This window comes from Mobula birostris, chromosome 5 (genome assembly GCF_030028105.1).
Source record: "Mobula birostris isolate sMobBir1 chromosome 5, sMobBir1.hap1, whole genome shotgun sequence".
NCBI lineage: Eukaryota > Metazoa > Chordata > Chondrichthyes > Myliobatiformes > Myliobatidae > Mobula > Mobula birostris.
The window spans coordinates 147455702-148032417 of NC_092374.1; positions in this window are offsets into that span (position 1 = coordinate 147455702).

Genomic DNA, 576716 nt, shown 5'->3' on the forward strand with positions numbered 1-576716 from the left:
CCTGACTTGAGGTGCCAGCACGTCAAGCGTTGTTAATCCCATGTGTGTGTGCGTCGCACCCGGTATGGGAGTGTCGTGCGGTGTCTGTGTAGGGTTTGGAGTGCGCGGTGTCTCGTGGGTACATACATCGGTGGGTACGGGGTCAATAGTCACCAAGGAGTGTTCAAGGTAGGGACCCGGTTCTCCTGCGGGCGCCAAGTCGCGGATGGAGACCGTGTCATCCCGCCCATCAGGTAAAACCACGTAGGCATACTGGGGGTTCGCATGAAGTAAGTGAACCCTCTCGACCATCAGGGAGTATTTATTGCTCCTCGGATGTTTCCGGAGCAGCACTGGCCCCGGGGATGTCAGCCAAGTTGGTAGGGTGGTCCCAGTGGTCGACTTTCTGGGAAATGAAAAGAGCCGCTCATGAGGGGTGGCATTGGTGGCTGTGCATAACAGGGAGCGGATGGAGTGGAGTGCCTCGGGAAGGACCTCCTGCCAGCGGGAGACCGGCAGTCCCTTTGACCTGAGGGCTAAGAGTGTGGCTTTCCACACTGTGCCATTCTCCTTCTCTACCTGTCCATTCCCCCGGGGATTATAGCTCGTGGTCCTACTGGTTGCAATTCCCCTAGCCAGTAGTTATTGGCGTAGCTCGTCACTCATAAACGAGGACCCTCTGTCACTGTGGATATAGCATGGGTATCCGAACTGAGTGAAGAGCTTGCGCAGAGCTTTTATAACTGACGTGGTAGTGGTGTCGGGGCAGGGGATGGCGAAAGGGAACCGCGAGTACTCGTCAATTACGTTAAAAAAGTACACATTGTGGTTGGTGGAGGGAAGGGGGCCCTTAAAGTCAACACTCAGTCGCTCAAAGGGGCGGGTGGCCTTGATGACTGGTGCCTTTTCGGGTCGGTAGAAGCGCAGTTTGCACTCTGCGCAGACTTGGCAGTCCCTGGTCATCATCTTGATCTCCTCAAGGGAGTAAGGCAGGTTCCGGGCTTTCACGAAGTGGAAAATCCGGGTGACTCCTGGGTGGCAAAGGTGTACATGTAGGACGTATAGCCGGTCGATCTGCGTGCTGGCGCATGTTCCCCGGGATAGGGCATCGGAGGGCTCGTTGAGCTTCCCAGGCCTGTACATGATGTTATAGTTGTAGGTGGAGAGTTCGATTCTCCACCTCAGAATTTTATCATTTTTGATTTTGCTCTACTGTTGATTATTAAACATGAATGCGACTGAGCGCTGGTCAGTTAGCAGGGTGAACCTTTTGCCGGCAAGATAGTGCCTCCAGTGCCTTATAGCTTCCACTATGGCCTGGGCCTCTTTCTCTACCGCAGAGTGCAAATTTCAGGGCCTTGAAGGGTACGGGAGAAGAACGCCACTGGTCTTCCTGCCTGGTTGAGGGTAGCAGCCAGCGCAAAGTCGGAGGCGTCACTCTCTACTTGGAAGGGAATGGCCTCATCCACCGCATGCATTGCTGCTTTCGCAATGTCCCCTTTTATGTGGCTGAAGGCCGCGCGGGCCTCGACAGAGAGGGGGAATGTGGTGGACTTGAACAGGGGGCTGGCCTTGTTTGCATAGTTAGAGACCCATTGGGCGTAATATGAAAAGAAGCCCAGGCACCTTTTGAGGGCTCTGAGGGTATTGGGAAGAGGGAGTTCCAACAAGGGGCGCATATGGTCGGAGTCAGGGCCAATGACTCCATTCTCCACGACACACCCAAGGATAGCAAGTCGGTGGTCCCAAATACACACTTGTCCTTGTTATAGGTGAGGTTGAAAGCTTTGGCTGCTTGGAGAAATTTTTGGAGGTTGTTGTTGTGATTCTGCTGGTCGTGACTGCAGATGGTGATGTTATCCAGATATGGGAATGTGGCCTTCAGTTGACACTGGTCCACCATCCGGTCCATTGCCTTCTGGAAGACAGATACGCCATTCGTGACACCTAAGGGGACGCGCAGGAGTTGATAAAGCCTGCCGTCCGCCTCGAAGGCAGTGTAAGGGTGGTCCTCCCGGAGGATGGGGAGCTGATGGTAGGCAGATTTTCGGTCTATGGTTGAGTACACCTTGTACTGTGCTATCTGATTGACCATATCCGCGATGCGGGGTAGAGGGTACGCATCGAGCTGCGTGAAACTATTGATGGTCTGGCTATAGTCCACGACCATCCTATTCTTCTCCCCGTTCCGAACAACCACCACCTGCGCCCTCCAAGGACTTGTGCTTGCCTCAATGACCCCCTCCCTGAGCAGCCGCTGCACCTCTGACTTAATGAAAGCTCTGTCCCCCGCGCTGTACCTCCTGCTTTTAGTTGCCACAGGTTTACAGTCAGGGGTCAGGTTGGCGAACAGCGGTGGGGGAGGGATCCTGAGGGTGGAGAGGCCGCAAGTGGTGTCGGTAGTGTGGCAGTTGGCATGATGTTGGGTGGGATGTGCGGGTCGGTGTGTGTGTGTAGTCAGTAGCGGGGTACGTGACGTATCCCTACAAAACCGGGGATTTACGACAGTAATTGGTGGGAGGGGCCCATCATACTTCGTTGTCATGCTTTTCAGGTGGCTCTGGAAGTCGAGCCCCGATAGCACAGGGGCACACAGTTGAGGCATGACCAGTAACGTAAAGTCTCGATATTCTGTGTCCTGCACCACTAGTGTCGCTACACAACCCCACCGGATGTCTGTTGTATGCGACCCGGAAGCCATGGTGACCCTCCGACTTACCGGCCGTATCATGAGTCCACAATGCTGCACCGTGGCCGGGTGGATAAAACTCTCCGTGCTGCCTGTGTGAAGCAGGCAGCTTGTCCTACGACCCTCCACCAGGATGTCCATCATTGACCTTGCGAGCTGGTAGGGAGCGCTTTGGTCGAGGGTCACGGAAGCCAGGGTTGGGTCGCTGTCTTGGTCCGGTGCGGTGGGGTGTCCCGTGAGCACCCGTTGGTCATAGGTGGTGGGAGGTGGTGTCAACCAAGATGACTGCCCACATGTCTTGCATGTGGTGGTGGCGTGCAGAGAACATGGAGGCCCCCATGTCTCGCACGTGGCGCTGCTCGATCACGCTCGCAGTTAGGACTTACAGACCTTGGCGAAGTGGCCCTTCTTTCCGCAGCTGGAGCAGGTAGCTTGTCGGGCCAGGCAGCATTTCCGGGGGTGCCTCTCCAGTCCGCAGGAGTAGCGCTTTCTGGACTCGCGACTGGCGGCAGCCACGGTCGATTCGCTGGCGGGTTGCGGGATCTGCGGTGCCCACGAGGCCATCGGGGGAGAGCCTGGAGAGCCTGGAGAGCCTCAGAGTTGTGCAGAGCGGCCTCCAGTGTATCAGCCAGCTCGATCGCCGAACTTAAGGTAAGATCGGCTTTTTCCCGCAGCCGCTGGCGCACATATACTGACCTGGTCCCCGTGCCGAAGGCGTCTCTTACTAGGAGCTCTGCATGCTTTGCCACCATCAGCTCCTGGCAATTGCAGGCCCGCACGAGCATTCATAGGGCCTGGACGAACTCAGCACTCGATTCCCCGGGGCTTTGTTGCCGAGTCGCTAAGCGGTGCCGAGCATAGACGCTGTTTATCGGCCACAAGTATTGTCTTTTGAGGGCACTCATCGCGCCGTCATAGCTGGGCTGGTCTCTGATCAGTGAATAGACCCGTGGACTGACCCTAGAGAGTAGAACTCTGTGCTTCGCTATGGGATCGGTCGCTTTTATCTCATCTAGGTACACTTCGAAGCAGGCCAGCCAGATTTCAAAAGCGTTCCCAGCTTCAGGTGTTTGCGGATCGAGGTCTGATTTGTCTGGTCTCAGTGCACGTTCCATGCTTTAAAATGTACAGCGAATAAAATTGGAGCACCTTCAATAGCTCCAAAAGACTGAGGTTTGGTAAAATACTGAAAGGCTTTTATTCGCTGTACAATACGACCTCCACAGTGAGTGTCTGCCCTCGGACTGAGGAGGAGGGGCAAGGCGAAACACCTTTATACAGGATTCTGTGGGAGGAGCCACAGGGACAGTCAGCAGAGGGGCGTGTCCAGACAGTTAACCCAGTTACAACATATATATATGGTTTACCATAGAATGCCAGCATACCATTCGCCTTTTTAATGGCCTGCTGTACCTGCATGCCCACTTTCAATGACTGGTGTACAGTGACACCCAGGTCTCATTTCACCTCCCCTTTTCCTAATCGGCCACCATTCAGATGTAGCCCCCCCGGCCACCCTCAGGCTTGCTCGGCTCGCTGTCGTCTAGGGAAACAGCCTCGGCCCCGCCAAACTGGGTAATTCGTTTGTGTGGATGCTGTGTGAGGTACCCCACCCCCGCCCAAATAACAGACAATACACCAGATGCAATTAAATGATATACAGTTTATAGATATTACTGGAACTATATATTTAAAAGAGAATAAAATATAAAAGGAAAATAAAAGGTGCCACACTTATCAAAGTTCAATCTCTTCGTGCACAAAAACCGTTGGAGCTCAAGGACCTTCTTCTTCACCCTGCGACACCCTCGGACCACCTCGACCGGCCACCTGGGACCAACAACGGTAGTCGACCAGACACTCCACACGAGTCCGTCTCCGTCTCCTCGCCGAACGTCCCACTCGGGGTCCGACTCCGTTAGCGGACTCACAGCACCTCGTCCATCCTCTGTCTCGCTCTCCCGCCTTCTCTCCCAAAACCCCGTGCATACAGTATCTTCAAACACACCAAAACCATAACAACTATCCCGATTGGTTAATAACGTATTTCTTATCACCCTCTAAACCACAATAAGCTGCTAGTGCAAACTTTCTCAGCGTTTAACACAACAAAGCCGCATTCCCCAGATTAACATAACAAAGACACCATTTTAATTAGCCTCCGCAGTAACATAAAAATCGAAACCCCCTTACACAGATAATAATCTGTTTTCCTGTTCTTGCCACCAAAGTGGATAACCTCACATTTATCCACATTAAATTGCATCTGACATGAATTTGCCCACTCACTTAACCTATCCAAGTCATGCTGCATCCTCTTAGCATTCTCCTCACAGCTAACATTGCCGCCCAGCTTCGTGTCATCCGCAAACTTGGAGATGCTGAATTTAATTCCCTTGTTTAAGTCATTAATATATATTGTAAACAACTGGGGTCCCAGCACTGAGCCTTGCGGTACCCCAATAGTCACTGCCTGCCATTCTGAAAAAGTCCTGTTTATTCCCTCTCTTTGCTTACTGTCTGCTAACCAATTCTCTATCCATATCAATACCATACCCCCAATGCAACACTCACAACATGCTGGAGGATCTCAGCAGGTCGGGCAGCATCCATGGAAAAGATCGGTCGACGTTTCGGGCCGGAACCCTTCATCAGGACTGTAAGGGGAAGGGGCAGAGGCCCTATAAAGAAGGTGAGGGGAGGGTGGGAAGGAGAAGGCTGGTAGGTTCCAGGTGAAAAACCAGTAAGGGGAAAGATAAAGGGGTGGGGGAGGGGAGGCGTGGAGCTGATAGGCAGGAAAGGTGAAGAAAGAATAGGGGAAAATACAATAGGTAGTAGAAGGAGGCGGAACCATGAGGGAGGTGATAGGCAGCTGGGGGAGGGGGCAGAGTGACATAGGGGTAGAGGAAGGGAGTGGGAGGGAATTACCAGAAGTTGGAGAATTCTATGTTCATACCAAGGGGCTGGAGACTACCTAGACGGTATATGAGGTGTTGCTCCTCCAACCTGAGTTTAGCCTCATCATGGCAGTAGAGGAGGCCATGTATGGACATATCTGAATGGGAGTGGGAAGCAGAGTTGGTGGGTGGCTACTGGGAGATCCTGTCTACTTTGGTGGATGGAGCGGAGGTGCTCGATGAAGCGGTCACCCAATCTGCGTTGGGTTTCATCGATGTAGGAGAGGCTGCACCGGGAGCACCGGATGCAATAGATGACCCCGACAGACTCACACGTGGTTTTGCCTCACTTGGAAGTACCGTTTGGGGCCCTGAATGGTGGCAAGAGAGAAGGTGTAGGGACAGGTGTAGCACTTGCGCTTACAGGGATAAGTGCCAGGTGGGAGATCCGTGGGGAGGGACGTGTGGATCAGGGAGTCGCAGAGGGACCGATCCCTACAGAAAGTGGAGAGGGAAAGATGTGCTTAGAGGTAGGGTCATGTTGAAGGTGGTGGAAGTTGTGGAGGATAATGTGTTGGATCCGGAGGCTAGTGGGGTGGTAGGTGAGGACAAGGGGAACTCTGTCCCTGTTGTGGTGGCAGGAGGATGGGGTGATAGCCGAAGTACGGGAAATGGAGGAGATGCGGGTGAGGGCATCATTGATGACAGCAGAAGAGAAACCGCGATCCTTGAAGAAAGAATGTGCTGGATCCGGATGCTGGTGGCTTTCTTCAAGTATCGTGGTTTCCCTTCTGCTGTCTTTCTTCAAGACTCAATACTTCTTTTCAACTGGATCCTTGAATTCCTGATCAACAGATCACAATCAGTAAGGCCAAACAGCAATACCTCTTCCATGATTATTCTCAACATGGGAGTTCCACAAGGCTGCATCCTCAGTCACCCTCTCTACTCCCTATCCACTCCTGATTGTGTGGAGAGATTCTGCTCGAACTCCATCTGCAGTGGGCTGAATCTCAAATAACATTAAGTTGAGGTACAGGAAGAAGACTGAGCCAAATGACATGGTTCATAACAACAACCAAACCCTCCATATCAGCAAAACTAAAGACCTATTCATTGTTTTCTGGAAGGAGAGCAATGCACATGCTCCTGTTTACTCGAATGATGATGAGGTCAAGGAAGTTGGAAGCTCCAAGTTCCTAAGAGTGAACATCGCTAATAATCTGTGCTGGTTCAATTATCTAGTTGCCATGACCAAAACAAATATCACCAATATCTTTGTTTCCTAAGGAGGCCAAATCAATTTGATATGGCTCTTTTGACCCATGCCAATTTTTATCAATGCACCATAGAAATCATCCCATCCAGATACATCATGGCTAGGTATGGCAACTGCTCTGCACATGAGTTTCACAAATATATGTCTACATAAATACCTTTATTCTCCCACTCTCTTAAAACCATATGCCTCCTCGTAATATACTTACCTATAAGACCTTCGTTGCATAAGAAAGAAATGGAAACATGTTCAATCCTCTTTTTACTATAATTATTGAATCAGACATTTTAAAGTGGAAACCACAATATTGTTGTTCTATAAGTAAGAGGATTTCTTATTGTTGAACTTGGTGGTGCATCTGCACTGATATTTGGAATTCAAAAATAATTTGGGAGGAATATTAAAACACGAGAAAATCTGAAGTTGCTGGAAATCCAAGCATCACACTCAAAATTCTGGAGGAATTCAACAGGCCAGGCAGCATCTATGGAAAAAAGTTAAGTTGACGTTTTGGGCTGAGATCAAAATGAAAACTATACATTTTTCCATAGATGCTATCCAGCCTGCTGAGTTCCTCCTGCATTTTGACTGTGATGCTTGGATTTATATTAAAATCTGGCAATATATTCATTGAAGCTGATCAAAAACGTTCAAAATGTTATTGAGTAGAGAGGCTGTTGAGTAAAAGGTATAGGTGAATTCAAAAAAAAACTAATTAGACAGGGTGTGCAACTAGCTGGAATGATAGATGTCAATGGAAAAGCTATCCAGACAGAACGTTTCACAACTGTTGATCAGCAATCTTCCATTTTGACACTTCTCTGGCTGAATTTCCCCAAATGAAAATTAAAGAATGATGCCGGTGAATGAAGATGGACTTTGGATATGAAATAACTACTAATGCACATTTGATAATAACTTTACCTAAATATCTTAGCAGTCCTATTTTTCAGAGGCAGAACATCCCATTGTGTTCTTTGATTTATAATGTGTAGAATTCTTTCTCGAGCAGAGGCAAGTAATAATAGATTAAAAATTATTCTTGAATAATTTATTATACACATTCTTAGCATAAAACGGATACATCTATGACATGATAATGTAATAGAGGAAGCAGTCTGTTTGAAATAAATGATCCAATGTTTCTTTTAAGTGACAGAATTTGAAATAAGGGCTATAATCTATTCACAATCCAATTGCTGACGGTCAAATAAACCTTTATATACTTTCTTATGAAAATTAAGGAAGGGCACATTCTTCAGCACTGTATGAACATTCAAGTTTACCTTTTAGTTTCTCAATTAGTCATATTTCTGAATTAGAATTTCCGTAAATCCGAACCATTTTTCTCCACATGCTGAAATTCCTGAGGAGATTTATGAGAAGGAAATACATCGGAGATCTTCAACCCATATAATTCAATGTATTTTATTTCAATCCAAACAATTTTCGATATTTTGTGAAATGCAGTAAGAAAGAAGATCAGTTGAAAACTGTTCTTCAATAGAAGAAATGAATAATATTGTGTTACATAATATCTACAATAAACTGAACCATAGAAATTTCATACATTAAAGTTTTATCTATCTCGAAATGTCCAGGTAATCAGATTGATCAACCAATTTTCCTGAAATCAGACTTCATCTCACTTTCCCTATTCAACATTTTTACACTTGCCTTTGCAACTTCAGAAGATATGATCATTATAATAGCAGAGATCTATACCTTTCTAAAGTTAATAACAGTTCAAACTCCTTATTTATTTACCGTAACAATGACTTATCCTTTTTCAAAGGGTCCATTTTATATGCCTGTCACTTCATATTGCAAAATTATTTCTCTTGACTGCAGGGTCAATAACTATAAGATGTATATTTAACATAATTGGTCACTCAGAAAGTGGTTATGGTTTAGAATTCACTATTTAAATGGATGACTGAGGCAGAAATTCTTATCCAGTTAAAAGGTACCTAGCTTTTTGATTCAAGATTAAAACTGCAGGCTTATGTGCTGAAAAGTAAGATTAGACTGGGATGGTTTAATGTCGTAGAGTTGGCTGGTGAAATCCTGTGGCATAAATTTTCTATGAATCTGTAATTTTCTCTATGAAGTTGCCTGGTGATGTATATGATAGAGTTCAGACATAAAGGCTGCAGTGTAAATATGTGTAGGTATGACAGAGATGCTTCACAATCTATTTCTGTTTATATGATATCCGATTAATATCTACATGAATAAAAATAATTTATCTTTCTTCATACAAGGACAGTTAAAAGCATATCTATTTGGAAAGCAGAATAACTTTATTTTGTTTTGAGGGGTGGAACATTCTTCAAAAAGTACTTTCATAAAAATGAATTGAAATGTGTGGGAATGACAGTTGCTTGACGAACTTTTTGATCTATTCAATAACACACTAAGCTGACAAATTGTAAATTGTTCCTTTAAATGATATAAGAATTATTTAAATTTCAAATACCTATTTACGCAGATTAGCTTTAGTTGTCACAGAAGCAGTATCTTGAAACATTGAAACAATCTGTGAGATACTGCCTCAGCATCAATGACCAACACAGTCTGAGGATGAGCTGGGAGCAGCCTAAGGGATTTGTCATGCTTCTGGTGTCAACCTAGCATGCCCAGAACTTACTAACCCTTTAATAAGTTTTTGAACTCCAAGCAAAAATGTTGCTTATACTGTTTCTATTCTGAAGAAATCAGGCAGCTCATTTTGTTTTTAATTGGGATATTGTTTTCATTTCATACAATATTCCGTAGGACAAAAAGAAATTAACTGGAATACAGAAGTTAGCATTGATGTTCTTGGCTCTTCCATGAATAATAACCTTTTTTTCAGCATTATTTCATCTCTATTTCCTAAATCAAAGTGCCTCTGACACTGCTGAAGACACTTTTTTTTGTATTCTTCGAAGAGCAAGAGCACTTAAGTACAGAGGTGTTTATTTTATTGCCAGCAGATCGAAGAGTTGTCAGTGGAATATGACCAGCAACTGTATGGTTGGATCCCAGATCTAAGTTCTTTGCAGATTTGTTAAGCCCACAGCAGGCTAATAGAAGGAACAACATATCTAATCTTAGAGGATAATTCCTTGGAGAAAGGCACAAAAAGCATGAATAAAGCTTTTGAGAAATAATGTTTGGGAAAAATTTATGGAGTGATCCTAGTACTTATGGATGAACCAATCCAGTGTCTAGAGAAATCAAAGTACCAGTGCAAATTGGAGATTTTGTCCTGATAAATGTACAAACTGTTAATTTGTCACTGAGAGATACTGAAGAATATTGGTTCCAAACTTGAATGCAGATGGAATACTGGTCAAAAAGCCTGCTTTCTGCTGGGTCTTTGGTGACAAAATTGAACTCGCTGCCTATTGGTGTAAATCTGTCCCGGAATGCCTTTTTTTCAGTTGTCAAGAAAAAAAAAACAGAGGTGAAATTAATATGGTGCAGACCAAGATAGAATGTTCACTGGAAAGTGCCCCATACAATCAAGACAAATGCATTAACAGGGCTAAGATATTGAAATGATGACACTGGGGAAAGGAATTAAGTTATTTGCAACTCTTGTAGTGAGTTCATTTTCATTGCTTTATTGCCCAGTTGTTCACAATATTTATAAATCAGGAAAGAATTATAGTTTGATGATAGATAATCTACTAATATCCTACCTGAACTGCTGTGTATGTTCTGCATTTTCTATAGTCTTTTGCTTTGCAGCATTGGTTCTTTGTCCCAACCAGTACGTTCTGGCCAAGATGCCTATCCAAGCTGGTCACAATTTCCTGCACTTAAACCTTTCTGATTCATGCATATGTCCAACAATCTTTTAAGAGTTGCATTGTACCTGTCTCAAACACCTTTTTCTGACAGCTCATTCCATATATACTCATCAGCCACTTTATTATGTACACGTGCATAACAATCAGCCAATCAAGTGACAACAACTCAATGCTTAAAGTATGCAGACATGGTCAAGAGGTTCAGCTGTTGTTCAGACCAAATATCAGAATGGCAAAGAAATGTGATCCAAATGACTGTGTCTGTTGAATGATTGATGGTGCCAAACAGGGTAGCTTGGGTATCTCAGAAACTGCTCATCTCCTAGATTTCTCAGGCACAACAGTCTCTAGAGTCTAAAGAAAATGTTGCAAAAAACAAAGAAAAAATATCCAGTGAGTGGCAGTTCTGTGGGTGAAAATGACTTGTTAATGAGAGAGGTCAGAGGAGCAAAGTCAACTAGGTCAGGCTGACAGGTACGTGACAATAACTCAGATAACCACGCTATACCACAGTGGTGTGCAGAAGAGCATCTCAGAATGCCAATCACATTGCACCTTGAAGTGAATGGGCTACAGCAGCAGATCATGACCATACACTCAGTAGCCAATTTATTAGATATAGGAGGTACCTAATAAAGTGGCCCTTGATTGTATGTATGAACCTCTATGCAAAAAAAAAGCTGTTGCCCTTCAAGTTCCTATTAATTATACCCTCTTCACCTTAAATCTATCCCCTTTGATTCCCCAACTCTGGAAAAAGACTGAGTGCATTCACTGTATTTATGTCCTTCTTTGATTTTATGTACCTCTATAAGATCACCCCTCAGTCTCATATGCTCCCGGAATCCTTGGCTGTCCAACCTCTCTCTTGAATCCTGGTAACATTTATGTAAATTTTTTCTGCTTTTTCTGGATTAGTAACATCTTTTCTTAAGCATGCTGATCAAACCTGAACATGTATAATATTCCAAATGTAGCGTCACCTTGTACAACTGCAACATAATTTCCCAACTGAAATGTCTTGTGCTTGGAGGGACAATAATCACAAGTGGATAATTAATGCAGAATTATTAGCCATTTCTCAGTAAAGAGATAACATTTCATAGATCAAATAAACTATGTTGTGTACCACAAATGTTCCACTATTTAGATATGAGAATCTCCATATTTTGTTTGGAGTTCTATGTGATCTAACATCAAAGGCCTTAGTGAATTGAGTTAGTCATCATATCTTGATGAAGTTGCCCAAATCTCAGAAATGAACATAATATTTTTGGATGGGATCCACACTGATACATTAAACATTTCCCAGACATATGTCAAATGGTGTCAATCACTATATGCTTTATTTTTAAAGCCTTCCAATGTTAATCAGATCTTGCAGGTTCAAAGGAATTGACTGGTAGTCACACAAAAAAAAAACAAGGAGCATACATATTCCAAAATGTTCAGACTCTACTCAGACAACAAGTTGTCCTCTCTTAGAGGCCTTATCTTACAACAATAAGACATACTGCTGGAAGTACTCAGCTGGATGAGCCAGATCTGAGTAATGATAAACGTTCAAAATTTCAGGCAGAAAACAATTCATCGAAACACTCTGAGGAAAGGTCATCAGGTTGAATTACTAATTCTGTTTCTCTTCCTGCTTATGTGGCCTAACCTACTGAATGTTTTCAGAATTTCTGTTATTATCTCAAATTTACAGCAACTGCATTTTTTTTTATTTTAATTGGCTATTGGTGAACTCATTTGATGGCTGCTTCTGAGGTCTTTCTGCTCCTAAGAATGTGAAGGCAAAAGTTGTTTTCAAAATTTCAGTGGAAAGGATAGGACAGGCTGATATGAAAAAAGTGGAACCAAATAAGGAAGGGTCCTGGGAAGATGTAACAAGTGGAGGGGGAGGGGAGATGGAAAAGAAGAACAAAACATGAGAAAACTTAGGTGGACAGGTGAGTGTCAGTGGAAGGAGAACATTGTAGGTGTTGGTTATCTGTAATTCTAAACCTGGTGGCTGGACTGAGGGACTCTGAGGACAAAACACCAAACACCCAAAATATATAACTTTTGTTACAGCATTGGGGGATGGCTCCCTGAATGTAAAAATAGCCAGAACATTGAATAACAAAACAAACGTTGTGTGAACCATGCATTTAATGGTATAGGTATGCTTGTAATAATGTGTTAAGACAGATGGCCAATTAATATCTTTCCTGAACTCATCAAGACGGTTTCAATGTGTGTCAATTAACATGAACATTCATCTATTATTTTCCCCTGTGTAGTTTCAATGACATGGAATCAGAATGCCTCATAACCCGGTAACTGGATTTGAAAGCCTTAAAGTGGAAGTTGAATTACGAACAGGTTTTATTATTTGAAAATTGATTCTCATTTTAAATAATATCTGATACCCATATAATTTCAGAACCCCAAAACAATCCTTAACAGTAATAGCTCTTTAAATAAATTAAGACTGAGGATTCTTCCTCAAGTTCATACCAGGTTGCTTCTACTTGACTTGCACAAAGAATGTGACCCAATAGCTTTACTTCATTAGGAATCTGAAGTGATTTGGTATGTCACCAAACCTACAGATTTCTACAGATGTATTGTGGAGAGCATTTTGACTGGTCACATCACTGCCAATTATACAGGCTTCAATGCACAGTACTACAAGAAATTCAGCTAGCTCCATTATGGGTCAACCATCTCTGCCATCGAGGACATCTTTGAAAGGTGGCACCTCAGGAAGGTGGCATCCATCATTAACAACCTTCACATCTGGGGCATACTCTCTATAGGCAGGGGGTACAGGATCATGAAAACTTATTCTCAACATAATAAAAACAGCTTCTTCTTCTGTGTCATTCAATTTCTGAATAGTTCATGAATGTTACCTTACTATTCCGCTTTTACACTAGTTATTTATTTCTATGTAACTTTTAGTAGTTTTTGTCTCTTGCGCTGTAAAACTACCACCAAGCAAAGAAAATCATGACAGTGTTTAGCTTAACAGTGCTAAAGTCATTGTGGATATTTTGTTAGTATTTTTACTGTGTCATTAGTGTATGATTTTGTGCCCTAAGTTCTGATGTGAAAGGCAATTTTAAATATTCCAACCCCAGTTTAATAATGATTTTTCATTTTGTTATGCCAAGGTTTTGCTTAGAAATACTACTTGCCAACTATTTCATTCTGCTTATTTTTTTAATCTACTTTGGAGAGTTATAAATTATTGGTTTCATTGTAAATTGAAAGGAAACTTTGTTCTAAAAGGTAAGTTTGGAATTTCACTTATTTTTAGTCCTTGGCTATTTCTAGTTCAAGGATAGTACATAAAATTATTTCCAACCAGTTAAAGATTGAATGATGATAGAAGGCAGACATGCAAGTACATCTAAAGCTTTATGTACTCATCCGTAACAAACCAAGATAATACTAATGCTATTCATATGAAATTCTGAGATCTTGTCAATCAATGGTGCATTAAATTATCCACAAGTATAAAAAAAAATTGTTTGTGACTGTGTTAGGATAACAAAAAATATTTTAAAAACAGTGAAAATAAAAATACCAAATATTAGCATCCCAGTGTTATGATTGTACCATTTGGTTTCAACGTTACCCAGTCCCTAGATCAGCATCACAGATATATGATAAATATTATTAGTTCTTATCTTATTTGATGGTAAAGATTACTCGCAGAGAATTTTGTTATTGAAAAATTTGGTGGCTGAGAAGGTGATAGTAAGCCATCTCCCTTAACTGATGCAATATTTCTTGTGAAGATACTTTTGGGGTGATATTGCTAGGATATAATCCCAGCAATAAGGAAGGTACAGGGAAACAAAGAAAATAGGTGCAGGAGTAGGCCATTTGGCCCTTCGAGCCTGCACCGCCATTCAGTATTATCATGACTGATCATCCAACTCTGAACCCTGTACCTGCCTTCTCTCCATATCCCCTGATCCCTTTAGCCACAAGGGCCATATCTAACTCCCTCTTAAATATAGCCAATGAACTGGCCTCAACTGTTTCCTGTGGCAGAGAATTCCACAGATTCACCACTCTCTGTGTGAAGAAGTTTTTCCTAATCTCGGTCCTAAAAGGCTTCCCCTCTATCCTCAAACTGTGGCCCCTCGTTCTGGACTTCCCCAACATCAGAAACAATCTTCCTGCATCTAGCCTGTCCAATCCCTTTAGGATTTTATACGTTTCAATAAGATCTCCCCCAAATCTTCTAAATTCCGGAGAGTATAAGCCTAGTCGATCCAATCTTTCATCATATGAAAGTCCTGCTATCCCAGGAATCAATCTGATGAACCTTCTTTGTACTCCCTCTATGCAAGAATGTCTTTCCTCAGATTAGGGGACCAAAACTGCACACAATACTCCAGGTGTGGTCTCACCAAGGCCTTGTACAACTGCAATAGTACCCCTCTGCTCCTGTACTCGAATCCTCTTGCTATTAATGCCAGCATGCCATTCACCTTTTTCCACCGCCTGCTGTACCTGCATGCCCACTTTCAATGACTGGTGTATAATGACACCCAGGTCTCGTTGCACCTCCCCTTTTCCTACTCAGCCACCATTCAGATAATAATCTGTTTTCCTGTTTTTGCCACAAAAGTGGATAACCTCACATTTATCCACATTAAATTGCATCTGCCATGAATTTGCCCACTCACCTAACCTATCCAAGTCACCCTGCATCCTCTTAGCATCCTCCTCACGGCTAACACTGCCGCCCAGCTTCGTGTCATCCGCAAACTTGGAGATGCTCCATTTAATTCCCTTGTCTAAGTCATTAATATATATTGTAAACAACTGGGGTCCCAGCACTGAGCCTTGTGGTACCCCACTAGTCACTGCCAGTCATTCTGAAAAGGTCCCGTTTATTCCCACTGTTTGCTTCCTGTCTGCCAACCAATTCTCTATCCACATCAATACCTTACCTCCAATACCGTGTGCTTTAAGTTTGCACACTAATCTCCTGTGTGGGACCTTGTCAAAAGCCTTTTGAAAATCCAAATATACCACATCCACTGGTTCTCTCCTATCCACTCTACTAGTTACATCCTCAAAAAATTCTATGAGATTCGTCAGACATGATTTTCCTTTCACAAATCCATGCTGACTTTGTCCGATGATTTCACTGCTTTCCAGATGTGCTGTTATCACATCTTTGATAACTGACTCTAGCATTTTCCCCACCACCGACACTAGGCTAACCGGTCTATAATTCCCCGGTTTCTCTCTCCCTCCTTTTTTAAAAAGTGGGTTTACATTAGCCACCCTCCAATCCTCAGGAACTAGTCCAGAATCTAACGAGTTTTGAAAAATTATCACTAATACATCCACTTTTTCTTGGGCTACTTCCTTAAGCACTCTAGGATGCAGACCATCTGGCCCTGGGGATTTATCTGCCTTCAATCCCTTCTATTTACCTAACACCACTTCCCTACTAACATGTATTTCCCTCAGTTCCTTCATCTCACTAGACCCTCTGTCCCCTACTATTTCCGGAAGATTATTTATGTCCTCCTTAGTGAAGACAGAACCAAAGTAGTTATTCAATTGGTCTGCCATGTCCTTGCTCCCCATAATCAATTCACCTGTTTCTGTCTGTCGAGGACCTACATTTGTCTTAACCAATCTTTTTCTTTTCACATATCTATAAAAGCTTTTACAATCAATTTTTATGTTCAGAGATAAAGTTTGGAGGCAGGGTATTATGCAAATTGGAGGTGTATGCACAACTGTATGTGTTGCACACTGACTACACTAATGATAGTCATGGCCTGAGCAGATGACTTATTTGGATTTTTGTCCTGTTTGGGAGGTGCTTTCAGAACATATTACAGCAACTATGTTCTTATAGTTCAGAGTGGTAGATGAGGTACCAAATAAATCTGGTTGATGACATTCGAGTTGTACCCATCCAGACAATTAGAGCACATAGATCACACTTCTAATCTCTGGCTTTTATATTGAGATGATAAAAAGTAAGCCAGTGGTCACAGAGATTCAAACTCTGGCCTGCTCTTGTAGCCATGGCACTTAATTGATTGGTCCAGTTACATTTCTGATCAGTGGTGACACCCTGGAAGATAGTGGGAGACTCAGCAATACCAAAGCCAATGAAAGTCAGGGGTAGGTATCTGAACTCTCTCTCTCGCAATAGAAATGATCATTCTAAAACCTCTTTGTGGCTCGAATGCTACATTCGACATTAAGTCATGCTTGACTGTTTTCATGTTCTTGCTGCATTCACGCATGATCTACTTCATTTTATGGGGTTTGAGAATGGAATTGAACGGAGGACTTCCGGTAGAGCTCATGGAGTGAAGTCGTGTTCTTGACTCGCTCCATTACCTCTGAGTTTTTCTTCTTATGATCAGCTATATTTTAATTAACCATTAAGGCATCGACTTTTACAATATTTTGAAATAAGTTGGGCTCTTTGATAATCGGATGCGTTTAAGGTCTGCTATGTCTAAGAATGGGAAAAACGGGAAGGACGGCAAACCTCTGGTTAGACCGAAAGGTACCGATTTTCCTCCGACTGAACCACCGTTGACTTTGAAAGCTATATTGGAGCTAATTCAAAGGGAAATTTCAACCTCTGTTACGGAGCTGATTCGTGCGTAAATTTCAATTAATTTCCAGAAAATTACTGATTCAATCGATGATACAAACATCTATTACGGAACATCAGTCGGCTATATCTGATCTTCAAAAATCCACGCAACAAAATGAACTTAAGATGGAGAAAATCGAAGAAACAATTAATGTAATGAAGAAGAAACTTGACTTTCTGACCTTTAAAAACTCTGACTTAGAATCCAGAATGCGACGGCAGAATCTTCGAATGATTGGGGTGCGTGAAACTGTTGAATCTGATAACCCTATGAAGTATTTTTCTCAACTTTTAAAAGATGCATTTCCTACTATATTTCCTGACCAACCATCGTTATTGGATCGCGTTCACAGAGTTCCATCATACTCGTCTAAGTCAGATAAACCTCGACATGTCATTTTACGCTTTCATTACTTTCAAGACAAGGAGGAACTGTTTCGTTTCGTTCGATCTAAAGGTTACATTGATTTTTTGGATCTTAAGTTCCAATTCGTGGAGGATTTCAGTAAACCAATTCGGGATCAACGGGTTCGTTACAGATCTGTGATGTCGGAACTCTACAAGATGGATTTAAAACCAGTGCTGCTTTAGCCTGCACGTCTAAGGATTCGTATGTTGGATGGAGCCCTCCGTTTTTTTGAATCTCCATCGGATGCCCAGAGTTTCCAGATTAATTTTCACCTTCAACATCTTAATTGTAATTTTTAACTATCTCCGTTTGATCGGAGGTTGTGAATTTGTCAGTCTTAATTTTTTTGCCCTATATGGGCAGAAAAGTTTATTTTTGATTAATTAATATGGTTGCTAAACTTTCTTTTTATCTGCGTCATTCCTTTCTTTTTCCCAGGGGATCCTGGGTGGTTATTCCCTCACCGTCATTCTACGTATTTCCTTTGAGGCCTTAAATTTTGTAGTTTTTAAATCTACTTCTTTTTGTAGGTTTTCATAACTAATTTATGTTAATAATTTCATTTCTTTTTTTGTTTACTCATAGGGTCTGGGGTCTGTTGCGTTTTTTTTTATATTTTCTGGCTTTTTCTCTGTTATATTAAGTGTTTGTTTTAATTGATTTACCTTTTTTTATTTTTTTACTGGTTTATAATTAGCTGATCTTTTTTATATTTACACTTTTTTTAGGGAGTGTATACCGGAAGTCATGGGGGTAGTTTTAGTGCTTGCTTCTTTCTGGCTGGTCTGTGTTAGATTTAGCCTTGGGGTCATGGGGTGGGGGGTGGTGGGAGGGGCTTCACGTTTTAGTTTCTTTCTTCTTGGGCTATGTACACTATTAAAGTATTGGTTGCGTTCTCCTTCCTGGTATCTCTTATTTGTTCTGTTCCCTTTCCGGGTTCATGGCTCGAGCCTATCGTCAATCCTTCTTGTTGCGGGTTGACTTTAGGGTTTATGGAGTCTATTATTAATTTTGTCTCCTGGAATACTAATGGTCTTAATCATCCTATTAAAAGGAAAAAGTTTTTAAAGTGTTCCGGAGACTTAAAGCACAAATTTTATTTTTACAAGAGACCCATGTGCGGAGGGGGGACAGACTATGTTTTTTTAAATTCTGGAAGGATCAACAGTTTCATTCGAACTCCAACGCTAAGATTCAAGGCGTCTCTATTTTTATAGACTCCTCAGTTACTTTTATACAACATGATATTATTTCTGATCCGAATGGTAGATCTCTACTGGTTAGTGGTCTACTATTTAATAAAAAGGTAGTTTTGGTTAATGTTTATGCTCCTAATATGGACTGTCCGGAATTTTATAAATCATTATTCAATCAGTTCCCGAATTTGAATGAGTTTTCATTGATCTGGGGCGGAGATCTTAATACCTGTTTATCTCCAGCTTTGGACCGTTCGGCTCCTCTACGGAGCTTACCTAATAAATCTGCAACTTTGATTAATTCATTCCTCTCTGATTCTGGGTCGACGGACATTTGGCGTTTTTTGCATCCTCAGGAAAAAGATTTTTCTTTTTTTTCACATGTTCACCATTCCTATTCAAGAATTGATTATTTCTTTATTGACTCTCGTCTTATTTCTTCAGTGATTAAATGTGATTATGACTCTATAACCATTTCGGATCATGCTCCACTTATGCTTTCTATTAAAATTCAGGCCAATACACAAAATAATAGACAATGGTGTTTTAATTCGCTGTTGCTTCAGGCTAACCAATTGAAGTCTAATTATGCTAAATCTCAAATTAACTTTGTTAACTTTATGAATGAACAGATTGATCTTTTTTTTACAATCAACTATACAGAGGATATTTCTGTGAACATTCTTTGGGATACTTTTAAAGCTTATATTCGTGGTCAGATTATCTCGTATTCTGCTGCTTTGAGGAAGAAGCTGAGGCAGGAGGAGTTGGTAATTGTGGACAAGATTAAGGAAATTGATAAGAAATATGTTACAGCTCCCTCTGAGGAGTTATATAAGCAAAGAACTGAACTTCAAATGGAACACAGTTTATTACTTCCGTCCTCGATTGTAAACCAATTAAAGAAAACAAAAAGTGAATTTTATGTACATAGTGACAAAATTGGCAAACTGCTGGCTAACCAATTGAAGTCTAATTATGCTAAATCTCAAATTAATCAGATTTATAATCAAAATGACCGACTGATACTTGATCATGCGGGGATTAATCAAACCTTCCGTGATTTTTATTCTTCCTTATATCAATCAGAGTCTCCTCGAGACTCTAAATATATGAATGATTTTTTAGATAATCTAGACTTCCCTGAAATTTCACAGGATATGTCTTCTATGTTAGATACTCCCATTACCACTGATGAGATTAAGAATGTTATTTCCTCTATGAATTTGGGGAAAGCTCCTGGCCCTGATGGGTTTACCGTAGAATTTTATAAATGTTTTGCACCTTCATTAATCTCTTGGTTCTGTAGGGTTTTCGAGGCTTCATTAAAACTTGGTAAACTTCCCGAATCTTTCAATAGAGCGTCAATCTCTCTAATATTAAAGAAGGATAACGATCCTGCTCAATGTGCATCTTATAGACCAATATCTTTATTAAATGTTGATTCTAAAGTTTTTTCTAAGTTATTAGCAAACAGATTAGAAAAAGTACTTCCTTTTATTATTTCGGAAGACCAAACGGGTTTTATTAAAGGTCGTTACTCTTTTTATAACATTCGCACACTGTTAAATATTGTTTATACCCCCTCACAAAATGTTCCTGAGTGTGTTATCTCTTTAGATGCTGAGAAAGCTTTTGATAGAGTAGAATGGCCTTACTTATTTAAGGTGCTTGAAATGTTTAATTTTAGCTCGAAATTTATATCCTGGATCAAACTGTTATATCATTCTCCTGTGGCCTTGGTCCGTACTAACTCTCTAAGCTCACCTTTTTTCCCTCTTTTTCGAGGTACTCGACAAGGTTGTCCTCTTAGTCCTTTATTATTTGATATTGTATTAGAACCTCTTGCAATTGCCATTCGAGAATCTCCAAATATTACTGGGATAACTCGGGGCTTAAAGTCCCATAAAATATCACTCTGTGCTGATGACTTACTTTTATATATCTCTAATCCCCAAAAATCCATCCCTGCTGTTTTAGAGTTATTAGCACAATTTAGTCTCTTTTCAGGTTATAAATTAAATCTTAGTAAGAGTGAACTTTTCCCGATTAATAAACAACTTCCCTTATATCATAACTTTCCATTTAAATTGATTAATAATTATTTTTCATATCTTGGGATTAAAATTACTTGTAAATACAAAGATTTATTTAAGATTAACTTTTTACCCTTAATTGACCATATTACTCAACTTTCATCTAAATGGTTTCCTTTATATTTAACTTTGATTGGTCATATTAATGCAGTTAAGATGTTTTTTTTTTGCCAAAATTTCTATATATATTTCAGGCATTACCAATCTTCGTTCCAAAATCTTTTTTTGATAAAGTTGACTCAAAAATTTCTTCATTTATTTGGCAAAATAAAAACCCGAGACTGGGTAAAATACATTTACAGAAAGCTAAGAGAGATGGAGGTTTAGCATTACCCAACTTTAGATTTTATTATTGGGCAATTAATATTCGACATATGAAATTTTGGTTACTTGACCAGGATAAAATATCCATTCCTAAATGGGTAGCATTGGAATTACAATCTGTTCAGGGCTATACACTTGGCTCTATTTTAGGTTCCTCTCTTCCTTTTGCTTTGAAACACCTCAAACAGGTATCTAACCCGATAGTTAAATATACCTTACGTATTTGGTTTCAATTCAGAAAATTTTTTGATCTTAACCTATTTGGGCTAGCGATTCCTATTTTAGGTAACATTTTTTCCCCCCTCTTTTACGGATTGTGCTTTTCAAATTTGGAAGACTAAGGGTATTTCACGGTTTTTGGATTTATTTTTAGATGGTTCCCTTATGTCCTTTGAACAATTATCTAATAAATATAATTGATCAAGAATACATTTTTTTAGATATCTACAAGTTAGAAATTTCCTAAGTACTATACTTTCTTCTTTTCCAATGCTTCCTCCTACATACATTTTAGGTACTATAATTAACCTTTATCCATGTCAGAAAGGTGCATCGGCTATGATTTATAATATTATTATGAAACTTAGGAAAGCTCCATTTGATAAGATTAGAGTAGATTGGGAACAGGAATTGGGGTCTATCATTTTCGTGGATGACTGGGGGCAGATTTTACAATTAGTCAATACTTCCTCTATTTGTGCTAAACATTCCCTAATTCAATTTAAAGTTGTTCATAGAGCACATATGTCCAAAGATAAATTAGCTCGCTTTTATTCTCATATTAATCCTTTTTGTGATAGATGTCCGGGGCAGATAGCCTCTTTAACTCATATGTTTTGGTCTTGTCCTACTCTGGAAACTTTTTGGAGAGACATTTTTAATATTATCTCCAAGGTATTGAATATAGATATCTCTCTTCACCCTATTACTGCTATCTTTGGACTACCTAAAATTTCCAGTAATCTTTCCCCTTCAGCCCGTAGAATGATTGCATTTCTTACTTTAATGGCGAAAAGATGTATCTTACAACATTGGAAAGAGCTTAATGCTCCAACTACCTTTTTTTGGTTTTCTCAGACGATATTATGCTTGAATTTGGAGAAAATTAGAAACAATCTTTATGATTCTTCACTTAAATTTGAACAGACCTGGAGATCTTTTATTCAATATTTTCATTTAATGTAATTTTTTTTCTCCTCTTTTTTTGCTCCATATTTATATACGCTTCTTGTTTTTTTTTTACTATTTTTAATGGAGGTCGGGATTGAGGACGTGATTTTAAGTTTTTTAACTCTGCTTGGTTCCAAGTTAGCCCATTGCTTTGCTTTGCTTTTAGTTAGTTGCACGGTGGGGTTTTTTTTGGGTTTTTTTTTCCTTTTCTCTATTGAGATATATATATATATATATATAAATTAGTATACTATTATGTTACCTTAGTATGTTATGTTTAAATTACATTGTTTGTATCTTTTATTTTGTATTAATATCTTCTGTAATTTTATTATATTCTAACAGTGTATTAGTGCCTTTATGGCTTACCTTTTTGTATACTTATTCAATAAAAAGATTTAAAAAAAAGAGGATGGAATTGAACATCATTTGCTGATGACTGTTCATTCTGTTTCTGACCTTCTAAAGGAAGGAAGGTCATTGATGAAGCAGCCGAAGGCATCTGCGGCCTAAGATGATGCCTGAAGCAACACCTCCAGTAAACCTTGCAACTTGGATGTTCAACCTCCAATAATAACAGCCATCTTCTTCCATTCATTATTGTGATTTCCTCTTTGTGCCCATTGGCAGCAGTTTTATCAAGGCTCATTGATGCCTTCCTCAACCAAATCTTCTCTTCTTCTTGGGTAGTTCCTTAGGACTGAAGATGATTTGCTTTCAGTCTAGAAGCTCAAAAATGGCTGGAAAAATGGAAATATTATCAATTTTGAACTCCTTTTACGTTGCAACTCATCCTGTTGATTGCAGTTTTGCCCTATCACAACCTCTCCTCACTATCATTGCTTGCTTGCAAACCAGCTACTTCATCTTCAGCACTATTATCTGCCTTTCCTACCAAACTTCTTGCATTGAAATATAGGCAGCTCAGGGCACTAGTCACGTTATGCTCAACCTTTTGATTCCTAACTTTGTCTGAGATCTTGCCAACATCTGCCTCCACAAACTCTCCACTAACTGTTCTGGCACTCTGGATCCCATCCCTCTGCAATTGTAGTTTAAGCCCTACCGTGCAGTATCAACAAACTTTCCCGCTAGGATGTTAGTCCACCTCCAGTTCAGGTGCAAACCCACATTCCCTGGAAGAAAACTCAATGATCCAAAAACCTTAAGCCCTCCCTCCTATGTCAGTTATTTAGCCATGTATTGAACTGTATAATCTTCCTAGTTCTGGCCTCACAAGTATGTGGCAAGCATAACAATCCTGAGATCACAACCCTGGAGTTCATGCCCTGTAACTTAGTGCCTAACTGCCTGAACTCTCTATACAGAACCTTGTCACTCGTCCAACCCATGTCATTGGGACCTAAATGAACCACAACTTCCAGCTGTCTACCCTCCCATTTAAGAATTCTGATGACTCGATCCAAGATATCCTGGATCTTGGCACCTGGGAGGCAACACACCATCCGGGAATCTCGTTCTTGCCCACAGAACCCCCTAACTAATGTTCCTCTAATTATCGAATCCCTTACACACCACAGTGTGGGCACGTGGCCAAGTGGTTAAGGCATTGGACTAGCGACATGAAGGTCGTGAGTTCGAGCCCCAGCCGAAGTAGTGTGTTGTGTCCTTCAGCAAGGCACTTAATCACACATTGCTCTGCGACGACACTGGTGCCAAGCTGTATGGGTCCTAGTGCCCTTCCCTTGGACAACATTGGTGTCGTGGAGAGGGGAGACTTGCAGCATGGGCAACTGCTGATCTTCCATACAACCTTGCCCAGGCCTGCGCCCTGGAGAGTGAAGACTTTCCAGGCACAGATCCATGGTCTCGCAAGACTAACGGATGCCTCATCACAACAGTGTGCCTTTTCTTCTCCCTTCCCTCCTGAGTCACACAGACAGACTCAGTACCAGAGACCCAACAACAGTGAATTTCCTCTGTTATGTCACACCCCCACCCCTGAACAGTCTCCACATACCTCCAACTTGTGGTCAATTCTGTCCTCGATCCCCTGCAGTTTCCCTTACAGAAGCACATTGGAATTGACGATGCTGTCATCTAGCTGCTGAACAGAGCCTACTCCCATTTGGATGAGCAGGGTACCACTGTGAGAATCATGTCTTTTGATTTCTCGAGTGCTTTTAATACCATACAGCCCTCATTGCTGGGGGAGAAGCTCCATTCATTGCAGGTTGGCACTTCCATTGTATCCTGGATAATGGACTACCTGACTGGCAGACCACAATTTGTGTGGCTTCAGAGCTGTGTGTCAGACATGGCTATAAGCAGGCCTGAGGTTCCACAGAGGACCGTATTGGTTCTCTACCTATTTACTCTGTACACCTCAGACTTCTCTGATGACTCAACAAAGGTTGGGTGCTTACGGGGAGGACAAGAGGATGAATACAGTGCTCTGGTGGAAGACTTTGTTGAATGATGCAAGCTGAATCATTTGCAGCACAACATCAGTAAGAGGAAGGAGATGGTGATGGACTTTAGGAAGACTAAGCCTGCACTGCTCCCTGTTACTTTTGAAGCTGAGACATAACATGGAGAAGACCTACAAGAGGACCTTGACGACATACTTGAGTGAAGCAGCGACACAGAGGTAATGTACAAGGGCCAGAGTCGCCTCTACTTCCTGAGGAGACCGAGGTCCTTTGAGTATGCAGTCCTCTCCTTCACACGTTCTACCAGTCTGTTGTCACTAGTACAATCTTCTATGTGGTGGTTTGCTGGGGCAATAGCATCAACACGGGTGATACCAGCAGGCTCAATAAATTATTTAGAAAAGTTGGCGCTGTTAAAGGAGTCAAGCTGGACACACTGGAGACTGTGGTCGAACAAAGGGCCCTCCGGAAAATCCTGGCAATTCTGGAAAATGTTTCTCACCATCTGCATGCCACCTTTGCTGAGCATTTTCAGTAACGGACTAAGACAACTGTGCTGTTCCAAAGACCGCTATATGAGGTCATTCTTACCCTCAGCCATTAGGCTCTATAATGAGTCAACCAATATGTGGGAAAGTGATGACCCCTCCTGTTTACACTGTTGCTTACATCTGTTCACCAGAGCTCTGTTTACCACACTCTGCTACTGCAGATACCCTGTGCAGTATTGTGCAATACTACCAAAATTTCTTATCTGGATAGTGTGAATGTGGACCCATTACTATATAATATTATGGTAATTCTTGCAGTACCATCTTATTCATGTGAACTTGTAAATCTTGGAAACCTTGTAATCTTTGACTTGTAAATTTCGTACACTTTATTTTTTAAAGTAACTTACTTTTTTATTCTCTCTTCTATTCTAATTTTTGTATATCTGTGTACTTGTAATGCTACTGTGGTGCTGTAAGTTCCCTTGGGATCAATAAAATATCTATCTATCTATTTCACTATCCTGCCTGTCATCTCTTCTGCCCTGGCTGTATGTTTAACTAATGCACACAAAATGCTGGAGGGACTCAGCAGATCAGGCAACATCTCTGGTAATAAATTAACAGTCAGCATTTCGAGCCAAGAAACCTTCTTCAGGACTTCATCATGTTTAAGTTGCTCACTGACCCCACTAGCTATAGTTATGGCCTGAGAGGATGACTCTCTCATTCTCCACACTCAGATGTTTGCAAACTTTCCAATAGAATTAAGAGAATTAACACATAAATATATACAGAATGAAGCTCGGAGAGAGTCATTAACTTTGTCCATGTGACATAATCCCAGTTATGCCACCCAATCAAAAACTGAATGTATTGAATTTGACTGCAATTTCTCAAACCCATTTTTGATGCAAGTCTATTAGATTCCTTCCAATCAGATCTTTACCCCTGCCACAGTATTGAAATAGTTCTCAACAAAGATTCAAATGACTGTCAAAAGCAATATCTCCTTATTGTTTCTGAACTCTCGACAGACTTTGATTAACTGTTGTTTCATGTAGTATCTCTCATCCAGTTCCATCTTGGGTACCAGCCTCCATAGTACCCAGGACATCTTCAAGGAGCAGTGCTTCAGAAAGGCAACGCCCATTATCAAGGACCTTCATCACCCAGGACATGCCCTCTTCTCATTGTTGCCATCATCAGGAAGGAGGTACAGAAGCTTGAAGGTACACACTCAGTGACTCAAGAACAGCATCTTCCCCTCTGTCATACGATTCCTAAATGTACATTGAATCGATGAGCACTACCTCACTTTTTAAATAAATATCATTTCTGTTTTTGCATTATATTTAATCCATTAGTCTATTCTTCAGATCCATTTTTCACTCATTCTCAGCTACAATTATCAGCAAAACTTTCTTTTCCTTCATAATTATTTGTGTTCTTCAATTGACTATTGCAATGATTAAAAATATTGCCTTAGGATGCCCACGAACTCAATTTCCAGCAACACTTATTCTCTTACTGTACTGATGTTTATTATTTGATGTGGTCATGGACTACTGATGCCACTCTTTTAAAATCCCAAATTCAGTTTCTGTCATGGTCCAGTCCGTTAAGTCCGCATTCCACTTCACGGTCAGTCCATCGATCCTTGCTCCACCTTTTCCTGTCTACCCTGTTTCTGTTCCTGTTGAGTACTAATTGAGGCAGCTGGTTCTCGTTGGGGCTGGCTGCATAAATCCCTCCAGAGACCAGGGCGTGGCTGCTGGATTGTTCTTGTCCTTACTCCTTGGATGCCTTCCCCTGCCTTCTGTTTCCTCGCCTGAAGCCTTGCCTTGTCTTGCCGGTAACTCTCGCTGCGCCTGAAGTTCTTGTCTCGCCTTGCATTGCCTTGTCTTGTTGGTAGCTCACGCCTCGTCTTGCCTGAAGTCTTGTCTTGGAGCCACCCTGTACCTAGCTCCCTTCCTGTCCCTTGCCTCCGTCGGGTAAGCCAGACCGTCTTGCCGTTACCTGCGGTTGGTTCTGTCCCTTCCTGTCCCTTGCATCCGTCGGGTGGAGATCCGCGCCGTGCCCAGGTGATCCGTGCCCTACCCAGGTGATCCGCACCCTGCCCAGGAGGAGCTTCAAGACACAAGCCTCAAGCCTCTAGCCAAGCCTTGCCTCAAGTCTCTAGCCGAGCTGAGCCCCAAGCCAAGCTTCAAGACCCCAAGCCTCAAGCCTCTGGTCTCCAGCCTCGCCTCAAGTCTCTGGTCTCCAGCCTCGCCTCAAGTCTCTGATCCCCAGCCTTGCCTCAAGTCTCTGGTCTCCTGCCTCATCCTGCCAGCCAAGTCACATCCTTGCCTAGTCCTGGGGTCCGAGCCAGAGGCAAGACCCAGGTTCTGGGTCCTTGTCCAGTCTCCGGCTTGGAGTCCAAGCCGGGGCTCCTAGCTCTCTTGTTCAGTCCTGTTCCGGGTTCCCGATTTTCGTGTCCATGTCCTTGCCCTTGCCCTGTGACTTAGTCCTGTCTCTAGTACTTCAGTGTCTGTGACTTGCAGTTGGGTCTGTTCCTAGCCACCCCATTATGACAGTTTCAAAGTTCTCCACAGTCTCATTTCAGTTTCTCTGTGTAATTTTCCCTTATTTTACAGCTCTTCTAGTTCCCTGTGTTCATCTGAATCTGAATACATGTACATCTTCAATTATCCTTCTTCGAGTACTATGCCCTGAATATGTGGGTAATGATTGATAATTACAATCTCATCTTGCACAACTGTATATATCAGAATCAGAAACAGGTTTATTACCACTGGCATGTGTCTTGAAAATTTTTTTAAACTTAGCAGCAGCAGTATAATGCAATACATGATAATAGAGAAGGAAAAATTAAATAAGTCTATCAATTACTGTAAGTATATATATGTTTATTGAATAGAATAAAAACAGTGCAAAAATAGAAATATCATATTAAAAAAAAGTGAGTTAGTGTTGATTGGTTCAATGTCCATTTAGGAATCAGATGGCAGAAGGAAAGAAGCTGTTCCTGAATCGCTGAGTGGAGGCCTTCAGCCTTCTGTACCTTCTTCCTGATGGTGCAATGAGAAGTGGGTATGCACTGGGTGATGGGGGGGTCCTTAATAATGAACGTCAACTGTCTGAGGAACCACTCCTTGAAGATGTCTTGGATACAATGGAGGCTAGTATACAAAATAGAGTGGACTAACTTTACAACTTTCTGTAGCTTCTCTTGGATCTTTGCAATAGCCATCCACCCCTCCCTCTCACCGTACCAGAGAGTAACTCAGCTTGTCAGAGTGCTCTCCATGGTACAGCTGTAGAAGTTTTCAAGAGCTTAATTGACCAACCAAATCTCTTCAAAATCCTAATGAAATATAGCCACTGTTTTACCTTCTTTATAGCTTTATTGGTATGTTGCGACCAGGTTAAATACTTAGAGATTTTGACTCACAGGAACTTGAAATTGCTCACTGTATACAGCTAATTTAACAACTACTCTTCTGTGATTTACCAATTTAAAATAATCTATACTTAAAAAAATATTCTATCTTTCATGATCTTCTCTGATCCTGTGGCAGGGTGCTCAATTTTCTTAACTACAAATACAACAGAAAAACTTACTTCTTTGTTTATACAGTACATGTAAAATATATTTACCACCCCCACCTTGGATGTTTTCATGTCTTATTGTTTTACGACATTGAATCACAGTGAATTTAATTTGGCTTTTTTTAAACACTGATCAACAGAAAACAGATCTCTGCAATGTGTTCTAAATTACAAATATAAAACTCAAAATAATTTATTGCATAAGTATTGACCCCTTTAATATGACACACCAAATCATCACTGGTGCAGCCAATTGATTTTGGAAGTCAAATAATTAGTTAAGGAGTAAAGGCATCCGTAGTCTTGCGAGACCATGGATCTGCGCCTGGAGAGTCTTCACTCTCCAGGGCGCAGGTCTGGGTGAAGTTGTATGGAAGACCAGCAGTTGCCCATGCTGCAAGTCTCCCCTCTCCATGACACCAATGTTGTCCAAGGGAAGGGCATTAGGACCCATACAGCTTGGCACCAGTGTCATCGCAGAGCAATGAGTGATTAAGTGCCTTGTTCAAGGACACAACACGTTCCTTCGGCTGGGGCTCAAACTCACGACCTTCAGGTCGCTAGTCCAACGCCTTAGCCACTTGACCATGTGCCCACAATTTGTTAAAGACTTCTAGCTATATATAAACCTGTGTGCAGTCAAGGTCTTTCAACTGATTGTTGTAAAAATACACCTGTATCTGGAAGGTCCAACTGTTGGTGAGTCAGTATCCTGGAAAAAATTACACGATGAAGACAAGAGAACACTCCAAGCAACTCTGCGAAAAGGTTATTGAAAACCACAAGTCAGGAGATGGATACAAGAAATTTTCCAAGTCACTGAATATCGTTTGTAGTATAGTTAAGTAAATTGAAAAGAATATGGCATAGCTGTAAGTCTGCCTAGAGCAGGCCATTCTCAAAAACTGATTTACTGTGCAAGAAGGGGACCAGTGAGGGAGACCATTAAGAGACCTGTAACAACTCTAGTGCAGTTGCAATCTTCAGTAGCTGAGGTGGGAGAGACTGCACATACAACAACTATTGCCCGAGTGCTTAACAATTCCCAGATTTATTATTATTATTATGACTATTATGATCATGAGGACACGCAATCCTCTTTTATTGTCATTTAGTAATGCATGCATTAAGAAATGATACAATGTTTTTCCAGAATGATATCATGGAAACACATGACAAACCGACTTAAAAACTAACAAAAAACACATAATTATAACATATAGTTACAACAGTGCAAAGCAATACCGTAATTTGATAAAGAACAGACCATGACACGGTTAAAAAGTCTCAAAACCTGTCGAAAGTTCCATCATCTTACGCAGATGGTAAACCTCCAGCGCCGCCAACTTGCCGATGCGCTGGAAGCATCCGACCACAGTCCGACTCCGAGTCCATCCGAAAACTCCGAGCCTCTGACCAGCTCTCTGACACCGAGCACCGAGCACCATCTCTGCCGAGCGCTTCGACCCCTGGCAACAGGCAATAGGCAAAGCCGAGGATTTAGGGCCTTCGTCTCCAGAGATTCTCGATTGCACAGCAGCAGCAGCGAAGCAGGCATTTCAGAAGTTACTCCAGGTGTTCCTCTGTGCTTCTCATGGCTGTCTCCATCAAATGTGGATTGTGCACTGCCCCCTAGTTACACATACGATATCTATTTGGAACGGCCGGGTGTGCTGCGTCGCGTTGCCATCTTCTACTCCCTCCCTAATTAGAGAATGGTTAAGAGAAAGTCACTTCTGAAAAAAAAGTCACATGAAATCTTGACAAGAGTTTGCCAGCAGGCATGTGGGAGACTTTGAAGTCAGCTGGAAGAAGGTTCTATGATCTGATTAAACCAAAACTGAGCTTTTTGGCCATCAGACTAAATGCTATGTTTGGCATAAACCAAGCACCACACGTCATCAAAAACACCATAGGGAATGGTGATGGCTATGTCATGCTGTGGGGATGCTTCACTGCAGCAGGCCCTGGAAGGCTTGTGAAGGTAGAGGGTAAAATGAATGCAGCAAAATACAGGAAAATCCTGATCAATTTGTACTTGAATAGAAACAAAATGGTCTTATGATTATAAATATGAGAAAATCTGTAGATACTGGAAATGCTAAGCAACATAGACAAAATGCTGGAGGTCAGGCAGCATCTATGGAAATGAATAAGCAGTTGATGTTTCAGGCTGAGACCCTTCTTCAGGACTGAGAAGGAAGGGAGTAGATGCCAGGATAAAAAAAGTGGCCTTATAATTTTCTACACTTACAGATTTTTTTTCTTCTCCCTCCCGCCCCCCCCCCCCAGCAAATATACCTGTTCATATTTTTCATCATCAGTTTATATCCTAGATCCATCAGGATGGTCTAGTATAGTCTACGTTACATCTATCAGTCATTTATGATTTGTTGTAGTAATCAGACAACAGTATAATTCATCTTTCAACCATGCTTAATTTATTGCTATGAATGGAAAAAAAAGAGGTCTCAACACCCGAGGTGCCCTGTCCTAGATTTGTCATTCTGTTCCTCTCTTTAAAATTCCTTAAATTCCAGATACCTTCATCATTAAATAGATGAAGACCATTTTATCCTCTTTTAAAAATAACCATATGAGGAATATATTCTGTATTCCATTATCTGTGATTCTGTCATCTGAAAGTTATTTATTTTTATTGATATTTTTTCATTCTCTATTATCTATAAATTCTAAATGATCAAAGTATCATGGCATGAATGCACTTGTTATCAAGCTATCATTTTATATTTGTCCACATTCTTTACTTAACTCAATTGACTCCTTTCTTTTCAACATACCAGATCCCTCTTTGTGTCTTTCAGCTTCATCTACTGCCCTAATCTGTTAGATCTGTCCTATATCCAACATAGTACCACTACATATGCTGACTACCATTCTTTGCGTCATTTCCCTTCCATGCCAGTGGGAAAGTTTACAGCTCCTTTGATCATCGCTCTCTTGAACTTGCCTCAAAAGCCATCTGGGAATTTGTTCTTTTCAAATCTTTTTATTGTTATTATATTATTCAAAAATAAGACGAGTACATCGAAGTAAGCAACACCTACAATGTCTCAAGGAAAAAAAACATTATTTTAAAGATTGAAAAATTTTGGTGATAATAAAAAAACCTACTAAGCAGAAAAAGCGGGAAAAAAAAACCCATTAGGTGTACAAACCCGGAACCTTGCGTCATAAAAAAGGCTTCTCAAGATAAACATCAAACCGCCAGCAAGAAAAAAAAAACAAAAATTTACAATAATAAAACCAATAATATGCAATAATGAACAAATCTCCATATCCTCTTTTGTTAGTTTCTCAATGGAATATCCAAGTAACCTTCATAAATCTTCTTTCCGAAATGTGAATAATATACAGATAAACAAATAACCTTTCAGATAGTTCATTCAGTAGCGACATCGGTAGCGGCGGCAGGTATAGTTTGAACTAAGTCTAGTGCGGCTTTTGGATCAAAAAATGTACAAGAAGGAGAGTTAGGAGGAAAAACCTTAATTCTTGTTGGTTAATGGAAAGTAGGAAACAGTTTCTCATCATGTTCTTGTTTCATTAACAGAGCAAATCTTGATCTTTTTTCCATTACCTCCTTTGAATAACCGTCATAAAAATGGAGCTCAGATTCCTTAAATCTAAAAACTCTCTGTTTTCTTGCCTGTCGCATTATTTGATCTTTAATTTTAAGGTGATGAAAACAAACCAAAACAGATCTTGGTTCATATGGATCTTTAAATTTCGAAGTAAAAGCTCTGTGTGCTCTTTCTATAGCAGACGGCTGTGATAATATGGTAGGAAATAAAGTATGAAATAGCTTACCAAAGTAAGCAGCTAAATCTCCATCTTCAGCTCCTTCTTGCAGCCCAACAATTCATATATTCCTTCAGTGAGACCTATTTTCCAGGTCTATAATCTTATTTTGATATCTTTCCAAACAGGTTGTAGCTTCAAACAATATTTGCTTAGTTATCTTCAATTCCTCTTTATGTGTAATAACTTGAGTTTCCAAGTGTTTAAGTTTTCCCAGAAATTACTTCATTTCATTACTATTCTTTTCCAGTTGGTCTTTAATTGACCCATTCTGATCTTTAATTGAATTCAGTGTCCGAACGATATCTTTAGCTCATGGTGGCATTTCATCAGATCTTTCAATTTGCATCTTTCCTTTCCCATTACCTTTGTCACTAGGTTCAGACAAGTTCTTTGCACTCCTCGTAGACATAGACATATTGTTCCCCCTCAAGAATTAGCAAATAAAAATTATAAATTCAAAGTTTAAACTGGGGGAGAGAAACAAAACTAAGACTCACAACAAGCTGGAGGAACTCAGCAGGTCGGGCAGTATCTGTGGAAACGATCAGTCGACGTTTCGGGCCGGAACCCTTCGTCAGGACTGAAGAGGGAAGGAGCAGAGGCCCTATAAGTAAGGTGAGGGGAGGGTGGGAAGGAGAAGGCTGGTAGGTTCCAGGTGAAAAACCAGTAAGGGGAGAGATAAAGGGGTAGGGGAGGGGAAGCAGGGAGGTGATAGGCAGGAAAGGGGAAGAAGGAATAGGGGAAAACACAATGGGTAGTAGAAGGAGGCAGAACCATGAGGGAGGTGATAGGCAGCTGGGGGAGGGGGCAGAGTGAAATAGGGATAGAGGAAGGGAGGGGGAGGGAATTACCGGAAGTTGGAGAATTCTATGTTCATACCAAGGGGCTGGAGACGATCTAAACGGTATATGAGATGTTGCTCCTCCAACCTGAGTTTAGCCTCAAAATGGCAGTAGAGGAGGCCATGTATGGACATATCTGAATGGGAGTGGGAAGCAGCGTTGAAGTGGGTGGCTACTGGGAGATCCTGTCTATTGTGGCGGATGGAGCAGAGGTGCTTGACGAAGCCGTCCCCCAATCTGCGTCGGGTTTCACCGATGTAGAGGAGACCACACCGGGAGCACCGGATGCAATAGATGACCCCAACAGACTCACAAGTGAAGTGTTGCCTCACCTGGAAGGACTGTTTGGGGCCCTGAATGGTGGCAAGAGAGGAGGTGTAGCACTTACGCTTACAGGGATAAGTGCCGGGTGGGGAGATCTGTGGGGAGGGACATGTGGATCAGGGAGTCGCAGAGGGACCAATCCCTGCGGAGAACGGAGAGGAGTGGAGAGGGAAAGATGTGCTTAGTGGTGGGGTCCTGTTGAAGGTGGCAGAAGTTGCGGAGGATAATGTGCTGGATCCGGAGGCTGGTGGGGTGGTAGGTGAGGACAAGGGGAATTCTGTCCCTGTTGTGGTGGTGGGAGGATAGGGTGAGGGCCAAAGTGGGAGAAAAGGGGGAAATGCAGGTGAGGGCATCATTGATGACAGCAGAAGGGAACCCACGATCCTTAAAGAAAGAGGACATTTGAGATGTCCTGGAAAGGAAAACCTCATCCTCGGAGTAGATGCAGCGGAGACGGAGGAACTCGGAATAGGGAATGGTATTTTTGCATGTGGCGGGGTGGGAGGAGGTGCAGTCAAGGTGGTTATGAGAGTCAGTGGCTTGTAGAAGATGTCAGTGGACAGTCTGTCTCCAGAGATGGAGACCGAGACATCGAGAAAGGGGAGAGAAGTGTCAGAGATAGACCAAGTGAATCTGAGGGCTGGGTAGAAGTTTGAAGTAAAGTCAATGAAATAGTCGAGCTCAGCATGGGTGCTGGAAGCAGCACCAATGTAGTCGTCAATGTACCGAAGGAAAAGTTGGGGAGCAGTAACATAATAGGTTTGGAGTACAAACTGTTCAACATAACCAACAAAGAGGCAGGCATAGCTAGGGCCCATGCGAGTTCCCATAGCTACACCCTTAATCTGAAGAAAGTGGGAAGAGCCAAAGGAGAAGTTATTGAGTATGAGATCCAGTTCCGCCAACAGAAGGAGGGTAGTGGTGGTGGGGAACTGGTGAGGTCTATTATCCAGAAAGTAGCAGAGGGCTTTGAGGCCTTCTTCATGGGGAATGGAGGTGTATAAGAATTGGACATCCATAGTGAAAATGAAGCAGTTGGGACGGGGGAACTGAAAGTTAGTGAAGAGGTGGAGGGCATGGGATGTATCCCGGATGTAGGTGGGGAGGGACTGAACTATGGGTGACAAAATGGAGTCCAGGTAGGCAGATACAAGTTCAGTGGGACAGGAGCAGGCAGAAACTATGGGTCTACCAGGACAGTCAGGCTTGTGGATCTTGGGAAGGAGGTAAAACCGAGTGGTACGGGGTGTGAGAATTATGAGTTTAGTGGCTGAGGATGGAAGGTCTCCAGTATTGATAAGGGTGGTGATGGTACGGCAGACAGTGGTTTGAAGATTTTTGGTGGGGTCCTGTTCCAGGGGTAAGTACAAGGAGATGTCAGAGAGCTGCCGTTTGGCCTCAGTGAGGTAGAGGTCCATACGCCAGACTACTACGGCACCACCTTTGTCAGCGGGTTTGATGGTGAGGTTGGGATTAGTGTGGAGAGAGTAGAGGGCAGTGCGTTCAGAGGGAGTGAGGTTGGAACAGGAGAGAGGAGTGGTGAAGTTGAGACAGTTGATGTCTCGGCGACAGTTGGAGATAAAAAGATCGAGTGCAGGTAGAAGGCCCGGGTGGGCTGTCCAGGAGGAGGAGGAGGGTTGAAGACAGGAGAAGGGGTCATCAGTAGGGGGAGCGGAATCCTTGCCAAAGAAGTAGGCTTGGAGACGTAGGCGACGGAAGAAGAGCTCAGCATAATGGCGGGCACGGAACTCACTGAGGTGTGGACGGAAGGGGACAAAAGTGAGGCCCTTGCTAAGAACAGAATGTTCTGCCTCAGAGAGGGGAAGGTCAACCAGATAGTTGATGAAAATCATGTTCAATGACAGTGTGAAAAAGAACAACTTTGAAAAATTTTGGATTCCCTATTTTGATAAGGGTGTCACTGACAAAGCTGTTGACCTCAGGGGCAAGTGGACTGGAGGACAAATGAGAAGGCACCTGAATGCTAGAAGCTGCTATGCAAAAGCAAGATAACATAAGGGCAGCATTTTTTTCAACCCAATAGTACAGGGCTCCCCAGCCTTTTTTGCACCGAGGACCGGTTTAATATTGATGATACTCTTGCGGACCGGCCGACCGGGCGGTGGGGCGGGGTGAGGTGTTCAAGTAGGGTTAAACTCAGCTCAACATCTCTTTTACAGTTAGGGTTGCCAACTTTCTCACTCCCAAATAAGGGATAAAATTAGCAGTCAAATCCCGGGACACTTGTGTTTACCCCAGGAAAGACTACCACAACCATGAAGCCTTGCGTGGGCACCTGTGTGCGCATGCGCGTACATGCCAATTTTTTTCCACAAATCGGTTTTGGCTTAATCTTCCCGACTATACTGTACATACATTATTTCTACTTTATATAGGCTGTGTGTTTATCACATCATTCCTGCTTTTACTATAGTTAGTGTTATTTTCAGTTTTATGTGTTATTTGGTATGATTTGGTAGGTTATTTTTTGGGTCTGGGAACACTCAAAAGTCTTTCCTATATAAATTAATGGTAATTACTTATTCGCTTTACGGGCCATTTTGGCACGAAAGGTTTCATAGGAACGCTCTACCTTAGCAGGGGAAATACGGGACAAGGGCGGTCCCGTATGGGACAAACCAATTTCGCCCAATATACGAGATGTCCCGGCAAATATGGGACAATTTGCAACATTATGTACAAGTTCAACAGTGCGTGACAGGGAATGAGGAAAGGTGCAGCTGACTCATATCGTTTCCTCGTGGCCCGGTAGCACATGCTTTGCGGCCCGGTGGTTGGGGACCGCTGCTATAGTACATTAATGAACCAGAGAGGCTTCTGAAGCAAACTAACTGTTTCATGGTCACAAATAATGATATTAGCTATTTACTTGAAAACATTAAGGAATATATATGAATAAACAGCCAAGTATTCAAAATACTTTTTTAACTGGCACTTGCTCATGTAAACATTAACTAAGTATTCCAAAAAGAATAATTTCTCATGTCAAAGGGAAATAGCGGGAATTAATGCACAGAAACGTACATTTTATAAGAAATACAACACAACTTTTTACCAGTTAATCACATCTTAACCATGTCAATCATGTTTTATTTCAGTAATGATTATTTATAATTTATTGTGCTCCAGCAAAATTTGATTTCAAGGCTACTGATTACAGCAACTCAGGCAGTACAAGTGTTCACAAGAAATGCCATTGATAAAAAAGAAAATAGGCTATCAACAAAGTGCCAGCTAGTTGAAAATCTGCCACAGTTTGTAATTATTGTTCATACCTGCACTATCAGATAAGACCATAAGACATAGGAACAGAATTAGGGTGGTAAATTGGATTAGTAAGTATGCAGATGATACTAAGATAGGTGGAGCTGTGGATGATGAGGTAGGTTTTCAAAACTTGCAGAGAGATTTAGGACAGTTAGAAGAGTGGGTTGAAAGATGGCAGATGGAGTTTAATGCTGAAAAATGTGAGGTGCTACATTTTGGTAGAACTAATCAAACTAGGACATACATGGTAAATGGTAGGGCATTAAAGAATGCTGTAGAACAGAGGGATCTAGGAATAATGGTGCATAGTTCTCTGAAGATGGAATCTCATGTGGATAGGGTAGTGAAGAAAGCTTTTGGTTTGCTGGCCTTTATTAATCAGAGCATTGAGTATAGGAGTTGGGATGTAATGTTGAATTTGTATAAGGCACTGGTAAGGCCAAATCTGGAGTATTGTGTACAGTTCTGGCCACCGAATTATGGGAAAGATGTCAACAAAATTGAGAGAGTACAGAGGAGGTTTACTAAGATGTTGCCTGGGTTTCATCTCCTAAGTTACAGAGAAAGGTTGAACAAGTTAGGTCTTTATTCCTTGGAGCGTAGAAGGTTGAGGGGGGACTTGATAGAGGTGTTTAAAATTATGAGGGGGATTGATAGAGTTGACGTGGTTAGACTTTTTCCATTGAGAGTGGGGAAGATTCAAACAAGAGGACATGGGTTCGGAGTTAGGGGACAAAAGTTTAGGGATAACATGAGGGGGAACTTCCTTACTCAGAGAGTGGTAGCTGTGTGGAATGAGCTTCCAGCAGAAGTGGTTGAGGCAGGTTCTATGTTGTCGATTAAGGTTAAATTGGATAGATATATGGACAGGAAAGGAATGGAGGGTTATGGGCTGAGTGCAGGTCGGTGGGACTAGGATAGGGTAAGAATTTGGCTCAAACTAGAAGAATACCAAGATGGCCTGTTTCTGTGCTATAATTGTTATATGGTTCTATGGTTAGGCTATTTGGCCCATCGAGTCTTCTTCACCAATCATGGCTGATTTTGACATGTATTTTCTTTTTCCTGTTAACATCAGGACCTGATTAATATTATGAACAGGGAAGTGTATAGTTGATCCACAGAGTGGAAAGAATGTTCTTTCCATTTGGTTGCAGTCTCTATCTGTAAACTCCCATCTCCCTCTCTCTATGGTGGCTCCACATGCCCAACATCTCTCCCTTGTCTGGCTCCATTTATCTTGCAGCTCCTGTCTCATATTTCCCTCTTACCCCTTTATCCTGGCTATCTTCCCTCTACATTTACGGACCTGGTGTAGGGTCTTAAATGAAACATTGACCATACCTTTGACTGCATAGCTGCTCCTTGAACTACTGAAATACTCCAGTAGTTTACTTTCACCCACCAATTCCAGCATCTGTAATTTCCAGTGTCAACACTTGACCTGATTAAAATTATGAATGGGGAAGTGGACCCAGGGAAGATGAGCTAATCTATAGAGTGAAAAGAATGTTCATTTCATTTGTTCGCAACCACTGTCTGTAAACTCCCACCACCCTCTTTCCAAGGTGGCTCCTTGTGCCCATCATCTCTCTCTTACCTAGTACAGTTATGGAATGAGCGTGCTGTTTTAAGGTCTGGGGAACAACATTTCAGAGAATATATACTGGGCCCAACGTATGGATGCAATCAAGATGAAGACACACCACCGACCCCATATCATTAGCAATTAGAGGAGATATGGTATGTCACTAAAGACGCTAACATGTTACTGCAAGTGTACCATGAAGAGTATCTTTTTTTAATTTTGTTTTTAATTGAGAAACAATGTGGAACAAGCCCTTCTAGCCCTTTGAGCTGCACCCCCCTATTTAACCCTAGCTTAATCACAAGGCATTTTACAATGTCCATTTAATCTCCCAATCGGTACATCTTTGAAATGTGGAAGGAAACCGGAGCACCTGAAGGAAATCCATACAGTCATGGAGAGAATGAATTTCTTATGGGCATTGGTGGGAATTGAATCTGGGTCAGTTGTACTGTAAAGTATTGTGTTAGCCACTACGCCACTGTGCCACCTCAAATGGACTGGTTGCATCACCAACGTGAGAAAATGTGCAGATGCTGGAAGTCCGAGGACAACAGACACAAAATGCTGGAGGAACTCAGCAGGCCAGGCAGCATCTGTGGAAATGATTAAACAGTTATGTTTCAAGTCAAGATCCTTCAACAGGGCTCCTGAAGAAGGGCCTTGGCCTGAAATGTCGACTGTTTACTCAATACCATAGATGCAGCCTGGCCTTCTGAGTTCCTCCAGCATTTTGTGTGAGTTGCTTTGGTTGCGTCACCATCTGGTATGGAGGCACCATTTCACAGGATTTTAAGAGGCTTCAGATGTTATAGATTCAGCCAGCTTCAACAAAGGCACAAGCCTCCCCACCATTGAGGACATCTTCAAAAGCTGGTGCCTCAGTAAGGCAATATCTATCCTCACCAGTGTAATTTGTTATGCCTGCATTGTAGTGCTGCCGCAAAACAACAAATTGCATGATTTATGTCACTGTCAATAAACCTCATCTGGACTCTGATGTATCTCGTACAGAGGAAAATGGTTGTAGTTGCTGGCGGTCTATCATTCCCACACCAGGACATCCCTGTTGGGGTAGTGAAATAGGCCCAACTGCATTCAGACTTTCTCCCTTCCATCATAATCCCAGAAGTAGGCGTATCTGCTGAAGATTGCAGGAAGTTTAGTTCTGTTCGTGATTCATCAGTAAATGATATGGTCCATGGATGCATACAGCAAGATCAGGACCATGTTCTAACATGGCTAATAGGTAGAATGGAAAATTCATGCCACGATAGTACTTGGCAATGACTATCTCTAACAAGAACAAGCCTAAAAATTTACTATTATTATTCAGTTGTATTACCATCACTGAATCACCAGAAATCCACATCCCTGGAGTCAGCATTTACCAGATTTCATCTAAACCAGTCACATAATTTCTGTCCTTACAAAGACAGGTGAGAGGCTGGGTATCCAGCAGAGACTGAGTGAACACTTATCACCCTGAAGTCTTTCCATCATCTTTGAGGTACAATTTCAGAGTGAGATGTAAAATTCTCCAATTACCTGAATGAATGCATCTCCGATGATACTCAAGGAATTTACATCCCAAACCACACTCTAACATTCATTCCCTTTACCACCGCTGCACAATACTTGTATAGTGAACCATTCACTAAGTGTAATGAAAATACTCACCTGAATTGTTCTTATAACACCTTCCAAAGCTACAGCCTCAGGTACCAAAGAGGATCCTAGCAGTAGGTGAATGGAAACACTGTGAATGTCTTTCTGAGATGCATATCATCTTGACTTTGACATACGCAGTATCTCAATTTCTTCATGGTCACCGCATCTAAATTCTGGAACTCTCTTCCGTAGCTCGGTGGGTACACTTTCACTCAGAGGCCTGCAGTGTTTTAGAGTCATAGAGACATTAAACACTATGCAAAAAAACAGGCCTTTTGGCCATTTAGTCCATGTCGTAATATTAATTTGCTTAATTCCATTGACCTGCACCCAGACCATAGCCTTCATACCCCTCTAATCCATGTACTGACCTGAATTGTTCTTAAATGTTGAAAAGTGTTTCAAGAAGCTGATTCATCACCACCTTCCCAAGGGAAATTAAAAATGGGAAATAATTGCTTTTGGAAATAATTTGCAAGATGTGTAGCTTGAGTGGTTGATGGTTGATTTGAGTTGTTCTACAATCTTGGTAATTTATTTAAAAATGTTTTGTTACCATATGAGGAGATATCATCAGTGTGCTGTTAATTATGGTCTGTCCACTGAGTGCTTGGCCTTTATACAGTTGAAGTCAAAAGTTTACATACACCGTAGCCAAATACATTTAAACTCAGTTTTTCACAATTCCTTACATTTAATCCTAGAAAACATCCTCTGTCTTAGATCAGTTAGGATCACTACTTTATTTTAAGAATGTGAAATGTCAGAATAATAGTAGAGAGAATGATTTTTTTCAGCTTTTATTTCTTTCATCACTTTCCCAGTGGGTCAGAAGTTTGCATACACTTTGTTAGTATTTGGTAGCATTGCCTTTAAGTTGTTTAACTTGGGTCAAACATTTTGGATAGCCTTCCACAAGCTTCTCAAAATAAGTTGTTGGAATTTTGTTCCATTCCTCCAGACAGAACTAGTGCAACTGAGTCAGGTTTGTCGGCCTCCTTGCTTTTTCAGTTCTGCCCACAAATTTTCTGTCGGATTGAGGTCAGAGCTTTGTGATGGCCACTCCAATACCTTGACTTTGTTGTTCTTAAGCAATTTTGACACAACTTTGGAGCTATGCTTGGGGTTATTGTCCATTTGGAAGAACCATTTGTGACCAAGCTTTAACTTCCTGTCTGATGTCTTGAGATGTTGCTTCAATATATCCACATAATTTTCCTTCCTCATGACGCCATCTATTTTCTGAAGTGGACCCGTCCCTCCTGCAGCAAAGCACCCCCACAATATGATGCTGCCACCCCCATGCTTCACGGTTGGGATGGTATATCGACATAACCTGAAAGGCAGCTCAGCAAGGAAGAAGCTACTGCTCCAAAACCCCCATAAAAAAGCCAGACCACAGTTTGCAAGTGCACATGGGGACAAAGATCTTACTTTTTGGAGAAATGTCCTCTGGTCTGACGAAACAAAAATTGAACTGTTTGGCCATAATGACCATCATTATGTTTGGAGGAAAAAGGGTGAGGCTTGAAAGCCAAAGAGAGCCATCCCAACAGTGTAGTGATGTGATGCAGGTACTGGAAAGAACTTGAACGCATGGCCTTCTGGTTCGGAGGTGAAAATGCTACCAATTTGGTTAATTAAATGTGGTACTTCTTGAATATACCTGTGAACTGTTATTAACATACTGTGTGTTGAAAGCAAGTGTGATTGATAAAACAGTGAAGTATCAGTTATAGTGTTTATGCTCATTGTTGAAAGGTTGAGTTTATGGGGAAGTGTTTTCTGGGTCCTGAAACATCATTGCTATCTGCTGCCACTGATGTGCCACTTCCTCTTAAATAACAGCAACTTAGCTGGCCACTCAATAACATTACAATTACAGCTCTTAACTAAAGTTCACCAAAACATAAGAGATAGTAAGAATAGGAAGAATCCAATCAGGACCATAGCTAATGATGTATTGGCCTCAATGCCATTTTAATACCTATTCCTTGACTACATTACAGATGGAGTCCTCTGAGAGGAAGAAGAAATCCTCCTTTTGCCATCTGAAACTGAAAATACTGGACAACAAAGATTTTGCTTCCTGTATACTTTTTGGGGTATGTTATGGATTTTAGGCTGCTGATCATGAAAATCATCATGAAATTTTCCAATCACAGATTTTTTTGAAATCACCTATATTTGTTATTTCAATTAATAATTCAAGTCAGAATAACTAATGGCAAGATTAAGGAAGGCATTTTTGCTGGGCCACGAATCAAACAGGTCAATGACAGGCAATTCGAAGAACTTCTAATGGGACCAGAGAAAATCACATGGAAGGCATTCAAGGATATCAACGTAAATTTCTTGGCAACCAGAGAGCATCAAACTACGTGAAGCTGGTTAACAACATGCTTCACACAGAAAAAACCATGAAGTGCAACATGTCACTAACGGTTCATTTTCTGCATTCCCATTTAGACTACTTCTGTGCCAATTCTGATGTTGTAGTGACAAGCATAGTGAAAGGTTTTACCGGAACATTGCGGTCATGGAGAAACAGTATTGGGGCAACTGAAATATAAAAATGTTGGCTGATTATTGTTGGACGCTTAAGCAAGAAGCCTCATACAATGAGTACAAATGAAAATCATCAATAAAATATCTTTAGCCTAGTTGATCTAATGCAGGGTGTCAGCACCATCATGCAATTAAAGGCATTATACTTAATAAAAGTTTTTTTTTATTTCTCCAAATTCCCACGATACAAGTAGTCTGAAATTATATTTGTTTTCAGCTTCATGCTGTCTATCATAAACAAAGAACAAATTTCTGAGGAAGCAACACTTTTGAAAGGAATTGTTCTCCAGTGTAACTCCTTATCGTGACACTATTCTCTCTTAGTCCTCCATATCCCCACAAGGAAAATATTCAAACTCAAAAGCACGTTCAGGTTTACTGCCAGAGGCATATACAGTATACCCAGGGTATAAATGCAACAAAGTTAACACCTTGTAACAGCAGCACAGTATATTACAAGTATAAGTTAATGTGGAATTGAATTAACAGACTCATAGATTGCTGTGCATTGGAGTGTTCAGTGGTGCAACCAGCCTGAATAATTTCCATCAGGCATCTAAAGAAGTTTGTCAGAGTTTTCACTGACATGCCAAGTCTCCTGAAAGTCTCTTATCATTGACCCCTCCCCCCTCAGAATTGTATGTGCCTCAGTTAGATCACATCTGATTCTTTTAAACTCGAACCAGTATTGTTCCAACCAGCTCAGCATTTCTTCGTGCCAGCCGCCTTCATGCTCAGTGCACTGGGGCAACATGTAAGTGTAGCAGTTAGTGCAATGCCTCACAGCACCGGTGATCACCAGTTGGCATTCAGTCCCTACGGCTGCCTGTAAGAAGTTTGCACGTTCTCCCTACCACGTGGCTTCCCTCCAGGTGCTCTGGGTTCCTCACACATTCCAAAAGGACACGCAGTTAGGGTGAGTTAGTCATGGGTGTGCTATGCTGGCAATGAAAATATGGCAACACTTGCAGACTGCCCCCAGCACAACCCTTGGACTGCATTGATCGTTGGCACAAATGAAGCATTTCACTGAATGTTTTGATGTTTTAATGTGCATGTGGCAAATAAATGTATTCTTTAAATCTTCAGTCCATTGAGATAATGACTTGATCTTTCAGTTCTTCTTTCAGGGTGAAGCTATCATTAAAGAAGAAACAGCGAGGCATCTGGAAAGGAATGGATACATCAGGCAGATGCAGGATGGATTTAGCAAAGGCAGGTCCTGTTTGACAAACTTACTGAAGTTATTTCAGGAATCGGAATCAGGTTTATTATCACTGGCATGTGACATGAAATATGTTAACTTAGCAGCAGCAGTTCAATGCAACACATAATCTAGAAGAGAAAAAATAATAAATAAAATAATAATAATAATAATAATAAATAAACAAGTAAATCAATTATAATATACGTATACAGGTGTCCCCTGCTTTTCGAACGTTTGTTTTATGAAACCTTACTGTTTTGAAAGACCTACATTAGTACCCTGTTTTCGCTAACAGAAGGTGTTTTCACTGTTACGAAAAAAATCAGCGCGCGATAAAAGGCAGCGCACACCTTGAGCAGCCGCACTCCCCCGGATTCGGAACTGCATTCTCGCCAGCATTGCTTAAACACGTGCCTGTGAGCAGCCGTTTGCAAGATGAGTTTTATGGTATTGGAAAAGCCTGAAAGAGCTCGTAAGAGTGTTACACTTAGCGTAAAACTAGACATAATTAAGCGTTTTGATCGTGGTGAACAAAGTAAGGACTAAGTGAGTTTGGCTTGTGGAAACTGATGAAGATGATGTTGAAAAGGTTTTGGCATCCCATGACCAAGAACTGATAGATGAAGAGCTGATGCAATTGGAAGAGGAAAGGATAACAATCAAAAGCGAATGAGTAATGATAAAGTACTTTAATTTTGAAAGGGTACGTCGGTTATGGGGATATTTGCAGGATAGTTGAATGCGTACAAAGAACTGTATGATAGAAAAATGCACGAGGCTCAGCAGTCAAGCAAGCCTTCCACATCAGCCACAGCAGACGACGAACCTCGACCTCGAGGCAGGCAGTCATAGGAGAAGATGAGTTGCCTGCTCTAATGGAAACAGATGAAGAGATGACATCCCAGTGTCCAACCACCCCAACACCCAGGCCACGGACAGATACCGATTCGCTGAGAATGCAGGGGTAGCCGGGAGACACACAGCAAATCTTTAAGAAAAAAGCTGAAATAAACGTGCTAATTAATTAGGTGCTGCCCAACACGTAAGTGTCGGCCCAGATCAGAGGTGATGATGCAATCGGCACTGATCTGGGTCGACATTTACGTGCCGGGCGGCACCTAATTAATTAGCATGTTTATTTCAGCTTTTTTCTTAAACATGTGCTGGGTGCATCCCAGCTACCGCCGTACCCCTGCATGCTTCGCGGATCAGTATTGGTTTGCTGCCTGGGGGGTGGGGGCCACTGCACCATCCCAGCCTCCGATGACTCAGCCTAACACACCATCATCAGTGTGCTCCGTGCTTTCCCAATTCCGGTAAGTGATATTACACTGTACATACATTACTTCTACTTTATATCGGCTGTGTATTTTTACGTGTTATTTGGTATGATTTGGCAGCTTCATAGCTTAAAGGTTACTGGAGAGCGCTTGCGCTGTGTTTCTGTGGAGAGCGCTTGCGTGAGATTTTTGCTATGGAGAACAGTTCAAGCAATGATTGTGGAAAAGTATTTCTACTTTATATAAGCTGTGTATTTACCATATCATTCCTGCTTTTACTATATGTTACTGTTATTTTAGGTTTTATGTGTTATTTGGCATGATTTGGTAGGTTATTTTTGGGTCTGCGAACACTCACAAAATTTTCCCATATAAATAAATGGTAATTGCTTCTTCGCATTACGACATCCCGGCTTACGAACCATTTCATAGGAATGTTCTACCTTCGGATGGCAGGGGAAACCTGTATTGAATAGATCTTTTTAAAAAGTGCATAAAACAGAAATACTGTATATTAAAAAAGTGAGCTACTGTCCAAGGTTTCAATGTCCATTTAGGAATCGGATGACAGAGGGGAAGAAGCTGTTCCTGAATCACTGACTGCGTTCCTTCAGGCTTCCGTACCTCCTACCTGATGGTAACAGTGAAAAAAGGGCATGCCCTGGGTGCTGGAGGTCCTTAATAATGGATGCTGACTTTCTGAGACATCGCTCTCTGAAGATGTCCTGGGTACTTTATAGGCTAGTACCCAAGTACTTTATAGACTAGATTTACAGCCCTCTGCAACTTCTTTCGGTCCTGTGCAGTAACCCCCCCTCCACCCCATACCAGACAGTGATAGAACATAGAACATAGAATAGTACAGCACAGTACAGGCCCTTCGGCCCACAATGTTGTGCCGACCCTCAGACCCTCCCTCCCATATAACTCCCCACCTTAAATTCCTCCATATACCTGTCTAGTAATCTCTTAAACTTCACTAGTGTATCTGCCTCCACCACTGACTCAGGCAGTGCATTCAACGCACCAACCATTCTCTGAGTAAAAAAACCTTCCTCTAATATCCCCCTTGAACTTCCCACCCCTTACCTTAAAGCCCTGTCCTCTTGTACTGAGCAGTGGTGCCCTGGGGAAGAGGCGCTGGCTATCCACTCTATCTATTCCACTTAATATCTTGTATAACTCTATCATGTCTCCTCTCATCCTCCTTCTCTCCAAAGAGTAAAGCCCTAGCTCCCTTAATCTCTGATCATAATGCATACTCTCTAAACCAGGCAGCATCCTGGTAAATCTCCTCTGTACCCTTTCCAATGCTTCCACATCCTTCCTATAGTGAGGTGACTAGAACTGGACACAGTACTCCAAGTGTGGCCTAACCAGAGTTTTATAGAGCTGCATCATTACATCACGACTCTTAAACTCTATCCCTTGACTTATGAAAGCTAACAACCCATAAGCTTTCTTAAATACCCTATCCACCTGTGAGGCAACTTTCAGGGATCTGTGGACATGTACCCCTAGATCCCTCTGCTCCTCCACACTACCAAGTATCCTGCCATTTACTCTGTACTCTGCCTTGGAGTTTGTCCTTCCAAAGTGTACCACCTCATACTTCTCCGGGTTGAACTCCATCTGCCACTTCTCAGCCCACTTCTGCATCCTATCAATGTCTGTCTGCATTCTTCGACAATCCTCTACACTAGGCACAACACCACCAACCTTTGTGTCGTCTGCAAACTTGCCAACCCACCCTTCTACCCCAACATCCAGGTCGTTAATAAAAATCAGGAAAAGTAGAGGTCCCAGAACAGATCCTTGTGGGACACCACTAGTCACAATCCTCCAATCTGAATGTATTCCCTCCACCAAGACCCTCTGCCTTCTGCAGGCAAGCCAATTCTGAATCCACCTGGCCAAACTTCCCTGGATCCCATGGCTTCTGACTTTCTGAATAAGCCTACCGTGTGGAACCTTGTCAAATGCCTTACTAAAATCCATATATATCACATCCACTGCACTACCCTCATCTATATGCCTGGTCACCTCCTCAAAGAAGTCTATCAGGCTTGTTAGACACGATCTGCCCTTCACAAAGCTATACTGACTGTCCCTGATCAGACCATGATTCCCTAAATGCCCATAGATTCTATCTCTAAGAATCTTATCCAATAGCTTTCCCACCACAGATGTAAGGCTCACTGATCTATAATTACCCGGACTATCACTACTACCTTTTTTGACCAAAGGGACAACATTCGCCTCCCTCCCATCATCTGGTACCGTTCCCGTGGACAACAAGGACATAAAGATCCTAGCCAGAGGCTCAGCAATCTCTACCCTTGCCTCGTGGAGCAGCCTTAGGAATATTCCATCAGGCCTCTTGGACTTATCCATTCTAATGCATTTTAAAAACTCCAACACCTCCTCTCCCTTAATATCAACATGCTCCAGAACATCAACCTCACTCATAATGTCCTCACCATCATCAAGTTCCCTCTCACTGGTGAATACCGAAGAGAAGTATTCATTGCGGACCTTGCTCACTTCCATAGCCTCTAGGCACATCTTCCCACCTTTATCTCTAATCGGTCCTACCTTCACTCCTGTCATCCTTTTTTCTTCACATAATTGAAGAATGCCTTGGGTTTTCCTTTACCCTACTCGCCAAAGCCTTCTCATGGCCCCTTCTTGCTCTTCCCAGCCCCTTCTTAAGCTCCTTTCTTGCTTCTCTATATTCCTCAATAGACCCATCTGATCCTTGCTTCCTAACCCTCATGTATGCTGCCTTCTTCCACCTGACTAGATTTTCCACCTCACTTGTCACCCATCGTTCCTTCACCCTACCATTCCTTATCTTCCTCACCGGGACAAATTTATCCCTAACATCCTGCAAGAGATCTCTAAACATCGACCACATGTGCATAGTATATTTCCCTGCAAAAACATCATCCCAAATCACACCTAAGAGTTCTAGCCTTATAGCCTCATAATTTGCCCTTCTCCAATTAAAAATTTTCCTGTCCTCTCTGATTCTATCCTTTCCCATGATAATGTTAAAGGCCAGGGAGCGGTGGTCACTGTCCCCCAGATGCTCACCCACTGAGAGATCTGTGACCTGACCCGGTTCATTACCTAGTACTAGATCTAGTATGGCATTCCCCCTAGTCGGCCTGTCCACATACTGTGACAGGAATCCGTCCTGGACACACTTAACAAACTCTGCCCCATCAAAACCCTTGGAACTAATCAGGTGCCAATCAATATTAGGGAAGTTAAAGTGATGCAGCCTGTCAGAATGCCAAGTCTCTTCAAACTCCTTATGAAGTATATCCACTATCTTGCCTTCTTTCTAACTACATCAATATGTTGGGACCAGGTTAGATCCTCAGTGATCTTGACACTGAAAAACTTAAAACTGTTCACTCTCTCCACTTCTAATCCCTCTATGAGGATTGGTATGTGTTCCTTCGTCTTACCCTTCCTGAAGGATATAATAAGCTCAGTGGATAGAGAGGAACAGCTGGATGCTATATACTTGGATTACCAGAAGGCATTTGATAAGGTGCCACATAAAAGACTTATCAATAAGATAAGCATACATAGAGCTGGGAGAGATGTATTAGCATGGATAGAGGATTGGTTAACCAATAGAAAGCAGAGAATTGGGATACATGGGTGTTACTCTGGTTAGCGATCAGTGGTGAGCAGTGTACCGCAGTAGTCGGTGCTGGGCCCACAACTGTTCATGATATACATTAACGATCTGGAAGAGGGGACCAAGTGTAGTGTATCTAAATTTGCTGATGATACTAAATTGAGCAGAAAATCAAGTAATGCAGAAGACACAGATAGTCTTCAGGGAGATATAGATAGGTTAATTGAGTGGGCAAGGGTCTGACAGATGGAGTACAATGTTGGTAAATACGAGGTCATCCACTTCGGAAGGAAAAATTTAAGCAGATTGTTACTTAAATGGTAAAAAATTGCATGCTGCTGTGCAGAGGGACTTGGATAGATGGTGCATGAATCACAAAGGATTGGTTTACAGGTGCAGCATGCTATCAAGAAGGCAAATGGAATGTTGGCCTTCATTGCTAAAGGGATTGAATTCAAGAGCAGGGAGATTATACTGCAATTGTACAGGGTACTGGTGAGGCCGTATCTGGAGTACTGTGTGCAGTTCTGGTCTCCTTACTTGAAGAAGGATATACTGGTTTTGGAGGTGGTGCAGAGGAGGTTCATCAGGTTGATTCCAGAGATGAGGCAGTTAGACTATGAAGAGAGATTGAGTCGCCTGGACAGTACTCGCAGGAATTCAGAAGAATGAGAGGAGATCTTGGAGAAACATATAAAATTATGAAAGGGATAAATAAGATAGAGGCAGAAAAGTTGTTTCCACTAGTAGATGAGACTAGAATTAGGGGACATAGCTTCATGATTCGGGGAATAGATTTAGGACAGAGATGAGGAAGAACTGCTTTTCCCAGAGAGTGGTGACTTTGTGGAATTCTCTTCCCAATGAAGCAGTGGAGGCTACCTCAGTAAATATATTTAAGACAAGTTTGGATAGATTGTTGCATAGTTGGAGAATTAAGGGTTCTGGGGGAAAGACAGGTGGGTGGAGATGAGTCCATGGTCAGATCAGCCAGGATCTTATTGAATGGTGGAGCAGGCTCGATGAGTCAGATAGCCTACTCCTGCTCCTATTTCTTATGTCCTTATCAGCTTGCATTTTTCAATCTACCAAATTCTCACTCACTTGCTTAACTTTACTCTTTTACAGATACTTCATGTCTTCTGAACAATTTGCACAGTCACCTATCTTTGTATCATAAGCAAATTTGGTTGCATTACACTCATTGATTTAGAAAAAATACATTAATATTGGTTATAAAAGAATAATGTCATAATTATTAACTGCTAATCTAAAGATAATCGGTCTGTCACAACTCTCCGCTGGTAAAACATATCCTTGTCAATGCATTACATCCAATGCACATACACTATGTCTTAAACAGAAAGAATCTTTAAAGTGGCACCTTAGGGAAGTCCCTTAGAAATCCATGTTCATTTCTTCTGGCCCCTTTCTAACAACCCTGTTTATCACAGCCTCATGGAACTCCAGAAAATTTATCAAGCTCAGTTTCCCTTTCATAAACCATGTTGACTCTACTTGATTGCATTATGATTTTCTAAATTCTCTGCTATTTCCTCTTTGATAATAGATTCCAGCATTTTCCTAGTGACAGATTTTTAGGCTAAATGGCTAATCATTTCCAGCTTACTGTCTCCATCTTTTCCTGAGTCAGAATGTTCAATTTGCAGTTTTCTAGTCCTTTGTGATCTCTCTACAATCCAGTGCATTTTAATAAATTGCAAACAAAGCATCCAAAATATGCCCTTTCATTTTCTTTAAGACTGTAATATGCTGACTAATAGGTCCTGGTGACTAGATGGCCTTTATTCCCATTAGCTGGCCTTATATTTGCATCTTATGATAGATATAATTTGTGTCTTCTACCATGACTGCTGATTCAGTGTAATTATTTACTGTTGTTGCGTGAATGAAATAGCTGGAGAAAGTTACTGGTAGATACAAAGCAGCTTTTTTATTCGACAAAACAAGGTACAGCAGGCATCATACAGAGACGCTTTCAGTGGAAACATCTGTTGGCCCAACGTGAGGCTGGATATCTTATGTGCCAAACATCAAAAGACAACTCTATACTTACAATGTATGGACAATGTTTTCTTTGAAACCACATACAACCTTCACACCTCCTGATTCGCATCCATACCACCGACGAAAGCATCGTCCGGACTGGGGTTCACAGCTTTTAGGAATCCATTGTTCCAAATTAAATCCACAATACATATTCAAAGGCAAAAGACTAGTCACCAAAGCCATTTGCTAAACGTAAATGACCTAAACACAAAAATCACTCTAACCTCTACAAACTTTATTTTTGCCTTCAATTCTGCAATGCTATTAAGAATGTCATTAAAACATGACCAAACTGCTTGAAACACTTAAGAGTTCAAGCTGATCAAATGCTCACTTGCTCTCAGATATCATTCACCACTGGGCTTTGTTAATGGTAATTGTCCATTCTGACTGGCTGATTGTTAAATAGGGCACAAGGATTGATGGGGACCACATTTGCTCTTTGTGTCATGAAGGACCTTAAGCAATTTTGATACCTAGGACTCATTACATGCCACCAGCATTCCACATGAAGTCCGCTGGCGTTAACAAAACATAGTCTAATAGTGACTCACTGGAGAGGTCATGTCAGAATTTTGAAAAATCAGATCATTTAGTTATTTCAGATAATTGATTGCAGCCCCCTAATAATTGGTCAATTAAATACTTTCAATGCATGGTCACCGATTGTGTTAAACTTTTATTTTCAAAAGTGCGGGGTAACATAAACACCACTCAGGATGCAGCTAAATGCCAAGTGAATAACATGGTATTTGATCTGATAATAATATAGCAGAACTACTAATATTCTCTCTACCCACAGGCATCAGCTAAATGGATCACAGCACTTTGTTTCATCCAAACTCAAACTTGTTATGGTACCATCAGATCTAACTGCAGAGAATGAATTGCAGCATTCTGAAAATCACATGCACGTTAATATTCACAATTAAATAGCATTTTTTTAAAATGCCCAAAAGGAAATCAATAGTTTGAATTCATATTTCTTTGATTGATTAAAAATATAAGGTTAAGATCCTCAAGCTGAAGATCTGAGGCACTTTGGTACACTCCTGTTATAAGTCATGTTACCAACAAAACAAAAAGTTATGATGATGATGCAGATTAAAACCAACATCGAAAAGGTATTTAACATATGATGAAGTAATTGAGCATCATGCATCCATGTAGAAGCCACATATGCTCCCCAGATTGTTTATATTTTTAACCCTGTCATGCACTAAGTACTACTGTACATAACCTCTGCCCTTGGTAATAAAAAAATCTCATGATGATTGTATACAAAATTGAGTTAACAGTACAGTGTTCAGAATATTTTCCCATGAAGTACCAACCTCTTTTCAGATCTCTTATAGCATATCAATCTTATACTGTATTTTCTGTCAAATTAAATATACTCCTTCAAAAAAAATCATTTTAGCATATCCCATCCACTAAAATCAATTAGCTTTAAACTTTAAAAAAATTCTGAAATACAAATCAAAATCTAGCCTCAACTCCAATCTCGGTGCAGTACGCATCTAAACCTTATCCCTAATCAACATTGTAAATACTTGGCTTGGTTCCTTCCTTTGCATCTGGAAAGATGTGCTGTTCTCAAAATGAGTTGATGGAGCAATAATGGGAGAAGCTGAGAAACAGTTCATAATGTCAAGGATTACTATCCATCTCTTCAGCCTTTAATAAATGCAGTGAGCTATTATTGAAACTCCTGATTTGGTTATTCTGAAGGCGACTCAGCCATAGTTTTAAGAAAGTAATTCCAGCATTTTGTTAGCAGGGTTGTCCAGATGAAAGAGTGTATGACTTGGAAGGGAGCTTCTGTTGCTCTCTGATCTTGTGCTTTCACTCTTCCTTATTAGTGGAAGACATTGTGCCAAGTCCTTTTGCTTTGAAATTGCTACAACTGGAATATGCAGTAGCCATTGTATGTTGTGGAGGAAGTGATTATCCATTCCAGTTGCAAAGATGCCAATGAAAATAATCTGCATATGAAAATAATCACTGTATATCTTTTCTCTTTTATGCTTTAAATAAATACCAGAAATACTCTAGCACTTGTGAAATTTTTCTCTCTTTTGATTCAAATCCTTGAAAGGGCTTGGAAATAATACATGAGGTAGAAGATTCCTTGTGAATGGAGGATAGAATCCTTGGCTCAAAAACTCTACTGCCTCTTTTTTCTTAAGATTTAATGATTCCATCTAACTCTACTAACAAGGTTGACGTAGAACCTACTTTCTTATGTAACAACAATTGCTTTTGAGAGACTGTACAGCTACAGTATCAACAGAAAGAAAAGCAAATGCAAATAATTATCTTTTGTATCATCCTAAACTAGCAAGCAAGCCATTAAATTTCATACCGAATAGTCACTTTTTAAAACTTGCAGTGTTCTGTGGCTGCAAGCAAGTCCTGAATATCACTGAAAAGTGTCTATTGGAAGATTTGGGAGTATTAGTTACAAAAGACCAACACCTCCTCTGACTCTGGCGAGCAAAGGAAATTACAGATTATGTAATAGAGTGGAAGAAGTTGGGAACATTTTGGAAAAGCATGTCAAGCTGTCACTTTGGAACGAGCCGTCACAGTACTTGAGCTTCCATTACAAACACTTCCAGGCATTAGTTATTTCCTTTTGAGCACAGGAAATACGTAACTTTGAAGGCATGACAAGAGAAGTGACTAAAACATTGATGACAGTTATCAGATATAAAAAGGAAAGTATGGTTATGCAGTAATTTATGTAAAGTGCTTTTTTGTTCTTGAACCCATTTTTTTTTCATATCAAAGGCAGCTTTCAGCTCATTATTCGTTCTATATGCCAAAGCATATTTTCTGAACTCTTTCTAGCCAAGCAATGCTATCCAATGTTAATGAATTTCTGCAACAATACAGAAACAAGCTCATTTGCTAGGCTTTTTGGTAATGTTTTTTTTCGGAGACAAAAGGTAAGCTGCAAAACTCATACATTATACTAAAAAAGCTATTAAATTTGAAACGCTGCAGTTTAGCCCATATTCACACTGCAGTGTAAGAATGGGAAAATAAAATTCTAATTTCTCCTGTAATTGTGACTCAGAGATTCGATGGCAGGCAATCGGCACAGAACATCTTTTTGATCTGAACAATCAACAGACTTTTCTGCCCACCATTTAAACTCAAAGTTCAAATTTCAAAGTAAATTTATTATTGAAGAACATGTATGTTACAATATACTGCCTTGACATTCACTTTCTGGCAGACATCTACCGGGGAAAAAAAGAAATGCAATAAAATCTACAAAATACTGTGCATAAACAAAGACTTACAAACAATGTAGAAAAGAAGACAAACTGTGGACATTTAAAAAAAAAGTATGAGTTGCGAAAGAGTTCTTGAAAGTGATTCCGTAAGTCATAGATTTATTTTGGAGTTGTGATCAGCAAATTTATTTGAGGTTGGAGTAGTAGCACCTCATATCCTAACTGGGTAACATACAACCGGAAGGCATGAACATTGATTTCTTGAACTTCCAATAATTTCTCACCCACTCCCCTTCTCTCTTTTCCCATTCCCTATTCTGGGTCCCTGCTTACTGCTGCTCTTTTCACTCCTCTATCACTCCTCCTTCCATTTCTCCCATGGTCCACTCTCTTTTCATAACAGATTGCTTCTGTTGTGAAAAGAGCTGACAAAGAGAGTCTGGGAGAACAGAAAGCTTTCTTTTTCAATCTTTTTATTAATTTCGAAGTATAGAAACAAAACATAGCAATAATACAAATAGGAGAAATATTGTTACACTTAAGAAAAGTAATTGTACAATCAAACAGTGTAAGTTAACAAAGCTCCCAATCATGTAAAACTGACAATGGATAATACAAATAAAAGAAAACTGAAAAAAAAATGAAAAAGAAAAAAAAAACAAAACCAAAAAAAAAACCCATCCCCAAAGAAAACCAGAATTTATCAACTAAACTAAAAGACTTGGGCAAAACTAACAACTTAAAAATGGAAAAGAAGAAAACCTTAGTGCCGATGACTCCATTCCCCTCCAACAACAGTACAGAGAGATAAAACAAGTTTGGAAATGATGGGAGAACAGAAAGCTGACGATGCACACCAAAGTTGCAGTCTACAGGGCCTGCGTCCTCATCACACTGCTTTACGGCAGCGAGACCTGGAGCCTCTATTACAGGCAAGAGCGGCGTCTCAATGCCTTCCACCTTCGCAGCCTGAGACACATCCTGGACATCACGTGGACTGACCGAGTCACCAACAATGAGGTCCTGGCCTGTGCCCAGATACCCAGCCTCTTCACCCTGCTCCAACAACGCCATCTCTGCTGGCTGGGCCACGTAAACCGCATGTCAGACTGGAGGATGAGAAAGACCTGCTGTACGGGGAACTGGCCTCCGGCAAGAGAGCACAGGGGCGGCCCCATCTTCGTTTCAAAGATGTTTGCAAGAGAGACATGAAGTCACTGAAAATGAACGTCGAGAGGTGGGAGGACATCGCAAGCGATCGCTCTCGCTGGAGGCTGGAACTACGCAGAGGTCTAAAAAGAGGATAAGAGAAGCTGAGGCTTGCTGCTGAAGAAAAGCGCACTCATCGGAAAAACAGCACCAAGACAACACTGGAGGACAGTGCCTTCAAGTGCAGTTGTTGCAGCCGAGTCTGTCACTCCCGTGTGGGCACAACAGACGCTGCCCTAACACAGACTGAAGCGAGACTTTCCAGGTGCAGATCCATGGTCTCGTGAGACTAACGGATGCCACCACCACTGCTTCTTCATCATCCCTTTATCTTTTCCACCTATCACCTCCGAGCTTCTCACTTCATCCTCTTTCCAATCACCTTCCTTCCCCCTCACCTACTTTCAAATATCACTTGACAGCACGTACTCCTTCCCCTCTCCCTTACCTTCTAATTCTAGCTTCTTCCTCCTTACTTTCTAACCCTGATGAAGAATCTTGGCCCAAAATATCAGCTGCTTATTCCCCTTCATTGATGCTTCCTGACCTGCAGAGTTCCTTTGGCATTTGTTTGTTGTGCTGAAAAGTCAGTTCAGTTTCCATCTGTGACCATCATCATGAAGTCGAATGTGTTTTTTACACAAGTTGCTTCTCCAGTATTGTCATTCTTTATGATCTCTGATGAGTAAGTGTCTAATATATATATATTTATTACAGATTTCAAACTTCTTTAAATCTACCTATCTGTAGATCTACCTATCCGTAAACCTACTTATCTGGTGTATTTGGTATCTGACATGAACTTAAAGCAATATGATAGGAGGCACTCCAGAGATGTGAAAAATTCTCACATATAAATTTGACTTATACCTAGCATTGTTTTCTAGCTTTTCTGTTTAACTCCTAAATTTATCCTAACTTTAGATCAATGTAAGATGGGTTAAAAAAAAGTCCTGCTGAAGACAAATTTAAAGTGATGGTTCAGCATATCTGTGTAAAGAGTACAGATCCAAAAGAATTATGGGTGACAGCTTGAAGTGTCACTAGAGCTGGCACAAAAATTGGAACTCTGATAATGAGTGGTATGGCTTTTGCTCGGAGCTCATCCCGTCATGAAGTAGTTGCAGCCTTGCTTGTAGCTGTTCACAATTGGTTATCCGTTGAGGTAACCTCTGTTGAGGTACACCCACTCTCAATTTTAGCACCCTTAATGAATCATGTGCCTCCTACTCACTGCATGCTGCCAAACCACCATCTACTCCTCCTCATCACCCTCCTCCTCTTGTTCTAGAATAGTCAGTACTACCAGCTCCTCTTACCAATGGTGTTCAATTTATTTCTTACTCTGCTTCAGTAATATGTCACGTTATTCAGCAGTGACTTCAGGTCTAGCATGAAGTAAAATATTTATTCACAATTTAACTGCATAGAGAATTTTTGTTACAAATTTGGCATACAGATTCATATTTGTGCACTCGAGCTAAATAGGTACCCTCACATCAATCTCCCATGATACTTCCCTCTTGATATCCTGTTTCACATAAGCTAACAGTACTAATTACAGGCAAACATTTTGGATGAGTAACCAGAGACAAATTCTTATCCCAAAACCTAGAGATTCTCAACACATTTTCACGTGCAGCTGCACAGAAATGCCTTCACTTGAAGAAGGAGTGTGAGTGTGGAACAAGCTCCAAGTGGAAGTAGTAGATGTGGGTTCAATTGTAACAATTAAGAATAGTTTGGATAGGTACATAGATGATAGAGGTTTGTTGGGATATGGTCCAGGTTCAAGCAGAAGTGACTAGCCAAAAGATCAGTTGGACATGGACTCGATGGGCCAAAGGGCCTGTTTCTGTGCTCTAGTACTCTTTGACTAATGACCTCCTGCTGTAGTGGAGATTAAATATGGAGATTATAAAGCAAAGGGTGAAATAGGTTAAGAGAATACCAGATAGAGTGAGGGACATTTAATGGGATCTTTTGGGCTAAATATTCTGGAACGAAAAAGAAAAATCTCAAGGGAAAATTCCACTATCCCTAATTAACTGACATTCAAAGTAATACTAAATGTAAATATATAAATATAAACCATACACTTATACAAAGACAGCAATTCAGGAGATTGGACATAATATATAAAAATAATGAATATCAGTAATGATATTAAGGAAGTAAGAAGTAGAATACAATGGAATTAGTTGGAAATATTGAAAACAATAATGAAACTTTAATGGATTTTTAGAAAGAATAGGCCTAATTAAATGAGGATTGGTGCCACAGAAATGAAACTGGGTATTTTTAACGGAACACAAAGACTTTACAGATGAATCAAATGGATACATTGCTTTAGTTTCACTACTGAGGATATAAGTAACATCTCAGCAACACCTGTAAATTAGGAATTGGAAAGGAGAAAGGTGATCAAGAAAATTACATTCACCAGGGACAAGTTACTAATTAATTGTTGGAGTTGCTAGTTGACAAGCATTTGGGTCCTGGTTAAATAGCTGATGGGAGTTTAGTTTCCCTGCATTGAGAATGTGATGGAAAAAAATATTAAATATAGCTCTGTAATTCTAAAACAGACTGAGACAGAAAGCAGAAAATCACGGGTCCATTAGCTTAACATCTGTCATAAGGAAAATGTTAGAAACTAGTATTAAAAGCAATATAGCAAAGCACTTAGAAAAATATTTAAAGTAATCGGAGAAAGCTAACATGGCTTGGAGAAAGGAAAATCATGTTTGAGCAATTTAATGTACTTTCAGAAAGCAAACTGTCCTGTGGATGAAGGGAAATTGGTGAAAAACTAATCTGGTTCTCTCGAAGCCATTTAATAAGATGTTGCATCAAATGTTTATACAGAAAGTAAGTGCTTATGATGTTGAAGGTAACATATTGGCAAAGAGGGGAGACTGTCTAGCTAGCAGAAAGCTCTGGTACATGATTGGCAAAAGACAAGTTGGCAAGCACTGCAAGTAATTTAAAAAGTTCTTGAATATTTATCCTTGTTCATAACAGAATGAATTTCAAGGCCAGGGAGTTGTGCTTCAAGTAGATGGAGCATTGATGGTATCACATCTGGACATCTGTTTTGATGAAGTATCTGCTTTGACCCAAAGTACTAACTCTTTATAGTTAACTTTATATCTTGCATTGAACTGCTGTCAGAAATCAACAGATTTCATGACATATGTCAGAATTAATAAACCTAATTTTAAAAAAATTCAATAACTCTAAGATCCTAAGGATTTTTGATGAATAAGATGTTTTCTCATGCAGAGGGATCGCGAACCAGCGGGGACTGTACAAGACAGATTTAAAGTACTTTTTTTCCCCTCCCTCTCAGAGGGGAAGTTTTTCAAGATCTAGTTTTCAATAACGATGGAAGTGTATTTGAATATTTTTAAGGTATGAGTATATATTTAACAAGTAAGGGGATGAAAGATTAGAATAGCTTGACATGAATGAGGAATTTAATTTAAAATCAAATAAGCTATGATTTTATTAAAAGGTGGAGGAATCTTGAGAGGTCAAGCAGATTACCTCTGCTCCTGATTTGTATATTCACATGCTCAAATGGATCTGGAGGGAGTTTAAGAGTGAGTAGAGAAATGTTTGAAAAACATGGGAAAAAAATGATTTTGGATCTATGCTTAGAGGAGATGGAAGCAATGTGGAAAAGATGTTCGTATGTAAGTAGGAGGAAGATGGCACCAGAAAACAATGCAACCAAAGGCAACATCCTCCAGACAGTTCATGAAATTACTTCTTTTACTTCCTTTATTTCCATTTCTTTCAAATACACTTCAGCTACTGTTGGAGCCTGTGATCTACAGTTTAGTGGTGCATTTTTGTGCCAATTGAGCAATCTAGTTCTCTGCTGTCTCCGCAGGAGTTTGGTGAGGTTTCGAGCAAAGTGTGTGGCCTGGGGTGAGATTGAAATCATGGACAAAAGCAGAAGACAAATGGGTGTTCAGAGCCATCCGCCTGTGAGTGACCTCCTCCTCCCCCTCTCTCCCCTTGCTGCTGGAAGATGGTGCCAGAGTCTTGGGTCTTGGGCAAAGTTTAATCAATGTGCTTTGTGGATTTGACTCTAATTCACATTATGATGTGTTTCTGGTTTCTGTTTGCTCCATTTTTTTGTTGCAATTTTGTGTGATTTTGATTGAATGGACAAACAGCCTAAGATTGAACTGAACAGAGCTGAAACTGAACATTCCTGGACTGTTTTGTTGATTTTCTGGTCTGATGTTATATATTCTATGTTTTTTGTTCATTTGCTTTTTTTTGCCATTTGCGCAATTTGTTTTTTTTGTACATTTGGGGTTTCATGCTTTTCTTTGAACAGGTTCCATGGTTTTCTTTGTTTTGTGGCTGTCTATGGGAAGACGTTTCTCAGGGTTATATACTGCCTACAGATTTTGATAATAAATGTACATTGAATCTTGAACCTTGAAACTAGTATAACGTCCTGAGAAAGGTATCACTGCCAATATAATGGATTCTCTGTAGCAGCAGTGTGTTATGACTAGAGGTAACAGGGGCTTTGGAATGTGCGGCATCCAATGAGGAGAGTGTTTTTCTTTCTTGTATACCCGAGAGTGTGGGATTTATGGGCTTTTGTTTGGCAGAAGATGGCGAGAGAAGATGCTAGAACGGGGAAGTCATAAACTGCAGGACGGAGTGAACTTGGAATGGGGTCGGGGGTCGACGGCTCCTGGGACAAATCGATGGAGAATGAACAGACAGGAAAACAGTGAGCTCCAACATGCGCATTAGACTGTTTCATTAAAATGGGCTCATTATTTTTTTTTGTTTTCTTTATTAACCCTATAATCAAATTAAGAATTATAAAGCTCAATCGTTTAATTGCATATTGTGTACTGTTTTTTTATGTCATGGGACTGATTTGTAACAGGGGAACACATCACACAGTTTGGCTGGGCTGGAGGCTGTCTCCCCCAGACTAACACTACTGGCCAAACCTGAGGGTTACACTAGGGAGGAGATATTCAAGTACGAATAGGAGAATGAAGAGCAGAATGGATGGGGACAGCATAGATTCATTTGAGGGCTATCAAGATATGAATAAGCTGTTGGCATGACCGGAGTGGAATAAGTAACGGTGGAGTAAAAGGAAAGTAGGATAGCATTGTTACAAGTACTACAGTTGAGATGATTTTTAAAAACACCTATATAATGGAAGATCATTACCTCAGATTTTCTTCTGTATGTGCCAAGTGCTAGTGAGGTCAGAAGATTATGCAGTTTAACATATGGCTAAGGAGTTGGTATAGGAAGCAGGGCATAAGATTTTTGAATCACTGGGCTCTCTTCCAGGGAAGGTAGGATCTGGACAGAAGGGACAGTTTGCACCTGAACAAGAAGGGAACTAATATCCTAACGGGAAAGTTTGCTAATGCTGCACAGTGGAGTTTAAAACAAAATTGCAGGAGGATGGGAACCAGAATTCCAGAACAGTTACTGGAAAAGGTTGTGGAGGCAGATATTGGAAAGACCTCAGACGAAGTAGGGATCAAAAGGTTGGGCATGGTGCAACTGATGTCCTGAGCTGTGTACATTTCAATGTAAGAAGTATCATAGGGAAGGCGGATGAGCTCAGGGCATGGATCAACACATGGAATTATGTCATTGCAGCCATTATTGATACTTGTTTGCAGGAAGGGCAGGACTGGCAGCTCCATATTCCAGGGTCCGTTGTTTCAGGTGTGGCAGAGTGGGAGGGACTAAAGGAGAAGTGATGGCATTACTAGTCTAGGAAGATGTCACAGCAGCGTTCCATCAGGACAGACTGGAGAACTCGACTAGTAAGGCATAATAGGTGGAACTGAGAAATAAGAAAGATGTGACCACATTAATGGTGCTATATTACAGATCACCCAACAGATTTGTAAAGAGATTGCAGACTGTTGCAAGAAACATAAGTTTCTAAAAGAGGTGATTTTAACTTTACATGCATTGACTGGGAATCCCATACTGTAACAGGACTAATGGGATGGAGTTTGCCAGATATATTCAGGAAAGGTTCCTCATCAGTACAATGAAGTACCAACACGAGGTACTGGATCTGCTATTAGGGAATGAGACAGGGTAGGTGACAAAAATTTACGAAGGGCACACTTTGCATTCAGTGGCCACAATGACATGATTTTCAAAGTAAACATGTAAAAAGATAGGTCTGGTCCACGGGTTGAGATTCTAAATTGAGGAAAGGCCAATTTTGATGGTATCATGGGCCCTGTACAGATTACAGAAGAGGAGGTGTTTGCTACCCTGAGGAAAATCAGGGTGGATAACTCACCAGGGCATGACAATGTGTTCCCCCTGATCCTATAGGATGTAATTGCAGAAATTACCCAGGGCCCTTGCAGAGATATTTAAAGCATACTTAGTGACAGGAGAGGTAATCGTTTGTCCATCGTTGTCGTCAATGAAGACCTCGACACTATTAGTCACTTTGAGACTGGACGTGGTGTGTCTGAAGATGACTGGTCAGGCCAATTTGGGCATGGAATGTCCTGGCACATGTTGGACAGACATGTGTAGGCACTGCGGTTGTTGCGCTGGTGGCTCTGGACTTGCACAGCTCGCGTTTATGTTGTGCTTCAGCAACATGCCTTGCTTCATAAGCTTGACAGCCCTTGTGGATGAGGCTGCGCCAGGGAGGGTGGTTTTGTGCCGGCGTTTCCCAGGTGGTCGTGTCTATGTCCAGCAACTTCAGAGAGGCCTTTAGTGGGTCTTTGTAATGTTTCTTCTGCCCTCCATGTGAGCGCCTTCCACAGAGAGTTCCCCAAAAAGGAGCTGCTTGGGTATGCGCTCGTCCGGCATGTGGATGACATGACCTGCCCACCGGGTCTGTGCTCTCATCAGCAGTGTGTGGACTGATGGTAGGCTTGCCCTAGAGAGAATTTCAGTGTCTGGTACTTTGTCTTACCACCTGATGTCTAATATTCTGCGAAGACAGGTCACGTGGAAACGGTTGAGCTGTCTTACATGCCTTCGATACACAGTCCACGTTTCACAGGCATACCGGAGGGTATTGAGTACCACGGCTCTGTAGACCTTCAGTTTTGATGCTGGGCTGATTCCTTGGCGTTCCCGTACGGTGGAGCGCAGTGTACTGAAAGCAGAACTTGCCTTTGCTATTCTGCAGTTAACTTCTGTATCAATAGTCACTGCTCAGGAGAGGGTGCTGCCAAGGTAAGTAAACTGGTTCACTGCCTGTAGTTTCTGTCCTTTGATTGTGATTTTGGGTTCTGCGTACAGTGCATGAGGGGCTGGCTGGCGCATGACTTCGGTCTTTTTGATGTTGATGGTGAGTCCAAAGTTGTCACAAGCAGTGGAGAATTTGTCCATATTGACTTGCATCTCTGGCTCTGAGCCAGCATACAGGGCGCATTCATCGGCAAAGAGGAAGTCTCTCAGAACAGTCTCCTTCACTTTGGTAATAGCTTGACGTCTCTTCAGGTTGAAGAGCTTCCCATCCGCTCTGTGCTTGAGTCTGATTCCAGCATCACTGTCCTGGAAGGCATCATTCAGCATGGCAGTAAACATCATGCTGAACAGTGTGGGTGCGAGCACACAGCACTGTTTGACGCCATTGGTGACTGGGAATGCCTCAGAGGATTCTCCGCCGCCCAGCACTCTGGCCATCATGTCATCATGGAACTGGCGTACCATCTGAATGAATCTGGCAGGGCAGCCGAACTATGGCATGATCCTCTATAGGCCTTGTCGGCAGACAGTGTCGAAGGCTTTTGTGAGGTCAACAAAAGTTGTGTATTGATCGTGATTCTGCTCCTGACACTTTTCCTGAAGTTGCCGCGCTGCAAAAATCATGTCAATAGTCCCACAACCTTTGCAAAAGCCACACTGTGACTCTGGCAGCAGACCCAGCTCCAGATGAGTGACCAGACGATTTAGCAGGGCTCTTGCAAGGGTTTTTCCTGCAATGGAGAACAGCGAGATTCTTCGGTGGTTGTCGCATACCTGTTCATTGCCCTTCCTCTTGTAGAGGTGTACGATGGATGCATTTTTAAGTTCCTGAGGAATGGATCCTTGCTTCCAGAAAGACTGGAACAACTTGGTGAGCTTCTCTATAAGTACGGGACCACCGGCTTTGTAGATCTCTGCAGGTATGGTGCCTGCCCCTGGGGTTTTGCCACTGGATAGCTGGCTGACAGCTTTCCGCTACTACAGGTGGGTCATCCGTGACGCTGTTGATGTTGACCCAGGGAATCCTGTCTATTGCCTTATCGTTAATAGATAACAGTCGGCTGAGGACAGCTTCAAAGTGTTCAGCCCATCTCTGCAGGATCTGAACCTTCTCTGTGATGAGAGTTGAACCATCTATACTCAGGAGGGAGGAACTTCCGATAGACTGGGGTCCGTAGAGAGTGTTAAGGACTTCATAGAATCGTTTCAAGTCGTTTCTGTCAGCCTATCCCTGTATTTTCTCTGCCTTGGCACTCAGCCAGGCATCTTGCATTTTACGCAGGTTATTCTGGACTGTCCTGCGAGCACTGGTAAAGGCGTTTTTCTTGGCAGCTGTTGATGCGTCGTTCTGATGGGCATGAGGAAGGTGGTGCTTTTCAACAAGTAGAGGCAATGAGCCTGTGATCTGTCCAGCAGTCAGCGCCACACATGGCTTTGTCTTTTCTCCTGACAATGACATAGTCGATAAGATGCCAATGCTTAGAGCGGGGGTGCATCCAGGAGGTCTTGTTACGGGCAGGCAGGTGGAAAATTGTGTTGGTGATGAGGAGGTTGTGTGCTGCACGGGTCTTCAGTAACAGTAGACAGTTACTGTTATAATTGCCCACTCCATGACTCCCAACGACTACAGGAGAGGTACTTGCGGATTGGAGGATAGCCAATGTTGTTCCGCTGTTTAAAAATGCTTGTTATATGCATAGAAGATGCTGATCAAATTTATGGCAGAGTGCTGCATAATGCGCTCAGACATAAAGTCATAAAACTAATTGTCCAAATAGATTTTTAACAGTAATTGTACACACAAAAAAGTCTGCAGATACTGGAAATCCAAAACAACACACATAAAATGCTGGAGGAACTGAGCAGGTCAGGCAGCATCTATGGAAATGAATAAACAGTTGATATTTCGTGCCGAGACCGTTCTTTAGGACTCAGAAGGAAGGGAAAAGATGCCAGAAACTTGGATTAATTGTATACTCCTCTACCACTTCTTTAGGTCCTCTGTAAAATAAAACTTCAGATGAAAATGTAGATGGCTGATTAGCAAGTTTGCAGATGACCCTCTTAGGGTGTATTCTGGAGTTAAGGTATATAACAAATATTATCTTCAGCAACCTTCAGATCTTAATATGGATTGTGGATTGAATTCAAAGTGCAGCTCGGAACAGTAAATTGCTGACCAGGAAACATACAAATGGCTGCATATGCATGAAAGCAATCAACACCCCGTTAAATAAATAGGATTCAGAGACCACAGTAATCAACACTTATTTTGGGTTTGCTGGCGAGAAGATCCAGGCATTTGAAAACTGCATGTAATTCAAATGAAGCATTATAAGGGCATTGTAACTATAGAAATTGTCCAATAACATATAAAAATGTGCTGTAATGTTGGGTCAGGGAGTTTCTCCACCTCTCTCTCTCGAGTGACTCCAAGACAGTCAGCTGTGTGTTTCTTTAATAAAAGGCTACTTTATATCTGCCAGCTGTGTCTCCCCAGTGACTTTGTGTTACAACAACCCAAAAATTGGTTGAAATGAATAGGTAGGAGGTTGTCTTTGGTCTTAAAATTCTCTTATTTTGTGCAGTATAATGCTTATTCATAGAAACATGGAAAACCCACAGCACAATGCAAGCCCTTCGGCCCACAAAGCTGTGCCGAACATGTCCTTACCTGAGAAATTACCTAGGGTTACCCATAGCCCTCTATTTTTCTGAGCTCCACCTACCTGTCCAGGAGTCTCTTCAAAGACCCTATTATATCCACCTCCACCTCCACCTCCGTCACGGGCAGCCCATTCCGCACACTCACCATTTTCTGCTTAAAAAAACTTACCCCTGTTATCTCCTCTGTACCTACATCCAAGCACCTTAAAACTGCGCCCTCTTGAGTTAGCCATTTCAGCCTGGGAAAAGAGCCTCTGACTATCCACACGATCAATGCCTCTCATTACCTTATACACCTCTATCAGGTTACCTCTCATCCTCCGTCGCTCCAAGGAAAAAAGGTCGAGTTCACTCAACCTATTTTCATAAGGCATGCTCCCCAATCCAGGGAACATCCTTGAAAATCTCCTCTGCGCCCTTTCTATGATTTCGACATCCTTCCTATAGTGAGGCGACCAGAACTGAGCACAGTACTCCAAGTGGGGTCTGACCAGGGTTCAAAATAGCTGAAACATTATCTCTCGGCTCCTAAATTCAGTCCCATGATTGATGAAGGCCAATGCACCGTATGCTTTCTTAACCACAAAGTCAACCTGTGCAGCATCCTTGAATGTCCTATGGACTCGGACCTCAAGATCCCTCTGATCCTCCACACTGCCAAGAGTCTTGTCATTAATATGATATTCTGTCATCATATTTGACCTACCAAAATGAACCACCTCATGCTTATCTGGGTTGAGCTCCATCTGCCACTTCTCAGCCCAGTTTTGCATCCTATCAATGTCCCGCTGTAACCTCTGACAGCCCTCCACACTATCCACAACACCCCTAACGTTTGTGTCATCAGAAAATTTACTAACCTACCCCTCCACTTCTTCATCCAGCTCATTTATAAAAATCATGAAGAGTAGGAGTCCCAGAACAGATCCCTGAGGCACACCACTGGTCACCGGCCTCCCTGCGGAAAACAACCCATCTACAACCACTCTTTGCCTTCTGTGGGCAAGCCAGTTCTGGATCCACAAAGCAATTTCCCCTTGGATCCCATGCCTCCTTACTTTCTCAATAAACATTGCATGGGGTACCTTGTCAAATGCCTTGCTAAAATCCATATACACTATATCTACTGCTCTACCATCATCAATGTGTTTAGTCACATCCGCAAAAAAATCAATCAGGCTTGTTGGGCATGACCTGCCTTTCACAAAGCCATGCTGATTATTCCTAATCGTGTTATGTCTCTCCAAATGTTCATAAATCCTCCTTCTCAGAATCTTCACCATCAACTTACCAACCACTGAAGTAAGACTCACTGGTCTATAATTTCCTGGGCTATCTCTACTCCCTTTGTTGAATAATGTAACAACATCTGCAAACCTCCAATCCTCCAGAATCTGTCCCCTCCCCATTGATGATGCAAAGAAGCTCAGCAATCTCCTCATTCGCCTCCCACAGTAGCCTGGGGTACATCTCGTCTGGTCCCGGTGACCTATCCAACTTGATGCTTTCCATACGCTTCTGCACATCCTCTTTCTTAATATCTACATGCTTAAGCTTTTCAGTTCGCTGTAAGTCATCCCTACAATCGCCAAGATCCTTTTCCATAGTGAATACTGAAGCAAAGTACTCATTACCTCTGCAATCTCCTCCGGTTCCATATACAATTTTCCACTGTCACACTTGATAGGCCCTATTCTCTCATGTCTTATTCTCTTGCTCTGAACATACTTGTAGAATGCCTTGGGGTTTTCCTTAATCCTGTCTGCCAATGCCTTCTCATGGCCCCCTCTGGCTCTCCTAATTTCTTTCTTGAGCTCCTTCCTGCTAGCCTTATAATCTTCTAGTTCTCTCTCATTGCCTAGCTTTTTGAACCTTTCGTATGCTCCTCTTTTCTTCTTGACTAGATTTACAACAGCCTTTGTACACCATGGTTCCTGTACCCTACCATCCTTTCCTTGTCTTATTGGAACGTACCTATGCAGAACTCCACACAAATATTTCCTGAACACTTGCCACATTTCTTCCGTACATTTCCCTGAGAACATCTGTTCCCAATTTATGCTTCCAAGTTCCTGCCTGATAGCCTAATATTTCACCTTACTCCAATTACACACTTTCCCAACTTGTCTGTTCCTATCCCTCTCCAAAGCTAGAATTGTGATCACTATCTCCAAAATTCTCTCCCATTGAGAGACCGGACATCTGACCAGGTTCATTTCTCAATACCAGATCAAGTACGGCCTTTCCTCTTGTAGGCTTATCTACATATTGTGTCAAGAAACCTTTTTGAACACACCTAACAAACTCCACCCCACCTAAACCCTTTGCCCTAAGGACATGCCAATCAATATTTGGGAAATTATAATCTCCCACCACAACAACCCTGTTATTATTACACCTTTGCAGAATCTGTCTCCCTATCTGCTTCTCGATGTCCCTGTTATGACTGGATGGTCTATAAAAAGCACCCAATAGTGTTATTGGCCCCTTCCTGTTCCTAACTTCCACCCACAGAGACTCTGTAGACAATCCCTCCATGTCTTCCTCCTTTTCTATGGCCGTGACACTATCTCTGATCAACAGTGCCATTCCCCCACCTCTTCTGCCTCCCCCCTTGTCCTTTCTGAAACATCTAAAGCCTGGCACTCGAAGTAACCATTCCTGCCCCTGAGCCATCCAAGTCTCTGTAATGGCCACAACATCATAGCTCCAAGTACTGATCCATGCTCTAGTCTCATCCTCTTTGTTCATAATACTCCTTGCATTAAAATAGACACATCTCAAACCATCAGTCTGAACACATGCCTTCTCTATCACCTGCCTATCCTCCCTCTCGCACTGTCTCCAAGCTTTCTCTATTTGTGAGCCAACTGCCTCATCCTCCTTCTCTTCAGTTTGGATCCCAGCCCCCAGCAATCCTAGTTTAAACTCTCCCCAATAGCCTTGACAAACCTCCCCGCCAGGATTTTGGTCCCCCTTGGATTCAAGTGCAACCCATCCTTTTTGTACAGGTCACTACTGCCCCAAAAGAGGTCCCAGTGATCCAGACATCTGAATCTCTGCCCCCTGCTCCAATCCCTCAACCACGCATTTATCCTCCACCTCACTCTATTCCTATACTCACTGTCACATGGCACAGGCAGTAATCCTGAGACGTCCACCTTTGTGGTCCTGTTTCTCAAATTCCTTCCTAATTCCCTGCAGTCTGCTTTCAGGACCTCCTCCCTTTTCCTGCTTATGTCATTGGTACCAATATGTACCACGATCTCTGGCTGTTCTCCTTCCCAATTCAGGATATCTTGGATGCCATCAGAAACATCCTGGACCCTGGCACCTGCGAGGCAAACTACCATTCGTGCTTCTTTCTTGCGTCCACAGAATAGCCTGTCTGACCCCCTAACCATAGAGTCCCCTATCATTGCTGCCATCCTCTTCCTTTCCCTACCCTTCTGAGCCACAGCCCAGACTCTGTGCCAGAGGCGCAGCCACTGTTGCTTCACCCAGATAGGCAATCCTACCCCCACCCCCCCAAACAGTACTCATGCAGGAGTACTTATTGTCAAGGAGTACAGCCACCTGGGTGCTCACTAGCCTCTGACTCCTGCCCTTCCCTCTCCTGACTGTTACCCACTTATCTGTCTCCCCAGGCTCTGGTGTGTCTACCTGCCTATAGCTCCTCTTTATCACCTCCTCACTCTCTCCGACCAGACAAAAGTCATCGAGCTGCATCTCCAGTTCCCTGACACAGTCCCCAAGGAGCTGCAGCTCGACGCACCTGGCACAGATGTGGCCATCTGGGAGGCTGGGACTCTCCTGGACCTCCCACATCTGACACCAAGCAAGAAAACTGGCCTCACACATATACTTCCTGCGTGTATTCTACTCAGGCAACCTATTTCACCTCGACCTGTTAATACCTAAGCCCTGTTGAGCCAAAGCCTTCCTACTCTGGCTCCCGCTCCTCTGATGCCTGCTCTATAAGACTGTCTCCTTTTAAATGTTTCTCGCTGTTCTCAATGGCTGATGTCCACGCGTTTGCGCAGTCGTGCCCCATTTAAACCACTGAAGAAATAACCGTCTCCCTTAAAACTCTTCTCACTGTTTTCACTGGCTGACGTACAGCAACAGAAATTTCAGTTGTAAGCTATTGATACTTCCCTTAGAAAAACCATTAGCTTTTACATTGAATTAGCAGAATTAAGGATGTTTTATACTAATTACTTGGATGCAAGTTTCATGTGTGTGCTCAAGGTTAATGTCACAAAAAATATTTTATTGGCTGGGAATATTGCTGATATGAAGTATTTGTAAATCAGTGGTTTACAATAAATATATTTTTAAATATTTTAATGCAACAACATAATTGTTGAAGGAACGTAATTGTTTAAGGAACACTTGTGGAAGCAATGGGATTAGCATCATTTTATGTTGTGATCCTGCATTTCCAGCTCCATTTCATCTCCTCCGGTTCATTTTATTTTTAGACCATCAGTACAGGCCTTTGTTATCCTGTAAAGATGATGAAATAGTGAGCTGCATTGAATACATATAATCATGACAAACTTGCTTAAACCAAAGAATGTTAAGCCAAAACCACAAACAAACCCAAGATTGAGGAGGTTCAATCAGCATTAAGAGAAATAAACTCTGGCATTTCTGGCAGTGAATGATTTTGCAATTAGTTGCTAATTGCTGATTGTTGTGTATTCCTGTGAAACAAGTTGTCAAAACTTTTGAAACAGATGACAGATATTTAAATAAAAGATTTCCTGAAGTCACTATGATATTATCTTGTGTAAGAATGATGCTGGTGATGGAGGCAGGGTTGGTGAACACGTTCATTCAGTCAGATTGGTAATAAATTTTGTGGTCAGTCTTCAATTTTATATTAAAGAATTCTTCCAAGATCCAAGATAGTGATACAGTTGATGCTTTCATTTTAATACTCTAAAGTTTTGTAGATTTGAGGAAATTACATTTGATTGGAAAACATTTGAATAATGAAGTGAGACAGAACATCAGGCAAAGTTAACATGGTTGGGAGAAGGGGAAATCATGTTCAATATATCAGAGCTTTTTTCTTGAAATAACTAATGTGCACTGTGGATAAGGAAAAAATGCAAAATGTGCTATACTTGGATTTCCAGAAGCTATTTAATTAGGCACTGCACAAAATGTTATTGGGGAAAGTAAATATTCATGGTGTGCAAAATCACATGTTGCCATGAATAGATTAGCTGATCATAAAGATACTTAGGAAGGTGCATATAATTTCTGTTTTGGGGAAAAGTGTGGGTGAATGACGAGCAAATAGGGATGTGGATTGTGTTAATGTGGAAGCAGGAAAAGCCAGACAACACCTAGGAGAAGAGACATGAAATGGAGCAGTAATGACATCCAAGTTTCACAGTTCAGTAAGTTCCAGTAGTTATGTTATAATGTACACTCATTTTTGGAAAAGGAATTTGAATTTTCTGTTAGACTTACAGATAATCATTTTTTTCTGTAATCAGGGCCTAGTCTGTTACTTAATTAAGTCTTCCTGTAGCCACCATTCTATTACCAAAATATAGTTTTACTGGTAATGTTGTCAACTGAGAATGTAAAAGCACGATCAATTTCATGCTCAGGTAGATTAGCATCAGCTGGTCTGATATGAACCAGTTTTTCTTTTGATACATCACCTATTATTGTGAACACCAGCAATATGTGGACTTACAGTTTCTTCTTCATTTTTTCCCACCACTCTTTGTTCTTCAGTTTGGTATAGAGAATCAGCTAAGGCTCACAATGCAGCAGAACTCTGTGTTGTTTTGAACATTTATTAAAACACAACTAAACACCACAAATAAAACTACTGACTACCTACAAGGTGTCCCTTACAATAGTTGAAATCTTAACTACAGCTCTCTCTGTCTCTGTCTCTTTCTCTTTCTCTTTCTCTCTCTTTCTCACACACTCACATAGCACTCCTCACTTATAATTGGAATTCCTGTGGTAATAATTTAAACCTGTCCTTTTGATCGTGCCTATTTATTAATGTGTTTACTCGCAATAGCCAAAATTGATATCCAGCTATTCTGATGAAAAAAATTAAAAGTGTAAAACATGCTACCAAATGTTTCTACTAATATTCACACCTGCAAAACTTATCAAATTCTCCCCTATCAGATTCCTTCCCCTCCAGTCCTTTTCTTTTCCCACCCACCTGGCTTCACCTATCAACTTCTAGCTAACCTCCTTTTTCTCCCCCACCTTTTTATTCTGGCATCTTCCTCTATTTCAGTTGTAAAGAATAGTCTCAGCCCGAAATGTCGACTGAGAAATTCAATTCCATGCTGCCTGGCCAGCTGAGTTCCTCCAGCATTTTATACATGTTGCTTTGGATTTCAAGCATCTGCAGACTTCCTTGTGTTTATCAGAGTCACCTGGTTATTTATACAACAGCTTGTTACTTTGGTGGAATTGTTATGTAGCACGGGTTAAGAGGTTTGTCCTGTAAATGGGGTTGCTAAGTTCATCTCCTGACATTCACAATGCAAATTGGGAAGCAAATTTCCTTCAACATTTTGCAATCCTTCGTGATGTTCCTGCCCTTTTCCAGCACCTTTCTGTATACATGTCCTTGATGGCGTGTAGGTTGGTGGCAGTGATGTGTTGGGCAGCTTTGACTACCCATTGTAGAGCCTCTCTCTCCTGTGCATCTGTAGAATGACATGAGCATGGATGAGCAAAGTCCGGCTCTCTTCAGCTTCCTCAGAAACGACACATGTTGGTGAGCTTTCTTGACAATGTTGAATGTGTTCTGGGACCATGAGAGATTGTGTGTTTTGTGCACTTCACAGTAAAAGCAAATGTGAAATGGTCAATTTTATCAGGGGAAAAATACAATAAAAAGAAGGCAGATTATGTGAGTAGTGAGAGATTGCAGATCTTCAAGGTACAGGATGATCTGGGTATCTCAATGCATGATTAGCAAAAAGGCTAATGTCCAGATTCAATCACTAATTAGGAAACTTAATAAAAAGTTGTTGTTCATGATCAGGAGAATTGAATAACAAAGAAAGTAAGTTATGGTTTAATTATATAGAGTAATGTCAGGACCACACCTGGGGTGATGCATACAATAAGGATTTTTGAAGGAGTAAAAAATATTAATATTTTGGAAGCAGTTCAGAGAAACATTATTAAAATAATACCTGGAGTTAGTTATTTGTGCTATGAGAAATGGTTGCATGGTTATGTTTACATCTGGAATTTATTAGAATGTGATGTAGTTTTACAGAAACATTTAAAATTCTGAGGGATTCTGTTAGTGTTGAAATAGAGAGGACATTTTCAATTACTGCTGTTGCAATTAAGATTTTTTTATTGCATTTGTGATTTTTTTAAATGTTCAAGAAGGCTTGAGAGGTTAAGTGGCCTACTCTTAATTCTAATTCAGTCCTTAAAATATGTATTGATATTAAGCTACCACTGGTTTTGAGCCTGCATACTTTTTTGCCTATATCAAGATCACCTTCTCCTTCCAAAATATTTTGTTAAGGCATAATTTCACCATGAATCTTTAAAGTTCTCAACTCTTTCTAAATTTATTTAAGAATAAGAACCCTGATAAAATAGACTGCAACATCTTAACAGGTTGAGATAATTTCCTTTGTCCTTTTCAGACAACACCAAAATATAAAATAATTGTTTTAAAATTTCATTTGCATATAATTAAAAGAAATTGTGTAAAAATTTTACTGTTTCATGAGGAAATAAATCTGTTTACCATGCATGAATTTTACAATACTTGGGTTAGTACTACTGTAAGGAAGCTTCTTATTAACCTTACAAAGAAGCGCGCGGCCTCTCCAGTGAATGATATCTGTAATCTGTCAAGTAGGGTACCGTGCACAATTCTGATTTGATGAAGACAGATGTGAGAGTACGGAGGAACACCTGGAGAAACTTCTGAAATGCCCACTTCGCTGCCACTGCTACTGTGTGGTAACTGGGATCTCCGAAGCAGAAGGCCCCGAATCCTCGGCTTTGCTTGTTTCAGCGGCTGGGGTTAGGTCGAAGGCGCTCAGCAGAGGATGGCGCTCAGGAGGCTGTATCGGAGGGGCTGTTCGGAGGCTCAAAGTTTTCAGATGGACGGACTCAGTGTCGGCTGTGGTTGGCTGCTTCCAAGGCATCGGCAAGTTGACGGTGCCTGGAGGTTTATGGCAGGGAGTTTCTCCCTTTTGCCACCTGCTATCAGGGACTCAGGAGTCGATCGAATCGGGGACTTTCAGACTTTTTTTTTACCGTGACCTTCATCAAATTATGGTATTGCTTCGCACTGCTGTAATTATATGTTATAATGATGTGGTTCTGTCAGTGTTAGTCTTTGGTTTGTCCTGTTTTTCTGTGATATCACTCCGGAGAAACATTGTATCATTTCTTAATGCATGTATGCATTTCTAAATGACAATAAAAGAAGACTGAGTGTTCTCATAATCTAATTGAAAGGGGAAATCTAAGATTTAGGGAAAGAGAGCAAAAAAAAGCTGATAATAAGATGAAAAATATTTTGTAGATCACTTTTTTGTATATATGATTATAGCTGTCATATCATCATAACACTCTAAGAGTTGAATGAATTCTAGATGTCATTAAGCATAATAATTACATCTGGTAACCCTGTGATCTCTGTTTCAGAGGCCAGCATCAGAACATCATTCAAGAGGGTGAACCCTCTCAAGGTGTCAGGACTTAATGGTGTACCTGGAAGAATACTAAAATCCTGTACCAACTAGTTGGGAGGAGTGTTCTAGGAATCTTTAAACTCTCACTGCAGCAGTCGTATGTTCCCACCTGCTTCAAAAGTTTGTCAATCATATCAGTGCCCAAGAATTAGGCTGCCTTAATAACTATTGTCCCATTGAAATGAAAGTTAACATTACATTTACCTTCCTTACCACCAACTCTGTAACGATTTTCAAACAAGTGAACCTAGGTGCAGAGTAAACTTAGGACTCGATGGTAGAAATCAACAAAAAGATCTATTCAGAGAATAATGCAAGGAATAGTGAAACTAAGAGCTCACTTATTCAGAACTTGAGTAGACAGAATGAGAATGGTAGTTCACACAGAACCCGAATCTAGCACTCAGCAATGAGCACTGGTCCAGAAATACCTTGAGTAGAACATAAAACACAGGAAACCCATGCGGGTTGAAATCAAAATATTAATCACTTCAGAATAAGAATCACAGGGAAATTGTATTCTCATAATGAGCATCACGAAAAATGCAGTGACAACTTAATGATAGAAGTATTCATTAGACAACTCTAATTAACTGAAATAAATGAAGCTCAGGAGTATTGAGACCTGCCAGTACCCAGCGCTTTTTACTGGTCTGATGTGTTCATGACAGATTCAACCTGCAATTTAACCTTTAGGGAATGTTGTATGGGGACTCTCAAGTTACTTTACACCTCCGATTTCTGAATTTGCTCCCCATTTAGAAAATTGTCTATGTCTTTATTCCTTCTACTAAAGTGCATGTCCATACAAATCCCTAGAGTGTATTCCATCTGCCACTTCTTTGCTCTTCCCTGACTCTGCCCACAGACCCCTTGCTTCCTCAACAATGCCTGTCCCGACACCTAACTTTGTATTACTCACAAACTTGCTTGCAAAGCCATCAATTCTGTCGGCCTGATCATTGACCTAATGTGAGAAGAAGTACCCAATACCAATCCCAACCCCAACAAATCGCTACTAGTCACAGGCAGGCTATCAGTAAAAGCCTCTTTTATTCCCACACTTTGCCTTGTGCCAGTCAACCAATCTTCTATTCATGCTAATATCTTTCCTGCAATACAATGGACTTCTGTTTTGTTTATCACTTGTCAATGACCTTCTGAAAATTCAAGTAAACAACATCCACTGAGTCTCCTTTGTCCACCCTGCTTGTTAGTTCCTCAAGGAACTCCAACAGATTTGTCAGGCAAAATATCCCTTTAAGCAAACCATGCTGACTTTGGCCTATTTTATTATGTGTCTCCAAGCACCCCGAAACCTCATCCGTAATGATGGACTCCAACATCTTCTCAACCACTGAAGTCAGGCTAACTGGCCTATAACAAACAAGAGAAAATCTGCAGATGCTGGAAATCCAAGTAAAATAAACAAAGGGCTGGAGGAACTCAGCAAGCCAGCCTGTATCTATGGGAAAGTTTACAGACGATATTTTGGGCTGAGACCCTTCATCAGAAAGTCCTGGTGAAGGGGCTTGGCCCGAAACATTGACTGTACTCTTTTCCATAGATGCTGCCTGGCCTGCTGGGTTCCTCCAGCATTTTGTGTATGTTAGCTAGCCTATAATTTCCTTTCTTCTGTCTCCCTCTCTTCTTAAAGAGTTAAGTGACATTTGCAATTTTTCAGTCCTCCAGACACATTCCAGAACATGCTGTTTCTTGAAAGTTCATTACTGATGCCTCCACAATCTCATCAGCAAACTCCTTCACAACCCTGAAGTGTAGTCCATATTACTGTTACTTGCAGTGTTTGCTGTTTGAATACATATCCATGCAACAACAAAAGGATAGAAGGTTAAAACACAAAGCCTGAATGATGTTAAACCTGTGGTCAACTTCACACACGTCTCATCAGCAAAGCTGCAAAAAAACAATTCTATTCTGCCTCCAGTTAGTGTTACTAATTTGACCTTCAGGCAAATGTAAAACAAATAACCAATTTCCATCCTTGTCTTTCAGGTGCGCTCAGGCATACAAACAGAGTATTTTAAAAAATGTGGTCTAACAAAACCTCACTGTTGGACCAGCAACCCCTTTCTCCATACAGCAGGGACACAAATTCTTTCACCTTTGAGTCTGAACCATCAACCAACTATTTAAGCCTGTTTTCAGTAACACCAGTGCATTGTACATGAAATATGTTTGAGTTCAGTTATGTCCTTAAGACTTAGATAGGAAAGGAACTTCACATTTAAAATACTGCTTCCTAGAAGTTATTTTGCATGTTGCTAGCACTCTAAATTGGAGTGCAATAGATATTAAGTTTTTATTGTTTGAATTATGCCAACCAGGAAATTAGACCAAACACTTCCAATCATAAACGCAAGAGATTCTGCAGATGCTGGAAATCCAGGGCAACACACACAAAATACTGGAGGAACGCAGCAGGTCAGGCAGCATCTATGCAAATGAATAAACGGCTGATGTTTCGGGCTGAGACTGGTCACCAGGATCTTTCTTCCAATCATAATTTAAATGTGCACAAGTGATGCACGTGTGCTCTTAATGACACCAGTCCTTGACACTTCATGTTTTGGAGCTCTGTCAAAAGAAACTAGGTTATAGTGATCTAATTTGTACCAGATGTTGGTGAGTATCGGAAACAGGCTTGCATAGTTTATTTTACTGTGCACGATTCAAAGGGCCACTCCTGCTTTGTCAAAAGTTCAGTTTGCTGAACAAAACCCTGGAAGCAGATTACCAATACTGAGAACTGCTCTGATTGACGACAAAGATATTGGTTTGGGTCTACTGCTATTTCCAGAGTTAGTACTTCCTTATTTTTATAGTGGTTCTTCTTGGAACCTTGCATAGGCTGGAGTTCCAGGCAAAAATGCTGGTGGCAGTATCTCATTTTGGGCTTTGTTTAGAGGTGTGCTAAGGGGACTCAATCCACAAAGCTACCTCCATAGGGTATATAAAAATCTATGTTTCCATCTCAACATCTTGAAGGAGCAAGGTTCTTTGAGGTAAGGCTAAGGATTTACAATCCATTCATGACAAAGATCTGAAAAGTTACTTCTGCACCCTCCAGCCAAGCTACTTTGCCCATTGGAACCACAGTCACGATCACTGAATTTCTGAACTCCAGATCTGCACAAGCAGTGGAAACTGATCTTTCACAGTTTGCTTTTCACCACTACATTAGGGAGGCCACCGTTGCCCACACTCAAAGAAAATGCATTTCCTTTGCTTTTTGTTTTGCAGCAACCATGAAACTGAATGGATCGGTGGATTTGCCAGCACTGTGAATTTTGTTAATGTTCAGCTGGTGATCATCAGTGCTTATTTTATGCTCCTGATTCCTCTTCAGAATCCCAAGCTAATTCATTGACCATTAATCTTCTCATCGATGGTTATAGTTTATAGCTTGCAATTTGACCTTAATAAATCCTAAACTATGTGTGGCTCATCCTTATACAGACAGCATATCAAAAGGTGTGGCAAAGTCAGCTGTTCACCACAGTTACAGTTCACAGCCCCATTTCCTCATGTCACCCTCAGATGGGAAGAGCTGATTATGGAGAGGTATTAGGGCTTTCCACATGGTCCATTTCTCCTCTGTGTCTGTAAAAATTTGTTTGAGTGCAAGTAGAGTGATTAAGTTTTGAATTAAGTTATTCCAGAGGTCTGAATTAATAATACATAAATTCAAGTTCAAATGCCACCGTGGTAGCAATAGAATTTAAATTCATTTAATAACCTAAATCTGTTAAATTAAGTCTTGGCAATATGAGCATGAAATCACCAGGTTATCATAAAAAATATTACATTTGATAATGTCTTTCAGAGGATGAGATGTATAAAGATAAAGATTGACTTTATTTGTGACAAGTACCTTGAAATGCTTCATTTGTGACAACAACAAACACAGTCCAAGCATGTCCTGGGGGCAGCCGGCAAGTGTCACCACACTTCCAGCACCAACTTGCATGCCCATAACTTAATAAACCATACACCTTTGGAATGTTGGCAGATATCAGAGTACCTGTACGAAACCCATGCAGCCACAGGAAGAAAGTTCAACTCCTTATAGACAGTGGCAGGATTTGTACCCCAATCACTGGCATAGTAAAATGTTACATTCATTACTATATGACCATGTCAGTCTGAGATAAAAGTACCACTTTTATCTTTTCTGTCTTCTATATACAGTAACTTCAAACCCACAGCAATATGTCTGACCCAATAATATTCTCTGACGTGACACAACAATTAGGGATGAACAACAATTTCAGGTCCACTCCCCCAAAATTGAATAAATATTACTTCAGTTGAAAGAATTGCCATCATCTACAGGTCTTGGTTGAACAGGAGAAGAAAGTTCTTATGGTTAATGGCAAATATTCAGGGAACAGTCTTGACTCATTGTATTAGATCATGCTGGACCCAAGCCAGCTGCCTGGACACACTACCCATTGCTTCTGCCTTCCACACAGATCACATTTCCTGGGTGCAACAAAGGAAACAGGAGAATCCTCAGTGCATGTGAGTTATCGCATGAGGCAGTCAGCTCTGAGTACTGTGTGGTGGTCAGAAACCATAAGACAAAGGAGCAGAAGTAAGCCATTTGGCCCATCGAGTCTGCTCCGCCCCTTATCAATCTGAAGGGTAAAGTTTAATGGAGAGTAATGAGATTTTTTTTTTACACAAGGATAAATACATGCCAGCTGTCATCCCTAAAAGATGCTAACAGTACTGGTGGCAATGCCTTTGAATATCAAGGATCGAGAGTTTGGCATTTGGGAAGGCCATTTCCCAGGATTAATGTGCTGTCAATGTTATTGGCCACCTATCAACCCGAACATGAATATTGTCTAACTCCTATTGTCCTACTGTACGTAGGCATTGACTGCTTCATTTGCTGAGGAATTTTGAATGGAAGTGAACATTAGCATTGACACACACAAAATGCTGGAAGAAACCTTTGGCAGGGTCTCAGCCTGAAACATTGGCTGTACTTTTTTCCATAGGTTCTGCCTGGCCTGGTGAGTTCCTCAAGCATTTTGTGTCTGTTGCTTTGATTGATAGCTTCTGCAAGATTTTCTCTTGTTTGTGATTAGCATTGACACTTTCCACCTTACAACGGAACTCATAGCTGACTTTTTCACAGTTCTGATGAAAAACTGTTGTCTTGAAATGTGAATTGCTTGTCCTTCTGTAGAATCCCCTCAGTATTCTCTGATTTTACTTTTACTTTTCATCAGATTGCCGTGAACATCCTATTCCACAGTTTCCACAAAGTGGGTCATGTACAAGCAAGACTAATTTATTATTATTATTTAGCTCCATTCGTTCCTACACGCAGAAGCTAAAGCTGTATTCCTGTCAGCAGACATGTATGCGTGAACAACACACAGGTTGTGAAGATCAGTGGGGAGTTCATGATATTATCGTGCCTGTAATGTAAACAGAATTGATCAATGAGTGAATTAAAAAACCACTTCAAGCACCTGCATCGTTAAAATTTGCAGTTGAATTGCCAGTGAAGCAGATTATGAGAATTTTCTTAAAACTGTGCACTAAATTACAGTCAGCTGTAACCAGACTAGTCTGTTGTACACTCATTCATTTCAATATTTGTACTGGTGGGCACTCCGTGGCCACTTTATTAGGTACACCTGCTCGTTAATGGAAATATCTAATCAGCCAGTCATATGACAGCAACTCAATGCATACAGACATGATCACGAGGTTCAGTTGTTGCTCAGGCCAAATATCAGAATGGGGTAGAAATGTGATCTAAATGACTTTGACAATGGAATGATTGTTGGCGGCAGACAAGGTGGTCAATGACTGAACTGGGATTTTCATGCACAAGCCTCTAGAATTTACAGAAAATGGTGCAAGACAAAGCAAAAAAAAAAAAATCATCCAGTTAACTGTAGTTTTGTTGGGGGAAATACTTTGTTAATTAGAGGGATCAGAGGAAACTGACCAGACAGACAAGCGGGTGACAGTAACTCAAATAACCAAGCATTACAACAGAGTTGTGTAGAAGAGCATCTCTGAATGCACAACATGTCGAGCCTTGAAGTGGATGGGCTACAGCAGCAGAAAGCCACAAAAATACCCTCAGTTGCCACTTTATTAAGTACAGGTGGTATATAATAAAGTGTCCACTGAGAAATTAACTCCTTCACTAATCAGGAAAACTTGATAGGTAAATGCTTTTTTTTTTAATTTGAAAGGGCATTTATACTACCTGCATCAATACTGAGTTTTGTAGAAAAAATAACAAATGGTTTGACTGCGTAATGAAACACACAAAGTCCTGAAATATTTATCCTTGAAAAACTCAAACACTTGTAGGGATGACTGCACTAATGTGCTTCTTTTGGAGCTTCTCTGCATCTTTTAATAAGAAAGGCTGGAGGAATGGAAACTATTAGAAGGGGAGTAATTACTTTGTGATGTTGGGCTTGAGACACCATGAGTGTTTTATTAGCTAGACTTTCAAAGCAAATGCAGTCTGTCAGTGCATTTGTTTCATATAAACAAGTGATAGTTCATTTCCAGGACAGAGGTGCATTCAGACGCCACAACCACTTTGTCTCCTGGTGTAATAATTGGTTCATGTCTTGTACATCTTTGTTATGTTTGGATAATGCTTCTGGCTATTGAATATACTGCGCAAAGCAATTCCACCATGCTAATGAACTGCTGGGTTGCAGAGGAGCTCCCAGTTTGGGCTTATTGTGTATGCTACTGCCTGCATTAGACCGCTGTGAGTGATGCCATAGGAAGAGGTGCTCAAGGAAATAAAAAAAAGAGGAAAACAAGCAAGAATCTGGGAACGAAGGTTGAAGCCCTTCAAGCAGGGTCTTGCCTCACTCTCACTGGCAAATGTCGACTCACTTGAAAGTAAACTGGACTACCTGTCCCTGAGACTGAACCAGCAAGAGAAAAACACTTGCGCACTCCTTCACACAGAATCATGACTTCATGAGTGCTTCCCAGAGACAGCCATTCAGCCGGAGGGTTCAGCTCATTTCAGGCTGACAAGAATCCAACGATCTCAGGCAAGACCTGCCGTGGTGATGCATGTATTTACATAAATAAGAGCTGGTGTATGGGCGCTTTAGCAGTGGTGTCCCATTGTTCACTGATGATTGAGTTTATTTTAGTGAAGTGCAGACTGTTTTATATACCGAGGGAGTCACTGCAATTACGTTGGTAGCTGTATACAGTGCCTATAAACAGTACTCACCACCACCACCCCGGGAAGTCTTCATGTTTTGTTGTTTTAATTGATTTTTTAGTGGATTTAATTTGGCTTTTTTGACACTGATCAATAGAAGAAGACTCTTCCACATCAAAGTGGTAAATCTGTTCCGTACCTTACAACATTTAATATTAATGTACTTATGCTTGTTATTTCTGTGTGATTCATCTGTGGATTTTATCATTACCTTCATAAGTTATCATGTGTTATGTGTAAGGATTTGGTTTATCATGGAAAAGGATAGAATCGGAGAGGACAGGAAAATTTTTAATAGGGGAAGGGCAAATTATGAGGCTATAAGGCTAGAACTCGCGGGTGTGAATTGGGATGATGTTTTTGCAGGGAAATGTACTATGGACATGTGGTCGATGTTCAGGGATCTCTTGCAAGATGTTACGGATAAATTTGTCCCTGTGAGGAAGATAAGGAATGGTAGGGTGAAGGAACGATGGGTGACAAATGAGGTGGAAAATCTAGTCAGGTGGAAGAAGGCAGCATACATGAGGTATAGGAAGCAAGGATCAGATGGGTCTATTGAGGAATATAGGGTAGCAAGCTTAAGAAGGGGCTGAGGAGAGTAAGAAGGGGGCATGAGAAGGCCTTGGCGAGTAGGGTAAAGGAATCCCCAAGGCATTCTTCAATTATGTGAAGAACAAAAGGACGACAGGAGTGAAGGTAGGATCGATTAGGGATAAAAGTGGGAAGATGTGCCTGGAGGCTGTGGAAGTGAGCGAGGTCCTCATTGAATACTTCTGTTCGGTATTCACCAATGAGAGGAAACTTGATGATGGTGAGGACAATATGAATGAGGTTGATGGTCTGGAACATGTTGATATTAAGGGAGAGGAGGTGTTGGAGTTGTTAAAATACATTAGGACGGATAAGTCCCTGAGGCCTGACGGAATATTCCCCAGGCTGCTCCACGAGGTGAGGGAAGAGATTGCTGAGCCTCTGGCTAGGATCTTCATGTCCTCGTTATCCACTGGAATGGTACTGGAGGATTGGAGGGAGGCGAATGTTGTCTCCTTGTTCAAAGACAGTAGTAGGGATAGTCCGGGTAATTATAGACCAGTGAGCCTTACATCTGTGGTGGGAAAGCTGTTGGAAAAGATTCTTAGAGATAGGATCTATGGACATTTAGTGAATCATGGTCTGATCAGAGACAGTCAGCATGGCTTTGTGAAGGGCAGATCGTATTTAACAAGTCTGATAGAGTTCTTCGAGGAGGTGAACAGGCATATAGATGAGGGTAGTGTAGTGGATGTCATCTATATGGATTTTAGTAAGGCATTTGACAAGGTTCCACATAGTTGGCTTATTCAGAAAGTCAGAAGGCATGGGATCCAGGGAGGTTTGGCCAGGTGGATTCAGAATTGGCTTGCCTGCAGAAGACACAGGGTCGTGGTGGAGGGAGTACATTCAGATTGGAGAGTTGTGACTAGTGGTGTCCCACAAGGACCGGTTCTGGGACCTCTAATTTTCGTGATTTTTTTTAACGGCCTGGATGTTGGGGTAGAAGGGTGGGTTGGCAAGTTTGCAGATGACACAAAGTTTGGTAGAGTTGTGGATAGTGTAGAGGATTGTCGAAGGTTGCAGACAGACATTGATAGGATGCAGAAGTGGGCTGAGAAGTGGCAGATGGAGTTCAACCCGGAGAAGTGTGAGGTGGTACACTTTGGAAGGACAAACTCCAAGGCAAAAGTAAATGGCAGGATACTTGGTAGTGTGGAGGAGCAGAGGGATCTAGGGGTACATGTTCACAGATCCCTGAAAGTTGCCTCACAGGTGGATAGAGTAGTTAAGAAAGCTTATGGGGTGTTAGCTTTCATAAGTCAAAGGGTAGAGTTTAAGAGTTGCGAGGTAATGATGCAGCTCTATAAAACTCTGGTTAGGCCACACTTGGAGTACTGTGTCCATTTCTGGTCACCTCACTATAGGAAGGATGTGGAAGCATTGGAAAGGGTACAGAGGAGATTTACCAGGATACTGCCTGGTTTAGAGAGTATGCATTATGATCAGAGATTAAGGGAGCTAATGCTTTACTCTTTGGAGAGAAGGAGGATGAGAGGAGAAATGATAGAGGTATACAAGATGTTAAGAGGAATAGATAGAGCGGACAGCCAGCGCCTCTTCCCCAGGGCACCACTGCTCAATACAAGAGGACGTGGCTTTAAGTTAAGGGGTGGGAAGTTCAAGGGGGATATTAGAGGAAGGTTTTTTACTCAGAGAGTGGTTGTTGCGTGGAATGCACTGCCTGAGTCAATGGTGGAGGCAGATATACTAGTGAAATTTAAGAGACTATTAAACAGGTATATGGAGGAATTTAAGGTGGGGGGGTTATATGGGAGGCAGGGTTTAAGGGTCGGCACAACATTGTGGGCCAAAGGGTCTGTACTGTGCTGTACTATTCTGTGTGCTATAGATGATGTCTCGTCTCGATAAACATTATATACATTATAAACATTATATACATGTATGTAGTTAAATGACAGTAAACTTCACTTGATTGTTCAGTATTCTTGCTGAGGGGATGACTGGAGAACTTGCTTTGACTCTCCATATATCTATCACAGTTCATGCATTAATTATTTATGCCTGGCATAAACTCGATTAATCAGCAATACATGGAGATCTGGGTGAGGGACAACCATCAGGGCCTGGAAAAGTTAATGCTGCCTGGCTGGCTGAGTATCTCCAACATGTCCTGCTTTACTTCTGGTTTGTTTCCTTAACTAAGATGCGGCTACTGAAGATGGGCGGGCAGCTTGCTGGCAGTTCAAAAAAGAAGAAATACCATTAAAGACTTTATTAATAGTGCTCTTTCTGTGGAAAGTTGTGGCCAATGATCACTGCAAACTATGAAGGCAAGGCCGACACAAGGTCGAAGCATGCGGGTGTGATGCAAGGACAGAGCACGGTCGAGGGATGTTCGGGGAGAAGTAATTGGCGTGAGGTTGAGGTGCGTACAAGACGGTAATGAAGTCAGAGTAGGAGACAGAGCTGGAGTGAGCAGAGCAGATGAGTTTCTGATCCTGTCCACCTAATGCGTGAGCGAAGTCTGATCAATCTAAACAGTGGAACAATTTATAAAGGTCAGGCACAGGTCAGAACAGGGCGGTGTGCTCCAGCCCCGGAGCATGGCAATGCAGTGGGTCCCGGGTCCTAATGTGGGGAATTACCCAATCTTTCAAATGCTGGGCCAGCTGGATTGAAAAGGCAGGGTATCAGGACTGGAGGCGAGGATCAGGCTAGCTCAGCTCGCCACTCCCTGAAGTTTACTCTGCTTTCCGTAGCGCTGAGGCTGTGAGACTGCTCTGGTACTCCGCGCTTCACCTCTGTGAGCTTGACAATGACTTGTCCTGCTGTGTGATGAACTAAGGCTGAGTCTGTGGGTCTGCTCTGGCTGCTCCGTGCTTCATTTTATTGCTTGCACGATTTATGTTTTATTTTCCCTGTCTCTGCACTTTGGCTGTCTGTTGGTCTTTTTTAATGTGTTTGTTCAGGTTTCTTGTTCTGTGGCTGCCTGTATGGAGAGGAATCTCCAGGTTGTATACTTTATACATACTTTGATAATAAATGTACTGTAAACTTTGAACTTTGTTTCAGTTTTCTAACACCTGCTTAAGAGTCAGCTTCCTGGCGTTTCCAAAGTGTTGTTTGAGAACATTTTAGTAATCTTAGAAATAATTTTGCATTTCTTATCACTGGATTGGTTTGGAAATGCACACTGTGTTACTCCTTTCAAAAGTGGATCACTAGCTTTCACTTTTCTTTGAAGTGGGAGTGGCAAAGAGCTTCATCATCTCCCTTGAATTTACTTCCAGATTTTTGTTTCCATATTTTCTATGTTTTTATTATTAACAAGTAACTGACTGAAGTATGAAATTTCCAAGGAGATGCAGCATCAATTAATCCATCCTTGTTTCCTCATTTGATTCTAATTCCATCATTAGATTACTAATGCACATTAAAATATGATAATTTAATGATAAAAATAACTGCATCAAAACAAATCATTACCTTATTATAAATTATGATGAAATACTATAATGCTTGTTGATATGATTGCTTTCAAGTTAGTCTTTATGGATAAACTTCTGTACTCCAAGCCCCTGGAGAAATGATGCTTGCTTCCACTTGTAAAGTCAGAAAATGTCCATGGTAGGGGTCCATAATGAACTCTTAATGGTCTTGCATTGAATGAGCTGCCCTGAGTGGCTTGAGTCAAGAATGATTGGCCACATAGCAAAAGAAGAGATCATTGGTACTAGTGATGGGTCTAGAGGTACTGATGGCTTCCATGCACCATAATCTCCATCTAACTGTCCTGTGATCAGGCAGACAACATAGTACATAACTTCTGTGATTCATTTTTTAATTGCCATTAAAACCTGCAACTTTGGCAACCACAAAGTCTAATAGCCACAAGCCAGTTTTCTGCTCCTTTGCTGTTACAGTGCTCTCTCAGAAGCTAGATTGTGGTCCGCACACAACATTGAAATTGGAAATTAATTTTAGCCGTGAGGCATTTCTCTTTTCACTTCAGTTTTCAGTCTTCTCCCAGGTAATACTTAACAGAGCTCCAGAGAAAGTCAGCCATGGACTCCAGAGACATAATTGTTCTCTTTTCCATCCTTGTAAAAGAAGACTGGGGCATCAGCCTTAAGAACACTAAAGTACAACTGCCAGCAGACACAGAATTTCAGACCACTTCCAAATTAGAAATAATGCAATCCTAACTCTTGCATAAGGTGCAAGATAGTACAGTAGAATACAAGCCTTCTGAGCCGTGATGTTGTGCTGATCCTTTAATCTGCACCAAGATCTATCTAAGCCTTCTCTCTAACATAGCCTTCCATTTTTCTTTCATCCATGTGCTGAAGATTTTATTAAATGTCCTTAACACATTTGCCTCAACCACCACTGCTGAGAGCATGTTTCACACATCTACCACACTGTATTCAAAAAAACCACCTCTGATATTGTGCTCTATTTTCCTCCAATCATTTTGAAGACTTGCCCTCTTGTATGAGCCATTTCTGCCCTGAGAAAAAAATGGTGGTCTGTCCACTCTATCTATGCCTCCTATCATTCTAAACACCTCTATAAAGTCATGTCAAATCCACCTTTACTCCAAAAGCAAATGTCATAGTTCACAAAACTTTTTTCATAATACATGCTTGCTAATCCGGGCAGCATTCTAGTATATTTCCTCTGCACCCTCTCTAAAGCTTCCACATTCTTTCCATCATGAGGCCACTGCTACACTACAATAAGGAATGGCTATCGTTCCTTCCTGAGATGGCACTTTGGCAAGTCGGATCATTTGGCTGTATTACTGCTACCTGCATACAGACAGAGTCTAAAGAGCAGGCTCCAGAAATCAAGACAACCAAGAGGTGGTTGTGGGAGGCTGAGGAATCATTACAGGATTGGCTTGAGTCAATGGACTGGGCAATGTTCAAGAACTCATCTAAGTATCTGAATGACGACACCAGGGTCCTTACAGACATTATTAACACAGATGTGGATGAGTGTGTTCCCACAAAATCATTCAGGGTTTTCTCCAATCAAAAGCCTTGGATGAACAATGAAATCCAGAACCTGCAGGGAGACAAATCAGCAGCAGGGTAGCAGACACCAACAGAATCAACAAACTCATTCGTAAGGCCAGTGATGTTGTGGGGATGGAACTGGACTCTCTGACGGTGGTGTCTGAAAAGAGGATGCTGTCCAAGTTGTATGCCATCTTGGTTAATGTTTCCCATCCACGACATAATGTACTGGTTGGGCACAGGAGTACATTCAGCCAGAGACTCATTCCACCAAGATGCAACACAGAGCGTCATAGGAAGTCATTCCTGCCTGTGGCCATCAAACTTTACAACTCCTCCCTTGGAGGTTCAGACACCCTGAGCCAATAGGCTGGTCCTGGACTTATTTCCTGGCATAATTTACATATTACTATTTAATTATTATGGTTTTACTACTACTTAATTATTTATGGTGCAACTGTAACAAAAAACAATTTCCCCCGGGATCAATAAAGTATGACTATGACTATGACTATGACTATTTATCATAAGGGCGGTGGCTGGGAACAGACCCAGGTGCAAGACACAGACACTGAAGTACTAGGGACAGGACTAGGATACAGGGCGATGGCAAGGACATGGACACGAAAACCAAGAACCCGGAACAGGACTGAACAAGAGAGCTAGGAGCCTGGGCTTGGACTCCGAGCCAGAGACTGGACAAGGACCCAGTACCTGGGTCTTACCTCTGGCTCGGAACCCAGAAATAGGCAAGGACGAGGCTTGGCAGGCAGGCCGGATGAGGCAGAAATCTACAGGCTTGAAGCTTGAGGCTAGAGGCAAGACACTTGGCTTGGCTTGGCAAGAGGCTAGAGGCTAGAGGCTGGAGTCTTAGGCTCGGTGCTAGGCAGGAGACGAGGTGAGGCTGTAGGCTGGAGGCAGGAGACTTGAGGCGAGGCGAGGCTGGAGGCCAGGAGACGAGGCGAGGCGAGGCTGGAGGCCAGGAGACGAGGCGAGGCGAGGCTGGAGGCCAGGAGACGAGGCGAGGCGAGGCTGGAGGACAGGAGACGAGACTAGAGGCGAGGCTGGAGGCAGGAGACGAGGCGAGGCGAGGCTGGAGGGCAGGAGACGAGACTAGAGGCGAGGCTAGGCTGGAGGCAGGAGACGAGGCGAGGCTGAGGTTGGAGGCAGGAGGCTGGAGACGAGGCTGAGGTTGGAGGCAGGAGGCAGGAGGCTGGAGACGAGGCTGAGGTTGGAGGCAGGAGGCTGGAGACGAGGCGAGGCTGAGGTTCGAGGCAGGAGGCTGGAGACGAGGCGAGGCTGAGGTTCGAGGCAGGAGGCTGGAGACGAGGCGAGGCTGAGGTTCGAGGCAGGAGGCTGGAGACGAGGCGAGGCTGAGGTTCGAGGCAGGAGGCTGGAGACGAGGCGAGGCTGAGGTTCGAGGCAGGAGGCTGGAGACGAGACGAGGCTGAGGTTCGAGGCAGGAGGCTGGAGACGAGGCGAGGCTGAGGTTCGAGGCAGGAGGCTGGAGACGAGGCGAGGCTGAGGTTCGAGGCATGAGACTGGAGACGAGGCGAGGCTGAGGCTGGATGCAGGAGACTTGAGATGAGGCGAGGCTGAGGCTGGAGGCAGGAGACTTGAGGTGAGGCTGGAGGCTGGATGCAGGAGACTTGAGGCGAGGCTGGAGGCTGGAGGCAGGAGACTTGTGGCGAGGCAAAGCAGGAGGCTGGAGGCAGGAGTCTTGAGACAAGGCTGGAGGCTGGAGGCAGGAGACTTGAGACGAGGCGAGGCTGGACGCAGGAGTCTCGAAGTGAGGCGAGGCTGGAGGCTGGAGGCAGGAGACTTGAGACGAGGCGAGGCTGGACGCAGGAGTCTTGAGGCGAGGCGAGGCTGGAGGCTGGAGGCAGGAGACTTGAGGCGAGGTGAGGCTGGAGGCAGGAGACGAGGCGAGGCTGGAGGCTGGAGGCAGGAGATGAGGCGAGGCTGGAGGCTGGAGGCAGGAGACGAGGCAAGGTGAGGCTGGAGGCTGGAGGCAGGAGATGAGGCGAGGCTGGAGGCTGGAGGCAGGAGACGAGGCAAGGCGAGGCTGGAGGCTGGAGGCAGGAGACGAGGCAAGGCGAGGCTGGAGGCTGGAGGCAGGAGACGAGGCAAGGCGAGGCTGGAGGCTGCAGGCAGGAGACTTGAGACGAGGCTGGAGGCTGGAGGCAGGAGACTTGAGACGAGGCGAGGCTGGAGGCAGGAGACGAGGCTAGAGGCGAGGCTGGAGGCTGGGGACAAGGCGATACTGAGGCTGGAGGCTTGAGGCAGGAGACTTGAGGCGAGACGAGGCGAGGCTGGACACAGGAGTCTTGAGGCGAGGCGAGGCTGGAGGCTGGAGGCAGGAGACGAGGCGAGGCTGGAGGCTGGAGGCAGGAGACGAGGCAAGGCGAGGCTGGAGGCTGGAGGCAGGAGACTTGAGGCGAGGCTGGAGGCTGGAGAATGGAGGCAGGAGACTTGAGGCAAGGTGAGGCTGGAGGCTGGATGCAGGAGATTTGAGGCGAGGCGAGGCTGGAGGCAGGAGATGAGGTGAGGCTGGAGGCAGGAGACGAGACGAGGTGAGGCTGAGGCTGGAGGCAGGAGACTTGAGACGAGGCGAGGCTGGAGACAGGAGACTTGAGGCTAGAGGCGAGGCGAGGCTGGAGGCTGGAGACAAGGCGATGCTGAGGCTGGAGGCAGGAGACTTGAGGCGAGGCGAGGCTGGAGGCAGGAGACTTGAGGCGAGGCTGGAGGATGGAGGCTGGAGGCAGGAGACTTGATGCGAGGCTTGGCTCCTCCTGGGCAGGGCGTGGTTCACCTGGGCAGGGTGCAGATCACCACCCAACAGAGGCAAGGGACAGGAAGGGGCAGAACCAACCCCAGGTAACAGCAAGATGGCCTGACTTATCTGGGTGGAGGCAAGGTTCAGGAAGGGAGCTAGGTACAGGCTGGCTCCAGGACCAGACAGCAAGACAAGGCAAGGCTACATGCAAGGCAAGACAAGAACTTCAGGTGAGGCGAGAGTTACCAGCAAGACAAGGCAGGGCTTCTGGCAAAGCAAGGTGAGACAGAACTTCAGGCAAGGCGAGAGTTACCGGCAAGACAAGGCAGGGCTTCAGGCGAGGAAACAGAAGCAGAGGAAGTGATACAAAGAGTAAGGACAAGAACAATCCAGCAGCCACGCCTGCGTCTCTGGAGGTATTTATGCAGCCAGTCCCAAAGAGCATCAGCTGCCTCAATTAGCTCAACAAGGAGAGAAACAGGCTAGATCGGAAAACCTGGCGCAAGGGTCAATGGACCGGACCGTGAACCGGAATATGGACTTCACAGACCGGACTATGACAGTACCCCCCCCGCCGTTCGGGAGCCTCCGGGCGACCAAACAGGGTATCCAGACTATGGATGACCCAGACGGGTGGGAGGGTATGTAACAGAAAGGATTCCCGGGTGGCAAGAGCAAAACAACAGTGTCTGTGTCGCTGGGTCCATGGTTGGCTGGATAGTTCTGTCATAAGGGCGGTGGCTGGGAAAGGACCCAAGTGCAAGACACAGACACTGAAGTACTAGGGACAGGACTAGGATACAGGGTGATGGCAAGGACATGGACACGAAAACCGGGAAACCAGAACAGGACTGAACAAGAGAGCTAGGAGCCCGGGCTTGGACTCCGAGCCAGAGACTGGACAAGGACCCAGTACCTGAGTCTTGCTTCTGGCTCGGACCCCAGAACTAGGCAAGGACGAGGCTTGGCAGGCTGCAGGCAGGACGAGGCAGAAATCTACAGGCTTGAAGCTAGAGGCTAGAGACTTGGCTTGGCAGGAGGCTCGAGGCTAGAGACTTGGCTTGGCTTGGCAAGAGGCTAGAGGCTACAGACTTGACTTGGCATGGCAAGAGGCTAGAGGCTAGAGTCTTCAGGCTCGGGGCTAGGCAGGAGACAAGGCGAGGCTGGAGGCTTGAGACTAGAGACTTGAGGTGAGGCAGGAGACGAGGCAGGAGGCAGGAGTCTTGAGGTGAGGTGAGGCCGGAGGCTGGAGGCAGGAGACGAGGCGAGGCGAGGCTGGAGGCAGGAGACTTGAGGCAAGGTGAGGCTGGAGGCTGGAGACTTGAGGTGAGGCGAGGCTGGAGGCAGGACAATTGAGGTGAGGCTGCAGGCTGCAGGCAGGAGACGAGGCGAGGTGAGGCTGGAGGCAGGAGACGAGGTGAGGCTGAAGGCTGGAGGCAGGAGACGAGGCGAGGCTGGAGGCTGGAGACTTGAGTCACGGTGAGGCTGGAGGCTGGAGACTTGAGGCGAGGGGAGGCTAGAGGCTGGAGGCAGGAGACTTGAGACGAGGCGAGGCTAGAGGCTGGAGGCAGGAGGCAGGAGAATTGAGGTGAGGCGAGGCTGGAGGCTGGAAGCAGGAGACTTGAGGCGAGGCTGGAGGCTGGAGGCACGAGACGAGGTGAGGCGAGGCTGGAGGCAGGAGACTTGAAGCGAGGCGAGGCTGGAGGCTGGAGGCTGGAGTCTTGAGGCGAGGCTGGAGGCTGGAGGCAGGAGTCTTGAGGCGAGGCTGGAGGCTGGAGGCAGGAGACATGAGGCGAGGTGAGGCTGGAGACTGGAGGCAGGAGACTTGAGGTGAGGCTGGAGGCTGGAGGCAAGATACTTGAGGCAAACTGAGGCTGGAGGCTGGAGACACGAGACGAGGTGAGGCGAGGCTGGAGTCAGAAGGCGAGGCGAGGCGAGGCTGGAGGCTGGAGGCAGGAGACTTGAAGCGAGGCGGGGCTGGAGGCTGGAGGCAGGAGATTTGAGGCGAGGTGAGCCTGGAGGCTGGAGTCAGGAGATTTGAGGGGAGGTGAGGTTGGAGGAAGGAGACGAGGCAAGGCTCGAGGCAGGAGACTTGAGGCGAGGCTGGAGGCTGGAGGCAGGAGACTAGAGGCGAGGCGAGGCTGGAGGCTGGTGACAGGAGACTTGAGGTGAGGCGAGGCTGGATGCTGGAGGCTGGAGGCTGGAGGCAGGAGTCTTGAGGTGAGGCTGGAGGCTGGAGGAAGGAGACATGAGGCGAGGTGAGGCTGGAATCTGGAGGCAGGAGACTTGAGGTGAGGCTGGAGGCTGGAGGCAAGATACTTGAGGCAAACTGAGGCTGGAGGCTGGAGGCACGAGACGAGGTGAGGCGAGGCTGGAGGCTGGAGTCAGAAGACGAGGCGAGGTGAGGCTGGAGGCTGGAGGCAGGAGACTTGAAGCAAGGCGAGGCTGGAGGCTGGAGTCAGAAGACGAGGCGAGGTGAGCCTGGAGGCTGGAGTCAGGAGACTTGAAGGGAGGTGAGATTGGAGGAAGGAGACGAGGCAAGGCTCGAGGCAGGAGATTGAGGCAAGGCTGGAGGCAGGAGACTAGAGGCAAGGCGAGGCTGGAGTCTGGAGACAGGAGACTTGAGGCAAGGCGAGGCTGGAGGCCGGAAGCAGGAGACTCGAGGCGAGGCAAGCCTGGAGGCTGGAGGCAGGAGACTTGAGGCGAGGCAGGGCTGTAGGCTGGAGGCAGGAGACTTGAGGCGAGACTGGAGGCTGGAGACTTGAGGTGAGGCTGGAGGCTGGAGGAAGGAGACTTGAGGTGAAGCGAGGATGGAGGAAGGAGACTTGAGGTGAAGCGAGGATGGAGGAAGGAGACTTGAGGCGAGGCGAGGATGGAGGCAGGAGACTTGAGGCGAGGCTGGAGGCTGGACGCAGGAGACTAGGAGAGGCGAGGCTGGAGGCTGGAAGCAGGAGGCAGGAGACTTGAGGCCAGGCAAGGCTGGAGGCTGGAGGCAGGAGACTCGAGGCGAGGTGAGGCTGGAGGCTGGAGGCAGGAGACTTGAGGCCAGGCAAGGCTGGAGGCTGTAGGCAGGAGACTTGAGGCGAGGCTGGAGGCTGGAGGCAGGAGACTTGATGCGAGGCGAGGCTGGAGTCTAGAGGCAGGAGACTTGAGGCCAGGCGAGGCTGGAGGCTGGAGAATTGAGGCGAGGCTGGAGGCTGGAGGCAGGAGACATGAGGCGAGGCGAGGCTGGAGACCGGAGGCAGGAGACTTGAGGCGAGGCTGGAGGCTGGAGGCAGGAGACTTGAGGCGAGGTGAGGCTGGAGACCGGAGGCAGGAGACTTGAGGCGAGGCAAGCCTGGAGACTGGAGGCAGGAGACTTGAGGCGAGGTGAGGCTGGTGGCAGGAGACTTGAGGCGAGTCTGGAGGCTGGAGGTTGGAGGCTGGAGGCAGGAGACAAGGCGAGGCTGGAGGCAGGAGACTTGAGGCGAGGTGAGGCTGGAGGCTGGAGACTTGAGGCGAGGCTGGAGGCTGGAGGCTGGAGGCAGGAGACTTGAGATGAGGCGACGCTGGTGGCTGGAGGCAGGAGACTTGAGGCGAGGCGAGTCTGGAGGCTGGAAGCTGGAGGGAGGAGATGAGGTGAGGCGAGTCTGGAGGCTGGAGGCTGGAGGGAGGAGACAAGGTGAGGCGAGGCTGGAGGCTGGAGGCAGGAGAGGAGAGGCGATGCGAGGCTGGAGGCTGGAGGCAGGAGACTAGAGGCGAGGCGAGGCTGGACGCAGGTGTATCGAGGCGAGGCGAGGCTGGAGGCTGGAGAACTGAGGCGAGGCAAGGCTGGAGGCTGGAAGCAGGAGACTTGAGGTGAGGCTGGAGGCTGGAGGCTGGAGACTTGAGACCGAGCGAGGATGGAGGCTGGAGGCTGGAGGCAGGAGACTTGAGGTGAGGCAAGGCTGGAGGCTGGAAGCAGGTGACTTGAGGCGAGGCTGGAGGCTGGAGGCATGGGACGAGGTGAGGCGAGGCTGGAGGCTGGAGTCAGAAAACGAGGTGAGGCGAGGCTGGAGGCTGGAGGCAGGAGACTTGAAGCGAGGCGAGGCTGGAGTCTGGAGGCAGGAGATTTGAGGCGAGGTGAGCCTGGAGGCTGGAGTCAGGAGATTTGAGGTGAAACTGGAGGCTGGAAGCTGGAGGCAGGAGACTTGAGACGAGGCGAGGCTGGACGCAGGAGTCTTGAGGCGAGGCGAGGCTGGAGGCTGGAGGCTGGAGGCAGGAGACTTGAGGCGAGGCGAGGCTAGAGGCTGGAGGTATGAGACTTGAGGTGAGGCTGGAGGCTGGAGGCAGGAGACTTGAGGCGAGATTGGAGGCTGGAGGCAGGAGACTAGAGGCGAGGCAAGGCTGGACGCTGGAGGCAGGAGACTTGAGGCGAGGCTGGAGGCTGGAGGCAGGAGACTTGAGGCGAGGCGACGCTGGACGCAGGAGAATTGAGGCGAGGCGCGGCTGGAGGCTGGATGCAGGAGACTTGAGGCGAGGCGAGGCTAGACGCTGGAGGCAGGAGGCAGGAGACGAGGCGAGGCTGTAGGCTGGAGGCAGGGGTCTTGAGGCGAGGCTGGAGACTAGAGGCAGGAGACTTGATGCAAGGGGAGTCTGGAGTCTGGAGGGAGGAGAATAGAGGCAAGGCGAGGCTGGAGGCTGCAGGCAGCAGACTAGAGGCGAGGCGAGGCCGGAGGCTGGTGACAGGAGACTTGAGGTGAGGCTGGAGGCAGGAGACTTGAGACGAGGATCGAGGCTGGAAGCAGAAGACTTGAGGCGAGGCGAGGCTGGACGCAAGAGTCTCGAGGTGAGGCGAGGCTGGAGGCTGCAGGCAGGAGACTTAAGGCGAGGCAAGGTTGGAGACTGGAGACCTAAGGCGAGGCAAGGCTGGAGGCTGGAGGCAGGAAACTTGTGATCGAGCGAGGATGGAGGCTAGAGGCTGGAGGCAGGAGACTTGAGGTGAGGCGAGGCTGGAGGCTGGAAGCAGGAGACTTGAGGCGAGGCTGGAGGCTGGATGCACGAGACGAGGTGAGGCGAGGCTGGAGGCTGGAGTCAGAAGACGAGGTGAGGCGAGGCTGGAGGCTGGAGGTAGGAGACTTGAAGTGAGGTGAGCTTGGAGGCTGGAGGCAGGAGATTTGAGGGGAGGTGAGGTTGGAGGCAGGAGAATTGAGGCGAGGCTGGAGGCTGGAGACAGGAGACGAGGCGGGGCGAGAATGGAGTCTGGAGGCAGGAGACTTGAGGCGAGGTTAGGCTGGAGGCTGGAGGCAGGAGAATAGAGGCGAGGTGAGGCTGGAGGCTGGAGGCAGGAGACTTGAGGCGAGACTGGAGGCTGGAGGCTGGAGGCAGGAGGCGAGGCAAGGCTGGAGGCTGGTGACAGGAGACTTGAGGTGAGGCTGGAGGCAGGAGACTCGAGACGAGGCTCGAGGCTGGAAGCAGAAGACTTGAGGCGAGGCGAGGCTGGACGCAGGAGTCTCGAGGCGAGGCGAGGCTGGAGGCTGGAGAACTGAGGCGAGGCAAGGCTGGAGGCTGGAAGCAGGAGACTTGAGGTGAGGCTGGAGGCTGGAGACTTGAGACCGAGCGAGGATGGAGGCTGGAGGCAGGAGACTTGAGGTGAGGCAAGGCTGGAGGCTGGAAGCAGGTGACTTGAGGCGAGGCTGGAGGCTGGAGGCATGGGACGAGGTGAGGCGAGGCTGGAGGCTGGAGTCAGAAAACGAGGTGAGGCGAGGCTGGAGGCTGGAGGCAGGAGACTTGAAGCAAGGCGAGGCTGGAGTCTGGAGGCAGGAGATTTGAGGCGAGGTGAGCCTGGAGGCTGGAGTCAGGAGATTTGAGGTGAAACTGGAGGCTGGAAGCTGGAGGCAGGAGACTTGAGACGAGGCGAGGCTGGACGCAGGAGTCTTGAGGCGAGGCGAGGCTGGAGGCTGGAGGCTGGAGGCAGGAGACTTGAGAGAGGTGAGGCAGGAGGCTGGAGGCAAGAAACTTGAGGCGAGGTGAGGTTGGAGGCTGGAGGCAGTAGAATTGAAGCGAGGTGAGGCTGGAGGCAGGAGACTTGAGGAGAGGCGAGGCTAGAGGCTGGAGGTATGAGACTTGAGGTGAGGCTGGAGGCTGGAGGCAGGAGACTTGAGGCGAGGCTGGAGGCTGGAGACAGGAGACGAGGCGGGGCGAGAATGGAGTCTGGAGGCAGGAGACTTGAGGCGAGGTGAGGCTGGAGGCTGGAGGCAGGAGAATAGAGGCGAGGTGAGGCTGGAGGCTGGAGGCAGGAGACTTGAGGCGAGACTGGAGGCTGGAGGCTGGAGGCAGGAGACAAGGCGAGGCTGAAGGCTGGAGGCAGGAGACTTGAAGCCAGGCGAGGCTGGAGACGAGGCGAGGCTGGAGGCTGGAGGCAGGAGACTTGAGGCCATGCGAGGCTGGAGGCTGGAGACTTGAGGCGACGCTGGAGGCTGGAGGCAGGAGACATGAGGCTCGGCAAGGCTGGAGGCTGGAGGCAGGAGACTTGAGGCGAGGCTGGAGGCTGGATGCTGGAGGCAGGAGACTTGAGGCGAGGTGAGGCTGGAGTCCGGAGGCAGGAGACTTGAGGCGAGGCAAGCCTGGAGACTGGAGGCAGGAGACTTGAGGCAATTCGAGGCTGGAGGCTGGAGGCTGAAGGGAGGAGACTTCAGCGAGGCTAGAGGCTGGAGGCAGAAGACATGAGACGAGGAGAGTCTGGAGGCTGGAGGCTGGAGGCAGAAGAATTGAGGCGAGGCTGGAGGCTGGGACTGGAGGTAGCAGACTAGTGGTGAGGTGAGGCTGGAGGCTGGAGGCAGGAGACTTGAGACGAGACTGGAGGCTGGAGGCTGGAGGCAGGAGGCGAGGCAAGGCTGGAGGCTGGTGACAGGAGACTTGAGGTGAGGCTGGAGGCAGGAGACTCGAGACGAGGCTCGAGGCTGGAAGCAGAAGACTTGAGGCGAGGCGAGGCTGGACGCAGGAGTCTCGAGGCGAGGCGAGGCTGGAGGTTGGAGACCTGAGGCGAGGCAAGGCTGGAGGCTGGAAGCAGGAGACTTGAGGTGAGGCTGGAGGCTGGAGGCTGGAGACTTGAGACCGAGCGAGGATGGAGGCTGGAGGCTGGAGGCAGGAGACTTGAGGTGAGGCAAGGCTGGAGGCTGGAAGCTGGTGACTTGAGGCGAGGCTGGAGGCTGGAGGCATGGGACGAGGTGAGGCGAGGCTGGAGGCTGGAGTCAGAAAACGAGGTGAGGCGAGGCTGGAGGCTGGAGGCAGGAGACTTGAAGCGAGGCGAGGCTGGAGTCTGGAGGCAGGAGATTTGAGGCGAGGTGAGCCTGGAGGCTGGAGTCAGGAGATTTGAGGTGAAACTGGAGGCTGGAAGCTGGAGGCAGGAGACTTGAGACGAGGCGAGGCTGGACGCAGGAGTCTTGAGGCGAGGCGAGGCTGGAGGCTGGAGGCAGGAGACTTGAGCGAGGTGAGGCAGGAGGCTGGAGGCAGGAGACTTGAGCGAGGTGAGGCAGGAGGCTGGAGGCAAGAGACTTGAGGCGAGGTGAGGTTGGAGGCTGGAGGCAGTAGAATTGAAGCGAGGTGAGGCTGGAGGCAGGAGACTTGAGGAGAGGCGAGGCTAGAGGCTGGAGGTATGAGACTTGAGGTGAGGCTGGAGGCTGGAGGCAGGAGACATGTGGCGAGGTGAGGCTGGAGTCTGGAGTCTGGAGAATTCAGGCGAGGCTGGAGGCTGGAGGCAGGAGACTAGAGGCGAGGCAAGGCTGGACGCTGGAGGCAGGAGACTTGAGGCGAGGCTGGAGGCTGGAGGCAGGAGACTTGAGGCGAGGCGACGCTGGACGCAGGAGAATTGAGGCGAGGCGCGGCTGGAGGCTGGATGCAGGAGACTTGAGGCGAGGCGAGGCTAGACGCTGGAGGCAGGAGGCAGGAGACGAGGCGAGGCTGTAGGCTGGAGGCAGGAGACTTGATGCAAGGGGAGTCTGGAGTCTGGAGGGAGGAGAATAGAGGCAAGGCGAGGCTGGAGGCTGCAGGCAGCAGACTAGAGGCGAGGCGAGGCCGGAGGCTGGTGACAGGAGACTTGAGGTGAGGCTGGAGGCAGGAGACTTGAGACGAGGCTCGAGGCTGGAAGCAGAAGACTTGAGGCGAGGCGAGGCTAGACGCAAGAGTCTCGAGGTGAGGCGAGGCTGGAGGCTGGAGGCAGGAGACTTAAGGCGAGACAAGGTTGGAGACTGGAGACCTGAGGCGAGGCAAGGCTGGAGGCTGGAGGCAGGAAACTTGTGATCGAGCGAGGATGGAGGCTGGAGTCTGGAGGCAGGAGACTTGAGGTGAGGCGAGGCTGGAGGCTGGAAGCAGGAGACTTGAGGCGAGGCTGGAGGCTGGATGCACGAGACGAGGTGAGGCGTGGCTGGAGGCTGGAGTCAGAAGACGAGGTGAGGCGAGGCTGGAGGCTGGAGGTAGGAGACTTGAAGCGAGGTGAGCTTGGAGGCTGGAGGCAGGAGATTTGAGGGGAGGTGAGGTTGGAGGCAGGAGACTTGAGGCGAGGCTGGAGGCTGGAGACAGGAGACGAGGCGGGGCGAGAATGGAGTCTGGAGGCAGGAGACTTGAGGCGAGGTGAGGCTGGAGGCTGGAGGCAGGAGAATAGAGGCGAGGCGAGGCTGGAGGCTGCAGGCAGGAGACTTGAGGCGAGGCTGGAGGCTGGAAGCAGAAGACTTGAGGCGAGGCGAGGCTGGACGCAAGAGTCTCGAGGTGAGGCGAGGCTGGAGGCTGGAGGCAGGAGACTTAAGGCGAGACAAGGTTGGAGACTGGAGACCTGAGGCGAGGCGAGGCTGGAGGCAGGAAACTTGTGATCGAGCGAGGATGGAGGCTGGAGGCTGGAGGCAGGAGACTTGAGGTGAGGCGAGGCTGGAGGCTGGAAGCAGGAGACTTGAGGCGAGGCTGGAGGCTGGATACACGAGACGAGGTGAGGCGTGGCTGGAGGCTGGAGTCAGAAGACGAGGTGAGGCGAGGCTGGAGGCTGGAGGTAGGAGACTTGAAGCGAGGTGAGCTTGGAGGCTGGAGGCAGGAGATTTGAGGGGAGGTGAGGTTGGAGGCAGGAGACTTGAGGCGAGGCTGGAGGCTGGAGACAGGAGACGAGGCGGGGCGAGAATGGAGTCTGGAGGCAGGAGACTTGAGGCGAGGTGAGGCTGGAGGCTGGAGGCAGGAGAATAGAGGTGAGGTGAGGCTGGAGGCAGGAGACTTGAGGCGAGACTGGAGGCTGGAGGCAGGAGACAAGGCGAGGCTGGAGGCTGGAGGCAGGAGACTTGAAGCCAGGCGAGGCTGGAGGCTGGAGACTTGAGGCGAGGCTGGAGGCTGGAGGCAGGAGACTTGAGGCCAGGCGAGGCTGGAGGCTGGAGACTTGAGGCGAGGCTGGAGGCTGGATGCTGGAGGCAGGAGACTTGAGGCGAGGTGAGGCTGGAGTCTGGAGGCAGGAGACTTGAGGCCAGGCAAGCCTGGAGACTGGAGGCAGGAGACTTGAGGCAATTCGAGGCTGGAGGCTGGAGGCTGAAGGGAGGAGACTTCAGCGAGGCTAGAGGCTGGAGGCAGAAGACATGAGACGAGGAGAGTCTGGAGGCTGGAGGCTGGAGGCAGAAGAATTGAGGCGAGGCTGGAGGCTGGGGCTGGAGGTAGCAGACTAGTGGTGAGGTGAGGCTGGAGGCTGGAGGCAGGAGACTTGAGACGAGGCGAGGCTGGAGGCTGGAGGCAGGAGACTTGAGACGAAGCGAGGCTGGACGCAGGAGTCTCGAGGTGAATCGAGGCTGGAGGCTGGAGGTTGGAGGCAGGAGACTTGAGGCGAGTCTGGAGGCTGGAGGCTGGAGGCAGGAGACAAGGCGAGGCTGGAGGCTGGAGGCTCGAAGCAGGAGTCTTGAGGCGAGGCTAGAGGCGGGAGTCAGGAGTCTTGAGGTGATGCTGGAGGCTGGAGGCAAGATACTTGAGGCAAGCCGACGCTGGAGGCTGGAGTCATAAGACTTCAGGCGCGGCTGGAAGCTGGAGTCTGGAGTGAGGAGACGTAGGCGAGGTGAGGCTGGAGGCTGGAGGCAGGAGACATGAGGCTCGGCAAGGCTGGAGGCTGGAGGCAGGAGACTTGAGGCGAGGCTGGAGGCTGGAGTCCGGAGGCAGGAGACTTGAGGCGAGGCAAGCCTGGAGACTGGAGGCAGGAGACTTGAGGCGAGGTGAGGCTGGAGGCTGGAGGCAGGAGACTTGAGATGAGGCGAGGTTGGAGGCTGGAGGCAGGAGACTTGAGACGAGGCGAGGCTGGACGCAGGAGTCTCGAGGCGAGGTGAGGCTGGAGGCTGGAGGCAGGAGACTTGAGGCGAGGCTGGAGGCTGGAGGCTGGAGGCAGGAGACAAGGCGAATCTGGAGGCTGGAGGCAGGAGACGAGGCGAGGCTGGAGGCTGGAGGCAGGAGACTTGAGGCGAAGTGAGGTTGGAGGCTGGAGGCAGGAGACTTGAGACGAGGCGAGGCTGGATGCAGGAGTCTTGAGGCGAGGCTGGTGGCTGGAGGCAGGAGACTTGAAGCCAGGCGAGGCTGGAGGCTGGAGACTTGAGGCGAGGCTGGAGGCTGGAGGCAGGAGACTTGAGGCCATGCGAGGCTGGAGGCTGGAGACTTGAGGCGACGATGGAGGCTGGAGGCAGGAGACATGAGGCTCGGCAAGGCTGGAGGCTGGAGGCAGGAGACTTGAGGCGAGGTGAGGCTGGAGTCCGGAGGCAGGAGACTTGAGGCGAGGCAAGCCTGGAGACTGGAGGCAGGAGACTTGAGGCAATTCGAGGCTGGAGGCTGGAGGCTGAAGGGAGGAGACTTCAGTGAGGCTAGAGGCTGGAGGCAGAAGACATGAAACGAGGAGAGTCTGGAGGCTGGAGGCTGGAGGCAGAAGAATTGAGGCGAGGCTGGAGGCTGGGGCTGGAGGTAGCAGACTAGTGGTGAGGTGAGGCTGGAGGCTGGAGGCAGGAGACTTGAGACGAGGCGAGGCTGGAGGCTGGAGGCAGGAGACTTGAGACGAAGCGAGGCTGGACGCAGGAGTCTCGAGGTGAATCGAGGCTGGAGGCTGGAGGTTGGAGGCAGGAGACTTGAGGCGAGTCTGGAGGCTGGAGGCAGGAGACTTGAGGTGAGGCGAGGCTGGAGGCTGGAAGCAGGAGACTTGAGGCGAGGCTGGAGGCTGGATGCACGAGACGAGGTGAGGCGAGGCTGGAGGCTGGAGTCAGAAGACGAGGTGAGGCGAGGCTGGAGGCTGGAGGTAGGAGACTTGAAGTGAGGTGAGCTTGGAGGCTGGAGGCAGGAGATTTGAGGGGAGGTGAGGTTGGAGGCAGGAGACTTGAGGCGAGGCTGGAGGCTGGAGACAGGAGACGAGGCGGGGCGAGAATGGAGTCTGGAGGCAGGAGACTTGAGGCGAGGTGAGGCTGGAGGCTGGAGGCAGGAGAATAGAGGCGAGGTGAGGCTGGAGGCTGGAGGCAGGAGACTTGAGGCGAGACTGGAGGCTGGAGGCTGGAGGCAGGAGGCGAGGCAAGGCTGGAGGCTGGTGACAGGCGACTTGAGGTGAGGCTGGAGGCAGGAGACTCGAGACGAGGCTCGAGGCTGGAAGCAGAAGACTTGAGGTGAGGCGAGGCTGGACGCAGGAGTCTCGAGGCGAGGCGAGGCTGGAGGCTGGAGACCTGAGGCGAGGCAATGCTGGAGGCTGGAAGCAGGAGACTTGAGGTGAGGCTGGAGGCTGGAGGCTGGAGACTTGAGACCGAGCGAGGATGGAGGCTGGAGGCTGGAGGCAGGAGACTTGAGGTGAGGCAAGGCTGGAGGCTGGAAGCTGGTGACTTGAGGCGAGGCTGGAGGCTGGAGGCATGGGACGAGGTGAGGCGAGGCTGGAGGCTGGAGTCAGAAAACGAGGTGAGGCGAGGCTGGAGGCTGGAGGCAGGAGACTTGAAGCGAGGCGAGGCTGGAGTCTGGAGGCAGGAGATTTGAGGTGAGGTGAGCCTGGAGGCTGGAGTCAGGAGATTTGAGGTGAAACTGGAGGCTGGAAGCTGGAGGCAGGAGACTTGAGACGAGGCGAGGCTGGACGCAGGAGTCTTGAGGCGAGGCGAGGCTGGAGGCTGGAGGCTGGAGGCAGGAGACTTGAGCGAGGTGAGGCAGGAGGCTGGAGGCAAGAGACTTGAGGCGAGGTGAGGCTGGAGGCAGTAGAATTGAAGCGAGGTGAGGCTGGAGGCAGGAGACTTGAGGCGAGGCGAGGCTAGAGGCTGGAGGTATGAGACTTGAGGTGAGGCTGGAGGCTGGAGGCAGGAGACTTGAGGCGAGGCTGGAGGCTGGAGGCAGGAGACTTGTGGCGAGGTGAGGCTGGAGTCTGGAGTCTGGAGAATTCAGGCGAGGCTGGAGGTTGGAGGCAGGAGACTAGAGGCGAGGCAAGGCTGGACGCTGGAGGCAGGAGACTTGAGGCGAGGCTGGAGGCTGGAGGCAGGAGACTTGACGCGAGGCGACGCTGGACGCAGGAGAATTGAGGCGAGGCGCGGCTGGAGGCTGGATGCAGGAGACTTGAGGCGAGGCGAGGCTAGACGCTGGAGGCAGGAGGCAGGAGACGAGGCGAGGCTGTAGGCTGGAGGCAGGAGACTTGATGCAAGGGGAGTCTGGAGTCTGGAGGGAGGAGAATAGAGGCAAGGCGAGGCTGGAGGCTGCAGGCAGCAGACTAGAGGCGAGGCGAGGCCGGAGGCTGGTGACAGGAGACTTGAGGTGAGGCTGGAGGCAGGAGACTTGAGACGAGGCTCGAGGCTGGAAGCAGAAGACTTGAGGCGAGACAAGGTTGGAGACTGGAGACCTGAGGCGAGGCAAGGCTGGAGGCTGGAGGCAGGAAACTTGTGATCGAGCGAGGATGGAGGCTGGAGTCTGGAGGCAGGAGACTTGAGGTGAGGCGAGGCTGGAGGCTGGAGGCTGAAGGAAGGAACTTCAGCGAGGCTAGAGGCTGGTGGCAGAAGACATGAGACGAGGCGAGGCTGGAGGCTGGAGGCAGAAGAATTGAGGCGAGGCTGGAGGCTGGGGCTGGAGGTAGCAGACTAGTGGTGAGGTGAGGCTGGAGGCTGGACGCAGGGGACTTGAGGCCAGGCAAGGCTGGAGGCTGGAGACTTGAGGCGAGGCTGGAGGCTGGATGCTGGAGGCAGGAGACTTGAGGCCAGGCAAGGCTGGAGGCTGGAGACTTGAGGCGAGGCTGGAGGCTGGATGCTGGAGGCAGGAGACTTGAGGCGAGGTGAGGCTGGAGTCCGGAGGCAGGAGACTTGAGGCGAGGCTAGCCTGGAGACTGGAGGCAGGAGACTTGAGGCGATTCGAGGCTGGAGGCTGGAGGCTGAAGGAAGGAGACTTCAGTGAGGCTAGAGGCTGGAGGCAGAAGAGATGAGACAAGGCAAGTCTGGAGGCTGGAGGCTGGAGGCAGAAGAATTGAGGCGAGGCTGGAGGCTGGGGCTGGAGGTAGCAGACTAGTGGCGAGGTGAGGCTGGATGCTGGAGGCAGGAGCCTTGAGACGAGGTGAGGCTGGAGGCAGGAGACTTGAGACGAGGCGAGGCTGGAGACTGGAGACCTGAGGCGAAGCAAGGCTGGAGGCAGGAGACCTGAGGTGAGGCTGGAGGCTGGAGGCAGGAGACTTGTGATCGAGCGAGGATGGAGGCTGGAGGCTGGAGGCAGGAGACTTGAAGTGAGGCGAGGCTGGAGGCTGGAAGCAGGAGACTTGAGGCGAGGCTGGAGGCTGGATGCACAAGACGAGGTGAGGCAAGGCTGGAGGCTGGAGTCAGAAGACGAGGCGAGGCGAGGCTGGAGGCAGGAGACGAAGCAAGGTGAGGCTGGAGGCTGGAGGCAGGAGATTTGAGGCGAGGTGAGCTTGGAGGCTGGAGTCAGGAGATTTGAGGGGAGGTGAGGTTGGAGGAAGGAGACTTGAGGCAAGGCTTGAGGCAGGAGACTTGAGGCGAGGCTGGAGGCTGGAGGCAGGAGACTTGAGGCGGGGCGAGGATGGAGTCTGGAGGCAGGAGACTTGAGGCGAGGTGAGGCTGGAGGCTGGAGGCAGGAGAATAGAGGCGAGGTGAGGCTGGAGGCTGGAGGCAGGAGAATAGAGGCGAGGTGAGGCTGGAGGCTGGAGGCAGGAGACAAGGCTATGCTGGAGGCTGGAGCAGGAAACGAGGCAAGGCGAGGCTGGAAGCTGGAGGCAGGAGACTTGAGGCGAGGTGAGGTTGGAGGCTGGAGGCAGGAGACTTGAGACGAGGTGAGGCTGGACGCAGGAGTCTTGAGGCGAGGCGAGGCTGGAGGCAGGAGACTTGAGGCGAGGTGAGGCAGGAGGCTGGAGGCAGGAGTCTTGAGGCGAGGTGATGTTGGAGGCTGGAGGCAGTAGACGAAGCGAGGTGAGGCTGGAGGCTGGAGGCTGGAGGCTGGAGGCAGGAGACTTGAGGCGAGGTGAGTCTGGAGGCTAGAGGCTGGAGGCTGGAGGCAGGAGACTTGAGGCGAGGCAAGGATGGAGGCAGGAGACTTGAGGCGAGGCTGGAGACAGGAGACTTGAGTTGAGGCTGGATGCTGGAGGCAGGAGACTTGAGGCGAGGCTGGAGGCAGGAGACTTGAGGCGAGGCTGGAGGCTGGAGGCAGGAGACTTGAGGCGAGGTGAGGCTGGAGGCTGGAAGCAGGAGACTTGAGTCGAGGCGAGGCTGGAGGCTGGAGACTGAAGGTAGGAAACTTCAGCGAGGCTAGAGGCTGGAGGCAGAAGACATGAGACGAGGCTAGTCTGGAGGCTGGAAGCTGGAGGCAGAAGAATTGAGGCGAGGCTGGAGGCTGGGGCTGGAGGTAGCAGACTAGTGGTGAGGTGAGGCTGGAGGCTGGAGGCAGGAGACTTGAGGAGAGGTGAGGCTGGAGGCTAGAGGCAGGAGACTTGAGGCGAGGCTGGAGGCTGGAGGCTGGAGACTTGAGGAGAGGTGAGGCTGGAGGCTAGAGGCAGGAGACTTGAGGCGAGGCTGGAGTCTGGAGGCAGGAGACTTGAGGAGAGGTGAGGTTGGAGGCTAGAGGCAGGAGACTTGAGGCGAGGCTGAAGGCTGGAGGCTGGAGGCAGGAGACAAGACGAGGCTGGAGGCTCGAGGCAGGAGTCTTGAGGCGAGGCTAGAGGCGGGAGTCAGGAGTCTTGAGGTGACGCTGGAGGCTGGAGGCAAGAGACTTGAGGCAAGCCAAGGCTGGAGGCTGGAGTCAGGAGACTTCAGGCGCGGCTGGAGGCTGGAGTCTGGAGGGAGGAGATTTAGGCGAGGTGAGGCTGGAGGCTGGAGGCAGAAGGCTTGAGGCGAGGCTGGAGGCTGGAGGCAGGAGACGAGGCGAGGCGAGGTTGGAGGCTGCAGGCAGGAGACTTGAGGCGAGGTGAGGCTGGAGGCTGGAGGCAGGAGGCTTGAGGTGAGGCGAGGCTGGAGGCTGGAGGCTGGAGGCAGGAGTCTTGAGGCGAGGCTGGAGGCTGGAGGCAGGAGACTTCAGGAGCGGGTGGAGGCTGGAGTCTGGAGGGAGGAGACTTAGGCGGGGTGAGGCTGGAGGCTGGAGGCAGAAGGCTTGAGGCGAGGCTGGAGGCTGGAGGCAGGAGACGAGGCAAGGCGAGGCTAGAGGCTGGAGGCAGGAGACTTGAGGTGAGGAGAGGCTAGAAGCTGGAGGCAGGTGACTTGAGGCAAGGCTGGAGGCTGGAGGCTGGAGGCAGAAGAATTGAGGCGAGGCTGGAGGCTGGGGCTGGAGGTAGCAGACTAGTGGTGAGGTGAGGCTGGAGGCTGGAGGCAGGAGACTTGAGACGAGGCGAGGCTGGACGCAGGAGTCTCGAGTTGAGGCGAGGCTGGAGGCTGGAGGCAGGAGACTTGAGGAGAGGTGAGGCTGGAGGCTAGAGGCAGGAGACTTGAGGCGAGGCTGGAGGCTGGAGGCTGGAGGCAGGAGACAAGACGAGGCTGGAGGCTCGAGGCAGGAGTCTTGAGGCGAGGCTAGAGGCGGGAGTCAGGAGTCTTGAGGTGACGCTGGAGGCTGGAGGCAAGAGACTTGAGGCAAGCCAAGGCTGGAGGCTGGAGTCAGGAGACTTCAGGCGCGGCTGGAGGCTGGAGTCTGGAGGGAGGAGATTTAGGCGAGGTGAGGCTGGAGGCTGGAGGCAGAAGGCTTGAGGCGAGGCTGGAGGCTGGAGGCAGGAGACGAGGCGAGGCGAGGTTGGAGGCTGGAGGCAGGAGACTTGAGGCGAGGTGAGGCTGGAGGCTGGAGGCAGGAGGCTTGAGGTGAGGCGAGGCTGGAGGCTGGAGGCTGGAGGCAGGAGTCTTGAGGCGAGGCTGGAGGCTGGAGGCAGGAGACTTCAGGAGCGGGTGGAGGCTGGAGTCTGGAGGGAGGAGACTTAGGTGGGGTGAGGCTGGAGGCTGGAGGCAGAAGGCTTGAGGCGAGGCTGGAGGCAGGAGACGAGGCAAGGCGAGGCTAGAGGCTGGAGGCAGGAGACTTGAGGTGAGGAGAGGCTAGAAGCTGGAGGCAGGTGACTTGAGGCAAGGCTGGAGGCTGGAGGCTGGAGGCAGGAGTCTTGAGGCGAGGCTGTAGGCTGGAGTCTTGAGGCGAGGCTGGAGGCTGGAGGCAGGAGACATGTGGCGCAAAGAAGCTGGAGGCTGGAGGAAGGAGACTTGAGGCGAGGCTGGAGGCTGGAGTCTGGAGGAAGGAGAAATAGGCGAGGTGAGGCTGGAGGCCGGAAGCAGGATACGAGGCGAGGCAAGCCTGGAGGCTGGAGGCAGGAGACTTGAGGCGAGGCAGGGCTATAGGCTGGAGGCAGGAGACTTGTGGCGAGGCGAGGCTGGAGGCTGGAGACTTGAGGTGAGGCTTGAGGCTGGAGGAAGGAGACTTGAGGCGAGGCGAGGATGGAGGCTGGAGACTTGAGGTGAGGCCGGAAGCTGGAGGCAGGAGACTTGAGGCAAGGCTGGAGGCTGGAGGAAGGAGACATGAGGTGAGGGGAGTCTGGAGGCTGGAGGAGGCGAGGCTGGAGGCTGGAGGCAGAAGAATTGAGGTGAGGCTGGAGGCTGGAGGCTGGGGGCTGGAGGCAGTAGACTAGTGGCGAGGTGAGACTGGAGGCTGGAGGCAGGAGACTAGTGGCCAGGTGAGGCTGGAGGCTGGAGGCAGGAGACTAGTAGCGAGATGAGGCTGGAGGCTGGAGGCAGGAGACTTGAGGCGAGGCGAGGCAGGAGGCTGGAGGCAGGAAACTTCAGGCGATTCGAGGCTGGAGGCTGGAGGCAGGAGACGAGGTGAGGTGAGGTGAGGCTGGAGGCTGGAGGCAGGCGACTTGAGGCGATGCTGGAGGAAGGAGACTTCGGCGAGGCTGGAGGCTGGAGGCAGGAGACTTGAGACGAAGCGAGGCTGGACGCAGGAGTCTCGAGGTGAATCGAGGCTGGAGGCTGGAGGTTGGAGGCAGGAGACTTGAGGCGAGTCTGGAGGCTGGAGGCTGGAGGCAGGAGACAAGGCGAGGCTGGAGGCTGGAGGCTCGAAGCAGGAGTCTTGAGGCGAGGCTAGAGGCGGGAGTCAGGAGTCTTGAGGTGATGCTGGAGGCTGGAGGCAAGATACTTGAGGCAAGCCGACGCTGGAGGCTGGAGTCATAAGACTTCAGGCGCGGCTGGAAGCTGGAGTCTGGAGTGAGGAGACGTAGGCGAGGTGAGGCTGGAGGCTGGAGGCAGGAGACGAGGCGAGGCGAGGTTGGAGACTGGAGGCAGGAGACTTGAGGCGAGGTGAGGCTGGAGGCTGGAGGCAGGAGACATGAGGCTTGGCAAGGCTGGAGGCTGGAGGCAGGAGACTTGAGGCGAGGCTGGAGGCTGGAGTCCGGAGGCAGGAGACTTGAGGCGAGGCAAGCCTGGAGACTGGAGGCAGGAGACTTGAGGCGAGGTGAGGCTGGAGGCTGGAGGCAGGAGACTTGAGATGAGGCGAGGTTGGAGGCTGGAGGCAGGAGACTTGAGACGAGGCGAGGCTGGACGCAGGAGTCTCGAGGCGAGGTGAGGCTGGAGGCTGGAGGCAGGAGACTTGAGGCGAGGCTGGAGGCTGGAGGCAGGAGACAAGGCGAATCTGGAGGCTGGAGGCAGGAGACGAGGCGAGGCTGGAGGCTGGAGGCAGGAGACTTGAGGCGAAGTGAGGTTGGAGGCTGGAGGCAGGAGACTTGAGACGAGGCGAGGCTGGATGCAGGAGTCTTGAGGCGAGGCTGGTGGCTGGAGGCAGGAGACTTGAAGCCAGGCGAGGCTGGAGGCTGGAGACTTGAGGCGAGGCTGGAGGCTGGAGGCAGGAGACTTGAGGCCATGCGAGGCTGGAGGCTGGAGACTTGAGGCGACGATGGAGGCTGGAGGCAGGAGACATGAGGCTCGGCAAGGCTGGAGGCTGGAGGCAGGAGACTTGAGGCGAGGTGAGGCTGGAGTCCGGAGGCAGGAGACTTGAGGCGAGGCAAGCCTGGAGACTGGAGGCAGGAGACTTGAGGCAATTCGAGGCTGGAGGCTGGAGGCTGAAGGGAGGAGACTTCAGTGAGGCTAGAGGCTGGAGGCAGAAGACATGAAACGAGGAGAGTCTGGAGGCTGGAGGCTGGAGGCAGAAGAATTGAGGCGAGGCTGGAGGCTGGGGCTGGAGGTAGCAGACTAGTGGTGAGGTGAGGCTGGAGGCTGGAGGCAGGAGACTTGAGACGAGGCGAGGCTGGAGGCTGGAGGCAGGAGACTTGAGACGAAGCGAGGCTGGACGCAGGAGTCTCGAGGTGAATCGAGGCTGGAGGCTGGAGGTTGGAGGCAGGAGACTTGAGGCGAGTCTGGAGGCTGGAGGCAGGAGACTTGAGGTGAGGCGAGGCTGGAGGCTGGAAGCAGGAGACTTGAGGCGAGGCTGGAGGCTGGATGCACGAGACGAGGTGAGGCGAGGCTGGAGGCTGGAGTCAGAAGACGAGGTGAGGCGAGGCTGGAGGCTGGAGGTAGGAGACTTGAAGTGAGGTGAGCTTGGAGGCTGGAGGCAGGAGATTTGAGGGGAGGTGAGGTTGGAGGCAGAAGACTTGAGGCGAGGCTGGAGGCTGGAGACAGGAGACGAGGCGGGGCGAGAATGGAGTCTGGAGGCAGGAGACTTGAGGCGAGGTGAGGCTGGAGGCTGGAGGCAGGAGACGAGGCAAGGCGAGGCTAGAGGCTGGAGGCAGGAGACTTGAGGTGAGGAGAGGCTAGAAGCTGGAGGCTTGTGAATTGAGGCAAGGCTGGAGGCTGGAGGCTGGAGGCAGAAGAATTGAGGCGAGGCTGGAGGCTGGGGCTGGAGGTAGCAGACTAGTGGTGAGGTGAGGCTGGAGGCTGGAGGCAGGAGACTTGAGACGAGGCGAGGCTGGACGCAGGAGTCTCGAGTTGAGGCGAGGCTGGAGGCTGGAGGCAGGAGACTTGAGGAGAGGTGAGGCTGGAGGCTAGAGGCAGGAGACTTGAGGCGAGGCTGGAGGCTGGAGGCTGGAGGCAGGAGACAAGACGAGGCTGGAGGCTCGAGGCAGGAGTCTTGAGGCGAGGCTAGAGGCGGGAGTCAGGAGTCTTGAGGTGACGCTGGAGGCTGGAGGCAAGAGACTTGAGGCAAGCCAAGGCTGGAGGCTGGAGTCAGGAGACTTCAGGCGCGGCTGGAGGCTGGAGTCTGGAGGGAGGAGATTTAGGCGAGGTGAGGCTGGAGGCTGGAGGCAGAAGGCTTGAGGCGAGGCTGGAGGCTGGAGGCAGGAGACGAGGCGAGGCGAGGTTGGAGGCTGGAGGCAGGAGACTTGAGGCGAGGTGAGGCTGGAGGCTGGAGGCAGGAGGCTTGAGGTGAGGCGAGGCTGGAGGCTGGAGGCTGGAGGCAGGAGTCTTGAGGCGAGGCTGGAGGCTGGAGGCAGGAGACTTCAGGAGCGGGTGGAGGCTGGAGTCTGGAGGGAGGAGACTTAGGCGGGGTGAGGCTGGAGGCTGGAGGCAGAAGGCTTGAGGCGAGGCTGGAGGCTGGAGGCAGGAGACGAGGCAAGGCGAGGCTAGAGGCTGGAGGCAGGAGACTTGAGGTGAGGAGAGGCTAGAAGCTGGAGGCAGGTGACTTGAGGCAAGGCTGGAGGCTGGAGGCTGGAGGCAGGAGTCTTGAGGCGAGGCTGTAGGCTGGAGTCTTGAGGCGAGGCTGGAGGCTGGAGGCAGGAGACATGTGGCGCAAAGAAGCTGGAGGCTGGAGGAAGGAGACTTGAGGCGAGGCTGGAGGCTGGAGTCTGGAGGAAGGAGAAATAGGCGAGGTGAGGCTGGAGGCCGGAAGCAGGATACGAGGCGAGGCAAGCCTGGAGGCTGGAGGCAGGAGACTTGAGGCGAGGCAGGGCTATAGGCTGGAGGCAGGAGACTTGTGGCGAGGCGAGGCTGGAGGCTGGAGACTTGAGGTGAGGCTTGAGGCTGGAGGAAGGAGACTTGAGGCGAGGCGAGGATGGAGGCTGGAGACTTGAGGTGAGGCCGGAAGCTGGAGGCAGGAGACTTGAGGCAAGGCTGGAGGCTGGAGGAAGGAGACATGAGGTGAGGGGAGTCTGGAGGCTGGAGGAGGCGAGGCTGGAGGCTGGAGGCAGAAGAATTGAGGTGAGGCTGGAGGCTGGAGGCTGGGGGCTGGAGGCAGTAGACTAGTGGCGAGGTGAGACTGGAGGCTGGAGGCAGGAGACTAGTGGCCAGGTGAGGCTGGAGGCTGGAGGCAGGAGACTAGTAGCGAGATGAGGCTGGAGGCTGGAGGCAGGAGACTTGAGGCGAGGCGAGGCAGGAGGCTGGAGGCAGGAAACTTCAGGCGATTCGAGGCTGGAGGCTGGAGGCAGGAGACGAGGTGAGGTGAGGTGAGGCTGGAGGCTGGAGGCAGGCGACTTGAGGCGATGCTGGAGGAAGGAGACTTCGGCGAGGCTGGAGGCTGGAGACAGGAGACTTGAGGCGAGGTAAGGCTGGAGGCTGGAGGCAGGAGACTTGAGGCGAGGCTGGAGGCTGGAGACAGGAGACTTGAGGCGATGCGAGGCTGGAGGCTGGAGGCAGGAGACTTGAGGTGAGGCGAGGCTGGAGGCAGGAGACTAGAGTCGAGGTGAGGCTGGAGGCTGGAGGCAGGAGACTTGAGACGAGACGAGGCTGGAGGCTGGAGGCAGGAGACTGGAGACTAGAGTCGAGGCGAGGCTGGAGGCTGGAGGCAGGAGAGTTGAGGTGAGGCGTGGCGGAGGCTGGAGGCTGGAGGCTGGAGACTTGAGGCAAGGCGAGGCTGGAGTCTGGAGGCAGGAGACTTGAGGCGAGGCGAGGCTGGAGGCTGGAGGCAGGAGAGTTGAGACAAGGCTGGAGGCTGGAGGCAGGAGACTTGAGGTGAGGCGAGGCTGGAGGCTGGATGCTGGAGGCAGGAGGCTTGAGGTGAGGCTGGAGGCAGGAGACTTGAGGTGAGGCGAGGCTGGAGGCTGGAGGCAGGAGACTTGAGGCGAGGTGAGGCTAGAAGCTGGAGGCAGGAGACTCGAGTCGAGGCTGGAGGCTGGAGGCAGGAGACTTGAGGCGAGGAAAGGCTGGAGGCAGGAGACAAGATGAGGCGAGGCTGGAGGCTGGAGGCAGGAGACTTGATGCGAGGCAAGGCGGGAGGTTGGAGGCAGGAGACTTGAGGCTAGGTGAGGCTGGAGGATGGATGCTGGTGGCAGGAGACTTGAGGCGAGGCTGGAGGCTGGAGGCAGGAGACTTGAGGCGAGGCTGGAGGCTGGAGGCAGGAGACTTGAGGTGAGGCAAGTCTGGAGGCAGGAGACGAAGCGAGGCTGGAGGCTGGAGGCAGGAGACTTGATGTGAGGCAAGGCTGGAGGTTGGAGGCAGGAGACTTGAGGCTAGGTGAGGCTGGAGGATGGATGCTGGTGGCAGGAGACTTGAGGCGAGGCTGGAGGCTGGAGGCAGGAGACTTGAGGTGAGGCGAGGCTGGAGGCTGGAGGCAGGAGATGAGGCGAGGCTGGAGGCTGGAGGCAGGAGACTTAAGGCGAGGCTGGAGGCTGGAGGGAGGAGACTAGAGGTGAGGTGAGGCTGGAGGCTGGAGGCAGGAGACTTGAGTCGATGCAAGGCTGGAGGCTGGAGGCAGGAGGCAGGAGACTAGAGACTAGAGGCTTGAGGCAAGATGAGGCTGGAGGCTGGAGGCAGGAGACTTGAGGCGAGGGGAGGTTGGAAGCTGGAGGCTGGAGACTTGAGTCGAGGCTGGAGGCTAGAGGTAGGAGACTTGAGGTAAGACTGGAGGCTGGAGGCTGGAGACTTGAGGGGAGGCTGGAGGCTGGATGCTTGAGGCAGGAGTCTTGAGGTGAGGCTGGAGGCCGGAGGCATGAGACTTGAGGTGAGGCTGGAGGCCGGAGGCAGGAGACTTGAGGTGAGGCTGGAGGCTGAAGGCATGAGACTTGAGGCAAGGCGAGCCTGGAGGTTGGAGGCAGGAGACTTGAGGCGAGGCGAGGCTAGAAGCTGGAGGCAGGAGACTCGAGGTGAGGCTGGAGGCTGGAGGCAGGAGACTCAAGGCGAGGCTGGAGGCTGGAGGCAGGAGACTTGAGACGAGACGAGGCTGGAGGCTGGTGGCAGGAGACTTGAGGCGAGGCGAGGCTGGAGGCTGGAGGCAGGAGACTTGAGGTGAGGCGAGGCTGGAGGCTGGAGGCAGGAGACTTGAGGCGAGGTGAGGCTGGAGGATGGATGCTGGTGGCAGGAGACTTGAGGCGAGGCTGGAGGCTGGAGGCAGGAGACTTGAGGCGAGGCGAGGCTGGAGGCTGGAGGCAGGAGACTTGAGGTGAGGCAAGTCTGGAGGCAGGAGACGAAGCGAGGCTGGAGGCTGGAGGCAGGAGACTTGATGCGAGGCAAGGCTGGAGGTTGGAGGCAGGAGACTTGAGGCTAGGTGAGGCTGGAGGATGGATGCTGGTGGCAGGAGACTTGAGGCGAGGCTGGAGGCTGGAGGCAGGAGACTTGAGGTGAGGCGAGGCTGGAGGCTGGAGGCAGGAGATGAGGCGAGGCTGGAGGTTGGAGGCAGGAGACTTGAGGCTAGGTGAGGCTGGAGGATGGATGCTGGTGGCAGGAGACTTGAGGCGAGGCTGGAGGCTGGAGGCAGGAGACTTGAGGTGAGGCGAGGCTGGAGGCTGGAGGCAGGAGATGAGGCGAGGCTGGAGGCTGGAGGCTGGAGGGAGGAGACTAGAGGTGATGTGAGGCTGGAGGCTGGAGGCAGGAGACTTGAGTCGATGCAAGGCTGGAGGCTGGAGGCAGGAGGCAGGAGACTAGAGACTAGAGGCTTGAGGCAAGATGAGGCTGGAGGCTGGAGGCAGGAGACTTGAGGCGAGGGGAGGTTGGAGGCTGGAGGCTGGAGACTTGAGTCGAAGCTGGAGGCTAGAGGTAGGAGACTTGATGTAAGACTGGAGGCTGGAGGCTGGAGACTTGAGGGGAGGCTGGAGGCTGGATGCTTGAGGCAGGAGTCTTGAGGTGAGGCTGGAGGCCGGAGGCATGAGACTTGAGGTGAGGCTGGAGGCCGGAGGCAGGAGACTTGAGGTGAGGCTGGAGGCTGAAGGCATGAGACTTGAGGCAAGGCGAGCCTGGAGGTTGGAGGCAGGAGACTTGAGGCGAGGCGAGGCTAGAAGCTGGAGGCAGGAGACTCGAGGCGAGGCTGGAGGCTGGAGGCAGGAGACTCGAGGCGAGGCTGGAGGCTGGTGGCAGGAGACTTGAGGCGAGGCGAGGCTGGAGGCTGGAGGCAGGAGACTTGAGACGAGACGAGGCTGGAGGCTGGAGGCAGGAGACTTGAGGCGAGGCTGGATGCTGGAGGCTGGAGACTGGAGGCAGGAGACTTGAGGCGAGGCTGGATGCTGGAGGCAGGAGACTTGAGATGAGGCAAGGCTGGAGGCTGGAGGCAGGAGACTTGAGGCTAGGTGAGGCTGGAGGATGGATGCTGGTGGCAGGAGACTTGAGGTGAGGCTGGAGGCTGGAGGCAGGAGACTTGAGGCGAGGCGAGGCTGGAGGCTGGAGGCAGGAGACTTGAGGTGAGGCAAGTCTGGAGGCAGGAGACGAAGCGAGGCTGGAGGCTGGAGGCAGGAGACTTGATGCGAGGCAAGGCTGGAAGTTGGAGGCAGAAGACTTGAGGCTAGGTGAGGCTGGAGGATGGATGCTGGTGGCAGGAGACTTGAGGCGAGGCTGGAGGCTGGAGGCAGGAGACTTGAGGTGAGGCGAGGCTGGAGGCTGGAGGCAGGAGATGAGGCGAGGCTGGAGGCTGGAGGCAGGAGACTTAAGGCGAGGCTGGAGGCTGGAGGGAGGAGACTAGAGGTGAGGTGAGGCTGGAGGCTGGAGGCAGGAGACTTGAGTCGATGCAAGGCTGGAGGCTGGAGGCAGGAGGCAGGAGACTAGAGACTAGAGGCTTGAGGCAAGATGAGGCTGGAGGCTGGAGGCAGGAGACTTGAGGCGAGGGGAGGTTGGAAGCTGGAGGCTGGAGACTTGAGTCGAGGCTGGAGGCTAGAGGTAGGAGACTTGATGTAAGACTGGAGGCTGGAGGCTGGAGACTTGAGGGGAGGCTGGAGGCTGGATGCTTGAGGCAGGAGTCTTGAGGTGAGGCTGGAGGCCGGAGGCATGAGACTTGAGGTGAGGCTGGAGGCCGGAGGCAGGAGACTTGAGGTGAGGCTGGAGGCTGAAGGCATGAGACTTGAGGCAAGGCGAGCCTGGAGGTTGGAGGCAGGAGACTTGAGGCGAGGCGAGGCTAGAAGCTGGAGGCAGGAGACTCGAGGTGAGGCTGGAGGCTGGAGGCAGGAGACTCAAGGCGAGGCTGGAGGCTGGAGGCAGGAGACTTGAGACGAGACGAGGCTGGAGGCTGGTGGCAGGAGACTTGAGGCGAGGCTGGAGGCTGGAGGCAGGAGACGAGGCGAGGCAAGGCTGGAGGCTGAAGGCAGGAGACTTGAGGCGAGGCGAGGCTGGAGGCTGGAGGCAGGAGAGTTGAGACAAGGCTGGAGGCTGGAGGCAGGAGACTTGAGGTGAGGCGAGGCTGGAGGCTGGATGCTGGAGGCAGGAGGCTTGAGGTGAGGCTGGAGGCAGGAGACTTGAGGTGAGGCGAGGCTGGAGGCTGGAGGCAGGAGACTTGAGGCGAGGTGAGGCTAGAAGCTGGAGGCAGGAGACTCGAGTCGAGGCTGGAGGCTGGAGGCAGGAGACTTGAGGCGAGGAAAGGCTGGAGGCTGGAGGCAGGAGACAAGATGAGGTGAGGCTGGAGGCTGGAGGCAGGAGACTTGATGCGAGGCAAGGCGGGAGGTTGGAGGCAGGAGACTTGAGGCTAGGTGAGGCTGGAGGATGGATGCTGGTGGCAGGAGACTTGAGGCGAGGCTGGAGGCTGGAGGCAGGAGACTTGAGGCGAGGCGAGGCTGGAGGCTGGAGGCAGGAGACTTGAGGTGAGGCAAGTCTGGAGGCAGGAGACGAAGCGAGGCTGGAGGCTGGAGGCAGGAGACTTGATGCGAGGCAAGGCTGGAGGTTGGAGGCAGGAGACTTGAGGCTAGGTGAGGCTGGAGGATGGATGCTGGTGGCAGGAGACTTGAGGCGAGGCTGGAGGCTGGAGGCAGGAGACTTGAGGTGAGGCGAGGCTGGAGGCTGGAGGCAGGAGATGAGGCGAGGCTGGAGGCTGGAGGCAGGAGACTTAAGGCGAGGCTGGAGGCTGGAGGCTGGAGGGAGGAGACTAGAGGTGATGTGAGGCTGGAGGCAGGAGACTTGAGTCGATGCAAGGCTGGAGGCTGGAGGCAGGAGGCAGGAGACTAGAGACTAGAGGCTTGAGGCAAGATGAGGCTGGAGGCTGGAGGCAGGAGACTTGAGGCGAGGGGAGGTTGGAGGCTGGAGGCTGGAGGCTGGAGACTTGAGTCGAGGCTGGAGGCTAGAGGTAGGAGACTTGATGTAAGACTGGAGGCTGGAGGCTGGAGACTTGAGGGGAGGCTGGAGGCTGGATGCTTGAGGCAGGAGTCTTGAGGTGAGGCTGGAGGCCGGAGGCATGAGACTTGAGGTGAGGCTGGAGGCCAGAGGCAGGAGACTTGAGGTGAGGCTGGAGGCTGAAGGCATGAGACTTGAGGCAAGGCGAGCCTGGAGGTTGGAGGCAGGAGACTTGAGGCGAGGCGAGGCTAGAAGCTGGAGGCAGGAGACTCGAGGCGAGGCTGGAGGCTGGAGGCAGGAGACTCGAGGCGAGGCTGGAGGCTGGAGGCAGGAGACTTGAGACGAGACGAGGCTGGAGGCTGGTGGCAGGAGACTTGAGGCGAGGCGAGGCTGGAGGCTGGAGGCAGGAGACTTGAGACGAGACGAGGCTGGAGGCTGGAGGCAGGAGACTTGAGGCGAGGCTGGATGCTGGAGGCTGGAGACTGGAGGCAGGAGACTTGAGGCGAGGCTGGATGCTGGAGGCAGGAGACTTGAGATGAGGCAAGGCTGGAGGCTGGAGGCAGGAGACTTGAGGCCAGGCAAGGCTGGAGGCAGGAGACCTGAGAGGAGGCTGGAGGCTGGGGGCAGGAGACTTGAGGCGAGGCGAGGCTGGAGGCTCGAGGCAGGAGGCTTGAGGCTAGGCTAGGCTGGAGGCTTGAGGCAGGAGATGAGGCGAGGCTGGAGGCTGGAGGCAGGAGACTTGAGGCGAGGTAATGCTGGAGGCTCGAGGCAGGAGGCTTGAGGCTAGGCTAGGTTGGAGGCTGGAGGCAGGAGACTTGAGACGAGGCTGGAGGCTGGAGGCAGAAGACTTGAGGTGAGGCGAGGCTGGAGGCAGGAGTCTTGAGGTGAGGCGAGTCTGGAGGCTGGAGGCAGGAGACGAGGTGAGGCGATGCTGGAGGCAGGAGACTTTAGGTGAGGTGAGTCTGGAGGCTGGAGGCTGGAGGCAGGAGACTTGAGGCAAGGCAAGGCTGGAGGCTGGAGACTTGAGATTTGAAGCGAGGCTTTGCTCCTCCTGGGCAGGGCGCGGTTCACCTGTGCAGGGCGCGGATCACCACCCAACAGAGGCAAGGGACAGGAAGGGACAGAACCAACCCCTGTTAACGGCAAGATGGCCTGGCTTATCTGGGCGGAGGCAAGGGACAGGAAGGGAGCTAGGTACAGGGTGGCTCCAGGACCAGACAGCAAGACAAGGCAAGACAAGAACTTCAGGCGAGGCAAGAGTTACCGGTCAGACATGGTAGGGCTTCAGGCGAGGAAACAGAAGGGAGGGGAAGGGATCCAAGGAGTAAGGACAAGAACAATATAGCAAACACACCCTGGTCTCTGGAGGTATTTAAGCAGCCAGCCCCAACTAGCATCAGCTGCCTCAATTAGCTCAACAAGGACAGAAACAGGGTAGATAGGAAAACCTGGAGCAAGGGTCGATGTACCGGACCGTGAACTGGAATATGGACTTCACGGACCAGACTATGACACTATTCAGGTCTAGAGATCAAGAATTCTACAAGAGGTGCAAGTATAATCTCTGGAACGTCATCTCTTGGGTGAAGTAGAGATTCTGGACTAGAGTGGAATCAATGAGGGGTGCTCGACAGCTGTGGCAGGCTTTGAATGCCATAACTTCCAGCAAAGCTGAATCTTGTGATATAGGGGACAGCAGAGTTTCACTTCCAGATAAGCTCGATGTCTTTGATTCTCACTTTGATCACCAGAACAAGGAGGAAGCATTGCACACCCATCCCCATGTCTCCTGTTGATCCTTTGGTCTCAATATCTGAAGATGACATGTGGCTGCCTTCAAGAAGACTGAGTCCAAGGAAGGCATCTGGTCTGATTTGGAGTACCTGGATGATTACTGGAGACCTCTGCTGAACAGCTGGCTAGTGTATTCATAGATATCTTCAGCCAGTGTGAGGTATCCACCTGCTTCAAGTGGTGTCCAAAAAGAGCATGATAACCTGTCTAAATAACAATCGCCCAGTGGCACTTGCATCCACAGTGATGAGGAGGTCAGAGAGGCTGGTGTTGAAGCATATCAGCTCCTGTCTGGGTGGTGACTTGGGTCCATTCTAGTTTGCCTACCAAAACACCAAGTCTAGAGCAAATGCTATCTCGTTGGCTCTTCATACAACTTTGGAACATCTGGATAGCAAAGGTGCATACATCAGGATGCTCTTTATTGATTAGAACTTGGCATTTAACACCATCACCTCTTAAAGACTAATCAGTAAACTCCGAGACCTGGGCCTGAATACCGTTTTGAGCATTTGGATCCTGGATTTCCTCACTTGGAGACTCCAGTCATTTTGGATTGGCAAAAACACCTCCTCCGTAATCTCCATCGGCACAGGGGCACTGCACGGATGTGTACTTAGACTCCTGCTCATACTGTCTTTACACCTGTGACTGTGAGGCTATGTACAGCTCCAACACCACACACAAGTATGTTGATGACACCACTGTTGTTGGTCGTATCAAAGGTGGTGATGATTCAGCATACAGGAGGCAGCTGAAAACTTGGCTGAGTGGTGTAATAACAACAATGGGAAGTTCACATCTATAGATGCACTGGGCTGTCCCTACCACTCTCCGCAGAGTCCTGTGATTGAGGGAAGTACTGTTCCCATACTAGGCAGTGATGCAGCTAGGCAGGATGCTGTCAATTGTGCCCCTGTAGAAATTGCTCAGGAATTGGGGCCATACCAAGCTTCTTGAACTATCTGAGGTGAAAGAGGCACTGCTGTGCCTTTTTCACCACACAGCCAGTATGTACAGACCACGTGAGCTCCTTTGTGATGTTTATGCCAAGGAACTTACAGCTGTTCACCCTCTCAACCCCAGATCCATTGATGTCAATAGGGATGAGCCAGTCTCCATTCCTCCTGTGGTCCACAACCAGCCCCTTTGTTTTTACGACACTGAGGGAGAGGTTGTTTTCTTGACACCATTGTGTCAGGGTGATGACTTCTTCTCTGTAGGCTTGCCTCATTACTATTTGAGATTAGGCCAATCAATGCAGTGTCATAGCAAACTTAATTAGCAGATTGGAGCTGTGGGTGGCAACACAGTCATGGGTATACAGAGAGTAAATGAAGGGGCTTAGGACAGAGCCCTGAGGGGCACCTGTGTTGAGGACCTGAGGGGCACCTGTGTTAAGGATCAGAGGGGCAGAGGTGAGGTAGCCTACTCTTACCACCTTCCGGCAATCTGACAGGAAGTCCAGGATCCAGCTACACAAGGCAGGGTGAAGGCTGAGGTCTCTGAGCTTCTTGTCGAGCCTAGAGGGAATTATGGTGTTGAATGCTGAACAGCATTCTCATATAAGCATCTATCTTCTCCAGGTGTGTCAGGATGGTGTGAAGATGTGGCTATTGCATCATCTGTCGATTGATTGTGTCAGTAGGTGAATTGTAGGAGGTTTAGTGTTCGTGGTAGCGAGCTGCTGATGTAGTCCTTGACCTGCCTCTCAAAGCATTGGCTTATTATTTGGGTGAGTGCGACAGGATGCCAGTTATTCAGACATTTTAGCTTAGTCTTTTTATGTACAGGACCAATGGTGGATGTTTTGAAGCAGGAGGGCACTCCACACTGGGAAAGGGAGAGATTAAAAATGTCTCTGAACATACCTGCCAGTTGTGCCGTGCACACTCTGAGTACTCGCCTTGGGATGCTGTCTGGTCCCGCAGCCTTGCAACTGTCCACTCGTTAGAAACACCTGAGTACTTCAGCCTCAGAGATGACCAAGCTGCAGGTCGCATCAGCAGCTCTCTTCAGGGGCTCTTCAGTATTAGCAACGTCGAATCGATTGTAAAAAAAGATTTAGCTCCTCTGAGAGAGGGGTAGTGATGTTGAAAATCACTTTATTTAGCTTTGAAGTCTGCGATGGTGTGCAGACCTTGCCATAAGCTGCATGTGCTGTTGGTGGAGAGTTGAGTCTGAAACTTGTCCCTGTATTGTTGTTTTGCTGCCTTGCTGATGTTGTGCAGATCGTTGCTGCATTTCTTGAGTTCCTGTTGGTCACCGGCAATGTAAGCTCTGTGTTGCACGGTAAGTGCTGCTCGCACGGAACTATTGATCTGGTTTGGGTAGGCCCTGACCGATTTCTGCGGGACAACATCCTCAAAGCACTACTGGATGAAATTCGTGACCCCATTTGTGAACTCGGAGACATCCTCTTCACGGAAGACATTCCAGAGGTCGTCATCAAAGCATGACAGCATGGAGGCCGCTTGGTCGGACCAACAGTGGACAGTTTTAATTATGTTCGCCTCTTGTTTCAGCTTCTACCTGTATCTTGGCAGCAACAAGATGGAGAAGTGATCCGATTTTCAAAATGACGGGCGAAAGAGCGCTTTATAAGCATAGTGGTAGGAAGAGTAGCTGTGGTTGAGTATGCGCTCTCCCCATGTGCTCACCTGGTTGTGTTGGCAAAACTTCAGAGATACTTTAGTTAGCGACTGACAGTCTATTAAAGTCACCGGCAACAATGAAGGCAGCATCTGGATGTGCTGTCTCCAGGGTGTTTATGGTCTTGTACAGTTTCTTGAGAGCCAGGTCAGTATCAGCCTGTGGTGGAATATACAGCTGTGTTAATAACAGCTGTGAACTCCCTCGACAGCCAGAAAGGTCTGCACAGCAACTCCAGCTACTCCAGATCCAGGGAACAAAAGAATTTGAAGGCTTGCACATTCCAGGGGTCTCACCAAGCATTATTGACCATGAAGCATACCCCTCCTTCTTTACTCTTCCCAGAGAGGTTTTCAGACCTGTCCACACAGAACAAGAAGAACCCAGAGGATTCGATGACGTGATCCAGAATCTCATCCGTCACCCAGATCTCCACAAAGCACAAAACATTACATTCCTTCGTTTCCTGTTGGTAGGAGATTTTGGCTCTCAGTTTGCACAGCTTATTATCCAGAGACTGAACGTTAGCCAGGAGTATGCTAGGGAGTGGCGGCCGATTAGCACGCCATCTCAACCTTACTAGGACGCCGCCCCTTCTCCCACGCCTCTGGTGCTGCCTCCGAGGTAGTAGTAGATGGGCATCCCTTTGATCACGCAAGCAGGGATTCCCAGTGTAGAAAAAACGGCATGTAGTGGATAAATGCCATCTTGTTGATGTTCAGAAGAGTCAGTCTGTCATATTTGATGTGACTATCAGCTACTTCAATGAGAAATGCATCGGAAATCACAGAAATTAGCAGTATACTGTAAAGTTGGGATGGAGCTCGCAAAATGGTCGCAGTACGCAGCGCCATCTTGAAGAAAGAATGAGGAGTTACCTTAAGGTACTTGCACACCTGGTAAATTTCAAGGCTCCCTTAACTCTGTCTGCATCACTGCACCACTGGCTATGAGGGATAGAAGCCTCTCTTCTACACAGGTCAGATTCTGACTCAGAATCATACCTACTTTTGTCTGGTGGGCCTACAACTTTAGCTTAGCAAGCAAAGGAGAAACCTGATTTCAGAGTGCTCCATTGACATGTGCATTTCAGCCATTTTTTGAGTTCCTTTCTGCCTGTCTGAGCCTGAGAGTAATGTGTGTATGTTAGTCTGAACATCAATTGAGGGTATCCGGTTGTGTGCTCTGTTGTCCAAGTTCAGAGATCTGCTTGCCTTTCTTTTATTATGACATTCCACTCTCCTATTCTTCCACCATAGATCAAGTCACACCACCTCTGGAGGTTGTGTGGTTCTTAGGGCTATTTAAGGCCCAAAACCATAATACTGCATCCCTTCTGATCAGCTAAGTACCGCTAGCTGTGATATATTCATTTACTTTATTAAGATGGAGGTGTGCTGTGAAGTGAAAAAAAGAAGTGAAAATGCACCTGTGCACAACATGATGTCAATCTATATCCATAATTCTAATGGCCTGATATGAACCAGTGTAGTGAACATTGCCATGTGTTGAGCTATGTGCTACTATTACAGACAAACTAAATTCTGAGACAAGTAAGCCTGTGTGACTTCATGCTAAATGTCATTGTACAACATCCCTTAAATATAAATGGATAATTGTTTTATAACAGATTTAAGGTAGAAATTTGTCGAGATATACCCTTCAGTACCCTTAACTTTGCGTTCTAATTGCTTCACATTTCGAATCATATCTACCAAAAGGTAAAGTAATTAATCTATGAATTAACTCCTTGCAGATGTTTTAAATGTGTCTCCCATGCACCTGGGCATGTATTGGGAATTCCAAGGCACATACCCAGTAGCTTTTGGAAAAAATTTAATGAAATTCTTGTCTACATCTTTCTGTTTACATCGAGTAGGAACAACACAAAGGGGGACTGCAACTTTTCCAATAGTCATCCCATGGTTTCAAATATCTTGCTTGATGTTGCATACTTCCAGATCTTCCTTTTTGTGAAAAATAGAAGCCATCATGAATAAATAATTTTCAAACCTAAAAGCTCTGTCAGAAACCTCCTTACTTAAGTTTATGGGTTTCTAAGACGAGAGTACAGAAATCTTTAACCTAAAATACACTGAAACAGAACTGCTTAAACAGAACAGATAAGCTTACTCAAATGATATACAAAGTACAGAAATTCCCAAAGGAATATTATCTTAGATTAATCAAGTTGCTTTCATCTTTATTTTCTTTTTGCTTCTGTGAAGCCTCCTGGGATCTTTGTCGACATTAAAGGAATTATATAAATGCAAGTTGTTGTAGTAATTGTTATTTGTTCAATCAAATAAACTTCAAAGCAGAAATCATTTCAAATAGTGTCAGCTCAGTCTACAACTTTCTTTTTTAAATTATATTTCCTTTAACATTGTAGAAATAGGAATACAATGAAGGACTCAGGACAGGATTGGAAATGAAGTCAATACTGTACTTAAGTGGGATTTTTGAGCGATAACCTTTTGCATTGGATTTCAGGAGGAGAGCGTAAAATTGGCTTGTACTTTGGCAATGACAGAATACTAAAGAAGGATCCATTTTAACCCTTTGAGTGACAGTCATATTTATGATGTCAATCTTTTGTATGTTTTTTCCACACAGCAAAACAATAGTCGTATTCCATCCATCCAACACAAATTTAGAAAGAAACCAGTCTTGATGTCTTCTGTTTCCGAGTTCTTCTGCAGAGACGTTCCTTAAGGTTGTTATAGCCAGGGGTGGTAATGGGGACAAGCTCCCACTACCTAAGAAATGCCCCCAGTCGTGTGCGCTTCAAATAGCCTCTGACAACCAAGTCCAGATCCTGGCCTTCATGTGTGGCTTAGCTACTAACCCCTGGGAAACCACTTCTACTGACAGGAAAAGGGGCAAAGGTGCATTACCGGCTCCTTAAAACCAGTCGTTTCGGGCTAGGAGAAGAAAAACTCTGAGTTCAAACCTATGGCTATACCCACTCATGAGGAAGGCTTCTGGAGTAAACACTGAGGGAACAATGTGGAGCTGGAAACCCTAAGGCAGTCCTATGTTGAGTTCAATGCTGACTGTCAGCTTCTGCAACACTGCTGCTGCCAAACTGTATCGGTCTCTGCCGTTCCTTTGGATTCATCAACTACATGGAGAGGGGAGCTTGCTACACAGGTAATAGTTTTCTCTCCATATTGTACTGTCGAGGCTTGCATATTTAGACATCTAGGATATAACATCGATGGTTGACCATGACTGATGGAGACCCATGCTGTACCATGCAAAGATGTGAATAATGATATAGACTTGCATTTTGTTTGGACTTGCCACAGACAGTCCAAAACCAAAGTCAAAACCTTCTGGTTTTGGCTGTTCCTGGGAGATATAATCACAGAAAAAAAATTGAGTTCTGAGCATTCTCTTTCACTACATGTTGAATTTGGTCATGATCTCCAGATGATTAATGAATTTATCATCATTGTAAATGCAGAACAGTCTCAATTAGCAAATTTATTTTCTTTGCTGCTGTGTACTAATATTCTCCTATTCGTGGAGATCTATTTAATTTCCAACGTCTGTAGTACTAATTTAGATTTATTCACATAAAGCCAGAACTTTATTTCATTTACTTAAGGGACAAAGATTTCCTCCAATCATTTTATTCCCATCCTTCTTAGTGGAGAATTACAGCTGACATTACTTTGCATGTTCTTTCTATTTTTGTCCTTTGATAAATATCTTTAATGGTAACTCTTGCAGTGAACGGTGATGATTACATCATTGAGACATTATTGTCTTGAAAGAGTTACTTAGCTTGACAATGTGTGGGAGCTGAGTTGACAAGCACAGGTGAAGCTGACTCATTTTTCAGCTATTGTTAATTCTGCTTCCTTAAAATCAGACTTAGTGTAACCAGTTTGACTGTCCTTGAAACCAGCAGGAGCTGGAAATAACACCTGTCTGAGACCAGACCTACTGAATCCCATTGTATTCTTGCTATATCTCAATTACAACATTGTAAATGAGCTATAGGATTCACCTCAAGAGAACAGGAAGTTGCAACTAGATTCTTGGAACATTACAATTTTGAGGGGTTTTGTTAACATAGCATCCAGCTATCAAGATGTTGGCACTGAATGCATAAGACCCAGATGATTACTTTGTACTACTTACTGACTGATTTACTTGTGTCTCTTTTAGGCTGAGTTGAATGAGCCAAAAATAAAAGAGCTCAGGTTTGTGGTGATCTTTGCTGCAACAGCCAGTGTGGTATTTTGCCTGTAGGTTAACTCCAGGTGATCTGAAACATATAATGCAAACAGGTCAGTGCCTTCCTGGTGAAATATAAGCCTCAATTTAATAAGTAGTGTGGGGGGGGGGGGGGGCAGCCTAAAGGGTATATCATACAATAAACTGGCTCAGCTTGGACACATTAAAATAAAAATCTCCAGACTGTTGGCTGTCTGAACTTCAGACAAATTCAACTATTTACTTGCCAGGGGAGAACAGAAATCTGGTCTTGAATATCTGCAGTCAACAGCCCAAGAGAACAATCCTTGGAGTCAGTTAGTGAAGGGGGTTCATTCTCATCACAGTAGAAGGGGAGACTAGGGCTTCTTTGTTCTCAAAGAACTTCAAGGATGCATACATAGCCCACTGCTCTATGCTCTCTACACTCATGATTGTATGTCTAGGCACAGCTCAAATACCATCCATAAACTTGTCCATGACACAACTGTTACTGGCAGAGTTTCAGATGGTGACAAGGAGGTGTATAGGAGCAAGAATGATCAGTTGGTTCAGTGGTTGCAGCAACCATCTGGCATTCTACGTTAGTAAGAGCAAAAAGTTGATCGTGGACTTCGGGAAGGGGAAGTCAAAGGAGCACACACCAGTCCTCATTGACAGATCAGAAGTGGAAAGGGTGAACATTCTTAGGTTCCTGGGTATCAACATCTCTGTGTATGTATCCAGGACTAAACATATTGATGCAATTACAAAGAAGGCAGGACAGCGGCTATATTTCATTAGGAGCTTAAGGAGAATTGATATGCCAAGGACACTTGCAAATTTCTACAAAGGACCATGGAGATCTAGCTGTTTGCACCACTGTTTGCAATGGAAGGTCTACTGTACAGGATTGGAAAACGTTATTTGTAAGCTCAACCACTGCCATTGTGGGCATTAGTCTCCCAAGCATCCAGGACACTTCCAGAAGCGATGCCTTGAGAGGGCAACCTCCATCACTAAGGACCCCTATAACACAAGACATACCCTCTTCTCATTGCTACCATCAAGGAAGGGGCAGAGGAGCCTAAGGACACACACTCAACATTTGCAGGGACAGCTCCTTATCTTCCACCATCAAATTTCTGAATGGACATTGAACCCATGAACACAACCTCAATAACTTTTGTCCTTTCTTTGTGCACTACTTATTTAATTTATTAATGGTGTGTATATATATACACACACTGTATATATTTATTATAATTTATAGTTTTATCATTATGTATTGCTATGTACTATCACAAAAGAACAAATTTCACAACATATCAGAATCGGAATCTATACGTGTGTGTGTATATATATATATATATATATGTGTGTGTGTGTGTGTGTGTGTGTGTGTGTGTGTGTGTGTGTGTGTGTGCGCGTGCGTGTGTGTTCCTGAATTGCTGAGTGTGTGTCTTCAGACTTCTGTACCTCCTTTCTGATGGTAACAATGAGAAGAGGGCATGTCCTGGGTCATGGGGTTCCTTAATGATGTATGCTGTCTTCCTAAGGCACCGTTACTTTACGACGTCTTTTACTATGGAGACGATTACCCATGATGGAGCTGACTAATCTTACAAGACTCTGCAACTTACTTCAATCTTGTGCAGTAACCACCCCTCCCCATACCAGATGGTAACGCAGCCAGTGATATTAAACTTGATTTTGATATATGCTCATCTGTTTCTCATTGTATACAAGGATTTTGAAGGAAGGGAAATACACAAAGTTCAGATGGTGCTATGATTTATGGGCTTCATGGTAGAACTTATCCATGGAGTCAGACAGCATGGAAAAAGACCCTTTTGCCCAACTGGTCGATGTCAAGCAAAATTCCCATCTATCCTAGTATCATTTGCTGCATTTGGTCTCTATCACTCTAAACCTATCCATGTTCCTGTCCAAGTACCATAGAAATTTTGTTAATGTCCCCGCCTCAACCACATCCTCTGTCAGATCATTCCATAAACTGACCACCCTTTGGATGAAGGAGTTGCCCCTCGGATTCCTAATAAATGTCTCTACTTTAATCTTAAACCTATGCACTCTAGTTTTTGATTTTCCAATCCTGGGAAAAAAGGCTATGCACATTAACCCTGATTTTATACCAGTTGGGGGAGAGCTTTGTCAAGCATATTTGCTCCATCCACAATTCCAATTCCCATTCCCATTCCAACATATCAATCCATGGCATGCTCCTCCAACCTGAAAGTGGCCTCTATTGTAACAATGAAGCAACTCTCAGATTTGAGGAGCAACATCTCATATTCTGTCTGGGTAACCTCCAATGTTATTTCTCTCACATCTGGTAATTAGTCCCCTCCCCTTCTCTCTTCCTCTATTCTCCATTCTTGGCTCCCTTCTTCCACTTCTCTTTGCCTATCACTTCCCTCTGGTGCCTCTCCTCCTTCCCTTTCTCCCATGGCCCACATTCTTTTCCTATCAGATTCCATCTTCTGCGTTGATTAACCTTTTCCACCTATCACCTCCAACTACTCTCATCTCCTGGCTTCACCTATCACCTTCCTTCTGTTCTCCTTCCCCTCCCCCATCTTCTTATTCTGCATTCTTCACTGTTCCTTTACAGTCCTGCTTGAACGATATTGGCCCAAGACGTTGACTCTTTATTCCTTGCCATAGATGCTGCCTGACCTGCTGAGTTCTTCCAGCATTTTGAGTGTGTTACAATATTCTAGAAGCAGCCTCATGAAAGTCTTGTACAACTGCCACATAACATCCCAGTTTCTGTATTCAGTTCTCTGACAAGTGAAGCTCAATGTTCCAAAGGCTTCTCCATCACCATGGCTACACCAGTAAGTATGATTAGCATCCTATGAATGTCAAATATGTGTCAGGAAATTGGGACACCCGTTATTTGAGAAGGGATGTGTTGTACCAGTGACATCAGCAAAGTTAATGTTACTGGAGTGATCTTTTCACCATAACCACATAGTTCATAAACATTATAGTCTTTGAAGGAACAGGACAGAGGGCGAAAACATGGTTCTGCATTAGTTAAGTGATTTGTCACTAAATACATCATTTGAAGGGACCCAGAAGTGAGGACAATACTTCACTCCTTTCCATGGCTCTCCACAATCCTTCCAAAATTTATATTTTGTTCTCTTGAGGAAATGGGACTGAGATGGGGAAAAAATCTTTTGGTTTAAGATGGCGCTACGGAATTTGTGTGGCAGCTCACTAGTAGTTCAAAAGCAAAGGACTGTAAAGCTTTGTGCTAATGACTATGCTACCGTGCCACCCCTGTCTTTGGGATGTGACAAGTTGGATTTCTTGGGGAGCCGACACCATCACAGGGAAAACAGAAAAACTCCACACTGATTGCTTTATTGAATCTGGGTTGTTTGACCTGTGAGGAAACAACTCTACTTCTTGCGCATCACCTGAATTTGAGAGTAATTGCCTTCAGCAAAGGATTTTCTTCCATATCTCTGCCTTTACTTATTTTCTTATACTTGCAGCAACAGAACCAAACTTACAGGAATTACATAGTGGCTAAGATTATGATTGTTATTGATTGAGGAAGTAATACAGCAGTGACCTATGGTCAGGAAAATGTAGCACACTTAGCCGTGTCGCGCTCACAGTATTTTATTAATGGACCAGACATGTCAATAAACATGATCTTGTCAGTGAAATCAGTAATTCTTTCAGCACACAATTTTTAATATTTCAAGTATCTGCTGAACGTAGAACAGAGCAGTAAAAGTCCAAATTGAGTTCATTGTCATTTGTATGAGCATATGTGTGTACTATATAGGTATGATGAAAGACACTTGCAGCAGCATCACAAGGGCATTGCAATGGATAAGCAGCAAGAAAAACACAAATTAAATTTAAATTACACACAATTTTTACAACTAGAACAAAAAAAAGCACCAAGTTCACTTCAATGCAGTGATCAAAGTGGTCTTAATGTTGCTAAACCTTAGTGTTCAGGAATGTTTGCTCAAGAATGGCAAGGTTGAAGGGAAGTAAGTGTCCTTGAACCTGGTGATGTCGGACTTTAGGCTTCTTTACCTACCCAGTGATAGCTGTCAGTGAGAAACTGAAGGTGATATAGCCTCCAATTGCAGAGTTAGAAGCATGTGGGCTTTGGTGAGTTTACAATGCTATGAGTTACCATTATGAAGAACTTAAGAAGACATATTATTTTGACAATACATCCAGGAATCAAAGAAAACAATAGGTAAATATGTGGTCAGGCAAAAATTAATGGCAAATCTATGCAATTCCAATCTTTATAAAGCTGAAATTGTGGGATCACTTTGTGTGTCGGCTGGATGTTGAAGCAATCCAGGTGAAGCTATTTAACACAATGCTCAAGGGATCAATTAGGTGGACCATCAGAATAGAGAATACACTTTAAATAATGAGGTGCTTTTACTCAGGCTATGCTTCTGAGTGGGGTGGCTAGGAGGAAATACATCTCTACCACAGGATATCTAAGGTGCTCCTTTCCTCCACTAGCCTGCAAGTCAGTTCTGGGCAAGGTGTAGCACCTGCTTAGCTCCCCCACACCTCCCGCCCACCCCCGATCAGGGTCAGGTGAAGCCATGGGAGCAGGTGAATGGCCATATGAGTAGCTGGAGCATATCACAAATCCTGGTTATGCGACCACTGATGCCAGGCAGACAATCTTTGCAGAGTATTGATAATGGCTGTGCTCACCCATATTGTAAAGACACTGCCCAGGAGAAGGTAATAGCAAACCACTTTCGGCAGAAAATTTGCCGAGAACAATCATGGTCATGGAAAGACCAGACTGCTCACGTCATACGACACAACACATAATGAAAAAATGAATGCTTCCAAGGTAGAAGGTGGGTGGGAGGGGGGGCAAGCCCACAGGGATGATGTTGTTTTCTGCCTTCTTTTGTAGTTTAGTCTTGTTGATGTTCCTGGCGGGTTCAACAAGAAATTGGTTGGCCATTGATGCACAAAAGATGGGAAGACCACAGTCACGTGTGCCAAAAATGGGAAGTCAAACCAAAAGCATTGTGGAAGCAATCCAATCCCGAAATAACCTTCAGCTCCATCTGCTGCTATAGTCGTCACAGAGTAAGAAGCATTGCACACAGGGTTCAACCCCCTTTAAAAAATGTAAATGCTAACACGGAAGGGATCTTCTTCTGTAGCTCAAGTTGAAGGGATAAGTTAAGGAAGTCGCCCAAGGGTAGAATTTACATGAGGAAACAAAAAATGAAAAAATGGAAATGAGAAGGCTTGCCACTATCTTTTGCATATGGAAACAGTGAAGTCCACCTTATTAACTAAGTAGGTAACAATAAATATGCAAATCGATGCCATGGCAATCTAATCGGTTTTAAGCCAGGACGTGTAAGTGGAATACCTCAACAGAGGCTACTGAGTTAGAAGAAAGTAAGGTTGGGCATGCTTGCAGGAGGAGTTCTCTAAGTTATGTGGGAGTTGAACTGTTAGGACTCTGGAAGAAACAAATAGATCCGATTGCCTCTTAAATGGGTCTTGTCTGTGTACTCTTTATCAAGAGATGAAACTTGGCTGATACAGTTAGAGAGAGTGACTGCACCTTTGAAAGGAGCAAAGCATACTGAACATGAGGAGATTCAGGACCCATTCATACCTGAGGATGCACTGATCCCCACTCTCAAGCAGGACACCAGTTAGGTAGATTGAAGAGGTTCCAAGGGAACTCCAAGTGACATCCATAAACAGAGGTGGGTTATACCTACAGTATGAATGAGATAACTACAAACAAAATTACTTCTATGGCTACTACTCAACTTCGTGGAATGGTGGGGGAAATGATGAAAGTAGGTTTTTCCACAGGGACAGATATGGTTACTGAGGTAAGTCATCCGTTAGTCTTGCAAGACCATGCATCTATGCCTGGAAAGTCCTCACACTCCAGGGTGCAGGCCTGGGCAAGTTTGTATGGATGACTGGCAGTTGCCCATACTGCAAGTCTCCCCTCTCCACGCCACTGATGTTGTCCAAGGGAAGGGCATTAGGACCCATACAGCTTGGCACCAGTGTTGTTGCAGAGCAACGTGTGATTAAGTGCCTTGCTCAAAGACACAACACGTTGCCTCGGCTGGGGCTCGAACTCACGACCTTCAGATCGCTAGTCGAATGCCTTAACCACTTGGCCACGTGCCCACTACTGAGGTAAACATGGTGATAAAATGGTGTCAATCAACACAGATGGAAATTGGTGACACCCTTTCCAAAGAGAAATGTGAAGCTTGGATTAACAAAAAACACAATTAAATGTGAAGCCTTCATGGGAGGAGGTATGTCAACAGTTTGATCAAATCACACATTTCAGTATATGTTAATAAAACCAAAGGCAAGTCACAAGACATAAAGTCAACAGATTTCTGAGGCAGCATGATAGTGATTGGTGCAACATGATTTTGTCAGGGATGGGTTTGCAATAAGTCGATAATAACAGCCATATGGCTCTGAAGACATGAAGACCTGTGATTTTCATTCAAGGCTGTGCCATGCTAGTTTTCATTGTGGTTGTGGTTCAGGCTTAGTTGTTGGTTATGTCGTTGGGGCGGTTTTGTGATCGAAGAGGGGAGTTCAGGCTCATGCTGGATTTTAGGGACGGGGAGTTAGAAAAGGCCAGTGTCTAGGCCACTGCTCTGTGTTTGAAGACCACTGATGTGGACAGTTAAGGAAAGATATCTGGAGTCCAGACCACTGTTCCGTGCTCGAAGACTAGTGATATGAAACATGTGATGAAGGACATCCATGGATGTTGGGCTATCTCAGGTTAGTGCATCCTGGGATTGGACATCCATGAGAGCAGGAACCACGTGGGCCAGTGAGTTGGCAAGCCTGAAGTTCAAGGCCTGGCATTTGGGGTCCCATAATTATCCAGTCATTCGGGGGATCAATACCGAAGGTGGAAGCCCAAAGATTGATTGGAAGTCTGGAAATGGAAACACAATGGCTGAAATCTGGAGAATGGAATCCCAAAGGCCTGTTCTGGGATTGGAGGATTGTCTGTGTGTGTACCTGGGTAGGGGGGAGGAAAAGGGCTTGCTTTCCTTTTGCAACACACATCAAAGTTGCTGGTGAACGCAGCAGGCCAGGCAGCATCTGTAGGAAGAGGTGCAGTCGACGTTTCAGGCCGAGACCCTTCGTCAAGACAGCATCTGTAGGAAGAGGTGCAGTCGACGTTTCAGGCCGAGACCCTTCGTCAAGACTAGTCCTGACGAAGGGTCTCGGCCTGAAATGTCGACTGCACCTCTTCCTACAGATGCTGCCTGGCCTGCTGTGTTCACCAGCAACTTTGATGTGTGTTGCTTGAATTTCCAGCATCTGCAGAATTCCTGTTGTTTGCTTTGCTTTTGTTGTTTTGTTGCTTATTGTTTTCTGTGTTGTTCAGCCAAGCATTGAGGGAATACTATTGTTGTGGCGTGGATGAAATCACCAGAGAGACAGAGTTACTGGTAGAAACAAAGCAACTTCTTTATTCAACAAAACAAGGTACAGCACACATCATACGGACAGAGACGCTTTCGGTGGAAAGGTCTGTTAGCCCAATGTGGGCTCAATATTTATTTGCTAAACACAAAGAGCAATCCCTTTTTAGAAAGTTATAGACAATGCATAGACAATGCTTTCTTTTGAAGCTACACACAAAACATCACACCTTCTGACTTCATCCTTTCCTCTTGACGCCCACATGTCTGGGTTGGTATTCACAGCCTTGAGGAATGCAAGTTAAATGCACAATACATTTATTTGGTATTTTATGTGCTAACATAGAGGACAATTAATATTTATAAAGTATAGATAAGGCTGTCTTCGAAAATACCTGTAAATTTCACACTTCCATCAGCAGTGTCTGGCTAGTATCCCGATATTTACAGCTTTTAGGAAATACGTTGTTGTGAACTCAATCCACAGTACTTTGTCAAACAGAAGACTGGTGGCCAGAGTCATTTAAGTGTAAATGAATCATCTACCCAAAACCTCATTCTAACACTATGTTGGTGCCAGGATTTTCCAAAACTTGCATTTTGCACAGTACACCATTAGGTTGTGATGTTAATACAGGTGATGTATTTCACTGTATGTTTCAATGCACATGGGATAAATAAATGAATCTGAAGCTGAACGTTCAGAGGGAATGGCTGAGTTGTAGTGCCAAAAATTATTCAGTCAAGATTAACTCTATGATATTTCAACATTTATTAATAATTGAAGTGGATATTGCATCACTATGTTTAAAAGAAATATACTAGACAGAAATTGTCTGTTGCAGAGGTACCCTGCAGAGACCAGCATGTAATGGAGAAATATAACTGAACAGTCAGGCATTATGCTGTTCAGATGATTGGCCAAACATCAAGTAGTGCAGGGGAAGTGGGAGGGGTTCCTTCAGAAATCAGTATCTCAATTATTATCATTGACATATTGTATGTTGTGAAATTTCTTATCTTGTGCAAGCAGTACAGTGCAATACATAAAATATAATAGATTACAATAGGAAACATTAAAATTAAATAAATTGTGCAAAAATAAACATGGCAATAAATAAATAACCAAATCATGAATGTTCCTCCAGCAGCAACTGAAAATTTTATAGAAGTGACGTTATGACTGAAAGTATTTTGGTTAGCTGGCAAAAATAAAACTCTTCCTACAAATTATTTCCCTTATATCCTGGTTAGTTATTCTCTTTAAGTAAATCACTAACTAGCCTATCACTTGGCTTAGGAATTAACTAATTGTTTCAGAGCTGTCTGTCTCAGTAATGCAAGGAATCTGAATGCTGTTTGTGTCCCAGACACTAAGTTTTTCTCTTCCATGTCTGTGGTTCGTCTCTGCAGTTGTTGCTGTCAAGATTCTTGATACTTTTCCTTTTTATATGTCTTTTACACCATTTTTTTCAAAATGTTGGAGTTGCTCATCCCCCAGCTGAGACGCAGGGGAGCATACAATTGATTTTACTGTAAGTCTGAACATATTAATGTCATCTCAATAAAAGGCCACCAGGAGAGAGATAGACTGAAATTGTCCTGACATCCTGACAGTGTTGAAAGCCGTGGAGACCATCTGGAAAGTGAAAGTCAGGGCAGATGACTGAGTGACATCAAAAGTTAGGGAGGTGTGAAAGCTGAAGCACAACAAGCGAGAGTTTTAAGACAAGATTGTTGCAAATTGAGTTCATCATATCCAGAAATATACCAAATACAACGTATAACTACTGAAATCATTGGATACATACATGTCTTTAAGTTTTATGTGTCATTTTAAGTCGAAACAATTGACCCATAAAATACTTTGATCTAGAATGTTTAATGATATGCATTGAAAATTATGAAGATAATTATATTCTGCCAACTGTTGCAGAACAGGAAATGAGACCCCATATGCATAAGATCTATCTGGACACAGGTATGGAAACAAAAGAGATATCAAGCATAGTGAAGACTACAGTGAATGGACAAGGAGATTGTGTAGATTCCCAATTAGTTGAAATTAACCATATATACGTGTGTGTGTGTGTGTGTGTGTGTGTATGTGTATGCATATATATAAAATGTAAATAGTTAATTGGTTGTATAACAGCATGTATATAAATTAGTTAATTAACTGTATGTGTTTATTTCAATTTTAAATGAGAGGCAATGCAGACTACTTATACCCATAGGTATAGAATTTAAGAAGTTTGTATCACATGCTATAACACTTGACACAGTGATGCAACCAGTCACTGCAGATTACCAGAGAATTCAAGTCTTCAATAACTGCTGCTTGCTTGTTTTCTCTTTCTCTGCCATATGCAAAGAACAACACCAAGCAATCCATAGGTGCCAGATCATGGTGGGTGCTGTTTATGTACAAAAGGGCCCAGGATTCACAACTGTAACACACAGAATAGAATTAATAACCTGTATTTTAGAATGTTCTTACCCTGAGACCACACCTAAAACTCTTGGAGTTACCTGTCAGTTGGAATTGTGCTTTGACCTGTTGTTGAAATTTCTCACCCAGGAAGTTTTAAAATGTAACTTTATCTCCTGGGATTGATTGGATATTATGGACATGTTTTTGGTGTTGGACTGCAGACAATAAAAGTCAGCAGTGCTCATATTACATCTTCAGCTTCCAGGTATTAGTGCTTCTTGCCTTTATAACATTAAGTTACTTCAAGCATCAAGTAGGACTGAAGTTGATTGCCTCACATTTAGATTACGAAGACACGCAGTCCTCTTTTTATTGTCATTTAGTGATGCATGCATTAAGAAATGATACAATATTTTCTCTGGTGTGATATCACAAAACACAGGACAGACCAAGACTGAAAAAACTAACAAAACCACATAATTATAACATATAGTTACAACAGTGAAACAATACCATAACTTGATGAAGAACAGTCTATGAGCACAGTAAGAAGTTCAAAGTCTCTCAAATCTCCAACATCTCACGCAGACGGGAGAAGGAAGAAAAACTCTCCCTGCCATGTCCGACCACAGTCCGAACCTGAGTCGTCTGAAAACTTCGAACCTCCGATCAGCTCTCCGACACCGAGTGCCGAGCACCATCTCTATCCAAACGATTCAACCTCAATCTCAGTCGCCAACAGCAGGCAAAGCTGGGGATTTTGAGGCCTTCCCTTTGGAAGATTCTCGATTGTGCAGTAACAACAGCAGCGAACCTGCATTTCAGAAATTTCTCCAGATGTTCCTCTGTGCTTTCACGTCTGTCTCCATCAAATCAGAATTGTCCACGGCCCCTATTTAACAGATACAGTATCATTTTTCACCGGAGGGCTGCACAGCTGGGACAGCTGGGAGCAAAATGTTTTAGAGTTCTGGCCTTTAGGATTATAACCCCTTTTATGGAGTTAATCTGTGAGAAAAATCTGAGGTTAAAATTGAGTCCAAGCATTCAGCTGTGCTACACCTTGGTTAATTCTGGAAAATTTTGACATGGAAATAAAACTTAACTCCCAAAATTCTTCAGGCATTTAACATTACTCTTGTTCAATAGTCACACTCTCATACAATCTCTTCCATTGCTCAGCAAACAGTAAAAATCAAATGAAAGATTTGATTTATATCCATATTAGCTTCTACCAAAGCACTTGAGTACTTTGTTACGAGATCAACACATGCAAAATGCTGGATCCCAGTTAAGCAGTGTCCTGATTAAGGATCTTGGCCTGAAACATTGACTGTTTATTCATTTCCATAGACACTGCCTGGCCTACTGTGTTTATGTTATTCTGAAACTGTGGGTAACACTACTGTAATGCTTTGTAACTTCAAAACATTAAACTAATTCAAAGGAAGACGCAGGAGTCTGGGAATGTTGTTTTAACTTCAAACTTACTTTAAATGAGGCACGCACTTATCAAGTGCGATAATATAACTACTATAAGCAGACATCCACAGCAGAGTAAATTTTAAATTGCCCCATTCAAGCATATAGATTTAATCATTGTGGGGGATTTCTTATTCTTGTGGGATAATATTTTTCCTGAGAAGGGGAATCACTCTTCTTGGCTGCTGAGACTTGTGGCTGTGAAACAATCTTAGGTTCTGGGGCCTCCCCTGTGATAGTTGTAGGAGTTGACTCTGGGACTGCAGGAAATGGTTTTGTCAGCTCTGGACACCTTTCTTGCTTTCTTCTTCTTCTAGTGCATCTTGATCTTGGGAAGATGCATTTAGTTCACTGGAGTATTATTTTATGAATTCCTCTATTGCTCCTTTTACAATCTGATCTCACCTCTTGCTTTCCTCATCCACCACATCATCTGACAAATTCTCTGTTTTTGTATTTCTATTGATTCCTTTCTTTTTGCCCTTCTATTCATCCAGTTGGGCTTTGATCTTTACATCTAACAAATAGCTTTCTATCTCCCATTTGAAGTTCATGCATATTGTTAATGCATAGAGAGTAGATTCTGGTTCTGTACACTTACAAAAAATGAATGCTTGCAATTTTCCTGAAGCTCCTTGAACTCGTTTTCTGCTTAAAACCAAGCCACATTTTGCAAGTAACTGCCTGATTAACATATCAGAAACTTTCTCAGGTACATTGGCTACAAAAACTGTTGTAGTCAGACCACTGCTTCTGACACTTTCATGATTCCTTTGAGCAGCATGGTCCTTCCATGTTCCAATATGCTTTGCTATCAGAGGCACAGAGGTTGGCACAAACAGCTGTTTGTCCTCTGATAGGCCACGGTTTATAGCCTTTGGCATGGAGACAGTTGAGACATCATCCAGTATCTTTCTTAATTCATTTTTATTTGATTTTATTGTAGGGAATGTGGCATGTAAATTGTGGGTGGACCTCTAATCGTGCTGTAGTTATCTCAGCCACCATGCCTCCATAATCCTCGCCTTCCTGTTTTTACCACATACAAGCTTAATGTGTCTTGGTTTATTGTTGTGCTTCACTGTCACAAGCATCATTCCCACAGGAATTATCTTTACTCCAGTATAACTTCTCAGTTAGATATCTGTGGGCTTCAGATTACTATCTTTGAAATGTCGTTGGAACTCATTTTGAGGAATGACTGAATCGGTTGAGCTAGTGTTCAAATCCTTTTTAATTAATTTGCCGTTCACTTCTGATGTAAGCCATATTGCTTGTCTATTGTTAATTTTCACACTTTAAATCTTAAGGCTACACCATCTTGTGTCATTTATATCATTATCAGATTTTTCATCAAAAGCATCCATATTAGTGCTCGTTTTGAAACTGGAACCTGACTTTTTATCTTTTTCTCTTCAATGAGCAGTCCATTGTTTTTTGTCTGCCTGCAATTCTCTTCGTATGTGCCCTACATTTTGTATTTTCTGCAAGTTTTGCCTTTGGATTTGTCTGGTGTATGTGAGCCCCTGCCATAATGGTAACAGCCAGACTGGTTTCTGTTCCAATTGTGTTCATTATCATTTTCTGCCACTCAATTGTGTCTCTGGTTGCAGGTTCCACTGAAAAAACGGTTCCAACTGCTCTTTTAATTAAAATTGTGCTTCAGTTAGGAGCCGTTTTTGAATATTTTTTGAATGATTCCACAAACTAAACAATCCCTTAGTGGTGTGGAAAAAGCCTCACAGCATCATAGCACATTGCACCTTGCAGTGGATGGGCTGCCTTAGCAGAAGACCACAAATATACACTCAGTGGCCACTTAATTAGGTACAGGAAGTATCTACCAAGTTTGACGCACCATTCATAAACTATTTCAAATCCATCAAAAACAATTTATTTTTCATTTGAAACACTGACACTATTTGATTATCATTTTTTTTAAGAAAAACTCATTTCCAGCATTTTCCAAACAGCAGATGGTCTGAAGTTTGTTGTTGTCTTCCTTTCTTTGTTGGCAACCTTCCATTTGAAGTTTTCCAATCCTTTGTGACAATTTGTAGAATCCAGGGAGTTGTGGTAGATTGTAACCAACACACCTATTATCAATATCTTCACTTCCTTTCAGACCTTTCGAGACAGGGCATCAGATTCATGGGTTTTATTAAATTTCAGCCTTTTAATTTGATGAGAAGAAGTTCTTCAATGAAAAAAGAATATTGCTTTTGGTTCCACTCTTCCTCTGGCTGCTATATTGTTTTTATCATTGGTATGGTGTTGGTGTCTACTGCTGTGAAATCTGATATACAGTAGTTATTTGGAATCTTTGCCATTTTTCTATTTCCCATTATTATTATTACTTCTCCAGTCTTATCCTCTGAGGGATCAGCACTTACTTTAGCAATGCAATTCATTATAGTACCCATATTATTTTTTTTAGCATGGTTGTACTTTACTGATATCTTATATGTGCTTGCTATCTTATATCGGGTAGGTGGAGCTCATCAGCCTGGGAAGGCAGTCCATTTAAGAGAGGGAAAACTCTGATTTCAAACCTCCGCTACCTTGCAGCCATACCCGCTCATGGGAAAGGCTTCGGGAGTAAACCCTGAGGGCAAATCCGGAGCTGGAGTCCCTAAGGCAGTCCGACATTGCCTTCAACCTCATTCTGGCAACTCCTGTGACAACACTGGTGCCAAGCTGTATCGGCCCTTGCTCTTCCCTTGGACAACATCGGTGTCGTGGAGAAGGGAGGTTTGCAACTGCCAGTCTTCCATAAAACCCTGCCCAGGCCTGCGCCCTGGAGAGGACACTCCAGCGTCGCCTCACCGCGACGGCACAACACGGTAGACTTCCCAGGCGCAGATCCATGGTCTTGCGAGACCAACGGATGCCACCATATCTTGTATGTGCGAGGACTAGTCCTCCAGCCACAGAGCTGCCTGGAGAGAGACATCAGAGTCGGTGTGCTTCACTGGGGCAGTGTGACATGGCATCCAAGCTGGAGTTGGTGCTGCGCCACAGTGTTCACTTGACAGAAGACAAGCTGTATTGAGGTTGACTACAGATTTCTCTGGCATTCATGGCTCAGCTCTGGCCTACTTTCCTTTTATGCGTGGCTGTATCTTACTGATATCTTTATGCATTTGCTATCTTGTAACTACTATGTGTGCTTTGTGCTGCGTGACTGTTGGTACTCTATTTTGCAGCTTGGCCCTGGAGTAATATTGTCTCATTTGGCTGTATTCATGGATATTCATGTATGGTTCAATGACAATTGAATTAAATTGAATTGAATAAAAAGGCCCTTGTCCATTTTTTTAATATTACCTGCGAATTTGATCTATTTTCCTGTATACAATTTTGGCATCGTTAGCAGTAGCCAACCCACTAGTCTTCATGGCATTGCATCTCTTTTTGTTGTTTCAATACTATTCTTATTTCCTTTGTTAAGCACAGATGGTGCATAATCCTTCCAGAATCTTTCACTCACAAACATACTTTTGTTAAAGTTTATGAAATACCTCATTAAAAGTTTCCAAATGCAGAACATACTTTTCACATTTTCACTCGGTTTTTTTCATCCAACTATCCCTCAAACTATTATATATTTATTGCTTAAATTTAGAAAGCTAGTTCCAGTCTTTAGTTTTGCGTTGCAAAACTGAATTGAAATTCTGTTACGCTATGATCATCTTCCTTAATATAGCATATTTAAGCCTTCTTATTAATGCCCAGCACTCCTGCTTTAACCTTCCTGCATGTCTGAGGCATTTACTAATTCCAAGAATGAATTGCAACCCATCAATCATAAAATCACCCAAACTGTAATCCAATCACCTCAGTCAACACACACAAAATGCTGGAGGAACTCTGCAGACCAGGCAGCATCCATGGAAAAGAGTAAACAGCCAACATTTTGGGCTGAGACCCTTCATCGGGACTGGAAAGGAAGGGGAGAAATCAGAATAAGAAGCTGGGGGAGAGGAGGAAGAAGTACAAATTGGAAGGTGATAGGTGAAACCAGAAGTGGGGTGCTGTAAAGAGCAGAGAAATTTATTGGTAAAAGAGATAAAATGGTGGAGAAGGGGAAATCTGATAGACAAGGACAGAAGACGTAGAACATAGAATAGTACAGCACAATACAGGCCCTTTGGCCCACAATGTTGTGCTGACCCTTAAACCCTGCCTCCCATATAACCCCCCACCTTAAATTCCTCCATGTACCTGTCTAGTAGTCTCTTAAATTTCACTAGTGTATCTGCCTCCACCACTGACTCAGGCAGTTCATTCCACGCACCAACCACTCTCTGAGTAAAAAACCTTCCTCTAATATCCCCCTTGAACTTCCCACCCCTTAACTTAAAGCCATGTCCTCTTGTATTGAGCTGTGATGCCCTGAGGAGGAGGCACTGGCTGTCCACACTATCTATTCCTCTTAATATTCCTCTTAATATCTTGTACACCTCTATCATGTCTCCTCTCATTCTCCTTCTCTCCAAAGAGTAAAGCAGTAGCTCCCTTAATCTCTGATCATAATCCATACTCTCTAAACCAGGCAGCGTCCTGGTAAATCTCCTTTGTACCCTTTCCAATGCTTCCACATCCTTCCTTTAGTGAGGCGACCAGAACTGGACACATGGATGAAAGGGAATGGGGAGGAGTCCGAGAGGGAGGTGAGAGGCAAGTAAGAAGAGAAGATGTGAGTGGGAAACAGAAATGGGGAATGGTGAAGGGAGAGGAGCAATTACCGAAGTTGGAGAAATTGAGGTTCATGCCATCAGGTTGGAGGCTACCCAGATGGAATATAAGGTGTTGATCCTCCATCCTAAGTGTGGCCTCATCCTGGCAATGGAGACAATAGAGGAGGTCATGGACTGACATGTCAGAATGGAAATGGGAAGTAGAATTGAAATGGCTGGCCATCAGGAAAACCTGTGTTTTGAGATAGATGGAGCAAAGGTGCTCAGTAAAACGGTCCCACAGTCTATATCAGTCCCACTGATGGAGATGAGGCCTCACCTGGAGCACTGAATACAGTAGAGGACCCACAGACACACAGGAAAGGTATTGGTTCACCTGGAAGGACTGCTTGGGGTCCTGAGTGGTGGTAAGGGAGGAGGTGAAGGGGCAGGTGTACCACTTGTCCTGCTTGTAAGGATAAGTGCCAGGAGGGAGATCAGTGGAGAGGGACGAGTGTCTAAGGGAGTCATGCAGGAAGCAAATTCTTTAGAAAGCAGAGTATCAGTGGGTGGAGGAGGGAGAAAGACGTGTTTTGTGGTAGGATCCCATATCCTCTCATCCTAAACCTTAAAATGTCATTGGCTGCAAGAAACTGCCCATTAATATACCTATACAGACACAATTCAATCCCTTGACCCCCCACCTCAGACAGATCCACTCTCTCAATATTGCACTGCTGTGAGATCCAACATTTTGTGGTTAGAACTCTGGAATGCTACCTGAATTACAGTGTTTATTAAGAACACATGTAACCAGAAACTGTGAGCTTGAGCTCTCTGGAGCACCTCTCTCACCCAGCCATTCTCCTTATTAATGGCAGGTTTCCAAGACACACTCAGCTGTGATTTGCCTTTGCCATAACATCTTAGGCGGTGGCAGAGACTGAACATTAGGAGATGAAATGCGTGTTCCACCTCTCACCAAATATCAGTAGAAAGGTAAATCAGGCAAATATATAGCCAAAAGTTCTTGCTGTACACGGCTTCTCAAAGAGATGATCAGACCAGCTATCTTGAGAAGATGGCTCAGTAACAGAAAGGCATTCCAGTAGGACCGTTTGAAATCTCATATCTGATCATTTAGGCATGAACAGCATTCAGTGACTTTATAATTTATTTATTGGGTTGGTGGTGGGTTTTCACAAATTTGGCTGCAGCATATATACAGTACTGAATGATTATACAGCCATCATGTAAAGCTCTTCTTGTTAAATTAACATGGAAAAATGGTGCAGGATAAATAAGCTGTTAACAAAAGTTACTTTTTAGAAGTCTAATGAGTGTACTTGGCCTTGATGAGATCAAACAAAGTGACTGACATCTGCCAAAGATGCTGAGATACATCCTAGGATGCACTGGGACACATCATTAGTGATGTAACCCAGAGTATTCAGGTGTTTTGCCTCTTTTAACATCAGACATTCTCACCCATGTGACCTAAACAAGGTTGATCAGGCCCTGGCTTGTGTCCCAGCAGCACTGGTCTATGGGTCACACCTCTTGATCCATAGTCATCTGGAGGCTTGCTCGGCAGCTTCTGTGATAGTCCTGATGGTTCATTTCAATATGTTGATACAAGATAAACCCTCAAGCACATCATGAATCCTGTTGGTAGGAGGAAATGGAAAACATCTATTGGACTTTGTACATTCAATTATACATATTGCGAAAAAAGTTATGCTGTGATTTCCTTGTCAGCCCTTTATTGCCCCATCTGTTCACAGTTCTGATATTGTGTTCATCATTCCCTGAGGAAGGAGCATCTGAAAATAAAGTAAATATTATTAAACTTAAGTAAAATACCTTTGAAAATGTGTTACATATGTTAGAGTGAGTACTTTTTGGGGTAGATGATTCATTTACACTTAAATGACTTTGGCCACCAGACTTCTATATGACAAAGTACTATGGATTGAGTCCACACCAATGCGCTTACTGAAAAGGTGTGAATTCCAGATGCTTCTGGCACCGTAGTTTGACCAGATGCTGTGGTTTCAAAGACAGTATTATCTATACTTTATAAATATTAATTGTCTTCTATTTTAGCACGTAAAATGCCAAATAAATGTATTGTGGATTTAACTTGCATTCCTAAAGGCTGTGGATACCAACCCAGACATGTTGGCATTGGAAGGAAAGGATGAAGCCAGAAAGTGTAATTTTTGTAGGCAGCTTCAAAAGGAAGCATTGTCTATGCATTCTCTATAACTTTTTAAGTAGCGATTGCCTTTCTGTTTAGCATATAAATATCAAGCCCACACTGGGCTAGCAGACCCTTCTATCGAAAGCATCTCAGTCTGTATGATACCTGCTGTACCTTGTTGTGTCGAATAAAGAAGCTGCTTTGCATCTACCAGTGACTCTGTCTCTCCGGTGATTTCATCCACACTACAACAACATATAATTAAAATTATGCCCTTTTTCCTCTGACTCTGTCATTGCAATTTATTGCCTTCTCTTTTTACCTATCCCTGTGCTGGGCTTGAATGAATTCACTCTCTTCTTCTGTAATACCTCCAGTTTTTTTTTCTAGTGAGTCAGGAAGAAAGGTTACTGGTCTTAATATTCATTAAGTTGCTCTTTTATATTCACAGTGCTATAAAAGTTCACAGTTAATGCCAATACTGTAAATGCAACAATATCTGGTTACTGGAATCTCTGCCCTTTTCCCAGAGGATAACTGAAAAATCCTCAACTTCAAATGTATCCGATCTATTTATGTATATGGACACCTCGGGCAGGCATTAGATTAATTACAGGATTAACAATAATAATTAATCCATGAACTGTGAGACAGGAGCGTAGAACCTATTGCCAATGTTGGCGAACACTTTTAAACAGACTTGTGAAGTGAAAAAATGCTGAATTGGTACCAGGGTGGTTGTAGAATGTGACCAAGGCATCTCTTCTCTTCCCACCAGCTACAAATTGAGGATTTCCTCAAACAAGTCAGTCCATTGAAAATGTGAATCTGCAAAAGTTATATCGTCTATGGAGAATGGGTGTGCACCATCAACTTACCCAAATTATGAAGATGGTGTCCAGTAGCCAATTTCAGGCCAGCTTATGCCACCAACAGTCTTTGCAAATTAACTTTTCCTCTTTGACTGTCAACATATATAAATGCGTCTATTGATCAGGACAAGGAGTTGAACTGCCACTACACTTTATGCAATTCATTGCAACATACAGTATTACTCTTGTTCATGCAGTAACTTAAAACTGAAATTACCATACCTTACCATACCCCCCCCCCCGAGGTTATTAGTGATCCTGTCAAGTCTATCTTCATTCTGACAACATGCTAGACAAGTGTGACTATGAACAAAATTACTGGAGATACACTAAAGATAGTGGATATAGAACTCAGCAAAACGAGTAACAGACCTCATTTCTGAGACATTCTTGGAAGAGGCCTGCCCGAACCAAAATTACATGACATTTTATATGCTAAAAATCAAAGGTAACAGCAGGAAAATGTGATAGTTACAATGTACTTACAAAGCTTCCTTTGAATTACATATAATCCTCAAACACCACCATCTTCATACCCACTCTCCAGGCACACAAAATGAATATTAGTTCCCACTGACACAGGGCCACTGGACTATATCAAACTCCAACTTATGTATACATAAAAACGGCCTTCACAGCTGTTTGTGGCAAAGAATTCCACAGATTCAACAAACTCTGGCTAAAGAAATTTGTCCTTATCTCCGTTCTAAAAAGATGCCCTTCTCTTCTGAGGCTGCGTCCTTTGGTTTTAGACTGTCCTACCATAGGAAACATCCTCTCCACATCCTCTCTATCAAAGCCTTTCACCATTCAATAAGATTCAATAAGGTCACACCTCATTCTTCTGAATTCTGGTCAATACAGGCCCAGAGGCATCAGATCTTCTTCATATGACAAGCCGTTCATTCCTGGAATCATTTTCATGAACTTTCTTTGAATTTTCTCCTGTCTCAGCACATATTTTCTAAGATAACGCGCCCAAACCTCCTCCAAGTCAGGCCTCACCAGTACTTTATAATGTTTCAACATTACATCCTTGCTTTTATATTCTAGTCCTCTTGAAATGAATGCTAACATTGCACTTGCCTTCCTCACCACAGACTCAACCTGCAATTTAACCTTTAGGGAATCCTAACTCCCAAGTCCACTTGCTTCTCAGCTTTTTGTGTTCTCTCTCCGTTTAGAAAAAAGTCAACCTTTCACTTCTTCTACCAAAGTGCATGACCGCACACTTCCCAACACTCTATTCCATCTGCCATTTCTTTGTTCATTCTCCTAATCTGTCAATGTCCTTCTGTAGCCTCTCTATTTCCTCAAAACTACATGCCCCTCTAGCTATATTCATATTGTCTGCAAACTTTGCAAAGAAACCATCAATTCTAATTTACAAATCGTTGACGTATAGCGTAAAAAGAATCAGTCCCAACACAGACTCCTGTGGAACACCCCGAGTCACCGGCAACCAGTCAGAATATGATCCCTTGATTCCCAATCTTTGCCTCCTGCCAATCAGCCATTGCTTTATCCATGCTAGAATCTTTCCCATATTACCATGGGCTTGTAGCTTGTTAAGTAGACTCATGTGTCGTCCCTTTTCAAAGGCCTTCTGAAAATCCAAGTTCACAGCATCAACCAATTCATCCTGTGTCTATCCCGCTTGTTAGTTTTTCAAAGAATTCCATCAGATTGGTCAGGCAATATTTTCCCTTGAGGAAACCATGCTAACTATGGCCTATGTTATTATGTACCTCCAAGTACTGTGAGAGCTCAACCTTGATAATCGACTCCACATCTTCCCATCCACTGAAGTCAGACTAACTGGCCTATAGTTTCATATTTTCTGCCCTCTCACTTCTTGAAGACAGGAATGACATTTACAAGCTGCTTATCTGACATAATCCCATGACAGCATTTGGCCCATATCTCATTCAACATTTTCTTTACCTATACCTGCTCAAATGTATTTTAAATATTATAATTATTGTTGGTGGCGGGGTGGAGATACATCTCTACCAAAGAAGGTGTAAGGCGTTCCTTCCCTCTGTTAGATTACAGGTCATCCCTGGGCAAGGTGTAGCACCTGCTTAACCCCCCAATCATAGTCACGTAAAGTCATGGGAGCAGATAGTGGATGGTCATATGAGCAACTGGTGCATATCTCAAGTCCTGGTTATGTGACCATTAGCAGCAGGCAGACATTCTCTGAAGACCATTGATGATGGCTGGGATCACCATCTTGTTAAGACACTGGCTAGCAGAAGGCAATGACAAACCACTTCTTCAGAAAAAATTGCCGAGAACAATCATGGTCATTGATAAGAACATAATCTCCTATATCCATAGGACACGGCACATAATGATGATGATGATGATGATGATGTATATCTGCCTCTTCCATCTTTTCTGGCAGCATATTTCACAAACCCATTGCTCTTTGTATGAAAATCTTTCCCATCAGATTCCCTTTAAACCTTTCTCTCTCATCTTAAACCTATGACTTCCCATTTTATAGATCCCTGTGCTTCAAAAGAAAGACTGTGTCAATCAACACCATCCGCACCTCTCATCATTTTATGATCCTCTATAAGGTCATTCCTCAGACTCTTTCAATCAGGAAACATAGTCGTGGTCTAGGCTATCTCCTCTTCTAACTCAAGTGTTCCAATCAAGGCAACATTCCTGTTCTTTTGTTGCACTCTCTCTAGTCTATTCACATTCTTCCTACAGCTTGGTGATCAGAATTGCACTCAATACTCCAAATGCAATCTAACCATGATTTACACATCTCTAAGGTAATGTCCTTACTCTTGCGCTCAGTACCTCAGCTGATGAAGGGAAGTATAGCTTTATCTTCTCCATTTTCTTGCCACTTTTAGGGAACTTGGTACCATAAGATTTCCCCGTTTAACAACACTTTCAGTAGCCCAACCATTCGCTGTGCATGTCCTGGTTTGGTTTATCTTTCCAAAATGAATCAGTTCACACTTGTTTGAGTTAAACTTCATCAGTTATTTCTTTGCCCACTCATTGCATTGGTAAATTGGTTTATTATTGTTACATGTTCTGAGGTACAGGTGTTGCATGCCGTCTATATAAATCATTATATTACAGTAGTGCCTTGAGGTAGAACAAAGGAAAACAACAGTAGAATGCAGGATAAAGTATTAGAATTACAGAAAAAGTGCAGTGCAGGCAGACAATAAGGTGCAATTGAATTCTTGATTTCCTCATTGCAGACCTCAATTAGTTTGGCTTGGCAGCAACTCCTCTACAACTCCCATCATCACAGGTGCACCACAATTCTGTATGTTTGGACCCCACTCTGCTCACTTTACACTTATCCACCATGGGTAAAGCCCTCTCCACCACTGAGTACATCTGCATGGAGCCCTATCACAGGAAAGCAGTATCCATCATCAAGGACACCACACCAGTTCATGCTCTCTTTTCGTTGTTGCCATTAGGAAGAAGGCACAAGAACCTCAGGACTCTCACCACCAATTTCAGGAACAGTTATTACCCCTCCCATTAGGCTCTTGAACCACTCTGAATACTTTCATTAAACTTCACTTGCCGCATCACTGTTTCCACAACAAATGGACTCACTTGCAAGGACTCTGATCTATCCTCACCATCCTATCCTGTGTTAAGATCTAAGCTGATGCTAGATGATGTTTTCTCCATCTTTTTGATCAAATATGCCCGTGCCAGATGCATTAGTTCTGCTGTGATCATGCAATGATGAATATACAAGGATGGGTATTAATGACAAATGTACTGTGTCTGTTACACAAGAGATTCAGCAGATGCTAGAAATCCAGATCACCACCCACAAAATATTGGGAAAATGCAGCAGATTGGGCAGCATCTATAGCTTGACCATTTATTCTTCTCCATAGGTACTGCCTGACTTGCTAAGTTTCTCCAGAATTTTCTATGTGTTGCTTTTCTTCATCTGCTTATGTTCATATATGGCAACAAATTCTTTTTGTCTGTACACTTTTCTGGTGCCCTGGTGTGTCCAGGCAAAGGAAACAACAACAGAAAATATATCAGATTGAGGAAAAAGTCTTCTTAGAAATGTGCTTAGGTCTGCATTCTTATGCAATGAAGAGCTATTGAGAAAATCAGTTTGTCAAAAGTTGTCCAGCTTAACTGTAATGCTTAATTAAAATGCCGTACCTGAATGCTGCATTGATGTGTGGATTTGCCTAAGGGAACCTAACAATAAAACAGTCTATAGAAAAGCAACATGAGGCACTTGTTTATGATTAGTTTTTACTCTATCATTCTTATGTTTATTGATCCAATCCTCTTCCCTATTTTTATTATAAGTTCCCAACATGGGTTGTACTGGTAGAAGGAGCTGGCTAATTAAAACTATTAGGATAATGATCTATTTTGCCTGCATATTCCAGGAGCATAACTGAATTTTCAATCAGCAACACACACAAAATGCTGGAGGAACTCAGCAGGTCTGGCAACATCCGTGGAAATGAACAGATAGTCGATTCTATCATTCTAGATAGTTTAGTCTAGTCTACTCTATGGATAGGCAATCTTTTCAATTTCACAGTCACTGCCAGACCTGCTGAGTTCCTCCATCATTTTATATGTGTTGCTTTGGTTTTCCAGCATCTGCAGAATTCCTGGTCTTTAGAACTTTTTATCGTATGGTTTCATGTTTAGACAGTTAAAATGAACACATTACCTTAAGGTCTTTATGCCGACTTTTCCATAGAACTGTTCTGTCTCAAGACTTATCTCTCCGGAGGGGAGAAACACGTTGAAGTTGCTCCATTTAAAAAAAATATCAATCTTTCAGTGCAAACAATCAAAAACATATCAATTGATTTCTTAGCAATCTTGAAATCTTTAGTTCATTTTGGAATGGAGTAAGACTTTAACATGAATTGGATCCACATGTATTTCATTAACCTCTTAAACCTGAAATTGTTTACCATTCTAGTGATGTGGTGTTAATTCAATTGCTTCAATTTAGGAGCTCACTTGCATGAGTGTGTGTTGTGAAGTTTTTTATCACATTAGCCAATATTTGATTGGATTGTATATATTTTTTCTAAGTGTTAAAGTACAAGAGGCCTTAAAAAGCACATTAACTATGAACTGAAAGTAATTAATAATGAACCATGAACCAACATTTTTCTGCGTTCAGCCACTTGAATACCTACTTGTTTATTTAGAGAGATGGCACAGGAACAGACCCTTCCAGCCCAGTTACATCCATGTGACTGATTAATTCACCAATCCGTGTATCGTTAGGATGTGGGAGGAAACCGTCAACCATCAGCCTTCTGAACCAGCGTAGGTAACTTCATTCACCTCAACGTTGAACTGATCATTGAACACAACCTATGGACTGACTTTCAAAAACTCTACAACCCATGTTCTTGATATTATTTATTTACTTATTTATTCATTATTATTAATTTTATCATCTGAGAACAGTTTGTCTTTTGCTCATTGGTTGCTTGTCAGTCCTTGTGTGTAGGTTTTCATTGATTCTAATGTATTTCTTTGTTTTACTGTGAATGCCTGCTAGAAAATGAATCTCAGGGTAGTACGTGATGACACACAGGTACTTTGATAATAAATTTACTTTGAATGTTGAACTTTGAAACTGGAACACGCGGAGGAAGCCCACTGAGTTACAGGGAGAATATATTAACATCCTACAAACACTGGTAGGAATTGAGGAATTGAGCCTGGGTCACTGGTGCTGTAATAGTTTTGCGCTGCCATATTCTTGTATTCTTTCTTTCTTTACAAAGAAGTAACACGAGTACATTGAAGTAACAACACTTACAATGTCTCAAAAAAGACATTATTTTAAAGATTGAAAAAAAATTATTCTTGTATTCTTTTACTGCACTTCTTTAAAAATATATATCCTCCAGCAATTAAGTTTACAGGCAAACTAACAGTGCCTCTGTTTACTGTTTGTGATTCTAAAACAATTTCTACATTAACAGAGGAAATCTTTCCTGATAGTGACAGGAAACAAAACCTTCAGTAATAACTTTTGCTTTTGAATCATCTGGTATCTGGTTACCTGGTATCTTCCGTAAGACAATTTGAATAGGCAGAGAGATTTTGCTTGGAACATTAATATCATTAGGAGCAAGCGCAAGAAATGTGAAATACTTCAAGGAGACTAAATAAAACAAAAATACCTCATTTGAGCATAATCATTGCAAATGTATGCATTGCACTTTAAACAATAATTTGTAAGCTACCTTGATGTAACTTTAATGACAATGTTTATCAGCTTCTAATGATCACTTGTACCGAAGCTCTATTTATAAACATATGTTTTCTATCGGTTTCTATTAGTTGCAGCGGTAGCGTAGAAGTTGACACGGCGCTATTACAGCTTGGGCATTGGAGTTCAGAATTCAATCCTGGATCTTCTCTAAGGATTCCCTGTGTGTCATTCCTGTGGAATGTGTGGGTTTTCCTCAGATGCTCTGCTTTCCTTCCACTGCCCAAAGATGTACTGGGTAGGTTGAATGGTCATTCTAAATTATCCTGTGATTAAGAAAGGGTTAAATTGGGATTGTCAGGTTTGATGGGTAGTGTGGCTGGAAGGGCTGGATGGGCCAATTCCATGCTGTATCTCAAAATCAAAAAAATAACAACATGGGTGGAGAATTATTGCTTTATCCAATCTGCTATTAAATCAATTTGAAACCGTTATAAAACATTTCCCAATTCCCTAGAGTCTCTTTTTGTTGTCTGTTAAATAGTGATTTGAACCAAAACAAGCATGTCTTTGATGAAATAATAATGTGCATGACTATTATCATGATTAATACACTCTTTGTGTATTGATTTAATCTTAAGCAATTTAATTAGGCTTCAGGTAGAACACAAGTTCACTGCTATTTCATTTACAATCATACACACCATTAAACATTAAAAATGACAATAATTTTGCACTGTTTATACTACTCCTTATTAATTTGCTGTACTTGGTTCTTTTGTACAGAGATTTTTTTTTCCCAATAGCAGGTAACTTGTTAATGTTTATTTTAGGTTGTGATCTTCTTGCTTTCCCCCTAAAACAGATTTGGTTTTCATTAAATTCAATGGGTTTGAAAGTTGGAATTACAAATTCCAACTTGGGCATCCAGTCAAGGATTTCTAAATTGGTACCATTAGATGATAGATAATTAAATGTACCTACTGTAAGTTAGCCACAACACTAATCTCAAGAGCTCATGGACTGAATTCCTCTGAGTTCCTGTCAAGATGAAATACTGATGGAAGTCTGAAGTATACAGTAGGCACAGTGAGTAAACGCATACACATTGTTTCTTTGTTATACAGTATGCTGTGTCGTATTTCATAGGCAACCTTGGTCTTTCCATGAACATGACTACTCATGGTAATTTTTTTTGCAGCAGTGGTTTGGCCTTTGCCACCTTCTGGGCAGTGTCTTTACAAGACAAGTGACCCCAGCCATCATCAATACTTTTCAGAGATTATGCCGGGTGTCGGAAGTTACATAACCAGGACTTGTAATATGCGCCAGCTGTTCATAGGACCATCCACCACCTGCTCCCATGACTTCATTTGACCCTGATCGGGAGGCGGGGGGTGCTAAGCAGTTGCAACACCTCACCCAAGGGTGACGTGCTGGCTAGCAGAGGGAAGCAGCACGTTGCACCTCCTTTGGCAGAGACATATCTCCACCCCACTGCCCAGTTTCTAAAAGTTCTACTATTCTTTAACTAGTGGTAAGAAATGCCATTCTTCGTTACTTGTGCCTGTACATTGTTTAGTCAACACTGTCAATGGAAACATCATCAAGTATAGTGTTAAATGTTGGGTAGTTATGAAGCTGTAGCCCTAGATTACTGGATTGGAATGTTTTTTTTTTAATACAGAATTAACACAATGAACAGATGAGGAGATTCCAACCCAATAGTCTAACCTGGATCTGAAGTCTAATTCTAACTGGAAACGTCAACTGTACTTTTTTTTCCATAGATGCTGCCTGGCTTGCTGAGTTCCTCCAGAATTTTGTGTATGTTGCTCAGATTTCCAGCATCTGCAGATGTTCTCTTGTTAAAGATATTTCAGTTTCTGTACCCTTGAAATTTCCTTTGCTGTGAAAGATTTTTGTTCTAATGCTAATCAACTAACTAGCAATAAACTAGCAATTGGGTGCATTTTAAACAGGACCAAAGGCACCAAGATGTTGAATGTTGTGTGCATCCCTCTTCTTTTATTTTTTGATGGAGTACTCACCGGGTATATCTTAGTAACAGTTTGCTAATTTGGTGAAGTCAATAGGATAAAATTGTACTCAATATTATCCAGATTTACATGGTCCTCCTACCTCACAAGCTTCATTAGTTCATTAGAGTCATGTGATCCAATTTTCTGAGTACAAATATCCAGTGCCTTTCAACAATTTCTTCTTTAATTCTCCCTGGTTTCTTCTTCAGTAAGGTAATTATATGTTACTTTTTCTTTCTGGTACATTTAAAAAAAATCCAAATGAATTCACTGAAAGCAGGAAGTTTCTTAATGTTGTTAATGGCTCCTGTTCTGTTGCTGCAATTAGCCATTCAATGAAGCAGTCAGTTCCCAGTTTAGAATCAGCTGATCTTTTTGTTACACATTCCATCCTAACCCCCACAGCTGTGGTTATTGTAGTTTGGACTGTACTACAATAGTTGCTATAACTAAGCCTAAATTCGATTTCAATATGATGCTACAATAAGCCAAAAATGTTTAATTTGAAGTTATTAATTTTTATCTAATTTATGTTACTAGATATCTATATAAAGTCCTATTTAAAAGATAGTTTTGCATTGCAGCTAAATGGCTAAACAGTGTCACTGTCCTTTATGAGTGCATCCTTGAATCCATATCTGTAATATACACACTAAGTGCTGGAGGAACACTGCAGGCCAGGCAGCTTACCTGAAAAGGAATGAAAAGTGAACATTTTGGTCTGAGACCCTTCATTAGGATTGACAACGAAGGAGGAAGAAGCCAGAATAAGAAGGTGGGGAGAGGAGAAGGAGTACAAGTTGGAAGATTTGGACATACCAGGGGACATCAGAAATGTTTCAATTATGACCTCAAGAGAGGAGACAGATCCAATTGCAGCAATTGCTGAAGGGTTTCCTTACTAAGTGCCATAGGAAACATCATCAGAAGGGTCTTCTTGAAGCCACCATTCAGTGGCTGAAGAGCTCCTCTTCAAATCAATTCTAGAATACCCATTAAATTTGTCGCTTTTGAAAATTCTTTTGCTTCGTGATGGTGTGCAAGCTTTGGTGTTAATCAATGTACCAGTGGTAGATTCAATTTCAATGCACATTGGTGTAATCATTCACAGCCTTAGTGAGAAAGATCAAGTAATTCTTCTCACCAGCAATTCTGAACCTTAATTCACCTTACTTTACTGATCTGTTATCAGTCACTTGAATGCACCACTTGTTCAACAAGATGGATTCTTGACCTCACAATCTACTTTATTGTTTACTGCCCTGCATTTTCTCTGTAGCTTTTTCACTTTTATTGTTCAATGCAATGTGTAATAATCTGATCTGTATAAACAGTCTGTAAGACAAGCTTTCACTGTATCTTGTTACACATAGAATAAAAAATAAATATCAAAACCAACTAGAGGAGCGACTCTAATAAACTGCTCTGTTTAAGGACCCTACCTACCACCTGGGACATGCCCTTTTCTCATTGCTGCCACTATTCATGAGGTACAGGAGTCTGAAGACTCGAACTTGAACGTTCAGAAATACCTTCTTCCCCATGACCATCACGTTTTTGCAGTGGCACAAAAAAGTCTGACACTATCTCATACTATATTTCCTTCAACTGTCATAAAATTGTTATGTTTATTTTGTGGCATTCATTATGTGTTATTTATGCTGTTCATGTTTTTTTTTTAAAGTACTGCGCTTCTGCAAGAAGATACTTCTTTATGGTATTTACCCGCTGGATATGTGTGCCCATAGGAATACACCTGAAAATGAATCTGAACATCAGAACTAAGGTCAGTACAACCTTGTGCCCAGGGAGCCATTGACACTTGTGTATACATTTAGAGGCTAGGCTTCATTTTATGATTATTCATTATTTTCTCATAGTTCCCTTACCCTGCACCTCTCGTTTCTACCTCCCTCCCGAAATCCATAAACCTGCATATCCAGATAGACCCATTGTTTATGCTTGTTCCTGCCCCACTAAACTTATGTTTGCATACTTTGACTCTGTCTTACCCCCCCCAGTTCAATCCTTTCTTACCTGCTTCCTGCTCCCATCCCGAGCTTGTTGACTTCATCAACTTTGCCTCCATCACCCACCCTGTCCTTAAACTTACCTGATCCATATCTGACACGTTCCTCCACTTTCTTGATCTCTTTGTCTCTATCTTGAGACAGTTTATCTACTGATATCTTCTGTAAGCCCACTGTCTCTCACAGCTACCTGGGCTATACCTCTTCCCAAAATGTCACTTGCAAAAATTCTGTATCCTTCTCTCAATTTCTCCATCTCCTCTGTATCTGCTCTTAGTCTGAGGTTTTTTAAATCCCAGAATGAATGACATGAACTCTTTCTACAAAGAAAGGTGCTTTCACACCTCCACCATTAACGCTGCCCTCATCCGCATCTCTTCTATTGCGTGCATGGTTACCCTCACTGCATCCACCTGCCACCCCAATAGGGGTAGGGCTCTTTTTGTTATCACCTATTACCCCACCAGCCTCCGTGTCCAGCACATAATTCTCCATAGCTTCAGCCATCTCCACTGGGGTCCCACCACCAAGCATATCTTTCCTCCTCCCCCACTTTCCGCTTTCCGCAGGAATCGCTACCTACATGACTCCCTTGTCCATTCGTCCCTCCCCACTGATGTACCTCCTGGCACTTAGCCTTGCAAATAGAACAAGTGCCTCACCTGCCCCCACACTTCCTCCCTCACTACCATTTAGGGCCCCAAACAGTCCTTCCAAGTGATGCGACAATTCACCTGTGAGGCTGTTGGGTTCATTTACTGCATCCAGTGCTCGCGGTGTGGCTTCCTGACATAGATTAGGTGACTGCACCTACACTCGATCTGACAAAAAAAGCAGGATCTCCTGGTGGCCAACCATTTAAATTATATTTCCCATTCCCATTGTGACATATCAGCCATGGCCTCCTCTACTGCCACGATGAGGCCACACTCAGGTTGGAGGAGCAACACCTTGTATTCCATCTGGGTAGCCTTGAACCTGATAGCATAGAAGTCAATTTCTTGAACTTCTGGTAATTGCCCTCCCCCCACCCTTCACCATTCCCCATTCCCATTTCCCTCTCTCAAATGACCTCTTTACCTGCCCACCACCTCCTTCTGATGCACCTTCCCTTCCCTTTCTTCCATGGCCTTCTGTCCTCTCCTGTCAGATTCCCCCTTCTTCTGACCTCTATCTCTTTCATCAATCGACTTCCCAGCTCTTAATCTCACATCCCCCCCGCCCCCGTCCCAGTTTCACCTACCACCTACTACCTTGTACTTCTTCCTCTCCTCCCCCCACCTTCTTACTCTGACTTCCAATCTCTTTTTTTTTTCTAGTACCTCAGTCTGAAATGTCCATAGGTTCTGCCTGGCCCACTGAGTTCCTCCAGCATTGTGCATGTATTATTTCATTTAATTGCTGACTTGTTTCCTGAAGCGTACAAGATTGGCTTCACCCCTAACATCCATAAAGCAAAGATCCTCAACCAACAACAATGACATTCAATAATAAGTGTCAATGAGAAATATTGGAAATCATGGGCTATTTATATATTGGGAGCCACCTGTCAGTGTAGGCAGATATCATCAATGAAATTTATCAATATCTCCAATTCATCAGCCATAGCTTTTGAGCATTTGAAGAAAATAATTTGTGAAAATCAAGACTTTAAATGCAACATGAAGGTCATGGTCTCCTGGTCATTCTCCCATATCTCATGCGTAGCAGGAAGCATAAAGCACGATGACATGCCTAACAATCTAGTCTTCAGAAAATACTCCAAATACACCCTCATGAAAACTCTTCTTCACAATTTTAGGCAGTCCCTAAAAATTGTAGATTACTTACAATTCTGGTTTTCTGGATTTTGAGGTTGTGAATGAGGCTAATGTGGGAACCAGAAACTCTTCCACAGATGGAGCTGGAGGAGGATGAAATGGAATTGAATGTTTAGTTAGTAAGATCACATATTGATCTTGATGTTGTCCATACCAAACAGTTTGCTTCTTCCTCACTTGAAATGATCATTGAATCAAGAGTCAAAGTAGGTGTTGCACTTCCTCTAGGAATATTTGAGTATGTCCTTGAAATGATCTCTTTGATCACTTGGTGATCTCCATCCACCATTCAACTTGGAATGTGTGTTACTATGTGTGTGCATAACAAGGAACTTCAGTGCACAACGCAAGTGGAACCCGAAATGATGTTGGTGAGTTGGTTGCATATGTTCAACGTGTGGAGTTGGAGCCTGTAAATAAAAATGTTCTAGTGTTTTACCCATGCTATTTGTCTTCATTAAGAACATGGTGTCAGAAGAGAGCATGCAGTGTAAACATGAACATCAAACTAATACCGTGTGCAACTAAGGAAAAGACACTATTAATGGAGAGAAGCAGGCCAGGACAGTGAGCTGGCAGAACACGTTGTGTCCTGAAGCACACTGGATTCACCAAGAAATTCATGTGAGAGTTCCCATCATGGATAACCTAAGTCCTCCCGCACCTATGCAGTTTATTGGCAATTTAATGGACAACTGAAAAAGCATTAATCAGAGATTCAATATACATGTAGCAGCAGATGAAAATTGAAAGTGTCTATTTTTCTGCAAGTAATTGGTGAAGAAGCTTTGGACATCTACAACAACTTTCAAATTGATGAGACAGCTTTAATATTGGACACTATGGTGAGAAAATATGAGTTTTTTGTCCCAGCTAAAAGCATCATGTTTGAGAGATTCAAATGCTTCTTCTATGAACAGAAACAAAGCATCAGTTTTAACCAATACTTAGCTGAGCTTCACACAATGAGAAAGTCCTGTGAGTTGGGAGATTTGGGACACTCACTAGTCAGAGACAGAATAGTCTGAGGAATTTCAGATGACGGACTTAGAGAAAGACTGCTCGGTGAAAAAGACCTGATGCTGGAAACGGCTGTGAATATGGGTAGGGCAGCAGAAACCACACAAGCACAAGCTAAGGAGCTGCATAGAGCAGAAACAACAGTGCATGCTGTGAAAACAAAGGCAAAGGACAAGGCTTTCCCCAAAGCAACAGCAAAGCAAAGAGGTAGGCTCAAATTGGAAATGCAGCAAATGTGGAAGTAAGCACATCTCAACCATGTGTCCTGCTTATGGAAGGTCCTGCAATAATTGTGGGAGGAAGAATCATTTTGCAAAGTGCTGCAAAACTGGGGCCACCAAATGGAAGGTGCATACATTTGCTGAAGAAATGGAGGAAGCCTTTACAGATCCTGTGTAGACCGCTGGTGCTGGTAAAACAGATTGGATGATTACTGTGACAGTGAATGAGATGGTACTTCCATCTAGCAAAGTGGCCATCAACTTCCTGGAAGCTGTGTTTATGTGGCATGCAGTTCCATGTGAAGTGGTATCAGACAATGGTCCACAATTTTTAAGCTGTGAAATTGAGTGGGTTGCCAATGATTGTCAGTTTCAACATATAACATCAAGCCCACATCACTCAAAATCTAATGACCTAGTACAGAGTTTGGTCATGGTAGTGAAAAGGCTCATATTGAGAAAGTAAGGAAGCATGGGATCGAAAGGGGACATTGCTTTGTGGATCCAGAACTGGCTTGCGCACAGAAGACAAAGAGTGGTTGTAGACGGGTCATGTTCTGCATGTAGGCCGGTGACCAATGGTGTGCCTCAGAGATCTGTTCTGGGACCCCTACTCTTTGTGATTTTTATAAATGACCTGGATGAGGAAATGGAGGGGTGGGTTAGTAAATTTGCTGATGACACAAAGGTTGGAGGTGTTGTGGATAGTGTGGAGGACTGTCAGAGGTTACAACGGGACATTGATAGGATGCAAAACTGGGCTGAGAAGTGGCAGATGGAGTTTAACCCAGGTAAGTGTGAGGTGGTTCATTTTGGTAGGTCAAATATGTTGGCAGAATGTAGCATTAATGGTAAGACTCTTGGCATTGTGGAGGATCGGAGGGATCTTGGGGTCCGAGTCCATAGGACATTCAAAGCTGCTATGCAGGTTCATTCTGTGGTTAAGATGGCATATGGTGCATTGGCCTTCATCAATCGTGGGATTGAGTTTAAGAGCTGAGAGGTAATATTGCAGCTATATAGGACCCTGGTCAGACCCCACTTGGATACAGTGCTTAATTCTGATCGCCTCACTACAGGAAGGGTGTGGAAGCCATAGAAAGGGTGCAGAGGAGATTTGCAAGGATGCTGCCTAGATTGGGGAGCATGCCTTATGAGAATAGGTTGAGTGAACTCGGCCTTTTCTCCTTGGAGCGACAGAGGATGAGAGGTGACCTGATAGAGGTGCTCAAGATAATGAGAGGCATTGATCGCATGGATAGTCAGAGGCTTTTCCCCAGGATTGAAATGGCTAGCATGAGAAGGTCTAGTTTTAAGGTGCTTGGAAGTAGGTACAGAGGAGATATTAGGGGTAAGTTTTTTATGCAGAGAGTGGAATGGGCTGCTGGCAGCGGTGGTGGAGGCAGAAAAGATAGCGTCGTTTAAGAGACTCCTGGATAGCTACATGGAGCTTAGAGAAACAGAGGGCTGGGCCGGCTGGTGCGGAGGTTCCCGGGTTCGAAACTAGTCGGGTCCGCTCCCAAGTACGCTTTCCATCCATGTCGGTTTGAGCATCAAGATCGCAACTCGACCTCGTAAAATAAAGGGAAAAATACTGTGAAAATGTCTGTGTGAGGAGTGTTGCGCCACACAGACTCCCTCTCACTCCACACCTTTTAAAAGCCATGAAAAAGACATCATCACAGATGCACACGCAGAAGCACACGCACAGACTCACAGGCACGCAGGCACACGCCAAAAAAAAAATAGGGGGCTATGGGAAAAGCCGAGGTAGTTCTAAGGTAGGGACACGTTCGGTACAGGTTTGTGGGCCGAAGGGCCTGTACTGTGCTGTAGGTTTTCTATGTTTCTAGAAAGCACGAGATGAATGAGAGGACTTCCACAGAAGTCTGATTTACATAAGTGTGCAACTGCAGAATTTCCTTTTATTTGCCCGTATACTGATCGGTCGACGCATACGCACCAACCTTCCAGTGCACAAAACCTGTTGACACCTGAAGGAGCAGACAAGCTCAGATTGGCTGAAGTGAAAGGGAAGGAGAATCAGAAATAGCATCATGACAAGACTGTAAAATGCCGACCAGTCCTGAAGCCTGGATCTGAGATCAAGTGCGGATCTGAGATCACGGTTCTGGCACCTGGTCCATGCAAGGATATGTGCAAGAGGAAGTTGCTCCATATTCCTACCAGATCTAGACAGAGCAAAGAACACAAGAATGTCAGAAATAGGAGCAGGAGTAGGCCATCTGGCCCATCGAGCCTGCTCCAGCATTCAATAAGATCATGGCTGATCTGACCATGGGCTCATCTCCAACTACCTGCCTTTTCCCAGTAACTGTTAGTTCCCCAACTGTGCAAGAACCTATCCATCCTTGTGTTAAATATACTTACTGAGGTAGCCTCCACTGCTTCATTGGGCAGAGAATTCCACAGATTCACTACCCTTTGGGAAAAGCAGTTGCTCCTAAGTTTACTCCCCTGAATCTTGAGGCTACGTCCCCTCATCCTAGTCTCATCTACCAGTGGAAATAACTTTCCTGCTTCTATCTTATTTATCCCTTTCATTGTTTTTTTATGTTTCTATAAGATCTGTCATTCTTCTGATATCATGTATCACACTGTGGTAAGTTTCATGATGTGGACACTCATCCCAGGAACAAGGGGGTTGGTTCTGTCACAAACGCCTTGAATCTGATATTATTAAGTTTTTTTTTACTTTTTCCCCAAAAAAATGTGTTCAGTTCGTTCAGTATTCTGAGCAGAATTATACCCTGCCAATTTTGAAAAAAAAACACTAGTCAGAATTAGAATTGTACAGTTTAAACATGTTTAACATGCCGAGGAACAAGCTTTCAGACAATTCTAACTGCTTACCTTTCTGAAGAGGAAGTAGAGAAGAGCACATTATATTGACAAACGATTTTGCGCTGTTGGGCGAGTGAGATTCTGAGTGAAAGAAGCTGATCATGAAAGACTTATGGGAAGATACACTTACTGGCCACTTTATTCGGTACACCTCTACCCCTTCTTGTTAATGCAAATATCTAATCAGCCAATAGTGTATGCAGACATGGTGAAGAGGTTCAGTTGTTATTCAGACCAAAGCAGATTGAGAAAGAAATGTAAACTAAGTGACTTTGACTGTAGAATGATTGTTGATGCCAGACTGAGTATCTTAGAAACTGGTGACCTCCTGGGATTTTCACACACAACAGTCTCTAGAGTTTACAGAGAATGGTGCAGGATACAGAAAAAAAATCCAGTAAGTGACAGTTCTGTTGGTGAAAATGCCTTGTTAATAAAAGAAGTTAAAAGAGAATGGCCAGGCTGGTTCAAGCTGACAGGAAAGCAACAGTGACTCAAATAACTATGTGTGTGGTGTGCAGAAGAACATTCCTGAATTCACACCACTTTGAACCTTGAAGTGATTGGGCTTCAGCAGCGGATGTAAGCTCAGGGACCTAATAAAGGATTGTCCCTAATAAAGTGGTTACAGAGCGTATATCTATAAGTGCAGTATAAACAGGGGGCAAGGGGAATCTTTTTTTTATTCACAGGCTAAGTCTATCAAGTGCCTAAAATAAAATTGATAAAGGTAAAGGAAGGCTGATTGTAGTCAAGAACCAATTGAAAGGACAGATAAGTCAAAAAATCATGCACTAACTTGAAGGGAGGGACTACCAGAACAAAGAGAGAATCTATCATATCAAATTAAATCAGCCTTCGTAACCAAATCCCTGCTTGTTGCCTCATGAAACATGAATTTTTGAGTAATTTGGAAATGAATAAGCACTGTGCATCAATTGAAAGGAAAATATCATCCATACTTTGGCAATATTTTCTGTCTTCACAGACAGCTGGGTTAGAATGAACCATCTTGGATATAATTTTGATTCGTGATGCAACTCCTTGTTGAAAATAGTAGATCTGTTTTTGTTTCTTTCATTTTAATAGAAATAAATTTAAGGACTATTTTGATGGATCCAAATTTTGGAATATTGTTAATTATACCATTACTTCTTTCTGTATTTATATATCATCAAATGTATAGGCTACAACAATAATATAAAACATTTTTAAGATTTTTTATTTTATAAATAGGCCATATAGGAGACATCTGTGCAACTTTAATTTTTAACACTTGTGCTCTTGCAGACCAACAAAGCTGAAAATGTTTCCTTCTGAAATTAATTAGCTAGCTGTTAGTTATTTCATGAAAGGCAGTTGATGAAATCACCAGACATTTAATTTAATTAAGTTTCCTTGGGCAGGCCGAAGAATTCCCTTGCCTGCCATTGTTGTGCGTTTTCTCCTCTCCTGACAAAGACTCATTGGTTGCATGCAGATGTTCCACTCGTCTGAAAGTGCAACAAATTCAGATGCACAGAAACACCTGCACCTGAAATCCCTTCTCCCACGGAATAATAACAGCAGAGAATTCAGATAGAAGAAAAGTTGTAGCCAAGCCATTCATTCTATTTCACTTCAGAAATCATACTGAGCTGAGAGAGAAAGGGGAGAGCCCTCTGGGGCTGTTAGCCAAGATTTGTTGCCTGCTGAGAGATGTTCACACTCAATGCTGATCATAACTACAATTATGGACCCTCCTGCGTATACTTGCTCTGTGAAGCTATCTCAGTTTAAAGTGGCAAGGCTCTTCATGGTGACAGAGCCTCTGTGATGTAATACCACCATGGGTGAGTGGGGAGGGTTTTGATGGAAAGGTAGGGGTGATTAGCGAAACAAGAAGAAACACTTTAGTTGGGTATGTCTTGTCCCCATTGATCCAGCTGTCAACTACAGTACGTCAAAACCTTTGAAAGTTTCTAACCCTGAATCAAACATTCAAAACCTATTAAAATCAATGAAACAAGTTCATTATTTTAATATTTAAAGAACAAAAACACAAAAGCACTTACTTCTAAACATTTAAAAATATTCAGCTAAGCATTAAAGTAAGAGTTGTAAGGGTGCTAAAACATATACTTTTATCTCTCACAGCCATTCCTTCCCATTGAAATAAATCCATTCTCTGATTCAATAGCAAATCCAATGTTGTACAGACTTAATTCTAGATTCCCCAGAGGCCAGTTTTCAAAAAAATATCCGGAGGAGATACTTCCAGCTAACAAAGTAGTTTAAACATTTAAATGCAAACAACACATTTAAAACTCACAGAGGATTTCTACCTTATACAGATTTCCAAATGACAAAATAATTCTAAAACACAAAAGATTTCCAAAACACAGGTACAAGTGGTGATTGATATGCTCGTGGCTTAAGGCAGGAGATGTTATTAACTTCAAACTTTCTGCATTACCACTCAAAGAGTTGAGCTGCATGTTCATGTAACAAGAGCGTCTTGGACCCCCAGGTGGTCCATAGCAGGGGCGATTAATAAGTTTGTGGCCTAGGTAGAAGGAGATGAGTTTTACCACTCTCGTTACATGCATGTGCAGTTCAACTCTGAGCGAAAATGCAGAAAGTTTGAAGTTAATAACTCACCTCCTTCTACCTTAGGCCACGAACTTATCGATCACCCCTGCTGTGGACCACTTTCTGGAGATCCAAGATGCCGACTTCTACAAAGAAAGGATCCGTATGCTCCACGAGCGCGGAACTAAATGTGCAAATGTAGGGAAAATAAATGTGCTAGGTTTTCTAAAATCGACTCCTCCTACCTTAGGCCACAAACTTATCAATCACCCCTCGTACAATCCCTATAAGCTAAAGAGACGTACCCATGAGCAGCTGACAAGCCAGTCATCCATCTCAGTGGAGAAAGCAGAGTAATGTATTCTAGTTCAAGAGAAGAGAAGATAAAACTTCATTTATCCCGAAGGAAATAATTGTTGCAAGGTTACTCAGTCAGAAATACATACTTAAAAATACAAAGTGTAAACACTGGGATATGAAAAAAATACAAAATGTCCATTAAAAAGTAATAGTGCAAAATACAGATGTGCAATGAAACCATATACTTAAGGAGGAGGAGTTTTAGAGTCTCATAGCCACAGGGAGAAAGGATCTACTGTGGTGTTTAGTGGTGCATCTCAGTGGACTCAGTCTGTTACTAAAGGTGCTTCTCTGTTTTTCCAGTATGTCATGGATGGAGTGAGAGGAATTGCCCACAATGCTCCAAAGTTTCTGCAAAATCCTTCTCTCAGACACAACCACCAGGAAATCCAGTTCCACCCCCAGAAAAGAACCAGCCTTCCTGATGAACCTATCGATCTTCTTTGCGTCAGTTCCTTTCACTGCCCCAACAGACTACAGCGTAGAATAGAATGCTGACTACCACGAGTCATAGAACATCTGCAGCATAGTACTGCAGACATTGAATGACCAGATCCTCCTCAGGAAGTACAGTCGGCTCTGTCCCTTATTGTATAGAGCCCTGTATTTTCAGTCCAGTCCAGTTTATTGTCCAGGTAAGTTCTCAGTATAGTAGGTATTGTAGTCCCAGATGATTTCCACATTCGTTCCCTTGATGGAGATGGGAATGCAGGGTGCTTTCACCTTCCTGAAGTCCACCACCAACTCCTTTATTTTAATGATGTTGAGCTACAGGTGATTCAGCTCACCTCACTCAACGAAGATGTCCACCACTCTTCTGTACTCAGTCTCTTGACCCCAGCTGATCCAGCCCACAAATGCCGAATCATCTGAAAATTTCTGCAAGTGGCAGTACTCCAAGTTGTATCTGAAGTCCGACATGTCAGGACAGTCCCCTGAGCTGCTAAGCATGGTATCTGATACACAGCTCTGCAACCTCACATACTGTGGCCGTCTGGACAGGTAGTCTGTAATCCAGGACATGAGTGGAGCGTCCACCTGCATCTCTGTGAACTTATTCCCTAATAAAGCAGATCGTATGATGTTAAAAGCACTGGAGAAATCAAAGAACATGATTCTCACAGTGCTGCCTGGCTCATCCAGATGTGTGTAAGCTCTTTGAAGCAGGAAGATAATGGTGTCCTCAAATCCAGTATGTGGTTGGTAAGCAAACTGCAGGGTGTCCAGTGATGGAGTTACGATGGTCCAGAGGTGCGCGTCAGGAGCAGTCTTTCCAATGATTTCATAACATGAACCCATGTTTCTGTCCTTCTTGACATTCCTGGACCCTTCCAAAGAAGTCTGGATTGCTCTCAACATTTATATTGTTTCTCTTCCACTTTTTTCAGATACCTTTTTACACAAATAGTAACAGAGATCCCAGGTACTCACAATTAATGGTTTGAGTGCTGACAACATGAGTACACAAATCTTCCAAACTTCCATCTGTTAATAGATCTGCTATTTGATGTGCTCAGTGATAATACTAATCTGGTCTGCAAGCTTCCTTGAACTAAATAACTTAGCTAGCATTGTCCAGTCTGAAACAAGTCAAATTAAATACAGTAACCTATTATCTTATACTGCAACTCTTCAGCAATTAGCCCAGGTGCAGTGAGCTAGCAAGTCTGCTCTTTAGAGAGTGCTTGTTTACAAAGATGTCCTTTTAACTTCAAATTGACTACTGCTTGTTATTTACAATAAGGACTGAAGACTGGCTCCCATTTTGGACCAGGAGCTAAATAAAAAATATTAGTTGGAAGCATCATGTTTCTTTTCAGATCTGTTTTTCTGATGTTTTCATATTTTTACGCTAGTACCTTAGAAAACATGTGGTATCTTCAGGATAAAAGAGAAGACTATCTTCGGTAAAAAAACTCTGATTCAGACCCAGCTTGATAAGTACTTCAAGTAAGAGTCTTCTTGTGTTCACAGGGTGAAATTGGATTCTAACAATGGATGCAGCACTGGTTAAAAAAAAAACCTTGAAAATATAATTGATTAATTGACTTCTCAATCAAGAACCTAAAGGTACCTCAAAATATTATGGTCAAACTGACCTAGAGCAAATCTTGATAGACAAAGACCATAGGTACAGGTATTCTATTTTAGTAGTTTGCAAAAGAAACTGAACAAATCCTTTAGCCCAACATCCACTCACTATGATTACTTACAGTAGCATCTGCAGTGGTCAGGCACAGCAATAAATGTGATGCACTCCCACTGACTTAAGGAATTTCCCATGCAACAGTTGCAAATTAGAGGTGGCACAGTAGTGCAATGGTTAGCACAACGCTTTACAGAACAGGTGACCAGGGTTCAATTACTGCTGCTGCCTGTAAGGAACTTGTATGTTCTCCTTGTGATTGCATGCATTTTCTCCGGACTCTACAGTTTCCTCCTACAATCCAAAGACATACTGGTTAGGAGGTTAATTGATCATCGTAAATTGTCCTGTGATTAGGGGCTAGGGTTAAATCAGGGGTTTGCTGGGTGGTGCAAGGTGGACAGAAGGGCCTATTCTGCACTATATTTTAATAAAGAGATCTTTTACCTTGAGGTCTCTAATAGTTTCTGGTTCATTGCACACACCCAATCCTGCTAGAAAATTCATGGTAAGGAGTTCTTTAGAGAACTACCTTTTAAGCAGGTTAAGAAGGGGCCTCTGCCCTTTCCCTCTTTAGTCCTGACGAAGGGTTCCAGCCTGAAACGTTGACTGATCATTTCCATGGATGCTGCCCGACCTGCTGAGTTCCTCCAACATGTTGTGAGTGTTGCTTTGACCCCAGCACCTGCAGATTATTTTGTGTTTACCTTTTAAGCAGGACAGCAGTTGAAATTTTAAAGGCAGAGTTCTGCGGCAGTTTCTTTGAGTTGAAGAGCGACCAATCTGCAAGAGCTGGTGCGTAAAAAGTGTTACCTTTCAGTCAGGTCCATGTTCAAGATCTAAAAACAGAGTTTTATGTCCGTTTTCTCTGAGTTGGGCAATCCACAGCAGAGAGTGCGTTGGCAAGCTACCTTTTAAACAGGATGCCGATCAAGATTCTAAAGGCCGAGTTTTGTGGCAATTTACAAGAAAGAACTTTGACCAGTGACCAATCAGCATTTGGGATTGATTAGCAGGAACAAGTTAAAGGAAGGCAGTGGTAAGCACAGCAGGCATCGTTGCAGCGGCTTTCATTAGAGTGGACAGAGTCAGAGTGGTCATCTTGAGGCTTAAGTTAAAGAAGAGCTCAAGGTTAACTTTTTGCCCCCTTTCCTTCTTTATATTTGCTCAGCTAAGACAGTAGAGATGCCAGGTAGGATAGCTGAATGCTCCTCTTGCGGGATGTAGGAAGACAGGGAGAAATCCAGTGCCCCTGACGACTACAACTGCAAGAAGTGCATCCAGCTGCAGCTTCTAACAATCTGCATTCAGGAGTCCAAGCTAGAACTGGGTGAAATGGTGATTATTCGGAAGGCTGAGGGGCTGATAGATAGGACATTAGGAGAGGTAGTAATACCCGAGGTGCAAGATACAGGAAACTGAGTGATAGCCAGGAAGGGGAAAGGGATTAAGGAGCCCTAAGAGTACCCCTGTGGTCATTCCCCCTCAACAACAGATATATCACTTTGGATACTGTCGGTGGGGGGAGTGGGGTGGCCCAACAGAGGAAAATCACAGTGGTCAGGTCTCTGGCATTGAGTCAGGAGGAGAACAGGCACCCTGTGGTGATAGGAGATTTGTTAGATAGGGTAATAGGATAATGGTGTAAGGGTGAGAAACTGTCACCAGATCTGAAGAAATTCGTCTTCAAATCTGTTAGGAAAACCATTCATGTAATGAAGTAAAATTGTGGAAAGAAACTAAAAGAAATTGTCCTGTCACTGAGATAAACACTTTAATCTTCAGGAAAGGGTGCTCTTTTTTTCTAATGTACTGTAATATTTCATATAGAAACAATATCCTTCTAAAAGAACATATGTAATTCTGAGCTCAATTGGGTCAGCAGATGCTGTGGCAGATGTTCAAGAAATGTGGTTCACTTCTTGAATCATAAAATAAAATGCTTGGACCCATGGTGTTCGATTGTCAAGATTTGTTTGAGTATAGTTTAACCAATATTTAGGTTAAATGATTTTGAATAAAAAAGTAAGTTTTTTTCGTGGAATCTTTTGTGTGATAGATAGGCATGAACTTTCTAATGTATTGAAGTGATTTGCAAGAAAGATGGTTTTGAAGAAGGGTCTCAGACTGAAACATTGACTGTTTACTCTTTTCCATAGATGCTGCCTGACCTGCTCAGTTCCTCCAGCATTTTGTGTGTTTTGTTTTGCAAGAAAAGCGTTTAGAATGGTTACTTAGCCATCCACAGAGGGTAAATGGGTAAATAAATTAGGCAATATAAGGGCTGCAAGATGCATGTATAGTGAAGTAATTTGTCTAGATTTTCTACTATGCTCACTTAGTAGTGCAACAATGGTGGAATATATATTTTTCTCTTAACATTGTAAAGTTCTTAGAATTTTAATGAAACCTGCCTAGTTTATGTGTTTACTTATGTCAAGATCATTGAAGAATTCCCTCAGTGCAATAAGATATTTGATTAGAGAAACAAGTTTGGAAGATAGTTGTTAAAATGAATCATGTCATCATTCCAGTTGAGTATTTTTTGTAAGTATCTGTGGCATTGAGAAACGTTGCTGATTGTGCAAACTGTAGATGGATATTCATGATTTACTACTTCCCAAGCACATACTATACATCCAGAAGAAGTAATCTGTCTGAATCAAGAGTCAGGATATTTACACAATCCACTTCACTGGTTGCCATGGCAGTATCAGATAATTATATAGTGCTTTTTTTGTGCACACAGCTTGGAGCACCAGCATAAAACTATTCATTTGTGCTACACGAGTAAGGGCAGTTGCACATGCACTACTGATGCCTGATGGAATTTGGCAGAGGAGCCAGATCATCACAGCTCCTATTTTATTGTATTATTAATCACGCAGGATATGAGTACAAATAGCAAAACTAACTTTTAGTCTCCACTGCATCTGTCAAAAGTGGAACTACTAGTAGCCAAACATTTTGATTCCCATTCCCATTCCCGTTCCAACATGTCATGTGCCAAGATGAGACCACCCTCAGGGTGGAGGAGCAACACCTTATATTCCATAAGTAGCTGTAATGTATGGACCTATTTCTTTTATAGCAATGATTCACCTTAGCACTACTTATGGACTGATGACTTAACTATGCACATTGATCTGTTGTCTATGCATGCATGTTGATCTGTTCTCTTTCTCTGCAATCTGAATATACCAGTTAACCTCACCTCCTATGTGCGTGCTTTATTTAATTGATACGTAGTTGTACAGACACAACAAATTGGTGATGAGGACGAACCTGAATGTTAGTGAATATCACCAACTGCACCAACAGTTACGGGACAAAAGTCTTTGGAGGAAAGGAAAGAATCAGTGAGAACAAAGAGTTAAACAGTATGGAGAAGGCAATCATAGAGTCATGAATGTGAGCAAAGGGACGTGTGAGTAAGAGTGTGCGGTACACAGTGAAAGACACACAACTAGCAAAGTTAAAGTGAAAATAACGTGTTAATGGCCTTATTTGGGAAAATTGGCAAATTTCATAGTGTTAATGAGGATTAGGATTCATATATAGAGAGGGTTTGATCTGTACTGTAATGGAAATGATGTGGATGAGGCAAAGAAAGTCTCCATGCTTCTTAGCTTACTTGGTGCTATAATGTACAGGCTTTTATGCAACTTAGTAACTCTGAAAAAAGAAAACAAAGAACAAGATGTTCAATGAAATTGTTACAATTTTACAAATTCACTTGACTCCTAGAATGCTAGTAATAGCTGAGAGATTTAGACTTAACAAAAGAAACTGAAGGATGAAAGCATTTCTGAATACATTGCAGAACTGTGCAAACTTCCACAATTATTTGACTTTAGAGATGGACTTTCTGATGCATTAAGGTACAGGCTTGTATGTGACGTGCATAGTGAAAGCACTCAAAAGAGGCTACTAGCAGAAAGAGACCTAACCTTACAATGGTGTCACAAGTAGAAGACATATTTGCATCTTTGGCAGGTGAGAGAGGTTTTCAAAGATTGAATTTTCACAAGCCTATCGGCAAATGGAGACTAAGGAGTTGAGCAAGAAGTTCCTCATAATCAGCACTCACAAGGGACTATTCCAGTACAATCGTCTTTTGCATCGCATCAACTTCAGCAATTCAGCAAAGAGCAATGGACCAAGTGCTTCAAGATATACCAGGAACACAATGTTACTTTAATGACATTATTGTAACTGGCAAGACAGATGAAGAGCACCTCCAGAACCTTGGTAAAGTGCTTATCAGGCTAGGAGACTATGGTCTGTGTACAAAGAGAGAAAAATGTGAGTTTTTCAAGAATGAAATCTCGCATTGTGGACATATCATTGACAAGCAGGTAAGTCACAAGAGAAGACTGAATCACTGCTGCAGGCACCTAATCTGGAAAATGTGTCACAACCAGATCATACTTGTGCCTTGTAAACAACTACCACTGGTTTCTTCCCAAGCATTGAGATAGTGCTGCACCCACTAAACAGACTGTTGCAGAGAGGAGAAAAGTGGGAATGGCCAGTCAGATGTGAAAGAGCATACAAGGAAACTAACAGACTAATAACATCAGATAAACTGCTCACCCATTATGACCCACCTCTGCCCATCAGACTGGTGTGCGATGCATTCCTTTATGACATTGGTGCCATTTTGTCATTCACTATGAAAGATGGATTTGAACCCCGATTGTATTTGCTTCAAGATCACTGATGGGTGCAAAATATAAGTACACAGAGATCGACCGAGGGGCCTTTAGTCTTGTATGGGGAATAAAGAAGTTCCACCATTACCTCTAAGGACAAAAGTTTACAATAGTAACAGATCACCAGCCCCTTGTGTCCATTTTTAATCCCAGGAAGGGAACTCCAGTGATGCCTTCAACCAGGTTGCAATATTGGTCACTTTTCCTAGGAACTCACTCTAATGACATAGAGTTCAAGTGTAGTAAAAAACACAGCAATGCTGATGGCTTGACACATCTTCTACTGTTAGCAACTGACAAAAAAAGTCTTTATTCTGTGACCCAGCAGAAATGTTCCACACAGAATTGGTGGACCAATAGCTGCTAACAAATTCTGAAATACTAAGAGATACAAGGAATGACCTAACATTGTCAACAGTCTATGACATCATCATGCACAGATAGTTAGCTAATGGTAATCCTATGTTTCCAGAGTTCTCACTGAGATGAGACCAACTGTCAATATGTCAAAGAGCACTGATGTATGGATCTCATGTTGTGCTTCCCTCTAACGTGCATACCAGGGTGTTAGAAAATCTGCACGATGGACACCTGGGTACAATCAAGATGAATAATCTCACCCAATGCTACTTCTTGAGGGCAGTAATAGATAGAAGATTGAAGACTTTTATTGTGGTTCGCAGCAATCTGAGATCTCACATGGACCTCCTGAAAGCAGATCTATGGAGGGAAGTATAGAATAACCCTTTCAGCCTGTTGTCAAGTGAATCAGCATAGAGTTTTGTGGTGGTGCAGGAAGTCCTAGCACTTGATTACCGAGATGGTAAGTGACCACTTGGTAGGATATCTACAAGAGTTATGGACTGTTTTTGTAAAAGCATGTTTATTTAAATATGTTTTATTAAAGGGAAATAGACAGTACATATACAGTTTTATGATACATTAATCTAAAGGGTGAGGAAGTGTAAGGTATGGATCTATTTCTTTTAGAGTAATGACTCACGATAGCACTACATATGGACTGGAAACTTACCTATGCACATTGATCTGATGTCTATGCATGCGCATTGATCTCTTCTCTCTCCTTCTCCCCACAATGTGAATATACCAGTTAACCTTACCTCCCATGTGCTTGCTTTATTTAATTGATATGTAGTTATACAGACATATCAGTAGCTTCCAACCGGATGGCATGAATATCGATTGAAATTCCCAATCCCTCCCCTCTTCTGCTATTTCCCAATCTGGCCTCTTATGTCTTCTCACCAGCCTATCACCTCCCCCTGGGTCCCGTCCTCCTTCCCTTTCTCACATGGTCCACTCTCCTTTCCTGTCAGAATCCTTCTTCTCCAGCCCTTTATCTTTCACACCCACCTGGCTTCAGCAATCAGGTTCCAGCTATTCTCATTTCCCTCCCCCCAGCTTTTTATTCTGATATTTTCCCCCTTCCTTTTTACTCTTGGAGAAGGCTCTTTGCCCAAAACATGGACTGTTTATTGATTTACATTAATACTGCCTGTCCTACTGTGTTCCTCCAGGATTTTGTGTACGTTGTTTTGGATTTCCAGCATCTGCAGACTGTCTCATGCTTAACATTTAGTCCCCATCCTTAATGACGTTTAGGAAGGCTAATGCACAAGATCAGAAAGAAAGCTGCAGAAGGTTCTAAACATAGCCAGCTCCATCATGGGCACTAGTTTCCCAATGATTGAGGACATAGAACTATAGAACCATAGAATGCTACAGCACAGAAAACAGGCCATTCAGCCCTTCTAGTCTGTGCTGAAACTTTATTCCACTAGTACCATTGACCTGCACCCAGTCCATAACTCTCCAGGTCTCTCCCATCCATGTATCTATCTAATTTTTTCTTAAAACTTAAGAGTGAGTCCACATTTATCACATCAGATGGCAGCCCATTCCACACTCCCACCATTCTCTGACTGAAGAAGTTCGCAGTAATGCACCCCCTAAACCCTTCCCCTTTCATCCTAAAGCCATGTCCTCACATATTTATCTCTCCTAATCTAAGTGGAAAGAGCCTACTCATATTTATTCTGTCTTTACGCCTCATAATTTTGTAAACCTCTATCAAATCCCCCCTCATTCTTCTACGCTCCAAGGAATAAAGTCCTAACCTGTTCAATCTTTCCCTGTAACTCAACTACTGAAGACCCAGCAACATCCTAGTAAATCTTCTCTGCACTCTTTCAATCTTACTGATATCCTTCCTATAGTTAGGTGACAAGAGCTGCACACAATACTCCAAATTTGGCCCTACCAATGTCTTATACAACCTCACCATAACATCCCAACTCCTATACTCAGTACTTTGATTTATAAATGCCAGGATGCCAAAAGTCTTCTTTACAACCCTGTCTACTTGTGACACCACTTTCAGGGAATTAATGTATCTGAACTCCCAGATCCCTTTGTTACTCTGCACTCCTTAGTGCCCTACCATTTACTGTGTATGTCCTCTCTTGATTTGTTCTTCCAAAATGCAACACCTCACACTTGTCTGCATTAAATTCCAGTTGGTCCAGATCCCTCTGCAAGCTTTGAAAGCCTTCCTTGTTGTCCACAATGCCTCCAATCTTAGTGTCATCTGCAAACTTGCTGATCCAATTTACCACATTATCATCTAGATCATTGATATAGACAACAAACAACAATGGTCCCAGCACAGATCCCTGAGGCACACCACTAATCACAGGCCTCCAGCAATCATCCTCTACCACTCTCTGTTTTCTCCCACACAGCCAATTTTGAATCCAGTTTACAACCTCTCCATGGATACCCAGTGTCTAAACCTTCTGAACTAACCTCCCATTTGGGACCTTGTCAAAGGCCTTACTAAATTCCATGTAGACAACATCCACAGCTTTTCCTTCATCTACTTTCTTGGTAACCTCCTTGAAAAACTACAAGATTCGTTAAACATGATCTACCATGCACAAAGCCATGCTGACTATCCTTAATCAGCCTTTGGCTGTCCAAATAATTGTATATCCGATCTCTCAGAACACCTTCCAATAATTTACCTACTACTGGTGTCAGGGTCGCTGGCCTGTAATTACCTAGTTTACTTTTGGAGTTGTTCTTAAACAATGGAACAACATGAGCTACCATCCAATCCTCCGGCACCACACCCATGGCTAAGGACATTTTAAATATTTCTACCAGGGCGCCTGCAATTTCTACATTAGTATCTCTCAAGGTCCGAGGAAATATCATGTCAGGCCCAGGGGATTTATCTACCTTTATTCGTTGTAAGGCAGCAAGCACCTCCTCCTCTTTAATCTCTATATGTTCCATGACACTACTGCTTGTTTCCCTTCCTTCCATATACGCTATGCCAGTTTTCTGAGTAAATACTGATGCAAAAAAGCTGTTTACAATCTCCCCCATCTCGTGAGGCTCCACACATAGACGACCACTCTGATCTTCTAGGGGACCAATTTTGTTCCTTACTATCCTTTTACTCTTATTATCTGCCAAAGCAACCCCATGTCCTCTTTTTGCCTTCCTAATTTCCTTCTTTAGTATTTTCTTACATTTTCTGTACTATTCAAGTACCTCATTTGTTCCTTGTTGCCTATACCTGCTATACACCTCTCTCTTTTTCTTAACCAGATCGCCAATGTCCCTTGAAAACCAAGGTTCCCTATGCCTGTTAACTTTGCCTTTAATCCTGCCAGGAAAGTGCAAACTCTGCACTCTCAAAATTTTGCCTTTGAAGGCCTTGCACTTACTGAACACATCCTTGCCAGAAAACAACTTATCCCAATCCACTCTTCCTAGATCCTTTCTCGTTTCCACAAAATTGGCCCTTCTCCAATTTAGAACCTCAACTCGAGGACCAGACCTATCCTTATCAATAATTAACTTGAAACTAATGACATTATGGTCACTGGACGAAAATGTTCACCTACACATACTTCTGTCACCTGACCTGTCTTGTTCCCTAATAGGAGATCAAGTATTGCATCCTCTCTCGTAGGTACCTCTATATATTGATTTAGAAAACTTTCCTGAACACATTTGACAAACTCCAAGCCATTTAGCCCTTTCACAGTGTGGGAGTTCCAGCCAATATGTGGAAAGTTAAAATCCCCTACTATTACAACCTTCTGTTTCTTACATTGGTCTGCTATCTCTCTACAGATTTGCTTCTCCAATTCCCTCTGACTATTGGGAGGTCTATAATACAACCCTATTAGTGTGGTCACACCTTTCCTGTTCCTCAGCTCCACCCATATGACCTCTGTAGACAAGTCCTCCGGGTTGTCCTGTCTACGCACAGCTGTGATATTTTCTCTGACTAGTAATGCCACTCCTCCCCCTTTCATCCCTCCCCCTCTGTCACGTCTGAAACAACGGAACCCCTGAACATTAAGCTGCCTGTCCTGTCCCTCCTGCAACCAAGTCTCACTAATAGCAATAATGTTGTAATCCCACGTGCCAATCCATGCCCTAAACTCATCTGCCTTACCTACAATACTCCTTGCATTGAAATAGATGCACTTGAGAACATTTCTATCACATACAATCCTTTGATTACTGTTTATACATGCAGTCCTCACATGACCTTTATCCTCCTCCACCTCACTATCTGCTCTAACACTCTGGTTCCCCTCCACCTGCAAATCTAGTTTAAACCACCACCCCCACCAAGCAGAACTAGCAAATCTACCCGCAAGGATGTTAGTCTCCCTCCAGTTCAGGTGCAAACCGTCCCGTCGGAACAGGTCCCACCTTCCCTGGAACAAAGCCCAATTGTCCAGAAACATGAAGCCCTCCCTCCTGCACCATCTTCTTAGCCATGTATTTAACTGCATTATCTTCCTATTTCTAGCCTCACTAGCACGTGGCTCAGTAGCAATCCTGAGAACGCAGCCCTGAAGGTCCTGTCCTTCAAATTTGTACCTAACTCTCTAAACTCTCTTTGTAGGACCTCCTCCTCCTTCCTATCCACGTCATTGGTCCCTACATGAACCACGACATCTGGCTGCTCACCCTCCCTCCTGAGAATACCAAGAACTCGATCCAGGATATCACGGTCCCTGGCACCAGGGAGGCACCAGACCATCTGGGACTCTTGATCTCTCTCACAGAACCTCTTATCTGTCCCCCTAACTATCGAATCCCCTATCACTACTGCTCTCCTCTTTTCCCTCCTTCCTTTCTGAGCTGAAGGTCCAGTCTCGATGCCAGAGACGCGACCACTACAACTTGTCCCTGGTAGGTCATCTCCACCAACAGTATCCAAAACGGTATACTTATTGTTGATGGGAACAGCCACAGGGGTGCTCTGCTCATTCTGTCTACTCCCCGTCCCTCTCCTGACAGTCACCCAGCTACCTGCATCCAGACATTTAGGGGTGACTGTCTCCCTGAAACTCCTGTCTATTTCTGCCTCTGCCTCACGAATGATCCAAAGTTCATCCAGCTCCTGCTCCAGTTCCCTAACTCGGTTTGTCAGAAGCTGCAGCTGGATGCAATAGAAAATACCTCATCTTCAAAAGAAAATGCCTCATGAAGATGACATCCATAATTACAGACTCTCACCATTCAGAATATGCTCTCTTCTCATTGCTAACATCAGAGGCCTGAAGACCACACTCAAAGGAACAGCTTCTTTCCTTCCGCTGTGAGATCTCTGAACAGATCATGAACCCACGAACACTGATTCATCTTTTGCTCTGTTTTTGCACTACTTAGTTCAGAGTATTTTTTAAAAAAATTATTGCACTGTACTGTTGCCATAGAACAAGAAATGTTATGACATGTCAGTGAATATAAACCTGATACTGATTCTGGCCCATTTCCTTGGATTTCGATATTCCTTCTGATTGAAGAAGTCCTGCAAATAAGAAGGCCTGGGATTTTGATGCAGAGACCATGGAGGAAATGCTGACCTGACTCTATATCCAAATCAGCATATCACGCGGCTTGCAGGGGAACTTACAACTGCTGGCTTTTCCACACACTACCACCTCCTTCTCTTTCTGGGCAACGAAGCTAGCAAACTGTGAGGGACTGTCAAAGAAACCTTGCTGAGCTACTGCAGTGCATTTTGTAGATAGCAACAGGGTGTTACCATTTATAGAGGGAGTGAGGGACGGAGCTGGTCAGAGCACATGATAGGAAATAAGTGACCGACATCATATTAAATAGCGCTGTGCTTCTTGGAGCTCCACTCATTCAGACAGGTGGACAATATTCTTACACACTCTTGATTTTCACCTTGTAACTACTTTTTGCAGAGCCAGGAGTTATAAGATACCAAGTCGCTGGCTTGATGCAGGGTTTTTGTCCTAAGAGATTTGATACGGGCTTAGGCGGAAACAGGCAAGGCGAGGAAGGTTTGGCAGTCATTTTCTGTTGTTATTTGAGGAGAGGGGCAGAATGAGTGTGAGGGCAGTTTGCTGTTCTCGGTGTCGGATGTGGGAGGCCCTGGAGTCTCCAAGCATCCCGGACGTCTACATCTGCGCCAAGTGCATCGAGATGCAGCTCCTAAGGGACCGCGTTACAGAACTGGAGCTGCAGCTCGATGACCTTCGTCTGGTCAGGGAGAGTGAGGAGGTGATAGAGAGGAGTTGCAGGCAGGTGGTCATGCCGGGGCCACGGGAGGCAGACAAGTGGGTCACGGTTAGGAGGGGGAAGGGGAAAGGTCAGGTAATAGGGAGTACCCCGGTGGCTGTGCCCCTTAACAACAGGTACTCCTGTTTGAGTACTGTTGGGAGGGACAGCTTGCCCGGGGGAAGCGACAGTGGCCGTGCCTCCGGCACAGAGTCCGGCCCTGTAGCTCAGAAGGGTAGGGCAAGGAAGAGGAGGGCAGTTGTGATAGGGGACTCGATAGTAAGGGGGTCAGATAGGCGATTCTGTGCACGCAGTCCAGAGACCCGGATGGTAGTTTGCCTCCCTGGTGCCAGGGTCCGGGATATTTCTGATCGTGTCCAAGATATCCTGAAGTGGGAGGGTGAGGAGCCAGAGGTCGTGGTACATATAGGTACCAATGACATAGGTAGGAAAAGGGATGAGGTCCTGAAAGGAGAATATAGGGAGCTAGGAAGGGAGTTGAGAAAAAGGACCGCAAAGGTAGTAATCTCGGGATTACTGCCTGTGCCACGCGACAGTGAGAGTAGGAATGTGATGAGGTGGAGGATAAATGCGTGGCTGAGGGATTGGAGCAGGGGGCAGGGATTCAAGTTTTTGGATCATTGGGACCTCTTTTGGCGCAGGCATGACCTGTACAAAAAGGACGGGTTGCACCTGAATCCTAGGGGGACCAATATCCTGGCAGGGAGATTAGCGGGGGCTACTGAGGTGACTTTAAACTAGAATGGTTGGGGGGTGGGAATCAAATTAAAGAGGCTAGGCGTGAGGAGGTTAGTTCACTACAGGGGGATGGGAACCAGTGCAGAGAGACAGAGGGGTGTAAAGTGAGGGTAGAAACTAAAAGTACTATGGAGAAAAGTAAAATTGGCAGGCCGACAAATCCAGGGCAAGCATTAAAGAGGGCCACTTTTCAGCATAATTGTAAAAGGACTAAGAGAGTTGTAAAAGAGCGCCTGAAGGCTTTGTGTGTCAATGCAAGGAGCATTCGTAATAAGGTGGATGAATTGAAAGTGCAGATTGTTATTAATGATTATGATATAGTTGGGATCACAGAGACATGGCTCCAGGGTGACTAGGGATGGGAGCTCAACGTTCAGGGATATTCAATATTCAGGAGGGATAGACATGAAGGAAGGGGAGGTGGGGTGGCGTTGCTGGTTAAAGAAGAGATTAACGCAATAGAAAGGAAGGACATAAGCTGGGAAGATGTGGAATCGATATGGGTAGAGCTGCGTAACACTAAGGGGCAGAAGACGCTGGTGGGAGTTGTGTACAGGCCACCTAACAGTAGTAGTGAGGTCGGAGATGGTATTAAACAGGAAATTAGAAATGTGTGCAATAAAGGAACAGCAGTTATAATGGGTGACTTCAATCTACATGTAGATTGGGTGAACCAAATTGTTAAAGGTGCTGAGGAAGAGGATTTCTTGGAATGTATGCGGGATGGTTTTTTGAACCAACATGTCGAGGAACCAACTAGAGAGCAGGCTATTCTGGACTGGGTTTTGAGCAATGAGGAAGGGTTAATTAGCGATCTTGTCGTGAGAGGCCCCTTGGGTAAGAGTGACTATAATATGGTGGAATTCTTCATTAAGATGGAGAGTGACATAGTTAATTCAGAAACAAAGGTTCTGAACTTAAAGAGGGGTAACTTTGAAGGTATGAGACGTAAATTAGCTAAGATAGACTGGCAAATGACACTTAAAGGATTGACGGTGGATATGCAATGGCAAGCATTTAAAGGTTGCATGGATGAGCTACAACAATTGTTCATCCCAGTTTGGCAAAAGAATAAATCAAGGAAGGTAGTGCACCCGTGGCTGACAAGAGAAATTAGGGATAGTATCAATTCCAAAGAAGAAGCATACAAATTAGCCAGAGAAAGTGGATCACCTGAGGACTGGGAGAAATTCAGAGTTCAGCAGAGGAGGACAAAGGGCTTAATTAGGAAGGGGAAAAAAGATTATGAGAGAAAACTAGCAGGAAACATAAAAATGGACTGTAAAAGCTTTTATAGATATGTGAAAAGGAAAAGACTGGTAAAGACAAATGTAGGTCCCCTGCAGACAGAAACAGGTGAATTGATTATGGGGAGCAAGGACATGGCAGACCAATTGAATAATTACTTTGGTTCTGTCTTCACTAAGGAGGACATAAATAATCTTCCAGAAATATTAGGGGACAGAGGGTCCAGTGAGATGGAGGAACTGAGTGAAATACATGTTAGTAGGGAAGTGGTGTTAGGTAAATTGAAGGGATTGAAGGCAGATAAATCCCCAGGGCCAGATGGTCTGCATCCCAGGGTGCTTAAGGAAGTAGCCCAAGAAATAGTGGATGCATTAGTGATAATTTTTCAAAACTCGTTAGATTCTGGACTAGTTCCTGAGGATTGGAGGGTGGCTAATGTAACTCCACTTTTTAAAAAAGGAGGGAGAGAGAAACCGGGGAATTATAGACCGGTTAGCCTAACGTCAGTGGTGGGGAAACTGCTGGAGTCAGTTATCAAGGATGTGATAACAGCACATTTGGAAAGCGGTGAAATGATCGGACAAAGTCAGCATGGATTCGTGAAAGGAAAATCATGTCTGACGAATGTCATAGAATTTTTTGAGGATGTAACTAGTAAAGTGGATAGGGGAGAACCAGTGGATGTGGTATATTTGGATTTTCAGAAGGCTTTTGACAAGGTCCCACACAGGAGATTAGTGTGCAAACTTAAAGCACACGGTATTGCGGTTAAGGTATTGGTGTGGGTGGAGAGTTGGTTAGCAGACAGGAAGCAAAGAGTGGGAATAAACGGGACCTTTTCAGAATGGCAGGCGGTGACTAGTGGGGTACCGCAAGGCTCAGTGCTGGGACCTCAGTTGTTTACAATATATATTAATGACTTGGATGAGGGAATTAAATGCAGCATCTCCAAGTTTGCGGATGACACGAAGCTGGGTGGCAGTGTTAGCTGTGAGGAGGTTGCTAAGAGGATGCAGGGTGACTTGGATAGGTTGGGTGAGTGGGCAAGTTCATGGCAGATGCAATTTAATGTGGATAAATGTGAAGTTATCCACTTTGCTGGCAAAAATAGGAAAACAGATTATTATCTGAATGGTGGCCGATTAGGAAAAGGGGAGGTGCAACGAGACCTGGGTGTCATTATACACCAGTCATTGAAAGTGAGCATGCAGGTACAGCAGGCGGTGAAAAAGGCGAATGGTATGCTGGCATTTATAGCGAGAGGATTCGAGTACAGGAGCAGGGAGGTACTACTGCAGTTGTACAAGGCCTTGGTGAGACCACACCTGGAGTATTGTGTGCAGTTTTGGTCCCCTAATCTGAGGAAAGACATCCTTGCCATAGAGGGAGTACAAAGAAGGTTCACCAGATTGATTCCTGGGATGGCAGGACTTTCATATGAAGAAAGACTGGATGAACTGGGCTTGTACTCGTTGGAATTTAGAAGATTGAGGGGGGACCTGATTGAAACGTATAAGATCCTAAAGGGATTGGACAGGCTAGATGCAGGAAGATTGTTCCCGATGTTGGGGAAGTCCAGAACGAGGGGCCACAGTTTGAGTATAGAGGGGAAGCCTTTTAGGACCGAGATTAGGAAAAACTTCTTCACACAGAGAGTGGTGAATCTGTGGAATTCTCTGCCACAGGAAACAGTTGAGGCCAGTTCATTGGCTATATTTAAGAGGGAGTTAGATATGGCCCTTGTGGCTACGGGGGTCAGGGGGTATGGAGGGAAGGCTGGGGCGGGGTTCTGAGTTGGATGATCAGCCATGATCATAATAAATGGCAGTGCAGGCTCGAAGGGCCGAATGGCCTCCTCCTGCACCTATTTTCTATGTATGTTTCTATGTATATGTAGGTTTAGTTTGTCAGTCAAAAGCTGCTTCCATCATGCCGGTCACTGAATAGCCTATTTGAAGTATGCAGCAGCTCTTTCCCATCAGTTACAGCACCTCAAATGTATAAAAATAGCGTGTGCAGGAGGCTCACTCTCTCTCCATTTTTTTCCAAGGGTGCACTTAACACCGAGGTCGCGATCAGTGCTGAAGAACCTTTGGGAAAATATGCTCCAGACTTAGAAGACTGAGCGCACACACTTAGCTAAGTATCTGCTTGTTGAATATTTGATTTTTTAGTTTGTGTAACTTGAGGGAACTTAGATCTTTGGTTGAATCACTTACTGTGTGTAAATAAATTATTAATATGTTCATTCATAATCAGTGTATTCTGTTGCTCTCACCAACCCAGGAAGCTGCTTCCACATTACAAAATTATTGCTCGGTTGTCATAACTCTATTTAATCCATTATTGTGCGTGTTTCCATCATAATAATGGAATTGTTATCTTGGAAGCAATTAGAAATGGATTCTTGTTAATCTATTTCAGTCTAGTGTATAATGATATGTATACATGTATATGTTGTGACGAGAATACACATAAATTAAGATGTTTGCTGGCCTGGGCTAGCATCAGTGGCATCAGCAAGTGGTCTGCCACCTGTCCTCAGGGGAAGGAGAGATAAGGAACAATGAAGCAGCGTCTGGAGATGTGTAATGAAGGGACGGGGGAGAGAGAGCTGTCTGGAGCGGCTCCCCCTTTGAACCCTGAACTGTTTGAAGTGATGGACAGGCGATACCCCAGCAGCGGGATAAAAAGGGACAGGTTCGCTAAGGCAGGACACACACACGACACCCGAGGTAACGAGACCCTGGAAGCGGTGCGCCTCTCACGAGTCGGTGGGAAGTACCGGACCATAAACGCACAGGGTGGAAAAGTACGATCAGCGGGAACCCGGTGTGTGTCCACCCTCGCTTGGGTGCCGGGTTCACTGCAGAGGATCGACCGCATCTGGAGGAGGGGTCACAGTCGGTGACCTCAGGTGACATCACAAAGGACCTGCCCGAAAGCTGCTTGTGAGCAATATCGCCGGTCTGTGAGTGGAAGCCGTTTCTGAATGATCAGTCGTTCTCGTTCTCTCTCTCCATCCCCCCCCCACGGGCAACGATTACTGCGAACTGAACTATTAAATCGAACTGGACCTTTGTGTCACTTTGAAACTGGTCATTTACCCCTAGACAACGATAGAGCTTGATTGATGCTGTTATCTTAATTCTGTGCACGTGTGTTTATCATTGCTGAACTGTTGCATTTATTATCCTTTCGATTACTATATTGCTTGTTTCTTTAATAAAACTTTCTTAGTTCTAGTAATCCAGACTCCAACTGAGTGATCCATTTCTGCTGGTTTGGCAACCCAGTTACGGGGTATGTAACATAAGTGGGATTCTCGTCCGCGATCTTGAACGCTAAATTTGGGACAGAGTAAATTGATTGGGTTAAAATTCCCAAAAGAAAGAAAAGACAAACAGCAGAAATGGAAGCTGAGGAATTTATAAAGGCGCCGACCTTGGAGGCACTAGAGGATGCCAGGAAATCGGAATTGATAGCTGTGGCCAAACGGTTGAATCTTGCTAAGGGGAAGTCGACAATGAGGAGAGAGGAGATACACAGAGCTATTGTAGAGCACTATGTATCTAAAGGTGTGTTTCCCCAAGGCGAGCTGGGGGTGGTGTCTGTTGAAAAACCTGCTGGAGACGCGGTACAGGTGCAGCTTGAAAAACTGAGACTCGAGCACGAGTTCTGGGTACGACAGTTGGAGAGAGAAGAGAAAGAGAGAGAGAGAGACAGTTGGAGGGAGAAGAGAAAGAGAGGGACAGACAGTTGGAGAGAGAGGAGAAACAGAGGGAAAGGGAATTCGAATTGGAGAAGTTAAGGTTAAGGGCAGAGCAGGGGCTCATGCCGAACCAAGGTGGAGGGTTCCGGGCGACCCAGGAGGTTAGGCTGGTTCCCCCATTTGACGATACCGACGTGGATCGGTACTTTCTCCACTTCGAAAAAGTGGCTATAAGTCAGGACTGGCTGAGGGATAAGTGGGTTGTTTTTCTTCAGAGTGTACTGAAAGGGAAAGCCCAAGAAGCTTACTCTGCTTTGTCCGCGGAAGATGCCCAGAGGTATGAGGTGGTGAAAGAGGCCATCCTCAGGATTTATGAGTTGGTCCCGGAGGCATACCAGCAGAGGTTCCGGAATGCGAGGAAGCAGTGGGACCGCAAGTATTTAGAGTTTGCCCGTGAGATGCAGACATATTGTGAGCATTGGTGCGCCTCGAAGGGGGTAGAGGGGAATTATGACAGACTGCTACAGCTGATCCTGATTGAGCAGTTTAAAGGTTGTGTCCCTGAGGATATGAGACCCTACCTCGATGACAAAGAGGCAGCCACGTTAGCCGCAACTGCTAAGTTAGCGGATGAGTATGCGTTGACGCATAAAATGAAGTTTGCCCCGAGTGAAGGCTACCAGAAGGGTAGTCAGGGCGGCGGGGAGAGTCCGCTGGAAAAGTCAGAAAGTAAGCCGGGGACTAGTGAGAAGGATAAGGTAGACCGGGAGCAGTCTGGTAGGAAGTCTCCTGGGGTCGTCTGTTATAATTGCGGGAAAGTCGGACACTTTGCGTCCAGGTGCTTTGCCCCAAGGAAGGAGATGGGGAAAGGAAAAATGGGGGTTCTGAATGGCTGTATCGAGCTGTTAAGCGAACCGCTAGGGAAGGACAGGTCTGCCAAAGTTCAGGAAGGGTGCGAGAGGTTTATCTCGGCCGGATTGGTGTCAGTGAAGGAGGGGTTAAAACCAGTTCCAGTGCGGATCTGGAGAGACACGGGAGCGTGTCAGTCACTAATACTGAAGAGTGTATTAGAGTTTAGCTCAGAGACCCAGACTGGGGAGGTAGAGGTCAAAGGTGTTGGGGAAGGGACAGAGTCAGTCCCTTTGCACCAGATACACTTACAAAGCAACCTGGTCTCTGGACTAGTCACGATCGGGGTGAGGTCCGAATTACCGATGAAAGGCGTGGAAGTCTTGCTCGGTAACTATGTCGCCGGGGGAATCGTGTTCCCAGTCGTGAGAGTAACAGGTCAGCCTGCCAGCATTGAGGCCCCGCCCATGGACTCACAGGTTCATCACGGGACCGCGGTAGTGAATTTAGCTGAAACGTTTCTGCCAGTCTTGTACGAGACGGGGGTAGAAAATGAAAAGAAGGAGTGTAGTGGGACAAGAGGTAGTGAGGGAGCTGGGACAGACGTAGCAGTAGCCAGGAAAGAATTTGTGCAGATGCGGGAGCGAGACGAGGGGCTGATGGTTTTGGCAAAGACAGCTCTCTCTGACACAGGCTTGACAAAGGAACTAGTAGGCTATTGTGTGGAGGAGGAAGTGCTAAGGAAAAAAGGGAAATCAAGTACAGTACCCACAGATGAGGAGTGGGGGGTGGTGCAAAAGAGTTATGGGGATGAGGTTTTTAACATGGCCCACAAGGTACCTCCCGGTGGACATTTTGCGGTGCTGGAGGAAACAATTGGTGGAACCATGAAAGAGGTTTACCGGCTGCCCAGGGGGAAGGATGTTATTGATCATGACCGACGCGAACTGAGACGGTCACAGGCTTTTGATATGCTAACAAACCTAGTCGATGTTAGCGTGGAAATCAATGAAGCTAGGGGCCCCCTGATAAGAGAAAATAAAACATTTTGAAAAGATTAGTATGGGATCGATCAGATGGGAGAAGGCTATTGTTTTGGCCAGGTCTACTGATAAGGTCTCTCCCTTAATCCCCGAACAAAGCGGCTCTTTAGAAGAAGTAATTAAACGACTCGTACCCGTGTGTTTGATTGTCCCGAGGCAATGCAAAGAACTGGGACGTTGTGTGATGTCTGTTAAATAGGCCGGCCTAGTAAACAACATCCATATATAATGAGTAATTCAGTGACTAAAGGGCTGACGAACACAGAGGTGCGTATTGGCAATTTAATACGGCTGTCTGAAGCCAGTTTGATAGTGAACCTTGAAAAAAATGAATTCGGCCACACGAGGGTCACTTACCTGGGAATTCTGGTGACACAGGGGCAGCTGGCAGCGATGCAAGCTACAATGCAGGCTATCGCTGACCTCCCAACCCCGACAGACAAGAGGGCCCTCAGAAGGCTCTTGGAGATGGTGGGGTACTGTAGGAAGTTTTGCAATAACTCTGCGGTCACTACCCCTCCCCCTCCTACTAAGCCCTTGCGAGAGAAAACTGAGTCGGAATGGGACGACCCTTGTTATTGTGCTCCGGGACAAAACCAAATGAGAGGTTACATTGATCGCAATTCATCAGTGTTTTTGGCCACTATGAAGTTTGCTGAGTTGGAGCCTGGTCTAAGGGATTATTAATAACACATATAAAAGGAACAGGAAATGTGATGGCTGACTGTTTGTCAAGGTGTTGACAACTTCAAACTCGCTGTGTTAGCCAAATAGCTGATAAAGATGTATATTTGTGTGTGTATCAAATAATGTATTCATGTTTGTAATTTTTACCTCCCGGTAAAAATCCTTAAAGGGGGGAAGTGTGACGAGAATACACATAAATTAAGATGTTTGCTGGCCTGGGTTAGCATCAGTGGCATCAGCAGTTGGTCTGCCACCTGTCCTCAGGGGAAGGAGAGATGAGGAACAATGAAGCAGCATCTGGAGATGTGTAATGAAGGGACAGGAGAGAGAGCTATCTACAGCGGCTCCCCCTTTGAACCCTGAACTGTTTGAAGTGATGGACAGGCGATACCCCAGCAGGGGGATAAAAAGGGACAGGTTCGCTAAGGCAGGACACACACACGACACCTGAGGTAACGAGACCCTGGAAGCGGTGCGCTTCTCACGAGTCGGTGGGAAGTACCGGACCATAAACGCACAGGGTGGAAAGGTACGATCAGCGGGAACCCGGTGTGTGTCCACCCTCGCTTTGGTGCCGGGTTCACTGCAGAGGATCGACCGCATCTGGAGGAGGGGTCACAGTCGGTGACCTCAGGTGACATCACAAAGGACCCGCCCGGAAAGCTGCTTGTGAGCAATATCGCCGGTCTGTGAGTGGAAGCCGTTCTGAATGATCAGTCGTTCTCGTTCTCTCTCTCCCTCCCCCCACATTGTCCATCGTCATGGCAACGATTACTGCAAACTGAACTAAATCGAACTGGACTTTTGTGTCACTTTGAAATTGGTCATTTACCCCTAGACAACGATAGAGCTTGATTGATGCTGTTATCTTAATTCTGTGCACATGTGTGTTTATCATTGCTGAACTGTTGCATTTTTTATCCTTTCGATTACTATGTTGCTTGTTTCTTTAATAAAACTTTCTTAGTTCTAGTAATCCAGACTCCAACTGGGTGATCCATTTCTGCTGGTTTGGCAACCCAGTTACGGGGTACATAACAATGTATATGCTTTATGCAGCTCATGCTCACTATCTGGACAGCTGTTCTCATTCTGCATCATTATGCTTGAGTCACCATGGCAATTCAGTACTAGGCAACAAGGTCCACCTGATGGGTCCACAACGCACATCCATGAGGTATACCTGCAAACAAGTTATTACATCAGGGCAAATCGGTAATTTGCTCCGAGGATGATTCAGCCACTTGGAGAAAATGATGGACAAGAAAGAAGTAATCATGGAGAAAAAGCAGGGAGAGAAAGCAATGAGGCATCCCTAAAAATGTTTTTTTTCAGCCAGCTGCCCATGACCAATTCATCCACTCTGTTAAATTCCATTTTGCCATGATTTTCATACACACATCCCAGTTAAAATGAAAATTAAAGTATTGCTCAGTCACAATATTAAAATAAAAATCAAAGTAAACCTACCCAGCCAATATATCAATTGAAGTGTGACAAAATTCCTGCCAATGTCATCTAATCACAGATGTGTTTGCTTTGGAGCTCATCCCAGTCTTTTTACCTGTACAAGTATTCTGATGCAGAGCTATACAAAATACTGGTAGAAAATTGCTGCATTGAACTGGAAGAGACTAAACTTGTCCTTGAATGATGAGCTTGGTCTCAGAAGGTCAGGGAGCCTTGGTGGTTATTCCATATGGCTGACTGCCATTGACAGAGAATCAGTGAACACACATCAAATTTTCCGGTGAACGCAGCAGGCCAGGCAGCATCTCTGGGAAGAGGTACAGTCGACGTTTCGGGCCGTGACCATTCATCAGTACTAACTGAAGGAAGATCTAGTAAGAGAATCAGTGGCAGGTTCAGGACAGCGGATTTGTCCTATGTGGCACAGCCCCTTAGCAGCTATAGAAATGTATTGTGGGGACAGATTTCTGGGTTGCGGAGAAACACTGCAAGTCTCCATTAACACAGGTTGAATCTGTTGACTCTTGAGATGTGAGTAGCCTGCAGCCAAAGTGGAGAATTGTAAGCTCTTAGGGTGAAGTCACCCAACACCTTTTTCAGTAGTGAAATCAGTAGCAGACTTTGAAAACACAACCTAGAAAACAAGTTTGATTCGTTTGCACTGTGAAATGCTTTATGCACTGGTGGGCCTGATCATTGCCATCTGAGCTTCCACTGTTAGGGTTTGGATATTTGAGAACAAATGAAATACAAGCTCAGGCATAAATGACAGATGCTACTTAATAGTATGTCTGCAAAAATAATAAAGAGGGTTCACATCAATTTGGTTTGAAAGATATGGGCTTCAAGCTCTGTTCAGGACCCTGTGCAAGACTGATGCCACACTGCTCCACAAACTGGGTAATGGAGCACATACTTTTGCTTCCTCACATCTCTGTAACACAGACTCAAATCTGACATTGAGCTAATAGTGAGGAGTTTTTGTGTCCTCAAGTGACTGGACAGGATTCCCATGACTACACTAGTCTCTCTCTATGTCCCATTCTCAAAGATATTGTTGATGGATAGTATTAGAAGAATTAGGGAGAAGCTGTTGAGCAAATAATAGAGAATAAGTTTCAGAGAATTAAGTGAGAAATGCAATTGATGGAACTTCTATATTAGCTGGCATTCAACTGATGGACCAAATGGTCGCCTAAGTTAGAGAAACATATGCTACACCTTAATATATTTTATTTTTGCCAGTCCTGTTGTTGCACCGTTTCCTTTTGCATATCCATCAGCCTTCTGTCACCTGTGCTATTGATATCCTAAGCTTAATCTTCTTCAGAAAGACTGTATGATGCTTCATTTATCCAGCATGTATCTGAGTTCTACTTTTGCGTTACTGTGGTTACAAACCACTTGTGATTGAACATTCAGCATACACAAATCCTACCTCTCAGCTAACCTCTGAAATGCAATATGATGGCACCTGAGCTTGTGGCTGTGGGTATTAAATGGTGTGCTTTTGTTATCATCTCTTCCCTTTCCATTACCAAGCTAAGTTGCTGTTCTTCACTGTCTGCGAGGATAAGTGACAAATGGCAAGCTGGTGGCAATGGAAGCATCAGAAAGTCAAGTGCTCATGTGCAGTTTCTAAATCAAAAGTAAAGTGATTAATACAAGGGTGAGTTTCAATGTGAGAAAGAAGATTAGCTATAAATATACCATTATCTTTTATGGTTTCTTCATCACATATCCAATAATAACCACACTAATATTGGCAACCATTGCCTCTGCCTAAGACTATGAGACATAGGAGCAGAATTAGGCCATTTGGTCTATCGAGTGTGCTCCACCATCCCATCATGGCTAATTTATCATCCCTCTCAATCCCATTCTCCTACTTTCTTCCCGTAACCTTTGACCCTCTTACTAATCAAAAACCAATTAACCTCCACTTTATATATACCCAGTGACTTGGCTTCTATTGATGTCTATGGCAATGCAATCAATTCCACAGATTCACTACCCCTGGCTAAATAAATTCCTCCTCACCTCTGTTGTAAATGGACATCCCTCTATTCTGAGGCTGTGCCCTCTGGTCCTAGAAAACGCCACAAAAGGAAGCATCCTCTCCACATCCACTCTAACTAGGTCTGGCAACATTTGATAGGCTTCAATGAAATCTTCCCCTCAATCTTCTAGACTCCAGCAAGTACAATTCCAGAGTCTTCAAACGCTCCAAAATGTAGCATGCTACAAAATACAACAAATGCAGCTTTATCTTTCTCCTGTGGGTTTATTGCTGCTGCCTGAATTATGAGTTGTTTTATCCTATTCGGTAAACAATGAGAGATGATTTCCAGTTTGCCAATGATTAAACAGATGGCAGTGTACGTGCATGATATGCAAAGTGAAAGTGAGGCTCCTGGACAAATCAGAGTTTGACGATGCAGTGAAGTACATGAAGGCTGATGCTGGTGTAAGTCTTTATCAACAAATAACATTAAAGAATTAAGGAGGGGCATGTGAAGATTTGAGTAAAGAAACTGATGTGTAGTTAGTGACTGATCTCCTTTGGAGGTGCATTCATTAATCTTGACCGTACAGTAAGTAATTTGAACTTCTTGTAGAAATGCAACTAGTCCTTTGGGATTGACCTCCCTGTTTTGTAACTCCAGAAACCAATCAAAATAAAAACATGGGAGCTCGGATGCATGGGCTGAGTTTTGCTTTTCTTTAGTAAGGTTCTCACATATGGCATGGTGACAGAGTGACATGTGCTACTTACGTAATTCTTACCTATAACCCATAGTGAATTATGTAAACAAACAAATGATGCTTAATCAAACAATAAATTTACAATTTTACTCAAATATTACTGAAATATTAAATAAACTACTGCTGGCTGGTGGCGTAGTGGCATCAGCGCCGGACTTCAGAGTGAAGCCTCCCGAGTTCGAATCCAGCCAGCTCCCTTGCACGCTTTCCATCCGTGCTGAGTTGAGCGTTGAGCTAGCAACTCAGCCTCGTAAAATTAAGAAAGCCTGCTAAAAAAACGCTGTCATGACGGCGTCCCAATGACTCCACTCAGAGTTAAGGGCTTTCTTCTTCTTAAATAAACTACACTTGACCTATTTAGCTATAAATTCTGGGACTACAGGAAGTGGTTCTGACAGCTCTGGACACCTTTCTTCTCAAACAATTAACTCTGCTCTCTTCAACTGATCAATGTGTCATCTCCAGATGACGTCAAACACATCTCCACTGTGTTGGATAGTGGTCCAGGTCTTCCTTTTTTTTGAGGAGCCGCTTTTGAATGCTTTTTTGTAAGATTCCACAAACTAAATGATCTTTCAGTGCACCATAAGCCCATTATTGAACTGACAATGCTTGGGCAATTTCTTCAATTTTGCTATTTTAGCTGAAATGGACCCCCCCGCACTTCCTTTTGATTCTGCTTATGAAAACTAAAGCATTCTGCAATCAAAGAATGGCCTCGGTTCTAAATGTTCCTGCTTTACGTTCACTATATTAGCAAAGCTCATTTCAGCTGGATTGGTTTGGAGCAGTCAAACTTCTAAGCTAACTTACGCTTTTCCACCTATTACACTCAGTAACACTGGCACTTGTTTTTCATTAGCTATTTCATTTGCTTCAAAATACTGATCAATTCATTCAGTATACATTATCCAGTCATATGTTGTGCAATTGAATGTATCAAATGTATCTTTCCGATGCAGCCAGCCATTTCTGCTTCTTTTTACATTTTATTATTATTAACACCAGTTCTCACTATTTATGCACCTGTGGTCATACTCACTGCTTGTTAGTTTAATCCATTTTCTGCCTTATTTTTAAACGTAAATGTATGTCTCCCCTTCCAAAGAAACAACATGCTTCAATGGTTAGGTAGTCCTTTTGGATTCATTTTAAAATCTCCTCCTTGCTACCGTTATGTTTTGAGACTTCTGAAACTAATTGAAAGAAAGACACATGACTTATGCCATCCACGTGCATTTTACATACAACCAGCAATGATGTAAACAACAAAGAATGCTTAATCAAACAACATATTTACCATATTGCTCAAATATTACTGAAATATTAAATACACTAGCATTCTCCTTCCATCATGTGCATTCCAGAGCACTTCCTGGTCTCTTGCTGGAAGTGGAAATTTTTCTTCTTCACTTCTTCTCCAGGAGATTCTGGAGGTTTTAGTTCCTCACTGCAAACCACGATGATCATTCCCCCCCCCCCACCCCCCACCATTTTACCATTCCTTAATGTCTCCCAGGTGTACTTTCAGTTGTGGAATGCTTCCTTCGGCTGCCACAGTCACAATGCACCTCCACTATAAGCTGCCAAAGTTAGCAGATCTACTTTGCCCAGTACAAATCCTTGCTAAAGCTATCAGCCAATGATCAGTATGATGTGCTTTGGCTGCATATTGCATTTATGTATATTCACATTGGTGAACATCTGATATCAGAATTATACTCTTCATTCAAACACCTCTTTTCAGCTCTTAATTTATTCACTACCCATTTTGAACTTGTATTCTAATTTCTAGAAAAGGGATTTTTCAGAGTAGAGGACAATTTGAATTTAATTAACTGTTATCACCTTCAATGTAAAAAATGAAGAATACTTAACACCAATCTTTTTTTTCATAAATACACCTCATCAGCAACAAAAAGCTGCATAAAGAACAAAGTAGTATGCTTTGTGAGCACTTTACAGGAATTCTCAGATATATTTAATTCATTGGAAGATTTGTCAGCTTGCACTTCATTAACACACTAGCAATTGCATTTACCCCTCTTCTGGTGTGTTAAACATGTGCTATGCAAAACATTAGCACCCACTTGATTCCCCACAGGAAATAACTGGAAGCTAAGCTGTGAATGTGAGGCTGGCAGAACTAGTGCACTGCTGGCATGCACAGTTCATTATACAGCAAATGTGATCTGTGTTTTTTGCAGCTACCACATAATTACCAAAATGATCATTGGGAAGATGTGCAGACCATGATTGTGTCCTCCCTATGGCAGTGTTAGATGAACTGCATAGCAAGCTGAAATGGAGGTGAGAGAAGCTGCCTGTGTCTGTTTTTATGTGGGTTGTCTCAGAATTATCTGCACCCGAAGTGGTCCTCCATCACAGTGAGGTGATCATGTATCAAGGATCACCACAACAATTCTTGAATGATCTCAATAAAAATACAGTGAATGGTGGATCACCATACAGTCCCAATTATCCTGGACGCCAGAAACTGAAACTGGCAGATGTGTGCTAATATTCAATGCCACAGATCTTTTTGACAGTCCCAGAACAATCTCAGATTTTCAAGTGAGTATTTAGCAAATGTCATAGGTTGTACTGAAATGCTCCAATTAATGCTGAAAGTGGAGGAAATTATGTGATGTCATTAGGTATGAGATTTACAGTAAGAAAATGACAGAGGTACTGAAATAAATTTTGTTTTCTCTGTTGCCAGTTAACTTCTTGATGGATGTAATATCAGCTGAAAATATTGAGACTTAGGCTGTTAGATGATGGGTAACACTCGCAGCACACAGGTTTCCAGCCACAATGTTACCAAACAAGAGAAATATCCAGTTATTATTCCCTGACCTTATCAATGAATCCTGCACTAGCATTATCCTAGACAAGAACCTGTACTAGAGTGGCCATACAGTTGCCACTCTATGTAGGTCAGAAGCTGGGAATCCCATGCTGAGTTATTCATTTCCCAACTTTCCAAATCCTGTCCACCATCAACAAGGCTCAAATCAGGAATGGATAGAATAATCCTCATTTGCTTGGATGAGTGCAGCTTCAACAACAATTAAGGTTGTCAACGTACAGGTACATTGTATAGTAGTCAATTTGATCAACGACACTCGGCACAGTTGTCAGCGTGCAGGTATACTAGTCAGCTTGATCAGCACTCCATCCACAACAATTCACTCCCTACACCATCAACATACACTAGAAGCATCTTGTATTATCTACAGGATGCTTTACAGAAACTCACCACTGCCCTTTCAAAGTCAATACGTATACCAGCTAGAAGGACAAGGAACATCACCAACTAAAAGATTCCCTACAAGCGATATACTATCCTCATTTGGAAACATATTGCTGCTCCTTCATTGTTGCTAGACAAAATTTTGCAACTCCCTCTCTAGCAGCATAGACGGTAAACTCTCACCTCAAGATCAGTAGTAGTTCAAGATGGCAGCTCATCACCATATTCTCAAGGGAAACCAGGGGTGGGCAATTAAATTTTGGCTCAGCCTGTGAACCTTGTACGAATAAAACAATGCACATTCCATTCTGGATTACGTGAGTCCTGACGAAGGGTCTCGGCCTGAAACGCCGACTATACCTCTTCCTAGAGCTGCTGCCTGGCCTGCTGCATTCACCAGCAACTTTGATGTGTGTTGCCATCTTGGATTAAATTACTTTAATGTTCGATCAGCATCTGGAAAAGAAAGGGCTTTTTGGTGTATCAAATACCGATTCTATATAAACTGAAAGGAATGCTTCTTTGTACTGATGAGATTTACAACAAAAGTTCATCTTACTTTGACTCCGTAGTGGAAATAGCAGAACGACCATCTAGTGACCTCAAAGTCACAATTCCAAGGCATATATTGCTGCCTTGCTTGTAATCAATGAGAGCACACCATTCGTATCATAGGGTAACTGCTCCTTTTCACAGAAAATGAAGCAGCAGATTTTATCTTGCCTCCAGTGTAAAATTGGAATCATGGTTTAGCTCTCTATTAAACAAAATGACAGACTGAAACAGCAGAGATGAAAATCAAATGATTTCCAAGATTCTCTGCCAATGCGCAAATGCCAATTGCATTGCGGTATAGTAAGTTGATAACCTACTCCACTAAGGATTTATTCAGTACTTTCCATCAGTCATAGAATCACCACGGTAATGTTTTCTGAGAAATCTGAATGGAAAATAAGAATAATTTTGTATAGTTCTCAGAATTCTCGCATCTGTGGCACAAGCTCATGACCTCTTGTCTTGCTTCAAAATTTGACTTCCAGTGTGTTATAATAACTGGGATTCCACCTTTGAATAAAATGTTAAATGGAAATACTCTTTCAGTTAATTCAAGCTCCCTAAGATTTTTTTTACAGGAAATGGATAAAGATGTTATCACACATCTCGCAGTTCAAATTTCATTGCACAATAACAAACAAAAATTTGCACATTTTCTCTGTCACTATTTTTCGAAGGATCATGCTATATACAAATTAACTTCTACATTTGGATACCAGACATTATTTACTGCATGGAGCCATAAAGTCCAAGAGCAGTATAGCATAGACACAGGCCCTTCAACCCATCTAGTCCATGACAAACTATTATTCTGCCTAGTCCCATAGTCCTCCATACCCCACGCCCAACCATGAGTTATTCAAACTTCTCTTAAATGTTGAAATCAAACCCATATGCATCACTTCTGCTGGCAACTCATTCTGCACTCTCACCAACATCTGAGTGAAGAAGTTCCTCTTAAATACTTCACTTTTCACCCATAACCCATCACCTCTTATTCTAGTTTCACCCAACCTCAGAGGAAAAAAGCCTGCTTGCATTTATCCTATCTATATCCATCATAATTTTGTGTACCTCTATCAAATCTCCCCTCATTCTCCTACGCTTCAGGGAATAATTCCGAACTTGTTCAACCTTTACCTGCAGATCAGGTCCTCAACTCCCAGCAACACCCTTGTAAAATTTCAATCATTTAAACATAAAATTATAATAGATAATGTTGTTGTACAGAATTGGTTAATTTTTGTCCTCGTGTTGCTGAAAGGTTATTTAATTAAATTGATCACTTGCTTTTTATAGATCCACATATTGTTTTCTTCTATAAAATACAATAATACAAGAAAATGGGTGATAAAATACGTAATTCAGCCCCTCCAGCCTTCCCTGCCTTTCAATATGGTCAGGGCTGATGTATGTTAGCCTCAACTCTTCTACTACACCAGCTCCCCATTAACATTATTTCCGTGATTTAATGGTATGGACTCCACTATCTTCAGCTCACCCTATTTGAAGGATTCATTTCAGGTTTGAATGACTGGCCCCTTATTTTGTAGCGATGTCCTCCTGTTTGCAGCTCTGCAACTAATCGAAGCATCTCAACATATATACTGTCAAAAGCCCCTTTTACATCTTATATGTTCAAAAGCTCAATTTCAATCATTCAATTTAATATCAAAAAATGTATACAGTATACAATCTCAAATCCTTATTCTTCACAGAGATCAACAAAACAGAGAGGATGAATGACACAAAACGTTAGAAGCTCAAAGCCCCACCCTCCCATCCCCCACTTGCTCCAGCAAAAGCATCAAACTCCCATTACCTACCATACCGGCAATAGTAAAGCCCCCAGAGACTATGATCTAGAAAAGGAAAGGTACGTCACATCCAGAGTTTCTCTGGTTAGCGGACGATTTCCCTCCACGCCTCTCTGACGTAGAGGGGAACCGCGTACAAGGCAAGTTACAGCAGTGGTTTTCTGTTGCCTTCTGCCAGGTGGGTTTCCAAACAGATCACCAGCTTGTAACCCAGCATGGATGGAAAGTATACAGGGGAGCCGGCTGGAGCGAACTCAGGACCTTTCGTCCCGAAGTCCAGCACTGATGCCACTATGCCACCAGCCGGGTCCCCATGATCTAGAGTCCATCAAGGGTCCATCAAAAACTGCTGACCATCCCAACATTTTGACATCTCAAACAGGCTCTCTCCGTCACTAGCGAGGGAGAGACAGAGCTATCACTCCTGTCACAGTGAGAGGGGAGGCCAACAGCTTGCTGTTTTGATGTTACAGTCTGCAGTGTTGCTATTTGAATAGGTTTAGTCCTTGTTCTTCTACCTTGAAGGAATACAGACTCAATCTGCTTTGTCTATTTTGATATGACCATCCTCTCATCCCAAGAATAGTCTGGTGAATCTGCTTTGGACTAATCCTACCATATGCTTTTTATGTAAGAATGTAAAGATTCCACCTACATTTGCAAATGGAAAATAATTTTATGTACTGTAAAATTATTGATTTATTTATCTTGAAGCATAAACTAGCAATTGACAAAAAATGAGTACAACTCCCACGAATGTAAATTGAGAGATTAAACTTGGTGGGAAAGATTCTTGAAATAAAATGTTATTAGTAAAAATGACCTGCCAGTTTGTTGTAAAAGGTCCAGTAATTCATTGCACAAGACACACCATCCCAACAAGTTCACTTGACAATGAAGTCGCCCATTACAATCAACCTTTCCTGTCTAGTGCTGGGGAATAAGTCCTGGGTTTGCCAATGCTAACCACAGCCCAGGAACAAATAAAACCCCTCATATAATGCCATGTACAATATGTACACTTCCCACTTAAGCCAAAAATTCCTTGTGAAATGAGCTTAATTATATTAATGCATGCACACTATTTTCCAATAACAGTTGAGTTAGTGTTAATGTGTATAGATTTAGATCAAATTCACATTGCTCTAAAGGTGAAATAGAGTTTGATGCTCAGTGATGGAGAGGTAATGAAGATTCTTTAAATCACATAAAAGCAGAACTTTTCATGTAAATATGCAATATTGGTGTAATTTTAATGAATAATGATGACCATTGCTCCATTTTATTTGTGAAGTGGATTTATACTCTATAACGGGGCTTCCAACATAAGGCCCATAGTTAATGGTATGGGTCCATGGTATAAAAAAGGTTGGGAACCCCTGCTCTACACCAACATTTCTGCTTCAAACATAGTTCATAGTTTTACAACACTTTGTCTTGTTATGATTTGTGAAAGACCAAGTTTCAAATATGAGTTATTTCTCTCCTACTTTCGTTTTATCTCTTGGGAGTACCCTGTCAACGAATCTAACCTCAATTGTTTAATAAACTACAGCACACATGAGAATGGTTAAGGTCTCACATGTAAATTTTGATGACTTTACCTGTATGAACGCAGCCCAGTATTATGTTATTTATATTTGTTTATCTTTAGTTGCACCAATATCTTGGGATTTTCACTGACTATAAATTCAGATGAGTTAACCTTTTGAATACTGTAACTATCTTATGCTAAATGACCCAGATCTTTGCGCAGTCTTTCTACAATCTTTGGAGAATCTTTGCATCCTCTTGAGCCTCAGATGAGGTCCTGGAGCACTGCGGAGTAGATAATGTTATTCCATTGTTCAAGAAGGGGAAATATGGGTAATCTCAGAAACTATAGACCACGGAATTTCATGTTAGTGGTAAGGAAGGTAGATTCTTAGCGATAAGATTTCTGAGCATATGACCTATTTATGTGGAGCCAGCAAGGTTTTGTGCAGGCAAACTATGTCATATTTTAGTTTTTCAAGGTGTAGAAGGTGATTGATGGAAGTAAAGTTGTGGATGTATCGACATTGAATTTAGTAACCCATTAGACAAGGTCGCTCATGGTAGGCTCATTCCGAAGATTAAGATGCATGGGATCTTAGCCATTTAGATTCAGAATTGGCTTGCTTATGGAAGACAGAAAGACATGTCAATAGACCTATTCTGCTGTTTGCCATACTTATATAAATGTCTTGGATGAAAACGTGAATGTGTGCATTACAGAATTAGCTGATATCAAAGGTTGCCAAAAGGGTACAGTGAGACATGCATAAATCAATGTAGATATTGGTGGCGATATGGCTGATGGAGTATAATTCTGCCATTTTGTAAAATGTTGCACTTTGGAAGATCAGATCTAAAGGGACAGTACACAGTTAATGGTAGGACCCTTAAAAGTTTGATGTGCAACGTGATCCTGGGGTCGAAGTTTATAGCTCCCTGAAATTAAGTGCACATGTTGACAGAATAGTACAGAATGCATATAGTATCTTGCCTTTATTGGTTGAGATATTAGGTTCAAGAGTCAGAAGGTTATGTTGCAGTTTTATAGAGCTGTGATTGGGCCCCACCCAGAGTATCGTGTGCAATTCTGCTCACCACATTATAGGAAGGGTGTAGAGGTTTTGGAGAGGGTGTAGAAGATGCTTATCTGGATGCTGAATGGATTAGAGTTTGTGTACTGCAAGGAAAGGTTGGAAAAACTGGGGTTGAATTCTCTGAAGTGAAAGAGGCGGAAGGAAGTCTAATAGAAGTTTCCAAGATTATGAGAGGTAAAGATAGAGGAAACGGCTAATATCATTTTCTCAGGGATGAAATGTCTAGCAATAGAGAGCATGCATTAAATGTGAGAGGAGGTAAGTTCAAGAGAATGTGTGGGGCAAAGTTTTACACAGAAAGCAGTGGGTGCTTAAAATGTATAGGTATGGAGGCTGCCGAATAAAGCTCACAAGAGTCCTCAATCCTGGGCCAGTCTTTCAAATTGTCCTAGGGTGTAACCTATCTTCAAAGATTATTCCCCTCCCAGGGATGAGGTCTTTGGAGTTTTTGTTTCTGTTTCTGTAGCTTAAGTTTTACAGGATGGAGTTGCTAGCCTCGTGCCCAACCGTCCCCTTTCACAGCCAGGCTTATTTATTTATTTTAATTTGTATAGCGATATTATGCAGAGTATGCCCCTCCCATCCCTTTAAGCCCTTGAAACCCCACAACCCCAATTAATCCTAACCAATTCACAGGGCAATTTTCAATGAACAATGAACCTACCTGGTATGACTTTGCACCGTGGGTGGTTACCGGAGCACCTGGGGAAGTCCCAAGCATTCCATGGGGAGGATGTACAGAGACTCCTTACAGGATGGTGTCAGAATTGAACTCCAAACTCTGGAATGTCCCAAGCTGTAATAGTGTAGCACTAACCACTTTGCCACTGTGGTACCCATGGCTTGGGGACGTCCATAGAATGCGCCTCCTGGAATTTTATTAGAAGTCAATGCAATAGGGGCATTTAAGAGCCTCTTGGATAACACATTAAAGTGCAGAGGATGGAGAGCTATGGATATCGTGCTAGCAGAAAGGATTAATTTAGTTAGGGAAGTAATTACTAGTTCAATTAGTTTGGCACAACATTATGGGCGAAAGAACCTGCACTGTTTCATGTCCTACAATCTACAATCCACAATTCAGGATTGTGAGGGAATACTCATCATTTGCCTGAATGAATACATATTCAACAGCACTCAAAGACCAGCAACAACCTGGTGAAGCTAAGTTGGCTTGATCGGCACTCTATCAGCAATCTCCACTATTGGGGCACCGTGAACGTAGAGTGCGCATAGTGGGTAGCAATTACTCGATTACTTTGACATTAGTTCAAAACTGATAACACTTCAGAAGGACAAGATAGGAACACCAATATCCACAAGCTCCACTTTTAACTCCTTGACTTTAATTGGCTTTGTCACATGTGCATCAAAACATTGAAGCATACAGTGAAACACGTCATTTGTATCAAATCATATCAGTGTGGATTGTACAGGGTGGCCGGCTAGTATCTCCAAGCTTCAGTGTCAACATAGTATACTCATAACTCACGAACCCTGAGTGTGCATCTGAGGAATATGGGAGGAATATGGAGCACCTGGAGGAAACCCACAGGGAGAATGTACAAACCCCTAACAGGCAGAGGCAGGAACTGAACACTGATTGATGATTGTTGCTGCTGTAAAGTGATGCATTAACTGCTGTGCCACTTTGTAATACTTTGCCAATCCTTCGTCATTTTTGAGTCCAGATTCTAGAACTTCTTAGTCATAAGCACTGGGTTTATTTCACCACATTATAGTAAATTATAAGACAGTATGAGAATTAGAACCAATTCTAAGAAGATAAGAAATTGGAGAAGAATAGGCCATCAGGTCCATTGTCCTTGCTCTGCCATTCAGTAAGATCATGGTTAATCTGACCATGCTCAGATCCACCTACCTGCCTTTTGCCCTTAACCTTTAATTCCCTTGCTATTCAAAAATATATCTAACTCTGACTTAAATATATATGGTATAATGAAGTGGAGTCTACTGCTTCGCTGGGCAGAGAATTCCACAAATTCAATACCCTTTGGGAAAAGCTGTTTCTCCTCATAACTGTCCAAAATCTATTCCCCAAATCTTATGCTATGTGTCCTAGCTCTAGGCTCACTAAACAGTGCAAACATCTTCCTTGCCTTTATCTTGTCTATCCCTTTCATAATTTTATATGTTTCCATAAAAATCCCAGTCATTCTTCTGAATTCTTCATGAAGGTAGCTCACCACCACTTTCAGGGAATAAGGGATGAACCAACTAAGGCTGGAGTTATGACTGACATTCTCTAGTATAAAGAAATGAAAACCTTGTACTGAATCCTTTAGGTAAAAGCTGAAGTTCTAAGCAAACTTGTTACTATTGATCCTTGTACAATAAATACAAAGAAATTCTGGAATTAATGATCTTGCTAGAAGACTTCAGGCATCACATCTGTATGTACTCTCTGTCACTGGGATCTGTGTGAAATATTGCAGACTTTCACCAGATGAAATATTAACACAGAATTCATAATCCAATCATTTCGACGACATGCTACAGCTGAGGGAGGAAGAGTTAGAATAAGGTAAGTTTCTTTAATATTATTCATGCATGTAACAATCATTTAAGTCCATTATAAGTGATTATTTTAAATGTTATCAACTTTTTAAATTCACAGCATGGAGAGGGCCTTTCCGGCCCTTTAAGACACACCACCCCAACAACCCTACAACCCCAATTAACCTTAACCTAATCATCGGACAATTCACAATGGCCAATTAACTACCCTGTACATCTTTGGACTGTGGGAGAAAATCAGAGCATCCAGAGAAATCTCACATATTTCCATGGGTAGGTTGTACAGAGACTCCATAGAGAACGGTGGTTGGTTTGAATTCTGAACTCCAGAATGCATGTTGATGTAATATAGTTGTGCTAACCACTATGCAACAATGACAATTTATTGTTTAATCTTTGAACTATTCCATGTCTTGATAAATTGGAGATAGAAAATTGCAGATGTGGTTTTGCTGTTGATCCAAGGTTTCCTCATTAGTTTTAAAGGAAAGGCTTGTTCTGTTGCATTACATGACCCCATTATGCTGAGTGTGTCCATGGAACCTTGCATTTTCCCTGAATAGAGCCAAGATCATCTCAGCTAGCACATTAGGCTTTCTGATTCTGAACCAGATAACTGTAAGCCAATGGAGAATACAAACACAGAGTGGAAGTAGCAACCACACTCAACAAGTTCTCGGCCATTGTGGTAGTATAATTAATAATCCTTTATGTTCATTAATTAAATGAAGACAAGTAAAATTATAATGATAATTATTTTAAAAAGATTTGGTTGTTATAGAGTTAAATATTAATTTAATTATTTTTGGGGTCTTGGCCCAAAACGTCGACTGTACTTTTTTCCATAGATGCTGGCTAGACTGCTGAGTTCCTCCATCATTTTGTGTGTGTTACTTGGATTTTCATCATCTGCAGATTTTCTCCTGTTTGTTATTTTTTTTTGACATGTGCGTGCGTGCGTGCGTGCCTCTGTGTGTGTGCGATATTGGCGGGACGATGCCTTTTTCATGCCTAAGAGACTGTGTGGTGCGCCACTCCTCATCCAGACATTTCGCAGTATTTTTCCCTTTATGTTACAAGGTCAAGTTGTGATCTTGACACTCAACCCGGCACGGATAGAAAGCGTACTTGGGAGCAGCTCCGGCTGGATTCGAAGCTGAGAAACTTCGTTCTGGGGTCCGGCGCTGATGTCATTACGCCACCAGCTGTCCCTGTTGTTAATTTATTGACATAGTTGTTAGCACGACACTTGACAGTGCCAGCGACCTGCTACCTGTGAGGGGTTTGTGCATTATCCCTGTGACAATGTGGGTTTCCTCTGGGTGTTCCGGTTTCCTCCCACAATCCAAAGACGCACCAGTTGGCGGATTAGTTTGCCATTGTAAATTGTCCTCTAATTAGGCTAGGTTTAAAATCGGGGGATTGCTGGGCATTGTAACTCAAAGGGCTGGAAGGGCCTATTCTGCACTTTATCCCAATAAATTAATTAATTAACTAATTAAACCCATCAACATAGCAAGACCTATCACAACTTAAAACATGCTCAATTCAAATGCTGTAATTCTATCAAACTCTAGCCACCACTTTTAACTTTCAGTGAGTAATAGACTAATTTCCCTGATTTTGACTGAACCATCATTATAATTTAATTGGCTAAGTTTTAATTTTAACTTGTTTAGTTTGAGGAGTTCTCGCAATTTAATATAGTTGAAGAGTACAGTAAGAGTTTACAGAGAAAAAAAGAAAATAGTTCAATCCATTAACCATTATTTGATTTTCATCTGCTTTCCAAAATGATTTGACAGTTTATACATCTTATTTTAGAAATCTCCAAGACTCACCTAAACATCAATGTCAAGAAATTTGGAATAAATTTAAAAATTGCCTCTGGGCACCGTTAAAAACTGGAAACATTTATTTTAATTTCTTGTACTTGTGGTTCTGGAACATTTTTGTATGAGATGTATGGATGGTATGTGTTTATGTTTTAGTTTACCTCAAAAGTCAACTGGTTTTAATATTTGTAACCACCAACTTACTTACAGGATAAATATTGTCAAAGTTCATATTTATCCACAGATTCGCAGTGCACCGGGGGAACTATTTCCAACTCTTTTGCCAGACTGGGAAAAAAAAGTGCTTCCATTTTGAAAATCAGCATTAACTTTGCCTCTTAATTTCTTTTTTTTTTGTAATTTATTTTTTATTGAATTTCATCATCAAACAAACATTTCCATAAGATGTATTTCAGATACTGTACATATATATCACATAATCATATTTGTCACAAATCTCCACATAATATTTATCTGGGGTATACACATAGAAAGGAGAGGAAAGAAAGAACAATCAAAGGAAGAAAACTATGTACAGAGTAGGGAGTGATCTTTTTTTTTACAACATATTCATTGACTTGTGAAATTAAATCAGGCCTTTGAGGTGTTAAGTAGTTAAACCATTTTTTCCAGTATGAATCAAATTGTTCCAACTTATGATTAACAGATGCTGTTATCTTCTCCATTTTGTAAATGTCCATTGTAATTTCCATCCATACATTTAAAGTTGGGCTCTCCTGTGATAACCATTTCCTGGTAAGGGTCTTTTTACCAACCACCAGCAGTACATTCATTAAATATTTATCCCTTTTCAACCATTCTTGAGGTATATACCTAAATTATATGGTCTTACTCTCTAAGGGTATTTCACATTTAAAAATATCTTGTAGGGCATTATGTATCCCACTCCAATCGTCTTCGATAACAGGGCATTCCCAGAAAATATGATAATGGTTTGCATTTTGACTTCCACAATTTCTCCAGCAAACAGTGGGGGTTACTATCATAATAGGATTTCTGAGAGGGTGTAATAAAATATCTTATCAGGTTTTTCCACCTGAACTCTCTCCATTTCTGTAAACTGGTACACTTCCATTGATACTTCCATATTATTGTCCAGTCTTCCTCAGATATTATTATCCCTCCTCCCTTCTCCCATTTTATTTTAATGTATGAAGTCGAATGTGTTTTAAGATTTGACAAACCCTTATACACGCTTGATATGATTTTACTACCATTGTCTGAATTATATGCTTTTCTTAATAGCTCTATCAGACATATACTTGCCTTGGTTACATTTTTAACCATCCTATTAACAAACTGTCGCATCTGTAAATACCGGTAAACGTCTTGTTTTTCTAATAAGTGTTTCTCTTTGACCATTTCAATACTGAACAGTGTTCCTTCTTTCATTATACAGTATTGCAAATACCTGTTATTCCTTTAGCTGTCCAGTCCTTAAATCTAGCATCCAGTTCACTTGGCGTAAAATCCGAGTCAGATGCACACCATTTAAGAATTGCAATGTCTCTCTCTAGTTTATATTCTTTTATAATAGTTTTCCATATTTTATGAGTCCATTTCATCCACGGAGTGTCATTATTATTTTTTATAACTCTGTAGGTGGTTATCAGCCAAAATTGCCTGTATGGGGATGGAAAGTATCCTCTCCTCAATGTTTTTCCATTGAGCGTCATATGATGGGTTGCACCAGCATATCACATCTCTCAACTGTGCTGCAAAATAATAATCTCTAAGAGAAGGTAGGCCCCATCCCCCCTTTTCACTGGCTAATTGGAAAGTTTTGAGATGAACCCCAGGCCTTTTACCTTGCCATATATATCTTGATAGCATCTTGTTCCATTCATTGAATTGATTTTGGTTAATCTCTATTGGTAGGGTCTGAAAGAGATATAGCAGTCTGGGCATTATATTCATTTTAATAGATTCAGTCCTTGAACTGAGACCAAGAAAAGGAATTAGGTTCCATCTTGTTATATCTTCCTTAATTTTTTTTTATATATAACCTGATAATTGTATTCTGATAATTTTGCCAAATCTTTTGGCATAATGATGCCCAAATATTTGACGGACTCTATCTGCCATGTCCAAGGATATCTACTTTCAATTTCTCTTGGTGGGCTATAGTTATATGAAAGTAGTTGGGTTTTATCTATGTTGATCTTGCATCCTGATAATTAGCCATATTGTTCAAAGGATTGCATCAATTTAGGTAAAGAGTATGTTGGTTGCCCTAGATAGATCTAAATGTCATCCGCGTAACAGGCCAATTTATGCTCTGTCCCTTTAATAGTAATTCCCCTCATATCTTCATTTTGTCTGATGTATTGAGCTAACGGTTCAAGATATAATGCGAAGAGTAGTGGTGACCATGCACAACCCTGTCTCGTGCCCCTTTCTAGGGTAAAGCTATTAGATAAATATCCATTGATTTTAATCCTAGCAGTAGGATTGTTGTATAGTGCCTGTATAGTTTTAATAATTGTGTCATGTAGACCAAATCTATGTAAAACTCTATAAAGAAAATTCCAATTAACTGAATCAAATGCCTTTTCCGTGTCCACGCTTATAATTATTGCTTCAATTTCATTTTTTTAAATATGATCCATAATGTGAAGTGTCCTTTGTATATTGTCTTGTTTTTGGCATTGTTGTATGAAACCTGTCTGATCATTATGTATCAGTATGGGTAGAAACTCTTCTAATCTTTGGCCATGATGGAGGTAAATATTCCGTAATCCACATTAAGAACAGATATTGGTCCAAATGACACATTCCATTTTATCCTTGCAATCTTTCGGTATAGCTGAGATTATTGTCTCCTTCCAGCTGGGTGCATTTGCGCCTTTCTCAGGGCCCAGTTCAGTGTGGGGAGTAAAACAGGGATTAATTCACTTCTAAATTCTTTATACCACTCTGACGTATATCCATCTGATCCTGCTGACTTGCTTAATTTAAACATAATAATTGCAGATTTTAGTTCAGCTTCAGTTATGTCAGCAGTCACCTTTCTATTTTGTTCTCCGAGGACAGCCCTCACCTCCTCCAGAAGAGCCATAAAGTTTGGCTAACTTTAAAAGTACTGAGAAACTAAACAGAAGCAAAAATAGACGGTGATATACCCATATTGAGAAATACGTATTATAATGTGGATTTTATATTACTCAATATAATATGAGAGAAAACTGGCAGAGAACATAAAAACTGACTGTAAAAGCTTTTATAGATATGTAAAAATGAAAAGACTGGTTAAGACAAATGTAAGTCCCCTACAGACAGAAACAGGTGAATTGATTATGGGGAGCAAGGACATGGCAGACCAATTGAATAATTACTTTGGTTCTGTCTTCACTAAGGAGGACATAAATAATCTTCCGGAAATAATAGGGGACAGAGGGTCCAGTGAGATGGAGGAACTGAGGGAAATACATGTTAGTAGGGAAGTGGTGTTAGGTAAATTGAAGGGATTAAAGGCAGATAAATCCCCAGGGCCAGATGGTCTGCATCCTGGAGTGCTTAAGGAAGTAGCCCAAGAAATACTGGATGCATTAATGATAATTTTTCAAAACTCTGTAGATTCTGGACTAGTTCCTGAGGATTAGAGGGTGGTTAATGTAACCCCACTTTTTAAAAAAGGAGGGAGAGAGAAACCAGGGAATTATTGACCGGTTAGCCTAACATCGGTGGTGGGGAAACTGCTAGAGTCAGTTATCAAAAATGTGATAACAGCACATTTGGAATGCGGTGAAATGATCGGACAAAGTCAGCATGGATTTGTGAAAGGAAAATCATGTCTGACGAATGTCATAGAATTTTTTGAGGATGTAACTAGTAGAGTGGATAGGGGAGAACCAGTGAATGTGGTATATGTGGATTTTCAAAAGGCTTTTGACAAGGTCCCACACAGGAGATTAGTGTGCAAACTTAAAGCACACGGTATTGGGGGTAAGGTATTGATGCGGATAGAGAATTGGTTGGCAGACAGGAAGCAAAGAGAGGGAATAAACGGGACCTTTTCAGAATGGCAGGCAGTGACTAATGGGGTACCGCAAGGCTCAGTACTGCGACCCCAGTTGTTTACAATATTTATATATATTAATGACTTGGATGAGGGAATTAAATGCAGCATCTCCAAGTTTGCGGATGACATGAAGCTGGGCGGCAGTGTTAGCTGTGAGGAGGATGGTAAGAGGATGCAGGGTGACTTGGATAGGTTAGATGAGTGGGCAAATTCATGGCAGATGCAATTTAATGTGGATAAATGTGAAGTTATCCACTTTGGTGGCAAAAACAGGAAAACAGATTATTATCTGAATGGGGGCCAATTAGGAAAAGGGGAGGTGCAACGAGACCTGGGTGTCATTATACATCAGTCATTGAAAGTGGGCATGCAGGTACAGCAGGCGGTGAAAAAGGTGAATAGTATGCTGGCATTTATAGTGAGAGGATTCGAGTACAGGAGCAGGGAGGTACTACTGCAGTTGTACAAGGCCTTGGTGAGACCACACCTGGAGTATTGTGTGCAGTTTTGGTCCCCTAATCTGAGGAAAGACATCCTTGCCATAGAGGGAGTACAAAGAAGGTTCACCAGATTGATTCCTGGGATGGCAGGACTTTCATATGATGAAAGATCGGGTGAACTAGGCTTATACTCATTTGAATTTAGAAGATTGAGGGGGGATCTTATTGAAACGTATAAAATCCTACAGGGATTGCACAGGCTAGATGCAGGAAGATTGTTCCCGATATTGGGGAAGTCCAGAACGAGGGGTCACAGTTTGAGGATAAAGGGGAAGCCTTTTAGGACCGAGATTAGGAAAAACTTCCTCACACAGAGAGTGGTGAACAGGAAACAGTTGAGGCCAGTTCGTTGGCTATATTTAAGAGGGAGTTGGATATGGCCCTTGTGGCTAAAGGGATCAGGGGGTATGGAGGGAAGGCTGGTACAGGGTTCGGAGTTGGATGATCAGCCATGATCATACTGAATGGCAGTGCAGGCTCGAAGGGCAGAATGGCCTACTCCTGCACCTATTTTCATGTTTTCTATGTTTCTATGTTTCTATGTTTCAATTTTTTAAAAATTCATTCATTCATTCCTTTCTCTCCACCTAAGAGAGAATATATACATGGGAGGAATACACAGGGAAATCATTTCTGTGTAATGGACATAGATTTTTTAACTTACTTTTATAGGTACTGCAGCGGGGGCCCTCAATTCACAGGTAAGAGGGGCTATCCCCCATGGCTAGATGTTTCTTCTAGCTCAATCCAGAGTCATCTAGAGACCCAGTGGGTAACTCTAATGAATTCAGGAAGGTGTCAGTTTGGGTTATGCTTCCCCCTGGAACTTTGGAATATAGAGTTTTGTAAAATATTTCAAAAGCTTCATGAATTTCACTTAGCTTATTTTTTTTTAATCAGTTTTGTTCTTGGATCTGTAATCCTCTGCATTGTATTTTCTGCTATCTTTTTTTTTTCAGTTTCCACGCCAGTACTTTCATAGATTTAGATCCACTTTCATAGTGTCTCTGTTTCAGAAACATTAAATGGTTTCTAATTTCTTGTGTAGCCAAACTATTAATTTCATCCCTAATTTTTTTAGTTTCCTCTAGTATGTCCTGTACAGGCTGCTGCAGCCTCCTTATCTCAGGGCTCCACAATGTTTACTCAGCTCTGTGCTGAACTGAGGCTGAGGATGTGGCCTGCTCTGCCTGCTCTGGGCCTCATGTCTATTGACCTACTTTTATTCTGGTGCTATTTACTTATTTTTGTTGTTTGCAGGAGGTTTGCTTTTCTTCTCTCTGCACATTGCATGTTTGACGGTCTTCTTTTGTTTTATCGGTTCTTTATTTCGTGGCTGCCTGAAAGGAGATGAATCTCGAGGTTGTATAATGTATACGTATTTAGATAATAAATGTACTTTGAACTTCGAACTTTGGTTACCTCTTTGGATGCCTCAGAAAGGAAAAGGGCAGCGTGGTAGCATAGTGGTTAGCACAATGCTTCACAGTACCAGCGACCGGGGTTAATTTCCCACTGCTGCCTGTAAGGAGTCTGTACGTTCTCTCTGTGATCACGTGGGTTTCCTCTGGGTGCTCTGGTTTCCTCACACATTCAAAACATGTCCCGGTTAGTAGGTTAATTGGTCATTGTAAATTTTTCCGTGATTAATCTGGGAGTAAATTAGGGAATTGCTGGGCAGCATGGCTGAAAGGGCTGGAAGGCCCTCCTCCGAGCTGTATCTCAATAAATATAAATAAAACAGAACATAAGGGAGTCTTTACCTGCATTTTTATTCACAATTTTTGTCTCTTCACACAATAATAAAACTTACTTGTCTCAAAAGCTTATAAACGAAGGTCCACCAGACCGATTTTTTTGGAAAAGGATTGAGCAAGCTACATCTATATCCCCAAGGGTTTAGAAGAATGATAAGAGACCTTGTTGAAACATAACTTGCTTAAAAAGGAGATACTCATATAATATATCTACTGAGTAATATCTGGAATCATGATTCATAATCTCAGACTAATTAACTGAGGCCTTAGGAGACAGAGTTGATTTTCTTTTAATCAAAAAAAACTGAAACACGACAATAGCAGGCAGTGGATGTGGTGACTATCCAGGTGAACTTGAGAAGTACAAGAGGTTTTGACCATTTGCCCTGAACTAGAAATAAGAAGAGTTAGTTGGGGATTTTTCTGAAAGCAAATGACAATAGCGATAGCCCAGTTAAGTACACGAAACAATTCAGCTCTATGCACACAGGGAGAAGCAACACTGTAACCCATTGATCCACAAGAGACTACAGATGCTGGAAATCGCAGCAGCACAGTAAGGAGCTAGAGGAGCTCGTACGTGATGTTTGGGATGTGTCAGACATGGGACAGCTTTCATTAGTTACAAAGTATGGACAACAGCCGGTTAATTCAAATGAGAAACAGCTTTAAAAAATTTGCTCAAATTGAACAAGCAGTAATCAGCATTGAAATTAAAAACGCAAACACGAGGAAATCTGCAGATGCTGGAAATTGAAGCAACATGCACGAAAAATGCTGATGAATGCAACATCTATAGGAAGAGGTACAGTCGATGTTTCGGGCCGAGACCCTTCGTCAGGACTAACTGAAAGAAGTCCTGATGAAGGGTCTCGACCCGAAACGTCGACTGTACCTCTTCCTATAGATGCTGCCTGGTCTGTTGCGTTCACCAGCATTTTTTCTGTGTGCTGCTTGAAATTAAAAAGACAATTTTGTCAGCAGTATTGTCTACAGGGCACTGGCCACTGGCATACAGCAGGAGGCTAACTACTTAAGAGATGTAATTTTTAAATTGCTATGGCCATGAAACATCCTTGTGTGCATCAGCTAAATGTAAGATAATGGTGCAATGTTAATTGCCCTACATTATACCAGACATCAAACACCTTCAGCTATTTTGCCCCATTGTGACTGAAATCAAGGAAGATTTCAGACCAGACTTAGTTTTTCACCTAGAACACAAAATACCCCACTCTGGATGTCAATAAATAAATAAAAAAAATATAATGAACAATGACATTGATTTTGACCTACCTGATTCCAATCTTATGTTTTCTTCTAAATGTTACTCTCCTTAAACTCTACCTCTGGTCCAACTATCCCCCAATTGGTGAATTACTTCTGAAAGTCATTGAGTGAACATTCTGTAGTCACACGTCATTCACCTGAAGTACATGAGTGCCATTTACTGAAATTGCTGAAGATTCTCACAAAAGACAGACAGATACTGTAAAATACATGGCAGGCTACAATTTTTTTAAAAAGAGAACTGTTAAAATTAATCTCAACCTTTTGGGTTAAATTTCTCTTTGTATATTTGACATTCAGTCCAGTAAATTAATGTGAAGCACTATTTAAGGTATGAGGGTCTCTGTCAGTCAGAGTTAACCGTGGATATTGTGTCCTAGCTGACTAGATACACAAGCTTGGGCAGTGCGATATGGAAAGCAAGCTGCTGCCCATGTGGCAAACTCCCCCTTTCCAAGTAAGAGGAACTGCAGAGCCTGATACAGTTTGATACCAGTAGCATCACAGGAGTTGCCAGTCAGCATTGAGCTCAACGTAGGACTGTCTTAGGGACTCCAGCTCCGGATTTTTCCCTCAGAGTTTGCTCCCGAACCCTTTCCCATGAGTGGGTATAGCCGCAAGGTAACGGATGTTTCAGGTCAGAGTGCTCCTCCTCCTAGATGAGCTGCCAACCATAACTGACAAGCCCCATCTGCCCGAAGTAATTGGTTTTAAGGTGCAGTATTCCGCCTTTGCCCCTTCTCCTGTCAGTTGAAAAGGTTCCTCTGGGCTTAGTAGCTAAGCCACACGTAAAGGCCAGGAGCTGGACTTGGTTGTCAGAGGCTAGTTGAGGTGCATGCCACTGGGAGCATTTAATAGGTAGTGGGAGTTTGTCCCCATTGTCACTCCTGGCTATAACAACCTTAAGAAATCAATACTAACAATACCTCTGCATGATTATGTTCTGGATGATGGGGTGGTAAATTGGATGAGTAAGTATGCAGATGATACTAGGTGGAGTTGTGGATAATGAAGCAGGTTTTCAAAGCTTGCAGAGAGATTTAGCCCAGTTAGAAGAGTGGGCTGAAAGATGGCAGATGGAGTTTAATGTTAATAAATGTGAGGTGCTTCATTTTGGTAGGACTAATCTAAATAGGACATACATGGTAAATGGTAGGGCATGGAAAAATGCAGTAGAACAGAGGCATCTAGGAATAATGGGATGTAATGTTGAAATTGTACAAAGCATTGGTGACGCCAAATTTGGAGTATTGTGTACGGTTTTGGTCACCAACTTATAGGAAAGATGTCAACAAAATAGAGAGTACAGAGAAGATTTACTAGAATGTTACCTGGGTTTTATCACCTAAGTTACAGAGAAAGGTTGAAAAAGTTGGTTCTTTATTCTATGGAACGTAGAAGGTTGAGGGGGGACTTGATAGAAGTATTTAAAATTATGAGGAGGATGGATAGAGTCGATGTGGATAGGCTTTTTCCATTGAGAGTGGGAGAGATTCAAACAAGAGGACATGAGTTGAGAGCTAAAGAGAAAAAGTTTAGGGGTAACATGAGGGGGAACTTCTTTACTCAGAGAGTGGTAGCTCTGTGGAACGAGCTTCCAGCAGCAGTGGTTGAGGCAGGTTCGATGTTGTCATTTATAGTTAAATTGGACAGCTATATGGACAGGAAAGGAATGGAGGGTTATGGGCTGAGTGCAGGTCGGTGGGACTAGGTGAGAGTACGAGTTTGGCATGGACTAGAAGGGCCTAGATGGCCTGTTTCTGAGCTGTAATTGTTATATGGTTATATGGTTATATTCCTTGCTATATTTTGTATTTTGAAGGATTACTTGTGCATGGATCAGAATTTCAGATATTGCTCCAGAACATAAAATAACCTGAGATTTCAACACTCAACTGAAAATTATCACAGGGTTACTGAATCTTTGAAATATTCTTGAAACAAACTGTCTCTGGTGTTGAGATGTATGTTAAAAATCCTTGGCATTGTTGCAAACAGAAAGTGTTGAATTTTCCCAATGTCCTGGCCAAATCTACCATCAAAGAAAGGGAGATTAAATGTTCATTCATCACATTGTTCTTTATTGGATGTTATTGTGAGTGAAATTGTCTTAATGGCAGTAGTCACTAGACTTCAAAGCAAGTCATACTAATGGAGTGTATAGAAATGCCCTTTACATCATTTTTTTAAAAATTAATGGCCTTTGCATGGCAATTCTTTTTATTAGAGGTTTGAACCCAGGCCAGAGAAAACTTGAAATAAATTGTTTTGCCTTGCATTCATTATATATCTTTCCCATCTTTAATACCAAGTATAGTTAGAATAAAAGGCAAGCTGTCTGAAATTTAAAAAAAACAGACCTTATGTTTCATAACAGTCAAATATAGGGAATATTTATTTGATAAATTTCAAAATAACCAATATTTAACACACTGCAATAAAAAAAAGTGTGATCTATTCTGTCTTTGGATTACTGACAGATGCAATGTCTTTAACACATGACGACATATCAGTTTGCCTGCGGCTGAAAACAAACTGTTGGAGGAACGCAGCAAGTTGCACAGCATCTGTAGATTTGGTTGCTGGTGTATTGGTTTGATAACCTCAAGTAAGAGGGAACTAATGACCCACTTCTTTTGCTATAAGTTACCTATTGTAGCTAGAATCACAGCAAGAACACAATTCAACGCAATTCAATCTTGGCAGTGTTCGCTGAGATTGGCAATTAGCTTGCAGATGTTTCATCACCAGTCAAGGTGACATCTTCAGTGCCTAGTTGTTGGTGTTTCTCTCTGGGAGTACTCGCATTTATATCGGCCCCTGTTTGCTTGCCTCAGTAGACCTTCGAATTCTATTGGCTCGCTTTTCTGTGGCTCTTCGGGGTTCATAGATGGTGTCTTTTTTTATGTTTGTTTATGGAGTTATCAGAAGAGAGCCATCCTTCTAAATATATCAAAATAGATGCCACCTATGAACCCTAAGATCCAAAAAAGCACAAGCCAATAGAATTTCATAAGACCATAAGACATAGGAGCAGAATTAGCCCACCTGGCTTATCGAGTCTGCTCCACCATTTCATCATGGCTGATTCACTTCTCCTCTCAGCCTAATATCCTGCCTTCTCCCTGGTAAGACCATAAGAAATACGAAGGTCAGCCGAAGTGGTAGCCAATCAGGACTGTGGCAAGTGAATGGGGCCACATATAAATGCAAACATTCCCAGAGAGGGACACTAACAACTGCACACTGAGAAGCTGGTGGAAGCGGGTCTGGGTGAGGATCTGGTCGCATCCAGCACATTATCCTCCGCAATTTCCGCCACCTTCAAAAGGAACCCACCACTAAGCACATCTTTCCCTCTCCACCCCCTCTGCTTTCTGCAGGGATCAGTCCCCCTGCACGGATCTCCCACCCGGCACTTATCCCTGTAAGCGTAAGTGCTACACCTGTCCCTACACCTCCTCTCTTGCCATCATTCAGGGCCCCAAACAGTCCTTCCAGGTGAGGCAACACTTCACTTGTGAGTCTGTTGGGGTCATCTATTGCATCCGGTGCTCCCGGTGCGGTCTCCTCTACATCAGTGAAACCTGACGCAGATTGGAGGACCGCTTCGTCGAGCACCTCCGCTCCATCTGCCACAACAGACAGATTTTCCCAGTTGCCACCCACTTCAACTCTACTTCCCACTCCCATTCAGATATGTCCATACATGGCCTCCTCTACTGCCATGATGAGGCTAAACTCAGGTTGGAGGAGCAACACCTCATATACCATCTACGTAGTGTCCAGTCCCTTGGTATGAACACAGAGTTCTCCAACTTCCGGTAATTCCCTCCCTCTCCCTTCCCCTATCCCTATTTCACTCTGCCCCCTCCCCCAGCTGCCTATCACCTCCCTCATGGTTCCGCCTCCTTCTACTACCCATTGTGTTTCCCCTTATTCCTTCTTCACCTTTCCTGCCTATCACCTCCCTGCTTCCCCTCCCCCACCCCTTGATCTTTCCCCTTACTGGTTTTTCACCTGGAACCTACCAGCCTTCTCCTTCCCACCCTCCCCCACCTTCTTTATAGGGCCTCTGCCCCGTTCCCCTACAGTCCTGATGAAGGGTTCCGGCCCGAAACGTCAACTGATCATTTCCACAGGTGCTGCCCAACCTGCTGAGTTCCTCCAGCGTGTTGTGAGTGCACACTGAGAATGTCACCTCAAATGGTGATGAAACATCTCCAAGCTAATTGTCAAGCCTGGGGAAAACTGCAACATCATACGCCTTTGCTCGAGCTCCCAATAATCACCACCATCTTAAATAATTCAATACTTAGAAAATGAGAACATTAGAAAGTTTTGGCAAGAATAGGTCATTTGGCCCAAAGCTTGCCAAATTCCTATTCACATATTGTGTTGAAATAACTATTGAGTTTAGATTTGAAAGTCCCTAAGGTACTGCTCTCAACTACAGAATGAGGTAGTTTATTCCATGTGTCCAAACTCGCTGTGTAAAGAAAAGTATCCTGATGTTAATCTGAAATCTCCCTTTAACCAGTCTCCACCTATGTCTTCATGTCCTTGTTGATGGATTAATTCTGAAGTAGCAGCTGGTATCTACCTTACTTACCCTTAATGATTTTGAACACTTCTATCATGTCTCGTTTCATTCTACATCTACTTAGGCTAAAAAAAAAGGTTAATTCTTTAATCTTTCTTCACAGCTCATTCCTTGCAGACGTGGAATGAGTCTTGTCGCCCTTCTCTGAACACTCTACAGTGCCTTCACATGCCTCACACAATATGGAACCAAAACTGTACACAGTACTTAAGATGTGGCCTCACAAGCGCATTATATGGCTTAAGGAGAACATTTCTGAACTTGAACTCCACTGAGCACATTATATAGCCCAACATTCTAATAGCCTTCCTATCATTTATAATGCTTTTTACAATGCAACTTAATTTTGTGATCCTATTCTATCATTCCCTTTAGGATAAAATATACAACATACCCCCCAACCATCAGGCTCGTAAACAAAAGGGGATAGTTACTCTCATTTAAGGACTCTGTTATATTGTTATTTCATGCTCATTATTTATTGCTATTTACTTATATCTGCATTTGCACAGTTTGTTTAAAGTTAAGAGTTCTGATGCTTGCAGATTACAGCTACTGTTCTATAGATTTGGTAAGTATGTCAGCAGAAAAGGAATCACAGGGTTGTATATGGTGGTATGTATGTACTGTACTCCAATAATAAATAACTTTGATGGCAGTCACGGGCCAGAGAAGCAGAGGTGGGTTCCTTTGCATCAGCCACTGTGGAATATCTATAAATAGATATATATTTGCTGCTTTAATGCTGATTTGTGCCACTTTTTCTGGCAGTAAATTGTTGAAACATGCTTCAGATTGCTTCCAAAGTGAGGAGCCATTACTTTCCGAAGCATGTAGCCTAAATCAGTTTAGATAATACTCCACAGTGCAGCGTAAGAACTACAAAATAGTGCAGAGGCACAGTAGGATGCCAGGAGAGTTCACATTGTTGGAAGTGAGTGTGAGTGAGCATGTAATCAGAAGGAGGTGATGGGTGGCAATTTATAAAGACAGGGGAACAAGAGAGTGAATTGCTCATCACAGTAAAAGAAGTGACACATATAAACAGTACTCGAGACAAGATGTCAGAATGACAAATGGCACAAATTGGGTACTCAGAAAATATGACAGGATACAGGAGGTGTTGAGAATTATCTCAAACAACTAGATATGTAACAGGTCAATAATATTATTGAAGTCATAGATGACAAGGCAGAGGTACGAAATGCAGAGATCAATGTGTGAGAGGAAGCTGTACAAATGGTAAGTGGCCTTGGACATTTGAGTGACTCTAGGAAAATGTGTTTGCACCGTACAGTGTAGCTGATGCTCTAATTGATGAGGTGGTGAAAAACTTAAAGGTATGTTTCATTTCAGTACCATGTGTAATATTTCAAGGCTGCAAATTTAGCACAGGAGACTGGGTAACAGGAGGGAATCAATAACATTGTGAATATGAGAAGGCTAGTGAGAGACAGTCATTATCATCATCATTATGTGCCATGTCTGGATGATGTAGGCGATCATGGTCTATATGCCATGATTATTCTTGTCAAATTTCTCTACAGATGTGGTTTCCCATTGCCCTCATCTAGGTAGTCCCTTCACAAGATGGGTGACGCCAGCCATTATCAATATGAAGACCATATAACCATAAGACAGAGGAGCAGAAGTCGGCCATTCGGCCCATTGAGTCTGCTCCGCCATTTTATCATGAGCTGATCCATTCTCCCATTTAGTCCCACTCCCCCGCCTTCTCACCATAACCTTTGATGCCCTGGCTACTCAGACACCTATCAATCTCTGCCTTAAATACATCCAATGACTTGACCTCCACTGCCGCCCGTGGCAACAAATTCTACAGATTCACCACCCCCTGGCTAAAAAAAATTTTTCTCATCTCTGTTCTGAATGGGCGCTCTTCAATCCTTAAGTCACGTCCTCTCGTACTAGGCTCCCCCACCATGAGAAACAACTTTGCCACATCCACTCTGTCCATGCCTTTCAATATTCGAAATGTTTCTATCAGGTCCCTCCTCATTCTTCTAAACTCCAAGGAATACAGTCCAAGAGCACTCAAACGTTCCTCATATGTTAACCCTCTCATTCCTGGAATCATTCTAGTGAATCTTCTCTGACCCCTCTCCAACGTCTGCCTGGCGTCAATGGTCGGATAAACAGGACTTGTGATAGGCACCAGCTGTTCATAAGACCATCCACCACCTGCTCCCATGTGACCCTGACTGGTAGAGCTAAGCAGTTGTTACACCTTGCCCAAAGGTGACCTGTAGGCTAGCGGAGGGAAGGACCACCTTACACCTCCTAGAGTAGAGACCTATCTCTGCCCCACCACCCAGACAGACAGTAACTTTACTATATTCTTATAGCACTGATTGAAATACAGGGCAGTTAATGAGAAGATACAGGGCATCAGTAAAACTACTGAAGACCCAATTTTGAAGAACAGGTATTGTTACAGACTAAAACTGAGCCATAGAGAAGCTGTAGCTGGGGAATATGTTTCTATTCTCACAGCAAACTTCAAAGAGGGAGAAAGCTCAGGAGGATCCAGGAGAATCTCACTCTCCTGACATTTTATTTTTTTATTTCTTCATCGCAAAGATAGCAATAAATAATTAACTTTATTTTAATTGCTACAATTGCTGACTTGACTTTAACATTTGAAATGTAGTTTACAGAGGCACATATTTACAATGGTCCCAACTAACAGAACCTCTTTGAAAATTCAAATACTGGTGTCTGTTGCAAAAACCAGACACCCAAAGTATACCCCTTTTGTTACAGTGTTGAAGGATGGCTCCATAAATATAATAACTAACCAGAAGGTTAAGTGACAAAACAGCTCTGTCCTGAACTGCACCTTAAGTAGCAGGGATACAAGTTTAAAAATGTGCAAATAGCAGGAGTATTCATGAGACTGTAAGAGCATAAAACACAGGAGCAAAATAAGGCCATTTGGCCCATTGAGTCTTTTCTGCCATTTGATCATGGCTGATTTATTATCTCTCTCAGCCCCATTCTCCTGCGTCTACCCATAACATTTGGGCCCCTATTCATCAAGAACCTATCAACCTTTCTTTTGAATAATGATATTGCCTCCACAGGTTCACCAACAGCTAGCTAAATAAATTCCTCATCTCTGTTCTAAAGGGACGTCCCTCTATTTCTGCCTTGTCTATACCTTGCAGTGCTTGTACTTCTGGCTTCCTAATCCTACGTCTCAAATAAGTTGATTAGTCAATGATTTCCCAAATTAATTGCATCCTATAACCACCCAGACCCCATCTGCCAGTTATTCACGCACCCAGAACTGATCAGTCAATCAATTTCCAAAATGAATTGCAACCTCCTTCCACCCGGACCCCATCTGTCAGGTAGCCAGATGCCCAGAATAAGTTAGTCAATTGGTTTTCCAAATATATTGCAACCTGTGACCACCCGGTTACCAAGGTGCTCAGAATTGGTTAGACAATCGATTTCCAAAATCAATTGCAACCTGATACAACCTGGTTCCCGTCCACCAGTTTCCAACCTTACAGTATCTGCATACCTTACAGCGTCTGTTCTTCCAGCTCCTCAAGCCTATGACTCAAATGAAGTTGGCTAGTCAATCGATTCTGTAAACCAATTGTATCCTGTATCCACCCAGACCCTATCTGCCGGTTAACCAGACACTTCAATCCCTTTCTCGGACACCAAACTCCGCATGATCTGAGGACACTTTTTACCACAATCTACTGTTACAGTCAACTTCGAGGTTGTCCCTAAACTAACAGGGTACTATCTCAAACGCACTCATCCAGCCAGGAGCTTCATTGATGGTTGTGATCCAATGAATTAACTTGGAAATGGCTACAAACTTACTCAGGGTTAAAGTGATTTCTGCAAGCAGGCTTTAATGAAGAACAGTGGTGGGCAATTGAACTTCAGGCAAACAACTCCCCTACTCCCATATTGTAAAGTAATTTCTAGGGTAAGAGATTCTGTTATTTCAGTTAATTTTGTCATTGCTCATCAGGCAATTGGTTGTCTCTGCATGAACACAACAATTTTCACCCTGTCATTTTTTAACTGTGCTATTCTGAGATATCACTTCTGTCTTAAAAGATGTAGTTACACCCAAGATAACCAGCTTTCTCGCTCATATTTAAAGCTAATTAACCATTGAGTTCATTACAACATCATTTTACCAGACTATTTTTAACAACACATGGAAATCACATTTTCAAAAGTCTTACTGGATGCTACCACCACAAATCATGTTGGCATTAATTTCTCCTTGTTTCCCTTTCTCCCATGGTCCACCCTCATCTCCAATCAGATTCCTTTTTCTCCAGCCCTTTACCTTTCCCACCCACCTGGCTTATTACTCACCTTCTAGCTTGTCCTCTTTCCCTCCATCCCACCCTACCTTTTTATTCTGGCATCTTCCCCCTTCCTTTCCAGTCCCGATAAAGGGTTTTGGCTCAAAACATCGAATGTTTATTCATTTCCATAGATGTTGCCTGACCTGGTGAGTTCCTCTGGCATTGTGTATCTGTTGTTCTGGATTTCCAGCATCATTGTGTTTATGATGCTTGCATTAATTTTGGGTGATCAAAGCCATTGACATCCCACCAGCTGACTTAACTGCTGTGTGCTCTGATTAATCTATTAAATGCCATATATTTTTGAAGCAATGTGCTATATAGTTATAGAATGCAACTTGATGAAAAAGTGTTAAATGTGTTTTAATGAGTTAGCAACCAACTTACAACTCGGTGTATCACATATTTCCATTCATATGGCCAGATATTAAAGCAGGAAATTAGATTGCTGTCAGTTTTTCTAACTCACTAAACAAAGCTAAGTTCCACCTCTGTCTTCTATCATATGGTATTGTCCTCCAAAGCATATCTATCCTGAATACATTCTGTATATTTAACCGATAATCCTTTACATTCTGTTACCCAGGAGAGTAGCTGTCACACTTCGCTCTCAATGTGGTACTTCTGGCATTGCACATTGGTGCAAAGCAGATAATAGTGAATCAGACATGATACGAAAGGACATGTGGATTTGCTGTCATCCATTTTATGCTATCACATTAAGTCAGAAACTAGTCCATTATAGTCTTCAGCACCGAACAGCAAAAACACTAGCTTTGCAGTCACTCAACTACAGCTGACTACATTGAGTTTTAAATGTGATTTAAAAGCAAAACAGCCTAAGAGTAGCTCTTTTTGAGTGAATTCTTATTCTTTATGCCCTTAGAAGAAGTAATCTCCATATTCGTGATTCAGCCTTGCCATGCTCACTTAAGTGACATTATGTGAAATTCCTGCTCAAAACAGATACAAGAGTAAAACGTTTTACAATTTTTCTTATCATCATAGCTTGTTGCTAGGTACTGGCACTCAAGAAGATCAGTCATTCATTAAATAAGCTTCTATTGGATGATCTTATTTAAAGTGATGTGATTTAACTTAAACACAATGCATCAAAAGGAATTAAAACCAGTCAGAGGAACCAGGACTGTGAAATGTTCTATTTCATAGTTGGCGAATATTGGTGAATTTTTATAATTTTGTTATGTAAATCATTGAGTCTTCCCAAACCAGAAGCACTCGATGAACCATGAATTCCGCAGCCTTCTGAGAGCCATGTCAGTGGCATTCAGTTCTGTTGATGAAGTTAAATACAGGAAGTATAGTTACAATCTCTGGAAAGCCAACTCACATGCGAAATATAAATCAGTGAAGGATGCTCAACAGCAGTGCCAGGGGTTGAATGCTATTACAAAGTAAAATCAAACGACATACTGTTGTTGGCAAAAAGGTTCTCTCTCCCAGATCAGCTCAATGACTTTTATGCTGACTTTGACCATCAAAACATGGAGGAACCTTCATGAACTCCTACAGCCACTAATAACCATGTGATTTCAGTCTCTGAGGCTGTTGTGAGAGCATCCTTCAGCAGGGTGAATTCATGGGAGCATCCAGCCCAAATGGGATACGTGGCTGAGTACTAAAAACCTGTGTTAATCAATTGGCCAGAGAGGTCACTGATAACTTTAACCTCTCACTTTGGCAACCTGAGGTATCCACCTGCTTCAGCAGGCTTCAAATATACCTGTGTTTTAGAGCAACACGGCAGCCTGCCTCATTGACTATCATCCAGTAGCACTTACGTTCAAGAGCTTTGAGACGGTGGTGATGGAACATATGAACTCCTGCCTGAGAACATCTTGGATTCACTCCAGTTTGTCTACTGTCACAACAGATCAATAGCAGATGTCATTTCTTTTTCTGTTCACTCAATCCTGGAATACCTAGACACAGAAGATGTATACATCTGGTTGCTCTTTATTGACTACAACTCAGCATTCAATAATATCGTCATCTCAAAACTAATCAATAAACTTCAATTCCCAGGCATTAATACCGCCTTATGCAACTTTATCCTCTATTCCTTCACTCACTGACCCAGTCAGTTTGGAATGCAACAACATCTCCTCTTAAAATTCCTTCCATACAGGTGCACAGTCAAGTCTGTGTGCTTATCCTCTTGATCTACTCACTTTAACCTCATAACTCAGAGGCTAACTACAGCTCCAATGCCACATTTAAGTTTGCCGATGACTTCTCTGTCATTGGCCAAATCAAGAATGGTGACAAATCAGCATATACGAGGGAAATTGAAAATCTGTCTCAATGGTGCTGCAACAACAACATGTCACTCAATGTCTGCAAGACCAAGGAGATAATTATTGACTTCAGGAGGAGAAAACTAAAGGTCAATGAACTAGTCCTCATCCGTGTTCAGAGCTCGAGAGGGTCAGCAACTTTAAATTCCTTGATGTTATCATTTCAGAGGATCTGTCCTGGGTCCAGCACAAGAATGCATGGCAGTGACTCTAATTTCTTAGATGTTTGTGAAGATATGGCATGTCATTTAAAACACTGACAATATTCAGAAGGTGAGTGGTGGAGAGTATATTGACTGGTTGCATATGACTTGGTATGGAAACACCAATGCCCTTGAACGGAAAAGCCCACAAAAAGTAGTTGATATGGCCCAGTCCATCATGGGTAAAGCCGACTCCAACCCTGAGCATATTACATGGAGTGCTGTCGCAGGAAAACAACATCCACCTCCAAAGACCCCCACCATCTAAGCATACTCTCTTCTTGCTGCAGCCATCAGAAAGAAGACCATAAGACCATAAGACATAGGAGCAGAATCATACCATTTGCCCCATTGAGTCTACTCCACCACTCAATCATGGCTGATCCTTTCTTTCCCTCCTCAGCCCTACTCCCTAGCCTTCTCCCCTAACTTTTGATGCCGTGTCTAATCAAGAACCTATCAAGCTCTGCATTAAACATACAGCCATAGCTGCCTGTGGTAACAAATTCCACAAATTCACCACCCTCTAGCTAAATAAATTTCTCTGCAACTCTGTTTTAAATAGTCACCCCTGCATCCTGAGGCTGTGCCCTCTTGTCCTAGACTCCCCTGCCATGAGAAACATAATTTCCACATCTGCTCTGTCTACGCCTTTCAATATTTGAAAGGTTTCAATGAGATTCCACCTCATCCTTCTGAATGCCAGTGTAAACAGACCATGAACTATCAAACATTCCTTGTATGATTGTCATGGTCTGGTCCATGAAGTCCGCATTCTGGATTACAGTCCGGTCCGTTGATCCGTATTCCAGCTTTTCCAGTTTTCTATTGTTCTGTTGAGTGCTCTAATTGAGGCACGTAATTCTCGTTTGATCAGACACATAAATACCTCTGGAGACCAGGGCTTGGCGGCTGAACTGTTCCCTCCCCTTCCTTCTGAAGCCTTACCTGCTACCTTTGTCTGCAACGTCATCAGTTTCAACCGCCAGGGCAAGATTGGGGTCTTACTGCGTCTAGATAAGGAACTGTCTTACATTGTTTGGAACTGTCTCCATGTGTCCACGCCTTTGCTAGGTAGATCTGGCTGTTTTCCACTACCTTGAGTTGGGAACTATCTCTGTGTCCATGCCTTTGCAGGGTACGTCCAGCCGTTTGCCACTACCTTTTGTTGGGAACTGTCTCTGTGTTCACGCCTTTGCTAGGTAGGTCCGACCGTTTGCCGCAACCTTGTGTTGCGAATCATCTCTGTGTCCATGCCTTCGCTAGGTAGGTCCGGCCATTTGCCACTACCTTGTGTTGGGAACTGTCTCTGTGTCAATGCCTTCACTATGGAGGTCTGGCTGTTTGCCACTACCTTGTGTTGGGAACCATCTCATCGTGTTCAGCATTCTCTGTATGAGTCCCGGCCCTACGTCCTGTTCCCAAGGAGAGGATCCGGCTCTGTGTTCTGTGTATGAATCCTGGCCACATGTCCTGTTCCCAAGGAGGGGTCCCAGCTCTGTGTTCCATGTTCCTGTTTCTCTCGACCAAGGCTCTGCGTTCCTGTCTCCCTCAACCAAGTCAAGGCTTTGTGTTCTTGTCCTGTCCATGTGACTCGCCCAGCCCAGGAGTACCTCGTCCAGTCCGGTGCTGGGGTTCCCTCATCCTGTTCAGGAGTCTCACGTCCAGGAGTCTCACGTCCTGTCCTGTTGCCACTCCTCGTTCTGTAGCCACGTCTTGTCCTTGCCTAGATCCGGGGTCCGAGCCTGAGTCAAGACCCAGATTCTGGGTCCCTGGCCAGTCTTTGGTTCGGAGTCCTTGTCCAGGTTCCAAGTTCTAGTCCTAGCCCAGACCCTGTATCCTAGTCTTGTCCAGGGCCTGTGTCAATGTCCAGCATCCTTTCTTCCCCACTTCCCTTGCTTTCTTGACACACCTAGTCCTGTTCCTAGTACTTCAGTGTCTGTGTCTTGCATTTGGTTCTGCTCCAAGTGCCCCCATATGACAATGATAGCCCTTTCATTCCTGGAATCATCCTTATGAACTTCCTCTGAAATCTCTCTAATGACAGCACATCTTTCCTTAGATGAGGAGCCCAAAACTGTTCACAATACTCAAGGTGAGGCCTCACCAATGCCTTAAAAAGCCTTAGCATCACATCGCTGCTCTTGTATTCTAGATCTCTAGAAATGAATGCTAACACTGCATTTGTCTACTACACCACCGACACTACCTGCAAGTTAACCTTTAGGCTGTTCTGCACAAGGACTCCCAAATGCCTTTGCATCATATATTTTTGGATTTTCTTCCCGTATGGAAAATAGTCTGTACATTTAATTTCTACTACCGAAGTACATGACCATGCATTTTCCAACATTGTATTTCATTTGTCACTTTCTTGCACATTCTCCTAATCTGTCTAAGTCCCTCTGTATCCTACCTGTTTCTTCAATACCACCTGCCCCTCCACCAATCTTTAAATCATCTGCAAATTTGGTAATAAAGCTATCTATTCCATCATCTATATCATTGATATACAGCTTAAAGAGAAGACATCCCAACATCGAACCCTGCGGAACACCACTATTTATTGGCAGCTAACCAGAAAAGGATCCTTTTATTCCCATTCGCTGTCTCCTACCAATCAGCCGATGCTCTAACCATGCCAATAACTTTCCTGTAATATCATGGGCCCTTAACTTGGTAAGCAGCCTCATGTTTCAGATTGCCGGCAGGTGGTAAGAGTGGGCTCTCTACCTCAGCCCCTCTGACCCTCTTCACAGGTGCCCCTCAGGGCTCTGTCCTAAGCCTGCTCCTTTACTTTCTGTATATCCATGACTGCGTCATCAACCACAGCTCCAATCTGCTAACTAAATTGATGAAGATACTACATTGTTTGGCCTCATCTCAAATAATAACGAGGCAGCCTACAGAGAAGATGTCATCTCCCTGACACAATGGCGTCAAGAAACCAACCTCTCCCTCAATGTTGCAAACACAAAGGAGCTGGTTGTGGACTACAGGAGGAATGGAGACAGGCTAACTCCTATTGACGTTAATGGATCTGGGATTGAGAGGGTGAACAGCTTTAAGTTCCTCAGCATACACATCACCGAGGATCTCATATGGTCTGTACGTACTGGCTGTGTGGTAAAAAAGGCACAACAGCTCCTCTTTCGCCTCAGACGGTTGAAGAAGTTTGGCAAGAGTCCCCAAATCTGAAGGACTTACTATAGGGGTACAATTGAGAACATCCTGACGAGCTGAATCACTGTCTGGTATGGAAACAGTACTTCCCTCGATCGCAGGACTCTGCAGAGAGTGGTGTGGACATCCCAGCGCATCTGTAGATGTGAATTTCCCGCTATTCAGGACATTTACAAAGATAGGTGTGTAAAAAGGACCCAAAGAATCATTGTGAACCTGAGCCACCCCAACCACAAACTGTTCCAGCTGCTACAATCCAGGAAACAGTACCGCAGCATAAAAGCCAGGGCAGTCCATCAGACTGATTAATTCATGCTGATACGTTTGTATTTCTATGTTATATTGATTGTCCGGTTGTACATACTGTTTGTTATTAATTACTATAAATTGCACATTGCACACTTGGAAGGAGATGTTGCATAAAAGTTTTTACTTCTGATGTATATGAAAGATATAAGTAATAAAGTCAATTCAATTCAATTCAACCTTGTCAGAGGCCATCTGAAAGTCCAAAGATGAAACATCCACTGCAACCCCTTCATTTATCCCACTTGTAATTTCCTCAAGGAATTCCAACAGGTTTGTCAGGCAAGATATTCCCTTATGCTGACTTTGTCCTGTCTTGTCCTGTGATACCAAGTACTCCATCACCTCATCCTTAGCAATTGACTCCAATGTCTTCCCAACCAATGAGGTCCAGCTAACTAGTCTATCATTTCCTTTCTGCTGCCTTTCTCCTTTCTTAAAGATTGGAGTGATATTTGCAATTTTCTGTCCTCTGGCACCATGCCAGAGTCCAATGATGTTTGAAAGATCATTTCTAATGCCTCCTCAATCTCTACTGCTACCTCTTTCAGATCCCTAGGGTGCAGTTCATCTGATTTGTGTGACTTATATACCTTTAGGACTTTCAGCTTTTTGACCACCTTCTCTCCTGTAATAGTAACTGGACTCACTTCTCTTCCCTCACACCTTTCAACACCTGACACACTGCTAATGTCTTCCACAGTGAAGACTGATGCAATATACTCACTTAGTACATCTGCCATATCCTTGCCCCCCCCCGCCGTTATTATTTCTCCAGCCTCATTTTCTAGTGGTCCTATATCCACTTTCATCTTTCTTTTATTTTTTAATAACATGAAAAAGCTTTTACCATTCATTTTGATATTGTTTGCTAGCTTGCTTTCATATTTCATCATTTCCCTCCTATTGATTCTTTTAATTGTTCTCGGTAGGGTTTTAAAAGCTTCAAAATCCTCTGTCTTCCTACTAATTTTTCCTTTGTTGTCTGCCCTCTCTTTTGCTTTTACATTACCTTTGACTTGCCTTTTCTATTTCCTGTTGTAATCTGTGATCCACATCCCAGCTACTGTTGGGATTCCTGTATATAGCTGTCATGGTCCAGATCGGGGTCCCTTTAAATTTACTTTGTTTATGTTACGATCCGGACTGTTGACTCCCTGCTTCCCTTTGGTTCCCTGTTTTCCCGTGTCCATTGGGCTTGGTGATTGGAGGCAATTTACTCTCGGCTGAACCGGCAGTTTATAGTCTCTGGCTTTCGGCCGTTCGGCGTGAGAGCGTTTGCAAAGTCACTGAAGGTACTGCGAGCCAATGTCATCTGGCCGGAGCAAGCCTAGTCTCCCCCCGAAGCGAGGGCCAGTAAGTCGCCTTTCCTCACCAGAGCAACCCTGTCAAGTTATCTCGCCATAGCAAGCCTGCAAAGTTTCCTTGCCGAGGCGGGTCCGTCACTTAACCCGCCGGAGGGAATCAAGAGCCGCTGTATACCGTTCCCGGGCCGAGTCCAGATCTCGCCACTACCTGGCGGCTCCAAGTACCACGTCCTGGCCCTGGCGGCATCTAAGTCTCAAGTCAAGTCCTGGCCCTGGCAGTCCGTGATTCCGAGTCCTAGCCCATACCCTTATTCCCAATCTAGTCCAAGGCCTGAGTCCTTGTCCAGTATGGTATTCCTGCTTCTGCTTGCTCTCCTTGTATCGAGCAATAAACTCAATTGAGTTAACCTCAGAAGATGTGTCTTGCATTTGGGTCCACCCTTGCTGCCCCCAACGCCCCATTGTGACAATAACTGCCATCGGGGCACCTTTACCCTTTCAGTTTCTTAACTCAACCCACAAGGATCCACCATCTTCTGATCCTATGTCACATCTTTCTACTGATTTGATGCCATTCTTTATCAGCAGAGCCATGCCTCCCGCTCTGACGACCTTCCTATCCCTTCAATACAATGTGTTACCTTGGACATTCAGTACAATTGCAACCAACCTTCAACCACAATTCAGTGACCTACACAACATCATACCTGACAGTCTGTAATAGTGCAACAAAATCATTTACGTTATTTCTTATACTCCGTGCATTGAGATATAACACTTTGAGTACTGTAGTTGCTACCCTTTTTGATTCTGCATCCCAAATGCACTGATACTCACACTGCAGACTACAATTTTGTTCTATCATCTGCCTGCCCTTCCTGACAGTCTGACTGCATGCTATCTTTGCCTTTTTATCATCTGTCCTATCCTGAGTCCCTTGTCTCTGGTTCCCCCCTACCCCACCAAATTAGTTCAAACCTTCCCAACACCTCTAACAAACCGGCCACAAGGATATAGATCCCTTTCAGGTTCAGATGCAATCCCTTTAAAACAGGTCATACCTCCCCCAGAAGGGATCCCAATGATTCAAGAACCTGAACACCTGCTCCCTGCACCGTCTTCTCAGCCAGACACTTATCTGCCAAATCATCTTGTTTCTTCTCTCACTGGTGTGTGGCACAGGTAACTATCCAGAAATTACTACCCTGAAGGTTTTGCTTCTCAGTTTTCTTCCTTGCTCTCTAAATTTTCTCTTCAGCACCTCTTTGCTTTTCCTTCCTTTGTCAATGGTACCAATATGTATCAAGAAATCTGGCTGCTGTCCCTCCCTCTCCAAGATGTTGTGGATACAATCCGAGACCTCCTTAACCCTGGCACCTGCGAGGCAACATATCATCCGGGTGTCACATTCACATCCATTGAATCTCCTGTCAGTTCCCTTGACTGTTGAGTTCCCTATCACTATCACCCTCCTCTTCTCCCTCTTTACCTCTGCACCACGGACCTATCCTCAGTACAAGTAACTCTGTCTCCGTGACATTCCCTTGGGAGACCATCCCCCACCTCAGTATCCAAAACAGTACTCTTATTCAGGGGAATGGCCGCAGGAATGCTCTTACACTAATTACCTATTCACATTCCCATTTCTTCTCCTGACAGTCACCCAGCTACTTACCTCATACAACTTTGGGGTGACTACTTCCCTGTAACTCCAATCAATGATCTACTCAGTCTATCGTACAAGCCGAAGGTCATCCAGCTGCTGCTCGAAATCCCTAACATGGTCTTCAGGGAGCTGCTGCTGGATGCATTTCATGCAGATGTAGTTCCCTGGGAGACTCTGCATCTCCCAGGGCTCTAACATCTGGCACGAAGAATACACAACAGTCATTTACTACACTAGGTGCAGTAAGAGAAAAAAAACTTAGCAGAAGCTTACATAGAACATAGAATAGTACAGCACAGTACAGGCCCTTTGGCCTACATTGTTATACTGACCCTCAAACCCTGCCTCCCATATTACCCCCCCACCTTAAATTCCTCCATATAGCTGTCTAGTAGTCTCTTACCCAGAGCCAGTGCCTCTTTCAAGCAGAAGCCTCCTTTGAGCCAAAGCCTAACACTCTTACTCTCACCACTGGCCTACTCTCAGCAACAGCTGCCTTGACAATGGCCATCCCATTCATCCCTTCTGTACTTTTAAACAACATGTAAGAAACTTCATCCCTGTGGCCTGCTCTTGCCACCAATTGCGCTGTCAGAATGAGCCTGACCGCCCATGAATCTCTCCCTTTAAACAAGTGTCACCAACCTATAAGAATGCTCATCGTTGTGGCCTGCTCCTGCCATTGTTTGGGCCATCAGAACAAAGTTGCAGGATACACACCACCAGGTAGAGGAACAGCTATTATTCCTCAATCATCAGGCTCTTGAAGTAGATGGGATAACATCACTCACCATTCTTTGCCCTATCATTTATCCCACATCCCACAACCTATGGAGTCGCTTTCAAGGATTTCATCTCATGTTCTTGACATTTATTTATTTATTTGTTTGTTTGTTTGTTTGTTTGTTTATTCTCTTTCTTTTTGTATTTGCACAGTTTGTTATTTTTTTTCGCACATTGGTCATTGTTTGTCCTGGTAGGTGTGGTCTATTGTTGATTCTATTGTATTTCTTGTATTTACTGTGATTGTCTTCAAGGAAATGAATCTTACTGCTGCAAATGGTGACATATATGTACCTTGACAATAAATTTACATTGTACTTTGAACTTTGGTGTAAATCCTGATATGACCATTAAGGAATTCCAATACCAGACTTCAGTGATGTGAATTATTTTAAACTCAAATCATCAGATCATTTTATTTTAGAATTCTAACAAGTAATTCAATCAATACCGGCAAGTGGTTATAAAGTCTACAAAAAGCAGACGGGTAAAGGCCATAGCAGAGTTGTGCAACCCCTTCAAGTCCAGCAAGGACACTCCCAGACAATGCCTGGATCCCAAAAACGTAAAGAAGTATTGCACAGAGTCCCAACATCCAGCTCTGGAATTGCTTTGAGCCGTCATTAAATGGTTAGCAGTCTGGCAGAGTACAGTGGGAGATCTGAGACACAGTCAGGCTATGGCTGAAAGCAGTGGTGATTTTGTAGCAGCCAAGGAACTTAACATCCATGAAGTAATAGTTTGAGCTTAACACCAAACACTTCTTATGCCTCGGCTTAACTCGTTCAAGCATGTCTCAACTTGGTTTTAGATAGGTTATATTCTGCATGGAGGCTGGTGTCCAGTGGTGTGCCTCAGGGATCTCTTCTGGGACCCCTTCTCTTCATGAGTTTTATAAATGACCTCGGTGAGGAAGTGGAGGGATGGGTTAGTAAATTTTCCTATGACACAAAGGTTGGGTGTGTTGTGGATAGTGTGGAGGGCTGCCAAAGATTACAACGGGGCATCGACAGGATGCAAAACTGGGCTGAGAAGTGGCAGCTGGAGTTCAAACCTGATACGTGTGAGGTGGTTCATTTTGGTAGGTCAAATATGATAGCAGAGTATAGTATTAATGGTAAGACTCTTGGAGTGTGGAGGATCAGAGGGATCTTGGGGTCCCAGTTCATGGGACACTCAAAGCTGCTATGCAGGGTAACTCTACGTATAAGAAGGCATACGGTGTATTGACCTTCATCAACCATGGGATTGAGTTCAAGAGCCGAGAGGTGATGTTACAGCTATATAGGACCCTGGTCAGACCCCACTTGGAGTATTGTGCTCAGTTCTGGTCACCTCACTACAGGAAGGATGTGGAAACTATAGAAAGGGTTTAGAGGAGATTTACAAGGATGTTGTCTGGATGGGGAGCATGTCTTCTGAGAATAAGTTGAGTGAATGAGTGAACTTGGCATTTTCTCCTTGGAGCGACGTAGGATGAGAGGTGAGCTGATAGAGGTGTATAAGATAATGAGAGACATTGACTGTCAGAGGCTTTTTCCCAGGGCTGAAATGGCTAACAAAAAAGGACACAGCTTTAAGGTGCTTGGAAACAGATACAGAGGAGATGTCAGGGGTAATTTTTTTTACGCAGAGAGTGGTGAGTGCATGGAATGGGCTGCCCGCGATGGTGGTGGAGGTGGATACAATGGGGTCTTTTAAGAGGCTCCTAGATAGGTACATGGAGCTTAGAAAAATAGAGGGCTATGGGTAACCCGAGGTAATTTCTAAAGAACATTTTCGGCACAGTATTGTGGGCCGAAGGGTCTGTATTGTGCTGTAGGTTTTCTATGTTTCTTTGTTTCTATGTTTCTAGTTTAAATTCATTTAACCATCTGATTACTTTATATTGAAAGCCTACCAACGAGTACTTAATAATTAAGCTTTATGTTAAACTACAGGAGGATATTCATTGCAACAGGAAAGTAAATGCAATATGTTTTTATAGGAAAGAAGAGGAAGAATGAAGTTCTCAGATTTACCTTACTCTGTACGAGTGAATGCTTTTTAATAAATGGAGATTAATAGCCTCATAACAGCAGCAATAAAATAGTAAAGTTCACTAAATACATTGGTCAGGCCTCTTCAAAAGCAATGTTGTCTTAGCGAATGATTCTAAGCTGCAGATTGATGCCTGAAATTGAGATGGCTGGAATTGAATCGGCGTTTAAGAATTAATACTAAACTTGACCTCAATGCATTACTAACTCAACCAATTGTGTGTTAAACAAGTAGGGTGATGTCAAGCAATCAAATTAATCTTTGAAAATGGTATGGACATTTTAATGAGGCTGGTGGCATCACTTCTAATCAGTTTTACTAGTTTACACTTTTCAAGTCAAATTTCTCAGGCACAACAATCTCAGCAACCATAGTGAAGTGAGGGAAGTTTCAGAGATAAACTAAGCAGAACATTGAAAATCACCAGATCTTCCTCAATGACTCCTTTGTCTCCAAAGGTTCTCATGATCAAGAGCTTCCCCTACCCCAGGCATTCGATCTCTACTCACTTGCCTGACAGCTTCTCTCTCCATTGTAATTTACAGCCTTTTTTCCATCCCTGCTGCCGTGTATGTTATAGTGAGAATAACTGCGATGAAGTGACTAGTTCTGAAAGGATTGTGTCATCTGGCTAACTGCTCAGAATGTTAACAAAGTTGACAAAGAGGTTTCCAAGATCTACTTGCAAAGAAACATTAAATATAGAGGACACAGCTTCTTTTGTATTCCTTCTTGTTGTGTTTGCTCGCCTATGACAACTGATGAGACCTGAAGCCAAGAGATAGAACAAGGCCGGAACATGAAATAAACCTTTATTCAGTAAAAAAACACAGCCATAAAACCAAAACCGTGTATTCGGAGCACAACTATTTAAACAATTACCCAAGAGCATTTGAGATGTTGTTGGAACAACCGCCAATCAGTTAAAGTCAGCCTGGGATTGGTTGAGAGTTGACCAATAGGCTTTGGTTGTTTTGGCTCACCATAACATCTCCCCTCTTGAAGATAATTACCAGTAGGATTTAAGGCGATGGTTGATATGCATTGGAACAACATACTTGTGTTGACTATCAGTCCTTCTTAGTGGTCATAGTCTGTCACATTCTCATTGTGATGTTTGCAGGTATGTTGGCGCTGGTGGTTAGTTTGGTTGGGGTAAATTGAACCCATCCCAAATGAGAGGAAGGTCCAGGTCTGTGCTTGATAATATGCCCAACAAACTTTGCGTGCCTTCAGGAGCACATGGCTGCAACTCATTGATGTCTGTCTGTGAATACTTTGTACAGCACTTCCCCATGTGATTGACAATCCAACTTTGTACCGGTTTTGCCCATTGCGATACTGTCTAACTGACACAGCAGCTCCAGGCTTGAATGCCTTAACCTGTTGACCAAAGTCTGTGTGGCTGCCTTTATGCATCTGACCATCTGCTGTCTCAGGTGTTAGATGATGTGGCTGCATTGCATCCAACACAATTTCCTTCCCAAAAGTGCTTCTGCTGGAATCTTCTCCTCAAGGCCTGGATGTAATTTGATATATCAGCAGAAATGTGTGTAGAGCCTTGACTGATGCTCCTCCACCTTTTGATTTCAGAAGAGACTGTTTGAAGGTATCCACAAACCTCCTTGCTTGGACGTTGGACAGTGAATTTTATGGCAGGGAGCAGATGTGGATAACTACGCTGTTCTGGAAGAATGCCACAACGGCTCTGTTCTGAATTGGGTGCCATCGTCAGAAACAATTATTTCTGGAATTCCAAAGCAGCTGAAGATCTTCAGCAGCAGCTAAATGGTAACCACTGTCATTGTTGACTCTATTGATAATGCTTCCGGCCATTTGGAGTAGGCATCAACCAGGACAAGGTAGGGACACCCATTGATTGGGTCAGCAAAGGCAATATGGTGGAGCCATTTTGGAGCAAGCATCACTGACATTTTTCACTCAACAACGGGCCAGTCCAGCAGGGGTGGGGGTGTAACCTAGGCCCGGAGGGTAAAGGTAAGTCTTCCCTGCTGGGCAAGGGCAGTAGGAACAGAACTGAAGAGGGTTCAGTGTGCACCTACTGGAGTCTTGAAGGAAGAAAGGCAATGTAATGGTGTGTTCAGTAGCAGTGGCCTCTGAGTCCAAACAAATGTGTAATTGTTTGCCCTTTACCTCTTTTTACAATTGCAAGACACTGCTGGACATTAAAAACATCAAGTCCTACAGCTCTACCTCATCAGTGAGTTGCTTGATAGTGGGAGGGCTGGTTGTATTGTATAACCATGCTGCTGCCTGCTACAGCCATCCAAGAATGAAGGCATCAGAGGCAGTGCTCATTCCAACAAATAGTGCAAAACGTTTGACTTAGAAATTTTTCTTGAGATCACCAGATCTTGTAGGACATTATAATATAGAATACTGCAAGTCTGCTTCACTAGTTCCCTGGCAAGATGGAAAGCGGGACAGCTGCTGTCTTTGGTTGTTGCACAGACCAGGCCTTCATGCTGCAGGGTCAGCTGCTGCAGCTGCCTAGGGGCGAAATGCCAGAGATGGTGTGGCAGGGTGTGCATCGGTGCTGGAGTTGGAGCCTGGCCTTTCCTGTCGGTACTGCCATCCAGTGTTCACTCGATGGAAGACAGGCAGGATTGCATTTGTCTGTGGCTGCACTGGAGAGTGATAAGGAAATGCTGCATACTTGTTCTTGCAGAAACATGGCTCCAGAACAATCATTCCATCAATCTACAGGAGATGACGCTCAGTGACTTCGGTTATATTATGTTTTTTGTTGAGAGTTTAGTTTACAGATATTGTAATTATACAGTATGTGATATATGTGCCTTGTCCTGTGTGTGACTGTTGGTACTGTGTTTTGCACCTTGGCCCCAGAGAAATGCTGTTTTATTTGGCTGCATACATGTGTATGGTTGAACTTAAAATTGAAAAGTACTTGACTTCAAGTTCTGATAGCCTGAAGTTATAGTTGTGGATCAGTTTTACTTGGATTCTTTGCTGCCATAGAGCACTGAAAACATCACCTGCATACTGACATAATATCTTAGTTTATGCCAGCCATTACACAAAACTTCTTGTTGGGTTTTCATTGGATTGATACCCAGGAATGCACGATGGAATCACTTCAGTACATTTGGACAAAGTGTTCATGGGGTCACCATTCTATCTCCAAACATTAGGCAGGAATCCGCATTTGAGATTGATGATTGATGTCAGTAGAAGGGTACAACATCTTCCTCAACTTTCGCTGGTCATCTGTCAAGGAGGTATTTGGAGATATGCTGAAAAAGAGGATTTGCAGCCGCTTCTGCTTTGATCTTGTCAACCATGATTGGAAGATGTTCAGCAACATCTGAAACAACTCGATGGTCTTCACAATCAACTGAAATTGCAGTTTTGACTGTGTCTTCGATTTCAGTAACCTGCTGATTCAAACTTCTGGAGACAGCATCTGCCTGACCAAGTTCGTGAGGTTGATGCGTACTTTATTTCAAAATCCTTGGCTAATAACATCATTGCCCACCTTTGCAGACAGTTTACTGTATTCACAAAGATGTCTTTCTTAGTTCCAAAGATGGACAACAGTGGTTTATTATCAGTAAAGAGACTGAAGCATCTGCAGTAAAGCATCTTGTGGAATTTCTTCACAGCAAAGATGATTCCCAAGGCTTCTATCTCAATTTGTCCATCGGTCCTTTCTATTGCAGTCAGTGATCTGGCTGCATGCCTAACAGCTTTTTCAGAACCATCAGGGAAGGTATGGGATATGACAGCACTCACCCCATAGTTGGACAAACCTGTCACTACAAAGATTGACCACTCTGTGTTGAAATATGTCAAAAGAAGTTTGGATGACAGTGTATTCTTCACCTGATTACAGCCTCTTGGCATTGTTTAAAACATTTCCCCGTGGCACCATGGTTGAGTGGGGCATTGAGTGGCTCTCTCACTCGATACATGGCTGGGACAAATACTGAATAATGACTGATTGTGTCCAATAATTACTGTAAAGTGCTGACCTCTGATGGTGGAGGAATCTTTAAGACAGCGGCGATGACTCTGGGATTTGAGTGATGACCGAGATCACCTATGATGAACCCCAGATAGTTTTTGGAAGACATCAGGAGGTTGCATTTTCCTGCCCAAAGTTGCAGTCCAAAATCTTATAGTTTGTTCAAATTGTAGTCCAGGTGTTGGCATAGTTCTGTCTGATCCATGCCCTTCAAAATGATGTCATCGAGTTAAGTGGCAACACTATCAATACCACTCAGCATGGTGTCTATAAGTTGTTGGAAAATTGAAGGAACTGCTTTTACCCCAAAAGGTAGATGGAGGAAGAAAAACAACCACTTATATGTTGTACTGGTGAGAAGCTCCTATGAATTTTCTCCCACTTCTACCTCCAGGCAGGCTTTAGTCAAGTCCAACTATGCAAAGTAACGACCATTATTCAATTTTGCAAAAAGATTTGTAGATACCTGTAACGGGTACTGGTGCGCATCTGAGCTGCATTGAGACTGGCTGAGAAGATTAAGCACACATGGGGCAGAGTACACACATTCAGCCCATTCACAGGACTCAGATGCACCATAAGAAGCTCCACTGTCATCCAGTGCCCTGCTGCTGAATGCCAATACATTCCTGGGCTAGAAAGAACAGTTCTTCAGATCCAGGGAAGGTAAGTTCAGGCAAAAGTGGGTCACGTGCCTCAGGTTCTGCTAAGGAAAATCTCAGTCATAAAGAATGGAGGAAGAAAGTAGAAACAGCTCCAAATTCATTTTTGAAAAGAAAATTGTGAAAGTATCAAGATTATTCATAATTCTTTGTTGCTAATACATCACAACAAAAAGGTTCATCTGAGTTTATGTGAGCCCTTTAAAAATGGTGAGGTAAACTATGGAAATGCCAATGGCCAAATATTTTGTATTTCTAGGACAACATTTACAGGGTAAAAGATGATACATACTCTTCTTGGGAATTAATAAGGAATCAAGCACTGGAATTTGGACAAACTATCAAAAGGAAGATAAGGCACTATTGGTCGATAAAGATCCAAGAGCTGATAATTTGCATCTTGCCTTTTAAAGGAAATTATAATGCTGTGGGCATAATCTTCCAAAGCACCAAGGATTCTGGAATTGTCCCCTTAGATGGAAAGGCTGCAAAATTAATTTTTCTGCATAAGAAAAATGATAAAGACCACAAACAGAGCAATTACTCTAACATCTGCTGCATGGAAGTTTTTGGCATGCATAATAAGCGACAGAGCCTCTGAGCTCTTGAAGAGAAATTTAAGGTATTTATGGACTGCTGTCCATATGACGGAAGGTTGATTTGTCATGTCATGTCGAATGAATTCAACCAATTATTATGATGAAATAACTAAATTAATTACCAGAGTCTTCATTATGAATAGACCCAGTGAAACAGAAGAGGCATTTTGCTGAAATTAAAACTTCCAGAACTGAAGGCAAAATTATCAGCCTGATCATTATATTAGTTTGGTAGTGATTAGGGCCCATTTGTATGCACTCAGTTTGAAGGTAGGTATCCTTGGTGTTCATAAAAATTCCATATATCACCATCAAATATTTATCAGAGTCAGAAAGCACAGAAAAGAAACATAGTTCACAGTTTCATTGTCACAGTAGCATAAATGAGAGGAATTCAAAATTTTCTTTGAGTTTTATTTAGCAGTGAAAACGTGGAATCTCTTTATACTATGAAGTGCCTGAGATGAATATTGTAGAAATATTTATATGGATGCTAGTGAAATACACGAGGAAGAAAGGAATAAAAAAAAAGATAATTCTGTAATGTAACAAAGCCTGTGGAGAGTGCAGAGACTGGGGTATTATACAGATTGGCTTGCATCAACGCTGGCAAAACATTATCTACTAATGTTCACATTTACTTTCGTTCTTTCTGTTTTGATATGTTTACAAATATACTTTTGAAATGCTGCTACATTAGTTTGTAATTTCAAATTTTATTTTATTTTTCAGGCAAATATGAGCATCACTGTCTAGCCCAGCACTTATTGCCCACCTTTAATCATACTAGACAAATATGGCACTTTTCCAACTTCCAATGAATGGTCTCTGACGTGCAACATTATCTCTGGTTCACTTTCCACATGTGCTGCTTGATGTGTTATGAGTTTTATCATTCTCTGTGTGTTTTTTTTTATTTTATTATAGAGGCAATCTCAGTCACCTGTCATCTTAACCAAAGAGAATACAAGCCAATGTATTTTAATTATTTGGGAACTCCTTCCACCTGATTTCCTCTGATCTTATACATGGAATAACACCATGAAACCTGAAGACATAAGAACAAAATTATGCCATTGGGTCATTGGAGTTTCCTCAACCATGGCTGATCCTTCTTTTCCCCCCTCCTCAGCCTCACTTCCTGGCCTTCTCCCTGTAACCTTTGATACCATGGCCAGTCAAGACCCTATCAAGCTCTGCCTTAAATACACCCAACAACCTAGCCTCCTCAGCTGCCTGTGGTAATAAGTTCCACAAATTCACCTCCTTCTGGCTAAAGAAATTTCTCTGCATCAAGGAAACCCTGCTGACTTTGTCCTATTTTGTTCTGTGTCACCAAGTACTCTATAACCACATCCTTAACAGTTGACTACAACATTTTCCTAACCAATGCGGTCAGACTAACTTGTCTATAATTTCCTTTCTGTTACCTACCTCCTTTCTTAAAGAGTGCGGTGACATTTACAATTTTCCAGTTCTATGGCAGCATGCCAGAGCCCAATGATTTTTGAAAGATCATTACTAATGCCTCCACAATCTCTACCACTACCTCTTTCAGAACCTTAGGATGCAGTTCATTTGAAGTGGGTAACTTATGTACCATTAGGTCTTTCAGCTTTTTGAGCACCTTCTCCCTTGTAACAGTAACTGCACTCACTTCTGTTCTCCTTGTCACCTGTTATTATTTCTCTGGTCTCATTTTCCAGCAGTCTAATATACACTCTCACATCTCTTTTATTTTTTACATGCTTGAAAAAGCTTTTCCCATCCACGTCAATATTGTTTGTCAGCCTGCTTTCATATGTCATCTTTTCCCTCCTATTGAATCTTCTAGTTCCTCTCTGTATGTTTATAAAAGCTTCCCAATCCTCTGTCTTCCCACTAATTTTTGCTTTGTTGTATGCCCTCTCTTTTGCTTTTACATTAGCTTTAATTTCCCTTGTCAGCTATGGTTTTACTATTTTGCCATTTTGAGTATTTCTTAGTTTTTGGAATATACCTATCCTGCGCCTTCCTCTATTTTTCCCAGAAACTCACAGCATTGCTGCTCTGTTGTCATGTCTGTCAGCATTTTCTTCCAATTTACTTCGGCTAACTCCTCTCTCATACCACTGTAATTTCCTTTACTCCACTGAAATGCTGTTATTTCAGACTTTACTTTTTTCCCTATCAAATTTCATTTTGAACTCAACCATATTGTAATCACTGCCTCTTAAGGGTTTCTTTACCTTAAGCTCCCTAATCTCCTCTGGTTCATTACATAACACCCAATCCATGTGTCAAAAGGTGACAATGATACTAGTGCCCACAAAGAGCAGGGTGAGGTGTCACAACAGCTATCGCCCAGTTACACTTACGTCTATGAAAATGAAGTTCTTTAGGAGGTTGGTAATGGCTAGAATCATGACCTGCCTAAATAAGGACCTGGTCCCACTGCAATTTGCCTGTCACCACAATAGGTCTACAGCAGATGTAATCACACTGGCTCCCCACTCAGCCTTGAAATACCTGCACAATAGCAATACCTACATGAAAAAAAATGGACAAAAAATACCTACTTGGTTACAGATGAAGGGTCTCAGCCCGAGACACCGACTGTTTACTCTTTTCCACAGATACTGCCTGACTTGCTGAGTTCCTCCAGCATTTTGTGTGTCTTACTTGGATTTCCAGCATCTGCAGATCTTCTCGTCTTTAGACAATAATAGCGCTGTTTATTGATTACAGCTCAGTGATCAACACCATCATACCCTCAGTACTATTCAAAAAGATCCAAAATCTGGACCTCTGTACTTCCCTCTGCAACTTGATCCTTGGCTTCCTCACTGGGAGACCACAGTCAGCGCAGGTTGGAAATAACATCACCTCCTGAGTGACAATCTGCCCTTGCGTATCTCAAGGACTTGTGCTTCGCCCACTGCTCTACACTCTCTAGATACATGACTGTTTGGTTAGGCAATGCTCAAACACCATCTTTAAATTTGCCGATGACATAACTTTTGTTGGCAGAATTTCAGATGATGATTGGGGCTTCTGCCCCAATGGTGTACCTAGTAGGGTAGTGAAAACCTTGTGCCAACCAACTGGTGGGAGCAATGAATGACATCTTCCATCTCTCATTGTTGCTGTCAAAGTTTCACCCCTGCTTCAAAAGAGCATCAATCATACCAGTGCCCAAAAAGAGCAGGGTGATCTGCCTCAACAACTATCGCACAATTGCATTCACATCTACTGTGATGAAGTGCTTTGAGAGATTGTGTGTGGCCAGAATAAACTCCTGCCTAAGCAAAGACCTAGACCCACTGAAATTTGCCTACAGTGGATGCAGTTTCACTGGATTTCCATTTAGCCTTGATTCACCCTCACAATAGCGATACCTATATGAACAAAAGTATTGTGCGTCAGGCTGCTGTTTACTGATTACAGCTCAGTGTTCCACACCATCATTTCTTCAATACTAATCAACAACATTTAAAACCTGGGCCTCTGTACCTCTCTCTGCAAATATATTCTTGGCTTCCTCATTGGGATTCCCCAAATTGTCAGGATGGTGCTCCCAGGACTGGACACCATCTATTCCAGCAGACTCAGGAGGAAAGCAATCAGCATAACCAGAGACACCACACACCCCGGCCACTCCCTGTTTGACCCACTGCCGTCCAGCAAAAGGTTCAGGACACTAAAAGCCAGAATAAGTAGACTGAGGAACAGCTTCTATCCCAGAGCTGTGGCCTCCATCACACCACTCCCACAGAACGATGACTGAAACTGTGAGCACACCCAAGGACTCAAATACTTGCACTAACGGCACTTTGTGAATTACTGTGATATTCTGGTGCTGCTGCAACTTATTTTCTGTTACTTATCTATTTAATACTGTTTTTCTATTACTGTCTTGTTTTTATCTACCACTTTATTTAATTGCCTGAGAGGAAGCCAAACAGAGTTTCATTGTACCTATGTATAATGACAATAAAGATCTTTCAATTCAATTCAATTCCACAGTAGGTGCAGATCAGAAATAACATCTTCTCCTCACTAACAATAACTACCAGCACATCTCAAGGATGCATGCTTAGCCATTGCTCTACTCTCTCTACACCCATGATTTTGTGGCTAGCCATAACTCAAATGTCATCTATAAATTTGGTGCTGACACAACTGTTGGTTGCAGAATCTCAGAAGCTGTTGAGGAGGCATACGGGAGTGAGGTCGATCAGTGGTTGAGTGATGTCACAAAAACAACCATGCACTCAATGCCAGTAAGCCAAGGAATTGATTGTGGACTTCAGGAAAGAGAAGTTGAGGGTTCCCACATCAGTCCTCATTAAGGGGTGCATGGTGGGAAGGGTGGGAAATTTCAATTTCCTGTGTGTCCAGATCCCTGAAGATTTATCCTGGGCTCAATGTATTGATGCAATTAAGATGAAGGCACTCCAGTGGCTATATTTCCTTGGGAGTTTCAGGAGATTTCCTATGACACCAAAAACTTTGGCAAATTTCTACAGATGTACCATGGAGGGCCACCGCACAGGATTGCAGGGCCACTGAGCTGCAGAAGGTTGCAAACTCAGCCAGCTCTATCGTGGGCACTAGCCTCCTCTGCATTGAGGATATCTTCAAAGGGTGGCATCCATTATTAAGAGCCTCCATCACACAGGATGTACTCTCTTCTTACTACTACCATAAGTGAGGAGGTACAGGAGCCTGAGGACACACATTCAATGTTTTAGGAATAGCTTCTTCCCCTCCACCGTCACATTTCTAAACAGACAATGAATCCATGAACATTACCTCCTTCTATAAAACATGTTTAATTTAATTTAATTCAATGACCCTTGATCAGAACTAGAGAAATGAGAGAATGAGAGTTGTAAGACCTCAGAAACAATAGCATTGCCTTGACAATTCATGCCCCACTCACCCAGAGATATTCCCTTTGTCTCTCCACTCCTTTCCCACCCCCACTACAAATTAAAACTAATATGTTTTCTTCCTTTTGAGCGAAGGTTGCACAAGCTATGGTTTTTCTCTATGAAGCAACAGAGGATAAGAGGTCTATAAGACTATGAGAGTCACAGATAGAGTGGACAGGCAGCACCGTTTTCCCGTGGTGCTTGTGCCTAATACCAGAGGACATCCTTTTAAGGTGAGCAGTGGAAAGTTTAGGGGCAATGTCAGAAGGCGATTTTTTTTTTACACAGAGATTGGTGGGTGCCTGAAATATGCTGCCCAGGGTGCTGGTAAAGGTTGATATAATGGGGACATTTAAAAGGCTCTTAAATAGACATATGGATGTTAAGAAAAATTGAGGGTTATATGCCTTTTAGGAAGCAATGATTAGATCGACCATGAAATAGGTTTATGTAGGTTGACACAATATTGTGAGCAAAAGGGCCTGTACTGTGCTGAGTTGTTCTATGGTCTGTGTTCTCTTTCCAAGTTTTGATGAGAAGTCTTCATCCTGAGACATTAACATTGTTTCTCTTTCCACATGTGTTGTGTGATCTGCCGGCTGTTCCCAGAATAATCTATTTGCTTTTCAAATTTCCAGCATTGGTGTTTGCTTTTCAGAAAAAAAAAGTTCAACCATCATAGTTTGACTCTTGATACTTAAACATTGTCATTGACCATAGAGAGATAAGATCTCTGACTAAATGCCCACAGAGTACTCAGATTCCTAGAACCATTAATCCACCAGATTAATTTAATACCAGACATCCTGTAGTGTATTGATTTAGCTATGGTGGGAATGTAAACTCAAATGAAATCTTCACACACATCATTTATAAAAACACTAGCAATGAATGGCCAGTCATAAGCATTTAGCCATTAGTATTATTTTCCATCATCAGTAGACAGTGTGTGTGGTAAAAATCTGTCATTTAACTCACATATTTCCTTGGATCCCACCGTGATAAACTGGTGACCAACCGCAGTGAATACTAGGGGTGCTTTCTGCACATGACTCCCGCTGCTCTCCAACACTGGCCTAATTATCTTTCTGTTGAGGAATTATAACTGAGTGTTAAAATTATACACTTAAAGGCAGTATCTGAAGGACAGAAGAGTGTGATATCCTGAAGTGCTGAGCACACTGTCCGAGTTTCCTTGTCAGAAGACCATAGGGCACAGGAGTAGAATTAGGTCACTTGGCCAATTGAAAGAATAGCAGAGCACACTCAATGGGCTGAATGACCTAATGCTGCTCCTGTGTCTGACAGTCTTTTCAGAAGGAAACTTGGGCATTGTGCTCAGCACCTCATAATATCACACTCTCAGGTCCTTCAGATACTTCATTCAAATGCATAATTTCAACGCAGGTATAATTCTGGATCATATTCTATTTTATCGTGGCAGGTTTATTTTTGCTCTCAAACCCTTTCTCTTGCCTCCTCCCGGTAACCTTTGACACCCTCACTAATCAAAAACGTATCAACCTTGGATTTAAATATACCCAAAGAGTTAACCTCCACAGCCAACTATGGCAATAAATTCCAGAGATTCACCACCCTCTGGCTAAAGAAATTCTTCCTCATCTCTGTTCTAAAGGGATGAACTTCTCCTTCTGAGACCTTAGACTCTCCCACTATTGAAAATTTCCCGTCCATGTTCACTCTATCCAGACATTTCAGTATTTGGTAGGTTTCAATGAGATTCTAGGCTCATTCCTCTAAACCCTGGTGAGTACAGGCTCAGAGCCATCATACATTCCACATACATTAACCATATCATTCCTGAGATCATTCTTGTAAACTTCTTCTGAGCAACATGTTCTTTACATCACCACAGTGGAATGAAAAGGAATGCAGTTTTAAGATATCTTAACTTAAATGAACTGAAAGTAAGGATTATATGATTGAAAGGAAGTTCAACGTCGTACATAATTTAATTGTTAATATATTAATGTGTGTCATCTTTACATGTCTTGGAGGGCCCATTATTAGCTCCCTCAGTGGCTGCAAGTCAGTTGTTCCCTTTTCTCAATATTACCAACAAGGATATCTACTGTAAACTCCTGTCCTTGATATGGACTTTAGCCTCTGCCATGACCTGCTGAGTGAGGATGCACTGCTGATCAATGGACATTGGGCAAGATGAGGAAGTGTTTTTACTCGAAAGCCAGTGACAATAATGAATTCTTGAGGATGGACAGTAATACACATAGAATACCAATGAACCTCTCAGAGGACCTGGTGAGTAATGACATTCTTGTTCTCTGTGAACTGCACTTTACTCCCATAGATTTAGCAGAAGATCTGTTCTAAGTCTGCCTGAAACAACCCAATATTCAGTTGTCTGCTGGATGATATGTTCTATGTGAATCCAGAAGTCAGCTCAATGACTAAATAAACAGCAAATATTTTTCCAATTGAGACAAATCTGACACTGGGGAGGCATCACTACTTTTGATTAAAATGATAAGAGGCATTTTTGTGTTCTGTAGAAACGGTTCCAAGGTTGTCAAGCCGAGGAGTGGTAGTGGGGACGAGCTCCCACTACCTAAAAGTGCTCCTCATGGCATGCACCTCAAGTAGCCTCTGACAACCAAGACCAACTCCTGGCCTTTTCGTGTGGCTTAGCCTCTAAGCCCAGCGGATCTGTTTCTACTGACAGGAGAAGGGGCGAAAGCGGGTCCTGGCGCCTTAAAACCAGTGCTTCAGGTAGATGGAGCTCGTCAGCCTGGGAAGGCAGTCCATCTAAGAGAAGGAAACTCTGATTTCAAACCACAGCTGCCTTGCGACAGTACCCACTCTTGGGAAAGACTTCGGGAGTAATCCCTGAGGACAAATCTGGAGCTGGAGTCCCTAAGGCAGTCCAATGTTGCCTTCAACCTCGTTCTGGCAACTCCTGCGACAACACTGGTGCCAAGCTGTATTGGCCCTTGCCTGTTCCTTGGACGACATCGGTGTCATGGAGAGGGGAGACTTGCTGCTTGGGCAACTGCCGGTCTTCCATACAACCTTGCCCAGGCCTGTGCCCTGGAGAGGACGCAAGACTTTCCAGCTGCAGATCCATGGTCTCGCGAGACTAACGGATGCCACCACCACCAGAATAACAATGTGCTCTATATAGGAGAGACACTCCTCTGCTCTTGACAAAAAATATACTCCCAGATAACAAAGATCAAAGATCTAATTGGATCATCTTGAGTCTGTCTAGAGGCACTAAGCCTTAATAAGCTTCTCCCTGTGACTCCACACCATATGACAGCTGAACCGAGTCAGTGTTATTGGAATTGTTGCCGGGCCCTCCACAGAGATGTCACTCTACAGCAGAAGTGCTGCATTCATGCTCCGCACAGCCTTATGAAAAAGATGGGAAATCAACTCTTTCATGCACTTTACCATGACATACATTTACTCAGGCAGGTCGGACATCCAAGTCAATTTGCATCAGCACCAGCTTTCTCATAAATGCATACTGATCGTAGTTTTCATCTAAGTCCGCCAGATCAACGAACCATCTCATTACTTATGGCCCTTGTCTGACTGTAGACTTCATGTAACAGCTGCAAATCTCTGCTCAAGCTAATCAAACTCTAATCTATTTTCTTTATCCCTCAGAGAACAAGTACCTGAGCTGAAATTTAAATATGTCAAGCACAAGGAAAATATGCACTATGGCTGTCCTTTGTCTCTTGCTTCTCTTTCACCTTCACTTGGTGTTGTCATTGGATGTGGGGATATTGCCTCTACTTCCTTAGAAGTTTGTAAAGATTTGGCATGACATCTGAAACTTCAACATACTTCTATACATGTGTAATGGAGAGTATATTGACTAGTTGCATCACACCAATGCCCTTGCATAGAAAATCCTACAAAAAGTATGGATACAGTCCAGTCCATCACAGGTAAAACCATCCCACTACTGAGCACACCTATATGGAGTGCTGTCATAGGAAAGCAGCATCCACCATCAGGGACCCCCCACCATCCAGGCCATACTTTCTTCTTGTTGCTGCGATCAGGAAGAAGGTACTGGAGCCTCATGACCCACATCACTAGGTTCAGGGACAGTTATATCCTTAACCATCAGGCTCTTCAACCAGAGGGGGTAACATCACTCAACTTCACTCGTTATATTGTTGAACTTTATCCCCAAATTTTGGACTTACTTTTAATGACTATTCATCTCATGTTCTTGATATTAATTGTTTATTTACTATTATTATTGTTATATATATATATACATATTTTAAATTTTATATTTGCAGTTTGTTGCCTTTTGCACATTGGTTGCTTGTCCATCCTATGGGTACAGTCTTTCATTGATTCTATTGTGATTTTGGATTTGCTAGGTATGCCTGCAAGAAAATGAATCTCAAGTTTTATTATGATGACATATATGTACTTTGATGATAAAATTACTTTGAACTTTTAAATTTGACAGGGATCCACCAAGATCTATTAGAATATTCTGCAATGAAACAGTATGTAACAATAGAGGGACACGTGTTAGCTCTATGAGAATGGTTTAGCATTAGTGCTGAATCGTGTAGATTGACCAGAAAATTTGGAATGAAATTGAATAATGAACAGTAAAATTAAGAGCTATGTTTAGCCAATGGATTAGTATTCTACTCTAGTTTATTATGGGCAGGCAGAGGGTTCATGCGGGGCCTATCAAGAGATAGATGCTCTCCTGTAAGCTCTGGAAGTATGAGGCATAAGCAGGCTCCTCTTCCAGCCCTCCTAATTATAAAGTGATATCTTGGCTGGAAAGATAATGATGAAACATTTTATAGTATTTAAGTAATTATTGCTAAATCCTAAATTAATGGATTTGTGAATATTGGTGATTCCAGATGATTAAATTCTGTAGATGGATGATGCATGAGTGCCACAGCTAGTGGCAATATTCATGTATTTCATGAAATGTAAAGGAGACTTGACCAAAGAGCAGAGCAGCAGAGACAATTCAGTGGTGAACAATAATTTTAATAATAGACACAAAATAACAAGCCACAAGGGTCCACAAAACATAAGAGACCAGAAACTAAACACAAGGTTAACTTTTGGCAGGGAGAGTGGAAGCTAGAAGCAAGTGGTTGAGGCTGACTGTTTCAATGAGTGAGCAAGAACTGTGGATAACAATTGGGATTAAATAGGCTGCAGGTGATGAGTCTGGAATGAGCGGCAGATGAATCCTATTAGTTGGGTGGAGACGAGGAGGTGCATCTGGGTGATTTCAGTGGAATCAGGCCTGACAATAGTGGGGAATTTTATACACTGGAACTCTTGTCTTGATAAATCTTACCAGGTCCTGTTTTTTTTCTCTTCATTGCTTCATTCTTTTTGCCACGCTTCTCGTCTCTTCTCTCCAACCAGCCTCTCCTGACTTTAACCCTTGAGGATCTCCTAGTTCATAGCACTTCCTCCTGGAAATTCAGTGTTTTCTGGATTAAACACACAAAAAAGCAAGGATTAACCAATTCTATTCAGCTGCTTCCCTCTGCATAATATGGTACTGATTGTTGCTGTGTATCATCAGTGTCTAATATGACGTGAAATCTCTTGCTTTGTTGCTGTAGTAAAGTACAGAGAGATAAAATTAAAATGAGAAAGAAAATGCATTCATGGTGGGGGAAAAAAAAAGGAATAATGAGGCAGAGCACCACATACAAAATACTGGAGATATTCAGCAAACCAAGAAGCATCTGAGGAGGGGAATAACTATTCGAGGTTTTGGCTTGAGAGCCAACTTAAGGACTGGAATGGAAGGAGGCAGTGGCCAAAATAAGAAGGTGTGGGGAGAGAGGAAGGAGTTCAAGCTGGCAGGTGACAGGTGAGGAGGAAGGTGGTTGGGTGAGTGCAGATGTAGTAAGCAGTTGGTAGGTGATAGGTGGAAAAGGTAAAAGGCTAAAGAACAAGGAATATGATAAGAGAGGACAGTGGACCATGGAAATGGAAGAAAGGGAAAAAGCCGGGGCACTGAATGGAAGTGACGGACAGGTGAGCAGAAACAAAGGAATAAGAATAGAGCCAGAATGGGGAATGGAAAAAGAGAGAAGGAGAGGAGGGAGAAATTATTGGAAGTTAGAAAAAGAAATGCTCATGCCATCAGGATGGAGGCTACCCAGACGGAATAGGAATTGTTCCTCCTCATTGTGGCAGTAGAGGAGGCCATGGAACAACATGACAGAATGTGAACGCAAAATCGTATTGAAATTGGTGACAGACTGTCCGAAGGTGCTCAGTGAAGCATTCCTGATATCTGTCTCGAGTTTCACCAATGTACAGGAGGCCACACCTGGAGCATTGGATAAAATATATCACATTGATAGACTTGCAGGTGAAAAGTTGCCTCACCTGGAGGGACTATTTGGGATCTTGAATAGTGTTGTTGGGAGAGCTGAATGAACAGATGTAGTAGTTGTTCTCCCACTTGCAGTGTTAAATGCTAGGAAGGATATCAATGGGAAGGGACAAATTAATATAGAGAGTTTTCCCCTGTGGAAAGAAGAGAGTTGGGAGGATACGTGCTTAGATGTAGGATCCCATTGAAGATGGAGGGAGTTACAGAGAATGATGTACTGGATATGGAAGTTGTTGGGGGGTAGATAAGGACTATAGAATCCCTATCTCTGTTATATCAACACAAAGATTTAGTGAGGGGAAATGTGCAGGAAATGGAGGAGATGTGGGTGAGATCATCATTGAAGAAAGAAGACACCTCAGATGTTGATGAATAGAAAGCTTCATTATGAGAACAGATATGGTGGAGATGGAGGAACTAAGAAAAGGGAACAGCATTTTTACTAGTGACAAGGGGAAAAGAAGCATAATCAAGATAGTTTTGAGAGATAATATGTTTGTAAAAAAAAATCAGTAAGTAGTCTGTCTCCAGAAATGGAGACACAGAGATTGAACAAGGGGTGTGAGTCTTAGAAATAGACTAAGTAAATTGGAGGACAGGTTAGAAATTGAAAGCAACTGTGATGAAATTAATGGTTAAATTTAATAGGTTTATGAATCATTCAGAAATCTGATTATGAAGAGAAAGAGACTATTACTGAATTTATGATTGTGGGTCTTCAAGTTCCTTTATCTTATTGCTGATGGTAGCAATAAGAAGAAGGATGGTTCCAAACCGGGAGGGTCATTAGTGATTGATGACACCTTCTTGAGGTACTGCCTGTGGCGGATGTACTCAATGGTGGGGCAGTTCTGCAAACTTCTGCAGCTTCTTGCAATCCTGTGTATTTGAGTCTCCATATCAGTTTGTGATGCAAATTGTCCAAGTGTTTTTCACCATAGATCTATGGAGACTGGCAGGAGCCTTTGTTGACAGTCCAAAGCTCTTCAAATTCCTAACAAAGTAGAGCCACTGGTTTACCTTCTTTGTGATTGTATCAATGTGTTGGATCAATGTGTTGGATCAATGAGAGATCCTTGGAGATTTTGACATATAGGAACTTGAATCTGTTCACCTTTTTCACTTCTGATCCCTCATGTTCACCTGCCTTACCGTTTCTAAAGTCCACAATCAATTCCTCTGTTTTGCCCTCAGTGAGTGTGAGAGCTAGTGAGACTATCCACTGTAGCCCTATTGTGGTGGTAAGCGAATTGCTGTGGATCCAATTCCTGGCTCAGGTAGAAATTAATTCTAACCATAATGAGTTTTTCAAAGCACTTCATTATTGTAGATGTAAATGCTATTAGTTAATAGTCATTGAGGGAGTTCACCCTACTCTTCTTGGGCACCGGTAAGAATGCTGCCCTTTTGAAGCAGGTGGGAACCTCAGAACACAGCATTGAGAGTTTGAAGATGTCCTTGAACATTCCAGCCAATTGGTCTGCACAGGTTTTCAGTACTTGGCCAGTTATCTGTTGGGAGCTAATGCCTTGTGAGGATCCATCCTCTTAAAATAAACTCTGGCAATGACTTCCGACAGAGATCACAGGATTGCTGGATGTCGTGGGAGTTTGCATACGCATAGTATTATTCCCCCTTTCAAAGCATGCATAAAAGGTTTTGAGCTAATTGAAAAGTGAATAATCACCATCATTTACAGCGTTAGGTTTAGTATTGTATAGGAAGTAATGTTATGTAAACCTTGCCATAGCTGTCATGCATCCAACCTTCTTGTATGCTTTCTCTACTAATTAAATACTTGCGACCATTATATCAAATGATTTTTCATCAAATAAAATTTATGTTTAATCTTATTTAATATTTATAGCACAACTATGAGATACAACATTTATGTCACTGGTGGACATCCCATTGTGTTATTTGCAGGTAATCTGAATCCTGGAATGTTTATTGCCTGCTAAATTGGCTTGTCGTTTTGAGACATTGTCTTGAAACAGGAATACCAGTGTAAATAAAACTGATTGCAAATGTAACTGATTGATTCTAAACACTTGATTTAATTTCCAAGGTTTAGTGAATTCTTTCTTCCTTTATTAATGCTTGTTTTTCATCTCTGGCAAAGTATGGCAATTTAATGAGTGATGCATGACGTTTGACATCTGGCTTTGTGGCAACATGTTCCAGGTGTCTCTCACATGATGTTTCACTTCAAAGTGTGACACATAAGTAAACTTTGTCAAAGATTACTTTGGATGCAATCTGGTTGAGGTGGTGTTATTTTTTTCCCAAGAGCATACTAAATATTAAACTCGAGAGAATTTAAACTAGTTTTGCAGGGGGCTGGAAAACAGGGCCCCAGGTCAGTAAAGGATGGATCAACCTGGAAGGTAGATGTCAGGGAAAGTATTGAAAGGCAAAATCAAAATAATAGGTATGATGGGTCAGATGGTTCAAAATGTGTATATTGTAATGCTACGAATACTATGAGTAAAGGCGATGAACTTAGAGCATGGATCAGTACACGGATATATGATGTTGTAGCCATTATTGAAACGTGGTTAAGGAAGGGGCAGGAATTGGTGATTAATGTATCAGGTATTCAAACTTTAAGAAAAAGGTAGAGGAAAAAGTAAAAGAGGGGTGGAGTTGCACTACAAATCAAGGACAATATCACCGATAGACTCAAGGAAGACATAATGGAGGGGTCAGACATTGAGTCCAATTACATGAAGCTCAGGTCAGGAAGGATGCAATCACACTGATGGAATTGTTCCACAGACCCCCTAACAGCCACTGGGATATTGAAGAACCAATATGTTTTCTGATTAAGAAAAAGTGTAAAAATATTAGGGTTGTTGTCATGGGGGATTTCAAATTCCTTAATATTAACTGGGACCTTCTTAGAGCAAAGGGTTTAGGTGGGGCTCAACTTGTTAAGTGTATCGAGAAAGCTTTCTTTCAAAAAGTATCCAGACTTTTTTCTTAGGAGCTTAGAAGGATAATGGCCCTTAATGGTGACTCCTTTGTTTGCATCTTTGGAAACAGCTCTATTTTTATCTTTAATATCTCTTTTTCTTCCCTTTCTAGGTTCTCTTGAAGATCCTGACCTGGAGTTACATGCTGACTTTGGTTCTTTGTGGAAGTGGGACCCACTCTAGGGGTATCATGGCCAGCCATTTTTCGATATGTCAAGGATGTGGACTGGAAGGCTAGCGCGCTTTCAGGGTGTCGGATTTTCATGGCTCTGGAGGCGGGCAGATTCGAGGTCAGTGCCGCCGCCTGATGCGTCGTGGGAGATGGAAGATCAAAAGCAGCTGACTGTGTGCGCCGAGACCTGAGTTCTTTGGGCACAGAGCTCAGAAAAAACGACACAACAGACTTTTAACACAATAAGTCGGTGAGTTGTTCTGTTATGTTTCCCCTCTCACTGTGAAATGGGACTACCTCTTTTTCCCTTATTAGGGAGAAGAAAGCCTGTGGTATGTCAAACTACTGGGTGAACAAGTAGCCTTTGGGGTAGTCTGTGTCTTTATTGATGCTTTGCTGCATGCTTGAGTGCTCAGTGGCAGGTGCAGTGTGTTTTTGCTGGTGGGGGGGATCATTGCTTGCTGCAGCTTATGCATGTGGGGGGAAGTTGGGTGGCTTTGGGATTCTAACATTTAACTGTCATCATTCTATGGGGCACTCCTTTGTTTTCATGGATGCTAGTGAAGAAAAAGAATTTCAAGATGTATATTGTATACATTCCTCTGGCATTAATGCAACTATTGAACCTATTGAAACCCATTAAATCAATATATGGATAGTCCAACGAGAAGAGAGGCCATGCAGGACCTGATGTTGAGTAATGTGCCTGGCCAGGTGACTGACCTTTCAGTGGATGAACAGTTAGGGAACAGTAATCACAACAGCTTAAATTTCAGAATAGCTATACATAAGGATAGGTGTGGTCCTTGTGGGAGAGTTTTAAATTGGAGTAGGGCAAATTATGAGGGCATCAGACAAGAACTAAAACATGATAATCGGGAACACCTTTTTCTCTGGCGAGTCCGCATCAGACATATGGAGGGTGTTTAAAATTCATATGCACAGAGTACTGGAAAGGTGTATTCCTGTTCGAAGGAAGGATGAGGATGGAAAGATAAGAGAACCTTGGATGTTCAGAGAGATGATGAATTTAGACAAGAAGAAAAAGGTGAAATATGTAAAGCTTCGGAAGTTTGGATCAAAAGAAGCACATGAGGAGTTTAAAGAAGTGAGAAAAGAACTAAAGAATGGAATTAGGAAAGCCAGAAAGTACAATGAAAAGTCCTTGGAAAAAAGGATTAAAGTGAATCCCAAGGCATTCTATACGTACATCAAAAGCAAGAGGATAACTCAAGAGGATAACACCAACGCCTACATGAGGATGTTGTTCATCGACTACAGCTCAGCACTTAATACTATCATACCCACAATCCTGATTGAGAAGTTGCAGAACCTGGGTCTCTGTACCTCCCTCTGCAATTGGATCCCCACATCCTATCTGGAAAACCACATCTGTGCAGATTGGTGATAACATACCCTCCTCGCTGACAATCAACACTGGAGCACCTCAGGGGTGTGTGCTTAGCCCACTGCCCTACTCTCTATATACACATGACTCTGTGGCTATGCATAGCTGAAATACCATTTATAAATTTACTGATGTTGGTAGAATCTCAGGTGGTGACTAGAGGGCATACAGGAATGAGATATGCCAATTAGTGGAGTGGTGCCACAGCAACAATGTCAGTAAGACAAAAGAGATGATTGTGGACTTCAGGATGGGTAAGATGAAGGAACACATACCAATCCTCAAAGAGGGATCAGAAGTGGAGAGCGTGAGCAGTTTCAAGTTCCTGGGAGTCAAGATCTCTGAGGATCTAACCTGGTCCCAACATATTGATGTAGTTATATAGAAGGCAAGACAGTAGCTATACTTAATTAGGAGTTTGAAGAGATTTGGCATGTCAGCAAACACACTTCAAAAACTTCTATAGATGTACCATGGACAGCATTCTGACAGGCTGCATCACTGTCTGGTATGGAGGGGCTACTGCACAGGACCGAAAGAAGCTGGAGAGGGTTGTTAATCTAGTCAGCTCCATCTTGGGTACTAGCCTACAAAGTACACAGGACATCTTTAAGGAGTGGTGTCTCAGAAAGACAGCATCCATTATCCAGCACCCAGGACATGCCCTTTTCTCACTGTTACCATCAGGTAGGAGGTACAGAAGTCTGAAGGCACACACTCAGCGATTCAGGAACAGCTTCTTCCCCTCTGCCATCCGATTCCTAAATGGATATTGAACCTTTAGGTACTACCTCACTTTTTTTTTAACATACAGTATTTCTGTTTTTGCATGTTTTTTATCTATTCAATATACGCATACGGTAGTTGATTTACTTATAATTATTATTATCTTTTTTTTTCTCTTCTATATTATGTGTTGCATTGAACTGCTGCTGCTAAGTTAACAAATTTCATGTCACATGCCAGTAATAATAAACATGATTCTGATTCTGATAAGTAGGATAGAACCTCTCAAGGATAAAGCAGGGTACATTTGCTTGGATGCAGAGCGTGTGAGTGAGGTATTTAATGAGTAGTTTCTTCAGTATTTACCGAGGAAAAGGATGTGGAGGACCAAGAGATCAGTGCTGAGTGTGTTAGGGTGTATAGAGGTCAAGGAGGAGGAAGTGTTGGGTCTCCTAATGAGTATCAAGGTGGATAATTCCCCAGGGCCCGAGGGAATTTACTCCGGGTTATTGATGGAGGCAAGAGATGAGATTGCTGGGCCCTTGACCAGTACCTTTTTGTCCTCTCTAGACAGAAGCGCGGGTCCCAGAGGATTGGCTAGTGGCTAATGTTGTACCTCTAATTAAGAAGGGAACAAAGGAAAATCCTGGGAACTATAGACTGGTGTGCCTCACACCAGTTGTAGGGAAATCACTGGAGAAAATTCTTAGGGATTGGATATATGAGCATTTGGAAACCCATGGCCTAATTATGGAGAGCCAAAATGACTTTGTGTGCTTTGCCAACTTGATTAAGTTTTTTGACAAGGTGACAAGAGAGATTGATGAGGGTAGGGCAGTGAATGTTGTTTACATGGATTTTAGTTAGGTGCTTGACAAAATCCTTCATAGGAGGCTAATCCTGAAGATTCAGATGTATGGGATCCGCTGCAAATTAGCTGCTTGGATTCAAAACTAGCTTACGCATGGAAGACAGAAGGGAGTGGTTGAAGGAACTATTTGGGCTGGAGGTCTGTAATTAGATGGGATCCACAGGGATCTATGCTGGGAACTCTACTGTTTGTGATGTACATAAATGACCCAGATGAAAATGTAGATGAGTTGTTTAGTAAATTTGCAAATGATACCAAGACCTGTGGAGCTATAGTTAGTGTAGAAAGCTGACAAAGAATACAGTACAATGTAGATCAGCTGCAGATATGGGCTGAGAAATGGCAGATAGAGTTTAACCCAGATAAATGTGAGATGAATTGCTCAGTAGGACAAATGCAAGGAGAAGGTACACTGCTAAGGGCAAGGTCCTTAAAAGTGTTGCTGAGCAGAAAGATCTTGGGATCCAAGTTCATAGCTCCTTGAAAGTGGCTACCCATGTTGATAAGATGGTAAAGGAGGCTAACGGAATGCTTGCTTTTATTAGTCGAGGCATTGAGTTCTAAAGTCAGGAGGTTATGTTGCAAATTTATAAAACGCTGGTTAGGTCACATCTGGAGTATTGCGCAAAGTTCTGGTTGCCCCAAAATAGGAAGGATGTTGAGTCTTTTGGGTGGATGCAGAAGAGGTTTACCAAATGCTACCTGGTTTAAATGGCATGTGCTATCATGAGAGGATGGATAAACTTGGGTTGTTTTCTCTGGAGCATTGGAGGCTGAAGGGGAGATCTGATAGAGGGTTAAAAAATTATGAGAGGTGCAGCTAGAGTGGACAGAGGGTATCTATTTCTATGGATTCAAATGTCTAATACCAAGGAGCATGCATTAAAGATGACAGGGGCTGGGTTTAAGGGCGAATGTGTGGGGTAGGTTTATTACTCAGAGAGTCATAGATCCCGGGAATGTGCTGCCTGGTATGGTGATAGAGGTAAATACATTAGAGGCTTTTAAGAGATGCTTGGATAGGCACATCAATATAAGAAAAATTGAGGGATATGGGCATCGTCTACATAGGAGGGATTAGTGTTTGGGTGATTCTGATTTGCTTTATAGCTGGTTCGACACAACATTGTGGCCTATTCCTGTGCTGTACTGTTCTATGTTTTATTTTCTATTAACTTCAACAAAAAGTAAAAGTAATCAAAAGCACTCATGTGTACAAAATCCACAACCTTTAGTTTCTTTAATCATGCTTACCTTTACTGCAATACCTAATTTATACTAGTTTTTGGGAATTTAACTTGAATTGGGCACGTGACCAAGTAGTTAAGGCGTTCGTCTAGTGATCTGAAGGTCGCTAGTTCGAGCCTCAGCTCTGACAGCGTGTTTGTGTCCTTGAGCAAGGCACATAACCACAGATTGCTCTAGTGTCTGTGCAAGGAGTAGCGCACCACACAGACTTCCAATCTGTGCCGTGTAAGGCATGAAAATTCCCGACGCAGGCCTCTCATGGTCTGAGTCAACGTTCCCTTCCCCCTCCCTAACTTAAGTTCTCCTCAACTGACCAAGGTATAAAATTATTGTTTTATTAATTAAGTGGAAATATAAATCAAGTGTGGAGTGTGATAAATGACCAAGCCAATAATGTATACTTTATGCTTCTCCCATACTTACACCAGCTATATTTTGTCATGTGACTATGCACATGAAAGAGGCAGAACTATTCACTTACTATAAATTCAATGTGTACCATACTAATTTTCCTGGAATCAAGAAACCCAATAGTGAAAGGGCAGTGGGATCTGATGGATGGAAAAAGAACAGATGCAGCAACATGCAATGACCTGCTGTTTAAATTACAATAATATTGGCCAAAAGCCTGAATTATAGAGTAAAACTCACAAGTTTGAATCCCATCACAGCAGCAGGTTCTAATAAAGGCATTGACAAAACAACTGGATCCTTGCATCATCTCAGCTGGTTCACTACTGTACTATATGTGGCTACTACATTGTTGATGACCTCAAACTGCTTCCATCTGCTTGGTTTGGGGTCATCTGGGGATAGATGATTAATGAAGCCTTGACTGTGCAATCCGTGAACTATAACTGACTTGCTCTGATCATCTTTTACAAACGTTCCTCCTTCCTGTTAACTGGTGATCACTCTGCCTTTGTCCTCCTTTCATCATGGGAGTAAAATGTTAAATAGAAGCTTTTCCTAATTTTACAATCTGGCCTTAAAGCACTTCCTTGACTGTTGAACATTCCATTATACTCATAAATATTTGAGTTAAAGCTTTTGAAGCAGGAATAAGCATTGTATTAAAATATAATCTTTAGTTTAGCAAGCTCAATGGTTTTTGTTAACATATTAGAATTCACACAGCTCTTCTGCACTTAATGCTTTCTTCTATATAAACTGTTTCTCAATCATGTGAAACATATAACATTAAGTTAGTGAATAACTATTTTATTATACATTGACATCTAAACTGAAGTTGTATGTTTTTGAATACCTGTGAAATTATTTTTTTATAATTTAATAACAAAATTTTAAGAATGCTGGTTATTAAGTAACTTAATTACTCCAAGGAAAATTTTGTTGCAATTTGTGTTGAAAATAATGTCTTTCAGACTTTAGAAAAGCAAACTTTTACATTTATGATTCTTTTCTCTTTAATGAGATGAATTTGAAAATTAATAAGTAAGTTACTTCATTTAAACAAGAGTTGAACTTGACTGGAGAAATTTTCTTGTCTTCTGCTTTGAGTTATAATGGATGGATCAGAATGTTATAACTCCGCGTTCTTACTTCCCGTGACTAAGGACCATGCCTCATTTAGGGCTGGGTAATGCACTTTCAGTCCATAAATAACACCACTGTCTTACAAAAAACTAGTTGAGGACCAAGAGGAAACAACTACCTTCCAGCTTATCTATATCTAATTGACTTCTGTCTATAAAAAATACACCTGCATTCCCCCTGCATTGACTTTAGTGGATGGTAGAAATGGACTGCTTTTGGTGAAGAGCTTTTGACTTGCAATACTGTATTTACATTCATGTGTTAAGATGAAATATTCTAAATTCTTACTACAGCAGTCACACCAGATGGGCAATCAGAGGCAATTTTGTGTTCTGTTATGTAAATGCTGGTGTAATTCACACATCACAATCCCACCCATTTTATCAAATGATAATGTAATGATTTAGTTATTAGCCAATTGTTAAATATTAACTTATTTAACATGAACAGATATTTAATTTAGGTTTTTTGGGAGATGCTTCTCCACAATGAATTTCACATCCACGGATACTTCGTCCCCACATAAGTTATTCTCGTCTTTCAAGTCTCAGCAACATATCAAATTTCTATCCTGATAACAAGTTCCACTCATATCCACAGAGTACTTGATGAAGTTCTTTCATCACCTCTTTTTTGCAATATATTCATAAACTATGATATTCTGGCACAAATTCTCAATTTCAGTTCCTGTTTCATCTCCTCTTTGTGGCTGAATTTGATTAATGGGCTTCTCCTAATTACAGGCTTTTTCTATTTTAGAAATTTATTCACATTGTACTGCTCAATAATACTTTGTCCATGCTCATGTAGTTAATCAAACTTTCTTGTACTAAATAATCACTTCGATATAACCAGATGCTCTTTTTATTTTCTCTTGATTTTAATCTTGTTCTCAATTCCTTCTTTACCCCAGTTCAATCGGACAGCTGTGGGGGTTGGAGGTCTGGTGTGAACAGTTTAAGCTCAACATTTTGTTGCTGGACAGGTTTCAGAATTTAATTTGATGCTTAGTGAAATGTTATATGTCTATTTATACTGGACTGTCCAGGTGCATGAGGTATCATGCAGAAGATGGCGAGAATTTTGTAATATTTTACACTAGTGATTAGTTAAACATTTTGTGGTATGTGTAGTAAATAATGGTATGAGAATTGTTAATGTGTTGGCAAGCTTAAATAAGATTTGTGGGTTAAAGTCATTTGTTGTGCATCAGGAAGGATGCCATATGACAGGAAGTTGTTTAATTATGTATGTACAAGAAGGAAACTGCCCATTGATGGAGAGTGCTTCTTTAGACTGGAGTTGAAAGTGGGTCTAACAATCAAAAGATATACTTTATACCTTTGTACTTTATATGCTGATGTTTAGGTTTTGGCACAGCAGAAGGAACATGTGAGCGTTGCTTTGTTTTCTCCTGAGAACAGTTCGTTCCCTAGATTGATAGAGCAAACTTCTCTTCAATCTATTAGCCTTGGCTGAATGGTGTCAAGGACTAATGAAGATAAATACACTTGCTGCTGTCAGAAGTAATAGAATGTGACTGGGGTCTGTGTATCTATGAATAGTGTAAACTGCTTGTTCTTGTTATTGTGGAATAAAACATTTTCCTTCAGCATATTGGATCAGATCTAGACTGCAATAAACTGTGTGCTGCAGTATTATCCATGGGATCATGTTAATAACTGGTAAAATGGCATTTTTCCCCATGACTAGGGGATCATTTTTATTGCAAATGATTAAGCTACAAATCTTAGAATGATTTAGTGGCAAGTGAACCTTATAGTGAACAATATTAATGACATTTGGCGAACAAATTAGCATTGTTCCAATATTTATTGGAACCTGGTTAATGACAATTCAACTAGGGTTTTTATCAAGAATGCGATCATGAATGATCATTTCAATTGTCCAATGGTTCAATTTAATATCAGAGAGTGTATACAGTATACCACCTGAAATGCTTCACAGAACCAAGAAAAAACCCAAAGAACGATTGACAGAAAACATTTAAACCCCAAAGCCCCCTGCCCCGTGCACAAGCGTAGCAACATAATCAACCCTCTCCCCCCATTGCTCCATCAACTCCACCACCCACCATGTGAGCAATAGCAAAGCCCCCAGAGATCATGACCTAGAGTCCATTCAAAACTTCTGTCTGTCCCAACGCTTCAACTTCTCAGGCAGGCTCTCTCTCTCACTAACAAGGGAGAAAGATATATCACTCCTGCAACAGATGAAGGAGAGACCAAAAACTTGCTGCTTCGATGTTACTATCTGCAATGTCGCTTATTCACATTCCCCTGAATTGAGTGCCTTCTTTCTCTATCGCGATGCTTCATTCGGCACCACTGGTGAGGAATTGGGTCAACCACAGGACCACATCCTGAAGGAGCACATCTTCCAGGCCACACCTGGAGATCCCGAAATGCAGGCTGCTCAGCAAGTTCCGAGAGCGAGAACACTCCGCCATGAAGAACAGCAGTTCGAGTGCAGCTGTAGATCACAGACTCTGACAGACTCCAGCCACCTTGAGAAGGGGAAAGAGAGACATTAAAAAAAAAGGAATTAAACTGTTTTGTGGACAAACTGGAAGAAACCGCTAAGGTTCACGAGAAAAGCTTTGGCGCCGTCTTTAGCTTCTCCCATTCCATAGTTCAGTCTACACATTTTTACACAATGACATAAGACAGGGGAATGGGATGGGGCAAAAAGGTGCAGTTATTTCTCTGCTACACAGAAGGTACTTGGTTGGTCTTTCCCTTCTTATATTCATATCACTTCATTATTTATTTATTTTTAATTTATTGAGACACAGCACGGAATAGGTCCTTCTGGCCTCTCGAGCCGTGCCACCCAGCAGCTCCCGATTTAACCCTAGCTTAATCACAGAACAATTTACAATGATCAATTAACCTACCAACCAGTACACCTTTGGATTTTGGGAGGAAATTGGAGGACCTGGAGGAAAGTCACAAACTCCTACAAGGCAATGGAAGAAATTAAACTTGGGTCACCAGTATGTAAAGCATTGTGCTAACCATTATGCTACTGTGTCATCCCAGAACTCCTTTATGGACCCAATGGCTGATTGCTTGCAGCCCTTAATGGCGGAAAATTCCAAACAGCAGTTTCTTACCTAATTTTTAATTGATTATCCATTATTCTAAGAACAAAGCTCTTTCTCTAGTTCAGAAATTGTTTTTTAAAGTTGACAAGGCTTCTAACAATATCTGCACATTTCAATAAGTTTATGTCACCTTCTAAACTCCGAAGACTTCATGTCAATCAACTCAATCTCTTCTCTCATCCTGATTAAAACAAAAAACTGAATCTGACATACTTTTATATTTTGGGTACTGCTGTTCCTTAGCAAAATTGTCAGCTGGAATTATAAATAAGGTACAAAGTCAGTGGTTATAGAAAACCAATAATTAGCAGCTGAAAGTAGTGACTTGCTTTTAAAGAACATTGATGACACAAAATTTTGTTAATTTTCCAAAGGTTTAGTTTCCGAAGATCTCGGTCCAACAGCTGTAGAATGCCTTCTGTCCCTGATGAGTTCACCCCTGTTCTTGCCTCTCATGAGGTGAGATTGTTGGTGTTTGGGCCATAGTTGACCTACATTATTTAAGAGAATGTGTTTCATCTGCCTAACCACCTTAATGTTTGAAAGTCATTTAAACAGTTACACGGTTAGGAAAAGTTGAGAAGGGTATGGGACACATGCTGGGAAATGGGACCATTAAGCAGACAGCTTGGTCAGCGTAAACAAGTTGAGTTGAAGGACTTGACACTATAACTCCAAATGTCATGCGTCAGTGCGTTGTGTTTACATGCAGACACTTGTCCAAAGCAAGCTTATATTTGAATATCCTTTGCATATAATCCCAGCAAATTGTGATTCCCACCTGCAATAGAATCAACCAGGATAACTTTCAGTTAACCTTTGCTTTGGCGCTGACTGTGGCAGAGGTTTCTGAGTTACTCTAAAGCACTATACAGTATAGTTTCTCTGTCTGATAATATATACACTTATAGTATATACTCCAACACACTGAGCAAGTTAAACAAAGGATAACATTCCAGCAGTTTATTCTTTTTCAGCAGTATTTCAAAGTCCAAAGTTCAAAGTAAATTTTATTATCAGTGTCCATATACAGTATGTCACCATATAGAACCCTGAGATTCATTCTCCTGTGGGAATACACATCAAATCTATAGATGACTAATTATAACAGGATCAATGAAAGATCAACTACAGCACAGACGACGATAAACTGCAAATGCAAATATAAATGAATAGCAATAAATAACAAGATAAAGAGTCCTTAAAGTGAGATCATTGGTTGTGGAAACATCTCAATGGATGGGCAAGTGAATGCTATCCCCTTTTGTTCAAGAGCCAGTTGACTGAGGGGTAATAGCTGTTCTTGAACCTGTGTATCCTGAGGCTCTTGTACTTTCAAGCTGATGGTAGCAGTGAGAAAAGAGCATGGCCTGGGTGGTGAGGATCTTTGATGATGGAAGCTGCTTGTGCTCAATGGTTGAGAGTGATATACTGAGTCAAATCCATTACATTTTGTAGGATTTTATGTTCAAAAGCATACGAAGCTGTGACGTAGCCAGTCAAAACACTCCCCACTGCATTCCTTACCACTGACTCAACCTGCATGTTATCCTTTAAGGAATCCTGCACAAGGACTCCCAAGTCTCTCAGAACCTTCGGTTTTTGAATTTTCTCCCCATTTAGAAAATAGTCCATGCACTTGTACACATCATATTCCATCTGACATTTCTTACTCCAGTCTCGTAATCTAAGTCCTTCTGCAGACATCCTGCTTCCTCAACACGACTGGCTCTCCCACCTACCGTATCTTGTATCGTCCGTAAACGCTGCCACAAAGCTATCTATTCCTTTATCCAAATCACTGACATACAATATGAAAAAAGTGGCCCCAACACTGGCCCCTACGGCACACCACAGGTCACCGGCAGCCAACCAGAAAAGGCTTCCTTTATTCCCACTCTTTGCCTCCTGCCAGTTACCCAATTTCTATTCATTCTAGTACCTTTCCCACAATACCATACATGGGCTCTTATTTTGTTAAGCAGGTTCATGTGCAGCACCTTGTCAAAGTCCTTCTAAAAATCCAAATAAACAACATCCATGACTCTCATTTGTCTATCCTGCCTGTTATTTCCTCAAAGAATTCAAGCAATAGTTCACCTTTAGAAAACCATGTTGAATTTGGCCTATTTTGTTATGTGCCTCCAATCACCCTGAAACTACATCCATAACAGTTGCCTCTAACATCTTCCCAACCACTGTGGTCAGGCTGATTGGTCTATCATTTCCTTTCTTCTGCTTCCCTCCCTTTTTAAAGTGTGGAGTGACATTTGCAATTTTCCAGTCCTCAGGAGCCATTCAAGAGTCTAGTGATTTTTGAAAGATTATTACCAAAGCCTCCAAAATGTCTTCAGCTACTTCTTTCAGAAACCTGTGGTGTAGTCCATTTGGTCCAGGTGACTTATCTAGCTTCAGACTTTTCAGCTTCCCAACCATCTTCTCCTTAGTAATGGCAATGACATTCACTTCTGCTGCTGACATGCTCACATTTCTGGCATTCTGCTAGTTTCTTCCACAGTGAAGTCTAGTGCAAAATACTAATTCATTTTCTCCATCGTGTCTTTGTTTCCCCCATTATTACCACTCCAGTGTAATTTTTTTGGTGTTCCAATATGCAGCTTCATCTCTCTTTTACTCCTTATACATCTCAAAAACTTTTTGTATCCTCTTTTGTATTACTGACTGGCTTACCTTCATACTTTATCTCTTCCCTCTTTGTAGATTTTTGTTGCCTTCTGTTAGTTTTCAACAGCTTTCAAATCCTCTACCTCCCCATTATTTTTTGCTATATTATATGCCCTGTCTTGTTTTTATGTTGTCATTGACTTCCCTTGTCAGCCATGATAGCCTCATCTTCCCTTTAGAATACTTCTTCATCTTCAGGATATATCCTTTCTGCACCTCAGAAATTCCAGGTATGGCTGCTCTGCCATCATCCCTGCTAGTATTCCCTTCCAATTAACTTTAACCACCTATCTCTCATGCCAGTGTATTCCCTTTACTCCACAGTAATACTGATACATCAGATTTTCGCTTCTGTAAATTCCCATTCTTGGGATGCAGTACTGGTTTTCACTACCTGATTTTCCTAATCTACCTGCATATTCAAATCCCCAGTGCTTATTGCAAGGTTACACTTTTTAATTGCCTTTTCCATCTCCCATTGTAATTTGTAGCCCACATCCTGGCTACTTGTCAGAGCCTGTATATAACTCCCATCGGTCTTTTTACCCTTGCTGTTTCTTAACCTTACTCACAAGGATTCTATATGTATGGCACCTCTTCCTAAGGATCTTATTTTTTACCAGTACAGCCACACTACTTCCTCTGCCTACTTGACTGTCCTTTCGATACAATGATTATCCTTGAATATCAAGCTTCCACAAGAGCCCCACCCCAGCTTCAGCCACCATCCTCCCAATCAATCAGCTGAAGCACTTGAAGTCCATGGCCTCATCCTGAACCTCTCCTGGAGCTCTTCAAATACTCAGGTGCCTGCCCAGTGATCACTGATGTTGGCTGATAGCAGTATTCCAGTGTTCAGTGGTTGGTGGATTCCCAGCACAATTTTCTATCTTCTAGACTGAGATTCATCCTCCATCAGTGGGACCATCTCACTGGAACAGCAAGCCAGTCAGATAGCAGCCACAGGATGCAGCTGGGACATCAGTCTAGCATTAGGAATTCTAACTTCCCCAGATGCTGAGTGGAAAGAAAAAGTAAATGGATGGGGAGTCAATGGATGGTTTTCTGGGACTCCAGTGGATGACAGCCTGAAATTTTCTACAGTGTGTTTATCAGAAGCACTTATTGCAGTCACACCTTTTGCTTGACATCCATGTAATCTCCCCTGCCCTGCCTTCTCACATAATTAATAGCACAGAAGCATTAACATTTCCTCCAATTCATTTGAACTGTCACATTTCATTAAAACTTGACATTGGTACCATTAAAATCTCCATTAGCAGTTTAAATAGTGCAAAAAGAGTACTGCTTACTTTGAATTTACAATTTATGCAAAAAAATTACAACTTATCCATAAAGAGTAATCAAGTGCAATACTTAGGTGATCAAACATTTGTTTTCAGCAGGGTTCAAAAGGGGAATTTATTTTAAGTGTATATGAAGTGAGTCGGTGCTTAGAAAGTATGAATTCACCAGGATGTAAATCAGACTAACTCTACAATAGGCAAGCATTCTGAACAGTCTAATTTATCCATAGGGAGTGAAGGAAAAATTGTTGCTACATGACATTTTACATTCCACTGCATCTGTGATTCTCGACTACTGAAAGTAGAAGAATATTAATTCCTCTTCTATTTCCTTCATACATTAGCTGAAACAAAATTTCCATTCTCATAAAAACACAGAATTATAAATTTATTTGTTAAGCTGTCACAACCATCAAAATAGCTCAGTTGGAAATCTTACAATGTATATGAGTACATTGTCAATTCTATACCATTCGTGCTCAACATCTCTGAACTAACCAATTGTTTTTTTACTTAATTGGTTCAGTTTCACACAGATTTTAGACAAGTTGGCAAGGAAATAAATTAATACATCCCAGAGTACTTTATTTCATGCCTCCTAATAGATAGATGGGAATGGAAAATTGAATATGAGCCCATCAAGATTAAGGCCAATCCAGGTTTCAAGAATAGGGGGAGAGTGAATGTTATATGAGATTTTGATCAAGGACCAGGCCCAAGAACTGATAGCAAGAAGATTTTTAGAAATCAATTATGTAGTCATCTGGAAGTCCGGGTTCAGTGGTATGAACAGCATCAGAAACTGGTGTCTTCCTTGGTTGCCCGTCCTAACATGTAAAGTCAGCTCTGGTGGGCTGGGCGGAAGAGATCTACTGTGAGATCTAACGGCCAGGAAGATAGTTGTGCAGCTCTCCGTGGAGAGTGAAGGGCATGACAAGGCACAGAAGATGTCATGGTTACCCACTGCAACCAGCTTGTGACACTTGTTCGTACCACTGGACCCAGACTTCTGAGGCTTAGAGCATCGAACTGCCCCACTGCAATGGATTTTCCATTTTAGAAACTCTCCCACTCAGGTTTCTTGTCATCATTGGACGCAAAGGGCAATCACTACAGTCATCTATAAGTAGTAGAGTTTGGGACCTCCATCCATGGTTTCGGGCCCTGGCATTAGATATATGGGACATAGTCAAGATTTGGACCATTAGAGCATTGTGGGATCAGAATCATCAAGGGACTAGAGAATCAGGACCATCAGTAGATATGGTGGTTGGACATTCAGGAAATGGACTTTGTTGGATCAGATGCAAGATCAGTGACTGGGGCAGCCAGTAAATTGTGGGAGTGGGAGGTGTTATGGGGAGGTCAGTAGTACTTAAAGAATTATCTTTAAAGATATTCTAATGCAAAACAATTTTACTAAAACATGGTTATCTTCAGAATGTCTGATCTGTTAACAGAAAAAGATTTGTCAACAGAGATAGGTGGAGGGGTAGGTAGTCCTGAGGAAGCAATGCAATTGTAGCAGGACTTAGACAAATTGGAAGAAAGAGCAAAAAAAGTGGCAGATAGAATATAGAGTTGGGAGAAGTATGATAATGCATTTTAGGAAGGATAGTCAGACTATTATCTAAATGGGGAGAAGGTATAAACATTTGAGGTGCAGAGGGATTTAGGAGTCTTTGTGCAAGCCTCCCAGAAGGTTAATTTATAGTTGAGCCTGTGGTAAAGAAAGCAAATGCAATTTTGGCATTTATTTCATGGGGAATAAAATATAAAAGCAAGGAAAAAATGCTGAGCCTTTATAAGAGACCAGTCAGGCTGCACTTGAAGCATTGACAACAGTTTTGGGCCCCTTATCTCAGAAATTATGTATTGTCATTGAAAAGAGTCTAAAGGAGGTTAGCAAAGATGATTCCGGGAATGAAGGGATTAACATATGAGGAGTGTTTGGCAGCTTTGATCCTGTTTCTTCTGGTAGATGGAGCGTAGGTGCATGGTGAAACAGTCTCCCAATCTACGTCGGGTCTCACTGATATACAAGAGGCCACACCAGGTGTACTGGATACAGTAAGTGATCCCAACAGACTTACAGGTGAAGTGTCGACTCACCTGGAAGGACTGTACAGGGCTCTGAATGGTAGCCCCTTCTTTATGTACATCTCATTTTGTGTATTGTTAATATCTCTTGTGGAAGTAAACCAGTGCTCCTGAATGTTATATTCAACCCATTTTTTTTTTGTAAATTCAACTAAGGTCTTTTACAAGCAGTAATCAGTGGAGCCATTTTACTTGCTCTAATAACTTTGAGACTACATGGTGGGGAGGTGATATTCTCAAGAATGGGAGGATCCTCATTCTCCATTTCCCACAGCTCAGTTCATCATTTGACATTCATAATGCTGTACAATATGTAATTATCATAGTGCTCTTCTCTAACCCACACCAAATGTATAATTACTGAAACAAATTCAAGTAATTGAAAATTGAATAAAGATTTTATTTTTCAAATGGAGATACTATCTTAGGATATGACTTAATGTAAAATTGTGCCGTACAAAACTGAAGGGGGTTGTGACTTCATGAAAAATGCTTACAAAACCATATGTTTAATCATTGTTTTTCTTTCACAATTAAAGTATATACAGTCATTTATAGACCCCTGCAGAATCATTTACCTCAGCAGAAGACTCAGGGAAAGAGTCCCTTAATTTTTCATTGGCGTCTAAAACAAACTAGATTTAAAATGCTTGAAATACTTGGAGATAATGTCAATTTAATAAACATAAATACATTTGAGAATGTACGTGTGTTTTGTTACTTCAGAAAGCCATATAATATTATGTGGTGTTATCCTTCACTGTGAAAAACTGTTGCAATAACAGAGTCTTAAAATTGAAGGGATTAGTAATAGAGCATGTTGATGGTTTCCCTTTCATTAATCAAGACTCCTGAAAAAAAAACGTAAAATGGAAGTATTAATTATCACTGTATCCAGTGCATCAGCGAAACAGAAGGAAGCATGAATGTGGAAAGGTCACTTCAGGTCCACTGGTTGGTTTCATTGCATCCAGAAAGCATGAGTATACAAAATAAATCAGAATAAATGGAGAATAAAATTCAATGAAATTGAAACATTTACATTTCAGTTTATTACATTTGATGTGCTAACTGTGACCTGTAGCATTGAGTTTCATTCATGAAGTTATGAGTACCAAATTTATCAGCAATTATAGTCCAGTAGATTTCACTTACCATCTAAAAAAGTATCAAAATCATAGTATGCTGCCATAAGGCAGATGTATGGATTAATACTATGTTTCATTTACATCTGGCCTGTAAACCGAGGTTGCCTGTTCTTCTCCTAGACAAATCACCGAAGAAGCTTAATTAAATTTCTGCTCAATCAACACACACAAAGTGCTGGTGGAATTCAAAAGGCCAAGCAGCATTTATGGAAAAAGTACAGTTGACGTTTCGGGCCAAGACCCTTTAGCAGGACTGCTGGAGGGTCTTGGCCCGAAACGTCGACTGTACTTTTTTCCATAGATGCTGCTTGGCCTGCTGAGTTCCTCCAGCATTTTGTGTGTGTTGCTTGGATTTCCAGCATCTGCAGATTTTTTCGTTTTAAGTTTCTGCCCACTGTGTTGCTGCCAGAGACAATTGTTTTTTACTTGAAGAAATGAATGAAATGAAGGAAAGGAAAAGATCGGCTAAGCATTAAACAATCAGGTGCTCATAATCAAATCTGGATGCAGTCCGAACCTGTAGATTCCTTAATGTTTTCTGAGTCTTTATTGTCAAACTGAGGATAATAATTTCCATTTTTGGAGAAAATTTTGAAGGCAATTTATCTGCAAATGTAACCAGAATGCAAAGATTCTTGAACTACTAATTGGTCCATCAATGATGTGTCTAATAGCAAAATTACATGTGCTAGGTTTTCATTGTAGAGGGTTCGCAGTTTGCACGGAGGTGACATGAACCGTTGATACAGAGAGCAATTTGCGCACAGTTTTTGACAACCTCTGCATTGCTAAACCAGGTGAAAGAGTTTGGAATAAAGGCTGGAAGCATGCTCGGAAATTATCAAGCTATCACTCACCAGCTGATATCCCTGGAGTATGCAGGATGAGTGGGAAGTACCCTGAGGGCTTTCTGCATGTGGCTAATGTCAATACGTACTTCAAATCAGTGACATCTCCAATTGTCTCTGCTGGCTGATTACTACACATGGTAAATGTAGTGGAATTGATAGACACACATAAGGTAATACAGGAGTGGTACTTGGTGCAGCTCTGAACAAAAAAGCTGTGTTATACAGCTGATGCACCTGCACTATACTGAATTATAAACAAAAACAATCACGTGGTCAGGTTAATGATTATTTTCACACCTGAACCCAATGATTTTCCTTTTTTAACATAGAACAAGATTTGTACGCCCATTAAGTCTATGTTGGGTTTAGAGCAAGCCCATCATCCCTATTCCACACTTTCCTCCCACCGTAATTTATTCTCCCTCCTATGCTCATCAACTCTGCACCCATCCCAAACAAATTCATCTGCCAACCACCTATACAAATGGGAACGTACATGATTTAATATTGTAACAGCTTGTCTTTAGACTGTGGGATGAAACCAGAGCATGGTGGGCAAAGCCACACAGTCACAAAGGCAACATGCACTCTCAACAGAGAGAAATCCCTGTAACTGAAACTGTGAGAGAGCAGATATAACCATATGTTACCCAGTTGATAAATGGAATGCAGATTTTTGATGAATGAGTCCCTGTGGATCTATGGTACTCCTTCTGGGGAAGCTCAGTCCCCTGATGAGCTATTCTCTATAACATGGAGGCAAATTGTGGTGCTCCTTTGGGCCAATGAGCTTGGTGAAAAAGGCACAAAGAGTACACTTTGTATGTGAATTCCAAACTACTGCAGCTGGACTTTCTTGAAATCCTTGCCCTTTGTTCCTTTTGCTCCTGCACGTTGGAGTTCCCAGAGTAACTCCCACCTTGAGCCCTTGTCTTCTTTTTTGATTAAGAGTACCAAACAGCAAATACAAGTGTAAAGGTATTTAAATAAATTCCACCATTGTCTTTTCACACCTGTATTACCTGCTTAGACATTAGTAGTTGCATTCATAAGAAGTCTGTATAAACCCAAACAAGAGAAAATCTGCAGATGCTGGAAATCCAAGCTACACACACAAAATGCTGGAGAAAGTCATCAGACCAGGCAACATCTATGGAAAAGAGAACAATTGACATTTCGGGCTGAAACCCTTCATCAGGTCCTGAAACATTGACTGTACTGTTTTCCATAGATGCTGCCTGTCTGCTGAGCTCCTCCAGCACTTCGTGTGTGTTGTCCATTTAAACCCATTTCGCCTGTTTATTCATGCAGATCTCACATTATTAAACAGTAAATTAAAGATAATTTGAGTTTCAATACACATTTAGGAATGGGGAGGTGGAATTCAGATTTATGGCACTGAGATGTTGATTGGCATAAGGCCTGTTAAGAGCTGATAACAACATAAATGACATATGTTCTTCGCACTGGTGGCAATTTGAAAATGGTATCTTTATATAGTGACTAGAATATTGAAATCTGACATTGATCAAACCAGGGGTTCCTAAGGTTTTTTAAAAATATCATGGACCCCTACCATTAACCAAAGGGTCCAAGTTGGGAATCCCTGAATTACTTTATACTTTATACTTTATTGTCGCCAGACAATTGATAATAGATGTACAATCATCACAGCAATATTTGATTCTGCGCTTCCTGCTCCCTGGATTACAAATATTAAATATTAAAAAGAGTAAACATTAGTAAATATTAAAAATTTAAATTATAAATCATAAATAGAAAATAGAAAAATGGAAAGTAAGGTAGTGCAAAAAAACTGAGAGGCAGGACTAGATATTTGGAGTGTATGGCCCAGAACCGGGTCAGGATCCGTTCAGCAGTCTTATCACAGTTGGAAAGAAGCTGTTCCCAAATCTGGCTGTATGAGTCTTCAAGCTCCTGAGCCTTCTCCCGGAGGGAAGAGGGACGAAAAGTGTTTTGGCTGGGTGGGTCTTGTCCTTGATTATCCTGGCAGCACTGCTCCAACAGCATGCGGTGTAGAGTGAGTCCATTGACGGAAGATTGGTTTGTTGTGATGTGCTGCGCCGTGTTCACGATCTTGTGCAGCTTCTTTCAAATGGAGTGAAGGTGGGACCAATTAGAGATAAAGGTGGGAAGATGTGCCTGGAGGCTGTGGAAGTGAACGAGGTCCTCAATGAACACTTCTCTTCGGTATTCACCAATGAGAGGGAACTTGATGATGGTGAGGACAATATGAGTGAGGTTGATGTTCTGGAGCATGCTGATATTAAGGGAGAGGAGGTGTTGGAGTTGTTAAAATACGTTAGGACAGATAAGTCCCCAGGGCCTGACGGAATAGTCCCCCGGCTGCTACATGAGGCGAGAGAAGAGATTGCTGAGCCTCTGGCTAGGATCTTTATGTCCTCATTGTCCACGGGAATGGTACCGGAGGATTGGAGGGAGGCGAATGTTGTTCCCTTGTTCAAAAAAGGTAGTATGGATAGTCCGGGTAATTATAGACCAGTGAGCCTTACGTCTGTGGTGGGAAAGCTGTTGGAAAAGATTCTTAGAGATAGGATCTATAGGCATTTAGAGAATCATGGTCTGATCAGGGACAGTCAGCATGGCTTTGTGAAGGGCAGATCATGTCTAACAAGCCTGATAGAGTTCTTTGAGGAGGTGACCAGGCATATAGATGAGGGTAGTGCAGTGGATGTGATCTATATGGATTTTAGTAAGGCATTTGACAAGGTTCCACACGGTAGGCTTATTCAGTAAGTTAGAAGGCATGGGATCCAGGGAAGTTTGGCCAGGTGGATTCAGAATTGGCTTGCCTGCAGAAGGCAGAGGGTGGTGGTGGAGGGAGTACATTCAGATTGGAGGATTGTGACTAGTGGTGTCCCACAAGGATCTGTTCTGGGACCTCTACTTTTCGTGATTTTTATTAACGACCTGGATATGGGGGGTAGAAGGGTGGGTTGGCAAGTTTGCAGACGACACAAAGGTTGGTGGTGTTGTAGATAGTGTAGAGGATTGTCAAAGATTGCAGAGGGACATTGATAGGATGCAGAAGTGGGCTGAGAAGTGGCAGATGGAGTTCAACCCGGAGAAGTGTGAGGTGGTACACTTTGGAAGGACAAACTCCAAGGCAGAGTACAAAGTAAATGGCAGGATACTTGGTAGTGTGGAGGAGCAGAGGGATCTCGGGGTACATGTCCACAGATCCCTGAAAGTTGCCTCACAGGTGGATAGGGTAGTTAAGAAAGCTTATGGGGTGTTAGCTTTCATAAGTCGAGGGATAGAGTTTAAGAGTCGCGATGTAATGATGCAGCTCTATAAGACTCTGGTTAGGCCACACTTGGAGTATTGTGTCCAGTTCTGGTCACCTCACTATAGGAAGGATGTGGAAGCATTGGAAAGGGTACAGAGGAGATTTACCAGGATGCTGTCTGGTTTAGAAAGTATGCATTATGATCAGAGATTAAGAGAGCTAGGGCTTTACTCTTTGGAGAGAAGGAGGATGAGAGGAGACATGATAGAGGTGTACAAGATAATTAGAGGAATAGATAGAGTGGATAGCCAGTGCCTCTTCCCCAGGGCACTACTGCTCAATACAAGAGGACATGGCTTTAAGGTAAGGGGTGGGAAGTTTAAGGGGGATATTAGAGGAAGGTTTTTTACTCAGAGAGTGGTTGGTACGTGGAATGCACTGCCTGAGTCAGTGGTGGAGGCAGATACACTAGTGAAGTTTAAGAGACTACTAGACAGGTATATGGAGGAATCTAAGTTGGGGGCTTATATGGGAGGCAGGGTTTGAGGGTCGGCACAACATTGTGGGCCGAAGGGCCTGTACTGTGCTGTACTATTCTATGTTCTATGTTCTTTCGGCCTTCGACAGGACAACTTCCATACCAGGTTGTGATGCACCCTAGAAGAATGCTTTCTACGGTGCATCTATAAAAATTAGTGAGGGTTTTAGGGGACAGGCCAAATTTCTTTAGTTTTCTCAGGAAGTAAAGGCACCAGTGGGCCTTCTTGGCAGTGAACTCTGCTTGGTTGGACCATGTCAGGTCATTTGTGATATTGACCCCGAGGAACTTAAATTGTTGTGTCATCAGCAAACTTATACATTGAGTTCGATGGAAACTTGGCTACACAATCATGGGTGTACAGTGAGTACAGCAGGGGGCTGAGTACACAGCCTTGTGGGGCACCGGTGCTCAGAGTGATTGTAGAGGAGAGCTTGTCCCCTATTTTCACAGCCTGGGTCCTGTCTGTGAGAAGTTGAAGATCCAGCTGCAGATCTGAGTGCTAAGGCCTAGGTTCCGGAGCTTAGGAATTAGTTTATTTGGAATGATGGTATTAAAGGCAGAGTTGTAGTCAATGAAAAGGAACCTTGTGTATGCGTCTTTATTCTCCACAGGTTCTAAGGAAGATTGTAGGGCCAGAGAGATGGCATCTGCCGTTGACCTGTTGATCCAGTAGGCGAATTGCAAAGTGTCGAGGTTGACCGGTAGGCTGTGGTTTACGTGTGCCGTAACCAATCTCTCGAAGCACTTCATAGCAATTGATGTCAGAGCCACAGGTCGATAGTCATTCAGGCATGCCACCTTGCTCTTCTTCGGCACTGGGATTATCGTTGCCTTCTTAAAACACGAGAGGATCTTAGACTGAAGCAAGGAGTAGTTGAAGATGTCAGCAAACACTCCAGCTAACTCACTTGCACAGGCCTGGAGAACCAGTCCCAGGATGCCATCTGGGCCCATCGCTTTCCTTGGATTTATCTTCAGGAAGGCCCTTCTAACATCATCCTCGGTGACGATGAATCTCGATGCCACCAGGTCCGGTTCATCCAGAGGGAGCGGGACGCTCCTCTTCTGTTCGAATCTTGCTTGCGTAGAATAAGTTAAGTTCATCAGGAAGAGAAGCTCCACAGTTATTGATATTCCCAGCCTTTTCTTTGCACACAGTGATCTCATTTAGACCCTGCAATAGTCTACTGGCATCCCTCTGATTAGCCTGGGCTTCCAACTTGGCTGGATATTGCCTCTTGGCGTCCTTAATGGCTTTCCGGAAGTCATGCCTGGATTCCGTGTAGCGACTGGTATCCCCGGACCTCAAAGCCGCAGCTCTAGCCTTCAAAAGGGACTTGACCTCATAATTCATCCAAAGTTTCCGGTTAGGGAATACCCGGATCGTCTTGTGAGACACACAGTCCTCCGTGCATTTCCAAATAAAGTCCGTGACAGCTGAGGCGTACTCATCGAGGTTAGCTGCCAAGTCCTTGAATACTAACCAGTCCACCAATTCAAAGCAGTCACGGAGGACCTCATCCATTTCCTCTGTCCAACACGCACTACTTTTGACACCATGACCTCCCGCTTCAGTTTCTGTTTGTAATCCGGGAGGAGGAGTACGGCCTGATGGTCCGAGTTTCCAAAGTGAGGTCGTGGCATCCTTGACTGCTGTGTAGCAGTGGTCAAGTATATTTGGGCCTCTAGTGGGGCAGGAGACATGTTGGTATAACTTTGGCAGCACCTTTCTGAGTTTGGCCTGGTTAAAGTCCCTAGCTGTAATGAGCACAGCCTCCGGATACCTGGTCTCAAGTTCACTGATGTTGGCATACAGTATGTTCAGAGCACACTCCACGTCCGCCTGGGGGGGTGGGGGGGGGAATATAGACTGCTGTCAGTATGACCGAGGTGAATTAAACACAGGAAGAGAATATAGTTAATCAGTCCAACCTGTCCTCAGTGCTGATTTGTCACCAAACTACTACTTACGAGGTCTATTCTAATTATCTTAAGCTTTGGCTTAATGTTGTGTAGGACATTAAACCACATGAAGAACTGCCCTTCAGATTCAAAAGGATGTGAGCTATTTATAGTTTGTTTATTTATTTCAACTGTTGCTATCATTGTACATAGTTCGGTGTTTATAAATAAATTGACAGTGTTTGTAAACCATGCAAGACATATGCTGAAGTAAGCTTTTACTGATATAAGAACATCTTTACAGAGCAGATGTTCCCAGATGTGAATGCATTCGGTAGCCTTTTTCAATATAGGACATTATGTTATGTTTCCTCATAAAATTAGAAATGAGCTTCTAACCATCTGTTTCCACACTGGTTATTAGAGCAATCCCAACAATTCTATTACTCCACACTTCCTATTTATCCCATTTTCTCTCATCTGTCCATTACCAGCACCATCTTCCACCCCACTCCAAACTTGCCCCAAGCAGCCCACTCACATTACTGGAATTTCAAATTACAAATCAACATTGTAATTGTATATTCTCCCTGTGCACTCACCGATGTCCTAAGAGCACTGCAGTTTATGTCCACATTCCAATTTATACACAGACAGTGCCAGAGATTGGAATTGATGTCAAGGCAGCTGCAGTACTTATTGCATCACTATGAAATTGTATCGGTCAAAAATAAGCGCAGAGAGCACAAAGCAGGGGAATCTGCTTGAGGAAGTTGGAAAGTAGCTGTCAAAGAAAAGTAAGAGTGTGTGAAAGAGTGAGAAAAGTAGATTTAGTTAGGCATTCTTTTTCTGCTCAGGCTCTCCATCAGGCAATTAGTAATGAACAATACCAATAACTTCAACCCATAACTAATTTAAGTCTCACTCTCTCCTCTGCCACAAATGACCAGATAAGGATTGTTTGCTCCTTCAACCAAAACTTAAGTGCATGAAAAATCTTAGTCCTGCATTCTTCTTTAGACAACCTTGCTGCCTACTGTACAGAACAATTTTCTCTATCGTTGTAGCACCACCAATTTCCACAGTCCTCCTTTCAGCTCTAGCATACTTAAAATGGCGCACTCAGCTATTAGTTACTTTTCTGATGAGTATATTCATTTAACAGCACACGGAGTGTGGGCTACATTGTATTTCATTTTCCGCAAGGAATGTATGTGTTTTCTCTGGGTAAGTTAATTGGACATTGTAAATTGTTCCATAATTAGGTTAGGGTTAATGGGTTTGCCGGGGGGGTGGGGGGCGGGGGTGCTCGGGCAGTGTTTGCCTTAAAGGGCCGGAATGGCCACAGAATAAATAAAATAAATACCACACTGTTCTGTCTACATTTTAATCAGCAGGCATAGGCTTATCAGTCATAATGTGTCTGTTTTGATGGGTTCTTCAATTGACCTTTCCAGTAAGACGGTCATTTTTTTTGTTACGCTTAAAGTGCGGGTAGAATAAATGAAACATTCAGAATTAGGATCTTTATATTATCTGACAATGAACATAAATAAGGCATTTTGAATTTGTTCTCAAAATGTGTCTTATTTCACTCATGGGTTCAGTGTCATCAGCTGTAAGCTGAAGAGACCTTTCAATTTAAAAGCAGGGAACAAGAGTTCAACTAGCTTGAAGCATTTGTCATTCATGCTACCTCAGAGGCCATTTTTTTTAAACTTTCTCATTACAAGGTCAATATCTTCCAGTAGTTACCTATTGTATCATATCTATGTAGATTAACTTTTTTAAAAAGTCTTTGGTGTGTGAGCCACTAGCAAAATTTGCATTCATTGTTAACAAATTCCTTGCAGATGCTGACAAAAGAAAGCAGCACCCATCAACCGCCCTGGCCATGCTCTCTTCTCAAGACTACCATCAGGCAGGAGGTCCAGAAACCTCAGGAGACACACCACCAGGTTTACAAGTAGTTATTACCCTACAACGGTCAGCTTTTTGAACTGGTGTAGATATCTTCAATCGCCACTACTCTGAACTGATTCTGTAACCTAAAACTCACATTGTAACATTCTTTGCACTCATGTTCTCAGTTTTTAAAAATTTTCTTTTGTATATTGGTTGTTTGACTGTCTATGTATAGTTTTTTTTCCCCTAAACTCATTTTTTTTTCAAATATGCCTGCAAGAAAATGAATGTCAAGGCAGAATATGATAACATATACATACTTCGACAATAAATTTACTTTGAAATTTGAAATTGAAGCAGTTCTATTTTCAGTGTGAGTTCCTAGGAATCAGTTACAGGTTGTTCAACACATACTCCATAGGAAATATTGCATCCATTCAACTGTGACTGTCCTGCATACTGGCAATTATTATTTTGGAAACACAAAGAAAAGGAAAAACAGGGAACTACGAATCAGTAATGGAGTCCAAGTCAATAGTCACAATTAGGGATAGGATACCTAATTGTTTAGAAACCAGAAAATAGCCACCACAGTAGTGCAGTGGTTAGCACGATGCTATCACAGCTCGGGACGACCAGAGTTCGGATTTCAATTCTGATGCCATCTGTTAGAAGGTTGTATGTTCACTTCATGAGCTGCATGGGTTTCCTCTGAGTGCTCTGTTTTCCTCCCACAATCCAAAGACAGACCAGTTAGTAGGTTAATAGAACATTCTAAATTTTCTTGTGAAATAGTGGATTGCTGGGTAGTACTGCTCATGGGGCTGGAAGAGCCTGTTCCACACTCTGTCTCTAAATAAATAAATGAACACATACATACATTTCAAAATGAATTGTTTTGTCAAATCTGATTTCTTCCAGTCAGACCAGCCACGACCTTAATTAATTGCAGAATAGGCTCGAAGAGTCTATTCTGCTTTTAATGCTTATGATTATATGGATGTTTGAATGGAGATCGACAATGTCACAGGTAAGGTTAGTGCTCATGATTTCACATAGTGGTTAGCACAACGCTTTACAGTACCAGCAACCAAGATTCAATTCCCACTGCTGCCTGAAAGGAGTTTGTACGCTCTCCCCGTGATCGCATGGGGTTCCTCTGGGTTCTCCAGTTTCCTCCCACACTCCAAAGGCACGCCAGCTGGTAGGCAAATTGGTCATTGTAAATTGTCCCTTCATCGAAGGGCTGGAAGGGCCTACCTTGCGTAGTATCTCAATAAATAAGTACATGAATGAATAAATGAATAAATAAATAGATTCAGATATGCAATATTTCTTATTAAAGTATCAGTATGAAATAAAGATAGGAAATTAGTGCAGTGACTGCATTATTATAACAAGAGGCACTGCAAGGATTGGGGTTTCATTTTCAACTATTTATGTTCCATTTCAGTGACTTGGTTAAAGCAATTGAATGCAATGAAGTGTTCTTATTGATGTGTACAAAACTCTTGGACGACTGACTCTAGCTGAGCCCAACAATACCTTGCAGCTTGTACTGAGCCTGGAAAGAAGAAAGAGAACATTTAACAAATAAATCAGGATGGATCAAAAAAGGCATGAGATTGCCCTAGTAGACAAGGTGAAGGGGAAGCCTAAGGGATTCTACAGAAATGTTCAGAGCAAAAGGATTGCAAGGGACAGAAATGGTCCTCTGCAAGATCAGAATGATAGTCCATGTATGGAGACAAAAGAGATAGGGAAAATCTTGAATGAATTTTTTGCTTTTGTACTTATTCTGGAGATGGACAAAGTTTATAGAAGGGAAGTGAAGCGGCAACAAATTCATGGACCCTATATAGATTTAAAAAAAGTACATGTTTGCTGTCCTGAGGCAAGTTAGTATGGATAAATCCACAGGACCTGACAAGGTGTTCCCTCAAACCCTGCAGGAGGCAAGTGCAGAAATTGCTGGGCCCTAGCCTTAGTGACATCATCCTTAGTGACAGGTGAAGTACCAGAGGATCAGAGGAGAACCAATGTTGCCCTGCTGTTTAAGAAAGGCACTGTTTAAGTGGGAAAGTTATTAAATGGTATTCCAAGGGACTGGTTATATAAGTATTTGGATAGATATAGACTGATTAAAAATAGTCAGCAAGGCTTTGTACATGTTAGGTCATGCCTAATCAACCTTATAGAATTTTTCAAGGAATTTACCAGAAAAATGGATGAAGGCAAGGCAGTGAATGCTATCTGCATAGATTTCAGTAAGGCATTTGACAAAGCCCTGCATGAGAGGCTGGTAAAGAAGATTCAGTCACTTGGCATTCAAGTTGAGGTAGTAAATTGGATTAGACATTGGTTTTCTGGGAGAATCCAGAGAGTGGTAGTAGATGGTTGCCTCTCTGACTGGAGGCCTGTGACTAGTAGAGTGCCACAGGGATTGGTGCTAGGTCTGTTGTTGTTTCTCAGCTGTATCAGTAACCTGGGTGATAATGTGATTAAATGGATCAACCAATTTGTGGATGACACCAAGATTGTGGGTTTAATGGACGGCGAGGAGATCTATCAGGGCTTGCAGCAGGATCCGGACCAAATAAAAAAATGGGCTGAAAAATGGCAGAAGGAATTTAATGCAGACAAATGTGAGCTACCGCAGTTAGGTAGAATCACCCAGGGCAGATCTTACCTAAGTGCACAGTAGGACACTGAAGAATGCAGTGGAACAAAGGATCTAAGAATTCAGGTCCATAATTAATTGAAGGTGGCGGCACAGGTGGATAGGGCCATAAAAAAGCTTTTTGAACATTGGCCTTCATAAATCAAAGCATTGCGGACAGGAGACGGAATATTATGTTGAAGTTGTGTAAGACCTTGGTAAGACCTAATTTGGAACATTGCGAGCAATTTTGGTAACCTACCTACAGGAAAGGTGTAAATAAAGTAGAAAAAGTAGAGAGAAAATTTACAAGGATGGTGCAGGATATGGAGGATCTGAGTTATGAGGAAAGATTGATTAGATGAGGATTTTTTATTCCTTGGAACATAGTCAATTGAGAGGAGATTTAATAGAGGTACACAAAATTATGAGTGGTATAAATAGGGTAAATGCAAGCAGATTTTTTCCACTGAGGTTAGCTGCGGCTACAGCTAGAAGTCATGGGTTAGGGGAGAAAGGTGAACATGAGGGAAAATTCTTCACTCAGAGCATTGTTAGAGTGAAATGTGCTCTCAGCATAAGTGGTGCTGCAAGCTTGATTTTGATGTTTTAGAGAAGTTTGATAGGTACATAGGTGGTAGTAGAATGGAGGGTTATGGTCCTGGTGCAGGTTGATGGGGCTAGGAGGTTTAAATGGTTCAGCATGGAGTAAATGGGCCAAAGGGCCTGTTTCTGTGCTGAACTTTTCAATAACCCTATGACTATATGACACTCTATGGTTATAAAAATGCTGGATTCTTAGTGCTCGCGAACTATGATGATTAATCAAGTACATTCATGAAAGTTATTAACAGAATTGTGTTCTCTAAGGATAGAAAAGATTCTAGTGATGGGTCAGGAAAGTGAATTGTAGACATGATATTACTGAATAAGACTGAATATTATATGGCCTGCTCTTGTTCCCGATTCACACTTCTTGTTCACATTTCAAGAAAGTCCAATGACTTAATGAGATGTGTGCCTTGTAGGTATATACTATATCCCCATAAGAGAAACACAGGTAGATCAGATGGATCCTTGTGCCTGTCTGATGATTCAATAGAAGCTTGGCTGATTTTTTTTTACTCCAACACCATATTTCCATATTCTCCTTGAATGCTCCTCTAAAATTTATTGCATTGAAGCTTATGGAATGAAAAAAAGAAGCAAAGCAAATTTTACTGATGCAAATATTTCACTTATTTTGAATTACTAACTAGCAGTGAATTTCAGTGCACTGGCGAAAGCAGAAATAAGGCCAATGACTTGAATGTTTGTGCTTTTTCAAATCCATAGGTTTAGAGCTTCACTTGTCATATTTTTTGTACTCTACAAGTCTTAGACACTTGTAAAATAATCTGTAAAGTGAAGATGCTTTCAAAAATAACGAAATGAAAGTATCAGTAAAATTACTATAAAGAACAGTAAATGTTTAAAAAAAACAACTAGATCAAATCAATACTTGGTATTATCACCTTCTGTGTTTAAAATTGCATCAATTCTCTTGTGTACACTGTTGTGCAGTTTTAAAAGAAAATCGGCTGGTAGGTTTTTCTGAAAAGAAATTGGAGAACTTGCCACAGTTCTTCTGCAGACTTTGGATGTCTCGTATGTTTCTATATCTGAAGGTAATCTCAGACAGCCTCAATGATATTGAGATCAGGGCTTTGTGGAGGCCATACCATCTGAAACCATATAAAAAATCAATGGTGCCTAATACTTTTGAACAGGACTGTATCTTTCCTATTACATAATTAAGCTGCTTATACAGTATTGCTAAGATGCTCTGATATTTATTGGCAATGTAAGAGATGTGAAACTGTGCAGACTTTCTGATGATTGTAGTTACTGCACTACAAAGAATATCACCAGGGCACATATTCACTAATCTTTTAAGATAAATATCCTACTGTGATTTCTCTGTGTAAATGCAGACTCACTGGAACAGCTCTAAAATGACAGCTAAGAATACAAAATGTTTGGTGGGAAATTCGGACAGTTACATTGTGTCATTTGATTTTAATTTGCTGAAAGTCTTTCTTCCCGATAATTCCATTTTAAAAGGCAATAAGTAATGGAAGCGATTTAAAATTTTAAAAAGACCCAATGGCGCTCTGGATGAAATGACTAACAGAAATCACCAATAAACTTTTCAATGTTTTTAATTGTGAAAGAAATATAATCTGAAAGGAATTAAAAAAAATGTCGGACGAACAGAAGTTCAAACTACAGGAAATATCTGCAGCATATATTAATAAAATCTGTTTGATGGGAATATTAAGATAGGTCTAATGAAGAGTTATGCTTAGAGTCCACGTAGATATAACTTTCAGAATTATATTCATAGTCATAGTCATAGTCATACTTTATTGATCCCTTGGGAAATTGGTTAAATTGGTTACACATTCGTTTTTAAATTTCCTTATAGTAAAGTTATAATCATATCAGCAGCATTATAGAAATTGTTACTGTTATGATGGAGTGTTTGCAATTTAATAATTGGATTCTTATTAAATCTATACATCAAAGCACGTATTTCTGAGAAACTCTGCAGTGCAGGTCATTCTTTATTTTTTGTGAGGATCCAATCATCAGTTCATCTTCTAAATTATGAGCTACAATAGCTAAGAAGATAATTTATCTTGACTCAGTTTTGTTACTTTTATGCATGAGAAAGTCGTCTATGGCAATGTTATTAATAGCTTGATATCTTACATCAGCTTCTAACTACAATCCAGAACCAGAATGACGAGTTACAAAATTGTTGTTTCCATTCTGGACCAGTTCTTCCAAAATTTTGTAAATATTTCTGAAGCTCAAAAGAGAAAGTGGAAAAGCAACACAATCAATTCAAAATAAATTAAAAATGTATTCTAGGTGGTCTGGGCATAAAAATAACAGAATAAAATGATTCTGTAGGTGATCTGAGTCATTTCCTTCAGAACTGTTCTGGAACCTGATGGTATGGGACCTAAAGCTCCTATACCTCCTACTTAATGATAGTAACAAGAAGAAGGCATAGATGAGGGGCGTATTTGTATTTGGATGCAGTTTTCTTTAGTCAGCACTGTTTTTCCTGTGTTGGAATGGGCTGCATTCACCACTATTTGTTGACTTTTCCATTCTTGGGCCTTGGTTTACTGGTGAACATGGCACATCTCCTTGCTTCATTAGTGCAGAAGACATTTCTCCTGACATATGAAAGGACGTGCATACCCTTTATATTGAATGTCTCTTTTTCCCTTCGAACCTGCCTACAGTCTGGCAGTCAGTGTGCCTGTTACTTCTAGATGAGTGCCATAGTGACTGTGCCTTTAATGCCTGTGGCCGTTCCAAGAATATTACACAATTAAGTATCTGTATTTATACAAAGTTAGGTGAGGCTCTAAAAGTGAATTTATATGTCCACCACAATGTCTGTTTCCAAATGTAAACTGCCTGATGGCATTTCAAACTAGACTACATTCAGTGGGAAACCTGATGGTATTAACTCTAAACATAGCCATGCTTTAGTGAAGCAAAAATTGGTGCAGTCATAGTTCCAGGAATGACTGTCAAAACTATATCTCCTAACCCAAGGGAAGGTTTCCAGTACTTCTTTGAATAATCCGTTCTTTAGATGTGGATTTATGCTTTCATAAAAATGGCCACAAACAATTCCCTTTCCTCACACTGTATAATAGCAAATATTGTAAAATCCTAAACAATCCTTTCTTACATTTTTATGGATTTACATAGATGAAGAATTATGGACATAAAGGCAGTAATTTACTGGCTCCTACCAGCATATAATGTGAATTTCCCAATCAGTCTTAATTACAGTTTGTGTTAGAATCAGTGCCAGCTTTAAAGAGAGCCAGTTGGGAAATCCAGACTAGATCTCTTAATCTTACCAGCAGCAATGTTCATAACATACAGATCTCCAGGGTTTGCAAAAATGCACATGTACTTTCTCTAAATTAGGATCTTGATCCATCTGATGAGAATAGCTGGCATAAAGTTGGACTAGCATCTGTACTGTTACTTATTGTAAGTCTGTGTTCAAATGGGATTATTACACAAATCTCTCTTAAATCTTTTACTCTTATTTTGGAATCTAAAGCAGAGCCACATTCTGCTGTGAGCTCTCTGGCTAACTAACAAGGGAAGTGTTACATTTTACATGCTTATAATAAAATGGATAAGTAATGGAAACATTCAAACTTACTGTTGCCTTTCCCTTCCCTTACAGTCTTCCTCATCTGCAGAATTATTCAAACATTTTTTGCTAAGCCTACGCCTAAAATTTTACTTGCACCTAGAGGAGAAGTTATGTGTTTATTCATAACCTCTATCCCAATAGGAGATGAGGATGATGTTAAAGTTGTAGAAATGACTCCAATTATCAAATCTGAAAACTTATATTTCAGAACATTTCATTTAAAAACTTTATGCCTGAAAAGTTCTGCTCTGAGTGATAAATTGAACTAAAAAAAAATTTGTGCTAAGTATTAATCTTCCTTGCTGTCAGTTTTGGTGCACAAGTCATGCAGGTATTTCACCTACGCAAAGTGACTTTTATTTCCATTTGAGAGGTTCTTTCTGGAACTGTCTAAATGACATGACATTTTATTACAGCAAACTGTTGAATAATGCATGGAAATTTGTAAAATTGTGTGATTATAAGTTTGGATTATTTTAAAGATGCATAGATTTTTCAAGATCTGGACATCATTGAAAAACTCAGCATTTATTGCCCATCCCTAATTACTCTAGAAGTGAATGGCACTAGACAGCAAAGATTTTGCTTCCTGAATACTTTTGGGTATATCTTATATTGTAGAGTTTGAGCTGTGGTTAATGAAAAATACCATTAAATTTCCCTATCATGCACCAGAAAAAACAGTTTGTTTTTTGACCGGGGGTGGCATTGATGTTCTTGCTGCCATTTGTTGTTGTTTGCATGTAGCAGTGGGACTTGATGTTTTACTTTGAATGGATTCCATAGTTTTCTTTGTTTCATTGCTGAAGGAGATGTATACTGCATACATACGTACCTTGACAACAAATGTACTTTGAATCCTTTGAAATACTGCTGCTTTGGGTACTGTCAGGTAGTATTTCAGTGCTTTGTATCAGATGTTATGTGGGCCTAATAGCTAGGGCAACTGAAATGATAATACTATAGAGTTCTACTACAGAGTACTCAGAGAAGATCATCAGGGCAGCCGCTGACAGTCAAACTTGACCGGTATTTATGACAAAATGACTAATGATTTAACATTGGAGATCGGTGTGTGTGGAATGAGCCTGGAATTTAATGTGAGGTAGTTTATGTTCATCCACTTTTGTAAGAAGAATCAAAAATAAGAATTATCATGTAAATGGAGGAAGCTTGCAATTGAATGAAGATCAGAGGAATCTAGGTGCTCCAGAACATGAATCACTGTAAATTAACAGGCAGGTCGAATAGGTCGTAAATAGGGAGAACAGCATTATGACTTTTATAGCAAAGAGTTTGGTGTTTAGCCATATAGAGGTTGTGCTACAGTTGTACAGGATGTTGGTGAGAAAGCTCAGTTTTCATCCCCTTAACCTTAAAGGAAGACAGAATAACATTGCAGTAGTCCAAAAGAGATTCATCAGGTTAATTCGTAAGATGTAATTGTTGTCTTATCAAAAGTATTTGAGCCTGTATTTTATGGAGTTCATAGAATGATAACACACAATAATCAAAGCTATTAGGGACTTTTGCAGGTAGATGTTGAGATGTTTTCACAAGTTATACAGTTACAATTAAAGTCACATAAATACAAAAAAAAGGTGCTGGCCATTGAAAATTGTAATTCATGGATTTTTTTCTCTCTGTCAGAGGAGAGTGTATCAGTGAAGTTCTCTGCTCCCCGAGTAGCCATATCATTCCATCTAGAGGTGCAGATAGACAAATATTTGAAATACTGAGGAACTGATTTAATGGTTCAATTCAATATCAGAGAATGTATACAGTACACAACCCGAAATCCTTACTCTTCATGGATATCCACGAAGCAGAGAAAAAAAAATGAAGAACAATGACAGAAAAATGTTAGAGCCCCGAAGTCCCCTCTTCCTTCCCACACACAAGCAACACAAAAGCATGAACCCTCCCTCCTCCCCCTTGCTTTAACAATGGTATCAGCCACCCTTCTACAACCCACTATAAAATAGGAAGCCCCCCCAGAGATCATGATCTAGAGTTCATCAAAAACTGCTGTCCCTTGTGGGGTTCTGAACATGGATGTTGTATATTTGCACTTTCAGAAAGCCTTAGATAAGGTGCCACACATGAGGCTGTGTACCAAGTTAAGTGCTCATTGCAATACAGGAAAATTACTGGCATAGTTAGAGCACTGGCTGATTGGAAGAGGCCAGAGAGTGGGAATAAAAGGATCCTTTTGTTACTAGAGTGGTGTTCTGCAGGGATTGATGCTGGGACCACTTCTTTTTATATTGTATATCAATGATTTGGATGATGGAATAGATGGCTTTGTTGCCAAATTTGCAGATGATATGAAGATTGATGAAGTGGCAGTTAGTGTTGAGGAAACAGGTAGGCTGTCGAAAGACTTAGATAGATTAAGAGAATGAGCAAGAAAATGGCAAGTGAAATACAATGACGGAAAATTCATGCTCAAGTAGTTTGGTAGAAGAAGTAAATGTGCAAACTATGTTTAAATGGGAAGAAAATCCAAAAATTTGAGATGCAAAGGGATGTGGGAGAATACCCTAAAGTTAACTTGCAGGTAGAGTCAGTGGTGAGGAAAGGAAATGTAATGTTGACATTCATTTCAAGAGGTCTAGAAACCAAGAGAAAGGATGTGATGCTGAGGTTTTATAAGGCACAGGTGAGGTGTCACCTTGAGTATTGTGAACACTTTTGGGCTCTTTATCTAAGAAAAGATGTGCTGGCATTGGAGAGTGTTTGGAGGAGGATCACAACGGTGACTCTGGGAATGAAAAAATTATCATATGAGTAACGTTTGATAGCTCTGGATCTGTATTCGCTGGAATTCAGAAGGATGAGAGGGGATGCCATTGAAATCTACCGAATGCTGAAAGGCCTGGACATGGTAGATGTGGAAAGGTTGCTTCCCATGGTGGGGGAGTCTAGGACAAGGGGCACATCCACAGGATAGAGGGGTGTCCATTTAAAATAGAGATGCGGAGACTTTTTTTAGCCAGAGGGTGGTGAATTTGTGGAATTTATTACCACAGGCAGCTCTGGAAGCCAGATTGTTGGGTGTATTTAAGTCAGAGCTTGATAGGTTCTTGATTGGACATGGCATCAAAGGTTATAGGGAGAAGACTGGGGAGTGGGGCTGAGTAGGAGAAAAAAATGGATCAGCCATGATTGAATGGCAGAGCAGACTTGATGGGCCAAATGACTTAATTGTACTCCTATATCTATGGGCTTATGTTCTTATGGGGAACTGGCAGAGCAAAGGAGCTGAGGCTAGCATAGATCCGCTAGGAATAATGTGGCAGGCTTGCAAGTTTCTCAGCAACATAAAACAGTGAATGATGATCAAGCAATAACTTGATTTTAGAATGCTCATACATTTTCTTAGAGGCCTTCATCCTGGCCTAAGAAATCCCAAGTGTTTTTCTTTCTTTCTCTCTCTCTCTCTCTCTCTCTCTCCCCAACTCTCTTTACCCTTTTCTCTCCCCATTCTCCCCTCTCCCCCTCTCTCTATCCTCTCTTCTCTGCCTTCTCTCTCTCCCATCTTTATGCTCTCTCTCCTTTCTTATTAAATACTCCTGAACATCCAAAATGTTTGTTCTGCTGAGGATCTCTGCATTTAGTTTTGTTTAGTTATGTAACCCAAAAAGTTGTGGGAGCACAGCTAAACAAATTTCAAAGCATCACGTTAATGAAAGTTTATGTGTTCCAACTGTGACATGGACCATTACTAATTCAGTTATCAATGTCCATCATACGGAAGTTTGAGTTTTAAGATGAGGAATATGATATCCAAGATCTAACAGTGGTTTTTCATTTCCAAACAAATCCAGTTTTCCATAAAATGCAATGGAAGTGTTCTCCTGGAGTAGAGTGTTATCCTGATCACAGTAAATGTTTCATTTATAATATTCTTAAGAAAAATTTCAAGATCAATTCCCTTAATAAACCATTACAGAATGCAAAGGACTTCATGCTTTCAGATAAGCGATGACAAAAAAAATCTCCTTGCTCTAATTTTATGTGAGCTAGTAACGGCATCTAAAGTTTAATTTTTATTCAATTCAAAATTTAATTTTCTCCTCCATGAAGCAGAGCAGGTCTCTGGAGAAATTAAGCAGAACAAGCTGCCTGTAAGTGGCAAATGAGGGGGAGAAAACCACGTCTAATGTGACTGCATGCTTAGAGAAAAGCAGCTCAAATGGAAGACCTTCCTCATATTCCCTAATTTATTTTGACCACTATCTGGCTAACAATGCCATACAATACACAAACAGAGGAGATTTATATATACTGCTGCAGGTTGATTGTGAGTGATAGTAGTTTGGCTTTACAGTCGCCTTGAAGATGACTGGAATATTCATTTCCTCTGCTACTGACTCTTTTCAAAACCACGCTGATATGACAATCTACAGCCAGATTAAAATCCTTATTTGTGTTGGATAACCACTACTTTTATCAATCAAGACAGATACAGCATCTTTTTCTCTGAGACCTGTGAGTTGTAAGAACCATTTGCATTGGCATACTCCTAAAATGAAATAAAACTTTCCATTACATAAATCAATGTATCAAAAATTGAGTTATTTCATTTCATAACAATACGTGATAAATTGGGGGACTGCTTCGTTGAGCACCACTGCTCCATCTGCCACAAGCGGAAATTCCCTGTGGCCAAACGTTTTAATTCCCCTTTCCCATTCCAACATGTCAGCCCATGGCTGCCTCTTGTGCCTAGGTAAGGCTACAACAAGGGCAGAGAAGCAACACCTTATATTGCATTTGGGTAGCCTCCAATATGATGGCATGAATATTGATTTCTCTTTCTGTTAAAACTAAATTTTCCCTCCCTCTCCTCTCTTCCTCTATCCCCCACTCTGGCCTTTTCCCCTCTTCTCACCTGTCTTTCACTCTCCTCAGGTCCCCTCACCCTTCCGGTCCTCCAATGGTCCACTCTCCTCTCTTTCTTCTCCAGATCTTTACCTTTCCCAGTCACCTGTTCCACCTACCACCTTCCAGCTAGCCTCTTTCCCCTTCCCCTTCTTTTTAAATCTGGCATCTTCCCCCGTCCTTCTCAGTCCTGAAGAAGGGTCTCGGCCCAAAACATCAACTATTTATTATTTTCCATAGATACTGCCTGATGCAATGAGTTCCTCCAGCACATTTTGTGTGCTGCTTTGGATTTCCTGCATCTGCTGACTTTTTCATGGTTATTAGTACATGACAATAGATTATCTTACATATTGGCATTCATTTTTGGTTCTCCATTTTACTGGAGATTAAAGACCGAATCATGCTTAGGATGATAGTGCTGAATGCAAAGACTTCTGCTGAGGACAGAACTTGTCCAGTATTCATTCTATTCAAAAGGTAATTGAGCAAACCTTTGCTATGTTGAAGATTTACCTCAGATATCATGATTGATTCTAAAACTCTGGGATATGATAATTAGGTATCAATAAGAAAGAGAAGAAATAGTTCATTCAATACCAAAATAAATTTGTAGGTTAATTTATTCACTGAATAGGGTACATGGTGTTATGGTTTTGTCAATAAAAATCTGGACATTTCAGAATCAAAATCAGATTTAATATCATTGGCATACACTATGAAATTTGTTGTTATGCGGCAGCAGTACATTGCAACTCACGATAATAAAAACTGAGAATTACAGTAAGGAAGTATATATATCTGATTTCCGAATGGATATTGAACCCATATATAAATTTGCGAGTGTCTTTCATAACATACCAAATCTCCTCAAACTCTTGATGAAATATAGCCGCTGTCATGCCTTCTTTGTAACTGTATTGATATGTTGGGCCCAGGACAGATCACCAAAGATGTTGACACCTAGGAACCTGAAATTGCTCACTCTTTCCACTTCCAATCCGTCTATGAGGACTGGTGTGCATTCCTTCATCTTACACTTTTTGAAGTCCACAATCACTTCTTCGGTCTTAGTAACGTTGAGTGCAAGGTTGTTGCTGCAGCACCACTCAGCCGGCTGATGTATCTCACTCCTGTACACCCTGTCATCACCATCTGATATTCTGCCAACAATAGTTTGTTAACTGTAAGTTAAATATACTAAATTCATGTAAAAATAGAGAAACATGAGCTTATGTGATATTGTGACTTAAAAAAGCATTAGAAAGAAAGCTGAAGGCTAGATTATTTAATGATATACACTTGACATTAAACTGCACCCAGTAGGAACATGCTGCTTCCCAATATATCTCTGGGTTAAGGCAAAATTGCTGGCAAAACACCCCTGATGTCATTCATCACAAGTTGGAAGGTATAGTCTTTCCTATTATTAAGTATCTTGCACTGTACAACACACAAAGGACCCAATTGTACTGGAACAACAGTTGTGCTACTGATGCTTAATATTATTTATGTGTAAGACATGAGTTGCCTCAGCTTGCTTGATTTACATTGTTTTATCAATAGTTTTGCCTAAATTTTATTTTCTTGCTAGTTTTTCTTAAAAACTGACTACTCATTAATTTCCTGTAAAATCATTGCAGAGAATTATGACTGGTGATTAATATTGAAAATGTATTTTATATGGTGTGATTATTATTAATCGATGTCAATCAACATTTCTATAAGGAAGTAATTTACACTGTTAATCAAAGTCATGCATACAGTAAATTGTTTTCCGTCTTCATCAATTTTCACTTGCTTTTTTGTCTTCTTTTCTCTTTTTCTTTGTTTCTCTTACTTCAATATCATATTCCCTCTTGATTTATTTTTCTGCACTGAATTAAATTCTAACTTACCTGACTAGAATTAACTGCTGTATCTCTCCTAATTCTTAAATCTCATTGGTTAAGGCACTACTCTGCTGATGTTATTCTTCTAAGGGCCAAACAAACCAGGTAATGACTATGCACTCTAAAATTACTGAACATGTGCAGTAGTGTCAATGGCTGATGTCACTGGAAGGACTTTTTACTGTTCATTCCTGGCTAACAAATGATGTGCAACTCAAGCATAGCACCAATTATAATCAATTTAGCACATATTAGCTAGAAGAGTGTGATCGGAATGCAGTTGTGGTATCCAAAACATTAACTTAACTCAACATTTGTTCCTGATTTATTATTAGACCTTGAATGGGGATACCCAATTCCCACAATGCCCCTGCTTCCCATATCTTCTTACTAGATCCCAGAATCTTCAATTCGAGCAGCTATCCTGGTTGACCTTTCCTTGGCTCTTCAACACCTTTTTCTCAGCAGGCTCCCAAATCATCTTGGGTCATGTCAACAAACTCCCATTCAACATCACACCAGCACCAACACCAAGCCTTCCACCTCTTCCACAATACCGACCAAGTATTCTGATTATTTGTCCCTGAATTAGTCCCTCAACTTGTCTGTAATCTTCCTTTCTGCATCCTGGTGGATCCATAGAGAACAAAGTGTTGAACCCCATATGTGCTTTCAAGATTAGTGCAAATCTGATCCTCTGCATTCGTTCTCTGAGGCTGACATGAGAGCATGCTTCAGGAGGATAAAACAACAGAAAGCATAAGGCTCATATGGTGTACATAACTAAGTGCTGAAGACATGTGCTAATCAGAGTATCTACTGATACCCTCAGCCTCTCATTTCAGCTGTCTAATGTACTTATCTGCTTCATACGGGCTTCAATCGCACTGGTCTCCAAGAAGAATGTGATAACTTGCTTCAGTGACTATCAGCCAGTAGCACTCATATCCACTGTGATGAAGTGCTTTCAGAGTTTGGTCATGGAACATGTCAACTCCTGTCTGAGGAGTGACTTTTTGCCTACTGTCATATCAGGTCAACGGTTCATACCATTTCATTGGCTCTTCACTCAGCTCTAGAATATCCGGGCAATGGGGATGCATACATCAGGATGCTCTTCATTGACTACAGCTTAGCATTCAACACTATCATCCTCTCAAAACTAATCACTAAGTTTTAAGGCCTAGGCCTCGACACTTCCCTGAGCAACTGGATCCTCGATTTCCTCACTTGTAGATCCCAGTCAATCTGGATTGGCAACATTTCCCCTATAATCACCATTAGCACAGATGCACTACAAAACTGTGTATTTAGACGCTGTTCTACTTGCCCTATCTCTATGGTTGTGTGGCTAAATACAATACAATAAGATTACTGATTACTCCACTGTGGATGGCTGAGTCAAATGTGGTGATAAATTGGCATATAGGAAGGTGATTAAAAAGTTGGTTGAATGGTACCACAACAACAACCTCTCACTCAATATTGTTAAAGAGTTCATTATTGACTACAGGAGGAAGAAACTGGAGGCCCATGAGCCTTTCTTCATGGGGAGGGTCAGTAACTTTAAATTCCTTGGCGATATCTTATTCGGTGGATCTGTTAGATCACAAAGAAGTTCTGTTACAAAGAAGCACAACATCTCTTCTCCTTTCTCAGATGCTTACATAGATTTGCCACATCTAAAACTTTGACAAACTTCTATATTTACGCAATGGAAAGTATCCTGTTCAGTTACCTCATAGCAACACACATCAAAGTTGCTGGTGAACGCAGCAGGCCAGGCAGCATCTCTAGGAAGAGGTACAGCCGACGTTTCAGGCTGAGACCCTTCATCAGGACGAAGGGTCTCGGCCTGAAACGTCGACTGTACCTCTTCCTAGAGATGCTGCCTGGCCTGCTGCATTCACCAGCAACCTTGATGTGTGTTGCTTGAATTTCCAGCATCTGCAGAATTCCTGTTATTTGTAGTTACCTCATAGCCTGGTATGGAAAAACAATGCCCACAATGGAAAAGACTATAAAATGTGGTGGGTACAGCCTAGTCCATAAAAGGTACAGGTAAAGTAACCACCCCACCCCCCGCTGCATCATTAAGCACTTTTACAAGGAGCGCTGCCACAAGAAAGCACCATGCATCATCAATGACCCCATTCAACCAGATCACACTCTCTTCCTATTCCTACCATTGGGCAAAAGGTACAGGAGCCTTAGGTTCCATACCGCCAGGTTCAGGAGCAGTTATTACTCTACAACCATCAGGCTCCTGAACTGACATGGATAAAACTTCACTCTCCTCAATGCTAAACTGACTCCGCAACTTATAGAGTCATTCTCAAGGACTTTATAACTCATGTTCTCAGTATTTTTTTATTATTTGCATGATTGGTCTTCTTTTGCACATTGGTTGTTCGTCAGTCTTTGTTTATGTATAGTTTTTCATAAATTCTGTTGAAGTAAACATTGCTGAAGGTATTATATGGTGACATATAGGTACTTTAATAATAAATTTAATTTGCCTTGAATCATGATGTGAGAACTTATATTGTTGTCTGCCTATTTCAATCAGATCTTCTCCTTCCTTGTGTCAATAAATTGAATTTGTAGAAAATGTAACATTAGTGTTACATGGCTAGTGTTATAATGTTAATAAATGACTATTGATATTATTGCAGAAATAAGCTAAAAAAAACAATTTAAGCCAAAGATGTTTCTGAGCTATAGACTAATATAAAAGCACCCAGGTATGCTCAGTTTCTCATTCTCACATGCATGAACCAATAAATCCCTCTGTCTTAATTAAAGATCATTTTACAATAATGAAGCACTTAGATAATGTGTGCTATTAATTAAGTTTTAATTTATGGATCATAAGCCAAAATTGTGTCATAAAATATAAATATATTGAAAAGGAACCTTTAATGTAAACAGTAATCTCTCAAGTTGGCATCACTATGAGTTGCAACCAATATAGTCATGGTAAATCTGCTGGGACCTCATAATAATAGTGATAATTGTGTTTGTATTGAAGACTAGGCAGAAGTCAAACTGAGTGGAACAGTAAAATGATTTTGCTGTACATTCAGATTACCTTTAATTCAGCTAACTTTGAATAAATAACTCCCCAAAAAAATCTCAACATCGTGTAGTGGTTGGCACAACACTATTCCAGTGCCAGTGATCCGGGTTTAATTTCTGACACTATCTGTAAGCAGTTTGTACATTCTCCCTATGACCCTGTGGGTTTCTTCCAAGTACTTTGGTTTCTTCCCTCATTCCAAAGACGTACAGATGGTTTAGTCAGTTAATCAGTCACATGGGTGTAACCAGGTGGAACGGGCTTTTGGATTGGAAGGGCTCATCTCTAAATAATTTTTTTTAAAAATGGAGTGACTCTTAATCATAAAGCTCTACATTTAATTTATGATAAGCTGTCCTGACCTTATGTCTCACTTTGGCTATGCTGATTGGCCCTGTCTGCGCTTCTCTCAGTCACAGATGTTCTGAACCAGTTTTGGCCTTGAAGCATCCATTCCCTATTCATCAAAGCTCAAGCCAAAGGGTCTCATGCACAGCTGAATGTTGCAGCAACGATGAGTGACTGAAACACTAGCTTCATGCCATTGCTAAAATCACACCTGATCTTCAGTCAACTCAAAGGAGTTTCAATATTGTCTGCTGATCAAATAAAATGCCAGTCCTTCATAACACTTCCATTCATTCTGACAGAAATTCAGCAGTTAGTGTGCACAAGAAGATGATTTATCTTTCTAAGGCATGCCGATGGTTCTGTGCCACCTGATTTATACAGGTTAAAAATGAGTTCTGCATTTTTTTTACACACAACTAAAACAATGCATCAACAATGATACATGACTTACTTGCGTAGCCAATCTGTCCAACCTATCTGAGGTGCTGAAAATGTTGAATGCGTCATTATGATACATTCACTTTGAACTAGATGACAAATTTGCTGCAAATTCTGTGTATGGCAACCACATTTCAAATTGCAAAATGGTCACGTCTAAGGTGTATATTCAGCAATAAAGATGGAAAGATTTGTTGACAATTGGAAAGAAAATTCTTACCAGGAAATTTACACAGAAAAATCTCAGAATCAAAAACCTTAGAATCAAAGATGATGAACACATGCACGATCTGATTAGAGTTTAATTGGAAAGCCTAATTCTACCTTGGGAGAAAGTATGTTACAAAATGATCATGGTCTGTGGAGTTGAACCTTTCTTTGGCATGAATGCCATGATATTTCAGGGGATAGTAGATGAATTATTAAAGTATCAGGGAATTGAAAGCTAGGGAACTGGCAAAGAAGAAAAATTAAGCACTTTAGCCAGGATTGTATTGAATGGTGGAGCAGCTTTGATGCAGCAGTAGGCATACTTGCTCCTATTTTCTTTTGTGTTCTTTTAAAAATATCTTGCTCTTGTCAGACACTCAACAGAATTGTCTTGTCTTTCTGTACAACTATAAATTCCCTTGACTCAGCTGAAGGAGAAAGAATATAGCGTTGATCACTATTTCAGATTTTGGTATCAACAGTTACATAAGGCTTATATAAATTCACTATAGAGAAGCAAGTTGAGGTTTTTCATTAAATGGGGCCAAGAATTTATAGTAAATTAGTATTTAATCCTTTAGAGCCAGTTCATGGTATTACTTTCAAACCACAGTGATGAATATCACTTGACAGCAATGGAGGGCCACATGCGGATATTCCTATCAATCTTTACCTATTGAAGTTGATTTTGCCCTTCAATTTTAGAAATTAAACTACTTTAATTTGGCATACAATAAATATGTTGGTCTCAAAATGCAATTGCTCTCCACAGAAGCTATTTATTGCATTCAATATTCACCTTTAAAAATGGAATTCAAACAGTGTTGTGGAATCACTGCTTTTGATCTTAAGATAATTTTACAAAATATAGAATGATTTCATTACAGTCAGGATGCAGAAACTTTCCATAACTGAGTCAGCTATGATATTTTTGCACAGGTACATAGAGTGAAGCACCTATTCCAATTGCAGGATATGTCTTCAGTTTATAGCTACGCATTTCAAGTGGGAACATTCCTCCATGAGTGTTTGGAGAGAAGCTGATATCTTCAAAGAGCAAACACGTATAAAAAGATCAAAAACCTGAAATTCAAAGAATATGAGCAAGTCTATATCTGAAATATATTTTTAAACCTTTGTTTAAGCCAATTGTGAATTGCTTTTTTTTTCAAGGAAGGTCTACACAGCACCAAAGACCACTCACCACAGGCAATTTATTCAGAATCAGAATCAGGGTTATTGTCATTGACTTATTGTATGTGATGATGTTTTGAGGAAGCAGTACAGAGAAAGACATATTAAAAGTACTATAATATACTATAAAATATTTTTAAAAAGTGCAAAAGAGGAATAGTGAAGTAGTGTTCATGGGTTCATTGATCATTCGGATATCTGATGTCAGATAAGAAGACATGAGGAGATGGATAAGGAGAAAGACATGAAGATTTCTCATTAATAAACCATGCTTCCCAATATTATCACATTAACCAGGAATCATGGGCTCATACAGCATGGAAACAGACTCTTAGGTCCATCAAGTTCATACCAACCGCACCAATCTACACTAATCCGACTCATTCCGTCAATTCTCTCTAGATTCTACTAACTGCATACATTAGGGGAAATTTACAATGGGCCTACCAACTTACACATGGGTGGAAAGTGGGGAACCAGGAGGAAAAACATCAGGATCAGAATCAGAACATAAACACGAGGAATTCTGCAGATGCTGGAAATTCAAGCAACACACATCAAAGTTACTGGTGAATGCAGCAGGCCAGGCAGCATCTCTAGGTCCTGAAGAAGGGTCTCGGCCCGAAACGTCGACTGTACCTCTTCCTAGAGATGCTGCCTGGCCTGCTGCGTTCACTAGCAACTTTGATGAGGATCAGAATGAGAATTAGGTTTTATTTTCACTGGTATGTGTCGTGAAATTTGTTAACTTACCAGCAGTTCAATGCAATACATGATAATATAGAAATATGGTAAATAAATAAATATATAAATTACTTAAAGTATACGAGGGGTGATTGATAAGTTCGTAGCCTAAGGTGGAAGGAGATGAGTTATTAACTTCAAATGTTCTGCATGTTCACTCAAGAGTTGAACTGCATGTGTGTGTAACAAGAGCTGTATAGCTCATCTCCTTCTACCTTAAGCCACAAACTTGTGTGTGTGTGTGTGTGTGTGTGTGTGTGTGTGTGTGTGTGTGTGTGTGTTGAATAGATTAAAAACAGTGCAAAAGCAGAAATAATATATATTTTTTTTAAAGTATGTGGTATTCATATGTTCAATGCCCACTTAGGAATTGAATGGCAGGAGAGATGAAGCTGTTCCTGAATCACTGAGTGTGTGCATTCAGACTTGTGCGCCTCCCTCCTGATGGTAGCAATGAGAAGAGTGCATGACCTGGGTGATGGGTGTCCTTAATAATGGATGCTGCCTTTCTGAAGCACCGCTCCTTGAAGATGTTTTTGGTACTATGGAGGATAGTACCCAAGATGGAGCTGACCAATTTTACAACTTTCTGTAGCTTCTTACGGTGCTGTGTAGTAGCCCCACCCCTCATACCAGACGGTGATGCAACCTGTCAGAATGCTTTCCATGGTACATCTACAGAAGTTTGAGTGTCTTAGTTGACAAACCAAATCTCTTCAAATTCCTAATTAAATATAGCTGCTGTCTTACCTTCTTTATAGCTGCATTGATATGTTGGAGGAATATGAAATTGTTCACTCTCCACTTCCAATCCCTCTATGAGGATTGGTTCATGTTCCCTTGTCTTACCCTTCCTGAAGTCCATAATCAGCTCTTTTGTCTTACTGACATTGAGTGCAAGGTTGGTGCTGGGGTATCACTCAACTAGCAGGCATATCTCACTCTTGTATGCACTCTCTTCTCCATCTGAGATTCTACCAGCAATGGTGGTATTATCAGCAAATTTATAGATGGCATTTGAGCTATACCTAGTCACACAGTCATGGGTATAAAAAGAGTAGAGAAGTGGGCTAAGCACACACCCCTGAGGTACACCAGTGTTGACCGTCAGCGAGGCAGAGATATTATCACTAATCCACACAGATCGTCATCTAATATGTTGTGGGTCCAATTGCAGAGAGAGGTACAGAGGCCCAGGTATGGTAGCTTATTTTTCAGGACTGTGGGAATGAATAATAGTCAACAAACAGCATCCTGACATAGGTGTTTGTATTGTCCAGGTGGTCTAGGTCCATGTGAAGAGTCTTGGGGACTGCAACTGCTGTAAACCTATTGTGATAATAAGCAAATTGCAGTGGGTCCAGGGGTCCTTGCTGAGTTAGGCGTTCATTCTAGCCATGACTACCCTCTCTAAATCTAATTAGTCACAGAAAGAGAAAAATTACACTTCAAAGAGACAAGACTGCTTCAAATACTAGGATTGAACTTCGGTTGCTGGAATTGTGAGGGATCTGCTTGCTCTGCCATCTGCACCACTGCGCTACCTCTCTTTGCTGAGCAGCATTCTTGCCTTAGTTTTAGAGATCTCTGATGCTTAAAGGTCTTTGCTTCCCCCAGGTGATAGTGACTGGTAACTGCCATTGCTTCTAGCACTTCTCATACATTCCAATCCACATTTATAATGCTAAGCTTAGAATACCGCACGAAAAATAATAACCACTGTGTGTTCTTGTAGTAAACCTACTGCCACGTGCTTTATTTTTTTCCCCGCTGCTCTCAGGAGTAGTTTCTGTAGCACCCACAACACAACAGAGGAAGGTTGCTGACTTTCAATTCAAGAGGCAAGAGATTGCCTGAGTAAAGAAATCTGTGCATATTTGAACCTCTGTGGCTCGACTTTAGATTTCACCATTGCACCTTAGACTGCAAATAGGCTCACAAGAAAATACAAAGCTGCTGGTGGAATGGCAGGACTTTATGAATATTGCCAATCTCCCAAGCTGGCAAGGTATGAAATCTTATAATGTGTTAGAGAAATATTGAGAGTCCACACATGTAGAGGCTGATATGGAGTGATGGTGATGACAGTCTACAATTGATCTGGTGGCATCGATACCAATGTAAGCTAAGGCTGAGATTTCACATCAACAGGTGAGACAAGGAAGACCATGGAACATGTGCAGACAAATGGGATTTGTTAAAATTGGCATTATAGACAAATACGCAGCATAGATGTAGTGGACTGAAGCTTGTGTATTGTACTGTTTTATGTTCCATTGTCTAATGGCCATTGGATTTTGGGTTATGCTTGGTATCATCAGTATGATAATGAAAATATGGGCATTGTTCCAGTATGCAAGGGACCTCTACATAGGCCTGCGATGGTCAGCATTAGATTTCTTCATGGAGGTAAAAGAGACTGCAGATGTGCCATCTGGAGCAATGTACCAAATGCTAGAGGAACTCAATGGGTCAGGGAGTATCTATGGCGGAAAACGACTGTTGATGTTTTGGCAACACACATCAAAGTTGCTGGTGAACGCAGCAGGCCAGGCAGCATCTCTAGGAAGAGGTACAGTCAACGTTTCAGACCGAGACCCTTCGTCAGGACTAACTGAAGGAAGAGTTAGTAAGAGATTTGAAAGTGAGAGGAGGAGGGGGAGATCCAAAATGATAGGAGAAGACAGGAGGGGGAAGCCAAGAGCTGGACAGTTGATTGGCAAAGGGGATATGACAGGATCATGGGACAGGAGGCCCAGGGAGAAAGACGGGGTGGGGGGGAAACCAGAGGATGGGCAAGGGGTACAGTCAGAGGGACAGAGGGAGAAAAAGGAGAGTGAGAGAAAGAATGTGTGTATAAAAATAAATAACAGATGGGGTATGAGGGGGAGGTGGGTCATTAGCGGAAGTTAGAGAAGTCAATGTTCGTGCCATCAGGTTGGAGGCTACCCAGACAGAATATAAGGTGTTGTTCCTCCAACCTGAGTGTGGCTTCATCTTTACAGTAGAGGAAGCCGTGGATAGACATGTCAGAATGGGAATGGGATGTGGAATTAAAATGTGTGGCCACTGGGAAGTCCTGCTTTCTCTGGCGGACAGAGCGTAGGTGTTCAGCAAAGCGGTGGGAGACCTCCTACTAACTCTTCCTTCAGTTAGTTCTGACGAAGGGTCTCGGCCTGAAACGTCGACTGTACCTCTTCCTACAGATGCTGCCTGGCCTGCTGCGTTCACCAGCAACTTTGATGTGTGTTGCTTGAATTTCCAGCATCTGCAGTATTCCTGTTGTTTTTGTTGATGTTTTGGGTCATTGATCTCATGATTATTGATATTGGAAGCAGGTTTTCTTTACTAGTCTGGACCATCAAGTTCCTTAGCTCTGCAAAGAACCTTGTGTGCAACTTGATATCACCTCCCAACCCTTCCTTCCACCTGAGTGAGCTGGCAATTGCACACCATCACCTACAGGTTCAAAAAGCATTGGGATCTACTACGTCTGTTCTTTCTCCTATTCCTTCAGGGACTGATCAGCTTCCGGTCTGAGAGAATCTGGATGTGAAGAATAGGTGTTGAGATATGCTGAAAAGAGTTCACTAGTGTCCCTAACATATTTTAGTTGCAGCTGGAGATAAGTAAAGTAACAACATTCAAACCACAGCAGCTGAGTCAATTGGTATGATATTTTGCCATTGTGAACACATTCAAAGTTTGAAGTTCAAACTAAATTACATTATTAAAGTACACATATGTCACCATAGATAACCCTGAGATTCATTTTCCTGAAGGCATTCTCAGCAAACCTATAAATAGTAACTATAACAGGATCAATGAGAGATCAGTCAAAATGCAGAAGACAACACTGTGCAAATGCAAATATACATAAATATCAATAAATAATGAGGGCATTAGATAATGAGATGAAGAATCTTTAAGGTGAGTTTATTTGTTGTAGGAATATTCCAATGATGGGGTGAGTGTATGCAGTTAAACCTTTTATTTAAGGGCCTGATGATTAAGATGTAATAACTGTTCTTGAACCTGGTGGTGTGAGTCTTGAGGCTCTTGTAACTTCTACTTGATGGCTGCGTAATGAAACTGCAGACTTCCATCTATAGAATGCACCACAGTAACATACAATGGCTACTGAAGCACCATTTCTTAAAACAGCAACTTTTACCATTGAACAGACTGTGCTTTGGGACTCCTCCATATTCTGTATTGCTTCTAAGTCAAATGGCTCAAATGGTTCCAAGTATTATCAGAGAATGTATACAGTATACAACTTGAAATTCTTACTCTTCGCAAACATCCACAAAAAAAACAGAAGAACCGCAAAAGAATAAACAACAGGAAAATGTTAGCACCCCAAAGCCCCCATTTTCCCCCTCACCCATGCAAGCAGCAGCAAAGCATCAGCCTTCCCCTCCCCCTTTCCATTTCAACGGAAAGCATCAGTGCTCTCAATCCAACAACAATAGTAAAGCCCGCAAAGGGAGATTGTGATCTGCAGTCAACAAAATCTACTGTTTACCTGACAGTTTCACATATCACAGATCTCTCTCTCTCTCACTAACAAGAGATAGAGAGATGTTATCCATTTCACAACAAAAGGGGAAACTAACAAACAGTTGCTGTTATGCCACATCACTTTTTATTCCAAGATTCTCCAACTTGACGATTGGCAGCAAAATCCCCTACCATTGAGAGAAAGAGAGAGAGAGGTCACTCACTCGACTACAAGGGCTGCTGTCTGCGGCATCTGCCACCGGAAAATCCTGATGCCTCCTGTGATGCCTCAGTCAGCAATACCGGTCTGGATCTGGTCATCCACAGGGCTACACAGCGCCACACTCTTGCAATGCCATCTTCCAGGCTGCTCCTGGAAAGTGTCGGAAAATGGCCATTCAGTGTAGGCGGGAGGAGAAGATGGCGGCGCGACACAGCGCACATAGCCTCTCTGGTGAAATGATATTGTATTTGTTAAATAGGGGCTGTGCACGATTCTGATTTGATGGAGACAGCTGTGAGAGCACGGAGGAACATCTGGAGTAACTTCTGAAATGCCCGGTTCGCTGCCGCTGCTACTGTGCAATCAAGAATCTCCAGAGGGAAGGCCCCAAAATCCTTGGCTTTGCCTGCTGTTGGCAGCCAGGGCTGGGGTCGAAGCGTTCGGCAGAGATGGTGCTCGGTGCTCTGTGTCAGAGGGCTGGTCGGAGCTCGAAGTTTTCGGATGACTCAGTCAGACTGTGGTCGGGTATGGCAGGGAGAGTTTTCTTCTTTCTCCCGTCTGTGTGAGATGTGGGACTTTCGAGAGACTTTGAACTTTTTTACTGTGCCTATGGCCTGTTCTTCGTCAAGTTACGGTATTGCTTGCACTGTTGTAACTATATGTTATAATTATGTGTTTTTTGTCAGTTTTTCTGTTTTGGTCTGTCCTGTGCTTCTGTGATATCACACCGGAGGAATATACTATCATTTCTTAATGGATACATTACTAAATGACAATAAAAGAGGACTGTATGTCCTCATAATCTAAATCTAAGAAGATCGGGATCTCATTCACTGTGAAAAAAAACGCAGTTGAGTGCTGTTGCAGATCAGGGACTTTGATAGAACCTCAGCCACCTCAAAAAGAAAAGAAGACAGACATTAAAGAGAGGAATTTAAGCTGTTTTCGCCAATGAGCTTGAGGAAGTCGTCCTCTGCAGCCATCTTAGCTTCCCCCCCACCACCCCCAATTCGCAGTCCATTTCGAATGGGAAATAGTCATATGTTCCTTCATTGTTGCTGGATTAAGTCCTGAAGCTCCATGCACAGCAGCACTGTGAGAGTACCACTACCAGCTGACTGCAGCAAACTCAGCAATCTGCTCTTCTGATGCTTACGTCCTGTAAATAAAATCTTAAATAATCTCACAAGATCATATAACATCCACCCATTCAACAAGCCACAATCCTAGCCCTCAATGTCCATTGCTATTTCTTTTTACTGTTTCTGAATCATGTGCCTCAGCAGTTCCTGCCCACCAGTCCCCTAAGGATAAAGATTTCTATCCACCATTTTCTCTCTCAATCCTTCAGTCCTGCTTTCAATCGTTATCAGCCAAAATCACTCCTACACTAGACAAATCCTCTTCTATTATTATTCTCTGCAGCTATTTCATCCATGCACTCTTAAAGAGTTACAGGCTGTATGAGAGGAGTGTTACTAACAGTTCCAGACTTCCTACTGATGCCTGCAGCAAATAACCAGCTTGTTTAGTGCTGTCTGCATGCCGCCATCATTTGAACAGCAGCCCGTGCTGATTTGTGTTTGCATCCTGGTGAATGGGCACAGGTTAAATGTGCATTGTGATCCATGTGTTACATTGTGATTCGGTGGCTAACAAGCTTAACCCCACTGTGTGCCTTCACCACCCTAGTGGCTGCAATTTAAGAAGGGATCTATATTTTCAGCTCTCCAGTTTCCCATGCTTCCTGACAATAAGATGAAAAAAGATCAGCTTGTACAACAATGAAGTTTCAGTGCTCACTGCAGCTTTCTAACCACCCACTGTGAAATGATGTGTTGAAAGTATTTCTATTGAAGGATTAACTCCTGCACTTTGAAGGAGCTTGCACTTCAAATCATGATGTGATGTTGTACAGACCATCGCTGGGTAATGAATGGGTTCCATTTTTACAGATGTCTTTAAGTCAATTTTGTCCATATGTTGAAAAATACACAAAAAATCACATGATATTGCAAACATATCTCCATGGTTTTACGATGAATGGCGTCAAAAGCTACTAGGACTGATAAGAAAGAACAATTACTAAAACTGGGGAACGAGACAAAACTGGTCCTGCAGCTCATAGGAAAGAGGAAATACACTCTACATACATTGGACTTCAAAATTTAATACTCCGGGAGCATTTTCTTATTAGGAATATTCATAAATTAGGTGACCCTAACCTGACCATGGCTTGTAATTGCCCTGGGAGTACGTTGTGCATAAAACAGCAACAGCTTAAGGTGGCAATAGACACAGGTAAGTAGAAGAGGGGGAGCCAATGAAATACATTACATTAAAAACAGTTGGTACTGACTGAGGATGACCTTCATTGAACCTTTGGAATGAACTCGATAATTTGAATGGTAGAAGATATTTGCAGACCTCCAGCTGATTTGATCGCTGCTAGCCTTACTGATAATTTATCTTCAGTCGCTGCAAATTAGTTCTTGAATTTGTCCATTTTTACCCCCTCAAGATGCTTCCCTGGAAGTCAGTTGACTCTGTATAAATTGGTATGACAGGGTACTAATCCTTCCTTAATCACTCTGGCAATTATGTGAAATTTGTCAGGCTTAAACAGTAAAATTCAAGTGCTTGAGTTTATTCAAGCACCAAGCTTTATTGTGAGTATACAGGACAAGCTGCACAACTACTGATTAATCATGGAGTTTATCTCCATCACTGCTTAGTTGGTTCAAATCCACTGGATCAAGTTAATGAGTGGTTTGTGCAAGGTTCTCTGTGAGGTGCATTATTGTTTCTAGTCAACAGAAGCTCTCAAACTTACTGGAGCCACCGAATGTGTTAAGCAACGCACACACAATGCTGGAGGAACTCAGCAGGTGAGGCAGCACCTACAGAAATGCATAAATAGTCAACATTTTGGGCCGAGACCTTTCTCAGGACTGAGAAGGAAAGGGGAAGACAGCTGCAGGAAGATAGAATGTATTTTAGTTTAAGAGACTACTAGACAGGTATATGGAGGAATTTAAGGTGGGGGCTTATATGGGAGGCAGGATTTGAGGGTTGGCACAACATTGTGGGTTGAAGGGCCTGTACTGTGCTGTACTGTTCTATGTTCTCTGTTCTATTCCTTCAAACCTGATTAATTGTGCCCACATGGAAAATCACTTTATGAATCTAATAGCAGTTTAGTAAAAGCTATGGTAACACCAGAGAACAGAAATACTTACCAAGAATTGAAGATTTGCTTCAATTGTTTGGACATTTATGGAGACCCCTTTCAACATCTGCAAGCTTCTTGAGTTCTACTAGGCTCTGCACAGGTTTGCATAATAATGAAGATTAGTCAATCCCCTCAGATTCTAACATACTTCAGTAACATCATCTCTTATCACCCCGAACTCCAGTGATTAAAGGCTCAATTTATTGAGCTTTTTCTTCATTAAACAAACCCCTGCTGCCACAAAGAAAGGAACACTGTTGATAGAACATTTAACGTTCTTTCAAAACTTGCAAACAAACCAAAAAAGAAGAGGGGGAAAATGGTAATCTTACATGGCTCCAGCAATTTATATTGCTGACTTGGTTGCTAAGGATACTGCAGCATGTGTAACAATCTATTAGTTAATATCATGCAATTGGCAAAATTACCACATGCAGAAATCATTCTGAATCTCTGTTGATTGGTGATAATTAATTCAGTTCAAAGTGGATGGGAGGTTTCCTCTGCCAAGTGATCAGAGGTACCAAGTTATCGATGATGTTTTCTCTTTCTGGGGTGAGAGCTGCAAGATCTGTCATAGTCAGCTTCAGCCTTTCCTCAGTTTCTACACTCTCTTTTGGCTACAAAAGAATGAACAGACATAAACAACAATGACAGAGTTTGCTTAGTTAATGGATAAAATTGGCAATCGGAAAAAAAACGCATAACAGTAAGGTTAAATATGGATAGGGCTGCAAAGACATGCAAAGAAAAGAAAATAAGGAAAATGGATGAATTTAATAAGTTAAGCACTTGAATGTTATCTGATAGACCAGTTGCTATATTAGAATATGAGGCAAGTTAAGTGTAGAATTGACTCATCTGATCCCAATCAGGGTATTAAAACAAAATGCATTCAGGACAATGGAACACGCACCCTGCTTCTGATCATCCAATCCACCTATAGCTTTTCTTCTTTTGTGCAACAACAGGGAATTTTTTAATAATGAAAGGTTCTTTAGATTGGTCCTTTACTCACTGGAATTCAGGTGATGTTATTGAAACATGTTGGAGTCTGAGGGAGCTTGACAATTTCAAAGCAAAGGTGACCTATTTAGATTTTTAAAAAATGAGGAGAAGATTTGTTTCTCAGAAGATCTCAAATCTTTGAAATTCTCTATTCCTATGAGTTCAGAAGACTGAAATTTTGAATCACTCCAAGGCCGAGATGGATTTTTGGTCTGCAGGGGAGTTAAGTGTTACAAAGAAGATCTGAGACCGAGATCAGATTAGCTATGATCATATTTAATACTGGAAATGACTCAAAGAACATATGGCCTACTCTGAGTTCCTTTTTCTTATGTAATTACGAGCATTTCCAGAGTCTTATCCATTAACCTTGACCGCACTCCTGGTTTCTGAGACTTTTAATGTAATGAGGGAGTCAAGTGGCTTAATTAACTAGATTCAAAATGTTTAAAATACATCATCACAGATGGTTTGTGATTAGTTTGTACTCTGTGTTGCCAACATAATCACACTGCTCATGGATAAATAGTTGAAAATGTATTTTTCACTCATTTATTTGTTCCTCTCCCCCCTGGGTCACAGTGAGGCCTTTATGTAGTTATACCCCCCTCGTTCCATGGCAACTGAGGAGAAAAGATATTTATGTGAAACTGTTGCCTGTAGCTGAATGGGTCACTCCATCTCAGTTATCTGACAGTTAAAGGCTGAAGAGATGTGTTTGTTTTCCATTATTATTTTATGGAACTATTTGTGTCTACACCACAAATCGCCTCATAAATTCCACACTAAACATTTGGATTTCACATTTATCCTAATTATCAGCCCTAACTTGTAGCTAAGACATTCAGAATTAATAATTCCATCGAAAGCATGTACTTATGCAGTAGATTAGTACGTAACGCCATGAAGAGCTGAATTAAAATAAATTTACATCATTGTGGAAAACTGCTTTATTTTCAGACTTATGTTTTATTTATAATGAAAACATTAGATTCCAGAAAATAAGCCTTAAAGTATGAATGCTTTGAAAAGAAAAGTAACGCACAGGGAAGATGATGTTCATTTTTAGGATCTCAAAAGAGAATAAATGATGCACACCTAACTTCATTATCTATATTCTAAAGGTAGACAAAGCTGTTGGTGATATGATGAGAAAATGCCTGATTTAATTATGCGAGGGACTGCCTATTATATCAAAACCATCATTAACTCATTCAGGATAAAGTAAATGGATGTGAAACTTCATTTAGATAATGAAGTGTGGCATGGTAGTGTAGCGGAGAGCACAATATTACATCTCGGGGTGTTTGAGTTCAGAGTTCAATTCCAGTGTCCTCTGTAAACAAATTTGTATGTTCCTTGCCATACGTGCATGGTTTTCTTCCTGATGCTCCAGTTTCTTCCCACAGTCCAAAAAATTTACCGGGTTTGTAGATTAATTAGTCATTGTAAATTGTCCCGTGATTAGGCTAGGGTAAAGTCAGTGGGCTGCTGGGCAGTGCGGCTCAAGGGTTCCGATGGGCCTGTTCTGAGCTGTAAATATCAATAAAGGACAAGATAGTGACAGTCAAGACACAAGGTGCAAGGGCAGAGCTTTATATTAACAATGGAAACAACTATTATTGTGTAAACATTGCTTGATTAATTTAATTGTCTATACTTTCTTAAATCAGGAATACTGAAATCAGTGCAGCCAGGCAACTAAAAAGTGTGTACTTGTTAAATGTATGCATCAGTTGTGTCTCTTTACATGAGTGTCAACTGAAAAATATAAAGACTGAAAGAAATGCGAGACTGGATATTGGACCACTGGAAAATGAGGCTGAAGGGTATGTAAAACTCATTGCATCTAGCGGCATGATCTTGGGGGTGGCGCCCCCTCCCTGACCAAACTTTAGCACTCTTGTTTGGGTGGATGCTGCGTGTTGTGTCCCCTGTGTAACATCAATACCCCAAAATAACATTCAGTCCACAATGTGGGGTTAAATGATTAAGATTTTATATTTAAGTATGGGATTAGTAGAGAAAAAAAAGGAAAGCAAAGCAAATAAAAGGCGCCAATAATCTCATAAACATGTCCAGTGCACAAACGTTGGAGCTCACGGATTTCCTTTCGCCGATCCTCCTTCGCTCGTCATCGACCCCTGGGATCCTGCCCCGAGCCAAGGCCCAGCCGATTTAGCAACCGTCTCGTCAAAACAAGCCCGTGCAAACGAACAGCTTTCACACAGACAGAAAGAATAACATCTATCCCAATTGGTTAGCAAATGAATATAAGTCCCATTATCACTAATTATAACCCAAACATGCTGCTATAGAGAACCACTGTCTCAGCAGTTAGTAGTACAGAGAAGCCATTTTATTCACCTGAGCAGTAACATAAAAGAAGAAACCCTTACACTCTCCCCCCACCAAATTTAGTCATGTCCTCATGACTTCTAAGTAACTTGTCAACCCTTCCTACAGACACAAAAACCCAATCCGGGTACAAACAGTGACATTGCTCCCCAAACAGTAGACCTTACGCCCTGTTCCCCAGGCGCTACATAGGCCAACCTATCTGGGAGTTTCCTAATCTTCCGAGACCTCTGTATCCCTTCACCTAAACCCTTCAGGCTCGGACTCTATTGGGGATACCTCGGGTCTGCTTGCCAAGTCCTCTCTGAATCTCTCACTCATGCCCTCACTGCAACTCGGTGTTCCTCACTGTAACTCACTGCAATCTCCTGTCCTGTGTCCAAGCACCTCTATCTCTCCTTCTTGATCTTGCAGTAACCCAGGCTGCCCACAGCTAACCGCACCTCCCCCCTCACCTGACTCAGTGGGAGAAAGGACAGGAGTCTCTTCATCCAACAAGGGGAAGTTAGCGAAAGGCAGCATGTACCACACCTTCATTTCATCATCCGTCGAATCTGTATTCTTCCCCTTTTCCTCGATTTGTAGCTGCTGGTTGGTTCTCTCCACGCTGGAGCACTTGGCCCGGACTGCTTCTGCAGCCTCTTCAGCCTCCTGTAATTGAGACAACAGCTTCTTCTTGGACTCCTCCAACTCTCGCCACAGTCTCAGCAGTTCTGACTCCCAATTCCTAGCCATCTCAATCTGCGATGCAGTTACTTCACCAGCTTCTTCCACCCCAACCTGAAAAAGTTTTTCCACTTCACTTAAACTGTCGATGGTCATCTTCAGGTTCCCTTCAAGCTTCCATTTCCCTCCTCCGAGACCTGTCCACAATTGCTTCACCTCCTTGGAAAAGTAGTCAAACTCCCCTCTCTGGGCTCTCGGTTTTCTGTTGGCCTTAGTCAGACAACTTTCTTTGTCTTCCCCAACCAGCAAGTCTTCCAAATGGATCTGGATCACTTTCTCCAGTCTTTGCTGGGAATTCTGTCTCTCCATCTTCACATCAAACTTGATCCCGTAGCGACAGTCACTCATGAGCTGCGACCTTCACCAGACCTGGCAATTGTCCAGAGAAAGCTTTAACTCTTTAGTTCTCAGCCACTCCTGCAACAGCCTTGCTTCATATTCTTCTGAGGCAGATCCAAATACTAGGAGATCATCCAAATACATCAAAACTCCAAACAATTCCACATCCCCCACCGTCTTCCTCATGCCCCGCTGGAAAGTTGCAAGGGCTCCAGATATGCCTTGGGGCATCTTTTCAGACTGGAAGAATCCCAGGGGACTTATAACGGCCATCTTCTCCTTGTTGGCCTCACTCAGCGGGATCTGGCAACATTCACTCTTCAGATCCGGCACATTAAACTACTTCGCACCACTCAGACAGATCAGTGCGTCTTTGATCCTCGGGACCGCATACTGGTCAGGTACAGTGCGCCTGTTCAGGGTCCTATAACCCACACACATGCTGTCTGCATCCTCCACATCTGCAGGGGCCAATCGCCGCAACCTCTCTCTCACTGAGGTGTCTTCAGCGGTCAACTCCCACCCCTCGTGGTACGACGGAGCATCCACTAAGAGGGTCTCACCCTCAGATACCTTCCCCGGGCCACCATCGGCTCTTGTTTAAATTGAGTACTGGCCCAATGCTGCTACACATGTCCTCACAAACAGCTCAAAACACAGTGCCCCCAAAAGGCTCTCACCCACCTCCTCCTGGCAGGCCCCCATGCACCTCCTCACCAGCGGGGTGGTGGTCACCACCAGAATCAAAACGCTGCCCATCTCAACAGTGTCTGGACACATTAACACTAATGATTCATGAACCTCAGACACTCCCACCTTGGCCTCCGAGAACTCCAGCTTCACTGACCAATAATTGTCTTCTAGATAATCCCCAGCACTAATATTCCGACTTTCCAGTGCCCGGAATGGTGTCAAGGGTAAATGCTTCAAATACCAGTTGTAAAATGAACTGTACAACAACTTGACCTGTGTCCCAGTGTCGAGGATGGCCTTAGCATAGCCTCCCTCCATCCATAACGACACACTGAAGTGTGGTCCCACTAAGCCCTCAGAAATTCGGTCTTTTTTCTTCCTGGAGTTCCTTGGTACATTGCTGGGAACGTGTTCCCCCAGAGACCCCAAGCTGTTCCCCCACTGGGCCTCCATTAAGTTTCCCGGCACCTCTCTGATCAGCTGAACAACTGAGGGAGGGGCTGATCCCCTTAACTGATCCCCCTAGCACCGCAAGCAATTTATCTGCCCCTCTTAGCCAGAGAAGATACCCTGAAAACTTTCCCCCAATCTCCTGACACAGGTATGTAAAGCCCCCCAGGTGCTGCATTTTACTTCCAGTCGAACCAAACGCATTTTCCCCTGCTTTCAGATAACTGGCCATTGTCACTACGGGGTAATTGACCCTGACAGTTCTAACATCATCACCAGACCGCCTACTCAAACTTTCAACCAATCCCTGCCACTCTCCCTCAATCGAGCACTGCCAGTCATCTAACAACTGAGAGATCTGTCCCACCCATGTCTCATACACCTCCATGCCCTCCCTCCTGACAGTATGGACAGCCCATAGCCCCGCCTCACCCGGGGCACCAATAGACACTGGCAATCCCACCTCCGTGACGTCAGCTCTAGCCTGTGCTGAAGCAAGGTCTGAGCCTGCCATTTTATCAACCTTTCGCTCTACAATTTCAAACTCGCCATCAGCTTTAACCATACTCAAAAATTGAATTAACAATTCATCCAAGGTATGAATATCCACTCCACTCAGCCCGTTACTAACCACAATCCCACAGAGACACACATTACTAACAGCAATCTCACACAGACACACCAGCACTGATTTAAACAGGGCAAACACGCAGCACCCTACAAAAAATCCCTATCCCGGACGAGTAACCCCACATTGTAAGACTCGTTGCATCTAGTGGCATGATCTCGGGGGTGGCACCCCCTCCCTGACCAAACTTTAACACTCTTGTTTGGGTGAATGCTGCATATTGGTCCCCTGTGTAACATCAGTACCCTGAAATAACATTCAGTCCACAATGTGCAGTTAAACGATTAAGATTTTATATTTAAGTATGGGGTTAGTAGAGAAACAAAAGGAAAGGAAAACAAATAAAAGGCGCCAATAATCTCATCAACATGTCTCATGCACAAATATTGGAGCTCACAGATTCCCTATCGCTCATCCTCCTTTGCTCGTCATCGACCCCTGGGCTCCTGCCCCGAGCCCAGGCCCAGCGGATCTAGCAACCGTCTCCTCAAGACAAGCCCGCGCAAACGAACAGCTTTCACACAGACAGAAAGAATAACATCTATCCCAGTTGGTTAGCAAATGAATACAAGTCCCATTATCACTAATTATAACCCAAACATTCCGCTATAGAGAACCACTGTCTCAGCAGTTAACGGTACAGAGAAGCCATTTTATTCACTTTAGCAGTAACATAAAAGAAGAAACTCTGACAGGTTGGGGAAAGGAAGAAATGGTGGACGAACTATTTAAGTATTTTCCATCAGTTTTCACTGTGGAAAACAGGAGCAGTATGCCAGAAATTAAAAGATGTCAGGAATGAGGAGTGAATGTATTTGCTATTACTAAAGAGAGGGTGCTTGGGAAGCTGAAGGTTTGAAGGTAGATAAGTCTCCTGGACCAGATAGTTCACACTTCAGAGTTCTGAATGTGGTAGCTGAAGAGATTGTGGAGGCATTAGTATGGATCTTTCAAGAATTACTAGATTCTGGGAACATTCTGGAGGACTGGAAAGTTATAATGTCATTCCACTCTTTAAGAAGAGAAGGAGACAAAAGACAGGAAATTATAGGGGAGTTAGCCTGACTTCAGTGGTTATTAAGATGATGGAGTCCATTTAATAGAACATTTAGTTACAACTGGAAAGCTGGAAGGAAAAAGAAGCAGAGACAGACAGAGAATGAAAATGATAGATGGAATAACATCCTGGTTAGAAACAGGGGAGGCAACAACTACAATTGGGAGGGTCAGGGACCGTGATGGATGGAGAGACATGATCGCGCACACCGAATGGCAAGGCACCTGAATGAAAGAATAAATGGAGTCCATTATTAAGGATGAAGTTTTGAGATACTTGGCGGTACATAATAAAATCAACTGAAATCAATATGGTTTCCTTAAGGGAAAATCTTGTCTGACAAATCTGTTGGAATTCTTTGAGGGATTACAGGCAGGATAAAGAAAAGAGAATCTGTGAAATTTGTCCACATGGATTTTCAGATGGTCTTTGATAAGGTGCCACACATGAAAACTCTAAACAAGATAAGAGCCCATGGTATTACAGGAATGATATTAGCATGGACAGAATATTGTCTGACAGTCAAAAGACGAAGAGTGGGAATAAAAGGGGTGTTTCTGGCTGGCTGCCAGTGATGGTGGTGTTCCACAGTGGTCAGTGTTGGGACCACTTCTTTTCACATTATATGTCAGTGATCTGGATGATGGAATCGATGGCTTTAAGTCTAAATTTGCAGCCGATTCAAAGATAGGTGGAGGGACAAGTAGTGTTGAGTAAGAAGGGAGTCTGCAGAAGGACTTAGACAGATTAGGAAAACGGACAAAAAAGTGGCAGATGGAATATAGTGTAGAGAAGTTTATGATCATGAATTTTGGCAGAAGGCATAGTCTATTTTCTAAATGGGGAGAAAATTCAGAAATCAGAGGTGCAAAGGGACTTGGCAGTCCTCGTGCAGGATTCCCTCATGATTAACTTGCAGGTTGAATCAATGGTAAGAAATGCAAATACAATGTTAATATTTATTTCAAGAGAACTAGAATATAAAAACAAGGATGTAATGCTGAGTCTTTATAAGGCATTCTTCAGATCACCCTTTGAGTATTGTGAGCAGTTCTGGCCTACTTATCTAAGAAAGAATGTGCTGGAATTGGGAAGGGTTCGGGGACGTTCACGAGAATGATCCTGGGAACAGAAGAGTTAATGTCTGAGGAACATTTGATAGTTCTGGCCCTGTAATCGCTAGAGTTTAGAAGAAAAAGGAGGGACCTCATTGAAACCTATCAAATATTGAAAGGGCTCAATAGAGTGGATGTGGAGAGGATCCACATAGTGGGGTTATTTAGCACCAGAGGGCACAGCCTCAGAATGGAGAGACATCTACTTAAAACAGAAATGAAGAGGAATTTCTTTAGCCAGAGGGTGGTAGATGTGTGGAATTCATTGTCACAGATGACTGGAGATAGAGTGCATGGTAGAATGGTGTGAACACAGCAACTTGAGTCTCAACGTGGACAAGGCCAAAGAGGCCATTCTAGATTTTAAAAAGCTGCAGGCTGACCACTCCTCAATGCACACCCATGGCTCCTCCACAGAGGGAGTTAGGAGATCCAAGTTCCTAGGAATGCACGGGATGGATGATCTCACCTGGTCCCTCAACACCACCTTATTGATCAAGAAAGCACAGTAGTGCCTCTGCTTCTTGAGGAGATGGAGGTCAGTGAGGCTCTATTCTCCTTTCCGTTTTAATCAATTTTTATATGTAGGAGCATCATCAAAATTTTTCTGACCAGCTGCACTACTGTCTGGTATAGCAATTACAAGGAATCTGACCGCAAGTTGCTACAAAAGATTGCGAGTTCTGCTGAAAAGATCATCAGGGTCTCTTTTCTACCGATTCATTGCCGGATTTATCATGGGTTTAAAGCTGTTATCTCCAGCCATATACTAGAAATTGTTCATCAGGAACTCCAGAGGACCATAGGAAATGATTCACATGGATTGGAAAGATGGAATTAAATTGATTAAAGATGTGACTAATTGGGTGAATTGAGGAAAAGCAACTAGTTACTAACCTAGTGAACTAACCATTGGATATTAAGGTAATAGTCACAATTATTGGAATTGGAGTAATGCACTTAAAAATTAATGGAGTCTATCCCTTGCTGTCCTTAGTAGTGTTGTTGCAACTGAATGTAACTGTTTCCTTTTATTGGTTTAACATCATGTAAGATACAGATCATGAATATTATAAATTACCTAGGATTTCAATGATATAATAGCTAGACAATAAAGTACCATGAAATACATAACACAACAGTAATTAAAGTAGCAACACATACACACACACACACACACACACACACACACACACACACACACACACACACACACACACACACACAATGCTGGAGGAACTCAGCAGACCAGAGTGCACTTATGGAAAGAGTGCAGTTGACACTTTGGGTCCTGATGAAGAATCTCATTCTGAAACATGAACTACACTCTTCTCCATAGATGCTGCCTGGTCTGCTGAGTACCTCAGGATTGCGTGTATGTTGCTTGGATTTTCAGCATCTGCAGATTTCCTCTTGTTAGTAATTAAAGTAGGTTCAGGTATGGAATTCATAATTTTTTTTATTGTCTGGCAAGAATATTGCAAATCATACCCTCAGAGACCACATTATTAGGTACAGCTGTACACCAATTTGTTAATGCAAGTACCTAATCGGCCAATCATCTGGCATCGATGCATAATGCATGCAGAAATGGTCAAGAGGTTTAGTTTGTATTCTGACAAAACATCAGAATGGGGAAGAAATATGATCTTAGTGGTTGTGAATGTGGAATGGTTGTTGGTGCCAAACGAAGCAGTTTGTGTATCTTAGGAACCGTTGATATCCTAGGATTTTTTCACACAACAGTCTCTAGAGTTTACAGAGAATGATGCAAAAAATAAACCAAAACAAAAGACATCCGGTGAGCAGCAGTTCTGTGGGCAATAATGCCTTGTTAATGAGTGAGGTCAGTGGGGAATGGTCAGACGGGTTCCAGTTGACAGGACGGCAATAGTAACTCAAATAACCATGTGTTACAACAGTAGTATGCAGAAGAGAATCTCTAAACACACATGTTGAAACCTGAAATAAATGGACAACAGCAGCAGAGGACCACACTGGGATTCAATCCTGTGGCTACTTTATGAAATACACTCCCATACCTAATATAGTAGCTACTGAGTTGAGTGTTTGCCATATGGATATCACCTACCTTTGTTATTTTAACCTGGTAACTGCAAGCCATTTGGTCCATTTTATATCAAGCCTTATTCAAATTGTCATTCTAGTTGTTACCTCAGATTGAACAATGCCCACAGACCCTTGCCAGCCACATCACAAACCCTACACTGGCAGACCTGCTCTAGGTTAATTCCCACTGCAGCTGAACCACAAGAACAATGAACTGAATTTATTTTATTTCTTAAATCCTTCACATACATGAGGGGTAAAAATCTTTACATTACTTCTCCATCTAAATGTGCAATGTGCAATCATAATACTTTATAATAAATAGAACAGTCAGTGTAATATAGAGTACACTCAGCATAAGTTCATCAGCCTGATGGCCTGGTGGAAGAAGCTGTCCCGGAGCCTGTTGGTCCTGGCTTTTATGCTGTGGTACCATTTCCCGGATGGTAGCAGTAGGAATAGATTGTGGCTGGGGTGACTCGGGTCCCCAATGATCCTCGGGGACCTTTTTACACACTTGTTTTTGTAAATATCCTGAATCATGGGAAGTTCACAACTACAGATGCGCTGGGCTGTTCACACCACTCTCTGCAGAGTCCTACATTTAAGGGAGGTACAGTTCCCATACCAGGCAGTGATGCAGCCAGTCAGGATGCTCTCAATTGTGCCCCTGTAGAAAGTTCTTAGAATTTGGTGGCCCATACCAAACCTCCTCAACCTTCTGAGGTGAAAGAGGCGCTGTTGTGCCTTTTTCACCACAGATCTAGTGTGTACAGACCACGTGAGGCCCTTGGTGATGTGGATGCCAAGCAACTTAAAGCTGTTTACCCTCTCAACCCCAGATCCATTGATGTCAATAGGGGTTAGCCTGTCTCCATTCCTCCTGTAATCCATAACCAGCATCTTTGTTTTTGCAACATTGAGGGAGAGGTTGTTTTCTTGACACCACTGTGTCAGAGAGACGACTTCTACCCTGTAGGCCAACGTATTATTTTTTGAGATATGGCCAATCAATGTAGTGTCGTCGGCAAATTTAATTAGCAGATTGGAGCTGTAGGTGGTGATACAGTCATGGGTATACAGGGAGTAAAGGAGGGGACTCAGTACGCAGACCTGAGAGGCTCCTCTATTGAGAGTCAGAGGGGTGGAGGTGAGAGATCCCACTCTTACCAGCTGCTGGCGATCTGACAGGAAGTCCAGGATCCAGCTGCACAAGGCAGGGTCAAGGCCGAGGTCTCTGAGTTTCTTGTTGAGTCTGGATGGAAACTGATTATTTCAGAGCTAACCTTCCACCTCACCATGAGAACAATTGTTAATTTAAAAGTAGATTAAGTACAATAAAATAAACTCATGTTAAAATAGTATCTTTCTAGTTTCCACAATATAAACTGAGAGAGCTGAAGAATTTTTGAATTGTAACATATTGTATCTGATTTGCAAAGTTGTGCTATGATTGATTCATGAGAATTAGCTTACATAGATGCATTCAAGTTTAAGTTTGACAGATACAGTATACAGCATCTCGTTCTCCTTGCACTCAATGTCAGTAAGACCAAAGAGCTGACTGTGGATTTCAGAAAGGATAAGACGAAGGAACACACATCGGTCCTTATAGAGAGATCAGAGGTGACTTGAGTGAGCCATTTCAAGTTCTTGGGTGTCAATACTTCAGAGGAACTAACCTGGTCCCAACATATCAATCCAGCTATAAAGAAAGCAAGGTAGCACTTATATATCATTAGAAATAGGTGTAATAAAACCTCAATAATTTATAATAAATTACCAGTCATTAAATGATAATAATTCTTCTTTCAAATCTGAAAAATAATGTTAAATATCATATCAGCTTCTATTGCAGATTTGAAAACCTTAATCCAGAGTGAAGAAATTCTGCAAAACTTACTGGATTAATTAGTACCATTTCCTACCAATCCATGCTCAATTTTGAAGTGATTTTTGTGTTTGCTAAGTCTTTTTTCTTCATCAAAGTCATCCATGTGAACTTAATAGAAGCTCACCAACTTCAGCACGTCATCCTCTCTGACATATGTAAAATTATAGCTCATAAGGTTAGACTTTTCTGGACCTAAATATAAGTAAAATACATTTGAATTTTGTTGATATTTCATAGCCTTCTCTCCAACTCTGTAGCTGATTATGTCTTTTTCAGATACGCTTTACCCCATCCTCAAGTTATAGAAATCTGCAGAACTGTCCATATCTGCTGTAGGTCATTCAATATTGAAAGTGAATTCTTTCTCTCTTCATTCAGTATCATGCCCTACTACCCTCCTGCTAGCAACATATAACATAAAGAAAGAAGCCATTAACCTGTCTGACCTCACCTCACCTGATCACATTTATACCCTTTTTCCTATTTATCTCTCCCTCCATCTTTGCTACTCAGAGCCATCATTTTTATATATTTCTTTTCAGGTTTTGATGAAAGGTCTCTGAACCAAAGCATTAATTATGTTTCTCTTTCCAAAGGTGCTGTTTGACCTCTTATGTTGACCAACACTTCCTATTTTCATTTTGAATTTCAAGCAGCTACAAAGTTTTATTGTTTTGATTTTCAAACCTGTAACTGCAGTTGTGGTCATGTTTTTTTTCAGATCATATTTTCAATTGCAGTGGACAATAAACTCATTCTGCAGTAGTATTATTTTAATCTTTAAAAAACAGATATTCAGTAACCACTTTATTAGATACACCCATACATCTGCTTGTTGATACAAATATCTAATCATCCAATCATGTGGCAGCACCTCAAAGCATAAAAGAACACAGACGTGATCAAGAGGTTCAGCTATTGTTCAGACCAAACATCAGAATGGGAAAGAAATATGGTCTGAATGATTTTGACCATGGAATGATTGTTACAGCAAGACAGAGTAGATTGAGTGTCTCAGAAACTGCTGATCTCCTTGGATTTTCATGCTCAACAGTCTAATAGTCTCTAGAGTTTACAGAGAATGGTTTGAGAAACCAAAAATCATCAAGTAGCAGCAACCCTGTGGGCAAAAGTGCCTTGTTAATGAGAGAGGTCAGAGGAGAATGGCCAGACTTGTTCAAGCTGACAGGAAGGTGACAGTAACTCAAAGCTGATGACATAGAAGTCTTTATTCATCACAACAAGCGGGCATCATTCTGGAGCTCCTCTCAGTAGAATCTCTCAAACTCAAAATACTGTACATCACATTTTTCAACCCTTCAGACCCAAGGTGATTCAATATAATTTCAATAGTTACAATGACATTTTTTACACTGGATTGACAATGCTTCCTTTGAATTGCATATCTACACTGAGAGGCACCTCTGAGTTTTCAAACATCCCTGCTGAGACAAACTAATTGACACAGATATTCTAAAAACTTCTGATGACAGAGACCCATATGCAAAATCTGTGTGAGTTGACTCTCTGAGTGCACAAACTCCCCTCATCTTTGATTGCTTATACCTGTAACTATGTTTGATATGCAAAGTAACTGCATTAGTCTGGTCTCCCAGCTTCCTTGAACTTGTGTACAATGGTGCAAGTGACTTAAACCCACAATTGTGTGGAATGATGCAGGCCAATTAACACAACCCCATTGCCTTAACGTTTGGTTGATGCATCTCACAGTCATCATTTTGCAAAACATATCTCTTAGGCCTTTGAGCTGATCTGTGCTATTATCTTCAATTTAATGCTTATACTTTACAATTTACATTAAGAACTGAAGACTGCTTCTTGCTTGAATTAATATCTGTTATATTCACATAACTCCAGAATACTCCTTAAATGGCTGCAGCAGCAGACGAACTCGAACATATAATCAGTGGCCACTTTATTAGGTACAGGAGGATCCTGATAAAGCGGCCACTGAATGTTCTTCTGTATTTCCTTTTTTTTTTACTTCACTTGATGACATCGAGGTCATCGTCACCGGGGAGGATGTTAAAAGGGCCTTCCTAAAGATAAATCCAAGGAAGGCGAAAGGCCCAGATGGCGTCCCGGGACAAGTTCTCCGGACCTGTGCAAGCGAGCTTGCTGGAGTGTTTGCTGACATCTTCAACTGCTCCTTACTTCAGTCTAAGATCCCCCCGTGTTTTAAGAAGGCAACAATAATCCCGGTGCCGAAGAAGAGCATGGTAGCATGCCTGAATGACTAGCGACCTGTGGCTCTGACATCAATTGCTATGAAGTGCTTCGAGCATTTGGTTATGGCACACATCAACCACAGCCTACATTGACGCTTTGCAATTCGCCGACCAAAGCAACGGCAGATGCCATCTCTCTGGCCCTAAATTCCTCCTTAGAACACCTGGAGAACAAATATGCATACGTCAGGCTCCTTTTCATTGACTACAGCTCTGCCTTCAATATCATCATTCCAAATAAATTGATTCCTAAGCTCCGGAACCTGGGCCTTAGCACTCAGATCTGCAGTTAGATCATCAACTTCCTCACAGACAGGACCCAGGCTGTAAAAACAGGGGACAAGCTCTCCTCTACAATCACTCTGAGCACCGGTGCCCCACAAGGCTGTGTACTCAGCCCCCTGCTGTACTCACTGTACACCCATGTTTGTGTAGCCAAGTTTCCATCAAACTCAATATATAAGTTTGCTGATGACACCGCAATTGTAGGCTGTATCTCGGGTAATGATGAGTTTGAGTACAGAGAGGAAATTAAGAACCTGGTGGCATGGTGCAAAGACAATAACCTAACACTCAACGTCAGCAAGACAAAGGAATTGGTTGTTGACTTCAGAAGGGGTTGCGGACCGCACGACCCAATTTACATGGGTGGTGCGCAAGTGGAACAAGTCAAAAGCTTTAAGTTCCTCAGGGTCAATATCACAAATGACCTGACTTGGTCCAACTGAGCAGAGTCCACTACCATGAAGGTCCACCAGCGCCCTTACTTCCTGAGAAAGCTAAAGAAATTTGGCCTGTCCCCTAAAACCCTCACTAATTTTTACAGATACACTGTAGAAAGCATTCTTCTAGGGTGCATCACAACCTGGTATGGAAGTTGTCCTGTCTAAGACCGAAAAAAGCTGCAGAAGATCATGAACACAGTGCAGCACATCACACAAACCAATCTTCCGTCCTTGGACTCACTTTACACCGCACGCTGTTGGAGCAGTGCTGCCAGGATAATCAAGGACACGACCCACCCTTTTTGTCCCTCTTCCCTCGGGAGGAAGGCTCAGTAGCCTGAAGACTCATACGGCCAGATTTGGGAACAGCTTCTTTCCAACTGTGATAAGACTGCTGAATGGATCCTGACCCGGATCTGGGCCGTACCCTCCAAATATCCGGACCTGCCTCTTGTTTTATTTCGCACTACCTTACTTTCCCTTTTCTATTTTCTGTTTATGATTTATAATTTAAATTTTTAATATTTACTATTGATTTGTAATTCAGGGAGCGCGAAGTGCAGAATCAAATATCGCTGTGATGATTGTATGTTCTAGTATCAATTGTTTGGCGACAATAAAGTAGAGTAAAGGTCACACTGAAAAGCCAAAATCTTGGAGATTCTTAAAACGATGTCTGATGTTTGGATGACTAGAAATTCAATAGTTATTTGGAAACTAGAAATAAATTTTCAGACTTAGAATCACTGTCATCCAGTTATATACCACAGAAACAAGCTCCTCAGCCCAACACCTTACAAGGTGCTTCCTTACAGACTCTTTACTCACTTGCCCTGCCTCATTTCCCAATGGAAGTTTGAGTGTTGTCCTCCACGCCAGTAGAGCCGTCCACATATTTCATGAGGAAACTTTGTGGACACAGTTAACAAATAACACACATCAAATTCCTCAGCTGAATGTCTGACCCAGTCAATATTAGGAAGTTATTTTTTTACTGTTTCAGACCAGTTATTCATGTAGCTATCCGTAATCCCTTTACATGCGAGGGCTTATACTATAAACCCATCATTCCTTTTCTATTTCTACATTCTACCCATATAGCCTCAAAATATCCTTTCTAAGTACTGTGGTATTCTCCCTGATCGAATACAACTTCCTTCCTCTCTTGCCTTCATCTCTGACATACTAGAAATAAGAACATATTGGAACCTTCAGCTGCCAGTCCTGCCCTTCCTTCAGCCATGTTTCTGTACTAGCTATAATATCCCAATCCCATTGCCTATCCATGTCCTGAATTTACCTGCCTCATCTGCCAGGCTTTTTGCTTTCAAATAACAGTTTAGCCAACCTATTCTTCCTCGTTGCCCGAATTGTCCATTGAGCTTGTTCATTTTCATTATTGTATTTGCATTAACCTTCTCTTAGAAAACACCTGCTCAGCCCTCGCCTGACTAACTTCAACCCTCTCCATCTGGTTCCAACTGTTGTTCACGTCTACTGTGTTCTTTATTTTTTCACTTTTTTATCTCCATTACTTGCCAGAATCCAGCTCTGGTGTTCCTGCTAACATTCCTCCAGCAGCTGTCTCCAGTCTTTACAATCCCTTTCCTCCCTCACCTTGTTCTACCTATTGTTTTCTCCTTTTACCTCTCTCTCATTGTCTGCCTCCATCTATCATTCATTTCCCACCGCTCTTGTTCTCCCTGACATCGCACTACCTGCCCGTTATCTTACACTGTTCCTCAAGCTATCAATAATTTTGGAATCCCTTCTTTCTATTCCCCATCCCCTGTCTATATTACACTCTCAGTCTTGATACAGTTATTTGACCTAAAAGTTCAACAATTTCTTTCCACCAACCAATGCTGTACGACCCGCTGAGATTCTCCAGCAAATAGTATGCTGCACAAGAAGTTCAAAGCCTGAGACAGTTTTTCCATTATACTCTTAAATGGGAAGATCACTCAAAAGAATGCCTCTTCCAAAGTAATTCAACTATTTTAATCTGAAATTTCTAGAAACTATAAGTGACAAAATATCTAAAAGGAAGTTGTACAGTTCAAACATTCTGTTTCACTTGCAACTATCTAACTGCTTTTTGAACTTGGCTCTTTAGTGCTTCATTCAGTTTCTTTCCATGTGTTGACATTTATTTTAGTATCAGTCTCTTATATTAGGACAGATTTCTGACAAAATGTTCCGAATCATCCCAAGCTACTTTTGGGCACTAACTGAAGACTCAAAGGTGGATAAAAATGTTGCCAAGTACATCCTGCAGCAGCCTAATTAAATTCAATTCTCTCTTTTTTAACACATGGGATAATATTAATTGATGTGTTTGCTCGCCTATAATTACTGATGAGACCTAAAGCCAGGAGATAGAACAAAACCAGAACATGAAAACCAGAAAACCAGAACCAGCAGCATCTGGTACAACCTGGTTGACTTCACATTCAATTGAAATCACAGACACAACAGTGTCGTCATTTTCTGTAACCTGCTGATACATTAGTCTGGAGAGGGTATCTTCCTGACCAATTTCCTTTGGTTGATCTGTGTATTTGCTGTAAATTTGTGTCTTGTGCAGCATATTTGATCTGTGATTCAGTCATGTTATCCAGCTTCAACATTCCCTCTAATTTTGTTTGCAGATATTTTTGTTTAGTATTGCACTGAGCAGGAAGTTTTACATGGCATGAGAACTGTGTGGCACTTATTTTTTTGTGTAATATGCTCATCAAACAAACACAAACCACAAGTAAAGGATGGCAGGCAGTTAAGAAAACTGATAGGCACAATAGCAAAAATAAAATGTTTTGACTAGACATTGCCAATTTTCAACATGCTGGCAGATTATTAGCAATGAAGAATTGACTTCCATTCTGTGTTTATTGTTACAATTTGTAATAGTGTTGTAACTTGAAACACTGACAATGTAAATACTTTGAAGCTCTAAAATGTTGTGGTACATACATAGGCAATTTATGAATTATATTCATTAACACATAATTAATTACAGGGTATTTCATAATTATATTAACATAGGTTTCAAAAAATATTGAGCATAATTTCTAAACTATATTAACAGTACATAAAAGAAAATTCCAGCTGTGTAGCAACATAGACTATGTGTATGGAAGCATTTCAGTTACTACAAGGCCGCCCACCCTCACAGTTTAGAGAAAACAGAGCCCAGACTGAATGTTCCACATTCGTGATTGAAGATAGTGGCATAAGTCCTCGCTGTCATGTTTAAAAGCTTTGGGCAATGGTAGCAAACACTGAACAGAAATGTCTGCTTTCCAGATATGCTTGTTAGCTGTCAGACAGTTTTGTCAAATGATGGATCACGCGAGTTCTTAGATGAAATGAAGTTGAAATAATGTTCATTTTCAGGAGTACCCAATTTTCAGAGCAAAGTGCATGTCTTCAATGAGTCATCTTTACTGACGTACTCAACCTGCAATGCTGCGTATCATCATAACATTTGAACTATGATTGAAATGTAACTCACAAACAGGTATCGATCTGAAAGTTTGTAATGGATGTAGCAACTGATTCAGATGAATTCTGTTCAATGTTTGACACCAACATCGTTGCACTCACTGATAACCTACTGAACAAGGTTTTGATTATCTTCTGCTGGCCTGCCTCAAATTGTGCTTGCTGTTGTAGAATTGCATGCAAGTCTTCTGCTAAAATTGCCATGTTGACATAACACAGCACCTTATTGCCAATTTGTTCTGCTCGCTTGTGTATAACTACTGATGAGACCAGAAGCCAGGAGTTAAAACAAAGCCCGAACACATAATAAACCTTTATTCAGTAAAACCATGAAGCTATAAAATCTCAAAACTCAACAGTACATCCCAAAGTACGACTATTTAAATGGATTATCCAAGAACATTCGAGATATTGATAAGAACAAAAACAAATCAGTGTAAGTCAGCGGACTAATAGGTGTTGGTTGTTTTGGCCTGCCATAACATTAATTTTCTGATGTGAGGATTGAGCAAACTGTTCAGAGGCTTGATTAAATGACAATTTAATTACTTTTCACCATCGGTGGAAAATACATGGAGCCAGATGGACTTAGAAATTGAATCATTTATTAATTTCCCGCTCATAGTATGCAGATGTAATAAACATAATTTATAAAGTGTCTTTTTAAAACATTGCCTGATTTCCTCCACATTTCTCCAAAAGATGACAGGATAAACCTTGCAAATGGAACTGTCAGGAGTTGGTCATTTAAACTGAAGTATCTTTGAGATTTACATCCATGTGAAACTTGCAAAGATTCAGTCTCCCAAATCCATCAATGCTGCCTGCTGCTCAGTTCCCTATGATAGCCAATTTTGCTGGAAGTTGCCCTAAAGAATTGCTTCTCACATTGTGTATGAGTCAGATAGATACAGAATCTGAGACCTCATTGACTTCAGGGGCATTGTATAACTGTAGATTAAGAAGTAATATTTGAAAAATATGTAAGCTTTAATGTTTTTAATTAAATCTATATATTTTACATATTAAATTGCTTAGATTCTTAATGTTTTAACTTTTTATCATATAATTTCATGTTAATAGTTTTAGGATTCTAAAGGTTAGAGGTACATTATTTGAAATTCAAGAATTTTTACAGCAGTCATGACTTTGCCTCTCCATCTATTGCATACTGCCAGGTTATTAGAATACCTGATGATGCCACTCACAGTCCTGTTGCCAAGTGGACTTTACACATGACTCAGGTATTTGAAAAGCCTATGAGACGGCCATCTATATCGAGCCTAGTTAATAGCAAGAGTGCAGGGGCTGTAGATAGGAGATTCAGCTGTCAGGTCAATCCTGCAAGGTATAGCCTACATTATCATTATTCCTAGAATGGAATAGCGAGATAGTAGTAATAAATTGTCACTGAAGTTAGCCTGTTCAACATTGACAAGTCATTGCATTCATAGCTAATTCTATATTTATTTTGTACACACTTGTTACTGTATTCTTTCTATAAGAATATATTTGATGCTTTAATTAGATTTTTTTCTCTCCCTGGTCTGTCTGATAGCAGTCATTGGCCATGACCAAGGGTTAGAGGAGCTACTATCTAAAGCTTACCCATGTGGAATATTTACTTCATGAATGATGCACATTTTAGACTCAAGTTCTGTTTGCCTCTTTCTGTTTACCAAAGTGACTGGGGATGTATTTCCAATGCAGTATATACAGTATCTCTATAAATTCAACGCATTATTTCACAGCATAAAATAAGGTCAGTGCAGCAGCAACACACTGTATTTCAAAACACTGTTTCAATATACTGTACCTTTCCAATATTTATTCAAAATAAAGCATGATTTGTGATAGCAGTTATAAAAATCTATAGCATTCCTTTTATTGCCTTCAGTGCTTAGTATAGAAATATTTTAAGCTACAAGGCAAAGGTCTCTGACTACTTTCAATTCTACTGGAAATATCTCAATTTCTATAAGGTTTTGTTGTAGGCAAGTGATCTTGTACAGCTGCTGACTGTTCCCCATCAAAAACAAAAGTATAAGATAAGCATTTTACTATTTTGAACAATTGATCTATGGGTCAAACAAAGTTCTTTTTCTCAAGGGATGTGCTACATAATAACAATGGGTGGTCATGCCTGCAGATTTTCTAAGGGAAGTTAACACTGAAGTATGAGCTAACTGTGGGTTGGCACGGTAGCATAGTGGTTAGCACAATGCTTCACAGTACAGGTTTCATTCCACTGTCCAAAGATGCACTATATTGCAGGTAATTATTCATTGTAAATTGTGCTGTGATTAGGCTAGGATTAAATTGGAGGTTGCTGGCAGTGCGGCTCAAAGGGCCAAAAGGGCCCATTCCACACTGTATCTCAATAAATAAATTAAATATAAATCAGTGATAGCTGCTGGGCCATATTTGGCTCTGTCACATAGCCTGCAATTCTTCAAGACCTCTAACTTCTGTCTAAGGTATAATATTTATATGTATAATGGAGTAGAGCAATTGTTCCCCATTTCCCATTGTTCACTGCTAATACTCAGACATCAATTAAAACAGAGTAAGCCATATTAGTTTGAAAAGTTTATTTTGAACATAAACATACATTTTCACCATGAAAAAGAAAACATGGTAAAAAAACAGCAACACACACAAAAAATGCTGGTGAACGCAGCAGGCCAGGCAGCATCTATAGGAAGAGGTACAGTCGATGTTTCAGACCGAGACCCTTTGGCCCGAAATGTCAACTGTACCTCTTCCTATAGATGCTGCCTGGCCTGCTGCATTCACCAGCATTTTTTGTGTGTTTTGCTTGAATTTCCAGCATCTGCAGATTTCCTGGTGTTTGCAATGAAACAGCAATCTTTTAAAAGAATTCTTTTAGATTTTTTTTACCAACAATTTCTATCCAGATTATTTTTTCAATGACTAATGCTGGAAATCCATTCACAGTTGCTTGAACAGTTTCTTAAAAGAACATTCTAACTTGTCTCTTGGAATGATGACTTATTGGTCAGTTTATGAAAGCAATAACCAATGTTCTAACTTTCTTGATCAGTTATCTTCAGTCTTTTCAAAAGAGAGCCCCACTGCTTCGCCTTCAGTAAAATATAACTCTGTCCACATATCATTCCACATTAACATTTGATAACCACATTAGCCACAAGCAAAAACTGAAAGTGCTGATAATCTGAAGTAAAAACAGGAAGTGTTGGAAATACTCAGCACGTCAGACAGTAAAGAGGGAGAGAGAAACAAAGCTAATGTTCTGAAAAACTAACACCGACCTGAAATATTATCTCACACTTACAGCATTTTCTTGTTTTTTTTTTCCTTTTTAGGAGCTAGCACTTGCCAGTGATTCACAGTGACTGCTAGGAACACCCTGCCTCGATCAGTTGATGTGCCAATGACATTTTTAGTGCACCACTGAGGTTTGCTTTGAACCGCTGTATTATCTTCTCATCAGCTAAACTCTGTCAATTCTTTTCAACCATTTATAATTCTTTCCAATTCCTTTGAGAGCTTAATGCTCAAAAGGTTTTAAGGATGTCTTGGCAGATTTATAGTTTAAAAAAATCCAATTTAGAAAGGAAATATTGTCATAAAATTTATTCTTACACGTCAGTTCTTCTAGTGATGTATTTCAGATCAGAAGTTCACTGGCAGCCTGGACATCAATGAACACCGCCTTGATTTACTTGAAGACAGCTATGTTCTTGCTCCCTTGGATATACATGAAGTAGGCCTCAAGCCGCAGTGTCGTCTGTTTACAACTGCCAGAAGAGAGATGTCAGAGCCAGTGCGCTCCAATGGGGGTGGTGTAAGGTAGCATTCAGGGTGGTGTCATTGCTGCCCCCCTCCCCCCAGTGTTCACACGGCAGAAGCCGAGCTGTATTGTGGTTGACTGCAGATTTCTGCGCCATTCATGTCCCGGGTCTGGAGTTGTTTTTAGCGTGGCTGTATCTCACTGATATATTTATGTGCTTGATACCTTGTATGTGCTATGTGTGCTTTGTGCTGCGTGTGACTGTTGGTACAGGTCCACAATCCCTTATCCGAAATCCTTGGTGCCAGTTGCTTTTCTGAATTCAGAATTTTTTGGATTTCAGAAAATTTATAATTATATTGTTAATTAACCTGTCTCAGTACGGGTGGACCTTAGGACCCGGGGGAGCTCCAGACCTACGCATATCCTCCCGTATACTTTAAATCATCTCTAGGTTACTTCCTAATACAATGTAAATGATATGTAAATAGTTGTTCTACTGTATTGTTTAGGGAATAATGACAAGAAAAAAAGTCTGTACATGCTCAAACAACGAGTACTGGAGAGAGAACTTCTGGGTTTTGCCAATTGTGCTCTTTTTGACATTTCCTCAGTGAAATTAAACACTAAGTCAACAGTGAACACAAAACATATAGTTAATTCACTGGTATGTTTTATTTCCAACAAAAACATTCAATAAAACATAAAAATATACAGCTTCAAACGAACCAAATCAAACACATGTTAAATGACTTATTGGAATAAATGTAGAATGTAAATACTCTAGGACATATGCAGGTTCAAACTAAGCTAAATACATACAGGTACCTCTAGTTAAGTTGCATTATGTCTGGCAAACAAAGCGAAATACTCTACAGGTACCTGATGGGCCAGGAACAGGATTCTCAAGTTATGAAGCAGCACTACGACAGATGGCATTTTTAAAGTCTTCTTCAAGTGTCATCTGTCTCATTAACATAGGTTTATGTCTAAGCAATCTCTCTTTAACTGAGTAAACAGCCATAATCTCTTGCTTACTGATAAATGCACGTTGTTCTTTCTGTTTCGTTAAATCATATACAGTAATAATTCCGACACCATATTCTTCAGTAAGATGCCGCACAGACACACCACGATTAAGCTTCTGCAATAACTCCACTTTCTGTGTTATTGATAATGATAGATGCTTCCTTTTCTTTCTCTCATTGTTACCCATAGGTGTATCTGCAGCTCTTTTTGACATTTTCGCAGTGAAATTAAACACAAAGTCAACAGTGAACACAAAATATCAGCGAACAGCAAATGCACATGTAACCAGTACCAGCGCTGAGCCACAGCTGACGTCCAGCAGCCTCTACTAGTGCTGCCACGTCATACCTGAATGACCTTAGCTGTTGGCGCGCCAAACAAGCCTTGTTACGACATGCTCCACACTCCACGAGAAAAACATCGGTTTTTTGGAGCTTTTCGGATTTCAGAATTTTGGATAAGGGATTGGACCTGTACCGTGTTTTGCACCTTGGCTCCAGGGTAATACTTTAGTTTGGCTGTATTCATGGGTGTTCATGTGTGGTTGAATGGCAATTAAACTTGAACTTCAACTTGATTAGCATAAAAGAAATTGACAACAATATTGAACATGGTAGGGGCAAACCTTACAACAAAATCAATCTGGTTATTGATAGACATAGTCCTTATTAAACCTCCACCTACAAAGTGTTGGAATTCAATACTTATCCTACATCAGTCTCTGTTTTCCCGAATCATAGGCTGCACAAATTACTTGTTGAATCTATGCCAGATAAAACCTCTGCAAATAAGGTTCACACAATCGCTGGAAAACATTCACCCAGCCTCCACCCCCTCCCCCCAACCGCAGTACAGACTTCACCATGTGGTACATAGAAAGAAACAGACGATAATTTTTCCGATTATATTATTGCCAGGAGATAATTTTATCTCTGATCACTACCCTTTAAAGTGCCAGAGAATTCTAACTGTAGGTTGTACACAACTCCGACAAATTCTATAGAAGTCGGGAGAGCAACTTGATGGGAGGTGACTACCAACAGTTGCAAAAAATATTCCATAGTTTTAGTCCCAGGGATACAATTGTCCTTCTTGGGTATTTCAGTTCCTTTCCAAAGATGTCTTAACAAATTTTTAAAAATCTGTTGAAAATACTTAGTTGGTTAGGCCGAATTTGTAATAGGAGAAAAAGTGTTATTTTTCAGATTGAAACTTTATTGAAACCGGGAGATAAATAATGATGAAGTAAAAAAAGGAAATGTCTATATCAGTCTAGATAGTAGATGAAATAAAGTGACAGCGGAGAAGACATTGCAATGGCCATCTCGTTTTGGCCAAAGCCTTCTGAATCTACAGAAGTAATTTCCAAAACTGTCTGAGGAACTATCTGTTCATGGATTAAAGTTCTTGGCTTACCTCGATAAATGCTCCACATTATCTTATTAATATTTGTCAATTTGCTGACAGAACATTCTGTCTTTTCTTTGAAGAGCATGTCTCCATTGGGAGATAACAGATGGACAACCAAACAGCCAAGGACAGATGGTGCGATAGCATGAATCCCTCTACATATCAAATGTATTGAAATACATTGATGGCAAACTTGTAGGCTCTGCTATTTCTTTAAAGTGCAGACATGATAAGATGGTACTGAAACAATAAATCATTTTCACTTGAATGTGCTAGTCCTTCAATATTAAAATGTACAAACGCACGTACTCGAGTGAAAATACAGCAAGAATGAAAATGTGAAAATTTAGATTTAGATTTTATAAGAAGCATATGGAGCAAGCCATTAGCCTCAGCTTTTAACTATACATCATTCTGCACAGTGTAGATAGTGATTTCTCTATTTAAACTTTATCTATCTAATTTAACCGGTTTACCAGAATATTTAAATTCTATTTCTGTCAAGTCTGTTTTGCAAAGTAATGACACAAATTTGTTTTAAAGAAATATGTTCATCAGGATGACATTCTAGTTAGTAATTCCTTTACTTTTTGGAAAAAAATTCCAATTTTCTATAACATTTATGATGGCATCAGCGAATAATGCGACCAAGGGTGATATCCTTCAGAGGGGTCACAAAACTAATTCTCACACTTCTTTTACGTATTGTTTTTCTTTCAATTGTGGCTCTGCTGCAGTTGGAGTCTGCGATCTACATTTTGGCGGCGTGTTTTCAGGTTGATTGAGCGATCTCTCTCCAAGGGTGTTCCGTGAGCCTTCAAGTAAACTGAGCTGCATTGAGGCCAAGAAGCCTGGAAGCAGGGCACGAGACCTTGATTGACTCCATTTCTCACCAATTAAAGCACCAAAGAAGATTGAAATCATTATGGCAAGCGGGACCGGCGAGAGGACGTTCAGCCTCGTCTGCCAGCCTCCCGCCTGCTGCTGGAGGAAGGTTTCTGCATGTGACGGTGTCTCTCCCCCTCTCACTTGATGCTCTTGAAGGAAGGTCCTTGTGTTTAAACGAGCTCTTTCTTCCTCAATGCTGTTGGAGGATTCTGCCCGAGTTATGGGCTATGTTTAATTGACGTGGTTTGTGGATTGTACTGTCACGCAGCTGAGAAACTGCTAGAGAAAGTTCAGTAGTCTAATGAACTGAGATGGCGCGAGCTGAGGCACGAGCTGAGAAGTCACCATGGTAACGGCTCAGAACGGTTGAGTTAACGGATGCTGCAATTTTGGATGGATAATAAAAAGTTGATCCTTCGGTCTGATAACGGCAGAGGAGACATGACACGAGAGAACAGGGAAGCTACCTGAAAAACCACTGGTGGAGTTTAAGACCACCACAAGGGTGGAGGCGATGGACCGATTAATTTCGACCCGTGATTACCAGTGCGGGTAACAGCTTGCCTGTGAGGGTCTGCTGGTGGTGAACCCATGCCATGGGTTAGTAGACTGTTCCCTAGAAGAGACTCTGTCCATCTGCGTCTGTGTGGGGGTCACACGGAGTGACTCTGAAGACTTCAGAAGCAAGAACTAAAGTTGTCAACTTGAACATCAGCTCAATTAGCTCTCTCTCTCTCCATCAATTCAACTCAAAGCAAAACAAAGTGAACTGAACTGCTTAAACTCACCTGACACTGTAAGACTGATATCTACCTCCTGGACCATTATTTTTGTATCCACACACAAATTTACGGACATATATACATAAAAGTTTATAACCTGTATTGTACTATTCGGTTCAAAGATATTAATTCGTAGTGTTAATAAATATAGTCTTAATGTATAGTAAACCAGACTCCAGAGGTGTGTTCCATTTCTGCTGGTCCTTTTCAACCCATCACGGGGTTCGTGACAGTACTCCGTAGTTCACATTATGATGTGTATCTGGTTTCTGGACACTTTTTTGTTGCTATTTAAGGTGACTTTGAATCGTGACAGCTTGCAGATAAGGAAGACTGAGAAGAATTGCATACGCCTGGACGCTTTCATTTTTGTGTTTTATATTCTGTGTTTCTTGCTCAATTTTTTTTTGTTGTCAGCTGCACAATTTGATTGTTTTGTATGTGGGGAAGAGGTTTTGCTGCTTTCTTTGAATGAGTTAGATGGTCTTTATTTGCTCATGGCTGTCTGTGGGGATGACAAATTTCAGGGTTATAAACTGCATACATACTTCAATAATAAATGTACTTCGAATCTTTGAACTTTTAAAGAGCACAAGCATATTTATATTCTGTAGAGGAATGATTTTTTTTTACATTATAAGAGCATTAAAAACAGACAAAGCAGCTCATCTTTAAACATTGACTATGATGGTTGGGATTGTTCAGTACGAGCAGGCACCTGGAAAATTTAGATATGATGCTTTTCAAATTTTGCAGTTCAAGATGGACATACACTCAGTGGCTACTTCATTAGGTACACCTGTAGGTCTGTTCATTAATGCAATTACCTATTCAGCCAATCAAGTGGCAGAAGAACACAAACATAGTACAGTGGCCATAGAGTGTCTGTTCATGGCCTTCTGCTGCTGTAACCCATCCACTGCAAGAATCAACATGTTGTCCAGTCAGAGATGCTTTTCTGCACACCACTGTTCTAACATGTGGGGATTTGAGTTACTATCCCCCTCTTGTCAGCTTGAAGCTGTCTGCCCATCTCCTCTGACCTCTCTCATTAACAAGACGTTTCTGCCTGAGGAACCATCACTCATTTGATTTTTTTTGTTTTATGTATCATCCTCTGTAATCTCTAGGTACTGTTGTGCATGAAAATCCCAGATTAGCAGCTTCTGAGATACTCAAAAGTCAAAAGTCAAGGTAAAGTACATTTATTATCAAAGTATGTATACATTATGCAACCTTGAGATTCATCTCTGAACAGGCAGTCACAAAACAAAGACACCCAAAAAAACATATGTGTGAGTGTGTATAAGGCTGTCTTAACACCAAATGTGCAAAGAATAAAAAACACATCATGCCCATAAAAAACCATAAAAACAAAATAATAAAGTAACCTTAAAAAAGACTATCGAACACCCAATGTGCAATGAAAAAAACCTCAAACAACCCTGTCTGGAACCACCAATCATTCCATCATTACAGTCACTTAGATCACATTTCTTCCCCTTTCTGATGTTAAGTCTGAACATCAACTGAACTTTTTAACTAGATCTGCATGTTTTTATGCATTGAGTTGTTGCCCCATGATTGCTGATTGGATATTTGCATAAACAAACAGGTGTGCAAGTGTGCATAATACACTGAGTGTATATACTGTCAAGTCCAGTCAATCATAATTAAAATCTCAATTGTATCATGCTTGATATTTTATAGGAGGTAGTGTAATTCAGGGAGATAATGCCAGTGTAATTCATATTTCTTATCCCTATTCTCTGTCTCCTTCTGCACAGTCAAATCCCTACGCAGATTGGTTATTCTCTCAAAATTCTGTATACTCTCATTTTAATATATATTCTGTTTGGAAGCTACTAGAATGGCATTTAAATAAATAAATATAAGTTTCCTTCTGGAATGGATTTTGGATCTATAAGTGTAAGATCCTTAAACATCCCTTCATTTACTGAAATTACTGTCTCTTTAAAATTATAACAAAATTCAGTGGATATGAGTTCATATTGGTTATCTTTGATCAATTTATATTTCAGTAAATGATCAGTTACTGGTCCACTATTGCTTCTTTTCCTACCTTGTGTTAGTTTTAAAGGTGTTCAATGGTATCGTGTGGCCTCGGCCGGTCATGGTCGACCATGGGTACTGTGCCTCGGGCAGTCACTGGAGTGAAGCTGGAGTGGCCTCTCCAGGGTGCAAGTCAGGACAAAGTTGATATGGAGATCTGTCTGTGGCCCATGCAGTGGGACCCCCCTCCCCCTCTCTATGCTGATGACAGGTCCAAAGGAACGATGAAATTCGGTACGGTTTGGTGCCAGCGGCATCGCAGAAGTTGCCGTGCCGGCGCTGGGTACAGCAGTCAGCCGCCTTCGGGACGCCGACTCCGGATTTTTCCTCAGAATTTACTCCCAAAGCCTTTCCTGTGAGTGGGTATAGCCGCAAGGCAGCGGAGGTTTGAAATCGGAGTTTTCCCTCTCCTAGATAAGCTACCATCCATGGTTAACGAGCCCCATCTGCCCGGAGCAATTGCTTTTAAGGTGCCAGTGGCCCACCTTTGCCCTTTCTCCTGTCGGTGAGAACAGCACCGCCGGGCATAAGAACTATGAAGGCCAGGAGTTGGATTTGGTTGTCAGAGGCTGTTTGAGATGCACGCCATGAAGAGCATTTACTTAGCAGTGGGAGCTCATCCCCACTACCACCCTTCATCTATGACTACCTTTGGAGCCTCAATTGTATCAAAGACCAGCAAATTACTACTGATGTATCTTGGAGAATATTCTGACTGGTTTGTATCACCACCTGGTACAAAGGCTCCTATGCACAGGATTAAAAAAAGCTGCAGAGGGTTGCAAAGTCTACCTGATATATCATGGGTGCTAGCCTCCCCACTATCAAGGACATCTTCAAAAGGTGGTGCCTTAAGGAGGCACACTTCCATCATTGAGGACCCTCACCATCCAGACCATATCCATTTCTAATTGCTCCTATCAGGGAAGAAGCACAGGATGCACGCACTGTGTTTTAGGAACAGTTTCTTCCTCTTGTCATCAGATTTATAAACAGTCCACGAACCCATGACACATTATCTTATTCTTTTGTTCTTTTATTACATTATTTATTTATTATATGTTTCTTATAGTCATTATTTTTTATTTTTTGCCCTATGTACCTGGCACAAAGCAACAATTTTCTCGACATACGTTGAAGATAATAAACCTAATTCTGATTCTGATCCTCTTCTTCTGACCTGTATCCTAACCCTTGGTGTTATTTATTGTCCACATACTCACAGCAACTTCAACATGTCTCTGTTTTCCCATCAGTTTCCATCCATGCAAAGCCCCCAAGATGCCAGCCTGTTTTATTATTGCATGAGCTGCAACAAACACCAGATAGATATTGAAAATATTAATGTTACTATTTTCAGTCCACACCACACAATTTATACCTTTGTTGTCCCAAGATTTGATCTAAACTATTGTACTTCCTATATAAAATTCTAACCTTTGCCTACGGAACCCTCAAACTATTGTGCTCTAATTGGCAAAATCCCTTATATAACTTCCATACCAACCCCACCCCTTCACCTCAAAAATTCTCCTACTGTAGTAACTCCTGCCATAAGACTTCACTTCAGTTTTCAATTAACAATAACATCCACTCTGGGTCAACTCTTTGGAATTTTTCCCTTGAACTTCTCATATGTTCTTCTGTAAGATTATCCTAATACCATTTTAGGTATGGAATCAATTTTTGTCAGATTCTAACTCCTAAGAGGCAGCCTCAGACTTTCTTTTAAATGTTAGAACAATTATTTAATTGTTGTTGATACCGATGAAAATATATCAACATCTTGTAAATTCAACCAAGAGCCCAAGATTATCTTTTGCATTCATTATAGCTGAATTAAGTCATAAGAGCCAATACTTTTAGTTTGGTGCTTACCCAAGATAAAGAACAGCTGCTCACTTAGGAATGCATTTACAGAATTTCATCTGTAAAAAATCAGGAGCAGATGCAGCTCACTCAGTAAAATTTGATGAGCATGTCAGGCACCATCTTTCCCTTATTTTAATAGCTTACACTGTAAAATAAAGTGATGCATTAAATCCCCAAAAGGAGGAATGTTTTTGTTGGTCTTGCAAGGAAATAGTTTTAAGAAAGTTCTATTATTTCTCAAATGATACTTCAATATTTTTTGTGCTTCCTTGCCTTTAACTTCACCTCCAAAATATACAATCTCCATCAATGGAGGAACCCTGCAACCTTGCAGTGAAGGACAAACTTTGGTTTTGTTTGATCAAGTCTCTGTAGTGAAACTTGAACCTTTGACCCTCTGACTCATGCTCAAGAATGATACCATAATATGGGTTTCCTGAGGTTAGCTGACGTTTGCACATCGTTCTCATTGAATGTAGGATATTTTAAAGAAGACCTTTCTCATTTAGATTATGTATTATATAAGTAATTATGTTTTAAACATTTCCTTCAGTTTGCGTGATTTGCAGTGTTACCACATTATTCACTTTCTTATCAATGACTTCCACTACTTTGGAATGCATATTTTTGTTATAAATTAAACACTGCTGCCCAGTTCAAATGGTTTGTAGTTATGATTTTTTTTTACAGTTTATAAAGTGAATAGTAAAGTATGTTATTTTTGTTCAGAGATGGTCATAATGATCTCAAAAAAGTCACTTAACTCCTCCTACTAAGGTCTTGCCTGACAACAAAGTGATCTATACGAGTCAAAATAATTAGAACAGTGATTTTACCAATAAAGAAAAACAGATTTCTCCCAAATTCAATTAAAATACAAACAAAAGTAACTCGCTTTCAAGACTGATGTGCAGTTTTGTATTGATATTGGACCTCATGTCCATTGTAAAATCTTATAACAGGGATGAGGACAAAATGAAAAATGATGTTTTGTTTTCTAGAAACTGGGAACAAAAAAATTTGGAAGGTACATACTACATAAAACAGGACTGTGATAAATGCTACTGAAATAGCATATATGAAAGATGTACTAATGGGCCCAGGTGAGTTGAGATAAAGGGTAATAGTATGCCATGTTTCAATAGTTTCTAACTGTTATGTTAATCTCTGGTTCTTTAGCTTTTCTAACATTCTAATTCTTGGAACTTTTCAACTCCTGCAACTTTGATAATTCCTTTGAAAAAAGGATGTAGTTCCAGAGGAAAGGCAGTTAACTTATGTAGTGTGCATACTTAAAAAGAAGAATAAAACATATCCAGGGAATTATAGGGTGAAATGGTAAAGTAGTGGTAAACACAATTCTTTACAGTACAAGCAAAACCAGGTTCAATTCTCATCACTGTCTGTAAGGAGTTTGCATGTTCTCCCATGTCTGTGTTCATTTTCTCCAGGTGCTTTGGTTTCTTCCCAGAGTCCAAAGACACAGCAGATGGTAAGTTAATTGGTCATTGTAAATTGCTCCATGATTAGGCTAGGATTAAATCAGGAGATTGCTGGTTGGCATGGCTTGAAGGGCCAGAAGGACCTGCTCTGCTCTCTATCTCAAAAAAATATAGACCTGTCAGCTTAATATCAATGGAAGGAAAATGAAATCCCCATTAAAGAGCGAAACATCATCTAAGAATGAATGTGTGATGCCAGCAGAGACCTGGGTGTCATTATACACCAGTCATTGAAAGTGGGCGTGCAGGTACAGCAGGCGGTGAAAAAGGCGAATGGTATGCTGGCATTTATAGCGAGAGGATTCGAGTACAGGAGCAGGGAGGTACTACTGCAGTTGTACAAGGCCTTGGTGAGACCACACCTGGAGTATTGTGTGCAGTTTTGGTCCCCTAATCTGAGGAAAGACATCCTTGCCATAGAGGGAGTACAAAGAAGGTTCACCAGATTGATTCCTGGGATGGCAGGACTTTCATATGAAGAAAGACTGGATGAACTGGGCTTGTACTCGTTGGAATTTAGAAGATTGAGGGGGGTTCTGATTGAAACGTATAAGATCCTAAAGGGATTGGACAGGCTAGATGCAGGAAGATTGTTCCGAATGTTGGGGAAGTCCAGAACGAGGGGTCACAGTTTGAGGATAGAGGGGAAGCCTTTTAGGACCGAAATTAGGAAAAACTTCTTCACACAGAGAGTGGTGAATCTGTGGAATTCTCTGCCACAGGAAACAGTTGAGGCCAGTTCATTGGCTATATTTAAGAGGCAGTTAGATATGGCCCTTGTGGCTACGGGGGTCAGGGGGTATGGAGGGAAGGCTGGGGCGGGGTTCTGAGTTGGATGATCAGCCATGATCATAATAAATGGCGATGCAGGCTCGAAGGGCCGAATGGCCTACTCCTGCACCTATTTTCTATGTTTCTATGTTTCTATAAGGGAAAATCTTGTTTGACCAATCTAATAGATTTTTTTTGAGGATGTAACTCAAAGATACTCCCAACAAGTTAATGTCACAGAGTGTGGAGTCAAGTGAATCGAATAACTGAAGGGATTACTGGCTGTCTCAGGACAGAAAGCAAAAAGTGAGAGTAAAAGGCATCTACTTACAACGAAAGAAGGTAATGGTGCTCTCCAAGAATAAGTACTGAGACTACTGCTGTTCACAACATACATCAGTGACTAAGATTCTGAAATCAAAAGGATAATTTGTTTTTAAATTGTCCTTAAATTGATGGACAATATCAAATCGGGGGGAAATCCCAGCATGAGAAGCATATAAACATTTTCAGAATTGCCAGGAACTGGCAAGTAAAGATGATGAGTACATGGATGCATATTTTGATATGCAGTAGGGAGATCATTAATTCCATAGGAACAGTAAGACCAGGTTGTGTAGGCGAATGTTGTTCCACAGGTTAGCAAGTTCAATTGTGGTGAAGTCATGCCCAAACTACAGTACATTGAACTTTAGTAAGACTGCACATAGAAAACTGCGTGCATTTCTGGTCCCTTAATTCTAAATGTAATATACCAGCAGGATAGATTGCACAAAATTTTATAAGGATTGGGCCAGAAATCCGTGATGAAATACATTATTGAAGAACGAGCAGACAAAATCTTTATTCATTCATCAGAGTTAGAAGAATAGTGTGGAATAAGCCCTTCCGGTCCTTGGAGCAGCGCTGCCAGCAATCCCCAATTAACTCTAGCCTAATCACAGGACAATTTACCACACCAGTTAACTTACTAACCAGTTTGTCTTTGGACTGTGGGAGGAAAGCAGAGCAGCTAGAGGAAATTCAGACATTCCACGGGGAGGACATACAAACTCCTAATATGTTGTGATTACACTCTGAACTATGATGCTCTGAGCTCTAATAACATTGCTTTAGCCACTACACTACTTTGGCACCTCTTTCGATAAGGCCAAAGAGTGACCAAATAGATGTCCAGATAGAGTGGATACTAAAAAGATCTGTCTGTTTTTGTGGAGGCACATAACCAGATACCATTAGATTGTTGCCAAGAAACCCAGCAGATCATTCAGATAGAACTTTATGACAAACAAGATAAGAGTATTGAATTGTCTCAATGGTAATACTGAAGGAACAGCACATATATGTTTCAAGGAAGGATTAGCAAGAATACTATGAAGGAGATGGAGGGCGTTGCCATTCACTGTGGAAAAACAGGAGGATGAGTGGGGTATACGGTATATGCTGTGAAGGACTACATGGGCTAAAAGCCTAATTATGTGTCAATAGTGCAGTTCTGATCTCCTTACTTGAGGAAAGATATACAGCCTTTGGAAACGGTGCAGAAAAGGTTCACCAGCTTGATTCCAAGATATGGATATTAGCCTAGGTTAAGAGAATAAATTGCCCGGGGCCATGAACAATGGAATTCATAATTAGTGGAGATCTTATAGAAACATATAAAATTATGAAAGGGATAGATAAGATAAAGGGAGAAAAATTGTTTCTACAAGTAAGTGAGACTAGACGTAGGGAACATAGCCTCAAGATTCAGGGGGCTAGATTTGGAAAGTAAGTGAGGAGGAACTGCTTTTCCCAGCGAGCAGTGAATCTGTGGAATTTTTTGCAATGTATTTACAGATCAAGCATACAGACATTACTAAGTAAAAGACGGTCAAGGAGGGGAGGTTAATGAATGTAGTAGGAAAAACATGACTACAACCCAGTATATATAACGGGAAATCCTGTTGTCCCACATGGTGAAGTCAATCAGTTAGCTGGCACATTTAAATCATATTCCCAGCATGAAAATCCCTCTTAAAATATACTACTCGTGCTAACTACATGCATCCCAACTTTGGGAAACTCAGCAGTCCGAAGCAATTGTTTGCTTACTAAGCACACTTTTCTGCATGTTTCCTGAATTAGGAGGTATGGGATTGCTTCACTAAGGTATTCCAAAGAATTCAATCTGTATTCCCATACCCAAGCTCTGACTGTTTCCCCGTCGGTCATAACCATGAACGTCCATGTACACCTGTTAAGGTTTAGGAAGCAAAGATCAGAAACGCTTCTTGAGAGTTGTAAGAAAGCCAGGAACGAGCTTAAAAATGAACTTAAGAGAGCTAGAAGGGGACGACAGGAGGCATTGACAAGTAGGATTAAGGAAAACCTTAAGGCAGTCTCCACGAAGAACAGTAGGATGACTGGAATAAGATAAGACTGAAAGAGGAAACATATGCTTGGAATCAGAGGAGGTAAGGGATATCCATGACTGACTACTTTGCTTCAGTATTAACCAGTGAGTGGGACATTGACATTTGTAAGGGCAACATTAATCTCTGCTGATATGTTAGAACACTTCATGTAAGAAAGAGGATGAATTAGAACTTTTGAAAAACATGAGGATAGATGAGCCTTTGGAGACAAATAGGATATGATATAGTGTTTTCACTGTGGAAGACACTAGCAGTATGGTCGAAGTTCCATGTGTCAAGGAGCATGAAGTGTGCAAAGTTATCAGTACTAGAGAGAAGGCTCTTAGGAAATTGTAAGGTCTGAAGATAGGTAAGTTACTAGGACCAGATGGTGTACACCCCAGAGTTCTGAAACAGCTGGCTGAAGAGATCGTGAAGGCATTAGTGATGATCTTTCAAGAATCACTAGCTTCTGGAATGGTTCCGGAAGACTGGAATATTGCAAATGTCACTCCACTCTTCAAGAAGAAAGAAAACTATAGGCCAGTTAGTCTGACCTCAATGGTTGGGAAGATGTTGGAGTTAATATTTAAGGATGAGGTCTCTGGGTACTTGCTGGCACATGATAAAATAGGCCATAGTCAGCATGGTTTCCTCAAGTGAAATTCTTGCCCAACAAACCTGTTGGATTTCCTTGAAGAAATACAAGCAGGATAGATAAAGGAAGTTAATGTTGTGTACTTATATTTTCAGAAGACCTTTAACAATGTGCCACACATGAGGCTACTTAACAAGCTATGAGCCCATGGTATCACAGGAAAGATTCTAGCATGGATAAAACAGTGGCTGATTGGTAGGAGGCAAGATCTGGAATATAAGGAGCCTTTTCTGACTGGCTGCTGGTAAGCAATGGTGTTCCACAGGCATCTGTGTTGGGACCAATTCTTTTTACATTATGTCACTGATTTGGATCATGGAATTGATGGCTTTATTGCGAAGTTTATAGATGATATAAAGATAGGTGGGGGTGCAGGTAGGTTTGTAGAAATAGAGAGGCTACAGAAGGACTTAGACAGATTAGGAAAATGGGCAAAGAGGTTGGAGGTGGAATACAGTGTTGTGAGGTGTATGGTTATGCTCTTCGGTAGACAAAATGAAAGGGTCGACTATTTTCTAAATGTTGAGAAAATACAAAATTGGAGGCGCAAAGAGACTTGGGAATCATTGTACAGGATTCCCTAGAGGTTAATTTGCAGGTTGAGTGTGTGGTAAAAATGGCAAATGCAATGTTAACATTCATTTCAAGAGGACAAGAATATAAAGCAAGGATGTAATGTCGAGATTTTATATAGTGCTGGTGAGGCCTCTCTTGGAGTATTTTCAGCAGATTTGGGCCCCTTATCTTAACAAGGATGTGCTGAAACTGGAAAGTGTTCAAAGGAAGCTCACAAAAATTATTCCAGGAATGCATGGCTTGTCATATGAGGAGTGTTTGGTGGCTCTGAGCCTGTATTCACTAGAATTCAAAAGAATGAGATCATTGAAATCTATTGAATGGTGAAAAACCTTCATAGAGTCGATGTGAAGAGAATGTTTCCTATGGTAGGAATGTCTAAGACTCAAGGACACAGCCTCTGAATAGAGGGGGGTACTTTTAGAATGGAGATAAGGAGGAATTTTGTTAGCCAGAGAGTGCTGAATCTGTGGAATTCTTTGTTACAGGCAGCAGTGGAAGCCACGTCTTTATGTATACTTAAGGCAAAGGTTGATAGATTCTTGACTGGTCAGGGTATGAAGAGATATGAGGAGAAGGCAAGAGATTGGGGCTGAGAGGAAATTTGGATGAGCTGTAATGAAATGGCAGAGCAGACTCAATGGCCAAGTTGCCAAATTCTACCCCTAAATCTTATGGTTTTATGCTCTTATACCCTAGGTTACTATGGTAAGCACTGGAAGAGATTGCTACACCTTTGACAATGATCGTTGTATTCTAAATGACCACAGGGATAGTATCAGAAGATTGGAGGATGGTAAATGTTACTGCTTTTTTCAAGAATGGTAATAGGAATAACCCTGGTGTTTATAGACTGCTGAGTCTTACTTCAGTGGTGGGCAAGCTATTGAGAATTTCCTGGTCCTGTCTTTGCAGAGTTATTAAAAACAGAAGTAGGTTCAATATGATCATTGCTGATCTGGTCAGACCTTAAATTCTCTTCTGTGCTAGTTCCTAAAGCCCTGTTTCTTAATTGTTCACAAGCAGAATTCAGAGTGTTCTTTTCTATTTCACCTACAGCCTCTCTCATGCTCATAAATAGATGCAATCTCTTCTCCAAATGAATAGTAAAAAGCAGGATGTTTATAAAAAAATAAGAGCATAAACGTTAATCACGGCAAGTCATTTTTCTTTAGTGTTTTGGATTAGGTTTTCAACTGTAAAATGTGAATGCATATTTTCACGTTATTTAGTAAACTGAACACTGCAGTACTTTGTGTTCCATCCAGCTTGCAGAGTAAATCCCAGGTAAAGTAGATTTGACTCTTAACTCAGCCAACACTGCATCGTGAGAAATCAGCTAAATGCCAGCTGTTAATCCTGGCCAGTGTTTCAAATTGCTGGTGTTACATCTTTTTGTTTCAAAGAACACAGTTCGTTAATTAGATTTCCAGACTATAATACATTTATTTTTCTAAACTCCATGATGTGTTGACCAAATTAAGCAATGTATATTCAGTAAGTAATGCAATTCATCAAGTACAAGATTATATACTTAATTCAAATAGAATACTTCCTTTCACATCATTGTCTTCATTGAACAGATGCAATTGTGAAGCTGTTAGAACTGCATGCTTGAAGGGATGGCTATTTCTGAAGTACTCAGCACTACAGACTGGATGTTGGCTGATCTGTTGATTGATACCACATGATGTGAATTGGTTTGCCTGAAGGTAACTTCTTTTGATGGCAAAAACCTCAGGGGGAAGATGCAATGAATCAACCATTCACCAGTACTAACTAAAGACAGTTGTGAATATTTCAGCCTTTCATTCAGCAATTGAGTGCTGGTTTCTGACAGCAGTGAAGATGGGAACATTCGTGGTGTCTCCGCTTCTGGCACATTTAGCAAAATGGTAATGTACCAAATACAAATGGAGGCTTTCTTTGTGTGAATACCATAAGACATGGAAGCTAAGTTAGGTTATTTGGCCCATAGAGACTGCTCACCATTCAGTCATGGCTGATCCCTTTTCACTGATTCTGTGGCCACAAAATAGATGGCAGGATGGCACATTGCCTCCCAGATGTCAGGGTCCAAAGTGTCTCAGAGCGGCTGCAGAATATTCTCAAGAGAGAGGGTGAGTAGTCGGAGGTGGTGGTACATATTGGCACCAATGAGTAGGTAGGAAGGGGGAAGAGGTCCTGTGCAGTAAGTATAGGGTGTTACCAGGTTCAGACATGGCCCAAGTGCGGAGTGAGAGACACTGAAGCGGGTCGATAGTTCACAGACTTTAATGCGAACAGTGTTAAAGGGAACATAAAACAATAAACGCCAGGCCAAACAGGGTTGTTAACTAAAACTCTCAAATGGAAGCCTACATTGCAGCTGAAAAGAACAACTAAGAATAAAATGAATACCGCTAGCCTTCACAGTCAGTTGACACGACAGTCCAATTTCTCAGGTAAAGCGGAATGGAGATAACAAAGTGTGGCTATGTCCTGGGTTCAAGTCTCGACAAACACTACAATGAAATGAATGGAGTTAAATACTATCACAATGAAATAATAATTAGCTGGCATGTGCATATTCACGGGTGCTGCCAAATCCGTGGTTGTAACATTGGGAGATAGGAAAGAGGCTGAAGGGCAGGACCCCTAAGGTTGTAGGCTATGGATTTGTCCCAGTGCCGCGTGCTAGTCAGGGAGGGAACAGAATGATAATACAGATGAATGAGTGGCAGAGGAATTGATGCAGGGAGCAGAGCATCAGGCTGTCTGATAACTGGAGCTTTTTCTGTGCCAGGTGTAACCTGGTACAAGAGGGCTGGGTTGCACCTAAACTGGAGAACAATATCCTGGTCAGTAGATTTACTAGGGCTACTCAGAAGGGTTTACGTTAGTTTGCCAGGGGGCTGGGAACCAGAGTATAAGGTCAGAAAGTGGAGAGATGGAGAGGAAGGTAGATGTCAGGGCCTGTAAAACCAGGACAGAGCAAAGTAGTAGGTACAATGGGATGGATAGCTTGAAGTGGATGCATTTTAATGCAAGGTGTATTATGGGGTAAAGGTAATGGACTTAGAGCATGGATCAGAACTATGATGTCATGGCCATTACAGACAACTGGTTGAAAGAAGGACAGGAACAGATGCTGAATGTTTCGTGGCTTCGATGCTTTAGAAAAGATAGACAGGGAAGTAAAGGGGGTGGAGTTGATCTACTAATCACTGCAATATCACAGCTGCACTCAAGGGGGACATAATGGAGCACTTATCTGCCGCGTCTATATGAGTGGAACCCAAAAGTTTCTCTGATGGGGTTGTACAACAAGCTCCCCGATAGCTACCTGGGCATTGAGAACAAGTATGTAATCGGATTAAGGAGATGTATAAAAACAATCAATTTGTTTTCATGAAGGACTTCAACTTCCTAAATATAAGCTAGGGCCTTCTTAGTGCAACTGGTTTAGATGGGGCAGAATTTGTTAGATGCATATCAATATGTAAATATCCAACAAAAGGAGGAACTTGTCTTGCTATCAACAACTGATACTAATCAACTATATTTTTCTAGTGGTTAAATCAACTGTATAGATGCAATTCTCCCCACTTCAGCATTCTTGTCAAGCTGCAAGATTTATCCTGAACATGCCATAAGTTGAAATAGGCACTTAACCGACTACAGAGAACCATGGCAGATCTCTTCACTGGAGAAAATACCAAGGCTAGTGATGTTATGGTCAGTTAAATTACGCCAAACAATTTTAAAGGAATATTCTGACTTTATCATGTTGAACATATTCCAAATACATTTATTATCATATTCTGTCTTTATCAGGTTGAACATATTCACTGGAAGACACAAGAATACTACAGCACAGTACAGGCCCTTTGGCCCTCGATGTTGTGCCAACCCATATATTCCTTTAAAAAAAAGTACTAAACCCACACTACCCTGTAACCCTCTATTTTTCTTTCATCTATGTGCCTGTCCAAGAGGCTCTTAAATATCCCTAATGTTTTAGCCTCCACCATCATCCCTGACAAGTCATTCCCGGCACCCACAACCGTCTGTGTCAAAAAAACTTACCCCTGTCTCCCATAAACTTCCCTCCCTTAACTTTGTACATATGCCCTCTGGTGTTTGCTATTTGTGCTCTGGGAAACAGGTACTGGCTATCCACCCTATCTATGCCTCTCATTATCTTGTAGACCTCTATCAAGTCCCCTCTCATCCTTCTACGCTCCAAAGAGAAATGTCTCAGCTCTGATAACTTGCCTCATAAGACTTGTTTTCCAATCCAGGCAACATCCTGGTAAATATCCTCTGCACCCTCTCCATAGCTTCCACATCCTTCCTATAATATTCAAAGTATATTTAATATCCATGTATGTATGCAGCAATTTAAGTGGGGTCTATTTATGGGGCTGTTTCGAATGGGAGCTGCTGGAATAATTCAGATCTAGTTAAACCTAATCTGATCAGGATATCGTAGCCTGGGTTAACTTAACCATCTCTATATCTGCAGCTTTTATTTGTGAACAGAATGATACTTCATTGATAAAACCAATAACAACAATAGATCACGAAGCAGCTCGTAAGTTGCTATAGTGACTGAAGGCGGCGTTATTTGATGGACAATCGATGTTATGATTTTCCGGCAGCGTGTTTATACTTCTCAAGGACATTCGCCTGCTTGTGCATTTCTTATACAAAGGAAGGAGGAATTATTTGACTGACAGTTGGTATCCAGTACGGTGAGATAAATAGGAAGTCAGATGATATAGACCTCAGACACATATTTTTGGACACTGAATGAGCTTTGTTGTGCCCGCAGGAAAGGGGGGGTTTTTGGAGGATCGATCAGTCGCTCTTGCAGTGAGAAAAGGGGTTGACTGGTGGGGAGTTGTCCATGTGTCCACCCTTGCCTGGGTTGATAGCTCCACCACAGAAAACCAGTCCCCTATGTTGTGGTCATAGTCGGTGACTTTTTAAAGGATTTCGCAGGACAACAAGAAGATCAACTGTGTCAGCTCACCTGAAGACTCAAATCTCTCCCTCTCTCTCTCTCTCTCTCCATTACTACTCAGCTCAACACCTGAACTGAACTGAACTTTACTAGTCCTTGTACGACTGTATCTTTTTACCCCTAGACTTGAAGAAGCTTAGCTTTTCACATATATTTCCACACTTACTGATTTACTTACTTATAAATATAATCATTGCTAACCTGTTTGATTTATCTACATTTATATTACTGTATTGCGTGGTTACTAATAAATATTATTAGTTAATAGCAATACTGGACTCCAAAGTGTTTTCCATCTCTGCTGGTTCTTTATTCCCATCACGGGGTATGTTACAAAATGATTAATGTTATAAAGGAAAAGTTATTCTACTATTTTAATGCCAAATAATTTCCATTTTTTATTTGCTAAATGCAGATTATATGTTTCTGGTCAACAGTGCAAGAAATTATTTATTATCTCACTTGTTTATTGTCTTACAATTTAAATAATCTTTGGGTATTTGCAATAATTTCATTTACAAATATGTTTTGTGGGCTACAGGAAAGTGCAGACAAACCATCCCCCTCTGTTCCTCTGTAGATGGCGTTAATTGCACCAAGTTTCTGGGATTTCACATCACAGATGACCTCATCTGGTCCCTAAGTATCACCTCCCTGAACAAAATGGCACAACAGCACTTCCATTTCCTAAGAATATTGAGGAAAGCAAGGACTCCAACCCCTGCCCCCACTATCTTAACTATGTTTTACAGGAGCACCATTGAGAGTGTCCTGACAAGTTGCATCTCCATCTGGTATGGGAGCAGTTGAGCATCAGACCAGAAGTCCCTACAAAGGACTGTGAGAACAGCTAAGACGATCGTAGGGGTTTCTCTACCATCCATCAGGGACACTTATCAGGATCATTGCTTACGCAGGGCCCTTAGTATTATTAAGGATCCCATCCATCCATTCAGAATCCTCTATGACTTTCTACCATCGGGCAGGAGACTACGATGCACAAAAACAAGAAAGATGAGGATGTGAAACAGTTTCTTTTCTCAGGCCGTTAGGTTTCTGAACTCACCACCGCATCGTGTTTGAAGTGTCTCTGGTTAATCTGTTTGTACTGTACAATATTTAATATTTATGCACTTTAGGTTGTTATTTATGTGTGATTCATCTGTAGATTTATACATACCTTCATAAGATATTGTGCATTATGTGTGTTATATGTACCACAGTGTTTTATACCCTGCTTCAGAGAAACTTTGTCTTGTTTATATATACATAACACATGTATATCATTAAATGACAATAACCTTGACTTGACTAAAGTAAATTTTGATGAATGCTACTCAGAGCTTGCTAAATTAATATTGTGCTGTTTGAATCCATGTTTAGAATAGCACCGGGAATTTACAATAAAAAATAATTAAATTGCTTCAAAGTTATGTCAGTTTCAAAGCTTTTCCTTACTTTATTCAGAATTGAATTAGACAGCTTTAGTGGAAACAGATTCATAACATGAAATGCAGGAATTAAACTACACAACCCTATTATAATTTCTGGCAAAATATCCACTGTCGTACCTGGATAAGGTTCTCATTCTGTTCTCGGATGATTGGGATGAACTTCTGACTAAAATATATCCCTTGTGGCTTTCAGTCAACAAACATAAGTAAGAATTTAACTGTTATTCCAAACGCTTAGATTATAATGCAATCTATAACACTGGCTTGATATTCAGTGTGACATGGACAGTGTGTCCACGCCTCCAACCTAATGGCATGAACATCGACTTCTCTAACTTCCACTAATGCCCCACCTCCCCCTCGTACCCCATCTGTTACTTATTTTTATACACACATTCTTTCTCTCACTCTCCTTTTTCTCCCTCTGTCCCTCTGAATATACTCCTTGCCCATCCTCTGGGTCCCCCCACTCCCTTGTCTTTCTTCCCGGACCTCCTGTCCCATGATCCTCTCGTATCCCTTTTGCCTATCACCTGTCCAGCTCTTGGCTCCATCCCTCCCACTCCTGTCTTCTCCTATCACTTTGGATCTCCCCCTCCCCCTCCAACTTTCAAATCCCTTACTCACTCTTCCTTCTGTCAGTCCTGACGAAGGGTCTCAGCCTGAAACGTCGACTGTACCTCTTCCTACAGATGCTGCCTGGCCTGCTGCGTTCACCAGCAACTTTTATGTGTGTTGCTTGAATTTCCAGCATCTGCAGAATTCCTGTTGTTTGCTCAGTGATAACAGTCCCATATCTTTCAGCAGCCTTAAGTCATAACAGTTAGATTAGATAAAAGCTATTCATTGTATGTGCTAGATGTCACATCAGGCTCAAAGGCAGTTTCCTTCCAGCTGTTACAAAATTCTATAAAGTTCAAAGTAAGTTTATTATCAAAGTACATATATGTTACCATATACAGCCCTAAGACTTATGTTCTAGTGGGCATACTCAATAAATCCATAACAATATAAAATCAATGAAAGACTGCACCAACAGGGTGGACAACCAATATGCAAAAGACAACAAACTGCAATTACAAAAGGAAAGAAATAATAATAATTGTTAGAGTGAGTTTTTTTTTTGGGTAGATGACTTGTTTACACTTAAATGACTTTTGCCACCAGACTTCTATTTGACAAAGTACTGTGGATTGAGTCCACAACAATGCGCTTCCTAAGAAGTAGTGAATACCAGATGTTTCTGGCACCGTGGTTTGACCAGGCGCTGCAGTTTCGAACACAGTATTATCTGTACTTTATAAATATTAATTGTCTTCTATGTTAGCACATAAAATGCCAAATAAATGTATTGTTGATTTAACTTGCATTCCTAAAGGTTGTGGATACCAACCCAGACACGTTGTCGTTGGAAGGAAAGGATGAAGTCAGAAGGTGTGACGTTTGTAGGTAGCTTCAAAAGGAAGCATTGTCTATAACTTTTTAAATAGAGATTGCCTTTGTGTTTAGTATATAAATATCGAGCCCACGTTGGGCTAGCAGACCTTTCTACCGAAAGCGTCTCCGTATGTATGATGCCTGCTGTACCTTGTTTTGTCGAAGAAGCTGCTTTATATCTAGCAGTGACTCTGTCTCTCCGATGATTTCATCCATGCTACAACATTTGGTATCAGGAATGGGATATTTTGTGACTTGTCGTGTGGCCAACGTTCCTAGCAGTCTAAGTTGGTGAGTATTTTTCTAAAATAAAACTCACACTTGGATCTGTTCGGTCGGTGGTGCGTGGTGCACGAGGTAATCACGAAAGTGGAGAGCTGAACTGGTAGATATAAAAGTAGTGTACCTATGTAAGTGAGGAATCTTGGCATGTTAACTTGGATAAATTGGTGAGACTTGGACCACCAGTGGCAAAAGGTCAGGCAACGTCAGGTTGAGAACCCTGATAATCTGAGTCAGGCCTTGACCTTGATTACGACTATTCATAAGCCCTTCACCCCGAGGAGAAACTGAACACCTTGTCTGAGTTGACTGCGCTTAAAGTTGCCTGTGGGAATTCAGAATTCTGGCGCAAGCTGGAGGAAATGATTGAAATTCACCAGATGCACCCTAAAGATATACATGTGTTAGTGAAAGCGAAGTGCCTGAGGAATATGTGGGACAGAATGGCCCAGGGGGTCCAGAATGGTACATGGGCAACTACCAGGAGTACCAGTAATGAAGAAAGATATCACCCTTTTAAAGAGGAAGTGAGGCAGCAGCTGGAGGGAGGCAAGAGTAGTTGGTGAACGATAATGGCAGTGACCCAGAAGGCTGACGAGACAGCCATGGATTATGCAGAACGTAAATATCGAGCATATGAGGAGTATTCAGGTTGGATAATCCAGGGAGGGATGACCCAGTCTTCCTAAAAATGCTGAAGGAAGGCCTGAGCTCAGCCCACCAGGAAGTTTTAGATTTAGGCATAACAGTGTGGTCCAACTACTCTGCGATAGTTTCGTGGGCCAGTGAGATAGACCAAAGAAAAGGCAAGAGAAATCGTAAGGTGGGTACAGTGGATGCAGCTGCTGTGATGTCCCGGAGAGTTTGTTTTGCTTGCCAGTAGCCAGGGCACCTAGCAAAGGACTGTTGGACCGGATATAAGACAGTGAAGGAGTTGATATGCTACAGCTGTGGCCTATCGGGACATGGCTGGAGACAGTGTCCATAAGGGAAGGGGAGAACCCAGGTGAAGGTCACGGCAGACACCCACTCACTCACCCCATCAGCAACCAGTCTGACTGTTGATCAGATAAAAGATCTAGTAACGGCACCTCTTAGGGCAGAAAAAGTTTTGGCAGCGGGTACCACTGCCAGCGCTGGTGACCCGCGGATGTACACAATGGCTTTGTTGGGGGACGGCAAAGCAATATGGACGCAGGGGCATCAGTATTGATAACAGACTTACCCTTACCAACAACCGGACAGGCCAGTTATATCAGGGATGTAGAAGGGAAAACAGTAAAAGCAGAAAGAAGTGAGAAGCAATTCTAGAAATCGGGGGAGTACAGCTTCCAGTGTTTTTCTGAGTATGTCAAAATAATGAGGGAACAGTCCTTGGAATAGACATCCTAAGGGAAGCAGGAGCTGTTATAGATTCGGGAAAGGGAGGAATAATATGGATGAGTCGGGGCAGCGAACTCATACAGCCAACAGAATACACAAGATGCCTAGCATAGGCGCAGCTGCCCCAATCACCAGAGACTGCAGCCTGGATGGGGTCTATGGGTTAGATTGTCAGCAGTTCCCAGCAGTGTGGGCTGCACACAAGCAAGATTGTGGTCGAGTAAAGATAGACCCAGTTAAAATAGAGCAGAGTCTGCATAAACCCCCTAAGCAGGACCCTATACAAACTGACACACTGACCACTGTTCAGGTTATCGTGAAGGAACAAAAAACACCAGGGGATACTCAGAGAGACTGCGGCCACTCCAGAACATAAAGTTTTCCCAGTTCCTCCGAGACCAGACATTACTGCGAATAAGGCATGAGAGGATCAAGAGGCAATTGAAATTGCAAGTGTGCAGGAGGAAATGACAGAAGCCAGCTTAGTAAAATTATATGAAGAGGTAGAGGCAGAAGAGAAGGAAAAATGGAGGATAAAAGGAGCAAAGGAGGGATCAGATGGGTGCTGGACACACGGGGAGGAAAGAGTCGCAGTGGCCCCACCCTGTATTAGACAGATACTACTAAAGTTATATCATGGGGTGATGCATCAGGGAAGACAGATCATGATCACAACCCTCCAGCAGGACTGGTGGTGGCCAGGGATGAGCGGGGATGTTGAGAAATTCTGCCGCCGTTGTATCATTTGTGCCCAGCGTAACCCTGGTAAGGGCAGAAAGCTACAGCTGGCAAATCAACCTCGGCCGAGGGGACCCTGAGAAAACATCCAGATAGACTTCACAGGGCCCCTGCCATAAAGCAGGGGGAAAAGCTACTGTCTAGTAATTACGGATCACTTCACCTGGGGTGGAGGCTTTCCCAACAAGGGACTTCACCTCCTGCACCACTACATGGATCCTAGTTCAGGAAATCCTCCCAAGGTGGGGAACCCCAGTTCAGGTGGATTCAGATCAGGGAGAACATTTCACGGGGAAAGTGATGAAGGAAATGTGTCGACTGCTAGGGATTCGACTACGGTTCCACGTACCCTACCACCCCCAGAGTTCAGGGATGGTAGAAAGGATGAACCGAACAATCAAGAATACATTAGCCAAAGCTATAGCTGAGACAGGAAAGACATGGGTTGTTGTATTACCAGGAATCCTGATGAGATTGTGCGCAACCCCGAGTCGCACGTTGGGTCTCAACCCCTACAAATTATTGATGGAGCAAACGATGTGACCCCCTATGGGGTAATTACAGGTTGTGGGGAGCCTGGGGCTTACAGGGATAGAATGACACAATACGTGAAAGACCTTTGTAACCAACTTAAAGTATTAAAGGACCTACCAAAACAACAACAGCGAATCGCTGATCAGAGAGAGCCAGGTGCAAAGGGGATAGTCCTTCTACAGCCCGGCGAACAAGTTATGGTGAGGGTGCTGCCAGAAAGGCCAGGGTTTGCCCCCGGGTGGCTAGAACCACAGACTGTACTCTTAACCAATGATATGTGTGTCTGTGTACAGACTCGGCGAGGCAGCCAGTGGAAACACTGGACTCAGGTTAAAGCAAACAACTCACCCTCTTATTGTTCCCACAGACAGAGTGGGGAACCAAGTGTACCCAGTAACCATGTAATTACAGAGAACCTAAGAGAGGAACACCAGCCAGCCGTGCCAGACCTGACCACAGCTGATGAAATCATACCCGGAGGAAACGCAAAGGCAGAAAACGCTGAGAGCGAGGCAGAAGACACTGAGAACGTGTTGGAAAACCACGAATAGCCTGCTAAAGTGTGATGATCATGGTACTCTCTAAAGAAGGCTGGCTGCTGAAGGTAGATGATTAATTTTATAGCATAGTATAGAAATTTATTGGGAAATAGACGGGGAGGGATTTTTTGAGTTAAAGCAGAGACGGCAAGTTCCACCACTTCGATGGCATTTCAGGCTGCACATGGCATCTGAAAGCAGTCACCCCAGTCTGAGGAGCTGGGCCCTTTTCAACAGTTGGGCCAGCGATTGACCGGACAGTTCAGAAGGGGTGCCACTGGGGAGAGATCCTCACAGACATTTACGTAGAGGCCACCCAACACCTTCCTGTACATTGATGAGAGAGCCTGTGGGTGCTCCTGGAAGGAGAGTTTCAGCGACCAGAGGATAAAGGGCTGATGACAAAGGAATGTAATTAAGCTGCAGTCAGCCTGCAGGGAAAGAGCCGATAGGCACACGAAAGGAGCCGCATTTCTGAAGACTTGGAACAGCCTCTCTGCTTAACATTTGGTAGGTAGCGATTAGGGGATGCTAGGACAGATATCGAGGTATATAAAATTACGGGGGGGAGGGGGAGCTTTGAGACAGGGCATTTTTGCAGCTCTATTTGAGCAGATCCTCCTAGGTTGGCCTTTCATGATACAAATTTAATTTTTGTCCAGAAGGGCCAAGAAGGAGGGATTGTTAGAGTGAGTTTTTTGGGTAGATGACTCGTTTACACTTAAATGACTTTGGCCACCAGACTTCTATTTGACAAAGTACTGTAGATTGAGTCCGCAACAATGCGCTTCCTAAAAAGGTGTGAATACCAGATGCTTCTGGCGCCGTAGTTTGACCAGGTGCTGTAGTTTCGAAGACAGTATTATCTATACTTTATAAATATTAAATGTTAGCACATAAAATTCCAAATAAATATATTGTGGATTTACCTTGCATTCCTAAAGGCTGTGGATACCAACCCAGACATGTTGTCGTTGGAAGGAAAGGATGAAGTCAGAAGGTGTGATGTTTGTAGGTAGCTTCAAAAGGAAGCATTGTCTATGCATTGCTTATAACTTTTTAGATAGAGATTGCCTTTGTGTTTAGCATATAAATATCGAGCCCACATTGGGCTAGCAGACCTTTCTACCGAAAGCATCTCCACACGTATGATGCCTGCTGTACCTAGTTGTGTTGAATAAAGAAGCTGCTTTGTATCTACCAGTGACTCTGTCTCTCCAGTGATTTCATCCACGCCACAACAATAATTAATAAATAAATAAATAAATAAATAAATAAATAAACAAACAAACAAACAAACAAACAAACAAACAAACAAATAGATAGATAGATAGATAGATAGATAGATAGATAGATAGATAGATAGATAGATAGATAGATAGATAGATAGATAGATAGATAGATAGATAGATAGATAGATAGATAGATAGATAAATAAATAACAATAACAATAACATGAGATGAAGAGTCTTGAAAGTGATTCCATAGGATGTGAGCAACAGACACAAAATGCTGGAGGAACTCAGCAGGGCAGGCAACATCTATGGAAAAAAGTACAGTCGACATTTCGAGCCGACTGTTTTCCATACTTTTTTCCATAGATGCTGCCTGGCCTGGTCGGCTCCTCCAGCATTTTATGTGTGTTGCTTGGACTTCCAGCATCTGGAGATTTTCTCTTGTTTACCATAGGTTGTGGGAACAGTCCCAGAGCCTGATGGTTGAGGGGTAATAACTGTTTCTGAACCTGGCGGCGTGAATCCTGAGGCTCCTGTACCTTCCTCCTGATGTCAGTAGTAAGAAGAGAGCATGACCAGGATGCTGGGAGTCCCTGATGATGGATGCTGTTTCCTGTGACAACTTTTCATGTAGGTGTACTCAATAGTGAGGAGAGCTTTACCTGTGATGGCTCATATCCACCACTTTTGGTAGGATGTTCTGTTCAATGGCATTGATGTTTCCATAACAGTTTGTGGTGCAGCCAGTCAATATACTCTCCACCACACATCTCTAGAGGTTTGTCAAAGTTTTAGCAGTCATGCCAAATCGTTGCAAACGTTTAAGGAATTAGGGATGCTGCTGTGTTTTCTTTGTAATTGTACCTGCATGCTAGGCCTAGGGACAGGTCTCTGAAACGACAACACTGAGGAATTTAAAGTCGCTGACATTCTTCACCTCTGATCCTCTGATGAGGGCACTGGTTTCTTCCTCCTGAAGTCAATAATCAGCTCCTTGATCTTGCTGATATTGAGAGGGAGGTTGTTGTTGTGGCACCACTCAGCTGAATTTTCAAACTCCCTCCTATATGCTGATTCATCCCCACCTTTGATTCGGCCTATGACCATGGCATTGTCAGCAAAATTAAATATGGCATTGGAGCTGTGCTTAGCCACACAGTCATAAGTGTAAAGTGGCTAGAGCAGGGAGCTAAGCACAGCTGCATTATGGTGCACCTGCGCTGATTGAGATTGTGGGGATGTCGTTGCCAATATTAACTGACAGGGTCTGTAGGTAAGGAAATTGAGGATCCAATGGCACAAGGAGGTATCGAGGCTAAGGTCTTGAAACTTATTGATTAGTTTTGAGGGAATGATAGTATTGAATGCCTAGCTGTAGTCAATTAAGATCATCCTGATGTACGTATCTTTGCTGTCTAGAAGTTCCAAGGTTGAGTGAACAGCCAATGAAATGGCATCAGGAGTGGACCTGTTGCTCTTGTAGACAAATTAGAATGGATCCAAATCACTTCTCAGGCAGGAGTTGATATATTTCATCACCAGCCTTTCAAAACATTTCATCACTGTGAATGTAAGTGTAACGGGGCGATAGTCATTGAGGCCTGTTACTGTGTTCTTCTTAGGGACCAATACAAATAGGGACCCAAAGCAGATGGGTATCTCAACCAGTTGATCAGTACAGGTTGTAGGTACTTGGCCAGATACCCTGTCCAGGCCCACATGGTCAACTTGGGGAACAGCAATCCAGAACTGCAATTCCCTTAATGGGTTCAAGCACAATCTGCTCTAAACAAACATCTCATTGGCATTCTGCAAATTCTCACTCTCTTGGGATCCAGCACTGACCTCATTTTCCCAATTTTCCTGCACATTGAAATTCCCCCTTAATTATTGTAACATTGCCCTTTTGACATGTCTTTTCTATCTCCCATTGTAGATGATAGCCTACATCCTGTTTACTGTTTGGAGGCCTGTATATAACTCCCATCAGGGCCTTTGAACTATTATAACTTCTTAACTTGATCCACAAGGATTCTACTTTTTCTGATCGTATCTCATCTTTTTCTAATGATTTAATTTTATTTGTTATCAAGAGAGCCACCCCACCCGCTCTGCTTGCCTGCCTATCTTTTCAATACAATACATATCCTTGTGTAAGGGGGTTTCGGCCAGGGGGGCTACACTTGGATGTTAAGTTTCCAACTATGATCTTTCAGCCACCGCTCAGCAATGCCCACAACATCATACCTGCCAATCTCTACCTGCATTTCAAGATCATCTGCATTATTCTGTAGATCGCGTGCATTCAAATATAACACCTCCATTTATCACCCACTTCAATTTTGGCCTTCTGTTGCACTTTAACTCATCCCACTGACTGCAACTTTGACCTATCATCTGTCTGTCCTTTGTAACAGTCTCAATACAAACTGTATCTAGCTATATACCAAGAGCCCAATCCTCTGCCCTATCACTCTGGTTCCCTTCTCCCTGCCAAATTAGATTAAACCCACCCCAACAGCTCTATCAAACCTGCCCGCAAGGATATTGGTCTTCCTCAGGTTCAGGTGTAACCCGTTCTGTTTTTACAGTTCATACCTTCCCCAGAAGTTATGGCATTCCTATGGCTTTCTTGTCATGACAATGTGTGAGTTTATTTTTACCATTAACCTGTCCTGTGCTTTTTCAGGGTATTTGGACATCTTTGTGTGCACTTCCATGCATTGAAATACTTAGAATCACTCTGCTTCAGAAAGTGTGCAATGTCTATGCATATTAGCATAGTCTCATTATACCCACTGACCTAGCATGATGTCAGAAGTAATGGCTCGAATAACGACAGTGAATTCTTTCCTCTTAATTCATGTGCTAGTTGATCACTATTTCTGCAAATAGTCACATCCATAAAATGCAACAGGCATACTGGAATAGCTGCCAATGATCATTTCAACGTACTGTTTCAGAATTGTATCTAGCTCCTCAATCCATGGACCTCCTCTTTTTCTCTAAACTTATATCTGTTTCACTGCCTTTTATTTAATTGTTTAAGTTTGTGCATCTGATCTTATGTTAGACCAACTCAGAATGAGATGTAGTGAGTGGTTTGCCCTACTGTAGTACAGCAGATGAAAGAGAAACTTTCAAACTTATTCTCAACACTGGAAGTCTTACTTGACGGAACATACCAGCAGTCAGTGAATAAGAGATTGAAAGGAGAATCAGTCGGAAAGCTAAATTGGACAAGTGCTGCTATGTCCTAATCTCCAATAAGAACACAAGAGGAGATGATATGCAAAGGCTCTGGATGGGAGAGTGAGAGCTAACTTAGATGATCAAGTTATATTTGGAAACGTCTTCATGTCACCATTCACAGTAACAAGTCCGCCCACATTCAGCAGGTGATGAATGTACCATTCTTGAAAGCTGGCAACACTCTTCACTTTTCAAAGGGTACAGGAGAAATTGAATTTTATTTTGTCATAAAATGGATTGGTGCACCTAAATCATGAGCTAATTTATGACAGAATGTATAGTGCCCAATCAAAACCTGAAAGATAACCAGGCTGGTGTTCAGGACAGCTAACTTATTTGGTATCTCTTTTTCCCACCATATAAGTAAGTCAGAATCGTTTGTGTAAACAAAGATCTTAATTGTTATTTTAGTCTCTACAACTGAATTTCTATACCCTGAAAGCCTCAGTATTTTTAAATTGTCATGAGATAATTTCCCTTAAAATCATTGCAGTGGAACCAAGAAGATTTTCCCCAAGGACTACAGAGATGAAAGATGAGCAACACACACAAAACACTGGAGGAACTCAACAGGTCAGGTGGCATCTACAGAAATGAATGAACAGTCAACTTTTTGGCATCCACCACTCTCCTTTTTCTCCCTCTGTCCCTCTGAATATACCCCTTGCCCATCCTCTGGGTCCCCCCCCCCCAGCTTCTTGTCTTTCTTCCCGGACCTCCTGTCCCATGATCCTCTCATATCCCTTTTGCCAATCAACTGTCCAGCTCTTGGTTCCATCCCTCCCCCTCCTGTCTTCTCCTATCATTTTGTATCTCCCCCTCCCCCTCCCACTTTCAAATCTCTTACTAGCTCTTCCTTCAGTTAGTCCTGACGAAGGGTCTCAGCCTGAAACGTCAACTGCACCTCTTCCTAGAGATGCTGCCTGGCCTGCTGCGTTCACCAGCAACTTTTATGTGTGTTGCTTGAATTTCCAGCATCTGCAGAATTCCTGTTGTTTGTTGTGTGTGCCAATTTTGTTTTGCACACAGAGAGTGGTAGGTGCCTGGAACATGCTGTTGAGGGAATGGTTGAAGCAAAAACAATAGTGGTGTTTAAGTGCCTATTAGGTAGACACATGAATATGTTGGGATTAGAGGGTTATGGATCATGTACAGGCAAACGTTCAATTCAGCACCATGTAATGCACAGACATTGGAGAACAAATAGCCTATTGCTGTGTTGGACTGTTCCATGTTCTTTGATACAAACAGTAAAGGAAAGGTAGAGACTATTTGCATCCTGATCTGTGTCATCTTCACCCTTCTTTGTAATGATCACATCAGACAAATAGTCTCTACACCAACTCCTTTATCCATCATTCCTTCCTTTTCATCATTGCACTTCTTCACATCAGCATCTCTCTATCCATCTCTAACTTCCTCTGCAATCTTATATAATAGTTTTTTTTTCTGCGTTGTCTCTGGCATCCATGCAACATAAGACCATAAGACATAGAAGCAGAAATAAGCCATTTGGCCCATCATGTCTGCTCCACCATTTCATCATGGCTGGCTCACTTTTCCTCTCAGCCCCAATCTCCTGCCTTCCCCCCGTGACCCCCCCCCCCCGTATCCCTTCATGCCTGAATAATCAAGATATCAAGATTCTACCAACCCAGGCCTTAAATACACATAAAGATTTGGCCTCCTTATCTCCATTCTAAAAGGATGCCCCCCTGTTCTGAGGCTGTGTCCTCTGGTCTCAGACACTCCAACAACAGGAAACATCCTCTCCACATCCACTCTATCAAGAGCTTCCACCATTCAATGAGGTCACTCCTCATCCTTCTGACTTCCAGTGAATACATGCCCAGCGCTATCAAACGCTCTGCATAGGATAAGCCATTATATCCTGGAATAATTTTTGTAAACCTCCTATGAATCCTTTCCAGTTTTAGCACATTCTTTCTAAACAGGGGGCCCAAAACTGCTCACAAATCTCCGACTGAAGCTGCACCAGTGCTTCATAAAGTCTCGACATTACATCTTTGCTTTTATATTCGAGTCCTTTTGAAATGAACACTAACATCGCTTTTGCCTTCCTCACCACAGACTCAATCTGTAAATTAACCTTTACGGAATCCTGCACAAGGACTCCCAAGTTCCTTTGCTCCTTAGATTTTTGAATTTTCTCACCATTTAGAAAATAGTCTATCCTTTTATTTCTCCACAAAAGTGCATGACCATGCATTTAATGACCACAGTATTCTATCTGCCTCTTCTTTGCCCTCACCACAGGCTCAATCTGCAAATTAACCTTTAGGGAATCCTGCAAAAGGACTCCCAAATTCCTCTACACCTCAGATTTTTGTACTTTCTCTCCATTTAGAAAATAATCAACCCTTTCAATTTCTTCTATCAAAGTACATGACCATATACTTCCCAACACTATTCTATCAGCCACTTCTTTGCGCATTCTCCTAATCTGTCTCGTAATGTGAGTAACATATCCCATTACTCCCATGTTGGTGCATAAAACAAGTTGCTGGAGGAACTCAATGGATCAAGCAACATCTGTGAAGGTAAAGGGATAGCTGATCTTTTGAGTCGAGACCTTGTACAGAACATAGAACAGCACAGCACAGGAACAGGATATTCGGCCCACAGTGTTGTGCCGAACTAACTAAAAAGTTAATCAGAAAGTCTCAAGAACTATTTCCTCCTAGCTGCACAATGCCTATATCCACCCATCTTCCTCACATTCTCTGAAAAGCCTTTAGTGTATTTACCACAATAGCAGGCATCCACCACTCTCTGAGCAAAAAACTTACCCTTTGAACCTACCCCCTCTCACCTTCAATGTTTCACTAGTGGCTTGCTTCGTTTCCCCCAGAAGCCTGTATCTACCGTGTCATGTGGCTCCCATATTGATCTCTTGCATGATCAGAGCAGGGGAAAGAACCCGTCCTGCAAATGGAAATTGTAGAAGAAGAGCAGGTGACATTAGAGAAACTTTGGAGTGCTAGATTAACAGAAATAGACAGATGGAATCTCATAGCAATCTAGCGCCAAAACAAATATCAGACATTCATGTAGAATATGATACATATGCAATTATTGGACCATGCAATCCATAAACCAACTCTTATATTGCCCATTATGTAAGTCTTTTTGAAGCCACTGATATTGATCCATTATTTAGATCCGAAGTAACATAGGTCCTGCATTCCAGAGATAAAGAAACTTCCTTGGGGCAAATACACGGATAGCCTGAGTGAACTTGGTTGTACTTGTTTTTTTCCCTCCAGGTCTAAAGATGTCACCTCAAGCAATGTGAAAATATATTTCAGATCCCTACAGAAGATATGTCATGGTATGCTGTACACCATTGAAGCAACTTGTAGCAACCCATTTTGATAATCAGTCAAGCATTAATTTATTTGTGTCTTTAAACAACACGGCATCAATGACAGTCACTTTGATCTTGTAGATCAAAGGTTAGGTTGGATATGGAGAGACCCCAAGATAATGCTAAAACATCTGAAATTGTAACATTTTAAAGAAATCCTACAGCATAAGATGTGGTAAACTTCAGCAGGAAAGAAAACAATTGCTATTAATTGGCATGTTCTTTTCTGTTAATGTCATCTCCATTATTTGCTGCTTCTCTTGTTTAATTCTCTCTGATGAGTCCCAAGAAACCAAAAAAGCCTTGCATACTTTCAGTTCAATTGTGAAAGCCACATTAATTTAGTTATAACTGAGCAATTAACGTAATAAAGTCATGACAATCCACCTCTTCCAAGGTTCATTTCACTAGGCAGTACGTCAGTGAATTCACCCTGACAGCCTGTCAGATTGGTTGGTTTTGAAAATACACCCACTCCCAAACCTACACACTCCTGCATATCTAAATTCAGAGCATAATTTTTGCTTAATGGACTTTACCTAAAGTATTAACATCATTCCATACTAATTGAACTCAATAAAATATTTGTTCTTGGCTAATTTTAACTTAACACATTTCAGGTGTAAATTTTAAATGTATTCACTTTCATGACAGCACAAATTACAAGAAAAAATGTTGAACCCAGAGTTAGTATGCATTTGATTAAAACTATGCCTCCAGGGGAACTCTGATGGTTTTGTTGCTTAGGAACAGTACCTGCAATGATTTAAATTTGCTGCATCTTAAAAGTTAAGTGGAAATGATGGAATATGGAAATATGAATAAATTAGATGTAACAATTAGTACACTGGGTTTATTGCGTAGATTAATCTCTAGTATTCTTACAAGGCAAATAAATAACGTAGTCATGGAAAAGAAAACAAAGGGAATCATCCAGTTTGTGTGAAGAAAAGTAGACCGACCGCAATATGCAAGGCAGCAGGCATTAAAAAGAGAGAGCAGAGCACTGGTATCAGTGAGCAGTCAGTATGTTTTCCTGATATTGATTTGATTTTCTGAAAAGTCAAAGGTGAACTTTTCAGCTTTCTCCCCCACAAAAAGTCATCCTACCACCTAATTCCCACACTCCAGCACCTTGCAGAAACAAATAGATGGTATAATTCTCTGCAATTTGTCTTCCAGAAGATTCCATGACAGTGTGTGATGCCAACAACATGTTTACTATGATGCATTGGAACCTGTTTAGCTGGACAGTCATCTTCAACTGGCAAGTCTTCTATATGGCATTTCTTTTAATATATCTCCTGTCTACAATCCATCATTTAACATAAGTTGGTAGGTAATGTCTAAATCTCAACACTGAACAACAGGCAGACCTCTAAATTATATTTCTGGTGATACGTTGGAGAGATTTCCCAGATGTTATCCAGAACATGTGCTAAGGCACATATACTAGGGTGATTAGTATCTAGAAATTCATTTTTACATATTTTCAGTGTTCTGAACAATGCTTTCTGTCTAGCAGCAACAAAGCAAGAAACTGAATTGTCAAAAAAGCCTGAAAAAGTGTCAGTATTACTTATATCAAAAATAAAATGATAAACAAGATAAAATTGAGTTGGCATGGTATGGCAGTGGTTAGTACAACACTTTACAGAACTAGCAACCCAGGTTCATTTCCTGCTGCTGTCTGTAAGGAGTTTGTATGTTCTCCCCATGATTGTGTGAGTTTGCTCCCACAGTTCAAAGATGCACCAGTTAGGTTATTTTGTCATTGTAAATTGTCCCATGATTCGACTAGGATTAAGTAGGTGTGATGCTGTGTGGCATGGCTCGAAGGGCTGGAAGAGACTATTCTGCATTATATCTCAATAAGTAATAAGTAAACAATAATATTGACACACATATTAAGTGTATATAGCTTTCAGCTTTCTCATCTGTGAGATACATGGAAGAAATGTTCTTTGAGATGGAGGTACAGAGAATCCCTGGAGACAATATCAGAAATTTATGACAGGATCTAGATACAATTTTCTCCCCCAAGTCTAAAAATCTCTGTTCAAGCAATGCAGGGATAAGTTTCATGTCTTCATAAAATATATGTCATGGTATGCTGGAGACATTGAAGACAGTAGTGGCACTATTTTGGTAACTGGATTAAGGATTCATTCATTTATTCTTATAATCGGTGTAAGTTGATCTGAAAAGCAGGATGTAAAGAGTTATTAAAAGTAATCTGGTACCACCCTAGTTAATTGCTCTTGTACTGTACTGTTGGATACCAGTGGAGTGTGAGAGGATTAACTGGTCTCTTCGTCAATTGTGATTTTGAAGTCTCCTCATATGAAGTGTCTCTCTGTTACGGAGTTCCAAGGAGACTGTGTGGGCCACGCCTACCTCCTCTGCTCAGCTGGGATGTTTCCCTGTACAATTTATCTTCCTCCTTGTTCCCTTCATCATGCTGTTCTTCAAGCTCCTCCTCATGGTTGTTTGGTTGAAGTTATCTAGCACTCTTCCAACTTCATTAGTTGCTATTTGCAGGGTTGACAAAGTCCCCATATTTGCATGGTATCTACTGTAGACCTACAGACTGATGGAGATAATGTATTCTCATCTTTAGGATACCTAGGACATTTTTAGTTATCATTGATTTAATTGGTGACTGCATATAACTCATAGCGATGGGTGTGAGCAGCCAGAAAGGTAGAGGGGCTATCATTATACCACGGGTTTTAGCCCTAAGGCAGCAGTGGCCACTAAGCTTATCTGGTTGTGTGGACTCCTTCAGCATCAAAGAGACATGTGCCTCTGGAAACGTTGATCGTTCTCAAGAAATTCCTCTCATCAACTGCAAAAACACTTGCATATTGAGGCAGTGGAAACTACTTCAGTTAAAAAATAAGGTTAACATTACTTAGGCAAGCTCTATTGGGCATATTAGTATAGTCAGTATTTAATTATGTTTATAGGAACCCAGCTATATGGGCAGATGGCGATACCTGGGAGTTCATTCTGTCCACACTATAATCAAAGTAAATCTAAGTTGCTATCTCACAACTTTGCTTTGGCTGCTAGTGTGGAGATTGCATCTCAAAATAATTTAAAATGAATTTAATTAAATCAGTTAAATTAATTTTAAATTATGTTAGTTTTAATTGAAGTAAGGTTTTTTTAATAAGATAACTTTCCTCCATTTACATCTTTTTAATGGAAGTTAGGTAGTCCATTCAACTGTCATGCTGTGTCTGTTTATAGAACTAAGGGGCTATATATGAGGTAATGGTTCAGCTATGGATATTATTAAACTGAGGTGACAGATATGAAGTGCGACTCCCACAGATGCAATAATGTATTGAATCTTCCTGGGTTCAAGGACAAGTCTGGGGTGGTGGGATGGCGGGTGGAGGGGGTGGGAGTGGTGAGATAGGTGAGAAAGAATTCTCATGCTTCCACATCTAACTTTTAGCATGTTCCATTCTTCTGTGATTCAGTGTATATGCATGGAATTTTGGAATGTGCTGAAGTGCACCTTGTAATAAATTGGTATTCTGCAAGAGAGTAGCTGACTAGTAGTCAGCGTGATCCAGCCAGAGGTGTCTTAATTCAGTGACCATTCATTATGTTTCCAGCAGACCTTTGCTCTGGGATTTTATATTGTCACAGTAGTGAAATTGTTCTTCCATTTATACACATATTAATGCATTTTTAGAACAGTATTTTCCTGTCCGTTTCTCAATCATTACTACAACTTCAAAAGGAAGTCATTGGGAATCCTGGAAAAAAAAGGCTCTTATCATTGTCTCCATATAGATTCCTTGTTTTGTCTGCAGAATCTAAGCAGAAAAGAAGATACCAAAATAACTGAGTCTAATTGAAAAGTTCAAAGGCATTAACTCAATGAAACAATATAGTCCTGTCCAAGTACAATAATAACTTGCATTCTTCAGATAGTTTCAAGACAATTCTAAAACTTGTGGGGATTTTCTTAATTGCGACTATGAAACTAGATTTTCAAAAAAAAACTATATTTGCAAAAATATGGATTGCCATCATCATAATTTCTAATTAAAACCAGGTTACTTTAATAATTAAGAATATAGGAATCTGTTACAATTCTTAAAATTGTAAATTTTCATTCTATTAATACCCCAGTACCGTTGCTTTGGCTACACGTAATGCTTTTACATCATCAACTTTTTAAAGGAAACAGATCGTTTAAGTGTTTATCGCAGGCAAACTGATATTTATTCTTCACCATCTGACACTTAATAACATTCGGATCCCATGTGCATCATTTTGATGAGTTAATGTAGGATCCTAGCTCTCAGCAGACGCTTTTAACAGTTGCATTTCGAATAGTGTTTATCAACTTGAAATTCCTGTAATAAACAAAAACTCAAAATTAATACAGATGTGGAATTTTGCTTAGCATAACAAATTAGGTCAAATGGTTGCTATTGAAATGTATATAGATGATATTTAGCATATTGAAGCACTCATTGCAAAATTTAAACAAATCCCTCCTTATCCTAACAATTAAGTCATTTTAAGTGCAAAAGATCATTGCAAATCACGAACTTGCATTTAATTTAGAAAAGTTACAAGGAACTGAGCTAAATGGAATTAATGGAAATTCTTAGCAAGTAACAAGCAAGCTAATTAAAGAAAGTCGAAAATAAATGCATTATAAATGCAAACACGAGGAATTCTGCAGATGCTGGAAATTCAAGCAACAACCCATGATCTTCTCATATCCCTTTTGCCAATCACCTGTCCAGCTCTTGGCTCCATCCCTCCCCCCCTGTCTTCTCCTATCATTTTGGATCTCCTCCTCTCCCTTCCACTTTCAAATCTCTTACTAGCTCTTCCTTCAGTTAGTCCTGACGAAGGGTCTCGGCCCGAAACGTCGACTGTACCTCTTCCTAGAGATGCTGCCTGGCCTGCTGTGTTCACCAACAACTTTGATGTGTGTTGCATTATAAATGCATTTCTTTTGTTAAGTGGTGTTGTGTACACAAGGACACCATTGAAGTTATTGCTATGTAGTAAGATTTGGCTTAATTTACAAAAGAAGCAAAAGGGCATTTCCCAGGCATGAAAATTTGATATGGCAGGATATCAAAATACAGAGGAAGGTGGAAGTCTTTATATATTTGCTGTACTTCTTTTGATAATTGTTTGTCATACCAGATAATCAGTCAAGTGATGTCAATGTCAAATCAAAGCCCACTCATTGATAGGCTTATTTGGGTGTAAAAGCTATCATTGTGAACAATTATATTATATATATTTTTTTAAGTGAGGGGCAACAGGCATATATAATATTCACCATAGGCATGCAGGCAATTTTCAGTTCGATTACAAACAATGTAGCATTTCATTATCAGTGATGAGACATTTTAAATATGAATCAGATTTTTTTTCTTGTTGGTAATTTACATTCAAATCTGCAATTCTTATTTGTTGATTCAGCAGTGTTCTTTATGTCTATCATAAAATTCTTATTTGGGACTCTCTTCATATTTGTACTATTTAAGGTGATGGATATCTTGAAGAATCAAATACATTGAATGGTTTCTGGTTGTTGTCAATTAATTAATTAAAGGAAATAGTTTTTTACAATATGAAAGTAGGGTATTTGGACTGACAAATCAATGCCTATCCACAAAGAAGTCTCATTTCCCACTAATTTTCACTATAACCTAATCTCCGTTCATTCTCACCAATCCTCCCCCAACTAGATTCTACCACTTACTATGGACTAGGAGCAGTTTACAGTTGTCATTCAATTTATCAGCACGCATTTTTTGGGGACATGTAAGGAATTGGAGCACTCAGAGGAAACATACACTGTCAGATTGAGAATATGAAACCTGTATAGTCAGCAGTGTAGGTCAGGATCAAACACAGATATTGGTGCTAAATACCTCCTCTGGAAAACTGGAGATAAATGAAAACCTGAAAGTCTGACCCATAAGAATAACCAAAAATGTATTAATTAGTAAAATGAATGCAATAGAAAATGAAAGAGGAAGATGTACAGACCTTTCCTTTCCTTGTGTTGTGAAGGGTTTTTGTTGAGCAGGAAACCACCCCACTTCTGGTAGAGCCTGTGAGTCAAACAATATACTTTATACTTATACTTTATTGTCGCTAAACAATTGGTACTAGAATGTACAATCATCACAGAGATATTTGATTCTGTGCTTCACACTCCCTGGATTACAAATATTAAATATTAAAAATATTAAAGATGGTTTAAATTAGTAAATATTAAAAATTTAAATTATAAATCATAAATAGAAAATAGAAAAATGGGAAGTAAGGTAGTTCAAAAAAAACCGAGAGGCAGGTCCGGATATTTGGAGGGTACGGCCCAGATCCGGGTCAGGATCCGTTCAGCAGTCTTATCACAGTTGGAAAGAAGCTGTTCCCAAATCTGGCCGTATGAGTCCTCAAGCTCCTGAACCTTCTCCCGGAGGGAAGAGGGAAGAAAAGTTTGTTGGCTGGGTGGGTCGTGTCCCTGATAATCCTGGCAGCACTGTTCCGATAGCGTGCGGTGTAAAGTGAGTCCACAGATGGAAGACGAAATATCTGTGAAGGCAAAGCGACAGTCAACATTTGGGTTGAGGTCTTGCATTAGCACTAAGAGTGTAGAAGTGAAAATACCAAGTATGTAGAAATAAGAGGAAAGGGTGAGACAGAGGCCAGTAGATGATAAATGATATGTTGATTGTTGAAAATGGTGGGGAGAAGATGAAAACAATTCAATCACTATTGCAGTGGGGAGATGAGGAAGGAATAAAAGAGAGGCAAAAAAGCAATAGTCTGCAAGGAGGCAGGATCCTTCTTTGAAGGAAAATGAAGGAAAAATATAAACATTGAAATGGAATTTGATGTAGAGAGAAGAAAGGCATGTGGGAGAACTGAATTATTCATCACAGAGAGCAAAATATGAGGATGTGTGGTTAAGGGATAAGTGGTAGCAAATGATCAATATACAGCAGAAATAGAGGCCATTTGGCTCATTGTTTCTCTTCTAGCTCTCTACTAAGGAAGCAATTAGGTTTCACTCCTTTCTGTGTAGTCATGCATTATTTTTCTTTTACAATATAATATCTAATTCCCAACTGAAGGCCATAATGAACCAGCCTTCAGCACATCTGAGGGTTGTACGCTCCAGATTCTAACCATCCACAGCATATTTTTATATGTCACTCTTTATTTTCTTTCACTTTATTGAAAAATTGTAACCTTTAGTCTTTGACTCCTCTGCTAAAGGGTGCAGTGTGCCATTACTCCTTCTGTCCAGATCTGTCAGCATTTATGCACATTCATTGAATCATCCCTCAACCTTCTCAAAAAAAAACAGTGCCTGTCTACTGAATCTATCCATTCCATGTGGCTTCTCAGTCCAGGAAATGTTCTTTACTGTGCCACATGAGGAATACAATGTGGGCTACAGAAGGTTATTAGCATAGAAACATAAGAGCAAGAGTTGGTCACTTTGTCACTTTAGACCATAAGACCATAAGACATTGGAGCTGAATTAGACAATTTGGCCCATTGAGTCTGCTCCACCATTCAATTATGGTTGATCCTTTTTCCCCTCCTCAGCCTTCCCCCTGTAACTGTTGATGCTGTGTCCAGTCAAGAACCGAGGGCCGAGATAGCCTGTTTCCGTGCTGTAATTGTTATATGGTTATATGGTTATATTTGTCAGCCTGAATCTGTCGCTCTCCGAGAAAAAACTATCCCACTCACAAGTTGGAATTTCTGGCATTGAAATGGGCGGTGGTGGGTAAGCTGAGTGACTATCTCTACGGGGCCAAGTTTGAGGTGAAGATGGACAACAATCTCCCAACTTAAATCCTGACCTCAGCGAAACTGGATGCCATAGGCCATCGGTCGTTGGCGGCATTGTCTGCCTATGATTTCAGCCTGAAGTACCGGCCGGGAAGCAGTAACATTGATGCTGATCCTTTGTCTCGATGGGTGCATGAGGGAATGGACATGGACGAGGAGTGGGAGAGTGTTCCTGCCCCAAGGGTGAAGGCCATATGTCAGTTTGCCATCACCATGAAGGCAGAGGAAAAGGAGGGGAAGGGTCTAGCAGTGGATCAGTTGGGGGTTTCTGATGATGCCACCTCCCAAGTTTACTGTAACCTGACTACTCTGAAGACAAATCAGCTGCCAAAATTGAGTTCTGGGGAAGTGGCAGCTGCTCAGCGAGATGATCCGGGCATCGGTACAATTTGGTCAGTGGTCGAAAAGGGAGACATGGCTCAGGCAGAGAATACAAAAACACAGGGTGGTGCCGCCATTCCTGAGAGAAAGGTCTCAGTTGGAGTTGCGGAACCAGATCCTATACTGGGTCACGTCACCCCCAGACCAACCTCGGCATTGCCAGCTGGTTCTGCCAGAGAAGTATCGCAGGATTGGGTTGAGGTCACTTCATGATGATTCTGGACATTTGGAGGTTGAAAAAACCTATGGATTGCTCAGAGACCGGTTTTACTGGCCTCAATGAAGTCAAAAGTCGAAGAGTACTGCAAGTCGTGCATTCACTGCATACGGTGCAAGACACTGCATAAGGTGGCAGCTCCTCTGTCCCACTGGCAGAGTGTCGGGCCCCTGGACCCGGTGTGTATGAATTTCCTGTCCATAGAACCCAATGCCATAAACATGGCGAATGTCTTAGTCATCACGAACCACTACACCAGATATGCGCAGGCTTTTCCTACCAAAGACCAGAGGGCGTCCATGGTGACCAAAGTGTTATGGGAGAAGTATTTCATTTATTATGGCCTTCCCAGGTGGATATATAGTTATCAGGGACAGGATTTTGAGAGCAGAACTTAGCCATGAGTTACTGGGAAAGCTTGGATGTGATAAATTGAGGACAACGCCCTATCATCCACAGGGTGATCCCCAGCCCAAGAGGTTTAATTGGACCTTGATAGACATGCTCGGGACCTCGGAGATCAGCAAGAAGAGCAGGTGGAGTCAATGTATTAGACATCCGGTCCACAATTACAATTGTACCCGAAATGAAGCTACCGGGTACTTGCCATACTATCTGATGTTTGAGCGCGAGGCAAGGTTGCCAATTGCCATTTGTTTTGGGACTGACGAGGGCAACTGACCACCAAAGACTTACCTGAAATATGTGTCTGACATGAGGAGAGAGCTGAAAAAGGCTTATGGAATTAGCTGAGGTCGCGCCTGCCAAGCAGAATCAAGGAAATAGGAGGAGGTATGATCAAAAAGTGAGGTTCTCCCAACTCCTGCTGGGAGACCAAGTCCTCATAAGGAACTTGTGGCTATCTGCGAAGCATAAGTTGGCCGATGGCTGGGTGGCTACGCCCTACGTGGCAGTGTCAGATGCCAAACCTACCATTTTACTGGTTGAAACCAGAGGATGGGAATGGACCTGTCAAGATTCTCCATTGATATCACCTGCTGCCCCTGGGACAAGAGGTTCAGGTAGACATAGAGCCCGGCCTAGTAAGAGGACTCTGTGGAAAGGCGGAGCGATGGCGAGGCCAACAACAGGAGAGGTTAGGCTGGCCCCCACCGTTGAGAGGGATACAGATTCAGAGGATGATGACCTAGATCTGTAGTATTTGCTGCCTTTTGCTAACTTCCCATTGACTGAGGAAGAGACTTCCAGCCCTTCTCCCACTGAGTCAGGTGAAATTGGGGGAGCTATCTGTGGACAGCCTGGGTTGCAGCGGGGCCCTGCAAGGGATGAATCGGGGCTTGGCCAGGGGACAGAGGGGTCCGAGTTGCTGGCGGGCATGAGTGAGAGGCCTGGGGAGGCCTCACCAGGTGGACCAGAAGTATCCCCAGTAGTGTCGGAACCTGAAGAATTAATTGAGTGGGGACGGAGGTTTCAGAGAATTAGGGGACCACCAGATAGGTTGGCCTATGTAGCACCAGGGGAACAGAGTGTGGCCTCTACCGTTTTAGGGAGCTATGCCACTGCCTCTTACACCTGGGTTGGACTTTGTGCTTTGCAGGAAGGGTTATTTCAACGTCGTGAGGACATGACTAAATTTGGTGGAAGAAGAGTGTAATGTGCGGTAATGTTTCATGCTAATGTAATGGTTTCTTTGTAGCAGCAGTGTTTGGGGTATAACTAGAGATAACAGGGACTTTGGAATATGCGCTGGCCAATGAGGAGGGATGCTTTATCGTGTGCCTGAAAAAAGATTTTGCGGTCTTTTTTTGTTCGGCAGAAGATGGAGAGAGAAGATGTCAGAACAGGCAAGTCGTAGTTTGCGTGACAGAGTGGACTCAGAATGGGGTTTGGAGTTGACGCCAGAACGGAAAATCAATGGAGAACGAAAAGACGGGAAAACAGTGAGCTTCAACATTGTGTATTAGACTGTTTTATGAGAATGGGCCCCTTTTCTTTTTTGTTTCTTTACTAACCTATAGTCAAATTAAGAATTATAAAGCTCAATCATTTAATTGCATACTGTGTACTGTTTGTTATTTTGTGATACTGATTTCTAACAGGGGAACACATAACGCAACATCCACCCAAACAAGATTTCTCAAGTTTGGCTGGGCTGGAGACTGTCTTCCCCTAGATTAAGCAGCTAGCCGAACCTGAGGGTTACACACATTTAGACGGAGACGTAACGTAAAGAATTTTACTCTTCATGTATATGAAGGATGTAAGTAATAAAGTCAATTCAAGAGCTTTTACTATCTACTTTAATATTGTTTGCTAGCTTGCTATTGTAGTGGTGTGCTACACACAGCACTAGAATAACGACATGTAGTCGATGAGTTGTAGTTGCGAAAAAAGAGATTTATTCAACCTTTGCAGCCTCCTTTAAAGCCTTCCTGTTCCCGCCCTCCCCAGGCAGGACTGCTGTGGGGAATGCATATTGGCAGACCCTTTCCGTACGCGGGTTTCTCCCCTACTGGTGAAGATGGCCTGGCGCTCTTTTTGGGGCTGGCCTTTCTGAAGGCATGCGCTGTTTCATGAGCCGGTTCGAGTTCACTGGAAAGTGGTCACCATATAACCTCACCCCCAGAACCGGCGATACCTCCCCCAATGTCCACAGTCTGGATCAGCCTCTGTTTGGGAGGTCTGCCCCTGCGCCGTGGTGCCTGAGCCCGGACCGGCTGTGCCAAGTCCACATGGGCCAGTTTGAGTCGGTCCACCGCGAAAACCTCTTCTCTCCCCCCAATGTCCAGCGCGAACGTGAACCCGTTGTTCCTGATCACCTTAAACGGCCCCACGTAGGGCCGCTGTAGCGGTGCCTGGTGTCCGCCCCGTCGTACAAAAAGAAACTTACAGTTCTGCAGGTCTTTAGGTACGCAGGTCGGGCTCTGTCTGTGCTGTGAAGTGAGGATGGGGGCCAGGTTACCGAGCCTCTCCCGTAGTCTGTCCAGGACTGCTGTGGGTTCTTCCTCTTGCCCCCTTGGGGCTGGTATGAACTCTCCTGGGACGACCAGGGGTGCGCCGTACACCAACTCGGCCAACGAGGTGTGCAGATCCTCTTTGGGCGCCAAGTGGATTCCAAGCAGGACCCAGGGAAGCTCGTCCACCCAGTTAGGCCCCTCCAGGCGGGCCATGAGAGCCGATTCCAGGTGACGGTGGAAACGCTCCATTAGTCCGTTCGACTGTGAGTGGTAGGCAGTTGTGTGGTGTAGCTGTGTTCCTAAAAGGCTGGCCATGGCTGACCACAGGCTGGAGGTGAACTGGGCGCCCCTGTCGGAGGTAATGTGGGCTGGTACCCCGAAGCGGGTTACCCAGGTTGCAATCAGTGCTCGGGTGCAGGATTCGGAGGTGGTGTCGGTGAGCAGGACTGCCTCTGGCCATCTGGTAAACCAATCTATCATAGTTAGGAGGTACCGCACTCCTCGTGACACTGGCAGGGACCCCACGATATAGTCATAGTCACACTTTTTTGATCCAGGGGAAGTTGGTTTTCATTACAATTGCCCTGTACATAATAAATAGTAATAGAACCATAAATAGTTAAATAGTAATATGTAAGTTATGCTAGTAAATTATGAAATAAATCCAGGACCAGCCTATTGGCTCAGGGTGTCTGACCCTCCAAGGGAGGAGCTGTAAAGTTTGATGGCCACAGGCAGGAATGACTTCCTATGACACTCTGTGCTGTATCTCGGAGGAATGAGTCTCTGGCTGAATGTACTCCTGTGCCCACCCAGTACATTATGTAGTGGATGGGAAACATTGACCAAGATGGCATGCATCTTGGACAGCATCCTCTTTTCAGACACCACCGTGAGAGAGTCCAGTTCCATCCCCACAACATCACTGGCCTTACGAATGAGTTTGTTGATTCTGTTGGTGTCTGCTACTCTCAGCCTGCTGCCCCAGCACACAACAGCAAACATGATAGCACTGGCCACCACAGACTCGTAGAACATCCTCAGCATCGTCCGGCATATGTTAAAGGACCTCAGTCTCCTCAGGAAATAGAGACGGCTCTGACCCTTCTTGTAGACAGCCTCAGTGTTCTTTGACCAGTCCAGTTTATTGTCAATTCATATCCCCAGGTATTTGTAATCCTCCACGATGTCCACACTGACCCCCTGGATGGAAACAGGGGTCACTGGTACCTTAGCTCTCCTCAGGTCTACCACCAGCTCCTTAGTCTTTTTCACATTAAGCTGCAGATAATTCTGCTCACACCATGTGATAAAGTTTCCTACCGTAGCCCTGTACTCAGCCTCATCTCCCTTGCTGATGCATCCAACTATGGCACAGTCATCCGAAAACTTCTGAAGATGACAAGACTCTGTGCAGTAGTTGAAGTCCGAGGTGTAAATGGTGAAGAGAAAGGGAGACAAGACAGTCCCCTGTGGAGCCCCAGTGCTGCTGATCACTCTGTCGGACGCACAGTGTTGCAAGCACGTACTGTGGTCTGCCAGTCAGGTAATCAAGAATCCATGATACCAGGGAAGCATCCACCTGCATCGCTGTCAGCTTCTCCCCCAGCACATGATACCCACATGAATGTGGTCAAACCTCCGGCGGGTGGGTTCGAACTGCTGCGGTGGAGCCTTGGTGTGCCGCTGCACCTTAGCCATTTGGCACTGCATGCACCTTTTGGCCCATTCACTGACCTGTTTACGAAGTCCATGCCACACGAACCTGTTGGAGACCAGCCGGATGGTTGTCCTGATGGAGGGGTGCGCTAAGTTGTGAATGGATTTGAAAACTCACTGCCGCCAGACTGCCGGGATGACGGGGCGGGGTTGGCCGGTAGCTACGTCACATAGTAGGGTCCTCTCACCTGGGCCTACGGGGAGGTCTTGGAGCTGCAAACTGGAGACTGCAGTCGGAGCTTGTCCGGGGGAAGCCTCTGAGCACGAGCATGAAGGGGTGGTCTCTGGGTCGGGATGTGGTGCTGTACTTCGTGTCTGGGCATGGTTGCCATGAACTGCAGTGTCAGAACTGATGGGAAATCGGCCAGGACCCTGGTGAATTCATCGTCGGACTGCGTGATGGAGTCCAGGTGTGCTGCTGGCAACTTGGTTTCATCCAGGGAGGACGTTTGAAAAGTCTTGGCGTGGACTAGTCACTTCCCTTGCAGGTCGACCAGCAGGCTGTGAGCTCGCAGAAAATCTGCCCCCAGGAGTGGTTGGGCCACGGCAGCCAGTGTGAAGTCCCACGTGAACCGGCTGGAACTGAACTGTAGCCGCACCGTGCAGGTGCCATACGTCCGTATTGTGCTACCATTTGCAGCCCTCAGGGTGGGTCCCGGTTCTCTGTTGCGGGTGTCATAACTTGTTGGAGGTAAAACGCTGATTTCCGCTCCGGTATCCAAAAAGCGACATCCCGACTGCTTGTCCCAGACATACAGGAGTCTGTCCTGATGGCCAGCTGCCTTAGCCATCAGCGGCGGCTGGCCCTGGCGTTTCCTGGGAATTTGCAGGGCGGTCTGCAGAGGGAGGCCTCTGTGCCCCACCGCTGGTGGTAGAAGCACCATTGTTCGTTGGGCTCCTCACTCCCGTCGCCGGGTATTGTAGGCTCTGCTGCCGGGCCTGGTCTGGTCCGCTGTTGGGCGCACGGCTTGGTGATCTGTGCGACAGATGTCCCTCCCTCCTTCTTGGCATTCCACAGCACATCTGCCCGGGTCACAACCTGCCGGGAGTCACTGAAATCTGTGTCGGACAGCAGCAGGCATATGTCCTCGGGCAGTTGCTCTAGGAACGCCTGCTCAAACATGAGGCAGGGTTTGTGTCCTTCAGCCAGGGCCAGCATTTCATTCACTAATGCCGATGGTGGCCTGTCTCCCAAACCATCCAGGTGCAGTAAGCGGGTAGCTCGCACCGTGAGAGTCCAAAAGTCCTTACGAGCAGGGCTTTGAATGCTGTGTATTTGCCGTCCTCCAGGGGCGACTGTATAAACTCCTCAACTTGTGCAGCTGTCTCCTGGTCGAGGAAGCTCAGCACGTAGTAGTAATGAATGGAATCCAGGTTATCTGCCGAATGTGGAATTGTGTTTCTGCTTGTTTCGAACCATAGGCGAGGTCTCAGCATCCAGAAGCTCGGCAGTTTTAACGAAACTACATGAACATATGCGGCGTCAGTCATCTCTGGTCCAAATATCGTTTGGGCTGTCGGGGTCACCAATTGTAGCGGTGCGCTACACACAGCGCTAGAATAACAACACGTAGTTGGTGAGTTGTAGTTGCGAAAAAAGAGATTTATTCAACCTTCGCGGCCTCCTTTAAAGCCTTCCGGTGCCCGTCCTCCCCGGACAGGACTGCTGTGGGGAATGCATATTCGCAGACCCTTTCCACGGGCGGGATTTTCCCCCTGTTGGTGAAGATGGCCTGGCGCCCTTCTTGGGGCCGGCCTTTCTGCCGGCGCGCGCTGTTTCGTGAGCCGGTTCGAGTGCACTGGAAAGTGGGTCACCACACTATCATATTTCATCTTTTCCCTCCTAATGATTTTTTTTAGTTTCTCTCTGTAGGTTTTTAAACGCTTCTCAGTCCTCTATTCCCACTACCTTTTGCCTTTTTATATGCCCTTTCATTTACTTTTTCATTATCTTTGACTTCCCTTGTCAGCCACAGTTGTACTATTTTGCCATTTGAGTATTTCTTCGCTTTTGGAATACACCTATCCTGCACCTTCCTCATTTTTTTTCCAGAAACTCATGCCATTGCTGCTCTGCTGTCATCCCTGACAGCATCTCCTTACAATTTACTCTCTTATATCACTTTAATTTCCTTTACTCCACTGAAATACTGCTACGGAAGACTTTACTTTCTCCCTATTAAACTTCAAGTTGAACTCAATTATATTGTGATCACCAGCTCTTCAGGGTTCTTTTACCTTAAGTTCCACAATCACCTCCGGTTCTTTATGCAACACCCAATCCAGTGTAGCTGATCCCCTACTAGGCTCAACAGTGAACCGCTCTAAAATACCATCCCGTAGGCGTTCAGCAAACTCATTCTCTTGAGATTCATTACCAATCTGATTTTCCCAAGCATGTTGAAATCCCCCATCATAACATTGCCGTTTTGACACGCCTTTTCTATTCCCCCTTGTAATCTGTAGTCCACATCCCAGCTACCGTTGGCAGGTCTGTATTTAACTGCCATCAGTGTCCTTTTACCCTTGCAGTTTCTTAACTCAACCCACAAGTGTTCAACGCCTTCTGATCCAATGTCACATCGTTCTGCTGTTTTGATGCTATTCTTTACCAGCAGAGCTACACCATCCCCTCTGCCGATCTTCCTATCCCTTTGATACAATCTGTAACCGTGGCCCTTCAACTCCCAACTACAACCATCCTTCCGCCACAATTCATTCATAACCCCAACATCATACATGACAATCTGTAATGGAGCAACAAGATCACTCACCTCATTTCTTATTCTCCATGCATTGAGATCCAAGTTAGCCTGCTCTCCTTTTCAATACAGTCATGTTGATCACCTGTCTCAATGCCAAATTCCTGTACTTCCAGATGTCTCTTTATGAGATTTAACTAAATATCATTAGCATTTTAGCTTCATCATAAATTACTTTCTGAAGGTTCACCAACGTCTGAATGAGGTATAATCTTTTCATCTTAGTCCTAATTACCTTATTGTTTTATCTGAGGTTCTGACCCCTCCTTCCAGACAGCCCACCCACCTCCTCACATAACATCTATCTGGAATGTTTCACTTGTAATTACATTCCACTCTGTACTTCAAATCTCTAGATGTTTCAAGTCTTGTTGACCTCGTCTCTAAGGCTGCTCTCCAGCCACTTCAGTGATCACACAATGCAGAATGGATATTTGAGTGACTGAGTGAGTTGTTGGCAGAATTTCGGATGGTGATGAGAATGCGTACAAGAATGAGACGGATCAGTTGGTTGAGCGGTGTTGCTCCAGCAACCTTGCACTCAATGTCAGTAAGACCAAGGAACTGAATGTGGACGTTAGGAAGAGGAAGACGAGGGAACACCCAGCAGTCCTCATTGAGGGATCAGCAGTGGAAAGACTGTAAGACCATAAGGCAAAGGAGCAGAAGTCGGCCATTCGGCCAATCAAGTCTGCTCCGCCATTTTATCATGAGCTGATCCATTTTCTCCTATTTAGTCCCACTCCCCCACCTTCTCACCATAACCTTTGATGCCCTGGCTATTCAGATAACTATCAATCTCTGCCATAAATACATCCAATGACTTGGCCTCCACTACTGCCCGTGCCAACAAATTCCATAGATTCACCACCCTCTGATTAAAAAAATTTCTTCACATTTCTGTTCTGAATGGGCGCCCTTCAATCCTTAAATTATGCCCTCTCCTACTAGACTCCCCCATCATGGGAAATAACTTTGCCACATCCACTCTGTCCATGCCTTTCAACATTCGAAATGTTTCTATGAGGTCTCCCCTCATTCTTCTAAACTCCAAGGAATACAGTCCAAGAGCGGACAAACGTTCCTCATATGTTAACCCTCTCATTCCCGGAATCATTCTAGTGAATCTTCTCTGTACCCTCTCCAACGTCAGCACATTCTTTCTTAAATAAGGAGACCAAAACTGCCCACAGTACTCCAAGCGAGGTCTCACCAGCGCCTTATAGAGCCTCAACATCACATCCTTGCTCCTATACTCTATTCCTCTAGAAATGAATGCCAACATTGCATTCGCCTTCTTCACCACCGACTCAACTTGAAGGTTAACCTTAAGGGTATCCTGTACAAGGACTCCCAAGTCCCGTTGCATCTCAGAACTTTGAATTCTCTCCCCATTTAAATAATAGACTGCCCTTTTATTTCTTCTGCCAAAGTGCATAACCATACACTTTCCAACATTGTATTTCATTTGCCACATTTTTGCCCATTTTTCCAATCTATCCAAGTCTCTCTGCAGACTCTCCGTTTCCTCAGCACTACCGGCCACTCCACCTATCTTCGTATCGTCAGCAAACTTAGCCACAAAGCCATCTATTCCATAATCCAAATCGTTGATGTACAATGTAAAAAGAAGCGGCCCCAACACGGACTCCTGTGGAATACCACTGGTAACCGGCAGCCAACCAGAATAGGATCCCTTTATTCCCACTTTCTGTTTCCTGTCAATCAGCCAACGCTCTATCCACGTATGTAACTTTCCTGTAATTCCATGGGCTCTTATCTTCTTAAGTAGCCTCATGTGTGGCACCTTGTCAAAGGCCTTCTGAGAATCCAAATATACAACATCCACTGCATCTCCCTTGTCTAGCCTACTTGTAATTTCCTCAAAAAATTGTAATAGGTTTGTCAGGCAGGATTTTTCTTTAAGGAATCCATGCTGAGTTCTGCCTATCTTGTCATATGCCTCCAGGTACTCTGTAACCTCATCCTTGACAATCGACTCCAACAACTTCCCAACCACCGATGTCAAGCTAACAGGTCTATAATTCCCTTTTTGCTTCCTTGCCCCTTTCTTAAATAGCGGAATGACATTTGCAATCTTCCAGTCCTCCGGAACCATGCCAGAATCTATCGACTTTTGAAAGATCATCGCTATTGCCTCCGCAATCTCCACAGCTACTTCCTTCGGAACACGAAGGCGCATTCCATCTGGTCTGGGAGATTTATATACCTAAAGGTACCTAGACTGTTCAGCTTCCTGAGTACTTTCTCTGTCGTAATTGTGACTGCGCACACTTCTCTTCCCTGCCACCCTTGAGTGTCCAGTGTACTGCTGATGTCCTCCTCAGTGAAGACTGATGAAAATACTCATTCAGTTCCTCCGCCATCTCCTTATCTCCCATTACAATTTCTCCAGCATCATTTTCTATCGGTCCTATATCTACTCTCACCTGTCTTTTACTCTTTATATACTTGAAAAAGCTTTTAGTATCCTCTTTGATATTATTTGCTAGTTTCCTTTCATAGTTAATCTTTTCCCTGTAAAAGACCTTCTTAGTTTCCTTTTGTAAGCTTTTAAAAACTTCCCAATCCTCTATCTTCCCACTAATTTTTGCTTCCTTGTATGCCCTCTCCTTTGCTTTAACTTTGGCTTTGACTTCTCTTGTCAATCACAGTTGCATCCTTTTTCCATTCGAAAATTTCTTCTTTTTTGGAATATACCTGTCTTGCACCTTCCTCACTTCTCGCATAAACTCCAGCCACTGCTGCTCTGCCGTCTTTCCCGCCAGTGTCCTTTTCCAGTCAACTTTGGCCAGTTCCTCTCTCATGCCACTGTAATTTCCTTTACTCCACTGAAATACCGCAACATCAGATTTCAGCTTCTCTTTTTCAAATTTCACAGTGAACTCAATCATGTTATGATCACTGTCTCCTAAGGGTTCCTTCACCTCAATCTCTCTAATCACCTCCAGTTCATTACACAATGCTCAATCCTTACAGCCGATCCCCTAGTGGGCTCAACAACAAGCTGTTCTAAAAAGCCATCTCGCAGACATTCTACGAATTCTCTCTCTTGAGATCCAGTGCCGACTTAATTTTCCCAATCCACTCGCATGTTAAAATCCCCCACAATTATCATAACACTGCCCTTCTGACAAGCCTTTTCTATTTCCTGTTATAATTTGTAGTCCACATCACTGCAGCTGTTTGGAGGCCTATAAATAACTGCCATCAGGATCCTTTTACCCCTGCAATTTCTTAGCTCAACCCATAAAGATTCTGCACCTTCCGATCCTATATCACCTCTTTCTAATGATTTAATATCATTTCTTACCAATAAAGCCACTCCTCCCCCTCTGCCTACCTTCCTATCCTTCCGATACGCCGTGTATCCTTGGACGTTCAGCTCCCAGAGACACGCATCATTTAGCCAGGTCTCAGTGATGGCCACAATATCATACCTGCCAATCTGTAGCTGTATGACAATATCACCCACCTTATTCCTTATGCTGCGTGCATTTAAGTATAACACCTTAAGACCAGTATTTGGTATTTTTCGCTTTGATTTCACTGCAACTTTATTGCACTGCAACTCATCCCAATGGCTACAAATTTGCCCCATCACCTGCCTATCTTTCCTGACATCTTTACTGTTCACTATCTTAGATTTATTTCTGTATTCCCCTTCCTCCGCTCTATCATTCTGGTTCCCATCCCCCTGCCAAATTAGTTTAAACCCTCTCTAACAGCTCTATTAAACTTTCCCGCCAGGATATTGGTCCCCTTCGGGAAAGAGTGATCACTTTCAAGCAAAAATATCTCGAAATCTCTGAAGATCTATCCTGGGCCCAGCATACTGATGCAATTACAAAGAAGAAATAACTGCTGCTATATTTCATTAGGAATTTGAGGTGATTTGGTATTTTATCAAGGACTCTCGCAAATGTCATCAGATGTACTGTGGACAGCACTCTAACTGTTTGCATCACCGTCTGGTATGGAGGGGTTTCTGCAAAGGTCAAAAAAACCTCAGAAGTTTGCAAACTCAGTCAGCTCCATCATGAGCACTAGCCTCTCCAACATTGCATTCAAAAGGCAATGCCTCAAAAAGGCAACATCCATCTAAAAGGACCCTCATCACCCAGGACATGCCCTCTTCTAGTTGCTACCATCAAAGAGGAGGCTCTGCTGCTGCAAAGCAACAAATTTCATGACGTTCTTTATACCAGTGATATTAAACCTGGTATTGATTCTGTTTCTGAGTGGCAAAATGCATGCTTATCTATTTTCTCAAGAAACTTAATGAACTGCATATTATCAAAATGTTTTTGATCAAGCTCTGATACACAAAAGGACCTGGTACTTTGGTGCATTACTTGCAAAAGGCAAATAATTAGGAAAGTTAACAAAATGTCACTGTTAGTTGTAAAGAAGAATAAGCTGAAACCAATTAGCACATATAAAAGTTGCTGGTGAACGCAGCAGGCCAGGCAGCATCTATAGGAAGAGGTACAGTCAACGTTTCAGGCCGAGACCCTTCGTCAGGACTAACTGAAAAAAGAGCTAGTAAGAGATTTGAAAGTGGGATGGGGAGGGGGAGATCCGAAATGATAGGAGAAGATCCTCCCCCTCCCACTTTCAAATCTCTTACGAGCTCTTCTTTCTGTTAGTCCTGACGAAGGGTCTCGGCCCGAAACGTTGACTGTACCTCTTCCTATAGATGCTGCCTGACCTGCTGCATTCACCAGCAACTTTTATGTGTGCTGCTTGAAATTCCAGCACCTGCAGATTTCCTTGTGTTTGAAACCAATTAGGTTGTGTTTCAACTACAGGAGACATAGGTGAGGTAATGCCTAGAGTGCTGTCTATTGTTTGGTGTTTGTTGAAGGAAGAAGTAAAGAATCTTTGAGACATTCTGAAGAAGGTTGGAGATATGGAGAAAATGAATACTCTTGGCATAAATGAGGTAGAACATATATATATTTTTAAATGATAGGTGGAATTGAAGTACTTATAAATGTAGGCAGGGAGAAGCTGGAAAAAATATCAGGATTTGGATAGGGGAAAACAACATTTAGACAACAGACAAGAGCTCACTGAAATAATAGAATTACCTGATCTCTACTGGACATTGATCTTGGAAAAGAGGTAGAAGACAGCAGTGGATGGTCAGATCTCGAGAGCTTGAAAGGCAGAAATCTAACTTCAGTGACAATCTTACACTGTGTCTAATGTCTATTATCAACTATGGATTGTTAGGTATAACCTGACTACATTTTCTCTCATGCTGCCTCAGCAAAGGACATCCATTCTTCATGTCCTTCCATTCTCATCATATCTTTCTGATAACGCTGCTTTATCCTAACCCTAACCCTCTTCTCATCATTTAGGAATTCATTATTTGATTTGTTCCATTCAATTTCCATACTTCTCCTCATCTTCTTCCTTTGAAACTCAAAACAAAGTATTGTTCTTCATCACCTCCATCATTGCTGCCTCCTTACTTAAGAAATATCCTCTCCCATGTCCATCATGTCTAAAGTGATATGTCCCTCAACTTGAAATCGTTCTCTCTCCACACATGCTGAATAACTTTTTGAGTATTTTTAGTATTTTATGTTTAATTTTTCATTCAGTGATTCATAATATTTTGCTCCAGAATAGGTATGGAATTGGCATATATTGTCCATGTTTTAGCAAGTTTGAGTAAATTAATCATTTTTTTTTACTCTCCAATTTTAAAAAAAGTTTCAGCGTATTTGAAAGTAAAGTCGGCTATCCTGTCATTATGAAATACACTATTAAATGTTACTCGTTTGGTTGTATTTATTTAGAAATTTTGTAGCAGGGCTACTTCATGAACCACTACAACCTTATGTGGTGAGTACTTCCAACTTTGCTAAATGGTAAAGTGTGCAGAACATTAACTTAACAATTGTCTTTAATTTCATCTCTCTCATTACCACTGCATGAACAACTGGAAATAATCTACCATTATTTCCCTAAATCAATACTTTACAAAGCAAAATCTCCACCAGGTAATACCTCAATATTCCCATTTCTGGGAAAGCATAAACTTAACTTTATGTCTGTCTTTGTAGTTGTAAGGTCTCATGCCCAGAATTATTCACCTGGAGTGTTGAATATCTGTTCTACTGCTCCTCTTATTTTTCCTGTAAAAAGTGTTCCAGATGGCTGGTCTGATTATAACATCAATTCGACATCTCTGATTATCCATAGTAACTTTAAGCTCCTTGTCAATCAAGGGTCTCGCTATTGCTTTGTGGAAAATTCTCAAAGACTCTGAATCCAATTTTAGCTCAGGTAAAAATTTGTTTTATACTATGAAGCAATTGAAAATTTATTACAGTACTATTAAATAAATCAAAATTAACTTAAGAAACCCTGAAACACTTTTGAACTATCAAAATTCAATTAATCCAAATAATGTAAATTACCTGATGTTAGTAGTAGTACTAATGTGATCACTTGAGTTGAGTAAGCTGTTCTCCTAAGGGGCTGTCTACTGCTGGGTCCTCGTGTGTCTATGGAAGCTGATCTGGGATTCTCATATTTGGGTGCGGTATGGCTATGAGTAAGTGGTAGCTGTGATTAGTGATTGGGCCCTTTCAGATCCGTGGCACAGTCATGTTACACAGCACCCTCTTAAACAGATTTCCTCCAGGTGCATCTGTTGAGTGTAATGTCTTCCCAGTTTTTAGCTGTAATGTTGAATTTCTTCAGGCTGGTTTGAATATTATCTTTGAAGCATTTCCTTTCCCCATCAGGGGCTCGCTGACATTCCTTCAACTGGGAGTAAAGAATCTGTTTGGGATTTGTGAGTCAGACATCCAAATGACATGTCCTATCCATTGGAGTTGGTGATGCTGTTTATGTTAAGCTCCTCCAGTATGCTGGTGTTAGAGTGTCTGTCTTTTCAGCTGATCCCCAGAATATTTCACAAGGTTCATTGGTGAAATTGTTCCAAATGTCTACTGATGATGGTTCATAACTGAGCTCCATACAATAATGAAAAAAAGATGGCTGCTCTATAGACCAAAAGATTTGTTTGGACCTGTAAGTCAAAGTTTTCAAAGACTCTTTTTCCTTAACCTTGTCTTGGCTCACTAGCACTACTCAGGTGATTGTTAATCTCTGAGTAGATGTCTGCTTTTGAAGATGAGATCCTTCTTCCTATAGCGTTTCCTCTTCATTCAAATTACATGATTCACTCTTCTTATTCTGGCTCTATTTTAGTGCACATTTATCAAGTAGATCCCTCACTATTGGGAATATAGCAATTCTCTGTCCACCCATCAGTCTCCCTGCAGAACACAGCCAATAAATTACCAACAGAGGTTGGCCATCAATTTTATGATTACCAAGTTCGTAGTGTGGTCCCAAATTCCCTGAGGCTTGCGAAGTAATAAGCTATCAGTATTTCCAAGTGTGGCAATAAGATAACATTATAAGATATTGTAGCAGAATTTGGACATTGAACCAATCAGGTCTTTAATCATGGCTGGTTTTATTTTAACTCCAATTTCCTGCTTTTTCCCAATAACTCTTAACACCCTTACTAAAACAAACTATCAATCTCTACCATAAGTACATCTAAGGACTTGGCCACCACAGTCCTCTGTGGCAAAAAAATGCACTGATTTATCAACCTCTGGCTGAATAAATTACTCTTCATGTCAGTTCTAAAGGGACATCCCTTTATTCTGAGACTGTGCTCTCAGATCCTCAACTCTCTGACAGCATTTTGTTTTGGTTGGTTTAGAGGTCTCCTCCTTAGGATCATGATTTACCTTCTCTTTGGTTTCATGGTTTTGTAGTGCCTGATACGGCAAGTGGCCCTTCCACATATGGAGCTGATCAGAATCAAAATCAGAATGAGTATCAGGTTTAATATCACTGGCATATGTCACAAAATTTGTTGTTCCATGGGGCAGTACACTGCAATACAGGGTGAATGGGGTGTCAGGGAGGGGTAGCACCTCTGGTGGGGGAACATGTCGCGTCCTTTTCAAGGTGGTTACTCCACCTTTGGTACCCCACCTGGCACTCAGCTCTCACCTGTGGCTCCCCATAGCTGTTTGCATGCGACAGTGGCCACACTCCAGGCAACGGCTTCGACAAGCCGCCTAAACCAGATGAGAGTAGCTGACGGGTCTCAAACCCTCAGTGAGATAGGGAGTTGTCTATCCCAGCATGGGAAGACAGGCTCCAGCGGATCGAGCAGACGAGACCAATGGAAGATCCAATGGTCAAGAAGGCGGTCTCTGCAAGCGTCGTGGAATGTGTAGATCAGGACAAGACACAGAAGATGTCCTGGTCATCCACTGCGCCTAGTCCCATCTCCAGCCATCTCGACTCTGTCTTGCCACGGGATCCAGATGGGAATTGGGAAGAGAGAGTGAGGCTGACGCTGCGCAACTGTATCTCACTTAAATCCAAATCACGCGCTAGTCTCGACACCATCGTAATGGTGTCGAGGTCGTCATCAACATCAACGATGGATGAATACACTGCAATACATAACAATAGAAACTGTGAATGACGTATAACAGTTAAATTAAATAAGTAGAGCAAAAAAGTAGTGAGGTACCATTTATGGGTTCAATTTCCATTCGGAAATCTGCTTGCAGAGGGGAAGAAGCCATTCCTAAACCACTCAGTGTGTGCCTTCAGGCTCCTCTACATCCTCCCTGATGGTAGCAATGAGAAGAGGGCTTGTCCTGGGTGATGTGGGTCCTTAATAATGAATGTTGCCTTTTTGAGGCATCTCTCCTTAAAGATGTTCTGGATGCTATGGAGGCTAGTGCCCATAATGGAGCTGACTGAGTTCACAACTGCAGCTTCTTTCAATCCTGTACAGTAGCCTCCCCCCACCCCCATACCAGATGGTGATGCAGCCAGTTAGAATGCTCTCCATGGATGATCTCCAGAAACATGCAAGTGACTTTGCTAACAAACCGAATCTCCTCAAACTCCTATTGAAATATAGCTGCGGTTGTGCCTTCTTTGCAACTGCATCGACATGTTGGTCTCAGGATAGATCCTCAGAGATGTTGATACCAAGTAATGTGACATTGCTCACTCTTTCCAGTTCTGTTCCCTCTATGAGAAATGATGTACGTTCTTACCTTTTCTGAAGTCCACCATCTGTTCTTTGGTCTTGTTGCCATGACACAACTCAACTAGCTGATACATATGGCTCCGGTACGCCTTCTTATCACCATCTGAAATTCTGCGAACAATAGTCCTGTCATCAGAAAATTTATAGGTAGCATTTCAGCTGTGTCAAGCCACAAAGTCACGGGTGTAGAGAGAGTAGAGCAATGGGCTAAGCACACATCCTTGAGATGTGCCAGTGTTGATTATCATTGAGGTAGAGATGTTATTTCTGACCCACACAGACTGTGGTCTTCAAATGAAGAAGTCAAGGATCCAGTTGCAGTGGGAAGTACAAATGCCCAGGTCCTGACGAAGGGTCTCAGCCCAATATGTTGACTGTACCTCTTCCTAGAGATGCTGCCTGGTCTGCTGCGTTCACAAGCAACTTTGATGTGTGTTGCTTGAATTTCCAGCATCTGCAGAATTCCTCGTGAAGGCCTAGGTTTTGGAGCTTTTCTATCAGAACTGTAGGAATGATTGTGTTAAGCGCTGAGCTGTGGTCAATAAGCAGCAGCCTGACATAACTAATGGGATAATCGAGGTGATCCAAGGCTCCCCTGAAGAGCCAATGAGAATGTATCTGTTGCAGACCTATCATCGCAACAGGCAAATTGCATTGGGTCCAGGTCATTGCTGAGCCAGGAGTTGGTTCGAGTCATAACCAACATCAAAGCATTTCATCACCATAGATGTGTGTGCTACTGGTGGTTGATGAGGTGGGAAAATAGGTAGTTTGATATGGTACTGGGTCTTCAGCCCAGAAGAAAACACTGATGTTTGTTCACTTATCCTTCCAGTAAACATTGAGGAGGTATATAATTTCTCACTGTTGTTTCAATATCTCAGGTGGGTCATTAACTCCAACTATTACATTCCTTCGGTTTTGAGTCAAAAATGAATGTAGTCAGTGACTTTTTAAAGCACCTTAATGAACGTCTTAGAATTAAAAACACTAATATGTAGCTTCAGTGCATAATTTGTCAATTAAGTTTTCAAGAAGTGTATTATGCTTTGATGTTGAGGTAGGTGCACATCATAAATTGATACGTGCCATTTGGTTTGTAATGGAAGCCTAAATTGCCTATAATTAAATAGGAACACATTTGTGTCAGCACAGACACCCACTCAATACGTACACTGGGAAACTCAATTGTAAAGCAAATAAAAGTCTGCAGAGGTGGATGTAAATCATGCAGAGTGTTTGCTGGTTTAATGCAGGTAATCTTCACCATTCATTCTCACAGTCAATTTGCTGCTGTTACCTTTGAATTTTGCAAAGTAACTAATGCCGTCGATATTCTGTATACCTGATTGAAAATTGAATTTACTTCATTTTATAAACTTCTATGAGGCATCATCGGCATATGGAAGGGTGTGTGAGGGTGTGTGTGTGTGTGTGTGTGTGTGTGTGTGTGTGTGTGTGTGTGTGTGTGTGTGTGTGTATGTGGGTGGGTGTGTGTGTGTGTGTGTGTGTCTGTGTGTCTGTGTGTGTGAGGGTGTGTGTGTGTCTGTGTGTGTCTGTGTGTGTGTGTGTCTGTGTGTGTGTATGTGTGTGTGTGTGTCTCTGTGTGTCTGTGTGTGTGTGTGTATGTGTGTGTCTGTGTGTGTGTCTGTGTGTGTCTGTGTGTGTGTGTATGTGTGTGTGTGTGTGTGTGTGTGTGTGTCTGTGTGTGTGTGTGTGTGTGTGCGTGTGTGTGTATGTTTGCACTTTTCTCCAAAATCACAAGAATGGAAGAACATGGCTCAGGCGTAAGCGTCAGATCTCTCAGTCTGTGCCCACCTTTCAAAGTGAGCCTGTCTGATCTACGTTGGCCTCAACTTCTCTTCTGTGCCACCTCCCCATAACCCTCAATGCCTCAATCTTTCAAATATTTGTCTTCCTCCTTCTAAATATTTGTGATGATCCAGTCTCCACCTTCTTCTTGGCTTTGGGGCAGTGAATTCCAGAGAAGCATTATCCTCTATGTGAAGAATCCTCGGCACACCACTGTTTAATGGACCAGCTCTTTATTTGCAGCCCTGTCTCCTTATTCATTAATCTGTCACCAGTGAATTCTGACTCCCAATAGGGAACATTATTTAATTAATATTTAGTTACTTCTTGACTTGTACAAAACCTATTTGTTCAAGTTCAAGGAAATTTCAGCAATGCTTATTTCAAACTCTATCTTGTTAAATAGACAATGAATAGCGTTGAAGTCAATAATAACATTTTGGTTAATAGCCGAATCCTTTTAGTTCAGTGTTAGCATATTGACAGAATCCTGACACCAAAGATTTGGCTTTAAAATTTGATTGCAAGTACATAGACAGATTTCATTTGTCATCTTTTATATAGATGCTATCATCCCAATTTAAAAATAACTGTGAGTACTTCATACATTTTCTTCACTTGTTTAATTTTGGTTGTTACCTTCAGTGAAAATCAGAACATTGGAATCAAGTGCATCAATGATTTTATACTTTATGATTTGTTAATGTGGCATATAGAGCTGATGTATATTAGACACTCTCCCTTTCAAAAGGTAAAAAAAAAGTTGACACACATTTGTTTCTATTGGAATAGATTAGTATTTTTATTTGTGATTTATCTACTCTCAATATAGGGTTCCTCCAAGAGTACCAGAAGCTTGTCATGGTTTGGAGGCTTGCTTGGTTCAACGACCCAGAGAGCTTTATTGGCCAGAGTTAGGGCTTTATACTTTGGCTTTTGGTAGGATTACCCATGCCAAGCAGGTCAAAAGACAGATGCCAGACTAAGAGTGGTCCACTGGTGCTCCTGGTCTGGGTGTTCAGCTCAGGGCTAAGAAGCCTGAATGATAAAACAAAATTGTTATGAAAACAACAATGAAGAATTCTTCTACTTCTGCATGCAACAGTATTTCTGAGTCTCCATCTGGGACTTGCATGATTGACGGTAGTGAAAAGCAAGAGGAAGCTACTGAGACAATGAAGGAAGCCCTGAACACCACCAGTGATGGAGGACCTTCATTGTTGTCCTAATCACCAGTGATTTAACGAGCAGTAAGCCAATGTAGGATCAGGTTTTTTCCAAAATCTTTGCAAACATAGGTGCCAAAATGTAAATGCACCTACATTGTTTGCTTATCTGCCAGCTATTGATTTTTCAACCCTTCAAAAAGGAAATACTTCTCAAGTGATAACTCTCCATATATCTTCCATACCTCTCAATGATGTAGAAGCCCAATTCAGCCCATTGGGTCTATGCCACTTTACAGAGCAATACCATTTTCCATAGATTTTCTCTGTGACCTATTCCCTCCAACATCCATCAATATCTCCCTTGATTCGACTTTTAATCTATCAACTCATACGTCTTTATAACATGGGAGAAAACTAGAACACTTGGGTGAAACCCATGCAACCTAAGGAGAAATTCTGACAGAACCAAAGGTGTAATTGCAGGAGCTGTGAGGAAGCAGTTGTTCCAGCTGCTTCACTGTGCTAGGCTACTTTTTCTGCAACATCATTTGGTATCCATCAGCTCACATAATCTTTGAGCAAATGTGAGAAATATATTTTCATTAGACTGAAGTGTATACTCTAAACTTATTTTCTGATAATTTCTACAGATGTACCTTGAAGAGCATTCTAACTGGCTGCATCACTGTCTGCATAGAATCAAAATAGGCTGCAGGGACTTGCAAGTGCAGTCAACTCCAGTATGGGCACCAGCCTCCGTAGTATCCAGGACATCTTCAAGGAGCAATGCCTCGTTAAGGTGGCTTCCATCATTAAGGTCCTCCTCACCCAAGACATGCCCTTTTCTCATTGCTACCATCAGGAAGGAGGTACAGAAGCCTGAAAGCACACACAACGATTCAGGAACAGCTTCTTCCCCTCTGCCATCCGATTTCCGGATAGATATTGAACCCATGAACACCACCTCGCTACTTTATAGTTTTTATTTTTGCACTACTTATTTAATTATCTATCTATCTAAATATATTTATTGTAATTCACATTTATTACTATTATTATGTACTGCATTGTGCTGCTGCCGCAATGACAACAAGTTTCACGACATATGCCGGTAATATTAATCCTGATTCTGATTCTGATCTGGACAGAGTCAAAGAGAAACTCAATGCTCAATACATACTTTGTTCTTGAGTTTAAGTCCAATCCTAGAGGTATAGAAGTGATTTGATAATAATATCTGTTATTTGATTAATCTGACTGCAGCAGAAGCAAAACAAGCTGATGCAGATTTTATCTTGGCCATCTTTATAGAAAATGCGTATTTCATTTACAGACCACACATTTGTGTTTACTAGGATCTCTTCCAAAGTACCTGATGCTCAAAGTGGCATGAATTCGCAAATGTGTTCCAAGATTTTATGCAACACACATCAAAGTTGCTGGTGAACGCGGCAGGCCAGGCAGCATCTCTAGGAAGAGGTGCAGTCGACGTTTCGGGCCGAGACCCTTCGTCAGGACTAACTGAAGGAAGAGCTAGTACGAAGGGTCTCGGCCCGAAATGTCAACTGTACCTCCTCCTAGAGATGCTGCCTGGCCTGTTGCGTTCACCAGCAACTTTGATGTGTGTTGCTTGAATTTCCAGCATCTGCAGAATTCCTCGTGTTTGCGTTTCCAAGATTTTATACTCATTTCTAGTTTCATCTGTATTTTAGTTGAATAAAAATGATGCAAACAGAACTAGTACTATATCCTCAGAGCAAAAGAACAATATATGGAGATTCAACCATGTTAGTATCTCAGTATATTGCATCGGTGTGAGTCCAGTGCTTTGGATGGAAAGTGTCTTTAATCAGCAAATCAGACATTCAAGAAGAGACCTGATGGAATACTCTCCTGGGAGAAATTAAGTAGAACCTCTGTGAACTTTAAGTACATTGAGTTTTTATAGGCATCAGACAACGATGTCAGCAGATGATTGAATACAATTTCAGTAAGTATAGTTGCATACTTTACTTCAATATTTTAAGCACAGACAAATGGTTCCATTCAATTACATATTTACAATGGAAGCACGTCATAACTGACAAACATCTCTGAATTTTCAGAGACAAAGATTTTGCACGGGTAGCCTAAAGGCTTCTGAGGACTGAATCTCTAGACACTTGATATTAGTGTTATGAGACCAATTCTCTGGTTATTAAACTGCCACCAGTTATTGATCAGTGGAACAATATGCCTTTGACTATGTTTTGATGTGACAATTGACAAATAACAGTGATGAGCCATCCTTGATCTCTGTCACAGTTTCATATTTCAGCTGAAGAAATAACTCAGTACATGAAGACCGAGAAGGACATCACTTTAACTAGGACACTGTGGAAGTTCTGGCGCAGGCAAACACAAAGTAAGTATGAGAATTTTTAGAAGTATGGCTTTCTTCTGATAACTCCATAAACAAACATAACAGAATAGATGCCATCCATAAATCTCTAAGAGCAAAAGAAACATGAGCCAATAAAAGTCAAAGGGCAACTGATGGGCTAGCCAATCAGGACTGAGGCAAGCAAACGGGGGTCTACATAAATGTGAGCACTCCCAAAGAGAAACACCAACAACTGCCCATTGAGGATGCCTCCTTGACTGGTGATGGAATATTTGCAAACCAGTTGCCAAGCTCAGCGAACACCACAGCATCAAATACCTCAACATGAGCTACCAATATTCATCACCATCCTGGAGGTATTTAGTGCCTGGTTTGATGTAGGCCATTTTATTATGTTTGCCAATACACATGAATATGTTTCAAAGTCATGTCAGCGTGCACACTCGTATCTCATGAGTAGTTAGCCAGTTAGCCTGACATCAGTGGTGGGGAAGATACGGGAGTCAATTATAAAGGATGAAATAGCAGCACGTTTGGATAGCAGTAACAGGATCGGTCTGAGTCAGCACGGATTTACAAAGGGGAAACCATGCTTGACTAATCTTCTGGAATTTTTTGAGGATGTAACTATGAAAATGGACAAGGGAGAGCCAGTGGATGTAGTTTACCTGGACTTTCAGAAAGCCTTTGATAAGGTCCCACATAATTAGTTTGCAAAATTAGAGCACCTGGTATTGCGGGTAGGGTACTGACGTGGATCTTAAACTAGTTGGCAGACAGGAAACAAAGCGTAGGATCCCTTTCAGAATGGCAGGTGGTGACTAGTGGGGTACTGCAAGGCTCGGTGCTGGGACTGCAGCTATTTACAATATACATTAATGATTTAGATGAAGGGATTAAAAGTAACATTAGCAAATTTGCAGCTGGGTCGCAGTGTGAAATGTGCGGAGGATGTTGAGATAATGCAGGATGACTTGGACAGGCTGGATGAGTGGGCAGATGCATGGCAGTTGCAGTTTACTGTGGATAAATGTGAGGTTATCCACTTTGGTGGCAAGAACAGGAAGGCAGATTACTATTTGAATGGTGTCAAGTTAGGAAAAGGGGAAGTACAATGAAATCTTGGTGTCCTTGTTCATCAGTCACTGAAAATAAGCATGCAGTTACAGCAGGCAGTGAAGAAAGCTAATGGCAGGTTGGCCTTCATAACAAGGGGAGTTGAGTATAGGAGCAAAGAGGTCCTTCTGCAGTTGTACAGGGCCCTGGTGAGACCATACCTGGAGTACTGTGTACAGTTTTGGTCTCCAAATTTGAGGAAGGACATTCTTGCTATTGAGGGAGTGCAGCGGAGGTTCACGAGGTTAGGTCTCGGGATGGCAGGACTATCATATGTTGAAAGATTGGAGCGACTGGGGTTGTATACACTGGAATTTAGAAGGATGAGAGGGGATCTGATTGAAACATATAAGAATATTAGGGGATTGGACACGCTAGAGACAGGAAACATGTTCCCGATGTTGGGGGAGTCCAGAACCAGAGGCCACAATTTGAGAATAAAGGGTAGGCCATTTAGTACAGAGTTGAGGCAAAACTTTTTCACCCAGAGAGTTGTGGATCTGTGGAATGCTGTGCCTCAGAAGGCAGTGGAGGCCAATTCTCTGGATGCTTTTGAGAAAATGTTAGATAGAGCTCTTAACGATAGCAGAGTCAAGGGATATGGGGAGAAGGCAGGAACGGGGTACTGATTATGGATGATTAGCCATGATCACAGTGAATGGCGGTGCTGGCTCAAAGGGCCGAATGGCCTACTCCTGCACCTATTGTCTATTGTCTATTGAGTGACATCTTGCTGTGATCCAGGAACCAATAATTTGTAGCTCAATTTTAAGTTCAAGTTTATTGTCATCTGACTGTACATATACAGTCAAACAAAGCAACGTTCCTCCAGACCAAGGTACACCGACAAAACATATAACACACACAGCATATAAATCAAGATATTACCATAAATAAGTTAATAAAGTATAATCCAAAATGTGTGCAGTACAGGTAAGCAGTAAACAGCATGCTAAGCCAATGACGAGAACTTGGTGGTGGCAGAGTATTCATTAGTCTCACAGCATGAGGGAAGAAGTCGTTACACAGTCTGGCAGTTCTAGTCCTGTAGACATAACTATATGCCATTTTAATTCCAACACAGATTCCTGCTTATAATTTACATTTTTAAGTGGTTTATGAAGACTGATTGTTATTTGTATTAATGAATGCTTAATGTTAAATGTTGTATTTTGGTAATGAATACTTCACCTTAACCAGGTATGATGACACATTTTGCTGGTAAATATTTTGGGTTTTATAAATATACAATGCTCTGAAGGTCACATAATATGAAAGCTGTTTCAAAATTGGTTAATGGCAAAATAAAAGTGAATACATGAGTGAATACATTTAATGCTTATCATGGAGCCAGATTCCAGAAAATATTGATGTGAGTTATTAATGGAGAGGTGAATAATAAACTGTGCACATCAGGCTGCCAATTGACATTGTGTAACTGCTCTGAACAAATTTTACCCCAATTTTCCTCAACATATTAATACTAGGAAGTGAAGAGTTGTTTATTTTTTTCTTTAAACTTTTCTTTTATTAGGTTTAAATTGATTCTGGTACGTCGGTCCCAAACAGAGTCACCCAGGTGGTGAACGCAGCAGGCCAGGCAGCGTCACTGTACCTCTTCCTAGAGATGCTGCCTGGCCTGCTGCGTTCACCAGCAACATTGATGTGTGTTGCTTGAATTTCCAGCATCTGCAGAATTCCTGTTGTTCACCCAGGTGGTGGCGGGATTGGAGTGTTTCAGTTATATGGAGAAATAATTTCAGCTGGGCTTATTTGATCTAGAGTAGAAGAGGCTAAGGAAGATAAAATTATGAAGGGGGAATCATGAAAAATTCAGAGCAAGACCGATGGAAGATGAAGTTAAGATTTAGATGATAGAGAAGGTAGTACGAATCTTAGTACATAAAACAGATCAGTACAGGAACAGGTCCTTCAGCCAACAATGTTGGGCCAAACCAGCAAAAAGTAAATCAAATCCCCCAAAAGACAAATCCCTTCTACCTACACAATGTCCATATCCCTCATTTTTCTCATATTTGTGTGCTTATTTAAACATTTCTTGAAAGCCTCTAAGGTATTTGCCTTTACTACCATACCAGGCAGTGCATTCCAGGCATCCACCACTCTCTGTGTAAAAAACTTGCCCCTCACATCCCCTTTGAATCTACCTCCTCTCACCTTTAATCCATGCCCTCTGGTATTAGACATTTCAACCCTGGAAAACAGATACTCCCTGTCTACTCTATCAACGTCTCTCATAATCTTCTTTCCTATAACCAAGAGGGCACGGGTAGAAGGTGAAATATAGGTTTACAGAGGATCTAAGAGGGAATATTTCCACACAGTGTTTGGTAGGAACCTGCTATATGCAGCCTCACCAAATGATGGACGCAGGTATTCTCACAACACATAAAATGCATCGAGACAAGTACTGCATTTGAAGTAACAAACCCTCCAGTGGTAAATGTTGTAGATAAATGCAGTGGTTGGCATGGATATGCTGGGCTGAATGGCCTTTTCCTGTGCTCTTTGACTCTATGATTCAATGAGTAAACTCGAACGTACGGAGGTATGCTGATAATAAACAGTGCATGTTGCTCTACTTAGTATGTATAACATAAGCAAATTTTGATGAAAGATTTAATATGAATTAAGTAATTGGATCATTTTGTCTGTGATTTTCACCTGCATTTTTTTGTGTCTGTTCTCTGGTAACCCAGATGTAGGCCTTGCCTTGGACAACTGATGTTGTCTCCAGGCAAAGTACATAAAGAAAAATCCAATGATCGTGTAATGGAGTGTTGTGAGCTTGTTATATTGTGACTATTGAATAGAATCAGAATCAGGTTTATTATCACCGTCATGTGACAGGAAATTTGTTAACTTAGCAGCAGCAGTTCAATGCAATACATAATATAGAAGAGAAAAAAACATATAAAGTAAAAATAATAATAATAAATAAATCAATTACACTATACATATATTGAAAAGATTAAAAAACGTGCAAAAACAGAAATATTGTATATTAAAAAAAGTGAGGTAGTGTTCAAGGATTCAATGTCTATTTAGGAATCGGATGGCAGAGGGGAAGAAGCTATTCCTGAATTGCTGAGTGTGTGCCTTCAGGTTTCTATACCTCCTAGCTGATGGTAACAGTGAGAAAAGGGCATGCCCTGGGTGCTGGAGGTCTTTCATAATGGACACCGCCTTTCTGAGACACCACTCCTTGAAGATGTCCTGGGTGTTTTGTAGGCTAGTACCCAAGATGGAGCTGACTAGATTTATAACACTCTGCTGCAGCTTTCGGTCCTGTGCAGTAGGCCCCCCATACTAGACAGTGATGCATCCTGTCAGGATGCTCACCATAGTACATCTATAGAAGTTTTTGAGTGTATTTAATGACATGCCAGATCTCTTCAAACTCCTAATGAAGTTGCCTTCTTTATAACTACATCAGTATGTTGGGACCAGGTTTGATCCTCAGTGATCTTGACACTCAAGAATTTGAAACTGCTCACTCTCTCCACTTCTGATTCCTCTATGAGGATTGATATGTTTTCCTTTGTCTTACTCTTCCTGAAGTCCACAATCAGCTCTTTTGTCTTATTGACATTAAGTGCCAGGTTGTTTCTGCAGCCCCACCCCTGTACACCCTCTCGTCACCACCTGAGATTCTACCAACAATGGTTATATTGTCAGCAAATTTAAAGATGGTATTTGAGCTATGCCTAGCCACACAGTCATGTCTATACAGTGAGTAGAGCAGTGGGCTATGCACACACCCCTGAGGTGCGCCAGTGTTGATCTTCAGCAAGGAGCATATATGACGATAATTCTGAGGTGTTTCTATTTTGGTAATACTAACCATACAACAAGTATTGAATAGGTAGTAAAGTTAATTCTCTTATACTTGTAAAGAATCTAATCATATCTGTTGCATTCACGGGAGATTAGAGGAGTTTTTGGTTTAACTCCTTATTTAAAAGCAATGACTTCTCAATGAAACATTGGACCTTCATCCATGATTATTATACTCAAATTTCTAAAGTGAAACCTTTTGACAAAGGGTAACTTACCTAACTTGCACTGTTGAAACTCACAAGATTTGTAAAATAGGAAAACTTCTTACCCCATTATTGCCAAGGATAAGTTATGTGCAGGGTTATAATTTTTTTTAAAAGATGCAGTCAAAGAAAAAATGTGTCTGAAGGTTCCTCTTTGAATTGTTGATTTATTTTGATCTAAAATTCAACAGGCAAAAGAAATCCAAGATCTTTGATTTTGCACCCATACTGTGGTTCCTCATTATATTTGCCAGTGTGGTAAGAATGGTATCAGCAGGCTATTTAAAAAGTAGAAGTATTTAAAATAGGATGTTAAAACTTTAAGCTCTGATTTATGATAGAACACACTTGCTAATTAATCCCCCAAGAAAAAAGAAACATTTCTGAAAAATTTCTGTCTCTTTATGGTGAACATTAAAACCTATTCAATTTTGTTCTGTTTAATCCTGACCTAATATATTCCAAAGACTATGTTCTTCTATCATGTAGATCCAACAGCAGAGAAAACTTCCTGTTGAGAAAATATTCAATTATTGTGACTTGTAACTATTTCTACAATCTTTGATCCTGTTCCTAAATAGACAATTACTTACCATAATTTGAAGCTGCTGATGAGCACACATATTTGTATATGGAATCCAAGTTCTCCTACGTTGGTGCATAAAATTGATCTAATCTTTAACTCTTCACAGAATGTAAATTTTCAAAGTACTGTTGTCTCGTAGTACGTCAAACAGCTGGTTCATTCTTCTCCTTGTTGTGTTTACATTTAAATTCACTGATGTTTTAAATTCTTTTTCCTTGAAATTCATTTCTGGCAAGACCATCATTTATTGTCCATCCTTAACTGTCCTTAAGAAAGTAGTAAAAAGCTGGTATATTGAAATGCTGGTCATGCATTCTGATGAAGCTCCTTCCTTACTGCTGTTAGAGGTGAAGATTTAAGGCAGTGATGCAGTAATGATGGAACATTGAAAATGTTTCCAGGTCAAAGCATGTGGACATTGGTAGGGAATCTGAAGATAACGGAGTTCCCAGTTTCTACAAATCCAAACTCCTCTTCATGGCAACATTAAGACAGATGTGTAATGCTGTCAAGATAACTGAGACAATAAAATGCAATACATTTTGTGTAGCCAATACATACTACATCACCTCTCGAAGTCCAGCCTTACGTCCCTCTTATGAGAGGTGAAAGTGGGTAAGACCAGCCAACAGGGCTCTGGTGATGCTGTATAGGCCAATCCCCTGTACAGTGGATACGATAGATTACAGAAATATTAATGAACTCCAACCATACCATCAACTTTGTGGATGATGGAGATGGGAGATCATCAATGGCTTATGCTCCACTGGGATCCAAGGGCTCAAGAAGAAGACACATTGCATCCATTATGAATTAGGGGGAACAATGCTTGAGCAAGTGGATAAGTTTTCAATTAAATGGGATATGCCCATCATGGTGTCAAGCTTATTGAATGCTTCCATATTACACTATGACAAAGGAGGAGGCCATTCAGCTGATCATGGCTATACCAGATCTCACAGCATTCTCATCCTTTCACCTATGACTGCGTTCCTGTACACGGTTCTAACTCCATAATCAAGTTCGCAGATGACACCACGGTGGTTGGCCTGATCAGAGGGGATGACGAGACGGCCTACAGGGACGAGTTCCAGCACCTGGCCACGTGATGTGCCGATAACAGCCTGGCCCTTAACACCCAGAAGACCAAGGAGATCATTGTGGACTTCAGGCATGCTAGGAGCCACACTCATGTCCCCACCTACATCAACGGAACTGTAGTGGAGCATGTATCAAGCTTCAAATCCCTTGTTGTCCACATTTCCAATGATCTCACCTGGTCCCTGAGCTCCTCCATCCTGATCAAAAAGGTGCAACAGTACCTTTTATTTCCTGCGGAGCATCAAGAAAGCTCACCTCTGTCCCAGGATACTGATGGACTTTTATCGCTGTACCATTGAGAGCATACTCACCATCTGCATCTCAGTGTGGTATCACAATTGTCCCGTATCAGACCGCAAAGCACTCTAGTGAGTGGTGAAAACTGCCCAGAGGATTATCGACACCCAATTGCCCACCATTGAGAACATCTACCACAAACACTGCCTGGGCAGGGTGAAAAGCATTATCAAGGATGCATCTCACCCTAACCATGGACTTTTTACCCTCCTCCCATCCAGTAGGGGCTACAGGAGCTTCCGCTCCCGCACCAGCAGGCACAGGAAGAGCTTCTTCCCTGAGGCTGTGACCCTGCTGAACCTCATATCACAGCACTAAGCAATATTGCACCCATATTGGACTGTCTCGGTACTTTTTATATTTGTATGCTGTAGCACTTACTTTTTATTTGCAGTTATTTTGTAAATAATACTATTCTTTTGCACTTCTGGTCAGATGCTAATTGCATTTCATTGGCTTTGTATCTGTACTCGGCACAATGACAATAAAGTTGAATTTAATCTAATCTAATCTAATCTAATCTAATTTGTCTTCTTCTCCCAACCAGATGTAACCTATTTTCTCCCCTTTTAATTCCCCACAGCGCTGCCACCCATCATCATTATGGGTGATTTCCAGTCGCCAGTTACCAGAATGAATTTGACTGAAGTAGATATTAGAATTTCCAATGAAAGCCACAATACAGAGGGACAAATGCACAGAGCTGACACTGACAGCACTCAAGGTCAGAATGAAATTTGCATTGGAGTTGTGAGATGGGTAAGATTTGGGTAACCAGCCTCTCCCTACTGCAGTCATTCCAAGGGTAATAAGACCATAAGATATAGGAGCAGAATTAGGCCATTTTGCCCATCACGGCTGATCCAATTTTCCTCTCGGCCCCAGTCTCCTGTCTTCTCCCTGTATCCCTTCGTGCCCTGACCAATCAAGAATCTACCAACCTCTGCCTTAAATATACATACAGAATTGGCCTCCACAGCTGCCTGTGGCAACAAATTCCACAGACTCACCATTCTCTGGCTAAAGAAATTCCTCCTCATCTTCATTCTAAAAGGACACCCATCTATTCTGAAGCACTGTCCTCTGATCCTAGACTCTCCCACCATACAAAACATTCTCTCCACATCCACTCAATCAAGTCCTTTCACCATTCAATAAGTTTCAATGAGGTCACCCCTCATTCTTCTGAATTCTAGTAAATATAGCCCCAGAGCCATCAAATGCTCTTCATATGGCAAGCAATTCAATCATAGAATCATTTTCATGAATTTGCTTTGAACCCTCTCCAGTTTCAGCACATCCTTTCTAAGATAAGGGGCCCAACCCAGTGAGAAGATAGTTTTATGGGGTCGATGGAATGGCGGAGCAGACTCGAATTACCTAATGCTGCCTCTATGTCTGATGGTCTTCTGGCCTTATGGTCTCTTTCGGAACCCTGGGAACCCTAGATGTTTTATCTATCTTCAGATCCTTCAGTTTCCCAAGGAATCTCTGTGTAGTTATGGTAGCTTTACACACTTCATGCCCCCTGGACACCAGAACTTCAACCATATTGCTAATGTCTTCCTCAGTCAATACTGATGGAAAATACTTATTCAGTTTGTCTGCCATTTCATTGCCCTCATTACAAGCTCCCCAGCATCATTTTCCAGCAGTCTGATATCCACTCTTGCTTCTCTTTTACACTTTATGTATCTGAAGAAACTTTTGATATCCTCTTTAATATTATTAGCTAGCTTAACTTCATATTCCGTCTTTACATTCATAATGACTGTTTTGTTGCCTTCTGTTGGTTTTGAAAAGCTTCCCAAACCTCTAGCTTCTCACCAAATGGCAGCGATGCATGTGTATCGTGAGGCTCAGTATCTCACCAGATTTTGAAAAATAGTGTTAACTTATCTTGTTTCCTGCGTGTTTGCTCGATTCGGCTATGTGAACTACACTTACGGCAAACAGTCACTTTTTGACATTAACTACCGATGCACTGGCACAGTTTTGGACTACCCATTCAACTTCGACCAACTACCTCCGGAGTTAGTAAGGACACCGCGGACTTGCATTCAACTCGCTCCGACCGGAAAGGCCTGTCACCGGGGTTGAGACTGTAAACAGAGACGGAGGAAACGTGGTGGTTTGCGTGCTAGGCTAAGGCTAAATCCATACTGGCCAGTGCTACCTAGCATCTTCCTTGCCAATATTCGATCTCTGACAAACAAGCTGAACGAACTCGTACATAGAAGGCTTATGGATTGCAACGTCATGTTTTTTTATGGAGAAGTGGCTAAACAGTGATGTCCCAAACAACATGGTGGAACTGGAAGGGCGCACGGTTTTCAGGGCTGACAGAGCTGCAACAGCGACACGTAAAAGTAGGGGAGGTGGTTTATGCATCTATGTGAATCGGTCATGGTGTACTAACTCTACCATTGCTGACACTTACTGCTCTGCTGCTCTGGAATGCGTGATTATTAAGTGCAGACCTTTTTATCAACCACGAGAGTTTACATGCATCATTGCTGTTGCAGTTTATGTACCACCGGATGCTAATGCTAAAGTAGCCATGAAAGACCTCAGCGCCGCTATTAGCAAGCTGCAGGCATTGCATCCAGACGGAGCCTTTATTGTCGCTGGGGACTTTAATCATTGTAACCTACGTACCGTGATTCCAAGATTTTACCAAAATGTATCATGCACCAGAAGGGGAAATAAAACCTTAGATCATGTCTACACAAATATTGCTGATGCTTACAAAGCCATTACCTCCCCCACCTGGGACAGTCCGACTATCTTTCATTCTTTCTGCTCCCCGAGTACAGCCCGGTCATTGAACGTGTGAAACTGATAATGAAGACTAAGATCTGGCTGGAGGGTACTGACTCTGGTCTTCAGCACCAATTCCAGCACACAGACTGGAGCGCGCCTGCTGCCCATGCCACCACAGACTCTCAGATTAACATTGACATATATACCAACTCTGTCCTTGAGCACATCAACAAGTGTGTAGATAGAGTGACATCACAAAAACAAATAAAAGTTTTCCCCAATCAGAAACCATGGATGAACAGAAAGGTTCACCTCCTGCTCAAAGCCAGAGATTCAGCCTTCAGGTCTGGAGACCGGGAGGCTTACAGCTCAGCCAGGGCCAACCTGAGGAGGGGAATCTCTCAGGCTAAACACACATACAAACAGAGAACTGAGGAGTATTTCAACTCCTCGGACCCCCGGTGCATGTGGCATGGCACACAGATTATTACAGACTTCAAACCACCTAGAACTGTGCCCTCTTCCAGCTCTGCTTCCCTCCCTGATGAGCTCAATTACTTCTACACTCGCTTTGACCGAGGGAACAAGGTGGTCACCCTCAAAGCGGATTTCCCACCTGGTGAACTGCCTCTCTCACTTTCTACCTCTGATGTATGCGCCACCCCGAGCAGGGTGAATATACGGAAGGCAGCTGGTCCGGATGGAATACCTGGCCATGTGCTCAGAGTCTGTGCAGGGCAGTTGGCCAGGGTCTTCACGGACATTTTCAATCTGTCCCTGGCCCAGGCAGTTGTCCCCACAAGCTTCAAGATTGCCACCATCATGCCAGTGCCGAAGCATTCAGGGGCATGAATGATCTCCGCCCAGTTGCATTCACCCCCATCATTGCAAAGTGTTTTGAGAAACTGGTTCTATCACATCTGAAATCCTGTCTGCCCACTACTCTGGACCCCCATCAATTTGCCTGTTGCACCAACAGGTCTACAGAGGATGTCATCTCCATTCTGCTCTGACCCACCTGGACAGCCCCAACTCTTACATCAGAATGCTGTTCATTGACTTTAGTTTGGCATTCCATACTGTGATCCCCTCCAAGCTTATTGGCAAATTTTGCCAGCCTGGTATCAGCTCATCCTTCTGCAATTGGACCTTGGACTTTCTGATTAACAGACCCTAATCTGTTAAGTTAGACGACCACTCCTCCTCCATTCTCACCCTGAATACCGGCGTGCTTCAAGGCTGTGTGCTGAGCCCTCTTCTGTACTCCCTTTTCACCTATGACCGCATTCCTGTACACAGTTCTAACTCCATAATCAAGTTCGCAGATGACATCACGGTGGTTGGCCTGATCAGAGGGGATGACGAGACGGCCTACAGGGATGAGGTCCAGCACCTGGCCACATGGTGTGCCGATAACAAACTGGCCCTTAACACCCAAAAGACTAAGGAGATTATAGTGGACTACAGGCACGCTAGGAGCCACACTCAGGTTCCCATCTACATCAACAAAGCTGTAGTGGAGCGTGTATCAAGCTTCAAATGCCTTGGTGTCCACATTTCCGATGATCTCACCTGGTCCCTGCACTCCTCCATCCTGATCAAAAGGGCACAACAGAGCTGCAGAGCTTCAAGAAAGTTCACCTCTGTCTCAGGATACTGACAGACTTTTACCGCTGTACCATTGAGAGCATGCTCACCAACTGCATCTCAGTGTGGTATGACAATTGACAAGACAAGACAATTGTCTTGTATCGGACCACAAAGCACTCCAGTGGGTGGTGAAAACTGCCCAGCGGATTATCGGCACTCAATTGCCCTCCATTGAGAACGTCTATCATAAATGATGCCTGGGCAGGGTGAAAAGCATGATCAAAGATGCATCTCACCCTAACCATGGACTTTTTACTCTCCTCCCATCCGGTAGGCACTACAGGAGCCTCCGTTCCCGCACCAGCAGGCTCAGGAAGAGCTTCTTCCCTGAGACTGTGACCCTGCTGAACCTCACACCACAGTGCTAAGCAGTATTGCACCCATATTGGACTGTCTCAGTACTTTCATATTTGTGTGCTGTAGCACTTACTTTTTATTCACAGTTATTTTGTAAATAATGCTATTCTTTTGCACTTCTGGTCAGATGCTAATTGCATTTCATTGGCTTTGTATCTGTACTTGGCACAATGACAATAAAGTTGAATCTAATCTAATCTATTCCAATCTTTGCTCTAGTATATGACCTCTCCTTGGCTTTTATGTTGCTTTTGAATTCACTTGTCAGCCATGTTTGTGTCATCTTTTTTTCAGAATACTTCTTCCTCTTTGGGATGTATATATCCTATGCCTTGAAAATTGCTTCCAGAAAATCCAGCCATTGCTGCTCTGCTCTCATCCCTGTCAGTATTCTTTTCCAATCAATTCTGGGCCAATTCCTATCTTATGCCACTGTAAATCCCTTTACTTTACTGTAATACTGATACACCTGACTTTAGGTTCTCTTTCTCAAATTTCAGGGTGAATTCAATCATATTATGATCACCTTCCCCTAAGGGTTCTTTCACCTTAAGTTCTCTAATCAATTCTGTTTATTGTGTAACATCCAATCCAGAATAGTTGATCCTTTAGTAGGCTCAACCTCGAGCTGCTTTAAAAAGCTATCTTGTAGGCACTCTAGAAATTCCCCCTCCTGAAATCCAGCACCAGCCTGATTTTTCCTGCATATGGAAGTCCCCTCTGACTATTGTGGCACTGCCCTTTTGGCATGCATTTTATATCTCTGATTGTAATTTGTAGATCACCTCCTTACTACTGTTTGGGTGTTGGTATACAGCTCCCATCAGGAACTTTTTACGCTTGCAGTTCCTCAGCTATATCCACAATGACTTAACACCTTTTATTCCTATGTCACCTCTTTCTAATGATTTGATTTTATTCATTACCAGCTGAGCAATGCCACTCTGTCTGCCTCCCTTCCAAGCCTTTCGATATAATGTGTATCCTTGAACATTAATCTCCTGACTATAATCTTTCAGCCATGATTCAGTAATGCCTACAACATCGTATCTGCCAATCTGCAACTGTGTTCCAAGTTGATCTACCTTATTCCATATACTGAGTGCAGTCTGATACAACAGCATCAGTCCTGTATTTACCCTTTCTGATTTTTGTCACACCATGTTCAATCTTTTGATTCCTAACTTTGTCTGAGGGCTTACCAACATCTTTTTCCACAATCTATCCACTAACCATTCTGGCACACTGGTTCCCATCCTCCTGCAATTCTTGTTTAAACCCATCATGCAGCATTAACAAACCTTTATGCTTGGATATTAGTCCCTCTCCAGTTCAGATGCAAGCCATCCCTTCTAGTCAGGTCCCATCTTCCAGGGAAGTGAGCCCAATGATCCAAAAATTTTAAGCTCTACCTCCCACACCAACTTCTTAGACATGCATTAAACTGTATAAGCTTCTTAATTCTATCCTCACTAGCATGTGGCATGGGTAGCAATCCTGAGATCACAAGTTTGGAGGCCCTACCCTTTAACTTAGCACCTATTAACTCCCTGAACTTCCTATGCAGAACCTTGTCACTCATCCTACCCATGTCATTGGTACCTACATGGACCATGGCTTCTGTCTGTTCACCCTCCCACTTAAGCATACTGAGGACTCGATCTGAGATATCTTGAACCCTGGCCCCTGGGAGGCAACATGCCATCTGGGAATCTTGTTCTCGCCAACAGAACATCATCTCCATTCCCCTAACTAACAAAACACCTATCACCTCAGCATGTTTCTTTTTCCCCCCTTCCCTTCTGAGTCACAGAGGCAGACTCCGTGCCAGAGACCCAACCACTGTGACTTTCTTCTGTTAGGTCCACTCCCCCAACTGTATCCAAAGTGAAATACGTGTTGTAGAGGGGTTGGCCACAGGGCTACTCTGCACTGGCTGCATCACCCTTTTCCCCTGCTTGATTGCCACTCAGTTTCCTGTGTCTTGTACCTTGGGTGTAACAACCTCTCTATATGTTTTATCTATCAAGCCTTCAGCCTCTTGAATGATCTGGAGTTCATCCAGTTCCAGCTCCAACTCCCTAATGTGGTTTGTTAGAAAGTACAGCTGGATGCATTTCTTGCATTTGTTGTAGTGAGGGATACAGGCTGTCTCCCTGCCTTCGCACATCCTGCAAGAGGAGCTTTGCACTATCCTGTCTGACGTCTCTACTGTACTAGCTGAGCAGATATAAAGAAGAGAAGGGGGAAAAAAACTTGAAGTTCTCTTTCCACATTGTGGATGATATTTCCACTCTACAGGAAGTATCCGACCTGGATACTTCCGCTCACCACCAACCAAGCGAGAATGGATAATGCTCATATCTAATATCAAAATCTGAGGACTGAATGTTCAGAAGTGCTTCATATTCCATATGGTGGAAACATTTGGGATGCAAGGAACAGGGCATAGGATACTCAGCATCTGACCTACAATTGCATCCAACCAACAATGTAGCTGGCCCAGTTTAATGTCTGGTCAGTGGAGGTACCCCAGATATTGGTGATGAGATGATCAATAATGATTGTGCCATTCAATATCAAGGTTAGATTACACAAGCACAGACTCTACAGTGGGATCCGGGCACCCTTGCAAGCAGGCTGCCAAATGTGTTTGACAATCACACTCATGAGTTCCAACCAATTAGAGTCTCATTGTAGTTGTCTTTCAGTCCCTTCCTCTCATTTCATTCTTGTTGAGACTTGAACAAAAGCACAGCAATGTCAAGGATCCTTGCTTACCATTGTCCTAGGTCCGGGAAAGAACACTATAATTTAGACTGACAATGTTAAGGAACAGTATTTATCTTGTATTAATCTACCACGACAAGCTGCTGCATTTGCATTAGCTTGAGTTTGAAAGTTCTAGTTAACAACCCTATTGGCCTAGTGTTTATTGTATTTCCTTTATTTCTGCACAGCTCCTATTAAAAAAAAGTGAACTGTTGATCTGCTTCAGTGTCTCTCGGCACTTGGACCATAACTGCACATTCTTGTCAGCAAGTCTTGACCAAAGAAAATGGAGCCAGCAGAGAAAGACCAGCTCAACTTGGCCCTGTAGTACACTACTGTCTTTTTAAAATAATACTTTTTATAAGATTTGTACTTTTTAACAAACTTATGTATTTTTCATGCTCACTGATAGAAAGCAGTATAGCAGTTAAATGAACAATTTATCACCTTTCTCATTTTTCATTGGCTAAGTATTAATACATTACCCACATTATGTAATTGTATTAATTATGTAGGCTATCAACTAATTCATTATCTAAGGAATTTTGTTTCTTACCTATAAAAATGATAGACTTTTCACCAGAACTGTCACTTAATTTATTTATTTATTCCATTGCCTTACACCCCTTAGCATTAATTTCTCTCTTAGCATCTTTTCTCAGCTCTTTATTTAGTTTGCTTCATATTTGTATGTTTGTTTTTATTCTGAAATGAACTGAAATCTTGGAATTAAGGCTGCTCACCATTCTTGACTCCTGGAAGAATGCTAAGGATCAGAAATTAAACAGAGATCCAATAGCCTTAATATTCATTGGCCGGATAGGAGATAAATTACAGTTAGTTGAAGATAATTGTGAGAAGTGACTGAAGCAATGTGACAAATACTCACAGAACAACAAGCCCGTCCAGAGCGAAGCTCATCAAGGAGAAACTAAAATAAGCAGAGGCTGGCTTGGCTAATATGTTTCATGCAGTGTGACAACTACTGTGAGAGTTGCAAGCCCATTCCTAGCAGGAAGAACAGGTGTCAGCCCTCACAGCAATGGTTTGGCAACTCACCAGAGACAGCCGGAATCAGGTGGCAGTATTTACTGCTCTCACAGCCATGGTTCAGCAGCTTACTACTGACAGCCATTACCTTTCTTGCAGCCACAATTCAGCAGCCTTTAGCTACATCATTCCCCCTCTCCGCATCTTCCAGATCCTCCTTTTCCACAGCTTCATCAACCTCTGCCACTAACACCCCGACTCTTGTAACAATGTTCGGACCAGAATATAGTATTTCTCCACGAGGCAGATACTCTAGTAACCCTGATAGATGCAGGAATTTTATTACCCAATGCGAGTTTACTTTCCAAGCCCAGCCGGATGCACATAAGTTGGTGTACATGGTGAATCTCTTAAATGGACCCCCACTCGGTGATTTCAATGCTTTATGGGAACAAAGGTCCCCCACAGCACAGTCAATTCAGCAATTTGTTGTCCAGTTCAAGAGAGTTTTTGATCTTCCAGTACAGGACTCCCAGAATTGCAACAAGGTAGAAGGACAATGAGGGACTGTGCAGTAAAGTTCCACGCACTTGCGGTGGAGACGGGTAGGACTGCCTTCCAGGCAGGAATCTGGCAAGAGGACACAGTGCATGATGAGAAGGACCTGATTAATCTGTCCATTCAAATTGACAATGGGACAACTGAATGGCACAGTAGAAGAATGCCTGGAGCTTCTTAACTCTCAGATCAATATTTGTCTGTACCCTCTCCGATATTACACAGTTCAGAAGAGACTATGCAGGTGGTGTGTGTGCACCTATCTCAGGAGGAACAAGACCAATGCAGGAGAACAGGTTCCTGCCTCTATTGTGGTGATATAGGACATATCTGGGCTTCATATCCTAAGCACCCAGTAAAAGAGAATACCCATCAGAAGGAAGGAAAGTTCTGATGGATCAGTTTTCCTCACAAGCATCTTTAATTGTGTAATATTCCCAGCTTCCTAGTTGTGAGGTCTCAGAGCCATGAGCTGGGAAACCCCCATCAGATGTTATTTACTCCAGGGTAGCTGGAACCCACGTGGATATGTCTATGGCTCAAAGATGGAAAATTCTGACTTAGCAACTGAGAGAAAAGAATTATGTCAAGACCTTGGATGGGCCACCTCTGGGAACCAGCAAGGGCCACCTTTCCACAGAACCCCTCCAACGTGTTCTAAAAAGCAACCATAGCGAACAGCTCTCCTTCTATCTGCAACACACATCAAGTTGCTGGTGAACACAGCAGGCCAGGCAACATCTCTAGGAAGAGGTACAGTCGACGTTTCAGGCCGAGACCCTTCGTCAGGACTAACTGAAGGAAGAGTTAGTAAGAGATTTGAAAGTGGGAGGGGGAGGGGGAGATCCAAAATGATAGGAGAAGACAGGAGGGGGAGGGATGGAGCCAAGAGCTGGACAGATGATTGGCAAAAGGGATATGAGAGGATCATGGGACAGGAGGTCCAGGAAGAAAGACAAAGGGGGGGAACCCAGAGGATGGGCAAGGGGTACAGTCAGAGGGACAGAGGGAGAAAAAGGAGAGTGAGAGAAAGACTGTGTGTATAAAAATAAATAACAAATGGGGACGAGGGGGAGGTGGGGCATTAGCGGAAGTTAGAGAAGTCGATGTTCATGCCATCAGGTTGGAGGCTACCCAGACGGAATATAAGGTGGGAGATCCTGCTTTCTCTGGCGGACAAAGCGTAGGTGTTCAGCAAAGCAGTCTCCCAGTCTGCGTCGGGTCTCGCCAATATATAGAAGGCCACATCGGGAGCGCCGGACGCAGTATATCACCCCAGTCGACTCACAGGTGAAGTGTCGCCTCACCTGGAAGGACTGTTTGGGGCCCTGAATGGTGGTAAAGGAGGAAGTGTAAGGGCATGTGTAACACTTGTTCCGCTTACAAGGATAAGTGCCAGGAGGGAGATCAGTGGGGAGGGATGGGGGGGACGAATGGACAAGGGAGTCGCGTAGGGAGCGATCCCTGCGGAAAGCAGAGAGGGAGGGGGGAGGGAAAGATGTGCTTAGTGGTGGGATCCCGTTGGAGGTGGCGGAAGTTATGGAGAAGAATATGTTGGACCCGGAGGCTGGTGGGGTGGTAGGTGAGGACCAGGGGAACCCTATTCCTAGTGGGGTGGCGAGAGGATGGAGTGAGAGCAGATGTACGTGAAATGGGGGAGATGCCTGGAATGAAAAGCCTCATCCATCTGTCCCCCACTTTTCCTTCGTTACATCGACAACTACATTGGCGCTGCTTCCTGCACGCATGCTGAGCTCGTTGACTTTATTAACTTTGCCTCCAACTTTCACCCTGCCCTCAATGGAACCTGGTCCATTTCCGACACCTCCCTCCCCTTTCTAGATCTTTCTGTCTCTGTCTCTGGAGACAGCTTATCCACTGATGTCTACTATAAGCCTACTGACTCTCACAGCTATCTGGACTATTCCTCTTCTCACCCTGTCTCTTGCAAAAACGCCATCCCCTTCTCGAAATTCCTCTGTCTCCGCCGCATCTGCTCTCAGGATGAGGCTTTTCATTCTAGGACGAGGGAGATGTCCTCCTTTTTTAAAGAAAGGGGCTTCCCTTCCTCCACTATCAACTCTGCTCTCAAACGCATCTCCCTCATTTCACGTACATCTGCTCTCACTCCATCCTCCCGCCACTCTATTAGGAATAGGGCTCCCCTGGTCCTCACCTACCACCCCACCAGCCTCCGGGTCCAACATATTCTTCTCCGTAACTTCCGCCACCTCCAACGGGATCCCACCACTAAGCACATCTTTCCCTTCTCCCCCCTCTGCTTTCCGCAGGGATCACTCCCCACGCGACTCCCTTATCCATTCGTCCCCCCCATCCCTCCCCACTGATCTCCCTCCTGGCACTTATCCTTGTAAGCGGAACAAGTGCTGCACATGCCCTTACACTTCCTCCCTTACCACCATTCAGGGCCCCAAACAGTCCTTCCAGGTGAGGCAACACTTCACCTGTGAGTCGGCTGGGGTGATATACTGTGTCCGGTGCTCCTGATGTGGCCTTCTATATATTGGCGAGACCCGATGCAGACTGGGAGACCGCTTTGCTGAACACCTACGCTCTGTCCGCCAGAGAAAGCAGGATCTCCCAGTGGCCACACATTTTAATTCCACATCCCATTCCCATTCTGACATGTCTATCCACGGCCTCCTCTACTGTAAAGATGAAGCCACACTCAGGTTGGAGGAACAACACCTTATATTCCTTCTGGGTAGCCTCCAACCTGATGGCATGAACATCGACTTCTCTAACTTCCGCTAATGCCCCACCTCCCCCTCGTCCCCATTTGTTATTTACTTTTATACACACATTCTTTCTCTCACTCTCCTTTTTCTCCCTCTGTTCCTCTGACTATACCTCTTGCCCATCCTCTGGGTCCCCCCCTCCCGTCTTTCTTCCTGGACCTCCTGTCCCATGATCCTCTTATATCCCTTTTGCCAATCACCTGTCCAGCTCTTTGGCTCCATCCCTCCCCCTCCTGTCTTCTCCTATCATTTTGGATCTCCCCCTCCCCCTCCCACTTTCAAATCTCTTACTAACTCTTCCTTCAGTTAGTCCTGACGAAGGGTCTCGGCCTGAAACGTCGACTGTACCTCTTCCTAGAGATGCTGCCTGGCCTGCTGCGTTCACCAGCAACTTTGATGTGTGTTGCTTGAATTTCCAGCATCTGCAGAATCCCTGTTGTCTCCTTCTATCTGGTTCATTTACCTGAATTGTCACTGATGTTTGGCCTTCCCTGGTTATCTTGACACAAGTTATGGACTGATTGGTCCCTAAAGGCACTCTAAGAGTGGGGACGTACATACCAATCTATCTGTCTGGGTTTCTGTCCTCTTGTGGGAGCTACAGCCAGCCTCTTATCTGTTTTCCATCCCCAATCTAATAGCCAGACTGAAGGAGTGAATCAACAGCTGGAAAGAACCCCACGACCTGGAGCTCCCAATTGGTTTGGGCAGAGTTTGCCCATAATAACCTCCAGTCATCCTTTTGCTACCAAGTACCCCTTTAAGTCTTTAACTGCAAGAGGGGATTCCACCACTGCTCTTCCCTGACCAAGAGACTGACATGTGAGTTTCTGCTGCTCAGCAGCTGGTCCAGCAGTACAAGTACATGTGGAAACAGGGTAGGGCTTTTCTGCTGCATGCTCAGAAACAACATTCCTAGTAGGCTGATCAGCTCCATCATAGTCAGAAGAGAAATTTGGGCTTTCATCTAGAGATCTTCCCTTGAAAGTCAAGAGCCTCAAGTTGGCCATATAGGACATGGGACCATTCATAGAGGAGGAGGTTATCAACTAGGTCTCTTATATGTCATGCCTACTATGATCAATGAAGATTTACCCAGTGTTTCATTCTTCCCAGTTCAAACTGGTGACCACCTCCCCCCTTTGCTCCAATCACAACCCACCCCCTTACTCCCCAGTTGGTGGATAATTCCCTGGTCTGTGTGGCATCACCTTGTATCTCACCAGCTGCGGGGCAGGGTCCAATATCTCATGGATTGAGAGGGGTATGGTCCTATGGAATGTTTTGGGGTTCTGGCCCATGACATCCTGGGCAAGTCTGTCATCTGGAATTTCTGGCAGGCACAGGTCTCAGGAGCTGCACCTAGGCAGTGGGACCCTGTCACGACCATGGACTCTGCCACGGGATCTACGTACCCTTGTAGGCAGGCTGCAGAATTGTTTCAGCAATCACACTCATGAGTGTGCACTTTCTGGCAATTAGTATTTCATTGTGGTGGCATTTAGATCCCTTCGTATCACCTCAACCTTGTCGAGACTTGACCTAAAGCACAGGAGAGTCAACTTTCCCTGCTTACTATTGTCCTAGGTCCAGGAAAGAAGATAACTGTTTAGCCTCGTCTGTTAAGGAGCAGTATTTATTTAGTATTAACGCTGCTGCTATGCTGTATCTGCATTAGTTTTAGTTTGAAAGTTCTAATTAACAGCCTTGTTAGCCCAGCATTTATTGTTTTCTCTTTATTTCTGCAGAGTTTTCATTAAAAGCCAGTGAGCAGTTGATCCACTTCAGCTTCTCTCTCTGAGCACTTGTGCCATAACAGCACACTTCTGTCATAGGTACTTAGACTCTCTTTTGCTGAGATGGTTGTTGATTGGTGGTGTAACTTGTCACTTACAAACCTACGCCTAGATTTTTTCTAAATGGTGCTGCATAAAGAACTCAAGAAAGAAAGAAAGAATGAAAGGAAGGCATCAAGCAGCCATGAAATGTCCTTGAAAAATAAGATTAAGGAGAATTCCAAGGCATTCTATAAGTATATCAGGAACAAGACATAATAGTTTAGAGTAGGAAAAATATGTTCCTGTCCTCTTTGAGATGTGGGAAGGAAAATTCAAATAAATATCACATTAGCTGCTGCTTTCTTTGACATCATGGTTACATATTTCTTTTTAAATACCACAAATCAGTCAGAACAATTCTTACTTGTTTATTTGTGTGCTTACAGATATCAGAAAGGCAAAATCAATGCATTTACTTACTTTTTAAAAATAGCCAGCCGTGTATTTAATCAGTGTACATTAACTTGATTCTATTCAGGATAAATTGGAGAGAAGAAGATGGTGGTGCGACACTGCTCGCAGTGGACAATCTGGTGATGATGTCTGTTATCTGTCAAGTAGGGTGCCATGCACAATCTTGATTTGATGGAGACGGATGTGAGAGCACGGAGGAACATCTGGTGAAACTTCTGACATGCCTGCTTTGCTGCCGCTGCTACTGTGTGGTCCGAAATCTCCGGAGGGGAAGGCCCCGAGCCCTCGGCTTTGCTTGTTGCTCGGCGGCCAGGGCGGGGTCGAAGCGCTCCCGCAGAGATGGTGCTCGCTGTCGAAGGGCTGGTTGGAGGCTCAAAGTTTTTGGACGGACTAAGAGTCCGCTGCAGTCGGGTGCTTCCAATGGTGCTACATAGGCAAGTTTGCGGCGCTTGGAGGTTCATGGCTGGGAGAGTTTTTCCCTTCTACCGTCTGCGTGAGATGATGAGGCTATTGGGACTTTGAGACTTTTTTTTTACCGTGCTTTTTATCGAATTACAGTATTGCTTTGCACTGTTGTAACTATATGTTATAATTATGTGGTTTTGTCAGTTTTAGTCTTGGTTTGTCTTGTGTTTCTTGTGATATCATACCGGAGGAACATTGTATCATTTTTCAATGCATGCATTTCTAAATGACAATAAATGAGGACTGAGCGTCCTCATAATCTAATCTAATTTTAAAAAGTATTAATTGAAAGATTAATTAAAAAAAATTCATATGAATAAAGGAATCCAACAAAGTATTTATTTCTTGCATTTGTGCAGTTGTGATAACTGTCATAACTTGTTACACCAGTGAGTTTCAGAGACCGTAAGCTATAGGAGGGAATCGCAGTAGAAGGGGAGGGATGAGTAACAGCCAGATATGCTGGTGATAGGTAACTGTGCTGAATTTAACAGCAATATCTTATTATCAATTTCTTTCCAGCTTCCTGCCTGACAGCGAGCCAGACCGTCAGCCTATGACAAGATGATAAGTGGCATCAACTGAGGAGCTTTGGGAAGATGGGATTAGTTTGAGGTGGAAAATTGGACTCTGGAGATTGGGATGATCAAGATCAGAGCTGAGCTGTGGAATATTGTGAGGAGCGAGAAATTAAACTATTTTAATTTACTTGGAAAGGAGATGTGACCAGCAAGAAGGTTCCATAGTCAGCAGACGGGCCACTGTTTGCACGTACATACACCTTAAATCTTATCATGCCTTTCGGGAGAAACTGGAATATGCCCTTCCAAATAGTAAACAGATTTTGCAAACAAACCTCGATGTATTTCTCTTCCATGTGAAAGCTTATTGTCTGGAAATATCTTAATATTTCCTGTAGGTAATAAAAGTCTATTGATTAAGAAACAAGTGATAACCAGATCTCCACCAGTATCCCTTTACTAAATAGTCAAAGTCAAGATCAAGTTTATTGTCACATACCCAGGTACATCTGTGCGCAGATGCAATGAAACACTTACTTGCAGCAGCATTACAGGCACATTGCATCATATAAGGAAAGCATAAATTAAGCACAAATTATACATTTCTTTTATAAGAAATAAAACAAATTAGAACAAAACAATCATTTTATTGCTAAGTGGTCATAGTGTTGCTAATTTCTAGTGATTAGGTACTGAACAGGATGAACTTACAGCAACCTCAATCTCTCTCTCCAATTGAGAGCAATGAGCTCTATTTATTAAGCACCAAGACATTCTATCTTTAATTACCCAGAATGTTAACTTAAGACTATACATTGAATTAGAATTTGATGCGCCCCACAATGTAATTCTAATCACATTACAAAATAAACATAAATGTCCACCTTAAGTGTAGTACATAAACAATATATTACCATTTACACATACCCATTAAAAAAGTGGAATATTCCAATGTGTATGGCGGGAAAGATGCTATAAAGTCAATCCAAGCACATCAGCTCGATTTAGGACCAATTTTCAGAGTATACCGAGGAAGACATTCAAGTACATACACTCTGCGCAATGACAGAGAATGAAAACGTAATGTTTGCATATCTGCGCATGCGTGTAAAGAGTGCATTTACTGAGTGCTCTCCATCGCAGAAAGTCAAAAGATTTGATTACTGCCCAGTATCTGGAAAGTAGGCTTCATCCACTATGATAGAGCGTGTGGAGGCAGATGACCCTGCAGATGTTGGAAACTCACAGCTAAGCCCAGCTGCTGGTGGAGTTTAATGGATTTGGCAGGATTTGTGGAGGGAAATAGACCAGTTGATGTTAAGGGTCAAAGTTGACATTGAATGTACATATTCTAGAGTCCTAAACTAAAGCCAGGAGCTGAAGTCTTATAGGTGTCTAAACATGCTCTCACTTAGAGTCAAGTCGTAGAAAGGTACAGCACAGAGACTAGCTATTCTGCTCATCTGGTCTGTGCCAAACCATTTAAACTGCCTAGCCATATCAACCTGCACTGGGAGCAAAGTCATCCATACTCCTCCCATCCATGTACCTACCAAACTTCTTTTAAATGTTAAAGGTGAGCTTGCATGTGCCACTTGTGCTGGCAGCTCACTCCACACACTCACATTCCACTTAATGGAGATTAGACTACATCAACCCATAAATCAATGACTAATTTACTTAACTGCATCTATTTTTCTGAAGGGAATTAGCTGTCAATAATCACAATTTTGTCCAGTTTAGTCCCACCTCCCATCCAAGGTGGAGACTTTTCCAGGAATAAAGCAGATTAAGCATAGTCAGTTTATTTTAATGGAGCACATGGAATAATTCAAAAAGAGATTGAAATTCTACAAAGGATTTCCAATGGCAAATCTAATTCATACAAACTAGAAAACCAATGAGCTGCAGGTGAGCATACTGTCTGTCGCAAAATGGAAGCTGAGGGAATAGATTCTTCCTGGATCGAGGCAAAGTGAGTGGACTGTCTTCATCAATATAACTCCTCCTCATCCCTCCACCTTCTAATATTTATATCTTTTTTGCCAGTCATCTTATTCTTGTTTCTTATTATTAAGTTGCAGTCTCAGTGCAGACAACAATAGCCTGGACAGTATTGTTTCTCAAGAGGATGGCCAAATAATACTACTTTAACATTAACAATTAGCATCTTCAACCATGAACAGTTTATTTTGCAGTGCCAAAAGGCTGAGAGTTCATCAAGAAGCCTCCTATAACCCTGGATAATGAATATCCATCATAAGTCGAGCGTCACAACCATAGGTCATTTTTTTTTAAAGGGAAAAAAAGATTTCTTTCAGTTAGCATGTGGATTGAATTTTCTCAGAATGCAGCATCCTTTAGATTACTTACCTTTTTTTTATCTAATTGTTTGCCTTTGGACTAGCTCTGTGTTTTCACTTTGTGTCGCACGTCTCATTTGGTATCATGGGGATTGTTAAAATCTCTTTATATTTATCACTTTTATTCAATTTGTCGTAATTGAATTAGCATTGGATTTTCAATGACTTGCATTATAGTTATTGTCTTTGGGGCTTATTGCTTCATCTGGATACCCGGGCTGTCTGACTGGCCCTGAATTTCTACGTGCTCCTGGGTGTATTTCGAGGGGACATGCAAACTCCTTTTTGTTTGGTCATTGTGGATCCTTGGTGAAACACTGACTGAGTTCTTCTGTGTATCGGGAGTAACTTCAGTTCTTCACGATTCTGTAAAATTTGCCTGCGTTCTTGTTAGTTTTGCTGGTTAATTTCTGTAATAAAACTTTTTTCTCAATTGTCGAAATTTCCAGGATTCCTGCACTTGAGTTTGCTAGTGACCCTGACATTGAGAACTTTCATCTGGAATGAAAATGGAGAGGCGTGATAGCATAAGGCAGTGAGGGGAAGGGGTGGGTGAAGAGCTGGCCAGCAATAGGTGGATCCAGGTAAAGAAGGCTTCTTACACTGATGGAACCAAGTCAAGGGAAGGGTTGAGATAGTGACAGAGGTGATAAGTAGAGAAAACAACAAAAAAAAACTTACAAGAATAAACCATGCAATACCTTATCATCCTTACATTTGTAGAATGTGTTTAGTGACAGTTGCATTTTTTACAACCAATAGCATCATTGCTGCTCATATGGCCCCTGGGGTGGTACACTACTACAATAATTGAGCGGCTTTCTCACCCACCACAATTCATCCCTATCCACCCCCACCGAGCCCCTGACATCGCTACACAAAATCTCAATGCATCATTCAACGCATACTCAAGCAGCCTGGAATGTGTCACTCAGCAGTGTGCCTTTATGGACATCTCAATGCGCACAGCAGATGAAAAGGTATCTTTCAGTGATTTGATGACCTTCCAGCAGCAATTGATGTCTATCTCTGTGTGTGGTCCGGAGAACAGCTCATACGTCAGATCTCTGTTGCACAGCTGCTCACGACACAGGCCCTTACATCCTTCTCTACAGCCTCTTTACAAGCCCACAACCCTCAGAAAGCCGAGCGACCATTTCAACCCCACTACAGTTCTCTCTAGGGCCGCACATCATGGGAGTGATGTTCCAGGCATGCAGGAAAGATCTGACCGGGGGAGGCCCGCTCGCTACCAGCCACAACAGATCCTGGTGCCTGCTGGTGAGATCTGGCAAGAGGCATTCTGCCTGATGATCCGAACAGTCTGCTCAGGGAACCACCCCACTGTATCCATTGAGACCTTCTCTTGCAGAGTCTGCAGGATGACCTGAGCTGACCACATGGTCTGGATGAACCTTTCCACAAAGTCAACATTCAGCTGACTTGGATGTTGCACGGTGATGGAGCCAGACCACCGGAGACAGATAGAGCCTCAGCACCTAGTGCTACCTGATGCCCACATACTTAGGTTTCACACAGAGCATGATGCTGCTACAGATGGTGGTGTTCATCAGGGTGAGGGTGACATTGTTGTCCATGGATGTGAGCACTGTTATTCACCTAATTCACTCCATCTTGGATCCTCAGATGAACTGGAAGACAGTTCAGGTGGTGGAGTGGGAGATGGGCCACATCTGCTCCAACTGCCTTAGAGCACTGCAGAGCATCTCACACCTGATGACCAGGTTGTCCCCAGATATTGATATGGTGCACCATACCAACAGCCCCAGTTTCTGTTTTACCTCCCAATTCACTCCAGTTCTTGTTAGCTGCTTTGCCAAGATCTTATGCTCTGTTTATGATGGCCTTCTGGAGCTCCCAGTTGCAAACAATTTTAGTACCCCTTCCCATTGCAACACCAGTCTATCCTTAGCACCTCCACTGTCAGAGTGAGATGAAATGCAAATGAGAAGAATGGTATCTCACATTCCACCTACAAAGTCTATAACCTGATAGCACCAATACTAAATTCTCTAATTTCACTTAACCTGCTCTCTTTCTGCCCCTTTTCTCTCCTATCTACCAAAATTCTATATCATAGCCTTTTCTTGCCCAACCCTCACCTCCGGCCACTTACCACCTAGTTTTGCTCTCCTCCTCCTCGTCCATTTGCCCATTGCCTTGGCACTCCTTCAGTTGAGTCCCTATCACCTCCTACACCACTGTCCCCATCTGCCCACCATCCCTCCGTTATTTGGTTTCACTCTTCATCTTCCCTTCTTATCAGATTCCATTATCTACAGCCCTTTGCTATCTCCACTTACCTCTCCCAATCTTTGTTGCTGTCTCCACCTTTCCCCCACCTTCCTGGTTCCATCAACCAATCAACACCCCCCACACCCGTGTTCCAGCTATTGCCCGACTTCATCCCCTTACCCCTTTATATTGGCTATTTCATCTCTACTCTCAGTCCACATGAAGGACCTTGACCAGAAAAGTTGACTGTCATTTTTCTTCCACTGATGCTGCTGGCCAGCAGAACATTTTTTGATGCAGTGGGCGTACATGAAGTTTTCTCAGTACCTTTAAAGTAGAGAGGGAAAACCCATCAGGTTTTCCAGTCACAATCAGACTGTGGAATTAGTGCCCTTCTTCACCCAATCACTGTTTTTGCTGGGCTGGGTTACTTGATTTTCTTTGTTAGAAATTTTTAGATGTTTTTTGATAAATGGAAATTCTGGCAACAAGTATCTCATTCAACCTCTTGGCAGGTGTCCTAATTTTATTCAGTTGCTAAAATGATCAAACAACTGTGTAATCTGTTTTAACACATTTTCAGACAATTAGTTTAAGCTGGGAATACTCGTATAGTGAACTGCTTGAGAGGACTGCTGTTCTGCTTTAGTTAATCACTCTATCGAATGCTGGTGATAGATGGGCCTTGAATTCCATTGACTTTCTGACTGGCTTTAAGATTCATAGGAACTAACCTGCAGCCATTCCAAGGTGAAGTGATTCATGATATTCAGCACAACTTGGCACTTTCTTCCAAGAAGAAGAACGAGGATGGAAGAACATGAAAGAAAAAAGGAAGGAAAGTGCATGGAGCAGTGACAAATGGACATCACCTTCGGGAAAAGTGAACAGGCTTTATCAGTACAGCATTTTGGCATGCTTTGTAATATGATGTCTGCATGACATTTAATCCTGGAGTGAAATTTCGATCCTTTGCTTCCTTTCTCCTCTACGTGAAGAGCAAGATGCAGCACCAAGTACATAATTTCTACAGATGTATCTTGGAGAGCATTCTAACTAGTTGCATCACCATTTGCCATGGGGGTGCAACTACACAGGATCAAAGTAAGCTGCAGAGAGATGTGAAATTAGTCAGATCCACAATGGGAAATAGCCTCTGTGAAATCCAAGACAACTTCAAGAAGTGGTGTCTCAAAAAGGCAGTGTCCTTTATTCAGAACCTCATTCGCTCAGAACATGCCTCCTTTTCATTGCTACTCTCAGGGAGGAGGGTAGAGGAGCCTGAAGACACATGCTCAACAATTCAGAAACAGCTTCTTTCCCTCTGCTATCCAATCTCTGAATGGACATTGAACTCATGAACACTACCTCGCTACATTTTTATTTCTATTGTATGTGTATATATATATATATATATATACACACACACACATATATATATATATACACAGACACATACACTGCAAATAACGTATGTGTATATGCAACACTCTCACCAGGCTCATATACAAACATGGCTTGTTTGATAACTTTTCTAACAGCCATGTGACTCAGCAACGAGAAGGCCACCTTTCATTAGCAATATACATCTATGGTTGGCATGATTTGAGGTTCAACCAAACAGGAAATGTGGGGTGTTCTGAGGAGGAATATGAATTGTAATGAATGCTATGTAAATACTGCTCCTTGCAAAGTTACTGTTCACCAGAAAATTAGCAGGTTGTACACCAGTATAAAATTATAAAATAGATGTATTTAACAAATTTTCAACACCAACAAACAATTACTAAAAAAAATGTAATTTGAAGAGCCCATTAAAGTTAAACCAGTCTAAATGTGCACATAAACATTGGAGCTCATTTCTGGAGTAGTCAGGGTGTATCGCTTTACTCACACACTGAAACCACAATTGTGTGAAGGCCCCCTTTGTGGCACAAATAGTGCAGCAATTTCTCCAATCTGAAAAGGTAGGCAAACAGCTTCTCTCCTTCTTCGTGGAATGGGGTTTCTTTAGGAACTTCACCTTATCAGCTGCAAGATCCTTTAAACTCTCTACCAATCTCTGTCTCTTTCATATTATTTGAGCACTGCCATAAATCCAGTAACTGAGATGTCTGCTCAGCCCAGGCCTCACATTCTTCTTCCCCATCGGATGTCTGCTTACTCTAGAGAACGTCCTCAGCCTATGATAATTTTGGCTCTCCACAGGTACACTATGGCATTTATCAACCAGTAATGTAATAGTCAAAATCAGCTCAGGAATTAAATAAGCTGCTAATGGACGTATCTGACTTCTCACATCAGACATCTCCTTTCCCTCTCTTCACAGAAGCGAGAACAATTTGTCTTCAAAGTCTTCACCCTCAGCTACATCCACCTCTTCTCCAAAACTATGGGTTACCCATTGTCCCACCTCCCCAGGTGGCCCTATTCTATCGGGGGCAGTGCAACTTCATTTTGCGTCACTAGTAGTCTCGACTAACATGACATCCTTACCAGCTGATTAGTCAAAGCGTTGTTCAATCAGCGTAACTTGCCCCAATACTTTTACAGAACTCAGCACTCTAAGTAGGATTTCATTGCGAATGTGAATATCTCCCCCACTCAGAACACGGGCATTACCTATGGGTATCTCTTTCGAATTGCACCCACCCTTAATCCCCGTGCCATCAAACATAAAGCATCTTAATTACGATGCACCTCTCTTTCCATAAGCGCTGGCTTAAACACACAAATAAACTGCTTAATCAATCCTTATACAGTATTCACTCAGCACCCAAATCCAGACGAGCTGCTCACAAATGCAACCCTCTTACCGGGCTCATATACAATCTTGACTCCTTAGTTAACTCTGCTAGCAGTCATGTGACTCACGAAGAAGGCCACCTTTCATAAGCAAGATACATCTATGACACGGGGTTCAACCAAACAGGAAAGGTGGGATGTTCCAGGGAGGAATATGAATTATAGTGAATGCTTTGTAAATACTGCTCCATGCAAAGTTATTGTTGACCAGAAAATTAACAGATTGTGCACCAGTATAAGATAACAAAAGAAATACATTTTCCAAATTTTCAATTTTAACTAACAGTTACAGAAAAGCAAAAAAAAATTGGAAGGGCCTATTACAGTTAAACCAGTCTAAATGTGCACATAAATGTTGGAGCTCATTTCTGGAGTAGTCAGAGCTTTACTCACGCTTTGGACCCATGGTCTGGATAAAGGCAACCGCCACAGTCTGAGTTTCCCTGAAAGGCCATCGCAAGTGAATTGGCTTTCTCAGGAGTACTGACCCTTCTTCCTTGGAGCCTTTTATTGGCACAACGCACATCTTGCAAGTGGGACTCTCCTTCGAACAGCACTCTGCAGCTCCTGCCAAAAAAAAACAAACTAGATTACTGTCCTTCAGAAATCTGCTCCCACCCAGCACTCCTGGGGGTTCCACTGGGCTGAAAGTTATGACACTTACAAAGCTAACCCCGACTGGCTGACACCACTTTCCTAAATTGGACAACATGTCTCCTTATCTTTAGCTGAAGAGAAAACATTCATACTAGCAGGACACTCTGCTTTACTGAAAACTGCTGAAGTAAAAATACCTCACAGCATAGCAGCAGAAATCTTACCGAGGGCATTATATATATATTTACCATAATTAACAGTTGCTCTATAATTATACATTGTACTGCTGCTACAATGTTCACAAATTTCAGAACATATGTCAGTAATATTAAACCTGATCCTGTTTCTGATTCTGAAAAATGCTTCATGGGAACTATTCTCTGAGGACTATATTTTGGAGTGTGAAAGTGCTTTTCGCAATGATTGAAAAGAGAACATCAGTAGTTTAAATTGACAGTCTGGATCCAAATGAACACTGGAGAAAACCAAAGGCCCAGAGATCATATGTATCTAATGAAGCTGGTGGCAGGACTGAACTATTGGCCTTGCTGCTTCATATAACTCCAATGATAGATGGATGTTCTTTTACTCTGTGGCAGCTGCGGGCACAAGTTAAAGCTACAGGCACCAGTTGGGAGACGGTAGGGGCCAGTGTTTCTGTGAGATCCAGTTACTTGGCCAAAGGCTCCTCAGCACTTGGTCAACATTATGCTAATTTTCACCTTAACGTGAAGATTGGTAGATTAAGAGTAAGAAAAGGTGAAAATACCCTTCTGTTGGCAGTCTCTAGTATTTTCTTTCTAGAATATTGATATGACTGCAGAGGTCTCGAAAATAGGTGTACACATTCCAACTTTGCAAAGAAACATTTTTATAGTTATAAGGCCATAAACACACATACTGTGCGTATGGATATCTAAGAGAAGGATTTGTCATAACAGGAGGATTCATGCTTGCTATAAGAATTGGCCCCTAACCAAATTAAACCATGAAACTCCTTCTAAGCATGCGAAACAAACTTAGTGTGAATTATTTGTATTGTTCCAACTCCTGAATATAGGACTGACCCAAGCATATTTTTAGCTTTAGTAAAAGTTATATTTTTAGCTTTAGTAAAAGAATAATTTTTTTTTATATTTTTATATTTTTTTATATTTTTTTATATTTTTAGCTTTAGTAAAAGAATAATTTCTGACACTCAGAAGTTGTACTGTTGATTATGTGTTGAAAACCTAACTGATTAGAAGGTTAATGGAAATGCTTAAGTTCTTACTTTTTAAATATTAATACTTTAAAATTGAAAAACACTTCAGTTGATCATTGAAGTCTGCAGCTTACACAGTTATGACCAAAGACAAATGATGTTTACTTTGTAAAATTATGTTCTTGCCATATGAGGTGTATACACAGGAGGATGATTTATTGAAACTAACCTGTAAGTGTGATGGCTCCATGCAACTGTTTAATGTGTAGATGTCTCTTCTTAACACTAATATTTTGTGTCAACATTTCACATTGACTTTTCCTGTTTAAGTTTGCTGCAGGTGGTTCCAATGCATTAATCAACTATACTGAGGTCTATGGTGTAGGTAAACATACTAATTCTCTGGAGTGCCAAAATCCTCTAAATGTCAGTGTGTGTTAATACTTTTCTGCATTGCTTCCTGTCAGGTTATTCTAAGATAAATAAAACTGATTCTATATTCCCTTGCCAATCATGGAAGATACCATTCAAAGATATTTTCCTGCATTTATTTATAAAGAAATATATATTCCCATTTATATCTAATATTGCATTTATCTGTTCAGAAGATCTCTTACTGTTGCCATTTTATGCATAACCATCATAAAACAAAATCAAAACGAGAATGCGTATAAAGTTCTGGAAAAAAAATTTCAAGGGAGTTACCAGTCATATTGCCAACGTGTTTCAGAGTGAGACTTCCTCACAGCCTCATAGTGAAATTTTAGCATCTAATGAGTGTTGCAAGTTGAGTGGTTACCAATCATTTTGGATGTTGTTTTTGCTTAACAAATATATGTCAATATTTGTGAGTAAAGAGCTAACTTAATATTGTAACCAATGGCAGAGTAAAAGTCAACAGATGTCTGTGTATTTCCATTGTAGGTTCTGTGATGCAAAGTTATATTGGGTAGTAGCAACAACAAATGCAAAATTATACAAAATTGTTCTGCATGCAGTTAGGGTTTACTTAGTGACCAAAGAATGAAATTTACAGATTATTAAAATCATTTTACTCAGCCATGGCCATTTGAACTTACATTTGCACACCTGTCAGGCTTGAACTCACTTGTTGTCCATCTAACTGAAACTCCTTTTTAATTTTTTTAATCCTTATTTTCAAATCATCCCATGACTTCATTCCTTGCTAGTCCTCCTGCTCCAACACTAGCCTCTGGTGTATCCTTGATTACCTTCACAGTGCAAAATCATATCAGCACCCTATAATGCACATACACAACAGGATGTTTCTCAACTCTCCCCCTCTCTCTCTCCCCGCCTTTTGACCTTTAAAAGCACCTGAAAACTAATTAGATGTACAATAAGTACCAAATAAATGGAAGTTGTCAATGGTGCCTTTGTGATAAAAGTTATCTTTAACAAGTATTAAGTGAACAACATAAGACTTACCATGCATTTCTCTTTCTAAGGGACATGCAAACTGTTATTGTCTGATGCAGAGAGCTGAAGTTACTGCCCTTGTCCATTACACAGGTGTAGAAACAATAGGCTTGATTCATTCTTGTCCTTCCTGAACAAAACTGCAGTGCTTGGCCCAACTCACATTTCTACAAGGGAATAAAAAATTATGTTTGGAACTTCGACGACACTTCACAAACTATGTTCACTAGTTTAGAAGACAAGGTATTAATGTACAATGATTTTAGCCCACATTAACACTCCTAATTACCAATATCAAAATTACTTGACCTTGGCAATGCTCTACTTGGTACAAAGAGTAACGTTCATGTCCGAAATATTATACAGATCGGACAGGGTTCATTTCACAGGTTATACAACTAAGTGGCACTGGTATTTTTCAAGTTTTAAGCTATTTGGGGGAATAATTATACCATAATGATTTATAATAATTATCCTTTAATAGTAGATTAAAAGTGTCAGAAAATCTCCATCCACAGCAGTAGTAAATTTTTGAACACAAGATTCATTTCCTTTCTTGCCATCACTTTAATTAAAGCAACTTTGAAAGTACCTTTCTTTTCTTCGTATACTCGATTCCTCTTTCAATTTTGTAAATGAGATCCTATACTTCTATAAAGATATACTTCCAGTGCTCCCAATATTTTAACCTCATTTCAATAGGTTGCTTAAGCTTTGAAAAGCTTTTGGATTATAGCAAATTAAACTTAACCTTGAATAGGTTACACTTTCATTGGGAGCATCATATTTTGTGGTCTGATTATTCATTGGAACATGAATAGCAATTCACAAGAAAAATTTCAGAGGATGAAAGTTTAATGGCTGGCAAAGGAAGGCAGTGATAAATGAAGAATAACAAGTCCCCTTTAAATCTTGCTCCTCTCGCCTGAAATCAACATCCTCTTGTTTCAGATACCCCGAACCTGGAAATATTACTATGATTGTTCATCTTACCTATGCCCACATGATTTTATATAACTTTGTAGGGTCACTCCCTTAGTGTCCGACACCTTAAAGAATCAGAAGCAGAATCTGAATCACAGTTAGTTTAATATCACTGGCATATGTTGTGAAATGTGTTGCCTTTGAGCAGCAGTACAATGAAATACATAATAACAGAGAGAAAAATATGAATTACAGTATATATATATATATATATATATATATATATAGCAGTTAAATTAAACAAGTATTGCAAAATTTTAAAAATCAAGAAGTCATGAGGTCACGTTAATGTCCACTCAGCAATTGGATGAAAGAGGGGAAGAAGCTGTTCCTGAATTGCTGAGTGTGTGCCTTCAGGCTTCTGTACTTCCTTCCTGATGGTAACAATGAGAACAGGGCATGTTCTGGGAGAAGAAATAATCAGCCTATACAGCTGTTCTTATAATTCAAATAGTAATATTAACGGTAAATCTTCTGAACACACTTTCCAGCTAATGACAGCCTTCCTACAACTAAGTGACCAAAGCTGTACAGAATTCGCACTGATACTTTGTACTATTATAACATGTCTAAATTCTTGACTTGACCAATGAAGGCAAGCATGCCAAAAGCCTCCTTCACCACTTACAGGGAACTGCACCTGAAACCTTGGTCCCTCTATTCTACAAAACTCTCCAGGGCCCTGTTGTTTATTGTGTAACTAGGGGCTGTGCACAATCCTGATTTGATGGAGAGGGACGTGAGAAGCATGGAGGAACATCTGGAGAAACTTCTGAAATGCCCGGTTCGCCACCGCTGCTACTTGCGATCGAGAATCTCCGGAGGGAAGGCCCCAAATCCTCGACTTTGCCTGTTGCTGGCGGCCAGGGCTGGGGTCAAAGCATACGGCAGAGATGGTGTTCAGTGCTCAGTGTCTCAGGGCTGGCCGGAGCCTTGAAGCTTTAGGACGGACTGAGAGTTGGACTGTGATCAGGTGCTTCCAGGACGCTGCATTGGCAAGTTTGCGGCATTGGAAGCTCATGGCAGGGAGAGTTTTCTTCCTTCTACTGTCTGCGTGAGATGTTGGGACTTTCGAGAGACTTTGAGACTTTTTTTTACCGTGCCCATAGTCTGTTCTTCTATCAAATTACGGTATTGCTTGCACTGTTGTAACTATATGTTATAATTATGTGATTTTTGTCAGTTTTTCAGTCTTGGTCTGTCTCGTGTTTCTGTGATATCACACTGGAGAAACATTGTATCATTTCTTATTGCATGCATTACGAAATGACAATAAAAGAGGACTGCGTGTCCTCATAATCTAATCTAATCGAAATTGATGCCCTGGTTTAACTTCATAGAACACTACACACAGCTCTTTTCTCAGTAAAATTTCATCTACCACTTTCCCTGTTGATTTTGGCAATGTGATAATCTTAGACAATCTTCTTCACTATTCACTATACCACCAATGCTAGCACCATCCACAAACATGCTATCCATGCCAGCTACAATCTCATTCAAATTGTTCACAAAGATGATAAACAAAGATGGACCCAGCACCATTCCCTGTGACACATCATTCATCACAGGCCTCCAATCGGAAAACAATCCCTTCACTACTCTGTCTCTTTTCAACAAGCAATTTTGCATCCAATGGGCTACTTCTCCCTGGATCTCACATAATCTAACCATTTGGTCCAGCTGACCACATAGGATCTGACAAAGGCTTTGCTGAAGTCCATGTAGACCATGTCTACGATGCACCCATCTTTCTCAGTCACCTCTTTAAAAGAGGTCATTGAAATTTATGAGACCCAATACCCCATGTTGACTATCCCTAATCAGTCCTTGTCTTTCCAAATGCAGGTAGATCCTGTTTGACAAAAAAACCCTCCAATAATATTCCCACTACTAAGCTCTCCAGGCTGTTGTTCTTGTGTTTATCCTTCCGGCCCTTATTACATAAATATATACTAGCCACCCTCCAATCTTCTGGTATCTCAACCATGAATAATGATGATACAATTATCTCTGTCAGATCTGCAGCAATTCCTCTCTACCTTCCCATGATGTGCCAACATACATTTGGTCAGGGTCTGGGGAGTTATCCACTTTTATGTGCACTGAGACAATCAGCACCTCCTCTTTTAAAATGTGGTTATATTTCAAGACAACACCATTCTCTTCCATGAGTTCCCCAGCTTCCATTGCCTTTTCCAAGGTAAATACATTGTACACAACAGGAATTCTGCAGATGCTGGAAATTCAAGCAACACACATCAAAGTTGCTGGTGAACACAGCAGGCCAGGCAGCATCTCTAGGAAGAGGTACAGTCGACGTTTCAGGCCGAGACCCTTCGTCAGGACTGCCTGGCCTGCTGCGTTCACCAGCAACTTTGATGTGTGTTGCTTAAATACATTGTACAACAGTTTTCGGGTCTGCTAGCTGAGATTAATCAATCATGTGCAGGTGGCCCTTCCCTGCTGAAGCCTCTTGGTTGCTAAAGGTCAATTGTTCATGCATGACAGCTGCATCTGGTAAAACAGGTGAGTTGGTAAGAGTCCAAACAGATGTCTGAATCTCAAACTCCTGATGTATCAGAAACAACAGCCAGATTTACTGTAATTAGCAAAAGGAAGTGATAACAAATTGTTTATTTTATTTATTGGTTATTTAGCAATACAGCACAGAGTAGCCCTGCTGGCCCTGCAAGCCATGCCACCCCAGCAACCCCCGACAAACCCGATTAACCTTAACCTAATGACGGGACAACTTACGATAACCGATGAACCTACCCGGTGCATCTTTGGACTGTGGGAGAAAAGTGCAGGACCCAGGGAAAACCCATGCATTCCACGGGGAGGAGGTACAGAGAACTGTGGGCCAAATGGCCTGTTCCTGTGCTGTACTCTTCTAACTGAACTCCGGACTCCAGAATGCCCTGAGCTGAAATAAGATTGTGCTAACCATTACACTCCCATGGCAGCTGTCCTACGTATGTACTGCAAATTTAAATGGATATTTAAAGGTACAAAAGGTAGCTTAAAGCTGTCAGTTCTGATTTGACATTATATTTAGTTTACAAACACACCTCCTAAACCACAGCTTGGCTACTCAACGCAACACACAAAATGCTGGAGGAACTCAGCAGGTCAGGTAGCATCTATCGAAATGAGTAGATAGCCCATATTTTGGGCCAAGACTGAGAATAAAAAGGCGAGGGGGGTGGCTGGTGGGGAAGGAGGTTAGCAGAATCTGATAGGTGAAGCCAGGTGGGTGCAAAAGTTTATAGGCTGGAGAAGAAGAAATCTGAGAGGAGAGGAGAGTGAACCATAGCAGAAAGGAGAGAAGGAGACCTAGGGGTAGGAGCTTTGATTAGCGACCAATCTACACATCAGCAGTTTTGAGAGGAGGGGATTTCATTCAGGTCTGCTGGCTGAGTAGAAAAGTCAGCAGTGGGTGACAACAGTGAAGTGACCAAACTGGACATTGGAAAATTTGAGAGGAAGCGATTTCACTCGGGTCCACTGCCCAAGTAGCAAAGCCAGCAACAGGTCACTACAGCTTTGACCAGCAACCAATCGGCATTTAGCAAGAGCAAATTAAAGGAAGGCAGGGGCAAGTGCAGCAGCCAACATGCAAGTGGACAGAGTCAGAGTGGTGATCTGGAGGCTTTAGCGCTTCAAAGCTTCAGTGAAGAGACACTTCTGTTAGAGAAAGCAAAGGACAGCTCTAGCTTAGTTTTTTTTTTAAACACCCATCGCTGCTCAGATAGGATAGTAGAGATACCAGGCACAATGGTTGAATGCTCCTGTTGTGGGATGTGGGAAGGCAGGGTGACCTCTGGTGTCCCTGATGACTACAACTGTGAGAAGTGCATCCAGCTGCAGCTTCTAATAATTCACATCAAGGAGTTGGAGCTGAAACCGGATGAACTTCGGATCATTTGGGAGACTGGGAGAGTGATAGATAGGACATACAGAGAGGTAGTTACACTCAAGGTGCAGGATGCAGGAAACTGGGTGACAGAGGGGAATGGGGTTAAGGCACCTGTGCAGAGTATCCCAGCGGCCATTCTCCTCAACAACAGGTATATCACTTTGCATATGGTTGTGGGACATGGACCTAACAGTAGAAAATCACAGTGGTTGGGTCTCCGGCATTGAGTCTGGGTCAACGACTCAGAAGGGAAGGGGAGAGAAGAAACACACTATGATCATAGGGGATTATTAGTTAGCGGAATGGACAGGAGGTTCTGGAGGCGAGAACAATATTCCCGGATGGTATTTTTGGGAAAGTTATGTTAGGGGTAAGTGATCATAATATGAACGAACTCACCCTGAAGTATGAGAAGGAGAAGCTAAAGTCAGATGTATTTCAGTGGAGTTATCAGGGCACTGGATCAGACCCAGTACTGTGCACACAGTGATATTAATTGAGTAACAAATCCCAAGGTGCAAACAAAGTCAGTGTCAAAGTTCAGGCAGAGATCAAAACATCCAGAGAAATCCAAAAACCAGAATCGGGAAAAAGAGAGAGTTAATATTTGGACAGATAGAGTTTAGATATGAATGCCGCAAAGGCTCGGGGAAAACTCACTGGCACAATCTGGTAACAGACAGGTGAAAACACAGGACTAAACTACACTGAGCAATAAATAGAGAGGCAGATGATAGGTGGAGCACAATGAGACACAGGTGGAAGCAAAACAGGTAATAATGGGAAACAGGTGAGAGACACAGTACTCAGTAATACAGGGGCCGGAGTCGAGCAGGAGCCAGGGACAGGAGCACATGGCAATACAAAACCACAGACTGACAGATTTCAACTGGAGATACTGACAGTAACCCCCCCCCCCCAATGGACACCTCTTGGCATCATGGCAGGTAGAGCTGGGTGCTGGTGATGAAAATCCCTGATGAGAGAGGGGTCCAGGATATTACAGATGGGGACCCAGCACCTCTCCTCAGGATCACAGCCCTCCCAGTCCGCAAGGTACTGGAGGCCACGGCCCCTACGACGAACGTCCAGCAAATGACACACTGTGAAGGTCTCTGACCCATTGATGACCTGTGGGGAGGGGGGTTTAGGGACAGGACATGGGGTGGCTCATGAAAGGCTTGATGCAGGACACATGGAAGGTGGGATGAATGCAGCGGAGAGTGGAGGGGAGCTTCAGATGGACGGCAGCAGGGCTGACGACTTTAGCAATGGGAAAGGGGCCGATGAAGTAAGCGGCAAGCTTGCAGGAATCCACCTCGAGAGGCAGGTCTTGGGTTGAAAACCACACACGCTGTCCCTGGCGGTAATGTGGGGCCTTGGAACGATTGCGGTCAGCTTGACGCTTGATCCTAGCAGAAGCACAGAGACGGGCTGAGTGAGTGCGCCTCCACGTCTGCCTCAGCAGATGGAATGCCAACCTCCTCCTCCTGGGTTGGTTGCCAAGGCAGCACTCGAAGGGGGACAGACTGGTGGATGAGGATGGATGAGATTTTATGGCGTACCTGGCCCGGGGTAGCTGCTGACTCCACATAGAGGGGTTCTGGGAGACCAGACACCACAGTACTGTCTCTAGCTGTTGGTTGGCCTGCTCGGTCTGGCCATTGGTCTGTGGGTGGAATCCTGAAGACAGGCTCACAGAAGCACCCAGAAGATTACAGAATGCCCTCCAGAAGTCGGATACAAATTGATAGCCCCTGTCTGACACAACATCTACAGGTAAAACATGTAATTTAAAAACATGCAAAACTAGTAATTTGGCTATTTCTTTGGCAGAGGGGAGTTTAGGTAAAAGAATGAAGTATACAGACTTGGAGAAACAATCGACTACTGTGAGAATGGTGGTGTTACCATCTGATGGGGAAAGACAGGTGACAAAATCCTGGACAATGTGGGACCATGGTCTCTTGGGGATAGACAGGGGTTGTAACAGACCAGCAGGTGACCAGTTAGAGTTCTTGCCTTGAGCACAGACCAAGCAGGCTGAGACAAGGTTGCAGATGTCATCTCCCATGGAGGGCCACCAGAACCGCCGACTGATGAAGGCCTGAGTATGCTTGGTTCCAGGGTGATGGGAAGAATGACCCCACTGCAATACCTGTGAGTGGACTGAGCTGGGAACATAAACACAGTTAGTGGGCATTGACTAGGGGCTGCCTCGCTCGGTTGAACAGCTTGCACAATGGATTTAATGTTCAATTACACTGCACCCATGAGACAGTGAGCAGGGAGGATGATATCAGGGACCTCAGAGGTCTCAGAGGAGGGAAATCTTTGGGAGAGGGCATCAGGTTTTCCATTCTTGGAACTGGGACGGAAGGACAGAGTTAAACTGAATCTTGAGAAAAACAGGGACCAACGAGCTTGACGCGAGTTGAGACACTTGGCAGTACGGATATATTCCAGATTCTTGTGATCAGTCCAGACCAAGAATGACACCTTTTGTCCCTCCAGCCAATGCCTCCACTCCTCCAGAGCTGGCTTCACAGCCAGCAGCTCCCAGTTTCTGACATCGTAATTCTGCTCCGTGGGAGTGAGCCGATGAGAGAAGGTGGTGCAGGGGTGAACCTTCTCATCCTTGGCTGAGCGCTGAGAGAGAACAGCTCCTATGCCAATGTCAGATGCATCCACCTCCACAATGAACTGCCAGTCGGTGTCAGGTTGAATCAGGATGGGGGCAGAGGTGAAACATTCCTTCAGGTCAGAGAATGCTTTTTCAGCAGCAGGAGACCAGGAGAATCTGACAGCCAATGAGGTAAGAGCAGTGAGTGGTGCAGCCAGTGTACTGTAATTTCTGATGAAGTGGTGATAGAAGTTAGCAAAGCCCAAGAAGCGTTGCAATTCCCAATGAGTTGAAGGCTGGGGCCATTCGTCCACCGCCTTGACCTTCTGCTAGTCCATCTGAATGGAACTGCCTGAAATTACATACCCCAGGAAGGAGACGGTATTGCAATGAAACTCACATTTCTCAGCCTTCACAAAGAGCTGGTTCTCCAGAAGGTGCTAGAGAACTCTGTGGATGTGACCTGTGTGTTCCGCTAGGGAAAAACATCAAAATGTCATCGAGATACACAGAAACAAATTGGTTCAGCATGTCCCTGAGAATGTCACTTACCAGGGCTTGGAAGACAGTGGGGGCATTGGTAAGACCGAATGGCATGACCAAATACTCGTAATGGCCTGGGGTGGTGTGGAAGGCCATCTTCTACTCGTCCCCTTCGAGAATACAGATAAGATGGTAGGTGTTACGGAGATCAAGCTTGGTGAAAACTGAGACTCCTTGCAGTAGTTCAAATGCTGAGGTCATGAGCGGAAAAGAGTTCTAAACAGTGACTTCATTCAGTCCCCCATAATCAATGCATCTGTGGCACGTGGCCAAATGGTTAAGGCGTTGGGCTCACAAATTGAAGGTCGTGAGTTCGAGTCTCGGTAAAAGGCAGCATGTTGTGTCCTTAAGCAAGGCACTTAACCACACAATGCTCTAGTCCACCCAGCTGAAAATGGGTACCGGCAAATGCTGGGGGTTAACCTTGCGATAGATTGGCGTCCTATCTGGGGGGTGGGGGGAGCAGGGGTAGAGTCTCATACTCTCAGTCGCTTCACACCACAAAAACCGGCGTAAGCACCAGCCTGATGGGCCACAAGGCTTGGGACAGACTAACTTTAAATCAATGCATGGACGCAAGGAGCCGTTCTTCGTTTCAACAAAGAAAAAAACCAACACCAGCGGGGAGGAAGACAGCCAGAGACTCTTGAATGTACTTACTCATGGCTTCTGCTTCAGGTATGGACAGGAAATACGGGCAGCCCCTTGGGGGAGATGTGCCAGGCAAGAGATCAATTGTGCAATCATATGGACGATGAGGCAGTAGGGAAGAGGCCCGGGACTTGCTAAACACAGCCTTGAGGTCCATGTATTCAGGAGGGATGGCACTAAGGTCCAGAAATTCCTTGGGGGATCTGGGCTTAGAGACAAGGGGATCTGAGCATGGCGGAGGCAGTGGGAGTGACGAAATGGGCTCCAGCCTACAATCTTGCAACTGAGCCAGTCAATGTGAGGGTTGTGTTTAACTGACCAGGGATGGCCCAGGACAATGGGGACTTGAGGAGAGTCAATAACAAAGGATTAACTGTTCCTGATGGTTTCTGGATAAACTGGGACTCACTGGGGCTGTGACATGGGTGATGTTAGCCAGTCTCTGACCATTCAAAGCGTTGGCCACCATTGGTGACCGGAGAGCAGACGTGGGTAATCCCCACTGGGCAGCCAAACAGCAATCGATAAAACACCCCTCCGTACCAGAATCGACCAAGATGGAGACTGCTCGCTGTTAGACGCCCCACTCCAGAGAAGCAGGTATGAGAGTGAATGGCGTTGAGGAGGGCTGGGCAGGGGTCACACACACCAATACTCCTCATCCTACTGGTGAGTGCTTGGCTTTTACTGGGCAGGTGGAGATGAAGTGGTCGGGTTGGCCACAGTACAGACAGGAGCGGGTGCTGATTCTCCTTTGTCTTTCATTTGGTGATGGGCAGGTACAGTCAATCTTCATAGCTTCGGGTTCTGGAACGGGAATTGTAGATGGGGGCAAATGGCAGGGCAATGTAGACTGACGAGGAGCTTGGAACTCACCCAGTGCCCCCAGGGACCCTCTGGAACCCCTCCCTCTGCGGCACTGCTGAAGGCAAACATCAATACAGATGGCCAACTCCACCAGGGCTTCAAAGGTGGCAGGAAGGTCCTGGGTGACCAGCTTATCTTTGATGTCTTCGGAGAGGCCATTCAGGAAGGTGTCATACTGTGCCACTGAGTTTCAGCCACTGGTAGTGGCTAAGATCTGGAACTCTTTGGCGTAATCAGACACAGATCTGCGCCCCTGGTGCATGTGCAGCATTTCACTAGCAGCCACTCTCCCATATTTGGAGCAATCAAACACCTTTCTCATCTCCTCAGAAAATAACTGAAAACTGATGAAGAAAGGTGAGCCTTGCTCCCAGATGGCTGTTCCCCATTCCCTCACCCGACTGGACGGTTGAATGATGATGTAGGCCAACATGGCTCGTTCAGTCGGAACGGTTATTGGTTGTAAATCAAAAATGAGGGTGCACTGGGAAAGAAGAGAGCGGCAGGTACCAGGCTTACCTGAGTACTTTTCTGGAGGAGGCAGACAGGGCTCTTGGATGGGAGAAGTAAACAAGAACATGAAGAATGGGGCAGAAGATGCAGTCACAGAATGATGATGGGCACTCTGGAGTGACTGAGTCTGGGCCATAATATTGCCTACATTGGCAGAAAGCAACTCCACTGCCCTGAACACAGAGTCCAGCTGGTTCTGGTGTCTCCCCAGCATCACTCCTTGTTGTTCCAGTGAAGCTCTCAAAAGACCGGAGTCTGCTGGATCCATTCTGGCCAGATTGTACTGTCAGGGCGCTGGAGCAGGGATCCAATCACAGACCCAGTACTGTGCACACAGTGATATTAATTGAGTAACAAATTCCAAGGTGCAAACAAAGTCAGTGTCAAAGTTCGGGCAGAGAGCAAAACGTCCAGAGAAATCCAAAAACCAGTATCAGGAAACAGGCAGAGTTGATATTCAGACAGACAGCGTACAGATACAAATGCTGGAAAGGCTCAGGAAAATTCATTGGCACAATCTGGCAACTAACAGGTGAAAACACAAGACTGAAATACACTGAACAGTAAGCAGAGAGGCAGATGATAGGTGAAGTAAAATGAGTCACAGGTGGCAGCAATACAGGTAATAATGAGAAACAAAGGAGAGACAGAGTACTCAGTAATACAGGGGCCGTTGTAGAGCAGTAGTGGGGACAGGAGCACATGGCAATACAAAACCACTGGCAGGAAACACACAAAAAGACAGAGTTCAACTGGAGGTATTGACAGGAGTAAAGGGAATTACAGAGGCATGAGAGAAGTGTTGGCCAGACTTCATTAGAAAGGAACACTGGCAGAGATGACGGCAGAGCTGCAATGGCTGGACATTCTGGAAGCAATTCAGACGGTACAGTATATATACACCCTAAAGAGGAAGAAGTATTCTAAAGACAAGATGACACAACCATGGCTAACAAGAGATCTCAAAGCTAACATAAAAACCAAAGACACAAAATACTCTGCAGATGCTGGGGTCAGGACTGTAGGGGGAAGGGGCAGAGGCCCTATAAAGAAGGTGGGGGGAGTGTGGGAAGGAGAAGCTGGTCAGTTCCAGGTGAAAAACCAGTAAGGGGAAAGATAAAGGGGTGGGGGAAGGGAGGCAGGGAGGTGATAGGCAGGAAAGGTGAAGAAAGAATAGGGGAAAATACAATGGGTAGTAGAAGGAGGCGGAACCATGAGGGAGGAGGTAGGCAGCTGGGGGAGGGGGCAGAGTGACATAGGGATAGGGGAAGGGGGGGGGGGAATTACTGGAAGTTGGAGAATTCTATGTTCATACCAAGGGGCTAGAGACTACCTAGACGGTATATGAAGTGTTGCTCCTCCAACCTGAGTTTAGCCTCATCATGGCAGTAGAGGAGGCCATGTATGGACATATCTGAATGGGAGTGGGAGGCAGAGTTGAAATGGGTGGCTACTGGGAGATCCTGTCCGTTGTGGCAGAAGGAGCAGAGGTGCTCGACGAAGCGGTCCCCCAATCTGCCTCGGGTTTCACCGATGTAGAGGAGGCTGGACCGGGAGCACCGGATGCAATAGATGACCCCAACAGACTCACAAGTGAAGTGTTGCCTCACTTGGAAGTACTGTTTGGGGCCCTGAATGGTGGCAAGAGGGGAGGTGTAGGGACAAGTGTAGCACTTGCACTTACAGGGATAAGTGCCAGGTGGGTGATCTGTGGGGAGGGACCAATCCCTGCAGAAGGCGGAGAGGGGTGGAAAGGGAAAGATGTGTTTAGTGGTGGGGTCCTGTTGAAGGTGGCGGAAGTTGCGGAGGATAACGTGTTGGATCCGGAGGCTAGTTGGGTGGCAGGTGAGGACAAGGGGATCTCTGTCCCTGTTGTGGTGGCGGGAGGATGGGGTGAGAGCCCGAAGTACGGGAAATGGAGGAGATGCGGGTGAGGGCATCATTGATGACAGCAGAAGGGAAACCGCGATCCTTAAAGAAAGAGGACATTTGAGATGTCCTGGAACGGAAAAACCATTGCCTATTCCCTATTCCCAGTTCCTCCGTCTCCGCCGCATCTGCTCCGAGGATGAGGTTTTCCTTCAACAGGACCCCACCACTAAGCACATCTTTCCCTCTCCACCCCTCTCCGCCTTCCGCAGGGATCGATCCCTCCGCAACTCCCTGGTCCACACATCCCTCCCCATGGATCTCCCACCTGGCACTTATCCCTGTAAGCGCAAGTGCTACTCCTGTCCCTACACCTCCTCTCTTGCCACCATTCAGGGCCCCAAACAGTACTTCCAAGTGAGGCAACACTTCACTTGTGAGTCTTTTGGGGTCATCTATTGCATCCGGTGCTCCCGGTGTGGCCTCCTCTACATTGGTGAAACCCGACGCAGATTGGGGGACCGCTTCGTCGAGCACCTCCGCTCCATCCGCCAAAACAGACAGGATCTCCCAGTAGCCACCCACTTCAACTTTGCTTCCCACTCCCAATCGGATATGTCCATACATGGCCTCCTCTACTGCCATGATGAGGCTAAACTCAGGTTGGAGGAGCAACACCTCATATACCGTCTAGGTAGTCTCCAGCCCCTTGGTATGAACATAGAATTCTCCAACTTCCGGTAATTCCCCCCCCCCCTTCCCCTATCCCTATTTCACTCTGCCCCCTCCCCCAGCTGCCTACCTCCTCCCTCTTGGTTCCACCTCCTTCTACTACCCATTGTGTTTTCCCCTATTCTTTCTTCACCTTTCCTGCCTATCACCTCCTTGCCTCCCTTCCCCACCCCTTTATCTTTCCCCTTACTGGTTTTTCTCCTGGAACCTACCAGCCTTCTCCTTCTCACCCTCCCCCCACCTTCTTTATAGGGCCTCTGCCCCTTCCCCCTGCAGTCCTGACGAAGGTTTCCAGCCCGAAACGTCGACAGATCTTTTCCACGGATGCTACCCGACCTGCTGAGCTCCTCCGGCGTGTTGTGAGTATTGCATAAAAACCAAAGGGAGAGCGTATAATGGAGCGAAAATTAATGTGATGTTAGAGGATTGGGAAGCTTTTATAAACCACGAGAAGGCAATTAAAAAGTTACTAAGAAAGTAAAGATGGAATACAAAAGCAAGCTAGCCAATCATATTAATGAGGATACCCTTTCTGAAGATTATTTCTTCAGATATATCAAGTGTAAAAGAGAGTGAGAGTGGGTATTGCACCACAGGAGAAAGACGCTGGAGAGGTCGTAATGGGGAACAAGGAAATGGTGGACAAACTGAATAAGTTTTTGTATCAGTCATCACTCTGGAAGATACTAGCAGTATGGTGGAAGCTCCAGGTGTCAGGAGTCATGAAGTGAGGTGAAGAAACTGAAAGATCTGAAGGTGGATAAGTTGCAAGGACCAGATCGTGTACGTCCCAGGATTCTTAAGGAGATGGCTGAAGAGATTACAGAGGCATTAGTAATGACTTTTCAAGTATCACCAGATTCTGGAATGGTCCCACAAGACTGGAATATTGCAAATATCACTCCTCTCTTCAAGAAGGGGGAAGAGGCAGAGGAAAGGAAACTATTGGCCAGTTAGTCTGACCTTAGTGTTTGAGAATACATTTGAGTTGATTATTAAGGATGAGGCCTCTAGATACTTGGACGCACATGATAAAATATGTCATAGTCAGCATGGTTTCCTCAAGGGAAAATCTTGCCTGACAAATCTGTTGGAATTATTTGAAGAAATAACAAGCTGGACAGATGAAGGAGAACTGGTTGATGCTGTGTACTTGAGTTTTCTGAAGGCCTTTGACAAGGTGCCACACATGAGACTGCCTAACCAGCTACAAGCCATGCTATTACAAGAAAGATTCTAGCACAGATAAAGCAGTGGCTGATTATTGGCAGGCGACAAAGATTGGGAATGAAAGGAGCCCTTTCTGGCTGGCTGCTGGTGACTAGTGGTGTTCCACAGGGGCTGATTCTTTTTACATGATTTGTCATTGATTTGGATGATGGAATTGATGGCTTTGTTGCAAAGATTACCGATGAAATGAAGATGGGGGAGGGGCAGGTAGTTTTGAGGAAGTAGAGAAGCTAAAGAAAGACAGACAGATTAGAAGAATGGGCAAAGAAGTGGGAGGTGAAATACAGTGTCGGGAAATGCATGGCCATGAATGTTGATAGAAGAAATAAAAGGGTTGACTATTTTCTAAATAGAGAGAAAATAGAAAAAAATCTGAGGTGCAAAGGGACTTGAGAGTGCTTTTGTAGTATTCCTTAAAGGTTAATTTTCAGGTTGAATCTGCAGTGAGCAAGGAAAATGCAATTTTAGCATTCATTTCAAGAGAACTAGAATATAAAAGCAAGGACGTAATTTTGAGACTTTATAAAGCACTGGTGAGGTCTCACTTGGAGTACTGTGAACAGGTTTGGGCCTCTTAGAAAGGATGTGCTGATACTGGAGAGGGTTCAAAGGAGGTTCACAAATATGATTCCAGGATTGAACAGCTTGTCACATGAAGAGCATTGGATGGCTCAGGCCTGTGTTCACTAGAACTCATAAGATTGAGGGATGACCTTATTGAAACCTATCAAGTGGTGAAAAACCTTGATAGAGTGGATGTGGAGGGGACATTTCCTGTGATGGGAGAATCTAGGACCAGAGGACACACCCTAAGAATAGATGGGTGTACTTTTTGAATGGAGATGAGGTAGAATTTTTTTGCCAGAGAATGATGAACCTATGGAATTCTTTGACATAGTCAGATCTGGAGACAAAGTCTTTATGTATATTTAAGGCAAAAGTTGATTTTTGATTCTTCAGATCATGAAAGGATTCAGTGAGAAGGCAGGAGATTCAGGTTGGGAGGAAAATTGAATCAGCCATGATGAAATGGCAAAGCAGACTTGATGGGCTAAATGGCCTATTTCTGCTCCTATATCTTATGGTCTTATGACAATAGGCAGGAAGAAGATGTAAAAGGTCAAAGTGGGGATTAGAGGAAGAGGGGTTGGGGGAAATGTGTTTATCAGAAGGAGATATCGATATTCATTCCTCAGGATGAAGGCTATAAAAAAGGGATATAAGGTGTTGCTCCTCCACCCTGAGCGTGGCCTCATCTTGGCACAATGGGCGGCCATGTACCAACACATCGGAATGGGAATGGGAATTAGAATTAAAATATTTGTTTAGAAAGTCAAGCAACATGGATCTCTATTTATTTCCACATTATTCTTTCCTAGAACAAGGACAAAGTTAAGCAGGGAGTATTGATGTTGCTGCATTTATAACCATATAACTATTACAGCATGGAAACAGGTCATCTCGGCCCTTCTAGTCCATGCCGAAAGCTTACTCTCACCTAGTCTCATCTACCTGCACTCAGCCCATAATCCTCCATTCCTTTCCTGTCCATATACTTATCCAATTTTTTTTAAATGACAAAATCGAATCTGTCTCTACCACTTCTATTGGAAGCTCGTTCCACACAGCCACCACTTTCTGAGTAAAGAAGTTCCCCCTCATGTTACCCCTAAACTTTTGCCCCTTAATTCTCAACTCATGTCCTCTTGCTTGAATCTCCCTTACTCTCAATGGAAAAAGCCTATCCACGTCAACTCTATCTATCCCCCTCATAATTTTAAATATCTCTATCAAGTCCCCCCTCAACCTTCTACGCTCCAAAGAATAAACACTTAACTTGTTCAACCTTTCTCTGTAACTTAGGTGCTGGAACCCAGGTAACATTCTAGTAAATCTCCTCTGTACTCTCTCTATTTTGTTGACATCTTTCCTATGATTCGGTGACCAGAACTGTACACGATACTCCAAATTTGGCCTCACCAATGCCTTATACAATTTTAACATTACATCCCAACTCCTATACTCAATGCAACGGTATAGGAGTTGCATTGTCAACAAGGCTGAAGTGAGATGAAGGGAACCAAACACAACCATAATGAAGCACTAGCTGGCTGGAACATGCATATAACAAGCAGGATTGCCAGTCCCATTCAACAGCCAACCTGCAAGGGTGCACAGGCCTTATGGCAGAGTCTGTAGTTGTGACAGGACGTCTTTGCGGTCCTGTACTTCCTGCTTGGTGGGAGCAACGAGAAGAGAGTATGGCCTGGATATAAAAAATTAGAAAAAGAAAATATTGATTACATTGTATTCAGTCTATTATTCATTCTAGAATCATAGAATTATAGAACCACACAGCACAGGAACAAACCCTTTCCATCCACCTTGTGATGTCTATCTACATTTGCCTTCATTGGTCCTTATCCCTCTACACATTCCCTGTCCAAACATCTGCCGGAACGCCCTTTATATGGTGTAATTTCCGATAGCTTATTCCAGATACTTCCGGTAAGATGACAACGCGTTTGATCGCAGTGGCTTCTTCGGGGTCAATAAAGGGTGCTAATGTCCTTTATAAGTGTATTTTTTATGATTGCAACATCCTGCTAGACAGTAAGAAGTTAATGTACTGTAGGTCAACCCCATCAGCTATTTGCTCATTGGTAGTTAAACTGAAGGAGCTGGGCTTGGTACGGACCATGCTGCTGTCTGATTCAGAGGAGTCAGTGCATGAGTGAGCCGTGCAGTCTATAATACAGGGCGACCATCTTATTCGTTTTTCTTGGGATTGCAAGACACTTTTGGACATTGTTAATGTGGAAAGCTCAGGTCTGATTCATTGATTTATTGGCGGACAGCAGGAGTGGATGGTGGGGATGCTGTGTGGCCTCAGTCATGGTGAGGATTAGGCCTCAAGTCGCTGTGTCACCTGTTTACAGACACCACAAGGGAGGTGTTGAAGCTGGTGTTCTCCATCGAGGATGGTGCAGCACGGCGTCTGGGCTGGAGTCGGTGCTGTCCACGTCAGTGTTCGCTCGGCAGACAGGCTGTACTGTGGTCGACTGCAGTTTCCTGCAGCATTTATGGACTCAGGGCCCCAAGCCACAGTGTCGCCTGTTTACAGCCTCCAAAATAGAGATGTCAGAGCTGGTACTTTCCACTGGGGCCAGTGAGGTGTGGTATCCAGGCTGGATTCGGTGCTCCCCACCCCCACCCCCATGTTCACGTGGCAGAAGATGAGCTGTATTGTGATCGACTGCAGATTTCTGTGGTGCTCGTGGACTCATGGTCTAGACTATTTTCTTGAGTGGTGGTATTTTACTGGTATCTTACGTGTGCTTGCTATTCTGCATGTGTTCTGTGTGCTTTGTGCTATGTGTGACTGGTGGTACTAAGTTTTGCATCGTGGCTTCGGAGTAACTGTCTCATTTGGCAGTATTCATGTGTATTTATGTATGGTTGAATAACAAACAAACTTGAATTGAACTGTATAATCCCACTCTCTGCGTGAAAAGCTTACCCCTCAGGTCTCCTTTAAAGATCACCTGCCTCACCCATACCTTCTATTTTTAGAATCTCCTGCCAGGGAAAAAGACTGCAACTATCTATCTATCTATCTATTTATGCCTTTTATAATTTTATAAACCTCAGTAAAGTCACCCCTCAGTCTCCGATATACCAATGAGAATAAACCAAGCCTCCCCAATCTTTCCTTGTAAGTCCAGCCTTCCATTCCAACAGATAACCTGGTGAATGTCTTCCGGACTCTGTCTATTGGTAACACACCCTTCCTGTAGTGTGGTGACAGGATCTTCACACAACGAATGAAATTCCTGTCACAGTTAGTGTGATAGCAAATGTCTTTCCAATTGAGGGCAAAGGTCAGGAATGTCTTGGTGTAACAAATGATCTAGGAAGCAACTTAGGCAAGTGAGATTTACCCAGATCGCACTTTTTTAGATATCTACAGGTTAGAAACTTTTTAATTACTGTTTCTCCTAATTTTCCACACTCATATCCAATGGATATTTTGGAAAAAAATTTAGGTTTAAATCTCTCTCAGAAAGGTGTTGTAGCAATTATTTATAATATTATTATGAATTTATGTCCTGATGTATCTAATAAAGTTAAAACTGATTGGGAAAGAGAACTTAAGATTATTATACCGATTGAAAAATGGGAAAATATTCTTCAGTTAGTTAATTCATCCTCTATATGTGCTAAGCATGCGTTGATACAATTTGAAGTAGTACACGGGGCTCATATGTCCAAAGATGAATTATCTCGTTATTGCTCTTATATAAATCCTATATGTAATAGATGTTATTCCAAGATAGCTTCTTTAACTCACATGTTTTGGTTATGTCCTTTGTTGAAAAAATACTGGGAAGACATTTTTGATATTATTTCAATGGTTTTGAATATAGACTTACAACCTTACCCAATTACTGCTATTTTTGGGCTACCAATGATAGAATCAAATCACTTAACCTCTTCAGCTCATCGGATGATTGCATTTCTTAGTTAATGGCTAGAAGATCCATTTTGCTGAAAGAGATTAACCCCCTACTATATTTCACTGGTTCTCACAAACACTGTTGTGTTTAAATTTGGAAAAAATTAGAAGTGTGGTTTTTGACCCTTCCATTAAATTCGAAAAGACTTGGAGGCCATTTATTCAGCATTTTCATGTGATGTAATTTGACCATTTCCAAACTTATTTTACTTCTCTGTAATGTTGGTTGAGAGGAATGGAGCCGTCGACACTAAGATTTTCTTTTCTCCCATTTTTTATGATGTTAAAACAGCCCAGGTCTTTTTTTTAGTTTAGTTGATTAATTCTGTTTTGATTAGTTTTTTTTGGGGGGAGGGTTATTATTTTTTTTCCTTTTTCATGACTTTTGTCTAGTTATTTCTCTTTGTTCTGTATTATTCATTGGTATCCTTTATGATTGGGAATTTTGTCAATTAATTTTTTAGTTTTATAATTACTCATGTTAATTCCCAATAACCTTGTATTACTACTTTGTCATGTCTATATTTTGTGAAACTAATAAAAAGATTGAAAAAGAAAGGCAAATGAGATATTCAAGTTAAAATGAACTGAAAATCAGCTAAGATAAACTATAGACAATGGTTTTTAAAAACGCAAACACGAGGAAATCTGCAGATGCTGGAAATTCAAGCAACACACAGTTGCTGGTGAGCACAGCTGGCCACGCAGCATCTCTAGGAAGAGGTACAGTCAACATTTTGGGTTGAGACCCTTCGTCAGGACTAACTGAAAGCAGAGCTTGTAAGAGATTTGAAAGTGGGAGGGGGAGGGGGAGATCCAAAATGACAGAAGAAGACAGGAGGGGGAGGGATGGAGCCAAGAGCTGGGCAGGTGACAGGCAAAAGGGATACGAGAGGATCATGGGACAGGAGGCCTAGGAAGAAAGAAAAGGAGGAGGGGGGGAAACAGATGGGGTATGAGGGGGAGGTGGGGCATTAGCGGAAGTTTGAGAAGTCAATGTTCATGCCATCAGGTTGGAGGCTACCCAGACGGAATGGTTGATTGGCTAAATAGGTGGGTTATAAAAGACAAAGTTTAGACATCTGGAGACTTTGAAACCAAACTCCATATCACTCAGTGTCATTCTTAATTGAAGCAAATCCTTGTGGCTACATTCCTGGCTTATGTTTCCCTGATCAGAATTAATCCAAAGTCTTATGTCAGGAAGTTGAATACTCAGGATCCATCCAATTTCATGGATAATTTTTGTGTTAAATCACTGCAATTAAATTACTGACAACCAGAACCCCGACCTCATGATATAACAATAGAGTGAAATCTGATCTTAGCATCTGGGAAATTTTAATTCTGAGAACTAAGTAATTTGAAATGAAGAGCTTGTATCAGTCAGGATGACTGAATTTGTTTGATTTCTCTAAATCCCAGTTTAATGATAGCATTCAGTGAAGGAAATAGGACAAGTCTTTCCGATACATGACTCCAACCTACAGTAACGTAGTTAGCAATAACTTGTCTTCTTAAATGGCCCAGCAACCTGTTGATCTTACCAGTGATACCCGTATCCCCTCAAAGAATAAAATACTCAGTTGAATGTTGATCTTACCAGTGATACCCATATCCCCTCAAAGAATAAAAATAGGCAATGAGAAGACACAAGTTCTGAAAAGAAATGAGAATTAAAGGAAAACAGTCACAGTGCAATGAGTCTGATGAATGAACCTTTCAGAGCTGTGAGAATCTAATTATCAGTGGCTGGCTCACACAATTGAGGAGGTCAGGAATGATCAGACATATTGCAAATCAGCCTGTAATTTTAACGGGAAAGATCATTTCAATTTTGGAAGAGACAGGGCGTGTTGGATCATCGGGATGTTAGAGCTGATAGCAAGAATCTGAAGAGCCAGAATGAAATGCCATGAGTCAGAGTTAATTAGGAGGAATTACGGGGAATCAATGCAATCATCAAGGCTTCTGCAGGGCAATCAGATTGAGTCTGGGGCTGTGACCTTGGGACAGATCTCTTTTTTGAAGATATTTTTGGTGATTCGTAATACTATGCGTATATTTCCATGTTCAAAAATAAGACTTATATTCTGAATTATTATTTAATTATATTGCATTTCATTCTACTCGTGCCACTATAATTAGCATACTTCTGGTTCAGAAAAATTTATTAGAAATAAAATAAAAGAGCTGAGCAGTCCACTTCTGTTCCTATTTCTTTTTGACGCTTTCAAGGAGCATTATAATTGTACATTTATGAAAATCCAATGTCACATGATAGATGCAATTTTGTTGCAGAATGAATTAATCTTAAATTTCTGGATATTATTAGGTGAATCCCAAAGCTTCATGTAAACTGAATAAATGTTTAATTACCAACAACTTTTGGAATTAAATGGTTTTCCTTTGTTTCGGCTGTAAACCACATTGGGTCAATCATGGGATATCAGGTCCACTCTTTCAGAATATATCTAATGCTAATACCATTGGTCAAATGAACAGCAGATGAAAAATGAACTTATTGTAAGAAAAGCTTATTTGTTATTGAAGATTTGTCTTCAAGCATTTCATGTTTGAAATGGTCCCATCTAAATGTTACACTTCCTTATTGCAGGAAAATTTTATTGCATGGACAAAGAATTTCTTAATCGACTACTGATTAAATATCCATTTGACTAAATGTGACCCTATTAGAGTGCATCGGGTTTGTTAATTCAGTAAGCATGAACAAAAGCCAGTGAACACTATCACCCCTATCCTCTGAAGGGAGTGATCCTTGACAGGTGGTGGAAAACCCAATATTAAATTACAACAAAAATGTCTTGTACTGTATTTAGTTTGAAGCATTTTAATAAAAATAATTAATAATTTCAAGTATGCCAAGACTAAGGAGGAGGAAATCAAAGGTCCACCATCCAGTCCTCATCAGGGGATCAAAGGTGGAGAGGGTCAGCAACTTTCAATTCTTTGGTGTTGTCATTTCACAGGACCTGTCCAGTGCCCAATACAAAGTACAATTACGAAGAGAGCCCAGCAGCACCTCTACTTCCTTAGGAGTTTGTGAAGCTTCGGCATCATAGCTAAAATTTTGACTAACTTCTATAGATGTGCGGTGAAGAGTATATTGACAGCCTGGTATGGAAACACTAATGCCCTTAAATAGAAAATCCTACAAAACATAATGGACACATCACGGGTAAAGCCCTCCTCACCACTGAGCACGTTCACATGGAGCTTTGTTGCAGAATCCATCATCAGGGACCCTCACCACTGAGGACATGTTCTCTTCTCACTGTTGCCATCAGAAAGAAAGTACAAGAACTCAGGACTCACAGCAACAGGTTCAGGAAGTGTTATGACCCCACAACCATCAGATTCTTGAACCAAAGGGAATACCTTCACTTAACTTCACTTGCTCCATCAGTGAAATGTTTCCACAACCTATAAACTCACTCTCAAGGACTCTTGGTTTCATTTTACATTCACACAGTCTGTTGTCTTTTGCACATTGATTCTATTATGGTTATTGAATTTATTGAGAAAACCTATAAGAAAATGTATCTCAGGGTTGTATATAGTAACAATAGACCATAAGACCATAAGATATATGAGCAGAATTGGGCCATTTGGTCCATCAATTCTGCTCTGCCGTTTCATCAAAGCTGATCCATTTCCCCCTCAGCCCAAATCTCTTGACTTCTCCTTCATGCCCCAACTAATCAAGAATCTATCAAACTTTGCCTTCAATATATCCAATGACTTGGCTTTGACAGCCATCTGTGGCAATGAATTCCACAGATTCACCACTTTCTGGCTAAAGAAATACCTACTCATCTCCATTCTATATAGACGTACCTCTATTCTGAGGTTGTGCCCTCTTGTCTTAGTCTCCCTCCCATAGGAAATATCCTCTCAATATCCACTCTATGGAGGTTTTTCAACATTCAGTAGGTTTCAATGAAATTCCCCCCCCCCCCATACTTCTGAATTTCAGTGAGTACAGGCCACAATTAAAGTAAATCTACTGTACTTTGAACCTTGAAACTTGAACTTTGAAGTGCAATATAATTAAAAATTCTCCTGTATCTGTTATCTGTGGACTAGGATGTAAATGCAAGTCCTTTTAGAGCATCAAGATAGGTTTACAACTAGTTCATTAATAAAACTTGACCATATTCCTAGAGGTTATTATAGCTGACAGTGGTAATGTGGATAAGTTCCCACTATCTATTAAATGCTCCCAATGATGTGCAGCTCAACTAGCCTCTGACAACCAATTCCAGCTGCTTCATGTGTGGTTTAGCTACTAAGCCCAGCGGAACCATTTCTACTGACCAGTAGCTACAGGTAGCTGAGGCTCATCAGCCGTGATTAGCAGTTCATCTAGGAGGAGGTACAATTAGTTTGCAAACCTCAGTTGCCATGCGGCTATACCCACTCATGGGGAAAAGCCAAGTTCTGAGGAAAATTCCAGCGCTGGAGTCCATACCATCCTACATTGAGTTCAACGCTGACTGGCAACATCTGCAATGCTGCTGGTGCCAAACTGCATTGGTCTCTGCTCTTCATTAACATTCTTCAGCTGCCTGAAAAGAGGAAGAGGGGGATCCTGCAGTATGAGCAACAACTTGCTCTGTCTATCATGTAGACAGCTGACGCACAGCTTTCACTGTCAACCCCAACCGATGGAGGACCTTCTCTCCTCTCCTCTCCTCGAGTACTAATAGACAATGCCATAAGACAATAAGACATAGGAGCAGAAGATGGCCATTTGGGTCATCAAGTCAGCTCTGACATTCTATTATAGCTGATTTATTATCCCTCTCAACCACATTCTCCTACCTTCTCCCCATAACCTTTGACACCTTTATTATTCAAGAACCTATCAACCTCTGCTTTAAATATACCTAATGACCTTGCCTCCACATCTGTTTATGGCAATGTATTCCACAGATTTAGCACCTCCTGGCTAAAGACATTCCTCCCATCACTACTCTAAAGGCACAGCCTTCCATTCCGAGCCTGCATCCATTGGTCCTCGACTCACAACCATAGGAAACATCCTCTCCACGTGCACTTTGTGTAGGCTATTCAATATTTGATAGGTTTCACTGAGATTCACCTTCATTCTTCTAAACTCCAGAGAATTACAGATCCAGCACCATCAAATGGTCCTCATGCATTAACCCTTCCATTCCCGGGATGATTCTTGTGAAAATTCTCTTGTCTCTCTCCAAAGCTAGCACATCGTTTCTTAGATAAGCAGCCCAGAACCGCTCACAATACTCTAGCCAGTGCCTTATAAAGTCTTAGCATTACATCCTTGCTTTTATAGTCTAGTCCTCTTGAAATGAATGCTAACATTCTGTTTGCATTTCTTACCACTGGCTCAACCCTCAAGATAACCTTTCGGGAATCCAGCACGAGGACTCCCAAATCCCTTTGTACATCAGATTTTTGAATTTTCACTACATGTAAAAAATAGTTTATGCCTTTAAAGACATCATTTATTCCCCTCTCTGTAGAATATCATGAAAGAAGACTTGAATATACTACAAATCTTGATCAGTAATTTTTAAAAATTAAAATTCCAGACTTATTCAGTGCATTCTTCTTTTGGTTTCTCTGCTGATGTGAATGAATAAGTGATCTATCCCCTGACTTTTCCCATGGACTAGCCCGACTAACAGTTATTTTTTAACAAGGAGAGAACCAAAACTGAGATAAGGGACAGATCAAATGCCTCCTGAAGAAACTTTTATTTGAAATTGAAGTATTTGGATAAGAACATCTATTTCCTTAGCTGCCCAACAGTTTGCACTGTTATATGTAATCTGCTGTCTTTCCTGAAAATGTTTTGAACTGGTGTATGTTTTTTAATTTAAAACTCAACATGCAAGAACAAAGAAAAGCAGCAACTATTGCTGTCCCTGCTGAGGTGATTATTTGGTTGCCTTTGTTTTCATTCCTCTCAAGTCAAAGTCTACATGCCGTATACTTTTCAAATACTGCTCTATCATGATCACAGATTATTGATCAAAATAGCCATGCAGTTGCTGAAGATGATTTAGCTCTGGATTATATCCACAGCAAGTTCAAAGAGTGTGAAGATCTTTAAGCAATACATTTTCTGCAAATATGCGACTGTACAATCTTAACTTGCTAATTGTGCACATATATACAGCGTTAGGGAATATTCTAAAGTTATGGAATATAGCAAATATTAATTTCATCAGCAACCAGTCTTCAGACCTGAATGTGGATTGTAGATTGAATTTAAAATCCAACTCTGGACAATGGTATTCCTGGAGCTGCAGTCTGGGGTTGTTTGCAAAATAAAAATCACCCCATTGAAATGGTACATCTGCATATGCATGAATGAAGATCAGAGGCAGTGGTGATTAACAGTTAAGGGTGCCCTGAGTGTTGGTGTGAAGATCTAGGTGTTTGAATCAAAAGAAGCAGTATGAATGCACTGTAACTATAGAATTGTCCTGTTGTTACCTTTGATCTTTAGCATATAGAAATGTGATGAAATTTGGGTTATGGAGCCTCTATCCAGAGTGACTCCAAATGCTGTCAGCTCGTGTGTACCGAATAAAGATGTTTGTACTAACAGCTGCATCTCTCAGATGGCTTTCATGAAAGTTACAACACACAGTTATATCATTGACAATCTGTTGTCTACAGAAGATAAACTGCTCCTTTTGCAAATAGGAGAATGTGTTTGGTTCAGAGGCAAAAATTACCCTAAACTTCAGCATCTCTAGTCAATGGCTGCTTAGCAGATATAGAGCAGAGCTCATGAAACTGCATAAATCAGATTAATAATGCAGCAATGTTTCTTGAAAAAAGAGCATCATAATTAACAGAAAATTGTTCACTGAAAATCATTTTGAAGTGCTGAGATAAAAATCTGCTTTTATGAAAATGACCACATTTTTTGTACGATAGTGACATCATGCAGGAACTCATAAAAATTACATTCAATAATAATGATGGTAAACCTTTCAGAGTCTGGATCAGTCCAAAGTTTCATTTGATTTGTACATCAAGGATTCGATTTTAATCCAGTTGGCAGGAAGTTTTCTATCCTTTTTCAAACCAGAATCATTTTCTCAAGACAGTGCGTTTTCTGAATTTCAACTAATAATGCTGCATAGTTCTTGAACAACATATGAGGAGAGAATCAATAAAAGCATCTTTGTGATCCACTCTAATTTAATGAAAAGCAATTTCAAACTTAGGTGTACGGGGTCTTTCTTTTGTTACATTTAAAATGGCGATTTTGTTATGTTAATCTGGGGAATGCGGCTTTGTTGTGTTTTAACGCTGCAGAGAGTTTGCGCTCACAGTTTGTTTTACTTTAAAATGATGATAACAAGGTTCCATTAGCCAATGGGTGGTTATGTATCATTTTGTTTTCGGATGCCATGCTGTATGATATGACTGTGGACTGAGTTTTGGCGGGGAGTCGGAGGAGAGACGAGGAGGACCGTGGACGTGCGGAGAGGCTCCGGTCGATCACTTAGGGTGGTCCCGAGCTGTGAGTCGATGGAATTCGAGTGGTCGTCTGAAGTCGAATTGAGCTCCAAAGTAGCGCGCGAAGAACTTGGACTTTGATAAGTGTTGGCGCCTCTTTTTTTTCATTACTCACCTCTCTGTATCAAATGTATATTAATGTCATAGAATTAGTAATATCTATAAAGTGTATTTGTTAAAATTTACTGGGTGTACTGGCTGATGATTGATGTTTGTGATTGATTCGGGCGGCGACTGAGCCTGTGGGGAGTGTTGAAGCAGGTGCTGGGCGGGATTTCCCCTAGACATACACGAGCCAATATAACGGAACGTTACAAGTGGGAGCTACCGTCCTGGATTTGGACTTTTCGGGAAAGTTGTACTTGTCGTTGTGGTAAGTGGTGTGAAGATGGATCGAGATAAGATTGTAAGGTGGTGTGAATTGGAGGAGGTACCGGTGAATCATGCGTGTGTGGTAAGCGGGGTCGATTATCGCATTCCGGCAGAGGTACTGGTGCGAGGGTTGAGTTTGATTAAAGGTATCGGGCAGGTAGAACTTGTAGCTAGAAGGGGTGGGAAAGAACTGGAGGCTAGCTGGATGTTGGTGCGGACGAGTGCCGACGTCATGACTTTAGAACTACCAGCGACAGTCCATGCCCCGGGAGAGGCGGGGCCGTGGGGTCTCCACACTCTCCCCGAGGACGCAAGTGGGGAGGTGCCAGAGGAGGAGGAGCTGGATGAGGCCCCCGGCCGGGTGCCTGTAGCAAGAGGTAGAGGTGTGGAGTGGGAAGGTTTGGCCAGGCCCCGCCCCCATGGGCTTGAGGAGACTGCCGAGTTAACGGCTGCCATTACCTCCCTGGCGAGAAGGGTTGAGGGGCCCCGCCCGAAGCTGAGAATTTTCTCGGGAGCCAAGCCCACCCCGGAAGGGGAGGATGACTATGATACCTGGGTTGAAGATACATCCCAATTGTTAGAGGAGTGGCCAGTTTCCGATGAGGAAAAGAGACAGCGATTGGTGGAAAGCTTAAGGGGCGGGGCAGCCCGGGTGGTCCGCGATCTGAGAGCGGCATGTCCCTTGGCTTCCCTGTCGGAGTGTTTGAACGCTTTGGAGGAAGTGTTTGGACTGTCAGGGGATCCCTGGCGGCATTTAGCGGAGTTTCAATGGATGGGGCAGAGAAGAGGGGAAAAGCTCTCAGACTATGCTTTCAGGCTGGAAGGAAAGCTTACGGGGTTGCTGCGACGAGGTATAGTGAGGGAGGACGATGTGGCGGAGTTAAGGATGAGCCAGATATGTAGCGGTTCCCGGGAGGATGACAGAGTGGCTTGGAGTGTACGGCAGTCATTTAAGCAGAGCCCCCCCTCCATCATTCGGACAGCTGATCCGAGAGGTACGGGCCGAGGAGTGTGCGTTGGGCCAACCAGGGGGCTCGGACCCTCACAGACGGTCTTCAGCGGTTCAGGAGGTGGTAGCCAGGGTGAGACCAGAGAAATCCAAGGGGTCCCCGGGGGCCCATATCGGGAGGAGAGAGGCGGCGAGTAGGGGGTGCTATAACTGTGGGAGGGAGGGGCATTTCCGCCAGGAATGTGAGTGGCCGGGGGCGTGCTACCACTGTGGGGAAGCTGGCCACTTGCGGAAGGATTGTGAGAGACGAGGTGCGCCGAGGGGGGAGGGCCTCCGGGCCACCAAGAAGGGAGAGGTGTCGGGAAACTTAGGAGAGGCTCAGTGAGGGAACGGACTGGAGTCTCGGGAGGAACACGTTTCCAGAAAACCGCTATGGGACCCCGGAAAGAACAAGCCCAAATTCCTGATGGACTGGTGGGACACCGTTCCAGCGTGTCCCTACGGATAGAGGGAATCTTTGCGAAAGCCATCCTTGACACCGGGTCGCAGGTTACCTTACTGTACCGGTCGTTCTACAACAAATATCTGAAGCATTTGGCAGTAACTCCGTTTAACGCATTGGAGATTTGGGGCATAAGTGGTGGTGATTACCCGTACGATGGATACTTGTCAGTGAGATTGGAATTTTCGGAGGGAGATGTGGGAGTATCAGAAGCCTTTGAGACGCTGGTGTTGGTTTGTCCGGACCCGGTGGAGACCGGTGGTGCTGCCCTGTTGGTGGGGACTAACTCCCCTCTGGTGCGACGGCTCTTGGGAGCCTGTAAGTAGAAGGGGGGGGAGAACTTTCTGGAGACCCTCTCGGTCCACCCCGTGTTCTGAGCGGTGTACAAAGGAGTGGGTGACCCCCAGGGGCTGGATCCTGAGTGTAAACGAGGGACGGTGTGGTGCACTCAGGCGAGGCCTAAGGTGATACAGCCAGGGGAGGCGGCATTAGTGATGGGAACCCCCAGATTCCCCGGATTACCGCCGGGAGAGGCCCTGCTAGTAAACGCCCCCGACGACCTGGAAAGGGAGTCCCAGTTCCCGGCTGGAGCGCTGGTGAGACCTGAATTGCAGAGGCCCTCAGCTGTACAGGCACGGCGGATGGGGGTGATGATACGGAACATAACGGAGCTGGAGATCACCTTTAAGCGCGGGATGCCCCTCGCGCACTTGTTCCCGGTGACGGTGATGTCCAGCGCCCCCGTGAAGCCCACTGGAGGAGAACTATTGGGAAACGGGGGGCGGCTGACCGAGGAGGCCTTTAATTTTGAAAACTCCCCTGTACCGCCGGCGTATAAGAGCAGGCTGGTGGAGAAGATGCTGAAGTTAGGGGATGTCTTTTCTCAGGGCGAGTTTGCTGTAGGATGTTCCAAGAGCACTCGACACACTATCCGGGTGACAAATGTCACCCCATTTAGAGAAAGGTGGCGGTGGTTGGCCCCAGCAGATGTGGAAGATGTGCGGCAACACTTGCGGCAGTTGAAAGACACAGAGATTATTGCGGAGTCCTGAAGCCCCTATGCGTCCCCCATAGTGGTGGCAAGGAAGAAAAATGGGAAGGTACGCATGTGCATGGACTACAGGACCCTGAACCGCTGCACTGTTCCCGACCAATATACGGTCCTGAGGGTGGAAGATGCCTGGGCCTGTCTGAGTGGTGCACAGTGGTTCAGTGTATTGGATTTGCGGAGTGGGTATTACCAGATTCCGATGAGCGAGACTGATAAGGAGAAGACAGCCTTTATCTGTCCCCTGGGGTTTTTTCAGTTCGAACGAATGTCCCAAGGTATCTCGGGGGTCCCAGCCACCTTCCAGCGGCTCATGGAGCGGACAGTGGGGGACGTGAACCTGCTGGAGGTATTGGTGTACCTGGACGACCTGGTAGTGTTTGGATCTATGTTGGAGGAACATGAGAAGCGGCTGCTGAAGGTGCTGAGTCGGCTGAAGGTGGGATGCTCAATGTGAGGAGGTGTTCCAATCTCTACAAAGGGCGCTGACGCAGACCCCAGTGTTGGCTTTTGCTGATCCCCGGAAGCCGTATGTTCTACACACTGATGCCAGTCACGACGGTCTGGGGGCTGTTCTGTACCAGGAACAGGGAAACGGCTTGAGGCCAGTGGCATTTGTCAGTCGGAGCTTGTTGCCATCTGAGAGAAACTATCCCACTCACAAGCTGGAGTTCTTGGCGTTGAAATGGGCGGTGGTGGACAAGTTGAGTGACTACCTATACGGGGCCCAGTTTGAGGTGAGAACTGATAACAACCCCCTCACTTATATCCTGACCTCGGTGAAGCTGGACGCTACTGGGCACCGGTGGTTAGCAGCCTTGTCTGCCTATGAGTTCAGCCTGAAGTACCGCCCGGGGAGTCGGAACATCGATGCAGATGCCCTGTCTCGTCGGGCACGGCCGAGGAGTGGAAGAGTGTCCCTGCCCAGGGAGTAAAGGCCATGTGTCAGGTTGGGAGCGACGGGGAAGTAGGAGTACAGATGGGAACGGATCGGGCAGTAGATCAACTGGGGGCTGACGGTGACGCACTGCCCACTGGTTACTGTAATGTGACTGCTCTGAGGAACAGGCAGCTGCCGGAGTTGAGTCCCCAGGAAGTAGAGGCGGCACAGTGTGATGACCGAAGCCTTGGCACTATCTGGTACGCGGTTAGCCAGGGTGATATGGGGCAGGTGGAGAAGGCGAAGCATGCCTCCGTTCCCCTACTACTGAAGGAGTGGCCTCGGTTGAAGCTGAAGAACCATGTCCTGTACCGAGTCATGTCGTCTCCGGACCACCCCCGGCGCTGGCAGCTGGTCATGCCTGAGAAGTATCGAAAGGCTGTGCTTCAGGCTCTACATGATGATTCCGGGCACTTAGGGGTAGAGAAGACCTATGGATTAGTCAAGGACTGGTTTTACTGGCCCCGGATGAGGGTGGAGGTGGAAGAATACTGTAAGACCTGTAGCCGTTGCGTCAGGAGGAAGACCTTGCCGGCGCAGGCGGCTCCGTTATCCCACTTGCAGAGTGCGGGACCCCTGGACCTGGTGCGTATGGATTTCCTGTCTATTGAGCCAGACACCAGCAATACCGCGAATGTCTTGGTCCTCACGGATCACTACACTAGATATGCTCAGGCTTTTCCTACTAAGGATCAGAAAGCGACTACAGTGGCGAAGGTGTTATGGGAGAAGTACTTTGTTCATTGTGGCCTTCCCCGGCGGATCCACAGTGATCAGGGACAGGACTTCGAGAGCAGGCTTATCCATGAACTGCTGGATATGCTTGGGATTGAAAAGTCCAGAACCACCCCCTATCACCCGCAGGGTGATCCTCAACCCGAGAGGTTTAACCGGACCCTGCTGGACGTGCTCGGCACCTTGGAGATTGGACAGAAGAGTAAGTGGAGTCAGCACATCGCCCATTTGGTTCATTGTTACAATTGTACTCACAATGATGCTACGGGGTACTCGCCCCACTATCTGATGTTCGGATGGGAAGCGAGGTTGCCCATTGATCTGTGTTTTGGGACTGAAGCGAGGGAAATACCTTCGAAGCCATGTCTGAAGTACGTGTCCGATATGAGGAGAGAGTTGAAAAGGGTGTACGAGTTGGCTATGGCGGCAGCCACCAAGCAGAACCAGTGGAATAAAAGGAGGTATGATCAGAAGGTAAAGTTCATCCAGCTATTGCCGGGAGACTGAGTCCTTATCCGGAATTTAGGACTACAGGGTAAGCACAAGTTGGCGGACCGTTGGGCAGCCACCCCCTATGTGGTGGAGAGTCAGATGCCGAATCTCCCGGTTTACCGGGTGAGACCTGAGGGCGGGCAGGGGCCTGTCAAGGTACTCCATCGGAACCACCTGTTGCCTCTGGGTCGAGAGGTGAAGATGGACCCAGGGCCCGAATGGGAATTTACTCCTATTACAAAGACTTTGTGAGGGCGCGGGGCGCGGGAAGAGCCCGCTGCGAAGAAAACGGGGCCGGTCCCCACCTCGAGAAGGGATACGTCATCGGAAGATGATGATTCGGACGTGTGGTACCTGCTTCCGTTCGCTGATTCCCCGGTGCCGGGAGAAGAGACTCTTGGCCCTTCCATCACTGAGTCAGGGGAACCGAGGGAGGGTGTTGCAGAGCCGCCTGTATTACAGCCGGGATTGGGGGAGGAGAGGGTGGAGGCAGAACCCGAGCCAGAGGGCTCACCGGGGCAGAGGGATCCCGGTGAAGGGGAAGGTCCGTCAGATAGGCTCGAGGGGTCAACTGGGTGTCTGAACAGGGAGAGTCCACAGAGGAAGTACAGAGGCCTCAGAGGAGTAGGCATCCCCCAGAAAGACTCACTTATATAGCGCCGGGAGAGCAGGGTGTGATCTCTACTGCCCTGCAAAGTTATGTCACTGCTTTATGCACCTGGGTTGGGTTTTGTGTTTTACAAGGAGTACTGGTGAACTCTGTTAACATCATGAGGGCATGACTTTTTGAGGTGGGGGAGTGTACGGGGTCTTTCTTTTGTTACATTTAAAATGGCGATTTTGTTGTGTTAATCTGGGGAATGCGGCTTTGTTGTGTTTTAACGCTGCAGAGAGTTTGTGCTCACAGTTTGTTTTACTTTAAAATGATGATAACAAGGTTCTATTAGCCAATGGGTGGTTATGTATCGTTTTGTTTTCGGATGCCATGCTGTATGATATGACTGTGGACTGAGTTTTGGCGGGGAGTCGGAGGAGAGACGAGGAGGACCGTGGACGTGTGGAGAGGCTCCGGTTGATCACTCAGGGTGGTCCTGAGCCGTGGGTCGATGGAATTCGAGTGGTCGTCTGAAGTCGAATTGAGCTCCAACATAGCGCGCAAAGAACTTGGACCTTGATAAGTGTTGGCGCCTCTTTTTTTTCATTACTTTCCTCTCTGTATCAAATGTATATTAATGTCATAGAATTAGTAACATCTATAAAGTGTATTTGTTAAAATTTACTGGGTGTGCTGGCTGATGATTGATGTTTGTGATTGATTCGGGCGGTGACCGACCCTGTGGGGAGTGTTGAGGCGAGTGCTGGGCTGGATTTCCCCTAGACATACACGAGCCAATATAACGGAACGTTACATAGGTAAATGGATTGTTTCAGAAAAGAGCATGAAAATTGAGTGGTACCTGTTTACGCTGAAGAGGTGAACCAAGAAGTATATACATATCAATTCAAAAGGGAAATATCCTCTCACATAAAAATATAACACAAAGCAAAGACAATTTTAGAGAGCAATGCATTTGCAACCCAGCCAAGAACAACAGAACTTAATCAAAAATAAGTTGGCCAAAGAAATGGACTGTTTATGGACTGGGTCACTTTCTATCTTGTAGGTCTGTGATTGGAATTTAAAAATGAACAACTTTAGAAAGCTCAGTGCACGTCAGTTCCTTGGCCTCCAACATGACACAAATAGTTTCTTGTAAAACTTTAGGGCTGAATGACATGACCTCAGCTGGCACCAAGCAAGGCTTCTCTGATGGTACTGACTCCTCTGAATGTCTATGTATATTCTAACTACGGAAGCTGGGAAATGATATGATATTCTTTAAGAATGCCTCAAAAAATTTGCAGAGAAGTATTAATGAAGCTGAGATATGTAACCTATGGTCATTGGGTGTTTCGGATCTTTGAACATCAGACATTCTTGCCCAGGTGACCTAGCCAGGGTTGACCCCAGCTTGTGTCTCAGGATCATTGGTCCATGAGTCTCACCTCTTGATCCATAGTCATCTGAAGGCTCACTCAGAAGCCTCTTTGATAGTCCCGTTGTCTCTTCTCTTTGCTCCCTGGCCAATTGTGAAACTTTGTTTTATAGGTCCTAAATCAGAAAGTATATTAGGTAAAACATTCCCTTGTCATTAAACCAAATGCTAATGATTGAATTTTCTATCAAAGAGGCAGTCATATCATAGTTTACGAGAGCTATTTGACAATAAAATTACACCACAGATTTTTAAAAATTGCATATTATATGTATACAAATTTACATAAATTTAAATCTATCAGCATAATTTTCATCAGGTGCTGCTGGAGTTGAAATATGAAAGAAGAGAAGTAAGGTATTGTGAGGTGCCACGGTGGTGTAGCAGTTAGCGCAATGTGATTGTAGCTCGGAGCATTGGAATTTGGAGAGAAATTTCAGCTTCCGCTGTAAGCACGTTTGTACATTCCTTGCCATGTGTGCGTGGCTGTCCTCCAGGTGCTCTAGTTTCTTCCTCCAGTCTAAAGATATACAGTTTAGTAGGTTGATTGGTCATTGTAAATTGACTGTGATTAGGCTAGGGTTAAACTGATCAACTTTAGCTTTACACCTCTAATGTAAGTTATTATCTTTCCAGCCACCTCTCAATCTACTTACAGATGCTGGTAATCCCTGGATACATCATGCTGATTTTCATCTTGTATTTATTCAGTGTTCAATAAAAGGGATGAGTTTAACAACCAATGCAACTTTGTCAGCAGAGGATATTTGCACGACAGCATACTCAGGATATCAGAAACAGAATCAGAAGTGGGTTTAATATCACTGGTATACCACAGGACTTGCACCAGCAGGTTCAGGACCAGTTACTACCCATCAGACTCTAGAATAAAAGGGAATAATTACACACCATCGTTGAAATGTTCCTACAACCAATTATCTCACTTTAAGGACTCTTTATCTCATTGTCTCATGTTCTCATTGTTTATTGCTGATTATTTCCAGAGTTTGTTTTTTCTCTGCACTCTGATTGTTCTTTCACTGAGCCTGTTAACGTTACTATTCTATCAATTTTCTGAGTATGTCCTCAAGAAAATGAATCTCAAGGTTGTATATGGTGATTTTTATGTATTGTATTTTGATAATAAAATCTACTTTGAACTATAGTGATGTAGTATATATGGGTTCATTGTCCATTCAGAAATCTGATGGTGGAGGGGAAGAAGCTATTCCTAAAACACTGAGTGTGCGTCTTCACGATATTGTACCTCTTTCTTGATGGTGGAAATGAAAAGAGGGCATGTCCTGGGTGATGGGGTTCCTTCTTGATGGATGCCACCTTTTTAAGGCTTCACTTTTGAAGATATCCCCTCAATTCTGACCAGTATTCTAGTCCATGAACATTTCCTTTGAAAGATGACACCTTCACCGTTTCAGCATCAGAAGAAATATTCCAATTGATTATGCAGTTCAAGAAAATTATATCTACTGCAGCCTCTCTGAAGTACAAAATTCAAAAACTCAAAGTATAATTTATTATCAGAGTATATACTACATACAACCCAAAGATTCTTTTTCCTGTGGACTTCCACAAAACAGCAATTGCAAACAAGATCAATGAACAACAAGCTGTGCAAATGCAAATGCAAATACAAATAAACAGCAATAAATAACAAACATGAAATAACAAGATAAAGAGCCGTTAAAGTGGAGACCAACAATTGTAGGAACACGAGAAATGGAATGAATGTAGTTATTCCTTTTTGTTCAAGAGTCTGATGGCTGAGGGGAAATAACTGATCTTGACATTGGTGGTGCGAGTCCTGAGGCACACGTACCTTGTACCTGATGGCAGCAGTGAGAAAGAAGCGTGGCTTGGGTGATGAGAATTTTTGACTATGGATGCTGCTTTTCTATGGCAAAATTTCATGTAGATGTGCTCAATGGTTGGGAGGGCAATACTCATGATAAACTACGCCAAATACAACACATTTTGTAGGATTTTCTGCTGAAAGATAGTGGTCTTCCCATACCAAGCTGTAATATGGCCAACCAACAGACTTTCAAGTACACATCTATAGAAGTTTGCCAAGGTTTCTGATGACATGCCAAATCTCTACAGACTCCTTAGGAAGTAGAGGTACTGTTGTGCTTTCTTCGAAATTACATTTATATGATGGGTCCAGGACAGGTCCTCTGAGATAGTGACACTCAGGAATTTAAAGTTACTGACCCTCTCCACCTCTGATGAGTACTGGCTCATGGACTTCTGATTTCCCTCTCCTGAAGTCTACAATCAGTTCCTTGGTCTTATTGACACTGAGTGAGAGGTGGTTGTTATTACACCACTCAGCCAAATTTTCTTTCCCCTTCCTTTATGCTGATTCATCACCACCTTTGATACAGCCACAACAGTGTCATCAGCAAACTTGTATATGGTGTTGGAGCTGAACTTAGTTACAGAGTCATAGGTGTAAAGCGAATAAGCCGGAACCTAAGCACACATTCCTGTGGTGCACAAAGTTGTATGCAAAACATGGTAAAAGATAGTGAAAATACATCACATAGTACTTAAATGATATAATTTTATTACAATTGTATAATGTGCAAGATTACTAAGTGCATAATTATGTTTATTGACCAAATATACCTTGATTTCACAATTATTCTACAGAATTCCATTATACCTTAAGGGGTTAATATTTAAGTATACTTGGCACTGAATTGCACAATAACACAAACTTCTAGAATAACATATCTATATTTAACTAAGTAATGGCAAATCGTTACAGTAAAGGCATGAGTGAAAATAGTTTGAAGAGTACACATGGTGCCAGTATGTACTGTCCACCTACTGGGATATGATTATATTGTAAGCTATGATAATACACTGCTGGGGTATACGATTTCTATACAAGTATGCAGGAAGGTAAGGAAGCAGTTGAAGTTTAAAGAAAGGAGACTTCAGTAATGTATGCATCACTTTATTTTTGAATCAATAGTTTTCCTTCTTCAATAAAATTAGAAAAAACATTTTGTTTGTTTGCAAATGATGAGCATGATATCATATCCTGACAAAAGAGAAAGTGGGAGGAATGCTGGGAAAATGAACACAACCATTCAGTCAAGGCAATTAGAGCAACCTAATGGATATGGTTCCAGGTCAATTATTGCAGATTTGAACAGAATGTAATACTAAATAAGAGTAAATATAAATGAGGGATGATTGACCAGGTTTCAATTTAGTGCCTCAGGAAGACAACCCTGAGTGAACTCTGTAATATTTGATTCTTACCAGAAAACCTTTTACTACTTGTTTACTGAAAGGCCCAAAATTCCTGCAGATTATTTCTCAGGAACAACACTCGATGGCTGGTGGATGCTACAACATGAACTGCTGGAAAACTGAGCAGAATTCATGCAAGGTGTCCATAAAACCATAAGATTATAGGAGCCAAATTAGGCCATTTTGTACATCAAGTCTGCTCCACTATTTCATCATGGCTTATTCATTTCCCTTTCAGCCCCAATCCCTTGTCTTCTCCTCATATCCCTTCATGCACTGACTAATCACAAATCCATCAACCGCTGCCTTAAATGTATTAAAAAATTAAAGAATCACCACTCTCTGGCTAATGAAATTCCTCCTCATCTGCTTTCTAAATAGACATCCCTTATTTCAGAGATTGTGTCCTCTGGTCTTAAACTCCCCTACCATAGGAAACATCGTCTCCACATCCACTCTTTTGAGGCCTTTCAACATTTGATAAGTTTCAATAAGATCCTCTCTCATTCTTCTGAATTCCAGTGAGTACAGGCATCAAACGCTCCTCATACGATAAGCCTGTCAACACAAAACTCCATCTACCCTTTTGCTTTACAGATGCTGTTTGATCTGCTGAGTTCCTCCAAAGACTTGCTTTTCTTTGCTCTATTGTGTGAAAGGATCATCTCTTAGTCTGGGCCGTGGTAGTAATGGGAATATTACATTCAAGCTCATTATCTGTCCAAGATCTGTTCAGGTAGAAAGTGGAAACACAAGGATGTCCAATCTCTCATTAGCCTTGCAATTCTATGAGTGGTAAATATCTTGGTAAGGGACATGAAGATGCTAATGCCAGATGAAGCTCTCTCAGCAATGAGAATGCCTCATTCTTCTTGCATTCCTTGTGTTCCTTAGAAGAAGCAGAACAAACAGTCTAAGCTTTTGGCAACAATGGGTATATCTTGCCAGTAGCTAGCTGTAAATCTGAAGTAGAAGTAATTACCAACATGAATGAAAGCCAGACCAGGACTGTTACAGAGATTCTGTCAAGGGCAGACATTCTGAGTGTAATAACATTGTGAATCTGTCAATTTCTTTGACAGCTGATTTCCACACGGACTCAATAAAGTCTGCAGATGTTGGTAACCCAAAGCAAAGCACACAAAATGCTGAAGGAACTTCAGCAAGTCAGGCATTATCTTTGCAAATGAATAGATAGTCGACATTTTGGACCAAGACCCAAGAGAAAACAAAAGCAAAAGTATTATTTTAATATTTTTTTTACTTCCAGTAAGATGGTGGTGCTTTTGAACACAATGGCCTCTTGGGGGCCGACCAAAGGTGCACTTTTCTTTTTTAACTGTGTTTTTTTATGATCATAGGACTATACTGTAGATCTACTGTATCAATGTTTCAGAGCCACCGGCCAGGATGTCGAAGGAGCTGGCGGATGAGTCAGAGAAGGAGAAGCTGGTGGGCAGCCGGGTGAAGAAGAAGCCAGGAGTCGGCTGGGAGAAAGAGAAGCTGGTGGACTGGCTAGAGAAGGAGAAGCCAGTGGACGAGTTGGAGAAGAAGAAGCCGGGAGTCAGCTGGGAGAAAGAGAAGCTGGTGGACTGGCTAGAGAAGGATAAGCCAGTGGCCAAGCCGGAGAAGGAGAAGCCGGGAGTCGGTCAGGTGAAGGAGAAGCCAGCAGAAGGCTGGGAGAAGGAGAAGCCAGTGGACGAGTTGGAGAAGGAGAAGCTGGTGGATGGGCCGGAGAAGGTTCGGAGGAGCTGACCTGGGTGCACACTGTGCTGCTGCCCGCTACTCGAAGACAGCAGAATTTGTGATCGAAAGCAGCATAAAATGTAACCATGAGTGACTGTCTTGGATGTTTCTCTGACCCCTTTGGACATTGATAATGTGAGATGTAGCAGGCCTGCTTCGCTCGTTTTTGTGCTGAGGTAGGCGACAAGAGATGAATGGCATTGTCTTGGATGTAGCAATGACAAGGCCTCTCTCTCTCTCTCTCTCTCACTATACATTTTATATATATATAGGATTTATGTTATGTACCTTGGCCTCAGAGGAACACTGTCTCCTTTGACTGTATCCATGTATGGTATGAATGATAATAAAATTTGACTTGATTTAAGTTGACATCAAAGTTGCTGGTGAACGCTGCAGGCCAAGCAGCATCTGTAGGAAGAGGTGCAGTCGACGTTTCAGGCCGAGACCCTTCGTCAGGACTAACTGAAGGAAGAGTGAGTAAGGGACTTGAAAGTTGGAGGGGGAGGGGGAGATCCAAAATGATAGGAGAAGACAGGAGGGGGAGGGATAGAGCCAAGAGCTGGACAGGTGATAGGCAAAAGGGGATACGAGAGGATCATTATACAAGAGGACCGTCTAGCGGAATTAGTCCTTACTCTTAATAATTTCTCCTTTGGCTCCTCCCACTTCCTCCAAACTAAAGGTGTAGCTATGGGCACCCGTATGGGTCCTAGCTATGCCTGCCTTTTTGTTGGGTTTGTGGAACAATCTATGTTCCGTGCCTATTCTGGTATCTGTCCCCAACTTTTCCTTCGCTACATCGACGACTGCATTGACGCTGCTTCCTGCACGCATGCAGAACTCGTTGACTTTATTAACTTTGCCTCCAACTTTCACCCTGCCCTCAAGTTTACCTGGTCCATTTCTGACACCTCCCTCCCCTTTCTAGATCTTTCTGTCTCTGTCTGTGGAGACAGCTTATCCACTGATGTCTACTATAAGCCTACTGACTCTCACAGCTATCTGGACTATTCCTCTTCTCACCCTGTCTCTTGCAAAAACGCCATCCCCTTCTCGCAATTCCTCCGTCTCCGCCGCATCTGCTCTCAGGATGGGCTTTTCATTCTAGGACGAGGGAGATGTCTTCCTTTTTTAAAGAAAGGGGCTTCCTTTCCTCCACTATCAACTCTGCTCTTAAACGCATCTCCCCATTTCACGTACATCTGCTCTCACTCCATCCTCCCGCCACCCCACTAGGAATAGGGTTCCCCTGGTCCTCACCTACCACCCCACCAGCCTCCGGGTCCAACATATTATTCTCCGTAACTTCCGCCACCTCCAACGGGATCCCACCACTAAGCACATCTTTCCCTCCCCCCCTCTCTCTGCATTCTGCAGGGATCGCTCCCTATGCAACTCCCTTGTCCATTCGTTCCCCCCATCCCTCCCCACTGATCTCCCTCCTGGCACTTATCCGTGTAAGCGGAACAAGTGCTACACATGCCCTTACACTTCCTCCCTTACCACCATTCAGGGCCCCAAACAGTCCTTCCAGGTGAGGCAACACTTCACCTGTGAATCGACTGGGGTGATATACTGCGTCCGGTGCTCCCGATGTGGCCTTTTATATATTGGCGAGACCCGACGCAGACTGGGAGACCACTTTGCTGAACATCTACGCTCTGTCCGCCAGAGAAAGCAGGATCTCCTAGTGGCCACACATTTTAATTCCACATCCCATTCCCATTCTGACATGTCTATCCACGGCCTCCTCTACTGTAAAGATGAAGCCACACTCAGGTTGGAGGAACAACACCTTATCTTCCGTCTGGGTAGTCTCCAACCTGATGGCATGAACATCGACTTCTCTAACTTCCGCTAAGGCCCCACCTCCCCCTTGTACCCCATCTGTTACTTATTTTTATGCACACATTCCTTCTCTCACTCTCCTTTTTCTCCCTCTGTCCCTCTGAATATACCTCTTGCCCAACCCCTGGGTCCCCCCCCACCTGCCCCTTGTCTTTCTTCCTGGACCTCCTGTCCCATGATCCTCTCATATCCCCTTTTGCCTATCACCTGTCCAGCTCTTGGCTCTATCCCTCCCCCTCCTGTCTTCTCCTATCATTTTGGATCTCCCCCTCCCCCTCCAACTTTCAAATCCCTTACTCACGCTTCCTTCAGTTAGTCCTGACGAAGGGTCTCGGCCTGAAACGTCAACTGCACCTCTTCCTACAGATGCTGCCTGGCCTGCTGCGTTCACCAGCAACTTTGATGTGTGTTGCTTGAATTTCCAGCATCTGCAGAATTCCTGTTGTTTGATTTAAGTTGAATTTAATTATGTTAATAACATATCATTTTAACTTAAATTTCTTGTTTTATTTCCAACAAAAGATTTTAAAATATGAAATAATTTCATTTTAATAGTTTGTAAATGTTTCTGAATGTCACAGATATTCAATGATGTTTAAAACACTTTACAGATTTTATAGCCAGCAAAGTTAGTGGTACAACTGTGCTGGCTGGCCAAACTCTCATCAGAGATTCAGAGACAAGTCTTCTTCAGTGAGATAGTAGAGCACCTGCTGCCACTCACAACATGCCTCTGGAACCTAAAGCAACACCACTCAGAATGTTGGAGAAACTCAGCAAGTCTGGCAGTTGGACTGAGACCTATCATCAGGAATCAAGATGTTTTACTCATATCTGGGCTGGGTACGTTTAGAAGTGGGATGACAGTTTTAAGCAACTACAGACAGTGGGCCTGTGGCAGCATGATCTGGCCCAATACTTCAAAAATCTGGTGTTGAACTTTATTATCATCCATCTTTAAACTAAGTTCTTCAGTTTCATTTCTTTTCTTCTGTGCTCCACCTGCTGGGAGCTGAAGGAAGCACACCCTCTTAAAAATAAAGTACAGCAGATTCCAGTTAATTGGGGCACAACAGGATCAGCACATTTTGACCCAAATAAGTGGCTGTCCCAGTTAGCTGAAGTTTCATGGAAATATTTAAAAAGTATAAAAAAGACAAGTTACCATTTAATTGATTAACAAATTATGTATTTAACTGAAATACAGAATAAATTAGAACACTTCCAAAATGTACTATTAAATTTGTATTGTTTCCTAATAGTTATTGAAGAAAGAATTCATTCAGTGTATGCAGGTATGTTCTTTTGATTGACTGTAAATGAACAAATTCAGCTCAGATAATGGTCTGCCTTCAAACACTGCTTTTGACGACTGCATTCTCCAAATCTTCATTTTAATTACAACATTCAAGATGATTGTCAATACCTTCAAATTCTCTTTGACCCACTACTATCAGGAAGGAGGTACTGAAGCATCAGGACTAGCACTGCCAGACTATAACAGCTCCTTCTCTCAGCCTGTAAGACTAATGAATTCCCTGCCATCTCTAAGGTCTCATCACTAGGACTGCAAGCTGTTTACTGCACTGTTTATTGTTTACCTGTGCTGTGAACTACATGCATTTCAAAATATATTTATGGTAAATATTTTATTTTACGTGCTGCGTGTGATATATGCTTGTGGATGCACTGTGGTCTGGAGGAACATTGATTTGTCTAATTGTATATATGTACAGTCAGATGATAATGAACTTGAACCTGACTTCTGATTGACCTTTGAATTATGTAGAATTCTGTAAAACTCAACTGAAGTCCAATTCCCCAACAAAAGGAAATGATAGAAAAGTCAAAAAAAAATTCAAACACCAAGCCATTCCATTACATGCCTCTAACGACATCAGAGAGAAATCACAAAACAGATAAATGATCAGATAGAGTTATGAAATAAGTTTTTAGTGTTCGTTAAAAGCTTTTGGAATTTCTCAATATTTACCAATTTTTGATCTAACTCTACACAAGGTCTGAAGGGATCAATGTCTGGGATTGCAACCACAACATTTCACAATATTTTGGAGGGGGAGGGAGAGCAGCCAGATGTCTTGGTACACGTAGGTGCCAATCACATAGGAAGGGAAAACAGATAAGTCCTGAAGAGAGAATTTGGAAAGTTAGACAGAAATATGAGAAGCAGGACATCCAGGGTAGTAATTTCTGGATTGCTGCTTGTGCCACGTGCCATTGAGGGTAGAAACAGGATGACTCGCAGATAATGTGTAGCTGAGAATCTGTTGCAGGAAGCAGGGCTTCAGGTTCTTGGATCATTGGGAACTCTTCTGGGGGATATGACCTGTACTAAAGTGACAGGTTGCACATGAATCCGAGGGGAACTAATATTTTCATGGGCAGGTTTGTGAGAGCTGTTGGAAAGGGTTTAAACTATTTTGGCAGTGTGGTGGGAACCAGAGTAAAAGGACTCGGGATAGGATGGATGGTAAAAAAGCAAAGATAGCATGCAGTCAGACTGTCAATATGGACAGACAGATGAAAGGACAAAATTGCATCCAGCAAGGTAAGTATCAGTGTATTAGGAAAGCAGAATCAAAAATGGTAGCACATACACAAAGATGGTTGTAGTTGGGAGCTGAATGTCCAATGTATCGAAGGGATAGGAAGGTAGGCAGAGGGAGTGGCGTGACTCTACTAGTAAAAGGTGACATCAAATTAGTAGAAAGATGTGACATAGGATCAGAAGGTGTTGAATCCTTGTGGGTTGAGTTAAGAAAGTGCAAGGGTAAAATAGCCTTAATGGCAGTAATATCATGGCCTCCGCACAATAACTGGGATGTGGACCACAGATTACAATGGGAAATAGAAAAGCCATGTCAAAAGAGCAATGGTATGGTATTCATGGGAGATTTTAACATGCATGTTGATTGGGAAAATCAATTTGGTAATGGATCTCAGGAGAGTGAATGCCTTTTTAAAGATGACTTTTTAGAGCTGTTTATCGTTGAGCCTACTAGGGGATCAACTATATTGGATTGTGTGTTATGTAATGAACCAGAGACGATTAAGGAGCTTAAGATAAAAGAACCCATCAGAGGCAGTAATCACAATATGATAGAGTTCAACTTCAAATTTGTTGGGGAGAAAGTAAAGTCTGACGTAGCAGTATTTCAGTAAGTAAAGGAAATTGTACTGGTGTGAGAGAGGAGTTGGCCAAAGTAAATTGATAAATAGATAGATAGATATTTTATTGATCCCAAAGGAAATTACAGTGTTACAGTAGCATTACAAGTGCACAGATATACAAATATTAGAAGATAAGTAAGAAAGAATAAAAAAATAAGTTACCTCCAACAGTGCAACACGAGGGGGCCATCACTTCTCTGGCTATAGTTTGGCTCATTATAGAGTCTAATGACTGAGGGTAAGAATGACCTCATATAGCACTCTTTGATGTAGTGCAGTTGTCTTAGTCTATTACTAAAATTGATCCTCTGTTCAGCCAAGATGGTATGGAAAGGATGAGAAACACTGTACAGAAGTGCCAGGATATTCTGTAGGATCCTTTGTTTTACCAGAGCCTCCAGTGTGTCCAGCTTGACTCCTATTTCAGAGCCAGCTTTTCCAATTAGTTCGCTGAGCCTGTTGACATCACCTGTATTGATGACATTGCCTCAGCAAACCACCCCATAGAAGATTGTACTGGTGACAACATACTGGTAAAACATGTGAAGGAGAGGCCTGCATACTCTAAAGGACCTCAGTCTCCTCTGGAAGTAAAGGCAACTCTGGCTCTTCTTGTACATAGTCACTGTGCTGGTGCTTCACAAATGTCTGTCATCCAGATGCACCCGCATGTACTTGTAGGTCTTACACATCCACATCCTCACCATCGATAGTAACAGGGAGCAGTGCAGGCTTAGTCTTCCTAAAGTCCATCACCATCTCAATGGTCTTAATGATGTTGAGCTGCAGATGATTCAGCTTGCACCATTTAGAAACATAGAAACATAGAAATAGGTGCAGGAGTAGGCCATTTGGCCCTTCGAGCCTGCACCGCCATTCAGTATGATAATGGCTGATCATCCAACTCAGAACCCTGCACCAGCCTTCCCTCCATACCCCCGATCCCTTTAGCCACAAGGGCCATATCTAACTCCCTCTTAAATATAGCCAATGAACTGGCCTCAATTGTTTCCTGTGGCAGAGAATTCCACAGATTCACCACTCTCTGTGTGAAGAAGTTTTTCCTAATCTCGGTCCTAAAAGGCTTCCCCTTTATCCTCAAACTGTGACCCCTCGTTCTGGACTTCCCCAACATCGGGAATAATCTTCCTGCATCTAGCCTGTCTGATCCCTTTAGGATTTTATATGTTTCAATCAGATCCCCCCTCAATCTTCTAAATTCCAACGAGTATAAGCCTAGTTCATCCAGTCTTTCATCATATGAAAGTCCTGCCATCCCAGGAATCAATCTGGTGAACCTTCTTTGTACTCCCTCTATGGCGAGGATGTCTTTCCTCAGATTAGGGGACCAAAACTGCACACAATACTCCAGGTGTGGTCTCACCAAGGCCTTGGACAACTACAGTAGTACCTCCCTGCTCCTGTACTCGAATCCTCTTGCTATAAATGCCAGCATACCATTTGCCTTTTTCACCGCCTGCTGTACCTGCATGCCCACTTTCAATGACTGGTGTATAATGACACCCAGGTCTCGTTGCACCTCCCCTTTTCCTAATTGGCCACCATTCAGATAATAATCTCTTTTCCTGTTTTTGCCACCAAAGTGGATAACTTCACATTTATCCACATTAAATTGCATCTGCCATGAACTTGCCCACTCACCTAACCTATCCAAGTCACCCTGCATCCTCTTAGCATCCTCCTCACAGCTAACACTGCCGCCCAGCTTCGTGTCATCCGCAAACTTGGAGATGCTGCATTTAATTCCCTCATCCAAGTCATTAATATATATTGTAAACAACTGGGGTCCCAGCACTGAGCCTCGGTACCCCACTAGTCACTGCCTGCCATTCTGAAAAGGTCCCGTTTATTCCCACTCTTTGCTTCCTGTCTGCTAACCAACTCTCTATCCACATCAATACCTTACCCCCAATACCGTGTGCTTTAAATTTGCACACTAATCTCTTGTGTGGGACCTTGTCAAAAGCCTTTTGAAAATCCAAATATACCACATCCACTGGTTCTCCCCTATCCACTCTACTAGTTACATCCTCAAAAAATTCTATGAGATTCGTCAGACATGATTTTCCTTTCACAAATCCATGCTGACTTTGTCCAATGATATCACTGCTTTCCAAATGTGCTGTTATCACATCTTTGATAACTGACTCTAGCAGTTTCCCCACCACCGATGTTAGGCTAACCGGTCTATAATTCCCCAGTTTCTCTCTCCCTCCTTTTTTAAAAAGTGGGGTTACATTAACCACCCTCCAATCCTCAGGAACTAGTCCAGAATCTAACGAGTTTTGAAAAATTATCACTAATGCATCCACTATTTCTTGGGTTACTTCCTTAAGCACTCTGGGATGCAGACCATCTGGCCCTGGGGATTTATCCGCCTTTAATCCCTTCAATTTACCTAACACCACTTCCCTACTAACATGTATTTCCCTCAGTTCCTCCATCTCACTGGACCCTCTGTCCCCTACTATTTCCGGAAGATTATTTATGTCCTCCTTAGCGAAGACAGAACCAAAGTAATTATTCAATTTGACAAAGTCTTCCACCAGGGCCCTGAATTCATCCTCCCATCCTCCCTTTATACAACCAAATATTTCTGTCATCAGAGAAATTCTGCAAATGACATGACTCAGTGCTATATCTGAGGTGTACGGGGTAAATAAGAAGGGAGCCAATGCAGTCCCCTGTGGGGTCCCAGTGCTGCTTATAACCATGTCTGACACACAGCTCTGAAGCTGCTTAAACTGTGGTCTGCCAGTCAGGTAGTCGATTATCCAGGATACAATGGAAGTGCCAGCCTGCAATGAAGCTTTTCCCCTTCAATGAGGGCTGTATGGTATTGAAGGCACTTAGAAAATCAAAAAACATGATCTTCACAGTCCTGCCCTGCTTATCCAAATGGAAGTTGGCTCTGTTCAGCAGCTAGATGACAGCATTGTCCAGTCCAATGTGCTTCTGGTAGGCAAACTGTGAGGGACTAAGGACTGATCTGACCAGGAATCAGAGGTGAGCCAGAACTAGCCTGTCTAGGGTCTTCATGATGTTTGAGGTCAGGGCCACTGGATGGTAGTCAGTCAAGACTTTCGGTTGGACCTTCTTGAGTACTGGGACCACACATGATGTTTTTTCAGACAGTCAAGACTCTTTCCAGGCTGAGAATCAAATTGAAAATGCACTGGAGAACTCCACATAGCTGCTCAGCTCACTCCTTCTGGACCTTGGGGTTCACACCATATGGTGCTGGTGCTTTGGAAGGATGTGCTGCCAGGGATGACAGCAGAGTAATGATGACATGAATTTCTGGAAAAAATGAGGAAGGTACAGGATAGATGTGTTCCAAAAATGAAGAAATACACAAATGACAAAATAGTACAATCGTGGCTGTCAAGGAAAAATCAAAGCTAATGTAAAAGCAAAAGAGACGCCATGCAACAAAGTGAAAATTAGTGGGAAGATCGAGGACGGACTAGGAAACTTCCAAAAACCTACAGAAATCAACTAAAAGAATCATTAGGAGGAAAAAGATGAAATATGAAAGCAAGCTAGCAAACAAAATCAAAGTGGGTAATAAAGGCATTTTCAAGTATGTAAAAAATGAAAGAGAGATGAGAATAGATGTAGGACCACTAGAAAATGAGGCTGGAGATGTAATAACGGGTTCAAGGAGATGGCAAATGAACTAAATGAGCATTTTGTCTCAGCTTTCGTTGTGGAAGACATTAGCAGTGTGCCAGATTTGAAGGGTGTGAAGGAAGAGAAGTGAGTGCATTTACTAGGGAGAAGGTGCTCAAAAAGCTAAAAGAGCTAAGTGTACATATGTCACCCAGACCAGATGAACTGCACCCTGGGGTTCTGAAAGAGATAGTGGTAGAGATTTTGGAGGCATTCAAAAATCATTGGACTCTGGCCATGGTGCCAGAAGACTGGAAAATTCCAAATGTCACTCCACTCCTTAAGAAAGGAGGAAGGCAGTGGAAAGGAAATTATAGACCAGTTAGCCTGACCTCAGTGGTTGAGAAGATGTTGGAGTCAATTGTGAAGGATGAGGTTATGGAGTACTTGGTGACTCAGGACAAGATAGGACAATGTCAGCATATCTTTATAAGGGAAAATCTTGCCTAATGAATCAGCTGGAGTTCTTTGAGGAGATTACAAATAGATAGATATAATGGATGCAGAGAATGTTGTATATTTGGACTTCCAGAAAGCCTTTGATAAGGTGTGACACATGAGGCTGCTTACCATGTTAAGAGCCCATGGTATTACAAGAAAGTTACTGGCATGATTAGAACATTGGATGATTGGTAGGAGGCAGTGATTGGGAATAAAAAAGACCCTTTTCTGGTGGGCTGCCATGACTAGTGGTGTTCCGCAGGAGTCGGTGTTGGGACCACTTCTTTTTATGTGTATATAAGTGATTTAGATGATGGAATGGATGGTTCTGTTGCCAGGTTTGCAGATGATATGAAGATTGGTGGAGGAGCAAGTAGTGTTAAGGAAACAGGTAGGATGCAGAAGGACTTTGACAGTTTGGGAGAATGGGCAAGAAAGTGGCAAATGAAATACAATGTCAGAAAATGCATGTTCAAGCACTTCAGTCGTAGAAATAAATGTGCAGACTATTTTCCAAAAATCTGAGATGCAAAGGGATTTGGGAGTCCTTGTGCAGAACACCCTAAAGTTTAACTTGCAGGTTGAGTCAATAATGAGAAAGGCAAATGCAGTACTAGCATTCATTTCAAGAAGACTAGAATACAAGAACAGGGATGTGATGCTGAAGCTTTATAAGGCACTGGTGAGGCCTCACTTTGAGTATTGTGAATGGTTTTGTACTCCACATTTGAGAAAGAAGTGTGCTGGCATTGTAAATGTTCAAAGGATGTTCACAAGGATGATTCCAGGAATGAAAGGGTTATCATACGAGAAACATTTGATGGTTCTGGGTCTAGTACTCACTGGAATTTAGAAGGATGAGGTGGACATCTCATTGAAATTTTTCAAATGTTAAGAGGCCGAGACAGAGTAGATGTGGAAAGGATGTTTCTGATGGTGGGGGAAGTCCAGGACAAGAGGCCCCAGCCTCAGGATAGAGGGGCATCCATTTAAAGCAGAGCTGTGGAGAAACTTCTTCAGCCAGAGGGTGGTTATCAACGAGCAGCTGTGAAAGCCAGGTCGTTGGGTATATATAAGGCAGAGCTTGATAGTTTCTTGATTGGACGTGGCATCAAAGGTTATGGGGCCAGGTAGTGGAGCTGAGGAGGGGGAAAAAGGTTCAGCCATGGTTGAATGGCAGAGCAGACTCAATGGGCCAAATGGCCTAATTCTGCTCCTATATCTTATGGTCTTATGGTCTAACACTGTGGACATAAAGTTTCAAATGATCACTTGAAATGGGAAGATGAAAAGATAATATATATTATGAAGCTTGACAACTTGCATTGCTAGTAAATAGTCAGGGTAAAGTCAGAAAATGCATTCGAAATAATGCTGTACCAGGCTTTAATTCCTTAATTAAGACCTACTCCAGCATTCAAGGCAAGTGCCCTTGTGAAAAGCATATGTGGTTTAAAACTTCAGTCATATATAGTATATCAATTGATGTACAGTAACTACATCAATTTCATGTGCATCAAATCATTGGAAGTGCAGTAAGCATGGACAAGGTACAAAATTGTTTTTAGTTATCAGACTTTCAGTGAACTTCACTTGCTAGAATATTTCCAGATCAATGAAGCACATTCATTGTTTACAATGTGGGAAGTATATCTGCCAATTTGTACAGATGTCTGATGAGGGATAAATAGTGGCCAGTAATGATAAACCTTTTTTTTTTGAAACACTGCACTGGAGTATTTTATATTTACGTTGGAGAACAGGTGAAGCTTTGTTTAAATATTTTATCCAATGGCTAATTTAACATTCTGTTCCTCCACACTGCACTAAAGTGGCAATTTAGGTTTTTATGCTCAAGTCCCTGGAATGGGATTTGAACCTGCAGCATTCAAACTGAGATTTGAGAGAGTTACTGCCCACTGAGTTGCAGCTGACTGTGAAAAATAAGGAGATTAGCATTAGCAGACCTACTTTTCTATAATGGGCTGACTGCTTGCAGAAGACTGGTCTCTGGTGTTGAATGCAAAAAGCTGCACAATGATTTTGAATATTTCCTAACCTAGTTACTCAAAATGATTCCCTCTGAAAATTGATTCTGATCTCTTAGTAGCAACAATATCTTTCGATAACATCAGTACCAACCCCTGATATTTAATGATAATTTCATAATATACTGTAACTAAATGAGAGAATTGAATTTTGGTGTTCTATTGTTTTTAATTTGATGTGAATTGATGTACACCCTCACAAGATTTATCTTCAGAGCTTAATATGGGTTAGAACACCAAATCAGGTATTAATCCATGCTAAAATATTAAGCAAATATGTTAAATAAACACTTCTATTAGTTACATTAATACACACAAATGTGTAATTATGTGTAATACTTCATACTTCATAAATGTTTTATCATTTATCTTTTTGGAGATGAAAATACTGAAGAATTTTGAGTTTGATGTAATCTTCCATCTCTGGAAAAAAAAGAGTCTTGGGGTATGTTCTGATTGTGATTAAAGTCACCAGAGAAGCATTAAAGCTGGTGACATAGAAGTCTTTATCCAGCACAATGAGCAGGCATCATTCTGGAGACACTCCCAGTAGAGGCTCACAAACCCAAGGGTACATCACATTTTTATATCCTTAAGATCAAAGTTAACAGTAGGTAATTCAATATAATTTCTCAATACTTTGGGCTGGCAAATGGACCTTTGAGATTCACAGTGGAAACACATTGCAAATTGATAAACACCTCTGAAAGTCCAAAAGCCTTTGGGAGAAACTAATTAGCTCAAATAATCTAAAATCTTTTGATAGCAGAGAGTGAAACAGCCAAAATTAATGTTGTCAGGGCTGTCCCTGAGTACACAAATATGGTTAAGTACACACAAAAAAACTACTGATTGCCAGAACTGTGACCTTGTTTGATATGCTAAGTGGCAACGTCCGTTTCGTCTGCCAGTTTGCAATCAAAACGGTGCAAATAATTTAGCCATGTTGTCTGGTCTGATGCAATTCAATTATCACAACCTCATTGTCATAATGTTTGGCTCTTGTATATGCAATCTATCAGCTGAAATTATGTTTTAACTTCAACTTTTGCTTGCAGTTTGCCAAAAAAATACTGAAGGCTAATTGCATGTTTCCTGAACAAAAAGAACTGAAGCCTAGTTCATGTCTGAATTAATAACTTCTATATTCACATAACTCCCCAACATACCATCCTCTTCACCCCTGGTCAGGAATCTATCCAAGAAAGTTAAACTTTAAGGAAGATCCCTTGTCCATTCATCACCCCCCCCCCCCATCCCTCCCCACCGATCTCCCTCCCGGCACTTATCCTTGTAAGCAGAACAAGTGCTACACATGCCCTTACACTTCCTCCCTCACTACCATTCAGGGCCCCAGACAGTCCTTCCAGTTGAGGCGACACTTCACCTGTGAGTCGGCTGGGGTGATACACTGTGTCCGGTGCTCCCGATGTGGCCTTCTATATATTGGCGAGACCCGGCGCAGACTGGGAGATCGTTTCGCTGAACACCTACGCTCTGTCCGCCAGAGAAAGCAGGATCTCCCAGTGGCCACACATTTTAATTCAGCGTCCCATTCCCATTCTGATATGTTTATCCACGGCCTTCTCTACTGTCCAGATGAAGCCACACTCAGGTTGGAGGAACAACACCTTGTATTCCGTCTGGGTAGCCTCCAACCTGATGGCATGAACATTGACTTCTCTAACTTCCGTTAATGCCCATCCTCCCCCTCATACCCCATTATTTATTTATTTATTTATTATTATTATACACATATATATATTCTTTTTCTCTCTGTCTCCTTTTTCTCCCTCTGTCCCTCACTATACTCCTTGCCCATCCTCTGGGCTTCACCCCGCCCCCTTTCTTTCTCCCTAGGCCTCCCATTCCATGATCCTCTCGTATCCCTTTTGCCAATCAACTTTCCAGCTCTTGGCTCCATCCCTCCCCCTCCTATCTTCTCATTTCGGATCTCCCCCCCCCCCCCCCACCACCACCACTTTCAAATCTCTTTCTAGCTCTTCCTTCAGTTAGTCCTGATGAAGGGTCTCGGCCGGAAACGTCGACTGTACCTCTTCCTAGGGATGCTGCCTGGCCCACTGCATTCACCAGCAACTTTTATGTGTGTTGCTTTAATGAAGCTGCTTTCTGACAGTGTATGTAATTTCTTCTCTCTTCCTTATTCTGCCTTGCCATCATGGTTGTAGAACTTGATGTCTCTGTCTTAGTTCGGACATGTATTTTCCCCAGAGGCCTGTTTCAGAGAAAAAAGGAAGTGCAGAGCAAGTAACGGTAAGTAGGAACAAATGAGGTGCTAATGAAGCACAAGAAATGCAAGAGAACACATAAGAATGTAATAAGGAAGGGTAAAAGAAGGTATGAAGTTGCTCAAGCAGACAAGGTGACAGAGAATGCTAAAGGATTCTATAGATATGTTAAGAGCAGAAGGTGATAGCAGCTGGGGGAGGGGGCAGAGTGAAATAGGGATAGGGGAAGGGAGGGGGAGGGAATTACTGGAAGTTGGAGAATTCTATGTTCATAACAAGGGGCTGGAGACTACCTAGACTGTATATGAGGTGTTGCTCCTCCAATCTGAGTTTAGCCACATCATGTCAGTAGAGGATAGGCCTGCCCATCACCTCCCTCATGGTTCTGCCTCCTTCTACCACCCATTGTGTTTTCCTCTATTCCTTCTTCACCTTTCCTGTCTATCATCTCTCTGCCTCCCCTCCCCCACCCCTTTATCTTTCTCCTTACTGGTTTTTCACCTGGAACCTACCAGCCTTCTCCTTCCAACCCTCCCCCCACCTTCTTTATAGGGGCTCTGCCCCTGCCCTCTTCAGTCCTGACGAAGGGTTCCGGCCTGAAACATTGACTGATCGTTTCCACGGATGCTGCCCGACCTGCCGAGTTCCTCCAGCGTGTTGTGAGTGTTGCTTTGACCCCAGCATCTGCAGAGTATTTTGTGTTTAGAATGGTAATCTATCTGTGGAGCTAAGCCAGACGGGGGTGATCTTAAATGCATTCTTTGCATCTGTATTTACTTAGGGAAACAGATACAGAGTCTACAGAAGTGAGGTAAAGTGGCATTATCTTCATGGATGCTGTACAGATTACAGAGGAGAAGGTGTTTGCAACCCTGAGGCAGAGGGTGGAAAATTCCCCAGGGCCTGACAAGGTGTTCCCTTGAAACCTAGGTGAGGCAAGTTCAGAAATCGCCAGGGACCAAGCAGGAATATTTAAAACATCCTTAGTGACAAGAGAGGTACCAGAAGATTAAAAAAAGGCTATAAACAAAAACCAGGAAATTATAGGATGGTGAGTCTGACATTAGATGTAAGGAAGTTATTGGAAGGTCTTCTAAGGGACCAGCGATATAAGTATTTAGAACCATAGAACCATAGAAACTACAGCACAGAAACAGGCCTTTTGGCCCTTCTTGGCAGTGCCGAACCATTTTCTGCCTAGTCCCACTGACCTGCACATGGACCATATCCCTCCATACACCTCCCATCCATGTATCTGTCCAATTTATTCTTAAATGTTAAAAAGGAACCCGCATTTACCACCTCGTCTGGCAGCTCATTCCATACTCCCACCACTCTCTGTGTGAAGAAGCCCCCCCTAATGTTCCCTTTAAACTTTTCCCTCCTCACCCTTAACCCATGTCCTCTGGTTTTTTCTCCCCTTGCCTCAGTGGAGAAAGCTTGCTTGCATTCACTCTATCTATACCCATCATAATTTTATATGCCTCTATCAAATCTCCCCTCATTCTTCTACGCTCCAGGGAATAAAGTCCTAACCTATTCAACCTTTCTCTGCAACTGAGTTTCTCAAGTCCCGGCAACATCCTTGTAAACCTTCTCTGAACTCTTTCAAACTTATTTATATCCTTCCTGTAATTTGGTGACCAAAACTGAACACAATACTCCAGATTCGGCCTCACCAATGCCTTATACAACCTCATCATAACATTCCAACTCTTATACTCAATACTTTGATTAATAAAGGCCAATGTACCAAAAGCTCTCTTTATGACCCTATCGACCTGTGATGCTACTTTTAGGGAATTTGGTATCTGTATTCCCAGATCCCTCTGTTCCACTGCACTCCTCAGTGCCTTACCATTAACCCTATATGTTCTACCTTGGTTTGTCCTTCCAACGTGCAATACCTCACACTTGTCTGTATTAAACTCCATCTGCCATTTTTCAGTCCATTTTTCCAGCTGGTCCAAGTCCCTCTGCAGGCTCTGAAAACCTTCTTCACTGTCTACTACACCTCCAATCTTTGTATCATCAGCAAATTTGCTGATCCAATTTACCACATTATCATCCAGATCATTGATATAGATGACAAATAACAATGGACCCAGCACTGATCCCTGTGGCACACCACTAGTCACAGACCTCCACTCAGAGAAGCAATTCTCTACCACCACTCTCTGGCTTCTTCCATCAAGTCAATGTCTAATCCAATTTACCACCTCTCCATGTATACCTAGCGACTGAATTTTCCTAACTAACCTCCCATGCGGGACCTTGTCAAAGGTCTTACTGAAGTCCATGTAGACAATATCCACTGCCTTCCCTTCATCCACTTTCCTGGTAACCTCCTCGAAAAACTCCAATAGATTGGTCAAACATGACCTACCACACACAAAGCCATGTTGACTCTCCCTAATAAGTCCCTGTCTATCCAAATGCTTGTAGATTCTGTCTCTTAGTACTCCCTCCAATAACTTACCTACTACTGACTTTAAACTTACTGGCCTATAATTTCCCGGATTACTTTTCGATCCTTTGTTAAACAACGGAACAGCATGAGCCACTGTCCAATCCTCCGGCACCTCACCTATAGACAACGACATTTTAAATATTTCTGCCAGGGCCCCTGCAATTTCAACACTAGTCTCCTCCAAGGTCTGAGGGAACACCCTGTCAGGTCCCGGGGATTTATCCACTTTAATTTTCCTCAAGACAGCAAGGACCTCCTCCTTTTCGATCTGTACAATTTCCATGATCTCACTACTTGTTTCCCTTAATTCCATAGACTTCATGCCAGTTTCCATAGTAATTACAGACGCAAAAAAAACATTTAAAATCTCCCCCATTTCCTTTGGTTCCGCACATAGCCAACCACTCTGATCTTCAAGAGGACCAATTTTATCCCTTACAATCCTTTTGCTCTTAATATACCTGTAAAAGCTCTTTGGATTATCCTTCACTTTGACTGCCAAGGCAACCTCATGTCTTCTTTTAGCCCTCCTGATTTCTTTCTTAAGTATTTTCTTGCACTTCTTATACTCTTCAAGCACCTTATTTACTCCCTGCTTCCTATACATGTCATACATTTGAACAGACATGGACTGATTAAGAATAGTCAGCATGGCTTTGTGTGTGGTAGGTCATTTCTAACAATCTTATAGAGTTTTTTGAGAAAGTTCCATGAAAGTGGATGAAGGCAAGGCAGTAGATGTTTTCTATATCGACTTTTGTAAGGCATTTGACAAGGTCCCGCATGGAAGGCTAGTAAAGAATGTTCAGTGGCATGGCATTCAGGATGAGGTAGCAAAATTGGATTAGACATTGGCTTTGTGGGAGCACCCAGAGAGTGGTAGTAGAGGGTTGTCTCTCTGACTGGAGGCCTGTGACTATTGGTGTGTTGGAGGGATCGGTGCTGGGTCCTTTGTTGTTTGTCACCTATATCAGTGATCTGGATGACCACGTAGTTAATTGGATCAGCAAATTTGCAATTGACACTAAGTTTGGAGGTGTACTGTACAGTAAGGAAGGCTATCATGGCTAACAGAAGGATCACAATCAGCACGAAAAATGGGCTGAACACTGGAAGATGGAATTCAATGCAAATAAGTACTGGGCTTTTTCACTTCGGTAGGACCTACCAGGGTAGGTCTTACACTGTGAACAATGAAATACTGTGGTAGCACAAAGGGATCTTGGAATACAGGTATAGTACATAATTTGTTGAAAGTGGAGTCACAGGTAGATGAGGTTGTAAGGAGAGCTTTTGGCACTTTGGCCTTCATAAATCAATGTATTGAGTACAGAAGATAGGATGTTCTGTTGAAGTTGTATAAGACACTGGTGAGGCCTAATTTCAAGTATTGTGTGCAGTTTTGGTCACCTGCCTGCAGGAAAGATGTGAACAAGATTGAAAGAGTGGAAAGAGTGCAGACAAAATTTACAAGGATGTTGCCGGGTCTGGAGGACCTGAGATATAAGGAAAGATTGAATAGGTTAAAACTGTATTCTTTAAAATGAAGAAGATGGAGGGAGATTTGATAGAGGTATATAAAATTATGAGGGGTATAGATAGGCTTTTTCCACTGAGGTTGGGTGAGACTACAACCAAAGGTCACAGTTTAAGAATGAAAGATGAGATGTATAAGGGGAACACGAAGGGAAACTTCTTCACTAGAATGTGGAATGAGCTTCCAGCTCAAAGCTTAAGAGACGTTTGGATAGGTATATGGATAGTATGGATATGGAGGGCTGTGGTCCCTGTGCAGATTGAAGGGAGTAGGTGGTTTAAGTGGTTTTAGCATGAACCAGATGGGCCATAAGGTCCATTCCTGTGCTGTTCTTTTCTATGACTCTATGACTCTATATCTTACTGATCAATACAACTAATCATCTACCTCCAAGAAACAGAATTCATTGCAAGGTGTAGTTAATTGTGAATAAAGTTTATTCATGATTCACTGACTCATCCTCGCTCTCTATCTTCTTCATTTGTGTTTCAGTTCCTTTCATCTGTGGGTCTACTTCCATTAGGTGCGGTCAGATGTGATGCAACATTGTGGCCTTCATTGCTTAGATTCTGGGCACTGACAGTCTTAATGGGTAGAGTTGATCCCTTGTTCTGTCTGTGAGGGCGAGAAAAATGTGAGTTAAGTGGTGTGACTTGAGTCCAATGTTTCAACTGGTCTCTCGCTGGGTCTGTACACAAAAACAAGTGTCATTTGTCAGAAGCACCTCCTGAGGTCCAATGCACCTGAGAACGAACCCTATCTTTTCAGAAAATTCCCTTACCATGACTTGGTGTCCCAGCTGTGGGAGAATTCTGATCTCTCCCTCTGGTTCTCTCTGATCAGCAATGTATTACTGTTGTTTTGCTCAGTCCCTCAAAATTTAAAGATGGTTGCAGAAGACTTTTATATACTAGGTATTTCACCCCTATAACCTCCAGGTTCGCCACAACCCATCATCATCCCATAAGGCAGTCACATTGCCTCTACTGTCAGCAATTCACAGGGGCTCAGGCCCAGTGAGCAGTTTGGGGTTACTCACAATCTCATCAGGATTCCTGGCAGTACCTCTGCTTTATCATATACCATATAACCATATAACAATTACAGCATGGAAACAGGCCACCTCGGCCTTCTAGTCCGTGCTGAATGCTTACTCTCACCTAGTCCCATCTACCTGCACTCAGCCCATAACCCTCCATTCCTTTCCTGTCCATATACTTATCCAATTTTTTTTTTAAATGACAAAATCAAGCCTACCTCCACCACTTCTACTGGAAGCACGTTCCACACAGCTACCTCTCTCTGAGTAAAGGAGTTCCCCCTTGTGTTACCCCTAAACTTTTGCGCCTTAATTCTCAACTCGTCCTCTTGTTTGAATCTCCCGTACTCTCAATGGAAATAGCCTATCCACGTCAACTCTATCTATCCCCCTCATAATTTTAAATACCTCTATCAAGTCCCCCCCAACCTGCTACGCTCCAAAGAATAAAGACGTAACTTGTTCAACCTTTCTCTGTAACTTAGGTGCTGAAACCCAGGTAACATTCTAGTAAATTTCGTCTGTACTCTCTCTATTCTGTTCAAATCTTTTCCTATAATTCGGTGACCAGAACTGCACACAATACTCCAAATTTGGCCACACCAATGCCTTGTACAATTTCAACATTACATCCCAACTCCTATACTCAATGCTCTGATTTATAAAGGCCAGCATACCAAAAGCTTTCTTCACCACCCTATCCACATGAGTTGCCACCTTCACGGAGCTATGCACCATTATTCCTAGATCCCTCTGTTCCACTGAATTCTTCACTGCCCTACCATTTACCATGTATGTCCTATTTTGATTAGTTCTACCAAAATGTAGCACCTCACATTAATCAGCATTAAACTCCATCTGCCATCTTTCAGCCCATTCTTCTAACTGGCTCAAATCTCCCTGCAAGCTTTGAAAACCTACTTCATTATCCACAACGCCACCTATCTTAGTATCATCTGCATACTTACTAATCCAATTTATCACCCCATCATCCAGATCATTAATGTATATGACAAACAACATTGGACCCAGTACAGATCCCTGAGGCACTAGTCACCAGCCTCCAACCTGACAAACAGTTATCCACCACTACTTTCTGGCATCTCCCATCCAGCCACTGTTGAATCCACTTTACTACTTTCATATTAATACCTAACGATTGAACCTTCCTAACTACCCTTCCATGTGGAACCTTGTCAAAGGCCTTATGAAGTCCATATAGACAACATCCACCGCTTTACCCTCATCAATTTTCCTAGTAACCTCTTCAAAAAATTCAATAAGATTGTCAAACATGACCTTCCACGTATAAATCCATGTTGACTGTTCATAATCAGACTCTGTCTATCCAGGTAATTATATATACCATCTCTAAGAATACTTTCCATTAATTTACCCACCGCTGATGTCATACCTTTAGCAAAGTTAGATTTGATTGTTCTTTTCATCCTTTCGACCATTCCTGAGCTCTGAGGGTGTGATGGTATGCAGAATTGTTGTCAAATTCCTAACAGCTTGCACATTTTCTTCACCACTTTCACTGTGAAATGTACTCCCTGATCCAAGTCCACCTGAGGAGGATTTCCTGAGCTACAATCTGTGCCATTGTACTGATGGTACAATCTCTCTTTGGGAAAGCCTCTACCCACCAGGTGACATGATCCACCATCACCAGACAGCAGCTTTCTCCCCCTGCTTTTTGGCAGAAGCCCCATGAGGTCCATCAGGATGTTTTCCGAGGGCCCCCTCGGCCATGGCTGGTTTGCCAGCTGCAGCTTTATGCCTTTACCAGTGATATGCTGGGCACAAATGATAAAGCAGCAACATTCCTGCGGGAAGGTGGTGATCATACTGTGTCTTTTTCTGATGCATCACCCCATGATATAACTTCAGTAGTAAGTGCTTAATACATGGTGGGTTTATCACAAATCCTACCTCCCCATGAGGACAGTTCCCATCTGGTCTCTTCTTTGCTCCCTCTCTCCTCCATTTCTCCTTCTCCTCTGACTCTACCTCTTCATATAACTTTACTGAACTGGCTCCACTAGTTTCTTCCTGCACACTTGCAATTTCAGTTGCCTTTTGTTCTTCTGCTGCCCTTTTTGCCCTGGATGTCTTCCCCCTCATTCCCTTTCTGCTCCTTACTCTCCCCTTTCTGGTGAGCCTTTACTTTAATCACTCCTAGCTCTGCTGGCAGACTCACTGCTTCCTGCAGTTCTTCTATGAGGTGCCCATACTGAAACCCTGCCCCTACTGAGGTTAGAAATCCTTGTCATACCCGTGCCATTAGATAATGATGCATCAGTTTGAAAGCTTACCTTCTGTCTTTATACAGTATGTATTTACCCCTTTGCATTTACTCTAGCACCGTGCTTCCATCAGAGCCACCAGTTTTACCACCTGAACTGAGAAGCTAATTCCTCACAAAAACTATTAATTACCTATACTTGTGACCATGTTTGATATGCTAAGAGACAACATCCTCTGGTCTGCTAGTTTCCACTCAAGTCATAATGATGTAAATAAGTTACCCATGTCGCCTGGTTTGATAAGTTCAATTAATACAATCCAATTGTTTTAATGTTTGGCTCTTGCATAGAAATTTCTTCATCTGTGGAGCAGCCTGTGCTTTTAACTTCAATTTACAGCTTGCAATTTACAATAAAACTGAAGGCTAATTACAAGCTTTCTGAACTTATTTACATTTACAACAAGAACTGAAGCCTGGTTCTTGTTTGAATTAATATCTGCTGTATTCACATCACTCCAGAATACTCCCTAAAAGGGTAAATTGCCTTTTTATTGTGCCTGAGTCCACAGGATTCCCAGCTCCCAAACAAAAGAGACTATTGAGCTGGAAGAATTGAATACCAGAAACAGATCCTGTCCAATCTTCCAATATAAACTTAAGTCTACGAAGTTTGTCACAGATGTTGATTCCATATTGCACAATATAGTTCAATGAACTATGCCTAAACCATCTCCGAACATAAAGAAAAGCTGATCCATTGTACCCACAGCTTATCTGTTTGTCTCTCCTCACAGGCTATAGGCACTTGTTAAAGTCTGCCAGTTGCTCTATTGAGATTTCATTGTGTTTCAGTCACGCTCAATTCAGAAATATGTTGTTCACTCACTTTTTCTTAATCAGTCTTCACCTCCTTGTGAATTCATTTTTTTCAGCCTCATTCAAAAGTAGTCAGAAATCTTATTTATAAATGTCTGAATTACAGAAAAAATGCTGTCCAGTAAACAAAGAAGTTTGCAAAATCAAACTGAAATGTTTGCCACAAAAAGCTGAATTTAGAAAATACTCTTAATTTTTTCTATACTTTTCAGTAAGATCACTCGTGGACTTTGATACTTTCCAACAAATTCGCAAATTCTGTACAGTTTTCAATGAATATCCTCCTGAAATATGATACTTTCTATAATAAAGATGTTTTTTTATAATTTACCTTGTATTATTGAGTTAAAAGTATCTTACTCAATGGTTCCATTTAATATCAGAGAATGTATGTAGTATACAACCTGAAATTCTATGACATCCATAAAACAGAAGAAAAAAACCCCAAAGAGTGAATGAGAGAAAAATGTTAGAACAGTCTTTTGCAATCAAATGGTTGTTGGATGCATACCTGTGGATGGCCATGAGGGTGAAGGACAATAGTACAATCAAGGGATATTTAATCTTCAGTTGTGTGGAGCCAGGAGAGGACGATAGGAGGGTGTAGACACTGTGTGTGACAGCTGTTGTAGCGTGGATGAAATTACCGGAGAGACAGAGTCACTGGTAGATACAAAGCAGCTTCTTTATTCGACACAACAAGGTACAGCAGGCATCTTACGCACGGAGACGCTTTCCGCAGAAAGGTCTGCTAGCTAAAATGTGGGCTCGATATTTATATGCTAAACACAAAGGCAATCGCTACTTAAAAAGTTACAGACAATGCTTCCTTTTGAAGTTACATACAAACATCACACCTTCGGATTTCATCCTTTCCTTCTGACGCCAACATGTCTGTGTTGGTATCCACAGCCTTTAGTTCAATCCACAATACATTTATTTGGCATTTTACCCGCTAACATAGAAGACAATTAATATTTAAAATGTATAGATAAGACTGTCTTTGAAACTACAGCATCAGGCACCAGAAGCAGCTGGTATTTACACCTTTTAGGAAGCCCATTGTGGTGGACTCAATCCACAGTCCTTTGTCAAACAGTTAAAATAGAAGTCTGGTGGCTAAAGTCATTTAAGTGTAAACAAATCATCTACCCAAAAAGAAATCCACTCTAACAACAGCGTGCAGACACTATGTGAGAGGGTGTAGGCTCTGTCTGTGAGAGGGTGTAAGCTCTGTTTGTGGGAGGGTGTTGACTGTGTGCAAGAGGATGTTGACTGTGTGCAAAAGGGTGTAGGCTCTGTCTGTGAGTGGGTGTAAACACTGAGTGGGAGGGTGTAGGCTCTGTTTGTGAGAGGGTGTAGGCACTCTCTGTGAGAGGGTGTAGGCACTGTCTGTGATAGGGTGTTGACACTGTGTGCAAGAGGGTGTAGGCTGTTTGTGAGAGGGAGTAGGCACTATCTGTGAGAGGGTGTAGGCACTATCTGTGAGAGGGTGTTGACACTGTGTGCAAGAGGGTGTAGGCTGTTTGTGAGAGGGAGTAGGCACTGTGGGAGAGGGTATAGGCATAGGCTCTGTGTGTGAAAAGGCATACACACTGTGTGTGAGAGGCTGTAGGCACTGTGTGCGACAGGGTGTAGACACTGTCAGTGGGTATAGGCTCGATATGTAAGGGGGTGTAGACACTGTGAGTCCCTATAGGTTCTGTGTGTGAGGGGTGGAGACACTGTGAGTGGGTATAGGTTCTGTGTGTGAGGGTGTAGACACTGTGAGTGGGTATAGGTTCTGTGTGTGAGCGTGTAGACACTGTGAGTGGGTATAGGTTCTGTGTGTGAGAGGGTGTAGACGCTGTGAGTGGGTATAGGCTCGATGTGCGTGAGGGTGTAGACACTGTGAGTGGGTATAGGCTCGATGTGTGTGAAGGTGTAGACACTGTGAGTGGGTAGAGGCTCGATGTGTGTGAAGGTGTAAACACTGGGAGTGGGTATAAGCTCGATGTGTGTGAGGGTATAGACACTGTGAGTGGGTGTAGGCTCTGTGTGTGAGAGGGAGTAGGTTCTCTTTGTGAGAGGGAGTAGGTTCTGTGTGTGAGATGGAGTAGGCTCTGTGTGTGAGGGGTGTAGGCTTTTTGTGTGAGAACGTGTAGGCTTATTTGTGTTTTTGTTGCTATTTGCATGATGTGTTCTTTTGCTTGTGGAGGGAGGGGGTTGTTTGATGTTTCTTTCTTTGAACAGGTTCTATAGTTGTTCTTTATTTCATCGCTGTCTGTGGAAAGATGAATCTCAAGGTTGTTTTCTGCATGCATACTTTGATAATTAATGTACTTTGAATCTTTGAATTTGGATCCTACAGTATTCCTTACTCAGCTCTGTGTATTAAACCATATTTGAGTTGGGATGCTGATCATTGTGATATATCACATTCCAGTACTTACACCCATGAATTTTATCCAGCTGGTCGACTCAAAGGGTCATTTTTCCTCCCCAGTCATGTATGAGGAGAATCAGTCAATGGGACAGGAGATCCTGGAAGGTCCGCAGTCCTTACATGATTCATCAGGGTCTTGTGATTCCTCATCATGTGAGAAATAATTATTCAGAAACTCTCAAGAATCCAAAGACAGTAATGCACAGGAAACAGTATCATACTGTGAAAATTTTATCAGGATCAAATCTGGAGATTCCTCAGACAAATCAAGTCAAGTTGATTGTCCTTTAACCATATACATGTGTTTCTCTGGAGTGTAAAGCACAGTAATACACATAATACACAATAACTTAGGAAAGTAAGGATAAAAGCTACAAATAAATTATGCATAAATAAACAAAGTAAAGTGCAGGAATTAAATCTTGTCAGGTATAGAACAGATTAACTGGTGACACTTCAAATGCAAAGTGGTAGAGAGTTCAGAAGCCTAATGGCCAGGGAAAATTCCTGACGACGGATCTCAGCCCGAATCCTCGACTGTACCACTTCCTAAAGATGCTGCCTGGCCTGCTGCGTTCACCAGCAACTTTTTTGTGTGTTGTTTGAAATTCCAGTATCTGTAGATTTCCTCGTGTTTGTGTATTTCCCATCCTGTCCATTTTTGTTTTTATGCATCATAGTCTCCTGCCTGATGGTAGAATGTCAAAGAGGATGTTGGATAGATGAGTGGGATCCTTAATAATAGTAAAGGCCCTGCATATGCAGCACTCCTGATAAATGTCCCCAGTGGATGGTAGAGAGACCCCTATGATCCCATTGTTCTCACTGTCCTTTATAGGCACTTTCTGTCAGATGCTTGGCTGCTCCCACACCAGATGATGAGAGCAGCTACTGTTGTGTTATCTGCAGACTTGTGACATAGATTGAGCTGAATCCTGTGACACAGTCATACATCAGCAGCAGCTGAGCACGCAGCCCTGGGGAGTGCCAGTGTTCAGCACAATGCGACTAGAGATATTACTGCCCACATGGACTGACTGACCCTTCTGAAGTCCAGGATCCACTTAAAGAGGGAGGTGTTGTCCCAGTGAGGACAATTTTCCCACCATTTTCTGGGGTACGATGGTGTTAAACACTGAGTTGAAGTCTATAAACAGCAGCCTGGCACCCAAGATCCCATTTTCCAGATTGAATATCCATATATCCATATGTAACGCTCAGTTATATTGGCTTGTATATGTCTAGGGGAAATCCCACCCAGCACCTGCCTCAATGCTTCCCATGGAGTCTGTTGCCGCCCGAATCAATCCCGAACCAATCATCAGCCAGCACACACGGTATGTTTTACCAAGTACACTTTATAAATATTACTAATTCTATGACATTACTATAAATTCGATACAGAAAAGGAAGTAATGAAAAAAAAAGGTGCCAAGACTTATCAAAGTCCAAGTTCTTCGAGCGCAACTGTTGGAGCTCAATCGATTCCTGGCAACTACCCATATCCTGTTGACTCACGGCTCCGGACCACCCGAAGTGATTGACCGCAGCCTTTCCGCACGTCCGCTGTCCTCTCCGTCTCTCTTCCGACTCCCCGCCAAAAACCCGTCCCCAGTCATATGATACAGCATTATCATCCGAAAACAAAACGATACATGAACACCCATTGGCTAATAGCACCCTGCTATCTGTAATAACCCAAGCAACTGTCTAGCTAGAGACTTTCTCAGCATTTAACATAACAAAGAAGCATTCCCCAGTATAACATAACAAAGAAGCCATTTTAAATTTAACATAAAAGAAGAAAGACCCCATACACATACATCTACCATATCCTATTGTTTAAGGGGATGAACTCTGAGGGTGATGACCGGGTACCAATTAAGCAAACTAGTTCTTCTTGGATAGCAAGGGGGTTCCGGACAATTGTTCAAACTGCAGACATTCCATCACACTCCTGATATGCATAGTCACTGCTGGCTGGAATTAGGCCTTTATGCTTTGGCTCCTGATGGGGTTACCCATGCCAAACAGGTCAAGGGAGAAAGGACAAACTAAGAGTAGTCCACCAGTCCTCCAGGTTTAACAGCTCAGGCTTAACAACCCTAACTGGTCAAATAAAACTGTTATGGAAAGAGCAATGAATAATCCCTCTATATCTGTTTGCAAATGTATTCCTGAGTCACCACCCAGCACTTGCATAGCTGACTGTAGCGAAAACTGAGAGGAAGTTACTGGCATGATGAAGGAAGCCCTCTATACTGACAAGATCATGACCAAGACCAAAAGTGGTTTCTGACCAAGGACAGACAGAGATGGAGGACAGAGATGGGTATGGGGTGAAGGCAGGGGATTGAGGATCCCCAGGGAAGAATTGGATCAGCCCATGATTGAATGGCAGAGCAGACTCGATGGGCCAAATGGCCTCCTGCTACTCCTATATTTGATGGTGTTATGGTCCCATGGACCTTCAGCGCAGCCCTAAACAGCAGCAGATGTAACAAGCGGTAAGTAAGTCTAATGAGTCAATGGTGAGGAGCTCAGTGATGGTGATGGCATCGAATGTAATGGATTATTGGTTTGACACATTTTCTCTTCTTGGAGATGGACATTGTCTGGCCAATCTTATAGAATATAGGCATAGAGACAAGAACCTAAGCTCACCCACATCTATGCTGACCATCAAATACCCAACTGTACTCATCCCATTTTCATCTCCAGGCCTGTAACTTTCAATACCGTGGCAATTCAACTTCATACCAAAATAGTTCTTTAATATTATGGAAGACTCTGTCTCTATTACCTCCCGAAGCAAAGTGTTTTAGATTCTAGTTAACCTTGGGTGAAATAAATCTTCCACATTTTCCATTTAAGCCAATTAACCCTTAAATTCTTAACTTACTTACTGGTTTACACATTGTTGCTTTGGGCAAATGTTTGAGGAGTGTTCAAGGACATCTTCAAACTCTTGTTGCTGCAGTTGAAAGTTCCTACCTACTTCAAAAGAATGACAATCGTACCAGAGCCCAAGAAGAGTAGGGTGAGCTGCCTCAATGACTATTGACCAGTTCCACTCACATCTACTTGATGAAGTGCTTTGAGAGTTTGGTCATGACCAGAATCAACTCCACCTAAACATGGACCTGTACCCACTACAATTTGCCTATCACCACAATAGGCCTTCAGAAGATGCAATCTTATTGGCTCTCCACTCAGCTAACAATCAAAGGTTCAAAGATTTATTTTATTATCAAATTATACATGTACAATACAACTCTGATATTTGTCCTGTCCAGATCACCATTAAATATAGAAAGATGTTGGGGATTCTTGAAAGAAGACATCAACCCCCACCCCAAACTCCGGCATGAAAAAGAAAAAGAAATGAAACTTGTAAACCCCAATATCGCCAATCCCTTCCTCCACAAGAGAAAAAACAGCTGCAATAACAATCCATGTCCCCCTCAAGAACAGCCTCAGTAGCATCAAAACCCCCATCCCTCCTACACACAGAAAAATGAATAGATTACCTACCTGTCAATCGGCCATAAGAAAGAAATCACTAAAAAACTGAAGGAGACCAATATAAGGTCTGTCTGTCTGTCTAGGTACCATATCTGATGCGGACGTTGGTGACCGTGGTTTTCTATATAGATCTATCCCTCGTTCTTTGGATGACTTCCATTTCCTCGATGTGTAGCCACCTGGCTAGGCTTCTGATGTACATAAGCCAAGGTCTTCCTCTAGGTTTGCTCCCCTCAATCTTTCCAGAGAGTATGAGTTTTTCTAGTTCATCTTTCCGCATGATGTGTCCTAGGAATCTGAGTTGTCTTTCTCTTATTGTTGTTATGAGTAATCGAACTGCTTGGGTTCGTCTGAGAACTTCTTCATTTGATGTGTGTGTGGTCCATGATATTTTTAACATTCTCCCGTAGAACCATAATTCAGCTGCTTCTAGTCTCTTTTCCATTGCTGAGGAAATGGTCCAGCATTCACTTCCATAAGTCAGGATAGAATAAATGTAGCACGGCAGTATTCTGTTTTTAGTGTACGTGCTCATCTTTCTGTCTGTTAATATGGTCTTCATTTTTTGGAAAGTTTCTTTCACCATTGCTATTCCGTATTTGATATCTGTGTCGCACCTGCCATCACTTGCTATTAGGCTGCCAAGATATCTGAATTTGTTGACTTGTTTGATGTTTGTATTTCCGATCTTGATCACACATTGTGGGACGTTTGTCTTTCTGGAGATGACCATGCTTTCTGTCTTCTTGGTGTTGATTGAGAGGCCTCCATGATTACTTTCTGCTGCCACTATAGTGAGTAGTTCTTGAAGTTTTGTTTCTGAGTCAGCTATTAGTATGATGTCAACAGCATATCTGATGTTATTTATATTATGGCCTCCATTTGTGAATCCTTTGATGTCTTTGATACTTCTGAAGATATTTTCACTACACATAAATGTAAAGTACAGGCCAATAATCACATGAATTTCAGACTATCGAAAACACCTTCCCATCAGCATACAAGTAGAGCAGCTGGACGAGCTCAGTCCTTCTGTGAAGTGTGATCACCAACCCAGGTCCAAACACTGCCAAATTGGCTGCTGACCATCGTCACCCCAGAGACCTCCATTGGGAGCGATCACTTGATGCTTTAATCTTCCTCATTGCTTTGAGATGGAGTCGTTCATGACCTGGCGCCTCATTTCTCGTGCTCTCCATGAGTTAGCTTGTGTTTTTGGTCCTTTTCAGGTCCCCGTTGCTGATCTTCTCCACGAGGCAATTCTCTGGAAACAGCGGAGTGCTAGATCACAGACTAAGCGGAAGGCATAGAAAAAGTGAAATAATTGAAGAGAATTGTTATCTGGGAGATGTCGCCTCTGGAAACATTGTTCATCTGGACAATAGCAATACTTCTGTCAGACTGATGTTTGTTGATTACAGCTCAGTATTCAACATTATCATACCCTCTGTACTAATTAACAAGCTCCTAAATCTTGGCATTTGTACCTCCTTCTGCAACTTGACTTCCTCATCAGAAGACAACAGACAGTACGGATCAGAAATGTCTTTGTAATAATCAACGCCGGTGCACCTCAAGGATCTGTGCTTAGCACACTGCTCTACCCTCTCTACATCCAGAACTGTGGCGGCTAGGTGCGGCACAAATTCCATATTTAAACTTGCTAGTGACACAACTGTTGTTGGCAGAATTTCAAGTGTTGTAAAGTAGGTGTATAGAAATGAAATAGATCAGCTGGTTGAGTGGTATTGTAACAACAACTTTGCACTCAAAGTCAGTAAGACCAAGGAATTAATTGTGGACTTCAGAAAGGTGAAGTTGAAGAAACACATGCCAGTCCTCATCGAGGAATCAGCAGTGGTGAGCAGTTTAATGTTGCTGGCTGTGAACATCTTTGAAGATCTACTACCATCAGATTTCTGACTGGACAACGAACCCATGTTCACTGCCTCAATAGATTGTGAACACTCTTTGCACGACTTATCTGATTTATTTTTTAAAAATATATTTCTTATTGTAGTTTATAGATTTATTAGTTTTATTTTCAGCTCAAGCTGCAGCAAAACAACAAATTTCATATCCTTGATATTAAACCTGATTCTGATTGCGATTCTGCCACTTCCCATCCCTACCTTTGTAATATTGTGCATTTTGGGCACATCTCTCATCAGCCTTCCTTCATTTCATACTCAGCTTTTCCCCTCTCCCCCATCCCCGGCAACATCCTGCTGAATCTCCTCTTCACTCACACTAAAGTTTGTGGCACAAATATTAATCTCCACTTGTGTGACCTTTCCTGAATTTTGTTTAAGTCTCACAGTCATGGACTGCTACATTTGTGGGGGATCATGAATGGAATTAAATGTTTTACTATTTCAAAGAGTATTTGCATTTCTGACCTTATGTTGGTAGAAAGGTCAAGGGTGAATCAGATGAAAACTACTGGTGCTCGAAAGCTGCCCTGAGGATCTACTGTAGTGATGTAATTGAGGCTGAGATAATTAACTTCCAACTACCACAATACACTTTCCTTCTATGAGTATGATTCAACCATTTGTGTGTTTTCCTCTTCATAGCCACTGAGTTCAGCTATAATGAGGTATCCTGATGCCACACGCATTCAAGTGTTAGCTATCAGAAGGATGCTACCACTGTATCAAATACCTTCAATCACCAGAAACACTTAGAAACAGTTGAAATGTAAATTTTAAAAAAAATTTCAACTTCCTAAATTTATTAGAAACAATTACCAATTTGAAAAACAGAGTTAAGACCATTTAGTTTCATAATTACTTAATGGTATTTGCTGACCCCATTCAAATTAGTGGAGTCATATTTCACTATGAAGTCACCGATGGTGTAAAAGTAAAAAAACAGCCAAATAATAATTTTATCTTTCAGCTCAGTATTATCAGGAACTGTATAGGATCATAGTCGGTGGTGTGACTCCAGCTGCTACTGTTCTCCTCCAGGCTAGAGTACTCTAGATACTGTACATAACTCCAAACAGCAGCTGCACGCACACTTGCTGTTCACCATTGGGTATCTGACTACAAATCTACTCAATCTGAATTTGTCTGAAGACAGAACATTTTCAGAAACACACACAAAATGCTGGAGGAACTCAGCAGGTCTTGCAACATCAATGGAAATGATTAAACAATCTAGTTCTGTTAATCATGTTTTGTTATATATAATCTGGAAAATCATTCAGCATTCAAATGTCTATTAAAATAAAGAAATGTAAAAGATTTGGAGAAACATCTTAAATTAATATATTACCCTGTGCAACTTATTTGTTAACTTCATGTGGTTTCATTATGGATGACCTGCGCGCCATCAACTAGAAGTGATTTTCATGTGAGCCAGCTCATCTCTATTGGCGCTATCAACAGCAGATTGCAAATGGTTAACAGAAGCTGCTTTTGTCCTGGGCCAAGATAATAATGCCAATTTTTTTCCCCTCTTTCCAAGATGCAGTGTTTTGTCATGACATGGAAACTATCCCATGACCTTGTCAACAACTGGCTAAGGGCCCCCTCCTAGCAATAAATGACAGATGGCCTCAAAAGATAGGAAGTCTTTGATTTAAACTCACTGCCATCTGCTTGGCAGCAAATATTTTGTCTTTACTTCAGCCCTGTCAAAGTAGCAGATTTTATTAAAAGGTAAATATTCAGAAAGGCTTAATTATCCAATCCTAGCCTAAACCTTGATCAGGTGCCAGAGTTTTGTCTTTGGCAATACCAATCACAATACATGACACAAAATTATCACACTTGCAAAGATGTTATGTCATATACCCTTTCAATTTAGCCTGGGTCTTTATGTATTGATGATTTAGAAATTAAAATATTCTAATCAAATTTTGCCCATGAAGAACTGTCCTTCCAAATGCACCCACTTCTCCTTTTTAGATCTCTCTCTGCATCCCATTTTGACATAGAAACATAGAAACATAGAAAATAGGTGCAGGAGTAGGCCATTCGGCCCTTCGAGCCTGCACCGCCATTCATTATGATCATGGCTGATCATCCAACTCAGAACCCCGCCCCAGCCTTCCCTCCATACCCCCTGATCCCCGTAGCCACAAGGGCCATATCTAACTCCCTCTTAAATATAGCCAATGAACTGGCCTCAACTGTTTCCTGTGGCAGAGAATTCCACAGATTCACCACTCTCTGTGTGAAGAAGTTTTTCCTAATCTCAGTCCTAAAAGGCTTCCCCTCTATCCTCAAACTGTGGCCCCTCGTTCTGGACTTCCCCAACATCGGGAATAATCTTCCTGCATCTAGCCTGTCCAATCCCTTTAGGATCTTATACGTTTCAATCAGATCCCCCCTCAATCTTCTAAATTCCAACGAGTACAAGCCCAGTTCATCCAGTCTTTCTTCATATGAAAGTCCTGCCATCCCAGAAACCAATCTGGTGAACCTTCATTGTACTCCCTCTATGGCAAGGATGTCTTTCCTCAGATTAGGGGACCAAAACTGCACACAATACTCCAGGTGTGGTCTCACCAAGGCCTTGTACAACTGCAGTAGTACCTCCCTGCTCCTGTACTCGAATCCTCTCGCTATAAATGCCAGCATACCATTCGCCTTTTTCACCGTCTGCTGTACCTGCATGCCCACTTTCAATGACTGGTGTATAATGACACCCAGGTCTCGTTGCATCTCCCTTTTTCCTAATCGGCCACCATTCAGATAATAATCTGTTTTCCTATTTTTGCCACCAAAGTGGATAACTTCACATTTATCCACATTAAATTGCATCTGCCATGAACTTGCCCACTCACCCAACCTATCCAAGTCACCCTGCATCCTCTTAGCATCCTCCTCACAGCTAACACTGCCGCCCAGCTTCGTGTCATCCGCAAACTTGGAGATGCTGCATTTAATTCCCTCATCCAAGTCATTAATATATATTGTAAACAACTGGGGTCCCAGCACTGAGCCTTGCGGTACCCCACTAGTCACCGCCTGCCATTCTGAAAAGGTCCCGTTTATTCCCACTCTTTGCTTCCTGTCTGCTAACCAATTCTCCACCCACACCAATAACTTACCCCCAATACCATGTGCTTTAAGTTTGCACACTAATCTCCTGTGTGGGACCTTGTCAAAAGCCTTTTGAAAATCCAAATATACTGCATCCACTGGTTCTCCCCTATCCACTCTACTAGTTAAATCCTCAAAAAATTCTATGAGATTCGTCAGACATGATTTTCCTTTCACAAATCCATGCTGACTTTGTCCGATCATTTTACCGCTTTCCAAATGTGCTGTTATCACATCCTTGATAACTGACTCCAGCAGTTTCCCCACCACCGACGTTAGGCTAACCGGTCTATAATTCCCAGGTTTCTCTCTCCCTCCTTTATTAAAAAGTGGAGTTACATTAGCCACCCTCCAATCCTCAGGAACTAGTCCAGGATCTAACGAGTTTTGAAAAATTATCACTAATGCATCCACTATTTCTTGGGCTACTTCCTTAAGCACTCTAGGATGCAGACCATCTGGCCCTGGGGATTTATCTGCCTTCAATCCCTTCAATTTACCTAACACCACTTCCCTACTAACATGTATTTTGCTCAGTTCCTCCATCTCACTGGACCCTCTGTCCCCTACTACTTCTGGAAGATTATTTATGTCCTCCTTAGTGAAGACAGAACCATGAGCAGCTGCAGAACATTTTAACCCCCCCACCCCCCCCTGCAATAAGCTGAGAAGGATTTCACACTCCCTGCCCTTGCTCATACCTGTGCAGGGATGAACTGAGTTTTCCCATGCAGTCTGGATATCTTCCTTAGGTTCTTGGCAAATGGATCAGTGTGATGCATTGTCAGAAGTGGCAAGAATGCTTGGAACATGGTGACACAAGAGCAGATGACCAAGCAGATGCATATATTATTAAAAAGAAAGAAATTTGTAATTACTCAGTATCCATTCACACTAGTCATTCAGTATTGACTGCAGTACCAATCATCTTAAGAGAAACATATCTATATTATTTTCTTTTCTGTATAAATCATCTAAATAATGAGGTAGAACACAATATCTGTTGCAAACTTACTTCAGCAACTAAGCTGAGCAGGTGACAGCATCAATGCATATTGAACATCCTGAACATCTAGAACAAATGTCTACTCCATAATTAAGCTTAATGCTTATAAATACTGTTCTTTAAATGACTCAAAGCAAAAGCTTCTCACTACTATCAGAGGATCAGAGGGATCTTGGAGTCCAAGTCCATAGGACACTCAAAGCTGCTGTGCAGGTTGACTCTATAGTTAAGAAAGCATACAGTGCATTGGCCTTCATCAATCATGAAATTGAGTTTAGGAGCCGAGGTAATGTTGCAGCTACAAAGGAGCCTGGTCAGACCCCAGTTGGAGCACTGTCTCATTTCTGGTCACCTCACTACAGGAAGGTTGTGGCAACCATAGAAAGGGTGCAGAGGAGATTTACAAGGATGTTGTCTGGATTGGGAAGCATGCCTTATGAGAATAGGTTGAGTGAACTCGGTCTTTTTTCCTTGGAACGACAAAGGATGAGAGGTGACCTGATAGAGGTGTATAAAATGATGAGAGGATTTGATCGTGTGGATAGGCAGAGGCTTTTTCCCAGGGTTGAAATGGCTAACACGACAGGGCACAGTTTTAAGGTGCTTGGAAGTAGGTACAGAGGAGACGTCAGGGGTAAGTTTTTTTACTCAGAGAGTGGTGAGTGCATAGAATGGGCTACCGGCGACAGTAGTGAAGGCAGATATGATAGGGTCTTTTAAGAGACTCCTGGACATATACATGGAGCTCAGAAAAATACAGGGCAATGGGTAACTCTAGGTAATTTCTAAGGTAAGGACATGTTCGGCATAGCTTTCTGGGCTGAATGGCCTGAATTGTGCTGTAGGTTTTCTATGTCTCTGTGTTTCTACTACCATTGAGCAAGGGTCACAGAAGCCTTGGGTCTCACACCACCAGGTTGAGGAGCAGCCCTGGCAGGCATGGATAACTTCATTCCTGGAACTTCCGCCCAGATCCATTGTTCTCTTGATAACCAATATAACAAGCCTTTCCAGTATGTAAAGGAGCTGACTAGGTGTGGTGAAGGTTCAACATCCTGATAGGTTAACTCTACTTTTTCAATCTCCATAGACCTACTGAATATTTCCAAAATTCTCTCTGTTTAAGTTACAATTTCTATCATCTGCAGTTTTGAAATTCTTCTTTGTATTATATGATTATAAAGACACGTAGTCCTCTTTTATTGTCATTTAGTAATGCATGGATTAAGAAAGGATACATTATTTCCTCCAGTGTGATATCACAAAACACAGGACAAACCAAGACTGAAAAAAATTGACAAAACCACATAATTATAACATATAGTTACAAACAGTGTAACAATACCATAACTTGATGAAGAAGTCCGTGAGCACAGTAAAGTTCAAAGTTTCTCGGATGTCCCACATCTCACGCAGACGGGAGAAGGAAGAAAAACTCTCCCTGCCATGCCGACCACAATCCAACTCTGAGTCACCTGAAAACTTCGAGCTCTGATCAGCTCTCCGACACCGAGTACTGAGCGCCATCTCTGTCCGAATGATTCGACCTCCTTCTCCGTTGCCAAAAGCAGGCAAGACCGGCGATTTTGAGGCCTACCCTCCGAAAGGTTCACGACCACACAGTAACGACAGCAGCAAATGGGCGTTTCAGAAATTTCTTCAGATGTTCCTCTGTGCTTTCACATCCATTCTCCATCAAATCAGAATTGTCCATGGCCCCTATTTAACAGATACGATATCATTTTTCACTGGAGAGCTGCGCACGCGCAGCGCACTGCCATCTTCTCCTCCCGCTGATATTTCAGATTTCCAGTATCTCTCTCTCTCTATTAAGCAATCTCCATTATGAATTCAAATTTCCAGCTGCTGCAGTTTTCTGCTTTTCATTTCATATAATGCTCTGCTTCTAGGACACTATCATAATTTTACATGGTTACCAGTACAAATTGAGATGAAAATATGGAGTATATTATGAAGAAGAAGACAAAATTATGTGCAAGTAACATTTAAATGATGTGAAGTGACGAGAAACATGCCACAATATGTTAATACAAAAATTACAAAGGTTCCAGAAGACACTGCATTCTTTCCAGTTGAAAAAACAGACAGCAAAGAGTTGACTGGCCAAGAAGAAGATAAAGGAACTCACGTAGAGGGATGAGTCTGTTGGATTAGCCCAGCATCTACCACCTAGCTGATGTCTCTTGATATTAAGTTGATGCGTGTGAGGTACCTTTCATATTTTTCCACATAGTAAATCTGAGAGACTGGCCACGCTAAGGATAGGGATCTGGATTTCACAATTTTATACTATCACAATTTTTGCCTCTGGTTTCCTGCCAACATTAATACCAACTGGCAACTGTCAGATGACAAATCCAGAAGCAGGATGATGCGACCACAGACCTTTATTAAAGTAGAAAGAAATAGAGCAAGAGGTCAGGGTGTGGAGTGAGATTGAGATCATAGCTTGTAATGGGGGCGATATTGAGTGTTGGGAACTTGGTGTACTGGTAGGATTATGTAGGAGAGGTTATAGTGGTGGAAGATTGAAGACATGCCCTACAGGAGATAAGGCTCACTAATAAGGAAAGGGACAATGGAGAAGATAATCACCATGTCCATCAGAAAGGAAGCTGAAGGATTCTTTGAAATGTTAGACTAACCACCATGGCTCATTGGTAGGAAATTTAGGAACAATTAGACATGGGCTATTCTTCAGGAATATGTTTAAATGTAAACAACAGACAGTAATCTGTTTGGAAATTAAAAGGACATACTCCCTGCAGAGCACTGGCTACTGCCCCACGGCTGGAGACCACTCAAGTGATATGGTCTGCAAACTGACATGAACACGAGATTTTTTTGAATGCATTAGCCAAATGTAAGACACTGGGTATATATTAATTGGCCTACATCAAACATGATCACAGGCACATATGCTGTGTCTATCAATAATTGTGACATTTGTGTACCTAGGGATTCAGCCCTCAAAACATCAATTTTGATGTCTGGGTTTCTGTCCTCAGAGGCTTTTGACCACCCATGTAAATCACTTTGTCACAGCAAAGGTGTTAGAACATTCAAACGTATCTTGTCAGTTACAGTGTGCTCCAATTCTAAATATGCAACTCAGTAAAACACTTAGGTGCAAAATATTGAAGTAAACAATATCATTTTAGCTATTGAAAATGTATGAATTACCTGGAGTGATCTTTGATCTAAAGAGTATAAAAACTTGATGTATTTTGACTTCAGGGCAATTCTACTAAAGCTTCTTCAAGAATTTGTCTGCTTGTTATGACTCTTTTGATTCTAATACCTTCAAACTCCAGTGACTCAGTCACAGTCACAACAATGTGTACTTGCAAGAGAGAACAAAGTGTTAGGAATCACTTAATGTACAAACAGTAGAGCTACACAAGGGAAGGCATGAATGCCAGAGAACAGCAAGTCAGTGTGCAAGCAGAGCTGGACAGATTGAAGGAACAGTTGGAACACTTAAAGAGAAAGAGCAATACTGGTGAGAATCAGGCAGAAGAGTCTGAACAATACAAGAGTGAGTCAGTCGGGGATCTGGACAGGATGCAAGGTAAATTGGATAAAGCCCAGTCGCTGAGTGTTTGCTGGATAGCGGCCTTAGCAATGTGCAAAGTGGAAGGTAATGAGGTAAACTGGGAAGTACTGCAACAGGAAGCTGGTGGGTGGGAAGGTGCCCACAGACAAAAGAGCTTATAGGCAATACCCCCTGTCAGAATGACACAGATTGAGACCAAGCAATGACAGGGTCAGAACCCTGATGACCCCAGCCTGACACTCACACTGATTACCACCATTCATAAATCCTTCACTCCAGGGGTGAGTGGAACATTCTGTCCGAGGTGCTCTCACATGGAGTTTTATGTGGGAATGCAGAATTCCAGCATAAATCAGAATCAATGAACAAAATCCACCAGATGCTTCCCAAGAACATGAGTTTTGGTTGAAGCTAAATTCTGACAAATATGTAGGACAGAGTGCAAGGGGTGACATATGGATAGCTAATGGGAATCCAGGTCATAAAGAGAGGTTCCATAGTTATGAAGAGGAAGTGACTAGTGGGAGGTGAATATCATTGGAAGCTGATAATACCAGCAGCTCAGAAGGGCGAAGAGCCCACCATAGATTATGTGGAGCAAAATTGCTGAGCCTATGAGAAACATTTGGGTTCAGACTATCCTGGGCTGGACAATACAGTTTTCATTAAATTCAGCCCACCAGGCGGACTTAGATTTGGGATAAGCTGGGGGTTTTACTTATCCCATTGTGAGCTGACAAGGAAGTGATTTTGCAAGGTGGCTGTAACATAGAATCACAGTCATACAAGAGTACACTACAGAACAGGCCCATTGCCTACCTAGTCTGTGACACAACATTTAAACTGCCTAGTCCGATCGACCTTCTCTTAAACATTGAAATTGAGTTCTCATTCACCACTTGTGCTGACAGCTCATTCTACAATCTCATGATCCTCAGAGTGAAGAAGTTTCCACCCTTGTTCCCCTTAAGCATTTCAACTTTCACCCTTAACCTATGACCTCTAATTGTAGTCCCACCCAAATCAGTAAAAAAAACATGCTTGCATATACACTAGTCATATTGCTCATAATTCTGTATATCTCTATCAAATATCCCCTCAGTTTTCTATGTTCCAAGGAATAAAGCCCTAACCTATTCAATTTTTCAGGTCCTCCAATTTCAGCAACATTCTTGTAACACACACTGATTCTTTTTTCTCCAGTCCTGTTGAAAGGTTTCGGCCCAAAGTGTCGACTGTACTTTTTTCCACAGGTGCTTCCTGGCCTGCTGAGTTCTTCCAGCATTTTGTGTGTGTTGGTTGGATTTACAGCATCTGCAGATTTTCTCTTGTTTGTGACTGAACATCCTTGTAAATTTTCTCTGTACTCTTACAAACTTATTTACATCTTTCCTATAGGTAAGTGAACAAAACTGCACATGATACTCCAAATTTGGTCTTACCAATGTGTTATACAACTTCAACACAACATCCAATCTCCTGTACTCAATACTTAGACTTATGAAGGCTAATGTGCCAAAACCTTTACTTACGACCCTGTCTACCCGTGCCACCATTTTCAGTGAATCATGAACCTGTATTCCTAGATCCTTATGTTCTATCACACACCTCAGTGCCCTACCATTCACTATGTATGACTTACTCTGGTTAGTCCCACTGAAATGCAATACCTCGCATTTGTCTGCACTAAATTCCATCTGTCATTTTTCAGCCCATTTTTTCCAGCTGGTACTGATTTCACTCCAAGCTCCGATTGTCTCCCTTGCTGTCCACTACACCCCCAGTCATGGTGTCATCTGCAAATTTGTTGGCCCAGTTATCCATATTATCATTCAAATCTATGAACTAGATGGCAAACAATGGACCCAACACTGATCTCTTCAACTCTCCACTAGCTACAGGGAACCAGTCAGAAATGCAACCATCTACTACCACTCTCTTACTTCTTCCACAAAGCCAATGTCTGGTCCAATTTATTACCTCATCTTGGATGCCAAGCGATTGAATCTTCTTAGCAAACCTCCCATGTGAGTCTTTGCCAAAAGCCCTGCTAAAATCCATCAACTGTCTTGGTAACCACCGTGAAAATCTTTATAAAATTAATTAGACATGACCTACCATGCACAAATCAGGGAGTCTGCAGAAGGACATGGACAGATTAGGAGATGGGCAAAGAAGTAGTAGCTGGAATACAGTATAGGGAAGTGTATGGTCATCAATTTGGTAGAAGGAACAAAGATACAGGCAATTTTCTAAACAGGAGGCAAATTCGGAAATCGTAGCTGCAAAGGAACTGAGGAGTCTTAGTGTAGAATTCCCTGAAGGTTAACCTAAGGAGAACAAATGGAATGTTAGCAAACACTTCAAGAGGACTATTATCGAAAATTAAGGAGATAATGCTGAGACTTTAGAAGGCATTCGACAGATCACTTTTGAAGTCTTGTAAGCATATTTGAGCCCCATATCTAATTGCTAGAATTGGAGAGGCTCCAGCGGAGGTTTACAAGAATGATCCTCGAAATTTAAAGGTTTATGATGAAGACTGTTTGATGGCACTAGGCCTATACTCACTGGTATTTAGAAGAATGAAGGGTATCTCGTTGAAGCATGCTGAATATTGGAAGTCCTTTCCTTGATAAAGTGTACACAGAGAGGATGTTTCCATTCATGGGAGATTCTTGGGCCAGAGGGAACAGCCTTAGAATAAAAGGATATCCCTTTAGAACCGAGATGATAAGGAATTTCTTTAGCTAGAGGGTGGTGAATTTGTGGAATTCATTGCCTCAGATGGCAGTGAAAGAGGTCACTGGGTATATTTAAAGTAAAGTTTGATAGGTTCTTGGTTAATAAGGGTGTCAACATTAGTTAGGAATAAAGCAGTTTTATGCAGTTTAGAGGAAAAATAAATCAGCCATGATTGAATAGCAGAACAGACTAGTTAGACAATATGGCTTGCAGTCTCGTGGACTTATCATTAAGGACTTATCCCTCCTTCTTACACTGTACAGGACATCTTGTTTTATCAATTAACATTCCAGCTTTTTATACATGCAGCAAGAGATCACTTATCACTGTAACAAAAGTATATACTTTGATGGTCTGATGTTTTATGCTCAGAACCTCTCAGATCAGCCATAGATATTTGAAAATTATTTCAGCATTTGGGATGTGCTCCCATTGAAAACATGTAATGCGGCAAAGTTATCTGCCTACTTTCAAAATGTCAAATCTATGTGGGTAATCATAACTATTGAATCTGTAATTTTTTTCTAATTGTTTCACTTGTGTTTAAAAGGGTATAAATTATTACTTGAGCGTCAGGAACGGAGAGGTCGATCCTACAGTAGGCCTGCTTATAATGAATAAAGCCTCTTTAAACCTTGAGTCTCCAATGGCTCAGTCACTGTCACAACTCGGAAAAGAAAAGCATAGTTGGAGATTATGCAGTTTATACTGTTACATGTTCCATGAGCATTGTGAGCATGATGTAATGGTCTCATGCTATTGGAATGACGTAATGGTTTTGTGATAACGGGGTGATGTGATGTCACATGATGGCATGGTGGAAAAGAAAAAGCCCGCCACGGTGACGCAGTTCTCATTTTTATTTTTAGTGTAATGTTGTGCCGGCAGTTTTGAAAATCGCTGCCAGTTTTTGTTTGTTGCACTTTTGTTTTCCTTTACAGTCCGGTATCGGAGAGTGAAGACATTACCAGAGTTATCCGAGCAAAGGATTGGGTAACGTTAATGTCGTTCAGCTTCTTCAGAATGAATGACCTTTTTAATCTTCGTTCAGGAATTGTGACATGTACGTTTGAGTAAAACACCTGACAGGGTGGGAAGGTTTGTGCAGTGACCACCCTCCAGTCAAAAGGTCAGTTCCTTTATTTCTTCGTGATTCCTTTGGACAAGGCATCTCTCAGCTGAGATCGACAGATTCGTCATTGCTTCCAAGAAATCTTTGTTCGGGGGAGTCTCTCCTTAAAGGCTGTATAAATCACATGGACTTTTGAATTTACCACTTTTAAGTCTGTGCTTGGATGAGAACTCGTTACGAACAGTTTATAAGTTTGACTGTTTGTTCGATATAGTCACCTAACTGTTAACTTCCAGTTAAGTTAGTTGTTTGTTTACTTTTCGATGTTTTGAGCAGAGATTAATAAATATCGTTATTTGTTTATATAACCTGACTCAATTTCTTATCCATTGTTGCTGGACACGTAACAATACAGAAAAAAATTGATATGAGCTGGAATCAGCCTTCAAACTGCTTCCAATGAATGTTCTGATATGAATAAGCAATGATCAGTTTCCATTTGAACAGTGGCTGCCACGTTACACAGCAGGAAGTTAATTGGTATCAGTGGTCTGAGAATTGCTTACCAGATTTATTGGTTCCTACAGATGAACATGTATATAGATACGTTTTATTTCAGAATTACAATAGAGGAACTGTAACATGACCAGAGGGCATTCTAGTATAGCTTGGCCAAATATAGACAGGATCATAATGTGCCATATACAGAAATAGCTGAGACTGCGCTAATTGGACTCTAATGAATTGCTGACAGACGCATTGAAATGCTAAATGACAACACATTGTTGGGATTGGAGAAAAAGGGAGCTGAATACAAACAATTCTGCAGATGGTGGAAATCTTGAGCGACGCACAAGAAGCTGGAGGAACTCATTAGGTCAGGAAGCATCTATGGAGGGAAATGAACTGTCAAGATTTTGGGACAAAACCCTTTATTAGATCAACTCTATCGAGAGGTGTGAAATATTATTAAGCAAGTAATAAAAGACTAGTTCAGACATTAGAACCCATGCACGTTGCAGAGTTTAATGTAAAGTACTTGACATAATTGAAATGCAAATGCTGCCTGTCTTAAACTTGCACACAAAACTATGGGAGGTCCCCAAAGGCTACCTGCTCACCTCAGCTCACCAAAAAATGGTCAAAGTTACAGCTGATGTGCTGTCAGTCACTGTCATTGCATCTATAAAACATAGAACACAATGTATGTCATTTCTTTTCAGACTAACGATCTTTTCATTCTCTGTTGCATTTGTGTACTGATGAAAGGCAATCAATAATCTCGAATCCTGCTTCGACCTAGTGTGTGTGCTGAAACAGGATGAAAGCCGGTTACATTCAGGGTAAGGTCTTTGGCTAGCCTGTTATGTTTTGTAACTCTGAAGCATTAAAGGAAAACAAGGGAGCCGAGAGATGTGAGATATGGCTTGTTTTCTTTTACTTTAAGTAAGGCACACACATATCATGTGATATTGCCCTGACATATCCAATTTACATATATATTACATATAACCCATAATGAATTATTTAAACAAACAAGCAATGCTTAATCAAGCAACATATTTACAGTATTATTCAAATATTAAGTACACAACACTCCTCTCTGCTTAGCTACAAACTAGAGTTGCAGGGTGATAGGAGCCAAACTGCCAGAACAGTTACTGGAGAGGTTGTGGAAGAGGTGTTGCTCTTGTTCCTTAATGGCACATCCAATCTCGCCATTCCTCTCGTTGGGACAAAATCAGGAATCAAAAGGTTGAGCATGGTGCAACTAGTGTCCTAAGCTGCGTGTATTTCAATGCAAGAAGTATCAAAGGAAAGGCAGATGAGCTCAGGGCATGGATAAACACCTGGAATTATGACATTGTAGCCATTAGTGAGACTTGGTTGCAGGAGGGACAGGACTGGCAACTCAGTATTCCGGGATTCCGTTGCTTTAGACTTGACAGAGCGGGAAGGATTAAAGGAGGAGGGGTGGCATTACTAGTCAGGAAAAATGTCACGGCAGTGCTCCATCAGGACAGACTAGAGAACTTGGCTTGTGAGGTGTTATGGGTTGAACTGAGAAATAAGAAACGTATGCTCATGTTAATGTGGCTGTATTACAGACCACCCAACAGTCCTAAAGATTTAGAGGAACTGACATATAAAGAAATCTCAGACTGTTGCAGGAAACAAAAGTTGTTACAGTAGGTGATTTTAACTTCCCACATATTGAGTGGATCACCCATACTGTAAAAGCAATAGAAGGGATAGAGTTTGTCCAATGTTTCAAGGAAAGTTTCCTTCATCCATTATTAATGTCCCAGCGAGAGGAATGGCGAGATTGGATCTGCTATTAAGGAACAAGACAGGGCAGATGACAAAATTTTGTGCAGGGGAACACTTTGTATCCAGTGACAACAATGCCATTATTTCAAAGTAAATATGTAAAAAGATAGGTATGATCCATAGGTTGGGATTCTAATTTGGAGAAGGTCAATTATGGTATTAGAACTGATCTGACAAGTGTGGATTGGGATAGGCTGTACTTGGAAAGTGGGAGGCCTTCAACAATGAAATTTTGAGGGTACAATGCTTGTATGTGCCTTTATGAATAAAACACAAAGATAACAAATGTAGTGAACCTTGGATTTCAAGAGATATTGAGGCTCCGGTTAAGAGAAAAAATGAGGTGCATGGAAGGTATAAACAAGTAGGAACAAATGAGGTGCTTATGGAGTACAAGAAATTGCAAATTAACACTTAAAAAAGAAATCAGGAAGTCTAAAAGAAGGCATGAAGTTACTCCAGCGGACAGGATGAAGGAGAATCCTAAGGGATTCTACAAACGTACATGTATACTAAGAGCAAAATGATTGCTAGCGACAAAATTGGTTCTCTGCAAAACCAGAATGGTAATCCATGTGTAGATCCAAAACAAATGGGAGATACCTTAAGTGTTTCTTGCATCTGAATTTACTTGGGAGACAGATACACAGTCTATAGAAGTGAGGCAAAGCAGTATCAACTTCATGTACCCTGTACAGATTACAGAGGGGGATTGTTTACTACCCTGAGGCACATCAGGATAGATAAATCACCAGACCCTGACAAGGTGTTCCCTTGGACCCTACAAGCTATATAGTATTTGGATAGTCATGGACTGATTGAGGATAGTCAGCATGGCTTCGTGTGTGGTAGGTCATGCCCAATCTATTTTATAGATTTTTTCGAGGAAGTTACCAGAAAAGTGGATGAGGACATGGCAGTGCATATTGTCTATATGGAACGTAGTAAGGCATTTGACAAAGTCCCGCATGGAAGCCTAGTCAAGAGGATTCGTTGCTCGACATTCAGGATGAGTTAGTAAATTGGATTAGGCATTGGTTTTCTGGGAGAAGCCAGAGAGTGGATGAGGAAGGTTGCCTCACTGACTGGAGGCCTGTGACTAGCGGTGTGCTGCAGGGATCCATGCTGCACTAACTGGAGGCCTGTGACTAGCGGTGTGAGTGTGGTAATAGATGGCTGCCTCACTGACTGGAGGCCTGTGACTAGCGGTGTGAGTGTGGTAATAGATGGCTGCCTCACTGACTGGAGGCCTGTGACTAGTGGTGTGCTGCAGGGATCCATGCTGGGTCCATTGTTGTTTCTCATCTACATCAATGATCTGAATGATAATGTGGTTACCTGGATCAGTAAATTTACAGATGACACCAAGATTGGAGTTGTGGTTGTCAGTCAGGAAGGCTATCATGGCTTGCAGAGAGATTTGCATCTGTTGGAAAAATGGCTAAATAATGGAAGATAGAATTCAATGCAAACAAGTGCAAGGTTTTGCACTTTGATAGGACCAACTAGGGTAGGTCATACACAGTGAACAGTGGGGTACTAAGGAGTGCAAAGGATTTTGCAAATACAGGTAAATAATTCATTGTAAGTGGTGTCACAAGTAGATAGGCTCATAAAGAAAGCTTTAGGCACATTGGTCTTCATAAATCAATGTATTGAGTTTAGGATATGGGATGTTAGGTTGAAGTTGTATGAAACGATGGTGATGCCTAATTTGGAGTATTGTATGCAGTTTTGATCACCTATCTACAGGTGAAAGATATAAGCAAGGTTGAAAGAGTACAGAGAAAACTTAAAAGGATGTTGCTAGGTCTGGAGGTCCTGAGTTATAAGGAAGGATTGAACAGGTTAGGACTATAATCTTTAGAACACAGAACACTGAGAGGAAATGTGATATAGGTATACCAAATTATGAGGGGTATAGATAGGGTAAATGCAAATAGACTTTTTCCACTGAAGTTGGGTGGGGCTTCCACCACAGGTGATGACTTAAGAGTGAAAGGTGAGAAGTTTAAAGGAAACATGAGGGTAAACTTCTTCACTCAGAGGGTCGTGAGAGCGTAGAATGAACTACTAGCACAAGCGTTCCATGAGACCTCAACGTCGATGTTTAGGAGAAGTTTGGATAAGTACATGGATAGGATGGATACGGAGCGCTATGGTCATTAGGAATAGGCTATTTAAATGGTTTAAGCATGGACTAGATGGGCTGAAAGGCCTGTTTCTGCACTGTACCTCTCTATGACTCTATGACCCGAAACTCCAACTCACATCTACTATATAGACATAAGCGCATAATAAATGTTAAATTGTCCCATTCAGGCCTAAAGATTTAATTGCTTTAGAGGCCTTCTTGCGCCGGTGAGGTACATCTTTCCTGACAAGGGGAAATCACTCTGCTGGGCAGGTGTGATTTGTCACTGTAAAACAATCTCAGACTCAGGAGCCTACTCTATGGTGGTTGCAACAGTTGAATCTGGGACTGCAGCAAGTGGTTCCTACAGCTCTGGAAAGCTTTTTTTTCTGGGCATGTTGACACCCTGAACAGTACAGGGCCAGCTTCAATAGATGATGTGGATCCTAATATGCAAATACAGTAACTGACGTCACCATTTCTTTTACCTTTTTGAAAGCAACTTCACACTGCTTTGTCCACTACCATTACCTCCCAATCTGTAGTAATGAGTTCAAGGGTGGAGGACAATATCCAGGTTTGGCAAGAACCTGTAATTGCTGTGTTTTGTTCTGAGTCCATAATCTTCTAATCTTTTTAACACTGTCTTGATATTTTGGAGATATTCTTCGTCATCCTTATTGGTAGCACTGATGCCATCCAGTTAACATCGAATGCCTGGACAGCCTTGCAGCTTCTGATCTATAGCATCCTGCCAGAGTGCAGGTACTGATGCTACTCCAAAAACAAGACTATTATAGCAATAAAGTCCTTTATGAGTGTTTATTCTTAAAGACACTTTGAACTCCGCTTCCATCTCCATCTATATGTAAGTGTCAGCTAAGTCCATTTTGCTGAAGTGTCTCCCTCTGGAAAGATTTCTAAATATATCCTCTATCCTACACAAAGGTTATTGATCTACCTTTAATAGACAATAGACAATAGGTGCAGGGGTAGGCCATTTGGCTCTTCGAGCCGACACTGCCATTCACTGTGATCATGGCTGATCATCCACAATCAGTATCCAGTTCCTGCCTTATCCCCATAACCTTTGATTCCGCTATCTTTAAGAGCTCTATCCATCTCTTTCTTGAAAGCATCCAGAGACTTGGCCTCCACAGCCTTCTGGGGCAGAGCATTCCATATATCCACCACCCTCTGGGTGAAAAAGTTTTTCCTCAACTCCATTCTAAATGACCTACCCCTTATTCTTAAACTGTGGGCTCTGGTTCTGGACTTACCCATCAGTGGGAACATGCTTCCTGCCTCCAGCATGTCCAATCCCTTAAAAATCTTATGTGTTTCAATAAGATCCCCTCTCAGCCATCTAAATTCCAGAGTATAAGCCCAGTCTCTCCAATACTGTGTAGATGGTGATCTTAAAATCACCACAGATCCTGATACACCAATTCATCTTGACTAGTGGGACCACTGGTCTTTCCCATGAGCTCCACTCAATCCTCGAAAGAATTCCTTCATCCTCCATGTGATATAGCTCACTAGTTACTTTATCACGGATGGTATAAGGAACAGCACGGACTTTTCAAAACTCGGGTGTGGCACTCTCATTTAACACTATTTTATCCTTGACATATTAGAGTTTCCCAATGTCATCCTTGAACACTGTTGTGGCATCATCCAGTACCTTTCTTAATTTGCTTTCAGTTGACTATATTGCAGGGAATGCAGTGTGCAAATGGTAGATGGATCTCTAATCAAGTTGTAGTTGTCTCAGCTAATCACAACAGCACAATGCTGACCTTGCTGTTTTTTTTTTATCCACATACAAGCTCAATGGGCTTGTTGGTTGTTGTATTTCACTGTTACAAATGTCATTCCCACAGGAGTTATCTTTTCTCCACTGAAAGTTCTCAATTGGATCTCTGCACACTTCATTTCAGTATCTTTGAAATGCCACTCAAGCTCATTTTATGGAATGACTGGAACAGCCAAGTCAGTGTACAATTCCATTTTAATTAATTTGCCATTCACTTCATGTGTAAGCAATTTTGCTTGTCACCTGTTAGTTTTCATAATATAAATCTCAATGCTATCCATTCCTATGCCACAATGGTAACACAATTTGTTCAGCCAGTCTGGCTTCTGGTTAGGCATTGCAATTTTGTTCACACTCATTTTCATTCCTGGCTGCAACTCAATTGTCGCTCTGTTTGCTGTTTCCATTGATATAACGATATCTACTGCTCTTTTAAACATAAATTTTGCTTCAGTTAGGAGACATCTTTGAATGCTTTCTTGTAAGATTCCATAAACGAAACAATCTCTCAGTGTGTTGTTAAGCCTATCGCTGAAAAGACAATGCTCAGACAACTTCTTCAGTTCAGCCACATACTGTATGCTGAAATGGTCTCCCATTTCTTTAATTCGGCTTATGAAACCTTAAACATTCTGCAATTAGAAATGTTTCTACATTACTTTCACAATATCTGTTAGGCTCATTTCAGCTGGTTTAGTTGGAGCAGTCAAACTTCTAAGCAAACTCTATGTCTGTAAATCCAAGGTACTCAACAAAATCGGCACTCACTTCTCATTGGCTATTCTATTTGCTTTAAGATACTGCCTAATTTGCTCCATATAAAAAATCCAGTTATATATTGTGCAAGAAATGTATTGTAGACAGGTAATTTCCATTCTTTTTAAGTTTATGATGATTATTACCCAGTAGTCACTGTTTATGATCCCATGAATTTGTTCATTTTCTGTCTTGTTTTAACTCAACCATTTCTGTCCCTTCCGAAGAACACATATTTCACTGTTTTTTTTATTAACTCAATCATTTCTGGCTGCACTTTTTAAAAAAAACTCAAATGTCTTGCTGCACTTCCAGAGGTAGGCAGTCATCTCGGTTTTGGTTCAAACCTCTTCACCACGGTTCTATTTTTAAACTCCAAAACGTAAAACTAACTGTAAGGGGGAAAAAAGGAGCCAAGGGATAACATATCTAGTTTCATTTTTACTTCAAGTGAGGTGCATGCGTATGACATGGTAGCATCATGACATATGCAATTTATGTACTTTTAAATATAATCTACAATGCTGTCATAAGGTGGTGGCTGGGATGGACCCAAGTGCAAGACATAGACGCTGAATTACTAGGGACACTACTAGGATACAGGGCGAGGGCTAGGACATGGACACGAAAACCGGGAACCTGGAACAGGAGTGCACAAGAAAGCTAGCAGCCCGGGCTTGGAGACTAGAGACTTGGGGCGAGGCTTGAGACTAGAGGCTTGGGGCAAGGCTTGAGATTAGAGGCTTCTGGCGAGCCTTGAGACTTGCTGTTTTAAAGCTTGGCTTGGGGCGAGGCTCGAGGCTTGCGGACTTGAAGCTTGGCTTGGGGTCTTGAAGATTGGCTTGGGGTCTTGAAGCTTGGCTTGGGGTGAGGCTGGAGGTTTGGGGTCTTGGGGCGAGGCTGGAGGCTTGGAGTCTGGAGGCGAGGCTGGAGGCTTGGAGACTTGAGGCAAGGCTGAAGGCTTAGGGTCCGGAGACTTGAGGCAAGGCTGGAGGCTGGAGGCTTGAGGCGAGACTGGAGGCTGGAGGCTGGAGGCTCGAGGCTTGGGGTCTTGAAGCTTGGCTTGGGCAAGGCTGGAGGTTTGGGATCTTGAAGCTTGGCTCCTGGGCAGAGCGGGGTACTCCTGGGCAGGGCGCGGATCTCCACCCGATGGAGGCAAGGGACAGGAAGAGACAGAACCAACCGTAGGGTAATGGCAAGACGGCCTGGCTTACGTGACGGAGGCAAGGGACAGGAAGGGAGCTAGATACAGGGTGGCTCCAGGACAAGACTTTAGGTGAGACGAGGCGGAAGTTTCCAGCAAGACAAGGTAAGGCTTCAGGCAAGGAAACAGAAGGCAGGGGAAGGGATACCAGGAGTAAAGACAGGAACAATCCAGCAACCACGCCCTGGTCTCTGGAGATATTTATGCAGCCAGCCCCAACAAGAATCAGCTGCCTCAATTAGCTCAACAGGAACAGAAACAGGGTAGACAGGAAAACCTGGAGCAAGGGTCGATGGACCGGACCGTGAACCAGAATGCAGACTTCACGGACCGGACCATGACAAATGCATTATGTAAACAAAGAAATATTAATCAAACAATTTACGTATTTATAATATTTCCGAAATATTACTGAAAATTTAAGTACATAACATGGGCCTTCAACCACTGCAAATCCCAGCTATTTAAAAAACTCTTATTAGTCTGTTGGCCAGAAGAAGCTGCAGTACAGTCTGATCAAGGACAGGGGAAGCAGAAAGCCAGTTGTCTTTGTTTACTCCCATTTTACGGACTCTAAATTGATTCTTGCTCTTGAATAATCTAATCAGAGCAATTGAATGTGGATACAGGAAGTTTCAGGTAATGATCTGCTAAACCTGAGACCATTCTCAGACAAGTAGCTATTTGTTATGTAAAGGGTGTGGACTCTGAATTGATTCTTGACTCTGTGACAATTTAATCAGAGCAATAAAGCTGAGACCATTCTCAGAGGAGTAGCTACTTGTTACGTAAATTGCCATACCTACTAAAGAAGCAATCCGTAATCTCATTAAACTCTGTCTGTTTTGCCTCATTTAGTTGGTTTGGACCAATCAATGTAAAGGCATGGGGCTACATAAGACAGGGGTGTGCAGAACCATGAAATAATGTTGATTGTAGCCCTGTACAATGACCAGTAAGAAGGTGACCCAGGTAGGCAGGGGTGATAACTCTCCAGCAGCCAGAGACCAACCATCGTGGATAAGGAGGACCCCACGGACACGTGGAGATTGGGACCATGAGGAATGCCTGGCCAGTGTAGACTCATTTCCTGGATAATACCTTTTCTGATCATTAACTGTTCACAGAGGGTCAGGGGTTCTGGTAGGGTGCACACGGCTAGATAGAGGGTGAACCCACATACTTTTTAGTTGAGACAATGTAAGTTACCTGTTGGTAAATACAGGTCCTTTGTACCTTACTGATTATTATTACAAGGGGTGATTCTTATAACAAGCCTTATACAGAAATTCACGTCTGTCTTTATGAAGCTTAAAACAATCTTTGCACATTGCTTGTTTGTCAGCCCTGTTGGGTGCAGTCTTTCATTGATTCTATTGTGTTTCTGGTACTTGATGTGTATGTCCACAAGAAAACTAATCTCAGTGTTGTATATGGTGACATATGTGTACTGTGATAGTAAATTTACTTTGAACTTTGAGATTAGTACTGTGGAGACCTGTTTTACACATGCTAATGAAGTAACCGAGCTGCCAATGGGAGGATAGTACCACACATATTCTGATGCTATAGCAGACATCCCACCCTACAAAAACTCATTTCAGGGAGGTAGCACCCACCCCCCCAACCCCTGCAACCCCTCGGTTGACCTCCAAGGGTGTATGTAATACTTTGTTTAATGATTATGTCTAATCTGTAATCCACGTTGAGTGTATGCAAAAAATGTGACATTAAAATATGTACTTATATTATATTATATTATATTGAGGACTGGGAGAAATTCAGAGTTCAGCAGAGGAGGGCAAAGGGCTTAATTAGGAAGGGGAAAAAAGATTATGAGAGAAAACTGGCAGGGAGCATAAAAACTGAGTGTAAAAGCTTTTATAGATATGTAAAAAGGAAAAGACTGGTAAAGATAAATGTAGGTCCCCTACAGACAGAAACAGGTGAACTGATTATGGGGAGCAAGGACATGGCAGACCAATTGAGTAATTACTTTGGTTCTGTCTTCACTAAGGAGGACATAAATAATCTTCCAGAAATAGTAGGGGACAGAGGGTCCAGTGAGATGGAGGAACTGAGCGAAATACATGTTAGTAGGGAAGTGGTGTTGGGTAAATTGAAGGGATTAAAGGCAGATAAATCCCCAGGGCCAGATGGTCTGCATCCCAGAGTGCTTAAGGAAGTAGTCCAAGAAATAGTGGATGCATTAGTGATAATTTTTCAAAACTCGTTAGATTCTGGACTAGTTCCTGAGGATTGGAGGGTGGCTAATGTAACCCCACTTTTTAAAAAAGGAGGGAGAGAGAAACTGGGGAATTATAGACCGGTTAGCCTAACGTCGGTGGTGGGGAAACTGCTGGAGTCAGTTATCAAAGATGTGATAACAGCACATTTGGAAAGCGGTGAAATTATCGGACAAAGTCAGCATGGATTTGTGAAAGGAAAATCATGTCTGACGAATCTCATAGAATTTTTTGAGGATGTAACTAGTAGAGTGGATAGGGGAGAACCAGTGGATGTGGTATATTTGGATTTTCAGAAGGCTTTTGACAAGGTCCCACACAGGAGATTAGTGTGCAAACTTAAAGCACACGGTATTGGGGGTAAGGTATTGATGTGGATAGAGTATTGGTTAGCAGACAGGAAGCAAAGAGTGGGAATAAACGGGACCTTTTCAGAATGGCAGGCGGTGACTGGTGGGGTACCGCAAGGCTCAGTGTTGGGACCGCAGTTGTTTACAATATATATTAATGACTTGGATGAGGGAATTAAATGCAGTATCTCCAAGTTTGCAGATGACACGAAGCTGGGTGGCAGTGTTAGCTGTGAGGAGGATGCTAAGAGGATGCAGGGTGACTTGGATAGGTTGGGTGAGTGGGCAAATTCATGGCAGATGCAATTTACTGTGGATAAATGTGACGTTATCCACTTTGGTGGCAAAAATAGGAAAAGAGATTATTATCTGAATGGTGGCCGATTAGGAAAAGGGGAGGTGTAACGAGACCTGGGTGTCATTATACACCAGTCATTGAAAGTGGGCATGCAGGTACAGAAGGTGGTGAAAAAGGCAGATAGTATGCTGGCATTTATAGCGAGAGGATTCGAGTATAGGAGCAGAGAGGTACTACTGCAGTTGTCCAAGGCCTTGGTGAGACCACACCTGGAGTATTGTGTGCAGTTTTGGTCCCCTAATCTGAGGAAAGACATCCTTGCCATAGAGGGAGTACAAAGAAGGTTCACCAGATTGATTCCTGGGATGGCAGGACTTTCATATGAAGAAAGACTGGGTGAACGGGCTTGTACTCGTTGGAATTTAGAATATTGAGGGGGGATCTGATTGAAACGTATAAAATCCTAAAGGAATTGGACAGGCTAGATGTAGGAAGATTGTTCCCGATGTTGGGGAAGTCCAGAACAAGGGGTCACAGTTTGAGGATAAAAGGGAAGCCTTTTAGGACCGAGATTAAGAAAAATTTCTTCACACAGAGAGTGGTGAATCTGTGGAATTCTCTGCCACAGGAAACAGTTGAGGCCAGTTCATTAGCTATATTTAAGAGGGAGTTAGATATGGCCCTTGTGGCTACGGGGATCAGGGGGTATGGAGGGAAGGCTGGTGCAGGGTTCTGAGTTGGATGATCAGCCATGATCATAAAAATGGCGGTGCAGGCTCGAAGGGCCGAATGGCCTACTCCTGCACCTATTTTTCTATGTTTCTATGTTTCTATTATCGTGTTTTCTCTATTACAACCTTAAGCAAGTCTACAGAGAGTTCGGCCTCATCACGTAGGACATCAAAAGCGTAGCTCCTTGGCAGCCAGCCAGCTAATTTAAATAACGTTAACTATGTTAATGAACGAATGACACCTGTTAAACTCACCTCAACATGTCTTGTACATTTTAACCCACCATGGGCAATAGAAAAGTCACTGTTGCAAACAGTGCAGCAAGCAACACTGTCATTATTTTTGAGGTCGACTGTAAAGCCCGCCCACGGAGAAAACTGGTAGGTCTACTTAGCAAGGGTCCCCAACCTTTTTTGCACTACGGATCAGTTTAATATTAACAATTTTCTTGCGGACTGGCTGACTGGGCGGGGCGGAGGGGGGGTGGTCGGGGCAGGTGTTAATCACGACCGAAATATAGGTGATAAGTCAACTATAAGTCACTTATAAGTGGCTAATACACTCAATTTTGTTTCTAAAAGGGTTTATCTAATGAATTTAATACTAAACACACAGTGCATATTTTCCTCACATGAATATAGTGATAAGTCAATTATAAGTCAATAGCATCATAACATTTTAAGTAACGTTTGGATATTAAACACACAGCGCATATTTTCCTCGTATGAACATATAAAATCATTGTAACACACCAATATCGCAGAATCAGTGGGAGCGATGGGCTTGTTTTCCTGCGACAAGACGGTGTCATCGAGGGGTGATGGGAGACAGCGATACTCAAAGGGGGTTCCTTATGTCGAGTCCATTCCGCAATTTAGTTTTTGTTGCATTCCTTACAGAAAACTCCACCTCACAGAGATACGTTGGAAATGGAAGCAACGTTTTCAGTGCTTCTGTGGCTATATCAGGATATTCAGCCTTGACCTTGATCCAGAATGCTGGCAGAGATGTTATGTCAAACATACTTTTCAGTCCGCTGTCATTTGCAAGCTCAAGGAGTTGATCTTCTTCCCGCGCTGACATGGATGACGCGTGGGAAATGACCTCGCGTGCGTTCAAGTTCAACAGTGGGTATGGCAGGGAATGAGGAAGGGTGCAGCTGACTCATATCATTGTCAAATCATATTGTTTCCTTGTGGCCCAGTGGTTGGGGACCACTCTTAGCACAAAGAGAGACCAATCAGGATGCTCGCTTTCCTTCTCCCTCTCTTTGTCAAAAAATTGATTTCTGGGATATTGTATATAATTTCTGGGCATCAGGGAGCCACCATCAATATACGAGAGACTCCCGGAACTTCCAGGAGAGGTGGGATGTCTGCTATAGTTGCAGAAACAGGTGCTAAAGTTACAGCAGTCATATCAGATGTACGTATAATCTATTACAGTATGTGAATCTGATAATATGAATGTGTGCTTGGAGGAATATTCTTATGCTAAACTTTTAATTTAACCCTACAACTTGACCCTCACCATGATGCGGGATCAATGTCAAGGCCAAGATAATCAAAGCACTTTTCATCATTTGCAGATATTAATTCAACTCTATCAAAAGGAAGAATAGATGCCACAGGGAATCAACGTTATTCAGAAATGCTAATCTTTTCTTTTCAAAGCAGATCTGATAAAATTACATATTTAAATTACACATTAATGCTCATTTAAAAAATAAGAATGAATGAATATGATTGGAAAACAAAATACACCCTTTTACGAAGCAAATTAGATGATTAACATCTACCAGATGCATTAAATTTTATGCATATGTATTGCAAGTACTTCAAAATATGCTTTATTGCAGCAGGGCCCATCAGAATGTTAATTCAAGAATTATTTTTGAGGGCAATCAGCATAATTGTTGGTTGTCTGTAGAAGCTTCAGCCAACTACATGAATGAATAAACTATGCTTGTTGCTCTTTCTCATAGCAGTTATGAAGTAAGTTTGAGCATCCACTGTTCCTAATTATTCCAGTCTGTTTCTTGTGGAAATGTTATGCACATAGTCAATCACAGATAATATGTGAAATAAATTACACTCATGCCAATAACTATTTTGAGTTTCACCAAGTTTGGCTTGATAGGTAGCTTTTCCTACACTAAATTTAAAAAAAGGTGATTTAAGAACAATATTCATGTCCTAGGACAGCACCAATTCTACTATTCGATTATTTATAATAAGTCAGGATTACAAGCAACCCCACATTATGGTCACTTGGATATTGTAACTTTTACCATTACGCAATTCAGAAATCAGAACCAGAAATCAGGTATACAGAATAAAATCTTCCTTCTGATGAAATTTATGTGAACAAAGTAACTAATGAAACAAAGTTTGTATTTTTTCCTACTCAATTACTTAACACTTTGCGGATAATATGGATTTGCACAATGTAAAATCAGAATCAGAATCAGGTTTGATATCACCAGCATATGTCATGAAATTTGGTAACTTTACGGCAGCAGTACAATGAAATATATGATAAATAAATATAGAGAAAAACTGAGTTATATTAAATATAATATATATTATATATAATATATAATTATTATATTATTATATTATAATATATAATATAACATTATATATATGTAATATAACATTTTTACCTGGATTATATATATATGTGGATCTATGTTAAATTAACAAATTAAGTAGTGCAAGAAAACAGAAATAAAAAAGTAGTGTTCATGGGTTCAATGTCAATTTAGAAATTGGATGGCAGAGAGAAAGAAGCGTGAGTGTCAGCCTCCAAGCTTCTGTACCTCTTTCCCGACAATAACAATGTGAAAAGGGCATATCATGGGTGGTGGGGCCCCTTAATGTTGGACGCCATCTTCCTAAGGCACAGTTCTTTGAAGGTGTCTTGGACTCTACAGAGGCAAGTACCCATGACGGAGCTGTCTAACTTTACAAGTTTCTGCAACTTACTTCGATCTTGTGTGGTAGACCCTCCCCCAATACCAGACAGTGATGCAGCCAGTCAGAACGTTCTCCACAGTACACTTATAGAAGTTTTCTACAAATTTCAACTCCTAATAAAATATAGCTGCTTTCTTCCTTCCTTTATAGCTGCATCAAAATGTTGATACAGGTAGTTTTCTAAGAACACAGCTCTCCAAAATATAGGAATCATCCGTATTCTTGACTAGTATCAAAATAAAAGACAAACCAGGGTGGAAATATCAGAATGATTTAATAAATCTAAGATAAATGATATCTAAACGACTCTTGAGAGAAACTTGAAGAATTCCTCAGACAACTCTTTCCTCCACCTCTTGCACACTGTAGACATTTCAAATCCACTCCTTACTTTTTTTCTTCAGTCCTGCCGAAAGGTTTCGGCCCAAGACATTGATGTATTCTTTTCCAAAGATGCTGCCTGGCTTGCTGAGTTCTTCCAGTATTTTGTGCATGTTGCTCAGATTTCCAGCATCTGCAGATTTTCTCTTGTTTGTGGTGATGAAGATGAAATATATGGCTGAGAAATAAAGAAGTGTGCTTAAAATTTATGCCTCACCTCCACCTTTGAGGCATGAAATACTGGAGAAGGCATATCTCAAGAATGATGTCATCATTGAGCCTTCTGTAGAATGATGTCATCATTGAGCCTTCTGTAAAATCCTCAGATTCAAAGTAACTTTTGTGTCTACTTCCCAGCTAAATTGCTAGCAATGAAGCTCTAATACCACTAAGTAGGCTCTTATAATGTGTGCAAGCCAAACACTAGACTCTTGAAAACAGGTCCTCTACTCCATGTTCTATCACATAAAGAAATTACTTGGAGGGCAATGAAAGTTAATCAAGGATGTTCTCAAATTTTCCTTGAAAAATTGTAACATCTTCATTGACTTGCAAGGAATTCTAGACACATGATTCTTTATAGAACAGAGGATGGTGATGAGAACCTCGAGACCCTTTGATGACTGCACATGAAAGAATACACAACTTCCTATAACATTCCACCCACATCTTCATGCACCACATGCCATGAAGCCCCACTTGTGCAGAGTTTGCATATTTCTCAATCATCAACCATCTCCAAACCCACAGAATTGAGCTAGAATCAAGCAATCTCTGAGATCAAGGGCCTTACTAAAAAGATAACGAGAAAATAGGGGGGTCAGACCAAGCAGCACAATAGATACATAACTTTTTTATTCGCCATTAGATGCCACCTTATTTTTTCTTTATAATGATGTTCTTCATCTCAGCCTCATCTGACTGGATAATGTTTGGTGTTTACTCGAGGTAACACTTTCTTGCTAACCTCCAAATGAAAGTGACATCAGGGTCCAAATGACACCATCGGTGTTATGTTGCTGAAAAAAAAAATGGGTTTGCCATTAATTCTCCTAGAATTAACCACCTGGAAATTCATGCAAACTATCTAAGAGAGTAAGAGCAGAGCTTAAAAAAGAATGTGTTATTATTTTTTTTAACTTTGAATTTCTTTTAGCTGCAAGAGTATTGGAGATGGGATAAGTTGCTGCTTGACTGGACATATTAGTTAGAGATGGAAGATAGGTCATAAAACTTCAGTAATATTAACAACAAAACTAACAATCTTATATTAGAGTATTAAGTGTAATATTTATGTCACCACAATCTGGATTCACGAACACTGTCCATTTCCCTCAATACAAATGCAGTTGTTTTTCCTTGATCTTCATGTTAATCATTTGTCCACATTGTTCCCACATTAAAACCACTTTATTTCCACTTGGGTCTATTCTTTGATGAAATGTTTAGCAGAGTGTTTGGAAGTTTGCTGACAATGAGGTACACAGAGCCAGTTTCAAAAGTGCTTGGCAACAGATGCTCCATTTTGTCAATGTATTTAAAGAATTAAAGTTCCTTTTTTGTTAAGACTTATGAAGAAATTGTTTTTCTTAAAATTGTTCACATATTATCCTGAGTTGGTTCATTGTGCTTAATTATAACTTGAAATGAAGAGTCAGTGGGGCATGATGTTGGCAAAGTACCGAGAAGAGGAAAAGCAAATGCATCTCTGACAATTTCAAAAGCTTGGCATCAAAGGAAAGTTGGACTTTTACCAGTGGGTATGATGTTACAGTCAGGGGTAGGAACTGGGAATTAGAGGGACGGAGGTGCAGCTAGTCACGCAAATGAGTTGTAGATTCTGTAGGGTGGGAGGGAGAAGTTAGGCAATGTGCAGACACCAAATGGTATTAGTATAGCATTACTATAGATTGGAGTTTGGTGGTTAGCTTGGAATCTTTGGGCTGAAGAGGCAGTTTTCCTATGATATAATTCTTGTTTAATAACAAAATGCAGGTATTACAGGAGACCAAAGAGGTAGTCATCAAGATGAACTTGGTAATAGTACAGGGCTTGGAATGAGTAAGTTCCTAAACAAAAATTAGAGTAAGGTGGGAGAAGAAAGAAGCGCAGGTTTTTCAATAAAATGACTGTCAGTTCAATTGATTAAAAAAAGTATGGATGAGCAGGACATTGGTATCATTGATAAGACCAATATTTATTTCCCATCCTATTTGTCTCAGAGAAGGTGGGCTTTATGTGCCTTCTTCAACCAGTTATGTTCTTCTGCTGATCATCCTGATCTTCCTGGACACCAGAGAAGTTGTTTGAAGAGCGTATGATAAATTTCAGGGAAATCTCTATTGCCTTCTGACATAATTCTTGAATTGATCATCAATTGATTAGGTTTTGCCTTAATCAGGATGTCATCAGGTCAAAATCCTACAAGCCAGAAGGGTTCCTACTTGTTTTAACAAGAACCTGTGTCAGCAAGGTGAGGCACAGTAGAGTATAACAGAAGTTTATTGTCATTGCTCAAGCCGACACAATTGTGGTACTACTCCAGTCTGTACAAAACAGATATTTACAATGCATGCAGTATGGCTTAATTAAAAAAGAAAGTCAGTATGATTTTCACTCTCTTCAAAAGGAGGAGTATGGAATTGGTTAATTCTGAAATATGAATATTGAATGACATAAAGAAGTGATTCTTATTTCTGAAAATTCATTTCATGTTTAACGCTGGTGAGGATCATTTGAAAATAATTTAAAGTCTCATTGTGAGAGAAGTCTCTCATTTGTTAGATAACATCAAAGTTGTTTCACTCTCTTGCTATGAAATGTCATTGCCCTGTTAATGATTTCAGTCACAGAGAAACTCCATTGTTGTTCAAAAGGCTGCATACTCAGTGGTGAGTTAAGAACAACAATACACTGTCAAATGCATTAGCTAATTTGTCTCAGTCAACAATTCATACAGAATATTTCAAATTAAATGTGATAAAGCAGAAGGTCTGTGGAATTAACTCACAGGAATTTTTTTTTAATTTGAAACCAAACTATGTTTCAGTTAGATTCAAAGCAATTATTGTGAAACACAGAATGCTATCTTGATGAGTACAGGATATATGCTGTCAGGTAGAAAAGTTGAGTTTCCACTGTTACTCTTCTTAATGATTACACTTCTGCTGCCTCTGAACTTATGAACTCTTGAAGAAGTATTTTCTATGAAGTAGAACATAACAAAAGCTTGAAAACATGCACCACCAGCTTGAAGGACCTATTCTGCTGTCATGAGGTCTTAAACGGACCTTCCTTGTTGAAGGCGTATTTTTGCTCTCACAATCTACATCATCATGGCCTTTGCCATGCTGAGGTAGATTGTAAAGGGTACTTGCAGACATGTGATAAAATAGGCCATAGTCAGCATGGTTTCCTCAAGGAAAAATCTTGCTTGACAAATCTGTTGGAATTCTTTGAAGAAATAATAAGTGGGATAGACAAAGGAGAATCAGTTGATGTTGTGTACTTGGCTTTTCAGAAGGCACTTGACAAGGTGCCGCACATGAGGCTGCTTAACAAGCAACAAACCCATGGTACTACAGGAAAGATCCTAGCATCAATAAAGCAGTGGCTAATTGACAATTGGCAAAGAGAGGGAATAAAGGGAGAATTTGCTGGTTGGTTGCTGGTGACCAGTGGCGTTCCACAGGGGTTTGTGTTGGGACTGATTCTTTTTATATTATATGACCAACGTTGATGATCAATTATAATGCCCAAATCCAACTTCCATCTCTCCCTCGATCTGTATATACCAAGCTTTGGGCATTAATCCTGGAATAAAGAACACATATTAGAAATAAATTTAGTTGTATTCCCCTTTCGAATTAGAATCTCCATGTCTGAGCACCTTGGTAGGGCCAGTGATGGACCCAAATAGTCCCTCAAAAAAGATCATAATTGGAGATAGCAGAAGAATGTGTTATTAGATAAATTATTTTTATTTTTAAGTCCCTCAAAAGACATAAATTGCTTCTGCAGATTATAACAATCTTCAATGCGCCTGATACCGTGTTGGTACCAGGTGACTAGAAATTTATTACCCAGAGTCATGGGTATTAATCTGTTCTGAGATAGAGGCGTCTTTGAGGATATTCCTTTTTATGGACCCATAAATTGTTTAATTTTTTCCCAGATATAAATTACATGTCTCAGTAGAGGATTGTTTGTTTTCTTTTTAATTAACTTGGAGTCCCATTTATATATAAATTCTTCTGCCATCTCTTCTCCTACCATATGTAAGCCGATTTTAACCCAAGAAGGAATAGTTGTCTCATCAAAAAAAGAAGCAATAAAATGTGCTTGTGTAGCTAAATAATACTTTTTTAAATCTGGTAATTTTAACCCTCCCAATTTACAGTCCCAGGTCAGTTTTTCCATAGAGATTCTAGATATTTTACCTGACCATAGAAATAGACGAATATGTCCATTGAGAATCTTAAAAAAAAATGGGTGATGGGATAGGTTAAGACTGAAAAAAATACTGAAGCCTTGGCATTTTCTTCATTTTTTATACAAATTACCATGCCCGTCAGTGTGATGGGAAGGTTTTTCCACCTACATAGGTCCTCCTCGACATTCGGCAGCAAGGGGAGATAATTAAGTTTATAAAGGTCATCCAAGTTACAATTAAACTTAATCCCCAGATATTTCATGTTGAATTTAACCCATCTAAACTAGGTGCCATATTGATATTGGGCATAGTCTCCTCTACCTAAAGGTAAAATTTCACTTTTATTCCAATTTATTTTATATCCCAAGACTATACCATAATTGTCCAGCAAGGCCCCAAGTCTTACCAAAGAGCTGGCCGGGTCAGCCAAATATACTAAAATGTCATCAGCAAATAGATTAATTTTCTATTCTTCCTGGGCCACTTTAAGTACCTTTATGTCTGGATCCCGTCTAACAGCCTCAGCCAATGGCTCTATTGCCAGAACAAATAGAGCTGGAGATAATGGGCAACCTTGTCTATTTGATCTACGTAGAGAGAAAACTGGCGAAATCTGCCCGTTCATAATTAATTTGGCTTTAGACTGATGGTAAGGTGCTCTTATCCAATTTATGAATATTTGGCCTAGACCAAATTTTCCCATTGTTTTAAATAAAAAATCCCATTCCAGTCTATCAAAGGCCTTTTCAGCATCTAAAGCCACTGCTACAGTTGAGTCCACCTTCATCCTAGCTAAATGTAATATAGTCAATAGTCTGCCAGTATTATCAGATAATTGTCTATTTTTAATAAATCCTGTTTGATCAGATTTACTCAATTTTGGCAGATATCGAGCTAATCTATTAGCCGATGCCTTTGCTATAATTTTATAGTCTGCATTTAAAAGTGAGATAGGCCTATAAGATGCTGGTTTTAGCGGATCCTTATTCTTCTTAAGAATTAACGTAATAATTGCTGTTGAAAAGGATTCCGGTAGAGTATGGGTCTCCTCGGCCTGAGTAACAATCTTCATAAAAAAGGGGCATTAATTGATCCTTAAATTCTCTATAAAATTCAGGGGGAAAACCATCATCTCCGGGTGATTTATTAGCCTGTAATAAGCCTAGGGCTCTTTCAAATTCATCCCTAGAAAAAGGGGCATTCAATTCTTCCTGATCTTTTTGACTCAATTTGGGAAGTTGTAAATTAGACAAGAAATCATCAAGTTTCAGTGAGTCACCCACTGATTCTGATTTATATAGTTCCGAATAGAACTGTTTAAAAGTATTATTTATTTCTTTTGGTTTATATGAAATCTTACCTTCCCCTGTTTGAATCGCATTTATCGTTCTGGAAGTTTCTTCCACCCTCAATTGCCAAGATAGTACTTTATGGGTTCTCTCTCCTAATTCATAATATTGTTGTTTTGATTTTAGTATCATTTTTTCTATTCTATAGGGTTGTTTTGTGTTATACTCTAATTTTTTATTTATTAATTTTTTATAATTTTCCTCTGTTGTTAAATTCTGACAATCTTTTTCTAATTGTGTTATTACTTTCTCCAATTCCTTTAATTCTGTTACATATTTATTTTTTATACCCTTAACATATCCAATTATCTGTCCTCTTAGGTATGCTTTTAATGTGTCCCATAATAAGAAATTATTGGCAGTAGAGGGTGAGTTCGTCTCACAGAACAATTCTATTTGAGCTCTAATAAAACCGCAAAACTTTGGTCTTTTCAACAGCAAAGGATTAAAACGCCATCTATATAATGATTTTTGTTTATCAAGCATCTCAATTGATAAAATTAAAGGTGAATGGCCGATAGTAGCCTAGCGGCATATTCTGTTTGAATGACCCTACTTTCTAATTTAGCTGATACTAGAACTCAGTCAATTCTAGAGTAGGAATCATATTGTTTTGAATAGAAAGAGTAATCTCTTTCCCTTGGATACTGCCATCTCCAAGCATCTATTATATTCAAGACCTTCATGAACGCCAGGGTAGTTTTTGCTGCCCTGACCTTCACGACTTTTTTAACTGATCTATCTAAAATTGGATCCAGACAAAAACTGAAATCCCCTCCAATTAAGATAGTTTCATATCCTTGAACAACTTCTAAAAAATATTTTGGATAAATTTCTAGTCATCATAATTGGGAGCATATAAATTCAAAAGTGTCCAGGATTCCAAATATATTTGACAATTGACCATAACAAATCTCCTGGCCGGATCTATGATAGTACCTTCCACCCTCACTGGCAAATTCTTCTCTATCAATATGGCCACTCCTCTGGCTTTAGAGTTAAAGCAGGACGCTATTACTTTACCAACCCATCCTCTCTTTCATTTGTTATGTTCTGTCACTGTAAGATGAGTTTCTTGAAGAAAGGTAATATCAATATGATTTTTTTAAAGATATGCCAGGACATTTTTCCTTTTTATTGGTCCATTTATCCCATTAACATTAAGACTTAAAAATTTAATTGCTCTATTCATAGTTATTAGATTTTATTGATTGATGTTTCAATGTTGCAAAAGGACATACATACTGTATATTGAGCACCTGGGCAAAAACATGGAAATGGAGTTTAATATGGGGAAGTGTAAGGTCACACATACCAGCATGAGGCCAAAAAAAAACGACTTATTTTATAAATGGAGAGAAACTGAGTATTAGTGCAATTCGGAGGGATCTAAGTGTTTCAGTGCATGTATCATAAGAAGTTGGAAGCCAAATCCAACAAGTAGTTAAGAAAGTAAATAGCATTTACACCATTATTGCAAAAAAAAATACAAATAAAAACATTGAGACATTTTTACAGTCATACAGAGTGTTGATGAGGCCACACCTAGAATACTCTGCATAGTTTTTGTCATCCTAATCTAAAAGAGGATCTAATAACAATGGAGGCAATCAAAAGAAGATTTACTCAGCTGATATCTTGCATTAAATGGTTGTCCTACCAACAGAAGCTGGACTGTTCAGGTCATTATTGCTTGTAGTTTAAAAGACAAATACAGTGGATTCTGGTTAATTGGGCCATCAGAAAACTGGGTCGGCCACTTATTTGGGATAACTTGTGAAAAACAAAAACTTACTGAGAAAATAGTCAGGTTTCTCTTCATTTATTTGGAACACTATGCCACTTAGTTGAGGCAGAAGCCTGTTGCTGAACAGTTTGTAACTGGCACCAGTCACTTGCAATTGTGTGACCTTTGGGCACAGCACCGTGCTTCGAGTGAACAGTTTTTAATTAGCATCAGTTACTTGTGTTTGTGTTCAAAAAACAGTGATATTTATTACTGATGGTTGATGAGAAATAAGCAGTAAGACAGTTAAAAAAGGTTTTACTCACTGTGGTTGTTATATTTGTGGTACTAGCCATGAATAATACACAAGAGAAGGAGAGATGAGGGACACAGTGAAGCTTGATGCCAACCCATAAGGGTCTAAATATACGTGAATACAAAATGTATATCCCCCCACCACTTATTCTGAATCCTCTGCTTCAGACCAGCAAGCCTCCCAAGTCCTTCGTGTGGGATAGTCCACAGGCTACTGCCGTGACTACTTGATCTACTTATAGAAACATAGAAACATAGAAAATAGGTGCAGGAGTAGGTCATTCAGCCCTTTGAGCCTGCACCGCCATTTATTATGATCATGGCTGATCATCCATCTCAGAACCCTGCACCAGCCTTCCCTCCATACCCCCTGATCCCCGTAGCCACAAGGGCCGTATCTAACTCCCTCTTAAATATAGCCAATGAACTGGCCTCAACTGTTTCCTGTGGCAGAGGATTCCACAGATGCACCACTCTCTGTGTGAAGAAGTTTTTCCTAATCTCAGTCCTAAAAGGCTTCCCCTTTATCCTCAAACTGTGACCCCTCGTTCTGGACTTCTCCAACATCGGGAACAATCTTCCTGCATCTAGCCTGTACAATCCCTTTAGGATTTTATACATTTCAATCAGATCCCCCCTCAATATTCTAAATTCCAACGAGTACAAGCCTAGTTCATCCAGTCTTTCTTCATATGGAAGTCTTGCCATCCCAGGAATCAATCTGGTGAACCTTCTTTGTACTCCCTCTATGGCAAGGATGTCTTTCCTCAGATTAGGGGACCAAAACTGCACACAATACTCCAGGTGTGGTGTCACCAAGGCCTTGTACAACTGCAGTAGTACCTCCCTGCTCCTGTACTCGAATCCTCTCACTATAAATGCCAGCATTTAACAGAACCTACTTGAATGCCAGCATTCAACAGAATCTACTTGAATAAACCAATTGGATGATAATAATCCTTCACCAAGCACCACTTCAATCATTGATGCAAGTCCAAGTACAGTTTTCTCCACATTGAAGAACTCATTGAAGTCAAAGTTCCCTAATGAGGGTTCAGGGTGCAGGAAGGGCATCTTCCTGCACCTCTTTGACTGTCTTGGATCCTGCAATAGCACTTTATCATCAAAGCCTGTCAACTCTATTGTATCTGATTAACTTGTGAGACCAGCAGAAAAGCATTATGTTTCCTCTTCACTATAGTACTCACATTACCTCTGCTCACCAAAAACACATCTGTCATCATCAGACTCCCTCCTAAACTGCTTTTCCTTGTGGTGTTGTTCCTTTACTTCCCTAACATTTCTGTCATTGTCTCTACTATCCCGATCAAAGATTTGTGATATTCTACACCTTATTTCCAATTCTCCACTGAGAATCCAACCCATTCTCTTTATTTTCCAGTGGACTTCCAGATCATCAACTATTTGAGGTATTAAATTGAGGTATTTGAGGTATTAAATTATTGAGGTACATAACAGCCAGCACTAAAGCTTGGGCACTGAGGATTGACTACAAAATCAAGATCTTCTTTCATTATTCTCTTTCACAGATTTTCAGTTCCTCGCTTGAGAACTTCTCTCTCCATATCTGAATCATAGTCCTTCTTAGTTCCATTCAGTGGTGAGCTCCTGTCAGAACTGGGTTACAAGTACGCATGCCCCTTCACTGTCGTAATTTTCCAAAAGACATGCTGGTCTTTGCTTTCTATATGGATAGTCTTTGTTTTCCAGCAGCTATTCCTTGTACTATCTATACGATTTCTTTAGGCCACACATTTGTATTTTATCATTTAATTGATCTTTTTCTTCAATTCTTCCTTTTTTATCCATGCTGCCACTAAGGCTCAGAAGCTGCTTGTGCTGCTCTGCTAAGAACATGGTCTTAGCAGTGATTCCTTCCATACTGCCCAGTTCCTCGTTGAAAACCTGCATGTTTCTTCAATATCTCTTGTAAACAGTGCTTCACCAATCAATTGCACTTCATGCCAGTTGAGTTTGAGCTGCTCCAACCTCAAGTGGCCCAGAAGTGCTGGATAACTAGCTTTAACAATATATGGTGGATGTATCTTTCTCTGTTCATTAGTCTCCACTAGAACATGTACTGATCCCCTCATTGGAACAAACTCATCAGCATAAGTCTTTAAAGTCACCCTTGCCCCTTCTGGGGTGAGATGTTACAATTTCTCCCTGTAAACTGTGTCTGACACAACCGCTACTGCTGCACCCGTGTCCATCTGCATCTCACTGTGACCTCATCCAACTGTGGGGTCACCCAATACCCATCTTTATGTGCCAGAACTGATAAAACATGCGAAGCTTCTTCAGCCACAGGGTGAGAGTCACTCAATCCATCCTGTTTGCTCCGTCTTGTTCCCATTTCTTCTTGCTTTTCCAAAAGTCATTTTTTCTCTTTAATATTTCTGTTTTACGGTGTCTTTTTTACTTTCACAATTGCAGTCAATATGTCCCTTTTTACCACAGTTTCGGCGATCTAAATCCTTATCCCAGCATTCTTTTGCTGAATTCCCAGTTTTGCCACAAAGATAATAGTGATTGCCAACGGCTGTTTTATTCTTAAAGTTAGTGGAAATTTTTAGAAGATGTGCTTAATAGCTATGCTTCTTTAGCTGCCATCTCCATAGATGTACTAATCTAAATTGACTTCCGTAATGTTCGTCTGTCTTCTGTAAGCAAATGTTTCTGAATTGTCTCATTACGCAGACCCTATGGGAGTTTATAATATGTTATTCAGCGACAGCCCAAAATTAGTGTTCAGACAATTGCTTCAGCACTGCCACAAACTGTGAAATATACTCACATTCCTTTTGATTCCTTTTATGGAATCTAAATCTCTCAACAATATCAAAAATTTAGGTGAATAGTTGTCCTTTAAGATTTTAACTATGTGCTCTTAAGGCTTATCTCTGGACTTAGCAGATCTCACTGGACTGTGTAATAAATTAAAAAAATTTGCACCCATTGCAGTCAAAAAAGTTGGAACACAAATATCATCTGAAATTTGATTTGCCAGTGCAAAATCTTCAACTGTTTTAATATATGAACTCCATTGCTCTGTCATTTCATCATACAGCCCTTACTTCCAAATTTTGAAACACAACCAGGTTCCAGTGAAGTTAACTAATCTTCAGCATCTCTCTCCTATTTGTTTTTATCTAACCACCTGTTCTTGTTTTCTTTCTTCTCAGATTCTTCATTCACCATGCTTCCTGCTTCTTTTTGCTCACCCACATTATACAGTGGGCACAGAATTCCTTTTTCCACAGGGAACAAAACAATAAATATCACGTGAGGTCTTTTTGCCTTGTCACAAGTGGCTACGTTCATGATACTGGGAAGCCGGGTGGCATGAATAACCAGTGGCAAGGCGAGGAACAGCCGCAATATTTATTTTACTTGTAAATCCTCAATCGAGCATGCTCTTTCACATTACATTCAGTACTGAGGGAAGCTTGATAACAACCCGTAAGGGTCAAAATATTCATGAACACATAGCGGCGGTTTCAAGCATTCAGGCTGAGAGAAGCCAGAAATGGTCAGGAATGAAAATGAAACAATTTCACTACTTCAGCAAGTTAGAAACTATGAAGAATTTGAAGTGCCAACAATCTTCTTGAAAGTTACAATGAAAGTGAAGATTTGGAGGATGCAAACAACAGGAATTCTGCAGATGCTGGAAATTCAAGCAACACACATCAAAGTTGCTGGTGAACGCAGCAGGCCAGGCAGCATCTGTAGGAAGAGGTGCAGTCGATGTTTCAGGCCGAAACCCTTCGTCAGGACTAACTGAAGGAAGAGTGAGTAAGGGATTTGAAAGTTGGAGGGGGAGGGGGAGATCCAAAATGATAGGAGAAGACAGGAGGGGGAGGGATAGAGCCAAGAGCTGGACAGGTGATAGGCAAAAGGGGATACGAGAGGATCATGGGACAGGAGGTCCGGGAAGAAAGACAAGGGGAGGGGGGACCCAGAGGATGGGCAAGAGGTATATTCAGAGGGACAGAGGGAGAAAAAGGAGAGTGAGAGAAAGAATGTGTGCATAAAAATGAGTAACAGATGGGGTACGAGGGGGAGGTGGGGCCTTAGTGGAAGTTAGAGAAGTCGATGTTCATGCCATCAGGTTGGAGGCTACCCAGGCGGAATATAAGGTGTTGTTCCTCCAAGCTGAGTGTGGCTTCATCTTTACAGTAGAGGAGGCCGTGGATGGACATGTCAGATGGGAATGGGATGTGGAATTAAAATGTGTGGCCACTGGGAGATCCTGCTTTCTCTGGCGGACAGAGCGTAGATGTTCAGCAAAGCGGTCTCCCAGTCTGCATCGGGTCTCGCCAATATATAAAAGGCCACATCGGGAGCGCCGGACGCAGTATATCACCCCAGTCGACTCACAGGTGAAGTGTTGCCTCACCTGGAAGGACTGTTTGGGGCCCTGAATGGTGGTAAGGGAGGAAGTGTAAGGGCATGTGTAGCACTTGTTCCGCTTACACGGATAAGTGCCAGGAGGGAGATCAGTGGGAAGGGATGGGGGGGACAAATGGACAAGGGAGTTGTGTAGGGAGCGATCCCTGCAGAATGCAGAGAGAGGCGGGGAGGGAAGGATATACTTAGTGGTGGGATCCCGTTGGAGGTGGCGGAAGTTACGGAGAATAATATGTTGGACCCAGAGGCTGGTGGGGTGGTAGGTGAGGACCAGGGGAACCCTATTCCTAGTGGGGTGGCGAGAGGATGGAGTGAGAGCAGATGTACGTGAAATGGGGGAGATGCGTTTAAGAGCAGAGTTGATAGTGGAGGAGGGGAAGCCCCTTTCTTTAAAAAAAGAAGACATCTCCCTCGTCCTAGAATGAAAAGCCTCATCCTGAGAGCAGATGCGGCGGAGACGGAGGAATTGCGAGAAGGGGATTCTTGAACTCCAGGCCGGGTCTTTATGTGTTGCTGTTGTGACTCCCGTCTCCCCTTCCCCCACCACCACTCTGCAACCCCGTCTTCCTCAGATCCCACCGTCAACTCCTGGGCCCTCGGAGGCTCCATCTTCCTCTCACCCCAACCCTCCCCTCTCCACTGACACCCCCAGCCTCCCCCCTCCCCCTTCTGATCCCAGCTCTCATCCGTGCCGGGTCTTTACCATCCCCACCGACCTTCAACTGTCGGAGGCAGAATGCTCTGTTCTCAGTAAGGGCCTCACGTTTGTCCCCCTTCGCCCACACCTCAGCGAGTTCCGTGTTCGCCATGATGCGGAACTTTTCTTCCGCCGTCTCCGTCTCCGAGCCTACTTCTTCGGCAAGGACTCTTCCACCCCCACCGATGACCCCTTCTCCCGTCTTCAACCCTCCTCTTCTTCATGGACACCCAGCTCTGGTCTTCTGCCTGCTCTGGATCTCTTTATCGCTAATTGCCGACGGGACATCAACCGTCTCGACTTCACCGCACCTTGTCCCCATTCCAACCTCACTCCTTCCGAACGCTCTGCTCTTCACTCCCTCCACACTAATCCTAACCTTATTATTAAACCCGCCGATAAGGGGGGTGCTATTGTAGTCTGGCGTACTGACCTCTACCTTGCCGAGGTACAGCGACAACTCGCGGATACCTCCTCTTATTTACTCCTCGATCGTGACCCCACTAAGGAGCACCAGGCCATTGTCTCCCACACCATCACCGACTTTATCCGCTCAGGGGATCTCCCATCCACTGCTACCAACCTTATAGTTCCCACACCCCGCACTTCCCGTTTATACCTCCTACCCAAGATCCACAAACCTGCCTGTCCTGGCCGACCTATTGTCTCAGCTTGCTCCTGCCCCACCGAACTCATTTCTGCATATCTCGACACTGTTTTATCACCCCTTGTTCAATCCCTTCCGACCTATGTTCGTGACACTTCTCACGCTCTTAAACTTTTCGATGATTTCAAGTTCCCTGGCCCCCACCGCTTTATTTTCACCATGGATGTCCAGTCCTTATATACTTCCATCCCCCATCAGGAAGGTCTTAAAGCTCTACGCTTCTTTTTGGATTCCAGACCTAATCAGTTCCCCTCTACCACCACTCTGCTCCGTCTAGCGGAATTAGTCCTTACTCTTAATAATTTCTCCTTTGGCTCCTCCCACTTCCTCCAAACTAAAGGTGTAGCTATGGGCACCCGTATGGGTCCTAGCTATGCCTGCCTTTTTGTTGGGTTTGTGGAACAATCTATGTTCCGTGCCTATTCTGGTATCTGTCCCCCACTTTTCCTTCGCTACATCGATGACTGCATTGCCGCTGCTTCCTGCACGTATGCAGAACTCGTTGACTTTATTAACTTTGCCTCCAACTTTCACCCTGCCCTCAATGGAACCTGGTCCATTTCCGACACCTCCCTCCCCTTTCTAGATCTTTCTGTCTCTGTCTCTGGAGACAGCTTATCCACTGATGTCTACTATAAGCCTACTGACTCTCACAGCTATCTGGACTATTCCACTTCTCACCCTGTCTCTTGCAAAAACGCCATCCCCTTCTCACAATTCCTCCGTCTCCGCCGCATCTGCTCTCAGGATGAGGCTTTTCATTCTAGGACGAGGGAGATGTCTTCTTTTTTTAAAGAAAGGGGCTTCCCTTCCTCCACTATCAACTCTGCTCTTAAACGCATCTCCCCCATTTCACGTACATCTGCTCTCACTCCATCCTCTCGCCACCCCACTAGGAATAGGGTTCCCCTGGTCCTCACCTACCACCCCACCAGCCTCCGGGTCCAACATGTTATTCTCCGTAACTTCCGCCACCTCCAACGGGATCCCACCACTAAGCACATCTTTCCCTCCCCCCCTTCTCTCTGCATTCCGTAGGGATCGCTCCCTACACAACTCCCTTGTCCATTCATCCCCCCCATCCCTCCCCACTGATCTCCCTCCTGGCACTTATCCGTGTAAGCGGAACAAGTGCTACACATGCCCTTACACTTCCTCCCTTACCACCATTCAGGGCCCCAAACAGTCCTTCCAGGTGAGGCAACACTTCACCCGTGAGTCGACTGGGGTGATATACTGCATCCGGTACTCCCGATGTGGCCTTTTATATATTGGCGAGACCTGACGCAGACTGGGAGACCGCTTTGCTGAACATCTACGCTCTGTCCGCCAGAGAAAGCAGGATCTCCCAGTGGCCACACATTTTAATTCCACATCCCATTCCCATTCTGACATGTCTATCCACGGCCTCCTCTACTGTAAAGATGAAGCCACGCTCAGGTTGGAGGAAACAACACCTTATATTCTGTCTGGGTAGCCTCCAACCTGATGGCATGAACATCGACTTCTCTAACTTCTGCTAATGCCCCACCTCCCCCTCGTACCCCATCTGTTATTTATTTTTATGCACACATTCTTTCTCTCACTCTCCTTTTTCTCCCTCTGTCCCTCTGAATATACCTCTTGCCCATCCTCTGGGTCCCCCCCCCCCGTCTTTCTTCCCGGATCTCCTGTCCCATGATCCTCTCGTATCCCCTTTTGCCAATCACCTGTCCAGCTCTTGGCTCCATCCCTCCCCCTCCTGTCTTCTCCTATCATTTTGGATCTCTCCCTCCCCCTCCAACTTTCAAATCCCTTACTCACTCTTCCTTCAGTTAGTCCTGACGAAGGGTCTCGGCCTGAAACGTCGACTGCACCTCTTCCTACAGATGCTGCCTGGCCTGCTGCGTTCACCAGCAACGTTAATGTGTGTTGTTTGGAGGATGCAATCATCAACAGCATCGTATGACAGCAGTTCATTATCTACACTCAGTGTCTGTGCTGATTTTGGTCATTTGCAGTCGAAAGGATGTGATATGAATGACTTCCTCCATTGATAAGTATTAGAAACTAATACACAGTTTTATAGTACTGCAGTAGTATTGGTAGTGGTTAATTTGTTCTGTATTTCATTTAATTGCATAACTTGTTACTCAGTTTGTCTTTTTTATACCTTTTTAACTATTTCCGTGAAAATTTGGCCAACTGGGGTCAGCCACTTTATAGGGCCAAGGTGTACTGGTCCCGATGTGTTTGGTATATAAAATCCTGAGAGGGCTTGGAAGGATAGATACTAAGATGCTTTCACTAGGGAGGAAGTCATGCAGAAGGGGACATGGATATAAAATAAGAGGCTATTCATTGAAAAAAGAAGTATGATGAAATGTTATCACTGAGAAGGTGTTGGATCTTTAGAATTCACTTCCCCGAGGTTGTTGGAAGCTGGATCATTAAATGTATTTCAGTTTGCAATAGAAAAAAAATTTGAAAAATCGAGGAATGATTAGTCATGAGGAACTAGTAAAGAAGAAGAATTAAGAACTACATATATCAACAATAATTATATTGAATTGAGGGGCAGGCATGAGAAGACTGATAGCCCATTACTGCCCCTACTTTCTTGTGCTCTTTGAGTACTTCTGTAATGTATTTGAATGATCAAAATGGTAAATAAAATAGATGGGACTTTTGAATAATGAGTCCCAAAAGAAAGATAGGATATACTGTAACTGAAATAAAATACTTCTCCAATGAAATAAAACCAGCATTGCACCCAGCTGAACTGCTATGGTTGACAGTGTACTGCTTGTGGGAAGTGTCCTGTAGCTATTTTTAGTCAATTTGGCAGTATTGTGACAGACTAATCTGAATCACATGGAAACTGTAACTAGGAAACTTAGAAGTCTTTATTCATACAACAGATGTTAGAGACTGAGTGAATCACTCTTCTGGCACGATTGCTTTATATGTTTTAAACACAAAGATAGCAATAAAATATTTAAAAAAAAACACACACATCTTGCTGGAGGAACTCAGCAGATCAGTCAGCATCTAGGGAAATTAATAAACAGTTGACATTTCAGGCCCTTCTTTAGGACTGAGAGAAAGAGGGGAGATGCCAGAAATATAAAGTGATGGGAGGGAAAGGAGGCTAGCTGGAAGGTAATAGGTGAAGTCAGGTGGGTGAGAAAGGTCAAGGGTTGGAGAAGAAAGAATATTAACTACAGTTTAAATGTCAGAAATCACCTACTTAACTCTAACATTTTGAATATAGTCAGATAAATTACATATTTACAATGGTGGCATTGCAGGACCCTTTTGAGTATTCGAAGCTGGTGATTTTTTCAAGAGCTTCTGAGAACAAACTCCAGACACCTAAAATATCCTGTAGCTCTTCTGTTACAGTATTGAGGGACTCTTCCTTAACTATACCACTAGCCAGAATATTAAGTGGCAAAACAGATCTGTCATCACCAATACATCTACTGTCTATTTCCATGGGACAGAATCAGAATGAACCACATTCTGATTTCAATGGCCTTAATGTATCAATCGAAATTAAAATGTGAACAGTTTTTTTAATTCTTGAGTACTGTTTCATGTTTGAATTATTATCAGCTATATTCACATAATTCCATAACTCAGAATCCTTAACAGGCAGCTTTGGAAGTCTCATTCTCCAAAGTTAGGCTCCTTGCTCGAATAACCTTTCACGGAGAGACCTGACTGCTCTGTACATTTATCCAGTCACTAATGCTGTTTGTCATTGCACATGTAGGTTGTCGTCTGCAATCTTCTTTGCATGCTTGGAAAATGTGTTTGCACTGCAAAATCCAACTATATTTCTTATTTACTCTAATGAAAATATAATGATATTTAGCAGAAATGCTCCAACCTTTAGAAAAATAAATTCTCAATGTCAGGACTTAGAAATATAACTAGGTTGTTTAAAAGTGCAATGTTACACTTGGAATTCAACCCTGGTGCGAATCCTTGTTCATAGGTACAGTACATGGCTCTGAATTACTTCTATTATACTTCTGTAACACATGCCATTTCAGAATCTTACAATACACACGGGAAAGTGCAACAGCAGGGGAAATACTGTCATTCTGATCCACAACATCATTGACCCTGACCTTCCTTCAAGAACAATGAAAATAAGAAAACCCAATGTGGAAACTAGTGCATGGTGTTTGCTAAACCTAAAGGGTAGGTCGCAAATGCTTCATCACCAGTCAAGGTGACATCATCAAAGTACAACTGTGTTGTTTCTGCTGAGTGCACGCGTTTATGCTGGTCTGACTCACTGTTCTGATTGGCTGGCTGTCACGCTGGCCGCTAGTCTCCACAAGGTCCCAGCCAGCTGGGTAGATAAGTGAGCTCCACTGGCCCGTATCCTTGGTTATTGGTCATTGTGAGCACTGATTCCTCCCGCGTCTGCGGCTCACTCCTCAGTCCCGTGTAGTGGGGTACACAGGATCATAAACTGTGTCCAGCTCAATATGCTTGTTAATAGAGACTTCTGTTGAGAACCAAGCTTCTGAAAATTCTCTTGATCTCTCTTATTGTTACCATCAGGAAGGTGGTAGAGAAGCCTGAAGACACACACTCAGTGATTCAGGAACAGCTTCTTCCCCTCTGCCATCCGATTTCTGAATGGGCATTAAACCCATGAACACCACCTCACTTTTTTTATTTTTATTTTTGCACTACTTACTTAATTTAACTATTTTATATATGCACTTACTGTAATTCACAGTTTTTCTTCTATATTATCATGTATTGCATTGTACTGCCACAAAGACAACAAATCTCATGACATATGCCAGTGATGCTAAACCTGATAGGGTAGTGGCGAGCTGCCTTCTGGAACTGCTGCAATCCATGCCACTGGGGTATATCCACAATGCTGTTAAGGAGGAATTTCTAGGATTTTGGCACAGTGTCAATGAAGGAACAGTTATATATATCCAAGGCAGGATATTGTATTAATGTGTAGTTTGGAGGGCAGCTTCAAGTTAACCATGCTCCCCTGCTTTTGCTACCCTTTCACTTCTAGCTGTTGGAGATTGTGGGATTAGAAGGTACTGCCGAAGGAGTCTTGATGAATTGCTGCAAAGCATCTTGTAGATGCTACTGTGTACCAGTGAATGGGCTGCCTATCATGCAGAGGTTCACACAGGTTCAATTGCTATTTTTGATGTGGATATTGTTCGTGGAGAATGTGACTGAGATAATTGCTCATCTCAAATTAAGACAGTTTACAAGCTATATGAGAACAAATCTTTTTTAAATGTTGCCTCTCCAAAGGCGTTTCAGTCCAATTCTGTCACTCTATTTATAACTACATTGTCTTCATTTATTTCAATTATAGAGTTTGACAAGAATGACTTAATATTGTTGTAGCATCTTCAAAAATAAGCTCCAAAAATAACAAAAAAAAACACTAATGTGTAAATCTGCATATCTTGCTCAGTCAGTGTTTAATGCTACAATGTAATACAAGCATCATGGATTTAAAATCATATAAATAATATGGGAACTTAATCTTATAAAGGTAAAAGTGCAAATACTGTACAGTGAAATTAACTTCTTTGATAGTCATTTTCCTGGGGTAAGATTTTTCTCAGTGTTGAAAAATGACTCAGAATGATGTCTCTGAAGTTCAAAATAAAATCATACATCCCAGTAAACCATAACATTAACGTCCTGAATATTCATTGACATTGGATATACTTGGACTTGATTTTTATTGGTATAATACCCATAAGCGTGCAGAATACACATACGTTTACTTTTCAGAGAAAATGCACCCATTGGGAAATTGGCCAAAGCACCCGCATAAAAGATTCACATCAAAAAGATTGTCATTTTCAAGCTGCGATCAAATACTAAACAACATCAAAGTTATGCACTGTACCTTTCCACCAGTACTGGCATAAATTAGAGCTTTTGGAATTCACAAATGTCTGGGATCACATGACACAGGGTTCAACAGTGAGAAGTCAGTTAAAGGAGCTAGATTGCTGATGGCAGAGTCCCTCAAAAAAAGCTTCAGTTTTTAATGGACTGTCAGTGAAGATCCCTTCATCACTCATCGTCTTCTTGTACAAATTATATCTGAGATGGAATTTCTGTCTCCTGATCAACTTCTGTAGGGCCACTCAGGGCACAGAAGCTGACTGGTGCCGATAACTGCATGTAGAACACACACACACACACACACACACACACACACACACACACACACACACACACACACACACACACACACACACACACACACACACACACACACACACACACACGCTCCAGATTGCTCTGTAGCTCCTTGCCCACTTTCCTTCACCTCCAAGGCAACATCTTTTACAGTTGCTCTGTGACTCTACTGGGGAGAGTAGTTTCATGTCTGATGCTTTTCACAGTCATCATCATAACATCGAGACTTCAATTGCAGTCTCCCAGTAAGAACTGAATAGGTCCCAACTGAACACAAACTTTTGAGGGCAGGCTGCTAAATACTATTTTTGACATCTTGTTACAGTTTAATTGCCCAATTTAGCAACACTTGTGCCAGGAAATCAAGAAGCCATTAATGTTGTACACACTAAATGTTTAGTGCATCAGAAGGGGGATAAATCAAATGTCTGGCCATTTCTGCTGTCAAGTTAACTGAGTCGGAACACAAGCTCAACATATTGCAGGCCTACAATTTCTGCTAGAAATCAGGAAGATCTTGAGATTGTTGGTTCCTAAGAGTCAGGTGGCTTTTGACACCATATATTTTAAGAAGTAAGGTTTAAATTATCCAAAACTGTGATTGCATTTATCACATGCTATTAAAAATGATTAATTCTGGGTGGAAGTGTATATTAAGCAGTCACTCTTTCTAATCTTATATAGTACAGTCTGATGCAATTTCTTCACATTTTTCTGCAGCCAAGCCAGGTGCTGGGCTGTATTTTTCTTTAACCAAAAATAGAAACATGATTGCAGAAAAGACTTCATCTTAAATTGCTACCAACATGCTGTCTCTGCAATTTCCCCCAACTCTAGAAAATTCTGTCCTTTATCGACTATACTTATTGAAGTGGGAAAAAACAGTTTCCCACTACTTGCTAAATCGAATGGACTGATAATTTTGCTGGCCAATCATATTAGGTGCAGTTATTTGTACACTCTGCCAGTTGGTGGTGTAGTGGCATCCATGGTTCTGGGTTGTACACTTTGAGGCCAGTGGTTCTCCTTGCATGCTTTCCATCCATGCTGGGTTGAGTATTGAGCTAGCAAATTGGCCTCACAGAAAAACAGATGAATAATCAGGACACGACAAGGTTGCTGCCTGATGTGCCGCAAGGCGTGGAGAGGAACAACAATTAGTGTACTGATAATGGTGCCCAATCATTTCTCTCGTATTGTGTTTCATGCACCATGTGGCCAGATATCGATATAGATAGATGAGGAAACTAGAAGATGATGAGGAGTACTCAAAGTAAAGGGTAATTGGAACATTGCATCCCATAATGCTGAGTTGTTTTCCCAACTACTTTCCAAGTGTGTTGTTGTTTGGATCAAAGTCCACAATTGATTTGGTTAGTTGCTAATAGTTCAGTAGAAATCTGTTGCCCGTCTGCATTGCAACCATGCCAATGAAAATATACAGTATTGGAGTGTATGTGTGTGTTTTTGTGTGGTGTTTGTGTGTGTGTGTGTGTGTGTGTGTGTGTGTGTGTCTGTATATGTGAGTGTTTGTGTGTGTGTCTGGTTGTGTGTGTTTGTGTGGTGTGTGTGTGTGTCTGTGTGGATGTATGCCTGTGTGAGTGTGTGGGAGTGTGTGTGTGTGTGTGTGTGTGTGTGTGTGTGTACGTGTGCAATAGTGTGAGTGTGTGTGGAGGAGTGTGCATGTGTGACATATGTAGGTGTGTGTGAGTGTGAGTATGTGTGTATGGGTGTGTATATGTGTGTGTCTGTGTGGGTTTATGTGGAGTGTGTTTGTGTTATGTGTGAGTGTGTGTATACATGTGCATGAGTGTGAGTGTGTGTGGTGTATGTGGGTGCATGTGTATTTGAGTGTCAGTGTGGGTGTGTGTGTGTGTGGCTGTGTGTACATGTACGTGTGTGTGTGTGTGTGTGGTTTGGGTGTCATGAGGTGAGAAACAGCTGAAGGTTACTCCACCTCAGCAGAGATAACGGTATGTATTTGTGGTAGCTCAAATGATTTGAATGAGTAATCAGCTTTCAATTAAACATAAGTGAAAGAGTATGACCATTTTGTGTTTTATTTCAATTAATATTATTAATTACTTTGCTTTGGCAAAATATACTTGGAAGCAGTTTTATTACTTAGTGATTTGTGATAGTAATTATTTTTTTGGTTACAATTTTTCAAACATTTGTATACATCTCTGCTTATGGAAACAATGAAACCCCTTTCTGACAACATGAGTAATAGTTGGGGAGGGTATGAATGGGGGAGTTTATGGTGTCTTTCCTGCACTTCTGTGCTGTTCACTGCGTGTGGCCATTATGAAGCAGTGCTGCTGGCAAAGCTTTACAAATCACATGGCTGCAGAGGTCTAACATGGTTTTAGTCTTGAGTTGGATAGTGGGCCATCTGAAACATAATTTTGCACTTTCAGCAGTGAATAGATGTGAAGCAAAAATTAAATTGACCATGGCATGGGAAAAGGCTCCCTGTCTGACCTCTGATTCTGAGAGCCACAAGACCCGAGATCATCAGTAAGGGTAGAACCGCACAAAATAAAAGATGCCTGGAATTTGTTTGTGTGCAGAATTGACTGAAAGAAAAAAAATCTCTTTGATTGCCAGAAAAACACTAATCCTTTAACTTAAATCACTGTATTGAAAGAAAATAGCATCCTTTAACAAAAAGCAAGTATAAAATTTTGTGTGTTACAAGCTTATTAAGTTAGCCTCCTAAAAAGTAGTATTTTTCTGATGGCTTTGACATCCATTCATTCTTTGTTCTTTGTTCTGAATATTGTTTTCAAAAATAGAGAAACAGCTCGTTCACACGGGGAACCTTAGTTCCGAGGATATGAAGAACATTCACTCTGTGACCTCACATTGAACTGTGATTCTTCACCCTGGGAAAAAAAAATGTGTCTTGATTTTTAATTTTTCCCATTCCCAGCAAAACAATATCAGGCTGACTGGTCTCATTGTAATTTATTGGCACAGCTACAACTGAAATAGCTGTTGACCTTCAGAACCACTGAGGCTGGAGAATGTGACAGGTATGTGACTCATACAGGGATCAAGGTTCTGATGGGAAAGTCAGAAACGCAAAGGTTGTTGTCGGGGCAAGTAGACACCTGAGACGGCATGAAAACATGAACACGACATGGAGATTGATCGTGTTGAGAAGCGAAGCCTGGTGTCAGTGAAGGGAATCACTGGGTTTGAGGAAGCTGAAGTTATTAGATATTTTTCAGTTTTCATTGAACATTTAATTCGACTTTCATGTTAACTTGTGGTGTCATTCATAAGAGTTAAATGCACACTTCTGTTGTTACTTACATAGCTACAGATGTAAATAGTTGGTAATGACCGTCAGCAGGGTTTTTTTGTACAGAAGGTTTTAATTAATTCATGGTGACCACTTCCCAAGAGTAATTCTCGTATAGAGTACAAATTGCCGAGTTGGTGAATGGACAAATTAGGGAAGCAGGGGAATGATCTGCTGTTCTGGTCCATTAATCTCATTGGTAAATTACTTCAGAGATTCAGGATGCACACCCAACTCCATATGGTAACTCAAGGACAATTCCTGAGTCCTGGATGCTGGAGGCATCATCAAGCGGAGATTAAGTTTCTAGTTTACGGTAAGCATGGCAGATGTTGTCGTGAAAATCCATTGTGAAGCAGAATTTTGTGTGTTTGATTGGTTTCTGGAGGTGATACCCCAAAGCTCAGGAGACTGCAGGCAGAGAGGGAATTGGTGACAACCGGGGTAGAAAAAGATTAGAGCATGCAACCAGTTCAGGAAACCCCTGAGTACATCTCAATTTCTGAAAGCTAATGGAAGAATTTTCCCTAGGTTATTGCCTGAGGACCCATGACCATAGCACCATGGATGATGTAGCTGTACAGGACAGGAGAAGAAATGTCAGGAGAGCAATAGGTTGAGGGAATTCCAGAGGCTGAGGATCATGCAGTTGTTTCTAATTCCTGGATGGAATATTGTCTCCCTGGTTACAGGATTATGCAGCACAGTATTTCAGAGTGTAAGAGAGTTGGACAATAAAAGTGGTGGAAGATGGACAAAAATTGCATCTGACTATGTACCTGAATAACTGAATGCACAACATTTAATTGAGTCGGGTCCTGACGAAGGGTCTCGGCCCGAAACGTCGACGGTACCTCTTCCTAGAGATGCTGCCTGGCCTGCTGCGTTCACCAGCAACTTTGATGTGTGTTGATTTAATTGAGTAGTCTTTGTACTTCATCCTTCCTCGTTGTCCCTAAGCCCAATGATGGTTGCCATCCATCTGGTGATTATTGCCACCTTAGCAAGGCTACCGCCCCTGTTCATTACCTGGTCCCATATATTCACAACTTTTCAACATGTTTAGCCAGAAAGGTTTTTTTTTAAAGTGGGCTTTGTCAGGGGCCTGTGTACGCTGAAGATGTTTCCAAAACTACTGTTATTACCCCTTTTGCAACACACAAGATACTGGAGGAACAAGCAAAAGAGTGAAATGTGCGTGCCAAGACATAGAAGTAGAATATTATAGCCTGATTGGGAGTGTTTAAAGAGGGTCTGGACTAAAAAAAATGACTGGAGTCTCAGCCTTCCTAGTTATAGATGAGACTAAGAGAGAGGGGTTCTGGCAACATTGGTTGAAGAAGCATCACTGTTTTAAAAAGGGATGATAGCAGACATTAATTGAGGTGGAACAAATTAATGAAATGAGGCAATCATACTATTTGGACCTTCAAATAGTCCTCCAAACATTCTGAGGGACATGGAAGAACCATATAGTAACCCAGATTTTGAAACAACAAAAAATACAGGACAGTCATAGTAATAAGTAAGAATAACTCTAAGATCAACTTGTCAGTTCCTTGCATGAAAAACTTGCGCACACTGTCGTGATTCTCATGATTAAAATTTTACACTGCCTTGGAAGTTTGATTTAAGCTTCTGAACTCATAAGAATTTTTTCCATGCAGGCACTAACTGAATACTAAACCAGGCTTATTTTAAAATAAAAATGACTGTCTGCAATAACAAAAACAACCTTAAAGGATAACTCTGTGTCATTTTGAGACATTTGTAATTCAGAACAAAACACTGTGGCTCTCCTGTCTCCTAATAAAAGTCAGGAACAAGCTAATGAGGGAAAATCCACTTTGAGAAAGTCATGATGTCTAGAAACTCTTCCATGGCTGACAGTGTGATACACACTATTGATAGTATGCTGTACTTCAAAATTTAATTTACTAAAGTCAATGCAGTTAATGCTACTGTCAGAAGAATTTCTGAGAACATGCACTAAGTGGCCACTTTATTAGGTACAGTTGTAGAGTAATGCAATGTGAGACAGATGACACAAATTGTTTATAACAGAAACTGTTCTGCATAATTCACAAACACTATCTTTGAGTTGTTTTATTCACTCTAAGAGATCATGTCTGACATATTGACGTCAGTGTAAGGAGACAGCTGTTGGTTTGTTCGTAGTTGAAATAAAGGGTTGCAGCTTTTGTTAAGCACACAAAATTACTCTCGCTTGTTTTATTCACAAAATTCTACACACTTGTACACCTGTTTGTTAAGGCAAATACCTAATCAGCCAATCATGCGGCAGCAACTCAATGCATAAAAGCATACCAACATAGTCAAGAAGTTCACCTGTTTGTCAGATCAAATATCAGAATGGGGAAGAATTGTGGTTGAAGTGACTTTGATAATGGAATGATTGTTGGTGCCGAACGGTGTGGTTTGAGCATCTCAGAAACTGCTGATCTCCTGGGGTATTCATGCACAACATTCTCAAGAGATAAAGAGAATGGTGTGATTAAAAGCTAAATCTCTTGAGCAGCAGTTCTGTAGGTGAAAATGCCTTGATAATGAGAGAGGTCTGAAGAGAATTGTCAAACTGGATTAAGCTGACAGGAAGACAACAGTAACTCAAATAACCGTGTGTTACAACAGTGGTGCGCAGAAGAGCATCGTTGAATACACAACATATCGAGCCTTGAAGTGGATGGGCTACAGCAGCAGAAGACCATGAAGATACACTCAGTTGCCACTTTATTAGGAACAGGAAATTATTGTTTTCCATTGGGAATGGGAACATCTCTAGCCTGACCTGCCAGACATCTGCTTCTTACAAGTCCTATATTCTGTTGTCTCTGTACTTTAATCTCCCTTATCACTCTCTAACTGCTCCCATTCACTCCATGACTAGATAAATTTACTTACAGATTACCCTTGCATTCACTCTATCAGACACCTTCGCCTCTTTGCTCTCCCTGCATGCTTCTGTTACCTCTTCTGCAGTTCTGTCGAAGGGTCTTTCACCTGAAACATTATCTCTGTTTCTTTCACCACAGATGTGAATGCACTTCCAGCCTTTCATGTTTTTTTAATTTCAGATTTCTAGTATCTGTAGATTTTTTTTACTGTTCAAAATTTCACTTTGAATTCATAGCATTTCCTGTTAAAGCAGATTAAGACATATGCAATTAATTACTTTTTATAAAAACTCTTTAAATTCTGAAGGGGGAGTGGAGTATGCAGGTTGATGTTCAAAACTGTTGTGACTTACAGGTCCCCAGGCCAAAACTCAGTTTTCTCAGTTTTCACCTTCCACAAGCTTTTGTGGAAGAGGCTGGCTATGGGCCGGGGTGAGTCTTACTAAGAGCAGGCTTGACTACTTGTAGCAGAGATGTCGGGACAATGAATTTTTTTTTCACATGTTCTGTTGGGAATCCTCTTTCATTAAACTGGGTTGGGACTGCTCTGATATTTTGATGTGGTTTGGCATGGCCGTTGCTTAATTTCCTTCAGACACCACCACGCTCTCGTGGAGTTTGAGTCCAATCTATACATGGACACCAGATATTATTACCTAAAGAAAAACATTGGGATTATTTGGCCTACTGCCACAATATTCCTGGTCAACTTTATTTTGCTGGTGCCTGCTGCTTTAATTCCAAATTTGTTTTTGACTGAACTTGAAATTCCAAACTATTAGTATGGATTAAAGCTCACTTCTTATGAATTATCTTTAACTTTCTAAACTCCAGAAAACACAAATCTTGGTTGTAATTTAAGTATTAGAAACCAGGTAAATGTATGCTATAATCCTTACAAGGGCAGGTAATTCCACAGGTGTGGTGCCCAGTAGTGTGCATAATATTCCGTGTGACCCAGGAATTTCAAGTCATGTCAAGTCAAGTCACTTTTTATTGTCATTTCGACCATAGCTGCTGGTACAGTACACAGTAAAAACAAGATAATGTTTTTTAGGACATGAACCGATACAAAAACTACACTGAACAACATAAAACAACACAAAACTACACTAGACTACAGACCTACCCAGGACCGCATAAAGTACGCAAAACAGTGCAGGCATTACAATAAATAATAAACAAGACAATAGGCACAGTAGAGGGCAGTAGGCTGGTGTCAGTCCAGGCTCTGGGTATTGAGGAGTCTGATGGCTTGGGGGAAGAAACTGTTACATAGTCTGGTCGTGAGAGCCCAAATACTTCGGTGCCTTTTGCCAGATGGCAGGAGGGAGAAGAGTTTGTTTGAGGGGTGTGTGGGGCCCTTCATAATGCTGTTTGCTTTGCGGAATCAGCGTGCGGTATAAATGTCTGTAATGGCTAGAAGAGAGACCCCGATGATCTCCTCAGCTGACCTCATTATCCGCTGCAGGGTCTTGCGATCCAAGACGGTGCAATTTCCGAACCAGGTAGTGATGCAGCTGCTCAGGATGCTCTCAATACAACCTCTGTAGAATGTGGTGAGGATGGGGAATGGGAGATGGACTTTTCTCAGCCTTCACAGAAATTAGAGACGCCACTGGGCTTTCTTTGTTATGGAGCTGGTTTTGATGTGAACACCAAGAAATTTAGTGCTTTTAACGATCTCTACGGAGCAGTCGTCAATGTTCCGCGGAGAGTGGTCCTCCTGAAGTCAACAACCATTTCTTTTGTTTGTTCACATTCAGAGACAGGTTGTTGGCTCTGCACCAGTCTGCTAGCCACAGCACCTCCTCTCTGTATGCTGACTCATCGTTCTTGCTGATGAGACTCATGCGAACTTGATGATGTGGTTCGAGCTGTGTGTTGCAGCACAGTTGTGGGTCAGCAGAGTGAACAGCAGTGGACTGAGCACACAGCCCTGGGGGGCCTCCATGCTCAGTGTGATGGTATTGGAAATGCTGCTTCCGATAAGGATTTGTTTAGCTGTAACATGACTTCTACCCCAATACTCCTTTTGTCAAATTACAAAAGCTAGGGTTCCAGTGGGACGTGTCATTAATTGCCGCACCTGCAATTTTAATGCCTCCGATTCAATACAGAAATTCCCTGCTTTTCGAACGTTCGCTTTTCAAAACCTCACTGTTATGAAAGACCTATATTAGTTACTTGTCTTTGCTAACAGAAGGTGTTTTCGCTGTTACGACAAAAGCAGCGCTCTCCCCCAGATTCGGAACTGCATTCTAGCCGGCATTGCTTAAACACGTGTCTGTGAGCATCCGTTTGCAAGATGAGTTCTAAGGTATCGGAAAAGCCTAACAGAGCTCATAAGGGTGTTACACTTAGCGTAAAACTAGACATAATTAGCGTTGCGATCATGGTGAACAAAGTAAGGACAAAGTGCGTTTGGCTTGTGGAAGTTGACGAAGATGATCTTGAAGAAGTTTTAGCATCCCATGACCAAGAACTGATAGATGAAGAGCTGATACAATTGGAAGAGGAAAGAATAACAATCGAAACCAAATGTAGTAGCGAACGGACCGAAAGTGAAGTCGTCCAGGAACTGAACGTGAAGCAACTGCGTGAGATTTTCGCTGCAATGATAAAGTACGACTTTAATTTTGAAAGGGTACGTCAGTTTAGGGCATATTTGCAAGATGGTTTGAGTGCTTACAAAGTGCTGTATGATAGAAAAATGTATGAGGCTAGCAGTCAAGCATACTGTCGTTTTTCAAGCCTTCCACATCAGCCACAGCAGATGACGAACCTCGACCTTCGACATCGAGGCAAGCAGACATAGGAGAAGATGAGCAGCATGCCCTGATTGAAACAGATGACAACCCAGTGTCCCACCACCCCAACCCCCAGGCTGCGGACGGATACCAATTCGCGGAGAATGCAGCGGTAGCCGGGACGCACCCAGCACATCTTTGAGAAAAAAAAGCCGAAATAAACAAGCTAATTAATTAGGTGCCACCTGGCACATAAATGTCGGCCCAGATCAGAGGTGATTGCTGATTGCGTCGCCTCTGAACTGGGCCAACATTTACGTACCGGGCAGCACCTAATAATTAGCTTGTTTATTTCGACTTTTTCTTAAAGATGTGCTGGGTGCGTCCTGGCCACCGCTGTATTGCTGCATGCTTCGTGGATCGGTATCAGTTCGCTGCCTGGAGGGTGGGGGCCACTGCACCACCCCAACCTCCGACGACTCAGCCTAACACACCATCATCAGTGTGCTCGGTGCTATCTTCCTGATTCCGGTAAGTGATACTGCCCTGTACATACATTATTTCTACTTTATATCGGCTGTGTATTTTCATGCGTTATTTGGTATGATTTGGCAGCTTAATAGCTTAAAGGTTACTGGAGAGAGTGTTTCTGCCGAGAGCACTTGCGCCGTGTTTTTGCCAACAGTGCTTGCACTGTGTTTCTGCCGAGAGTGCTTGTGTGAGATTTTCGCTATGGAGAACAGTGCAGGCAATGACTGTAGAGAAGTATTTCTACTTTATATAGGCTGTGTATTTATCATATAATTTCTGCTTTTACTATATGTTACTGTTATTTTAGGTTTAAGTGTTATTTGGCATGATTTGGTAGGTTATTTTTGGGTCTGCGAACGCTCACAAATTTTTCCCATATAAATAAATGGTGATTGCTTCTTCGCTTTATGACATTCCGGCTTACGAACCTTTTCATAGGAACACTCTACCTTCGGATGGCGGGGGAAACCTGTATACAAAGACACCCAAGCCTTTCGACTTTCTTCGCTTGCAGTTCTTCATTGTCTGAAACTAAGCTGTTTCATGATTGTCGTTCAGGTTTGGATACCCCCATCATGCCTTTATTGTTAAAACTTCCCATGCCCTCTTCACACTGTTACTGTTGGCTAGGAGGTACAGAAGCACACACTCAGCAACTCAGGAACAGATTCTTCCCTTCTGCCATCCAATTTCTGAATGGATATTGAACCCATGAATACTACCTTACTGCCTTTCCATTTCCATTATTCAGCACTACTTACTGTAATTTAATTTAACTATTTAATTGACATATAAGGATGCCTAGAAAAAGTATTCACCCCCCCACACCCCAGATTTATTGCTTAACAACATTGAATCACAGTGGATTTAATTTGACCTTTTTTTGACACTGATCAACAGAAAAAGATCTTTTTTGTGTCAAAGTGAAAACAAACCTCAACAAAGTGATCTTACAGATATATAACACAAAATAATGATTGCATAAGTATTCGTCCCCTTTTAATATGACACACCAAATCATCATTGGTAAAACCAATTGATTTTAGAAGTCACATAATTAGTTAAATATAAATCACCTGTGTGCAGTCAAGGTGTTTCAATTGAATGTAGTAAAAATACACCTGTGTCTGGAATTTCCAACTACTGGTGCGTCACTATCCTGGCAAAAAGTACATAATGAAGACAAAATAACACTCCAAGCAATTCTGCAAAATGGTTATTGAAGAGCTCAAGTCAGGAGATGGATACAAGAGCATTTCTAAGTCACTGAATATCCTTTGCAGTACAGTTAAGTCAATCATCAAGAAACGGAAAGAATATGGCACAGCTGTGAATCTGCCTGGACCAACCATCCTTAGAAATTGAGTGACCATGCGAGAAAAGGATTAGTGAGGGAAGACTCCAAGAGACCTATGACAACTCTAGAGGAGTTACAAGCTTCAGTGGCTGAGACGGGAGAGACTACTTGGATGCTTCACCAATCACAGCTTTATACGAGAGTGGCAAAGAGAAAGCCACTGTTGAAAGAAACTCACATAAAATCTTGGCTAGAGTTTGCCAGAAGGCACATGGGAGACTTTGAAGACAGATAGATGAAGGTTCTATGGTCTGATGAAAGCAAAATTGAGCTTTTTTGCCATCAGATTAAATGCTATGTTTGGTGTAAACCAATCACTACACATCATCAAAAACACTCCAGTCCTACTGTGAAGCATGGTGGTGGCTGAATCATGCCGTGGGGATGCTTCACTGCAGCGTGCCCTGGAAGACTTGTGAAGGTAGAGAGTAAAATAGATGCAGCACAATCCTGGAGACAAAGCTGGTACAGTCTGTAAGAGAACTGCAACTTGGGAGAAGATTTGTTTCCCAGCAAGATAATGACCCCCAAGCATAAAGCCAAAGCTACACAGGAATTGCTTAAAGCAACAAAGTTAATGTCCTGGAGTGGCCAAATCAGAGTCCAGACCTCAATCCAATTGAGAATTTGTGGCTAGACTTGGAAAAATGCTGTTAGCTCACGATCCCTATGCAATCTGATGGAGCTTGAGCAATTTTGTAAAGAAGAATGGGGAAAAATTGCAGTGTCCAGATGTACAAAGCTGTGTACACGGACACAAGGCTGTAATTGCTGTGAAATGTGTATCTACTAAATTCTGACTTGAAGGCGTGAATACTTATGCAATTAATTATTTTGTGTTTTATATTTGTAATTAATTTAGATCACTTTGTAGAGATTTGTTTTCACTTTGGCATGAAAGAGTCTTTTTCTGTTGATCAGTGTCAAAAAAATCCAAATTTAATCCACTGTGATTTAAAGTTATAAAGTAATAAAACATGAACATTTTTTGGGGGGGGGGTTTGAATACTTTTTATAGGCACTGTATACTTAACGTAACTCAGTTAATTTTTCTCTGAATTTATTTATCATGCACTTCATTGTACTGATGCCATAAAGTTGACAAATTCTGCAACATGTGCCAATGATATTAAATCGGATTCTGATTCTGAAATCTACTTACCTGGGGATTTGTTTGATTTGTTCGATTAATTTCCATTTGAAATTTAGTGCTTTATAATATAGTATTTAAAACACTTCAGGTGATGGTGTGGTGATATGTTCCCCCATCCCTGCATACCTCCCTGCTCGGAGTCATGTGAAGCCATGGGAGCAGGTGGTGGATGGTCTTATGAACAACTGGTGTATATCACAAATCCTGGTTATGCGACTAGTGATCCCAGGCAGACAAATTCTGAAGAATATTGATAATGGCTGTGGTCACTAGTCCTGTAAAGACACTGCCCAGCAGAAGGCAAAAAACAATTACGGTCATGGAAAGCGCATGATTGCCCACATCATATGACATGACACATAACGAAAGAATGAACTTAAAATGCTGACTTGCTTTGCATCATTGGCAAACTTGATACCTGTCTTTCCAACCAATCATCTAATTCATTTATGAATGTGCTGAATCATAGTATCACGAAAAGCAAACTTTTGGGAAGATTATATGTATTTTGTGTGCCTCATCATCAGAACTTTTCGTTAATTTATGCCACATTTTTAAAATAAAGATCAGCTTTATTTGTCCCATGTACATTGAAAAATTGAAAGACACAGTGAAATGCGTCATTTGCATCACAAATATGCTGTGGGCAACCTGCAAGTGTTGCCGTACTTCTGGCACCGACATAACATGCCCATAATTTAATAACCCTACTATGTAAGTCTTTGGAATGTGGGAGGAAACTGTAGCACCTGGAGGAAACCCACGTGTTTACGGAGAGAATGCATAGTCAGCACTGGGAATTGACAGCCAATCACTGACACTGTAATAGCTTTTTACTAACCTCTACAGCGTCACTGCAACCAATTCTTTAGCAAGATTAATAACATATATTCATCTATGTTATCTTACATCAAACATATTATTCTGTCTTCACTTTAACCTTTTAATTAGATGATCACTTGCTATATAGGCTATAGATCATTTAAAATGAATATTTTATTTATCAATAAATTCATAATCAATTCTGAAACTTATTGCTCTAGAATTGAGAAGAATTTTGTATTGAAGCCATAGCAACAATAAAAAGGAAAACAAAAAAAAGGAAAGAATAACTCATTTTAACATGCAGTAGCCTCATGGGTTCATCATCGAATTCAGTTCACTTTGCCTAAATAATATGATGTGTCGAAACTTCCCACATCCTTCCCTTAGGGTTTCTGAATCTGCCGCAGATCTAAAACACTTCTGATCAAAGTTGCTAATGGCATTGCATGTGATTGACTTTCAACTTGCCTGCAGCCTTGATCATACTATGTTCCAGATACTCCGTCCAACTTGATTGATCTAATTTGCTTCATTCTATGTCTTCCATCCAATTTGTAGCCAAGGAGACACTAACAATGACTTTTTCCTCTTAAACTTTAATCATCATTTTTGTTGTCCTCTCAGGATCTACACTTGGTTTCCTTGTGCTTCTCACCTATATGTGCCCATCAGTACCCTAACAGGAGAGCATTTTCACATGTCTGCTAAGGACACCTAGGTTTACCTCAGGAAAACTTATGGATTCATCAAAAGAGATGGAGATGTTCAAACTCTGCCTTAAATATACATAACAACTTGACCTCCACGGCTGCCTGTGGCAACTAAAAAAATGGATTCACCACTCTCTGGCTAAAGAAATTCCTCCATCTCCATTCTAAAAAGGATACCCATTTATTCTGAGTCAGTGTCCTCTCAGATTAGACTCACCCACTATAAGAAACATCCTCTTAACATCCACTCTATCAACGCTTTACAACATTTCATACTTGAAGAGTGATGTGACATTTGCAATTCTAGCAATTCTTGAATGATCATTACTAATGCCTCCACAATCTCTTCAGCCACCTCCTTCTGAACTCTAGGGTGTACGCCATCTGGTCCAGGTGACTTATCTACCTTCAGACCTTTCAGTTTCCCAAGAACCTTCTCTCTAGTTATGGTAATTTCACACACTTCATGACACCGACATCTGAAACTTCCCCCAGAAGTTTAAGAAATCAATGTTTATGCCATCAGGTTGGTCTACCCAGACAGAATACAAGGTGTTGTTCCTTCAACCTGAGTGTGGCCTCATCACGGCAGTAGAGGAGGCCATGGACTGACATATTGAAATGGGAATGGTAAGTGGAATTAAAATGAGTGGCCACTGGGAGATCCCGCTTCTTATGGCGGTTGGAGCAAAGCTGCTTGACTAAGCGGTCTCCCAATCTATGTCAGGTCTCACTGATAAACAGGAAGCAACACCGGGAACACTGGATACAGCATATGACCCCAACAGATTCACAGATGAAGTGTCGCCTCACCTCGAAGGATTGAATAGTAGTGAGGGAGGAGGTGTAGCGACAGGTATAGGAATGCAAGAATATGTGCCAAGAGGGAGATCAGTGGGAAGGGACAATTGGACAAGGGAGTCACGTAGGGAGCAATCCTTGTGAAAAGCAGAAAATGGGAGGGGGAGGGGAAGGTGTGCTTGTTGGTGGCATCCCATTGAAGATGGCAAAGTTCTGGAGAATTATGTGCTGGACACAGTGACTGGTGGGAATGGTAGGTGAGGACAAGAGGAACCCTATCCCTGGTAGGGTGGCAGGAGGATTGGCTCAGAGCAGATGTGCATGAAATAGAAGAGATGAGGTTGAAGGTGACGCTGATGGTGGAGGATGCATAGTTCAATGATGGATAGACAGCTTAGCTTTGTGAGGAGAAGGTCATGTGTCACAAGTGTGATTGAATTCTTCAAGGAAGTGGCATAACAAATTGATGGTAGTGCAGCAGATGATGTGGTCTATATCGATTTTCGTAAGGTGTTCAACAAGTTTCCCCACGGTAGGCTCATTCAGCAGGCATGGTATCCAAGAAATCTTGGCTGTACAGTTTTATAGTTAGTTTCCCACAATGCAGAGAGTGGTAGTAGGTGGAGCGTATTATGCCAGTGACCAGTAGTGTACTGTAGGCTCTGTCCTGTCTTTGTGATCTTCATAGATGACTTGGATTAAGAAGTGGAAGTGTGAGTTAGTATGTCTGCAGGTGACACAAAGGGTGCTGGTGTGAGGATAGTGCAGAAGTTGACATAGATTAAAACAGAACTGATATTATGCAGCATTGGGCTAAAAATTGAGAGATGAGGTTCAATCCAGAAAAGTGTAAATTTGTACGCTTATGGAGATCAGACTTGAAGGCAGGTTACATAGATAATTTCAGGACTCTTAGCTGTGTGGGGGGAAAAGAGTCTACAGCCATACATCCCTCAATGTTACTGTACAAGTTGATAGGTTGGTTAAGAAGGCATATGGCGTGTGACCTTCGTTACACAGAGCATTGAGAAAAATGGAGGGCTATGTGGAAGGTAAACATTAAATTGATGTTGGATTAGGTTAAACGTTTAACACAACGTCATGGTGTACTTTGCTGTACTGTTTTATGTTCTATGTTTTATATACTATTCTACTGTACTTTTATCACAGGATGAATTTTTACCAATGGATGGCATAGAGTGAAGCTCATTGTTGTATTTCAAGTCAGGAACCTGACTAACCAAGATGGCACTGCAAAGTGGGAACTCTTTGCATGCAACTCCAAAAGGAATCATCAAATTTCTACAACTGTACTGTGGAAAGCATTCTGACTAGTTGCATTGCAATCTTGTATGGAGGTGATCAGAGGATCAGAAAGAGCTCCAGAAAGCTGCAAACTCAGCCAATCTCATTATGGGCACCAGCTTCCCCGGCATAGAATGAATCATTAAAGAAAAAGCCTCAAAAAGAAGGCAGCCACCTCTAAGGACCCCCTCTCCCCCCTTTCGTTATTACCATCAGAGAGAAAGTACAGGGGCCTGAAGACTGACGCACATTTCAGGAATAGTTTCTTCACATTTGCCATCAAATGAAAATGAATTTATGTACGTTACCTCACTGTTTTTGCTTCTTTTTGCACTACTTATTTCATTTAATTATATATATTTTTCTTCTTGTAATTTTTAATTTATTATGTATTTCACTGTACTGCTGCATCAAAACAACAAATTTCACAACATTCTGTATGCCAGTGAATTAAACCTGATTCTGATTTTGAGGAATACTAACATTATTGAAAATATTCATTTCTCCCAACCATATAATAACTAGAAGCATATGTATGTTACACTCATGTCTTGTTTAGTGTACAGGATGCATTCTCAAGAGCATTAATGGAATTAGAACTATAAATAGTCGATCTGGTTTTACATACTGAGAGATATGTTATTGACAATGCTGCATTTTCAGGAATCTGCTAAGACCCTCTGCCATAATTTTGCTGTTTTGGGAAACCAGGAATCGGACATGCTCCAGACCATCCTGCTGCACTGTGAACTCCTGAGATCCAAGTCACTGCTCTGGGATGCCGGATGCTAGGAACCACCTTGAATCCTGATTTATCCATTACTGTGTGCTATTTAGACAGGAGGCTGACATGATCTCAGTGCTGTGCACTATTGCACTTGATCCTAGTACTTATCCAGCAATGAATCACCCTGTTGCTTGGTAGGGCGAGGCTGCTGGTGAATACTGTTCTTGTAAAGGCTACTGCAATTGGTGTGGGCACTCATTGCTGGATTGAGACTCAGGCTATACCCTGGCTAGCAGGGTGAGAGGAAATCAATCCTGGGGACCTACTCCATGTGTTGGCAGACAGCGTGAATCAGCCTCCCTTATTGCCATATGTTGGAATCCTACCAAGTCTCTTATTGCCTGACCGCATTGCTCTCCCTAATGCACAATGGCATCAGGCACAGCAGAGTGCAATATGAGTGTATATCTTCTTTAATGTACAGAATATTCCATAAAGCATAGAATAGTTCAAAGTTCAATGTAAATTTATTATCAAAGCACATATATGTCACCGTATACAAACCTGAAATTCTTTTTCTTGTGGGCATGCTCCTGCACTTCAAAGAGTAAAGTGCTAGCTTATAGAACCCTTCCTCACTAGACATACTTGCTAATCCTTGGAGCATCCTGGTAAGTTTCCTCTGCACACTCTTTGAAGCTTCATCATCTTTTCTATGGTGAAGCACCAGAGCTAAATATAATACTCCAAGTGTGGTCTAAAGAGACTTTTATAGAGCTGCAACATTACCTCGTGACTGTTGCATTTAACATACTGTACACCTTCTTACCCACCCTTTCACATTCCATGGGAACTTTTAGGGATTTGTAGACTTCAATCCCAAGTTCCCTCTGTTCTTGCACACTGCTAAGAATCTTGTTATTAACCCCATACTCTCCTATCAAGTTCGTCATCCAAAGTTTATCACTTCACATTTCACTAAATTGAACTCTATCTGCCACTTCTCAGCCCAGCTCTGCAACTTGTCAATGTGATATTATAACCTGCAGTAGCATTCCATGCTATCTAATGCCACTAACTTACTTATGGGTATTTAATCAGCTTGAAAGAGAGCTAGGAAATCAGCATTCTGTGGGCTTGCACTAGGCAGGGTACCAACGTTTTCACAATTTCCAACATAAGAAATCAGTACATTTACAGTCACAAATTTATTACGTAATGTAGGCAAATTTCAGTATTATGAAGTAGTTTGGGTTGTGAAAGTGCATGATGGTGGATACACAAACTAAAATTGAATTGACAATTTGACTTCATGGTCTGATTTCTAGAGGTGGCTTACTCTGCATCAAATGTAGCCCCATAAAAGTGCTCCAGGAATCCCTGAACCTTTTGGAAAAGAATGGAAGAAACTGAATATGCATCCTAAACTCCATTAACTTTAAATATTGTTAATAGAAGCTAATTTGTTGTGAATTTCAATGTAACATCAGTAACACAAACTGATGAAATAGCATGAAACTGATTCACTAAAAATCACATATACAAATAACTCACTACAAATATCTCTGTACTATTTTTGAAGTATTCCTCAGGTGACTAACGTTTGAAATTGTGTTAGCAATATGTCTCTTTTATCTGTCTGTCTGTAACAGTGAACTGAAGCTGTAATAGTTTTCAGCAAGAAACTAACTTGCTTTTCCAAACTATTCTTGCCTTTGTATTTCAAAGACTTTCTCTGCTCCAAAAAATGAGGACAAATACGTAGTTACTCATTTGCAAGAATATCCCAATAACATGCAATATTTTCTCTTCATTATATTAAAGTAACAAGTTGTCTATCTTCTCTAATGTTCTCAATCTACTGTCTTTCAATAAAATCCCTGTTTCTACAACAGAGCACTACGACAGCATCATAGTTACTGTGGTGCTATTAGAGCTCAGGGTACTCTTGAATTCAGAGTTCAATTCTGGCATCATCTGCAAGGTCTCCGTACATTCTTCTGGTAAATGCTTGAGTTTCCTTTGGGTGCTTTGGTTTCCTCTCACAGTCCAAAGATTAGTTGGTTAATTGATCATTGTAAATTGTCCTGTGTTTGACTAGTGTTAAATAGGTGGGTTGTTGGGCAGTGCAGGTTATTGGGCTGGAAAAGTCTGTTTTGTGCGCGATCTCTAAATAAATAAATAAATAAGTAACAAATTAAAATAAAGGCACAATGGACTGTATTTATCTGAGAAGTTCCAACCCGTCTACATTATTAGATGATCCATAACCATGGATAATATTGAAATATTGCTGATGTCTATACAAACTATTTCAGGAGAAGTGTTAAGGGAATTTCGAAAATTGAGCCTCAAGAACTAAAGCAGGTCTGTGGATTTTGCTGTCAGTAAAAGAAACTTGCAAAAACAAACACATCTACTGTTTTGTTTATAAACGCAGAAACACTTCCTTTTTATATTTCACCGCTGGGAACCAATTTAAGTGCCATAACTTAACTGATATTTGCCTATGCAATTTCTGAAGTGTTATTTCTGTGCTCTTAGAATCCTGATGTGACAGAAAACAGATGGCAATAACGAAATGAACATAAACAGTGCACAATGTCTGAGGGCAAACAGTAATTGGATCCAGAATCATCTGTTTGAGTCAGGAATTTGGAATTTTATTCCCTTTTCCCCTCGTTATAGTAGATCAAGGAAGTTTAATTTCTATCATCCTACTTTTGAAGTTGAAAATAGGTTAATTTACTGATCAAGATGGGGGACTGAATTCACTGCAAATACTGAAAGCTGATAGGTGGCATGGTAACGTTGTGGTTAGCATAATGCTATACAGTACAGGTGACTGGGGTTCAATTCCTGCCACTGCCTGTAAGGAGTTCACAAGTTCCCCCTGAGAGTGTGTTGTTTCCTCTGGGTGGTCCGGTATTTATAATTGGTCATTATAAATTGTCCTGTGATTAGGCTGAGATTAACTTGGGCCACGTGGCTCAAAGGGCTAGAAGGGCCTATTCCATACTGTATCTCTATAAATAAATACCAGTAAACGTTTTTCATAGAGTCAAACAATTATTTGAGTCAGAAGATAATTTGACTGGGATGTAGCTGAAATTTGAATACTAACAGGTCGAAGCTATATCGAGATGGAGATGGCTTGAAGTATTCCCCTACACAGGGACTGGCACCTTGATTGAAATAGAGACACAAGAGACTGCAATCTGGAGCAACAATAAAAATATTCTGCTGGAGGAACTCAGTGAATCATGTGTTATTTGTGGGTACAAAGCCGTGCTGAACTTTCAAGGCAAGATGTCATATCGGGACTGAGCATGTGGAAGAACAATAGCCAGTGCAAACTGTTGAGAGGTAGAGGCAAGACAGGGACTTGTAGGTGATTGGTGAAACCAGACAGGTGGGAGTAAATGATGGGCAGATGGAGCTGGGTAGGGGAGGAGATGGGATTAGGAACAAGTACGTCATACACAACTAGTAAAACAGTGCCTCATATTCCACTTGAGTGATTTAGAATCCAATGGTATAAACACTGAATTTTTCAATTTCAGGTAATCCACATCCCAGTTTTCCTTTCCAACTTCTAGTTGACTACATAGGGTCTCTATCTTATTCCTTTTCTATCTGTCCATTACCAGCACACCCAATCACTTGTGTTTGTTCTTCTTTGGCTTATTCTTTTAATTTCCTTCCCTTACCTGCCTGTTCCACATATTACCCTTCCAGCCTTTGTTTCTACCTTACTCCTTTCCTCCCGCCAACTTGTTTCATTTAACCTTTGTTTTCCTCATTTGTTTCCATCTATCAGTCAGTAATCTCTATCTCTACACTCTCCCCGACCCCCTCCACCACTACCTGTTTCCATCACTATTTCCCACCACACGTAGTTCTATCTATCATTTATCAGTGAGTGTCTCACTCCTCCTTCTCATCTCTATCTTCCCACTACCTTCCCTCTTAACTCTCAGCACTGATGAACCTTGGCTTGAAATCCCCTTCCTTCCACAGATACTGATTGACCAGTTGCGTTCCTCCAGAAATTTGTTTTTAGCTGTCATTATGAGATTTCAAAGATTCAAGATTGAAAATACATTTATTGTCAAAGTATGCAAGCAGCATGCAACTCTCAGATTTGTTTTCCTGCAGACAGACACTGGACAAAGAAAATCTTCAACTCTGTTCAAAGAAAAGCATCAAACACACACCAAAAAAGAACAAATCATGGAAACAACAAAAAAAAAGTGAAAAACATCAAACCGCAAAGTCATTGCAATGGTCTAGGAATATTCAGTTTATTTCAGTTCAGTTCAATTTAGCACAGTGTCACTCATAGACCAGTCCGTACCAATCTAATTTGCACAAAATAGCAATAAAAAGGAATAACCAGAAACTACAAACACATCATAACATGAAATGTAGAGTTCAATACACGAACTGCATCAATTAAACCTTGGCCAAGACCCAAGACTCCTGACAAACACGGGCACCATTCTCCGGGATCAGGGAGCAAGAGCGAGAGAGATTGAGACCAGGCACAAGCAGGCATTTTCCTCGGACAGCAGCAAGCGAGAGCAAGATAGAGACTGATCAGACACAGATCCCTTGCTCCAACAGCAGCGAGCAAGTGCGAGAGAGAGAGAGAGAGAGAGACTGGTCACACACAGGAACCTTCCTGAAACAGGAGTGAGCAAGACAGAGAGAGAGAGAGCAGTCAAACAGAGAAGGCATCGCATGCACGACCAGGGCCGGGGCCCCTGGGCTGGAGGTCCTGATGGGCCCCTGCCGACACCATAAAATGCTGCTGTACCAAGCAAAGAAAGGCAAGAACAAGAGCAAAGGTTGTACTAGTCTAAATATCAAAGCTGTGGACAAGACATAGGTTTAGTACAATATGTAGGCTATAAACTTACAGGCCTTAAGAAGGAGGACAGAAAGTAATGCAGATTCTTAGTTTGAAGGACAGCATCTAAAGCACTTAAAAATTGACCTAGGCTTAGTTGGCTTAGTAAAGTTATGAGGGAGATGAAGTATGATGTACCCAATCTTAAATCTTTACTTAGATATTGCTGCACATACCATAGGCCTTATTTTTTGAACAATGCCAAAGCTTTTTTATCTAGGTATTTTTTTCAACCGTGTGTTCTGAGAAAGTAAAATGGAAATAGAGACAAAAAGGCCAAGGGAGCTGGCACTATGGCAAACTAGGAAATTTGACAATACTCCAACAATCTTTTTCAAAAATGAGACCTAGCACATACTAACCTTTGTTGTGCTGTGTGGTTTGCAGAGTAAAGAGCACTTATTACTTAACAGGTTTGTAAACAGTCAACCATTAGCTTATTGCCACAAAAGCAGGAACAGCACAGAAACACAAGCCTAGATATTTACAACATTAGATGTTTGTTTTTCCAAATTAAAGCCTAGTTCTTCTGGATTTCTTTGCAGCAAAATCCTTGATCAGATCCCTAAAATCCAGTTTCCAAACAAGATCACTTTCAAGTGACATCAGAGTAAGATGATTCAGCCTGTCCTGTCCCATTGTGGATCTGAGCCAATTCTTCACCAGCTTGAGCTTGGAGAAAGATCACGCACCACTTGCATTTGTGACAGGGAGAGTCAGGTAAAGCCTCAAAGCAATGCTTACAGTGGCATGCAGAAGTTTGGGCACCTCTGGTCAAAATTTCTGTTACTGTGAATAGCTAAGCGAGTAAAAGATGAACTGATTTCCAAAAGGTATGAAGTTAAAGATGACACATTTCTTTAATATTTTAAGCAAGAAAACTTTCTTATTTCCGTCTTTTACAGTTTCAAAATAACAAAAAAGGAAAAGGGCCCAAAGCAAAAGTTTGGACACCCTGAATGGCAGTACTTAGTAACAACCCCTTTGGCAAGTATCACAGCTTGTAAAAGGTTGTTGTAGCTAGCTAAGAATCTTTCAATTCTTGTTTGGGGGATTTTCGCCCATTCTTCCTTACAAAAGGCTTCTAGTTCTGTGAGATTCCTGGGCTGTCTTGCATGCAGTGCTCTTTTGAGGTCTATCCACAGATTTTCGATGATGTCTAGGTCAGGGGATTGTGAGGGCCATGGCAAAACCTTCAGCTTGCGCCTCTGCAGGTAGTCCATTGTGGATTTTGAGGTGTGTTTAGGACATTATCCTGTTTTAGAAGCCATCCTCTTTTCATCTTCGCTTTCTTACAGATGACGCGATGTTTGCTTCCAGAATTTGCTGGTATTCAATTGAATTCATTCTTCCCTCTACCAGTAAACTTTCCACGTGCCACTGCCTGCAACACAAGCTCAAAGCATGATTGATCCACCCCCATGCTTAACAGTTGAAGAGGGGTTCTTTTCATGAAATTCTGCACCTTTTTTCTCCAAACATACCTTTGCTCATTGCAGCCAAAAAGTTCTTTTCAAAAGGTTCAAAGGGACATCTGAACATGCCTGATGCATTTTGGAAACAAGTCCTGTGGACTGATGAAGTTAAAATAGAACTTTTTGGCCACAATGAGCAAAGCTATGTTTGGAGAAAAAAGGGTGCAGAATTTCATGAAAAGAACCTCTCTCTAACTGTTAAGCATGGGGGTGGATTGATCATGCTTTGGGTTTGTGTTGCAGCCAGTGGCACGGGGAGCATTTCACTGGTAGAGGGAAGAATGAATTCAATTAAATACCAACAAATTCTGGAAGCAAACATCACACCATCTGTAAAAAAGCCAAAGATGAAAAGAGGGTGGCTTCTACGACAGGATAATGATCCTAAACACACCTCAAAATCCACAATGGACTACCTCAAGAGGTGCAAGCTGAAGGTTTTGCCATGGCCCTCACTGTCCCCTGACCTAAACATCATCAGGAATCTGTGGATAGACCTCAAAAGAGCAGTGCATGCAAGACAGTCCAAGAATCTCACAGAACTAGAAGACTTTTGCAAGGAAGAATGGGCAAAAATCCTCCAAACAAGAACTGAAAGACTCTTAGCTGGTTACAAAAAGCATTTACAAGCTATGATACTTGACAAAGGGGGTGTTACTAAGTACTGCCATACAGGGTGCCCAAACTTTTGCTTCGGGCCCTTTTCCTTTTTTGTTATTTTGAAACTGTATAAGGTGGAAATACAAAAAGTTTTCTTGCTTAAAATAGTAAAGAAATGTGTCATCTTTAACTTTATGCCTTTTGGAAATCAGTTCATCTTTTACTCGCTTAGCTATTCACAGTAACAGAAATTTTGACAAGGGGTGCCCAAACTTCTGCATGCCACTTTACATTTGGGAAGATGACCTGCAAGTTTTTTCCTCCAAGGAAGCATAAAAGCTCTGTTGCGGATGAAATACCTTTGCCACTTACAAATTCCCTGAAATGGACAATCTCCTCCACAAAGTCTAACTCCAGGTCAGCTGAATATCTACTTTTGAAAAATCAGATGCACTCTTGCGCAGATCTTGTACAGAGAGAGAAGGGATATTGTTTAGGATGCCAAATGTGTTGTTAAGGTCATTATATGATGCAAATATGCAATTTCTGCAAGTAATCTATCCATCACGACCAAAGAAATAGTAGCAGAAAATTTTTCTATGGCTGACAAGCCAACATCAGGTGCTGTGGATTTACCCAGAAAGGCTTTAAATTTTATTTGTTGTTGGGTGTCTTCTTTGTACACTTGTGAGACTGTTGGAGACATAGTTTTAGCTTAGGTCTCAAAAGTATCAAATTTATCATGCAAGCTTGCTATGTATTCCCGTAGTGATCTCACCAAATTCACAGCATTAGAAGGTCTAGATTTACAGCTTGCAATGCAACACTTGCACTTTCAAAGCGCTGAAGAATACAATGCCACGATTTGCTCAGAAAAGCTATCTCAAGCTTGTCCATTTTTTTGTATAGTGACCTTGCTTCATTTCTAGTTGCCACATTCTGATTAATGTCATCTGCAATGCTCTTTAACGAATCTTGAATATTGGCATAATTTCTGCACAGTGCTTGTGTGGGTTCTGCATGTGCAGCCCATCTAGTATTAGAGAGAGACTTCAGAGTTTCAATGTGCTTGTTCTCATTAGGCTGAAGTCCTGCAGTCACCACCTTCCACCTAGAAGTTGACTTGGAGCAGAAGTTGAACACATTCTGCACAAAGCTGAAAAAAATCATCTGTTTCAACACAACAGTTGACACTGTTGATTCCAGCGAGATTCAATATGCATGCTACACATGGAACCCACTCAGCAAGTGGACTGATTTCCTTGATGCGGGATTGTAAGCCTTTGTATGCACTGGACATATTTACAGCATTGTCATAGCACTGCCCCCTGCAGTTGCTCATGTCGATATTCAATTTCTCCTAAAACTTTTGAGCACAGACTCACACAAAGCCTCCCCTCTGTGGCTCTCAATGGGTAGAAATCGTAAGAGTCGCTCCTGAATGTTTCCATCAGTCGACAAATAACGTAAACTGAACGTGAGCTGGTCTACGTGTGCAACACCTGTGCTTGAACTGATGCTAATGGAAAAGTATTTGGCCATTTTGACTTCACTGACGATCTCTGACAGAACTCGATACTCATGAGTTCAATAAACTCCTCAACATCTTTTAGGTGAAAGATATGAAGGGGTGTCTGATCCGGCATTTCCAAATTTCTGTATGTGCACCTTCAAAAATGGGTCAAACTCACTTATTACCTCTAAAATGCCCGTGTAGTTGCCGTTATCAGGCCTGATAAATATATCACCTTGGACAGCCTCTCGACCAAAAACTTCACAATCGCCACCACTCTTCTCAATACGTTGGTCCATTAGACACACTCTGGCTCGAACTGTTTTTGCAGTTCTGTATCTATTCTTCCACTGTGAGATGCTAGTGTAACGCAGGTGCTAACGCTGGTGCTAGCGCTAGCTGTTAAACAAGTCTCCATTTGTCTACCGGTCAAGAGCGATGGTGCTGCTGCATCATCGAGAACAGGTTTAAAAAATTCTGTCAATTTCAAAGTCTTTTTTAATGATTCTTTCTCGCGGTCCTCTTTTTTTTGTTTCTTTTTTCTTTTCTGTGCTCCACTCTTATTTGTTTTCTTGTCCGCCATGATGATAGCTACCAACTTTGGGCCCCTCTGCAGCTCTGGCCCCTGGGCTGCAGCCCCCCCCCCCCACACCCCCCAGCCCTGCCTAAAGTCCGGCTCTGCGCATTACTTCCACTTTTGTCGTTGTTGATTTCAATCTTCTTCAATGCTTAAAAAAATCTTCACAATCTATTTTCTGGTTTGAACAATTCAAATATTATGCTTTATTTAGGGTAGTGAAAAAAAATAAACAACATGCTTGCAAGTGTTTGATCCAAAGATTGAAGGAGAATCTTGTAGAACCTAACCTGGTCACAGCACACAGCGGTGACAGTAAAGAAGATATGCCAGCATCTCTACTTTCTGAGAAGCTTAACAAGATTTGGCATGTCATTGAAGACTCTGACAAATTTTTGCAGATGTACAGTGACAAGCTTTCTGACTGGGTGCATCACAGCTTAGTATGAGAAGTGTAATACATAGAAATGCAAGAGGCTACTGTTGACCTATCACAAACTGCACTAGGTTATGCAATTCACTAAGCAACTCATAATAAGTTCAAAGTTTGCACTTTATCGTCTCTACACAAATATCAACATAACTATATTGACTGCAGACCAACAACTTAAGTAATGAAAGTGATTGTTCCCTTTCAATCGATAGTCACTCGGACACCTCCCCAAATTAAAACACTAAAATAGGGGATCTCTCATTGGCCAAATGATTGATCCTTCTCCTCCCTAATTTTGGCTTGTCCGTTCTGCCTTGTGAGTACTCACTGCTTTGCTTTCGAAGCCCATCAATTTGTTTCTCTTTCTTTATCCACACAAAATGTTAAGTTTTAATTTTGTTGGCTCAGGCCAATCTGGCTAATGTGTTTCAGATTTTTATTGGTTCTGGTCAAAGGCGGCATCATTGCCCGGCCTTCATGTAACAACTTATAATTAATGCCTCTTTCTTTGTTCTCCTTGAATCAAACACTTCATGCAGATCAGCCAGTTGCTAGGCTTGGGTTACCTTAGAGCACAAATACAGGCTGTACTATTCATAAATCTGTTCATTATATCTTACCAAATAACATCTGAAAAACAACTTCTTATTTGGAAATAATCTCTACTATAGCAGATTGAGAGTAGCAACCTCACTATTAAGTGCATTGACTCAGCTATTCCTCGACAAATAGCTATTCCAGTTCACAAGAGTTCACAAAATCGAGGTTACAGAAGAGTCTCGCAATATGGTGACCTCCCTTCTCTCTACCACATCACAAGAAGAAATAAATTTTATTTGTCTACTCCCACTGTCCTTGACTCTTCCTACTTTGAATTTTATTTCAGTATTTTAATTCATCTATGGCCAGCACTAGACAGTGGTCAATTTCATCAGTTCCTTCATGAAAATCTCCCCATCATTGAGGACATCAACATGTTGCGACAGCTCAGAAAGGTGACACCCATTATTAAGGACCTCCACCATCTGGGCCATGTCCTCTTCACTGTTGGAAGGAGGTACAGGAGCCTGAAAATGCAAACCACAAGTTGCAGCAATCTCACTATGCTCAGTTTCTTGAATCAACCTAAAAACCCTAATTCTACCTAGGAATATATTTCCCTCAACTTGACCTAATGTCATTGTGTTATTTTTGTTTATTGTGCTGTGTAAGTTATGTATGGAAAATATTAATTTATGTTTATATAAACTATGTTTATCATGCTTGTAATGTACTATTTCCTGGCATTTATACCCTGGGTATGTCTGCCTGTGAGAATATCCTTGACCTTGAACTTGAAACGGCTAGAGAAGTAACTGCTATAAGCTCACTAAAGAAATCCTTTGGTACTTGTCTTCTTCTTTGTCCCTTTAGATTGAGGAGGACTTGGTTTTGTGCAGTTCTGTGGAGTAGAAGTTTCTGTGTATGAATTATTTTAATACAGGGTGATTGTTGCACACAAGCTAAGATGTAGATTTCACAGATATATGATTTTTCTCACTCCATGTTCCATAGGTCCCCCCGTTATCACTCAGCTTAATCCCTTTCATCAATCACACCACCTCGATCCATCTCTGTCCCCATTCGCTTAATGTATTTTCTTTGTCCTCTTTCCCATTAGCTCCCTGCCACATTACCACATCCTTCCATGTTTCTTCCTTCTGACTTCCTTTCCCTCTCAAACCCCTATTCTCCCCCCCCCGCCCCCACCACACCCACTGCATTCCAACTTCTAGTTGCTTATTCTCTCCAGAGTGAGGTCCTACCTGATTTCTGCCACTCTCCCTCTTCAGGGAGACCAGCTCCCAGAAAGTGTATTGCCCTCCCATGCACCAGTGACAGCTACATGAAGTCTGCGGCCTTGCCCAGGATACACAGATTTCTTCCAGAAAACCCTGGGAGAATCAACTGCCATCAGCCCTGCATTGCCAGATGTTAGTGGAGAGCAATATCCTGGATTCCTAAGAGTCTCAGCGTGCAAGTTCCCTGCCATTGGAAGCAGATTCATCCTGTGGGACACAAAGCATCCCACTCAATTATCATAGACATATTCAATCACCCTAAAATCTGTTTCCTGTGCTTATCTTAAACTCAGGGGTTCTGTCATCTCTCACTGTGAATTTAAATCAAGGTATGTTTGGTTTCTGCACTCAGGGATGATTGTACATGTCCTCCATACACACTGACTTTAAACTCTATATCACCTTGTGCTTTTTTGGTATGATGATGTGTTACTGGGACAAAGAATACTAAAAACAAAATTGTCTATTAACAAAATGCCTCCTATTTATATTGTCGGGTAGTTCTCAAATTAAGTGACAAATGCATTTTCTGAAAGTAGCAGAGGTCTAATAAATGGTTATAACCAGCTTCTATAAGCTTTCCTTGCCAGTTTTATGCCAGCACTACTATTGAAGCTGTCTCAATTCAGCCATGGATATTACAAGTCATGAGAACGCCATTGACTATAAGACTCAAAGAACTTAAAAAGAAACTTTTAGTGACGGCTGCATGGACTGCTAAATTAAATGTCCATGAACAAATAAATATTTTATATCCTTTCCCTGCTGTATAACTATACACCAGATTTTCTTGAGGAATATCAGCAGCACCACACCAGGAATGCAGAAGTTCAAACTTCCTGAGACATCCTTCTGACTGTGATCTTTCATTGGAATCCATTAATGAAGTGCCAGCTCCCTGCAGATCCCAGCAGTTATTCTGGGAAATGTGCCCACAGGACCAGTATGCTTTCATTTGACTGGAGCACAATGACTGATTACAAGAGAGGTTTCAGATAATATAATTTGAAATCATTGAGCTAACATGAATGCTTTAATTGATTTAAAACTAGATTCTTGTGCCTGTAATTGTTTTTTGCAATATTTTGAAAAAAAACTATATAATACATTTTTTATTAAATAGCATCATTGACTTTTAATGTTACTTGAGTGCCTGTGAATGCAATTAATATGGATAGGCAGCATCACCCCCATCATGATTATCCTCCATACAGGTAACCTACAAGGCTGCATTCTTAGCAATTTACTTCCTGTATACCCTCAAGTATGTGGACGTACTGTGCTCTAATTCCTATGTATGCAGTTGGCCAGAGATCGAACAACAATGGGATGGAGAACAGAAAGGAAGGTTGTTATCTATATACCTTGGTGCAATGGTATCAAGGATAACACCCTCTCCCTCAATATTATCAAGATAGAAAAGCCGGTCATCGACTGCAAAAGGTGGGATCAAGTACACAACCCTGTCTCTATTATTGGTGCTGAAACGGAGGTGGTGAAGAACTTCAAGCTCTCTGTATCCCTATCAACCATGGTAGCGGTATGAAGGGCTATGGTTCTGGTGCAGTTTGAATGGTTCCCTGCCCCCTCCCTCTTCAGTCCTGACGAAGGGTCTCAGCCCAAAACATTGACTGTTTGTTTCCACGGATGCTGCCCGACCTGCTGAGTTCCTCCAGCGTTTTGTGCGTGATGCTTTGACCCCAGCATCTGCAGAGTATTTTGTGTGAGCTGAAAGGCCGCTTTCTGTGCTGTACTTTTCTATAACTCTATGACTAAGTTATCTGATTTTTCCACTGTAACATTTTGTTATAATGGAAAATAAAATTCTAATAGGATGGCTAGTAAGCATTCCCATTGTCATGCATTTTTCATGAAAGAAGTGTGTTCTGATTGGTGAGGCATGACAATTGGCAAACCCTAAGTGAACGCTCTTGGCTTATTACCAGGAATATCAAATTGGAGAAATGAATGGTAAGTTAATGGTAATACACTTCATGTCTTGAGCTAATACATGAAGTGCAAGACACAGTAAATAGCATCAATGGGGATGAGATTACAAAGGAGGGAGTAGAGAAATATTTAGAATATACAGCAAAGGAGCAAATGTCCCAGCTCGGATGGACCATACTAATATTCGAGCACCACTTAAACCCCCTCTTGTCTTTCTCTATTTAACTATTTTCTGCACAACCCTCTAGTTAATTCATTTCTATATGCTTTTCGAACCTACTCTTCAAATGCATTGGTATTCTTCATCTCAGCAACTCATTGTACAGGTTGAGTAACCCTTACTTGAAATTCCAAATCCGAAAACCTCCAAAATCTGAAATCTTTTGAACGCTGACATGACTTCACAAATGGAAAGTTGTACGAGGCATTGGAAAGGTTCCAGGCAATGCATAGTTCTCTGTGCATCACAGCTATTTCTGAGAAGTGATCTCACATATGCAATGAACAGAAGTTAATGAAAAATAGAAAATAAATTGCATAAAGCAAAAAAATTAAGATTTCAATTATCTATTGAAGCAATGGATCTGTCAGCATTGGAGTGAAAATATGTCGCTTAACGGTATGCTGCTCATGAAGCAAGCAAAGATCCATCATGATGAACTGAAAATTGAAGGTAATTGTCAATATTCAGCAGGCTGGTTGCAGAAATTTAAGAAAAGATATGGCATTAATTTTTTAAAGAATTTAAAATTTTTAAAGATAAGGTGACTGCTGACCAGAAAGCAGCAGAGAGTTTGTTCGTTGATGAGTTTGCGAAGGTCGTCACTGATGAAAATGTAACACCAGAACAAGTCTGCAATGCTGCTTGTTTTTATACCTTACACAAAATGTAAAAAGAAATAAAATACAAATACAGCGTACTGTAACTTTTTAATCAAAACACGGCATTGTAGATGGAGATTGAAAGCCTGTGGTTGTTTATTGTTGTCGAATAGCTGATTCTGGTGTTCTCCTGATGCTAATGAGCTTCTTTTGTTGCCCAGCCCACATTATATTGTCTTTATATTAATGGTATATAGTAATTTTTACTGTAATAAATGTAATACATTTTACTGTTAAATACGCATGTGTGATGAACAAGAGTAAGACAAAGAATCCTTACTGGTAGCACGTAATTTCAGAGTTGATCCCAAGCTACCTCGTGATATATTCCAAAATACAAACCACTTCTAGCTCCAAGCTTTTCAGATAAGGGGTGCTCAGCCAACAGTAGCAAAACCATCAATCCTGCCTTTCACCAAATACCCTATTAAGGTCTTCGTGGCCATATTTTCACTTTTCTTCACAAGAGAAAATACTTATCCTGTGCCCATTTCAGAAAAACATGAGCAGATGAACTTTCGTATGGATTTAGATTAGATTAGATTAGATTCAACTTTATTGTCATTGTGCCGAGTACAGATACAAAGCCAATGAAATGCATTTAGCACCTGACCAGAAATGCAAAGAATAGTGTTATTTACAAAATAACTGTGAATAAAAAAGGTGCTACAGCACACAAATATAAAAGTACTGAGACAGTACAATACGGATGCAATACTGCTTAGCACTGTGATGAGAGATTCAGCAGTGTCATAGCCTCAGGGAAGAAGCTTTTCCTGTGCCTGCTGGTGTGGGAGTGGAGGCTCCTGTAGCGCCTACCGGATGGGAGGAGAATAAAAAACCCATGGTTAGGGTGAGATGCATCCCTGATAATGCTTTTCACCCTGCCCAGGCGGTGTTTATGGTAGCTGTTCTCAATGGTGGGCAATTGGGTGCCGATAATCTGCTGGGCAGTTTTCACCACCCAGTAGAGTGCTTTGCGGTCTGATACGGGACAATTGCTATACTACACTGAGATGCAGATGGTGAGTATGCTCTCAATGGTACAGCGATAAAAGTCCATCAGCATCCTGGGACAGAGGTGAGCTTTCTTGATGCTCCGCAGGAAATAAAAGGTACTGTTGCGCCTTTTTGATCAGGATGGAGGAGTTCAGGGACCAGGTGAGATCATTGGAAATGTGGACACCAAGGAATTTGAAGCTTGATACATGCTCCACTACAGTTCCGTTGATGTAGATGGGGACGTGAGTGTGTCTCTTGGCATGCCTGAAGTCCAAAATAATTTCCTTGGTCTTCTGGGTGTTAAGGGCCAGATTGTTGTCGGCACACCACGCAGCCAGGTGCTGGACCTCGTCCTTGTAGGCTGTCTCGTCATCCCCTCTGATCAGACCAACCACCGTGGTGTCATCTGCGAACTTGATTATGGAGTTAGAACCATGTACAGGAACGCAGTCATAGGTGAAGAGAGGGCTCAGCATAGCCTTGAGACACGCCGGTGTTCAGGGTTAGAGTGGAGGAGGAGAGGTTGTCTAACTTAACTGATTGGGGTCTGTTAGTCAGAAAGTCCACGGTCCAATTGGAGAGGGATATGCTGATACCAAGCTGGCGAAGTTTGATGATCAGCTTGGAGGGGATCACAGTATTGAATGCCGAACTAAAGTCAATGAATAGCATTCTGACATAAGAGTTGTGACTGTCCAGGTGGGTCAGGGCAGAGTGAAGTCCCGTGGAGATGGCATCGTCTGTTGACCTGCTGGTGCGATAGGCAAATTGATGGGGGTCCAAGGCAGAGGGCAGACAGGATTTCAGATGTGATAGAACCAGTCTCTCAAAGCACTTTGCAATGATGGGGGTGAGTGCGACTGGACGGAAGTCATTCAGGCCCGTGGCAGTGGAATGCTTCGGCACTGGCACGATGGTGGCAATCTTGAAGCTTGTGGGGACAACTGCCTGTGCCGTGATGTAACAGAAAGACAAGTCTGTTAGGTTATGTGTTTGCTCTCTATTATTATCATTCATCCTTTACTTACACTCATTCAGACAGACCAGCTAAGATAAACAACTGTTCATCAAACATTTGTTCCCCTTCCTTAAATGACAGCACCAACATCCTAAGTTCCATCCTATCACAGAAACTCCCTTTGTTTGTTTCATCGTCAGCCCACAACTGAAAAATGCCTTCTCCCTCACCATTCAAGTCCTGATAAAAAATCATTCACCTATGATGTTAAGGCTGTTTCAATATCCACAGACAGTGCCTGACCTGCTGAATATCTCCAACATTTTATGTTTGTATTTAAGGTAAATGCAATGATGCCTTTTTAATAACAAAATAGAAAAGCAAAGGATCCAAAAGTATGCTTTGGTTGCCTAAGTCCTGGTCAGGCACCATCTTGCGTAGATCTTCCTCTTTGACACTCTTGTATATTTATACTGGTACTTACCAATTTTCTCTGTGGAGAAGCTGATGGAAAAAATGTTCTGCTTTGCTGTTGGTGTTGCAGGTTGACCTTATGTTGCTTTGATAGTGTTTCCACGAAGTCCAATACAACACTGTGAATGTTTGCATTCTTCACAAGTTAACTAGCACAGTCCAATTCACTTCAAATTGAAGTAAAAGATTAGTTACTGAGAGAAAATACATAGCACATTTTTTAAATTTTAGTTTAAATACTTCTGTTTTTAAGTTAGTGCTTTTAGTTTTCAATCTTAATTTTTCTCAAGGTTTTATTTTAATCCTTTTGTCAGGTCCCGAGCGAACTTGAGTGTTTGTGAATGTCAAAAGCATTCATGTATGTTCAACAATAGCAACAGCCAGAGAGTCCTGGGATATTGCTACAGCTACCTGTCAGCACAGTCACTTGCTACACCAGGCTGAAGTACAGGAGGTTATTATTGGGATTGGTGGATGAATAGTTTAGGAGCTAGTGCAATACTTGTACCAGTTTTGCTGAGTTACTGAGTGCTCTGCTTTAAGCTGGCAAGAAAATTATTGATGAAGACACTCCTTGATTAAGGCAGAAGTTAGTTCCCCACCTTCAGCCTATTTGCAATTATTTGATTGACATTTAAGCTTTTATAGAATAATTTAATTTATACAATATTTAGATGCACTTTTGAGATAGTAACTATCATTAACAACTTGTTGTCCTGGCTGGAATTTCAATGCAAAATCACCAACTTGTTCACTTAAACTGAGGACCTCAAAATTTGGACTCCAGTAAGGTGACATGAATGTCGGGAGGATATCTGGGGCATAGAGAGCCACTCCCACTGGATGTTTTGTCTCCTGGCAAAGTCTTTGAGATCTTAGACTGCAGGTATTTAATAATGTTAAAATTCATGTAATCCATTTACAAATAATAAAAAAAATCAAAAAAATTAATAAATTATTTCGACAGTAAGAATAAATAAAACAACATTTTATTTAAAAATAGGAAACTTGCATTCCCCTGGATTTCTAAACTGCTGCAGGAATGGAAAAGCATTTTCCGCAGTGTAATGCCAAGGAATTCCAGAAAGACCTAGTCCCACTGCTGTACTTCATGAAGTATTTTGTATCTGTCAATAAGTCAGCAGTTTAGATCACTGAATGGAGTGATTTCGTTCTGAGCAGTTTAAATTAGCTGGCATTATCCAGCCAATTGTAAACTACCTTATGATTAAATCTATTCAAAGAAAAGATGATAAACTCAAAGGAGAATCCCACTACATGAAGAGGAATGGATTGCAGACAATGTGCTTCACAGCTAAGCAGGCAAAGTGCCTCATTCATCATATCTGTCAATGGTCTTGAATTTCTTTTTGCCTTAATTGAGAAACAGTGTGACAGAAGTCTCCCATACTTCTGTAAGCAAGTATTTTGCTGAATTTAATGTAATACTATGACAGTTCTGAGTGAACTCCAGTCACTATCAGGATATAATCAGATTAGCAGTTATTTTAGTAAGTGGGGAAAACAGATCAGGCAGATCCAAAGCAACACACACGAAATGCTGGAGGAACTCAACAGGTCAGGCAGCATCTATGGAAATGAATAAGCAGTCAATGTTTTGGGATGAGACCCTTCTTCAGGACTGAAATGGTAGGGGGAAGATGCCAAAATAAAAAGGTGGAGGGATGGGGAAGGAGGCGAGCGGGAGCATGATAGATTACAAAGTAACCCAAGGGGTGCAGGCAATAACTGCAGTTTAGCAACCAAGTAGAGTGCATTTATGTGGAATTTGCTTTGCTTATGTCGTCAGTGAACATACTGTGTGAACTAGGAGCAGCATTAGAATATTCCAACACCTCCGTCCATCTGCCAAAAGCAGATTTTCCTGGTTACCAAGTAGGTGGGAAAGGCAAAGTGCTGGAGAAGAAGGAATCTAATGAGAGAGGAGAGTGGACCATAGAAGAAAGGGAAGGAGAGAAGGGCCAAGGGGGAAGTGATAGGCAGGTAAGGAGAGGTCCAAGGCCAGAATGTATAGAAGAGGGAAGGGAGAAGAAAAAACTTTTTTACCGGAAGGAGAAATTGATATTCATGCCATCAGGCTGGAGGTTACCCAGACGGAATATAAGGTGTTGCTCCTCCACCCTGAGGGTGGCCTCATCTTCGCACAAGAGGAGACCATGGACTGACAGTTCGGAACGGGAATGGGACTCGGAATTAAAATGTTTGACCACCAGGAAGATCTACTTTTGGCAGATGAATAGAGGTGCTCGAATAATCTAATCTTGCTCCTAGTTTATACAGTATGTTCACTGGCGACATAAGTAAAGAAAATTCCACGTAAATGCACTCTACTTGGCTGCTAAGCTGCAGTTACTACCTGTACCTCTTGGGTTACTTTGTGATCTTAGTTATAAAGTTCTCAAACTTATTGGGAAGCATATTGGCTTGTGTCATGACTTAATTGAGCATGATTGGGCTATTGTGTAAACCCTGAGGAAGCCTAGCCCCTGTGTACCATCATCCCTCCAAAGTAAAGTCAAATTGGTCTTGTGACTCAAAAGTTAAGTGCAGGCTGTAATATTCATTGGTTGTGTCCAGAACTAAATATATCATATGAGCTAGGGAGAGGATATTCAGAATTGTGACTAAGAGTCCATAATTGGATGCCATTGCCAGTGGTCTTATTGGGTGAGTGTAATCTACTGTCACCTTGGAATATCTATCTGGCTCTTCAGCATACCTGGGTGATTCAATTCATTCATTATGCTTCAGATAGTTCTCAGTACATCTGACTTCATGTGGTGCTGCCTAAGGGGTTTTGACTATTCCCCTTCTATTTTAAATGGTTCAGTTTTAAGCTGTCCATAATCTGCTTGTGTCCACCTTAAAGGTTGCATGTATTCATTGTGTTCATTAGTCCATGGAACTTCTCCCTTCCTGGAGTCTATGATGGCAGCTGTGTCACTAACTACACCTCTTCCTGGGAGGATTTTCACAATAGTAATTGATCATGGTTTATTGTTGTCAAATGTACAGTACCAAGACAGAGCGAAAAGTTTTGTTTGTATGCACTTCAAAGAGATCATTCCAACATACTATAAGTACATTGAGATACAGAAGGAAATCAAAATAGAATATAGAATATAGTGTTATAGTTACAAAGAAAATGTAGTGCTGGTGGACAAATAAAATGCAAGGGACTTGACGGGATAGGATGCAAGATCAAGGTATCAGCATTTATAGGTACATTCGTGAGACTTCATATAGGGGCTAGTAATTGCCCTTAGGCCCAGTGATAAGGTTGCTCAAGCTTTTGAAACGTCTGTCCTATGGGAGTGAGAAAAAGAAAGAATGATCGGAAAGGGAGGGTACCTTGACTCTGTTGGCTGCTTTCATTTGGTTAGACCCAAAAATCAACTTGAATATATACACCTCAATCTCAAGAATTTCAATTTCACTTTTCTTTGCCCTCAATGTTTTCCCCCTAGACTTGTAATATAATTGCCCTTAACAGTTGGTGGTCAAATCCATCAATTTTCAATGGTGATGGCACTGTATCCACTGACATATCACATGACTGGTCTTCTAACTATGCTGTTGTGTATAGCTGACGATGAGGGTCCCATCAGCTGTTGATGCAATATCATTTCAGTCTTTACTGGCTCTATAACCTGGTTAGTAGTCAGTGTGGTGTACAGGACTTGGAAGATTGAAGTTCTCCTGTGCCATCTGCTTGTTTTGGTGAGTGATTCTCACTTCTCCTCTTGATATGACACTGGATACAACTTTGATTTGGGAAGCCATAGCTGTTATATATCACCTCTTCCGTTCTTCTGTGCTTAATGCAACATACCCTCCTTGGTTGGTGGCACATAAAGCAGGATCTCTGCATCTTCACAGCAACAGATCTGTTACTACCACCTTGTGACCTCTCCTCCCTCTCCTCTGCCCAGGAGATGATTGTACGTAGGTGCATCTCACTGCTATCCCCAAGGCCAAGACCACTTATGGACTGAACTTATAAAGACTGCATGACCAGAATTGGTTAACATAGAACATAGAATAGTACAGCACAGTACAGGTTCTTCAGACCACAATGTTATGCCAACCCTCAAACCCTGCCTCCCATATACCCCCCCAGCTTAAATTCCTCCATATACCTGCCTAGTAGTCTCTTAAATTTCACTCGTGTATCTGCCTCCACCACTGATTCAGGCAGTGCATTCCATGTACCAACCACTCTCTGAGTAAAAACCTTCCTCTAATATCCCCCTTAAACCTTCCACCCCTTACCTTAAATCCATGTCCTCTTGTATTGAGCAGTGGTGCCCTGGGGAAGAGGCACTGGCTATCCACTCTATCTATTCCTCTTAATATCTTATATACCTCTATCATGTCTCCTCTCATCCTCCTTCTCTCCAGAGAGTAAAGCCCTAGCTCCCTTAATCTCTGATCATAATGGACACTCTCTAAACCAGGCAACATCCTGGTAAATCTCCTCTGAACCCTTTCCAATGCTTCCACATCCTTCCTATAGTGAGGCGACCAGAACTGGACACAATAGGGCCAAGCGTGGCCTAACAAGAGTTTTATAGAGGAGCAACATTACCTCGTGACTCTTAAACTCTATCCCTCGACTTATGAAAGCTAACACTCCATAAGCTTTCTTAACTACCCTATCTACCTGTGAGACAATTTTCAGGGATCTGTGGACATGTACACCCAGAACCCTCTGCTCCTCCACACTACCAAGTATCCTGCCATTTACTTTGTACTCTGCCTTGGAGTTTGTCCTTCCAAAGTGTACCACCTCATACTTCTCTGGGTTGAACTCCATCTGCCACTTCTCAACCCACTTCTGCATCCTATCAATGTCTCTCTGCAATCTGCGACAATCCTCTACACTATCCACAACACCACCAACCTTTGTGTCATCTGCAAACTTGCCAAACCACCCTTCTATCTCCACATCCAGGTTGTTAATAAGTATCACGAAAAATAGAGGTCCCAGAACAGATCCTTGTGGGACGCCACTCGTCACAACCCTCCAATCCGAATGTACTCCCTCCACCACAACCCTCTGCCTTCTGCAGGCAAGCCAACTCTGAATCTACCTGGCCAAACTTCCCTGGATCCCATGCCTTCTGACTTTCTGAATAAGCCTACCATGTGGAAACTTGTCAAATGCCTTACTAAAATCCATATAGATCACATCCACTGCTCTACCCTCATCTATATGCCTGGTCACCTCCTCGAAGAACTCTATCAGGCTTGTTAGATGCGATCTGCCCTTCACTAAGCCATGCTGACTGTCCACGATCAGACCATGATTCTCTAAATGCCCATAGATCCTATCTCTAAGAATCTTTTCCAACAGCTTTCCCACCAGAGATGTAAGACTCACTGGTCTATGATTACCCGGACTATCCCTATTACCTGTTTTGAACAAGGGGACAACATTCATCTCCCTCCAGTCCTCCGGTACCATTCCTGTGGACAATGAGGACATAAAGATCCTAGCCAGAGGCTCAGCAATCTCTTTCCTCGCCTCGTGGAGCAGCCTGGGGAATATTCCGTCAGGCCCCTGTTGCTTTCCTTTTGGACAAATCCAGAAATAAACTGGAATATGTACTCCCCCTCCCTCTCTCAAGCATTTCAGTTTCACTCATCTTGGCCCTCAATGTTCTCACCTTAGAAGTGTGAAATAAATATTCCTCGCAGTTCCACTCTGAACTGGCTGCCCCTAAATATTCCTCATGGGCTTGATATTTACAGTCCACAGAGTCCCTGGTGGTTTCATTGACTTTCTGAACAACTGATATTATTATCCCCCAATTACACTCACGTCCCTCTAGCTGCTGTCTCATTTCTCTCTGAAAGCTTTGATAACTCTCTTCATTACTGGAATATACAGAACATTAGTTGTCCATATGCCATCCCTTGCAGCTTGAGCCATACTGTACCACATATCTCTTGGGCACTTAATTTATTCAAAACATAGATGTCTTTGGGGAGCATCTGGTGAATTTCCATCATTCTCTCTAATTTATGCCAGATTTCTGAATTCCCACATGCAGCTCTATGTGAGGGCTATTCGGATAGAATGCTCTGTTCTCCTCTGGGGTGAAGGATTTATAGATGGTGGGAATCAGAGTGAGTGTTTGACCCGGATTATCGGCATTTTGAGCCTGTCGATGCATGGTCTTTATCTGAGCCATCACAACATCTGTCCTGCATTACACAAGAGATTCTGTCGTTTCTGGAAATATTGAACTGGAGGAATTCAGCAGGTGGGGCAGCATCTATAGAAGGAAATGAACAGTCAACATTTTGAGTCGAGACCATTCATCAGGACTGTATTGAGTATAACCTCTCCAGCTCGTGCACACTTTCCGAATTTCCTTCTTCCGAGTCCAGCACTTCCTAATCTACTTCATCATCTTTCTCATTTCCCATTCCCATGGCTGCTATCCAGTGAGCCCCACCTGCTGGCATTATCCTATTTACCTTTCATCCTGCCCAGATCCATGACTAATTCATTTTTACATTTTTGAAATTCTTCTACCTGGTTCTCATCAGAGTCTCTCTAAACAACTCCTCTCTAAACAACTCTCTCTCTCTCTCTTTCTTATCTCTCTGTACATGTTCCAACTGTTCCCTCAATCTGTTTAGCTCTGCTTGAACACTGTCTCGCTGTTCTCTGCATTCATCTGTTTCCTTCTGTAGCTCCACTTTTGTACACTGAATGATTCTTAACAATTAATTTTCTCCCAGAAATAAACATGATATAAAATGACTACTGCCTCATCTCCCTTCTTCTGTAATTCTCTTTTCCTCAACTGCCAAAATTCCTCTGGGCTCCAGGTTTTGACTCACTTGCCTTTCACCCTTTCCCTGTTCAACCTTCTTAAGTTTATGATTTTTGTATTCTGTAAGTTCTCTGCTTTGTACAGCTGAACCCCGACAATGCTGTATTGTCCTTTGGCTTTGATTCTAAGATTTTTCAAACATATTTTGAGAGTCTCCTTTGCAAACAAGTGCTCAAATATAAAGTGACTTGAGCAAGTATACATAACCCCCAGCATCATCCTGCGTGACCCTCAAGCGCCTTTTCTGCCCAGTTGCTCTGTCCCACCAAATTACTACCCCCCAACACACGCGCACACATTTACATGACCCCCCCCTCCGGATTCCCATCATTCTAACATTTTGAGTGGAGTCAATTAACTTTATAAAATTAAATATTTACAAAGAAATACATCCCTACTGGCAGAACTTCTTGAAATATTTAAATCAGTAGCTGCTCCTTGGGTTCTAAATATAAAGCACTGATCATCGTAAATACACCTCCGTTTGTTACAGTGTTGCAGGATGGTTTGCTGGCTTAAACAATCAGAATATTAAGTGACAAACCAAGCATTTCTTGAGATGTTTAATAATGTGTTAATTGAAGGGGTCTGTGGGGTGTCCAGGGAGGGGTAGCACCTCTGGTGGAACAGCTTGTTACACCCATTTTGGGACAGCTCACTCACCTTTGACAGGCAGGCTAAACCAGGTGAGGGTAGCTGGCAGCCTTCAACCCCTTTGACACAGGGACATGCCTGCCCCAATGTGTGAAGTCAGTTCTGGCAGACTGGGCGGATGAGATCTAGAGTGGGATCCAATGGCAGATAGGGCGGTACTGCAATGTTCCGTGGAGAGCGAAGGGCATGACAAGGCATAGAAGATGCCATGGTCATCTTCTGCAACCAGGGAGGATCCCAGTTTGTGATGCTTGTTTGTTCTTCTGGAACTGGATTTCTGAGGTCAAGAAGGTGGAACTGCCCAGTGCAATGGCTTATGCAGTTTAAAATCTCTCCAGCACAGGTTTCCTCATTGGACACAATGGACAACCAGCAGCATTTGAAGAAGATGTTCACTTAATGCCTTTACTGATTTTATCAAGGTGGTTTCAATGAGAGTGAATTAACATTACCACATTTAAAATGTTGGAGGAACTCAGCAAGTCAGGCAGCATCTCTGAAGAAGAATAAATAGTTGACATTTTAGGTAGAGACCCTTCATCATAACTAGAAAGAAAAGTGGGAAAAGCCAGAATTAGAAGGTGTTGGGGGGGGGGGGGGGAAGGGGCACAATGTGAATAGCCGGGAGGTAATAAGTGGAAAAGGTATAGGACTGAAGAAGGAATCTCATAGGAGAGGAGAGTGCACTAGGGAACAAAGTTAAGGAGTAGGAGCACCAGAGGTAGGAGATAAGTGAGTGAGAAGAGACAGATTAATAGGGGACCAGACTGGGGAAAAGAAAAAGGAGGAGGGGGAGAAATTACCAAATGTTAGAAAAGTTAAATATGAGGTGTTACTTCTCTAACCTGAGAGTAGCCTCATTGTGGCAGTTGAGGAGGCCATGGACTGACATGCGGGAATGGGAATGGGGAATGGAGTTACATTGGTTGGCCATGAGGATAAAGTGAAGGTACTCAACAAAGCATTCCCCAATCAATTTTGGGTCTCACCAATGTAGAAGAAGCCACACTGGGAAGAGTGCAAGAGATGACCTAAAATTCTTAAACTCTTTCTTATCTTCTTTGAACTTCCTTGCAGAGCCTCACACTTTTCCTGTCCTTGTTTTGTTGATATCATTATGAACCTTAACCATC